The sequence below is a fragment of the Saccopteryx bilineata genome, chromosome 2, assembly GCF_036850765.1.
Source record: "Saccopteryx bilineata isolate mSacBil1 chromosome 2, mSacBil1_pri_phased_curated, whole genome shotgun sequence".
In the NCBI taxonomy this organism is placed as follows: domain Eukaryota; kingdom Metazoa; phylum Chordata; class Mammalia; order Chiroptera; family Emballonuridae; genus Saccopteryx; species Saccopteryx bilineata.
Genome location: NC_089491.1, coordinates 44520073 through 45073732, shown reverse-complemented (window position 1 = coordinate 45073732; position 553660 = coordinate 44520073). Strand labels below are relative to the sequence as shown.

Genomic DNA, 553660 nt, shown 5'->3' with positions numbered 1-553660 from the left:
TAAAGTAGGAGATTTGACCCATTTCCTGAGGCTAGCGTTCTTAAACATACAGCTAAGTGCTAAACATCTGAGGAACTGTTTCTTCTTGAATACTACAGTCAACACAGTCAACAGTTGCTGCATCTAATTAAGGTGTCAATAGCACGGGTATTCTCCATCTGTAAATTTAACTGGTAAATTATGAGAAGCCCTGGTCATAGCAATCTAATTACTAAGTGAATGTAGTTCTATACAAGTGGCAGCTGGTACATTGAAATGAATTTTATCATTGGTGCAATATAAAGTGCTATTGATTTTGAGTTTACATGCTTTCCTGTTTGTTCTAAAAATTGATTTTTCCATGTAAAATAAAAAGTGACTATCCTGCAATGCCTTTAAAGCTTTACCAATATACTTATTCAACTGAATCTTTGAAATATTATTATTATATTGTTAGCAATTAATAAATATCTGTTTTTCAAAATAGATGAGTTAATATTTTTAACTTCTGAGGAAGAAGTGCTTTGCACTAGTTTCTAAATTCTTATATTCTTTAACCTACTTTGCCCTTTTCCTGAGTCCCTTCATTGAAGAATAATCAAGAAACATGGATTGGCACTGGCCGGTTGGCTCAGTGAGTAAAGTGTCAGCCTGGTATATGGATGTCCCATGTTTGATTCCCAGTCAGGGCACATAAGAAAAGCACTATTTGCTTCTCTGCTCCTCCCTCTTCTCCTCCCCCTTTACTCTCTCTTCCCCTTCTCACAGCTAGTGGCTCACTGTTTCCAGTGTCGCCTGTCGCCCAATAGCACGAAACACTGAGGACAGCTCAGTAGGTTGAGGACTTCAGCCTCAGGTGCTAAAAATAGCTCAATTCTTTGCCCAGCCAGGAGTTGCTGGGAGGATCCCAGTTGGGGAATATGTGGAAGTCTGTCTCTCTGTCTCCCCTCCACTCACCACTCATGTAACAAAAAAAAAGAAAGAAAGAAGGAAAGAAACAGATTATTCCAAATGTCTTGTGTACACATCTTCTCATTTCCACTGATATTAATCTCCAGACTTAATGTAACAATTATCTATTACTAATCTACTCTAGGTCTAATGTAATAGTAAACTGTCACTGCATAACAATACAACAAACAGTGATTAAAACAATCATTATATTTTTTTATAATTTCATTGTCATCACCTGGAGAAGGGCTCAGGTTGGTGGGTTTTCCACTGGCTCGCCTGGACTCATGTAGTCATCATGGCATAACTGTGGCTGCATGGTCTTAGAGATTCTCATTCATGTGTCTGGGAGCTGGTACTCACCGTTAGCTGGATCATGTTTCTTCAGGGGTCTAGGTAACATCATTGTAAACATCTTTGCTGAGAGAATTTTCACCATAAAATGAATTAGCTGTAAGGCAATTTGGCCATAAAATATAAAATAACAAAAAAAAAAAAGAAGAACATTAAAGAAGACAGTGAAACATAAAAATTAACATTTAAAAGACTATTGCAAAAATAAAAGTATATTGTCGTTGAAGCCTTTCGTTCAGAGTTGGACCCTCGTTTTCCTATCAAAGTTTCCACATTTTCATTGTGACTTGTCACAAGGACACTCCTTAGCATATTACGTCAGCTCAAGTAACAAGCCAAAGTATTTTTTTTCAAGTATTTTTCATGATTTTATTTTTCATGTTAAAACTCTGATCCATCTAGAATTTATTTTGGGTCAGGTGTGAATTGTATATTCAACTTTACTTCTTTTCTAGAGTTCTACCTAGTTGTCTCAACACCATTTCTTCAACACTCTCTTCCTCATGGATTTTAACACCACCTTTTGCAGATACTAAATTCCTGTATGTGTTTAAGTTTATTTCTGAACTTTTCAGTCCATTCTATCAAGGAATCTCTCATGGGGTTTTTTTGTTTGTTTGTTTTTATATTTGTCTAAAATTAGAAACGGGGAGGCAGTAAGATAGACTCCTGCATGTGCCCAACCGGGATCCACCCGGCATGCCCACCAGGAAGTGATGCTCTGCCCATCTGTGGCATTACTCCATTGTGGCTGGAGCCATTCTAGCACCTGTGGCGGAGGCCATGGAGCCATCCTCAGCACTGGGGCCAACTTTGTTCCAATGGAGCCTTGGCTGTGAGAGGGGAAGCAAGATAGAGAGGAAGGAGAGGGGGAGGGGTGGGAAACTAGATGGGCACTTCTCCTGTTTGCCTCGACTGAGAATCAAACCCAGGACTTCCACATGTTGGGCTGACACTCTACTGCTGAGCCAACCGGCCAGGGCCAAATCACTCACGTTTTGAAAGGGCTCTTCAGCTTATAAAAAGATTTTCAAAAGGGTCCTATAAATATTGAGTTGCCTTTTGAATTTTTAAGTGTTTGTTTATACATCGTTAAGTAATTGGCAGAAAAGATTGGGGAAAGTAGGGAGAATTAAGACATTTGTTAGGAACAAATACATACTGACTATCCATCTGAAATATTTATGTAAATCAGTGAGAAATAGGAGTTGATTTTTAGAAAGAGTAAGGAACTACCTGGATATCTAAACTGCAAGATGCCTCTAACAAAGCCACTCACAGGTACAGAGGAATGCTTTTGAATATCCCCAGCAATATACTCAGGGGAAAGCTGGGGTGATATAATCTGTCTCTAATTTTTTCAAGAAATAGAGGAAAGAGAGGAGAAGAAAGAAATAGCAGGCATTTCTTTTCTGTTTTAGCATCAAGGAACAGCTAGCAAGGAATCGGAGATAACAGAACAGCCTTTGAGCGACAGTTAATTGGTAAGTAAGGAGAGCTTGCCTACAGTTATCAGCATGACTTTTAGAAAGATCAGCATCTCTGTGGCTGCTCCAGGATTTTAAAACTCACAGATAATCTGGTTAAAATATGTTTCTCAAAATAGTGAAACAATATTGAAAAGAGTTTGGTGATCAAATACATTTCCAAACCACAAATACATTTAGAAAAGAAATATTGTATTCCTTCTTGAATGAAGCTGTTTTAATCTAGTATTTCCTAACTGGATTTAACATGGAAGTTCTTAGTCTTTGGTTTTGTTTCTAGTTCTGTGGTCTTTTCACAGAGTAAGTGCTCTTGAGATCATCCGTTAGGAAACCTCCTGTTAGACAATGACTAGAGTGATGAGTCATGAGAAATTATCCCTTCCTACTACATCATAAATTGGCCCAATTTCCTATAATGGGGAATAAGCACCACCCTTTAACTTCCTCTTCGCCCAGTCAATGGGAGAGGCTTTTAATGAAAGCTTGTTGTAATCTACCCTATAGAATTTCTTTCAGGTACAACAGCCATCCTCAGAGACTGACTTAACATTTTACTTACTTGGTCCCAGAAAGATCCGATAAGCCTGTTAAGATGAAACTAGATATCCAAGTAATGGCATTGCCACTGAGGGACCAATTAGTAGGTTTAGGAACTTTCTCAAACATATGTACCCTACAACAGCTTGAGCCTTAGTTTTCTCATATCTACTCATGGCTTTACTATTCCTAAGTAAGTTATAGGGGGGGAAAAATGAAGATTTTACAGAAAAGATTGTTCCAGAAAATTTACAACATAATGATTTACTTACTCTTTATGTAACTATAATAACAGAGAAAAGAACAATATAACACCCAAACACCCCTATCCAGAAGTAGCAAATGTGAACATTTTTATCATTTTGGGGGGATTTTTCTTAAAATACAGCATTATAGACCCACTTGAACTTCCTCTTTGGCTGCATGTTATTTTTATAATCCATGTATAGCATTGTTGTATGTGTGTATATGTTGGCATCTATCAGCTTTGGTAAACCTTCCATTGCAAAAACTTAGATATATCTCTACAATGCTCCAAACAGTACCAAACACCAATCTGCAAGCCAGAGCAGAGCAGACATTCAGCACTACAACTGAGTAAGAAGCATTGCATTTTAATCTTCTGATCCTATTATGTGGTGACCAAGCAAAGTTTATATATAATTTTCCCACATTAGCAAACTGTGTGTCTCATCTTGTTCCTCTCAGTTAAGACCAAAGTTTGCATTTTGTTATATTTGCAGGAAGTGAAGACAGAAATCGAATCCAGTGAAAATACATTGATTCCTGTTTAACTTCTGGACAATAAAAAAAAGGCCCATTCTGGTAAGCTGAATGACCTCACAATGGCCCTCAAATTCCCACCCCTTGGTGGACATGCTTGATATACACCTCCTCCCCTTTTCCAAGTGACCAGGACCTGTGGATATGCAGGGATATTCTCTTGTCATTACATTATGCTGTATAAGACTCTGTTCCAGTAGACTGGAGTGAGATTCTCCTGCTGACCTTGAAGTAGTTGCCACATTGAGAGTGAGCCCCAGGTCTAGGACCTGAGGGTATAGAATTCATGTGATTTTGTCTTCTAGAGTTTCATGTAGATAGAATCACATGGTATATACTCTACCATGCCTGGCTTCTTTTGCTTTTTTGGTTAATTCATATTGTTGCATATTTCAGTAACTCATTCCTTTCTAGTAATGTGTAGGATTATATTGTACATATTTACTACAGTGTGTTTATCCATAACTTTGTTGATTGACATTTGGAGTATTTCCCAGTTTGAGCTATTGTGAATAAAGCTACTATAATAGTCCTATTTAAATCTTTCTGAGAAGGAACATATATGTTCATTTCTCTTGGGTAAATTCCTTGTAGTGAGACTGTTGGATAGCGCAGTAGGTATCTGTTTAATTTCCCAAGCAACTAAGTGCTTTCCAAAGTGATTGAAATTTTACATTCCCACCAGCAGTGTAAAGAGTTTTATGTGATGCACATCCTTGCCAATCCTTGGTAGCACCAGTTTTTTTAATTTTAACAATTCTCATATAAGTATAGTGGTATCCCATTGTGGTTGTAATTTGCATTTCCCTGATGACTAATGATGTTTTTAGCTTCTCATATGCTTATTGGCCATTCTAGTGTCTTCTTTTACAAAATGTCTGTTCAAATCATGTGCCTATTTTTTTGTCATCTTATTGAGTGGTAAGAGTTCTTTAACCATTCTGGAAATAGTGTTCTTATTTCCAGATCTCCCATTCTGTGCTTTGCCTTTTCATTTTCTTAATGGTATTTTTTGGAGAGCAAATGGTTTTAGTATTGATGAAATCCAGTTTATCAATGTTTTATTGTATGGTAGCCCATCTAAGAAACTTCTACCTAGAGTTGCAAAAACTCTCCTTATGTTTTCTCCTAGAAATACAGATTTGTCATTTATTGCATCTACGGTCTATTTTGAGTTAGTTTTGTATATTGGCTGAGTAAAAAGTTAAATTTTTTCTATATAAATATCCAGTTTTTCCAGCACTACTTTTTGAAAGAAATGATCCTTTCTCCATTGAATCACCTTTGTCAGATATCAAACCATCATAAATGTGTGGGTCTATTTCTGGACTCTCTATTTTGTCCTATCAATTTATATATCCATCCTCTCACCAACACCATGTGGTCTGGTTTACATTGCTTGATAAAAGTCTCAAAGTCAAGTAGTATAATTCCTCCAACTTCGTTATTTTTTTTTTCAGAATTGATTTGGATTTGTCTGGTCTTAGGTATTTTCATATAAATATTAAAATCAATTTTCCAATTTATAAAAAAATATACCCTGGCATTGCGATTGTATTAAATCTTATAGATCAATTTTGGAAGAATTGGTATCTTAATATTAAGATTGCCTACCAATGAACATGATATATCTCTTGTTTATTTGTTGCCAAGATGTGAAAATTCAACTGATTTTTGTATTATGATGAACTTATACCCTGAGACCTCCTCAAACTCACTAATTAGATCTAGTGGCAGTTGGTAGAATTCTTAGGATTTCTTCCATATATATATATATACACTCAAGTCATTTGTGGGAAGAAAGAGATAGTTTTATTTCTACATTTCCAATCTGGAAGTATTTATATTTTATTTATTTTTCCCATTTTATTGCACTGCTCTGGACTTTTAGTACAATGTAGAATTACAAAATGAGAATAGATCTCCATGCTTTGGGGAGGCTTGGGGGGAGGGAATCATTCAATCTTTCACCATTAATTGTGATGTTAACAGAAATGCCCCCTCTTTTTGTAGATGCCCTTTACTTGGTTTGGGAAGTTCTCTATTTCTCCATTGCTGAGAATATTTATCATCAGTGGATTTTTACATTTTATTAGATGCTTCAAGAGTATATTTAGATGATCATTGTTTTTTCTTCCTTTATTCTGTTAATGTGGAGAATTATATTGACAGTTTTAAAATTTTTAACCCAACTCTCACTTTCCATGTGTTATCAGGGCTTCTTCACACAGTCTCTCCCTCAAGATAGTGTGACTTCTTACATGGTGCCTCAGGACTCCAAGAAAGAGTGTTCAAAGAGTCTTGTGTCAAAGCTTCAATGCCTCTTACAGCATAGCCTCACAAGTCCCAGAATGTTAGGTCAGCCTCTTCGATTGATCAAGCTGTTCTCCAAGACCATCCCAGACTGAAGGAGAGGGCAAATAGTCACCATCTCTCAACGAGAAGAGTGATAAAGAATTTGTGGTCATCTTTAACTGACCACACCTTCCTTGCTTTGAGTTTGGCTTCATATTATACCCTTTTGCTGTGTTTTTTTTTCTTCTCTATCTCTGTATGTTTGAAGTAGGATGAAATATTTCTCACTTCAGCTAAAGCCAACATTTTAAACAAATATCCTCCTCCCCTGCTTTAGATCTTAACTTAGATATCATTTCCATGACCTTCCAAAAAGAGATTAGGGCTCTCTCCTAAGTTTCCCCACAAGACTCCATTTCTCCTCGCCCTGCTATTCAGCCATACTGTTTACTAAACATTAAACACTTTTTTTAACTCTGTATTTCCTCCATGCTGTTTCCCCTACCCAAGATCCTTTTCTGTTTTGACCAATGCAAACATATAATCCTTTAGTGTCCTTCATGAGGTAGGTTTAACCCCAATTTTAGAGACAAGAAAATAAATCTCACATTGAGTGTCATGATAAAAATCACACAGCCAGTAGAAATGCTGTTCAATCCCAGACCACCTGATTCAAATTTGCTACGTTTCCCTTCTTAGTGCACTTGGCAAATGCTATCTTGTTCTGCCCCTTCCACTCAGTTTCCCTGTGCCTTTTCTCCCAGTAATCAGCTCTGTGTCACTTGTTGAAGGATTGCCTTCAGGCTGCTAGAGTTTGCTTTGCCTATGTGTCCAGAGAGCCATAGGTGCCTGGCAATTTGTATATCCTCTGGAAGTAGACCTTGAACAATGAATAGAGTTCAAGCTTCCTTGCCCTCTGTATAGAACAACTCTGAGTTGATCTGCATAACCTTCAGCAGTGGAACTGGGACAGAGTCAACCTACTGGATGATGTTGCTCAATGCCAACGTGACACTATTGCTTATTCTCCTTCCCTTTCCAGTTACACCTGCCCAACTCTCCTAACCTTTAACGTTCACAGGAATCCTCATCTCAGGGTCTGGGTAACCCAGCCAAAGGCAGTGTATAACTATGTCCTTGGCATAAAATAGGCTCTATAGAGGTACAAGTCTAAGGGCCAGCTTATGTGCAGTTTGTCAAAGGACCCTATGGAATATGTGGGCTATCTAGAAGCCACTGCAATACATGCCTGACACAAGTCTTGAAGAAATCAACACATTTGACATTTTAGTAGTATAAAACCATAGTGCAAGGATATAAATGAGAACATATTCTTTCCAGAGTTATCTGACATTTTTCTCTCATAATACATAGAGTGACTGAAAAAAAGTAGAGTGCAATGTACCAATTAGTAATCTCAGGTAAAAGTTTAAATACATTATAAACAAATAACACAAATAAGCAAGAAAATTACCAATATTTAAAATTTTGTGCTTTTTTACTTTATCATTATTGGGGGGGATAATTTGGCATACAAAAATGAATTATTTTGGTATCAGATGCCAAAATTTCACATACAATTATTCCTTGATTATCTCTATCTAAACTCAAAAATAATTTATATCTTATTTTAATTTGGAAAATTTCTGGGCATATTTAACTATATTTTTCAAAGTCCCTATTGCTAAAATGTCTATTTTCCTTAAAATATTAGCAGGTAAGGACAGAAATGTCATGAAATATTTCAACTCTTTTGTAAGTTTCTTTTATTTTGAACAGGTCAGAAGTGATGATACAGCCATAAAGATGGAGGATCTTCAATTTAAAAGAAAAGAAAGAACAAGACTAGATTATGTGGAAGGAATACAGTTGTGCTTAGCGTTATAAATGCATGAAGTCTTTAAAATTACCTCAGGTAATACTTAAGTTTCTCAAATGAGAAAAACAGCATCAAACTTGAGAACAAAAAGTATATATTTTAAGTCTATCTTGTTAGCGAGGCTATGATGAGAATTTCTGAAATTAAAGATGAGCTACATTCCAAAGGTTAAGGGTGTTGGGCCCTGCTGGGAGAGATATTGTCTATAAAGTTTTATGGGAACACAGTCATGCCTGTTCACTTTTATACTATAGCTGAGTAGCTGCAACATGACCCTCAAAGCCTAAAATACTTTCACACTGGCCTCTACAGAAAAGCTTTACCAACCTTGCTCTCTAGGAAGAAGTGAGGGAAGTACATATGTCACTAATCTTCTAGTACAAGTTAACTTGGTGGATTGGACAAGAATTCCATTTTCAAACCAGTCCTCTACCTTCTGTGCCTCTAAAAATTTTTCAAACCCAATAAAAAGATAGTCATTCAACTGACGGGAAAAAGTGAAGTCATCACAGGGAATGATGGTAGGATGAAGGAAAGGTGTGGAAATTCTATTAACAGTAACTTTTTCTAACATTTTGAAAAATAAGAAAATACCAACCGACCACCATCTCATGTAGTTTTTTCTGACTGTTAAATTTTTCAGTTTCTCAGTATTTTAGGAAAATCCTATGATAGACTCTCCTTAGAATGTATTGCTTTTGCCTTTAATGAAGAATTACTAGGTCTCCTTTTAGAAAGCAAAAAAGGACTCAGAGTTGCTCTCATTTTGCCTTCTCTCCCAGCAATTTTTATATTTAGCATGAAACTGCGGTACTTGGCGTGATCTCAATTTCTTTTCTACTCTTTCTCTAGCTGGTTTCTGATCAAACTTTTTTGGTATAATTTTGAATTGTGGTCATGTGTGTTTTTAAACTATAAGAGGTCCCAAAGCCTTTTTGAAAATAGGCAGGTTTTATAAATTATAAATAATTATAAACAACTTAGTTATGTTCATTTTAATGTTGGTAATATTGAAATGATAATTATATCAATATTTCCTTGTTATAAATTTACCTATTATTTTAGAGCTGCTTAAGATACACTCAACTTATACTCTCAAGTTTATATTCTAACAACGGCAGATCATGTTCTAAGACCAAAATAGATTTCTTCTTGAGGAAACCTATGAATTTGATCTCAAACACTCAGAAATTACTTTTAGCTCCAGGGAATGCAGTATGTGCATTGTGAAATCAGAGATACATTTATATTCATCCAAAATAATGGAGAGCTGTATATTTCTATGGGGCAAGATTACTATGTTAAAATAGTAATCTCTCTTTTTTTTTAACTAAAAAAATTAAAGCTCCTGTTCCCAGAAGTACAAAACAAGACAAGCTAGAGAAATCGGAAAGACATCTATAAAATTCTAAAAGCATTCCTATTCCTCTGGAAAGCATTATAGAATTCGCTATTCAAAAGATGAGATGTTCAAATAAGGCTTTTTTCACCAGTATCCTCAAGCCTCAGCTTAGCAATGAATTAGTACACTAATTTTTTTACTAATGCAGTAATTGGAAATATAGAATCAAGACTTCTAATGATGTTTCATGAATTCCTTAATTTGCAAGTCTTTAGTGTTATAGAAGATGGGTAAATAAAAATGAAAAGCTAGTTTTAAAAAAGTAAGAGGTCACATCTGCACCATACAATGAGATGGCGAAGACATAATTCTTTGGCCACCGACACATTTGAGAATGCCATAACTTTAGAGATGATTTTTTTAAAACAATGTAGATTTCATCATGTCTTTTACGCCCTCAATTTCTTTTTTCCAGTAATAAATTATTAGTTAATGTTTATAAGACATATACAATTGGCAAACTAAATTTTTTCAAACTGTTCCATTGTTTTGTTGGTTTTAAAATACAAAAAGTCTTGACCAGGCGGTGGCGAAGTGGAGAGAGTGTCAGACTGGGATGCTGAGGACCCAGTTTCGAGACCCCAAGGTTGCCAGCTTTAGCACGGGCTCATCTGATTTGAGCAAAGCTCACCAGCTTGGACCCAAGGTTGCTGGCTTGAGCAAGGGGTTACTCAGTCTGCTGAAGGCCCACTGTCAAGGCATATATGAGAAAGCAATCAATGAACAACTAAGGTGTCACAATAAAACGTAAAAAGTCTCAGGGATCCATATAGAAGTATTTGTTGTATGGATTTCCTCATTTCATGAAAGATTAATTCACTACAAAAATCTTATATTTCACTTATAAACCTCAGATTTCACAAAGTGGACAAGGACTAATAAAATTGTTTTTGAAATATGGAATACCTGAAATGGTCACTCAACTCTGATGACTCCTGAGATGTTTTTCTTTCCCTAGCTTGTATATCACTAGTAAATGGTATTCTAAGGACAGGGCCAACATAGCTCAAAGCTATTCCACTTAAGTTTTTCCAAATGTTTATTTTTCAGAACTTTTTAAATGAATTTCACAGTACAAAGGAACTAAAATATTTTCTACTATTTGAGGGCATGAAAATTTGGTTTAGTCTTAAAGAAAGTCAGTATTTTCTAGGAAATATTTAATGGTTCCTAGAACTCGGTGTTAAATAAGGGGGGAGGGGGCAGTCATGAGGACTTAGAAAGAAGCACAAACCAAAGCAGAACTACTATCAAAGTTTCACTTCACTTAATGATGACACGTAAGACTAAAAGGGACACAAATGGGTCAAATCGTCATTCTCTTACCGTCCACAGTTTTTGCAAAGTTAACCACATCTAGAGTGACATTCTTGCAGAAACTGAGTTTCACACATTCCAAACTAATATGATAATAATTAGCCAATGAAGAAACTCTAGAAAGGAGAAACAGGACAAAAAGTTATTAAAATAGTGAATTCACAAAGTCTTCAAAAACTCAACCTCAAATTTACCTTGACCCTGATCCCCAAGCCCACCCCATCCCTCCACGCCCACTGCTCCTGGCCTCCAAATACACTGAGAATGAATGCAAATGGAAATGGAACTACTTGAAAGAAATACACAAAATGAACGCCTAATTCAAATTTCCAGACAATAAAAATCAAGTCATAAAGCAAAAATGACAGGGAAAAGATGTAAAGATGTCAGTTTCTTTTTGAGATTCTTAAGAAATGGTAATATAGATAAATATCCAGAGAACTCTTAGTGTTATCATTTTGATGTGTATTTAATAACGAGATAAAAGTAATCATTATCTTAACATCTGACACCTGAATAACACCCAGAAGAAACTCCAGGGTATTGTTGAAAAGAACCTTATTGACTCTTGTAGGAGGAAAGAATCTGCAGAATAACATGATAGTTCTGCCACTTTCCTTCCTCCTGACTGCAAGAGGAGAGAGAGGAGAGAAAAAGCAAGGTGAAGTTGAAGGACTTACAAAAGTATATTCTTTGCTGTGATATAAGCCCTTCCTAGGGCTCCCTGAAACATTTTTATAGAAGCTTATTTTGCTCACAAGTGAACTAGAAGAAGAGGCCAAATTAACGTTAACTGTGTGAGAGGGAGCAGTTGCCCAAGAGGCATGAGAGCATAAGTCCCACCCTAAATTTTTCAAAATTGAGTGGGCATGGCAGTTTGATAATCTTAAACAAAAATGTCTGCCTAGCTCTCAAGTGTAAATAAGCCTCTTCTAGGACAAGGAATCTACGGATAACCTAGATCACTAGTTCTCAGAAGATGGCACTGGGACCAGCAGCAGCGGCATTACCCAGAAAATTGTTAGAAATCTAGGGGTCTTCACCCCTGACCACTGAATAAGAAACCCCAGCTGTGCGGCTCACCACTCTGTTTTAGCAAGTCTTCCATGTGATCCTGATGCACATAAAATTTAAAAATCACTGATCTTGAACAATACTTCACCTCAGCTACATATTAAATTCACCTGTGACATGATGATTAAAATATATTAATGCCAGAGAATCATTTTCAATGATTCTACCAATCTAAAAAAATTATACTTCTAAGGAAAAAATGTTAAATCTAAGTTTATGGCCAGAAAAGTAAAAAATATATATATATCTGCCAAACAACATTTTTAATTGGCCTTCTGGTTGAATTTACTAAAATTAATTTAACAATTTAGACTTAACAAAATCTACATTTAGTATTAAATTAACGCCCTCTAAAAGCATCAATTCTTCTGTTTATTTCAAACTCTTCTGTTAGACTAGTAACCAGGTTTGAATGAGAACATTTTGGGATTGTAGGAAGACAAGTGATAGTGAAGAATAACAAGAAAGAGAAATTAGGGTAAGTAGGTTTGTAGCAAACATATTTCCACCCCCCCAGAAGTGTCATCACTCTCAGAAGAGTATAACTACAAATGTAAGACAGTTCCATATAGATATGGCTATCCTAACATTAAAGGCAAAGTAACTTTCAAATTTAAATCCTAGTGCTTTCATCTTTGCTCCTCAGATGATAGACCCAGATACTATCCGTGGCTTGTACAGACTGTCAAAGATGATCTGGGTTAGAGATTTTGAACATTTCATGTAGCATACCATGGTAGGTAATTTTTAATATTAACAAGAGCAAGGGAAAGCTTCCACAGTCTTTCTCTAAAATAATTCTTCAGTTTTCAGGAATAATGAAAACATATGTATCTAGTAAGAAACCTATGACTTTCAGTGTTAAGAAATATTATGCATACATAAAACTCTCATTGTTCTCCTTACGTTTACAATGGGCAATTACTCTCATTTCAAATTAATAATGGAATAATTGAAGAACTTTAAATTTCATAGTAATATTCATGAATATTGAAATTCTAATACCTCATTGGCTTCCAGTGAGTGATTAGACCTGTGTCACCTAAGAAATGTCTTCCCTGTAATAATTATTAACACTCAAAATTCCTCATAATGGATTTATTCAAACTGAGTAATACTGATAATTGTTACTCTCTTTTTCAAAAAAAATATTGAATTTATTGGTATGACATTGGTTAATAAAATTATGTAGGATTCAGGTGTGTAATTCTATAATACCTCATCTGTATATTGTATTGCATATTTGGTTACCACCCAAAGTCAAGTCTCCATCCATCACCATTTTTCCCCCTTTACCCTCTTCTGCCTCTCCCCTACCCCCTTTCCTCTGGTAATCACCATAGTGTTGTCTGTGTCTTTGAGGTTTGTTTGTTTTTCTTAATCCCTTCATGTTTTTCACCCAGCCACCCACACCACTCCCCTCTAATAGCTGTCAGTTTGTTTTCTGTATCTATGAATCTTTTTCTATTTTGTTTAGATTCCACATGTAAGTGAAATCATATGATATTTGTCTTTGTTTCTGACTGGCTTATTTCACTTAGCATCATACTCTCCAGGTCCATCCATGCTGTTGCAAAAGGTAAAATTTTCCTTCTTTTTATGGCCAAGTAGTATTCCATTGTGTAAATTTATCACAGCTTTTTGATCCACTCATCTATTGATAGGCACTTGGCTATTATAAATATTATTATAATATTATAATAGCCAAGTCTTGACTATTATAAACAATGCTGCAATGAACATAAAAGTGCATACACTCTTTCAAATTAGTGTTTCAGTTTTCTTCAGATATATTTTAAAAGCAGAATCACTGGGTCATTAAGCAGTTCCATTTTTAACTTTTTGAGGAAACTCCATACTGTTTTCTATAGTGCCAGCACTAATCTGCATTCCCACCAACAGCATGAAGGTTCTCATCTCTCCACATCCTCCTCAACACTTGTTTGTTGATTTATTGATGGTAGCCATTCTGACAGGTATGAGGTGGTATCTCATTGTGGTATTAATTTGTATTTCTCAGATGATTAGTGACATTGAGCATTTTTTCATATGTCTATTGTCCATCTGTATGTCCTCTTTGAAGAAGTGTCTGTTCAGGTCCTTTATTCATTTTTCTAACTGGATTGTTTCTTTTTTGTTGTAGTTGAGTTTTTAAGTTCTTTATTAATTTTGGATATTAACCCCTTATCAGATATATCATTGGCAAATATGTTCCCCCATTCAGTGGTTGTCTTTTCATTTTGTTGATGTCTTTCTTGGCTGTGCAAAAAGTTTTTAGTTTGATGCAGTCCCCTTTGTTTATTTTTTTCCTTTGTTTCCCTTGCCCAAGGAGACTTATCAGAAAAAAAATTTGCTATGAGAAATATCTAAAATTATACTGCCTTTGTTTTCTCTTAGGATTTTAATTGTTTTGAGTCTTACATTTAAATTGCTAATCCATTTTGAGTTTATTCATGTGTATGGTGTAAGAAGATGGTCTAATTTCATTTTTGGCATGTATCTGTTCAATATTCCCAACACCATTTATTGAATAGACTTATCTTTACCGCATTATATGTTCTTTTTTCTTTTATCAAATATTAATTGACCATAAAGGTTTGGGTTTATTTCTGGGCTTTCTATTCTGTTTCATTGATCTATATGTCTGTTTTTATGCCAGCACAATGCTGTTTAAATTACTATGGCCTTATAGTATAGTTTAATATCAGATAGCATGATTCCTCCAACTTTGTTCTTTTTCCTCAAGATTGCTGTGGTTGTTGAGGGTCTTTTGTGGTTCCATATAAATTTTTTGAATATTTGTTCTACTGTGAGATACATCATAGGTATCTTGATAAGAATTGCATTGAATCTATAGATTGCTTTGCTTTGTAATGCTGTCTTTTTAAAAATATGCTTATTAGAAATAACCACCTTTCCATAAATAAATGCATGAGTTTATATACAGTGAAAAATATTATTTGGGATAAAGAAAAATTATAGCATTATAAACTAATAATAATGCCTAAAACTTAATAGAGTGCTTTCTTTGTGCCTATTCCCTAAACCTTTTCCTATGTTAACTCAATCCCCACAATTATCCTGAGGTGGGTGCTATTATTTTCACCCTCATGTTACTGATAAGGAAAATGAAACACAGAGAGGCTTAAGTGACTTACCCATGGTCACACAGCTAATAAAAGCTGGGGTTTGGACCAAGGAACTGGGTTCCAAAGTTCACACTAAGTCAACCTTGCTTCTCGAATAAAACAAATAATTCAGATTGCTTGCACAAGAATGGAATGAGTATTTTCTTTAGCCTTTTAGTTAGAAATCTCACTGCTTCACTCTGCCTCTCATTCCTGATAGTCTGTTAGTAAGTGAATGGATATGTCTCTATTATTGCATAATTGTTTCTGTTCATTTCTACCCAAAACTAAATGATAACATAACAACCTCATGATTGTACCACAGGATGCAGATACAGCTTTCTATCAAGTGTTTTCCTGCACATGAAAATGCTGTTTCATGTTTTCTTCTAAGAAAACAAATTCATTCAAATGAGGAAGACAATGAAGGGATAGGTTTTTTTATTTATTTTTTTATTTTTTTATTTTTTTTCTGCTGAAGCTGGAAACGAGGAGAGACAGTCAGACAGACTCCCGCATGCGCCAGACCGGGATCCACCCGGCACGCCCACCAGGGGGCGACGCTCTGCCCACCAGGGGGTGATGCTCTGCCCCTCCGGGGCATCGCTGTGTTGCGACCAGAGCCACTCTAGCGCCTGGGGAAGAGGCCAAGGAGCCATCCCCAGTGCCCAGGCCATCTTTGCTCCAATGGAGCCTCACTGCAGGAGGGGAAGAGAGAGAGAGGAAGGAGAGGGGGAGGGGTGGAGAAGCAAATGGGCACTTCTCCCGTATGCCCTGGCTGAGAATCTAACCCGGGACCTCTGCACGCCAGGCTGACAATCTAACACTGAGCCAATCGGCCAGGGCAGTAGGGATAGGTTTTATACTGTTGTAACATATTTCTGTCAAATTTTTCAACCACCATTGGAAGTTTCCATCACTATTACTTTAGAAGAGAACATTTTTCTCTGATAATTGAGTAAATCCTGCTCTGATAATTGAGTAAGTCCAGGCTCTGCTCAAGAGGTACTATTGCTTTAAGAGTTGCAGTAAAACAATGAAACACCAAGTGTCCAAGTACCTGTTATATATTTACTAACTTGATCATGTTTCTATATATTAAACTACCGAAGTACTTGACTGGACACAATAAAAAATAAAATGTAACTGCTTTTGAATTCAGATTTGAATCAAATAAATATTTTATTTAAGACATAGAAGTAAAATGTAATGGAAAATACTGAGGAGGCATGAAGCAGATAATCCTTCAAGAGAGTACCAGGACAGCCAGAAAAATGGGGGTGTTGCCATAGTTACCAGGACACACACACACACACACACACACACACACACACAGCCTAGACTCAATGTCAGTAAGAACTTGAAAATGTGGCAAAATAAGTCCTTAAGACTGGGGTCATTTTCTCCTCTCTACTTTAATTAGTGTGATCTTGGCCTTTGAAAACAAGCCAGAATGAAAAAAAAAAGATGTCTTCAGTTCTAGTTCTGCCTGTTGGCAACATTTTATACTTACTGAGCACTCTCTCTGGAGCCTCTATTGCATATCAGTTTAATTAGAGACTTGCCTCCTTCTAAAATGAAGATAGTCTCCTAATTAGGGAATTGACCTGACCTGACTTGTCAGTCATTCATGGAAACCCACCAGCATCAGTAACTCAGAAAACACTCTGGTTCTAGTTGAATCAAACTTCCCTTAGTTCTGCCTCACCCAGGGGAGCAACTTTTGTCTCAGTAGACAACATCAGTGGTAAAAATCTAGCAGTGGCTTATCATTAGCCCCTGTATACCCTATATTTAATTTTCCTCCATTATTTTTCAATCAGTCATTTATAAGTGAAACTCAAATATGTATAAAAAGCCAATCAAAAGGATCATAACCACAATCTGTATCCAGATAGCCATAGCTGAAAGACAAAAAGAAAGGGAGAGATAGAATGAGAGAGAGAGAGAGAAAGGCAACTTCTATATGTTATATGGCTTAAGCATAAATAACAAATTGGGCCTAAAGTAAAATTAAGCTGCAAGGCTATAATGAACTAAATTATCTTCCTTTCTGTTTGCTTTAACTGTTTAATTTTTCTCATGTAAAAGTTTGTAGGGAGAAGACTAAATGGTGATGGAGTAGGCAGACGTACCAACTTCTACCTCCCAGAACCAAAGTGGATTACAAACTAATTTTAAGAACCATCATCTGGAAAAACAACCTTTGGACTAAACTAGGAGGACTCTTCAACCAAGGAACACTGAAGAAGGCACACTGATAGGTAAGAAAAGCGGAAACGCGGAGAGGGCTTCCCAGCTCCCCAGAGTGAATGGCAGCCAGGAGAGACTCGCATGGCAGGAAGGGAGTTTAGCAGAGAGGGGAGAATCCTGAGTCCCAGGAACAAAGCCCCAGCCTGCAGCCCCAGAGCCTAGAAGAGGCGTATGAACAGTATTTAGCTGGAAACAAGACAGGATACTGTTTCTGAGAAAGAGACTGACTTCTCAGACCCAGGATTCTTCTAAAAGGGACTGTGCAGAAAACCTCTCTCACAGCCACTCACCTGGGGCTCTGGGGGATGGCCGAGAGTAGACGGGAGTAGCAGGAAGAGAGTGTAATCTAGGAGGCACAGGGAGAAACATTTTGAGAGACAGCCACCCTAACCCCTGGGACAAGTCACTCCCCAAATTTAAAGTGAATATTTCCCCTAGAAACAGCAATACCAGCAAAGGAAAGCAGGACACCAGCCAAACAAGCTCTCCTGAGGCACTCAGAGCAGAGTCGCTTAGGAGGAGGGAGCTTTCGGGAAGACAAGAATAAGTGTTAGGGTCTGAGCTGCAGCACCCCCACCCACACGGCTGAGGGCTCTGGCGGGAACAGCGGCGGGAGGCAGAAGCGTGGTTCTGTCAGCAAGGGCGGAAGTAGGCTGGCCATCACTGAGGCCCAGGTGAGAGCTCAGTCTTGCCCGGCTGGGGAAGAGGGGACATGCAAAAGTGGTCAAGCCCAGCTGTGGGCAGCCTGCAATCCAGCCTTCGGGGGGAAGGCAGGAGCCCCAGAAGGGGTGGAGACCCACCTTTGAGCAAGGGTGCAGGATCACAGCCTTGCCCCGCCTGCAGAAACAAGGCTTGTGGCATGACTTGGGAGCTGGATCTTGCCACGGGGGTGGAGCCAAAAGCCCAGAACAGGCAGAGTCCCACTACTGAGTGTGGGCACACAGACTCACCCAGCCTGTGGAGCCAAGGCTTGCAGCTGTCCCACAAAAACCCGGAATCAGCCTCACTGGTGGTGTTGCAGTGGATCAAGCATAGACCTGGAACACTGAGGTTGCTGGTTCAAAACCCTGGGCTTGCCTGGTCAAAGCACATATGTGAGTTGATGCTTCCTACGCCTCCCCCTCTTCTCTCTCTCTCTTTCTCTCTCTCTCATCTCTAAAATAAATAAATAAAATAAAAAAACAAAAAAAGCCAGAATCAGGCATAGACCCGCAGCTGAGCAAAGGTGCTTACCACTGCCCTCAGGGCCAAGCATAATGCCACCCGTGGGGGTGGTGCGAAGGCCAAGGCCACATAGGCTTGTACCCCCAAGCACATGATCACAGCCACTCCCGTGAAGGAGAGGCAGAAACCAGAGCAACAGCCCCAGTGGGCAGACATCCGGCAATGCCCATACCCGAACGTCCTAGGTGGTAACAGCAGAGGGAGCGGTGGGCCTGCAGACAGACCACACCTACAAAACACAGAGGTCAAACCCAGTGGACTCCAGTGGCCAAAACCTTCTTTTACAAAGACAAAATGAGAAGGCAGAGAAATGCAACACATATGAATCAAGAGAAATCCCTAGAAAAGGACCTAAATGAGTCAGATATAACCAAATTACCAGATGCAGAGTTTAAAATAACAATTGTTAAGATGCTCAAAGATATTAGAACAACAATAGATGGTCATTAAGAACATCTAAATAAAGAGATAACAAATATAAAAAAGGACATTGAAATAATAAAAAAGAATCAGGCAGAAATGAAAAATACAATATCAGAAATGAAGAACACAATGGAAGGAATTAAAAGCAGGATGGATGAAGCTGAGAATCAAATCAGCGAGTTAGAGGACAAGATAAATAAAGGCACAGAAGCAGAGCAGCAAAAAGAAAAGAGACTCAAAAAGTCTAAGAACACTCTATGAGAGATCTGGGACAACATGAAGAGAACTAACATCTGCATCATAGGGGTTTCTGAAGAAGAAGAGAAAGAACAAGGGATAGAGACTTTGTTTAAACATATCATAGCTGAAAACTTCCCTCAGTTAAGGCAAAAATACATATCACAAGTTCAAGAAGCCCAGAGAACTCCATTAAAGAGAAACCCAAAGAAATCTACACCAAGATACATCATAATTAAAACACCAAAGCTAAGTGATAAAGAGAAAATATTAAAAGCTGCTAGAGATAAAAAGACTATCACCAGGCCCTGGCCAGTTGGCTCAGTGGTAGAGTGTCGGCCTGGCGTGTAGAAGTCCCAGGTTCGATTCCCGGCCAGGGCACACAGGAGAAGCGCCCATTTGCTTCTCCACCCCTCCCCCTCTCCTTCCTCTCTGTCTCTCTCTTCCCCTCTCGTAGCTGAGGCTCCATTGGAGCAAAGATGGCCCGGGCGCTGGGGATGGCTCCTTGGCCTCTGCCCCAGGTACTAGAGTGTCTCTGGTCATGGCAGAGCGACGCCCCGGAGGGGCAGAGCATCGCCCCCTGGTGGACAGAGCATGCTGGGTGGATCCTGGTCGGGCGCATGCAGGAGTCTGTCTGACTGTCTCTCCCGGTTTCTAGCTTCAGAAAAAAAAAAAAAAAAAAGACTATCACCTACAAAGGAGCCCCCATAAGGATGACTTTTCCGACTTCTCAACAGAAACACTTGAGGCCAGAAGAGAATGGCAAGAAATATTCAAAGTAATGCAGAACAAGAGCCTACAACCAAGACTACTTTATCCAGCAAGGCTATCGTTTAAAATTGAAGGAGAAATAAAAAGCTTTCCAGACAAAAAAACCTCAAGGAATTCACTACAATCAAACCAAGGTTGCAAGAAATGCTAAGCGGCCTGTTGAAAACAGATCAAAGGAGAAAAAGAATATAGCAAAAGAGGAATACACTTTTAAAGAATAAAATGGCAATAAACAACTACATATCAATAATAACCTTAAATGTAAATGGATTAAATGATCCTATCAAAAGACATAGGGTAGCTGCGTGGATAAGAAAACAGGACCCATACATATGCTGTCCACAAGAGACACACCTTAAATCAAAAGATGCACACAGACTGAAGATAAAAGGATGGAAAAAAATATTTCACACAAATGGAAATGAAAAAAAAAACTGGGGTAGCAATACTTATATCAGACAAAATGGACTTTGAAACAAAGGCTATAGTAAGAGATAAAGAAGATCACTACACAATGATAAAGGGAGCAATCCAACAGCAAGATATAACCGTTATAAATATCTACGCACCTAATATAGGAGCACCTAAATATATAAAGCAGCTTTGATGGATTTAAAGGGTGATATCAACAGCAATACTATAATAGTAGGGTATTTCAATACCCCACTAACATCACTAGATAGATCCTCAAGCAAGAATATTAACAAATACAGCAACTTAAAGGACATACTAGATCAGCTCGATTTCATAGATATCTTCAGAACCTTTCACCCTAAAGTAGCAGAATATACATTCTTTTCAAGTGCTCATGGTACATTTTCTAGGATAGACTACATGTTAGGGCACAAAAGCGGTCTCAACAAATTTAAGAAGGTTGGAATCATATCAAGCACTTTCTCTGATCACAATGGCATGAAACTAGAAATCAACCACAACAGAAAAAATAAAAAATACTGAAACACTTGGAAACTAAAATTATGTTATTAAATAATGAATGAGTAAACAATGAGATCAAAGAAGAAATTTTAAAACTCCTAGAAATGAATGATAACGAGCATCTATCAACTCAAAATTTATGGGACATAGCTAAAGCAGTCCTGAGAGGGAAGTTCATAGCATTACAGGTATACCTTAAGAAGTTAGAAAAAGTTCAAATAAACAACTTGACCCTGCATCTAAAAGAACAAGAAAAAGAACAGCAAGTAAAACCTATAGGTAGTAGAAGAAAGGAAATAATAAAGATCAGAGGAGAAATAAATGACATAAAGACTAAAGAAACAATACAGAGGATCAATGACACCAGGAGCTGGTTCTTTGAAAAGGTAAACAAGATTGATGAACCTTAACCAGAAACACCAAGAAAAAAAGAGAGAGGACTCAAATAAATAAAATTAGAAATGAGAGTGGAGAAATAACAACAGAGAGAACAGAAATAAAAAATATTGTAAGAAAATACTATGAAGAACTCTATGTCAAAAAACTACACAACCTAGATAAAATAGACAAATTCCTTGAAACATATAATCTTCCAAAAATTAATCTGGAAGAATCAGAAAACCTAAACAGACCAATTACAACAAACGAGATTGAAACAGTTATCAAAAAACTCCCCAAAAAGAAAAGTCCTGGGTTTGATGGCTTCACAAGTGAATTCTACCAAATATTCAAAGAAGAACTAACTCCTATCCTTCTCAAGCTTTTTCAAAAAATTCAAGAGGAAGGAAGACTTCCAAGCTCCTTTTATGAGGCAAGTATAATTCTGATTCCAAAACCAGGCAAAGACAACACAAAAAAAGAAAATTATAGGCCAATATCCCTGATGAATTTAGATGCTAAAATCTTCAACAAAATATTAGCAAACTGGATCCAGCAATATATGAAAAAAATCATACACCATGATCAAGTGGGCTTTATTCTTGAGTGGCAAGGCTGGTACAATATTTGCAAATCAATCAATGTGATACATCATATAAACAAGAGGAAGGAGAAAAACCACATGATAATTTCAATAGATGCAGAAAAAGCATTTGATAAAATCCAGTACCCATTCATTATCAAAACTCTCAGCAAAGTGGAAATACAGGGTACATACCACAACATGATAAAGGCCATCTATGACAAACCCACAGCTAACATCATACTCAATGGGCAAAAATTAAAAGCAATCCCCTTAAGATCAGGAACAAGGCAGGCGTGCTCCCTTTCACCACTTATTCAACATAGTTCTGGAAGTCCTAGCCTCAGCAATCAGACAAGAAGAAATAAAAGGCATCCAAATTGAAAAAGAAGAAGTAAAGCTATCATTATTTGCAGATGGTATGATATTGTATATAGAAAACCCTAAAGTCCTGTCAAAAAACTACTGGACCTGATAAATGAATTTAGCAAGGTGGCAGATATAAAATTAATAGTCAGAAATCAGAGGCATTTTAATACACTAACAATGAATTGTCATAAAGAGAAATTAAGGAAGCAATCCCCTTCACCATTGCAACCAAAAAAATAAAGTACCTAGGAATAAATTTAAACAGGGAGATTAAAGACTTGTACTTGGAAAATTATAAAACATTGATAAAAGAACCAGGGAAGAAACAAACAAGTGGAAGCATATACCGTGCTCATGGTTAGGAAAAATAAACATCATTAAAATGTCTATATTACCCAAAGCAATTTATAAATTCAATGCAATACGAATTAAAATACTAATGACTTACTTCAAAGATATAGAACACATATTCCAAAAATTTATATGGAACCAAAAGAGAACACGAATAGCCTCAGAAATCTTGAAAGGGAAGAATAAAGTGGGAGGTATCACACTTCCGGATATCAAATTATACTACAAGGCCATTGTACTCAAAACAGCCTGGTACTGGCAAAAGAACAGGCATATAGATCAATCGAACAGAACTGAGAACCCAGAAATAAACCCACACTTTTATGGACAACTGATATTTGACAAAGGACGTAAGAGCAGACATTGGAGTAAAGACAGCCTCTTCAACAAATGATGTTGTGAAAATTGGACAGCTACCTGCAAAAAAAAATGAAACTAGACCACCAACTTACACCATTCACAAAAAGAAACTCAAAATGGATAAAAGACTTAAATGTAAGCCATAAAACCATAAGCATCTTAGAAGAAAACATAGGCAGTAAGCTCTCTGACATCTCTCGCAGCGATATATTTGCTGATTTATCTCCACGGGCAAGTGAAATAATAGACAGGATAAACAAATGGGACTATATCAAACTAAAAAGCTTCTGCACAGCTAAAGACAATAAGAACAGAATAAAAAGACAAACTACACAATGGGAGAATATATTTGACAATACGTCTGATAAGGGGTTAATAACCAAAATTTATAAAGAACTTGTAAAACTCAATACCAGGAAGACAAACAAGCCAATCAAAAAATGGGCGAAAGAAATGAATAGACCCTTCTCCAAAGAGGACATACAGATGGCCAATAGGCATATGAAAAAATGCTCAACATCACTAATCATTAGATATGCAAATTAAAACCACAATGAGATATCATCTCACACTGGTCAGAATGGCGCTCATCAACAAAACAACACAGAATAAGTGCTGGTGAGGATGTGGAGAAAAGGGAACCCTCCTGCACTGCTGGTGGAAATGCAGACTGGTGCAGCCCCATGTGGAGAACAGTATGGAGATTCCTCAAGAAATTAAAAATCGAATTGCCTTTTAACCCAGCTATCCCACTTTTAGGAATATACCCCAAGAACACCATAGCACTGTTTGAAAAGAAGAAATGCACCCCATGTTTATGGCAGCATTGTTCACAATAGCAAAGATCTGGAAACAGCCCAAGTGTCCGTCAGAGGACGAGTGGATTAAAAAGCTTTGGTACATATATACTATGGAATACTACTCAGCCATAAGAAATGATGACATTGGATCATTTACAACAACATGAATGGACCTTGATAACATTATACTGAGCGAAATAAGTAAATTAGAAAAAACTAAGAACTATATGATTCCATACATAGATGGGACATAAAAATGAGACTCAGAGACATGGACAGGAGTGTGGGGGTTACCAGGTGGGGGAGAGGAAAAAGAGGGGGTTGGAGGAGGGGAGGGACCCAAAGAAAACCAGTTAGAAGGTGATGGAAGACAATTGGACTTTGGGTGATGGGAATGCAGCATAATCAAATGTCAAAATAACCTGGAGATGTTTTCTCTGAACATATGTACCCTGATTTATCAATGTCACCTCATTAAAATTAATTTTAAAAAATAAATAAATAAAAGTTTGTAGGGTTCTGACAAATTTACCAACTGCCACATAAATCATGAAGGGGAAAAAGAAAAGAAGTATAACTAGAAAGAGAAATGACTTTGGTAAAGTAGCAGACAGGGTTGGAAGCATGTCAACTTTGTAAATCTATCAAGTTCGTGGGTCAAGTGATCTGTCAGTAATAAGTACATCTGTAGTAAATGAGTGAAAATATCTGGGTCATTTGACTTCATATCTATTCAGTGTAGCCCTTTTTTTTTTTTCATTCAGATCCATGTCTGGATACTGTATTTAATAAATACACAGTTTCACTGGAAAAAAACTGAGTATAATCATTATATTTCTCTAGAATATCAATGGGGCAGGTAACACCTAAACTCTACCTTAGTGTAGATGCATTCCATAAAGTGCTTCAGGTGTGACTCTTCTAAATTGATAAATGATTGCATCTACATCTTTAATCAGAGATTAAAATGCAAAATCATTTTACCATGAACATTTCTAAAGTTGCACTATTATCTCAATGAACGATACCTTGACCTCTTCTTTTATGCTGTGGTCTAGCAGAGTATTATCCTCTGAAATCCACAATAGCACAATGAAAGAATAAATGCATTGTATGGATAGTACAATGTCAGGGAGTCTACAAGCATTTACTCTAAGAGAAGGAAGAGGGGTAACCTTATCACATCCATTCACAATTAAAAACTTTGCAAGAAACAGTAGCTAGAGGAAGAATTCAAAGTTGGCCAGTTTGCTAATTTGCTGTATGAAGTTGTCAAAATTAAATTATTCATCAGCCTCGCTTCATGTTGACAAGCAATACTTTCTCAGGGCCAAAGGAATATCATGATGCAAACCCAGAGGAAACTCGAAAGCATGAAATTTGAAGATATTCAATTTATCTACCAATAAATGACTCCAAACTAATTCTTTATTGGGAAAATGGGGTGAAAAAAAGAATGGAGCTCTCAGGATTTATTTTTTTAAAAAAGCCTTTATTTAGATAAAAACCTGTTTCCTGTTTTCCACTTTATCTTTGGCCAAATATATTGAACTGATTTGCAATTAAAAAATAAAAAAGAGGTTTTCAAGTTTAAAAACTAAGAATGTTTATCATTGCAACACATTTTAAAGCATGTATATTTAGTACATACTCATATATTCTATCTTAAAATATATTCAATATAACAAGGAAACCAGATAATCAACTAAAAAATTTCTCATAAAATGATATACTTGGACATATATTTATAAATCGATGACACAAAATGTACATTTCAATAGAAAAATGGGAAAAAATACCTCACCTATACATCCACATGAAATATATAAGCAATTAACTAATGCAAAATGCTGCTAAGAATATTTAAAATTTATAATGTCAAGAATCAGCAGCAAAACAAATCAAAATAAGACACCATACATGATGCTGGCTATATGTTTAAGAGAGCACTGAGGTTTCTAATAAAGTGGCAAATGGGCATGTCTATATACCACTATTAGAAGAATAAACTATAAAACTCTTCTGAGAACAATTTATCAATGTTTATTTGGAATCTTTCAAAATGTTTATTTCATAAATTTTGAACTGGTAATTCTATTTCTAGGGTGTTATACCAATGAAATACTCAAAGATTAAAATATTGGCATATAAGAATATTTTAATGTGTTATTTCTTATGGTAAAATTAGAAGCAACCTATATATTGACCAATAGGATAATATTTAAATAAATTATATCACATTTATATAATAGAGTATCAAGCAAGCATCAAAATAATGTTTTTGAAAAATTGATGGCTATAAGGAGAACATGGTATAAGTTTAAAAAATATAGATGCAAAAAAGACAGATACAAAACTATATTTACAGAATGATCCATATTTATGTGTATTATAATAGCACTATATCTTAATTTCATTATAATAAACTAAAGTTTTATTTGCTTATGAAGATATTAAATCAGTGGTCGACACAGTTTCTCTTTTTTTTTTTTGCATTTTTTTCTGAAGCTGGATATGGGGAGGCAGTCAGACAGACTCCCTCATGTGCCCGACCGGGATCCACCCGGCATGCCCACCAGGGGGCAATGCTGTGCCCATCTGGGGCGTCGCTCTGTTGTAACCAGAGCCATTCTAGCACCTGAGGCAGAGGCCACAGAGCCATCCCCAGCTCCTGGGCCAACTTTGCTCCAATGGAGCCTTGGCTGCGGGAGGGGAAGAGAGAGACAGAGAGGAAGAAGAGGGGGAGGGGTGGAGAAGCAGATGGGCGCTTCTCCTGTGTGCCCTGGCTGGGAATCAAACCTGGGACTCCTGTACGCCAGGCTGACCCTCTACCACTGAGCCAACTGGCCAGATACTAAATATGTTAAGCTTTGCAGGATTTTTTTTTAATAAATTTTTATTAATGGTAATGGGATGACATTAATAAATCAGGGTACATATATTCAAAGAAAACATGTCTAGGTTATTTTGTCATCAAATTATGTTGCATACCCCTCGCCCAAAGTCAGATTGTCCTCCGCCACCCTCTATCTAGTTCTCTGTGCCCCTCCCCCTCCCCCTAACACTCTCCCTCCCTCCCTCCATGTCCTCCCTCCCCCCACCCCTGGTAACCACCACACTCTTGTCCATGTCTCTTAGTCTCGTTTTTATGTTCCACCAATGTATGGAATCAGGTAGGTCTTGTTTTTTTCTGATTTACTTATTTCACTCCTTATAATGTTATCAAGATCCCACCATTTTGCTGTAAATGATCTGATGTCATCATTTCTTATGGCTGAGTAGTATTCCATAGTGTATATGTGCCACATCTTCTTTATCCAGTCTTCTATTGAAGGGTTTTTTGGTTGTTTCCATGTCTTGGCCACTGTGAACAGTGCTGCAATGAACATGGGGCTACATGTGTCTTCATGTATCAATGTTTCTGAAGTTTTGGGGTATATACACAGTAGAGGGATTGCTGGGTCATAAGGTAGTTCTATTTGCAGTTTTTTGAGGAAACACCATACTTTCCTCCATAATGGTTGTACTACTTTACAATCCCACCAACAGTGAATGAGGGTTCCTTTTTCTCCACAGCCTCTCCAACATTTGCTATTACCCGTCTTGTTGATAATAGCTAATCTAACAGGGGTGAGGTGGTATCTCATTGTAGTTTTGATTTGCATTTCTCTGATAACTAATGAAGCTGAGCATCTTTTCATATATCTGTTGGCCATTTGTATCTCTTCCTGGGAGAAGTGTCTGTTCATGTCCTCTTCCCATTTTTTTATTGGATTGTTTGTTTGTTTGTTGTTGAGTTTTATGAGTTCTTTGTAAATTTTGGATATTAGGCCCTTATCTGAGCTGTCGTTTGAAAATATCATTTCCCATTTAGTTGGCTGTCTGTTTATTTTGATATCAGTTTCTCTTGCTGAGCAAAAACTTTTTATTCTGATGTAGTCCCATTCATTTATCTTTGCCTTCACTTCTCTTGCCATTGGAGTCAAGTTCATAAAATGTTCTTTAAAACCCAGGTCCATGATTTTAGTACCTATGTCTTCTTCTATGTACTTTATTGTTTCAGGTCTTATATTTAGGTCTTTGATCCATTTTGAATTAATTTTAGTACACGGGGACAGGCTGTAGTCGAGTTTCATTCTTTTGCATGTGGCTTTCCAGTTTTTCCAACACCATTTGTTGAAGAGGCTTTCTTTTCTCCATTGTGTGTTGTTGGCCCCTTTATCAAAGATTATTTGACCATATATATGTGGTTTTATTTCTGGGCTTTCTATTCTGTTCCATTGGTCTGAGTGTCTATTTTTCTGCCAATACCATGCTGTTTTGATTATCGTGGCCCTATAATATAGTTTAAAGTCAGGTATTGTAATGCCCCCAGCTTCATTCTTTTTCCTTAGGATTGTTTTGGCTATTCGGGGTTTTTTATAGTTCCATATAAATCTGATGATTTTTTGTTCCATTTCTTTAAAAAATCTCATAGGAATTTTGATGGGAATTGCATTAAATTTGTATATTGCTTTGGGTAATATGGTCATTTTGATTATATTTATTCTTCCTATCCAAGAACAAGGAATATTTTTCCATCTCATTGTATCTTTTTTGATTTCCCTTAACAATGCTTTGTAATATTCATTATATAGGTCCTTTACATTCTTTGTTATGTTTATTCCTAGGTATTTTATTTTTTTTGTTGCAATCGTGAAGGGGATTATTTTTTTGAGTTCGTTTTCTAATATTTCATTGTTGGCATATAGAAAGGCTATGGACTTTTGTATGTTAATTTTGTATCCTGCGACCTTACTGTATTGGTTTATTGTTTCTAATAATCTTTTTGTGGAGTCCTTCGGGTTTTCGATGTATAGGATCATATCATCAGCAAAAAGTGATAGCTTTACTTCTTCTTTTCCGATATGGATGCCTTTTATTTCTTTGTCTTGTCTGATTGCTCTGGCCAGAACTTCTAGCACCACGTTAAATAAAAGTGGAGAGAGTGGACAACCCTGTCTTGTTCCTGATTTAAGGTAGAAAGTCCTCAGTTTTATGCCGTTTAATAGGATGTTGGCTGATGGTTTACCATATATGGCCTTTATCATGTTGAGATATTTTCCTTCTATACCCATTTTGTTGAGAGTCTTAAACATAAAATTGTGTTGTATTTTATCAAAAGCCTTTTCTGCATCTATTGATAAGATCATGTGGTTTTTGTTCTTTGTTTTGTTGATATGGTGTATTACGTTAACCGTTTTGCGTATGTTGAACCATCCTTGAGATTCTGGGATGAATCCCACTTGATCATGATGTATTATTTTTTTTAATATGTTGTTGTATTCGATTTGCCAGTATTTTGTTTAGTATTTTAGCATCTGTATTCATTAGAGATACTGGTCTGTAGTTTTCTTTCTTTGTGCCATCCTTGCCAGGTTTTGGTATGAGGGTTATGTTGGCCTCATAAAATGTGTTTGGAAGTATTGCTTCTGCTTCAATTTTTTGGAAGACTTTGAGTAGAATAGGAACCAAGTCTTCTTTGAATGTTTGATAGAATTCATTAGTATAACCGTCTGGGCCTGGACTTTTATTTTTGGGGAGGTTTTTAATAGTTTTTTCTATTTCCTCCCTGCTGATTGGTCTGTTTAGGCTTTCTGCTTCTTCATGACTCAGTCTAGGAAGGTTGTATTGTTCTAGGAATTTATCCATTTCTTCTAGATTGTTGTATTTGGTGGAATATAATTTTTCATAGTATTCTACAATAATTCTTTGTATATGTATGATGTCTGTGGTGATCTCTCCTCTTTCATTTTGGATTTTATTTATTTGAGTCCTGTGCCTTTTTTCCTTGGTGAGTCTTGCCAAGGGTTTGTCAATTTTGTTGATCTTTTCAAAGAACCAGCTCCTTGTTTTATTGATTTTTTCTATAGTTTTTCTGTTCTCTATTTCATTTATTTCTGCTCTGATTTTTATTATCTCCTTTTTTCGGCTGGTTTTGGGTTGTCTTTGTTCTTCTTTTTCTAGTTCCTTAAGGTGTGAAGTTAAGTGGTTTACTTCGGCTCTCTCTTGTTTGTTCATATAGGCCTGAAGGGATATGAACTTTCCTCTTATTACTGCTTTTGCTGCATCCCAGAGATTCTGATATGTCGTATTTTCACTTTTATTTGTCTGTATATATCTTTTGATCTCTGCGCTTATTTCTTCTTTGACCCATTCATTTTTTAGAAGTATGTTGTTTAGTTTCCACATTTTTGTGGGATTTGTTTCCTCTTTTTTGCAGTTGAATTCTAGTTTCAAGGCTTTATGATCAGAAAATATGCTTGGTACAATTTCAATTTTTCTAAATTTGCTGATATTGTCTTTGTGGCCCAACATATGGTCAATTCTTGAGAATGTTCCATGTACACTAGAGAAAAATGTATACTCTGTCACTTTGGGATGAAGTGTCTTGTAGATGTCTATCATATCCAGGTGTTCTAGTATTTCGTTTAGGGCCACTATATCTTTATTGATTCTCTGTTTGGATGACAGATCTAGAGCCGTCAGCGGTGTATTGAGGTCTCCAAGTATGATTGTATTTTTGTTAGTTTTTGTTTTAAGGTCAATAAGTAGCTGTCTTATATATTTTGGTGCTCCTTGGTTTGGTGCATATATATTAAGGATTGTTATGTCTTCTTGATTCAACTTCCCCTTAATCATTATGAAATGACCATTTTTGTCTCTGAGTACTTTTTCTTTCTTGTAGTCAGCATTATTAGATATGAGTATTGCTACACCTGCTTTTTTTTGCGGTGTTGTTTGCTTGGAGTATTGTTTTCCAGCCTTTCACTTTGAATTTGTTTTTATCCTTGTTGCTTAGATGTGTTTCTTGTAGGCAGCATATAGCTGGATTTTCTTTTTTAATCCATTCTGCTACTCTGTGTCTTTTTATTGGTAAGTTTAATCCATTTACATTTAGTGTAATTATTGACACTTGTGGGTTCCCTACTGCCATTTTATAATTGCTTTCTGTTAGTTTTGTATCTAGTTTGATTCTTCTCTTTTGTTTTTCTATCATTTGTTTTTTTGTGTGTGTGTGTTCCATACTTCTTTCCTCTGTTGCTACCTTTTTTATGTCAAGTGTTTTTGTGGTGGTTTTTTTAAGGGTGGTTACCATTAAGTAATGAAAAGGGTACCTACCATATTCATTGTAGTACCCTATCTTATGAGTATTTCTGCACTTCATCGTCCTTTGCTACTGTTAATCTCCATCCTCTCCCCCCTTTTTTTCCTTTGTTGTCACAGTTTAAGTTTGGTTTTATTGTGTTCTTGGTGGAGCTGTTACTTGTGGTGTTGTTTTCTTTTGTTCTTTGAATCTGGTTGGAAAACCCCCCTTAGTATTTCCTGGAGTGGGGGCTTTCTGTTGATAAATTCTCTCATCTTTTCTGTATTTGTGAATGTTTTTATATCTCCTTCATACTTGAAGGATAGCTTTGATGGGTATAGTATTCTTGGCTGAAAGTTCCTCTCTTTCAGGGCTTTAAATATTGGGGTCCACTCTCTTCTAGCTTGTAGAGTTTCTGCTGAGAAATCTGATGATAATCTAATAGGCCTTCCTTTATATGTTGTACTCTTCTTTTCCCTGGCTGCCTTGAGAATTTTTTCTTTGTCATTGGTTTGTGTCATCTTTATTATGATTTGCCTTGGAGTGGGTTTGTTGGGGTTAAGAAAACTCGGTGTTCTGTTTGCTTCTTGAATTTGACGCTTTAGTTCTTTCCACAGGCTTGGGAAGTTCTCGTCTATTATTTGTTTGAGTATATTCTCCATTCCATTTTCTTTCTCTTCTCCCTCTGATATACCTATTATTCTTATGTTATTCTTTCTGATGGAGTCAGACAATTCCTGTGGGGCTTTCTCGTTTTTTATTATTTTTGAGTCTCTTTCTTCTTCTCTCTTTTGTGCCTCAAGTTGTTTGTCTTCTATTTCACTAATCCTATCTTCAATCTGGGCTGTTCTGTTAGCTAAGCTTGTTACCTCGCTTTTCAGCTCGTGAATTGAGTTTTTCATTTCTGTTTGATTTGTTTTTATAGTTTCAATTTCCTTGGTAATATATTCTTTGTGTTCATTGAGTTGTTTTCTGAGCTCCCTATATTGCCTTTCTGTGTTTTCTTGTATATCTCTGAGTATTTTTAAGATTTCTATTTTAAATTCTCTGTCATTTAGCTCCAAGGCTTCCAATATGTTAAGTCTTTTCTCCATAGATTTTTCCACATCTATTTGTGTTACCTCTCTTTCTTTTGTATCCATAATATTCGATTTCCTCTTTCTTATTGGCATCTGAGGGTGGTCTTGTTGATAGCACTAATTAGAATTAATAAAGAGTAAAAAGAAAAAAAAAAGGTAAAACACCCCACAAAAAAAAAACAGTAATAATTTATTATTTCCCCCTTTTTTCTTTCTTCTCTTTCCCTCCTCTCCCCTCCTCAGGGAAATATCGTGATGACCTGTGAATTATATTATGCTAAATGGAACAAAAACTGCCTATAATGGAGGGCCTGATTTGGGGTGAAGAGTTCAAGGGGCAAAAAAAGGGAGTAGAGTCCTACTAAATGCAAAAAAAAAAAAGAAAGAAAATCTTAGACAAGCATAAGATGATTGGCTTGTAAGTGATGGTCGACTAAGAGATATAATGAGAGGGATAAGAGGGAACCAGAAAAAAGGAGGAAAAAAAAGAATAATAAAGAAGAAAAAAATAAAAATAATAAGTAAAAATCTGTTGTATTAAGTGGACCGAAGACTAAATACAATGGAGACCTTGGGTTGGGAGGAATGCTAGTGAGTTAAAAAGCAACGTAAAAAGTACCCAAAATGCCACAAAAATAAACGAACAAGAAAAAAACAAAAACAAAAGTGAAAAAGAAAAATAAAGCCAAAAAAAAACCTTGAGTCCCAAATTAACTAATTTGTTCGTGATTGAGGATTAAATGGGAGGAAAGTAAAACGAGAAAAGAAAAAACAAATAGAAAGGAAAAAATAAGAAAAAGAGAGAAATGAAGTAAGAAAAAAAAAGGAAGAGAAAAAAACAAAATAAAGCCAAACAAAAAAAAACAAAAGAGGAGAGAGTGAGAGTTAAGTGTTTTGGAGTATAACCTTAAAGGAGAGTGAGGATGAAGAAGCGAAATAAAATGTAACACTCATGGGTAGTGTAGTTCAAGAAAAGGGAAGCATAAGATGGGCAGAGAATAGAAGGACCGAGGTGGAGGAAATAGAAATAATAATAATAAAGGCAATAGGATAGAAGAAACAAACAACAACAACAAAAAAATTAGTGGAACAAGTTGTAAAGTCTGGATTTTTCTTGATTTTGAGAGGTTAACTTCTTCCTTTTTCTTTTCTCTCCCTCTTCCTGGTTGGTGACTCTGTACCCCAGGCTCTGCCCCTGTGTCACACTTAGGTAGGGATTTGCAGTTGATGGGATTCTATGGCAATGTCATATAATTGGCTTTAGTCTTGCTGGTAGTCAAGGCTTGTTGGCGTTTGCAGGGTCCAACGATGAGAGAGTTTGCTTTCCTGGAGTCTCTCTCCTAGTCCCCCCTTCCTGAATTAGCAGCCTGGTGATCCAGCTATAAGGCTGCAACTGCTTCTGCCCGGGGAGTAAGAGGCTCAAAGAGCTGGGAAATCCCCACTCTATCCCCACTCAGCACAAGGCTTTGGGAAAGGCTCTGGCAGTCAGAGCCTCCAGTGTAGTCAGGCGGGAGTGGGAGTCCATTGTTGTCAAGGTGACTGTTCATCGCCTAGCATTCAGTTGGACCACTCAACCCAGGCTTTCCACACTTTGTAGCCTGTTTTGGCTGGGAAGAAGAGGCACTAGTCTCTGCTTGCGATTAGTGTAGTATAGATCTTATTATCTGCCAAGTCCCTCTTGTTAGCGTTTATCCCTGAATATGGAGGCTCTATCAATCAGAAGTTGCCCCCGCCCCTTTAGCGAGAGGCACTAAAAAATATCACGCCTCTTGTCTTGGATCGCTGAACTGAGAGAGATCTTATCAATTAGAACCCGTGGGTGCGCAGATTTCATGGGTTAAGCTAATTTCAGTGATTGGGTCCGCAGCTGTGCTCCCGAAGGTATTTCAGGCTGTCTGCGTGCCCCTCCCCCAATGCTTGATTGCTAGCTTGAATGGCTGGGTGAGGTGTCCCGCCCACGGAGAGAATCTCCCAAGTAGGGAAGACCGCCCTGGCACCTCTCCCGCTCGCCCCGCTGCTGGCGGCTGGGGCGCACCGGGCGCAGGATAATGGGGCACCCTGGGTGTGCGGGCCAGTAGGGCGCTCTGGGCGCGTGAATGGGGTGCTCCGGGCACCGGTGGCCGGAGACTCTCACTCGCAGTGCGCGGGCCGCTGGGAACGTTAGCGGTGCTCGCTCTGCAACCGGACCGTGCGTGCGCCGGCGGCTGCTCGCAGCTCCCGAGTGTGGGCGGTGCTCGCTCTGCAACCAGACCGGGTGCGCGCCAGCGGCTGCTCGCGGCTCCCGAGTGTGGGCGGGCGGTGCTCGCTCTGCAACCGGACCGGCTGCTCGCCGCTCCCGAGTGTGGGCTGACTCACCACAGGCGCACTCCCTCCGCAGCTTGAATGAAGGTCCCTGCGGTAGCTTCCTCCACACCCTCGTCTCTCAGATTCAAGTGATAACAGTCCTTTCGCTTTCAGTTTGTGTGGAACTCCGGAATGCTCCGAGGATAAATTTTTCTGTTTCTAGTTGATAAATTTGTTGTGATTTTGGGGAGATCTGTCGGACGCGCTGCTCACGGCGCCATTTCCGTGACGTCACTAAGCTTTGCAGGATTTAACTTGTATTTAATAACAAACTAATGGAAAAAGCAAAGATATCATATAGGTTCTTTTATGACCTAATATAGGTTTTCTTTTTTTTTTTTACAGAGACAGAGAGAGAGTCAGAGAGAGGGACAGACAGGGATAAACAGACAGGAATGGAGAGAGATGAGAAGCATCAATCATCAGTTTTTCATTGTGACACCTTAGTTGTTCATTGATTGCTTTCTCATATGTGCCTTGACCGCGGGCCTTCAGCAGATCGAATAACCCCTTGCTCAAGCCAGCAACCTTGGGTCCAAGCTGGTGAGCTCTGCTCAAACCAGATGAGCCTGTGCTCAAGCTGGCAACCTTGGGGTCTTGAACCTGGGTCCTCCGCATCCCAGTCCAACGTTCCATCCACTGCACCACCACCTGGTCAGGCTAAAATATTATTTAAAATATTGTAACAAACATTTTCATATTGCAGGCCATTAAAAATACAGGCAGCTGGCTACAAATTTCCTGTCTATAGGTGGGAATATTAATACATGCTCTAATCACCTCACAGGATTGTGGGGAGGACCTGATGTATAAGGAAACTTTCAGCAAATGTAAAATGTTAAAAGTAAATCACAGTGTGGAAAAATTTACTCTTGCCTGAAGTTTTTTTTCCTTTTTTCTGTGCTCTCCTACATCCTACCAGTCCTTCAAGGACTATCTGAGGCCAAACCCTTTTCCAAAGCCACCTCCACTCTTAAAGCTATAACAACCTCTTCTTCAAAGGATGTGTATGTCTTTTAGATATTTGCATGTGTATGTGATAGATTTTTCTCAAATTAGACAAGTGCCTTGAGGAAAGAACTTATCTTGGATATTGTTTTCTATCCCTCACTACATACAGCTCATCATAATAATTTTGAATTTATTATATAGTATTTAAAATATGCCAAATATATTAAATGATGAAACTATACTGCTGCATCTATTCCAGAAACATTCAGCTTTGTGATTTAGAGAAATAAAGACTTAACCACAAAGCAGTTTTTTATTAGAAAATTGAAAAAGATATATATTAATAACAATAAATAGGTACAAGAACATCATTTAATGTGACCAAGAAAGCAAAATTGTTTCCAGTTAACCACAACCATCACCGCACCCTCCCACTTCTTTTTAAATTTTAAAAAGTAATAGTGATAATACTTAGAAGCTGGGATGGCGGTAGACTATTGACTTCCCTCAGAGATTGATTCTCTAGAAATTTACTTATTCTAAACTATTATTTAATAAATATAAAATCTCAATTTTCATATGATAATTTAAGCATCATAAAAAATGTTGCAACATTATAGTGACATGTGTGTGATCCTTCACACTGCACGTGTTCCAAACCAACTCCCCCTCTATGTTCTTTATTTCATTATTTCTATCTTTGTGAAAAAGACTTCCAGGTGTTTGGCAAAGAGGATGCTTTAAGCAACTAACTAAGAACTGTTTAGAACTTACCCACAAAGACCTAGGGGTATACTAAATGTGCCAAGCGTTATGGGGACTGTGACGTAGAATAAATCTCTTCAACTTATGGGCTATGGCTACAGCAACTTCAACTACTTGGGAAAGTCCCAAGAATTAAATAATAGCAGAAACATAAATAAGAATCATAAATTAATATTTTTACAAGATGGTTATTTAGAACTCAAGAATATATTTGTTAAAATATACATTCTTAAAGGAGACCAGCGCTCTTTGTCTCTTTATGTTGACTCACAAAACTCTGCGTTGCTCTTTCATTTTACCCGAATAACCCTTTTAGTATTTCTTGTAGGGAACATGTACTAGCAACAAACTTTTTTGTTCAGATTGGTTTATCCAAGGATGTTCTGATAGCTCCATTTTTTGAAGGATTGTTTTGTCAGATATAGAATTTTTATTGAGTTGTGTCCTGGCCTTTGTAGTTTCTGATGAGCCATTCATGTTATTGAGGATCATTTGTTGATAATGCATGTTTTTTTTTCTCTCTCTCTCATTGGTTTCAATATTTTCTTTTTTGTATTTCATAATTTGGATTAGAATTTGTCTAAATGTCTAAATGTGGATCTAGAGTTTGAGTTTACCCAACCTAGAATTCATTGAGTTTTTTGTATATGTACATTACTGTTTATCATCAAATATGAGAAGGTTTTGGCCATTATTTCTTCAAATATTCTTTCTGCCCCTTCCTTCTCTCCTTTTGGAACTACCATTATATGTATGTTGCTCTGCTTAAAGATGCCCTTCAGGTCTCTTAGGACCTGTTTACTTTTCTTCATTTTTTTTCACAAACTGAATAATCTTAATAATTTATCTTTAAGTTTATTGAGTTTTTCTTCTTCTTGTTCAAAGATGCTGTTCATCCCCTGTCTTGAATTTTGCATTTCAATTATTATACTTTTTCTTTTTTTTGTTTTTGCAAGAGAGACAGACAGACAGACAAGGACAGACAGACAGGAAGGGAGAGAGATGGGAAGGATCAACTCATAGTTGTGGCATCTTAGTTGTTCATTGATTGCTTTCTCATATGTGCCTTGACCAGAGGACACTAGCCAAGCCAGTGATCCCTTGCTCAAGCCAGAAACCTTGGGCTCAAGCCAGTGACCTTGGCGACCTTTGGGCTCAAGCCAGCGACCATGAGGTCATGTCTATGACCCCACGCTCAAGCCAGCGATCCCGTGCTCAAGCTGGTGGGCCTGTGCTTAAGCTTCTGAGCCCACATTAAAGCCAGATAAGCCTGTGCTCATACTGGCAACCTCAGGGTTTCAAACCTGGGTCCTCAGCATCACAGGCTGATACTCTATCCACTTCACTATTGCCTGGTCAATCTATATTTTTCAACTCCATAGTTTCTCTCTGGTTTCTTTTTATAATTATCTTTATTTTATTTTTCATTTGGTGAGACAGTATTAGATTTTCCCTCAGTTCTTTAGCATTTTTTTTAGGTCTTTGAATATATTTAAAATAGTTCACTTAAAGTCTTTGTCTAGTAAGTCCAATGTCTGAGATCCTCCAGGATAGTTTTTATTCATTGCATATTTTCCTTGTGGATAGACCTTACTTTCTTGTTTCTTTATATGTCTTGTAATTTTGGTTAAAATCAGAAATTTTAAATAATACAATTCTGGAAATCAGATTCTCCTCCCCAGAGTGTGTTGTTGTTGCTGTTTTTAGTTTTCATTGGTATTTCTTGATCAGTGACTTTTCCAAAGTAATTCTTTAAAGTCTATATTCTTTGTCATGTGTGGCCTGAAGTCTTTGCTTAGTTAGTGTTTAACCAATGATTGGCAGAAAGTTCCCTAAATGTCTGGAACTATTATATTCCCCAATTTTATTGAGGAACTCTGTGTGTATATGAAGGCATGGCTTCAACATTCAGACAGGCAGTTCTCAACTTTGCCTTAGCTTTCACTTTCTACTAGCCTAGAGCCTCAAAGTCAACCAGCAGTGTGTATTTGAGCCTTCTTAGGATTTTTTGAGCATGCACACAACCTTACAGATATAAAACATGGCACATCATATATGCATATGACCTTCTATATTCCCAGAAATATGCTGGAGCTTTTAAAAGCACCTATGTATACCTCACCCTTTCCAATAAGCTTTTTGTTACTGTATTATGTGTATATTTTCTTAATACTGAGTTTTCTTTTATAAAAATCCTGATAATCAGTGAATGTGATCAAACATAATGAAGATATTCAGAAAAAAGTGGCTGGCTAGTGTATGCTTCCTGCTCTGGGGCTGGCATATCTAAATATTAAATGAGTCAATTATACCTGATTACATATTGCTGTTTTTATTTTTTGTTTTTAGGTGAAAGGAGGGGAGATAGCAAGGCAGACTTCCACATGCGCCCTGACAGGGATGTACCTGGCAACCCCATCAAGGGCCAATGCTCCAGTACTGAGCTTTATTTAGTGCCTGAGGTTTGTGCACTCCAATGGTGCTATCCTCAGTGCCCAGGGCCACATTCAAACCAATCAAGCCACTGGATACAGCAGGGGAAGAGGTAGAGAAAGAGGAGAAGAAGGAGCAGAGAAGCAGGTGGTCACTTCTCCCATGTGCCCTGACTGGGAATCAATTCCAGGATGTCCGACACTCTATCCATCATATTGACCTATGTTGATGTTTTTGCGAGGGCTCTGGCTAATTAACATTACTTACAGGAATGACATTACTTACAGGAATGACAATGATACTTAAAATTGCTTGTTTCTTACATTGTACATTTGACTTTATTCAACAGTAGTTATAGTACCCTGTGACCAAGCATAAGTGAAATTCTCTTCCTCACTTAAATGATAGGTAAATGTAGGGCTCTTTGGAATGACTAGAGTAGCCTCCACAGGAAGAGTGGTCTATTAGTTTTGTATCCTGGGAAAGAGCAGTTATGATTTGAAAGTTTAAAAGGAAATGCTGAGTAGGGAGTAAAGAAAAATGGTAATTCAAAAACCATACGCTGAAAGGTGTCAAAACCAGTGTAATCAGTCAACTAATACCTTGGGCAGTAGGTGTATAAGGGAATTAAAGGAACTAAATACCACTAAGAACAATTGTGAGATCCCAGTCTTGGGCACACTGTTTAGAACTGAGATATTGAGACCATTGTCCCTCAAAGAAGCAAGTTAGCTACAGTGGAGATCTGGATCTATAAGCAGCAGAAGACCCTGGAATCTACTGAAATGTCTTCAGCATCACCCCTGTGGCAGCAGGAAGCAATGGCAATAGTGGACTTGTGAGCTTCCAGTCTCTTCACTTGGGGGAAGCTGGATAGACACTTCTTCCTCTTTCAACTCTAAAAGCCTACAAGGAGGCAGACCAAAGAGGAAGAAAACAGATTTCCTATAAACGAGATAGGAATTGGTTAAATGAGGAATTAGAAAAGTAAATAATTACAATCATATGTTAGTTTTGTTTGTGGAGCAGTTCATACCAAACTATACACAGTATATCATTTGTTTATATCCCTCTTGGCAAACAACTCTTCCCTCAGTTGATTGGGTAAATCTCTATTCTTATTTTCATTTATCACATATTTCTCTTTCAAGAATCTATAGAGACTGCTTTTGGACTATCCTATCATAGTCTACATTACACACTCACAAGGTGCCCTTAAAATAATAAACTAAAATAATTAACTCAATTCATTTCCTCAAAGCAACTATATAAAAAAATATGCAAAGTTCCTACCCTCTTTTACTTATCCCGGTAGAACTTAGGGTCAGATATTTGAGCTGGTAGCAGCTTCTTGCCAACATGTGGATTCCTGCATTGGTGACCTGTTGGCATCTCCTCACATCAAGATACCTGTAAGGTTTAAGTAAAAATGATTAAATAAGAATTTCTCACAATTTGGCACATTCAGTTTCCCCTCTCCTAGTTAATAGGTCAAGAGTTGGTGTTTCCATATGGAGAAACATTAGCCCATATTTAAGTAACTAGCTGAAAGGAAAGGACACTTCAATGCAATTTGCTGTTATAAAGAAGACACATACCAATGTAACCCAAATCACAATCTGCATTGCTCACATCCCTCAAGATACAGCTGTCTTCTGTGTCTCCACATCTTCTTTGATAAGAACCATAAGCTTAAATTATCTCAACAAGTTTAGCCTTACCTAGATTTTCATAAAATGTTCTGACCATGACAATCTTTTAAAAAAGTTATTAAAATAACATAAATAAGATTTTCATGATCAGAGTTCAAATAAAGCTCAAATATTTGTAAATGAACATATATAAGTATTTTTAAATATCAAAATAAAGACCTAGAATAAGTACTGTCCTACCATGTGTTCCCTAACACTCATGACTTTCCCTCTTAGAATGTAAACTTTCGGCCCTGGCTGGTTGGCTCAGTGGTAGAGCGTCGACCTGGCATGCGGAAGTCCTGGGTTCGATTCCCGGCCAGGGCACACAGGAGAGGTGCCCATCTGCTTCTCCACCCCTCCCCCTCTCCTTCCTCTCTGTCTCTCTCTTTCTCCCCCCCCCCCCCCACAGCTGAAGCTCCATTGGAGCAAAAGATGGCCCGGGCACTGGGGATGGCTCCTTGGCCTCTGCCCCAGGCACTAGAGTGGCTCTGGTCGTGACAGAGCGACGCCCCAGATGGGCAGAGCATCGCCCCCTGGTGGGCGTGCCGGATGGATCCCGGTCGGGCGCATGCGGGAGTCTGTCTGACTGCCTCCCCATTTCCAGCTTCAGAAAAGTACAAAAAAAAAAAAAAAGAATGTAAATTTTCATAGAACCAAAGGACCCTCTCTTTATATGTTGCATGTAAAAGATTAAAAGTTTTCCCATTTAGAAAAATATAGCATAAGATATACAGTGAGACTTGATGTGGAGTCCTACACTGCCACAACAAGTAGGCATATTTGGATGGGTTACTTAATTCCTTGGAGCCCCAGTTTTCCTTAAAAAAGTGGGAATAACTGCTTAACATTTAGAGTTACTATGATGATTAAATATATATGTGTCTGTGAGCAAGCTAATCATATAGAAGGTAATACAGTGTGCCCGTAAAGTCATGGTGCACTTTTGACCGGTCACAGGAAAGCAACAAAAGATGACAGAAATGTGAAATCTTCACCAAATAAAAGGAAAACCCTCCCAGTTTCTGTCAGATGATGTGGCAGCATGATGTGCGCAGATGATGACATAACACCATGTATACAGGGGAGCAGCCCACGGCCATGCCAGTTGAGATGTGGACAGTACAGAGGAAAGTTCAGTGTGTTCTGTGGTTTGCTAAATTTGAATCTGTGACCAAAGTGCAACGTGAATATCGGCACATTTATAATGAAGTGCCACCACATAGGAATAACATTACTAGTGGGATAAGCAGTTGAAGGAAACCGGCAGTTTGGTGGAGAAACCCCGTTCTGGTAGGCCATCAGTCAGTGACGAGTCTGTACAGGCTATACGGGACAGCTACCTAAGGAGCCTTAAAAAAATCTGTGCGTGAGCCCACATCGAACTGCACTGAATAGGTATGAAACTGGGAGAGTTTTCCCTTTATTTGGTGCAGATTTCACATTTCTATCATCTTTTGTTGCTTTCTTGTGACCGGTCGAAAGTACACCATGACTTTACAGACACACTGAATTATTAGAGAAGTGGCATATTGACAGACTTCCCTGCTGCTACTCTATCCCTCATGTTTTCAGTTGTGGTGGAGGTGACTACTTTGTGCAGTGTCCAATGCTACTGCTGGTCTCATTTACCATTTCAAAGTTCTCTTCTATGAGAGGGAGGTCGTTTGGAATGGGTGTTGCTCAAATGCTAACACTCAGTATAGTGGAGAGAGCTCTTGTGAGTCAGATGACTGGGGACCTAATTCTAACCCCGCTGTTGCTTAGCTATATATGAGCTGGGTGAGTCACAGTATCTCGCTCAGCCTAGATAATATCCTCATTATTTAAACAAGTGTTTGGATTAGAGGATCTTTAAGGTTTTCTTCAGCTCAAAAATTCTAAGTCTATAATTAATTTAGAAGGTATATAGTTATTGATTCTTTCTGACTCGTAGGTGCCTCAAATCTGGAACAGGTAGTGGCCACTTTTTTAAATGTGGCTACAGGATTTTTGACATTGCTCCAATTGATATGTGATATCTATATGCCCTCTCTCATAAAACGGGGCACACTTGGCATTCCTTCAATCAATAGGGTACAGAGGAAATGACACTACATGACATTCAAGGGTAGTTCATACAAGATGCTTTCTCCTTGTTTCCTGGGAAACTGATACTTGAGCCCTGAGCCGCATGTCAGAAGTTTCACTAGAGCGAGGTTGACATGCTATGAGGAACCTAAACGATGAGGAAAGTCCACGCATAGGTCCTTTAGTTGATGGTATCAGCTGAGTCCAGAGTTCAAGTTGTTGGATATGTGAATGAGGGAACTTCAAGATGATCCAAACCTTCAAGTCTTCCCAGCTGAGGTCCAAGACAGAGATAAAATATCTATCCTTCCTATGCCCTTCCAAATTCCCAAACCACAGAATTTGTGAGTCTGATAAAATGGTTATTTTATGCCACTCAATTCCAGGGTGGTTTGTTACACAGCAACAGTAACTGAAACAGAGGCTGATTTTGCCATATCACCTAAAGACAGGTAGTTACTACACATTGTCCTTTGCAGCTCTGTAATTGTGGGTTAAAAGAAAGTGGAGGAAAGAGTGGTAAGAGGAGAATAAATTAAAGAAATGGTGTAGTGGCTGAGACCCTTTAGAACACCACTTACAATGCCACACCTTTCTGTGTTGAATTCACATGGGGGAGTAGGCTGCAGCTACAGGGGCATTTCCTCTCTGGCTACTCTGCCTTCCCTTACCTCTTCACACCATCCCAGTTCTTGCTTATATTAGATGATGAAAGGGAGAAGTGGTAAAACCATTTATTGGCATTGCAAGGCAGGCCCTTTAGGAATACAGAACGGACCAAGTGCTGTTGATGACATTATGTCCTAAATTTTTCCTTCAAAAAGAAAAATCTTCGGTCACACAAAATCTCTCCCATCCCCAAGCCATTCCTTTCCACTTTACTGTATTCAGTCAGTATTGATGGTAGGTCACTGCACAGAACGAGGCCAGCTGCTCTTCTGAGACACGAAAACGTATCAGGCAGAGTCCCAGCTTCTAATTCATCCATCAGCGAGAGTGTGTTGGTTAGTACAGTGATTTAAATAAAGAAAAATGAAGAGACTAAAGCCACTGTCCTAAAGAGGCATGCAAGCACTTTGCTGGGTGGCATCTGGTGAGGGTGCTCACAGAGGGGGAAGTACCTGAGGGTTCGCAGACAGGTGCTGACTTCCTCCAGGCTCGCATCTGTCACCTCAGAGCAGGAGCTGAGGACCAGACTGGCCAGTCTCAGGCACTGAGTCACAATGAGACGAATGATATGATCCCTCACCTACAGAATGAGACAAATAAGAATTAATTTTCAATCATAGGGCTCTTCACCCAGAGAAGACAGGGCAATGAATCAAGTGTGTTACATATTAGAATGATTAGAATGTGCCCTTTTTATAGACGCTTTATAATCATCATTATCAACATCATATTAATAGTTCTCATGGGGGACTGCCTAAAATGTGTCATTCTGAGCAAGGTACTTCCTATGCACTGCCTCTAATCCTTGCTATGGTCCTGTAAAATAGATATTAATATCCCCACTTTATAAGTAAGGAAACTGTGGGAGTTAAGTATTTTTTTTGAGGCTGCCCCTAGTAAGTGACAAGGCTGAAGCTCAAATCTAGGGCTGATGGTTCCAAAGCCCATTTTTTTCCAAAGCACGTTCAGTTCAGTTGAGAACTACCTGGAAAAGAGTCAGTCATCTGATGCAAATACCCAGGTTCTCTATCAATAAAATCAACAAGTAAAAAACACCTTGATAAACTAATGATATAAAATGGAATTAGTTATAAGATTCTAAAATAATGTTAAGTTTAGGCCTAGTGGGGTTAGTTTTAAATTATTGTTAAACTAAAATGAATTATGAAACACTAAGAAATGGAGGATCAAAATGTACCAAACTGGAACCTAATAAACATAAGAAAATAAAATCTAACCTATAATTAACCTCAGGATTTTAAGTGGTTTTTCTGCTTATTTTAACCACCACTCGTTATGTTTTTTAACCATCATGTTAATGACTACTTAGTAACCTTATTAATATGAAGATTTTATTCAACTCCCTAATATAATCATTATCATTTTTAAAAATCACTAATAATCACCTAATTGCAACTAGGATGGTACTAGGCACTGAACACAGACCCAGATTTTTCCTCTCATAATTTATAATAGACACAATTTTGAAAATCTTACCCTTTCATATACATATGGATAAACACACCAACAAGGAACCTTCAACCTTCACCCATCCTTATATCTGTCCAACACTATGCCTTTACATACATCTACGTGTAATACTGATCATCTATCCATTTATGATGTATTACAATTATGCTGTAATATGCATTCCCTTTACTCGTTATAGTCTTATTTAAATGTATATACATTTATGCTCTATGTAAGTGATTACAAAAGCCCACCTTTCAGACCTTGAACTCCAACCGGACCTCAAAGAACATACATAGTCTCAAGAGCAAAGAAAGCATAACCCTCTTCCACTATGACTCTCTTAAATACTAACTGAAAAGTTTGACATTCAGAGGACATCATAAAGGGTCTTTGACTTTCCAGGATATAAAGGGAAAAAATCACAGGAAAATCCTGTCAAGGATACCATGCTAAGCTGTTATTTTCTCATACACTCCAGTAACCCGCACTTACAGGAAAGCTTATGCAAGAGAAACCAAACTTAGAAGGTAGGCAAATTAGGAAGTAGTGACTTATTTTACAAATAATTCCAGGCAGAGTTCCTAAATAAACAAGTCCTCACTATGCATTCAAAATGAGAGTGAGATTTGATTCACAAAATTTGAATTGACACATAATTTGCTGTAATATATGCAGCCCAGTTTAAGTTAACACAAATTTACAAAGTAATGATTGCATACCAGGAACTGTGGTATGCTTCCTGATCAACATGTACAGCCCAAAAACCTTTTGAGACCGGGCTCCAAATCTTTGCTCTTATATGTCTGTTTTAGTGTCAGAATCTATAACATCCTCACCTGAATACAGAAATCATAGAGTCATGGAAGTGCTTACCCCATTTTATATTTAGATTAACAAGAAAGCTCAAATATTACAGGATTTATTAAAGTAAACTAAAATAATTTAAGTAATAGGCTCTGCCCTTGTACGGCATCCATTATCTTATTTAGGATATCAAGAAGTCTAACATAGCACATACATGTTGATTTGGGAGCTCTTCGCGGATTAGAAGTGAATGACTAGAAATTGAGTTAGATTAAGTTTAAGCTATTGTTGTGCTGTGAATTTGTTGTTTAGAGTTAAAAGAGACTAAGAATGACAGTTATTCCTTCCCAGAACTTTGAGTTTGTAAAAGACTTCCTCAAACATATCTATTATAAATTTATCATCAAGCAAGCTGAAAGCAGACTGTCAACTTTTAATGGAGAATTTCTTTCAAGGACATGACATTTTGAATAAAGAGAAAAGGAGGACGTCACGAAAATGGCGCCCTGAGCAGCGCGTCCGACAGCTCTCCCCTAAATCACAACAAATATATCAACTAGAAACAGAAAAATTTATCCTCGGAGCATTCCGGAGTTCCACACAAACTGATAGCGAAAGGACTGTTATCACTTGAATCTGAGAGACGAGGGTGTGGAGGAATCTACCACAGGGACGTTCTTTCAAACCGCGAGGAAGTGCGCCTGTGGTGAGTCAGCCCATATTTGGGAACCGCGAGCCGCCACCGCGAGCCGCCGCGAGCAGCCGCGCGCGCCCGGTCCGGTTGAGCACCGCTGACATTCCCAGGGGCCCGCACACTGCGAGTGGGGGTCGCCAGCCACCGGTGCCCAGAGCGCACCATTCACGCGCTTGCCTTGGGCATTCCATGCGCCCAGGGCGCCCTGCTGGCCCGCACACCCAGAGTGCTCCATTATTCTGCGTCTGGTGCGGTCCAGCCGCCAGCGGCGGGGCGAGCGGGAGAGGCTTGGGAGATTCTCTCCGTGGGCGGGGCACCTCACCCAGCCATTCAAGCTAACAATCAAGCGTTGGGGGAGGAGCACACGCAGGCAGCCTAAAATACCTTCGGAAGCACAGCTGCGACCCAATCACTGAAATTAGCTTAACCCATGAAATCTGCGCACCCTCGGTTCTAATTGATAAGATCTCTCTCAGTTCAGCGATCCAAGACAAGAGGCGTGATATTTTTTAGTGCCTCTCACTAAAGGGGCGGGGGGCAACTTCTGATTGATAGAGCCTCCATATTCAGGGATAAACGCTAACAAGAAGGACTTGGCAGATAATAAGGTCTATACTACACTAGTCGCAAGCAGAGACTAGTGCCTCTTCTTCCCTGCAAAAACAGGCTACAAAGTGTGGAAAGCCTGGGTTGAGAGGTCCAACTAAATGATAGGCGCTGAACAGTCACCTTGACAACAATGGACTCCCACCCCCGCCTGACTACACTGGAGGCCCTGACTCTCAGAGCCTTTCCCAAAGCCTTGCACTGAGTGGGGATAGAGTGGGGATTTCCCAGTTCTTTGAGCTTCTTACTCCCCAGGCAGAAGCAGTTGCAGCCTTATAGCTGGATCACCAGGCTGCTAATTCAGAAAGGGGGGACTAGGAGAGGGAATCCAGGAAAGCAAACTCTCTCATCATTGGACCCTGCAAACGCCAACAAGCCTTGACCTCCAGCAAGACTAAAGCGAATTATATGACATTGCCATAGAATCCCATCAACTGCAAATCCCTACCTAAGTGTGACACAGGGGCAGAGCATGGGGTACAGAATCACCGACCAGGAAGAGGGAGAGAAAAGAAAAAGGAAGAAGTTAACCTCTCAAAATCAAGAAAAATCCAGAGACTTTACAACTTGATCCACTAATTTTTTTGTTGTTGTTGTTTGTTTCTTCTATCTTATTGCCTTTATTTCCTCCACCTCGGTCCCTCTATTCTCTACCCATCTTATGCTTCCCCTTTCTTGAACTACACTACCCATGAGTGTTGCATTTTATTTCTCTTCTTCATCCTCACCCTCCTTTAAGGTTATACTCCAAAACACTTAACTCTCACTCTCTCCTCTTTTGTTTTTGTTTTTTTTTTGTCTTGCTTTATTTTGTTTTTTTCTCTTCCTATTTTATTTCTTCCTTCATTTTTCTCTTTTTCTTATTTTTTCCTTTCTATTCGTTTTTTCTTTTCTCATTTTACTTTCCTCCCATATAACCCTCAATCATGAACAAATTAGTTAATTTGGGACTCAAGGCTTTTTTTTGGCTTTATTTCTCTTTTTTGCTTTTGTTTTTATTTTTTTTTCTTGTTTGTTTATTTTTGTGGCATTTTGGGTCCTCCCAACCCAAGGTCTCCATTGTATTTAGTCTTCGCTCCACTTAATAAACAGATTTTTACTTATTATTTTTATTTTTTCTTCTTTATTATTCTTTTTTGGTCCTTTTTTCTGGTTCCTTCTTATCCCTCTCATTATATCTCTTAGTTGACCATCACTTACAAGCAAATCATCTTATGCTTGTCTAAGATTCTCTTTTTCTTTTTCTTTTTTTTTTTGCATTTAGTAGGTCCCTACTCCCTTTTTTTTGCCCCTTGAACTTTTCACCCCAAATCAGGCCCTCCATTATAGGCACGATATTTCCCTGAGGAGGGGAGAGGAGGGAAAGAGAAGAGAGAAAAAAGGGGGAAATAATAAATTATTACTGTTTTTTTTTTTGTGGGGTGTTTTACCTTTTTTTTTTTTTTTTTTTTTTACTTTTTACTCTTTAGTAATTCTAATTAGTGCTATCAACAAGACCACCCTCAGATGCCAATAAGAAAAAGGAAATCGAATATTATGGATACAAAAGAAAGAGAGGTAACACAAATAGATGTGGAAAAATCTATGGAGAAAAGACTTAACATACTGGAAGCCTTGGAGCTAAATGACAGAGAATTTAAAATAGAAATCTTAAAAATACTCAGAGATATACAAGAAAACACAGAAAGGCAATATAGGGAGATCAGAAAACAACTCAATGAACACAAAGAATATATTACCAAGGAAATTGAAACTATAAAAACAAATCAAACAGAAATGAAAAACTCAATTCACGAGCTGAAAAACGAGGTAACAAGCTTAGCTAACAGAACAGCCCAGATTGAAGATAGGATTAGTGAAATAGAAGACAAACAACTTGAGGCACAACAGAGAGAAGAAGAAAGAGACTCAAAAATAATAAAAAACGAGAAAGCCCTACAGGAATTGTCTGACTCCATCAGAAAGAATAACATAAGAATAATAGGTATATCAGAGGGAGTAGAGAAAGAAAATGGAATGGAGAATATACTCAAACAAATAATAGACGAGAACTTCCCAAGCCTTTGGAAAGAACTAAAGCCTCAAATTCAAGAAGCAAACAGAACACCGAGTTTTCTTAACCCCAACAAACCTGCTCCAAGGCACATCATAATAAAGATGACACAAACCAATGACAAAGAAAAAATTCTCAAGGCAGCCAGGGAAAAGAAGAGTACAACATATAAAGGAAGGCCTATTAGATTATCATCAGATTTCTCAGCAGAAACTCTACAAGCTAGAAGAGAGTGGACCCCAATATTTAAAGCCCTGAAAGAGAGGAACTTTCAGCCAAGAATACTATACCCATCAAAGCTATCCTTCAAGTATGAAGGAGATATGAAAACATTCACAAATACAGAAAAGATGAGAGAATTTATCAACAGAAAGCCCCCACTCCAGGAAATACTAAAGGGGGTTTTCCAACCAGATTCAAAGAACAAAAGAAAACAACACCACAAGTAACAGCTCCACCAAGAACACAATAAAACCAAACTTAAACTGTGACAACAAAGGAAAAAAAGGGGGGAGAGGATGGAGATTAACAGTAGCAAAGGATGATGAAGTGCAGAAATACTTATAAGATAGGGTACTACAATGAATATGGTAGGTACCCTTTTCATTACTTAATGGTAACCACCCTTGAAATAACCACCACAAAAACACTTGACATAAAAAAGGTAGCAACAGAGGAAAGAAGTATGAAACACAAACAAACAAAAACAAATGATAGAAAAACAAAAGAGAAGAATCAAACTAGATACAAAACTAACAGAAAGCAATTTATAAAATGGCAGTAGGGAACCCACAAGTGTCAATAATTACACTAAATGTAAATGGATTAAACTTACCAATAAAAAGACACAGAGTAGCAGAATGGATTAAAAAAGAAAATCCAACTATATGCTGCCTACAAGAAACACATCTAAGCAACAAGGATAAAAACAAATTCAAAGTGAAAGGCTGGAAAACAATACTCCAAGCAAACAACACCCAAAAAAAAGCAGGCGTAGCAATACTCATATCTAATAATGCTGACTACAAGACAGAAAAAGTACTCAGAGACAAAAATGGTCATTTCATAATGATTAAGGGGAAGTTGAATCAAGAAGACATAACAATCCTTAATATATATGCACCAAACCAAGGAGCACCAAAATATATAAGACAGCTACTTATTGACCTTAAAACAAAAACTAACAAAAATACAATCATACTTGGAGACCTCAATACACCGCTGACGGCTCTAGATCGGTCATCCAAACAGAGAATCAATAAAGATATAGTGGCCTTAAACGAAATACTAGAACACCTGGATATGATAGACATCTACAGGACACTTCATCCCAAAGCGACAGAGTATACATTTTTCTCTAGTGTACATGGAACATTCTCAAGAATTGACCATATGTTGGGCCACAAAGACAATATCAGCAAATTTAGAAAAATTGAAATTGTACCAAGCATATTTTCTGATCATAAAGCCTTGAAACTAGAATTCAACTGCAAAAAAGAGGGGGAAAAACCCACAAAAATGTGGAAACTAAACAACATACTTCTAAAAAATGAATGGGTCAAAGAAGAAATAAGCGCAGAAATCAAAAGATATATACAGACAAATGAAAATGAAAATACGACATATCAGAATCTCTGGGATGCAGCAAAAGCAATAATAAGAGGAAAGTTCATATCACTTCAGGCCTATATGAACAAACAAGAGAGAGCCGAAGTAAACCACTTAACTTCACACCTTAAGGAACTAGAAAAAGAAGAACAAAGACAACCTAAAACCAGCCGAAGAAAGGAGATAATAAAAATCAGAGCAGAAATAAATGAAATAGAGAACAGAAAAACTATAGAAAAAATCAATAAAACAAGGAGCTGGTTCTTTGAAAAGATCAACAAAATTGACAAACCCTTGGCAAGACTCACCAAGGAAAAAGACACAGGACTCAAATAAATAAAATCCAAACTGAAAGAGGAGAGATTACCACAGACATTATAGATATACAAAGAATTATTGTAGAATACTATGAAAAATTATATTCCACCAAATACAACAATCTAGAAGAAATGGATAAATTCCTAGAACAATACAACCTTCCTAGACTGAGTCATGAAGAAGCAGAAAGCCTAAACAGACCAATCAGCAGGGAGGAAATAGAAAAAACTATTAAAAATCTCCCCAAAAATAAAAGTCCAGGCCCAGATGGTTATACTAGTGAATTCTATCAAACATTCAAAGAAGACTTGGTTCCTATTCTACTCAAAGTCTTCCAAAAAATTGAAGAAGAAGCAATACTTCCAAACACATTTTATGAGGCCAACATAACCCTCATACCAAAACCTGGCAAGGATGGCACAAAGAAAGAAAACTACAGACCAATATCTCTAATGAATACAGATGCTAAAATACTAAACAAAATACTGGCAAACCGAATACAACAACATATTAAAAAAATAATACATCATGATCAAGTAGGATTCATCCCAAAATCTCAAGGATGGTTCAACATACGCAAAACGGTTAACGTAATACACCATATCAACAAAACAAAGAACAAAAACCACATGATCTTATCAATAGATGCAGAAAAGGCTTTTGATAAAATACAACACAATTTTATGTTTAAGACTCTCAACAAAATGGGTATAGAAGGAAAATATCTCAACATGATAAAGGCCATATATGGTAAACCATCAGCCAACATCCTATTAAACGGCATAAAACTGAGGACTTTCTACCTTAAATCAGGAACAAGACAGGGTTGTCCACTCTCTCCACTTTTATTTAATGTGGTGCTAGAAGTTCTGGCCAGAGCAATCAGACAAGACAAAGAAATAAAAGGCATTCATATCGGAAAAGAAGAAGTAAAGCTATCACTTTTTGCTGATGATATGATCCTATACATCGAAAACCCGAAGGACTCCAAAAAAAGATTATTAAAAACAATAAACCAATACAGTAAGGTCGCAGGATACAAAATTAACATACAAAAGTCCATAGCCTTTCTATATGCCAACAATGAAATATTAGAAAATGAACTCAAAAAAATAATCCCCTTCACGATTGCAACAAAAAAAATAAAATACCTAGGAATAAACATAACAAAGAACGTAAAGGACTTATATAATGAAAATTACAAAGCATTGTTAAGGGAAATCGAAAAAGATACAATGAGATGGAAAAATATTCCTTGTTCTTGGATAGGAAGAATAAATATTATCAAAATGGCCATATTACCCAAAGCAATATACAAATTTAATGCAATTCCCATCAAAATCCCTATGAGATTTTTTAAAGAAATGGAACAAAAAATCATCAGATTTATATGGAACTATAAATAACCCCGAATAGCCAAAACAATCCTAAGGAAAAAGAATGAAGCTGGGGGCATTACAATACCTGACTTTAAACTATATTATAGGGCCACGATAATCAAAACAGCATGGTATTGGCAGAAAAATAGACACTCAGACCAATGGAACAGAATAGAAAGCCCAGAAATAAAACCACATATATATGGTCAAATAATCTTTGATAAAGGGGCCAACAACACACAATGGAGAAAAGAAAGCCTCTTCAACAAATGGTGTTGGGAAAACTGGAAAGCCACATGCAAAAGAATGAAACTCGACTACAGCCTGTCCCCGTGTACTAAAATTAATTCAAAATGGATCAAAGACCTAAATATAAGACCTGAAACAATAAAGTACATAGAAGAAGACATAGGTACTAAAATCATGGACCTGGGTTTTAAAGAACATTTTATGAACTTGACTCCAATGGCAAGAGAAGTGAAGGCAAAGATAAATGAATGGGACTACATCAGAATTAAAAGTTTTTGCTTAGCAAGAGAAACTGATATCAAAATAAACAGACAGCCAACTATATGGGAAATGATATTTTCAAACGACAGCTCAGATAAGGGCCTAATATCCAAAATTTACAAAGAACTCATAAAACTCAACAACAAACAAACAAACAATCCAATTAAAAAATGGGAAGAGGACATGAACAGACACTTCTCCCAGGAAGAGATACAAATGGCCAATAGATATATGAAAAGATGCTCAGCTTCATTAGTTATTAGAGAAATGCAAATCAAAACTACAATAAGATACCACCTCACTCCTGTTAGATTAGCTATTATCAACAAGACGGGTAATAGCAAATGTTGGAGAGGCTGTGGAGAAAAAGGAACCCTCAATCACTGTTGGTGGGAATGTAAAGTAGTACAACCATTATGGAGGAAAGTATGGTGGTTCCTCAAAAAACTGAAAATAGAACTACCTTATGACCCAGCAATCCCTCTACTGGGTATATACCCCAAAAACCTCAGAAACATTGATACGTGAAGACACATGTAGCCCCATGTTCATTGCAGCACTGTTCACAGTGGCCAAGACATGGAAACAACCAAAAAGCCCTTCAATAGAAGACTGGATAAAGAAGATGTGGTACATATACACTATGGAATACTACTCAGCCATAAGAAATGATGACATCAGATCATTTACAGCAAAATGGTGGGATCTTGATAACATTATAAGGAGTGAAATAAGTAAATCAGAAAAAAACAGGAACTACATGATTCCATATATTGGTGGAACATAAAAATGAGACTAAGAGACATGGACAAGAGTGTGGTGGTTACCAAGGGTGGGGGGGAGGGAGGACATGGGAGGGAGGGAGGGAGAGAGTTAGGGGGAGGGGGAGGGGCACAGAGAACTAGATAGAGGGTGACGGAGGGCAATCTGACTTTGGGCGAGGGGTTTGCAACATAATTTAATAACAAAATAACCTAGACATGTTTTCTTTGAATATATGTACCCTGATTTATTAATGTCATCCCATTACCATTAATAAAAATTTATTAAAAAAAAAAAAAAAAGAGAAAAGGAACTGCAGTATTGTTTTTCCCTCATTACTTTATTCAGAGCAGTATTCAAGGCATGACCACTTCAGAGCCCAAGATGAAGCCATAAAAAAGGAAACCGAGCACATAAAATTTATAATTAATCAGCTTACATCAGAATATTTTTTCACTGGCTTTTAATCAACCAATATCAAAAAGCATGATAACAATCTGGTTCTCAGTCAGAAGTACTGTCCACTACAACTTCACAGAATTGCAATCAACATTCAATTTGTGAAAATCAGCCTCTCCCATGATCATGTCACCTCATATGTGGAGGAAAAAGTCAGACCCCCTTCTTCTTTGACATAAAAGGAAGCCAGTGGGATATGAGGTGATGGAGAGATCAGCAAGTCATGGTTACAAGCTTACCAGCTTTGTGACCTGTACTGTATCTCTTCTAACTCCTAGAATCTCAATGACTTTACCCTTAAATTGGGGATATTGCTACTTCTCACACAGGGAAGATGGCAAGTTAACAATTTAATGTGTGTGACAAGTATCTTGTACATTTCCTGGAACATGAAAGTGGTTCAATAAATGATGGACATTATCATGATCATTATGTGTTATTTGATCATTTTATTTAATTACCTTAAATATTAGTTCAGTTATAAAAATAACAAAAAATTCAGTTAATGGGTCGACTTTTAGATCTATTATCTACTCCATAACTACATAGCACTGTTTTCTTAGGGAGATCATAATTGTTCCTCCAGTTTCAAATGTTTCTTCTTTTGAGTAACAGAAATAATCCAATGTCCGAACCTTTTCTCTCACACAGGTACTATGGCGTTATTTCCCCCTTTACATGCCCATTTTAGAGCATTGCTTCACAAGGAGGCGGAAAAGCCACGAAAGCAGTATTAGTAGTATGCTCTGAACACAGGACACGAGACCCATTAAAAAGTCCATCTGAGACTAAGGAGTCTCACCATTCTCAGGCCAGCAGCATTAAGCACAGTTACTTCCTCTAAGTTCTTCAGGTTCCTGAGCAGGCAGGCCTCAGAAACTTTGGGGACTCTCCCAATGTTCAAGGTCTGCAGGTGTGGACACTGTAGAGCCAGGGAACTTATACTTCAGGGGGTCAGAGCAAGGCAGCCAAATACTTGTATTTTGTGGAGACTAAGGAAGGAAAAAGAAATCAGTGAAACTCATGCCTAAACAAAGCTAATTTGACACACAGATTTTCTCATGAGGCACTGCACAGCTTTCAAGCCCTAAGAAATGCTAGACAGCACTTCAGTATGATGTTTGGGGGACATTTTAAACAGTGAAATCACACACACACACAAATTTTAAAAATATGTACTAAATAGACTAGACTATGAAAAGGACACTTTTTACAGTATGAGAACTGTAAAAAGATTGGATCTCAGCTGAGAACATGCACCGTGGGCAACTCAAATTTGTCACCACTCTGCACATGTCCACAAATGAACAGGAAAGCACCATGAGTATCGGTCTGGGGTTTTCAATAAATTTTAGCAAGTAGGCAAACTCATAAATATGGAATCTGTGAATCATGAGGAACCACAATACTGATATACTCAAATCAGACAGTAGCATATATGGCTAAAAGTAGACTACAGTAGAAGCAACAGTACCTTAGTTTGTGCTAGGGACACCTAATTACAGGATGGCCATGCTCAACTGCAGATGGGCTTTGTAAAAATACTTTTTAAATTCTTACAAATTCATAGTACACAACCATGTGGAACCATCCCTTACCCTCAAATTACGTACAGGGCAGATGAAACCTCTCTGATTGCTTTAAAGAATGAAGGCTTGGATGACGTCAGAGTAATGGCGGGGTAGGAAGCAATACCAATAAATCTCCCCCAAAACTCAACAAGATCTTCAACCAGAAACAGAAAAACCTATACTTGGAGCCTCCAGATGCTTCGCAATACACCCAAAGGTATGATTGAGTGAAAAATTGGCTAAATATATAACCAAACCCTGAAGGAAATAGGGAGTAAGAAATGCTCCACCTTCCTCACTAACCTAAACAGGGCGGCTTTCTCTGGTAACTGTGAATATAGAAACTGAGGCAGGCAAAGGGGGTGAATAGATCCAGGCCGCCGTGGCACAAATGGCCGAACCAGGCTGTGGCACGGAGATCCAAGCCGAGGAAAATCTGATCCTGTGGCAACCCGGGCAATACAAGCTAACACTCGCGCCAAACCCAAACAAAGAAAGACAAGCGGAGCGGCCATTTTACCCGGTCTCCTGGTCGGTGCGCAGTTAGTGGAAGAGAGATTTCTTCCTAAGCCGCGGAAGTGGGTGCCCGTGTTGCCCCACGGAGAGGCAGGGTCAGAGGCCTTTCTGTGGGCTGAGGGCAGAGTCTCTGGGCAGCTCCAGCGCCCTGGGAAAGCCACGCACGGGAGGGAGTGAGAACTAATCCCAACAGTGGAGATTTTCCGTGCTGGAGGCTGTTTCACTCAGAGGGAACCACGGCCGGCCTCATATCCTGGTTTGCGCGCGCAGATAAGGAGTGAGCGATTCCTCCGAGTGCCTCGGCAGTGCGCGCCCGTGTTATCGCACAGAGGGGCAGAGTCAGGGGCCTTTGTGTGGGCCAAAGCGGAATCTCGAGCCGCCCCAGCGCCTTGCAAAAGCAGCACACGGAGACAGAGCGAGACTCAATCCCAACGCTGCAACTTTTCCCTGTGGTTGGGGGTTTCACTCAGAGCGTGAGACTGCTGGCCAGATATCCTGGTCACAGACAGTGAGTGAGAGTTTCCTCCAAGCGCCCCGGAAGTGGGCGCCCGCTTGTGTTACCGGACAGACTGGCAGAGCCAGAGGTCTTTGAGTGGGCGGAAAGCCCGCCTGATTATGCTAGCAGCTCTGACTGACTGAGCCTTACCCAGAGCCCTGTGCTGAGTGGAAATAGAGTGGGGAGTTGCCAGCTCTTTGAGCCTCTTACTATCCAGGCAGAGGCAGCAGCAACCCCATAGCTGGATTATCAGGATACTAATTGAGGAAGGAAAGACTAGGAGAAAGGCTCCAGGAACACGAACTCTCTCACTGGCGGAGCCTATAAATGCTAATGAGCTTCGACTGCCAACGAGACTAAAGCACAATACATGACATTGCCATAGAGACTTATCAACTGCAAACCTCTACCTGAGCGTGCCAAAGGGGCAGAACCCGGGGTACAGAGTCACCGACCAGGAAGAGGGAGAGAAAAGAAAAAGCAAGAAGATAACCTCTCAAAATCAAGAATAATCTGCAGACTTTATAACCTATCCCATTTTATTATAGTTGTTCGTTTGTTTCTCTTATCTTCATTCTTGAGACTTTTTTTTCCTCCTCCAATTTGGCCGATTAACTCTCTACCGGTCTTACTCTCTCCTCTCCTTGAACTACACTACCCATAAGTGTTACATCTCCCATTATCTTTTCTCTTCTCTTCCTTTCTCTCTATGAGGGTTGCACTCCAAAACCCTTAACTCTCTCTCTCTCTCTCTCCTTTCTTTTTTCTTCTTTTAGTGGTTCCCTCTTTTTTTTCTCTCTCTCTTTCTTTTCTCCCTCTATATTAGTTTCTTCCTTTCTCCTTTACATCTCCTCTCATTCAAACCTCAATAACAAACAAATTATCTTATCTGGGACTCAAACCTATGTTTGTGGCATTTTGGGGGGTTTTTACTTCACCTTTTTAACTCACTAGCAGTGCTCCCATCCCTGGCTCTCCATATTATCTAGTTCTTGTTCCACTAAATACAATAGTAATTTTTTAATTTGTCCCCCCATTTTTCCGTTTTCCTCTTATTCCTCTCATCATAACTCTTAGACAACCAACACCTAAAAGCAAATCATTTTATCCTTGACCCAAATTTTTTCCTTATTTGCTTTTTGTGGGTCCATACGCTCTTTTTTTTTTCTTTTTTCTTTTTTTTTTTCCTTTTTTTTTTTTTTTGCCCCTTTATTACTTTTCCCCAATTCAGGCCCTCCATCACAGGCATTGTTTGTTATAATTCACAGTCCACCACAAGATTTTCTCAAAAAAAGGGAGAGGAGAGGAGAGGAAAAAAGGAGGGGGGGAATAATTTCCTTCTTTTTTAAATTTTAATTTTATTTTATTTTTCTTTATTTCATTATTAATTTTTTTAAAAAACAACTCTTTTCGATTTGTTATTTATTTTAACTATTTATTCTTTATTAAATCCCATTAATACTATCAACAAAACCACCCTCAGATGCCATTAAGGAAGAGAAAATCGAATATCATGGATACAAAAGAAAGAGAGGTAACACAGCTAGATGAGGAAAAATCTATGGAGAAAAAATTTAATATATTGGAAACCTTGGAGCTAAATGACAGAGAATTCAAGATAGAAATCCTAAAAATCCTCCGAGATATACAAGAAAACACAGAAAGGCAATATAGGGAAATCAGAAAACAACTCCATGAACAGAAAGAATATATGTCCAAGGAAATTGAAACTATAAAAACAAATCAAACAGAGATGAAAAACTCAATTCACGAGCTGAAAAACGAAGTAACAAGCTTAGCTAATAGAACAGGTCAGATAGAAGAGAGGATTAGTGAAATAGAAGACAAGCAACTTGAGGCACAACAGAGAGAAGAAGAAAGAGACTCAAAAATTAAAAAAAATGAGATAGCCCTACAAGAATTATCTGACTCCATCAAAAAGAATAACATAAGAATAATAAGTATATCAGAGGGAGAAGAGAGAGAAAATGGAATGGAGAACATACTTAAACAAATAATTGATGAGAACTTCCCAAGCCTGTGGAAAGAACTAAAGCCTCAAGTTCAAGAAGCAAACAGAACTCCAAGTTTTCTTAACCCCAACAAACCTACTCCAAGGCATATCATAATGAAATTGACACAAACCAACAGCAAAGAAAAAATTCTCAAGGCAGCCAGGGAAAAGAAGAATACAACATATAAAGGAAGGCCCATTAGATTATCATCAGATTTCTCAGCAGAAACTCTACAAGCTAGAAGAGAGTGGACCCCAATATTTAAAGTCCTGAAAGAGAGGAACTTTCAGCCACGAATACTATACCCATCAAAGCTATCCTTCAAATACGAAGGAGAAATAAAAACATTCACAGATACAGAAAAGATGAGGGAATTTATCATCAGAAAACCCCCACTCCAGGAATTACTAAAGGGGGTTCTCCAATCCGATACAAAGAACAAAAAAAAAACAGAGCCACAAGTAAAAGCTCCAAGAAGAACACAATAAAACCAAATTTAAACTGTGACAACAACAAAAAGAAAGAGGAGGAGAAGACGGAGATTAACAGTAGCAAAGGATGATGGAGTGCAAAAGTACTCACAAAATAGTTCGCTACAATGAACAGGGTAGGGACCCTTTTCATTACTCAAAGGTAACCACCATTGAAAAAACCACCACAGAAGCACATGAGATAAAAAAGATAGCAACAGAGGAAAGATGTATGGAATACAACCAAATAAAAACAAAAGATAGAAAAACGAAAGAGAAGGATCAAACAAGACACAAAACTAACAGAAAGCAAGATATAAAATGGCAATAGGGAACTCACAAGTATCAATAATTACACTAAATGTAAACGGATTAAACTCACCAATAAAAAGGCACAGAGTAGCAGAATGGATTAAAAAAGAAAATCCAACTGTATGCTGCCTACAGGAAACCCATCTAAGTAACAAGGATAAAAACAAATTCAAAGTGAAAGGCTGGAAAACAATACTCCAAGCAAATAACATCCAAAAAAAAGCAGGTGTAGCAATACTCATATCGGATAATGCTGACTACAAGACAGGAAAAGTACTTAGAGACAAAAATGGCCATTTCATAATGGCTAAGGGGACACTGAATCAAGAAGACATAACAATTCTTAATATATATGCACCAAACCAAGGAGCACCAAAATATATAAGACAGCTACTTATTGATCTTAAAACAAAAACTGACAAAAATACAATCATACTTGGAGACCTCAATACACCGCTGACGGCTCTAGATCGGTCATCCAAACAGAGAATCAACAAAGACATAGTGGCCTTAAACAAAACACTAGAGCACCTGGATATGATAGACATCTACAGGACATTTCATCCCAAAGTGACTGAGTATACATTTTTCTCCAGTGTACATGGATCATTCTCAAGAATTGACCATATGTTGGGCCACAAAAACAACATCAGCAAATTCAGAAAAATTGAAGTTGTACCAAGCATATTTTCTGATCATAAAGCCTTGAAACTAGAATTCAACTGCAAAAAAGAGGAAAAAAATCCCACAAAAATGTGGAAACTAAACAACATACTTTTAAAAAATGAATGGGTCAAAGAAGAAATAAGTGCAGAGATCAAAAGATATATACAGACTAATGAAAATGACAATACGACATATCAGAATCTATGGGATGCAGCAAAAGCAGTGATAAGAGGGAAGTTCATATCGCTTCAGGCATACATGAACAAACAAGAGAGAGCCCAAGTGAACCACTTAACTTCCCACCTTAAGGAACTAGAAAAAGAAGAACAAAGACAACCCAAAACCAGCCGAAGAAAGGAGATAATAAAAATCAGAGCAGAAATAAATGAATTAGAGAACAGAAAAACTATAGAAAAAATTAATAGAACAAGGAGCTGGTTCTTTGAAAAGATCAACAAAATTGACAAACCCTTGGCAAGACTTACCAAGGAAAAAAGAGAAAGAACTCATATAAACAAAATACAAAATGAAAGAGGAGAAATCACCACGGACACCGTAGATATACAAAGAATTATTGTAGAATACTATGAAAAACTTTATGCCACTAAATTCAACAACCTAGAAGAAATGGATAAATTCCTAGAACAATACAACCTTCCTAGACTGAGTCAAGAAGAAGCAGAAAGCCTAAACAGACCTATCAGTAGAGAAGAAATAGAAAAAACCATTAAAAACCTCCCCAAAAATAAAAGTCCAGGCCCTGACGGCTATACCAGCGAATTTTATCAAACATTCAAAGAAGACTTGGTTCCTATTCTACTCAAAGTCTTCCAAAAAATTGAAGAAGAAGCAATACTTCCAAACACATTTTATGAGGCCACCATAACCCTCATACCAAAACCAGGCAAGGATGGCAAAAAAAAAGAAAACTACAGACCAATATCTCTAATGAATACAGATGCTAAAATACTAAACAAAATACTAGCAAATCGAATACAACAACATATTAAAAAAATAATACATCATGATCAAGTGGGATTCATCCCAGAATCTCAAGGATGGTTCAACATACGTAAAACGGTTAATGTAATACACCATATCAACAAAACAAAGAACAAAAACCACATGATCTTATCAATAGACGCAGAAAAGGCTTTCGATAAAATACAACACAATTTTATGTTTAAGACTCTCAACAAAATGGGTATAGAAGGAAAATATCTCAACATGATAAAGGCCATATATGATAAACCATCAGCTAACATCATATTAAATGGCACTAAACTGAAGGCTTTCCCCCTTAAATCAGGAACAAGACAGGGTTGTCCACTCTCTCCACTCTTATTTAATGTGGTACTAGAGGTTCTAGCCAGAGCAATCAGACAAGACAAAGAAATAAAAGGCATCCATATCGGAAAAGAAGAAGTAAAGGTATCACTTTTTGCAGATGATATGATCCTATACATCGAAAACCCCAAAGAATCCACAAAAAGACTACTAGAAACAATAAGCCAATACAGTAAGGTCGCAGGATACAAAATTAACATACAGAAGTCAATAGCCTTTCTATATGCCAACAATGAAACAACTGAGAAGGAACTCAAAAGAATAATCCCCTTCACGATTGCAACAAAAAAAATAAAATACTTAGGAATAAACATAACAAAGAATGTAAAGGACTTATATAATGAAAACTATAAACCATTGTTAAGGGAAATCGAAAAAGATATAATGAGATGGGAGAATATACCTTGTTCTTGGCTAGGAAGAATAAATATAATCAAGATGGCTATATTACCCAAAGCAATATACAAATTTAATGCAATTCCCATCAAAATTCCAATGACATTTTTTAAAGAAATAGAGCAAAAAATCATCAGATTTATATGGAACTATAAAAAACCCCGAATAGCCAAAGCAATCCTAAAGAAAAAGAATGAAGCTGGGGGCATAACAATACCTGACTTCAAACTCTATTATAGGGCCACGACAATCAAAACAGCATGGTATTGGCAGAAAAATAGACACTCAGACCAATGGAACAGAATAGAAAGTCCAGAAATAAAACCACATATATATAGTCAAATAATTTTTGATAAAGGGGCCAACAACACACAATGGAGAAAAGAAAGCCTCTTCAATAAATGGTGCTGGGAAAACTGGAAAGCCACATGCAAAAGAATGAAACTGGACTACAGTCTCTCCCCCTGTACAAAAATTAACTCAAAATGGATCAAAGATCTAAACATAAGACCTGAAACAATTAAGTACATAGAAGAAGACATAGGTACTCAACTCATGGACCTGGGTTTTAAAGAGCATTTTATGAATTTGACTCCAATGGCAAGAGAAGTGAAGGCAAAAATTAATGAATGGGACTACATCAGACTAAGAAGTTTTTGCTCAGCAAGGGAAACTGATAACAAAATAAACAGAAAGCCAACTAAATGGGAAATGATATTTTCAAACAACAGCTCAGATAAGGGCCTAATATCCAAAATATACAAAGAACTCATAAAACTCAACAACAAACAAACAAACAATCCAATAAAAAAATGGGAAGAGGATATGAATAGACACTTCTCCCAGGAAGAAATACAAATGGCCAACAGATATATGAAAAGATGCTCATCTTCTTTAGCTATTAGAGAAATGCAAATCAAAACGGCAATGAGATACCACCTCACACCTGTTCGATTAGCTGTTATTAGCAAGTCAGGTAATAGCAAATGTTGGAGAGGCTGTGGAGAAAAAGGAACCCTCATACACTGTTGGTGGGAATGTAAAGTAGTACAACCATTATGGAAGAAAGTATGGTGGTTCCTCAAAAAACTGAAAATAGAACTACCTTATGACCCAGCAATCCCTCTACTGGGTATATATCCCCAAAACTCAGAAACATTGATACGTAAAGACACATGCAGCCCCATGTTTATTGCAGCATTGTTCACAGTGGCCAGGACATGGAAACAACCAAAAAGCCCATCAATAGATGACTGGATAAAGAAGATGTGGCACATATACACTATGGAATACTACTCAGCCATAAGAAATGATGACATCGGAACATTTACAGCAAAATGGTGGGATCTTGATAACATGATACGAAGCGAAATAAGTAAATCAGAAAAAAACAGGAACTGTATTATTCCATACGTAGGTGGGACATAATAGTGAAACTAAGAGACATTGATAAGAGTGTGGTGGTTACGGGGGGGAGGGGGGAATGGGAGAGGGATAGGGGGTGGGAAGGGCACAAAGAAAACAAGATAGAAGGTGACAGAGGACAATCTGACTTTGGGTGGTGGGTATGCAACATAATTGAACGACAAGATAACCTGGACTTGTTATCTTTGAATATATGTATCCTGATTTATTGATGTCACCCCATTAAAAAAATAAAATTATAAAAAAAAAAAAAAAAAAATTAATAGAACAAGGAGCTGGTTCTTTGAAAAGATCAACAACATTGACAAACCCTTGGCAAGACTTACCAAGGAAAAAAGAGAAATAACTCATATAAACAAAATCCAAAATGAAAGAGAAGAAATCACCACGGACACCGTAGATATACAAAGAATTATTGTAGAATACTATGAAAAACTTTATGCCACTAAATTCAACAACCTAGAAGAAATGGATAAATTCCTAGAAAAATACAAGCTTCCTAGACTGAATCAAGAAGAAGCAGAAAGCCAAACAGACCTATCAGTAGAGAAGATATAGAAAGAAACATTAAAAACCTCCCCCAAAATAAAAGTCCAGGCCCTGACGGCTATACCAGCGAATTTTATCAAACATTCAAAGAAGACTTGGTTCCTATTCTACTCAAAGTCTTCCAAAAAATTGAAGAAGAAGCAATACTTCCAAACACATTTTATGAGGCCAACATAACCCTCATACCAAAACCAGGCAAGGATGGCACAAAAAAAGAAAACTACAGACCAATATCTCTAATGAATACAGATGCTAAAATACTAAACAAAATACTAGCAAATCGAATACAACAACATATTAAAAAAATAATACATCATGATCAAGTGGGATTCATCCCAGAATCTCAAGGATGGTTCAACATACGTAAAACGGTTAATGTAATACACCATATCAACAAAACAAAGAATAAAAACCACATGATCTTATCAATAGACGCAGAAAAGGCTTTCGATAAAATACAACACAATTTTATGTTTAAGACTCTCAACAAAATGGGTATAGAAGGAAAATATCTCAACATGATAAAGGCCATATATGATAAACCATCAGCTAACATCATATTAAATGGCACTAAACTGAAGGCTTTCCCCCTTAAATCAGGAACAAGACAGGGTTGTCCACTCTCTCCACTCTTATTTAATGTGGTACTAGAAGTTCTAGCCAGAGCAATCAGACAAAACAAAGAAATAAAAGGCATCCATATCGGAAAAGAAGAAGTAAAGGTATCACTTTTTGCAGATGATATGATCCTATACATCAAAAACCCCAAAGAATCCACAAAAAGACTACTAGAAACAATAAGCCAACACAGTAAGGTCGCAGGATACAAAATTAACATACAGAAGTCAATAGCCTTTCTATATGCCAACAATGAAACAACTGAGAAGGAACTCAAAAGAATAATCCCCTTCACGATTGCAACAAAAAAAATAAAATACTTAGGAATAAACATAACAAAGAATGTAAAGGACTTATATAATGAAAACTATAAACCATTGTTAAGGGAAATCGAAAAAGATATAATAAGATGGAAGAATATACCTTGTTCTTGGCTAGGAAGAATAAATATAATCAAGATGGCTATATTACCCAAAGCAATATACAAATTTAATGCAATTCCCATCAAACTTCCAATGACATTTTTTAAAGAAATAGAGCAAAAAATCATCAGATTTATATGGAACTATAAAAAACCCCGAATAGCCAAAGCAATCCTAAAGAAAAAGAATGAAGCTGGGGGCATAACAATACCTGACTTCAAACTCTATTATAGGGCCACGACAATCAAAACAGCATGGTATTGGCAGAAAAATAGACACTCAGACCAATGGAACAGAATAGAAAGTCCAGAAATAAAACCACATATATATAGTCAAATAATTTTTGATAAAGGGGCCAACAACACACAATGGAGAAAAGAAAGCCTCTTCAATAAATGGTGCTGGGAAAACTGGAAAGCCACATGCAAAAGAATGAAACTGGACTACAGTTTGTCCCCCTGTACTAAAATTAACTCAAAATGGATCAAAGATCTAAACATAAGACCTGAAACAATTAAGTACATAGAAGAAGACATAGGTACTCAACTCATGGACCTGGGTTTTAAAGAGCATTTTATGAATTTGACTCCACAGGCAAGAGAAGTGAAGGCAAAAATTAATGAATGGGACTACATTAGACTAAGAAGTTTTTGCTCAGCAAGAGAAACTGATAACAAAATAAACAGAAAGCCAACTAAATGGGAAATGATATTTTCAAACAACAGCTCAGATAAGGGCCTAATATCCAAAATATACAAAGAACTCATAAAACTCAACAACAAACAAACAAACAATCCAATAAAAAAATGGGAAGAGGATATGAATAGACACTTCTCCCAGGAAGAAATACAAATGGCCAACAGATATATGAAAAGATGCTCATCTTCTTTAGCTATTAGAGAAATGCAAATCAAAACGGCAATGAGATACCACCTCACACCTGTTCGATTAGCTGTTATTAGCAAGTCAGGTAATAGCAAATGTTGGAGAGGCTGTGGAGAAAAAGGAACCCTCATACACTGTTGGTGGGAATGTAAAGTAGTACAACCATTATGGAAGAAAGTATGGTGGTTCCTCAAAAAACTGAAAATAGAACTACCTTATGACCCAGCAATCCCTCTACTGGGTATATATCCCAAAAACTCAGAAACATTGATATGTAAAGACACATGCAGCCCCATGTTTATTGCAGCATTGTTCACAGTGGCCAGGACATGGAAACAACCAAAAAGCCCATCAATAGATGACTGGATAAAGAAGATGTGGCACATATACACTATGGAATACTACTCAGCCATAAGAAATGATGACATCGGAACATTTACAGCAAAATGGTGGGATTTTGAAAACATGATACGAAGCGAAATAAGTAAATCAGAAAAAAACAGGAACTGTATTATTCCATACGTAGGTGGGACATAATAGTGAAACTAAGAGACATTGATAAGAGTGTGGTGGTTACGGGGGGGAGGGGGGAATGGGAGACGGATAGGGGGTGGGGAGGGGCACAAAGAAAACAAGATAGAAGGTGACAGAGGACAATCTGACTTTGGGTGGTGGGTATGCAACATAATTGAACGACAAGATAACCTGGACTTGTTATCTTTGAATATATGTATCCTGATTTATTGATGTCACCCCATTAAAAAAATAAAATTATATATAAAAAAAAAAAGAATGAAGGCTTGCAGGTATTAACATTATTCTAGTAGCTGTTGATGCTGGTGTATTTTTCACATGTATTGGTCTGACTTGCATGTGGGTTAGGAGCCTCTTGTTAAAACACTTCAGGTCCTAGTGAGAACGAACACAGGAAAGACAGTAAGTTACAACACTGTTTATATGGTATGGGGCCATAAGCTCAGGAGTTGGCTCTGGAGGAACGGGGAAACTCTCACCAGCTCCTTTTTTGTACAACTTCCTGGTCAGTGATTACCTAAGGCAGCAGCTCTCCCACTGTGGTTTCTGAACTGGCAGAAACTTGTTAAGCAATACAATTGCCTGGGGCCCACCCAGACCTATTATATCACCACAGCTGAAGGTGGGACCTGGTATCTGAGCTTTAACAAGCCCTCCAGGTGACTCTACTGCCTCTCTAGTTTGAGAATCACTGAATACAGGAAACTTTCTAATCATACCCAGGTCACTTTAGAAGTAAGCATAGGCACGTGGATCCTGGGTCCATGATTACGTCTTGGATAAGTGACTTCATTACTGAATGGTGAACCTTTAATCATATATTCCCCCAAACCAGTACAAAGTAATAAGCTACCCCTTTAAACTGATAGCATGCTTTTAGGACATATTTTGAAATCAATTCATATTAAAATTAATAAGTTATGGTGAAGTGTCTTAACACGTGGCCTATTAATTTATTGCCCCATACATTGAGATAGGTTAATTTGAGTAAAGGAGGGAGTATTCAGGTGCAGGGTGTGTTTATGCTATTACATATTTGTGCGTGTTTGTAGTGTGTGTATTTGTGTATATGTAAGCAAAAGTCAGAAAGAAAAATGTAGCAGACTACAATGTGTAAGAATTATAATGAAATATGACATAGACCATGATCAGAACATTTTTATAAGGAAATAATTTCCCAGTTATCTAAATAAATATCATTAATGCTACTGCCAAGTAATTCATAGTCCACAAGAACACAATGTGAGATATGATCTATATTAAATAGAAGTCAGATTTTACTGAAACTTATCACATAGCAAGGGAATATGTACTTCAGTGTGAAAAGCCATTCACCTTTTCTGCAGCCTCTGTTCTTAGGACCAGTTCCTTTATCTCTCTGAAGCTCTGATTTCTCATCTGTAAAATGAGGATATTGGATTTAAAGAGGATTATGGTGTCTGATAGAAAATTCTATCAGAGGTGGAAACCGAGCTGGAAATTCAAGAGTTAGCTTGAGAACTAGTCTCAGGGAAGAGGAAACATTTGCAGTAAAGTCAGATACTAAAGTCTCAGATACAGTCCTTCACTGTTGACTACAGCAGAATTGGATGGGATAGGCAGGACCAGCAGAAATGGTAGAGAGGAAGGATATTGGGGAGGCATCCATATCAGGATCAAGGGAATGCTGCCTTCCTATTGTCCTAGGGGAAATGAGATGATGTTTGTACTCAAGAAAAAATGTAATTCTCCCTGGAATTCAGCCCACCTCAGGAAGCCAGCAGGATGACTGAATGATTGCCTATTGAAATTTAATTATGACGTCTTTCAAGTGCTGTGACCTCATTGCCTATTCTTTTCCGTTATTTTCTCACAGAATCTGAACTCCAGTCAGATTACCTGACTGTGAATCCTTACCTGTTTCCAACTAATATTTTCAGATCCAGCAGCAAACCTTTAATATTAGTCCCAAAGATTTCACTCAACGTTTACTATCTTATTTTAAAATGTAAGCTGTATTATTATGCAGGCAGGGGGAAGCCATTGAAAAAGGAGTATGTGATACAGTTCCCAAGAAAAGGGGGCTTGCCATCCACTCTATCCCTTCCCCCAGAAGCTCTAGGGTCAGTCAAGAGGCAGAGGGAATGAGAGACAAATGTGGATAAGAGCCTTTACTGTGGTCTCCACAGGAAGAAGAGGGTGAAGCAGCATAAGCAGGCTTAGGATTGGCTCATTTAAAAAATTTCTGTGGCCTGACCATGCAGTGGCATAGTGAATAGAGCATTGGATTGGGATGCAGAAGACCCAGATTTGAAACCCAGAGGTCGCCAGCTTAAACACAGGGTCACCCATCTTGAACTTGAGCACGGGGTCGCTAGCTCGAGCATGGGATCATAAATATGACCCTAAGGTCACTGGCTTGAGCCCAAAGGTTACTGGCTTGAATACCAAGGTCACTGGCTTGAGCCTAAGGTCACTGGCTTGAGCAAGAGGTCACTCACTCTGCTGTAAACCCCCTCCCCCAGTCAAGGCACATATAAGAAAGCAATCAGTGAACAACTAAGGTGCAGCAATGAAGAATTGATGCTTCTCATCTCTCTCCCTTTTTGTCTGTCTGTCCCTCTCTCTGACTCTCTCTCTGTCTCTGTCAAAAAAAATTTTTTCTGTGGGCTCTAGGGCATCAGGGCTGTTCCTAGTTGTCTGGTACCTGGCCCTATGGTAATTAAGATACGCAGTTAGTGGCATGGAGTTTAAAAGCTAGGTAAAGGGAGATGGTTGAGAGGTATGGGCTAAGGATTGGTTGGTTATCACATGAAAAGCACACCTGCAGGCAAATCCTGTACTATCCCTAGGATATAGAGTCCTATGTAAGTTTAAGCATATATTAACAGAGGTGAATACTGAAGTATTTATGGGTGAAATAATAATATCTGAAATTTGATTTCAAATCATCACAGCAAACAAAAAAAAAGGTGGAGCCAAATGATGACATAAGATTGACAAAATATTGGTAATTATAAAACTGGATGAGGGTTGCACAGGGATTTAATATACAATTCTTCTTTTGTGTATTCATGAATAATTTCATGAAAAATTTAAATGCAAGTTGAAAGACAGAGAAAAATAGGTATTAGACACTAGCAATCTTTAGAGGGTTGCTATTATATAAAAACCCAAACTTTATTATACAATATTTATTTGTGCTATCAAGAATCAAAAGCCTGTCCTCTTTCCTTAGACTCTTATATTGTTCAGGTGACTTGATCTTTTTAATGTTTCCAAATATCTTCAGGCTAGAACTGACTTAGGTTAATCAAATTATTTTTATAATCCATTTGTGTTAAGCAATGGGATTCCTAATGGTACAACTATAATCAACATGCTATGACTGTCTTATGATGAGAGGTCCTACCCAATTAGGGGATTTTCCTAATCAAAAGCCCTCCACTCTCCAGAGAGCTCCACTGAATAGCTGTGGAGGTTGCTTAATTAATAAGGTTAAAACATCTTCAGAAACAAGGTCAAGAAGACATGTCTATTGTGCCAAGTTGATGAAAGAATCCTTGAAATGCAACCCTCAGAAACCTTGGTGTAAACATTCCTGTAAGTCTTATCAAGAGAACGAGATAGAAAATATATTGATCTTAATAGTATCAATGGATTTTTCTTTAGGTACATGCTAGGTATTGAATTTACATAAGTATTTCCTTAAACTTGCCATTAAGTGACCAGCTTTTCTTGTAAGAAACCTCTTTCCCCATATTTATTATTCTTGTTTGAAGAAATAAGAATCTCTTAAAAATCCTTGCACCATAACTATAAGCCAATCAACAGAGGAAGTAAGAAAGAAGCAGTACTCTGAGGGTCTTTTCATGGTATTTGCATAGCCACTGAGTTCTTGGTGGATAGAATCAACTTTCAAGCCCCTCATTTAACTTTGTATACTTTAACACAGCCTACAATAATATTCAGATGTTATCATCTCTCTAAAAACATTTAACAGATCAAACTAGTATCAAGATAACCAGAAAGCATAAAACAAAACAGATCAGATTATTTGAAATTGTCTAAATACCAAGGCTAGTTTGCCTGGGATGAATGACCTCTTTATACCCTTTCTATACGTCCAGACTTCACTTCACCACCAAGTCTAAATAACAGTTCAGCTAAGAGGAAGAAATAAAAGCTTCGTATTTATTGAATATCTATCCTGTTTGAGGCATGTGGGTATCATAATTGTCATTGTTAACAGAGGAGTAGGGGCTTCGGGAGTTGTTATGTAGCTTACTTCAGCTTAAGCATTTGTAAGTGGCTGAGTTTCAACACTTCATGATCTTTCTGCCTTCTTTTGCTGCTTCCAATGCCAAACTGAGCTTTACATTACTGGCCAAATATTCACAATATCTGCCACTTTTCCCCAATCTCGAAGAGTCATAAACATTAAAAGAGAGATTATAGACTCCTGCCCTGAGGAACACTTGTTAAAAGCAAAAATACAAAGAATTGGAAGGAGGCCATCATCAAGCCTAGAGAACAGCATAAAGATTCACCCGCTAAAATTAATTTCACCTTCATTCATTCAGGGCCACTGGAAACTGACAAGAGGTATCCTTGTCTCTTCTCGAAGCTTATTTTTCAAATCTCAGCCCCCTCAATGTGCTTTTTGTTTTCACTTGATAAACCTATTAATCGAACAGAAATTATTTGCCCAAAATAAAATTCTCTTTTCTCAATGTGTTTTCCAGAATTGCAAATAAGCCATAAGAGAAAAACTTTGTGTTTATAAAAGGAAAATACATAGCATTGTATGGGATCATGTGCATGAAAGTACCTTGTAAAGTGTCCTAAAGCCCATAATCACTTTGAAAGTGTCTGACGCATTACGGTAGATCCCAGCCAACTTATGGAAAGCAAGTCTGATGCTAAGACATAAAAGCTGAAAATGATCATAGCCAGGAATTTTGGTTAAAAGGCTGAATGACAATAAGGGTTTATACTTCCTATTCCAAAAACACACACAAAAATTCACACTGCTCTATAATCTCATTTAAATGAAGTTCATAAAAAGTAATCTATGGCAATAGAAAAGAGAAAAGTGGTTACTTGCAGGGGAAAAAAGATTATCACTAAAGAAGATCATGAGAGAAACTTCTGGAGTGATGGACAAATTCTACACCCTAATGCAAGCAGCAGCTACATGGGTGCGTGCATATACAGGTGCAGAAATTCATTGAGTTGTACACTTAAGATTTTCTCAGTTTATTTCATGTAATTTATTCTTCAATAAGAAAGAAAGCACAAAGTTTAATAAATAAAATTCATATATTAATATAATTTTTATAAAAAGGGAAACTTAGATGTACAAATAAATGGAAATTTTAATGTTTCTATTTTACCAAATCATAACATAAGCCAGAGGTTGGAAAACCATGGCCCTTGGGCTATCTCAGTTTTGTAAGTAAAGCTGCATTGGAACACAGTCACTCCCATTTGTTTAGAGAGACTGTATGTTCTTCAAATCCTAAAATATTCATAAATATCTGGTTTCAGGGAAAAAAATCTACCAACCCCTGTCCAAAGTCAATAGTTCACAACTTTTTTTAGGATTCATAATTGTCTTGGAGAATCCAGTGAAAACTATAGATTATCTCCTCAAGAAAATACACGGCTTCTTAAATATAAAATGTCGGCCTGACCTGTGGTGGCGCAGTGGGTAAAAGCATTGACCTGGAACGCTGAGGTTGCCGGTTCAAAACCCCAGGCTTGCCTGGTCAAGGCACATATGGGAGTTGATGCTTCCTGCTCCTCCCTCTGTTCTTTCTATCTCTTTCCTCTCTCTGTCTTTTTCTTTCTCTGTGTCTCCTCTCTCTAAAAAGATGAATAAATGAAATGTTATAATTTAATGAAGTTTATAAGCTCTCTGAAGCCTAGTCATCAATCAACCCCAACTTAAGACCTCCTATTCGACATTTTCATCACAAATTACTAAACCACTCTACTGAGAAAAACCCATGGGTTGGCTCTCTTTTCTTTAAACCACAAATGATTGAACTTCCATTTCACATTCTTGTTTTCTCTGTGGCTATAGACAACAACAAATTTGCCCAGTTCATAATATCTGATCCTATATCCATTAATTAATTTTGTTCTTTCTCTAGGTGATAGACTATATACTACTAAACCTTGACAAACTTTTCTGAAATGTGTAGTTCTGTACCGAGTTGGGATAAATTAGCAGTCCTAACCTCAATTCTAGAAAAAAGCACAAAGCAATAGCTTATAGAGAGAGGAGTGAGCAATGTCACATTCATATATGAAAACTATTGGCATGTTTATTTAATAGACGGAGAATATAGAGGAAGTAAAAACATGTGGACCAAACAATGGAGTGTGTGTGTATGGATATTGTGAGCTGTTTCGTAGTAGGGCCACACCTGTGCATCTATGTAGTTCCTGCAGCACCTTGTGCATTGCAAGAACCTAAGAAGCAATAAAGAGATGGATTAATTAAACCAATTCACAATAACAAAAGTCATTTTATAAATGGTTTATGCTTCCCTTCCTAGAACCAACATAATTGTTTGACTTATTTTGCAGTTCACAAAAAGACAATTATGAGCGGGGAGTACTCCTTGGATTTTTATAATTCTGATTTCATATTAATGTGCTCATACAATATATATCAAAGATCTACTTGGTAGGAGGCCTGCCAACTTATTAGCACCATTTATTGTCCTGAAAGAAAGTACTCCCAGAAGATGAGGACATGTTATGTTTTGGCTAATTCCTGAATAATAACCAAGCAGTCCTCACACAAAATAAAGCCACTCCAGTCAGCATGATCTCTGATCTAATGTTAGTTCTACAATTTTTCATTACTGCCTTTCTCTCTGCTATAAGAACAGTGGGTAGCATTCTACACAACTGATTAATGCTGGGATTTCAATTGCTGAAAATTGAAGGACTATACCCCATGCTGACAATTTGTTAATCAGAAATTGTTATTTCTACCACCATGTAAGCTTTAGTTCATCTTATTTTCTTTCCAGGTGCAATGTTATATATTCTCCCTTCAATGATATTGAATGTTTATTTTCCTAAAAGTAAAAAGATTTATAGGTTCATCAAGAGGCTAAATTCCTCTGATTCCAATGAATCAATTTCCAAAGTGGAAGGAACATATTTCTGTTCATATTTGCTATTTTTCATATCAACTGATAAGAATCCACAGATCTAAACATTGAATTTATCAAAGAAAGTATTTTATTGTTTACACAATTGCTAAGAATTCTCAGGATATTGTCAATGGCCTGTGGTTAAATCCAAAAATCCTACTTTGGGGATTCCAGCCTAAATAATCAGAAAAGGTGAAATGGGAATCTCCATGCAAATGAATGTATCTTTCAGGCAGCATTTACTTTAAAATATTAGATATATTTCAACTGTTAAAAGTTTGAAAGATGGCTAATAATTTTTGCAAAGGTTGAAATGATGCTAATGGCAAGTTTTCAATAAGGAAGGAAAATATTTGCTAAGTACAAATAAGTATAACTATTAAAAAAACAAGCCTATGTATTTAAAACAATCAGAAGCAAATATTATTAAATAGTAATAGTTTTAACAAAGAAACAAGAAAAATATACTGGAAATTTTCTGAACTAGACCTTTGGCGTTCATATTCCAAAGTGAGTGTAGGTGAGATTGGAAATTGTGGCAATGGGGCCATTTTGGAATTCCCTGGCAAGACTTTATTTCTAGTTTTATCATTCCATCCAACATTGACTTAAGTCAAAATTATTCAAGGACTATGATTCAAAAGACTTGAGATAATTCAGAGAAACCACAGCTTGCTGCCAACCTATTTAAGAAATATTGGCCTTAATTTACTTGTATACTTTGTTAAACAGAATTCAATTTGATGAGGTTTTTTTATTGACCAGATAAGCTTTTTTTTTTCTTTTTTCTACACAGGGGCCATGCTCCTTGATGTGTTTTTCTGCCAAACAAGCTATTACACAATTCACATTTTCTTGACTTTGGGAAGATTCATGGTGTTTCCCCAAATTATTTCTTGCAATGTACCAAATCCTGAAGGTGCAAATGCTATTCTTGCTTTAGAAGGTAGTCAAGAAGAAAAGATTACTTTTATAGAAATACTAGGGAACAAAAGTGTGTGCTACAGGCATTCAAAGAGGAAGATAATCAATGTAGGCTGGAATAAAATAAAGTAGCATTTACTGAGCACATATTAAGTACTAGTTATGAATGTTTTTATGTACATTATCTCTTAATTTTCAACAACAGCACTCCCTATCATCATTAGGATCCACACATTGTACACAAGGTAACTAGAGCTTAGAAAGTATATAACTTCCCCAAGTTCCTATAAGTAATGAACAGGTCAATGTGATTCCCATTTTTCCCCCCTACTTCTCAAAGAAAGCTTCAAAGAGAAGTATGAATTTGAGAAAATACAATAGTAAATATAATATGTCAATGGGTAAAAGGATGAGTAATCTGTATACAAAAACTATAATTCATCCAATACTTCTTTATAACGAGTTGACCAATTACTTGGATCAGTTTACTAGAATGTTTTTCTGCTTATAAAGTAAAAAGTCTAAAGCACCAGAAATAACCACAGTCTTAAGCAAACATCTAGACTCTCTCAGTTACTCTTTCCAAAAACACAATATGAACTAATTTCTATGCTTCATGATTTATAAAATAATAAAGAAGAGAGTTGACTAAAGTGAAGATGTTTTAAACAAAGTCTTGAGAATACATGACACTCCCAATTCATGTTGGCATGTTGAGGTCATCCCTGACCGTGTGTTTAACACCTCATCACATCTAATGTACTTTTCAATTTACTTTCCCAGGCTGACAGCATTGCGAAATTTTATATAAAAACAAGCAAATGAAAAGTTGAAGAGAAGGCAGCTGCCTCTCTCTACAGGTAATGACCAAGACAAAAGTTCTGTGTATCCAGGGTTTGTGTATGCACAACCTACACCTCAGTCCTCATGCTAGACAAAGGACGCCAGACTCCTTTGTAATGTCCACAAATCAGAAGCAGACTCACATTGGAGGAATAAAAATCTGTCACCCTCTGAATCACTTCACCTCAGAAATATGGAGAGAAGCCCACACTTCTGTCCATAAAGCTACCTTCTAAATGTTTTCTGCAGAATATGAAGAAGCAGCTGCCGCCCTCAGACACCAGACAGGCACATCAGTCAAGTCACCTTATCTGAGGACTCCTCACACCTCCACACTTAGCAAGCCTTCAGTTTACAGAATTCAACCCCATCAATCCCTTTGGAATCCTGTAGGTCTGGAGCACTTTGTGCAGGTGCCACCGGCTACTGGTCATCTTGCTGTAGTGGCTTGATATTCCTTCCCCAAATTGTGGGAGAATCAGAGCTACTGGAAATATAGTCATTTGATGAACTTTCTAGATAGGTGGGATAAATAAGTGGTGTTAACTCTTTCATCCCAAGACAGTAGAAATCAAATCATGATGGGCAAAGCATGTAGTTATTTGTGACTAGTTTTGAGGTTCTAAATAAGAGACAGGGAAACATTTTCATAATGTTTCCTTGAGTTGTGCTAAAACACAGAAAACAGTATGCTTGAGATTGCAAGATCTAGTTCTGTAAGTTATTGAGTACCAGTCAGCAGAGACACTATCTCTGGACCTCAGTTTACTCAAGTGACAAATTCCTACCCCAATGAGTGCTTGATGAAAACACCAAATAATACAATACAAATAAGACAGCAAAATGCACTGTCAGCTGATGGACGATACATAAATTTAAGGTACATATAAATGAGAAATTTATCATTATTACCTGTTTCCATGCTTTTTAACTAAAGCTTTAATGGCTTTGTTTGTTATCTGGCATCCATTCATGGAGAGTCCTTGAAGGCTGAAAGTTGACCAAAAAAGTAGAGAGAGGCTGCTGCCTTCTCTTCAACTTTTCATTTGCTTGTTATTTATTCATTTAAATAACATACATTTCAGTGATGTCTTTATTTAAAAAGAAGGATTTCAACCCAAAAGCTTTAAGTGTGTTAGTTATTCATATAGCCTCAAAAATTAAAAAAAAAATTGTTTTGGTAAAGAATGTATTTTATATTGGGTATATCAACTTTGGGGGAGACTCAATAAATCAGCCACAAATATATATACATGATCGATGAAAACAAGGCTCAATTTTAAAAGGCTGTAATTTCACTAAAACTTGAAGTTGATTTAAGAGAAAATCCTTATCTTGAAATCTCTCTATAAGGAAACTTTTCACATTGAGAAGCATGATGACGGTTTTCCTGATATAGTCAGTTGTCACAGTATTGGTTATCTTACATTACAGCTCGGAGCAAAGGAAGAACAATGAAGCAACAGCCCTGGCAATGAAGACTTCCCTCCCCATCAGGCATGCCACCTGCAGCTTGGAAGCGGGCCACAAAGCAGCTGGTGGTTTGCCACTTTCCTTACACAGACAACTGAGGTTAGAGAAGATCAACTATGACATGACAATAGATGTTCAAAAATGTCTGGTTTTCTCTTTCCTTCCAGAAGTGTGGTAGAATTGTGATTCCTCATTTCAAGGAACTCGTTGCTTTGACCAGGAGATGTAATCAGCTGCCTACAATCCAGTGTACACTTCAAGACATCCTCACCCCTTCCTTCCCCAGACTGTGTCTGTGGAGTAAATACCTCCAACCCAACCAAGATGGACTTAAGCAAAATAAAGAAACCTTTGTTGTTTTGAGCTACTGAGATTTGGACGTTGTTTGTTAGCACAACAAAATCTAGCTCTTCCTGACTGATACAAGGGCTGCCCCAACTTTCTATCACTAGAGTGCTTCTGCAGGTAATCAGAAACATTGCAGAACTCTTTTATGAGGTTCTTCAACTCAGGTGATCCTTAAAATCAGATCTGTAATCCTTTTGTTGTTGCCATAAACCAGGGGTCCCCAAACGTTTTACACAGGGGGCCAGTTCACTGTCCCTCAGACCATTGGAGGGCTAGACTATAAAAAAAACTATGAACAAATCCCTATGCACACTGCACATATCTTATTTTAAAGTAAAAAACAAAATGGGAACAAATACAGTATTTAAAATAAAGAACAAGTAAATTTAAATCAACAAACTGATCAGTATTTCAAAGGGAACTATGGGCCTACTTTTGGCTAATGAGATGGTCAATGTCCGGTTCCATATTTGTCACTGCAAGCTGTAACAAGTGATATGACGCGCTTCTGGAGCCGTGATGTATGTGTTCCGCGTCACTGGAACTAGTACTGTACGTGAGCGACGCTGTGCTTTGCAGTGCTGCCACATACAGTACTCCAGGAGCACAGGATGCGGATACATCTGACCACCAATGAAAGAGGTGCCTCTTCAGGAAGTGCAGTGGGGGCCGGATAAATGGCCTCAGGGGGCCGCTTACAGCCCATGGGCCATAGTTTGGGGACCCCTGCCATAAACAGTACCAGTGATGAAAACATTGTCAGGGTGATCTCATTGCTTTAAGATCAAAGGAAGTTTTACAGTATCAATTCAATTTAAGAGCCTCTGAGAAATCCAGGATGTCAACCATTACCTGACACAGAGACCTACTAGAGTTCTCCTTACATTTACACACCTCTATAGTCAGGGCTATCTGCTCTCAGCTTCTGCTACCCTCAAAATAAAAAGTCACAACCATTGGGATGTTAAAGATGATATTTACATTCAGGCACAGCCTTTATATGAGAGTTTCATTAGACAAGACTTAATTTTTGCTTTCTACTTTAATTATGCAATTTGAAATTGTTTCAGTTTGTCGGGGTTGGAATTGATTTTTGCATGAAAAATTTAAGTTATTTGAAAAGTATTTTATGTTCTGATTTTTATGAAGAGAATAAATCTTCAAGGCAATATATCAATATATTTAAATAGATCAGAACAATTAATATACACATCTATATATCATTTGCTATATAACAGGGTTCGGAAACCTATGGCTCGTGAGCCAGATTTGTCTCTTTTGATGGCTGCATCTGGCTCGCAGACAAATCTTTAATAAAAAAAATAATAACATTAAAAATATAAAACATTCTCATGTATTACAATCCATTCATTTCCTACTGCTCATGTTCATGGTTGCAGGTGTCTGGAGCCAATCACAGCTGTCCTCCAGGACAACACCAATTTTTATTGGATAATGCGTAATTGTACATGAGTCATTGTGAGGTCAGAAAGTAAACTTCCCTCCTTTTAATCAAGTAGTCAGCTAGCTAATTGTAGAAACCCTTTTGATGAAGAAGATGGCTAAAAGAAAAAAAGATGAGGAGTATTGTACTTTTCAGCAGGAATGGACAGAGCTATTTGCTTTTGTGGACAGAGCAGGTTCTGCAGTGTGTCTAATATGCAATGATAAAATTGCATCAATGAAATGGTCAAATATAAAGTGGCACTTCAATACATGCCATACTACAATTGCATCAAAATATCCAGCGGGGGACAGCAGGAAGAAAGTGTGTCAAGAGCTATTGTGCAAGCTAGTCAGCAGCAACTCTGTGTTTGGACCCAACAAGGTGACTGGAATTTGGCTAGCTTTGCTGGTGCTTTAGCAATTGTGAGAAACAGAAAGCCATTCACAGATGGGGAGTATGCCAAAACATTCATGCTTGATGTTGCCAATGAACTTTTTGATGACTTTTCAGATAAAGACAAGATAATCAAACGAATAAAAGACATGCCTCTATTGGCAAGAACTGTTCACAATCGTACCATCATGATGGCAAATCAAATTGAGGCAACACAAGTGAAGGACATAAATGCAGCACCATTCTTTTCTCTCACTTTAGATGAGTCAACAAACGTAAGCCATTTATTCCAGTTCAGCGTGATTGCAAGGTATACTGTCGGTGACAAACTAGGTGAGGAAAGTCTTGCTGTTTTGCCTACAAAAGAGACCACAAGAGGGGAGGATTTATCCAAGTCTTTCACTGAGTTCGCTAAAGAAAAAAATCTACCGATGGATAAACTTATTTCGGTGTGTACTGATGGCTCGGTGCATGGTGGGGAAAAACAGAGAATTCATAGCGCTTCTTCGTGAACATGAAAAGAGACCCATTCTAAGTTTTTCACTCCATCCTACATCAGGAGGCGCTTTGTGCTCAGATGTGTGGCAAGCAGCTTGGTGAGGTGATGTTGCTGGTCATTCGGGTGGTCAACTTTATTGTTGCCCAAGCTTTAAATGATCACCAGTTTAAAACACTGCCGGACGAAGTTGGGAATAATTATCCTGGTCTACTTCTGCACAGCAGTGTTTGTTGGTTGTCAAGAGGGAAGGTGCTCAGCCGTTTCGCAGCTTGTCTGAGTGAAATCTGGACTTTTCTTGAAATGGAAAATGTGAAGCATCCTGAGTTAGCTAACACTGAATGGTTCCTGAAGTTTTGCATCCCATTTGCATAATCAAACAACTTTCTTTGACTTGTCATTTGCTTTCCTGATATTCTTGTTTAACTTTAAAAGAATCAAATGCTTCTTTTTTTATCGCTTCATATTCATTTTAAAATATCCCCTAATTTCTGTGAGCAATAAACAACACCAGCAGATATTCTCCCTTCACTATCAGCACTAAAAGTATCGTGTTCAATATCATTCTAATCAAGGATTATCAAAATTAATTTTGTTTTGATATGTCATACTTTCTTATTTAATGACAACTGGGTATATTGTGGGACACCAAAGAAACAGGCATGGATTTTGAGCTCCATCTATTTGTTTACTTTGGTCCTTTTTGCATCCTGGATTCCTTTGGCACAAATGGAAACCTAGGTCAAAATAATGTTTGTAAAAGACTTAAATACAGCCTGACCAGGCAGTGGCACAGTGCATAAGCTTGGGATCCAGGTTCAAAGCCCTGAGGTTGCTGGCTTGACCACGGGCTTACCAGCTGAGCACAGAGTTGCTAGCTTGAGCATGGGATCATGGACATGACCCCATGGTTGCTGGTTCAAGCCCAAGGTTGATGGCTTGAGCAAAGGGTCACCACTGGCTCAGCTGGAGCCCCTCAGTCAAGGCACATATGAGAAAGCAATCAATGAACAACTAAGGTGCCACAGTGAAGAATTGGTGCTTCTCATCTCTCTTCTTTCCTGTCTGTATGTACCTATCTGTCTCTCTCTCACTTGCTAAAAAAGGGACTAAAATACTATGTTACAGTAATGTAATGTTATAATAATTAAATATAAAGAAATATAGAAATATGTGGAAGATATATAGAAATGTTAGGATATAATATTAAAAGCCATTAAGGTAAGTAAATAAGGCTATGCTGTCTGGATAGGAACTAATCTAGTGTGTACAGATATGATAGGCAGACTCTGCCTTTCACACGGGGCCTAGTTAGTGTGTGTGTGTGTGAAGTTGTATAGAGATAAAAAGTGGCTTGATGTGACATTTCTGTAGATTAACACAAAAAGGGCTCTCTGCTAGGACCCCCCAAAAAGGTAATAATCCTGTAGATTGACCCCTGTTAGAAGGCGAAGGCCAGAAAAAGGTACTAAAGCTAAGGGAGCCCCCCTGCTGCAGAAGTCGCCCAGACTCCAATGTTGAACGTGGACTATCTCCACACCACTGCTTTGACCAAGGACAACTGAGAGGAGCACGCTGACAGGAGCCCCCTTAAGATATACCCAGGCACCCCAAAAGCATTTGTGAGTGATAAACTGCCTGTGTGAGTCTTGCAACTAACTTGTGTGTTGGTTGTGTCTTTCCTCCAGTGGCAACTGGTCTCGGTACTGATAAGTATAATACTTATAGCCACCTCAAGAGTAGTTTCGAAGAGGCTGCCAGCCCTGCTGTTAAGCAAGAGTTGTCCCACTGTGTGGGGAAGTCGATCGGAGACACCTGATGGACGTAGAGCTCGGGCTCTATTGGGATATACAGGATTGCAAAGGAAACCAATTACAGGTATATTAAAATACAGTTACCAAAATTTTAAATATTTTGTGATAGAGTACCATATTTGCTTATTTATTAATATAGTATATAATATGATCTAGTTGCTGGTCCAGTAACTATCATAGTTTTGAAGTAGTGATAAACTATAGTGTGAGATTCCACACAATTCTAATGTGAAATAAAAAATAAGCATGCTTTCTATTGGTGACTAAGTATTGCTAAGACTAGATGACTGGCTGCCTATAGTCATTGCTGAAGGAGATGCTGAATGTCTGCAGGGTAAAAGTGAAAACAAATATAAATTCTTTTCCCTTCCAAGTTCAAAAAACCCTAGCAGGAACAAAATGATATGAAAGACTGAAATAAAAAAGAAAGCTTCGGAGCCCCTCGCTGAGAGTTTATCTAGCCTTCTGTTAGGACAAGTTGGGAAAGGGAAAGTACATAGGGAAGGAGAAAGGAGAGACAGAGAGAAACCCAGGGAGAACAGTACTAGCAATATGAACGAAAGAGTAGCATATGTATACACCAGTGGTAAGAAGAGAGAAAGAAAAGGCAGGAACAAAAATGAGATTAGAAATGAGAGACTGGAATGAGAGAGAGAGAGAGCTTCATTTCCAAGGCACCGCAGGTGGGGGTGAGTTACAGTGGCGTCCAGATCTGGGGGTGTGCCTACTTTCACAGGCAATTCTTTGTCCTCACTCCTTTGTCTACCTGCAGCCTTGAAACAGGATACTAACAGCAAGGATGTAGGAAACCTGGCAAGTCTACCAAGACGCATACCTCAAAGCCCAGAGTAGCCACTGATTCATAAAAGCAAAGTTAGAGATGATTTCCCTAATTTTTCATTCATTTTACCAAGAACCAATCCTGTTTGTGATGGCCAGTACTTCCCGAATTTCTTAGATGGGCTGATCTTTGCTCCTATTCTTTAAACTGAAACTCAAAGAATAATAGGGCCAAGAAGTGGAGTGCCAAAGGGTATTTTTTGCAAAAACTAATAAAATTGTATCCAATGCTTCCACCTTTCTTACTCTATACTTTACATGGAGACATAATGTTTTCCTTATGAAGCATCTCAGCAATTCTAAAATGTTTTTTAAAATAATGATGATGGCTTCAACATAATAATTTTAACTTTATATTATTTTGTTCTAAATCCATACCCATGAAATTTGTTATATGCATGTGTATGTGTGTATGGATATTATATTCAGAGAAAAAGGTTCAAATCAATGGATTTTATTCCTACAAAAGTCAATTACATTTAAACAAAAAAAAGAGAAAAAAAATCCAGTTATGTTCTATGTCGCAGACTATACAGTGTATATATCCTCTTAACTTTTGTTGGATGACTTTCAAATAGTACCTCTGGGGCCAAGATGTCTCTGTGATAAAATCAATAAAAATTCATCATTAGTGTGGAAATGAATTTTAAGTGCCTTGATTTACAGTCAATTAAAATTTAACAGCTATCTCTTGAAATTCAAATGTTCTGTTACTGTCCTGGACTATTTCTAAGTGGTGCCCTCTTTTTATTCAGCCTACAATCTATACAAAAATGAGACATTAAATGGAAGCTTGTTTATTATTTTTAGAATGTGTGGCTCTTGCTTAAGCCAGGCTTAACCTGAAAAGTAAGCATGTATGGAGAACATATGGGCTGGGGAAAAGGAACTATGAAGCAATGTCGCCAAGTTTCGAGACACATATCAACAAGCTTTCCATTTTTGAGATAATCATTTCAGTGTCATGAGCTAGCTTTCATCTAATCCCCAGCTTCCAAATGTTGAAAATCTAGTACACAGTGTTTTGGGAGTCTCCTCTTGCTGGATGATACTGTCCTCAACCTAGGTCTTTTGAGTAAATTATTGCCTATAAATCCAACAAAGCCCTTCCTTTTCTCTAACAACCCACCTCATAATCTTTTCCTCTCTGTAAGCAAAAATCAACTGATTTTTCTCCATGCTATTTAATTTACATAAGTACTTTTTATTTCTAACAATGGTATGTATTAACTTGGGGTACCCCAAAAATAGTCCCTGGGATGAAAATTTGAGAGTTGAGAGGTTCAGACAAAAGGTTCAGCTTATTGAAATGTCTCTCAAAACGTGACTACACTGCCAGGAAGCCACTCAATTTAATAAGAATCCATCTTATTTGGAGAAGATACTCTAGGCCAGTGGTAGTCAACCTGGTCCTTACCGCCCACTAGTGGGCATTCCAGCTTTCATGGTGGGCGGTGGTGGAGCAACCAAAGTATAAATAAAAAGATAGATTTAACTATAGTAAGTTGTTTTATAAAGATTTATTCTGCCAAACTTAGCGAAAATCCAACATAAAGTACTTGGTAAGTAATTATTATTATATGCTTTAACTTGTTGTAACTCTGCTTTATAAATTTTATGAAGTAAAGTTACTTCCCTACTTTATAAATCACCATTACTGTGGAACCAGTGAGTGGTTAGAAAATTTTACTAGTAACAGAAATACAAAAGTGGGTGGTAGGTATAAAAAGGTTGACTACCCCTGCTTTAGGCCATTCTGGATTATAGTGGATCACCTCTGAGCCTTCTCTAGTGTAGTCTAGATATATAAATGCCAAGAGATTTCACATAGCTTGGTTTGGTTATTGACACTGATGTAGAATGTTAGAATGTTAACCCTCTCTGAGTCATAAAAATTAAACATCTAAAGGTATATACCCAGGGATATAGGATTTAAAATAATGGTACTTTTAAGTATAGTCATGCCAAATAACCTTTTTGTGAATTGCATTTCTGGATGTCTCCAAATTTTGTGAAGACAGATATTTTTTTTATCAGTCTTTCTTTCTCCTTAGAATCAGCTCTGGTGAAAATTGCCTAAAGCAACATCCACTAAGTACATTTCATGGGGAAAGCATTGAATACATTCCATAAACAGAAGAAAGTTTTGTGGTACAATGTATTTTCCAAAGATGGTAGCAACACTATCTCTAGTCTACATGTTCTTATGGACCTTTGCCACTTCTTCATCAAGTGACTCTTGTGACTCACTTGTAGGTAACAAAATGCAGTGGAAGCAATGCTGTAGGCCTTCCAGTGTTAAGTCATAAAAGTCACTGCAGTTTTCACCTTGTGAGTTGAAATGCTTATATTGGAACTCTGAGCTTCCATATGACAGTCCTACTGCCCTGAGGCAGCCATGTTGTGAGGAAGCCCAGTCTAGCCTACATGGAGAGATAAAGAAGAAGCCTGAAGATGACATGAAGAGAGATACCCAGCCAGTCCCAGCTGCTTTCACCACCTGCTCTTCTAGCACCAGCCACCACGTGACTATACTATATAAAAGAATCCCCAAGCCAGAATCACCCAGGTGAGTCCTTTACAAATTCCTGACCCACATAAACTATGAGAAATAAAGAAGTGATTGTTGTTTAAATCCTTTAAGTTTTAGGGCAATTTGTTTCACAGCAATATTACCAGGAAGTCCCATAACAAAAAGTGGGCAAAACCGGGCTAAACCAAACTCTATAGGTTTTGTTTTCTCCTGCAGGATTTCTAAGATTTTTTTATATGCTAATAAGCATGTGCATCTCCAAGATTGGCATTTAGCATGCCAATTTATTCCCCAATTTATTTCACCAAGAAAACACCTTACGAGCTACTCTCAAGGGATTACTTGCAGCAATGCTGAGCTAAAACAGTGCTCTCTTCTCCTTTGTAGCTCTCCCTTTTCCCCAGTGATGTGAACTGCAGATAATGAAGATTTTACTTCACCATGATAATAAATTGAAGAACAAACAAACAGTATTGGCCAGCCCAGAAAACGTCACCTCTTGGTAACATGTGTGTGACCTAAACTCATTCCAGCAGTATCAGAAAACAAACAGCATACACACTGACTGTCACTATTTGCTGTGCCAATAATAGCTCCAGGATGTGCTATTCTTCCAATGGGGTGACAAACATTTCAATGCGTTGACATTTTCATAACCCTCTGGCTCTTCTCTGTCACTTTCAAATTGAAAAGCTCTAAAAAGTTGGTGAGAAACAGAGATAGGGAGAGAAAGAGGGGGTGAGGTTAAGAAAGAAAGAGAGAGTACCTACTCTCTTTGAGGGGAATGAAGGAATTATGCAGAAAATTCCACTCCAGTGTAATATCAGTTCTCTATCTGGCTTTAAAATAGAGTGCTTCTCCTGTCCAGAAGATTCTGAAAGGCCAGGAATGAGGATTAAACTGCTAGTGACTGGGAAATTTGCCCACTTTGTAAGGGTTGAAAAATTAGAGAGACAGTATTGAAAACATTAAAAATAGTTCATGTTTCTAAGCAAATATGTGAAATGGAAAACAAGGTAAAAGGATAAAACCTTAGTAAATATATAACAAGGGAGTATCACTTACTGATTTGATGAAAGAATAGGAGGGAGAGGTTACTCTTCTGATTCCCAGTTACTCACTGTATACTTACCAGTGTATGATATCAAATGATCTAATCCATGACTCAGTTTCTCTATGAATAAACTGCCACTCAGTTTTCTATCCTTTTACCTAAAACCCTCTGAATATAGTCAAAGTCAGAGCTGGGACTAAGGTGAGGCGCCCTTGGTTATAAAATTTAAGAGGATATCCAAAATCTCAGTTATCAAGATATATAATATTTAGTGCAATACTTTTTAAAAATCAAAATTAATGATGAACAAAATGTCAAAACTTTCAATGACAACAGGATTGGTATTACTGATTTTTTTCTTTTTCCACAGGCTCTAATATAGCTCAGCAAGGCATTGTTACAGAGCCCTAAATGTCACACATAACAATTGTGACAGACAAGAAATCATTCCTTATATTGCTTTAGTTACCCCCCATGCAGCTCTGAAACATTCTTTTACATATAAACCATATCAATTATTTAAGCAAATTATTTCAGGACTTTGCACTAGTCAAAATTCTGATAGCCAACTTCAACAGACATAGTTATAGATGAGGTATGGGTATACACATACCTATATATCCTAAAGATACTGAAATAAATTTTTTCTGTACCACACAAGCTTCCCTTCCTCCTCTGCTCAGTCACCTGGTCAGCAGAGGTAGTTTTACTGTACTTCTACAGGTAAATTTAAGAACACACAGAATAAGAATTTAGCAACTTACACAGAACATACAGTCCACATCTTTTCCCAACGGGTTAAACTGTTGGAAGCAGATTCTTTCCTCCAACAAAGAATTTGTTCCTCTTTGATCACGATTGCTTCTATACATAGCGTATGAGACAGAGTCTTTGTTCAGTTTAAAAACAAAGGTGGATTAAAAGCTCATTGCAATAGCCTTGTGGCCCACAGATTGGGACTCAGGTTTGTTTGTTTTTAAATAACTCTTTTATTCTAATTATTAAAATAATATATGTCCATTATAGATAGTAAATAAAAGGAGAAAGTAAAAGACACTTACAATGGGATTACAAAATGGTGTAGCTTTTCGGAAAAGTCTGGCAGTTTCTCAAAATGTCAAATATAGAATTACCATATGACCCAGTAGAAGGAAGGAAATAATAAAGATCAGAGCAGAAATAAATGACATAGAGGCTAAAGAAATAATACAGAGGATCAATGAAACCAGGAGCTGATTCTTTGAAAAGGTAAACAAGATCGATGAACCTTTAACCAGACTCACCAAGAAAAAAAAAGAGAGGACTCGAATAAATAAAATTAGAAATGAGAGTGGAGAAATAACAACTGACACAACAGAAATACAAAATATTGTAAGAAAATTCTATGAAGAACTGTACACCAAAAAACTAGACAACCTAGATGAAATAGACAAATTCCTTGAAACATATAATCTTCCAAAAATTAATCTGGAAGAATCAGAAAACCTAAACAGACCAATTACAACAAATGAGATTGAAACAGTTATCAAAAAACTCCCAACAAAGAAAAGTCCTGGGCCTGATGGCTTCACAAGTGAATTCTACCAAATATTCAAAGAACTAACTCCTATCCTTCTCAAGCTATTTCAAAAAATTCAAGAGGAAGGAAGACATTCAAGCTTTTTTTATGAGGCAAGCATAATTCTGATTCTAAAACCAGACAAAGACAACACAAAGAAAAAAAATTATAGGCCAATATCCCTGATGAATTTAGATGCTAAAATCCTCAACAAAATATTAGCAAGCCGGATCCAAGCGATAGTACAAGGCCATTGTACTCAAACAGCCTGGAACTGGCATAAGAACAGGCATATAGATCAATCAAACAGAACTGAGAACCCAGAAATAAACCCACACTTTTATGGACAACTGATATTTGACAAAGGACGTAAGAGCATACTTTGGAGTAAAGACAGACTCTTCAACAAATGGTGTTGGGAAAATTGGACAGCTACCTGCAAAAAAATTAAACTAGACCACCAACTTATACCATTCACAAAAATAAACTCAAAATGGATAAAAGACTTAAATGTAAGCTGTAAAACCACAAGCATCTTAGAAGAAAACATAGGCAGTAAACTCTCTGACATCTCTCGCAGCAATATATTTGCCGATTTGTCTCCACAAGTGAAATAAAAGACAGGATAAACAAAATGGGACTTTATCAAACTAAAAAGCTTCTGCACAGCTAAAGACAATAAGAACAGAATAAAAAGACAAACTACACAATGGGAGAATATATTTGACAATGCATCTGATAAGGGGTTAATAACCAAAATTTATAAAGAACTTGTAAAACTTAATACCAAGAAGACAAACAATCCAATCCAAAAATGGGAAAAAAAATTGAATAGACCCTTCTCTAAAGAGGACACACAGATGGCCAATAGGCATATGAAAAAATGCTCAACATCACTAATCATTAGAGTAATGCAAATTAAAACTACAATGAGATATCACCTCACACCAGTCAGAATGGCGCTCATCAACAAAACAACACAGAATAAGTGCTGGCGAGGATGTGGAGAAAAGGGAACCCTCCTGAACTGCTGGTGGGAATGCAGACTGGTGCAGCCACTGTGGAAAACAGTATGGAGATTCCTCAAGAAATTAAAAATCGAACTGCCTTTTGACCCAGCTATACCACTGTTAGGAATATACCCCAAGAACACCATAGCACTGTTTGAAAAGAAAAAAATGCATCCCCATGTTTATGGCAGCATTGTTCACAATAGCGAAGATCTGGAAACAACCCAAGTATCCGTCAGTGGATGAATGGATTAAAAAGCTTTGGTACATGTATACTATGGAATACTACTCAGCCATAAGAAATGATGACATCGGATCATTTACAACAACATGGATGGACCTTAATAACATTATACTGAGCGAAATAAGTAAATCAGAAAAAACTAAGAGCTATTTGATTCCATACATAAGTGGGACATAAAAATGAGACTCAGAGACATGGACAAGAGTGTGGGGGTTACAGGGTGTGGGGGAGGAGAGGGAGGGGGTTGGGGGAGGGGAGGGGCACAAAGAAAATCAGTTATAAGGTGATGAAAGACAATTGGACTTCGGGCGATGGGAATGCAGCATAATCAAATGTCAAAATAACCTAGAGATGTTTTCTCTGTACATATTTACCCTGATTTACCAATGTCACCCCATTAAAATAAATAAATAAATAGTAGATAAAATTAGATTGAACACCTTTAAGGTATAAATATATACTAAATATGGAAATATTAAAATCTGTTTAATATGCATATATGAAACACAATCTTGATTACTTTACTAAAATAAATTTCTGCATGAGGAATGATGGACCTCTTACTATATATTATCATATTACCATCCAAAAGGTAATCATTTATAGAGCCACTAGAAGCAATGTGCAACAATTCTACTATAATATTGCTGACACTTGTAATATTCTTACAACCATGTTAGTTGTTTATTTTATGTATTCCTGAAGCAATAAGCTTTTAGAAGTTCACTTTCTATTTGCTCCCCCTTAATTCAGTCAATATTTATTACATACTTATTATGAGTAAAATACAAGATGTTTCTGTCTTCACAGAGCTTACAGACTAAATGAAATGCATTAATATCCTCTTTTTCATTTATCCTTTAAAGTTTGGCTGTCTTCTTTAGAAATATGACTTTTTAAAAATGTACATATCAGTCCCTTTGGTGTTATTTAATGGTATGAAAATTTTAAATATGCATTCTTTTTTATAAATTTTATTTATTGATTTTAGAGAGGAAATGGGAGAGACAGACAGAAACATCTCCCTGTTTCTCTATATGCCCTGACTGAGAATTAAACCCACAACCTTTGCATATTGGGATGATGCTCTAACCAACTAAGCTCTCCAGCCAAGGCTAAATATTTATATTCTTGAAGTTACCAATCATCCTCTTACAAGTTAATTTGTTTCTTTTAAAGTGAAGTTATCCCTCTTATATTTATTGAGTAAATGTTCTAATCTTTATCAATTTTTATTATAATTTGATTAGGTGGTTATATCTTTATTCTATATGGATTTATTTTGAAACACAATAAATCAGGTATTCCCCTTAACTGAAACATTATCTTGTTTCTACTGTATAATACCATATGTAAAACTATCTTTTCTTAACCTCTTTAAACACACACACATACACATATACATATATCAAGTTTTGCATGCATATAATTGTCTTATGTTGCTACTCTCTAGTCTGTTGTATTAATTGGTATTCTTATCTTTACTATAGCAACACTCTGTTTGGGGAATTGTTGGTTTATGGACTAAATGTGATAGCAAACATTAAAAAGAATATAATCACTGGATGCAATAAGATAATAAGTATGTAATAAAGAAGATAGTCATAAAACTGAGTAAGAAAGAAAAACTGAGTGGGTTGGAGTAGGGAGTTAAGGGTTGTGGTATATTTATATTGAAAGTTAATCTGGAAAAGGTTATTACTGGGTCTGTCTAAAAATGAGATTTCCTCTAATAGTGAGATGCAATTTAGCAGAGAGAAAACAGGGCAATGATGAATGTTGATAGGGAAGGATAAGGGGCTACAGGCTGCAAGACAGTAACAGATGGGTTCATGCCAGGAGTGAGAGCAATAGAGCATACAGATACATACTGCAGAGCTCCTGCCTGAAGTCAGAAGATGGATCAGCTGGAGCTGGGGGGCCACTGGTCATTGCTTTATCAGAATGACATGGAAAAGCATGAAAGGTTATTTAGGCACAGGTTGGCTCCATGCAGAGTCTGGAGGCTAAGAATTCAGAATATAGTAGTGGAGCAGTCACAAGGGATTTTCATATATGAAGTGACTGAAAGAAAGCACTGGATGGAGAGCAGTGACTGCTAAGGGGCAGGGAGAGAAGGATACAGGACCTGCTGGCAACAAACTATTGAAAGAAAGAAAAAAAGAAAGAGAGAAAGAGAGAAAGAAAGAAAGAAAGAGAGAGAGAGAGAGAGAGAGAAGGAAGGAAGGAAGGAAGGAAGGAAGGAAGGAAGGAAGGAAGGAAGGAGAGAAGGAAGGAAGGAAGGAAGGAAGGAAGGAAGGAAGGAAGGAAGGAAGGAAGGAAGGAAGGAAGGAAGGAAAGAAGGAGAGAGAAAGCAAGCAAGCAAGCAAGAAAGAAAGAAAGAAAGAAAGAGAAAGAGAAAGAAAGAAAGAAAGAAAGAAAGAGAAAGAAAGAAAGAAGAAAGAAAGAAAAAGAAAGAAAGAGAGAAAGAAAAAAGAAAGAAAGAAGGAAGGAAGGGAGGAGAGAAAGAAAGAAGAAAAGAGAGAGAGAAAGAAAGAGAGAAAGAGAAAGAAAGAAAGAGAGAGAGAATGAAGGAAGGAAGGAAGGAAGGAAGGAAGGAAGGAAGGAAGGAAGGAAGGAAGGAAGGGAGGGAGAAGGAAGGAAGGAAGGAAGAAAAGGAGAGAGAAAGAAAGAAAGAAAGAAAGAAAGAGAGAGAGAAAGAAAGAAAGAGAGAAAGAAAAAAGAAAGAAGAAAGGAAGAAAGGAAGGAAAGAAGGAAGGGAGGAGAGAAAGAAAGAAGGAGAGAGAGAGAGAGAGAGAGAGAGAGAGAAAGAAAGAAAGAAAGAAAGAAAGAAAGAAAGAAAGAAAGAAAGAAAGAAAGAAAAAGAACAGCAGCCTAGCCTGTGTTGGTGCAGTAGATAAAGCATCTACCTGGAATGCTGAGGTCGCCAGTTCAAAATACTGGGCTTGCCCGGTCAAAGCACATATGGGAGTTGATGGTTTCTGCTTCTCCCCCCTTTTCTCTCTCTCTCTCTCTTCTCTAAGATAAATAAATGATGTCTTTTTTAAAAAAGTAAAAGATAAAAGACTGAGGTCTTTAATAGAGGATAATACAAAACTTGAACATTATCCTCAGAAGCAGCCGACCTATTTTAAGACATAAATGCAGTTTAATTATTAGTTACTTTACAAAGGTTGCAAAGTATGAGAAATTGAATACCAACTGCAGTGATGTGTCCAAGGCCACAGAATTGGTGTCAAAGATACTTCTGTTTGTCTGTTTTTTCCAAACATCTAAGGCCATTAAAGCTTGCTGCATTGCTTTCCTACCTATATCCACCGGCCAAATAATCCTAGCTGGCTAGTTTCAGATGGCATGATCATTGAAACTGCCACCATGGTCCTTTAGACCTTTCCAGCTCAATGCTTGCAATTCTTAGCCACAACATAACCCATACATTGAAATTGCCAATCATGAAGACCGTTCTCTAAAGAAAATATTAGAATAAGAATGTACAATAATTATGCAGGGGGAAGTGTTAAGAAAATGGTGGATGCAAAACAGGCAGGGGATAAAAGGTGTCTTATCCTGAAAATTAGTTCCAATTTAAGTTTGACACTATAAAGTGCCCAAAGTGGCAAACAAAGGACTACATGAAATCTATTTTGAGGGGTCTTCTACAACCTATCTTCCACAGCAACAGGGGTGTTCATTTTTATTGGATGTTAAAATATTCGCATCTCGGCTCTTTGGGAACAAGGCTAACCTTCTTAACTGTAGCTTCTTTTCCCACAGGTCCAAACACATCCTTGGCTATTCTCCTAGGAAGACAGCATTCCTTTTGGAAATCCCCTTGTGGAATTATATAACATCTTGCTCTATCCATGACCTAAAAAAACTGTCAGAATTTTTACGATATCACCGGCTATAAAACAAACCTCACTTCAAACACTTAGAAGCTTTTTTTTAAAAAAAAAAAGAAAAATGTATTATTGGTGTCATAAAAATGATAAGACATATCTGTGGTTGCCACCTCCTTATTCTAACAGTCTCGCCCAGATAAAAAGTTCCTGAGTATTTGAACACGAAATGGCACACAATTATTGACAGAAAAATCACCTGGTATCATTCTCTGCTTTGGGGGACAGGGGTCACAGATCACCAGGCCCTCAGTGAGGATGGAAATGGTGACACTGCAGAATTTTCCCAGTTGGTCTTCCTGAATGCTAACTCAAGCATGAATAATTGGGGCTCTGTATCGGGGACACAGCACACCAACTCCTCAGGCATCTTACTGAGCATAACAGCAGCACCTACATCACCTGGGAGCTTGTTAGAACTGAAGCATCTTCATTTTACCAGGATCTCCCCGGGATTCAATGCATGATAAAGTTTTAGAAGCACTGTATATTAACATTGAGATTCACTGGTCTAGCACACACTCCTCCGAAATATACTTTTGTATACAAACTAGAGAAGAAATCTTATTTTTCAGAGATTCAGTCTAAAAATATTAAGGGGCATAGAAAAAAATTCTCTATGAACATGAAACCATGTCATTAGTTTAGCCAATATTTATATATATTATATATTTAGTATACGGCAGCAGGTTGCTAATTTTCCCTTCCTGCTGTAAAATACCATCGTGGTGGGAAACTTACAACAGCAATAGAAACTAAGAATATAAATCAATGATGTCAATGCCTTTTTTAAATCATTCAGTGGAATCAGCCCTAATGGCAATGTAAGTGAGTCATCCTGAGAAATGATGGCCTGAACGAGCATAACAGCCATAAAAATTCAACATTATATGAGACACCCAATTCCTGAGGGGATCTTCCTCCCTAAAGCAATTCATCCCTGAGAATTCTTCAGTGCTTCATTGCTGTATTGACTTTGGAGCCTATAACACACAGTAATTGACCTTGGCTATGAGCTCATGGGTTCAGCAATGGTGCATTGCAACCTGGGATGTCAAGTCATGAATGGATACAGGCAGAAAGAGGAAGCAATCCACTTTGGAGACTGCTCTTAGCCTTGCTTTACATCCAACAAAGCAAGAGCTTCATGCTCATTAAAAGCTGTCAGTAATAAATACACTTGCTCATAGTCAGAAAAGCAGGTAGTGGGAACAGAAGTCATCCTGTCTCATAAAGTAATGTTGAACTGAATAAATGTCTTCACATTAAAAACTTAAATGCTAGGGACTAGTATATCTGTTTGACTTCCAGCTTATATACTGAAAAAGAATTCTGATGGTACCTTAGTGGACAGTGAAAGAATCAAGCTAGAACATCTGGGTCCTATCCGCTGGCAAAAAGACTAGAATCAATCTTCTTGTTCAAGTTGAGTAACCCGAAAAATTATAGAACATGCAGCAGTTGAAAACTAAAGGATATTATTGCTCCAAAGATGTGAGAAAAATTATTCTTATTAATACTAAGAAATTACATAAAATTTTAGAAAGCATTTTTATTTCCAAACCCTCAGAAAAAAAGAACTTACAAAATTTTTAACAGTGATGAAAACATAACTGAGATGCAAGACTAGTGTAAAAAGGTGGATAGGGATACATTTTAAAAAAATGTAAAGAAACTAATATTTCAATAGCTAACTAAAATCCATCGCAAGAGCAGTTCGAAGCTGAAGATGCATTGCAGAAAACAGAGCCAGTGGGATCAGGAGCTAACTAGAAAACAGAATCTGTGATATGGGGGTCCAGCTAGAAAAGCTCCATAAGAAAACAGAGGAGACAATAAGACAAAAAGAAATAGCAATAGATTATAGCAGTGGTCCCCAACCTTTTTTGGGCCACGGACTGGTTTAATGTCAGAAAATATTTTCACGAACCGGCCTTTAGGGTGGGACGGATAAATGTATCATGTGACTGAGACAAGCGTCAAGAGTGAGTCTTAGATAGATGTAACAGAGGGAATCTGGTCATTTTTTAAAAATAAAACACCGTTCAGACTTAAATATATATAAAACGGAAATAATGTAAGTTATTTATTCTTTCTCTGCAGACCAGTACCAAATGGCCCACAGACCACCGGTCTGTGGCCCAGGGGTTGGGGACCACTGGATTACAGAGCACAAAGACCCAGTCAGCAGGCCATTGACATCATTGAAAAAGAAACCAGAAAAAAAATAATTTTTGGAAAAAGCAGTCAAACATATATGAAAAAGTTAGGTTTCTAGGGATGGCAGATTGAAGAGGCCAGCAAATCTTCCCCAAAATAACTATAGACTATAATCTGTGACATGTTTATGGTTAAAAATAAAACAGCTGACCTTCAAGTAGGAACAGTGGAAGGAAGTCTGAGACATTCCTGCCTAGGGCTGCTCCAACCACTCCCCTACCCCTTCCAGCTCAGTATGCTAGGTTTTCTGCCTGGGCAGGGCAGGCTGTACTTCTGAGGAAGGGGGTTCGTCCCATTTGGAGAAAGGGTGACACATGCCCAATAGTCTGGGTGGAAGTGATATGTCCATGATGATGAATATAAAGGGCTAATACTTGCCCCACATTGAGGTCCTGCCTGGGGCAAGTATATTTCTGAATCAGGCGTGGCTAGGGCTTGGAGGTCAGAGAAGGGATTAACTGCAAATGAGTACAAAGAAATTTTTGGAAATGATGAAAATGTTCTAAAACCAAAAAAAAAATCATTGAACTGTACACTTAGCATGGGTAAATTTTACATGACATTTATATGTTAATAAAGCTGTTTTTAAAAACTATACATAAAAAGAAAAACTATGAGGGTGAGAAAGTCTGAGACTAATGAGTTTACCATGTCAGTGACAAAAATTAATATTGCTTACTCTTTAACTTGTCATGGCAACCCCTTTATTTTCATGATAAATATTATATAAGCAATATGATCTTATTCATGCAGGGAAAGAAAGCCAGATTACTTGTAATGGAAGAGCAATCACACTGAACCCAAACTTCCCCTGTGCAAAAGTAAATACCACAATAATAAAAAGAAAAAAAGTTATAGAATTCTAAAAGGACAAGTTGACTTCTTAGAATTAGAGACCAAGTTAAGATACAGCTCTTGTCAAGGCCACAGAAGTATAATCAAGGTGCTAATTTGATATATTTTATATAAAGAAATTAGTTTACCATTATAGTTGACTCCTTTAACTAGCAAACTACATGCATTTCAAGAGTTTGATTTGTAACCATATTTCCCACAATACTTCAGAGAAACTACATATATTGCAAAGCTGGAGCCTCAAGTTCAGTTGTCTTCGGTGACAGGCATGTCACATAAACAAAGGGGGAAAGCTGAGCGTATTAGCACAGTATGACAAGGTCATCTTTTTTAGGGCTCTTGATCCTTAGCTCCTGCATCACACAAACTGCAGGATGTGGTGAGGACTGTGGCAAAGTGAGGAGGGGTCCAGCAGATTGACACTTTCCAAGACTGGGAAACTGTGTCTCTTAATCTTTTAATTTTTCAAGAGAAATCAAATATCTAGTTTTTATTTTAAAAAATCGTTATTTTACACAAAATATTAATATCATAGGTTTCATTCTCAGCAACATTCTAGTCTTAATTTCTAAGATTAAAATTTATAAATTCATTTAAAAAAACCAATTCAAGTCATCCCAAATATATTTCAGTCCATTTTGCCAAGCAATTTTGGGGGCTGACTCCTTAGTTTGCTAAAAGTCCCTAACAACCACAATGATTGTCTGCAATGCAGACTGAATTCTTGTGCAAAATACAAGTGAGTCAGAACCCTATTTCTATCTTTAACATAGACTATGAAACTTATAGAAGGAGGTAATCAACCCATTTCACATCTCTAGGGTTCAGTCATACCATGGCATAATTTTCAAATCAGATTGGAACCTATAATCTCCCTCCAGGATTACTACACTAAAGAGAATTCTGGATTAATTTCACTTGTAACATATTTTTAAGATATATTGTATTTTTTAAATTTTATATTCAATACTATTATTTATTTTCCCACTTAGCTCAAGAGACCTTAGATCTTGAGAGAACTTTGCATTCTTCTCATATTCTTTCTACCTGGTCAGACCCCAAAGTTCTCTCCAATATTAAAAAGACAACTAATTGAATTCTCTTCCAAACCCGTCTCACCACAACTTCTCAGACGTGTCTATTGACAGTGCCTCACATACTGTGATGTGCAATAGATAATAGATTTGAAGAAGGTTGTTAAGTATAATATTGAAAAGTATCTCATAAACTTCAAAATACCCACAGTTCAATAAAATAAAAATAAGGAAAGAAGAAAAGAAGAATAGGCAGTAAAAGGGAGCAGAAAAATTATATAAAATGAGGCCAAAGGTTAGGCTAGTTTACAATATACAAATTACCCTACATCCCATTTAGATGTTTAATTTCGCAAATCTGAGTCTGGATTTTATAGCAGCCAAGGCAAAGGAGAAGGCATAACCGTGCCTTCCATAAAGAAACAGAAACAAGTTACTCAGAAGAATGGCAAAATCCTTAAGTCCAAGTTGTCTGAGACATTTATTTCATAAGTTCCCATAAAAAGGGTAATTTATAAAATAGCTATAAAGAATGCTCTGCCTTAAAGTTTAATAATCCATGATACTTGAAATGGACAAATAAAGTGCTAAAAAAGAAAAGAGTTCTTGAAGGTGGCACTCCTCGGGGAGCCATATGGTAGCTCACAGTTAAGTTCTCAAAACATCTATATAAAAATGCTAGACAATTGTTTTTTATAAGGTCCTTCAAATAAGGACAAGTGTTTGAGCAATCACCAGCAATTCAGTTAATCTCTGTGAGCCTCAGTGTGGTCAGTTTGAAAAACTGGGGTGGGGGGGTGACAGGCAGGTGGCCCTAGACTAAATAATCCCTAAGGTTCTTTTAGCCCTGAAATAATGTTTGTGATTCTTGATTACATTTTTACTGAGCTCCTACTATGTGCTGTTTACCTGGATAAAAAGAATTATAAACACACACAAACAAACACACACACACACACACACACACACACATGACATCTGAGTATTTCATAATTTTGCTATTCTGGAGAGTAGGTTTGCTGCTATTTGCCTGTTATTATAGCTGGAGAGAATCCAATATTTGCACACCAATTGATCCACGAATGTCAACAGAGAGCAGACACACTCCATCCTCCTAAATTATTCATCTCTGCACTCAGAAGAAGGTTAGAAACTTTCATTAAATATTCAAAATGCTTTTTGACAACTTCTGTCAGTCTAGGGCCATACCACCCTGAATGTGCCTGATTTCATCTGATCTCGGAATCTAAACAGGGTCGGGCCTGGTTAGTACTTGGATGGGAGACAACTTCTGTCAGACTGACATTTTCAAACTAGTATGTGCATGGGTGCATATGCTCAACAAGGTACTCAACACCCAGTGTTTTAAAGTGTCACTGTGTTTGAAGTCTCCAAAATATTTTCCACCATTAAATTCCCTTAACTGAACACACAACTAAAATGTTTGGCTTTTGAAAACTTGGTGTCAAAATTATGCAGAAAAGACAGAGCCCCCAGCAACTGGACAAGAATGAAGAAAGTAAGACAAGCAAAAATGAACAATTTTGAAAGGTAATAGAATCTTCAAGTTATTTTATAGAACCATTATTCTCTGAACCTCCCAGATGCCACAAATATATAATTATATCACATATGTGTCATATATATGTATGTGGGTGAAGTTCCCATAATAATTTGGGAGGAAATGTCTGTAAACCTGGCTTAGAATATTTTGCTATCCCTTCTTCCCATCTCCAAAAAAATAAAGCCATGCCACACAATAAAAGCACATTTCACATCATTTTTACAGTGGCAGGAGCCTGACATTTCTACAAATGAGCGTGCTATGGGTGTACTGCTTCATGACCCAAATACTACGCACGACATTGCTGTTAATAATATAATTTTCCAGAAATGTGAACAGCTGTGGTAAATTTCAAAATAAAACAAAGCATACTCTTTTTTTCAATAAACCTGGTAGTTGCATTTCTGCAACATTCAATGCATATTAAAACAGTGAGAAAATTACTTTGAGCATATATATAAAATACTATTAAGTTCTCTGCTCAGATAATTATAAAGTATTTTTTCACCTGCATGAAAGTCCAATCAGATATTAAAATAATACGTGGGATATATATTATGGGTTGAATTGTGATTCCCAAAACTTTATATTTTGAAGTCCCATCCCAGAATGTAACCTTATTTGGGAATAATTATAGATGTAATTAGTTAAGATGAGACCAAACTGGTGTAGGGTGGACCCCAAATCCAGTGTGACTGGTGTCCTTATAAGAAAAGAAATGTGGACAAAGAGATGTGCAATGCCTATGATGATGAAGGCAGAGATCAGGGTGACACTTTGTGGTCCTTCGTTACAACAACCCCAGCAAACCAACACAACATGGGTGAGAATAAGACTTCTCAGAGGATATCTTTTTAAATCATTTTTACTTCTTTTTTGTTTTTGGGGTTTTTTTTGTATTTTTCTAAAGTTGGAAACGAGGAGGCAGTCAGACAGACTCCCACATACACCCAACCGGGATCCACCCAGCATGCCCACCAGGGGGCGATGCTCTGCCCATCTGGGGTGTTGCTCTGTTGCAACCAGAGCCATTCTAGTGCCTGAGGCAGAGGCCACAGAGACATCCTCAGTACCCGGGCCAACTTTTTTGCTCCAATGGAGCCTTGGCTGCGGGAGGGGAAGAAAGAGACAGAGAGGAAGGAGAGGGGAAGGGTGGAGAAGCAGATGGGCGCTTCTCCTGTGTGCCCTGGCCAGAAATCGAACCCAAGACTCCTGCACGCCAGGCTGATGCTCTACCACTGAGCCAACCAGCCAGGGCCCATTTTCACTTCTTAAGCCAGGTCCATGTAGCGTCCATCATTTGATTACATTTTCAAACATCCCATGCAAAAGAGATGTTGTTTTATAAAGAGTGAGAGAAATGGTAAGTAGACCTCCATTAGAACCCAGTTCATATAATTTCTCTCCGTGAGGAAAGCGTTCTGTAATGCAGTCTGTCCTCATACCTGAAGAACACCTCTGCAGTGATGGAAGAGTCGCTTCAACCCATGGTCTGTCACAGCCTGGCTGGTGTGGCAGCAGCGGAGCAGAGTCAGGGAATATGGCTGGCGATGAGATAGAGCCACCAGCCAGTCGTCCTCCAGGACACAGCCATCTGAGATCTGGACTTGCTTTCCTAGGATTAAAAATATAATAATAAATAAAGCCATCTGGATGACCAAGTGTATATTCTTATAAACCACTACAGTGCAGGGTGACATCAGGGAGTTAGAGAAGTCTTCCCCAGGAAGACATGTACCCTGAGATATGAAGGAGGATGGGAAGTCACATGGCCAAGGGGTGGGTGGCCCATGGGAGATGTCCTGAGGCAGGAAGGATCTTGGCACAGAGGAAATAAATAAAGGCTGGAGTGGCCAGCATTTAGACAGTGAGGGGTACAGACTCAAGGTGAAATGGCAAGGCAGGCAGAGGCCAAACTGTGCATGGCCTCAGCAGGTCACAATGATGGTTTGAACCAAATGGTTTTAAAAAAGAATCAGATTTGAATTTCTTTTTTAAAAAATCACTCTGGCAACCTCGTGGAGGTAAGGTAACCATTTTTAAACTCCCATCCTCAGGAGGGCATATTCCCGGGCAGGTAGGGCCAGCCCAGGCACGTTCATTGTCGTGGAATGTCAGCTCCCGCAGGTGGAGGTGTTGCCGCAGCAGCTGCTGAGTGCCCAGCAGTGGTCAGATAACCTTCCCACTGCCCCTTAGGGAAGCTGTGTGGCACAGTGGAGAGAAAATACACGGGATGTAGAGGCTGGATGCCTGGATTAAAGTCCTGGCTCTGCTCTTCACTGCTATGTGACCTTTTAAAAGTTGCTTAGCCACTTTGGGCTCCAGCAGAGATGGCCCCCGGATGGCTTGGTGGATAAAGAGCACACTAAGCCAGCAGACCACATTGTAGTCTACGCTCTGCCACTTACCAACTCTCAGCCACCTTAGTTATAAAAGAAGAACGAAGGAACGGAGAGGTACAATGTGGAGAGCTCTGTGAACTACACCATCTTCTGCAAATTGATTGAGTGACATCCTCCCGGGCCTCCTTGCCTATCCACTTACCTGTCATATCCCATTTAAATGTTCAAACATTTCCTTTCTAGGACACCTTCTTCCAAGTGCTGAGATATTATCCACAGTTATATTTTCTGTCATGTAACTTCAGATGGGCCGGAAACCCCAGAACACTGGGTCTCTCTCTGCTTTCGAATCACAGTGAGGAAACTCACAGCTGGGCAGAAAGCCGACCTCCCCCTCCCTACCCTCACTGTGTTCTCATCCCCTGGGCACATATGATTGCCTTTGAAACACTACCTATTTGGGAACTTTTAAAGCACAAAAAGTTGGAGCGTGATTTCTACAAGTTCTCCATCTAAGCTGGCCGTTCCTCTGTCCACTCCATGACAACTCCTTTGCTCACAATCTGACTTTTTCTAAAGCCTGCCTTTTCCTCACCAGCCTGCCCCTGCTTACTTTTTTTTTTTTTTTTTTTTTTTTTTTTTTTGAGAGAGAGAGACAGAGAAAGAAGCAGATAGGAACAGCCAGACAGGAAGGGAGGGAGATGAGAAGCATCAAATCTTTGTTGGGGCTCCTTAGTTGTTCATTGACTGCTTTTTAATATGTGCCTTGACCAGGGGACTACAGCAGAGCAAGTGATTCCTTGGTCAAGACAGTAACCTGGGGTTAAGCTAGTGATCTTGGTCTTCAAGCCAGCGACCTTTGGCCTCAAGCCAGCAACTTTTGGCCTCAAGCACCAGCTTGAGCCCGCACTCAAGCAGGCGACCTTGGGGTTTCGAACCTGGATCCTCCGTGTTCCAGTTCAATGCTCTATCCACCACGTCACAACCTGGCCAGGCTTCCCCCTGCTTACTTTTAAAATAAGAGTCCTTACATTTACAGAATTAATATATTCTCACACAGATTAAATCTCAAATACTCTATTGTGCATTCTTAATCATCTAAGGAATTAATGGGAAAGACGTTTTTATCCTTATTTTGAATTTAAAAGATAAAATTTAAAAAACAAAACAACAACAACAAAAAGCATGGCCTAGAAGGTCTAGGTGACTTGTTTCAAGGCCACATAGATAGTATGTGGCTAAATCTTGTCCCAGGCACCAGACTACTGACTCAATCAGTGTACTCATCACTGCCCCTTGTGGTTTCCATAGGAAAAACTAGAGGCAGAGCCAAAAAGGGATACTCACACCACCTATGATAGACAGTCTGAATAGAGGTAAACCATAAAGTATAAAGAGGAAAACGTCATTGACTCCACGAACTATTGGAGGTCACTCAATCTCCACAGTTCTGTTTAGGGGACACTTATACTTTAAATGCCTTAAGATTTCTGAGTGCGTCTGTGATCCTCTACTTCTGGGACCCTGGGTTCCATACATTTCCTTCAGATAGTTCCATTCATTTCCATACAGTTCCTTCAAAGGTGTGTAACTTCTTCCAGTGGGGGTTGGAGGGTGGAGATGGGGGATAGAAGTGTCTCCATTTCCCTTTAGAACTAGGACGTGTAGGAGTGGAAATACTCAAATGTACCAATGAAAATATTCTGGAACAAACAAAGCATAACTTTCTCCACTTGATGCGTTCACTTCGACAGACACACAGACAGAGCCAGCTTGATTCTTAGACTTATCAGGCAACTTCCAGAAAGATTTGGTTTCAAAAAGTCCAGGACAGCAGTTTGGTGCAGTGAGAAGAACAGCTACCTCTGCAATCCAACGACTTAAGTTTCCATCTCAGGATCTGCCACCGAATAATTACGTGGCCCTGGGATGCATTCATCCTGCCTGGAATCATAAGAATATCTTTGGAAAAGTTAAATATATAGCAGGCATGACAAGCTTACAACCTATGGGCCATCCCTAGTCCCTGGGAAGAATTCCCTTGGCTCACAAAATTGTGAAAAGTTTTAAAGTTCTTTTATGGGCAGCCTATCTTCTGTTTGGCAATTCTTCACTCCTCTCTCTGGTCCTGCACTGACCTGATCAGTGGGCTGTGTTCTATGCCCAGGCCTGTGGGTATGTTTGACTTGACCTTTTCTTCAGGTGTTCTGTGAGGGTGTGAACAGCAAGCACTCAGAGAATGTCAGCACCCCTCACCTTTCAAAAGTTTACTTTACACCACCCTGCTTTTATAAAAGACCTACTTCAGTACCTGTTTTTGCTAATGGAAAGAAATCTGAAGAGGATTTACACTTTTACTAAAAGAAAAAGTGAAGAACAAAAATAGCATTCAGCGTGTTTTACAGTCAGACATCTTAGAGCAGGGGTCGGTCGGGAACCTATGGCTTGTGAGCTGGATGTGGCTCTTTTGATGGCTGCATCTGGCTCGCAGACAAATCTTTAATAAAAAAAATATTTAATGTTAAAAATATAAAACATTCTCATGTATTACAATCCATTCATTTCCTATTGCTCATGTTCATGGTTGCAGGTGGCTGGAGCCAATCACAGCTGTCCTCTGGGACAACACTAAATTTTTATTGGATAATACGTAACGTACACAGGTCGTTGTATGGCTCTCATGGAATTACATTTTAAAATATGTGGTGTTCATGGCTCTCTCAGCCAAAAAGGTTCCCGACCCCTGTCTTAGAGGCAGCATGAAATGCAAGCAGCATGAGCGGCCCCGCCCAACTCTTTCCCCCAAACTACGCTCAGCATCTCAGCATCAAGCCTTCATAGTTCTGAACTGTGTGTGTGTGTATCTGGGAGTTATCTTGATCTATTTTGTGCATTTGTTAGTCACATGTGTTGCCAGGTAATTGTTTCTTTGTTTTATGCCATTACAGCTTAAGAAAGGGTTCATAGGGAAGCTCTGCTTTCTGATAGTAGGGGAAAACTGTTTTCTGGTTCTCTGGAATTTGAGCAGTCTTTGCAACTTCATAAGTGACATTCTATGATTTGAGTTTCAACTTTCAGTCTCTGTTATTGGTTCCCTATCCTCTCCCCCTTCCCCATTATAGGGAACTCACTAGAGAATGCAATATGGCTCCCGCAGCCAAGGTGTCTGGGAAGTGTTGCATGCTCTGGGACTCTGCAACCTCACCCTGGGCTGACAGCTCAGAAGGCTGGAATGTTGCCACCCAAAGACAAACAGCACGCCTCAGGAGGAAGGTAAATGAATGCATAGTGTGTAATAACTGGCTGATGTTATCTTTTAACTTAGAGAGGCATTGTTCTTTCTGTTATTAACCCCCTTTATGCTATTAACCCCCTATAAAAAGGAACCTCGCTCTGAGAGGGGTGTGAATTTTGCCTGGCCTGCCACCACTGGAAGCAGCTGTGCCCATGTATGTAAGTTTCTCCTATTAAAGCTCTTATGGATTTAAATAAGGCTACATCTCAGTTCTTATCCTGAATTTTGATTGGGGCTTTCCCTCAACACTATGTTGGAGTGCCCAGGGCATAGTCTCTGGGCCTCTCCATATCACTAATTACAGTGACTCCTATCACGAGCCCATCCAATCTCCAGGGCTTTAGATAGGACCTACACACTGATGATTCCCAAATTTTTAGACTCCCAAATGTGTTCTAGGAAAGACATTTCCCAGGAATTCAAGGCTTATTTATTGCCTATATGACTATCTCCCCTTGACTTTCTAATAGTGGGGTAATCACATATCTGTTCCCCCATAATCTTCCTGCTTTGTACAGGACAACCATGGCTTAGGCCTATGGGCCCCACAGCGTTCTATCTGACCCAGCGTGTGTTCTGGATCTTTCATTTGTTATGAAGTAGTATTGTAACATCTTAATTACAGTAAGACAGGATGGTTTGTGAACTCTCCGCTTTGTAATTCCAGCTCCTGTCATGCTCTTATTTGGAACATGGAAGATGCATGGATAATAAACAGAGCTTTCACTTTAACATGCAGTTACATTTGAAATAACCCATCACTATTCTCTCAAACCTGCCCAGATGAAATATAACTAAGATAACTGCCTCTTAAATATACTAGCCAGGACATTTACTGTTTGAAAAATAAAGAGAAAAGAAAAAGAAAACCCAACTCCTGGTGTCAGGTAGTGTTAGGAAAAGTATTAGAAGCTATTGCTGCAGCCAGCCACTTGGCATATCAAACAATTTTGCCGTGGACACCACCCTGACCTATTCGATGCACAATGATACATGAAGCCAGGCAGTGAGGTCAATGGGAAACATGGGAATTATACATCAGGAGGACATGAAAAATATGCAGGAAATATAGACTGAGTGCAAGTCTATGAGTAGATCAGCCTTAGTATATTAGTGGACTTTGTCACAGGAGGGCTTCTCATTTACTACATGGTATAAATATAAATCAACAACTATTTATTTGTTTTACTGTTGACGACATAGTTTTTATTTTTGCAATCAAGTCTTTCAGCAGCAATGAGCTAAAAAAAATGCAAGTGTATGCTTAATGAAAAATTAAACACTGAATTTACCTGCCTTAAAAAACTGATAGTCAACATATAGCTTATACTAAATGTTGACACTTAGCATCCACCACAGAGCTGTAGTAATATTAGTGGTCATGTGAAAACCAGACACAAATCTACTGAAGCAACTTCAATACTTAATTCAGAGTCAACTTAATAGTGATTGCAAGAAAGCCATGTTTCTTATTTGGATCCTGTTTTAAAAAAAAAAAAAAAAAAACTAAAAATAGGACATTCATAGTATAATTAGAAGTATGACTACTGATAGGTATATGATAACATTAATGAATTATTATTTTTATGGGGGATGATAATAGTATTGCAATTAGGTTTTTTAAATGTCTGTTCAACAGTCTCCAATGTCCTCTTTTCTCCTTCAGAATTGAAAGCTGCAGGTCTTACATGGCATAATAAGACCTATCCAAACTGGCTCCATTACCTGCCACTTTATCTCTTCTACTCTTCCTCTTAGCTAACATCTACTTAAAAGAGCAAGAGAAGGTGCAGGGGGTGGTAGAGGCTGCAATCACTAAAAAGTATAAATACAAACCAGAACATGCTGTAAGTAGTATAAACGGAATAGTTCCTTTACCCTACTAATATTTCTGTACAGAGGCACTCACCAATCTTTTCTTCTAAAATAAAATCACAATTCAAATTTAAGTTGTATTCAAAATAAAAGTCCATAGGACATAAAGAAGAAGATATGCCCAGGTATAGTAAAGGAAGGCTACATTGCAGTATCTCCAGACTATAAGGAAACTCAGGCTTGTTTCAAAAAGGATGCTGTTAAAGGTATGTTTAAGTGCAGTCTTTGATTTTACCATCATGTGAGCAGTAAGCATGACTGCTCTCCATACAGGTTAGTGCCATCCTGTTCTGCAGGTCAGCACCAGGAAGGATAGTGGCATACTCCTCTACTCCAACCCCAGAGCTATATGTTTAACTCTGTGAGTGCCCCAACATATCATGAAACCCAAAAACCTAGTCCTTGTCCACACAGTAAATACAATAGTATCTGCCCCCACCCCCCTGCTCAAGATAGCCAATAATAGACACCACTGGGGAAGACAGCCTGTGTAACCTGGCAAGAATTCTTAATTACACCTGACGTGAAGAGTTGATAATAAAGACTGAAAGTCACAAGGAAAGGACTACTACACCCATAAGCCTTCTCTAAACAACCGACCCGAAAGACAAGTCCAGGAACTAGCTGTGGCTGCCCATTGACGCAGAATCCGAGGGGCCAAGAGTGTAAAATAACACACAACTCTGTGGCCATGTCAGCAGTAAGACACTATGAGGATTGTGGTATTGTCATCAGCATAATGTGTGTGTGTGTGCAGTGACAGAGACTTCTTGAGTCTCACAGCTCTTGTTCCGGCTCTTTCTTCAGTGGTGTTGTTTTTCTAGGCAGGGTTTTCATAAAGCTGAATACACACATACAAACTCTGTGGCCACTGCTCCACCCCTGCCTACCCCGCCCCGGATCACCTGACAGATGAAGATTTAGTTACTGCAAAGCAAACACTTCTCCTGGCTGAGCTTTGGGCCTGGAAGTCTTCACTTCCCAATGTCACTCACCTTTGGCTCTAATGTTTGGGAGCCCAGAGCTGCCCGCACACTCATATAAGGCTTCAGTTTCAGATCTCAACCCGACTTAACAGATAAAAAAGGCTCCCTTCATTTCTTTTTATAATTGGTGTTAGTATCCAATATACAGGCATTCAAGGAAGAGAAGCTCTCTGCAGAATGTAGAAGTTTAAGAGCAACAGGGTCTGGAGCCAGACTTCCGGGGTTCAAATCCTAGCTTTGCCACTTACTGGCTGTGCGATCTGGGAAAATTAATCTCTATGCTTTTGTTTCCCAATTTTCAAATCGGCTCAAAGTAGCATATTTTTCAAAATTGTTACAAGGATTTAATTAGTAAAGTCACACTGATCATGATTCCCTAAATAAGGCACTTAAGGCAAGTGAGTAAGAAGTGAGCAGATAACCCTGGGGAGAAAACTAGTATAGTGGAAATAAGACTGGACTTGGCTTCATGGGCAGGGGCTGGGTTCTCCCTGCTCTACCACAAACCAGCCAGTATCTCAGTTAAATCACTTTAAAGTCTTTCAGCCTTATAGTCTGCAGCTTGGTCTGGCAAAACCAATCTATTTTCAAGATTGCTATAAAAGTCCATAAGATGTTGCTGACAGCTACACCTTGTAAATAAGTGTTCTACAAATATTGGGGATGCGTTTCTGTACTATTTCTTTCTTTTGTAGCAGCATTACTGGTATATCAGACAACTCAACCATTTAAAGTATACAATCCAGAGGCTTTTAGTATTTTGCCAGACTTGTCCAAACTCATCACCATAATCAATTTTAAAACATCATTAACATCCCCAAATAGAAGTCCCATTATCCTTTAGCACATTTCTTATAGAGCTAAGGATCTACTTTAGGTCTCTATAAATTTGCCTATTCTGGACATTTCATATAAATGAAATCATAGAATGCATAGTCTTTTGTGAAGGAGTTCTTTGACTTAGCACAATGTTTTCAAGGTTCATCCATGTTGTATCAGGACCTTATTCCTTTATATTGCTGAATAATATTCCCATTGCATAGATATACCACATTTTATTAGTCACTCATTGTTTGATGGGCATTTGGGTTGTTTCTACTTTTTGGCTATTATGAATAATGCTGCTTGGAGAATTTATGGACAAGTTTTCTTGTGGATATATATTTTCAGTTCTCTTGGGTATAAAGGTAAAAGTGAAATTATTGGATCATACACTTAATTCTGTGTTGAACTTTTTGAGGAAACTGACAAAACTTTTCAGTCAGTATAGCATTCCCACTAGCAGTGAATGCACTTTCCAATTTCAGCCTATCTCTGTCAATACAGAGATGTTATTATGTCTTTTTTATTATACATGCCCTAGTGGTTGTGAAATGTTATCTCAACTGTGGTTTTGATTTGTGTTACCTTGATGGCTTATGATGTTGGACATATTTTCATGTTTCTGTTGGCTACTTGCATGTCTTCTTTGGAAATCTCTGTTTATATCCTTGGCCTATTTTTAATTGGGTTATTTTTTGGTATATTAGTGAATGGTTGAAGTTCTTTCTATATTCTAAAAATAAATCTGGTATTATATACATAACTTGAAAGTATTTATTTGGTAGGTTGTCTTTGCACTTTCTTGATTGTATCCTCTGAAGCACAAAAATATTTAATTTTTATAAATCAAATTAATCTATTTTTCTTTGTTGCTTGTGCTTTTGGTGACATATCTATGAAATCATTGTCTAGACCAAGGTCATGAAGATTTGCCTTATATTTTCATCTGAGATTTTTATTCCTTACATCTTTGATCCACTTTGAGTTCATTTTTATATGTAGTTTAAAAGAGTCCAACTACATTTTGGACTATTTTGCAGGTGGATATCTAGTTATCAGAGTATTATTTTCTGAAAAGACTACTTTCTCCATTGAATTGTTGTAATATTCATATGAAACATCAATTGATATAAATGTGGCAGTTTATTTCTAGACTCTCAAATCTATTCCATTTCTTTATGTCAGAACCATACCATCTTATTTAATATAGTTTTGTAATAAGTTTTTAAATCAGGAAGTATGAATCCTGCAAATCTGTTCTTCTTTTTGAAGATAGTTTTGGCCATACTGAGTCCCTTGATCTTCTTGTGAATTTTAGAACCAGTTTGTTAATTTCTGCAAAGATTCTCCTGGGATTCCGATAGAGATTACATTAAATGTGTAGATCAATTTGGGAAGAACTGCTATCTTAACAATGTTAAGTCTTCTGATCCATGAATATAGGATGCCTTTCCACTCATTTAGATCTTCTTTAATTTTTTCAACAATGTTTTATAGTTGTAATATTCAAAGTTTTACATTTTTATTAAGCTTATTCTCAAATATTTGATTATTGTGATCTTTTTATAAATAGACTTGTTTTTTTCATTTTCACATTATCCAATGAAGGTTTATATAAATACAACTAAATTTTATATATTGATCTTGTATCCTATCACCTTGGTAAGCTCATTTATTAGTTTTACTAATAGGGCTAATTAGATTTTTTAGTGAATTTCTTAGGATTTTATATATGCAAAAACATGCTATCTATGAATAGAAAGTTTTAAATATTCCTTTCCAATACAAATATCTATTATTTCTTTTTCTTTCCTTATTGTCCCAGCTATTAGAGTAGAAGTGATGAGAACAGATATTTCTGGCTTGTTCTTTATCTTAGGAAAAACCAGTCACTCTTTGATCATTAAGTATTATATTAACTCTGAGTTTTTCATAGATACCTTTTATCAGGTTGAGGAGGTTCTCTTCTATTCCTAGTTTGTTATCCTGAAGGGGTGTTAAGATTTTGTCAATTGTTTTTCTGCACCTATAAAGGTGATCATGTAGCGGCCCTGGCCAGTTGGCTCAGTGGATAGAGCATCAGCCTGGTGTGCGGACAAGCCAGGTTTGATCCCATCAGGGCACACATGAAAAGTGACCATTGCTTCTCTTCCCCTCTCCCCCTTCTCTCTCTCTTCCCTTCTTGCAGCTAGTGGCTCAACTGGTTCAAGTGCCAGCCCCATGTGCTGAGGATAGCTCAGTTGATTTGAGCATTGGCCCCAGATGGGGGTTGCTGGGTGGCTCCTGGTCAGGGCTCATGCAGTAGTCTGTCTCTCTAACTCCCCTCCTCTAACTTAAAAAAAAAAAATCATGTAGCTATCATCTTTAGTCTGTTGATAAAAGAGAGTACATGGGTTACAACAGTCTCGATATATGACGTTTCAAGTTTATGACACTCACTCCCAGAAAAATTTTTAAAAATTGAGATGTGTTTCAACTTATCCCATTAGCATTGTACTTACAGACTATGTGGGCAAACTAGTTTGGTTGCGCATGGCAGAAGAATATGCAGTGGTAAAAAATATTTTTACACTCATTTTCTGTCATTTTTCTGTTACTACAGTACAGTGTACAGTACAATATATTTATGTCCTTTTCGTTTTTCTGTGGCTTAGTTGTGTTTTTATGTTCTAGATTATGATTTTACAACTGTATTGGGATAGGTAAGTGACTTGGGCTAGAGTGTTTTGACTTACACCAAATTTCAAGTTACGTTGCTGTCAAAGGAGTTGTGTCATAACCTGAGAACCCCCTGTAGTGTATTATATTAACTGATGTTTTCCTGATGTAAACAAATGTTGCATTCTTAGTAAATCCTACTTGGTCATGGTGTATAATCCTTTCTATATGTTACTGGATTTTGGTTTCCTATTTCCTAGTATTTTGTTGTAGGTTTTATGTCTGTATTTATTTCATTTTATTATTGTTAACACACTTTGTATTATTTTAGTCTTTTTAAATGTATCAAGAATTGGGTTTTAGCCTAACCTATGGTCTACCCTAGAGAATTTTACATGTATACGTACTTGAGAAAAATGTGTATTTTGCTTTCATTGGGTAGACTGATCTACAGAAATCTATGAGGTCTAGTTTGTGTAGGTGTTGTTCAAGTCTTCTTGTTGATATTCTTCCTAATAATTCTGTCCATTTTTAAAAGTGGAGTTTTTAAGTCTCCAACTATTGTTGTTAAATTGACTCTCATTTAAATTTTGGCAAGTCTTGCCTAATGTATTTAGGTCTATGTTGTGTATATATGTTTATAATTGTTATATCTTCCTGATGGGTTGATCCTTTTATCATTATAAAATGTTCCGTTTCCTCTGTAGTAATTTTTTTCTTTCAGTGTCTGTTTTGTCTGATATTAGTAAAGTCACTCCAGCTTTCTTGTGGTGTGGGTTCCATGATGTATCTTTTGCATCCCTTCATGTCATATCTTTAAATGTACAGTGTGCCTCTTATAGATAACATATATACTTGGATCTCTATTTAGTCTGACCATCTCTGATTTTTGATTAGGTTGTTTCATCCATTCATCTTTGATTTCTCTATATATTGTGTCTATATCTCATATGTAGAAACATACTGTTTTCTATATCTCTTGTATTGCAATTACCCCTACTGAGCCCCAGCATCATGAATCCAACTGCCTCCTGGACATTTCTGTTGTCACCTACAGGCACACCTCAACTTTCAACAACACAACACACTTAAGGTTGAACTTTTCTTTTTCTCCAAAACTTGTTTCTCTTCTTATATTCCATATTCTGGATAGTTATATCCAAGTGTCTAGTCACCTAAACCACAAATATGGGAGCTTTCCCAGGTCCTTCTCCCATCTCAATTCACATTATATTGTCCTAAGAGGTGGGCTTTGTCTACAATGTTGCTGCCTTCATGCAAGCCTTTATTGTTTGTCAGTCATCCATCTTTCTTCATTGCCAATCCATTCTCCACAGGGCAGCCAAAGTGATTATTCTAAACTACAAATCTGATTATGCCATCCCTTGATAGACATTTTCATTAACATCACTATCATCTACAACCACATTCCCCACTCTAGTCACTTGAGTATTATCTTTGTGATTTTCACTATATCATCATATGTTTATTTGCATAGTACCTATATCATAATTTTCTTAGCTAAATTTATTTCTAAAAGAAATGTGATAACTGGTGTTCTTTATCTTTGTATCTCTTAGCACCAATCAATACTGAACACAGAGAGGTGCTTATTAAATATTTGATTAACATATATGTGTTAGAGACGACATCTGTGAAATTGGCTGATGGATGTATTAATTATATATAAAATACAATTTATTTATAAAACAAAACCTAAACAGCATCAAGGAAAGTAATACAGACAGTACCATCTGTGCCCTAAAAATCAAACAAACAAATAACTACAGAAGAAATTTCTGCAGAGGTGTCACTCATACAGAGAATATACTCTTATGAAAGACTTCTCTTTAAGAAACTGGCTTGTTTTTCCTTTCCGACCAAAGAGAATTTTTTGTTTTATCATGCTCACCTCTTTTTCTAGGACCAAGAAAATTCAGAGTGACTTTACAATTACAAAATGATAAAAAGAACACACATTTCTGTGCACAGTATTTATCCTCCCCTTTGCTTTTACCTTTCCATCTGGCCCTTATTTTTCTTTTGCCCTGCTATCATTTTCTTATAGAATTAAACTTATTATATTTCATACATTTTTATAAACACTCATATTAGATCAGGAAAAAGTAGGGAATAAATAAATAATAAAAAGGTTTTTAAGTTTTTACAAAATTACTTTCTTATATAATTTGATTTAAAAAAAAAGGAAAATTCTATGGTAATTTGTGTGAAGTTCTTTCTCTATATTTATTCACTCTTGAAAACAGAGAAGTACAAGCAGTTCAAATCATTCCCCAGGGTTAAGTGTCCACTCTTATTCCCGGCTAGTTGAATTTCATTTCAGATGAAGGAGATTCTGTTGTGACTTAAGATGACCACATGGTCCCCTTGACTGCCCTGTAACCATGAAACTGCTCAAACATTTAGCCTCATTTGCAAGATCCCAGCCCAGCAGTTTCCTGCTCACCAGACAACAATGTGCCTGATGTCTAAAACACTGGTGCATTGTGTCTGAGACAAGAGTCTGCTGCGTCCAGCCATCCAGGATTGTTCCACAGCCAGTTAATTATTAGCTTCAGTTTCACCATGAAAATATCACAGAAGCTGGGATCTTTGACTACTAGCCAGTGAAATGGACTGATGTTTGCACTACCTCAAATATGTTCTGCTTACAGCCTTAAAACTCCCTTTGACTAGATCATGAAAATGAGGAGTTTCCCACATATGTGCCATCAGTGACTATCATTGGACAACCAAAAATTACACTGTAAATCAAAGGGAATCTGTGATTCAATTTTTAAATTCCAATTTAAGTATAATTTCATGGAAACATCTTTAATGAGTTTATTTAATTCAAAAGCAATTGTTTAACAAATTACATCATCAGAATTAGTGTAAATACTTAGGCAAATGCATCCATCCCTACCTATTTAGGTTTCAACTAATCAATTACATTGTTACTAGCAGAATGCTCTGACAAATCAATGGCACAGAATGTAAGAATCTAGAAAAAAACACATATAAGTATTTGGGTTACTTATCACCTAAAAAAATAGATTTCTTAACTTGCCAAATACCAGGTGCATTAAATATTTAAATGTAGAAAAGAAATGCAGAAAAATAGCAGAAAAATATAAGTAAATATTTAAACAATCTTAGAATTATAAAATGTGTTTTTATAAAAAAAGAACAGTCAGAAACCATAAAAAAGATTTCATTAATTAAAATTTAACATTGATACTTCAAAACACCAACATAGAAAAATCAAAGGCAAATGGCAAACTGGGAAAACATTTGTGAAATATATAATAGACTGTTGAAATATTTCAACTTCAGTATCCAAGGAGATCTCTGACAATTACCCAGCTTCTAAATGTTTATAAAGGGAGTTTCTGATCACCTGTTTTTTCAACCTTTAGCCACTCATCTACTTTGAAAAGGGTTGAAGTTGAAGAGGCTAGAAGCTGTAGGTGAGAGATCTTTTTTAGAAAGAGTTGTTGATGTACTATGGATAACAACCGTAAGAGGGGCAGTACTTAGTCCTCCTCTCAAGCCTATAGAGAGAAGACTTCTCAAGGACTTTGGTACGTGCCATACTTCTTGAAGTGTGAAGGACAAGATATACTGATATATGACTCAACTCTGAATAAAAATATACTTACATAAGTAATAGATAGGCTGCAGCAACCATGCAAGCAAACCAGAAAACTATGTTTGAGATATAACTCCTCTTTCCCTAACATTAAGTCAAAGTACAAGGTCTGGGTAATAGCTCTGGAATCCATAGTGTAATTATCATGTAGGGGTTCATTGGAAAGGGGTCAAAAAGACCATATCAGGACATCTCTTTGGGATAATTCAAACCAAATCTCCCACTGAAGACAACTGAAAAAGCAAAGTAAAAAAGAACATTTTATAAAAGTCAGCTTGAAAGTGCTAAAAAGCTAACTACAAGGTGAGGAACTGACGCCACTGAAATCCTGGAAAAGCTGTAGCCCAGTGTGGTGAATCAAGCATTTCACACCCCTTTCTCCCTAGGAAGTATGATTGACTAACATAGTCAGCTGAGAGGCAAGGCTCCTGGGACAGAGGGAATCAAGAGAAATAATCCAGGCCCTGGCAAGGACAAGAACAGGACAAGGAACCAGGGACCCAAAGCAACCACCCATGGGTTTAACCTGAAAGCTAGGAGTAAGGGTGAACTGAAAGTAAACCTATCCTGGGACTTGAACTCTCCTACTGGTCCAAAAAACATCTCAAGCACTAAACTTGGATAAACCTGGTTCCATGTTAGGAGTGTCTCCAGGGGCTTAACAGAATCAAATAAAGCACCTGCTGGAGGAATGTAAAACTATTTTAGGCCTCAATTTTCCCACAAATAACTTTTCAGGAACAATGTTTCACGTATAATAAAAAAAAATAAGGCTTATAAAAAGAAAAGATAACATGAACAAGACCTAGTAAAAATAAAAGACAACCAATACAGGCTCTGAAACAAGTATAGTCACTGTGTTCCAGGAAATAAAGTCTTGGACTGAATCTGGAAACTTAAAAACGTGACACCGCAGAATTGATGAAAGAACAAAGAAAGATTTTAGAACTGAGTGATAAGAAAACAGAATTAAGAACTGAATGCACAGGACAATGCACCATGATGCACTTGAGTTTAATATTCTTTTTCTTTATTTTTAAATTTTACTTAGAAAATTAACATTAATAAGGTGACATTGATCAATCAGAGCACATAGGTTTCAGGTAAACATTTCTTCAGCATTTGAATTGTTGATTATGTTGTTACCTATCACTCAAAGTTAAATCATTTTCCATCATCTTATAGACGTCCTTCTTTATACCCTTTTCCCCCAACTCCCTCTTCCATCCCCCTTCCCAACGTCCCCTCCCCCCCAGTAACCACTTCACTTTTATCTATGTCCATGAGTCTCAATTTTATATCCCACCTATGTGTGAAATCACACAGTTCTTTGTTTTTTCTGATTTACTTATTTCACTCAGTAAAATGTTCTCAAGGTCCATTCATGTTGTCGTAAATGTCACTATGTCATCATTTCTTATGGTTGAGAAGTATTCCATTGTATATATGTACCATATCTTCTTTATCTAATCCTCTGTCAAGGGATATGGTTGTTCCCATGTCTTGGCCACTGTGAATAATGCTGTGATGAACATGGGGGTGCATGTGTCTTTACATACCAATGTTTTTGAGTTTGGGGGTAGATACCCAGTAGAAGGATTGCTGGGTCATATGGTAATTTTATTCATATTTTTTGAGAGACCACCATATATTCTTCTATAATGGTTGTACTAATTTTTGTTGTTGTTCCAATTGTAAAAGGAATTTTTTTACTTCATTTTCCAATGTTTCATTGTCAGCATATGACCCAGCCATTTCTCACTAAGCATTTACCCAAGATAAATAAAAATATATGTCCACACAGACTAGTACGTGAATGTTCATTGCAGCATTATTTGCAATAGCCAAAAAACTCAAAATATCCATCAACAAGTGAATAGATAAACAAAATCCAAACTATGGAATACCACTCAGCAATGAAAAGGAATAAACGACTGCTATATGCAAGAACATGAATGAATCTCAAAGTCAACAGAATGAGTTCAAGAAGTCAGATACAAGAGAGTATGCACAGTATGGTTCTATTTATATAGAATGCTAATTAATTCATAGAAAAAAATTTCCAGAGACCAGGGATGGAAATGGAATAGACTGCAAGAATACCCCAGGAAATTTTGGAAAGTGATAAAAATGTTCTATATCTTGATTTTGATACAGATTTCATTAATATAACAATCAAAACTCATGAAAGCACAAATCTGTGTCAAACAGAAAAAGCATTCTTATATAGTCTATGTACATAGCCAGTTACAATTTCATTGAAGGCAATATATTGCAAACCCTTGAAAACTACAGTGTTTGTAAATAGGACTTTTCTTTAATCTTTAAATTCTTCCTATGAGAAAGTATATATACTAGTAAGGAAGAACAGAGTTTGATACCCCAAATATCAAACTTATTTTAAGCTGGTTATTTTTAAGACACGAAAGACACAAGAAGAGCCTGTGATCTCCCCATTACCTGTCTGAAAGAATTCAGATAAGAAAAACCTGCTCCAGGAGGGGAGATTACCATAGCATAATATGAACTAAGTGTGGCCAACAGGGAGGAGCCTAGCAACTTCTGTTTGTTAGACTCCCCTCTACATCCCACTGTTTCTCCACTTTGCTCCTTAGCTCAAGATGGCATATAAGCCTGAACTGTCCAATTTATCCTTGGGTCCATATTCTTATAGAACCTCTGTATGTACATATGTAAGAAATTTGGTCATTTTCTCTTGTTAATCTGTGAGGATTTATAAGAACTTTAACCCTTTGAGTAGTATGAACGTTCACGTACGTCCTCGTGCCTCCTGACCATCCAGAGTACAATAAATTTATTTTAAAAATGTGTAAGGCAACATTAAAAAAATCAAATGTATGTTTTTCTTGTTTCCATAAATTGATTATCAAAAAAAAACATGATTTTTAAGTTAATAAAACAAACTAATTTCATTTTTGGGGAAAAAAAATCACTCCTGGGGGTCAGCAAGCATGAAAATAACTCACTACTCAAAGGGTTAATATAATTTGTGGTCCAACATTTGAATTTGCAGCTTGAGCTCTGAAGCTTCTCACACACATGAATTTGCCCTTTTGGGGCTCCAAAAGCACAGGCAGAGCCAGCAGCACCCCTGTGCTGAGTGGACTGCTTGATAAAGTGTACTCTTCACATCACTGGTACATAATACTGCAGGTACTATCATGTGTGATCAAAACAAAACAAAAACATGCTTTTTGTTCTATAGGTCTGGGCAGAAACTAGGATGCCGATAAATGCTTAATCACGTTACCCACTGTTCTCATCTGACAATCCCACTTGTTTGACCATTGAGTTAGCCACTGTTGAAAGTCCAGTGGCACCCACCAATCAGAAAATAAATAATATAACTTTATGGTCTTGTTTCCCCTAGGAACCCATCTCATTGATCATCAGCTCCTTGCAACTTATGCCTTTAAAAACTTTGCCCTGTTCCTTCCGCTTTGGAGCATGCCTTTGATTCATACCCAGGGTTACATTCTCTGATTTGCAAACTCTATATGAATAAAAAAATTTTAAATTTCTTCTGGAATTATGTTAACATCTGGTGCATGTCAATTTGACTATTAGGCCAGACAGAAGAACTTGGAAGGGTAGAATAAAAATTATTTTTCTCCTCCTACACTAGACAGCTTAAGTAAGGCATTAGAAGATTTTAGGTATGAAGATGGTTTACTTTAAATTGACATGATTTTTAGAAAAATCAACTTAATCAGCAGGGTTTTTTATTCCTGCTGTTAGATAGTTTGACTTCTATTAAATGATTGTTATTATCCAATTTGCTACAGCACTCCAAAGCATTCACTATCTGTGGTTGAATTCTAATCCTTTTAGAAAGCAGTCAGGGCATTTGTACTACATAACAAAGTCAGTGCAATGTTAAACTTAGGGGGAAAACATTCTCCTTTTATTTTTAAAGCAAACTGCTGAGGAAATTAAAACTGTTCATCTTATAAGAAACACAAAATCTCAGTGCTTAAATGGACTGTTAGTAATTAAGAGAGCAGGGGCTTTATGTGGGAGGAGGCAGACCTCTGGGAGGGATTCGGGCCACTTGCCGACAACAGCTCTCCTCACAGAACATCGCTCATCAGGATCGCTGGAGGGCTTGTGGAAACTCAGATTGCAGGGCCCACCCCAGAGCTCCATTCAGGTCTGAGGTGGGGTCTGATATCTGCATTTCCAGCAAGTCCCCAGGTAAAGCTGATACTACTGGTCTGTGGACCACACTTTGAGATTGGGGTTGTCACAGAGGAAGAGCAGGTAAACAGAAACTGAAAGATGAAGAGTAAAACTCGAACACAATCAAATGGGGGAAGGAATGATATTCTCACCAAGGCAAGCCATTCACTAACCACGGAGGTTGGGTGCAGGGGTCGCGAACCTATGGCTCGAGAGCCGGATGCGGCTCTTTTGATGGCTGTATCTGGGTCGCAGACAAATCTTCAATAAAAAAGATAATAACGTTAAAAATATAAAACATTCTCATGTATTACAATCCATTCATTTCCTACCGGTCATGTTCATGGTTGCAGATAGCTGGAGCCAATCATAGCTGTCCTCCGGAACAACACCAAATTTTTGTTGGATAATACATAATGTACACAGGTCGTTGTATGGCTCTCACAGAATTACATTTTAAAATATGTGGCGTTCATGGCTCTCTCAGCCAAAAAGGTTCCCGGTCCCTGGTCTAGAGAGGAACCTGTAGCATTTGCATTGTCGTTGGAAGCATTTGAACTGTGTTGTGTTGGACTGGTAGAATAGGAGCAGAGCAGATTCTGGTGAAGGAGATACCAGGGGCAAAGCAGCAGTCTCAGAAATTACAGAATATTGTCAGGGAACAATGTGGAATTTGATCAAATGGAAAGCGAAGGGGAGATGAGACAGGAGGGTGGTGCCAGCTTGGGGGGAACAGCCTCCTCCATGGCCAAGGAGGGCACCCTGCCCTGAGGTGCTGTGGGGAGAAGGCCGTGTAATGTAGAGGGCGACGTTCTCAACAACAGGCTTCCAGAAGCACAGCGAGTCTCCCAGGGCTGTTTCTCAATAGGCGCTGATGATAGATGGCCACCGGCCAGCTGAAAATCCACCGGGGGGTGCTGCAAAGCAGGGAGACTAGCAGCTCTTGAACATCTGAACTTAAACCAGGGAGAGACTGCAGGGTGCCTAGAAGAACAGATGCACAGGAAGCCTCAGCCTCTCCTCTGTAAATACCTTTTCCCTCACTGGACTTCCAACAGCAACCTGGAGACTCACGCCTGCCTTGTGCTGGGGTTCAGCCACCAGGGGTTGCCAAGCACAGCCATGGGCATCCAAGGACTCAAGTGGTATCTTATTCATTCCTGAATATTTTTCCTCACAATTAAGTGAATATGAATCTGCAGTGGTAATTAGAGGGGCGGCCTTAGCTACCGTTTACAGAATAAAGGTCTCCCCAAAAGAAATATTCTTTCACCCGACATAAGGTTATTCCATTTCTGCCCTCCATCTGAATATTTATCTGTGTTGAAATGCATGACACCTAAAATCATAATCTTAAAATGACCTTTAATTAAGGTTAGCCACAAATAATGAAGGGGTTTCCTTTTATTGTTTGCTCCACTGGAGAAAAACTTAAATTTGGGGACTCTGTATTTACACATGAGATTACAATAAAATATACATTAAATGTGAAACAAGTCTGTCCGGGGGCTCATTATTAATTTTTAATGTGTTTCTGTAGTAATTTACATAATCTCCTGGGAAAGTAGGCAAATAGAACATTTTGTTTTATTTTTGCCTAATTTGTTGTTTATTTAAATTTTTTTTCAAAAAATTTAAACATTATAAAAAGTACTAATTAAGCCCCTAAATCACCGGTCTAGGAGCAACAGGCTCCACAACATTCCCCTTCCTAGAAATTACCTAGAAAAACAGGAATCAGGTAGTCCAATGTTTTAGGCAGGAGCCAGACAACTTTTTTATTTAATTTTTTATTAAATTTAATTTACTGTGTTAACATGGATTCAAGTGTCCCACTCAATATAACTCCCTCAACCCCAACCTTTATCCTCTACTACCTCCCCTTTTGCCCCCTCCCCCTAACTCCCTCCCTCTTTCCCTCTGGAATTTGCTGTCCTGTTATCTGTATCTATGTGTTATGTATAATCCCTTTACCTTCTCTGATTCCTTCCCCTCATCCCTTTTCCCTCTGACAGCTGTCCCTCTGCTCCCTGTGACCCCACCTCTGTCTCTATTTCATCCTTCAGTTCACTGTGTTCATTAGATCCACATATAAGTGAGATCATATGATATTTGTCTCTCTCTGCCTGGCTTATTTCCCTTAGTATAATAATCTCCAGGTCTATCCATGCCATCACCAAAGGTAAGATTTCCTTCTTTTTCACAGGCATGTAGTATTCCATTGTGTATATGTACCAGTAACTTTTTCTTTTAAACTTTAAATAGTAAATGTGTTAGGCTTCGTAGGCCATACTGTCTTTGTCACAACTCTGCAACTGTAGCAAATAAGCAGTCATGGGTAATATATAAACAAACGGGCATGACTGGATTCTAAAAAAAAAAAATTATTAACAGAAACAAGTAACTTCCAAATTTGACAGATGGGCCAAAGTTTACAAACCCCTGGTTTGGGGAATCCTCTGAGTTTCCTGCTGCCTAGGGGAAAAGCTTACCCAAAAGGAAGTTAACCAACAAAGCAAAGTGACCTACATTACCTCACCTATACCCTGGTCCTTGTTAAAAGTTCACCCCTGCCTTTGAAATAACACAGCTAGACTGCTGGGATTCATTCTCAATGTATTACTCAGCACTGTTTCTCTAACAATGGAATGAAGCCACAATCAGACAATTAGGGAAGCCCCTGCATTCTTCCCATCCCTCAGACCTGAAACATCAGTCAGTGTGTACATCTGACTCCCCACCTCCAAACAGCTACCCTGTGGATTCTAGCTGCAGAAGGTCTCAGAGGTGTGTCCCTTCCTCTCTTCGCCCACTGTTGGCACTCTGCCATCTTCTTCTTCTGTCTGACGTATACTCCAGACTCCAATTTATTGATTTTTCTTTCTATACTGCTCACAAAAATTAGGGAATATTTCAAAAATGGCAATAAAGTGATAAAATATCCCCTAATTTTTGTGAGCAGTGTATTTACAGAGTTTTCTGTCTAATGCATGTTTCACGTTGCTTCCGATTTATCTTTCTGAAACTGTCACACTCTGCTTAAAAGTCTTCAAATGTTCCCTGCTGTCTCAAGGATAAAATCTAAGTTTACTATGGCATTTAAGTGACTCCCTCCATGACTTGACCCCAGCCTCCTTCTCCACACATATTCTCAATTCCACTTCTCGTGTGTTATCTGCTCACACTTCTGTCTATAGCAAGTAGTGCTAATTACCTCTCCAATATCCATGCTTCACTTCATCCTAAGAGAATCCCCATCATGTTGGCGAAAACAATGTACACATATAAAATCCCTGTATTTTCTGCTCTACCTTATAAACAGAGGCAGCCAATGAGATGTAAAATGTTATTGTATAGGTTTTAATAAAAAAAAAAAAAACACACACATTGGCCCTGGCCGGTTGGCTCAGCGGTAGAGCGTCGGCCTAGCGTGCGGAGGACCCGGGTTCGATTCCCGGCCAGGGCACATAGGAGAAGCGCCCATTTGCTTCTCCACCCCTCCGCCGCGCTTTCCTCTCTGTCTCTCTCTTGCCCTCCCGCAACCAAGGCTACATTGGAGAAAAAAAAAAAAAAAGGATGGCCCGGGCGCTGGGGATGGCTCTGTGGCCTCTGCCTCAGGCGCTAGAGTGGCTCTGGTCACAACACGGCGATGCCCAGAATGGGCAGAGCATCGCTCCCTGGTGGGCAGAGCGTCGCTCCTGGTGGGCGTGCCGGGTGGATCCTGGTCGGGCGCATGCGGGAGTCTGTCTGACTGTCTCTCCCTGTTTCCAGCTTCAGAAAAATGAAAAAAAAAAAAAAAAAAACCACATTTAAGTGGGGTTTATTCAAAGAGTACCTGCCCTTTTGCTCTTCCCTACATTTATTTTTCTGGAACTATGATATGAGGGTCGGAATTCCAGCAGTTATCTTGTAGTCATGAAATTATCTTCAAAATAGCAGCCATGACCTAAGATGGCAGAACAACACTAGAGAAGGAACCTGGCTCCTTAATGATGTCAGTGAGAAAATAAATCAGTTCTGGGCAACTTACCTGTGGATTTCATGACATTTTAAAATAAAAATAAAACCCTTTCTGGTTTAAGCCACTTTTATTTCAGATCTCTGTAACCAGTAGTCAAATGTAATCCTTAACTGATACAGTGCCTCTTTGCTTTCTTCATGCTATTCGCCTCTTCAGATGACCCTTCTCCCACTTCTCCACCTTTCAAATAGTTCAGAACTTGGCACAAACGCTATGTGCTCCTGGATTACTCCCCCCCTTCCACAACTACCCAGTACTTTGTCTTTCACCTGTAATAGCAGGCCTGGAGTTCAACAATAAGCTCTGCCATCCTCTAGCCATGACATTGTAAGCATATGATTTAATTTGTCCAAGATTGACTTCCTTCACCTCCAAGATGGGGATGGGAAAAGTTCTGATTTATATCACGTATTGTTGGGAGAAATAAATGTGATAAAGTACACGAATCAGTATAATGCCTGGCACATTGAAAGTCCTCAATAAGTGTTGGTGATGGTGATGCTTGCCATTATTAGTTGAATCTTAGTTAGTTAGCTATAAACTGTCTCCCTGATAGAATAGAAATACCTTGATGGTAGGGCCAATGTCTAATTCTCTAATTATCCCCATGGTACCTGGTCTATAGGTTGAATGGGTAGATAACCAAATGCATAAATTGAAATATTATATTAACTAACATGATAATGGCCAGGAAAATATAACACTTTCCAGAGGGCTTCCCTTGGAACAATTATAAAACAAACTTGATGAAATCATATAGGCATTTTCTCCCCAATTCTGGCTGATTCATTTCAAATATCGACTTGTCTGCTTACATAGGCTTTCATCACTTGCAAGCCAGTAGAAGTGGTGACACACTTGAGCAACCCGAGCAAGCTCCTTGTGCGACAGAAGGGAAAATATACCCATCCATATTTCATCAGGCAGGAGTAGCCACTGTGAGCTATCACTGTCTCTTTTGTGCTTCTGGAATGGAACAAGAGACAGTGGCAACTATAAAGCTGGTGCAGAGAGGTTACTCATCTTAAAAACAAGAGAAATTAAATGCACTGCATTTGCACAAAGTGCATGCACTGCACAGAGACCAGCTATCTCTTCTCTTTCCTTCTACTGGCCTCAATCCAGCTTATCCACAACAGGGACCACATTCCAAAGTTTGGAAACCAAAATAAAATCAATCAACAGAGAAACCCAACAGAAGATTTTCACACCCCTCTGGGTTCACTACTGAACCACGTCTCATTGACATTGGCTAATCTCCATTCGGGGGCTTCTGTCCACAAATCTCACTAGTGGCTGCCAGGGAGGAGCCCTGTTCCCTGTTTGATTGCAATCCTGGCCGAAGCCCAGGACACATTAGAGGGCATGGCTTAGCTGCTGGTGCTGGAAAGAAGCCTTGAACTGGACAAAGTGTTTTGTCACCAGTCTTCTTGTCACTTCCATGGAATAATCTGGTTTCTTGAGAAAACAGGTATTGTTGAGGTTAGATGAAAATCTCAAATCTCCTTCCCAGATGACACTTTTATCAGGAAGTTTTCTAGAACTCCTTACTTTGGAGTATCCCGTAGCTCTGGGACTCTACCTGGGACTTCTAGTCCTAAACCATGTGTCTCTGAAAACTCGTAATCTCAAGGTGCCCTTTGGCTTTCAGCATAACTCTAAAAATGATCCTATTTCAAGTCTTATTGTTGCTCAGTCTACAATCTCACACATTCCATAGACAAGGCAGAAGGGTACTCTTGTCTTAATTCTTGAATAAATCTGAAATGTCCACTTCCAATCTAGAATCATATATGTTAATGTACCAAAAGTGTAATTATGTCTCTCCTAGAGCCTAACCCTGTGCACCTCATTCAAATAAACATCAATTTAACTATCAAAAATAATTTATGCTACAGTTCAAATATTTACTGGAGTTTTTCTCAAAGTATCAAAGAAGGTACAATTCTGATAAAATGTCTTAAACTCCGGAGTCCCTGTTTATTTCTCTTTCAAACTTTCTCACACTGTATACTGCACTTGCTCTCTCCGAGCTCCCCAATGTCCTCCCCACCCAGCCACTCCCACCTCTCTGGGTTAATTATGTCCTCCTTTTGCTAGTTTCATTTCTTTCTGAATAAATCCCAGTAGCCTATTTGGTTTCTTCCAATTCCATAGCTCTTTTCCTGCAATATCTCAACCACCAACACAAATTTCTAGGATTCAGGAAGTCAGAGAGGCTATAAATTGTCCCATATTTATAATTTGTTGGCCCTGTTACTGTAATATTTGCATCTGAATTATATGCACAATATAAGCTCCACGGAAAATATGCTTTTAAAACAGTGTGATGGAGATGTTTTCTCTGAACCTATGTACCCTGATCGATCTATGTCACCCTATTAAAATGAATAATAAAAAAAGAAAAGTACATTGTATTATTGACTAAACTATAGTAAAATATATTTGTAAATCATAAAAATTAATTATGTGTTATCTGTTAAACTCTAGTGGACCAATGGGCATCTACCTACATGCAAAGGAAAAACACCTGTTCTGATGAGCTTGCCCGTCACTTACGGGATGCCTCGGGGCCTGGAGGATTCCGTGTTACACTCTCAGGTTTCATTATACTTAGGATTGTGGATCTCATGGCACTCATTTGTATTCTGTGAGTGCTGCACTGTCATCTTGGTGCTCCCTGACAACTTTGCATGTTTCAAAAAAAAAAAAAGATGCCTAAATAAGAAAACAGGAGCACCTGGAAAAGGCTTGGCTGTTGGCCAACGTTTCTACCTGCATTAGATCATTTGTTTATAAATGTAATTACCAATAATCCACTTTCAAGGTATTTTCCCTCCAATTTTTTTTATTTAAATAAATTTTTATTAATGTTAATGGGGTGACATTAATAAATCAGGGTACATATATTCAAAGAAAACATGTCTAGGTTATCTTGTCATTCAATTATGTTGCATACCCATCACCCAAAGTCAGATTGTCCTCCGTCACCTTCTATCTAGTTTTCTTTGTTTTCACTCCAATTTTAACAATTCTGCTAAAGCAATGACTATTGGGGAAAGAACTCTGAAATCTCCCCTGGCTTTAGGAAAAAAATGTTTGAGGACATAACCTCTCCGCTCCACCCCGATTCATGCCAATCTAATCACCCAATGCTCTCCCTACTCAGGCAAAGTTTTTCCCATTTAGATACACTGGGATTATTCAAAATTAAGAATAATGAGACTAGCATGTTGATTATTCACATAGTGCATGGCCTGAATACCTCATTTTCTTTCTCCCCATCTTGAGACACATTCTTGAAAAAAAAATTGTCAACAGATCCTAGAACAGTGGTTCTCAACCTTTCTAATGCCATGACCTCGCAATACAGTTCCTCATGTTGCGGTGACCCCAAACCAAAAAATACTTTTGGTGGCTACTTCATAACTGTAATTTTGCTACAGTTATGATTCGGAATGTAAATACCTGATATGCATTATGTATTTTCCGATGGCTTTAGGCGACCCCTGTGTTTTGGTCATTCGACCCCCGCCGGAGTCGTGACCCACAGGTTGAGAACCACTGTCCTAGAAGAAGAGGAAAAGAAATTTAGCACATGAGACCCATTGGAGGACACAAATCTCAAGAAGGCTGTAAACAACCATACTCCATTCAGAGAAAGGGGAGCCAGGCCTGGGAAGTTGTGGCAAGTCTGTGGGTTTTGAATTTCCCGTCGACAGGAAAACCAATTTGCTATCAAAGGCTCCCGAAAACATGTGGGCCTTTCTGCGGACAGAGGGCATCTTAGTTTAATTACATTTTCCTACTATAGAGTGACCAACAGGCAGGCACCAACTATGCTTCACAGCTACCCCTTTGTTATGTCTTGACAGACTAAGAATAAAAGAATATCAGGTAATGACAGCAGGAAAGCCACCTGGTGAATTCACTCATTTTATCTAAACAACTGTTAAGGTACAGCTTGTTCACAATTTTCAGCCATTATTTTTAAATACTTGGACTCTGTGGAAGAGAACCATGTGGTCTGGGATTATATCAGGCCCTTACACACTGTCCCTTGGAGAAAATGGAAGAGCACAATGTTTAAAAAGACTTAAGCTGGACCATTCTTGTCCTTCCAGGAATTGGTGACTTCAGGTATCAAACTCCTGTCCCCTTCTGCCCACCTCTCTCACCCTTACCCCTGTCATAAAAAAATTATATTTTATAATGACTTGGATTAAAACATTATTTGGAGATATTAACATTAGAGAAAATTAGATGAATGGTACATGGGAATTCTATACTATCTTTGCAACTTTTCTATAAATACAAAATTATTCCAAAATAATAAACTTTAAAAAAAAAACTAGTTAGATAACACCAGCAGTGACAAAGAGTGCTGATCGCATCAGAGTGAGTACAGCTCATCGCTCCAAGTTAACTGAAGCCATGACAAGTACAATGTTAAAATAGAAAAAAAAAAATAGTGACATCATGCTAAGTGTTATTTTATTACTATTTCTTATAAAGTTGCCTTTACTGTTGAAAAACCATACAAATGTGCTTTGACCAATGTGCTCAGGATTCTAGTGAGAAACGGGTTATAAGCTCCAGGAATTAAATGAACACATTCACCCCTATACTAGGCTTTATTGAGGTCAAGTACAGACGAAGGAATGTGTTTCCTATCCAGTGGGGCTGGTATTCCTTGTTTCTGTGGTATAAGTGCAGCAGGGGTTGTGGGCAACACCGAAAAGTGGGCTAGAAAACTGCCTGAACCCACAAGCTTGCCCTTGGATCGCACTCCCATGCTCCTGTTGGGCAGCTCTAGTGCCAGGACCCTGCCCTTCCTGGCCCAACATGCTTGAGCCAGAATCTACTCCACAGACAGACCTGCAGGAGGGCAACTCAGAAACACTACCACGTGGTGAAGGATGGGAGAGAATGAAGCGCGGGATTATTACCCTGTCTGAAGTATAACTACCTACAATTATGTAAGATCAAAGAAAATTCAAGTACTGTGGACACTTACCCTGTAGAATATTTCTCCAGCCTCACTGTGATGCATGGAATCACTGTGATACACCAAATCAGGATGTCAGTGATTCTAAGCATTGCAATGAATTCTAGAAAATCCATTCCTGTGATAGGCAGAATGCGAACCGTCTGCGTAATTTTGATTGAGTGAAGCAGCACCTAACCCAAAGCTTAGTAGGTAGGAGATGGCCAGTAAATGGTAGTTTTCCACTTCTAAATGGTCTCATACATATGGAGTTTGATATTAAAATTTAAATAGATGTTTTCTTATGGTAGTGAATGTGATAACTGAGACAAAAAAGGCATCATATATATCTAAAAAAAGAAAGAGAATGTAAATTAGATAATAAATGGCTGAAAACAAACCTGCAGAGTCTAAGGATAGAGTACTTGCATAAACAAGTGAAATAATTCTACTAAAACCTGGTGACATAAGCAACATTTTATATTAGGCCTGTTCAGTCATGTCCAATGAAGTCCCTTGAAGAGCCAAGTAGGACCAGCCATTGAAGTTCTAGGCTACATGGACTTAGGTGGGTTGCAAGTGGAAGTGCTTACTAATTCTACAGCACACTTTTTAAAAATAAACTTTTATTTTAGAATAGTTTTAGACATACAGAAAAGCTGCAAAGGTAATATAGAGAGTTCCTGTATACTTCCTACTCCATTTTGCCTTTCTCTTGCCTTTCTCTTGCCTTTCTTCACACCAAGAAACCCACATTGGCAAATTACTACTTAAAAACTCCACACTTCATTCAGATTTTAATCATTTCTCCACTCATCCTCTTCCTGTTCCAGTATCCTATCCAAGATACCACGTTACATTTAGTCAACATGTCTCCTTAGGCTCTTCTCACCTGAGACAGTTTCTCAGACTTTCCCTGTTTTCCAGGACCTTGACAGTGTTGAGGAGTACAGGTCAAGTATTTTGTAGAACATTCCTTATTTGGGGTTTGTCTGATGTTTTGTTGTGGATTTATTAGTTCAAGGAAAGACTACAGAGCTGTAGTGCCCTCGTTATACACAATGGCCTGCGTGTTATCACCTGACCTATCACTGATGATGTTGGCCATGCTCACCCAAGTAGCGTGAGCCAGGTTTCTCTACTGTAAGGTTATTTTCTTTCCCATTTCTGTACTCTAAGAACTCACTAAGCATAGCCCATACTCAAAGTGGGGGGGGGTCTGGAATTTTCTGGTCAAGTACCAGGAAGGTAATGTTACATAGACCCTCTCCATCCCCCATAGGAAGAAGAGTCAATCTGCATAAAACCCTTGTCTGTCCCTTTCCCTCCAAAAAAATGTCCTGCCCTACAAATAATCCTTTTGATTCTTTTGCTAATGTTTCCCTTGGCCCATTCTTCTTCCTATAAAAACCTTCCATATTGTACAACCCATTGGAAAGCCCTTCTAGTTGCTAGATAGAATGCTGCTCAATTCATGAATTGCCCAGTAAAGCCAATTCAATCTTCAAATTGACTCTGCTGAATTTTGATCTTTAACAAGATCTATCTCTCTATTATATAAATTAATAATTACTATATAACTTACTTGGAATTCTGCTGTTGACAATTCTCTCTTCTCCCTTATTCATTCACTCATTCATATCAGCATGAACTAACAGATATTTATTTTATACTTTCAGTTACAATCCAATACTACTATATTGATTTTGTTGCTCAAGTTACTCCAGCTTTGGTCAGCTCTTCCAGGGTGGCTCCTGTGCCACTTTGATCTGCCCCATTTTTTGGTTTGAGCAATTCTTTACTTTCTGTTACTACAGGGTATTCCTTGTAGTATAGTCCTATTATATTCCCTATATAATCCCTGTCCCTCTTCTAGAATCAGCCATTTCCCCAGGAGACCAGTTTCTTTTGTCAGAGAATGGTATTAGAACCACGATCCATGGAGTGGGTGTTTCATCACTGGTGTTCACACACGGAGATCACACGGCAACTATCAGTAACAGGTGTGGCCCTCTGCTGGAGACCTGCTCTGGGGCGTGCACTTGGTCTACCACACCTTCCTGAATCATGGCTGTGGTATGTAAGGGGCTTTATGCTTCAATGTGGTGGAACTTCAGTTTGAGTAATTTTCCTGCCCTCTCTCTCACCCGTCACTTTCCCCAGAAGAAGGAGAGTACTTCCTGCTTTTTGTCTTTCCATAAAGCCCCCTAAATAGAATATGAGATTAAAATCTATTTGTGTCCCGTGAGTCTGAGGCCAAGTTGATCCTATAATCACAGCCATGCTGCTTGCATTATAAAGTCAATATTGTAATCTCTGTGTCTGACTCCTGTTGTCCCATAATAGGGAAAGGAAGAAAGAGGTTAATTGCTACCTCCCTGAATTGCCAGCATCCCCACGGGAGTTTCCCTCAGGCAGTAACTCAGAGGGCAAAATACTAACTGCAGACATGGAAAGTCACACCTGTCAGACCAATCCACTCTTTACCCAGCTCTTGGAATGATGAACATTCTCTAGTGCTGCTCCTTTAACAAAGAACAAATAGTTCCCTGAACAGGAAGGTAGACTGCTCTTCTGTGGTGGCTGTCACCGACGACTCTGAACAAACGGAAGGCTGTGGAAGGCTGTGCTCTCCCGAGGGGCAGAGCCCTCCGTACTCACAAGAGTTGCTCTACCTCTTCATAAAGCCCATCCCCTTTACCGCGTAAACACAGCCAGCCCGTGAGAACCACAGAATGACCAGCCTGGAGACAGGTCTTTGCTGAGGTTCTGATGGGCCTAATGGTCTGCATCACACACAGCTACTGGGATTGAGCCTATATTGACAGTACAAAAAGTGATGTTGGTAGCATTCAATGATGGTTCTGTAATAAGGAACTTTAGGAGGAAAGTTTTAAAAATTATTCTTGAGACCACAGAGTTTCTGAGTGCTTCTCCAAAAATGATGCTAATATATATATATGCTAGCAGTTTGAGAGTCAAGGATTGAGGTTCCCTTTCTTCACCCTGACTTATCAGCTTCTCCTGTTTTTAAATTTTAATTGGGTCTGGCGCATGCAACTGTTCTTGCTTCATTTCCATCTGACAGATTTGACCATTTGGTATATTAACAACTTGGCCACCTACCAACAGCATAGGCAGCAGGGTAAGTCCCAGTGGAGGCTCCTTCCTCTGCTGCAGCCCAGCTTGGTCTGAAATGCTTTGAAATCTATAGCAATGAAAGCCGGGGCGGGGGCAGGGGGGATTTAATTGCTTGATGGCAGCACTGCTTAGCACTTGCCTAGCAGAGAGAATTGTCTTTTGGAAGTTCATGTGTACATCCCCTCAATGTCATTGCAGTCACACTCAGCTCACATAATCTCCCTCTGGCCTAACAGATGCCCCCAGAACAAAATGACTTCTTGAACCATTTTATTTACTATACTTAAGTGATCACAGTTCACCATTCCTTTAATATTTAACACCAGGACTCCCCAGATAATGTGTGGGTTTTTTTTTAATTTCCCAAAGACATATAATTTGAAAATAAGGAGCCAACTGAAATATATGACTTCATGATACTTATGTTCAAAGAAACAAACAACCTAACATACAATTTAGGTAAAGACAACTCAGCAGGCTTCACCCCTCTCTCTACTGCCTAAAAAATGCAACATCAAAGGTCCTGCCCCCTTTTATTATGTGTAAGGAAACCTCTTTTCTTATATATAATACACTGCCTTTCACTTCCACTCTTTATATGTTCTTACATGTGGATGGACCCCCAGGCCAGGTGACCAGACCCCAGAGAGCAGCCGACTTTGTTAACCTCCTGGACTAATGCAGCGTCACTTAGAGATAAGGATGACAATTCCTGAGCCCCAGGTTCCCGGCATTACCACTCACCACTCACCTCAGCCCAAGATCTCAGGCAGAATGAGCCCATTTAAAGGACCTGGAAAACAAAGCAACGTTCCCTCCCAGCAGCCAGCCACAGGCATATTCCAGTTACACGTGCCCAGGGAACTGCCGCCTCCTGAGGGAGCAGGGATGGAGAAGAACAAAGCCAAAAAAGGATGAGAAAGGGCAGAAGGAGAAGCTCTCCGTCCTCATACAATTTTTTTTTTTTTTTTGTATTTTTCTGAAGCTGGAAACGGGAGAGACAGTCAGACAGACTCCCGCATGCGCCCGACCGGGATCCACCCGGCACGCCCACCAGGGGCGACGTTCTGCCCACCAGGGGGCGATGCTCTGCCCCTCCAGGGAGTCGCTCTGCCGCGACCAGAGCCACTCTAGCGCCTGGGGCAGAGGCCAAGGAGCCATCCCCAGCGCCCAGGCCATCTTTGCTCCAATGGAGCCTTGGCTGCGGGAGGGGAAGAGAGAGACAGAGAGGAAGAAGGGGGGGTGGGGTGGAGAAGCAAATGGGCGCTTCTCCTATGTGCCCTGGCCGGGAATCGAACCCAGGTCCCCCGCACGCCAGGCCGACACTCTACCACTGAGCCAACCGGCCAGGGCCCCTCATACAATTTAACAAGTTATAAATAGATAGGAGAAGGGATAAACAGAGAGAAAATATTTTACCATAGAAATAAATTAAAACCTTAAGTACTTAGACAATGAAAGAAGCAAAGAAGATGGCTACTAAAGCCACCTCTGTATACAAAGAACTGTAAAAAAAAATGTTAAAGATGTCAAAAGACTATTCTAAGCACTGGAATGCATTTATCTGGTTACTTTGGTTATTAATTGCATAACTATTTCCAAGAACCTCCACAAGAGAAAAAAAAGATACAAGGCAGACTTTTAGGTCAGGAAACAAACTGGGTTACACGTTTGGAAGGTGGAAGGAGAGCAGTTGACCTTAGAACAGAGGTTTGTCACAGTCTGCAGCAGGTATTGATCAGCCAGTGTAGCCTGCCTGTGGAAACAGCATCATCCACTAGAGGCCAGAATGAGACTGTCATGTTCAGTGCAGCTGCCGCCCATTCAGTCCCCAGAGGCATCATCCAGAAATTGGTTCCAGGACCTGCTATAGGTACCAGCATTCTCAGATGCTCAAGTTCTTTCTCTACAATGGTATAGTATTGGCAAACAACCCACATATCCTCCCATATACTTTAAATCATCTCTAGATGGCTTATGCTACCTAGTACAATGTAAATACTATGTACACAGCTGTTATACTGTATTGTTTAGGGAATAATGACAAGAAACAGTCTATACCTGTTTAGTACAGACACAACCATTGTAGACCTAACTACCAGTACACGTCAGCAACAATGTAACAATGTTTTTTTCAAATATTTTTACCCACAGATGCAGAACCCAGGGCTATGGAAGGCTGACTGCATGGACTTCAGGGGAAATGAAAAGAATGTCAGGGAGTGATCCTGCAAATGCCGGTGACATGCCAGCACATTGCAGTTATGAATCCCCTTACACAGCGTGTCCTTCCGCTGCTAAATCAGCAAGCGAATGATGCACTGATGACATCTGTCAGCAAGAGCTGACACTCCGAGAACAGACACTGGAACGAGAGTGGAAAGCTCTTCCCTGAACTTGGGGGTGGGGGTGGGGAGAAGGGAGAGACGAACAGAGCGCGGGTGTTGCCGAGAGAGACGCCTAAAGCACCCCGGTGGCTGACACAGACGGCAGGCAGAGAAATGCCTCTCCAGTTCTCAGACCTGGAGCGGGACTGTGAACTGGCCGCAGCCGAGTACATCCGCGGGGGTTGGTTAACGAGGTGTAGCACATGCACAGGTGGAACACGAGGCAGCCTCCAGCGAATGAGGCTGACCCGCTTGTTGGTATGCAAAGACCTTTAAGACTTGCTTAGATAAGAAAGTAGTACACAGTGTGCTTGTCAGTGATGGCATCTGTGTACATTTCTTAAGAATGTGTACGTGCATACATACCCACACATATGTATAAAATTCTTCCAGAAAGATACGGACACACACACACACACAAGAAAGCCTGCGATTAGGACCATGCATTTGCTGCTGCCCTCATTCAGTTCCTTCCCCTGAGCCTCCCCTCAATTTTTTTTTTAAGTGAGAGGAGGGGAGATAGAGAGACAGACTCAGGCATGCGCTCTGACCAACCTGGATCCACCCAGGAAACCCTGTCTGTGGCCGATGCTCAAATCAGCCGAGCTATCCTCAGCACCCAGGGGTGACGCTTGGACTGATCAAGCCGCTGGCTGTGAGAGGGGAAGAGGGAAAAGGGCATAACAGATGGTTGCTCCTCCTGTGTGCCCTGACTGGGAATCGAACCCTGGACATTCACATGCAGGTCAGACGCTGTAGCCCTGAGTGAACCAGCAAGAACCCTCCCCTTAATTCTTTTTTCAATTTTCATCCAGTAAGGCACCTCTGGCCATGGTATTTAAAATTGCATTCCCTCCAATTCTCTTTGCTGCTTTATTTCCTCCAAACACCTATCACCATCTGCCTTATTTTCTAGCTCACTCTACTGGAATGTAAGCTCCACACACGGAGGAACGTTTTTGTCTGTTGTGTTCACTGCTGTGTTCCTCCTGCCTAAGGCACTGTCTGCTCATAATAAGGTCTCAAAAAGTTTGTTACATGAATGAGTTGAGTCAAGTCCTCCGTTGTTGCTCCCTGAAATGTGAAAAGGCAAGCACTTTCTTATGGTCACTAACAACAAGGCTGAGGCGAAGCTGCTCTTCTGGACATGACCTCTAGTTGACTTCACTCCAGAAGTGGGTCCGAGGAATTAAGGGCATCTTCCTTCTGCTGGGCCTTAGATTTTCCACTCAAAAGCTTTCACTATCTGGGCCCTGGCTGGTTGGCTCAGTGGTAGAGCATTGGCCCAGCATGTGGAACTCCCAGGTTCGATTCCTGGTCAGGGCACACAGGAGAAGCGCCTATCTGCTTCTCCACCCTACCCCTTCTCCTGTCTCTCTATCTCTCTCTTCCCCTCCCTCCTGCAGCCAAGGCTCCACTGGAGCAAAGTTGGCCTGGGCACTGAGAACGGCTCCACAGCCTCCGCCTCAGGCACTAGAATGGCTCTGGCCACAACGGAGCATCGCCTCCTGGTGGGCATGCCAGGTGGATCCTGGTTGGGCGCATGCAGGAGTCTGTCTGACTGCCTCCCCGCTTCTAACTTCAGAAAAATACAAAAAAAAAAAAAAAAAGCTTTCACTATCTGTAATGAGTTTGCTCAAAGTTCTAACAGGGGAATGCAGCTACTCATAGACTTTGTATAGGAAAATGGCCCTTCCTTTCCTAGAAATATCATTTATATCAGCCAGTGACAGTTTTGGGAGAATCCTGAAGGAGCTGGGGGAGGACACCTCGCTGGCAAGTCTAGTCAGCCTGGCTGCTCATAGGAGGACAGCTGCCCACAAGTCCCTGTCTGGCAGTCCGACATCATTCAGCCTCAGACTGTGCGCTGTGAAGATGTGGCAGAATGCCAAGGAACGGCCAGCCAGGGTTCCTAGCAGCGAGGCGAGTGTCTTTCTATCATCATATTTTGCTGAAATAATTTTGAAAAGTGCCTCAAAGAAGAAAATATCAGAGCTTGTGTATTCTCTTTGCAGAGGACTTGCTAATGGGGACACCCCAAATGCTAATTGGCTTCTGGGTGCAACTCCTTTTAAGCAATCTAGCCCTGTTTTACAATTTAAAAAAAAAAATAGAATTGTGAGAAACATTTGTAGAATAAAACATTTATAGCCCATGTGGACCAATACAGCAGTTGGGCTAACTGTAAATATTAATGGGATTTTTCTACTTCTCCATTTCTAACTACATATTAGCTACCTCCTTAAGATCTAGTTCTACTTAGTATGCAAATAAGGAAAATTATTTTGTGCAATTTCATGCTTGATTTGTGTTCTCTTCAATTCTATTTATCAAGTGGTTTGCATTCTATTTTAAATGCTTTTACTCTTAAATGAAAGAGTATATACAGTAATATCTCTTCTTCAAGGTTATCAGAACTGTGACTATTTTAAGCATCCAGAAGACACTCCAGGACACAGGTGAAAAGAACTAAAATAACACCACATCATAGAATCACACACTTTGCTCCTTCGGCTTTCATTCAAAGCTTTATTAACACTTATTTAACAGACAGGCTTAACAAATATGTTTAATTTCTACCTCTAAAGCAGATTAGAAGGAAAATAAGGCTAATTTAAAGACAGAACAGTCAGGCAGCTGCAATGACTCAGAGGTGTGATAGATAATAACAATAAAAGAGCAAAGAGAACCATAGATATGCAAATTCATAATGAAGATCAAGTGTCAATTGTTCTAATATAAATTTCTGATAAGCCAATACATTTTAGAAAATTTTAACCAGAAATGCCTTTAAAAGACAGCAGTGTTTAAAAGAGAAAGATTCTTATCTGGATCATTCCTTAAAAGAACCCAATTCTTAGAGCTAGCAAAATGGAAATTATTGTATATGGACTATATAATATATATAGATGTGTATTTCACATATAATAAAGAGACATATTATAGAAGGAAGGAAAGAAGGAGGAAAGGGAGGAAGGAAAGAAGGGAAGAAGGGAGGGAGGGAGGGAGGGAAGGAGGGAGGGGAGGGGAGGGAGGGAGGGAGGGAAGGAGGGAGGGGAGGGGAGGGAGGGAGGGAGAGAGGGAGGGAGGGAGGGAAGGAGGGGGAGGGGAGGGAGGGAGGGAAGGAAACAGACATGGCAATTCACTAAAAATGAGGATAGCTTCCCACATACTTTATATTTATTTGCACATTTATTTATTTACTCAATTAATAAATATTGAGCTCTTATTAAGTGCTAAGCACAGTGCTAGTTCCTCATGAACTGGACAGACCTGATTCTGACCTTGCAGATCCTCTATTACATTTTAGATAAGTTTCCTGAAAGAGGAAAAGGGGCACCTTAGAATCACATAGACAAGTAGACCAGATCCAGATCTAGTCTGAGGGGGGTGGGGTGGGGCGCTCCCTTGGGGCTTTAAGCTCAGATCTGAAGCGTGATTATCACTTCAGTCAGAGGCTGGTGGTGGAGAGGGCACTCAGGCTGCACTGCACCAGACGAACTGAAGACTGCCAGGAAGAACCATCCTGAGCCCCATAGGACTTATTAATACAGTTAATCACTTTTCTAAGGATAATGGCAATTCATTGCAGAGTGACCTAAGGTGTTTGAATAAATCACTTGATGACAGTGTGGAGAACAGATCAGAGTGTGAGTCAGAGCAGTTAAGGGGGACAAGGTAGAAGGCTACTACAGTCCTCTAGGGAGGGCTGAAGGTAAGGGGTAAGTGAGCGTGGAAGGAGTAGCTAACTCAAAAAATATTCAAGAGGTAAAAACTGAAAGTATTTGGATGGACCAAATAAGAAAGGTGAGGAAGAAGATGGAGTCACAGATGACCTTCACATTCTGGCCTGGGCAGCTGAGTGCATAGTGATGCAGCCACTACATGGAGGACTCCACAGAGGAGCAGGGGTATTAGGGGATGAGGAGCAGAGACCTGGGAATTTAATTTCAGATCTGCCAAGTGTGGCACTCCAGTGTCAATCAAAAAGTTGTATGTATGTGTCTGGGGTCCAGAGGCCAGGTCTGGATGCAAGATACAAGGTTCAAGGCCTGCACTTCCACTGGTTATGTGAGTCCTGTGAACATAGTGGGGACAACAGTTTTTAATGCCAAACTCATTACTGGGAAAGAACAAAAACAGTTCTCATAGAAATGTGCTTTTGATAAGTTTGGTTTCAGAGAATGAAACCAATTACACTTCCCAAAGTCTTTGGATGAAACAAGAAGAATGGATTCTGGGGCATAAAGCCCCAAAACCATACAAACATGTCATGTAACAGTGCCCGGGACTGTGATTTAATACAGTGATACATCAACATCACAGAACACACAGGTGTCTTCACAGGGAAATATACTCAAAACCAAAAGTTCACAATCCCATTCTAAGGGAGGTATTCAGAACAACTGGAAATCTCAGTAGAATTCTGCAATATGTGAAAAAGTTTTGAAGCTGTGCATAGGCCTAGGTGTGAACTCTCTAAGAAACGTGGTGTTAGTGACCTACAGGACTGAACAAAGAAGTATGAAGAGAAAGTAGAGTGGAGGAATTCAAAGCAAAAGTTTTCATATGGCAAGTGGGTTTGGACACTGGCTTTGTCACTTACTAATTTGGTGACCTTGAACAAGATCCTCAACTCACTGAGCTCAGCGAGCTCCTCTGTAAAATATACTGCAGGGAAGAATAAGGGAGACATTGCAGGCAGCTTGCTGAGCACACACACAGTAAGTATTCAATAAACATTCATTGTTTGGTAATGATGACAATGACATGGGACTATTTTATGAAAGGGGTATTAAACTAGAAAGGTCAGATAGTTCTAGGATAAACTGGGATGTACCAAATAGACATACTATAAATATTAGTTCTATTAACCATATTTTACATATATACAACACTTTATAATTTTCAACATACTTTCATATAATTACTTATTTAGCCTTAACAAAAATCCTTCAAAGTAGGTAAAGTAAATATAGTATCCACTTTACAGATGCTGAAACTAACTCTTGGAGAGTTTCAGTAACTCAACCAAAGTCACTCAGCTCACAAGTGGCAGGGTCATGATTCCTACCCAAATCTTTTGATTTGAACTTCACCCTTCCAGCACTGGTATGGATCCCAGAACAAACAGAAAACAAAGTTGAGGAACCCTTGGCAGAAATCTGCTCTAATCTATAGAAGGTACCCAATAGATAAATATAATGACAGTTGTTGCCATCTGGCAAGTAAAGCCAAGGAATGGAGACAACTTGAACGCTGATGTCTTTGTGTTGAGTTGCTAAATGAAACCTGAATAATTTTTCAAATAAATAAACCAGTACATTTTTTGCTGTTGCCTCACTAGTTTGAGTAGTTCTTCTAGCACTTGCAACCAAAATAATCCTGACTAACCTATCCATAAACATTAGACAAATCATTCCTCCTTCAATAAAACCCAAGTATCTTACCTCCATGACAATGCTCCTGCTATTTCCACCAACTGGTATTCCTTTCCTTACCTGTTGAACACCTATCCATCCTTCAAAGTCTACTCTCTTATCATCTACTAAATAAGGCGTCTCTTGATTCTACAGGTACTAACTTCACCTTTTCCTCCCCAAGCACTTGATTTGCATTTCCTGTAGAGAGTATCATACTCTGGAATACTGTGTTTCCCTTTTGTGTCCATTAACACCTTGTACAGTACCTTATACGTGGTAGACCTTCAGTACATAATTTATTTTTACCACATTGTATAAACTAGAATGTTAAGTACTCTCAGAAGATTACCAATGTTGATACTTAGCTATTTAAATGTTAACAGTATGTGACAAAAGAGTAGTCAAGCCTTAGTTTCACATCTCCATATTTAAGAGATGAACATGCAGTGCTAGACATTTCCCAGCATCCCCTACAGCTGGTCTTTCTGCATGTCATGCTCAGGGTAGCAGAATATAATTTCCCTAAAAATAGAAAACTAGAAGTTACAAACCCTTCACGTTTCAGAGAGATTTTTATAGATTTTATTTCGCATATAGATTTTATTGTGTAAATAGGTTTTATTTTGCAAATGTGCTGCTATCTGTGCTCATGGAAGTCATGTCATTGAGCTTCCCAAATCTTATAAGAATATTATTAGCATACTTTAATAATATATATATATATACCATTCTACCATTTACACTGCTTCTCAAAATAGCTTTGCAATATTATATTTTACTATTGTTTATAACAAATCATGTAACCTAGTAAAAATAAATGAATTCAAATAAAATTTTTTGCATAAAGATCTGGCAAGATGTTTTAAATTCCTAATCTGAGCTTATTCTATAAAATGAAAATGCATTAATAATTTTCTCTCTACACAGCACTCAAATTGGCGAGAAAGATTTTGTTTTCTAATGCTTGGTTATTAAAATATATTTTATTTTTTAACTTTTAAATTACAGTTGACATATATTATTATATTAGTTTCAGGTATACACCCCAGTGATTAGGCATTTCATAAGTTATTAAGTGATCATTTAAAAAATCTCGCACCCATCTGACATCATGCATGGTTATTAGAATATTCACTGTATTCCCTATGCTGTACTTTACGTTCCCATGACTATTCTGTTACAACCAATTTGTACTTACCAATCCCTTCCCCTTTTCCACTCACCCCACAACTGGAAGGTGAAAAACACTGCCTGACATTATCCCCATCTGGGGGGATTTTTTTTTCTCTTTTCTGTTCTGATTGTTTTATGCTTCCTTATTCTAGGCATCATCTACTCTACTGTTGATTTCCTGTGCATTATTCATTTCATTAGTGCATTCTTCATTTCTGACTGGTCCTTTTTTATGCTGTTGAAGTTCTAAGCTCATTGAACATCTTTAAAACCAGTGTTTTGAATGCTGCATCTGGTAGTTTGTCTCCGTTTTCTTTATATTTTTCTGGTGTTTGTCTCTTCAGTTTGGCAGCCTCTCTGCGGTTGTTTCTGTGTATTAGATAGAGCTGCTGTGTCTCTCAGGCTTGCTAGTGTGTTCTATAGGGTCCGTAAGACAGCCTTCTCAATTACCCAAGCTGGGGATTCCAGGTGTGACTCCCCTGTGGGCTGTGTACATCTTTTGCTTGATAGCTGTTGACACATCAATGGGAGGGATTTCCTCCCAGGTTGATCAGCTGCAAGGACTGGCTGTGACCAACCACTGACCTCTGACCTCCCACCACCATGGAGGATCTTCTGTGCAGGGGCCCTCCCACAGAGAAGAATTTACTTCAGAGGGGCTCTGGTGCCCACTTGAGTTTGCCCCTTGAGTATGTTGCTTGTAGAGGTGGTTTGGTGGTGGTTCTCTGACATGGTCTGAAGCTGGCCACTGGTGCCAGCACTGGCTCTGGAGCCTCCTGGGAGGTTCAGGCCTAGGTCAGCTGCTGCCTATGTTCTGCCCAGAGCCTCCTGGCATGGGCTATAAAGTGATTTACAGATGGCTGCTACTTGTGCTGGGCTTGGAGGTGCCCAGGTGAAGCCAAGCTGCAAACCAAGGCCAGCTGCCATTCGTGCTGGACATAGGGCTTCTATGGAGAGGAGTAGGGTACACTGAAGCCAGGTGCAGACTTTTTGAGAGATTTTAGGAAAATCTGAAGCATGAGCCAAGACAGGCCATTTGTATGGAAAAAAATCACAGAAATCACTTAGGTAGGCCTGAAAGTTGGGTGGGGTGGGGCCTTAGGACCCTGGTGAAGACAGGGTAAACTCTGTGAGCCAGGTTGATGAAGTCTCAGATATGGCACTGCCTGCCAGCTCTGTGAGTGGAGGGCTCATCCAAAGAACAGTGGCCTGTACCAGCACGTCTGTCTGAGAAACCTGCCTCCTGGCCCTCATCTTGATGCTAGACAATTCAGTTCCTCCCTGTATGTCCTTGGTGCCTTTTGAGCTGCTTCCCCAGCACTGGAACTCAGAGGGAGTGAATCTGAGTAAGTCCATGTGTGGGCCTTTTAAGAGGAACTACCTAGGACTTCAATCAGCCACAACCAGAATTTACTGGGACTTCTTTTCCTGGCTCTGGACTCTGGGCTGGGGAGCCTGTGGGACTGGGACCCTTCACTCATCATGGGAGGTACTTCCACAGCCAAGATACCTCTCCCAATTTTTATCCACCACATGTGGGTGTGGAACCTACCCATTCCATGTCTCTTCCCCTCCTACCAGTCTTGAAATTGCTTCTTTAATTTCCAAGTTGTAAAACTTCCATTCAGCCAGATTTTAGGCAATTCTGAATAACACTTTTTCTGTTGGTTAGTTATAGTTTTCATGTAGCTTTGGGAGGAGGTGAGTGCTCTGTTTACCTACATTACCATCTTGACTGGAAGCCCTTAATACATATTTTTTTCTTTTTATTGAATTTATTGGGATGACACTGGTTAACAAAATTATACAGGTTTCAGGTGCACAATTCTACAGCACATCATCTGTCCGCTGTATTGTGTGTTCACCACCCCAAGTCAAATTTCCATCTATCACCATCTACCCTCCCATGCCTCTTCCACCTCCCCCCCACCCCGTCAATCACCACACACTGCTGTTTGTATCCATGAATTTTTTTCTATTTTTCCTTTTTTTGCTCAGTGATAAAAAAAATAAAAACAAAAGATGTGATACTTAACACAATGAAATACTACTCAGAAACTTAAAAAAAGAAGGAAATCTTACCCTTTGAGACAAGCATGTATGGACCTGGAAAGCATTATGCTTAAAATATATTTTAAATGAAAGGCACAAAATGCTTATTTCCTTACAAACTACTAGAAAGCAAAATGAATAGAATCATAATGCTCATGGAAAATGCAAACACCTGAGATATATATACAACCAGAATTCTGTAGCATCTTTTAGAAGAACTATTTTCTAAGATTATTTTTAATTAGCTAATGAATTTTACTCTACCAAAATAAAACTAATATATGCATAGTATCTTAGAGTTTGAACTTTACTCTGATAATTATTCCTATCATGGTTTGAATGTTTGTGTCCCTGCAAAATGTCTATATTGAAATTCTACCACCCAACATGATGGCATTAGACAGTGGAGTCTTTGGGAGCTGATCAGACTTAGATGAGGTTATGAGGGCAGAGTCCTCATGATGAGATTAGTGCTCTGATAAGAGCCAGGAGAAAGCTTGCTTCCCTTCTTTGGGTCTATGATGTGAGAACACAGCGAGAAGACAGCCCTATATGAATTAGGAAGTGGGGCCTTAGTAGACACTGGATCTGTCGTAGCCTTGATCTTGGACTTCCAGCCTCCAGAACTATGAGAAATAAATGTTTATTGTTTAAGCCACACAGCCTATGGTATTTTTCTCATACCATCCAAAAAACAAACAAACTATGACAGTCCCCATTTTATGTTTACGGAAAATGAGGCTAAGTGGCAACACATGAAGAAGGAGCTGTGTCTCATCCCCAATGGCCACATGACATGTACAAGTTCCCATAAATTTACTGCTCATGAAATTCTTTCCTCAGCTTTGTTTTCATACTGTAGTGGCCTTGAGGTTTCCAAAAGCTGGTCTCTTCTGGAGTTGCCTCTTCCACACAGCTTTGTCCTTGGGGATAGGTGTCCCCCTCACCTTCCACAGCCACATCACTCTCACACCCATCTCTCCACTCCTTGGTTTCCTTGTCCACGCTGGCCCCTTTAGACCTGCCTTTCCCCACTGGAGATGTGATGACAGACTCTGATTTCGCCCCAGGGGTCCCCAAACTTTTTACACAGGGGGCCAGTTCACTGTCCCTCGGACCGTTGGAGGGCCGCCACATACTGTGCTCCTCTCACTGACCACCAATGAAAGAGGTGGCCCTTCTGGAAGTGCGGTGGGGGGCCGGATAAACGGCCTCAGGGGGCTGCATGCGGCCCGCGGGCCGTAGTTTGGGGACCCCTGCTAGATCCACACTAACATGGTAGTCACTCAGTACATGCGGCTACATATATTTTAATAAATTAAATAAAATTTAAAATTCAGTTCTTCAATCACACTAGCCACTTTTCAAGTACTCAATAGCCACATGTGGCTAGTGGATACCATACTGGACAGCACAGATTATAGGACATCTCCTTTACTTCAGAAAGTTCTATTTCACAGTGCTATTCTAAAGAATATGCAGCCTGACCAGGCGGTGGCGCAGTGGATAGAGCGTTGGACTGGGATGTCGGAGGACCCAGGTTCGAGACCCCGAGGTCGCCAGCTTGAGCGCGGGCTCATCTGGCTTGAGCAAATAAAAAATGCTCACCAACTTAGACCCAAGGTTGCTGGCTCAAGCAAGGGGTTACTCGGTCTGCTGAAGGCCCGCGGTCAAGGCACATATGAGAAAGCAATCAATGAACAAATTAAGGTGTTGCAATGAAAAACTGATGATTGATCCTTCTCATCTCTCTCCATTCCTGTCTGTCTGTCCCTATCTATCCCTCTCTCTGACTCTCTCTCTCTGTCCCTGTAAATAAAAAAAAAAAAAATAAAAAAAATTTTAAAGAATATGCAGAAAAGTCTCAAGTTAAGTAAAACATGTATGTCATCAGTCCTTAAATCAGGGGTCCCCAAACTTTTTACACAGGGGGCCAGTTCACTGTCCCTCAGACCATTGGAGGGCCGGACTATAAAAAAAACTATGAACAAATCCCTATGCACACTGCACATATTTTAAAGTAAAAAAAAAAACAACAAAAAAAAAACACCCCGGGAACAAATACAGTATTTAAAATAAAGAACAAGTAAATTTAAATCAACAAACTGACCGGTATTTCAATGGGAACTATGGGCCTGCTTTTGGATAATGAGATGGTCAATGTGCTCTCACTGACCACCAATGAAAGAGGTGCCCCTTCTGGAAGTGCAGCGGGGGACGGATAAATGGCCTCCGGGGGCCGCATGTGGCCCGCGGGCCGTAGTTTGGGGACCCCTGGTAGGGCCCCGGGAAAGCAAAGAGGCATTCTTCTTTTTTGAAGAGAGACCTCTGCTCTTGTTCAGCAAATGCAAATAATAAAAGTATATTTCCAAGACACTGGCCTCTTGTTCTGGTTTATGTGGTGGCTCATCACTCCAGGAAAGGCTATCGCCAACATTCTGGAGTGGGAAGGATCCCTTCAAACCGGTTTTGGAAATATTTATGGAAGTAGGGTAATTTGGAGAAAGTGTCTTTTCCTTTTTCTCATGAGTTGTTTGCCCGGTGACTGCTCGGGGTGTCTGTACTGATCCATCATCCATCTTTTGTGGTGGCAACTGGTCAAACCAAGTGCTGCTGTGTGCACCACGTGCCTCTACAGTGGGTCCACAGAAGACACTGGCTTCCGAACGTCCATGAAACACAGCATTCTCCATGGGGCCCTCTGACACACTCAGGGTGGGGCTGGCAGTTAGCGGGGTCTCGTAATTTTCAGGATATGGTAGGTCAAACTGCCTCTGAGTTATTGCGGCAGGACTGCTTTTAGCAGAACTCCACACCCTTCTGTCTGGACCATCTCCTGGCGCTCTCCCCAAGACAGTCTTCCCTGTGCTGTCCGTGATGGCAGGTTCCCACTTAATTTTATGCCTAATATCAGTTTGGGGGGACCACAGAGGGAACCCCACATTGTCTGATTCCTTTCTCTTTCTACCAGAGCTATCAGAAGGGGGAATTAGTTGACCCACAGGCAGTCTCTGGGAGGGGTCTTCCCCTCTGGAGATGTCATCCTTGAATTCCACTGTGACTTCCTGGGAGGTCACCACTGAGGACCCAACTGCTCCTGGGAATTTCTTTCTGATTTCAGCCTCCAGGAGTGTCTCCCCAGGAGAAGAAACATGACTTGGCACCATGGTTTTTGACACTAGTGTACATTCACTTGTGGGAGACAGGGTAATTCCTGACAACCTTCTCCACTCCTTGCCTAGAACTCCGCTGCGAAGTATCCCTTTACTTTCTCCAGGTTCATCTGAACATTCCTCCTCTGAGCCATCTGTCAGTAGAGTCCAGAAGTAACCATTTCTGGGTGGGCTCTGACTGGCTTCTTCTAAAATATTACTTTCTTCAGAAGCGAGTCTGAGTTGTGGTTGAGCCCCCAACCTCTCAGGAAACATCTCATTTTCATTCAGGGTCTGAATACAACTATATTCTACTCTGTTATACTTTTGTTGGGCCAACTCTTCCTGCTGAAGCCCATCAGGAGGGCACCGGGCAGCTCTTCCCTCTCCTTCATTCCTAACTGTAGTTCCTTGCCACCCACAACACTGACTATCTAGAAAACCCTCCTCCTGGAAGGAACATGAAAATTCTGAAGACAAGGCCATTTCTGACAAGTTATTTTGGGGACTCAAAGAGCAGCTGTGACTATCTGTTTGTGTACTGGACTGGTCTTCTCTGAGCAGGGCTGGAGATTCAGATGGCCTGTCATGGGCATTTCTCTTACTTCCTAGAGCTTGCGAGCTCTGACAAAGATCAGACGGAGGGAGTACTAGAGAACTCATGGGACTCTTCAATCTACGCTCCTGTAGAGGGTTGGACAAGAACTTCTGGGCCCAATCAATAACATGTCGCAGCTTCTGTATCTCAGGCACCAAAGTATCAGCCAACAGATGGAGGTCAAGTTCCATTGGGCAGCTCTCTGTCCAATGTTCCTGCTGGTTCCTCTGGTCCTGATACCGCTCTGCTTCTCCAGGAGCCACCGTAGGCACTTCCTGGAGCCACGGTTCCTTTCCAATTGCTAAAGAACGTGGTGATATATGCGGTCCTCCCAGCCCAAAGGTTTGATTTTCTGAAGGATTCAGTTTGGTGTCTTGTGAAGTTGTCAACACCTGTTGACTGTCATTTCTGGAAGCACCACCCTTGATGATCCCAATGCTTTCAAAGTAAGCCACACGCTTGGCTCGTAAGTATTTCAGGTTACAGGTTCGAGGAGTGTCTGCTTCATTCCATGGAGAACATCCAGTCAGTGTGGGGGGTAAGGGATCCATCTGTACCAAAAGAGGCAGGCATTAAAAATAAAAACATCAATCACTCTTCTATCAACAAGGTGATGATCCTACTATATCCACTAACATCCTACAACCCAACTAACATTTTGATAAGAACTTGAAGTAGCTTTGTAATTACAAGAGCAAGGCAACTTAATGTATTAAGAGAAACTAAGAAGAAATTCACCAGTAAGGTTTTATCACCTTCAGTCATACACTGGGCCATAGTCACTGACTGAGAAAGATTAATTTTGTATTTTGCAGGGGACATATGCCAATTCAGTGAATATAAAATAGAAAATGACTTTTAAATAAAGTTAATCTGATTTATTTCAAGATTTTTCCATGGTTTCATTTCCTTTTTATTTTACTAAGTATATCAATTATAATGAATTTTATAAATGGCATAGTAATTTTAAAAGAACAAAAAGAAGCAAGTCTAAAAGAGAAAGGAAGAGAAAGAGGACAAGATAGGAAAAGAAAATTTATTTAGAACCACGTAGTACAACCATCTCATACCAGTTTATCTTTCCTACTTACCCTGCCAACCAGGTCAGGACAGCAGAAAGAACCAGGATGATGGAAACAGGCAGGGCAGAAAGGCTCCAGAGTGGGCAGAAAAAGCCTGGAAGTGACCTCAAGGTCACCTGTCAATAAATATACTACTAGCCAAAACTGGACCCCTGACAAATCCACACTTAAAATAATTAATTGCAGCCTTTTTTTAAAATCATTTTTTTATTTTTTAATTATAGTTGACATGCACAATAATATTAGTTTCAGGTCTACGACCCAGCAATTAGACATTATATAACTTACTAAGTCAGGGGTTCCCAAACTTTTTACACAGGGGGCCAGTTCACTGTCCCTCAGACCATTGGAGGGCCAGACTATAAAAAAAACTATGAACAAATCCCTATGCACACTGCACATATCTTATTTTAAAGTAAAAAAACAAAACGGGAACAAATACAATATTTAAAATAAAGAACAAGTAAATTTAAATCAACAAACTGACCAGTATTTCAATGGGAACTATGCTCCTCTCACTGACCACCAATGAAAGAGGTGCCCCTTCCGGAAGTGTGGTGGGGCTGGATAAATGGCCTCAGGGGGCTACATGTGGCCCGTGGGCCATAGTTTGGGGACCCCTGTACTAAGTGTTCATCCTATTTTGTACCCATCTGACACCAGACAGTTACTGGAATATTATTGACTACATTCCCTGTGCTGTACCTTACATCCCCGTGACAACTCTGTAACAATTTATACTTCGTAGCCCCTTCACCTTTTTCACCCCAGTCCTTTATCCTTAATGTAAGGCAAGCTTTGCAAAAGAGAACCCCTCTTTCTTCCTCCCTCTGCCTAATTCACCCAAGTCTCCCCTGGGACACCTCCTGTAATTTGAAAATTACTGATATAAAATATACCCTTCAGAAATTATTATTTTATACACAGAGTTCTTCAGCATTTTTGCCATACATGGTCAGCTTCAGAAAAAATTTTTATGAATGAATAAGGAATGCAAGCACACCTGATACAAGCACACCTGATACAAATAACTTAGAGATCTACAGCCTGTTTGTTTGAACATGTTCCACATGTTCTTTCCTTTGATATTTACAATGATCTTGAGAAAATTTCAGATGTGGCAAATGAGGTTCAAAGGCATCAGCAATTAGTCCAGAATTACACTTGCCAAACCAAGGACAGAAGTCAACTCTTTCGCTCCCAAGCGCAGGGCTCTTTCATCTACTTCACTGTGAGTCACAAGTACTAAAATGTGACTCTCCATTCTGGGGCAAGACCACCCCTCCTGCAAGGTCTTCAGGAGAACCAGCCCGTTTTGAAGGGATTCTTGGTGTTTAAAAACATCACTTTTTTAAAAATTACCAATACTGTGTGAAATAGATATCTCTGAATTTCTCACCATTACTATCACCAGGTGGACATGACCCTGACTTAAGTAAAGAGTGTATGTCCCAGACATCACTTGATTTTTTTCAAATGATGGACACTTTTTAAAAAGGACAAGGTCCATTTGACCTTGTCAAAATGGTTCCAATTTCAAAAGGGTTATTTAGAACATTTGGTACCTACTCCACGCTCTAATCTCAAGCCAAGATTCTTAATTCAGCTGCCTTTTACTGAGGAGCTGTGTGGTATACACAGGAGGAATGATGGAAGCGTGGAGCTTAGGTGCTTCGAGTCTAGAGGAGACAGAGGAGCAAACAGATCCCCGATGTACGGCTGTGTTCTTCAATGTGCTGGGTGATTCTAGTTCGGCCTCATGCCAAGCAATACACTGAACTTGGCCCCTTATTTTTTTCTAAAAAAAATAAAATAAAAATCTAAGCACATCAAGTACTCATGTTTGTATTAGCCTTTCTGATTTCCAAGAAGTGGTAGACTGTGAAACCCAGAGTATACAACTTCATTAACCCTTATTCAACTTGAAGTAGATCTGATTCCAATCAACAGGGGTTTCTTCTTCCATCCACCATTCCCTGTGCAGGACACCAGCTCCTCAAACCTCTTTTATGCTGGGTAATCAGGCTCTCCTCAAACCTCTGTTTATGCTTCGAGCTTACATACCAAGAGGCCCCTCCAGTTACTGAATCCAGTTTATTTACCGGTACCGCTAGGACATGGTAGTATTAATGAACATTCTTCCTCTTAGACAAGCCAACAGTGCAGTGTGCTATGCATGACTGCAGGTGCTCAGGAGGCAGGAGTCCGCTGAAAGGGCATACCAACAGACTCCTGGAGAGGTGATGCCTCAACCGAGACCTGAAGGCTAGCCCTAATGTTCCAGGTAGAAGGACCAACATGGGTGGAAGTTTCCAGATGAGAGAAGTTATCCAGAAGAATGTTGACCCAGGCAGAGCCACAGACTCACAGGGTGGGGTGAGTCACAGTTACCATAGGGAGTTAGAGTCTCTATCTGAGCTTATTTGAGAATGGCCTGAGTCATGAACAAATGACACTGCAATTCACATAAAAACAACTTCTGAATTCAGGAGTATTTTGACATTGTGTATTTTCCTAATTTGTATATTTCAAGAACAATGACTGGCATGTTATTTTTGGAGAAAATTTTTCAAGTTGAAAGCAAGACTTTATATTTATGTTTCATTGACCTAGGTATAACCTCTACCCTCCCCCATCTTTGTTTAGTGACCCATGCTGCTTAGTGTCCTCAGGTGTCATTTAACTCTATGCCAAACAGGAAATCAATCACATCAGTAAATGCATTCCTAGGTGTTACTAAATGACAATAAATTATAATCATATAATAATAATGCTGATACTACATATTACTAAATGGATACCTTTTATTAAACATGTATTTATGCACTTTGACAAATAATTTCTGATGACACTGTCTGTCCTGGAAGTAACTGATACTTGCATCATAGAATTTTCTAGGTGAAAGAGACCCATTCATCCTAGAAGGCAAGGGAACCTCCAGACTGTTTCCATGGTGGCTGCACCAATTTCCATTCCACCAACACTGTACAAGGATTCCATTTCACCTACATCCCCCCCCAAACGCTCATTATTTGTTTCTTAATAATAGCCATTCTTACAGGGGTGAGGTGATGTCTCATTGTGCTTTTGATTTGCATTTCTCTGATGATTACTTATGCTGAGCACCTTTTCATATACCTGTTGGTCATGTATGTCTTCTTTGGAAAAATATATTCAGATCTCCCACCTACCCATTTTTAATCAGGTTATTTTTGTTTTTGCTGTTAACTTTTATGAGTTCCTTATATATTTTGAATAATAAACTTTTATCAAATATCTGGTCTGCAAACATTTTTCCCCATTCTATAGGTTGCCTTTCATTTTGTTTTCATCTTTAAAAATAAAAAATAAAACTACCATAGGTTCCAGCAATCCCACTTCTGGGTACATATCCAAAGGAAACAAAATCACTATCTCAGAGAGATAGCTGCATTGCCATGTTCATTGAAGTTCATGATAGTCAATATATGGAAACATATATTGGTATTGATGAATAAATGGATAAGAAAATGTGAAATAGATACATCTATGTATATCTATCTATATAGATATCTATATCTATAGGTCTATGTCTATCTACATCCATATATTATTATTATTCAGCCACAAAAAGAAGAAAACACTCCCATTTGCAATAATATAAATGAATCTGCAGGACATGATGTTAAATAAAATAATCCAGACACAGAAATGTCAAAAACTGCATGATCTCACTTATATATGAAATCTAAGAAATTCAAATTCATAGAAACAGAAAGTAGAACGGTGATTAGGCACTGGAGGAGAGAAATGGGGAGATGTTGGTCAAAGGGTAGAAATTCCCAGATATAAGATAAATAGTCCTGGGGAGCTATGATATGGTGACTATATTTAATAATACTGTATTGTATACTTGAAATTTGCTAGGAAAATAGATCATAAGTATTCTTACCACACACATACACAAATGGTAACTATGTGAGGTTAAAAAAAAGGCAATTATAAATAACAAAGAACTATTTTCCAACCCAATGCCTTTCACTCTGCATTCTACAGGGCTTCAGGGTTGCAAAGAGGATCAGGGTTGCAAGGCAGGGGCTTTGAAAGGCCAAGGAGATGAGCAGGTCATGCACTTCAACTTGAGCAATTCCATTACATCTTAAATTTGAGATTGTCCTTAAGGAAAGGCTTCTCCTGCTAATAAAAACGTGGCAAATTCATTGTTCAACATAATTGTTTTACAGATGAGGAGACTGAGGCATGGAATGATTACATAACTTGTCCAAGGTCAGCCAGATGGAGCACACCAGGGCCAGGCCCACAGGCTGGGCTCCACGGTGCCACATGGTAGGCGTAGGGCACTGGAGCAGTTCTCAGACCACAGCACTCTGGCATCCCTCATGCAGTATGATCACCCACCTCACACCATGCCAGCTCACCGTGGTCACTACACCACTTACTGTCTGTACCAAGGCTTGGAAACTCATTGCACATTGCTTCTTTAGCCATGCTTGAATTATTATTATGTTATTATTTGAATTATCTGATTTTTTACCAAAACATTTATTTTAAAACTATTCAAATTTACTAGAATAGTTGCAGCTACAGTAAAAATAAGGTGACCAATCATCCCCATTTGCCAGGGACTGAGGTGTTTCCCAAATAGAGGACTATCACTGTTAAAACTGGGATTGTTCCAGGCAGAGAGTGGGTGGTTACCCTAAATTTAAAGAACTATTTTCCTTTGAGAGTAAGCTGCCAACATGATGCTCCATCCATCACCTGAGTACATTAGTATAAGTTTTATACAAACAAGGTCATTTTCCTTCATAACTTATAACTAGCAAGGTAGGAAAGTAATATTGACCCATTATGACTATTTTATCCTTAGACCCCATTCAGTGTTCACCAATTACCCTAATAATGTATTTTCTAACAAAAGGATTCAGTTCTAATTCAAGTATGGCATTTAGTTGCCATGTATCTTAGGTCTCCTTCCATCAGAAACAGTTCCTCCATCTTTCCTTCACTTCAACAATGCTTTAAGGAAGCCACAGCTAGTTTCTCTGACGATGATCCAAGTTTCTTTAGGGCACATATCGTATGCTATGCTAGTATGCTCCAGAGCACCAAGCAGTTTTTATTCTTGTAGAAGATGATCCAAAAATAACTGATCAACCAACACCAAGTCAACCAGCAGAGAAGGCAGCTGTGATTCCACAGGTATACTGAACTGCCTGTGCTCAGCAACAACTAAAACTCTGAAGAGCCAAAGAGCCTGGTGCTCACACTCTAGCGAAATAAAATAAAAAAAAAAAAAAAGGAAAGACTCTCTCCCTCAGTTTCCGATGTCTCTCCATTCTTTTGTGAAGTCAAGAACATTTCATGCCAGGCTGGCTCCAATAGCCTTGGCAGCACTGGACTAACTCAGGAAGTGATACTGAGACTGTGAAAATTAGTCAATATGGCCTTTTTGGTCTCAATTTTCTACCCATTTCTAATTACATTACACATTGCCTTAAGTTGACCTTATTTTTGTCATGATGCAGATTAGGATGTCATTAGGGCCACAGTCGGGTAAAGATGACTTGGTTCTTGTCTAGGCCACCTGAGCCTGTCACTTGTTAGAGACAGACACACATATTCAGAGAGAGTAGGACCACAGTCATGCCCACAGTTGCTGAGTCTCAAGGAATCAGTGATTTTTGGAAACCCAGTGCTTTTTACCCAGCTTCCTTATTGTAAACAAAGACAGCATAGAGACCCATTTGTTAGGAAGTTGCACTTCAATGACTTCAGAAATCCAGAAACCAGTAACTTATATAGAAAAAAATAAACCCTTGGTGTGTTTGTGTGTGTGTATTATTGTCTAGGATATCTATGAACAACTGTGTAATCATACAACAATAAAAATAGTAATTGCGGCCTGACCTGTGGTGGCACAATGGATCAAGTGTCGACCTGGAACACTGAGGTCACCGGTTCAAAACCCTGGGCTTGCCTGGTCAAGGTACATATGGGAGTTGATGCTTCCTGTTCTCTTCCCAGCCTTCTCTCTATCTCTCTCTCTCTCTGTGTCTCTCTTCTCTAAAATGAATACATAAATAAAAATAATTAAAAAATAATAATTGCTAACACATAGCACTTAATGTTTTGAAAACAGAGAGCTAAGTAACTTGCCCAGGGTTACACAGCTCATAAGTAGAGGAGCCAGAATTCTAGCTCATACCTACTGGTTCCAGAGTTCTTGCTCTTAACTCACTTTTAATTATTTAGTTGGCTCATGTATTGACATAACCAATACATAGCACAAGTTGTGTTTTTAGGTCCTAAATGACAGGTGATTAATTCAAACACAAATAGACTGGCCTGCCCATGGAAAATAAAGCATCTGAATTAAAACAAACAAACAACAAAAAACCCAGTTTTAAAAGCATCATTTACAATTACTTAAGAGTATAGTGTAGAACTGGCAGTGTCAATATACATAGATAAACAGATGTTGGCTTAATAAGTCTGTCTCTTTTCTTGTTGAATACCAAGATATTTTTCAGACCTCAGTGCTTTATTATTTCAATTCCATTTCTTGCAACCCACTAAAATCTTGCAAGAATGAAGCTTGACCTCCCAGCCCCTCCTCAGACAGCAGTCTGCACATGCCACCTACAGGCATTAACAGGATGCAGGTTTTCTCCCGGACAGCCAACAAGATCGCTTAGCTGACTGTCATCCCTAAAATCCCTAGGAAGTGGAGTGGAAGTCAAGGCAAAGGCAAGGGAGATAGCACAAAACCCAGCTACACTAATTTAAGGGCTGGGGAAACTAGGAGAGAGTGCATCAATTGCAGACTAGACACAGAGGTTATCTTTCACCTAAACCCAAACCACCACGCGCTCAGGTAAATGTAATACAAAGGAGATTCTTCCTCTAGGAAGATAAACCAGGAAACACAACACAGGCTTTAAAAAATACTACATATTTCACAGTAAACATTCTCCCATCAAACCCAACAGACCCCATTGTTCCGTCTCTGGTTCTTAACACAATACCTGCTTAGTGTAAAAACAGAACAAAACAGCCTGCAGCTCCATCTGGACAAGCCTAGGATAGAAAGAGCTGATAGAGAAAATGCTTCTAGTTTTGCCAGCCCCTATTTTAAAGTAGAAGCTTCAGGATTCCCTAAGCCAGGCCTCAAGTTTAAAAAAAAAACAAAAACTATTCTCTTAATGAGGAGCTCTCTTCCAGTCTCATCACTTTGCTATAATTCATAGTTTTTTCTCTCTCTTTGTATTCATGGCTTGTTGAATGGCTAAAGAATAGCACACTTAGGCCCTGGCCCAGTGGCTCAGTGGAGAGAGCATCTGCCCAGCTTATGGACACCCTGGGTTTGATTCCAGTCAGGACACACAGGAGAGGTGACCATCTGCTTCTTCCCGCATCCCTTCCCCCTTCTCTCCCTTTTCCCCTCCCACGACTAGTGGTTCAGTTGGTTCTAGCTTGACCCTGGGCACTGAAAATAGCTAGGCTGGTCCCAGCATGTCAGTCTCAGCTCCTAAAAATAGCTGGGTACTTGAGCATTGGCCCCAGATAGGGTTACCAGATGGATCTTGGTCCAGGAGCATGCAGGACTCTGCCTCATTATCTCCCCTCTCTAATCTGAAAGAAAGAAAAAAGAAAATAAAACAAAAGAAAAGGGAAAGGAAAAGCACACCTACAGACAAAATTTTACCTAGAGAAAAAAAGTCTACCTCCCCCTTGATCACTACTACATTTTAGATGCTCCACTAAGCAGTATAGTATTTGGCAAAAAGTACAGATTTTGGAGACAGGCAAGCAATCCTGGGTTTAAATCCCAGCTCCACCACAAGTGATCAGTGTGTCTTAATTTCCTCCTTCATAAAAAGAGAGGTGTGGGGAGTGGGGCTTACACTCCCTCCCTACCTCATGCTGCACGAATAAACGGGAATGAGATGTTCTAAGTGCCAAGCTCAGCCCAGATTCTTCTGAAAACAGTCTGTGCATTCCCACCTGCGCCTCCTGAGAACCTGACCTACTCCATCAGGTTCAGCTGCGACAGCAGCCCTCGAAAAAGAAAAGCAGAACTGGAGAGTAAAGTAAGGCCCAGGAAGTCCGAGGTCTGGGAATGAGCCCGGTGTGGCCAGTGCCTGGCACAAACGCATAAGCCACATACACGCCTAAGTGTCTCCCTGCACCACAGGAAGACCCTGCAAGCACAAATCATGGATTCTTTCAGCCAGAGGTCATCCAGTACTAGAAAGACATGTTACTTGAATTCCCTTCCACCCTCCAAAACAGAAACAAACAAAAAAACTCGTTGTTTCTTTTTAAAAGAAATAGACACAAGAAATACTCAAATTAATAATAATAATAATAATAATAATAATAATAAAAGTTACTTCTTAGCTTGTCTGTCCTGAACGAAAACCCCCTTTCTCAGTCAAGCCGCGGGCGCTGGACTCTTACAGCCCTGAAACCAAACGTCTCGCTGGCGGCCTCGGTCGCCATGGAAACCGCGACGGCGGCGGGGCGGATCCCTGGCATGTGGGAGGGGCCGCCCAGGGGCTACCAGGGAGACGCCTGAGTGGCTGCTGGAGGCTTAGAGTGCGGAGTGAATGCAGTGACGTCTGGGTTCCCGTGATCTGCGAGCTTGGTCCCTGCCCAGGACACGGAAAGGGGGAAAGAAAGTTGCTTCCAGTTCAGAATCTCCAAATCTGACCGATGATCAGAATCACCTGTATGGACCCCAAATTCTCACTGTAAAAACTCAGACCGCGTTCCCACTCCCGGCCTGATCAATCAAAGTCTCCGCGGCGGGGACCCGGAATCTGGATTTAACCAGGTGCTTTATAGGGTCGGGAGGTTGGGAGACACCGCCTTCGAACGCCCTCACCCCCACCCCATAATGATAAAAGAATCTGCAACTCAGTATCCTCCCCAGCAGCTCCCAAAGGAGGGGGGTTGGAGGGGGGGGGGAGATAAGGAGCCGGGGAGGTCCTTAGAGTTAGAAACGCAGAGCCCATGCAGTTCCTGAACTGAGGTGTGAGCGGCTCTTCGCGGGTTTTCCACGTGGGGGCAGTGTCGCTCTTCGCTCCTGTTCATTGCGCAAAACAGTGGTCCACGGTGTTTATTCCAGTTAATTCTGGTTGCAGTCTCGTTAATATAAACTCGTTTAGAAAGCGGAGCTTGGATGCTGAGAGATGTCTCCTTAGGAAGAATGGGGCAGTAGCAGAGCCAAGGGCTGTAAATGTGTGAAACTCTTAGCTCCAGCTCTTGGTTTACACTTAGGGTTGAGAACAAAGAATGCAGGCTTGTAAAGCAGTAATGTTCTTGTGGAGAATGACGGTGTGCAGAGACAACAGATTTCTCAGCCCTCTGAGCCTTACCTTTTATTGTGAAACCTCAGGACTGATTCAGACATCTGGACTTGAAGGCTACGCCTGACCCATGGAAAACCGGGAGTCCCATCTGCTCACTTTCAGGAGGCAATGAAATGGGGGAGGGACTCACTTCTGCACTAATGGGAATCCCCATAGTACAGACCTTCCTGAGAGCAAAACCGGGACCTCTAATACATATTTGCACAGCCTGTCTGAGAGATTGAGGGGAGGCTCAGCTCAATACAAGGGTATAGTCTATGGGTCTCTAGTATATCCTGTGTATTTAGTTAGCATGCCTTTTTCTGATAACCTGTCTATAGGTCTGACTTGTGTTATTACTGCGTGTTATATCATTAAGTAAGGACAGCTTGTTCTATATTAGCCTAGAAGGTACTTCTTCCAATTCACTCTTCTGAATCGTGAGTTATTGTTAAAACAGAGTGAAGGGACTGCCATCATTATGGCCAAGTGAGCAGGCTACAACATATCCCTTGTGATAATAGTTGTTTTACACAAGAAAGAGCCCCACAGTCACATAAGCGTGTGAAACATTTGATTAAATGTATTCCTTTAGATCAGGGCTTTTTTTTTTTTTCAGCAGCTTTCCTAAATTAAAAGGGATATACTGTGACTCCTCAAGATAAAGCAACTGCATGTAGCATTGCTCACACTTCCTTCCCATGGCATATTTTTCCTAAGACTGGCGTGCAGAGCAACTATTCTGCAGAACATATCTTGGGAAACACTAAACTGGAGTAACAGTGACCTCCCCACCAAGTCTGTGTAAGGTAGGATGGCACAGAGCTGTTGGGCACTTCCAGTTTGCCAGCGTGAAGGTGGAAAAAGAGATTTGGGCTGCCTTCTTCAAGACAGGATGGGAGCCTTCATTCGAAACACAGAAGATAAAGAATTAGATTGCCAGGAGGACACATCAACAGTTAATTTCAGGTGCTTGACATTGTTTAGTTTACAGGCAGACCATGTTTTATTGCACTTCTCTTGAGTATGGTCCACAGATGTTGCATTTTTTACAAATTGAAAACAAGCAAAAGATTGACTTGCTTGGTTACAGTGATCCTGAACGCAACCTGTGATATCTTGAGGTATGCCTGTATTTAATCCTTGTAACCACTCTCTGAGATAGCGATCGTTTTATCCACATTTTAGAGAAAAAGAAGCTGACATGAATTACTCAAATACCACACCCAAGCTTGTGTAGGCAGGAAGTGATGGGGCTGGTATTTGGAGCCAGACCTTAGTCTATGACGGATCCCAGGCCGAGCACCAGGGCAGCCAGCAGCAGATGGGAGCACTGTGACTTTCATTTTCATGAGTAATTACTGGTGAAAAGTAGGAAAGAGGGGGCAGTCAGCTCTCAAATAGCAGGAAGAAAGCCTCCTGTGTCAGCTTTTGATGGTGGGCAGGAGGTACCTCCTTCAAAAGCTAGACAATTAGGAAAAATTAGGAAATTTATTGAAACAGCGCCAAAGCAAAAACTTTGTGACTGAGAGAATTTACATAGAGGCAGCAGAGAATCAGTGTGACTTTAAGTTTACAGGTTTTGCTGAATGAGAGAAGGTAATGCCATTAGTCAGGTTTGGCCATAGAAGCAGAACTAGGGTTTTTTATTTATTATTTAAAAAAAAACTTTTACATTTTTTTTCCATTTTGTTTCAGTGGAAAGATAATGAGTTAGCCTTAAATAGAACAAACCTAAAGATCCACTTGTATATTTAGATGAACCAAAAACAGGTGTGGAATTGGGGCTAGGTTCTGGATTATACTAGTTTAGATTACAGATGCTACTTACAATCATTAGCATAGATAGAATCAGCTGGGAGAAAAATGTTTTGTGAATAGAGGACAGACATTTCAGGATACCAGAGGAGAAAGCAATTTTGAAGGTGACGCAGATGGTCCTTTAAACTGTTTCTGAGTTTTCCATCTTTTGCTATGCTGTACACAGACACAGAGCAATAGCTATGTTGTCTGCAGAATAGAAACTCAACATGGCAAAGTAGAGAGGGATTTTTTTCACGCTAAGACTCAATTTCCAGAAAGCATTGACTAGGAAAACTTCTCTCTCCTGTTTTTGGTTCACAGTCAAAGAAAGGCTAAATCCACAGAATGAATGAATCAAAATAAACCTTCACATAATAAACCATAAAAAAAAGTCTGTGCATTGAGCTTGCTCTTAAATGCTTGCTATCATGTGTATTCTGCAGGGCTCACAGTAAGGCCCATTTAAGCACCACAAAGATGCTTTCTGGAGTTCAGGAGACTGTGAGGTCAGCTGGTGGAGTTCCTCCTGGAGGGCTCCTCCTATCAAAAGACACATCCAGAATGCCTTTTAGTCTGCAGATCTGGCCCAGAGTTAGCCAGATTCAAAGCACAGGTCTGAAAAAGAGAGTTACCAGGCAGCATCCCTGTGTGAAACTGAATAAGAAGTCCCAGTGAAAGTGAGGATCAAAAACTAGAAGCTGGAAAAGGCTCACACACTCAGCTGCTGAAAGAAAAGGGCCTGGGGCCCGCTGCTTTCATGTGTGGTTACAGTGATTAACTAGCAGGTGCAACTGGTGAGTGTCAGAAAATACCTGGCAGCTCTCAGACTTGAATAACTCTTTGATAACAGGCAGTATCCAACCTTCAAAAAATAGTTTATTCCCAAAGTCGTTTATGTCAGTTGTTTGAACCTGGAAATGCTTTCATTCTCAGAGCGAGTCCTCTAAATTTATTTGCCCTTGTAGGCATTCATTCATCCTGTAGTAACCAAAAGATACTTAATAAACACCTGTGTGCTCAGTATGACTACAAAACATTTAACAATGAACAAGCAGACAAAAATAGTCTCGCTATTGTTGAGCTTTAATTCTAGTGGGAGGAAACAGACAATAAGTAAGAAATAAGAAAAGCATGTTGTATCTTAGATAATAAGAAATGCAAATAAGAAAAAACAGGTAGGCTGGAGGAAAGAGGTAGGTGGGCTGAGGCATGTGGTTGAATAAGGACACTCAAGCAAGGACCTCAGAGTTGCAGAAGTTAACTGTGAAGGTACATGGGGGGTTGGCATCCAGAGCTGAAGGGAAAGCAAGTGCAAAGGCCCTGAGGTGAGAGAATGAAGGCATGTTTGAAGACTAGAAAGGAGGCGGTGTGGCTGGAGTAGATTAACAGGAGAGAGAGAGGAGATGAGGTCAGAGAAGCAGTGGGGAGCCTGGGACTATAGAGTCTTGTCTTCCTTTGACTTTTTCTCTCAGATAGGAACCTGTTGGAAAGTTTAGAGAAGAAAAATGGTGTGGTCTGACCTTTTTAAATATTGAGATAAAATTCACCTACCATTAAATTTACCCATTTAAAGTATACAATTCAGTGTATTTTTATTTATTCAGAGTTGTGCAACCATCAGTACTATATAATTCCAGAACATTTTCATTGTACCTAAAGAAGCCCTGTACACGTTAGCAGTCACTCCCATCCCCCAAGTCCTTGGGAATGAATCGTCTACTTTCAGTCTCTGAATTTGCCAAGTCTGGACATTTTATAAAAATGAAACATGAGAAAAGAACCACCCAAAGAGATTAGAAGTACTGGCTGGCACTCACACAGGGCAGGGACGAGTGCCTGTTCCCTTCATCATTCATGGCACTTTTGGTAGAATACACACAGGATTCTTGTCTCAGAAGTAGGGAAGTCTTAGCTCTTCAACAAATTCTGTTCCACACTCTTCTAACAGACCTTAAAGCAAGACCCACCCAAACTGTTTCTAAGAAACCTAGATTCATCTCAGAACAAAGCAAGAGTATTCATAGGAATACAGAACTATCCAGCATCTAACAAAGTGAAATTCACAATGTCTGGCATCCAGTTAAAAATTACCACTTAGAAAATTACCATGTATACAAAGAAGAAGGAAAATGTGACACATAATGAGATTGAGATAAAATACATACAAATAGTCACTGACTTACAATGGTTCAACTAAAAATTTTTCAACTTTTCAACTATTAACTAGAACTTCTTGTATGATGTTGAAAGGGAGAGGTGTGGTGGGTTATTCTTCCTGTACCTGCTCTTAGTGGGAAAGCTTCAAGTTTCTCACCTTAAGTATGAGGTTAGCAACTGTAGTTTTGTGTGTGTGTGTGTGGGGGGGGGTAGATAATCTTGATGAAGTTGAGGATGTTCCCCTCTATTCCTAGTTTACTGAGAGTGTTTATCATTGGATTTTGTCAAATATATTTTCTGAATCTATTAATATGATTATATGATTTTTCTTATTCAGTTTGTTGATATGATGGTTCAAGTCCAACAGTTTCTTGTTGATTTTCCTGTCTGGATGATCAGGTCATTGTCAAAAATGGAATATTGAAGTCCCCTACTATTATTGTATTGTTTTCTATTTCTCCCTTCACATCTCATAGTTTTGGTTAATATTTTTAAGTGCTGTGATGTTGGGTACATATATATTTACAATTGTTATATCTTCTTGATGAATTGACCCCTTTATCATTATATAAGGACCTTATTTGTCTCTGCTTACCATTTTTCTGTTTAAATATTATTTTTTCTTACATAAATATAGTGAACCCTGTTCTCTTTTAGTTTCCACTTGCATGAAATATTTTTTTAGCCGTTCACTCTGTACCTATGTGTTTCCTTTACACGGAAGTATTTTGTAGGCAGCATAAAGTTGGGTCTTCTTTAAAAATCTTATCCAGCTTCTCTTCTTCTGGAATTCCAAAAAGTTTTAATTGATCTCTTTGGTGATATCCTATAAATCAGGTAGGCTTTCCTCACTCTTTTCATTCATATTTCTTTTTTTTTTTCTCTAACTGGATAATTTTGAAATTCCTGTCTTAAATCTCAGATATCTTTTCTTCTGCTTGATCAAGTCTGCTAATGATCCTCCCTACTGCATTACCCATGTAATTCATTGTATTCTTCACCTCCAGATTTTTTTATTTGCTTTCTGTGATTTCTGTCTCTTTGCTAAACCTCTCATATTGTTGATGAATTGTTTTTATGATTTTGTTGAATTGTCTTTCTGTGTTTTCCTTTTTTCTTTTTAATCTTATTTTTATTCATTTTAATGCAGTGACATTGATAAATCAGGGTACATATGTTCTGAGAAAACATCTCCAGATTATTTTGACCTTTGATTATGCTGCATACCCCTCACTCAAAGTCAAATTATCCTCCGTCACCTTCTATCTGGTTTTCATTGTGCCCCTCCCCTCCCCAAACCCCCTCCCTCTCCTTCCTCACCCCCTCCCCACCCTTCCACTCCACTCCCTGATACCATCACATCCTTGTCATGTCTCTGAGTCTCATTTTTATGTCCCATCTATGCATAGGTTCATATAGTTCTTAGTTTTTTCTGATTCACTTATTTCACTCCATATAATGTTATCAAGGTCCATCCATGTTATTGTAAATGATCCAATGTCATCATTTCTTATGGCTGAGTAGTATTGCATAGTATATATGAACCAAAGCTTTTTAATCCACTCGTCCTCTGACGGACACTTGGGCTGTTTCCAGATCTTTGCTATTGTGAACAATGCTGCTATAAACATGGGAGTGCATTTCTCCTTCTAGAACCGTTCTATGGTGTCCTTGGGGTATATTCCTAAAAGTGGGATGGCTTGGTCAAAAGGCAGTTTGATTTTCAATTTTTTGAGGAATCTCCATACTGTTTTCCACAGAGGCTGCACCAGTCTGCATTCCCACCAGCAGTGCAGGAGGGTTCCCTTTTCTCCACATCCTCGCCAGCACTTATTCTGTGTTGTTTTGTTGATGAGCACCATTCTGACCAGTGTGAGGTGATATCTCACTGTGATTTTAATTTGCATTTCTCTAATGATTAGTGATGTTGAGCATTTTTTCATATGCCTATTGGCCATCTGTATGTCCTCTTTGGAGAAGTGTCTATTCATTTCTTTTGCCCATTTTTTGATTGGATTGTTTGTCTTTCTGGTGTTGAAATTTACAAGTTCTTTATAATTTTTGGTTATTAACCCCTTATCAGACGCAATGTCAAATATGTTCTCCCATTGTGTAGTTTGCCTTTTTATTCTGTTCTTATTGTCTTTGGCTGTGCAAAAGCTTTTTAGTTTGATATAGTCCCATTTGTTTATCCTGTCTTTTATTTCCCTTGCCCGTGGAGATAAATCAGCAAATATATCGCTGTGAGAGATGTCAGAGAGCTTACTGCCTATGTTTTCTTCTAAGATGCTTATGGTTTCTCACCTTACACTTAAGTCTTTTATCCATTTTAAATTTATTTTTGTGAATGGTGTAAGTTGGTGGTCTAGTTTCATTTTTTTGCAGGTTGCTCTCCAATTTTTCCAACACCATTTGTTGAAGAGGCTGTCTTTACTCCATTGTATGCCCTTCCTTACCTCCTTTGTCAAATATCAGTTGTCCATAGAGCTGTGGGTTTATTTCTGGGTTCTCCGTTCTGTTCCATTGATCTATGTGCCTGTTCTTATGCCAGTACCAGGCTGTTTTGAGTACATTGGCCTTGTAGTATAGCTTGATATCAGGAAGTGTGATATACCTCCCACTTTATTCTTCTTTTTTAAGATTGCTGAGGCTATTCGTGTTCTCTTTTGGTTCCATATAAATTTTTGGAATATGTGATCTATATCTTTAAAGTATGTCATTGGTATTTTAATTCGTATTGCATTGAATTTATAAATTACTTTGGGCAATATAGACATTTTGATGATGTTTATTCTCCCTAACCATGAGCATGGTATATGCTTCCACATGTTTGTATCTTCCTTGATTTCTTTTATCAATGTTTTATAATTTTTCAAGTACAAGTCTTTAGTCTCCTTGGTTAAGTTTACTCCTAGGTACTTTATTTATTTGGTTGTAATAGTGAAGGGGATTGTTTCCTTAATTTCTCTTTCTGACTGTTCATTGTTTGTGTATAAAAATACCTCTGATTTGAGTATTAATTTTATATCCTGCCACCTTGTTGAATTCATTTATCAGGTCCAGTAGTTTTTTGCCTGAGACTTTAGGATTTTCTATATACAATATCATATCATCTGCAAATAATGATAGCTTTACTTCTTCTTTTCCAACTTGAATGCCTTTTATTTCTTCTTCTTGTCTGATTGCTGTGGCTAGGACTTCCAGGACTATGTTGAATAAGAGTGGTGAAAGGGGGCACCCCTGCCTTGTTCCTGATCTTAAGGGGATTGTTTTAATTTTTTCCCATTGAGTATGATGTTGGCTGTGGGTTTGTCATAGATGGCTTTTATCATGTTGACGTATGTTCTCCCTGTATTCCCACTTTGCTGAGAGTTTTGATCATGAATGGGTGCTGGATTTTATCAAATGCTTTTTCTGCATCTATTGAAATTATCATGTGGTTTTTCTCCTTTCTTTTGTTTATGTGATGAATCACATTGATAGATTTGCGAATATTGTACCAGCCTTGCCTCCCAAGAATAAATCCCACTTGATCATGGTGTTTGATTTTTTCCATATATTGCTGGATCTGGTTTGCTAGTATTTTGTTGAGGATTTTAGCATCTATATTCATCAGGGATATTGGCCTATAATTTTCTTTCTTTGTGTTGTCTTTGCCTGGTTTTGGTATCAGAATTATGCTCGCCTCATAAAAGGAGCTTGGAAGTCTTCCTTCCTCTTGAATTTTTTGAAATAGCTTGAGAAGGATAGGAGTTAGTTCTTCTTTGAATATTTGGTAGAATTCATTTGTGAAGCCATCTGGCCCAGGACTTTTCTTTGTTGGGAGTTTTTTGATAACTGTTTTGATCTCATTTGATGTAATTGGTCTGTTTAGGTTTTCTGATTCTTCCAGGTTGATATTTGGAAGATTGTATGTTTCAAGGAATTTGTCCATTTCATCTAGGTTGTCTAGTTTTTTGGCAGACAGTTCTTCATACTATTTTCTTACAATCCTTTGTATTTCTGTTGTGTCAGTTATTTCTCCTCTCTCATTTCTAATTTTATTTATTTGAGTCCTCTCTCTCTTTTTCTTGGTAAGTCTAGTTAAAGGTTCATCAATCTTGTTGACCTTTTTAAAAAACCAGCTACTAGTTTCATTGATCCTCTGTATTGTTTCTTTAGTCTCTATGTCATTTATTTCTGCTCTGATCTTTATTATTTCCATCCTTCTACTACATTTAGGCTTTACTTGCTGTTCTTTTTCTAGTTATTTTAGATGCAGGGTTAAGTTGTTTAGTTGAGCTTTTTCTAGCTTCTTAAAGTATGCCTGTAGTGCTATGAACTTCCCTCTCAGTACTGCTTTTGCTGTGTCCCATAAATTTTGAGTTGTTGTATGCTCATTATAATTTGTTTCTAGGAATTTTTTAATTTCTTCTTTGATCTCATTGTTAATCCATTCGTTATTTAACAACCTGCTATTTAGTTTCCATGTGTTTGAGACTTTTTGAGCTTTTCTGTTGTGGTTGATTTCTAGTTTCATGCCATTGTGATCAGAGAAAGTGCTTAATATGATTTCAATCTTCTTAAATTTGTTGAGACCACTTTTGTGCCCTAACATGTGGTCTATCCTAGAGAGAGTACCATGAACACTTGAAAAGAATGTATATTCTGCTGCTTTAGGGTGAAAGGTTCTGTAGATATCTATTAAATGGAGTTGATCTAGTGTGTCCTTTAAGTCTGCTGTTTCTTTGTTAATTTTCTTTCTTGAGGATCTATCTAGTGATGTTAGTGGGGTATTAAAATCCCCTACTATTATAGTGTTGCCATTGATCTCGCTCTTTATATCCATCAAAGTCTGCTTTACATATTTAGGTGCTCCTATATTAGGTGTGTAGATATTTATAATAGTTATATCTTCCTGTTGGATTGCTCCCTTTATCATTATGTAGTGGCCTTCTTTATCTCTTACTGTATCCTTTGTTTTAAAGTCCATTTTGTCTGATATAAGTATTGCTACCACAGCTTTTTTTTTCATTTCCATTTGCATGAAATGTTTTTTTCCATCCTTTTACCTTCAACCTATGTGCATCTTTTGTTTTAAGATGTGTCTCTTATAGATAGCATATGTAGGGGTTCTGTTTTCTTATTCATGCAGCTACCCTATGTCTTTTGATCGGATCATTTACTTTATTTACATTCAAGGTTATTATTGATCTGTAGTTGTTTATTGCCATTTTATTCTTTAAAGCTGTATTCCTCTTTTGCTATATTCTTTTCCCACTTTGATCTGTTTACACCATACCCCTTAGCATTTCCTGCAGCATTGGTTTGGTTGTAATGAATTCCTTGAGGTTTTTTTTGTCTGGGAAACTTTTTATTTCTCCTTCAATTTTAAATGATAGCCTTGCTGGATAAAGTAATCTTGGTTGTAGGTTCTTGTTCTGCATTACTTTGAATATTTCTTGCCTTTCCCTTCTGGCTTCAAGTATTTCTGTTGAGAAGTCTGATGTTATCCTTATGGGGGCTCATTTGTAGGTGATAGCCTTTTTTCTCTCACAGCTTTTAATATTTTCTTTTTATTACTTATCTTTGGTATTTTAATTAGTATGTGTCTTGGTGTAGGTTTCTTTGGGTTTCTTTTTAATGGAGTTCTCTGTGCTTCTTGAATTTGTGAGAGTTTCTCCTGCATTAATTTAGGGAAGTTTTCAGCTATGATATGATTGAACAAAGCCTCTATCCCTTGTTCTTTCTCTTCTTCTTCAGGAACCCCTATTATGTGGATGTTATTTCTCTTTATGTTGTCACAGAGCTCTCTAAGAGTTTCCTCAGACTTTTTGAGTCTCTTTTCTTTTTTCTTCTCTGCTTTCATGCCTTCATTCCAGTTGTCCTCCAACTCGCTGATTCGATCCTCAGCTCTATTCATCCTGTTTTTAATTCCTTCCATTGTGGTCTTCATTTCTGATATTGTATTTGTCATCTCCAACTGATTCTTTTTTAATATTTCAATATCCTTTTTTTATACTTGCTATTTCTTTATTTAGGTGTTCGTGATGACCATCCATTGTTGTTCTAAGATCCCTAAGCATCCTTACAATCATTATTTTAAACTCCGCATCCGGAAGTTTGATTATTTCCATATCACTCAGTTCATCTCCTGAAGGTTTCTCTCGGGGTTTCATTTGGATTGCACTTCTTTGTCTTCTCACTGTGTCTGGGTTTTTGGGAGTTTTTTTTTGTAGAGCTGGTTGAGTCTAGGCTTGGTGTTGTCTGCCTCCAGTTTTTACTTGTGTTGTTTCTAGGTCTTCTTGGGTTGGCATCAGCTATTATTTGTAATCCACTTTATGATTTGGGCCCTTTGTCATCTTGATTTGTTTGTTTTCTTAACAGGTGGTTGTCTTGTTTACTGTTCTCAGCAGGGGGCTTAATTGAAACTGTATCCAGGAATGCGGTAGGTGTGACCTGAGGCTCTGAAGTCCTCTTCTGCCAGTTAATCTCTCTGGGGGCGGGTTGCTTTCTCAGCTTCAGTAGGGGGAGGTGTACCTCAGATCTCCATGGAGACTTGAGTTACTGCTCCTCCTCACCACTTCTTGTTTTCAGCTGTGTCTTGTTGTGCTGATTGGAACTGGAGAGATAGCTGTATCTCTGTGACCTGGAAGTACTTTTATATTTTGCTTTGTGGAAGGATCAGCCCTTCCCCCAGTTATGGCTGTCTCCAGCACTGAATGAGTCAGCTTTTCATGTCATCACCTATATTCCTCTCCCCCTCACCATCCGTCTCTCTCTCTCCTTCCTTTTTGGAAGACAAGTGGGCCCTTTCAACACACCTCGTTCCCTGGTTGCCAGGCAAGTGGCTGTGCGTAGTATTTACTGCTCTTTTTTTTGGAGTGAGAGCCAGCCTCACTCCCCACCCCTGTTCCTGTAAGTAGGGGAGATTCAGGCGCTCCCTACCAGGTTTGTTGTGGCTTCTTCTTTGCTTCTTGGTTTTTGAAAGCTGTTCTTGTAGTCCAGATTTGGTTTTTCACACTGATTGTTTATAAATTAGTTTATAATCCAGTTCGGTGGTGTGAGCTGGGAGTCTGTGCGTCTGCCTACTCCGCTGCCATCTTCAGGTGTCTCTTTCTGTGTTTTCTTATAGCTTGTTGAGTTTTTCTAAAACAGTTTTGAACTCTTTATCTGGTATATGTCCACATCTTTGGGTTTAGTTACCAGAAGATTATTGTGTGATCCTTTAGTGGTGGTTTGTACTTTGAGGTTTTGTATCACTGTCTTCATATTTGAATCAGGAGTTACAGCCTCCAGAGTTAGTAACTGTTTTCAGAAAATACCTTCTGCTAACCTGTTTAAAGATTCTGAGACTGAGATTTTCTATAGGTGTGCGTGCTCCAGGCTTCTTCCTCCCTTTTGTGACATAATTCTGAAGCTTGTATGCCTTCTCTGGATCCTGCAGTATACCTGCCAAGTACTGCTAGCCTCTCTTTTTCTTCCCCTAAACAGGGGCTAAAGCTCAAGCTTGTGGTTTCTCCTTGGCCCCACAGTATATCCAAATCTCTGAGCTTTCTCACTAGCCTTCTGCCAAAGCCCACTCACACTGCCATTCAGAGCACATACAAGGAGCTGGCCACATGGTTGGGGGTGGGATTGACCCCCCCATGGACCAGTTAGGAGGACCCACAGATGAGGTGTTCCCAGAAGCTCATACACAGACTTCCTGATGGACTCTGCAGTACAGTTAGGATCTACATCCCTTTAATGTCCTTGGAAAGTTCTTTCTGCTGCTCTACCTACCTGTTTCTGCCCCCACAATCATATAGCTCATGATTCAGTACTCTGGAGCGGGTGAGACAGAGATGAGTCCCACTGACAATGTCCCACACAGGTGGGGAAGTGGGTGCTCAGTTATACTATTTTCTTTCCCTTTCAGGATAAATCACAGGCCAAGAAATATCTTTCCTGGCCCTAGGCTATGCCACTTTGGGGAAGGGGTGATGTTGATAAAGTCAAATTGTTCCTCTTACCCACTCCAGTGCATTAAAATCATATGTTTTTTACTCTAGTGGAGCTCCAACCCCATTCTGTCCCCTCCAGTGACTATGGAGCTTCTGTTTTTCACAGCTGTCATAGTTGTGAGGTTGTTGGTTTTCAAGGGTGTTACAGGAATGGTGAGATGGAGGTGGACATAGGGCAAGTTAAAATGCCACAAACTGCCCTGGCCAGTTGGCTCAGTGGTAGAGCATCGGCCTGGCATGCAGAAGTCCCGGGTTCAATTCCCAGCTAGGACACACAGGAGAAGCGCCCATCTGCTTCTCCACCCTTCCTCCTCTCCTTCCTCTCTGTCTCTCTCTTCCCCTCCTGCAGCCGAGGCTCCATTGGAGCAAAGATGGCCCAGATACTGGGGATGGCTCCTTGGCCTCTGCCCCAGGCGCTAGAGTGGCTCTGGTCTCGGCAGAGCGACACCCGGAGGGGCAGAGCATCGCCCCCTGGTGGGCATGCCGGGTGGATCCCGGTCCAGCGCATTCGGGAGTCTGTCTGACTGTCTCTCCCCATTTCTAGCTTCAGAAAAATACAATACAATAAAATAAAATAAAATGCCACTGATCTTACCAAGATTCATCAGGTCATCCTTGAATAAATGTTTTAGTTACTTGCAAGCCTTTGGTTAATTTTCATAGTTCTAGAAAAGTTGGTTGTTACCATTTTTGTCAGTGTTCTCATTGCCTTTATGGAGGAAAGGATTCTCAGAGGTCTTCAGCATTCTAGAAATGATTCTCCATCAAATATAATTTTACCAATCTATCACCTAATGATTCAACTAGATATTCTTTCAATTTTATCAAAACAAAGAATTGGTAGTGCCCTGCCCTGCAAAAGGATTTTATCACACGATCCTTAGGATATTTCACTTTCTTCATTACACAGAATTATACCAAAAAGGCTTTCCCAAATCCAAGATGCAGAAATTTAATTTGTATTCATTCTCTTTTACTTATAAATATCTTGTTTAACTCAATCTAATCACCAAAGTTTGATAAAAATCAAAATATTAGCAAAAAAGATAGCTCCCTCACTTCTTTATAAAGAAAGAATGAATCTTCTCTAAAAGATAGACTCTTCATTATTAGATGTTTTTAAAATCATTGAAGAATTAGCCATATACATTTGGTTTTCACACTTAAATCTTCAGTTCTGAACATCAAAGGATTCACTTCCAATACTCCCACCCTCCATTCTTTCAACTCATTGAACCAATCCCCCATGGATACCAAGGGATGACAGTACTAGATCTTCAATCACCAGGAAAAATAATTTTACAATTGTCTATTTGTTACTAATTAGTCAACGCAAGTTTTTATATGAAAATAGTAAAAATTTTTTTCCATGAAATACAAGGATTTTTATATTTAATTTCTATTTTCAAGCCAGCAGATATTTGTTTTGCAATGTTGCAGTGGTTTTTAAAACCAGAGATTCTAAATTCTTTGAAGAATTTTAATAGATCTTGATCATTTATTGTAATATCCATGTTTACACTTTTATGTTACCAGCAACATTTACTGCCTAAGTGGCGGCAGATTCTTGTACTCGTCCTCAGGCCAGAGAGTTAATATCTGTGCAGGTGCTTCAGGGATGAGCTCCAGGGGCTGATGAGCAAGCTGGCCTCCCACCACAGGTTCCAGTGCTGCCCCTATGTGGACACTGTTTTCCCACGGCCAGATTCTGCTACAGCTGCCTCCATTAATCTGGGCTCAGGATCTGGTGAAGACAGTCCCTTCAGGGACCCCTGAGGCCCTAGATAGCCCCAGTTGTATGTGCCTGGCATCCAAGCCAACTGTTCAGCATGCATGGTGCCCACTGCTGCCTGACTGATCTCCTGCACATTTCATTGTTCCATTGGACTTCACTTACAAAACACAAGTTAAAAGATAGAATTATTAAGAATTCCAAGGTGGCGAGAGCAGAGCATTAAACCAAATTTTAGGGGAACAGGCTCTATAAAATTCACAGGTCACACACCCATGAAATCACTCCTGAATCCAGTCATTCTTTCTCAACCCCTGGTGATTGTGCCCATCAGAGTGGACTACCTTTGAGTTTAACTACATGAGATTCTGGTTGAGCTCATGAAAACAAAAATGACAAGTTATATTAGCACCAGAGTAGGTCCTTACCAAGGTCTGGCATTCTCAAGCACAGAAGGTCATATCCTCCCCTCGGCACTCCAGTGCTGGGGAACTCCAGTGCTGAGCTGTTTCTATATCTGCTTTCAGCTGTACTCTCCTTCCTGGGAGACCTAGCAACTGGAGTAGTGGGAGAAGGAGTGATGACAACAAAGAACTTGTAAATTGCTCAGTTAAAGCCGTGTTGCTCAAATAACAGTCCCACATGGGTCTGGTTTAGGGTGAGGTAGGGTGTGCTCTGTTCTACATAGTTATTCAAAGATCCAAGTTGCTGGTAGCTCCAACATCCTTAACTGGCGGCTTCAAGGTCATTGCAGGCGTTGACATCTAATGGCAAATAGAGGTGCACACCTATTCCAGCGCTTGGAGGTGATACAGATCACTTTCCATTCAATTTCAATAGCCAGAACTCAGGAATACCGTCATACCTAAGTATACCAGGGCTGGGAAATGTAGCCTAATTCTGTGCACACTATGAAGAATAAATGGTGTTAAAGTCCCCTTCTAGCCTCTGCCACAAGAAATTAGCAAATATGGGAGATTTGGAGTAAAATGTGTATAATGTATCCCCAGCCCTTCTAAGACAGGTCTGCTGCAGCAGACTTCCCTGAGAAGCTGCTTTCTAGCTGTGACCCCTTGTACTCCTTGGTTGTTGGGTTCACATTATAGCATACATTCTGGGAAGACCATGGGTGGGGCATCCAAAATCAAACAAGGGCCAAGCTGACTGACATTTCTCATGATAAATGATCAATGTGGCTTTTGCACAACTCTGTCTTGAGTGTACTAGTGTAAATCGGTTGCTCACAGTTAAGTTGATTATCAGTGTTCTACACGTGTAGCTCAGAAATACCAAATTGAGGTCATTGAGATCATTCTAACCTTCTGCTTCTCTCTAATTAAACAAGAAATTCAACATTATAAATAGTAAACAAATTGAGTATGTAGCATTAAATATACAATGCCAGAAGGCTTGTTTGAAACACATGATTTGATTAATTTCGGTGAACTTTAATCTGGTTCTTCATGATACATAGGAGAGCTATGACTAGGGCAATAATCCTTCCCCATTTCACATTGTCAGTATTTTAGAGCAGTGGTCCCCAACCCCCAGGCCGCGAACCGGTACCAGTCCATGGGCCATTTGGTACCGATACGCAAAGGAAGAAAAAATAACTTACATTATTTCCATTTTATTTATATTTGAGTCTGAACGATGTTTTATTTTTTAAAAAATGATCAGATTCCCTCTGTTACATCTGTCTAAGATTCACTCTTGACGCTTGTCTCAGTCACGTGATACGTTGCTGCTAAAATTAAACCCATAAACTAGCAAAATGAGTGAAAAACAAAATTCCATCGAAAGTTTTTTTGTGAAATGAAAAAGGGCCAGTGAGGAGACAGAAGAAGAACCTACGACCTCAAAGAAAAAGAAGGCTTCATTTAACAGACAATACCAGGAGTCCTACTTGAAGTGTGGATTTATTGCAACTGGTGATTCTCGCGCAACAAGGCTGCTCTGCATAATATGTGGTGACTGGCTAAGTAATGAGGCATTGAAGCCTTCAAAACTGCTTCACCACTTGGAGACCAAGCACCCTACTTTAAAAGACAAGCCTTCTGAGTATTTCGAAAGAAAAAAGCATGAACAAGAAGGACAGAAACAATTACTGGTGGCCACTACATCAATAAATGCGAGTGCACTGAGAGCATCATACTTGGTGGCTAATTGTATTGCTAAGGCTAAGAAGCCATTCACCATTGGTGAAGAATTGATCGTTCCAGCCACTAAAGACATTTGTCGTGAACTTCTAGGAGAGGCTGTGGTTAAAAAGATAGCACAGATGCCTCTTTCGGTTACCACCATCACACGGCGCATTGATGAAATAGCAGAGGACACTGAATCACAATTGTTGGAAAGGATCAATAAATCACCATGGTACTCTCTCCAGGTTGATGAATCTACAGATATTGACAACAAGGCAATGCTACTTGTTTACATGCGTTATCTTTATCAAGAGGATGTGCATGAGGATATGTTATGTGCACTATCATTGCCAACCAAAACCACAGATGCAGAACTATTTAAATCGCTGGATGACTATATATCAGGAAAACTGAAATGGTCTTTTTGTGTCGGCATATGCACAGATGGAGCTGCTCCCATGACCGGAAGGATGTCTGGTTTAACTACTCAGATTAAGGAGGTTGCACCTGAATGCGAGTCTACGCATTGTGTCATTTACAGGGAAATGCTGGCTAGCCGAAATATACCACTGGAACTTAACAGCATATTGAATAATGTCATTAAAGTTATTAACCACATCAAAGCACATGCCCTTCACTCGCGCCTGTTCGAGCAATTTTGTTAGGAAATGAAGTTGGAGCACACACACCTTCTCTTATACACAGAAATAAGATAGTTATCCCAAAGGCGGTCCCTGGCCAGAGTGTTTGAATTATGAGAGCCGCTGCAGAGATTTCTCTCAGAAACAATGTCACTGCTAGCAGCACATTTCAGTGATGAGGAATGGGTCGCAAAACTCGCTTACTTGTGCGACATATTTAACCTCCTCAATGAACTCAATCGGTCACTTCAGGGGGAAATGACAACTGTCTTCAAGTTGGCAGATAAAGTAGCTGCATTTAAAGCCAAACTGGATTTGTGGGGACGACGTGTGAACAGGGGTATATTTGACATGTTCCAAACATTTGTGGGAATTTTGGGAGAGACTGAGCCCAAGCCTTCATTGTCCCAGCTGGTGCACGATCACCTGTATTTGCTTTTAAAAGAGTTTGAACACTACTTCCCGACCACAAAAGACCCACGATTGCCAAGTAATGGATCCGCGATCCATTTGTCAACAAACCAGGTGAATCCAGCGTGTCTATGCAAGAAGAGGATCAAATGATGGCGGCCTTAAAAATATGTTCGAGACTACAGCTCTGCCAGTGTTCTGGATTAAAGTCATGGCAGAATACTCCGAGATCCCCACAAATGCACTAAAGACCCTGTTGCCATTTCCGACATCCTATTTGTGTGAAGTGGAATTTTCTGCAGTGACAGCAACCAAAACAAAATTACGGAATAGATTGGACATAAGCAACACACTTCAGGTGTCATTGTCTCCCATTAACCCTAGATGGGGCCGTCTCGTTGCAGAGAAACAAGCTCAGGGCTCCCACTGATTTAGCATTATGGTTGTTGAGAGGCTACTATCTCTCATTCTATATAAACATTATAATAAATAACCCTTAACTTACAATATTCATAACAATGGTGAGTTGTATTTTTCATGCACTTTATATTTGTTTTTGTGTTTATCTTATTTTTAAGGCATGTTTAAACGTTACCATAGCAACTGGAAAGTGTTTGGAGGCAGAGAGGATGTTATTCATGTTGTGTTGTTGGTGCGATAAGAGGACGCTTCTAATAAAGTTGCATATGAGTACATAATGGATTCATGTTTATTTTTATTGTCGTAGGTTCATGATTGGTAGCGTGCCTGAACCTATCATATTACATATTGATGTCAGACATGAAACGTTGTCAGAATAACAAATGTAGGCCCTAGCCGGTTGGCTCAGCGGTAGAGCGTTGGCCCGGCGTGCAGGAGTCCCTGGTTCGATTTCTGGCCAGTGCACACAGGAGAGGTGCCCATTTGCTTCTCCACCCCTCCCCCTCTCCTTCTTCTCTGTCTCTCTCTTCCCCTCCCGCAGCGAGGCTCCATTGGAGCAAAGATGGCCCAGGCTCTGGGGATGGCTCTGTGGCCTCTGCCTCAGGCACTAGAATGGCTCTGGATGCAACAGAGCGACGCCCCAGAGGGGAAAAGCATCGCCCCCTGGTGGGCATGCTGGGTGGATCCTGGTCGGGCGCATGCGGGAGTCTGTCTGACTGCCTCCCCGTTTCCAGCTTCGGAAAAATGAAAAAAAAAAAAAGAATAACAAATTTAAATACAGTTGAATAATGAGGACATGCTCATTCCTCCTTTAACTTAGCCCAATAAATATTATAAATTCGACAATTATATTTAAAAATACCAGTTTTTACGCCAGTCGCATAATTTTATTTTGTGCATTTATCCATCCCACCCTAAAAGCCGGTCCGTGAAAATATTTTCTGACATTAAACCAGTCCATGGCCCCAAAAAGGTTGGGGACCACTGTTTTAGAGGACCAAGCTGGAAGAATTATTGAAAAAGGGCATCTAGCTGATCAGGCAGAGCTTTATGGCAGAGTATCTGGAACAAACCTAGTTGGCTTCTGTTATTGTGACATATTCATTAAGAATACCCCTTTAACTCTCAAAGAGTTTGATTTGTACAATAAATTATACAGTAATCCTATGACCATGGGGAAGTACCTTTATGTGCCCACCATTGTTTGCAACTTTGCTTAACCAGCCCCTCAGGGTGTCAGGACACTGAGACTGGTTCAGGATGGAGAAAGCTGTTTCACCCCCAGGAAATTACAGGAGACTGATGTTTAAACCAGGACACTGAGTTTTTAACTTATGAAGAATGTGACTGCCAAGCAGAGTGGAAACTAATTTTGGCTTGTTAGTGTGTTTTCTTCCTTGAAGGGTACTTTTCTTGGAAAACTCGAAGTCCTTGTAATTATCAAAATCATAGTTCTTATAGCTGAGGAGACTCAAAGTGATCAATGTTAGTTGGAGGAGCTGCTGTAATTTGCAAGACTTGTTTCAATACTTGGTACCCACACCAAGCATATCCTTTGTCCTACTAAGAGTTTACCTTTACAACCAGAAAAGTGGCCCTGGTTCTCTTACCCCAAAGTGATTTTGGGGTAAGCGTCAGCTATAGGGAAGGAATAGGAATGTGTGGTTCCAATCAATCGTCTCTCCTAATATTAAGTCCCAAGTTCCCCCACCCTCCCATTTGCAAGGCCGTCAGGGTAGATATTAGTGGCAGACATCCCCTGGTGTCTGAGGGTCAGCCAGGAGCAGCCTTCTCCACTTGTTTCTTGCAACATTGGAGGTTGCAGAGATCCTAACCATCCTTGAGCATTCTTGGTATATGAACCATGCCCTCCCACACACACCCCAGTTCCCAATAAACAGCAGACACAATGGCCAGAGGAGGATTAAAATCAGTTTTATTAATGGATTGGAGAACACAGCTGGGATCTGAGGCCCAAGTGAGGCTTCTTTCGTCCTCTCTGAAGTGACGACAGCTGAGCCCACTGGGCAGGGTTCGGCAGACTTACCCACCCCATCACAGACGAGGCTGGACCGTGGGAGCAGAGTCCTGGCTGGGCCCACCACGGGCAGGTCTGTTTACTGCTTGGTCTGTTACTGCATGGAGACTGGAAGCCCAAACGCAGGTCCAAGAAAGAGAGAGAGAGAGAGAAGCAGGAGGACAAGTAAGCAGGGACTTTTAGCACATTATCTCCACCCAGAAGAGAAAGATGGCCCAAAGAGTCAAATTCATCAGCCACCATCACCCCAAGGTTATCCCAGAGGTAGAAGCTGCTCCCCAGTACTTTCCTTCCAAGCTGCAATGTGGTTAAGAGAGTTTTCCCATTTGGCTGAGCAAGAAAGGAATAAGGAAGAGGTTTCTGCCAAGAGGTAAGGTTGGGTCAGGAGCCTGGACCACTCAACAAATAAATGGCCACAGCCATTATGTGAGCCTTCCAGGCTGCAGATACCTAAAAAAAAAGTACTGGGTACAGCTGCCAGAATTGGGACTGTAGGACCATGTCACCTCATGCCTGAACACTAAGCACTGACTTCCTTTTCTGGCCTGTACTCTAGAGCCTGGACCTCTGAGGACTGCTTGAGAGACTTCCTGCAACTTCCCGGGCCCCCAATGGGTGAAATGGATGAAGGGGATCAAAGGTACAAATGTCCAATTATAAGATAAATAAGTCCTGGAGATGTAATGTCCAGTATGGTGACTACAGTTGATAATACTGTAGTGCATATTTGAAAGTTGCTAAGAGAGATATTAAAAGTTCTCATCACAAGAAAATTGTAACTATAAGGTGATGAACTTTGCTATGAATACAAATATCAAATCATTATGTTGTATACCTAAAACTAATACAATGTCATACATCAGTTATATCTCAATAAAACTGAAAAAAAATCTTGACAGACTTAAGAAGTCACTACAGCTGGGGTGCCATTTGACTGGATATACATGGCTCCTATATAGTAAAGAGAGTCCCTTTGCTTCATTCAACATAACACCCTCTGATCTGACTGTCAGCTGTGGAGCTGTTAGCTCTGTGACAAACCGAAGCACAGAGGACCCGCTGTATGCGAGAGAGGAAGACAGTAAAATAGGAAGAGTGTTCCAGGCCCCGGAACAGGAAGGAGAAGGTCAATGGCAAGTGTTGCAGAGTCAAGTCTAACATAGCTCTTTCTAGCACAGGAAGATACCCTTTTCTGGCCAGAAGTGGTGACGTACTGATTTCTGCCACTCGAAAATCCTTCCTCCTACCTGTCATGCAGAACACTCCTGTTTTTTCTAATTCTCTACTTCTTAGTGCCATAGCTCTCTCTTACATTTGGATGCATTTCCAGAATGCTCAATAGCCCGAGTGGCTTCTTCAGAAGATGACTCCCATCCATTGCCTATGATTATTTCTCTCATATTATCACTATTCAAGGGGGACCCTATTTCATTTTCCTAGATGGCACCTTTCTGTAGTTTCCAACAGCTACTTATACAACTTTGCTTTGAATAAAACTAAATGATTGCAGAACCAACTTTCCCCAGAGTACTTTTATTAGGGATTTCTGCCACCATAGTAACATATAAAACAATCTGAATGTTGACATAGAAATGCAAATTTCACTATACAAAGATAAGGCTCCAATCATAGGTAACATGGCCCCCATATCTCTAATATTTCAGTGAAATCAATTTATTTTAAATACTTCCCAGAGTTGATTTTATAAATATTAGACAAGCCACAAAATATATTCCAAATACATAACATTTTACAATATGTTCCAAGCACAGACAGAAGCACGATACTTTACCTACATATTTTTCATGATCCAACTTGCATTAACACTAAAGACAAGACTGTGTGTGTATATATAGTGCCATATATATGTGTATATATAACTAAAAATGTATACACAGTGATCTTCATAGAAAGTTGAAACCTTTTAGACTGTTTTATCCACCATCATATCTAAGAGAAAAAAGGAATAGTTATGCCACAAATTCCTCAATTATGGAAAAGTAAGCACAACTGTGTATGAAAGGCATATCAGTGGTGTGTACACAAACACATGTAAATTCATATATAAACACATATATACCAATCGTATGGAACATACATATACTCACACACTTGCTTTGCACTCTGTATCTCACTATAATATGTATTTTCCATCTTGGAAGCAGTCTTCATTCAGGCAACTGGTGACTGTCTTCTACCAAACTTAAGTGGTATCTCTAAACAGGATCTTATTCTAGCCCAACAAAATGACATTTCAGGATCTCAGTTTTACTTTTTGAGGCTATTGTGTAAAGTCAGCAGACCCTATCTTTTCAACTCCTCCACTTAAAAACATTTCTATTCAATGATGGAGTTTTTGCCTAAGAGAAAAGAGATATTAGCTAGAATGTTAAAAAATACATTTATTACTTTTTAACATAAATCTTCATGGTTGGAATATGTGTGGTATTTATCCTACCCATATTTTTCAAATGTTTTATGATAGGCAATATATTACTTCCATAATTAAAAAATATTACCTAATAATATTTTAAGAGGATGAAGGTTAGATGATTTTTCATGGTTAGAAATCGAAGCATAATTAGAAGGGGGACTAATTTATTGAAGAGTACACTGGAGGGTCCTTTAATCAGAAGGGACCTCAAAGTCACATGAGAAAAAGGGAAAAAGAACTTCAATTTCAAAGCTGGCCATTTGCAAATCTCCAAAATAAATGATAGAAAATATATTTGTGTATTGTTATCAAATTTCAAGTATTAAACATCAAAACACAAAATAAATTACCAAAAGCACATGAGAAAGGATGCCCTATAAACTTAATAGCAAATGTGTATTATAATTTGCTTGCTGAAGGCTTCATGAGCTGACTTCTAAAACTTACTTTCAAAATTAAATAGATAATACAGCACTCAAAGTTCTATGAATAAGTAGGACTGGAATGGCCATTTGGGAAATTGTGCTGATGTAAAGCAGCAGTGTCTGTTGAAGTTCAGGAGAGATTACAGGAAGCCCAATCTCCTTGTAAATGAAGGCAATGGAACATTTTCAATTTGTGGAGAAATCCCAAAGCTCCATACTCTTACCTGCCTCACTTCTATCACAGAACTGGTCAGTATGCTGCATGGGACGGTAGAGAGCCTTTCTGTCATGGATTTAATGGTATGAAGGAAGGTATTAGAATATTTGTCCCCTCTACTGAGCCTCACTACTTCACCCAAGCTGCAGTGGCATATTATAGAATGAGTCCTCTCTACTTTCTAAATGAGAGTCCCAATTATGAACGAGTTAAGGTCTTAAATTTAATTTTCTAAAAACAAAAAACTTAAGAAAACCAGGGGCGGAAAGGAGTATAATGATGACCACAAAAGATCATCGACATTTATCAAAAGACCGAAATCCATGCTCTCCACCCCCCGCCCCACCCCTCTCTCATACACACACTTCTTTTGAAGTTTCTTCCACAGAATCACAATGACTGGCATGAGGGACCAAAAACATGCGCCTTCAAGTTTCTTCACTTCTCCTTAGGTCCACTTAAACACGTGTATGTCAACGTGGACAGCACGTACGCTGTCCTTGACATTCTCCAGACTTTGCATCACCATCACTGCCATGAAATAGAACCTTCTCCTACCACCACTTGCCTACCAGCCTCACCAAAACCTTTTTTGCTACTTGCCATTTGTCCAGTTCCCATCGGCTTCCACTCTTGGGTTAATGTACAATAACATGCAACTAACTAGCATATCTTTTCACTCTTTTCCTTTAAAATCTCACTTTCCTTTGAAAATGTTCCACTTCCCTAGCCAAAAATATATGGACAGAATGAAAATGAAAGTAACAAATCACCTTGTCCAAATACTTTGAAAAATGGACCACCCTATGTCCGTTTGGTGCTCAGTTCCTACATCCTCCAGTTCCATCACTTGTTACAGGAGCTTACTTACTAAAGCCTTTCTACCTGTTTTCTATCTCATAGGCAGCTAACAACAAGTTATGGGATTTTTCAGCCAAAAATATTTTTAAAAACAAACCAGTGCCAAAACGTTAAAAAATTACCAACATACCCTTTGTGCATTAGTTTTACAGTCTGTACAATTACATAACTCCAGGAGGCTTTTTTTTTTTGTTTTGCTAAAAATTTACCAAAATATTCTGAACACATAAAAATATTAAAAACAAAAACCCAGCATAAATTTAGTTGTATAGGCATTGGTTAAAGGACATTATTTTCACTAAGGATTATATTCAAAGACTTTCTCTTGGATTTTTACTAAACTTCTGATTCTGAACCTTATAGCTTGTAATGATGCTAACTATTAAGAAGGAGGAGGACTAATTAGCTCGATGTAGTATGTATTATGATATAATAGATAAAGAGTATGCCTGTGATAAAACAAACAAACAAAATCAACATTTTTGGTTAAAGGCCATCTTCCTGGCCAATAACTAAAATTACTGTATTTGATTTAAACTTATATAAGTGCCATGAATTATGGGAAGCTAACTTAAAGGTTTAAATAATCAGTTTTGCATAAGGAACACGTGCTGATGGCTCATGACCATTCAGAACCAGGCATTTGCTGAAAAAACAAATCGCTAGTATTGAATATAGCCCTTAGTTGTGTTAGATAGGGACTTTATGAGCATCCCAGCATGTAGAGAAGGAGGTTGACTTTTCCAGCCACCCACTCCTTGAGAGGACAATAATACTCATAGTGAAACTGCTCAAACTCGGGCGTCTGGCGGATTTCACATAAGAAGGAGAGATCAATACCTGACTCCAAAAGGAGGAGGAGCAGGGGGAATACAAAGAGCAGCAGCCCCAGGCCCACCACAAGGAGCCTGGAAAAACTCTTGACCAGTGGGTTCACCCGAATGTGGCTGCTCAGAATGTCATAGCTCCACGACAAAGCTCGGTGAGCCTCCTTCAGCTCCTCTTCTTCAGCCATCAAAAAGGCATTTTCATCTGCTTCTAGTTCCTCGAATGAATCTGTGTCTTCTCTTTCCAACTCATGCCTAGATGGACAGTCAAAGAGCATGTCAATCTCGTCATCATCAACCGGGGTGGGCAGCAGGCTGGCACTTGGGTTGTATGCCAGTTCAGAGATAGTCAAAGGCTCTTCTTTTATTTTATCTTCCTCTTCACTTGGGGGTTCTTCATACTCCCGGACATCCTTTACTGGAGAGCTGGAGATCAGGGGGACAGAAATGTCATCTTCTTTTGGCAAAGGGATACCTGTGAAGAGACATTTTTTTTAAATTCAGGTTTTCTTTTTTCACAAAGATCTGCAGATGAGAACAAATCAGAAAAAAAACCCACACCTCAAGTGGTTGACAATATTTACATTTACCTGTGCAATATGACCTTCCAGCTTTCAACTTTGGTCATTTGCAAGAATAAAATGACAATAAATCACTATTATGTTATAATTTTGAGTCGTGTCTTTTAGTAGTCAACACTGTCAAAGTATTATAGAATCTCCAATTAAAATTATAGAATTATCCAATTATCACTTTATTATATATTGTTTTCTAGTCTTAATTCTAGGCAACATTTTGTGGTTTCTAATTTAAGTAACTACAAATATGTGCACAAACTTGCATCTTGATTTTACTTAACTTTAACTTAAATATTTTGTGTTGGAATAAACTCCCATTTGGTATTTTTTTTTAAATAAAATCTTTTAAAAAAATTTCCTTTTTTTAAAAAAAAATATTTTATTTATTGATTTTTAGAGAGAAGGGAGAGAGAGAGAGAGAGAGAGAGAGAGAGAGAGAGAGAAAGGGGAGGAGCAGGAAGCATCAACTCCCATATGTACTTTGACCAGGCAAGCCCAGGGTTTCGAACCGGCAACCTCAGTGTTCCAGGTCGACGCTTTATCCCACTGCGCCACCACAGGTCAGGCCCATTTGGTATTTTTAATGGTTGCCAAACCCTGATTAGTTCACACAACATCAGTTGCCTATCGGCAAACATTTAGATTGCTTCACAATTGTAAAACAATAAAATGCTATAAGAGACACTTTACATATAAATCATTTCCCCACTCTTGTTTTCCAGTTCTTGTTCTCCAAAGGAAACCTGCTTTGTCAGAAGGTATGAATACTATTTCCTAAAGTTTTTTGGAAGAGAGGTGTCTCAACTCCTCATTTTACAGTGGGAAATCTGGTTATTGACTATCAGCCTAATGCCAGCTCTCCTAATTTTGAGCCTTGGGCACTAATTGGGAAATAAAAGCAGGGTCAAAGGTGTGTTCTCCAGGATGGTTCTACAATATAGTAACAAATTTGTAACCATATGTATTAGGTAATTATAAACCAGCTTTTAATGAATACATTGAAGAGGGACTTTTCCTGCCCCTTCACCAGGCTTGGGAAGCAACTTCATACCTCCACTTACTGCTGAGTAAACAACCCAGTCCTAACTGTCTAGTAAGCCTGGCCAGAGAATACAGGCAACCACAGAGCCCTTCCTCTAGCTGCAGTTGGACAGAACCAAGGCCAGCAGTCCTATGCAACTGTTCTCATCCAGTGACTCACATCCCCAATCCATGACCTCAGAGCTTGAAATGTTGCCTCACCCCAAAATAAGAGACTCTAATAGCAGATGCTATCTACCCAAGGACTTTACCAGCAGACACCTCTGGAAACCCAAACTGAGCTGACTGGTGAAGAACTCCATGCCAAAGTGAATCTGCAAAGTCTGGAAAAGAAGATCATGAACTCAAATATGCAGATAGCAACATAAGGAATGAAAGATCATGAAGAATTAGGTAAATATGATACCACCAAAAGAAATCAATAAAGCACTAGTACCTGACCCTAAAGAAATGGAGATCTATGACCTTTCAGACAAATAATTCAGAATAATTCTTATAAGGAAGTTTAGGAAACTACAAGAACACAAAGACAGGCAGCTAAACAAAATTAGGAAAACAATGAGAAGAATTCAGTAGAGATCACCAAAAGCATACTTAACCATCCAGAAGAAGCAGCAACCTGAAAGATAGGATGTTTGAAATTATCCAGTCTGAGGAGCAAAAAGTAACAGGACACTATCATGAAAACATAAAGTAGTGTAAAACTCACTGGTAATGATAAAAATATTGTCAAAGTAGATTCTGTAATATAGTAATGGTGGTGTGTTATTTACTTACAAATATAGTTTAAAAGTTAAAAAGCAAATGTGACAATAACCATAACTACAATAATTGGTTATTAGATACACAGTGTAATAAATGGCAACTCAATAACCTAAACAACATAGGGGTGAAGTAAAAATGTAAAGTATAGAAAATGTATTGAAGTTGCTATTAATGTAAAATATTATAATTTCAAGATATTTATGTAGGCCTCTTGGTAACCACAAGAGAAAAACCTGTGACAGGCATGCAAAGGAACATGATAAAGAAGTCAAAGCATACTGATACAACAAGACATCAACACACTGAAGAAAAAGAAAAAAAGACAGCAAGATAAGAAATAAGGAACAATGGAACCACAAAACAGCCTCAAAACAGTTAACCAATTACAATAGTAAGCTCTTATTTATCAATAATTACTTAAATGTAAACAGATTAAATTCTCTAATCAAAAGACACAGAATAAATAAAATGGCTGAATGAATTAAAAAATAAGATCCAATAATATGTTGTCTACAAGAGACTCACTTTATTCTAAAAGACCCAGAGAGAGAAGGGATGGAAAAAAATATTTCAAGCAAATGGTAACCAAAACACAGGGGTAGGTAGAACTGTATCAGACAAAGTAAACATTAAGCTAAAATCAGTAAAAAAAAAAAAGATAAAGAAGGTCATTATATAATTATAAAGGGGTTTATACATCAAGAAGATATAATAATTAGAGATATTTATGTGCAACTGTGTCAAAACTGTTAGGACTCATTAACATAGTACAGGCTTGTCAGATGATGCTGAAATTTTCCTTTAGCCAGGTACACACACACAGGGGAGTTCACCTTAATGAGTCCTCCAGCTTATTAATAGTAATGAAAGAAATTACTGCATATGAATGTATAAAATCTATTTTTTCTTTATCAGGGGAAAAATAAATTTATATGCCCAACATCAGAGCACCTAAATACATAAAGCAAAAACTAACAGTTACAAGGAGAAATAAACAATAATAATTATTATTAAGAGATTTCAGTACTCCATTCTCAACATTGGACAGATCATCTCCAGAAAATTAGGAAGCAGTGAATTTGAACAATACTGTAGACCAAATGGCCCTAAAAGACATTTACAGAACATTTTATCTGACAACAGCAGAATACACATTCTTCTTAAGTGCACATGGAGCATCTAGGACAGTTTATATGTTCGGCCACAAAAATATACTTAGAAAATTCAAGAAGATTGAAATCAATAGCAAGAGGAAAACTGGAACATTCACAAATACACAGATATTAAAAACCACTCTCCTGTAGAACCAGTGAATCAAAGAAGAAATTAAAGGATAAGTAAAAAGTATATTGAGACAAATGAAATTGGAAACACACCATACCAAAACTTACAGGATGCAGCAAAAGCAGTTCCAAGAGGGAAGTAGGTAGTAATAAACACCTACTGTAAGAAGCAAGATCCCAAATATATAACCTAACTGTGCCTCGTGGAAGTAGAAAAAGATGCCCAAAGGGAGCAAAAGGAAGGAAATACTAAAAACGAGAGAAGAAATAAATAGTTGACAGGAAAACAGAAAATATTAACCAAACTGGCATTGGTTCTCTGAAAAATAAACACATCTTTTTTTAGACTAACCAAGGAAAAAGGAAAATCAAGTAAACAAAATTATAAATAAAAAAGGAAACACTACAAGTCAAATACAAAGAATCATAAGAGCCAACTATGAATAACTATGTACCAACAAACAGGACAACCTAGAAAATATGGAAACTTCTTATTCAATCTACCAAGATTGAATCAGGAAGAAATAGAAAGTCTGAATAGACCAATTACTAGTAAGGCAATTGAGTCAATAAATTCTCCAATGAAGAGAAGTCCTAATATCAGGTTGCTTCACTGATGAATTTTACCAAAAATTTCAAGAAGAATTAATTTTAAACCTTCCCAAACTCTCCCAAAAGAACAAGGAAGGGGGAACACTCCCAAGTTTATTTTATGAGGCCAACATTACCTTGATAACAGAGCCAAAAAAAAAACTAGCAGAAAAGAAAACTACAGACCAATATCTCTAATAAAATAAATACAAACATTATCAATTTATAAAACCAAAGTCAACAGCACATTAAAATAATCATTCGCCATGATCAAGTGTGATTTATACCTGCAATGAAAGGATGGTTCAGTGTACACAAATCAGTGTCATACATCACATTAATAAAATGAAAGAAAAAATATGTGATCAAATTAGGTGTAGAAATAATGTACCTTAGCATAATGAAGGCCATCTGTGACAAACTCACACCTACCATCATACTCAATGGTGAAAGGTTGAAAACTTTTCCTCTAAGGTTGAGAACAAGACAGTGTGCCTGCTGTCACCACTACTACTCAACATAATACTAAAAGTACTTGCCAGAATAATCAGGCAAGAAAAAGAGAAAAAAGGCATGAAATAGGAAAGGAAAGTAAAAATTTCTCTATTTGCAGATGACATAATTTTACATACAGGCATACCTAATTTTATTGTGCTTTGCTTTTTTGTGTTTCGTAGATAGTGCATTTTCATCAACATTGAGGCAAGAGCCTCCACCAGCAAAAAGATTACAACTTGCTAAAGGTTCAGATGACAGTAAGCATTTTTAGCAATAAAATATTTTTTAATTAAGGTATGTACATTTTTAAGATATAATTCTGTTGATTACTATAGGTAGAGTGCAGAATGCATTCCTAGCAGCTGTGGCTGATGCAATGCTGTGAGAACATTCCAGCACCTGAAACCCTCCTAGGCACACCCAGGAGGGAGCTCGCCCACTGTAAGGAAGTGACTCAGCACCAACCAGGCAGCTCCCTGACCTTTTCAGCCATTGGCTGTGAAGGACACGCTGTAACGCCCTATAGGCTGAACCTGTGTATGTAAGCTAGCTTACTTCCTGAATAAATCGGATCTGCATCACTGAACCTGGTCTCTGGAGTCGGGTCTCTGTGTCTCGGTTGTCCTCACCCCGGTGGGCCTTGTCCACAGTATACTTAATAGACTGTAGTATAGTGTAAATGTAATCTTTATATGCACTAGGAAACCAAAAAGTTCATTTGACCCTCTTTATTGTGATACTTGCTTTATTGTGGTGGTCTAGAACAAAACCTGCAGTCTCTCCGAGGTATGCCTGTATAGAAAATTCTATAGATTCCACCAAAAGACTTTAGATCTAATCAACAAATTGAGTACAGTTGTAGGATACAAAATTAACATACAAAAATTGGTAGTATTTCTATACTCTTAACAGTAAATTATCTGAAAAGAAAAAGAAAACAATCCTACTTGCAATAATATCAAAAACAGTAAAATACTTAGAAATTAAACTTAACCAAGGAGGTGAAAGATCTCTACTCTGAAAACTACAAGACATTAATAAAAGAAACTGAAGACACATAAATGTAAAGGTATCCTGTGTTCACGGGTCAGAAGAATTAACATTGTTAAAATGTCAGTACTACCAAAAGCCATCTATAGAGTCAATGTAATCCCTATCAAAATTTCAATGGCATTTTTATAGAAATAGAAAAAATGATCCTAAAATTTATATGGATCCACAAAAGACAGTGAGCAGCCAAAGAAATCTCGAGAAAGGTAAACTCAGTGGAAGTCATCACACATCCTGATTTCAAACTATATTATCAAGCTATAGTAATCAATAATATGATACTGGCATAAAAAAACAGACAAATAGATCAATGGAACAGAACAGAGAGCCCAGAAATAAACAGAAACATTTACAATGAACTGATATTTGACAAGGGAGCCAGGAATACTAAATGGAGAAAAGACATTCTCTTCAATAAATAGTACTGAGAAATTTGAATGTTCACATTTAACAGAATAAAACTAGACCCCAATCTTACACCACTTAAAAAGACTATCTTGAAATGGATTAAAAAGGTAAATATAAGAGCCTAAACCATGAAACTCCTAGAAGAAAACATAAGGAAAAAGCTTCTTGACATGGGTCTTGCAGTAATTTGCTGGATATGACACACAAAGCACAAGCAACAAAATACAAAATAAACAAGTGGTATTATATCAAACTAAAAAGTGTCTTCAAAGCAAAAGAAACAAAGTGAAAAGACAAACTACAGAATGGGAAAAATTATTTGCAAACCATATATCTGATAAGGGGTTAATATCCAAAATATATAGAGAACTATAATATTAATCCAATTTTTTTAAAAAATGCAAAAGACCTGAGCCACATAGATGTCCTGCTGTTCCTCAAACATTCTAGTCATGCCCCTACTAGAGGGCCTTTGCACTTGCTGTTCCTCCTGCTCAGAGCACTCTAGCTACAGAGAGGTTCATACTTTTCTCCCCTTTTGCAGGTCTTTAAACAAACATCACCTCCTCAGTGAGGCCTTCCTAGCCACACCATGTAAAATTTCAGTCCCTATCCCCAGCACTCTTTCTTCCCCAATCTCATTTTTTTTTTTTGAAAAGTCCAAGATATAAGGGCAAAAAATAGAGCACTAGCAAAAGGTAAAGCCAATAGCTTCTGGAGAAGACAATTACAGTAACTAATCCAGGGTCACCAAGACCAGTGCCTCCATCTGCTAGCCAGTTGCCTAATGTGTATAAATGTGGACCAGGTATGGGACTATAGGGAATGGTGGTGAGTGGGGGAAAATTGACCATGTTGAGCTCCACCTGGAAGTTTTAAAGTTCAGATTTTAAAAGATATCCAGTCCATACAAAATGTCCCTGTGGGTCTTTTTAGGCATACAGGCTGCTAGTCTATAGGTGCTGCTATAATAAAATCAGCTATGGATTCCTGATGTTTCAAGTTTCAGTACTTTGATCTCAATAACAGAAGTTATCACTTTTCTGAAAAGGAGGAGATAGGTGAGGAAATAAATGCTTTTTTTTCCTCTCAGATTTTCCAACCATTAGTGTTAGATGTGCTAGAGCAGGCGTCCCCAAACTATGGCCCAGAGGCTGCATGCAGCCCCCTGAGGCCATTTTTCTGGCCCCCTGCCGCACTTCCGAAGGGGCTCCTCTTTCATTGGTGGTCAGTGAGAGGAGCACTGTATGTGGCGGCCCTCCAACGGTCTGAGGGACAGTGAACTGGCCCCCTGTGTAAAAAGTTTGGGGACCCCTGTGCTAGAGTATCATATCACCACCCCCTCATCTCTGTGCTCAAACTAGAAGGCAGCTGGGAGAGGAGACCAGACAAAGGTTAGATAACCCTGGGTTTAAATCCAAGCTCTGCCACTTATTTTGAGACTTTAGTAATTAAGTAACTTTTCATTAAAATCACTTAATATTCTTGGAGCTCAGTTTATTTAACTACTACACAAGAGCAACACCTACTTCATAAGGTTTCAAGGAGGGTTAAATGAAATTATGGAAGCCTAAGTGATATTTACAGGGGAAAAAATGCTATAGAAATGAGGTGTTGCTAGCTTACCAAATACATCAGGCTCTCTTTGTTCTATTATCAAGCAATATCATTTTATCAACAAGTAGCTTAGTTTTCTAATAAGTCCACTCTTATGGAGTATAAGGAAAATTATACTTGGTTATTCATATTTTCTTAATTTTATTTACATGATAGATGCCCAAAGTTTCCTACACACCTTTTCTGGTGAATTCTAACAAAAACATCCAAGGATATCAGAAACACAAAATTAATAAGATTATCTACACCGCTCCATTAAATTTATTATACTTTAATCGCGTTGAGAAGCCTCTTGAATATATTCACAAAACTCAATAGCTGAAAGGTTTTTTTAAGGACTGAAATGACAGTGATTTAGGAAGAGGAAATTGCTTTCAATTATACAGCCCAATTAAAATTAGATAATAGCTATAAAGTTTCTGACACAAAGGAAATGTTCAATAAATGTTAACTATTATAATTAAAGTTTAGTATAGTGATAAAACTGTTTTTATACCATTATTTTCATTCTTCAGTTTGAAGAAATGCTTTATAAAGTGAAATAGAATCAAAAGCTGGAAAAGACGGCCCATTGAAGACGGGTGGACAGTGTGCCTGCCATGTCCAGTCAAGCGGGTGCGCTTCCCACCAGCACCATTCACGCGCCCCCGGGGTGGTGGCCCTCCCTCAACACTCTGCACACCACAACACAAGCCACCCAGCGGGCCGCAGACAGATGCTGTTTCTGAAAAAGTTCTTCTTCTTCTTCTCATTGCTGAATGCATAATATCGGGACTATTTTAGTATACAGTAGAAGTAGTGGCAGGTAAAAATGGAATAAGCATTGCTCATACTTACATTCAGAATTCCGCCCCTCCATTAACTCTGAGCATGTTTGTGACAAAAATCAAAATACTACAGCTGAGATTACCAGCAGCTTGTGTGTATACGAAACAGCCAAAGAGACCAGCTAATAGCCCTTACCTGGTTTGCGTGTGTGCCAAATCTTCATGAATGAAGCAATACAATATTGGGTGTCACCAGAACAAACACGTCAAAATGAAGATAATAGTAACTCTTAAAGCACTTTAGGAACAATATGGCAACACCAAAAGAGATCAGCTGTCATTTGCATGTATCCACACTAACTTCCTTAGCAAAGACTTTGGGAGTTTGGGTTACTTTGGGTAAGTTTTCCTGGTGATGCCTTTCCTATTTGGAATAAGCCATTGCTGTTGCTTCATTTGTCTGGAACCAAACTGTCTCATTTTTTAGGAGACACTCCCTCAGCTTTGCACCTTGCTGCCCCTGCCACAGCCATGTGGCATTCGCCCTGTGAGCGTCAGGCCTTTCTCCATGCTGGAGGCTTTGCCAAATGGCACCACTGGACACCACCATTCTGGTTTCCTCTGAGGTACTCCAAGTCACCCTGTGCTGATACCCAACTATGGAATGTCCATCAAATCCGCAGAGCAGGGGTACAAAGAAAGGGGTCACCACCCAGCAGGAAGATGGGTGCTTTAGAAAATGATACAGTCTTTTTTGAGAACACAATGATTGGAGGGGCTAGTGTCATTTAGGGGTCAGAGTCAGGGATACCAGACATCCTAAAATGGTAAGATGGTCGTACAAAATGAAGGCTTATTTTGCATCCCACATAACTTGCAGATGTCCCATCAGATATCCTCCATGTCAATTAAAAACCGATTATAAATTATCTGAATCTAAAATCTGCCTCTGTTTTACATTTCAACCTAAAGTATTTTGGGTATCATTTTAACTTACTTTGAATTTTTCAGGAGCTCAACGACTGGGTAAAATAAAGGAGGATTTTTGCCAAAGGTGGTTTACCTGTTCAGAATATCACATCACTGCTGTCCAGAATGCCTAAGGTGTGTAGGTTGCACACACTCCTACATCTGTTGGCTGTGCCGGGATGCCCACTTCCCTCCCCCCACCCTTGCATTCATGGGGTACAAGCAGTGCTTTCCTTCATTCTGACTCCTGGTGAGTCATGTCTGAGAAAAAAACCTTTGGAAAGACTTAATATTTTATTACAATTTTTTTCTTCCAATTTTTCCTGACATTACAGTTACAGTTAGCAGTATTTTGACTTTTAAAGTTATGTGGACATAAATTTTGTTTTCTACAAGTTCATCTCAGGAGGGTAGAGAGAACATTATAAGATCTTTGTTATTAAAATCGAACACTAGATCTGAAAGGGTTGACAACTGACCAGGTGGTGGCACAATGGAAAGGGTTGACAACCGCTGCCCAAGCACACACCACATTGTCACAAGCTCTCTTCAGAAGTCACATATTTGTCACTTATTAACGAGAACTGTCCCTCTTGAGGTGGGCTAAACTGATCGATCTACTTATATTGATCAGCTTAGCCACACTGGCTCCGGGAAGTGTGTTGTCCCCCTGTATCGCGAGTAAAGGAGAGAGGAGGGCAGAGTGGGAGGGAGAAGGGAACTTCTGAGAGATACGAGGCAGGGAGAGAGCAGTAGCCTGGAATTCCGGAGACCTGGATTCAGTTCCCCGCTGGGCCAGAACTTCCTGTGTGCCCTGACATGTCACCACAGTTCTGGGAGTCCTGGACTTCTTACCAGTGGTCTGGACCCCTCCAGTTCCAGTGTTCTGTGGCTGCATCTTAGTCTTTATCTGTCAATACACCATCCCACTTAAAACTCTACATGCACTTTCTCTAAAAGTACCAGTCACCTGAATGTAACAAGCAGAGCTATTTCTCCTTTATCTGATGAGAAGAGTTATGGGAGAGGAGGAAAAAACAAGGGCACTAAGATTACCAGTGCATATTTACAGGGCAGGACATTCTAAACACATGATCATAACAGGCCCTGGCCGGTTGGCTCAGTGGTAGTGCATCGGCCTGGCATGCAGGAGTCCCGGGTTTGATTCCCGGCCAGGGCACACAGGAGAAGCACCCATCTGCTTCTCCACCCCTCCCCTCAGTCCTTCCTCTCTGTCTCTCTCTTTCCCTCCCACAGCCAGGCTCCATTGAAGCAAAGATGGCCCAGGCGCTGAGGATGGCTCTGTGGCCTCTGCCTCAGGTGCTAGAATGGCTCTGGATGCGACAGAGCGATGCCCCACAGGGGCAGAGCATCGCCCCCTGGTGGGCATGCCGGGTGGATCCCAGTCGGGCACATGCAGGAGTCTGTCTGACTGCCTCCCCATTTCCAGCTTCGTAAAAAATAAAATAAAATAAAATAAATAAATAAATAAATAAATAAATAAATAAATAAATAAATATAAAAAATAAAAAAAATACTAGATCATAAGAGATGAGGAAATGGAGGCTCAGAGAGATTAAGTAACTTGCACAGGGTCATGACGCCAGGAAGTAACAGAGCAGGGGTTTGTACACAAGACTGACTCCAAAGCTTGTTCCAGACCCCCATGTTGCCTGAAGAGAAGGGGATCTGAGAGGCCCAGAAGAGCCTCACTTCTTAACTAGGGAAGAAGAGTCTTCTCTGTTACTAACCAGTTTCACTTGCTGAGACTACAGTGTAACATGTAGGGTGGGCATCTATCCCCATTTGCCTGGGGCAGTCCCCATTGTACGCCTCTTTTCCTAGCAGCATTACTAAAGTGCCCTTTTGCTCTCAGAGGGTTTATTTGACAAATTTTATGGCCACCTAATTATTGGTCAGCTCTGCTATGATTGCATCATAACCAGGATAGAAGCCAAAGGAAAAAAAAAATCACTTGCTCTTGTGGGAATTAACAGTTTGGGTTAGAAATAAAATAAACTTTAAAATATACTATTCTGCATGTGCTATCAGTCCCTAAAATATTTTCTATCCACATTAAGCAGCATGTAAATTTCCAAAATACAATAAGATACTATGCCATTTATCTCTCACGTGACTGATTCTTTCATCTTGCTTTTGTTCAGGATAAAAGGTAATCCATCAAAGTGAAGCTCATGACCCATGGTGTAAAGAAAAGATTCTAAGAATGACATTCACTTTCCCAGAGGAGGGTTTTCACTTTGAAGCATGGCCATTGCAAAATATCTCTCACTGAAAATGTACCCAATGCCTCTCTGAATATTTTTGGGGAGCTGCCCGCTCATTCTATTTAAAACCCATGAAGAGTCATCCCAGTGACTCAGGAAAGTATAAACAAATGGAAGCACACACATATACAGTAAATCTGAATGTTCTTCTCTTCCATGCACCCCAGTCTCTTTTCTCCTGTGGTCATCCTGTACCAACTTGCTGGTCATGTCTCCAAGGGGAACTGAACATTTGACACCCTTAGTCTTACTATCAGTTTGGACTTCACTATCTAGGATTCAAGAGGATGATTCGATCTTTGTCTTTACATTGCAGGGGCCAGATGCCCCTCCAGCCTGCTGAAAAGGCTCTCAACAAGATCTCCGATGTCCACTATGTTGCTAAAGATAACGTGTGTTCTTTTCTGTCCTGCTGACCACTCTGTGCCTGAGACTCCACACTCCCTCTTGGTTTTTATCCAGTGATTCTCAGTCATCTTCACAGTCTTCTCTATTGTGGTGGCCTTAACTCTCTGCTCTTGTCACTCTGTGCCCTCTCTCCCTTAGAGTCAACCATGTACGTGGCTCCAATATGTTCCTACAGCACTGCTCAACATGGCTCTGCAGGTAACCAGTGTCCGCTAAGGTGCTGCCAGTTGTTCCTTGAAAAGTATGCTGTGCTCAGATTAGTTTGGAAAACTGCACATTATCCTCCTTTGGGGCATAACCATCAAGGTTAAGAGTACAAGCTCTCATCAAAGGTATGGGTATCATCAAAAAGACAAGAGATAATAAACCTTGGTGAGGATGTAGAAAAAAGAGAACCCTTGTGCACTGTTGATATGAATGTAAACTGGGGCAGCCACTATGAAAAACAGTATGGAGGTTCCTCAAAACATTAAACAATAACTACTGCATGATCCAGCAGCTCCACTTCTGGGTATACATCCAGAGGAAATCAAAACAGGGTTTCAAAGAGGTATCTGGGCTCCCATGTTCATTGCAGACTTATTTATAGCCAAGATGCAGAAACCATCCAAGTGTCTGTTTATTGGTAGATGAATGGATAAAGATGTGATATATATAATGGAATATTATTCAGCAATGAGAAAGAAGGCCTTTTGTAACAAAGTGGATAGACCTTGGCATTATGCTAAGTGAAATAAGCCAGACAGAAAAAACAAGTACTGCATAGTATCACTTAAATGTAGAATCTTTTTATAAAAAAATGTCAAGTTCATAGAAATGGAGAGTAGAAAAGTGATTGCTAGGGACTGGGGTGGGGGGATAGGAAGAGGTTGATAAAAGGGTACAAACTTTCAGCTATAAGATGAATAAGGTCTGAGGATCTAATGAAAAACATGGTGACTATAGTTGGTAACACTGCATTACATCTTTATATGCGGCTTAAGTGTCTGTCGCCAATAACTTATTGGTTGCTTGCGTAACTGTACTAGCCAATGGGGTGAAGTTGCCACGGCTGAACGCAAATTGAGCGGGTCAGGGGGAAGGTGAACATTTGTTTGCATTGGCAATCATCTGTTTTACATAAAAACTATGTCTTAACGTAATTTCTTTTAAGAATGCCTTCTAGAAAATACAGCACTGAAGAGGAGAGAAAAGGAGCTAAAGCTGCACAGAAACGGCTTTCTCGACAAAAAGAAACCACTGAGCAGAGAAAGATAAGGCTTGCTTCAGTCGCAGGGCAAATTTGTCTTTCTCGGCAAAATGAGACTGATGAGCATAGAGAAACAAGGCTTGCCTCAGATGCAAGACAAAAAAGCCTCCTCTAAAGGTGAAATACATGTCATTCCAAGAATTGATTTGTCTCCATCTCAAACAGGGTTGCCGTTTCAATTGAGACGTAGACAATTTCCTGTAAAACTTGCCTTTGCTATGACCATCAATAAGTCTCAGGGCCAAACGCTTAAGCGTGTTGGCATTTTTTTTTACCTGAGCCTGCATTTGGACACGGTCAACTTTATGTTGCCTGTTCAAGAGTTCGTGAAAGAACGGACGTAAAATTAAAAATAATTGATGGTCCTCTGCAAGGCGAGCTTAAAAATGATGGGAAGATTTACACAAGAAATGTTGTGTACAAAGAGATCTTTGACATGTGAATTAACATTTTATTATTTAAATCACCTTTATTTATTGAGCTAGCAGTGGCTCTTAAGAAATGTACCGCCAGTGGTTTCCTTCATTGCACTCTACTTTAAGCAATTAAGCAAGTAGAAGGGGGAAACCCCGTGGGGCACTAAGCAAAGGGGCGTCCTCGCCGCCTGCCCTGGGTAATTCAGTTTGAATTAGCAGACACCTTTGCACAAATCATTTTAATTACAATTTATAATATCTAAAACAGCGGTCATTTTGTATGACTGCTGGGCTTTCTAGTAATTAAATATTCTCACCAAAAAAGAAAAAAAAAGATAAATAGGAGGTATGTAGAGTGATGGATATGTTAATTAACCAGTTGGGGGAAATCCTTTTACAATGTAAATGTGTATCAAATCATTAGGACATACACTTTATATATATTACGATTTTATTTGTCAGTTATACCTCAATAAAGCTGAATTTCTTTTTTGAAAAGTACGAACTCTAAAGTTAACTTTCTGTATTTGAATCCCAACCTTGTACTAATTGTCATATGATGTTGCACAACTTAATCACTCTGTTCCAGTTTCCTCATATATAAAATGGGAAAAGCTTCTGAACATATTGCATGGGGATATTATATGAAGCGGAATACACGAGTTAAGGCATATTGGTAGCCTTATTCCCAGTAGCATATTAAAATGTCTGAGAGGTAACCACTATTGCCTTATTTGCCTTAATATTTCCCAAATTTATTAGACCAGAGAACTTTGAATATGACTTAGTTTTGGAAACACATATTACTGAATTTGACCCACCTCAACTCAGAACCTTCCAATCAACTCTAGGCTCGCCATGCAGACAACTGTAGGCACATCAAACTCAGTATGTCAAAAATCAAACACAGTATCTCTCATCCAAACCTTCTTCTCTTCTACCACTTACCACAACCAGTCTCCTACACTGGCGATCTGAGGAGTGTCCAAGACTTCTCACTCACCGCTAACATCTAATCTGTCACCAACTTCTACACACTCTGCCACCATATTCATTTTTAAAGCTGTCCCTCCCTGCCTCTTCATTCCTCCATTCTTATCACTGGTTTCCCTGATCTCAGTCTGGCTCCCTCTTAATTGTTGCCAGAACAATCATTCTGAAATGGCTAATTAGTTGTGTGAATCCCCTTCTTAAAAGGTTGGTTGTTCATACCTTTCAGGGGAAAGATTAAACTCTGTAGCACAAAATGCACTTCTCTATCCCACACATTTCCACCTACCCAGCTATTTACAGGTGCCCAAATGTGTCATGCTGTCGCATGCCTCTCTGCCTTTGCACACTGTTGCCTCTTCCCGGAATGCCCTTCAGCACCCAGCTGGCTCCTACTCATTCTTTAAGAGCCTATGTGCCACCTCCTCTGGGATACCTCTCCCGTCCCTACTACTAGTCTGATACAGATGCTTCTTAAATGGTGTTTCCCATGGTGCACTCTTTATCCATTTCCCTGCCAAATGGTTCGTCTAAGCCAGTCATGGTGATTCCAGCATTTTGGTGGTGCCTGGTTTAGAAATGGGCATGTGAGCCAACTCTGAAAATGAACAGAAGCGAAGAGTTGTTGATGGGAATGGTTGCCTGCTTCTAAAAAGAACATCCTGGAAAGGTACAACAATGTCAAGAGAAAGAGTCTGCATCTGAAAGAGACACCAAGAATTCTGGCAGCCGCCCTACGATGCTGACAGCAAATGGTCTGAGGGGAGTTCTGGCCAACTGAGAAGGGCAGTGCGGAGAGATGAAATGAACCTTGGGTTCTCAGCTCTGGCATTCTTCCTGACACGGGACTTGTTGTCTTGGATAATAAATCACCTTATTTAAACCAGTGTTTGTTAGAGTTCTCTATTACTTGTTGCTAATGTCACTCTAACTGATGCAGCTGTCATACCATCTTGTGAATCTCTCTGTCATCACAATCAATCATCACACCAAAGTCAAGAAAATGAAAAAAACCCTTACTATATTTCAGTGTTATCCTGGTGGCACTCATAATGCAATATGATAAAGATAAAAAGTAAGGAGTGTAAATATTGGAAATGAAGGCACAAAACTATTTCCAGGTGATGCTATTATCTAACAAGAAAGACAAAAATTCAAATAAGGAGCTAGAAGAATTAATTAGAATTCAGTAACATATTCAAATGCAACATCGATGTAGCAAAGCAGTGGTTTACTACATATCAGCAAAGACAATATAAAAATGATAATAGAAAATCCCATTCAAAATAGCTAAATGCACAAATTGCAATGGCCACATAATATCCAGAAATATCTGTAACAGTAAATATGCAAAACTTGCCTAAGACAGTATTAAAACATAGCTGAGCAACATAAAGGAAAATCTGAAGAAAAAAAAATCTTCCTGAACAAGAGGACTGTTTTGAAGATGCAGCTCTCCTCTAACAGAACTAAAATCCACTGCAATTCTAGTACAAACTCAATGTGTTTTCAAAAATGACAAATACAAAAGTCCACATGAAAAATTAATAAATTGGGGGTTAAAAAGAAAAGATTGGTGAGGGGGGAACTTGACCTACCTGCTATTAAAACTATACTATAAAGTTAGTAATGGAGCATGATTACTAACATACACAATCCATAGCATACCTTTGAATAGAATGATAACTTTGAGAAAAAGTGGTAACCAATTGGAGGGGAATAAAAACATATCCTTAGTTCATGTCATACATACTTAATTCCAAAGAAGTTAATTAAAGAGAAACAAATATTAGATCAAACTGCTATATGAAATTGCCATTTTTGTAGGTTAAAAGCCATTGAGTATCAGCAATTTCAGAAAGTTCAAGCTCATGCATCAATTATAAAGAAGACATAGGACACATTTTTATAATTTTGGCATACGGAAAACTGACAAAAAGAAATAAAACTTATTTTATTTCTTTGACTGTTTTTATAAAAAGATTCCACATTTAAGTGATACCATAAAGTACTTGTTTTTCTGTCTGGCTTATTTCACTTAACATAATGCCAGTGTCCATCCATGTTGTTACAAAAACTGACAAAAAAGAAATAAAAGTCCTGGCCGATTGGCTCAGTGGTAGAGCGTTGGCCCAGAGCATGCATGTCCCAGGTTCGATTTCCGGCCAGGGCACACAGGAGAAGCACCCATCTGCTTCTCCACCCTTCCCCCTCTCCTTTCTCTCTATCTCTTTCATCCCCACCCACGGCCAAGGCTCCATTGGAGCAGAGTTGGCCCGGGCACTGAGGATGGCTCCATGGCCTCCACCTCAAGCACTAGAATGGCTCAGGTTGCAATGGAGCAATGCCCCAGATGGGCAGATCATCACCTCCTGGTGGGCATGCCGGCTGGATCCCAGTAGGGCGCATGCGAGAGTCTGTCTCTCTGCCTCCCCACTTCTCACTTCAGAAAAAAAATAAAAAATAAAAATTACGCAGTCTGCGCATGCAGAAGTTGAGTATATGAAAAGTGTCTGTGTCAAAGGGTTAGTATTTAAAAATAGTTGAAAACTGAGGACCAATTAGGAGGAAAAAAAGTATTTATAAAAGGAAAAACAGACCCTGGCCAGTTGCTCAGTGGTAGAGCATCAGCTTGGTGTGTGGGATCTCCCAGGTTTGATTCCCAGTCAAGGCACACAGGAGAAGTGACCATCTGCTTCTTTACCCCTACCCCACCTTCTTCCCCTCCTACAGCTATGGCTCTATTGGTTCCAGCGAGTTGGCCTTGGTGCTGAAGATGGCTCCATGGCCTCTGCCTCAGGCACTAAAAAAAATGGCTTGGCTGCTGAGCAATGGAGCAACAGCCAGATTGGCAGAGCATCGCCCCCTAGTGGGCTTGCAGGACGGATCCCTGTCAGGGTGTATGCGGGAGTCTGTCAGTCTGCCTCCCCTCCCTCCACTCACTAAAATAAAATAAAAAATAAAAATAAAAGGCAATGCATTAACATGATTATGAAAGAACCCCCACAATCTATAAGTAAAAGACAAAAACACAACAGAAATGTGCAAAGTAAACAAGTAAGCAATACCCAGGAGAAATGCTAATGAACTATTATCTTTTGCAAAGATGCTCACCTTCGTGTAAGTTAAAACAATAAAATCACATTAGAGTTAGTAATTATAAGGGGGGGTAGATATTTTCATACTTTGTTAGTGTTAGTCTTTTAGAGGATGATTTGCCCATTTCATCAAAAAATGTATATCCTTCAACCCAACAATTACACTTTGAAGAATCTATCATAGAGAAATGCCTGCATATGCACATTCATTGCAGCACTGATGGTTACAGCCAATAAATAGGAAATACCAATTTCCAACAATAATTTGGCGATTAAATTGTGTCTCCACATTACACAATATTATTCAACCAGTTTTTAAAAAGAATACAAATATATTGATATGGAAAGTCCTTCAAGTCATATGATATGAAGTAAAAAAAAAGAATTATAAAATAATATAGACCAAACCCATTCATGTAAAAAAAAAATCCTATATCCTACATGTTAATATACATAGATTGGCTATTGGGAATATTAAGGTCAAGGAAAACATTCTATATATTATATTTGTACTTTAAAAAATATTTTACAGGAATACCTCTTCTATTACCTATGTCATTATACAATTAATTTTATTTCAATTCACTTTGAAGTTGGTTCCATACATATACATGAGGTATGGCCAATTCCAGATACTTCCCAGGATTTATTTTAATTAGTTGAAAATCGTATAGATGTGTGTGTGTGTGTGTGTGTGTATCTGCCATAAGCTCTGGTTTTTAGAATTTCTATTTTAATTCCTATTTCCACCATAGACCACAAAATAATACACAAAATATATTTTCAATAAAAAAGAAACTGGAAGAACAGTTCAATTCCAGTTCTTTAACTGATAATTGCATTTCAGTAAAGCTCTGCTTTGAACATCAAGGAGGGGTACTGCCTTATCCAGGCAAGCACACTTGAAGATTTTACACCACTACTGCCTCCTTCTTAACCCAGCTGCTGTCTACAGTGTAGTTTATTAGCCTGTATGACTTCACACCATTTTCACTTAATAAGAGAGTCAGGACCCCCATTTCAGGCCCTCCAATTTTCCCTTCGCGCTGGTTTACTCTCCTTCCTGCCTGTCTCTATTTTTCTCCCTCCCACTTGCCCATCCTTATCAGAAACCTCTGACACTAGGTTCACCCTGGGCTTCTCGCCCAGCTGCCAGCAGCCAGCAGGAAGCTGGAAGCCCACACCCTTCTCCAGTCGCGGAACGGCAGCCCAGGGCAGGCACCTACCCGTGTTTCTAGCTGTGATCTTGGAGCCGTGTCTCAGCAGACGGACAAACACATCACTGCTGCAGTGGTTCACCATTTGCAAGCGGAGGCCCCTCCGAGTCTGGATCTTGACCAAGCATTTGGCCATGCTGGTTCCTACTCTCTCAGTCTCCTCTGCCTGTCACAGCCCAGGGCAGCTACCACCAGCCATAGTGGCTTTGACCTTTCACTAACTGTCCATTCTGTTTTAAATGACCTAGGCATGGCCCACTGAATGAGTCAAATGTCAGCTCGTAATGCGGCCAACAGAAATAACTCAGGAGGGATCAGCATGAAATGGAAGGAGGGAGGGGGAGACTATTTTTAACTCTCCACTCACTCCTCTAACAAACAATAAAATATTATGCATCATCCTTACCCCAGCCTTTTCTAAACTATCTAAATCCAAGAATCCCACCCAAATGACTTACAGCACCCTCAGAATGGAACACCCCAGAAGATAAAATGACACTAGGCAACTCCACAAAGTGGAAACAACCACCTTGCTTTCATTAAAAAATATTTATGGAGGCTTTATTATGTTATAGAGCAATGCTGTCCAATAAACATAAAATGCAAGCACTGTTCAGAGGGGTTGGGGGTAGGTGGGGGCTGGCAAAGGGGAGCAATGGGGACAGAGGAGATAGCTCGGGGCGATGAGTGCATGATGCAGTGTGCAGGTGATGTTCCATTGAGGTGCACACTTGAAATCTGTACCCCAATAACTTCAATTAAAAATGCAAGCTGCATTTTAAAAAGTATTTTAAAAGTAAAAGAAATATATTCATTTTAGTTATGTTTTACTAGAAGCCAAGATATCCAAAATAGTCTTATTTCTCTATGTAGAAATATAATAATTAATAATAAGGTAGTTTAGATTTGGGGAGGTTCTAAGTGCATTTGCATGCTTATGGCATATACCAGTTCAGACTGGCCACATTTCACGTGCTCAGTAGCCACACGGGGCAGCCATATTGGACAGCACAGCTCCAGACAAAGTGCTGAGCTCATAGCAAAGTCCCTGTCCTCACATTGATGCTCCTACCCTCTTCATTTTATAGAAAAGGAAACAACAATGCCTGAGAGTAACTGACCTGGCCAAATTCACAGAGTTAACATGCAGCGAAGCCATGATTTGAACCTAGGCACCCAAATAACATTGGCTGACTGAAAAAAATGTCCAGAATGAGAGCTGGTAGGCTCTCATCTCTAACCAAAGTGTTTTTAATGCAGAACCGAAACGTTACATCTAACTCTCAGCACTTTGGAAGTCCTTCACCTGTATATCTGAGGCATAAAGTGTGCTTGCATCCCATTGTAAGTGCTCAGGGAGCAAACTGGTTTCAACTTTTCAGGATATGCTTTATTTGAAACAGTTTCAACTGGTTAATATCTGTGCCCCACATACGATCTTTGTTCTAGTTCTTTACTGGTACAATTTTTTTCACTCTCATTTTTAGAAGAAAAAAAATTTCTCACACAATTTCATCATGAATGCATGTACTTTTCTACCTTAAATAGCTACTGCAGCCAAAGATAATTTTCTAATAAAAATATTCTTTTTCTTTGCTGACAAAATAAAGCATCACGTTCAGGGCAGTCAGCTGAAACTCTTTGTTGCTATATTTCACTATGGGAATATAAATTAATTTAGCGTGTCTGGAAGGATGTTTGGAAAAATATATTGAGTTTTATAAGTGTGATATATTTGGACCAAGAAATTTCACTTTTAGGAATTTATCCTAAGGAAATAATTAGAAACACTGACAAAAATTTTTGGACAAATGTGTTCATCAGAGTATCATCTATTATAGCCAAAAAATGTCTATCTAAATTTCCAGTGGAAAAATAATTAAATACATGTGATAGAATATTGTATATTTATTAAAATTTATGTTTAAGAGTATAATGAATGGGGAAAAAGTTTGCAATATCTTGATAAGTAAAAAAAAAACAGTTTAGATAAGCAATAAGACCTCAACTATGTATATAAAATTGTACATTACAGACGAGACTATAAACCTGGAAAGATATGCACTGTGAGCTGTGGTTCCTACGGGGACCTCACAAACGGGCTCCCACTCTCCTCACAGATTGTCAGTTCCAGAAACAGTATGGCCATTCCTACCTTCATGGGGTTCAGTCGATTTCCAAACCTGAAACTTGAAAGAAAAATACCCCCCAAAAGTCACAAAATCTTCAACCCTTTGCAATTCCCCTTGTGATCTAATTTTGAACAGAATCCTTATATAAAATATATACTACACAGAGGTCGTGCCCTGGGCTCATACCTAGTAGGCCTTCCCTTACGAATTCCCACAGTGGCTCTTGAAGAAAATCTTTAGGATGCTAAAGAACAAATCAGAAAATCCTTATTCTAGATCAGGGGTAGTCAACCTTTTTATACCTGCTGCCCACTTTGTATCTCTGTTAGTAGTAAAATTTTCTAACCGCCCACCAGTTCCACAGTAATAGTGATTGATAAAGTAGGGAAGTAACTTTACTTTATAAAATTTCTAAAGCAGACTTACAGCAAGTTAAAGTATATAATAATAATTACTTACCAAGTACTTTATGTCGGGTTTTCGCTAAGTTTGGCAGAATAAATCTTTATAAAATAACTTACTATAGTTAAATCTATCTTTTTATTTATATTTTGGTTGCTCCGCTACCACCCACCATGAAAGCTGGAACGCCCACTAGTGGGCGGTGGGGACCAGGTTGACTACCGCTATTCTAGATGAATCAATGATTGGCAATAACACAGATAAAGAATTTCAAAGATTAACACGGGTTTATCCGCACCTCGGTAGGTCTGGGCTCAGACAATGAGAAAATCTCCCTTTGCCTGTTGGGAGGGACTCTAGATAAGTCCCTGTGTTTAGCATTATGTTGAAACAACATGTTATCCGATAGACCATTCTAAACAAACAACAGACCTTCCAAAAAAAAAAGAACACAACCAGAAAACAAGTAAAAAAACCTGAAACAAAACAACCACCATACTTTATTTTCATTCTTTTCCACCAAAAGATTTACTCCTCATTAGGTCTCCAGCTTGAAATCTCACCACAGATTTAACATGTCTCCTTATTTCCTGTTATTAACCACAATTAGCCATAATATTTTGCGTTTTGTACATTTTTAATTTTTCCCTCACTTGAACGGGTTCTCATGCTTTATGGTACTTTTCAGAAATCCTAAGTAGGTTCTCCCACCCTCTTTCTCCTGGGGACCTTCTGATTTTGTTTCGAGAAAGAGAAAACCTAGCAGGATGTGCCGTTTCCCTCTGCCTTGCCTCACCCTGCCCAAAGGTGTGGCTACATTTCAAGAAGAGAAAGAAAGGGAGGCACGGATGTGGATCGAAAGCAAAGATCCTGTGAGATACTGCACAGGAAAGATCGTTCTGCTCTGAGGCACTGCACTCAAAGGAACAGTGTCAACAGCACAACATTCAGACGCCCTTGAATACCCTCCCTGGGAGACTCATCTGTTTGGAGAATCAGGAATGCATGTCTGGGCAGTGACAAGAAGCTAAAGAAAGCGGAGAATGTGTGAAGAGGGGAATCAATTTTCCACAATGAGATGCCAGAAACACTGATAAATCAAGCAGAAGGCAAAGAGGAGAAGAAAGTTCAATGAGAAACACTGTACGCAGGCCTGAATTTCATGTCTACTTCTGCGACAAACTTCCTGACACAGACTTGGGGAAAGCAACAAGCTGGCCTCTGCTTTGAGGGTGACTTGGAGCTACTGGACCACTTGGAGACCTGGAGCAATTATAAAATGGACATAATACTGCTCTCAGGCTGTTCTATGGAACGGAGATCATGCATGTGGACTGCCTAGTGCAGTGTCGGTTCCCACTGGATGAACTGGAGCTTACTAAGCCGTTGTACAAAGCAATGTGTAAATCATGGGCTCTCGGTTCTCGTCCTGGCTGCAGTGTTTACTGTCTCTGGGCCTCAGTTTCCGAGCCTCTAACATGAGCAAAGCGAAGGCAGGGCTCATTCTTTTTTTTCAAATGCATGCTCATTCCTTCTTCCCCTTTAACTACTCAAGGGAAAGGTAGGGTGGCTTTTTAAACAGTCTGGATTCTCTTGGTTCTTTCAACCATCTGTCTCTAACATTTCTAGCTACTTTTCCCCAAATAGTAGGGAAGCAATATTGCTGATTAAGTTTGCCCGATGAGCCCTGTAACCTGGGAGAGTTACACAAGCTTGCTGAAACGCAGTTTTCCGTCTGTATGACAGTAATGATACTGTCTGTGATGTAATTGGATGGCCGATCTGTATGTAGAAAGCACTTAATAAATGCTAGCTATTTTAGTCTATCATGAATATCATGTACCTTGTTAGCTGTTTGGATAACTAACATTTCTCAGTTGTAGTGGATTTGGCCATTAGTTAAAATAGTCAAAGAGATTCGATGAAATTTTAGCTAACCACTACCTCCAATTAGAAAGATATAAGATTATTAGATACATGAAATATTCTTTGCAATAAATTTAGACTCTAAATATCCATTAAGAGTCCTACCTTAGAGAACTTTTAAATATTTTAAATATAATAAGAAAATATAGTGATACAAATATTTTTAAAATATACTTGTGATTATGAGTATGTTCTTCGCTATATAGTAAGGAGAAACAGAGGCAGTTACAAACTCTACTAAGCGACAGGACCAGAGGGCCAGGTAGTCAATCATCCATAGGGTTCAATTTCCTCATTTGTGAAGTGAGGCAACAGTATCTGTCCTATCCATTTCAAAGAAATGATCATGAGTCTCAAATTTTGATAAACTCCATGAAAAAAAACCCTCTGGAAACATTTAGGATGCTTTGGCGTATCGGACACTCTTCCTGTTATTATCCTGCTTATCAGATGAAGCATTCACTGAGTGCTTCCTGCTGTGACATGAGAACCCTGCTAGGTGGGGCCAGGCATCACCATGTAGTGGTGGGAGGAAGGCCAACAAAAACCCTCTGGAGAATTACAGTAGCAGACAGAATAGAACTCAGACAGCGCAGCTGGGCTCTCCTCACCACCACTGTGGGAAAGAGAGCACACTTCACAGAAACTCTGGCCGCACAGCATGTTAGCATAAGGGCACATCCATCTGTATTCCTGATAGTCCCATACACTGATAAGTGTGGCATCTCTACACAGGCAGCTGGTGTGAGCCATGCCAGCAGGAGAGGGGGCAGAGTCTGGCAGAGGCCTCTCTGTCTGCTCGGGCTGCCTGCAATTATCTCTAAACAGGCAGAAAACCGAGACATAGAATGACAGGGAGGAAGACCATCAGCCATTGCTCTCCTCTTGTGTCCTGTCTCCCTGGCGCCTGACCCTGGCTCTTTTTGTGCTAACCTTTCGATGTCAATATCTGTGAAAATAAATCTTAGGTGATCGTGGTTGTTATTATTTTAAAGCACCACCCGCACAGTATAGGAAAGTTGAGAACAACCAATAAAGTGGGTGAAGGAGATCCCAACAGTTCCTCAAAGTATAATCTCCCAGAGAAAATTGCTGTTGGCATTTTGTTCTATTTCTACCAAACCTGCACAAGCTTTAAGTGGGTTGCAAATATACTTAGAATATTTACAAGTTGGTGAGGCCTAGAGAAGCCAATAATTGAGTATGAAATTTTTAACACTGCAGTCTAAAATACCCATGTGTTGCTCTATATATCCTAAGTGTGATGCTTTGAATGAAACACTTAAAAACTGAAATACCGTTTTTTTTAGATCTGACATTCTGAGTGCCCTTTACGAAGACTGAGGAAGCCTGTTTGCCCATATTCTCTGTCTCCCCATCTCCAACAGAGCGCCCACCATGGGCCACTGTAGCAGCTGCTCCACGAGGAGTCCAGGTAAGCCAATGGACACACTGGACACCAGTCCTTCATTCACCCCATAAACATCCCTGAGCACTGTCAGTGTGCTGAGTGCCAGCCCAGACCCCGGATCACAGCTGAGGGCAAGCCTTATAAGGTCTCAGTCCCATCCCGGAGGGGGATACACATCAGCTACAAGTAAACTAACAAGTAAACAAGACAATGATGTGAGTGCAAGGAAGAAAATCAAAGGGTATTATGATCATCAGTAATGTGGCCGGACTGGGGTTTAGGGGTGTAGCTTCAGATGGAGCTGTTGGGGAAAGTCCCTAAAAGGGTGATATTTTACCCTATATCTAAAAAGGATCCAGTTACTCAGAGACCTTATCATATACAGAATGCTGACATGTGGTATGGAGGTTTATTTGGAGTCTTCCTTTCTGATTTGGCACCCGAATCAGAGCCCTGTTACTTCAGCTTTACGGTAATAACAGATCACACACTTCTGGAGCATTTATCTACACCCGGCACGGTTCTCCGGCACTTTATATGCACTCTCATGAATGCTGATCTTAATTGTGAGAGTGCCCGTGTCTTTTTCATAGCAAAAAGTAATTTATCTCTTATTGTTATGTGTCAATTAATACTCACGACACCCCTATTAACTAGGGTTATTATGTCTACATTTTACAGATGAAGAAACAGAGGCTTAAAGATTAAGAGCTACTTCCTATGAAAAGAAAGGAGTGCCCTTAACGAGAACATCAGGCCCCAAACACACAGTGTCACCCCCTCCCACCTTAGCCTTTTTCTCTTCAGTTACTGACCCTGTCAATTCCACCTCCTAATTCTCCTTTCCCATCCACTTCCTTAGTCCCAGCCACCTCGCCTACCAATGCACCCTGGTCTGCCTCTTATCCACAGTCATCTCAGTGCAGCTGGACACCAGAGCAAAGTTTTAAACACACAAATCTACTCACTTCTTAAAAGTGTCAGATAGCTTCTTTCAAATACACCCAGTGGGGCTCTTCTTGGACAGGTTAGCTCATAAATTTAGAACTAAAGCCTAGGGAAAGCTTCTCATGGCTACAGAATGTTAACAGGTTCCATACACTCCCTGGTCTAGGAAATCTAAAGGCGAAGAAGAATACACCACTGCTTAAACAGACGTCTCTCTCAGGTCCTGCAGTGTAATGCTTGAAACTTTGCTAGAGCTTTAGGAGAACAGCAGTGAGGAAATCTCAGAAGTAAAGTTGGTTGAATGCTTTGTCTTCTATAGGTTTTGTTTTTCTTTCAGTTTTCTGGGAATCCCGATTCTATTAATCAAATCAAAGAGAGTGGAAACTGAGTGGGGTGAGGGGCAAGATACACCTAACCCTATGAAAGCCTTAGAAAGAGCAAGAGATGCTCTTATTTATAAGGAAATGTGTCTATTTCCAAATCGAGGTTCTCTATCTCCAAATCTCTTCTGCCAACCAGGGCAGTCAAAAAGGATCCTCAGAATCTGAGAGTCATAAGGCCTGCTCGTAGTGCTCAGAACCTGCTCATGGTTCCTTGTATTTTCCCGACTCTCCACCTCTATTACAAATAGGAAAAAAGCACATCATCCCAAGCAGCCATCTTTCAGTAAGAAATAAAAGTTTAAAACATGTTTGTGCCCTGGCTGGTTGGCTCAGTGGTAGAGCGTCGGCCTGGCGTGCAGGAGTCTCGGGTTCAAATCCCGGCCAGAGCACACAGGAGAAGCACCCATCTGCTTCTCCATCCCTCCCCCTCTCCTTCTTCTCTCTCTCTCTCTTCCCCTTCCATAGCCAAGGCTCCATTGGAGCAAAGTTGGCCCGGGGCTGAGGATGGCTCCATGGCCTCTGCCTCAGGCGCTAGAGTGGCTCTGGTTGCAACAGAGCAATGCCCCAGATGGGCAGAGCATCGCCCCCTGGTGGGCATGCCAGGTGGATCCCGGTCAGGCACATGCGGGAGTCTGTCTGACTGCCTCCCCATTTCCAACTTCAGAAAAATAGAAAAAAATATATGTTTGTGACTCCAGATAAATGTTTCTGTTGAGTCACTGCCATTTTCATTTTTCAGAATGAATGTAGCCCCTTACCCCACCCTCAAATAATTTACTACAGGATTTCTGCGCAAAATGTTTAAAATGATCATAATCTGCCCCAATGCAGTAATGTTTAAATATTTAAACAAATAATATTAAAACCCCACTAGTTATTTTTACACTATATAATAAGCCTAATGCATTACAAATAGGCATTATACCTATTTTGAGTTCTTAATGGAAGCAAATTAGAATTCTGAATTTTGTGTTTTACCATAACCAAGACTGCCAAAAAGCCCCATTTAACTTTAGGGCTTAAAGTCAGAACCAGAAATGTTGGCTAGAATGGCTCCCCTTCCCTTCAATCTTCCATCCTTTATTAAACAGGTACCAGGTGCTATTCTGAGAGGGGGTACCCAGTTAGACCAGACATGTAAACTAATGGTTAGAAAAAGTTGTAAAAATTGAACACAAACAGCAGCATGTCCCAGGAAACAGACAGCAGATTGGTGGTTACCAGGGGCTGGAGGGTGAGGAAAATGGGGTGATGTTGATGAAAGGGTACAAATTTCCAGTTATAAGAGTTAACAAGTTCTGGGGAATCTCACCAACAGCATGATGATTACAGCTAATAATAACATTATATGTTTGAATGTCGCTAAGACAGTAGATATTACATGTTCTCACAGAAATAGTAATAATGGGATATGATGGAAGTGTTAGTTAATGCTATGGTGGTAATCATTTTTGCAATGTATCATATCAACTTGTCTTCTACCTCAAACTTACTCAGTGTTATATATGTCAATTATATCTCAACAAAGCAGAAAAAAAAGAACCAAATGCAAAAGTGAAAGAGAACTATAAGAACTGTCTCCTTGAGCCAGGAAATGTGTCATAGGGGTGGAGCCACTTGACAAATCAAAACAGACATACCTGGTGGAGCCAAGGGAAATTGAAAGAGCAGCCCATGCACAGGACCCAACCAGCCTGTGAAGAGGATCAGCATGGCTGTGCCATGCCAGAGGGGGGCTGCATTCAGAGATGGATGAGAAGGCTGGCAGGATGGAGGGAGGGAAATAAGGAGAGGTGAGCAGGGACCAAATTGTCAGGAGCCATGAACCCCTTGCAGGGTTAGACTCTCCCCCACAGTCATTGGGGAGGTTCTGTAAACTACTTCAAACAGGGCGAGAGCTGTCGCGGGAGTTTAGAGAATAGCCCACAGAGAATGGGACCATACTGTGTGGAGGCTAGCAGAAGAGAAACAGAGAGGAGGTCCAGGCCACCCATGCCCGTGAAAACCCTGCACCTAGAATCTTGATCTCCTCATTCTAAGTTCAGTGGTCTCTCCACTTTGCCGCCTTGTCTCTCTCCAAACACCAGTGAAGAACAAGCTTTACTGTTTCTCTAATCATGAGAAATTTGAAATATTAGTAATGGGCTTCTCCCTCCATCCATGCTCACAAAATTCCTGGTGGCTTTTTCTTGATCCTCAGCCCAGAGACCAAACCTAACCCACCCAACAATAAAGCAATGACCATATATACTTGCTCATTAATTTCATAAACCTATTATTCCAAGACAGAAAAACCTTCCCACCTGGACAAAAGAATCCATACTCTGAGTAAAAGAACTGGAAGGGCCAGAGGAGAGAAGCGGGTGAGATAAGGGCCCTCAGCCTCTAAGAAGTAACAACCATGCCCTGACAGCACCGAGGAGCCTCACGGGAGTCATTACCCAACAGACCACCCATAGACTGTACAGCAACAGAACCCTCCAACCCTCTCTGATTGTCCACCCTTACTCACTGACCCAAGGAACTCTTAAAACCCTATGAATAAAGACAGGACCTGAATACCTGGTTTCCTCACTGTAGGTGTGTTAGTACCTTGAAGAGCCTCTGATAGCTGCCCATAGATGAACCAGCTGAAAATCTCCCAGAGACGTTGCATAGGGGAAAGGAATGTCACATTTTTATTGCCTTTTTCAGAAACATCCATGAGAGGAATTCTCTTGGAGTAAAATTTTAACCATCTCACTGACCAAGGTGACCTATAATTCATATCCTTCCTCCTAAAAAAACAAAGTATTTTTTTCTCTATCTTGGCTGACCCTAGGGGTTAAAAGTTCCTGAGCATTACGTGACTGACACACCAAGGCAATCTACTGAGAGTGCAGTTCTTCCCAGATGGCAGTGTAGCCATCCAGAAGCTTCCCCACGAGGAGTAATGGGTGACAGCATGGTCCTTGCCGGTCCCAGTTAGCACAGCCTCTTCCAGTCTGTGTTCAGTATTCTCAGCCAGGAATCTACTTCCTCTGTCTCTGTGCAGGATGAATTTGTTTCTCCATCACTACCGCTTTATTATTCACTCCCTCCAGGCACGAGTCACCATTACAGATAAACCATTTTTCTCTGTCTAAAGGAAATTAAATCGGGCTGCATTAATAAATGGAGCTCTAACTTTCCCCCCATATTTCCCAAGAGTTTTGCAGACGGCTTTAAGAAGCAGGGCATCTGTGTCTCCCTGTGGGGAAAGCCAGGCTCTTCTGGAAACTGTGTGGGTTCCTTGGGTTGCTGCTACGTAATCACAGAGCTAGAGGTAGCAGGACCCAAACCTTCTGCCCAACACACTAGCCAAGGGCCTGTCTCACTTGCATTCTGGTCACATGATTAAAAAGAGAAACATAAATGGCCAATAAATGCAAGAAAAATATCCCCAACGACTCTAAATTTTACCTTTCAAATTATGAAAGTTTCTTTAGAACCATTATACCCAGTTTTCTTAAGGCTACCATAAGAGACATGAATATATGTAATTTGGTGGGAGGTAGGGAGCGTGAGAGATATATCTGTATAGTTATGTGATGGAAAAAATGTATCTCCATTAAAATTAAAATTGTGGAAGAACATTTAATGTCATAGGGAAATGCTCATGCTATATTATTAGCACACAAAAAAAAGTAGATTACAGAATAGTATCTGTAGAGTAATTTAGTATTTGTTAGAAATATATAAATGGAGTATACACATTCATACCACAATTTGAACATAGAGACTTACAGGTACTTTTTACATTTTATTTGTGGTTCCTATATTTTCCAAATCTATAGTGACTATGGTATAACTTTTTATTTCAGATTAAAAAAAAGAAAAGACCAATACATGCTTGGCTTCTGGTAAACCCCAATCCCAAATATAAGGAGAATATTGTCCTTATATGCATTCTTTTATATAAATAAAGGCTGTCCTGGTTGTACTTAGAATTTATACACTCATTCATTCACACACCTACTCACTAATCTGGCAAGTATCAATTTAGTTCCTACTGTGTGTCAGAACAATCTCTAAGTGTTGGGGGTAGTGAGGGTGATGATGCAGTCACAATCTTTGCTCTTATTTTCACTAAGGGAGATAGCCAACAAACAGGAGCACACAGAAATAAATTAAAAAGTGTTCAATAGTGCTAAGTGCTCTGACAAAAAATTAAACAGGGTGACAGCATGAGAGAGAACAAATGGGTAAGTTGGGAGAACTACTCAGAATCGGATACTTAGACAAGACTTTCTAAGGTGCAGAAATTTGAACTAAGACTTAAAGAAAACAGCCAGCCTTGTAAAGACAGAGGAAAGGCCCTCTCAAATGGATGAAACAGCTTGTGCAAATGCCCTGAGGTGACAATTAGCTTGATATAGGCAAGCAAGAATGGAAAGATCAGTGTGGTAGGAACACAGAGATTCAGGAGGAAAATAGTAGGAAGTAGTCAAAGGGTGGATGGGGGTAAAGCATGCAGAGCCTCATGGGCCAGCATGAGGAGCTTAGACTTTATTATAACTTGATCTGAGTTATAGAAGCAGAGATGCTGTTGTCTCCTTAGGGAGACTGCGAAAGTACCCAGGACACAGAGAAAAGCTACTGCAGCTGAGATGCTGCAATGGTAATGATTCTGGGGTATATTCCAAAGGTTGCAGTGAATAGGATTTTGCTGATGGATTTGACAATTTAGTATCTCGTGACCGCTGAGAAGTTTAACCAAACAATATAGGCATTTAAAATCTGACTCCCTACTCAGGCTGGGGCAAGCTCTGGGAAAGAGTCTGCCCTGGGAAGGAACAGAGCATAGCCCCAGGAGACCCAAGGCAGGAGGGGAGATCCATGCAGGCTGTCAATCAGCAGAGCAGGACAAGGACCTGGCCCCTGGTAGGGGTCAGGAGCCTGGCCTTGCCCTAGGGAGAAAGAAGGACCAGGGGGTGTGGAGTACCAGGGGCACCGCCAAGGCAGAAACTCAGGGCAGGAAGCAAGGCTGGCATGAAGGCCAGAAGAAGACAGGACAGAAAGAGAGCAGGCCTAGGAGCCTGAGCCAAAGGGCTGGGTTTCAGTTTAGTTCCCTCCCAGGTAAGGGAAGTATTGTTCCTAGATCAGGAATGGGCAAAGCCTGTACTTAGGGGCCAAATTGTGTAGCTGTGACAGAAGGGCTCAGGCAGGACTAACAAGCCCATAGATCACAAGGGATGCTTGATATTTTTACATGTGCATATTCATTTTCTTTTTCACTTTAGAGAGAGAGGCAGGAAGAGAAGGAAGATAGATCTGTTCCTGTATGTGCCCTGACCCAGGATCGAACCAGCAACCTCTGTGTTTTGGTACAATGCTCTAACCAACTGAGCTATCCAGCAGGGCCATACTCTGTTCTTTAAAAGCAACATCTAGTCTATGCTCAGATTATCCGGTGTGTCATTCTGAAAACCCTATTTACTTTTCTTTCAGCTAAATCATCTACCCATTTTTACATTTCCTCTGCTTTAGTGAGGATTTGGGGTTTTAAAAAGTTCCAAATTGGAATTTACTTCTAAGAGAAGGTGTTAGAGGACATGAGGGCTCTTACAAGTAAGCAGGGAAACGTTCATTTAATATTCTCTTTTTTGCTTGCCGCAGTTAATTTTCAGTTTGAAGCTGGATATTTGTAACTCACAAAAAGGAAGAAAAAAGCCTGACCAGGCGGTGGTGCAGTGGATCAAGCATCAGACTGGGATGCGGAGGACCCAGGTTCAAGACCCCGAGGTTGACAGCTTGAGCGTGGGCTCATCTGGTTTGAGCAAAGCTCACCAGCTTGGACCCAAGGTCGCTGATTTAAGCAAGGGGTTACTTGGTCTGCTGAAGGCCCACGGTCAAGGCACATATGAGAAGGCAATCAATGAACAACTAAGGAGCCACAACAAAAAACTGATGATTGATGCTTCTCATCTCTCTCCGTTCCTGTCTGTCTGTTCCTATCAATTCTTCTCTCTGACTCTCTCTCTGTCTCTATAAAAGAAAAAGAAAGAAAGAAAAAAATGTAACCCTACTTTTATAGATCATTGTGCTGTGCCCAAGATAATTGTTTCATTAACCACACTGCATAAGAAGATGTCAATACGATTTTTTCCCAAAATACTGATGAAAAGCACATATTTAAGAATAGCAGTAGTTTGGGAGAAGAATTAGTGGAAAACAGTCAGAGTGGGGAGGAAACTTAGAAATTATCTTGTTTCATGAAAAAGGAAGACTCAGGCAACATCAGTGTTCAGCATGTGCCAGATAAGAAGTAAATGTCTATCAAGTAAATGAATGAATGAATGAATGAATGAATGAATGAATGAATCTCTCTTACTCTATCCACAACCCCTCCTCCCACCACAGACTCCCCGCTGAGGAGGTGTTTTGTGCTCACTCAGGAAGTAGAGTCCAGCCCCCATGTAAACTGGCCACCATGTAACTCAGGGCCCCGCAGAATCCTTCAGTGGGAGTGACACAGCACATACCGAACAGCCTGGCAAATCCCAGACTCTGCTCGTGTGACTCACCCTGGTTTACCAGCGTGAAACACCAAAAGTATGTAAAATGGCATGTCACCACTGTAACCAGAGCAGGTAGCTCTCACATCTATTTTAGGAATCTAGAGTTTTGGCAAGAACAGGGATTTTAGAGTTTCAAAAACATGCCCCACCTTTTCTCCTGTGTCAACTCATCTATACAGTCCAGAGCAGCCTGTTCAGACAGTTTTTTTTTTTAGGGGGGGGGGGAGTGAGTTTTTTATAATTATGAATAAATGCATACTTCTTTATGAATTAGATGCTTGTGCAGCTGTTTTCATATACAGGGGTCAGCAAAAGTAGCTTTAGAGTAGTGAGAATGCAAAACAGTTTATTTATTCTTGTATTATGTTATTGTATTATTTACTTGTATCACAACTATAAACGTACTTTTGCCCACTCTTGTATTATGACCATTATAAAATCTATGCAATAGAAATTTTTTGAGGGGATACAAGTAAAATACTAATAGAAGTCTGAACAGTTTCTTTCTCCACCCCATCGGCACATTATATAAACCCACCACGCACACACCCCACCCTGGAAGCCATAGCTCAGAGGCCTCTAATTCATCATCAGCCAAACCAAAGGGGAGGCTGCATCCCTCTGTAGATGGCATCAGACATGCACCCCAACGGACACCCCCAACATCCAACCTGTACCAACTGACCGAGTCTCTTTCCTGAACCCTCCGTTCTGCCACAGACCTACCAGGATGACTGTACCCAATGGAACTAACACAAACTGCCCAACCCTTTCTTCCACACCACTGGCACTCCATCTTAACAGAAGAACAGGGAGGGAGGGAGACGCTGTGAGAGCTGTAAGATCCTGCCTCTCTTTAAGCCTGAGTATCACAAAGAACATTTACTTAACACTAACCACCAACCCACGAGCAAAAACACTAGAAAACAGAACCCCATGCTGACTGTGGAACGCATTGGAAACTCAGAAAATTATAGCCTCTGCTTTCTAATGTCAATGGTTTGGTAATCGTTTCCTTTTCCTCTCCCGGGGTTTCTCCGGGATGTGGTGGGAGTGCTGACGTGTCCACGTGCCAAGCACACGCCTCCCCCGCCGCAGACCACACGCTGGCTGTCACAGCCGCCCGGGCTCATGCTCTCCCTGGCTCACATCCCAGCCCTCAAGGACTCTGACAGGATTACTTCATGGGACACTTGACCAACATATTTTTTTTTCCGCCCCAGCCATATCCTTTAAAGCAATTAATTATTAACTTTGACGTGCAGCAACGAACGAAGCTCCAACCTGAGCGGGGGTGGTGATTTGCGACGTGCCACGGTGAATTGCTTTCACTTACAAGACATAGATCCTTAACACAGATGAGGAGTAATTAGAACTAGGCCCAGAGTGAGCCATGCATGCCTTATTTAACAAATTCAGCTTTACAATCAGGACGTGATTCCCGCAGGGAGCGAGGCTTCCTGTGTGAGGTTGGTTCCCCCGCAGCCGGCTCTACAAGGGATTGTTGGGTGGGGACCCACCCGCCTCCAGCCTTCTCACCACGGGCTGCAGGCGGGCTCCCAGGTGAGGTGACGCTTGCCAGAGTGTTGCAAGTCTCTGAGGAGTCACTGGGTCCCAGCCTGCTGTGACAGAAGACCAAAGGCTCAAACACTCCCCAGAATATGCGTGAGCTCTTCTCACAGAGACCTCCTACATGTATGTGTCATCTCTTTTGAAAATTCATTTGACATGGTTGAAAAATAAATGCAGTTCCTTCAGTAATGGATTCTGTTCTAACGAGAAGGCAGCAAGCCATTTTAGATGTGTTTAATGTCATCTCAGATACCTGGGTCAGGAGTTTGAGACCCAGGGTCTGATCACAACCCCAGTCCTTACCAGCTATGTGACTTTGGTCAAATTGGCTCCCCCCTGAGCTTTCTCATTGTGTAATCCCGAGGGGTGTGCTCAATCAGAAATCAGCAGACATTTCCTGTAGAGGCCCATGTAGTGAATCTGAGGCTCTGCAGGCCAAGAGGTAAAATCGAGGATATTATGGCAGTACTTATATGTAATTATTTAAAACGTAACCATTAGCTCTTGGGCCAGAAAAAAAAAAAAAAAAAAAAAGAAGGTTTGGGGGCCAGCTATAGTTTGCAGATTTCTGAGCTAGAACATCTACAACATTCCCTCTAACCCTCAAAAGCTGTGAAAGGTATTTCTGTCCCTAAGTTCCTACTCTCGGGGTGGAAGACTAGAAGCTGTATTCCAGCAAAGAATCGATGAGTTCAGTGTTAGAAAGCTTTTCACTAGAGGTCAAATCCAATTTTCTCATTTTATAGATGAGGAATATATGGGTCCAAAAGGTGGAGTGTCCTCTCTGTGGTCACCCAGCTGCCTGGTGGTGAAGCTGAGATCAGAGTTCCCATGCCCCCACTTGTCCAAGGCTTGAGTACAGAAACAGAGCAGTGGCCTGCAGCACAGCCGTTCACTCTGAGGAGTACTCTGTTTCATAAAATGAACAACTGATGGCAATTAGCCAACTACAGAACTGAAATGACACACTGTTGGGATCTGATGATGTAAAATACAAATCCTTACAAGATATAATGCACTTATACCTGACCAAGCGGTGGCACAGTGGATAGAGCATTGAGCTGGAACACTGAGGTCCCAAGTTTGAAACCCCAAGGTTGCAGCTTGAGCATGGGGTTGCTGACTTCAGCGTGCAATCATAGACATGACCCCATGGTCCCTGGCTTGAGCCCAAAGTCGCTGGCTTGAGCAAGGGGTCACTGGCTCAGCTGGAGCCCCCCACCCCCCGTCAAGTCACATATGAGAAAGCACTCAATGAACAACTAAAGTGCTGCAACTGCAAGTGAATGCTTCTCATCTCTCTCCCTTCCTGTTGTCTCTCTCTCAAAAAAAAGATAAAATAGCACTTAAATCACATCAAGAACAAGCATCAAGAACAAGGCATTTAGCTTCCTTACAGCAGTCTACATACTTAACATTTCAAACATCTCTTTCAAGTGATGAGACTTCTTATGAGTACTTCAGTTGTCAGTAAATACCAGAAACCAAATTCCAAAGATGAAACCTACTCCAAAGAAAAGCACAAGAATCGTAAGGAGCTTTGAAGAGCTCACAAACATTACAACAGGGGAATATGCAGAGCTCCCTGGGGCCTTTAACTCACAATCGCCCTTCCCTTCCAGTTGCTCTTGGCATCTCCTCCCCTAGAGGAGCTGCCCACACAAACTGTTATCAATAGATGTGATGAATTCTGAATTTTGACTCTATTCATCTGATACCACAGTTAGATGAAAAACCAGAATCTGTGCTCTGCTCCGTGGAGACTCCAGCTACTGCCGGAGAGGTCTGCTGCCAGATGCCTGTCCGCAGTGGGAGACTGCCGCGCAGCCTTGAACGGAAAAGTTCAGGAGAGCCGGATGTGTGCAGTGCCACCAAGACGCTTAAAACAGAGCTTCGTGTGAGTCCCTTCTAATTCAGAATATTAGCCCCTCTGTCTGCATTTGCATTAAATATGTTCCCAATTCATCACTGAACTACAGTTCACTTTATGATACATTTTCAATGTTAAGCAAACAAGGCAGGAATGTTACAAGTTGTACACACAGGCTAAAGACAATCACAGCGGCAAAGCAAAGCAAATCGCTAACGTTAGCATTGCCTCTAGGAGGTGGGACAATCTAGAAGGTGATTTTTTTCTGCTTATTTATGTTTATTTCGTATTTTCTAAAATTTCTAGATGATGATAAATTTGTTTTATAATAAGAAAATACAAACAAATAGCCGTCACCTACCCTGTAGCAGGGACAAGTGCAATTAGAGCTGGAGCTAATTGGTCTGCCATCCAGGTAGCAGTAACCACATGAGGAATGTGGCTCCACAGCGTTCATTAATAGCTCCGACTGTTTAACTGAACAGAACACAGGAGAAATTTCAAAAAGACCAGTGAATCACTCCTAATGCACATCCTTACGTACCCTGGGCCAAAGAAATGACTGAGCACATGGGGGAAATGGCAGGGAAGAAAGACACAGAAATAATAGCAAGAGGCCAAAACCAGTCATGGCATGGAAATTCCACAAAGAGGGCAAAGGGGAGGAGAATTTTCATATCAGATAAGCCTGCAAGAGACCAAAGGAGAGCAGGGTGGGCAAAGGAATTCGCAATCAGTGTTGCCATAGCAGCCTTGGGCTGTTGGAGACTTTACCAGTGATGGGACTGGAACAACTGTGTAGTAGGTGAAAGGCTTGGTGTGATGCAGAAAGACCCTCGCATGGGAAAATGCAGTTGGCCCCACAAGTCACCTGTTATGTGTTGGGGTGGAGGGTGGGTGAGGTCAAGAGTATGGCATGCTTGATGGATGAAGACAGTACTCTTTTTATATACTCAAAATGCCTTCATAGGTTTACATATAGACTTTCTAGAATTTCAATAGTGCCACCAATAGCTGTTAGGGCCAAACACTGTAAACAAGCCTTTAAACATCCCCTCTGCCCCTACCCCCCCCCCTACAGGGAGCCATATCTATCTCACACACACATTTACAGGGACAGTGCTCAAGAGTGGCTTCAGGGAGTTAGTTTTCCCACCCTCCTTAATTTCCACCTATTCTTTGATGTAGACATTTTGTCAATCATACCCCAGTGCAGCTTCAAGCCACCCTCCACCCAACCACAATACCATCCCAAGACATTCCTTTGTAGAAATGTTTGTCTCCAGTATTCCACAAGAAGGTGTCAAACATTTTCAACTCTTAGTTTTGTCTATCAAGTGAAGACAGCAGGACACCAGAGGTGTCCTGCCTCTTTAATTCTGCCAGCCTGAGTCATTGCTCTGGTGATCAAGATGGTCATCAATAGGCATTAGTAATTGCCAACTATCACATTTCACATGGTTAATTTTATTCTCCTCTATACCATGATGCAGCATTTCTCCATAATGAAAAATATATGCCAATAAAACATATACCAACAAAACACACAAGCATTTCGTTTTCTACACTATAAAGACCCTTCATTTTGCATGTGATCTTATTCAGATAAGTCACTCCTTAAAATGTAATTTTCACCCTGAAAAATTCAACTCTCAATATTTTCCTTCTCCTGAATCTTTTAAAAGCTCTAAGTGGCAGTTTTCAAAAAGTTTCCATTTTCATCCACAGCACTAATCTGTTCAGATCCCATAACTGAGCAACTTTGAGTAACAATGGAAACTTTTGTGATGGTGCCTAGGAACTGATTTTGTTTTTCCTCTTCTGAGACACAGCCAACTTCAGAGCTAATCCTCCAGCTGTTGTATGGGTGAATGAGGTTACACATGCCCCCAGAGTGTCACTGGGCTACTCTGGGCAATCATGCTCTGCGCAGCTGTCTTTGAGAAACTTGAAATTCTGGAAAGAACAGAAAAATCTTTTCAGACAAATGGGTGGTGGTAACCTTGGAGATTCATGGTAGCAGCAGATATGCCACCACCATGGCACTCATGTGGCACTAGGCATCAGAACTCTCCCAGGACTTCACAGAGGTAGGGCCTCCAAGGGTCAGAGTAAGATATTCTTTCTTCTCCAAGCCTGATTTTTAAAAATTCCTAATCAGACAACTCCTTTAATAGGACTCACACTGCCAACCCTAACCTATTTACAGATCCAGTAATTACAAAGTAAGCTTTGAAATTCCCTCAAACAAGAATATGAGGCACTATTTAACCAAGAATATAAAAGACTTCTACTCAGGAAACTATAAGACACTGAAAAAAGAAACTGAAGATGATACAAACAACTGGAAGCATATACTGTGTTCATGGACAGGAAGAATTAACATCATTAAAATTTCCATACTATCCAAACCAATCTATAGATTCAACACAATTTCTATCAAGATATCAATGACACATTTCGCAGAACTAGAACAAATATTCCAAAAATTGATATGGAACCACAAAAGACCCCAAATAGCAACAGCAATCTTGAGAAAGAAGAAGAAAGTTAGAGGAATCATACTACTTGATATCAAACTATTCTACAAGGTCATAGTAATCAAAACAGCATGGTATTGGCATAAAAACGGACATAGATCAGTGGAACAGAATAGAAAGCACAGAAATAAATCCACACCTTTATAGTTAATTAACATTTGACAAAGATGGCATAAACATACAATGGGGTAAAGATAGTGTGTTCAATAAATGGTGTTGGGAAAATTGAATAGATATGTGCAAAAAAAATGAAACTAGACCACCTTCTTACATCATACACAACAATAAATTCAAAATGGACTAACAACTTTTTTTTTTTCTTAACATTTTATTATGAAAATTTTCAAACATCAGAACAGTTCAAATTGTGCAATGAAGACCCATGTACCTATCACCTAGATTATAAAATTAAGATTTTGCTATATTTACTTTATTGATAGCTCACTTTAGCTTTATAACAGTTTGCTATATTTGCTACATCTTTCCATCTCTGCCTCTATCCAATAATTCATCTTAATGGATGAGAACTTTTTTTTTTAATAAATTTTTATTAATGGTAATGGGATGACATTAATAAATCAGGGTACATATATTCAAAGAAAACATGTCTAGGTTATTTTGTCATCAAATTATTTTGCAAACCCCTCGCCCAAAGTCAGATTGTCCTCCGTCACCCTCTATCTAGTTCTCTGTGCCCCTCCCCCTCCCCCTAACTCTCTCCCTCCCTCCCTCCCATGTCCTCCCTCCCCCCCCCACCCTTGGTAACCACCACACTCTTGTCCATGTCTCTTAGTCTCATTTTTATGTTCCACCAATGTATGGAATCATGTAGTTCTTGTTTTTTTCTGATTTACTTATTTCACTCCTTATAATGTTATCAAGATCCCACCATTTTGCTGTAAATGATCTGAGGACTAACAACTTTAATGTTAGACTTGAACCATAAAAATTTTAGAAGAAAACAGGAAGTAAAATTCCAGAAATTTCTCTTAGTAATATTTTTTTTGATACATCACCTCAGGCAAAGGTAACAAAAGAAAAAATAAACAAATGGGACTACATCAAACTAAAAAGTTTTTGTACAGCAAAGGAAACCATAAACAAAATGAAAAGACTCATAGATACTAAGAACAGAATGACAGCTATCAGAGGGGCAGGGGTGGGGGCTGGGTGTAAAAGGTAAAGGGGTTAAATAAAGAAAAAACTTACAGACATAGACAACAGAGTGAGAATTGTAGGAGGAAAGGGAGGGTGGGGGAGGTAGAGGAGGGTAGAGGAAAGATAGATGGTGATGGAGGGAGACTTGACTTGGGGGTGAACACACAATGCAATATAGAGATGATATAATTGTAGAATTGTGGACTTGAAACCTTTACAATTTTCTAGTGCACAATAACCAACGCCACACCAATAAATTCAATAAAAATTTTAAAAAGAATCTAAGCCACTATGTAGAGATGGGGAACAGAGATATCAAAAGTGAGCTGTGCTGTCCATGTCTGTCCACTCCATGTTTGATGCTCAGTGGAGCAATGTGCAGTATCTAACTAAACAAAAGATATTTCCAATATCTACATAAAATCAATTTTCCCTCTGTGATACTAACTTGCACCTTCCGGTGCCTTAAGTGTCTCATCTTTGAAGAGGTTAAAGTTTTCACTCTCAGTCAAAGTCTGGGAGGCAAGAGCAAAACCCAGACTGAGTCCACGGCTGCATACCTGCCATGTAGTCAGTGACCCCATCTTGGCAAGTCTTAGCTTGAACTCCACCCCTCCTTCCTAGCCTCCAGTCTCATGGCCTCAATTCAGCTCTTGATTGTCCATTCTCTGGCCTAATGCAATGGTTCCTGTGTGGTCTCCATGCCTCCAACCCAGTGATTCTCAGCCAGGGACCAATTTTGTTACTCAGGGTCTCCTACTGAGTAGAAACCAGGGGTACTGATAAAAACTGAATAATGCACAAGCCAGAACCAACAAAGTATTATCCAGCCCTAAAGGTCAATACTTTTGAGGTTGAAAAATTGCTTCAGTCAGACCCGCCTCTCATATGCCCTCTGCAACCACAAGTGATACAAAACACAATTCCAATCAGGTCATTTCCACGCTAGAATCCTCCAGTGCCTCCCAATTGCCCTCAGATTACAGCCTAAACTCTCCAGGAAGTCGTGTGGGCTCATCATGATCTGGTCCTTTCCTACCTTTCTGCCTCACTTCTCACTGTTCCCCTAACCCCTCTTCCCCAAAGCCACATAAGCAACCAATGCAGGTAGACCCACAATTCCCTTTGCCTGTCCTTCTCATCCATTTATCCTTTGCCCATCAATTTCATGTCAGGCATTCTAATGAGACAAAGAGGGAACAAGGTGCTCTCCAAGCAGCTTGAGGCACTGAGGCATGCAGAAAAGTGAGCACACAATTCAATCAGCAGGCAGAGTCTCTGAGACCCCACTGCCATCTCCCAAACAGTCAGTGAGCTGCCAGGGAAAAGAATATCTTCATTTTTATAGGTCACAACAACTAGCACATACCAAGTATAGTATATTAATTGTATACCTTGTCTTCATCATAGTTGTATTAAGGAATGAATGAATACCTTTAGACATTTATAAAGCTAATTAGGACTTGTTAATAAAAAGATCTATCAGTTTCAGTTTACAGCTGGTAAAAGAATTTAAGATTCTTCCTTAAAGTTACTGAAAATATTTAAAAGGTAGCTTATGGGTTCTAACATATATAATTTTTTTTATTTTTACAGCAATTAATTATATTTTTGTTGTTGTTGTTGTTCACACCTATGTCATGTTAAAGACATGTTAGCATTTAGCAGTGGAACTGCATTATAAAAAAAATGAAGCAAAGTTGAAGTATCTAATTGAATGGGATAGGGATCCGGAGAAAGCTTGCCCAGTTCCCCTTCAAATGCTGGGGCTCCTGAGCACCTGTAGCCTGGCTTCCACATTCCCATGCTAACTGTTCAATCCGTCTGGTCTTCCAACTTCCCTTCCCATCTAAGTTTCCATATTTGCAGAGAAGGCACAGTCACAGTCCCAAGCTTGGGCTGTTCTTCCCCCCTTCCTCTTATCCATCCAGATTTGGGATTATCATGAGCTCCAGAGAAATTGATTTCCACTCAGACCAATATTCTAGGCATTTGGGAGGAAGCTCAGAAAATCACTGATGATCAGCAATGAAAGCTGCTTTATTTCACTTGAAAAGCATACAAAAACAGAGAAGGTGCTGCCCTGGCCAGTTGGCACACAGGAGAAGTGCCCATTTGCTTCTCCACCCCCACCCCCTCCTTCCTCTCTGTCTCTCTCTTCCCCTCCCGCAGCCAAGGCTCCATTGGAGCAAAGATGGCCCGGGCGCTGGGGATGGCTCCTTGGCCTCTGCCCCAGGCGCTAGAGTGGCTCTGGTCGCGGCAGAGCGGCCCCCCCGGAGGGGCAGAGCATCGCCCCCTGGTGGGCAGAGCGTAGCCCCTGGTGGGCGTGCCGGGTGGATCCCGGTCGGGCGCATGCGGGAGTCTGTCTGACTGTCTCTCCCCATTTCCAGCTTCAGAAAAAATACAAAAAAAAAAAAACAAAAAAAACAGAGAAGGTGCTAAAAAAATGCAGACAAGAAACATGGACCCAGAGACCCTAAAATTAATTTAGCGCAAAGCTTACAAAGTTAGTTGTTGAAACAGAGTGTAAATTAGGCTATTACATATATCAAGGCTGTCCTCATTGTCATTATTTTGTGGCCCCGCTGGGGGAAGGTATCTTCTGCGACCCTATTCTTCATCTTGGACATGCTTTCCTTTCACCCATGGGATTTGGGGCCTCCAGTTGCCCAGTACTAACCACTAACAAGTTTTTTGTTTTTGTCTTTTTTTTTTTTTTTTCAGGAGAAGATAGACAAATTCTTTACACTTCAGTGTGAATTAGCTGCTGCTATCTCTCCCACAAGAGTATTAGCATACCAAGCCATATTCCTATCGTGAACTGTTTCCCCTATGGAAAGAACTCTCGACTTGAATGAAGCTGCAGGTAAAAGTGATCTTTGGGGGACAGAGTGGCCTGCTGTCTTGAAAGTGCCCAGTATCCAGATTTTAAATGATGAAACCAAAATCACATAAAGTGAAGGAAAACATGTTATGTTTGAGTTCAGGGTTCCAATAACTTTATTGCGAGTGAGTTGCTTTTTAACACACTGTTGACCGCTCACAAGTTAGCTCGTGTTTGCACTTGCATTGGCTATTTCAATTTTTGAAACTCAGGGTAATACAGGATTATTGTATTTGTGACTCTTCGCCCTGAAGGGTGAAATTCAAAAAACAGCAGACGTTCTATATTTTCATGCGGACTCCTTTTCTTCCTACTCCTCCAAGCGTGAGATCACAAAATCAAAGGTACGGTAAACAAAAACAAATCAGTGTTGAGCCATCTAAACTTGGACTATCTTCTAAATGCTCGCAGTGTGAACATACATATCAAGGATACTGTAAAATCTTTCTTCGTTGTGTTCAATCCAACTAGAACGTGTAAAGTGTGTGTTTCAAAAGGAAAGCGCAGCGAAACCAGATATATTTGTAAAACATGTTGCGTACCATTACCCGTAGGTGATTGCTATACAGTATACCACACCAAAAAAATACTAAAATATATAATATGTATAAAATATAATATGTAGCAGATATGTACAGAGTTTTATTTAAACTTATTATGTATAAATAAAGTATACTGAAGTTTATTTAGATTGTTTTACTTTCATACTCAATTATAAAAAAATAGCCAGTGACATGAAATAACTTCTATGTATAATTGCCGGTCGACAATGTGTTAATTTCCTCTGAAATTAATAGGAGTGTGGTATTTGTTTTACCAGGTATCTGCAGCAAGCAGATATGATGAGATCCTTCCCTGAAGTGAGTCCTTAAAAGCACAAAAATAAGCCTGGAAGTACACATATTATAGTCTTAAAAATATAATAACTTTTGGATTGAAGTAGACTCTACATATTTTAGCTTATATCAAAACTGTCAGACAGGGACTTATGGAAAAGGGAATAGAGGCTGAAGAAATACTGAATCAGAAAGGGGATGACCAGTGTGGAGATACTTGTGGATGATTCTTTATAACCAGTAATTTGATTGTGATTATCAAAAACTTCGCCATCCAATAGCGCTTTCTGCAGTGACGAGCATGTTCTCAGTCTGAGCTAAGATGGTAGCCATTCGGCACATGTGACTATCAAGCATTGGAAATCTAGCTAATGTGGATGAGGAACAGAATTTTTTAACTAATTTAAACTTGGTTTTAAATAGCCACACCCAGCTAGTGGCTACTATATAAAGCAGTGCAGGTCTAACACTAACTATTACTGCTTTAATGTGTCATTTTAGGGATGCTTTGTACCAGTGAATTCTCTCCAGGAGAAACTGATAGAACTCTCAAGACAATGCAGTCTTCCAGCTGCAAACAATTACTAAAAACACAGTTTATGACTCACGCCCACTCCCACCCCAACCATTACCCAAGAACCCAGGATTGGTGCCTCCTCGCTCATTCTTCCAGGGTAAGCCTGCCATGGTGGCCTCTGGGAGGACAGGTACTTACCCTCACCCGGTGGGAAGTCCTCTTCCTGCTCACTGGGGGAAGGCAGCAGGGGCTGCAGGGGCTCCATGTTAATGATGAGCTGTTTGTTCAAGGAGTGGGAACTGCGGCTCTGAGTAATGTTGGCTCTGCAAACAGACAACCAGAGGGAGTTGGTTTCCATTGCAGACACCGGCCCCTCCATCTCATACTGTAGACTGTAGACTCTCAAAGTAGGTTATGCCAGTGAAACACAATTCAAGACACACGGCCCTTTTTATCCTTAAGGTCCTGACAAAATGTCTGTGTGTTCTAATGCAAAACAGTGAAAGAAAATATATTTCCCCATATGTTGTCAGACTTAGGCATGCTAGGTTAATAACACAGGCATTTCAAAAAGGCATGGGAGGCAGGTATCACTGAACTAGACATGCAGAAAAGTGAATAAGGGGCAAGACTCAAACTAATTTAATAACCACCAAAAAACAAAAACAAAACCTCTACCAGGCAGGTGGCACAGATGTTCCATAGCTATGAGCTACTGTAGTGTTGCTGGATGTCCAACGTTGAATATCAGTATTTAACATTTTTGTTCAAATTCACACCCCAGTCACCTGCCAGTTACAGAACCCAGTGCTGCTTTCTTTTGCAAGGAGTACACACGTGGCCCTAGCTGGGTGGGTCAGTAGATAGAGCACCGTACCCCAGTGCACCGAGGTCACAGGTTCGATCCCCAGCCAGGGTGCATATGAGAAGCAATCAATAAGTGCACAACTAAGTGGAACAAGTTGATGATTCACTCTCTCTCACACCCTTCCCCTCTCTTTTTCTCTCTCCCACCTCCTCTTTCCTTCCTTTCAAATCAATGGAAATTTAAAAAAAAAAAAAAAGGAGCACACATGTGTGTCAGTGGCTGTGATAGGCAGCAGACGTCAAGGAAACCATGTGTGTCCCATCAAGACTACAGGCTGCCTGGGAATCCCATATACACTGCTTGCTGCAGGGGGTCGGCTCTGGCCTCACAGAGAGGGAGGTGGGGGCCTCTGGTGGGGGAGTGAGCACCTTTTCTGCCAAAACCAAAACTAACTCATCCTCCAAAGATGGTGTCAAACGTCTCCTTCCCCTAACTACTCCTCTGGATTGGCCTCACAATACACAGTCTCCTGTTCTCTGCTCACTCTCCATTCTTCTACAACTCACTGCGTTCACCACCTCTGTCTCTCTGTAAATACGGTTGCACTAATCATAATGAGCCCCACCTTGATAAGCTCTCCTAGGGCAGAGACTGGCTCATCCATTCTTATTTGCCTTACAGCACTTCGAGTGGCACCCTGAAAGGGTGTTCAGGTTTGAAACTAATTGCAATCCTGGCTTGACATAATTGCCATTTCAGACTGGCCAGAGTGTTCCCCAGACCAGTTGACAGAACGGCCTTTCACCCCAGGTGGGCATTACTGTTGGGAATGGGGGACAGGGCATTGGGGAATATCAGGATGCCTGTTAGCATCATGAACTGAAAACCCCCTACAGCTGGCACTGGCTGGAAAGAAAATTTATGAGGACTTGCTTGACCATGGAGTCCTTTTCTTCATTATTTCATTCTATAATTACTTATTTTGCAATATGTACATACTGCCCTGTTCTAGGGAACTGTGGTCCTTGCCTCAGTAACTGTGTAGAACAGCAGTTTTCAAACTTGTTTCACTGAGACACTTTAAGAAATATTACCTCTCTGTACATATAAAATACATGCACACATACAGAAGACACACAACTAAAGTGAATGTTCCATGCAGCAATAGTTGCTATTGTTATGTGTAATTCATTGGGGATCTTTTAAATTCTATTTCATTTTGTTTTAAGTGCTGGTCTTGACCTCTATTTGCACTTCACAATGCATTAACATGCAACAGCCACAACTGGAAAAACATGCATCTCATGGAGGAGACTGATAGCTCAAGGTTCCATGGGAACACTCAGGAAGTTCGCGTGAGCCTGGCGTGAGTGCGGAGAGTCAGAAAGGGGAAGGAAGGAAGGAAGGAAGGAAGGAAGGAAGGAAGGAAGGAAGGAAGGGAGGGAGGGAGGGAGGGAGGGAGGGAGGGAGGGAGGGAGGGAGGGAGGGAGGGAGGGATAAGAAGAGGAGACTAAAAGTTACATCTTTTTCTGGGAAGGGTTCTCAGTTTTTGAGCTTTTGTGGAATTTCCTCAGGACCTGTGGCCATAATGATTCTAGCTCTGCAGAGGACAGCATGTCACCATGTTTGTGTGAAACATGTAGCTTTCTGACCTCTGAAAAGCTCACCAACCAATTGTTGCACAAATCACCTCTGAGTCACTGTGTTCCATCCCTGACCTCCAGGCCAGCTTTGCTGGCAGCGGTCCTGCCTTTCAGACATTACTGCATATGCTACAACAAGGAGGGGCCTGGAGTGAACTTTTATTGAGGGTCTTTTGCTTCCCATCAACCCTCCTCCCAACACTCTTCAGTAGGAGATGTCAAGCATCCTGCTGTTTGCCTCTCCACATTGCAATGTTTAGGCAGTTGTCTAGTGCTGGGACAGGCACTCGCTTGGCACTGGATGGTCAGGAGAATGCTGACTCAGCCCCTGCACTCACAGGTTCCTCTGCTTTGATGCAGAGATCCATGGCCAGGATCAGGGTTTCTAGGGGCTGCCTAGGGTTAGGCCAGATGGTCCCTTTGGTGGGTTACAACCCTAAGACTCTCCAATTCTATGCTTCCGAGATTCAAATTACTTCCCTGCTAAGTGCAAGACTCAGATAAACCCAAAGATGGATACAACTAGGGGTTTTCCTGGAGCACCAAGAATCCGGGGCACCAGACCTTGATACTGGGCACTAGGACAGCTGGATGGAAAGACTTAAGCAAAACTAGAATCAAAATGCAAGACTTCCACCTGTCCCTACCAACTCCTTTAGACTCAAGGTTACTTTTTTTTAACCTCTCTTTTTATAACCTTTTTAATGGTGCCAACTGATCCAGACTTCAAGCACAGTTGTTCTAATAAATTTAATACCAAAATTTAAATGGCCCTTAAGTTTATGCAGTGATTTATATACACTGTTATCTCATTTATTTTTTCCAATGCGCCTATAAGCTTGGCAAGAAAAAAATACCATATTTACAGATGAGGAAAATGAGACTCATCGATCTTATGATTTGACTAAAAACACTCAGAAAGGCAGACTCAGGACTCAAACCGAGATCCTCTGGTTCCTAGCCCTGCACTTTGGCAGTGCCCCACACTGCCTTTCTGCATGTTTGATCCTGACCACGTCCTGTGAGCCCTAGTGGCCTGCCATCCGCGGTCGTCCAGGGTCTCACTGTGTCAGGCAGTTTTCTCTAGGATGTGCTGACGTCTGATCAGCTCCTGCTCCACCCTTTCACCAGAGTCCCCGAGGTAATAACTTCTATGCTGGGGTCCCCTCAGGCAAGGCGAGGTCCACACCATGTTTCTGTACTCTCGCAATCCACCCATCAGCTGACTATGCAAATATGCCTGACCCACTTTGCAGCCCACACGTGTGTGCCATCCAGGCAGAGAGCAGCTTCCAGATGAAACTGTACTTAAGAACTCTATCAGAGTAGAAAGTTTTTTTGAGGGAACTACAAGAATATTCTAAGATTGGTTTTAAATAATGATAACATAAAATACAGCAACCAAAACAAGGCTCACAGAGTTTCTGCACCCATCCTCGGAGCAAAGGAAGTGCTGCTAGCCTGTTATCAAAAACACCATCTAAACAGACTCGAATGGAAACACATCTGTCAGCTTCTACCTCCCCATTTTTGGGTGAGAGACGATAATAATAATATCACCATCTCAAATGTATATGGCCCTTTAGAATTTTTAAATCACTTTATTTTAATCATCATAATGAAACCTCAAAGTTGGGCTAAGTAATATTATAAATCTCATTTTATAGATAAGTAAACTTAAACTGATCTGAAAAGGGTAGTGACTTACCCAAAACCACACAGCTGGCAAGCAACACAGCCAAGGTTAGAACCCACTGTGAGTCCGAGACAGGTGCTCATGTTAGATACAAATGCTACCTCTGGGTGTCCCCTGGTGGTGGCTACTGTGCACAGGTAGGTGGCTCACACAGCCATCCCTGGGCTCACCAGGCCTCTGAGATGGACAGGTGATCTTCACCAAGTAGCCAGTCTGGTGGGCTTGCTTGGGGATCCTGTCATCAGCAAGGATCAGCAAACTAAAATGAGAAGTAGCATCTTCTCTTTCTGAAAAAATAAAAATAAAAATCCCAAGACAGTGCTCTCAGTCTGTCTGTCTGTGTCTCTCTCTAGACACACACATCTCAGCAGGAGTAGCAGTCCATGAATTTGTCGTTCTTTGAAGAGTAGAATCTCAAGTGTGAGGAAATAGCTAACTGAAGACTTATGGTCACCATTCTAACTAGCAGTCATCTCTGAACACCGCCAGAGAAAGAGGGCTCATTATTATACTCACTTTTGACAGCCACATCAAAGAAGTCAGAAAAATTAAGAAATAAAATAATTGATCATGGGAAACAATTTCCTACCTTGTAACTGGCTACCAGGAAGGGCCAAGAATAGTGACCCACATCACCATGGCTCTGACCACACACACTGCTGCGCCGTGGGAGGTCAAGGGCCCCAGGGCAGCACCTTGGACAGATCTCAGGTCTCAGAAAATCACAGAAGTGGGGCTGTCATCCCATGCTCCTTTTTTATGCAATTATTCGACAAATATGTACTGACCACCTACTATGTGCCCAGTCTTGTGTTAGGTGGTGTTGGGGAATATGGAATGTCCAACACAGACACAAGCCTGTCTGTCCTCCCAGAGTTGGCTCTATTATCAATTCAAATAAAATCTTCCTTGTATTGTCAAAGATTTGAGGGATACTGCCAAGGAACGGAGGACCAGAGAGGCATCATGAGGATGTGAACTCAATCGGCTTTCACAAACATGTAATCGGGAAAGAAGGGGGTGCCAGACAGTCTCCCCAGGGCCTGCAGGTCCTCATATACAATCCTGGGGGATTTTAGAAGATTCCAGAAAGGGAAACTGCAAATTGGGTGATACCTCGTTTCCCATCCCCTCTGGTGGTTTGGTCCACTCCAGAAAAAGCTTTTCATTAAGGCCAACCTGCTTCCTTCACCCCCTAGACCCTCAGTCATCTAGGGCTGGCTATTTGAGGTGTTGGGCCATGGTCCACATGCCATCACCTGGGAGCTTGTTAGAAATGCTCATTCATATCAGAATTCATGTTAACATGATCTGCAGGGGATCCCGGTGCGAGGTAAGTCTGGAAAAGCCCTAATCTAGGAAGCCTAAATGCCCATCAATTATGAAAACTTCAATTTAAAAGAGAAGTATTTTAAAATTTCTGATCTCATTAACCATCCACAGACTATACCTACAGGACTCTTGGAAAGCTTTATGCATTTGGAATTTGTCTCTCTGAAAGGACAGGGTTAAAAACAGTTGCCCGCTCTGTGTTTGTGCCATCGAGACGCTCCCCAGCATTATTTCATTCTGTTTCCTTAAGATCAAACACTCAAGCTTCAAGTTAAAGAAAGCCCAAGCTAGGCCCCTCAGGTAGCCTGCCTCCCAGCTTCTAAGAGAATGGCAGATGCTACAGACAGAAGATGCACAGACTCACGTGTGCCCCTCCTCAAATGCATGTCCTTAGATAAATCATTTAATTTCCCCAACACACCAGTTCCCTTGTCTATAAAATAGAAGCATCATACCAGGTAATCCCTAAGGTCACTTCCAGCCCAAAGACTCTGGAAAAGTTCAAATGATATGGTTTTATTATTATTATTATTAACTTTAATGGGGCAACATTAATCAATCAGGGTACATAGGTTCAGAGAAAACATCTCCAGGTTATTTTGACATTTGATTGTTTTGACATTTGATTATGTTGCATACCCATCACCCAAAGTCATATAGTCTTTCATCACCATCTATCTGGTTTTCTTTGTGCCTCTTCTCTCCCCCACCCTCTTCCTTCCCCTCCCCACTCCCAGTAACCACCACACTCTTGTCCATGTCCCTGAGTCTCATCTTTATGTCCCACCTATGTATGGAATCATATAGTTCTTAATTTTTTCTGATTTACTTATTTCATTCAGTATAATGTTATCAAGGTCCATCCATGTTGTTGTAAATGATCTGATGTCACAAATGATATGTTTTATCATTTCCTTTTATTTGTTTTTCCTGCACTGAGTAACCAAAATTTGCAGTGGAAGAAGAGCTATTTAAAAAAAAAAAAAAAAAGACTTGTCATTGATGTGTGAGCTATAAGACTTTCACAGGGAGTGAACCAGGGTGCCCCATCCAAGTGCTCCAGCTTCCCACACCCCAAAGTTTCCTCCTGCTTCTCGAAGCAAGAAAGACAGGTTTGGCAGACTTGCATGTGACAGCTTCCCACTGGGTCATCTAAAACCGGGAATGAATTATCATCTGCGCTTATCGGCATGGCTCTCTTGCCAATGGCGGCTCTGCTCCTGTGTGGTAGAGGAGTGACATCGGGGCACCCATACTGGGGGGCATGCCACACATCTGAGAGACCATGATCTCCTCCTGTCCAGCAAAGCTAGGTGACAAGGCAAGAGGAACCCAGCTCAGCCAGTCACCCAGGAAAGAGAGAAGGGGCAAACCTGAGCCTCAGGGAGGCTCCACCTAGTTCAAAGACAGGAAAGAGAGACAGCTGCCAACCAGTGTGTGGGAACTTCCTAAAGAACATACCATATTTCCCCATGTGTAAGACGCTCCCTTTTTCAAAAAATTTGGGGTCTAAAAACTGGGTGCGTCTTATACAGTGGTTGTAGTTTATTTTACTTGCATTTCCTGCTTTTTCACGCTTGTCTTTTTTTCAAATTCCGGGCCCCAAAATTAAGGTGCATCTTATACATGGGAGCATCTTATAAATGGGGAAATAATGGAAACAACCAAAAAGCCCTTCAATAGAAGACTGGATAAAGAAGATGTGGCACATAAACACTATGGAATACTACTCAGCCATAAGAAATGATGACATCAGATCATTTACAGCAAAATGGTGGGATCTTGATAACATTATACGGAGTGAAATAAGTAAATCAGAAAAAAAACAAGAACTACATGATTCCATACATTGGTGGAACATAAAAACGAGACTAAGAGACATGGACAAGAGAGTGGTGGTTACCAGGGGTGGGGGGAGGGAGGACACAGGAGGGAGGGAGGGAGAGAGTTAGGGGGAGGGGGAGGGGCACAGAGAACTAGATAGAGGGTGACGGAGGACAATCTGACTCTGGGTGAGGGATATGCAACATAATTTAATGACAAGATAACCTAGACATGTTTTCTTTGAATATATGTACCCTGATTTATTAATGTCATCCCATCAACATTAATAAAAATTTATAATAAAAAATAATAATAATAAATAAATGGGGAAATACAGTAGCTTGTGATGATCTTACCCTCAAAAGGGGGAGCATCGTGATGACAATGTTCATCTTCAGATATTTAGCATGTTTGAGGTTCAGGATGTACCATGACTTGTGTACACTGTGGTGGTATGAAGTCCAACATGGCCAAGAGAATATTTAATAGCTAAGAATTACATATACTACCACCTGAATGAAGACATGTACCTTTGAACCAATGATTATCAAGTCCTCATTCTGGCAAGTGACCCTTGGAAATAAAGAGTTCAACGAGCTATGAGCACCCCACCCTGTCAGTGAAAAAGCCTAGGAGTGGGGCTGATGGGACTGCCACATCTCCTGAGCAGAGGCAGGAGCAGAGGGCAGTTCTAAGAGGACAGAATGATGGACTCAGCCAGAAAACGACACAGCCTTGCCTCACACACATCCTGCTTATACATGTGACCCTCAAAGTCAAATCAAGCCAGTAACTCTCCACAGAGCAAATAACCCAAAATGGAGCCACGCCGTGGCTCAGCCAAATCTGCCTGAAAGAGCTTCCCAGGACAGGAGAGTGCCATGCCTGGAACCAGGGCCGAAAGGCAACACGGAGCCTGGCATCTGGTGCCCTGCCACGCTTTCCCATCACAGAGGATTTGGCAGAGCCAGCATTTAAATCCCTCTGTCCATCCCAGAAGCATCCCAGAGCCCCGGGAGCACCCCACTCACCTGTGCACCTCCGGAGGCTCCCTCTGGATTTTGGAGCTTGCCTCCACCACCTCTTTGGCAACCTTACCACTGCAAAAGACAAGAACACATGTCTGTGCACAGACAGAGCGGAAGGGAGGGGTGTGGACATGCATTATTTTTAAACTTCACAAGGGTCTGACCCAGCTCTAGGAAGCCACATCTACTCTCCCTCCATGTGGGGGGGGGGGTTTACTGTAGAATTTGAGGGTGCCCATGAGCATAAGGATGAAGTGGAAAGGGAGGACCAAAATAGAGGCATAAGCCAGAGTGTAGTGATTTAGAAGCAAAACATTCCAGTGTAAATGCCTGTCCCCCACCCCAACCCCATCATCAAAATGGAACCATGGTACCCACCTATATCGGAATCTACTTCCTTTAAAGAATATCTTGCTGCTTGACACAGTCTTGATCTGACTGGACTTTGCATACCTTTAAGAAAAGTAAAGCAGACATGGTAGTGACGGTGGAAAGTCCAAGCAGGACATGCTATAAAGCGTAGCAATCAGGTATTTCTAACTGCTCCAACTGCCTGCCAGGAAGAAATACTTTTTATCGTGAGTTAGCACACACACACACTTGAAAGAAAAATTCAGAAAAGAGTAATTTTTCACTGTATTTACAGCCTGATCTTTTCTATGTTCTTTTTACTCTTTTTAAATGTTGTTGACCCGTACGTCTATCTCATAATCCGTCACAGCGTCAAGACTTCCATAAAGGACAGACAATCCTGATGCTCGGGGGATTCCTTCCCACCTTCTATTTGAAACGGCTGGGAGGACAGACAGTGACACGCAGCATCACTGAGTTTCTTGCTGTGGTACCAACACTGCCGCGTGAGACAGCTTCTTGATGGGTGACACAGGTCACTCACCGTGTCACAAAGAAGGTACCTACTGTATACCACCTGAGAGAAGGCACGAGGGCTCATGTCCCCATGGAAATGGTCTCTGGCTTTTTAGTATTTCCCTAATTAAGTCACTGTGACCCAGTGCCCTTTGAGAGAACCCGCATCAGCGGATGACTAAGACACATGAGGGACAGGAAGCCCTGCCAAGCCCTGAGTCAGCACTCTGAGGCCTCTGGTAAACACGAGCAAACACCACTCTGAGAAACACTCCAGAACACAGGCTGCCCAGAGGTCACGCACGGGGCACAGACTTACTGTGATAGCTGAGGATGCCTCTACATCAGGCACTCTACGCCTTACGCAGTTACATCCAACAAATTAGAAAGATGGTCTCCTGGAGTTCAGGATCATTTTTAAATACTGATAATCACAATATCTTAATTTTAAAAATCCACACTACAAACAGTATGTTCTATAATTCTGAGCAAAAGGTGCACACAGCCAGAGCTCCAGCTCATCGCTTCTGTGTGGCCAGTGATCCCCAGCCTGAGCCTCTCAAAGGCTTCGTTCACTCACTGGGGAATTCCTCACGGAATGCCTAGCCTGCTCTGGGCACCACACCAAGCTCAGGAAGGGCGCTCTCCATATTCATGGAGTGTAAGGCTGAGGAGGGAAAATGGATTTAGTCTAGAAGCCACGCAAATAAGTGATGAATGTAAATTCCAAGCTGTGGAGTGTGCTATGAGGGAAAAGATGTAATGAGAGTACGGGTTAGGGTGACAGGGCCAGTCTGGAGGCTGGTCTGAGGAGGGACATCTGAGCTGAGATCAGGGATGAGAAGGTGTTAACCAGGGCAGGTAGTGGGCAGTGCTCTGGGCAGAAGGCCTTACGTGCACAAGAGCCGTGAGCCTGAGAACTAGCAGAAATAAAACGAAAACCTGATGTTCATTTCCCCATGTTATTACTGTTATTACCTTTCTCTCTCACATTCTCTTTCTCTCTCTCTCTCTCTCTCTCTCTCTCTCTCTCTCTCACACACATACACACACACACACATACACACACACACACATACACACACACACACTCATACACACACACTCCTACACGACTTCCCCCCTAACTTAACAGAACCTGACCTTGGCCTGTCTTTAAGGATTTTGGTCTTTGCCTTCAGAAAAGTGGAAACTATAGTAACAGTCTCTGCCAAGAAGCCCCGTCTCCCTGTCCACCTCTGCAAACAGCCTGAGCCAACAAAGGAGGGCTGTGATAAAAAGAGTGAGCAGAGAGAGAATAAGATGGAAGCAGAGGGGGGCACAGGCTTGAGGAGGGGGCTCCTGTCAAGGCAGAGCCCAGAGAACATGGAGTGGAAGCCCTAAGGACAGGTAGGAGCACATGAGACCCACACCCAGACTGGCCGACACCTGGGACAGTTCTGCTGGCAGAGCTGGGTGGCAGACCACACCTAGCAAAGAGGAGAAAAATCCCCAGTAAGCTGGCTAAGTGGACAACATCCTGCTGAGCCCTCTTCCCCTGTGAGGACTCATCTGCCCTAGGCCCACCTGCCCCCCACCTCTGGCCTTAGAGAGCTGAGGGTGAGCCTGACACGCTTTCCACTGGAGCCCGAGCAGAGGGGCAGCCCCACCTCCCTCTTCCTGTCTTCTCTGCAGGATTGCTGCTCCCATTTCCCCAGAGGTACAGGGATGAGAAACCTGTAAAGGAGTTTCTGAGGTTTGTTGTTGATTTCGTTGCTGCTGTTAGTGTTGACCTAAGGATCTGGGGGCAAGGCAGTCTGCTAAAAAAATTAAGAACTTTAATTGGAGCATTTCGAATTCAAACTAAACTCTGTGCCCAGATTATAGAAGACACCAAAAGCTCGACGGGTGTGGCTAGCACAGCAGCATCATGACCTCTCCTGGAGAGGGGTGGCAGCACTAGGCTTCCCTGGGTCAGCCTCAGCTCCCACCTCCCAGCCCCTCAAGGAGGCCGCTGCCTTCTCCATACACAGAGCACAGTGGGAGGCCTCCAAACCGCAAGCAACATAAACACTCCAAGTGCCTCGAGAAAAACAGGTCAAAAGACACATTTCTCAGAGAAAGCGAGTAGCTGTCTGCTCAGAATGAGAGAAGTGAAAAAAGCATTGGCCTTTTTCTGACAGCTGATTGCCCCTGGTGATTATTTGTGTTGGTTGATTTGCTCAGAAACACTCTCCTAAGAGCAGCACCCCCACTTCCCTGACCTCCCAAATGCCCAGGTGGACTCCTGACAATGTTTGGGTTGAGTTCTTTCATGAAATATTTTTTTATTAATTTTAATGAGGTGACATTGATAAATCAGGGTACATATGTTCAGAGAAAACATCTCCAGATTATTTTGACATTTGATTATGTTGCATACCCCTCACCCAAAGTCTAATTGTCTTCTGTCACCTTGTATCTGGTTTTCTTTGTGCCCCTAACCCTCCCCCCTCCTTCCTCCCCCCCCCCCTCCCCAGTTACCATCACATTCTTGTCCATGTTTCTGAGTCTCATTTTTATGTCCCATCTATGTATGGAATTATATAGTTCTTAGTTTTTTCTAATTTACTTATTTCATTCCGTATAATATTATCAAGGTCCATCCATGTTATTGTAAATGATCCAATGTCATCATTTCTTATGGCTGAGTAGTAGTCCATAGTATATATGTACCAAAGTGTTTTAATCCACTCGTCCTCTGACGGACACTTGGGCTGTTTCCAGATCTTCGCTATTGTGAACAATGCTGCCATAAACATGGGGGTGCATTTCTCCTTTTGGAGCAGTTCTATGGTGTTCTTAGGGTATATTCCTAAAAGTGGGGTAGCTGGGTCAAAAGGCAGTTTGATTTCTAATTTTTTGAGGAATCTCCATACTGTTTTCCACAGAGGCTGCACCAGTCTGCATTCCCACCAGCAGTGCAGGAGGGTTCCATTTCCTCCACATCCTCATCAGCACTTATTCTGTGTTGTTTTGTTGATGAGCGCCATTCTGACTGGTGTGAGGTGATATCTCATTGTGGTTTTAGTTTGCATTTCTCAAATGATTAGTGATGTTGAGCATTTTTTCACATACCTATTGACCATTTGTATGTCCTTTTTGGAGAAGTGTCTATTCATTTCTTTGGCCCAATTTTGATTAGATTATTTGTCTTCCTGGTGTTGAGTTTTACAAGTTCGTTATAAATTTTGGTTATTAACTCCTTATCAGACATATTGTCGAATATGTTCTCCCATTGTGTAGTTTGTCCTTTTATTCTGTTCTTATTGTCTTTAGCTGTGCAAAAGCTTTTAGTTTGATATAGTCCCATTTGTTTATCCTGTCTTTTATTTCCCTGCCCGTGGAGATAAATCGGCAAATATATTGCTGCAAGAGATGTCAGGAGAGCTTACTGCCTATGTTTTCTTCTAAGATGCTTATGGTTTCAAAGCTTACAGTTAAGTCTTTTATCCATTTTGAGTTTATTTTTGTGAATGGTGTAAGTTGGTGGTCTAGTTTCATTTTTTTTGCAGGTATATGTCCAATTTTCTCAACACCATTTGTTAAAGAGGCTGTCTTTACTCCATTGTATGCCCTTACCTCCTTTGTCAAATATCAGTTGTCCATAAAGGTGTGGGTTTATTTCTGAGTTCTCTGTTCTGTTCCATTGATCTATATGCCTGTTCTTAGGCCAGTACCAGGCTGTTTTGTAGTATAACTTGATATCAGGAAGTGTGATACCTCCCGCTTTACTCTTCCTTTTCAAGATTGCTGAGGCTATTCGTGTTCTTTTGGGGTTCCATATAAATATTTGAAATATGTGTTCTATATCTTTGAAGTATGTCATTGGTATTTTAATCGGTATTGCATTGAATTTATAAATTCCTTTGGGTAATATAGACATTTTAATGATGTTTATTCTTCCTAACCATGATCACGGTGTATGCTTCCACTTGTATCTTCCTTGACTTCTTTTATCAATGTTTTATAATTTTCCGAGTATAAATTTTAATCTCCTTAGTTAAATTTACTCCTAGGTACTTTTTTTTTGGTTGCAATAATAAAGGGGATTGTTTCCTTAATTTTTCTTTCTGACAGTTCATTGTTTGTGTATAAAAATGCCTCTGATTTCTGAGTATTAATTTTATATTCTTCCACCTTGCTGAATTCATTTATCAGGTCCAGTAGTTTTTTGACTGAGACTTTAGGGTTTTCTATATACAATATCATATCATCTGCAAATAATGATAGTTTTACTTTTTTTCCAAATTGGATGCCTTTTATTTCTTCTTCTTGTCTGATTGCTGTGGCTAGGACTTCCAGGACTATCTTGAATAAGAGTGGTGAAAGGGTATACCCCTGCCTTATTCCTGATCTTAAGGAAATTGCTTTGAATTTTTGCCCATTGAGTATGATATTGACTGTGGGTCTGTCATAGATGGCCTTTATCATGTTGAGGTGTGTTCCCTGTATTCCCACTTTGCTGAGAGTTTTGATCATGAATGGGTGCTGGATTTTATCAAATGCTTTTTCCACATCTATTGAAATTATCATGTAGTTTTTCTCCTTCCTTTTATGTGATGAATCAAATTGATTGATTTGTGAATATTGTACCAGCCTTGCCTCCCCAGAATAAATCCCACTTGATCATGGTGTATGATTTTTTCATATATTGTTGGATCCGGTTTGCTAATATTTTGTTGAGGATTTTAGCATCTAAATTCATCAGGGATATTGGCCTATAATTTTCTTTCTTTGTGTTGTCTTTGCCTGGTTTTAGAATCAGAATTATGCTCGCCTCATAAAAGGAGCTTGGAAGTCTTCCTTCCTATTGAATTTTTTGAAATAGCTTGAGAAGGATATGAGTTAGTTCTTCTTTGAATATTTGGTAGAATTCACTTGTGAAGCCTTCAGGCCCAGGACTTTTTTTGTTGGGAGTTTTTTGATAACTTTTTCAATCACATTTTTTGTAATCAGTCTGTTTAGGTTTTCTGATTCTTCCAGATTGATTTTTGGAAGATTGTATGTTTCAAGAAATTTGTCCATTTCATCTAGGTTGTCTAGTTTTTTGGCAGACAGTTCTTCATAGTATTTTCTTACAATATTTTGTATTTCTGTTGTGTCAGTTGTTATTTCTCCACTCTCATTTCTAATTTTATTTATTTGAGTTCTCTCTCTTTTTTTCTTGGTGAGTCCAGTTAAAGGTTCATCAATCTTGTTTACCTTTTCAAAGAACCAGCTCTTGGTTTCATTGATTCTCTGTATTGTTTCTTTAGCCTCCATGTCATTTATTTCCTCTCTAATCTTTATTATTTCCTTCCTTCTACTACATATGGGCTTTACTTGCTGGTCTTTTTCTACTTATTTTAGATGCAGGGTTAAGTTGTTTATTTGAGCTTTTTCTAGCTTCTTAAAGTATGCCTGTAGTGCTATGAACTTCCCTCTCAGTACTGCTTTTGCTGTGTGCCATAAATTTTGAGTTGCTGTATGCTCATTATCATTCATTTCTAGGAATTTTTTATTTCTTCTTTGATCTCATTGTTAATCCATTTGTTATTTAACAACCTGCTATTTAGTTTCCATGTGTTTGAGAATGTTTGAGTTTTTCTGTTATGATTGATTTCTAGTTTTATGCCATTGTGATCACAGAAAATGCTTGATTTGATTTCAATCTTCTTAAACTTGTTGAGACCACTTTTGTGCCCTAACATGTGGTCTATCCTAGAGAATGTACCATGAGCGCTTGAAAAGAATGTATATTCTACTGCTTTAGGGTGGAAGGTTCTGAAGATACCTATTAAATCGAGTTGATCTAGTGTGTCCTTTAAGTCTGCTGTTTCTTTGTTAATTTGCTTTCTTGAGGATCTATCTAGTGATGTTAGTGGGGTATTGAAATCCCCTACCTTATAGTATTGCTGTTGATCTTGCCCTTTATATCCATCAAAGTCTGCTTTATATATTTAGGTGCTCCTATATTAGGTGCATAGATATTTATAATGGTTATATCTTCCTGTTGGATTGCTCCCTTTATCATTATGTAGTGGCCTTCTTTATCTCTTACTATAGCCTTTGTTTTAAAGTCCATTTGTCTGATATAAGTATTGCTACCCCAGCTTTTTTTTTCATTTCCATTTGCATAAAATATTTTTTTCCATTCTTTTACCTTCAGTCTATGTGCATCTTTTGTTTTAAGATGTGTCTCTTGTAGACAGCATATGTACGGGTCCTGTTTTCTTAACCATGCAGCTACCCTATGTCTTTTGATTGGATCATTTAATCCATTTACATTTAAGGTTATTATTGATATGTAGTTGTGTATTGCCATTTTATTCTTTAAAACTGTATTCCTCTTTTGCTATATTCTTTTCCCACTTTGATCTGTTTACAACAGGCCCCTTAACATTTCCTGCAGCATTGCTTTGGTTGTAATGAATTCCTTGAGGGGTTTTTTTTGTCTGGGAAGTTTTTTATTTCTCCTTCAATTTTAAATGATAGCCTTGCTGGATAATGTAGTCTTGGTTTTAGGTTCTTGTTCTGCAGTACTTTGAATAGTTCTTGCCATTTCCTTCTGGCCTCAAGTGTTTCTGTTGAGAAGTTGGATGTCATCCTTAGAGGGCTCCTTTGTAGCTGATAGCCTTTTTTTCTCTAGTAGCTTTTAATATTTTCTCTTTATCACTTAGCTTTGGTATTTTAATTATGATGTGTCATGGTGTAGATTTCTTTGGGTTTCTCTTTAATGGAGTTCTCTGTGCTTCTTGAACTTGCAAGAGTTTTTTCTGCATTAATTTAGTTAAGTTTTCAGCTCTGATATGATTGAACAAAGTCTTTATCCCTTGTTCTTTCTCTTCTTCTTCAGGAATTCCTATGATGTGGATGTTATTTCTCTTCATGTTGTCACAGAGCTCTAGAGTTTCCTCAGACTTTTTGAGTCTCCTTTCTTTTTTATGCTCTGCTTTTGTGCCTTCATTCAACTTGTCCTCCAACTCACTGATTCAATTCTCAGCTTCATTCATCATGTTTTTAATTCGTTCCATTGTGGTCTTCATTTCTGATATTGTATTTGTCATCTGTCTGATTCTTTTTTAATATTTCAATGTCCTTTTTATACTTGCTATTTCTTTATTTAGGTGTTTGTAATGACCATTCCATTGTTGTTCTAAGATCCATAAGCATCCTAACAATCATCATTTTAAACTCTGCATCTGGCAGTTTACTTATTTCCATATCATTTAGTACATTTCCTGAAGGTTTCTCTTGTGGTTTCATTTGGATTGCACTTCTCTGTCTTCTCATTATGTCTGTGTGTTTGGGTGTATTGTTTGCAGAGCTGGTTGAGTCTAGGCTTGGTGTTATCTGCCTCCAATTATTAGTTGTATTATTTCTAGGTCTTCTTGGGTTGGCATCAACTGTTATTTGTAATCCACTGTAGGATTTGGCTTTTCTAGTAGAGCCCCATTGAAGTCTTGATTTGTTTGTTTTCTTCTCAGTTTTCTTAACATGTGGTAGCCTTGTTTACTGATCTCAGCAGGGGGCTTATTTGAAACTGTATCCAGGAATGGGTGTAACCTGAGACTCTGAAGGCCTGATCTGCCAGTTACTCTCTCCAGGGGTGGGGTGTTTTCTCAGCTTCAGTAGAGGGAGGTGTATCTCAGATCTCTATGGAGACCTGAGTTACTGCCCCTCCTCCCCACTTCTTGTTTTCAGATGTGTCTTTTTGTGCTATTGGAGCTGGAGAGATGTCTGGAGATGGGTCACCTGGAACTACTTTCAACTTGTATTGTGTGGAAGGATCAACCCCTCCCCCAGCTATGGCCGCCTCCAGCACTGGATGAGTCAGCTTCTCAGGTCATCCCATGCATTCTTCTGCCCCTCACCTTCTGTCTCTCTCTCTCCTCTTTCCTTTTGGAAGACTAGCCAGCCCTTTGAACACACCTCATTCCCAGGTACCCAGGCAAGTGGCTGTGAGTGATATTTTCTGCTCTTTTCCTTGGAGTGAGAGTCCTTCTGGGCTCTCAGCTTCAGCCTCCCTCCATTTCTGTAAGCAGGGGAGACCCACCACTCCTCAGCGCTCCCTACCAGGCTCGGTGTGGCTTCTTTGCTCCTTAGTTTTTGAGAACTGTTCTTGTAGTCCAGAGTTGATTTTTCATGCTGATTGTTCCTAAATTAATTTGTAATCCACTTTGGTAGTGTGAGCTGGGAGTCTGTGCATCTGCCTACTCCACTGTCATCTTCCCCTCCCCTTAATCTAATCCTTTCTTTCATGAAATTTTAACAGGGGAGTTTATTCTGAGAACTTGAACAGCATGAACCCACTGGGAAACACAGACAGTCAGATGGCAGGACAAGGACAGGGGACAGAAAGGCAGACTTGATCTCAAACCTAGCCGAGTGTCAATGGTACCTAGAGTAAGGGATAAAGCACTGTCCTCAGGCTCCATCACTAGTCTCACCAAGGAGGTCCAGAGGGGGACCAGGAGTTTTGATATTTTATCAAACACCCCAAGGCTGCCCACTTGCATTTGAGAACCTCTGAGTTCCCATATACTCCTTAGATGACTTGAGGAGTGACGTTTTACCTGAAAGAGCAGAGGCCCAGGTTCCTACCTGCTTGTGGTCCTGTGACTTTGGTTTAGTCATGTAGTTTTGTTTGTTTGTAGCGAGAGAGACAGAGAGAGGGACTGACAGAGACAGACAAGCAGGAAGGGAGAGAGATGAGAAGCATCAATTCTTTGTCGTAGCACCTTAGTTGTTCATTGAGTGCTTTCTCATATGTGTCTTGACCTGGGGGGCTACAGCAGAGCAAGTGACCCCTTGCTCAAACCAGCGACCTTGGGCTCAAGCCAGTGACCTTGGGCTCAAGCCAGCAACTTTGGGCTTCAAGCCAGTGACCATGGGGTCATGTCTGTGATCCCATGCTCAAGCCAGCAACCTCATACTCAAGCTGGTGAGCCCACACTCAAGCCTGAGACCTCGTAGTTTTGAACCTGGGTTCTCTGAGTCTCAGTCCAATGCTCTATCCATTGCACCACCACCTGGTCAAGCAAGTCATGTAGTTTTTAAGAGGCCAAATTTTTCCACACATTTTTCAAAGGGAGGGTCTCAGAATACAGAATACATAGAGCTTTGAGGAAAATGAAGTGATTTGAAAGTGCATGGCATACCACCTGTTCATAATAGAATGGTTTCTGTCCCTCTTACCCTCCCCATTCACTTCCCTGAACCCCTAATATCGCTCTCAACCCTCTCCATAGCATTCCCACTGTAAAGCCACTAAAGCCAGTTCTCTAAATCACGGAAATTCCAGGGAGCCATGTCAAACACCCTGAAAGCTATAAAGAAGCCTTCCTGCTCTAGCTCTAGCTGACCTGGGCCAGCGCTGTTTCCCAGGCTCTCACATCAGCAAGCCCAGAGCCAACATCTCCTTCCTGCTGAAGGCAATGAAGGCACAACCAAGTTAAAACAGCAACTCCCTCTCCTCCAGCCTTCTCCCTGACCTGCCTTCACCCACTCCCACCTCCAATTCCCGCTCAAGCTCCCAGCAAGAAGTGTTGACTCTTCTCAAAGCATCTGACCTCACAGAAAATTCCAGACAGTCCCTAATTTACCAACACCTGACTTGACAACACTGTGAGTGAAAATGGTGGCCTGGCCCCTACTTACCTTTCCGCTGTCACAGCTCTTCACCACCCCTAGCCCAGATCTGCCAGGGCATGTACGCAGAGACCCATGCACTAGGGGATTTTCCTGCCCCACCCTGCCATCAAAGCTGTGTTTTAAATGGGGTAACATGTGTGATGTGGCACGCAGGCGGACGGTGCCTGGGGAATGTGCAGTGTTCACTCGGTGTCGGTATCACATGATGCCCACAGCACTGCACTGCAGGGGCTCACCTCCCCTCGCCCCACTTGCAACTCCTCTTCTCTGGTACTGGCTACAACAGAGGCTGGGCATGGAGGTCAGGCTAGGTGCTAGGACACCATGGGTGGTTCCCAAAAGGCCACCTCTAAAATTAGCAAAACAATTTCCCATTTTATCACAGTTTACAAGTTCCGGAGTAATCATAACAATAACAACATATGTCATTATTGAGCACCTACTATGGACCATGCACCATCCAAAACACCTTAAACATACTAATTCATTTATGCTTATAGCTCTCTCCTAGGAGGAAGCAATCTACATTTCATATAAGGAGACTGAGGCACAGAGAGGTTAAGTCATTCAACTATGGCCACACGATACATGCTGGAGAAATCAGGCTGCAAACCCAGGTCTATCGGTATTTTTAAAATAAGGCTTTCACCATGCAGACTCTCAGACTTCAGAGGGCCTCAGGATTACCCGGTAGGCTTTAGAAAAACAACTTGCTGATTCAGTAAGTCTGGAGCAGATCCCAGGAATGTGTTTCTAACAGGTTCCCAAAGACCCTACTCGAGGATCACTCCCTTTGAGCACTTCACCCTAGAGGGCATGCTCGCACCACCTAGGAAATTTTGATTACCATCAACTTCTAGACCCCCTCTTCCCAAATTCCAAATTCCAATAACAACTTTATTGAGATATAGTTCACATACCGTAAGATTTAACCCTTTTAGATTGTACACTTCTGTAGTGTTCAGTATACTTCACATAATTAAAAAAAAAAATCATCAGAAAACATTTTATTACCCCAGAAAGAACTGTCCTGTAGCCATTGGCAATCACTTCCTATTTCCCTTCCACTCTGATCTTACACAGCCACTAATCTACTTTCTGACTCCGTAGATTTGCCTACTCTGGACACTTCATATAAATGGAATCATCTGTAACATTTCGTGACTGGCTTCTTTTTACTTAGTGTGACATTTCCTAGGTTCATCCCGGTTGTAGCTGAATCAGTACTTCATTCCTTTCACGGCTGGACAGTGGTCCACTGCATTCACATTTCTTTTATCCTCTCATCAGTTGATGGGCATTTGGGGGTTTTCCACTTTTTAGCTATTCTGAATAATGCCAGTGTGAACATTCGTAAACAGGTTTTTGTGAGGATCCCGGTTCTGATTAATTGGGTCCAGCATAGGGTCCACAACAGAGGTGTTTACAAAAGCTCCTGCAGGTGATTACAATGGGCATTCAGGGCTGAGAACCTCAGAACCTTATTACTCAGTGTGGCCCACAGACCTGCAGTCCAGCATCACCAGGGAGCATATTATTATAGAAATCTGGATTAGTGTGCTCCACTCAGACCTACCAAATCAGAAGTCAGATGCTAACAAGACCGCCAGGTGATCTGTGTGCTCACTAGAGTGTGAGGCATTGGTTCCGGGAGCTACTCTGGGTCCTTGTCTACCAAGTGTCACATTGGTCCTCTGACAAAGTACCCACCAGACTCAGAACAAAAAATGTATGAGGGACACCTTCATCCCCTGCACACATGCCAAACAAGATCAGGACAGACAGTCTTAGTTGGGCCTGCAGTGCACGGCAGAAGCGGTGTGGGATAGAGATCTGCTGAGCCCCCAGACGCGGTGAGCTCCGGTGTTCTGGGGGTAGAGCCCCTAGAAAACACAGGGCATCAAGGAAGCTCTGAAATGGTGACTGAGTCTGTGCTGGGGATCTCGTGGGGTTTAAAGCAGGAGGGAAAAGCCGAGTTTCTGCTTCTGGGCTCTGTGCCCAGGCAGCCGAGCTCAGCACCCAGCGCTTTCTAACCGAATCAACGGCCCTGGGCCAGGTGACAACTAGTAGCACATTCACAGATTGAAAGCACACTTGGGAATTTTTGACCACTGGGCCTCCTGTTCCCATGGCAAGTGAAGTGAAAAGGAGGGGCAACCCACCCCCACCCAGGAAAAATGACCAGGTTCCCTGCTTTGCCAGTCGAAACCATTCCAGCATAGTGCTAGTCAGACAGGTCGGGAAGCGGGGCCTGGACCTCTGCCCGGGGAAAGAGACGGCGCTATGGAGGAGGCCGGCACCCACCCTGAGGTTAACGAATCAGAGCCCTCACAGTCAACCAGACTGCGCTCTGTGACCAACTGGCATGCCAAAATCATTCATTGTGAGTGAAGGGGTAGTCGTGGCAGCCACAGCCGCAGCTGCCGTCTAGCAATGCCCCACGGGCCTGGCAGAACTGCAGGACAGGTATTACCAATCACATTTACAGATGAAAAGTAAAGAGGAGGCTCAGAGTTCAGGTGCTTTGCTCCAGGCCGCACTGCTAGGAAGCGACACGGTCAGGATTCAGACCGAAGCCTGTTCACTTCCAGAGCCCACACCAGGCCACAGTGAGACAAACAAGCGTGCCCGAGTCCCAGCCCCTCCATTCTACAGATGAGAAGGCGGGGGCCACAGACTTGTCCAGGTCACAGCTGGCCCAGAAAAGGCAGTATGCTTCTTTCTTCCTAAGGAACAGGGATGGTTACGGGATAATGGAGGAACAAAAGGTTCTGGAAAATCTCAGGTCAGTACAAATACTAGAAACTAGAAGTCTGACGAGAGAGAGGGGCAGCCTGGCTCCCAACAGCAGGGGTACTGACAGAAAGGTGGCAGCTTTGCAGAGTGCCACTGGGCTGCCAGCGAGACTCCCACCGTCGGAGCACTCATTCACAGACAGCGGCAGGCAATTTCTCTGATACGCCTTGGTGGCCCATTCAGTGACAGAATCAGCAGACTGGCCTCGCTGCCAGCACCAGCTAATGACTCTGCCCCAAAATGTGCAGGACAGACTCCCCAGATTGCAGATTCTTTTCTCCATTATCTCTCCTCTGTGCAGTTCTGTTTTCACCTTCATTTGACTCATCTACCAACTGAATCTCTCACACATGATAGGACAGCATGTGTACAAAAGAGCTAATGAGTGGAGAAAAAGGAATCCTCACCCACTGTTGGTGGGACTGTAAAGTAGTACAACCACTATGGGAGAAAATATGGTGGTTCCTCAAAAACTTAAAAATAGAACTATCATATGACCCAGCAATCCCTCTACTGGGAATATACCCTTATAACTCAAAAACACTGGTACGTAAAGACACATGCAGCCCCATGTTCATTGCAGCATTGTTCACAGTGGCCAAGACATGGAAACAACCAAAAAGCCCTTCAATAGATGATTGGATAAAGAAGATGTCATACATATATACTATGGATTACTACTCAGCCATAAGAAATGATGACATTGGATCATTTACAATAACATGGATGGACCTTGATAACATTATACTGAATGAAATAAGTAAATCAGAAAAAATTAAAAACTATATGATCCCATACATAGGTGGGACATAAAAATGAGACTCAGGGACATGGGCAAGAGCGTGGTGGTTACTGGGGGTGGGGAGGGGGAGGGAGGGGGAGGGGAAGGGGAGGCACAAAGAAAACCAGCTAGAAGGTGACAGAAGACTATATGACTTTGGGTGATGGGTATGCAACATAATCAAATGTCAGAATAACCTGGAGATGTTTTCTCTGAACCTATATACCCTGATTGATTAATGTCATCACATTAAAATTAATAAAAAAGAGAGAGCTAATGAACATCCTGTGTTATTCCTGGACAGAGAGCCCATGACTGCACGGAAGGGTCTTCAGGGCCATGCTGCTTCCAGGCAGGGCTCACGGAGCTGGCGCTAACGCCCGTCTGCCGGCTGTTCTCTGCTCCCCACTCCCCCGCCCTCACACTTGTCTGCAGTCAACCACCTAGCACTCCTCTGCCACCTCTTTCCTGGTGGCTGAGCCCTCTGGATCCGGCCCCAAGATCTCCAGACCCATCATCACCTCCCTATCTATTGCATTCTTCTATCCCTGTTCCAGCCTTGGGTCATTGCTCATCCTCCCAAGGTAAGTCTGCCACTTCTCACCATGGTCCTCTACTCTACATGTCCTTCCTCCACCTGAAAAGGCCACCACCTCCTAGCTCCCCTAACTGCCTCCCCCACTCCCACCCCCAACCCACAGCAACACTCGCCCTCCTCTGGGCTCCCCTCTAGCATTTCATTTGCACATCCCTTTAGTCTCTATCATGAACTACAAATCTCCTGACACAGGAACCATGCCTTATCTATTTGATCCAGTAAATCTTTTTTGCATGCCTGGGGTCTTTAGGAAACACAAAGATAAATGGAGCCTAGTTCCTACCCTCAAAAAGATCAGATCTAATACAGACATAAAAATCTACAATAAAATGATGTCATGATATATTTTGTTTTGGCTTTGTTTCAAGACTCTACTAACTCCCTCATTTGCAAGAAAGTATTCATTCAAAATAACTAACTAAATGTCTCTCAATTATTATTTGACAGGAACCAAATGATTTCATTAACAGGGGAACAGAAGAGTTCTAAAAGCTTAGGCTCCAAAGAGTTTGTCAGTTTCTCAAAAGTTAAATACGGAGAAACCCTACGACCTAGAAATTACACTCCCAGGGATAAACCTAAGAGAATTGTCGACAGAAAAAAATGTATACGAATAGTCACAGCAGCATTATTCATGACACCTAAACAAGGGGAGCAACCCAAATGTCCACCAACTGATGAATGAATATACAAAATGAGGTCTATCTCCACCCTCAGATGCCAATAAGAAAGAGGAAATCGAATATTATGGATACAAAAGAAAGAGAGGTAACACAAATAGATGTGGAAAAATCTATGGAGAAAAGACTTAACATACTGGAAGCCTTGGAGCTAAATGACAGAGAATTTAAAATAGAAATCTTAAAAATACTCAGAGATATACAAGAAAACACAGAAAGGCAATATAGGGAGATCAGAAAACAACTCAATGAACACAAAGAATATATTACCAAGGAAATTGAAACTATAAAAACAAATCAAACAGAAATGAAAAACTCAATTCACGAGCTGAAAAACGAGGTAACAAGCTTAGCTAACAGAACAGCCCAGATTGAGGATAGGATTAGTGAAATAGAAGACAAACAACTTGAGGCACAACAGAGAGAAGAAGAAAGAGACTCAAAAATAATAAAAAACGAGAAAGCCCTACAGGAATTGTCTGACTCCATCAGAAAGAATAACATAAGAATAATAGGTATATCAGAGGGAGAAGAGAAAGAAAATGGAATGGAGAATATACTCAAACAAATAATAGACGAGAACTTCCCAAGCCTGTGGAAGGAACTAAAGCCTCAAATTCAAGAAGCAAACAGAACACCAAGTTTTCTTAACCCCAACAAACCCACTCCAAGGCACATCATAATAAAGATGACACAAACCAATGACAAAGAAAAAATTCTCAAGGCAGCCAGGGAAAAGAAGAGTACAACATATAAAGGAAGGCCTATTAGATTATCATCAGATTTCTCAGCAGAAACTCTACAAGCTAGAAGAGAGTGGACCCCAATATTTAAAGCCCTGAAAGAGAGGAACTTTCAGCCAAGAATACTATACCCATCAAAGCTATCCTTCAAGTATGAAGGAGATATAAAAACATTCACAAATACAGAAAGGATGAGAGAATTTATCAACAGAAAGCCCCCACTCCAGGAAATACTAAGGGGGGTTTTCCAACCAGATTCAAAGAACAAAAGAAAACAACACCACAAGTAACAGCTCCACCAAGAACACAATAAAACCAAACTTAAACTGTGACAACAAAGGAAAAAAAGGGGGGAGAGGATGGAGATTAACAGTAGCAAAGGATGATGAAGTGCAGAAATACTTATAAGATAGGGTACTACAATGAATATGGTAGGTACCCTTTTCATTACTTAATGGTAACCACCCTTAAAAAAACCACCACAAAAACACTTGACTTAAAAAAGGTAGCAACAGAGGAAAGAAGTATGGAACACAAACAAACAAAAACAAATGATAGAAAAACAAAAGAGAAGAATCAAACTAGATACAAAACTAACAGAAAGCAATTTATAAAATGGCAGTAGGGAACCCACAAGTGTCAATAATTACACTAAATGTAAATGGATTAAACTTACCAATAAAAAGACACAGAGTAGCAGAATGGATTAAAAAAGAAAATCCAACTATATGCTGCCTACAAGAAACACATCTAAGCAACAAGGATAAAAACAAATTCAAAGTGAAAGGCTGGAAAACAATACTCCAAGCAAACAACACCCAAAAAAAAGCAGGCGTAGCAATACTCATATCTAATAATGCTGACTACAAGACAGAAAAAGTACTCAGAGACAAAAATGGTCATTTCATAGTGATTAAGGGGAAGTTGAATCAAGAAGACATAACAATCCTTAATATATATGCACCAAACCAAGGAGCACCAAAATATATAAGACAGCTACTTATTGACCTTAAAACAAAAACTAACAAAAATACAATCATACTTGGAGACCTCAATACACCGCTGACGGCTCTAGATCGGTCATCCAAACAGAGAATCAATAAAGATATAGTGGCCTTAAACGAAATACTAGAACACCTGGATATGATAGACATCTACAGGACACTTCATCCCAAAGCGACAGAGTATACATTTTTCTCTAGTGTACATGGAACATTCTCAAGAATTGACCATATGTTGGGCCACAAAGACAATATCAGAAAATTTAGAAAAATTGAAATTGTACCAAGCATATTTTCTGATCATAAAGCCTTGAAACTAGAATTCAACTGCAAAAAAGAGGGGGAAAAACCCACAAAAATGTGGAAACTAAACAACATACTTCTAAAAAATGAATGGGTCAAAGAAGAAATAAGCGCAGAAATCAAAAGATATATACAGACAAATGAAAATGAAAATACGACATATCAGAATCTCTGGGATGCAGCAAAAGCAGTAATAAGAGGAAAGTTCATATCACTTCAGGCCTATATGAACAAACAAGAGAGAGCCGAAGTAAACCACTTAACTTCACACCTTAAGGAACTAGAAAAAGAAGAACAAAGACAACCCAAAACCAGCCGAAAAAAGGAGATAATAAAAATCAGAGCAGAAATAAATGAAATAGAGAACAGAAAAACTATAGAAAAAATCAATAAAACAAGGAGCTGGTTCTTTGAAAAGATCAACAAAATTGACAAACCCTTGGCAAGACTCACCAAGGAAAAAAGACACAGGACTCAAATAAATAAAATCCAAAATGAAAGAGGAGAGATCACCACAGACATCATAGAAATACAAAGAATTATTGTAGAATACTATGAAAAATTATATGCCACCAAATACAACAATCTAGAAGAAATGGATAAATTCCTAGAACAATACAACCTTCCTAGACTGAGTCATGAAGAAGCAGAAAGCCTTAACAGACCAATCAGCAGGGAGGAAATAGAAAAAACTATTAAAAATCTCCCCAAAAATAAAAGTCCAGGCCCAGACGGTTATACTAGTGAATTCTATCAAACATTCAAAGAAGACTTGGTTCCTATTCTACTCAAAGTCTTCCAAAAAATTGAAGAAGAAGCAATACTTCCAAACACATTTTATGAGGCCAACATAACCCTCATACCAAAACCTGGCAAGGATGGCACAAAGAAAGAAAACTACAGACCAATATCTCTAATGAATACAGATGCTAAAATACTAAACAAAATACTGGCAAACCGAATACAACAACATATTAAAAAAATAATACATCATGATCAAGTGGGATTCATCCCAGAATCTCAAGGATGGTTCAACATACGCAAAACGGTTAACGTAATACACCATATCAACAAAACAAAGAACAAAAACCACATGATCTTATCAATAGATGCAGAAAAGGCTTTTGATAAAATACAACACAATTTTATGTTTAAGACTCTCAACAAAATGGGTATAGAAGGAAAATATCTCAACATGATAAAGGCCATATATGATAAACCATCAGCCAACATCCTATTAAACGGCATAAAACTGAGGACTTTCTACCTTAAATCAGGAACAAGACAGGGTTGTCCACTCTCTCCACTCTTATTCAACGTGGTGCTAGAAGTTCTGGCCAGAGCAATCAGACAAGACAAAGAAATAAAAGGCATCCATATCGGAAAAGAAGAAGTAGAGCTATCACTTTTTGCTGATGATATGATCCTATACATCGAAAACCCGAAGGACTCCACAAAAAGATTATTAGAAACAATAAACCAATACAGTAAGGTCGCAGGATACAAAATTAACATACAAAAGTCCATAGCCTTTCTATATGCCAACAATGAAATATTAGAAAACGAACTCAAAAAAATAATCCCCTTCACGATTGCAACAAAAAAAATAAAATACCTAGGAATAAACATAACAAAGAACGTAAAGGACCTATATAATGAAAATTACAAAGCATTGTTAAGGGAAATCGAAAAAGATACAATGAGATGGAAAAATATTCCTTGTTCTTGGATAGGAAGAATAAATATAATCAAAATGGCCATATTACCCAAAGCAATATACAAATTTAATGCAATTCCCATCAAAATCCCTATGAGATTTTTTAAAGAAATGGAACAAAAAATCATCAGATTTATATGGAACTATAAAAAACCCCGAATAGCCAAAACAATCCTAAGGAAAAAGAATGAAGCTGGGCGCATTACAATACCTGACTTTAAACTATATTATAGGGCCACGATAATCAAAACAGCATGGTATTGGCAAAAAAATAGACACTCAGACCAATGGAACAGAATAGAAAGCCCAGAAATAAAACCACATATATATGGTCAAATAATCTTTGATAAAGGGGCCAACAACACACAATGGAGAAAAGAAAGCCTCTTCAACAAATGGTGTTGGGAAAACTGGAAAGCCACATGCAAAAGAATGAAACTCGACTACAGCCTGTCCCCGTGTACTAAAATTAATTCAAAATGGATCAAAGACCTAAATATAAGACCTGAAACAATAAAGTACATAGAAGAAGACATAGGTACTAAAATCATGGACCTGGGTTTTAAAGAACATTTTATGAACTTGACTCCAATGGCAAGAGAAGTGAAGGCAAAGATAAATGAATGGGACTACATCAGAATTAAAAGTTTTTGCTCAGCAAGAGAAACTGATATCAAAATAAACAGACAGCCAACTATATGGGAACTGATATTTTCAAACGACAGCTCAGATAAGGGCCTAATATCCAAAATTTACAAAGAACTCATAAAACTCAACAACAAACAAACAAACAATCCAATTAAAAAATGGGAAGAGGACATGAACAGACACTTCTCCCAGGAAGAGATACAAATGGCCAACAGATATATGAAAAGATGCTCAGCTTCATTAGTTATTAGAGAAATGCAAATCAAAACTACAATGAGATACCACCTCACTCCTGTTAGATTAGCTATTATCAACAAGACGGGTAATAGCAAATGTTGGAGAGGCTGTGGAGAAAAAGGAACCCTCATTCACTGTTGGTGGGACTGTAAAGTAGTACAACCATTATGGAGGAAAGTATGGTGGTTCCTCAAAAAACTGCAAATAGAACTACCTTATGACCCAGCAATCCCTCTACTGGGTATATACCCCAAAACCTCAGAAACATTGATACGTGAAGACACATGTAGCCCCATGTTCATTGCAGCACTGTTCACAGTGGCCAAGACATGGAAACAACCAAAAAGCCCTTCAATAGAAGACTGGATAAAGAAGATGTGGCACATATACACTATGGAATACTACTCAGCCATAAGAAATGATGACATCAGATCATTTACAGCAAAATGGTGGGATCTTGATAACATTATAAGGAGTGAAATAAGTAAATCAGAAAAAAAACAAGAACTACATGATTCCATACATTGGTGGAACATAAAAATGAGACTAAGAGACATGGACAAGAGTGTGGTGGTTACCAAGGGTGGGGGGGGAGGGAGGACATGGGAGGGAGGGAGGGAGAGAGTTAGGGGGAGGGGGAGGGGCACAGAGAACTAGATGGAGGGTGACGGAGGACAATCTGACTTTGGGCGAGGGGTTTGCAACATAATTTGATGACAAAATAACCTAGACATGTTTTCTTTGAATATATGTACCCTGATTTATTAATGTCATCCCATTACCATTAATAAAAATTTATTAAAAACAAAACAACAACAACAAAAAAAAACAAAATGAGGTCTATCTAAATAATGGACTGTTATTCAGCCCTAAGAAGAACTGAAGTTCTGATACATGTTACCACATGGATAAACCTTGAAAACATTACCTTAAGTGAAAGAAGTCAGGCACAAAAAGCCACATAAGTGTATGATTCTGTTTATAGAAAATGTGTAGAACAGATAAAGTCATACATATAGAAATTAGATTAGTGGTTGCCAAGGTCTGGGGAGAGAAGGGGCAGGGGCGAGACTACAAATGCATACAGAGTGTCTTTTGGGGTTAATTATAATGTTCTGGAATTATATAGTAGTGACGGTTCCATAACTTCATGAATTAAATAGAAAACCACTGAATTATACTTTGAAAAGGTAAATTTTGTGAGTATTATCTCAATTTTTTAAATAATTTTTGAAAACAAAAATGTGTAGACTCCAGTCCCTTTGCATTGCCCTTACTCAGCTCGCCCGTGGATAGAGAGGTCTAGACATGCTGATTTTTCAAATTAGCCATTGGGTACCCTTTTTACCAGTCCCCAAACAACACAGGGGGCACACACAGACATCTCAAAGTGGTGGTGATTGTGGGGGAAAAATCTACCGATAAGCATCACTATTTCCTTTCATTGCTAGAAGCACCACATTCTCATCCAAGGATTTTCAAGTTATGCCCCTGATAAAATTTGCCCAGAACTGATGGGTTTCCTGGGGCACGGACTCTCAGTGCTACACCTGGGACAGTTCAAGGCAAACTGGTCACCCAAGCTCCTGAGAAGCAGCAAGAAATAAATGAATGGTCTCTCGTCCCCAATCCCAACTCTGGTCCCCACCAACAACCACAGCTTCTTTATTTTTGTCTCTTTTACATACTGCACTTTGCCTGCCCTTCCTTTTAAGGAAAAAAGTTCTGTGGCTGAAAATGGTTTGTAAATCATTATCCAAGCCATCATTGTCCTAATGGGCCTCATCAGCCAAAACCCAGGAGGTTTAGAGACAGAACATTTTCAGGGCAGTGAGTCTAATGAGTAAGGCAGACTCTCAGTGCAGTGTAGGGGGAGACTACAGAAAATACATCTGGATGAGTTCCAGGGACTGGGTGTGCCAACACCTGGCAGGTGGGACTAGGTCCTGACTGTGTCCAACACCACTGCTTTTTCAATCACCAAGTGTATCTCAAAGAGGAGAAGCTGGAACTCAGCGGAAAGGTCCTAAGTATGACCCTCTTCATTAACCTGACAGCTTTATGCATGGTTTCTGAAGTCCTACCCAGGCAACTCTAACTTTCTATGATCCTAAATGCTGATGACATCCCAACCACAAACCTTTGGCTCTCATCTCTATATGCCGAAGGCTTCTCAATATAAACACGTGTGACTCTCTGCCAAAGGTTTCTTTTTCTGGTTGTGAGAGTACATTCAACCCAAGTGCAAGGTAAGCCATTAGTGCCAGAGAGTATAAACTCTGCTCTCCAAAGTGGCCCTCAACCACAGCGAAGGAGGAATTGGGAGATAAACAGCCCAGCCTCTTTGCCAGTAGGTTGGGTGAACTTCGGTGGGTGAACTTCCAGGCATGTTCTGCAGTCTGCCCAGCTCCCCTGCAGAGCTGAGCCCTGTGACCCAGCAGCAACCTGCTCGGTAGCAGCCCCCTACATTTGCTTCCCCATCCCTCTTTCCCACTCCCTTACTGGTCATTCAGTGACCACATCCCACAGAAACTACAGGCACTAAACTCTTTTCAAGGTCTGCTTCTGAGGGAAGCACCACCAGAAATAGATCCTCTGACATGTTGAGTGGAAATAGCAATGACAAAAAAAATAAAAAGCCCATAGCATTTCCACAGCAAGCACTCACTATGCAGCTCAGGACTTGCTCGGGCCAACAGTGGTAGGGAACCACACTGAACAATGCACCAAACGCATTATTCACTTAAATATAATGAAAAATAACTATATTAAAAGAATTGAACACAGAGCTGTTTGCTAAACATTAAGGGTTTCATGGATGCTTTTAAAACCTATGATTGACTAAATATAAAAGCTACTTACTTATAAAAGGCCTGGTTCTCCACCCCACACTTCCAAAGATGTTTGCAGGCTGCTGGTGTTGAAGTATGGAATGCCAACATAGCCTTTTTCTAATAAAAAATAATAATAACAAAACAAAAAAGGGCATGTTAAACACAGTTTATATTTTTCATCTTTTTCTTTCAGGTATTTACCTATTTGTATCCCGACACCTACCAAACAGATTTGAAGTAACTTGCAAAATGTTCTTTAAAGTGTTGTTAAAATGGTACCCCGCCACCACCACCACCACCCTGTGCAGGCATCACTAATCTATCTAGGCCCTGTTTCTAATTAAAAAAAAAAAAAGTCTCGCACTCTTCAACTCTTCAGGCATTGCCTACCTCTCAATTAGACTTGTGTTAGTTTAAAATTTTATCTGCCAACCTTGAATAACTAGTGCTTGAACTGAAAACGAGGGTCAGGAGATTACGCAAACTTTCAAACCTAGCTCTGAGACTCAAAGTTTCAGCGATGTGTTCCCTGATGAACCCAACCTATATCTGCTAACTCCTTTATTTTAAGATTCTTGGATCTTATAGATTCTGTTTATAAAACTCTCACCATCTCTGGTTGAGATCTAGCTTTGTAAGTATTCTCCACCCATTTCACACATTTGTATTTGGGTAAATTACAGAGGTAGGGAAGCCCCATTTACTAAATCTAAGTCTATCCCAGTATATTTTTACAGGGGTGTTCACTTGACATTGTTCATCGACTTTATTCTTATACAGGCAAACCCAGTGTTTATTTGTTTACCTATCAGATATTCTCAGCATATAGCTACCATTTTCACCACAAACTTTAAAGTCATGGTCTTGGGGGCTTCGATGCTAAAGGCACATTTTATGCTTGAATCGCTCTCATGGGTGCGCATGTGTGCGCGCGCACATACACACACACAAAATAATAACAGAGTTAGAAAAGCAGTATCTGACCTCCTTCTGGGTGCCAATCACATAAAATGTCTTCCCTTCAAACTTCAATTTGCAGACATCTGGCCTAAGAAAAGAAAATCTCTTTGAGTGAGAAGGAAAAAAAAATTGGCAACTAACCAAGGTCCCTGGCTTTCCCATAGGAATGCAGCTGACTCACAAACGCCAAAGAGATTGCACTGAAACAAGAGATTCTCTTATCTGCTGAGGAGACTAATGAGCAGCGGAAAGCCACAAAGTGAATTATACAGCAATTTTCTTTCCAAGAGAGGACCCACAAGCAGCTCAGAGCTATTTATTCCAGGCTTTACAGTTAAGCTACTCCTTTTTTCCACAGAGCGGTAGAGGTCTCGTGAACAATAGGACCCAAACAACATGAATTGGCCAGCCCGCTTTGTGAGGAAGGAGAATGTGGTTATTTCACTCAGTTAATAATATGATGTGGATTCCCAATGTCTGTTCCCTCATCCTGTTATGTCTGTCCCCAAGAAGCACACACACCACACCGTGGAGTTCTCACTCTTGTTCGCCCTGATATGGAAATGTGTTTCATTATAGATTGAGATGCTCAGAATTGTGAGAACAGCTTGATGACTGGACATCTTAAGGAACTACTTGAGTAAAATCTGCCTGAGCCTGACCAGTGGTGGCACAGTGGATAAGGCATTAACCTGGAATTCTGAGGTCACCGGTTCAAAACCCTGGGCTTGCCTGGTCAAGGCACAGATGGGAGCTGATGCTTCCTGCTCCCCACCTCTTTCTCCCTCTCTCTCCTTTTCCCTCTCCTCTCTTCTCCCTGAAATCAATAAATAAAATCTAAAAAAAGAGGTCAGTGACGTCACGGAAATGGCGCCGTGAGAAGCGCGTCCGACAGCTCTCCCCTAAATCACAACAAATTTATCAACTAGAAACAGAAAAATTTATCCTCGGAGCATTCCGGAGTTCCACACAAACTGAAAGCAAAAGGACTGTTATCACTTGAATCTGAGAGACGAGGGTGTGGAGGAAGCTACCACAGCGACGCTCATTCAAGCCGCCAGGGAGTGCGCCTGCGTGCTATCAATAAGACCACCCTCAGATGCCGATAAGAAAGAGGAAATCGAATATTATGGATACAAAAGAAAGAGAGGTAACACAAATAGATGTGGAAAAATCTATGGAGAAAAGACTTAACATATTGGAAGCCTTGGAGCTAAATGACAGAGAATTTAAACTAGAAATCTTAAAAATACTCAGAGATATACAAGAAAACACAGAAAGGCAATATAGGGAGATCAGAAAACAACTCAATGAACACAAAGAATATATTCCCAAGGAAATTGAAACTATAAAAACAAATCAAACAGAAATGAAAAACTCAATTCACGAGCTGAAAAACGAGGTAACAAGCTTAGCTAACAGAACAGCCCAGATTGAAGATAGGATTAGTGAAATAGAAGACAAACAACTTGAGGCACAACAGAGAGAAGAAGAAAGAGACTCAAAAATAATAAAAAATGAGAAAGCCCTACAGGAATTGTCTGACTCCATCAGAAAGAATAACATAAGAATAATAGGTATATCAGAGGGAGAAGAGAAAGAAAATGGAATGGAGAATATACTCAAACAAATAATAGACGAGAACTTCCCAAGCCTGTGGAAGGAACTAAAGCCTCAAATTCAAGAAGCAAACAGAACACCAAGTTTTCTTAACCCCAACAAACCCACTCCAAGGCACATCATAATAAAGATGACACAAACCAATGACAAAGAAAAAATTCTCAAGGCAGCCAGGGAAAAGAAGAATACAACATATAAAGGAAGGCCTATTAGATTATCATCAGATTTCTCAGCAGAAACTCTACAAGCTAGAAGAGAGTGGACCCCAATATTTAAAGCCCTGAAAGAGAGGAACTTTCAGCCAAGAATACTATACCCATCAAAGCTATCCTTCAAGTATGAAGGAGATATAAAAACATTCACAAATACAGAAAAGATGAGAGAATTTATCAACAGAAAGCCCCCACTCCAGGAAATACTAAGGGGGGTTTTCCAACCAGATTCCAAGAACAAAAGAAAACAACACCACAAGTAACAGCTCCACCAAGAACACAATAAAACCAAACTTAAACTGTGACAACAAAGGAAAAAAAGGGGGGAGAGGATGGAGATTAACAGTAGCAAAGGATGATGAAGTGCAGAAATACTTATAAGATAGGGTACTACAATGAATATGGTAGGTACCCTTTTCATTACTTAATGGTAACCACCCTTAAAAAAACCACCACAAAAACACTTGACTTAAAAAAGGTAGCAACAGAGGAAAGAAGTATGGAACACAAACAAACAAAAACAAATGATAGAAAAACAAAAGAGAAGAATCAAACTAGATACAAAACTAACAGAAAGCAATTTATAAAATGGCAGTAGGGAACCCACAAGTGTCAATAATTACACTAAATGTAAATGGATTAAACTTACCAATAAAAAGACACAGAGTAGCAGAATGGATTAAAAAAGAAAATCCAACTATATGCTGCCTACAAGAAACACATCTAAGCAACAAGGATAAAAACAAATTCAAAGTGAAAGGCTGGAAAACAATACTCCAAGCAAACAACACCCAAAAAAAAGCAGGTGTAGCAATACTCATATCTAATAATGCTGACTACAAGACAGAAAAAGTACTCAGAGACAAAAATGGTCATTTCATAATGATTAAGGGGAAGTTGAATCAAGAAGACATAACAATCCTTAATATATATGCACCAAACCAAGGAGCACCAAAATATATAAGACAGCTACTTATTGACCTTAAAACAAAAACTAACAAAAATACAATCATACTTGGAGACCTCAATACACCGCTGACGGCTCTAGATCGGTCATCCAAACAGAGAATCAATAAAGATATAGTGGCCTTAAACGAAATACTAGAACACCTGGATATGATAGACATCTACAGGACACTTCATCCCAAAGCAACAGAGTATACATTTTTCTCTAGTGTACATGGAACATTCTCAAGAATTGACCATATGTTGGGCCACAAAGACAATATCAGAAAATTTAGAAAAATTGAAATTGTACCAAGCATATTTTCTGATCAAAAAGCCTTGAAACTAGAATTCAACTGCAAAAAAGAGGGGGAAAAACCCACAAAAATGTGGAAACTAAACAACATACTTCTAAAAAATGAATGGGTCAAAGAAGAAATAAGCGCAGAAATCAAAAGATATATACAGACAAATGAAAATGAAAATACGACATATCAGAATCTCTGGGATGCAGCAAAAGCAGTAATAAGAGGAAAGTTCATATCACTTCAGGCCTATATGAACAAACAAGAGAGAGCCGAAGTAAACCACTTAACTTCACACCTTAAGGAACTAGAAAAAGAAGAACAAAGACAACCCAAAACCAGCCGAAGAAAGGAGATAATAAAAATCAGAGCAGAAATAAATGAAATAGAGAACAGAAAAACTATAGAAAAAGTCAATAAAACAAAGAGCTGGTTCTTTGAAAAGATCAACAAAATTGACAAACCCTTGGCAAGACTCACCAAGGAAAAAAGACACAGGACTCAAATAAATAAAATCCAAAATGAAAGAGGAGAGATCACCACAGACATCATAGAAATACAAAGAATTATTGTAGAATACTATGAAAAATTATATGCCACCAAATACAACAATCTAGAAGAAATGGATAAATTCCTAGAACAATACAACCTTCCTAGATTGAGTCATGAAGAAGCAGAAAACCTAAACAGACCAATCAGCAGGGAGGAAATAGGAAAAACTATTAAAAATCTCCCCAAAAATAAAAGTCCAGGCCCAGACGGTTATACTAGTGAATTCTATCAAACATTCAAAGAAGACTTGGTTCCTATTCTACTCAAAGTCTTCCAAAAAATTGAAGAAGAAGCAATACTTCCAAACACATTTTATGAGGCCAACATAACCCTCATACCAAAACCTGGCAAGGATGGCACAAAGAAAGAAAACTACAGACCAATATCTCTAATGAATACAGATGCTAAAATACTAAACAAAATACTGGCAAACCGAATACAACAACATATTAAAAAAATAATACATCATGATCAAGTGGGATTCATCCCAGAATCTCAAGGATGGTTCAACATACGCAAAACGGTTAACGTAATACACCATATCAACAAAACAAAGAACAAAAACCACATGATCTTATCAATAGATGCAGAAAAGGCTTTTGATAAAATACAACACAATTTTATGTTTAAGACTCTCAACAAAATGGGTATAGAAGGAAAATATCTCAACATGATAAAGGCCATATATGATAAACCATCAGCCAACATCCTATTAAACGGCATAAAACTGAGGACTTTCTACCTTAAATCAGGAACAAGACAGGGTTGTCCACTCTCTCCACTCTTATTCAACGTGGTGCTAGAAGTTCTGGCCAGAGCAATCAGACAAGACAAAGAAATAAAAGGCATCCATATCGGAAAAGAAGAAGTAGAGCTATCACTTTTTGCTGATGATATGATCCTATACATCGAAAACCCGAAGGACTCCACAAAAAGATTATTAGAAACAATAAACCAATACAGTAAGGTCGCAGGATACAAAATTAACATACAAAAGTCCATAGCCTTTCTATATGCCAACAATGAAATATTAGAAAACGAACTCAAAAAAATAATCCCCTTCACGATTGCAACAAAAAAAATAAAATACCTAGGAATAAACATAACAAAGAACGTAAAGGACCTATATAATGAAAATTACAAAGCATTGTTAAGGGAAATCGAAAAAGATACAATGAGATGGAAAAATATTCCTTGTTCTTGGATAGGAAGAATAAATATAATCAAAATGGCCATATTACCCAAAGCAATATACAAATTTAATGCAATTCCCATCAAAATCCCTATGAGATTTTTTAAAGAAATGGAACAAAAAATTATCAGATTTATATGGAACTATAAAAAACCCCGAATAGCCAAAACAATCCTAAGGAAAAAAAATGAAGCTGGGGGCATTACAATACCTGACTTTAAACTATATTATAGGGCCACGATAATCAAAACAGCATGGTATTGGCAAAAAAATAGACACTCAGACCAATGGAACAGAATAGAAAGCCCAGAAATAAAACCACATATATATGGTCAAATAATCTTTGATAAAGGGGCCAACAACACACAATGGAGAAAAGAAAGCCTCTTCAACAAATGGTGTTGGGAAAACTGGAAAGCCACATGCAAAAGAATGAAACTCGACTTCAGCCTGTCCCCGTGTTCTAAAATTAATTCAAAATGGATCAAAGACCTAAATATAAGACCTGAAACAATAAAGTACATAGAAGAAGACATAGGTACTAAAATCATGGACCTGGGTTTTAAAGAACATTTTATGAACTTGACTCCAATGGCAAGAGAAGTGAAGGCAAAGATAAATGAATGGGACTACATCAGAATTAAAAGTTTTTGCTCAGCAAGAGAAACTGATATCAAAATAAACAGACAGCCAACTATATGGGAACTGATATTTTCAAACGACAGCTCAGATAAGGGCCTAATATCCAAAATTTACAAAGAACTCATAAAACTCAACAACAAACAAACAAACAATCCAATTAAAAAATGGGAAGAGGACATGAACAGACACTTCTCCCAGGAAGAGATACAAATGGCCAACAGATATATGAAAAGATGCTCAGCTTCATTAGTTATTAGAGAAATGCAAATCAAAACTACAATGAGATACCACCTCACTCCTGTTAGATTAGCTATTATCAACAAGACGGGTAATAGCTAATGTTGGAGAGGCTGTGGAGAAAAAGGAACCCTCATTCACTGTTGGTGGGACTGTAAAGTAGTACAACCATTATGGAGGAAAGTATGGTGGTTCCTCAAAAAACTGCAAATAGAACTACCTTATGACCCAGCAATCCCTCTACTGGGTATATACCCCAAAACCTCAGAAACATTGATACGTGAAGACACATGTAGCCCCATGTTCATTGCAGCACTGTTCACAGTGGCCAAGACATGGAAACAACCAAAAAGCCCTTCAATAGAAGACTGGATAAAGAAGATGTGGCACATATACACTATGGAATACTACTCAGCCATAAGAAATGATGACATCAGATCATTTACAGCAAAATGGTGGGATCTTGATAACATTATAAGGAGTGAAATAAGCAAATCAGAAAAAAACAAGAACTACATGATTCCATACATTGGTGGAACATAAAAATGAGACTAAGAGACATGGACAAGAGTGTGGTGGTTACCAAGGGTGGGGGGGGAGGGAGGACATGGGAGGGAGGGAGGGAGAGAGTTAGGGGGAGGGGGAGGGGCACAGAGAACTAGATGGAGGGTGACGGAGGACAATCTGACTTTGGGCGAGGGGTTTGCAACATAATTTGATGACAAAATAACCTAGACATGTTTTCTTTGAATATATGTACCCTGATTTATTAATGTCATCCCATTACCATTAATAAAAATTTATTTAAAAAAAAATAAAAATAAAAATAAAAATAAAAAAAAAAAGGAAAAAAAAAATCTAAAAAAAGAGAGAAAAGGAAAAAAAAAATCTGCCTGAAATGTAGACCTTAGAATACCTTCTTGGTGAGAAAATACATGCAAAGAGAAGAGACAACACGTCTATTGTTATTCCTTTTATCTAATTCCTTGGAGGGTGATGCGTGCCCAATCCTGTGCTTTTCCAGGGGAAAAGGAACAGTGAGGTCACATTAAGTCGTTTTAATTTAGGTAGAGGATTTGCAAAGCTCAATGGATGTTTAAAAAACAAACAACAACAACAAAAAAAAAACCCTCCAAGAATTAATGTGAGAAGAAAATTTGTTTTTTCAACAATACATGGCTGTTAGAAATATTAGTGCTTAATTGGAGGCTGGGAAGGATGGGGTTGGCATCAGTACCCCACCAAGAACACCAAGATGTAGAACCCAGAACCAAAGGGTCAGATTGTCCACCAACATACCCAGGAAGAAACTGAGATCCAAAGAGGGGAGAGATTTGCAGTTAATATCTGCACTTGAGACATATCCAGTTCTAACCTAACTATTCCAGAGCTCAAGCAATTCAAAACCTGAAGATCTAATGCTCTTCAAGACCCCAGAGCCTTTTATAGCTCTAGGGTGGGATTGAGAAAGTCCCCAAACTACCCATGCTTCGCAAAGTCAGTAGGGGGAGATTATTATGGAATGGAGTTGAAAATATGAATTAAGTAAAAGGCAATTATAGACAGGACAGGGAAGATATTTAGAGAAACTGGGCATCTTAGAAAGGGCTGATCATGAAATAGCAGAGGGAGGAGGAAGAGGAAAGACTGATGCTAATCTGGGAAAAGTTTGAAAGGAAGGGGGCACAAAGAGGAGAATGCTAAGAAGGTGGGGCGGGCTACTTGATAATGAGGTGCTGAAAGAAATCCTGAAGCCATAGAACCATGAGAGCATTTCCAACTCACGGATGAGGATGGATGCCCACTGGCCCATCAAGAAGAACTTCAGATTCAAGCACTCAACCCAAAGGAGTGAGCCCACCGCCCACTGAGACAGAACAGGGTAACAAACCTGTCAGGGACCACCAGAGAGGGAACTAAATCAAACTGAAGGTATGAACAAGCTAAGCCATTCCAATATTCCATCACACATATAATGTTCAGCCTTCTTCACTCTTCACCAAAACCATTTTGCTTCTTGATTGGACAGCGTGGGTGCTACAGGTCACCTACCCTGCTCCATCCTCCCCTTCTTTGACACAACCTAGGTTTTAGTCTCCCTCAAGTTCACATGTTCACACAGATCATGCTCTTCCCAGTCCCAAGAGGACAAATCTTGATTTGACCACAGTCAGGAGTACCCATTCTTCTAAAAGAATTGGTTTAAGTAGGCACATGTGACCCAATCCTGCCCAACTGGATACATAGGAAGTCCCCTACCGGGTTTCGGAGAAGGTTAACTTTGCTTTAATAGCAGACACATGGAAAGGCTGCTCTTCCCCAGGCTCTGGGTGTTGCTGTGAGAACACAACTACAGAGGTCAGAGTTGCACGCATGACCACACCATTTTATGAGCTTGGGACAAAAGCTACCACCCTGTAAAGGCAGAGAAGAAAATAAAGTCCTACACAGTATTTTTGGGCAGTTAAGTTAAAGGATCACGGAACTGTCCAATCTCTGTTACTTTTGCTGTGTGAAGTAATCAGTCCCTTTATTTGTAAGCTATTGTGAGAAGACATTGCTATTACTCTGACCGAAAGCATCTTCACTGACACACCAGGTAACAAACGGGAAGTTTGCAGCAAGGATACAGTGGGAAGGGACTGGGTCCTGAGCTGCGCGAGGGAACTTGCACCTTTACCCACACCGCCCCACTCGTGGTCACCCCTCTGGTCAGAACAGGGGTACTGGTGAGGAAACAACTCACACCTTCTCTTTGGAGGCACAGCCTCTGAGCTCGGGACACACCCCAGGTCTCCTGAGCTGAGTCCTCAGTTTGACAAGTCCGAATCCCTCCTAAAACAGTGCAGCCTAGATTGGGTTCATTTACAGGTAATAAGTCTCTCTGTAATGAAGTTCCCAGGAGAGAAATGGATACTAGGCACTCTACCTGACATTTACAAATAAGTGCAAAGTTGGGGAATGAAAAGCAAGACTAAAGAAAATGGTCAGCCGGTTTTCCAAAGAAGTGCTCACCATTTTATCAAATGGATTCTCTTATTGCCCTGGAACACCACAAAGCCTGCAGCAGTGAATCCCAAAAATGTGGTTGTGCCTGTTGAATCCTGAAAAATAAAAAAGAAAGAAAACCATATTTGGTTTGAGGAACATAAAATAAATGATATGTAGTATGCTTATTCATCCTCACTCTGAGGTAATTTCAGGTTAATTCTCATGACTGTAGCAATAAACTAAGTTTCTGAGATGGGATTTTTAAGGCTAGTACTTCTAAAACCTAGGTGCGGTCCAAGAATATGTAGTTTTTCCCTTTGAGAAATAGACCTTCTGCCTCTCCAAGGACCTCCTGGGAAAGTACAGATTAGTCCCCAACTCCGATGTCTACTTCCAAATGTCTTCTGGGGCCACCAGAGTTCTCATATCTGCCCTGCAGTGAACAAAGTGTCTTGATTGTCATTAGCCCTGAAACCAAAGATGCCATGAAACCAGAGCCCTGAGCATCTATCTAGCTTGACTCAGTCCCACGCAGGATCTCCGGGAATTTTAATATAAAGCTATTTCCAGAAATGCCTACTTTGCTTTCAGCCTCAGCTAGGGAAACTAAGCATTGATAAGTAAAGGCAAAGGAACATCAAAACTGTAGTCAGATTTGTGGATAAAATCTTATTCACTCACTGGACTAATCTGATTTACACCATGACTAGGAAGAGGCATCTGGCAAATATTCTAAAATAAATGTGTGGGTAGACCACAAGATACATATGCCAGTGTGGGCAACCGCTGGCTCTCAGCCTTGTCTACACGTTGCAATGATCTGGAGAGCCTGTTCTGTATCCCAGGGGATCCCGATGGAACTGGGCAGCAAGGGTTCAGGAAGCTCCCCACATGCCCATAATGAGGAGCCTGAGCCTAGAGCTATAGGACCGGCACGTGACCAAATACAACCAACTGTTCCCATCTGGGTAAAGAAATGTCCTGGTCTGACTTAAAGATACTGACTGATATTAGTGATTATTAGTTTAGGAGATGGGTGAGTACCTGGTTGATGCATAGTTAAAGATATAGAGAGGAGAAAACTTTTTATAAAATATTTCTAGAAAATGTGTGCATAAGCATCACCTCAGGAACTTGTTTAAAGGACTGGTTCACCAGCTGCACTCCCAGTGATTCTGAACCAGTCACTCTGGCATGGGGCCCAGGTGGTTTGGACACACATGGTCTGGATTTTGTGCTTGAGAGAAATAATGTCAAATAATACAAGTAAAGGAAAAAGAAAAATACTCCTCGTGTCAAAACCTAATTTTAAATCCTTCTTTTCTCCCATGTCCTCATTTTTCCAGACTGTATTCTTGCTGGCAATGTTCTTGAAAATAAATGTTAGGATGCTATAACTTCTCAGGGATAAAACCATCCACCTGATGGATGAATGGAACCATGTACATTAACTTAGGAACCTGTGGCTACTACATAGCAATTAGCAAGCAACTGGTAGACTCTGCTGCAGAAAACCAACTTCCAAAACAAGTGACTGCAGCCCCCTGCTGATCCTTCCAGTTGGGGGTGGTGGCTCAGGCTGTGGAAATGTCTTAGGAGGGGTCTGCCAGGCATATACAACAATTAACTCTTTTTGAGCAAAACAAATCTTTGAATATTGACTTGCTGTGAGGGGCAGTTACCTTGCATGGATGGGGATCGACCCCATAGGTTTCCAAAGTGTGAGCTTTTAGGAGTAAGTTAAATTCAGCAACCGGTGGGCTCTGACCTCTAGAAACACACAAGAAAAGTTAGAGAGTTAATATGGAAAATTACAGAAACATGGAGTCCCTTCATTCAATAAAATGTGATATCCTAAACTAAATAGAGAGAGAAATCCCTGCACAAATAGGAATCAGTAAGACAGATCATTATTCCTCACCACAAGCAGCTCTTTGCTAAGGAATCTGAGCCCCTGTTCCCTGACTAATTGTTCCCTAACAAATCCCACAAGCTCCCTGAAGGCTCTGGTGACCCGTACACTAAATCAAGGTTATCAAGTTACCAATAAGTAGGTCCTTGGAAATGTAATCTTAATATGAAATAGAATTCAGCATCTGTTCTTTCCAACTTATTTTAAAAGATTATCCAGGGTAAATGAAATACCTTCCTGCTCAGAGTAGAAAGTGGGCAATCCTGTCGCCCCACCACCAAGCCTAAACAGAGCCATCCAGGTAAGAAAGAACCCTCAAACATTCCACCGGAAAGCCCTGGGGTTTGAAAGGAAATCTCATCCACTAATCCTACACTGTCCTCTAGGGTGGTAAACAAGGTCTCAGCCCTAAGGGGAGAAGAGGGCTACAAATATAGATGCTGTGAAAAGCCCTTTGGGGGCTAACTTCCAAACAGGACTGTGCAGCATTTCAAAGGCTCCACTTTGACATTCATATCGCACGTGTATCTTAGAGGATCTGAACTATTCCCCAAGGATAAATATATTACCCTAACAACCAAGAAGAAGAATTTCCCAAGGAAAACAACAGGAATTCACTTTTATTTTCAAAAAATAAAACTATGTTGCAATACTAAATCTATTTTCCCCTATGCTTCTCCTCAAAGCTAGATTTCCTCCACTAACCCTCCAGACAGCTTAGAGTCACCATCATGTCCCTAACTCAGAACAGAATCCCATCACCTCTCCCTACGGGCTTCCCAGATCTCCTCTTTACCCCGAGTGTACTGAAATTGCACTGTGATACATCTAAGGAACACCTTTACTTACTCATCGTGATCAGCTCTGTGGGGATACTTTTAACCCAACAACTCATATCTTTCTTTGGCCATTTCTTTGATTGTTTCCTTCCCTCCCCAACCTCCTTTCTGACTCCCATTCACTCTTCTCTTTTTTGAGAGTCCCCAATAAATGGATTTTGAAATCTCTAGGCCTATCTTCCATGTCCTTTAACCTGCATTTCATTCTTTAAATCTCTCTTTTTGTACTATATTCTGAATGATTTAATTCATACTTTCCAGCTTGCTAATTTATTCTTTGGCTTTGTGCTTTTCATCCCATTTGTGAGTTTTTGAATAATAACTACATATTTCATTTTCAATGTAGTATCTACAGGCACACCTCGATTTATTGTGCTTTGCTTTATTCGCTACATAGATGTTGCATTTCTTACAGATTGAAGGTTTCTGGCAACCTGCGCTGAGCAAGTCTATGGGCACCATTTTTCCAACAGCATTTGCTCACTTCACATCTCTGTGTCACATTTTGGTAATTCTCACAATATTATTATTATTATTATTATACTTGTTAGGGTGATCTGTGATTTTGATGTTACTGTTGTTATTTTGGGTTTTAGGGCACCACGAACTACACCCATATAAGAATGCAAACTTAATAAATATGCATGTCTGGCCATTCCTGCCTTTCTCCCTCTCTTCAGGCCTCCCTATTCCCTGACACACAACCATATTGAAACCAAGCAAATTAATGACCCTACAATGGCCTTGAGTATCCAAGTGACAGAGTCAATCAATGCATCAAACTTCATTGTTATTTTAAGAAATTGCCACGGCCACCCTAACCTTCAGCAACCCTGATTGATAGTCAGTGGTCATTAACTCTCCACCTGCAAAGATTCTGACTCTCTGAAGGCTGAGATAGATGATAGTAAGCATTTTTTAGCAATAAATATTTTTAATTAAGGTATGTACATTTTTTAGACATAATGCTATTCACACTTAATAGACTCTCATATAATAAGAACATAACTTTAAAATCACTGGGAAACCAAAACATTTGTGCGACTTAATATTTGCTTGATTGCAGTAGTCTGGAACCAAACCCACAATACCTCCCAGATATGGCTCTTGAAATAGTTGCCTGTTCTTGTTTTATTTTGTTTTATTAAAAATAAAGTTTCCTATTTCCTTGAGAACATGTATTCACTTTGTTTCTTTTAAAGTTCAATCTTCCCTGGCCGGTTTGCTCAGTGGTAGAGCGTCGGCCTGGCGTGCAGGAGTCCTGGGTCCAATTCCTGGCCAGGACACACAGGAGAAGCACCCATCTGCTTCTCCACCCCTCCCCCTCTCCTTCCTCTCTGTCTCTCTCTTCCCCTCCCGCATTCAAGGCTCCACTGGAGCAAAGTTTGCCCGGGGCCCTGAGGATGGCTCTGTGGCCTCTGCCTCAGGCGCTAGAATGGCTCTGATTGCGGCAGAGTGACACCCCAAGATGGGCAGAGCATCGCCCCCTAGTGGGCATGCCGGGTGGATCCCGGTCGAGCACATGCGGGAGTCTGACTACTGCCTCCCCATTTCCAGCTTTGGAAAAAAATAAAAATAAATAAAAATAAAATTCAATCTTGTTTGCCCCATTAACACTGCTTTCTTGGTGATGCTCCTTTGGCTTGCTGAGTCAGAGCTCCTCATTCAATGAATTGATGTTCCCTGAATCCTGCTTTAACATTCATCTTCATATTTGATGCAGTGGACTCCGAAAGTTGTGGGGAAGAATGGGAAGAGTGTGTGTAAGTAATTTGATATCAGGCTACAGGTTCTAATTCCTTCTAGGTCTTTCCCACACACAGGGTACCTCCAACTCTAGCCTGGAACCAGAAGAAGGAGTCAAAACTTCCCAACTGTTCCAAATGCAGATGCCCACTCACCAGAGTGGCCAACCTGTGTATCCATTGCCTGAAGCCTCAAGAACCACTTCTATCCTTCATGTGTATTTGCCTTGGATTTTCTGTTTCCCGTATTCCAGAAATATTTCAGGACTTCTGATCCAGAGATGGAATTTTTTCTTGTATCCACTTTCTAATAATTTTTCTATTATTCATAGGGAAAAGGAAGGAAAGGTAGCCATGTATGCTACCTAAACTTTTAATAGAAGAGATAGTTTTTATTTTTTTTATTTTGTGTGCATGTTTACCATTATTTATTTCGGCATCCCCTAATTATTGGGCTTTTACTGTACATAATACGATAATGAACATTTTTTTTTTAAGAAGAGAAACTACTGGGTCAAAGGAATATTTAAGGTTCATGGTAAATATTGCAAATCATTAAAAGGACTGTATCATTTGATGTTCCCACCAGCAGTGTATGAGCATGTGCAGATCAGCACACTTGCCAACATCAAGAAATCCTATTTAAAACAATCTTTGCTATTTTAATGGGTGAGAAATTATGTATCTGGCCCCACCCAATCTTGATCTCCTGTCTCAGCAAACACAGGGTATTATTTTCTTTTCTTTAAAAGCAGGACATCCTTGTCTATACTTTTGTGTGTGTGTGTGAAGGCATGGGAGAGGTGATTTGTGAGGTTATAACAGCGAGGAATTATAAGATGATCACCGGCACCTCAGATCTAACAAAAATTTGAATTATAATTCTTTGGATTTGCTGTACCAGCATTTCCAAAGTCACACTTCATTTCCCGTTATTGCCTTCTCATTGAACTCTGTGAAGTTAGTGCCTTTCTTCTTGCTAGCCAGCAGGAGGGAAAGAGATCCCCAGCAAGGAAAGCAAGCACGTCCTCAGAAGCAGTACACATGTCTATAAGATGTGATGTCAATGTTCTGGGGTTTAAAAAAGCTGCTGCGGTTTATGTTGGTCCTGGGGTTTTCAGTTCACTTCATTACTCATCCTTCCTTCTCCATTTTAATTCAAGGCCTGTCCAAGTCAATAAAAGTAGGAGTTATGATATATTTTTGAGGATCTCAAATTACTATTAGGATGATAAGGAGAACTCAAACTTCCTTTTAAACCCAAATTTTAGTGGAACAGGTCCAAATACACCAGGGATTAGGTAACTTTAAAATTTGTCCCCAGCAATTAAAATTTTAGTATTTTTAAATTATGGCTTTTTATAATAAATTTATGTAAACTGGCGGGGGGGGGATCAATCAAATTGTAACATAGATCTCTCTTACTTTTATACAAAAGTATTAGTGCCCTGGCCAGTTTGTTCAGGCCCAGTGTGTGGATGTCCCGGGTTCAATCCCTGGTCACAGCACACATGAGAAGCAACCATCTGCTTCTCTCCCTCTCCCTCTTCCCCTTCTTTCACTCTTCCTCTCCTGCAGCCAGTGGCTCAGTTGGTTCGAGCATCAGCCCCAGGCACTGAAGACAGCTTGGTTGGTCTGAGCATCAGCTTCAGGTGCTGAGGTTAGCTCAGTTGATTCGAGCATCAGCCATATACATGGGTTGCTGGGTGGATCCTGACTGGGGTGCATGTGGGAGTCTATCTCCCTTCCTCTTACTTAAAAAAAATATTAGCTTTAATGCTGTTATATATACAAACATAGGACAAGCTAGCTTGAAATAATTTGAATCTTGGGACTATTTACTATACAATTTTTCCTTTTTTTTTTTTTTTTTTTTTGCCAGTTTTGAATCATTTTATTTTTCAATCACAGTTGACATACATTATTGTATCAGTTTCAGGTGTACACCCCAGTGATTAGACATTACATAACTAAGTGATCATCCCAATAAATCTTGCACCCATCTGACACCATACATAGTTATATTATTGACTATATCCCCTATGCTGTTCTTTACATCCCATAACAATTCAGTAACAATCAATCTGTACTTCTTAATCCTTTCACCTCTTTCACCCACCCCCAAACCCCTTTCCATCTGGCAACCATCCACATTTTCTCTGTACCTATGAGTCTGTTTTTGTTCTGCTTGTTCATTTTTTGTTTGTTTGTTTTGTTGGGGTTTTTTGTTTTTTTGGTTTGTTTTTTTTTTTTTATTTTTCTGAAGCTGGAAACGGGGAGGCAGTCAGACAGACTCTCGAATGTGCCCGATCGGGATCCACCCGGCATGCCCACCAGGGGGCGATGTTCTGCCCCTCTGGGGCGTCGCTCTGTTGCATCCAGAGCCATTCTAGCACCTGAGGCAGCGGCCACAGAGCCATCCCCAGCGCCCGGGCCATCTTTTGCTCCAATGGAGCCTCGGCTGCGGGAGGGGAAGAGAGAGACAGAGAGGAAGGAGAGGGGGAGGAGTGGAGAAGCAGATGGACGCTTCTCCTGTGTGCCCTGGCCGGGAATCGAACCCGGGACTCCTGCACACCAGGCCGATGCTCTACCGCTGAGCCAACCAGCCAGAGCCCGTTTGTTTTTTATAATCAGTTCTTGATAGATTGTATTTACCACCACCATTTTCTTCTCTCTATATATTTTTTTTCTTCTTCTTCTTCTTTTAATTAATTTTAATGGGGTGACATTGAAAAATCAGGGCACATATGTTCAAAGAAAACATCTCTAGGTTATTTTGACATTTGATTATGCTGCATTCTCATCGCCCAAAGTCCAATTGTCTGCCGTCACCTTCTAACTGGTTTTCTTTGTGCCCCATCCCTCCCCCAACCCCCTTCCTCTCCTCCCTTCTTCTTCTTTTTAAAGACCTTTTAACATTTCATATAATACTGTTTTGGTGGTGATGAATTCCTTTAGCTTTTTCTTATCTGGGAAGCTCTTTATCTGTCCTTCAGTTCTAAATAATAGCTTTGCTCGATATAGTAATCTTGCTGTAGATCCTTGCTTTTCATCTCTTGATATTTCCTTCTAGCCTGCAAAGCTTCTGTTTTTCTCTTTTTGTTCTTAAGATTCTCTTTTTGCCTTGGATCTTTTGCATTTTAATTACAATGTGTCTTGGTGTGGGCCTCTTTTGATTCATCTTGTTTGGGATTCCTTGCTCTACTTCCTTCAACAAGTTAGAGAACTTTTGTCATTGTTTTTTCAAATAAGTTTTAATTCCTTTCTCTCTCTTTCTTCTCTTCCTAGCACTCACTCCCATAATGTGAATTTTCCCAAAGCCTCCTTATACTATCCTCTTTTTTTAATTCTCTCTTCTTCCTGCTTATTCTGATTGGGTGTTTTTGCTTCCTTATATTCCAAATTGCTCATTTGATTCTCAGCATCATCTACTCTACTATTGAGTCCTGTAAATTATTCTTCATTTCAGTTAATACATCCTTTATTTTTTATACTGTTGAGATTCTCACTAAGTTCACTGAACCAGTGCTTTAATCTCTGCATCTAGCACATTGCTTCTCTGCATTTTGTTCTTTTTCTGAAGTTTTGTTCTGTTCTTTCATCTGGGACATGTTTCTTTGTCTCTTCATTTTGGCAGCCTCCCTGAGTTTGTTTTTATGTGTCAGGTAGAGCTGCTACTTCTCCAAGGCTTGGTAGGGTGTCCTAATGTAGCAGGTATTCTGTAGGGTCCAGTGGCACAGCCTCCCCTACCACCCAATCTGGGCACTTGAGGTGTGCCCCCCATGTGGGCTGTATATACCCTCGTCTTGTAGTTGAGCCTTGATTGCCGTTGGCACATCAATGGGAGGGATTTATTCCCAGGCCAATTATCTACAAGGACTGGCTGTAACCACCAACCACCCATGGAGGATCAGCTATGCAGGAGCCCATACCACAGAGCAGGACTACTTTAACAGGGCTCTGGTGCCTGTCAGGTCCACCTCTGAGTGTGTCACTTGTGGAGGTGGTTGGGTAGTGATACTTTAACTTGGTCTGAAGCTGTCCACTGGGTGTCCTGCTGCTGGGCCTTCCTGGGAGGTGCAGAGGCCAAGGTCAGCCACCACCTGTGTTCTCTCTGGGGCTACCTGGCATGAGCTACAAAGTAAACTGCAGATGGTTGCTACTTGTTCTGGGCTTAGAGGTGCCCAGGTGAAGCTAAGAGCTGCAACCAAGGCTGGATCCAGCTAATGCTGAGCCTGGGGCCATTTATCAAGAGGTATGTAGCTCAATAAGGCCAGATGCTGCTTGTTTGAGAGATTTTAAGAAAATCAGAAGCTTTAGCCAAGACAAGCCATTCGTATGGAAAAGTCATTGGAAACAGATTGGGTGGGCATGAAAGTTGGGTGGGCATGAAAGTTGGGTGGGGCAGGGCCTCAGGGAATGACCAGGATGGGGCAAACAGTGTGAACCAGGCAGAGAGAATCTCAAATATGGCACCTGCCTGACAGTTCACTGGGAGGAGGGCTCATCAAAGAAACAATGACCTCTGCCAGCACTTCCGTTTGGGAAAAAGCTTCCCTCCCAGCCCTCACTCTGATGCCTGACAACTCAGTTCCTCCACCTGTGTCTCTAGTGCTTTCCAAGCTGCTGTCCTATTGCTGGCACTTAGAGGGAGTTAGTCCAAGTAAGTCCGTGTCCAGGCCTTTAAGAGGAACTTCCTGAGGTTCCAGCAGCCCTCTGTCTCCCTTTGCCTCACTCCCCACTGGTTTTTACAGCCACGAGATTTGAGGACTTTGCTTCCTGGCTCTGGAAACCTGAGCTAAGGTACCTGGTATGTAACTTGGACCTCTTACTCATCAGGGGGAACTTCTGTAGCTAAGACATCCCTCTCAATTTTTACCCCCCACATGTGGGTGTAGAACCAGCCCTTTCTGTCTCTCTACCCCTACTACCAATCTTATGTAGCTTCTTCTTCAATTTCCTAGTGGTAGGACTTCCATTCAGCCAGATTTTATCCATTTCTGAATAACGGTTGATCTGTGGTATAGATGTAATTTTGGTGTGGTTGTGGAAGAAGGTGAGTACTGCATTTACTTACATTACCATCTTGCCTAGAATCCTGAAGAGAGTTTATAAAACCATGCTTTACAGAATATATTCCTGAGAATTAAGTCAAACCCCTGCTTTAGGAAACCAGTCTTCCTAAAGCCTTTCAGACTTGATTCTTTATTCTAGTGTTCTGAAAGTTCACTGATGTATAAAGAGAGTATCTTTATTTGTTTACCCTGATCACTGCTGTATGGGCCCTTTCAATCCAATAACTCCAATTGGGTTTTTTTGTACCACTTCTTTCTCTTTTTTCAAGTCATAGTTATAATAATTATTTTTTATCTTGATAAAGTAACAAAAGTTTTAAGAAAGCCACCATTTTGACAGAAATGGAGAAAAGAATTTTTAAAAGTTTTCTCAGTATATACAAGTAGTTCTCTCTCCCTACCATTCTTATAAATTCTTAAAAGTAATATCTCACCTTTCACTAGATAATAAAGATAATTATTAATCTAAATATTGGGTCTTTCTTGCTCCCTTCCCCAAACACATACAATATGTCTCTCTCAATCACTTGTACACTCATTGTACAAGAAACAAAGCACAAAGCTGAGCTATCCAGCATGTTATTAAGCAGTACTTCCACTCTAATGGCCCTCGATGCAATACTTCAGCCCAATGACCCATACTGAGGCCAAAGTGAACTGTGATCAGACCCTAGGCAGCCCAGTGACTCCCCCATAGGCCATTAGCTCTGCACCAGAATAATGCTCCCACTTGACCTGAGAGGCTTATACTATACCCACCCTAATGCGAACACCTCTTCCATTCTCCTCAGTGGTCAAACCATCAGCCCCTTTGTGTGAGCCACACATTGTTTATCCTTAAAATTCATGTTTGGATTTAAAGAAAACACTTTCTTTTCTAGTCAGACTGGGGAACAAGTTAATTATGAAAAGTTATAACTTGAGTGTTTACATTGGAAAGAAAGTTTTGCTTGCCTAGGTGATCTATCTCTAACACTTCTCTGTCCTTCATAAATCTGACAGGCATTTCATTTCTAACTGCAAACCCCCAGCCCCGGGTGTCAGCAGGTGTAGTGCTATGCAGCTCCTGTGGCTGTGCCAGTAACCTCGAAGACCTCTGTTTATCAGGAGGCATTATCCAAGTTGTGAAAATGCAAGCAAGCCCCAGTATGGCAAAAGATTTTGGCAACACATAAGATCAAAAAAAGACTCCTATATAGAATTTTAAAATTCTATAGAATATTTTAAACTCCTATAAACCAATAAACAATAACTTTAAAAATATATACACAGGGCCCTGGCCTGTTGGCTCAGTGGTAGAGTGTCGGCCTGGCGTGCAGAAGTCCCGGGTTTGATTCCCGGCCAGGGCACACAGGAGAAGCGCCCATTTGCTTCTCCACCCCTCCCCCTCTCCTTCCTCTCTGTCTCTCTCTTCCCCTCCCGCAGCCGAGGCTCCATTGGAGCAAAGATGGCCCGGGCGCTGGGGATGGCTCCTTGGCCTCTGCCCCAGGCGCTAGAGTGGCTCTGGTCACAACAGAGCGATGCCCCAGAGGGGCAGAGCATCGCCCCCTGGTGGGCGTGCCGGGTGGATCCTGGTCGGGCGCATGCGGGAGTCTGTCTGACTGTCTCTCCCCGTTTCCGGCTTCAGAAAAATACAGAAAAAAAAAGAAAAAAATATATATATACACAGAAGAAAAATTGGCAAAAATCTGAAAAAATCACAAAACAAAATATCCAAATAGCCAACAACCTCATGAAAGTGTGCTTATTCTCTTTAGAATTAGGAAAATGCAACTTAAAACTATAAAATATTTTACACATCCATCAGATAGCTAAAAGTTACAAAACAATATGAAGGTCCTGGCTGGACAGCTCAGTTAGTTAGAGTGTTGTCCCAAAGCACAGGGGTTGCCGGTTCATTCCCTGGTCAGGGTTCATGCAGGAACAGATCATAGTTTCTCTCTCCCTCCCTCCTTCTTTCTCTCTCCTGGCCTTCCTCTCACTAAAATCAATGAACAAAAATTTAAAAAATAATAATCAATTTCAAATACTCATGAGTATGTACTTCAAAAGCAACTTTCATTGTGTTTGGTATAAGAGCAATCTGGTAGAACTATCTGGAAAACTGGTATTATCTACTAAAGTTGAACATGTTTATAATACAGCGATTCCATTCATAGTTATATACACAACAGAAAACAGTTCATGTTGCACCAAAAATAATATATATATAGAATTTTCATAATGCAATTTGTAATAGCAACAAAATAGGAAACTTCAAATGCCTGTCAACAGTAGAATGGATCCACAGTGGAATATTACACAACCATGAAAATAAACAAATTAAAGCTATACACAAGATGTGTGACTATCACACAAAAATAAAGCTGAACAAAAGAGGCCAGATATAAGTGAATATACAATGAATAAATTCCATTTATGTGGCTTTCAAAAATGAGAAAAACTAAAGTGTTGAAAGTCAGAAATATAATTACCTTTGGGGAGGAGAGAGAAGGTACATATTGAGAAGGGGCATAATAGGTTCCTGAGGTGTTACCAATTTTCTCATTCACCTGGGTGGCAGTTACATACACACTTGCTTTGTAATAATTCATTGAGCTTTACACCTAAGTTTTGTGCACATTTCTGATTCTGTGTTATAATTCAACTTGTAAGAGTTTATATAAAAAGAAAAGGGGGGGACCCTCACATATTATTGGTATGAATACAACGTGGGGCAACCTCTGTCAAACAAGCTACCACCTCTAGAAAAGCTGAAGATGTGCACACTCTGTGCCCCAGCAAATTCCACAGCGAGGTTGACACCCACAAAAATCATTCAAGAAACCATAATAACTTTGTATGAGCAAAGACCTACAAACAACCTAAATGTCTGTTGCTAGGAGAATGGATATAGAAAATGTGACATGTTCACACAATGGAAAGTTAGTTATAAAGAAGCAAAAATGAAGACCTAAATTATGGCTATATGCATCAATGTGAAGGAATCACAAAAGCATAATGTGGGTGGGGAAAAAGTGAGCTACAAGAATAGAGTATGATTCCATTTCCATGAATTGCAAAAACACAAAGCAACACATTACTTAGTGATACATATAAAGTGCATTTATAAAAGCAGGAGAAGAGAATGAATAACCCAAAATGCAGAACAGTGTAGTAAATGTAGGGTGGTAATCTGTGAGGGACACAGAGGACACTTCAAAGCATCTGATGACATTCCAATTCATAAGCAGAGTTAGGGGTTATGAGTGTTTCTTCAACTATTCTTTAAATTATACATATACTACATACACTGTCTTATATAGTCTTTTTATGTATTATATATTTTGCAATGATTAAACAAAGCAATTCCTGATTTTTAAATAAAATAATTACTGAATGAAATATTATGCAATCTAAAAGCACCACTGAACTAAACAGAATTAGTCAGGAATATAAAAAAGCATCTTTTACTAAACCCTACTGTCCCAAGCAACATATAATTATTTCTATTACCAAGAAATAATTCACTTGCTCCTTATAAAGGAGCAATTCTTATTCTCATTTTACAGATGAAGATTATGACACTCAGAGAAAAAATTTGCTCATGGCTGCTCTGCCAGAGAGTGCAGAAGCCAGGTGTTAATCCAAGTCTTCCTGGTTCCGAAGCCCTTCTCAGAGCCTGCTCTCTGCTCACCACCAACTGGATTGGTCAGGAGCCCCCTGCCGGCTCTCCGGGATGCCATGGCAGAGCATCTCAATATGGGTCCTTACCAAAAGCCTTCCTTACATTCTCAACATTGCATCTCATCAGTGATGAGGCAATCCATCAGGTGACTGATAATTAGACCTGATGAGAGAGCCATGATGTCCCCATTGTAATCTAGGTCAGAGATCTCCAAACTAAAGCCTGCCAGCTAAATCCTGACTGCCACCTGGTTTTGGACAGCCCTTGAGCTAAGAATGATTTTTCATTTTTCAATGGTTTAAAACAAATGAAGAATAGTATCTCATGACCCACAAATATTATGACATTCCAATTTCAGTGGTAGTAAAGTTTTATTGGAACAGGGTGATGCCCATTCATGTGCATAATGTCTAGGGGTGCTGTCATGCAACAATGGCAAAACTGAGTAGTGGCTACAGATACGGTATGTCCTATAAACTCTAAAATCTTTACTACTTGGCCTAGTACAGAAAACATTAGTTGAACCCTAATCTAGGAACTAAACACAAGAATAGGGAATAAATGAAGCTATGTCCCTCTGATTGCAAAAAGTCAATATCAAAATAGTACATCCATCCAATATTTGATATAAAGACTAAGCAGTTAACAGCTAGAATAAAGCCTAGCACGGAGCATCTGTTCTCTTGTTATCCTGCACATGATTGATAGAAACAGGACATTGAGGGAAATGTCAGGATGCAGGTCAAGATTTTTACAGCAATGCAAAGGCCCCTCAGTGAAATAAAAGCCCTCAAATTGCTATTGTTTGCTTTGAGTTTGACTGCAGATCTCCAATGGCTAGGCATTTAAAAGATTTAATCTAAAAAGTCATACACAGAGAAAGGCTAACTACAAATGCTCAGAGAAAAGAGAGGAGAGATGGAGGCCCAATAGCACTAGAAACTCTAGTGTCCTTCCTTCCTGAGGAAGAAACCATTTAATGGTCAGGTTTTCAGGGAGATGCTAAGATCAATTCAATAGAGATGCTTCATTTTATTTCCTCAAATCCCTCAATGGACATTTGTTTCTGGCAAAAACTCTGTTGGGTAATGAAAAATAATGATTTTCTAGCCTTTAAATCTTGCATCAGAAACTGTTCTAAAGTTAATAGGGTCTCTAATGAGACATTTAGAAATAAAAAACAGTGATTAGTTGAAGTCTTTTTTAGATCTAACGATTCTCTAAAGATATGCTTCTGTGGCCCTGGCCGATTGGCTGATTGGCTCAGCGGTAGAGCGTCGGCCTGGCGTGCAGGGGACCTGGGTTCGTTTCCCGGCCAGGGCACATAGGAGAAGCGCCCATTTGCTTCTCCACCGCCCCCCCCCTCCTTCCTCTCTGTCTCTCTCTTCCCCTCCCGCAGCCAAGGCTCCATTGGAGCAAAGATGGCCCGGGCACTGGGGATGGCTCTTTGGCCTCTGCCTCAGGCGCTAGAGTGGCTCTGGTCGCGGCAGAGCGACGCCCCGGAGGGGCAGAGCATCGCCCCCTGGTGGGCAGAGCATTGCCCCTGGTGGGCGTGCCGGGTGGATCCCGGTCGGGTGCATGCGGGAGTCTGTCTGACTGTCTCTCCCTGTTTCCAGCTTCAGAAAAATACAAAAAAAAAAAAAAAGATATGCTTCTGTGATAAATTAGGTAAAGTCAAGAAATTATGTATTTAGCTATACAGCTCCCTTCTGCCCATCTTGAGTATTTTTTGCCAAAAGGTAGCACTCTCTCTTATTGATCTGCCATTAGCATACCATTACAAAAAGCAAAAACATATAGTGTTCCAAAATGAATGCAAATTATTAGTGGACATTAATTGTGGAATGAGATGGGGATCTTGCTAGCAATGACCCAGACTGCTTGGGGCAGTTGGCAGGGAAGAGAGTGGATTTCGCTGGACATAATCCACCTGGGTCTATGAGCTCCAGAATTAAACTCTTGGGTAGGAAACCAATATAATAATGGTCTTCTACTGCAAAGTAGCATTCTCAACTTGAGTTAGGTCATTTTGTTGCAACTTGGTTGCAATTTCAATTAGACTTTTCCCACCACTGGCTTTAAATGTGTGCATGATCTCAGGACTTGCCCTGTGGCAGAGTTTGGGATCCTAGTACGTGTCAGCCTCTGGAAAACTCTCTGTTTTACAGCCTTGCTGCCAGCTTTCTGAGCTGTGGGGCATCTCTTTTGATCTTTAGTATTACCCCTGGCTCTCTGCACTCCAGAAGACCTTTTGTCCTCCCTGTGGTCCTACCCCACCATTGGTAAAAGCTACCCAGCCCTGCCTGACCAGGCAGTGGTACAGTGAATAGAGCATCAGACTGGGACACAGAGAACTCAGGTTCAAGACCCTGAGGTCACCAGCTTGACAGTGGACTTATGTGGTTTGAGCAAGGCTCACCAGCTTGAGCCCAAGGTCGCTGGTTTGAGCAAGGGGTCACTCACTCTGCTGTAGCCCCCACCCCCGGACAAGGCACATATGAGAAAGTAATCAATGAACTAGGTGCCGCAACGAAGAATTGATGCTTCTCATCTCTTTCCCTTCCTGTCTGTCTGTCCCTATCTGTCTGTCCCTCTCTCTGTCTCTCTCTGTCTCTGTCACACACAAAAAAAGAAAAGAAAAGAAAAGAGAAAAGCTGCCCGGCCCTGACTGAAAGTCTGGAGTGCCTCAGCAAGATTTCACTCAGCTCTCCTGTCCTGTCCAACCTCAGCACGCTGCCCCTCTCCACTCAGTGAAGCCAGGGTCCAAATGGTGGTGAAAAAGTGCAATTCTCTGTAACTAGAGTCTTTGGGGTCCCAAGCAGTCAAGTCAACCTACTCATGGCTTATTCCTATTTCTCCTCCTCCTCCCATCTACCAAAGTGAAAGAACCTGCAGGTCTCCACTCTCCTAGGAAGGACAACCTGAACTTTGTACCCTTGGCAATCAGATGGGTTTTACAAATACGATTTTTGTAGTTTAAGCAGTTTGTAGATGTTGTCTTGGTGGTGGGTGGAGATCAACGTCTCAGGCTTTTCTACATCCTAACTGGAGTGAGCCCCCAGTCTCTCACCTCTGATTCTTTATTTATAGAACAATATTACCTCTTGCAAACTCCTTGAGGACCATTAGGGATCATCTCTATGTAGAACACTCAATAGGACACTAACAGATGGGGGGAAATGCCACGCTATGAGGAAGACAGGCAAGGACAAGACCTACTGGAGAACAGCAACTTGAAAAGACCTCAGAGCTCTGTACAGGAAAACTCAGGCTTCATGTCAAGTTTTATGGCTTTAAACTTGTGTAGCCTTGGATATATTAAGCTCTCAGACCTCTCTTTCTTTACTGGTAAAAGAAGGTGGTTGCAAATTCAATCCCAATGAAGAAAGAAAGTGAATTGGCCAAGTAAAGATGCTGGTGATTCAAAGAGCCAATGATCTTTTTAAAGGGCCCTGCTGCGGCCCTGGATGGGTGGGTCATGGAATAAAGCATTGTCCTGGTGTGCTGAGCTCGTGTATTTGATCCCGTTCAGTACATGTATGGAAGCAATCAATGACTGCACAGCTAAATGGAACAACTAAGTGGAATAGCAAGTTGAGACTTCTCTCTCTCTCTCTCTCTCTCTCTCTCTCTCTCTTTACAAACCCCTCCTCCCCCCCCACAACAAAAATCAATTGAAAATTTAAAAAAAAAAAGAGCCCTATTGCTTAGCTCTAGTTGAGTGCTGTCGTGTAGGAGTCAGGACCTAGTGTTACCAAATCACCCAGTTGCAAGAAAAGCTGGAATTTGTGTAAAATAATTCCATTTTTTAAAACTATTATTTGGCCCAAAGAATATACATCCTGGTCAGACTGTAGTCCTATTGGATGGAGGACTATCATTTTATAACCCCTGCTTTGAACTCCAAGAGTCTCTCAAGTGTAATAGTTGGGGATCATGCTTCTTCGCTTTTGGCTTAGTGACCTCTTGATATTCAAAGGCTCTGGATGGTAGTTGTAGCTATGTGTGACTAATGAAAATTAGAAAGCAAATTCACTGTTGTTTTATGAATATTGTTTTTTCAGGTAAAATCTTTTAAAATATGAGGTTATGGAGGAGGTGTGTAGATAATGAAGGGGATCCCAGGTTGGTGGGAAAAGAGGTGAAGACCACTGAACCAGGCCACCCAACACTTCTACAGCTCCTGACACAGCTTCCCTTCAGTAAATAATGTTGCAGGAATGAATGGATGAATAGATGTATGGATGCATGGATGAATCATGGATGGATACACAGATGGATGGACAGACAGTAGATAGATAGATGTATGGATGAATCATGGATGGGTGTGTGAATGGATAGGTAGACGAGTAGATAAATACATTGTTACAATCTCATCAAAATTCAAATCTCTTTGACTACACCCATGATTTTGAATCACATTTCAGGGATGACCCAAAGATGTATTTAGAAATGGCTGATTCCAACTTTCATCCTATCCCTTCTCTTTCTGCATCCTGAGCTTCAGTGACATTGCTCTTTCTCCCTTCAGGTCACTTTATCCAAGTTTCATCTGTATAAAAACCACTGATGGCTTAGGTGAGCACATCATCTGGCCTGGCCCAACCCACCCTACAAATGTCCCTAGCTCCAGGCCACATAATGCAGGGTTTAGCTTTTACAGGGAAGCATTTGATGCCAAATTGTGCTGTCTTCCCATTCCTAACAAGAGTGTTATACCAAGTAACAACAGAGAATGGAAATGGATTTGATAACCTACCAGGGAGAAAGGTTCTAAGGTTTTGGAATGAGACACTTGAGAAGGGAAAGGACACAGAGTGGGGGGTGGCGGTGACAGAGGGAAAGCACATTTTAAGAAAGATTAGAGCTACAAAATAACCTGACATTTTCCCTCTTTCTTTTATACAATAAACACTCTTCTCAAAACTGCACAAAAACATTTCCTAAGGAGGCCCTTGTGATCCATTAATCAGAAGCATAGGTGGAAGATATTTATCATAGCAGGGCACTTATTTCTAGAAACTATAAATACTTGCCAGGAAGCCTCAGCATATGATTTACAGAAAATGTTTGTTTTGAGAAATAAAAAGAGAAAATGACTGTATAAAACACACTCGGTGCCATTATTCCTCCCAGCACAAACCTTCCTGCATTAGATCATTGTGGTGGTGGATAATTGGATGATGTTTTCTGCTCTTTGTGGGCAAAGAATATAGAGCAATCCCTCCTTATTTCCAGGGTATTTGTTTCAAAAACTCCAGTGGATGCCTGAAAATGTAAACAGTATCAAGCCCTGTATATACTATTCTTTTTCCTATACATACATACCTATAATAAAGGTTAATTTATAATTAGGAATAGTAACTAATAATAAAACAACAAATATAACAATATATTGTAATAAAAGTTGCATGTATTTGGTCTCATCTCTCTCTCTCTCTCTCTCTCACACACACACACACACACACACACACACAATAGCTTATTGTACTCCACTCCTCCTTCCTCTTATGATGATGTAAGGTGATACCCTAGATAAAAGGATGATTCACATCCCTGGGGATAGAGCAGGATGGCATGAGATTTCATCACACTATTCAGAACAGCGTGCAATTTAAAACTTATGAATTGTTTATTTCTGGAATTTTCCATTTAATATTTTTGGACGGTAATTGACCATGGTAGCTGAAACTATGGAAAGCAAAACCACAGGTAAGGGAGGACTACTGTACTTCATCAAAACCACTTCACCACCCATTGAGTTTTTTGAATATTTAAAAGCTGATGACCTATGACTGCAATTAATCCAAATATTGTTACCTCTAATAAGAAACTTGCTGAACTGGTGGTGAGAGAACTAGCTGAGTAGAAACTCTAGGAAAACCTTCAAAAAAGCACAGCAGGGTTTCTGATAATGAAATCAATCTAATTCTTGATCTTCAACCCCCTCTAAGCACCCTCAGGACTAATGGAATGGGTATTCCTCTTAACCCCGATGGCCATAATTAAAGCTATAGAAAGCAGAACCGAAGAAGAGTCAAAAGTATCAGAACTGCCATGTCCCCAGGAATCGTGGTAATGGCTCACTTCAGCTTCCAGAGGGCTCTAGGAGGAATGACTTATTTCTAAAGCAGTCCTAGTGGTAGGACCTCATTTCTGCATACCAAACTCAAATAAAATCTGTAAATTACATGAGATTATTTTTTAATTGTAGTTTTAAAAACAACCATGGCCCTGTCTTATAATTCTCTATAGAGGCAGAAGAAGGAAGCAGAAATCGATTCTAGACTTTCTCTGCCACGTGTTTAAAACAGAAGTCAGCAAACTAGAATTCATGGGTCAAATCTGGCCCATCTGTTTTGTCCATAAAGTTTTATTGAATCATAGCCCACTTATTAATGTATTATCTATGTCTCTTTTTTGATCTACAAAAGCAGAGCTGAGTAGCTTCAATAGAGACGATACAGCCCAGAAAGGCCTCCCACAAGAAAACCTTATTAACCACCCCTGAACAAGAAGAATTACTCAGCCTAAGTGGGTTTTAGCACTGACATCTATTCAGTAATGTGAATCATATGTCTCCACATCCTCTAGCTCACAGGATATAAAGAGGCCCAAAGATGCTTCTAAATATTTATCTTTCCCAATAAGACTGTATTAGCTACACACCTATTAAAACAGCTAAAATCCAGAACACTGGACCACCAAATGCTGGCAAAGACGTGGAGTAACAGGAACTCTCATTCACTGCTGGTGAGGATGCAAAATGGTACAGCCACTTTAGAAGACAGTTTGCTTGTTTCTTACAAAACTAAACATACTCTAGCCATGTAATCCAGTAATTGCTCTCCTTGGTATTTACCCAAAGGAGTCGAAAATAATGTCCACACAAAAGCCTGCACATGAATGTTTATAGCAGCTTCATTCATAATTGCCAAAACTTGGAAGCAACCAAGATCCATTCTTCAGTATGGCAAATGAATAAACTGAGATACATCCATACAATGGAATATTAATCAGCAATAAAATGAGCTATCAATAAAAAGACATGTAGGGCTCTTAAATGCATATTACTAAGTGAAAGAGGCCAATCTGAAAAGTTTACATACTTTTATGGACCCAACTATACGACATTCTGGAAAAGGCAAAAAAAGTATAGAGTCAGTGAAAAGATTAGTGTCTGCCAGGAGTTGGGGGAGGGAAAATGAATAGGCAGAACGCAGAGGCATACTAGGACTGTATGATACCACACTGGCGGATGCATGTCATTATGCATTTGTCCAAACCCACAGACTATATAACATCAAGAGTGAACCCTAAGATAAACTAGGGACTCTGGGTGATCATGGTGGGTAGGTTCACTAGGTGTAACAAATGTGCCACTCTGGTGGGGAGGCTATGCAGAGAGTATAGGGGAAATCTCTCTACCTTCCATTGGATTTTGCTATGAATCTAAAACTGCTCTAAAAAACAAAGTCTCTTTTTCAGAACTATTAGTTAATGATATTGTGAAGGCATTAAGAGCTATTTCCCAGCCGTTTCCAGTCCGCACCTTCTGGACACCTTATAGAATTGCAATTCCTTGCTCTTGGGTAAGAAAAAGACCACATGACTAGTTATGGCCATAGTGGTTAAACTGAAGTGACATGTATCACTTCCAAGCTGAAGCAATAGCCTCCAGAACTTTTTTTCCCTTTAGCTCAACAAGGCAAATTCAAGCTTGGAACTTCCACTAGTTACAAAGACAAAATGATGAGCAGAACTCCTCCAGGACTGCTGACCTCTGGTGGACACACAGCAGCGTAAGAAATAAGCCTTTCTCATTTTAAACCATTGAGCTTTGGGGATTGTTTCCTCACAAAACCTAGCTCTTCTTGACTGACACAGCGATGATTATTAAACTATGTTATTATATTTGTAAAACTGTGACTTCTCCCTACCCAGCCCTCCTGTTTAGTCAAAAATGTAGCATGTGTAAGGAAGCAAAGTTGACCCTGCCATAAATTTCAATCTTCACTCGTAAATAAAATAAGTCTCAGCACTTAGTTCATGGAAACTCTTACTAAAATGTTGATCCTCCGATTTCAAGCACCTCAAACTTACAAGGAGTCTCTATTTCACACTTTCTCCCCCTAACAGAGTCTCTTACTCATACCTGCCGATCAAGTCATCTTAGTTCTTCACACAGCGGGTTGCTCTCTGGGGAGGTGAGAGGGTTCTCCTTCCTCCCTGATTAATTTTCTCCCAAGATTCACAGCTTTCTTCCTTCCTCAGCACACAGAGGAGACAGATTCCAATCAAGCAAAAGGCTAGAAAAGACTGTGAAACCCACAGGTGGAAGTGTTTATCTCACTGTAAATCCTCAGCATCATTTCTGCTAATGTCTGAGCGTCTCTATTACCTTCTCTTTTGTTTTCTTTCTCAGCTGGTTCAGAAACCAGGCAGAAAGCAGGAGGTTATTTCGGGAGGCCACTCAAACCCAAAAAAGCCAAATGAAAACTTCTCAGGAAATTTCCCTAACAACAGGTCAATGATCACACATGACCCATGTAGTGTGTGGAAAGGTCACTGGTGCCATATCAACCTTGGAGAATAAGATAACATCTTGGTGCAGCCTCATAATGGCCTTTTCCATGTACTACTCCTTTCTGACACCGTCAGGTATGCAGAGCAATCCAATTCCTATACAAGATTGACATTTTGTGTGTATGTGACAGAGACAGAGAGAGGGGCAGATAGGGACAGACAGACAGGAAAAGAGAGAGATGAGAAGCATCAATTCTATGTTGTGGCACCTCAGTTGTTCATTGATTACTTTCTCATTATATGTCTTGACTGGGGGGCTACAGCAGACTGAGTGACCTCTTGCTCAAGCCAGCGACCTTGGGCTCAAGCTGGTGAGCCCTGCTCAAACCAGATGAGCTCGCGCTCAAGCTGGTGACCTCAGGCTTTCGAACCTGGGTCTCCCGTGTCCCGGTCTGACACTATCCACTGTGCCACCACCTGGTCAGGCACAAGATCAACATTCTTATGACCTGTGTGCAAAGAGCACACTGAACCCCCAGAGTAACCTGAGTGCCTAGAGCAGTGTTCCAGCTGAGTCTAGAAAGCACCCTCCTCTATACCATCAGCCAGTTCTTCTTATCTTCCTATCCAAACCTAATAAGTCCTCTCTCTGCTGCAGCAATGCAACAGGAAACACACCATTGCTTGAGGATTAGCAAAAATACATAGGAAAATACCCTCTGCAATTCTCCAGGCAATGCCGTGTGGTTTCTAGCTGTTCTGTCCTTCAGTGTACAACTCTGACTTCTTCACAGGGGTTCACATTTGGGTTATAAATGTGCAGTGACACTGAACAGCAGCTGTGATCAAGTCATAGCATTAACTTTTGAGATCTATTAAACAATGGTTGATTGGTGACCCCCTCTGTTCTCCAGGTGCAAGAGGACCACATTCAAGGTTATCAATAAATTTTAGGTGCTGGCACAAGGGCCAATCACAGCTTTCTGATTATAAAAAACAATTTAGACTCTTGAGTCACTATTTAGTCAAGAAATCCAGTGGGTCACTAAGTCTTTCTGCAGTGTCTCGAGACTTATTTCAAAGTTTTCTACTCCAATTTCTTTTCGGGTCCATAACATCTCTTGTCTGGACAGCAGAAATAACTAACTGGGCCTCCTGCCCACAGTCTCCACCCTCTGGCCATGGTGAGCACTGTAGAACACCAAGTCCTTTAGACCAGTGGTCCTCAACCCCCAGGCTGCGGACCAGTACTGGTCCGTGGGCCATTTGGTACCGGTCCGCAGAGAAAGAATAAATAACTTACATTATTTCCGTTTTGTTTATATTTAAGTCTGAACGATGTTTTATTTTTTTTAAATGACCAGATTCCCTCAGTTACATCTGTCTAAGACTCACTCTTGACGCCTGTCTCATAAGTTTGACAATTATATTTAAAAATACCACAGTTTTTACACCGGTCGCATAATTTTATTTTGTGCATTTATTCGTCCCACCCTAAAGGCCAGTCCATGAAAATATTTTCTGACATAAAATCGGTCCATGGCCCAAAAAAGGTTGGGGACCACTGCTTTAGACCCTCCAGGTGTGCTTTCTTCACCTTGGACTGTGAACAAAAACACTTACCTGGTAGAGTTTGGGAAGACTGAGTGCAGTAATAAGACTCTTAGCCCAGTGGGGGGTTTTTCGTCCAGTGAGTGCTCAATAAATCTTTATTACTATCCTATGTTCCTAGCATTGGAGGCCCTGAAAATTCTGATCACAACAGACCTTTCAGTTCCCAGCCTCTACCACTCCGCACACTGGACATGACCTCTGTCCTGATGGTCTCACCCTGTGCTCTGCACACACTGCTGGCCCACATGCCCCTCCACTGGACACTGGAACTTTATTTTTACCCTTGAGCATGCTTGTCCCTGAAATGTAAAAGGAGTAGTCAGAGTATCATATGTTTTTCAACAAAGTTTTCCATTAAGTGACAATACGCTAAAATTAGCCATAGAGAGTGAATGGTATGTTGCTTTCTACAATTAGTACACTTTTTTTTTTTATGTTTAATCTTCTAAGAACAAAGGTCACGTTTTCCAAGCTAAAAACATGCGGCCACCTTTAATGCCCACCTGTATGCTCTTCTCAGACTCACCAGAAGGGGGAGTGCCTGCATAAAGTAGGGCCCTCCAGCATTTCCTCACAAGAGGACAGTAATTTGTTCCAGTGTCACAATCCAGTGACACTCATTTTTTTTGTAATTACCAAAGGCCCAGATGATATAAGCCTCTCTGCTCTCACAGTTCTTCATCAATATTTGTCACAGCATAGCGCAAGCTTGCTATGATTATCATAACAATTTTTTTCTGTGATTTGCGTGGGTTCTAAATTCTAGTTACAGGCTAGAAGACCTTAGATACCTGAATTCCAAACTGCTGACAATTCCTATACATGCTCCATTTCATCCCTGGTAGCCCATGCAAAGCGGAAACGTCGCACAACGCTTAAAAGCACAGACTGGAGCCTGACCTGTGGTGGCGCAGTGGATAAAGCGTCAACCTGGAAATGCTGAGGTCGCCGGTTCGAAACCCTGGGCTTGCCTGGTCAAGGCACATATGGGAGTTGATGCTTCCAGCTCCTCCCCCCTTCTCTCTCTGTCTCTCCTCTCTCTCTCTCTCTCTCTCCCCCCCTCTGTCTCCCTCTCTCCTCTCTAAAATGAATAAATAAAATAAAATAAAAAAGCACAGACTGGAGCCAGGCTGCCCGAGGTCAAATTCTGCCTCTGCCGCTTGCTAGCTGTGTGATCTTGAGTAAGATGCTTAAGCTCGCTGTGCCTCAGCTCCCTCATCTATAAAATGGGAATAACCATGGCACCTATCTCCATGGTCGTTGTGAAGATAAGTGACTGAATACATGCAAGGAATTAGAATAGTGTCTGGGACACAGTGGATACTGTCTGTGATTGTGCTGCTCCTGTCATTACTACTCCAGTGAGCAGTTGTCCTGGAGCATTTCCACAGACAAGGAAAAGAGAAGGCATGGAATCCGTCACCCTGAAATCAGCTCAGCAGAGAAAACCTTGTCAAGGGGTTCCACGCTACTTGGAGTCAAAGCTTCCAGCAATGACCACAGGAGGGAAGAGGCGGTGCAAAGCTCAAAACAGAAAGGATTACTTATCTCCCCTACATTTCACATTCAGAAATTCAGGGTGGTTAAAATCCATAAGAAAATATATGGCTCTAATAACTGCTGATGATTCATAAACAGCCACCCAGGGGACCCCACACTACTGCCATTGTTATTAATGGAGGACCCTGACAGTGCCCAGAAGTATTGCTCTGACTCCTGATGCAGTCTGCCCACACATCACAAATAGTCTTTCTTCACAACACAATTTCCATATTCCCCATGGTTGGAATAGTTTCACACCTCTACCATTCTTACAAATGTCTACCCGTGTTACCTGAGTTCATTTTTATGGATTTCTGCTATTTTTCTTTCCAGCTTCTGTGACTGCTTAGGGAAAATCTCAAACTCACTGATGTAATTCTCAGGATGCTCATCAGGATCATAATCACCGAGCTCAGCTGTAAGCAGTAAAAAACAAAGGGAGACAGAAAGATTAACAACAACAACAAGGTGCACATGGAGTGGCTCCTGCCACCCAGAAGAAAGCTCGGAACAAGCTCACCAGTGAAATATACTTGTATTCATAGACCACAGCCTGAGTGTCTAGAAGCTTATATTTTAGTTCAGATTTAGTTGTTTGAGTTTGGGCACTTGCCAACCTCTCTGAATCTCATTTCTTTATCTATACAATAAAGGGATTTAAGTCATTGTTTCTCAATAGGGCACTTTTGGGGTTAAACAATTCTTTATTGTTTCAGACCTTCCAAGGCATAGTAGGATATTTAGCACTCCTACCCTTCAGGTACTAAGTGCTGGTGGCACACCCAGTCATTGTGATGAGCAAAAATACTTCTCCCAATATTTCCAAATGCTCCCCAGGGTAGGAGGTGGTACACCACCTTTAACTGGAAACCACTGAGCGTCCCTCAAAGTTCCTTTCACAACTCACTTTCTCTGAGTCTAGGAGTGCCCTGGCAGGAGCTGCCCACTCAGAGATTTATGTAGGTTTGGCTCACTCAATGAAAAATCACAACATGAAGGCACCTAAGAGGATTGCACTAGAAAATGAATGGACTGCTCTTTGAATTAAAGAGTGTATATCAAGTGGACAAGCATTCCAGAAAAAGGATGTTGCTGAATTCTAAGGATATTTCCAAGGGATCTGTATAAAAAGAAATGCCTGTACATCTCTGAGCACCCAGAGGGTCTAGGGCAGGATGGACCTAGATGTGCAAAGACCACAACCTGGAGCAGTGAAAGTGAGGCTCTGGCAGTGGGAATAGATTCTACTGATTCTATGAGCTTGATAAGGAGAATGAGCCAGGAAGGCGCAAGTGTTTCAGGTGGAAATGGTCCAGATACTTGCATGGAACCTTCTACAAAAGATGGTAGAAAACTTTTATTAGAAGAACTTGATCACCAATGTGATTTTGAAATAGATTGAAAAAGTCGAGACGCCCTGAGCACGTCTGCAAAATCACATACAACTCTGTAATTTGTATCCACTGTCCCTTCATTATTGAATCACCTAATGACTGGAAAAGGACAAAACTGCGAGGAAAGCCAAGCTCTGTAAAGGTTCTTAATTGAATTCGAATTACAGAATTCTTAAAACAACCGAAAATACCACGTGAGATAGAACTTTAAAAATAAGACCCAAAATGCCATCAACCATAGGTGGGAAATTGATTAATTTGATCTTATCAAATTTTAAATATTTCTATTCATCAAAAAACATCACAGTCAAAATAATAGATAACAACTTGAAAGAACATATTGGCAAAATCTAAAGCTAACAAGGGTGAATATCTAGCATAAAGAAGAAATCCCTGCAAATCAATAAGAAAATGGGCAAGAAGACCAACAGGAAGTTGGCCGAAAGGAGACAGCAAGTTCACAAAAGGGGAAATCCAAAGGGCTAGTGTAGGGAAATACTCACTCATTGTAACCAGAGCTATGCAAACCAAAGATACCATTTCACACCTGTAAGATCAACACAAAGGCTGGAAAGTTGGGTGATTGTATGTGTTGGCAGAGACATGAGGAAATGGAAATACTTGTACACTTCTGGGGGATCCCTGATACATGTAGCTCTTCTAGAGAACAGCTGGGGGTATTTAGTCAAATTTATGACCCACATATCCCATTTCTGGGCATATATTCTAGAAAAAAAAAGGAATAAGAAGGCAATTTTAGGGTTCACTGTCAGTCGGAGCAACGAATAAAATATGGGTGATATACCCTTCTGAATATTCTGTAGCAATTAAAAACAATAAAATGGATGTATATCCAGCAACATAAATAGATCCCTAAAACAGTGTTCTGAGCATAAAAATGAGTTCTACACCTCATTTAACTTACAAAATTTAAAAGTGTATACACACTAAACAATACCAATCATTTTATAAGAATGTATGAAATGTCAAAGATATGTATGAACCCAGTTGTTGCCTTTAGGAATGCAAATGGAGAATAAATGAAAAAAGGGAAATTAATCTATCAACCATAAATGGGCCTAAAGGGATCAATGCTAAGAATAGGTTAGGCCCTGGCTGGTTGGCTCAGTGGTAGAGCATCGGCCTGGCATTTGGATGTCCCGGGGTTCAATTCCCGGTCAGGGCACAGAGAAGCATCCATCTGCTTCTTCACCTCACCTCTCACTTCTCTCTCTCTCTCTCTCTCTCTCTCTCTCTCTCTTCTCCTCCTCTCCTGCAGCCATGGCTTGATTGGAGCGAGTTGGCCCCAGACACTGAGGATGGCTCCATGGCCTCCTCCTCAGGTAGGTGCTAAAAAATAATGGCTCCTGACACAATGGAGCAAGAGCCCAGAGAAACAGAGCATCTCCCCCTAGTGGGCTTCCCAGTTGGATCTTAGGGCACATGCTAGAGTCTGTCTCTGCTTCCTCTCCTCTCAAAAAAAAAAAAAAAAAAAAAAAGAATGGGTTATAAACTGATGGTTAACTCAACATAAGTTTTGAAAGAAACACACATAATATGCCCACATATACACATAAAAACACACACACACACATATATACCCCTGTGAGCTGACTATAAGCCTAAAATTTAGGAGTTGGTAAAACTCAATGATTCCATTTTCCATAGGGAATGAACCACTGATATGAAACTGGGTCACCTTCACTGCAACTGTCAGCTTGCACAGTGGTGGGGGGGGTACTGTTTGTGGGGGGGCCTTCTCTTTCCAGGAAAACTAGTGGGAATCAGTGGTCTTGCACTGTTCAGCACTGCACATAAGTAAGGCAGGAATGCCATGGAACCTGCACAGGTTGCCGGCCACGTTAATGCCAACACCTCCCCATCACAGGCCTGCTTTCCCATCCCTGAAGGCTTGGTTTTAACTCTGACTTTACCTGAAGCAAAAGGCAGTTTACAAATAGTGAAGGATTTCTAACTTTTCAAATTTTGCTTTTCATACCAAGAGGATTTGGGTAATCAGCTTGTGATTCTCTTTTCTACACATGACATTGAGGGTCCAGTTGTGACAAATAACACAGAACACATCGATAATTTGCAAGAGGAAACAGGCCCTGGCACATTTCTAAGAGAAGTAACCGTCAGAAACACCCAAAGAGTTGGAGCGAAAAGATGAGTGCGATCAGGTGGTGATGAACAGAAAGGGCCAGTCTGACGGTGGCCTGCCCCCTAGGGTGAAGGGGGCCCACTGCAACACTACGCCTGCCTATAGATCAATGGCACCCCATTACATTTAATTTCTAAGTAAAAAAATAAACTACAGAAAAAGAACTTGAGGTAGAAGATGTTATAGCTTCAGGGCAACGCCTGCAGAAGCCTTTCCCGACTGCCCTTCCTGGACCAAGGCCCCTCTGAGGTTGCAGCGGGAGGGCTGTGTCTCTACATTTAGCCATTAAAACATATCACAGATCTCTATGGACTTGTCTGCCTGCCCTCGCCCTAACCCGGCGACTTGGCATTGCAGTGCCTGCCACCCAGCAGCTGTTCCCTAAGTGCTCAGAGGACACGTGAGCAAACAAATGAATGAGGTATTGAACCAACCACTCCTTCCCAAGTATAGGAATAAAGCATACATTGGTGCCCTTGGGCAAGTGCCCTGGTTCACTTAACATTTTAATGGAGAACTTACTGTGTGCCCAACACAGGGGACTGCATAAAAAAGCCACCCCGAGACCCACTTCCATGGAATTTAGGCTCTCCACGGGGAGGGTGGGCAGGGGGAAGGTGCATAGTAAGCCCAAAATCAACTCAACAAGGCAATTTCGATGCTTAAGTGTTTAAAAGACAACAAATCAGTTGTGAAAAAGAATGATGTAATGATGTGCCGGAGGGAAGCTACTTTAGTAGTCCAGGAAGACTTCTCAGAGGAAGTGACTTCTAAATTGGGTCCTGAATGTCTAGAAGGAGCCACAGATCCACAGGGTTGAACACGCCAGGCAGAGGAGATAAGAACAAGCGTCCTGCCCTGTTGCTGTTCTGTAGGAGGAGCAGGAAAGATATTTTTACTGAGAAAGGATAGAAATAGATCCTAAGGTCCTGTGTGTTTGTTCCGTAGTTTGTACTTGTGAAAGGAACTGTGGGGCAGGTACTGAATATGCCTGTTGTGTTCAGTACGTGCAGGTGGCAAAACTCAGGGTGGCCGCCTGTTTTTAAACTCTCAGAATATACAGAAGCTGAGGACGTGCCCCTTCAAAGAAGCCAATGAAAAGTCACATAGCCTCCCTCTTTCTACTCCTTTATTCCACTTTCCCTGCCACTCTCTCTAAGCGTAAGCAGTTCCTACAAAGCAGATCTTTATCCACATTTGTAGTGAACTCTTATGTGCACTTGTAATGACTGCCCAGCATCAGAGAACTTTATGAATCTACTTTTACTGGACTTGCTACAAATGGCCCATGGATTCCCCTGCATGTTTTAGCTGAAAGGCCCTGTGGAGGTCCAATGTCCACTTGCAACCCTACTCTCTCCACAGCATGTGTGTGTGGTCAGTGAGAATAGCGACAAGCCATCAGATAGAGTGCCCCTCGTCTGGACAGAGGCTTTGTGGCTTTATTTCAATCATAGACAGGATGGAGAGTTTCCCATTACAGATCCATATTGGGCTTTCCCTTGGAGAACTGATCATTATTCACTAATAACTAAAAGGATTCTGAAATCCTTACAAGTGGTTTGCTGCTTGGATTAGTATCTATGCACTTTTCTCTTACGGAAGATGGTGCTACCTGACTAGGAAGTTTGGCCTCTTCAGAGGGAAGGGGGAGAACTATGGGGTTTCTACCTCCCTTAGTTCTGATGCAGGAGAGGCAGCTCTCAGAAGCACATCCCTGCCTTGGGAGAGAGGGAAGGACCTTTCCCATCATGGCATCACTGTCGTTCTGACTGTAACTGAATATCTCCAAGGGGTTTAACGCCTCGGCTGAATCCGCTTTGCAGCACTAGCTTGCTCCCAGGGGAAGGGGCCAATCAACACAGACACATTCTTTAGAATTCTCTGAGAGCACACACCTGGAAACAGGGTTCTCCACAGAATTATTTCACAGCACAGAGCATCCCGCAGGGACAGGATTGCCCATCACAAGGGTCCACAGGACAATGATGGCACTCTCACTCTCCTTCCCTGCCTCCCTTTATCTCTCTCTCTCTCCATCCCTCCTCCCTTCTCTCACCTCCCCTCTGTCCCCTCCCCTTCTCTCATAAACACATCATTAGCATTCATGCTACAAATGGCTGGATCACATGGGTCCTTCTAAACATCCCCTGCTGTCAAGCTGCCTCCCAACTAGTCCGGGGGTGGGGGGGGGGCATCTAAGTCTTACAAGACTCCTCACCACCTAGAGTGACCAGAAAAGCTGAAGAATTACATATGTGCTATATATATATATATATATATACACACACACACACACACACACACACACACATACATACACACACATACACATACATATATATATATCTGTATATGTATATATATACACATGTGTATGTTTATATATGTTTATAAATATATTGTGAACAAGGCCCACCAGGGGTGAGGACAACGGAGACACAGAGACCCAACTCCGGAGACCAGGTTCAGTGACGCAGATCCGCTTTATTCAGGAAGTAAGCTAGCTTATATACACAGGTTCAGCCTACAGGGTGTTACAGCATGTTCCTCAGAGCCAATGGCTGAAAAGGTCAGAGAGCTGCCTGGTTGGCACTGAGTCACTTCCTTACAGTGGGCGAGCTCCCTCCTGGGTGTGCCTAGGAGGGTTTCAGGTGCTGGAATGTTCTCACAGCATTGCATCAGCCACAGCTGCTAGGAATGCGCTCTGCGCTCTACCTACGATATATATAATGTTTTGACTTCTCATTCAAATGTTTGAATTTACATCTACCTTCCTGGACACAGTTTCCCCCTCGGTATACCCATTAGGCCCCACCGCTGGCAATGGGAACTCAGAGCATAGAACACCCCACACTCTTCAGACCTCCTCAAAAAGTCACACCTTCTGAGCTCAACCTCGGGATCTTGTGGACCCTTTGTTTTGCAGAAACCCTGAGATCACCGCAGCCCAGCCTCCCACCAGGACCCCACTGGCTTGGGAGGGAAAATAACCCAGGCTCCGCTGCTGAGTACCCAGCTCTGCCTGGCCTCAACCCACAGACAGGACAGAGGGGCACAGGTGGGGGCAGGGGGAGGCTCTAAACAGCTGAGGCTCTACAGTCCGGTTCAACTCACCTTGAACGATACAGGCACCCAGGTAGGCAGCATCTGAGAAGGAGCAGAGCAGTCGACCGTGGAAAATATCTCTTTTAATTTGCAGGTACAAAAGGTACCTGCAATACAAAAGGAGAAAGCCACCCTAAGTCTTGGTGAAGGCCTAAAGAGATGGAAGGATTGCTCATGCTTTACCCACCTGTATCACCAGAGCCCTACCCAGCTCCGAGGGGTGGCCAAGACATGCCAAGGCCCCCGGGGGCAAGCAGAGGGAAACCAAAGGCCTCCGAATTCAGAAGACCTGAAGTGTCCATGGCAGCTTCCAAAGCTGGGTGACTGACCCTTTTCAAAGAGACAGGAGAAAGACCAAGGAAAGCCATAGGGCCAGCAGCCACTATTCCTGGGCAGGAAGTCCCACATGATGACAATCACACCCCTGTCCCGACCACCTGTACCTCAGATACATGCTTCCCAAGTCCTCTGTGAAACGGAGTCAGGAAATGGATTCAATCAGTATACAAAGACTAGTATCCAGGGCACAGACTCACATTAATCTCAAAATGACTTTGTTATGAGGCCAGAAAGCCAATTCATTCATAACTAGAGCCATCATCTCCTCCTTAGTGTCCTCTCTCTCTCTACAGGGCAGCAAACTCAGATGCCTACAGAACTGGGCAAACCTGATGACGCATGAACCAGGCTGCCATAAGGGGGCCGGGGAAGCCGGATGCAGACCTCCGCCCCGGGTAGGGGTCAGCTGCTACACAGCTCCAGCCCGATGCCACTGCACAGAAGAGCAGGCGAGACGCATCCAGCCTTTCCAGAAAATCAAGGGGACCAAATTTAGAAGCTGTGCGCCAAAGGGGCTACTTAGGCAAGCATGACAACTCGGTAACTGAAAGTAACCACACCTGACGTTCTGATTGTAAGAAATTCCTAGTTGAATGAGTTATGTTAGGAAGCCACATTCTAATTCCTATATGGTAGATTAATCTCTACCTTGAACAAGTCCTGTCCATTGGTTTTGGACATCTAGGCTAAATACTTAAAATGTCAGAGTGATCTCTTTTCCAGACTTCCTAAGATAAACACCCAGTAAGGGGTGAGACAAGCCCTACATTTCTTATTATAATTTTTACCCGCCTACCTCTATAAACTATGTATGTTAAACGTTAACTGTTCCGCCCCACCAGTGTACAACAATCATGCCTCACTCCACCTGTGGATTTCATATAAACCTTTCTTCTGCCTTCTCCTCCGATTCCACTGTAGAAAATAAACCGCAAAACTGCCATTGCCCTGGAGCGTTAGCTCAGTCCCTTGAGATTTTGCTCCTGGGGCCAGGCCCCAAAAATCTTGGCTCATAATAAGTTACTTAAACCTTTCCCTAAGTTTGGAATTTCTTTCATTGAAAAAATAAAGTCCTTTAAATTTTAAATGTTGCAACAAAGTCTTTAAAAAATAAAAAACACTGTAGCATCAAACAAAAAAATACACGTGTGCCCAATTCGGCCAGGGGAGAGGCTCACACTGGTATGCAACCCCTGGCCAGACTCACTCTGTCATGGTCACTGTCCCTCCTGCTCCTCTGCACTGACCAAGCCCTCTGCAGATTTCCTCCTTCTCCTTAGGCAGGTTGGTTCCCTCATTCTAGACTCAGGCCTGGGTCTATTGCTTCTGACTAAAGCAACCTTGCAGACATGTACAAATTCTTCCTGTGGTTATGTCAGAATTTAACTCAGAGACCAATCTTTTTTCTTGGGATGGGGTAGGAACACCACTAATCGGTCTCAGTTACCAGTTCAAGTGCTCAAATAATCTGACCTCTACTCAGCCTGTGATCTGCCATATGCGCAACCCATTTTTAACAACTAATAAATGGAGGATTAGAGGGGTGATTGACATGCTGCAGTCCCACAGCTGCTGCCAGTGAGCTCACCATTTCTGGGTGTCGGTGCTCTGAAAGCACACTGGCCACACGGAAGGGTGCAGTGGCTCACTGGTGTTTATATTTGACAAATATTTATCCTACACCTGCTTTGTGCCATGCACTGTGCTAGGCCCTGGGGGATACGGTTGAGGCTTAAATGAGACTGTCCCAATTTTGTTTAGCCTATGTGCAGGGGATGAAGGTGTCCCTAATACATTTCTTGTTCCAAGTCTGGTGTGTACTTTGTCAGAGGACCAATGTGACACTTGTTAGACAAGGACCCAGAGTGGCTCCCGGAACCAGTGCTTCACACTTTAGTGAGCACACAGATCACCTGGCGGTCTTGTTAGCATCTGACTTCTAATTCAGTAGGTCTGAGTGGGAGACAAGAATTCACATTTCTAATATGCTCCCTGCTGAGGCCAGGCTGCAGGTCCGTGTACTGCACTGAGTAATAAGGTTCTGAGCCAGAGGTTCTCAGTCCCCACTGCCCATTAGAATCACCTGGGGGGTGGAGGGGGGGTTGTAAACACCTGCGCTATAGACCATACACTGAAGCCAATTAATCAGAACCAGGATCCTTACAAAAACATGTTTACGAATGTTCACACTGGCATTATTCAGAATAGCTAAAAAGTGGAAAACCCCCAAATGCCCATCAACTGATGAGAGGATAAAAGAAATGTGAATGCAGTGGACCACTGTCCAGCCGTGAAAGGAATGAAGTACTGATTCAGCTACAACCGGGATGAACCTAGGAAATGCCACACTAAGTAAAAAGAAGCCAGTCACGAAATGTCACAGATGATTCCATTTATATGAAGTGTCCAGAGTAGGCAAATCTACGGGGTTAGGAAATAGATTAGTGGCTGTCAGGAAACAACTGCTTAGGTATAGATGGGGTTTCCCACGGGAGTAACAAAAATGTTCTGGTACTAGATTGTGGGGATGGTGGCACAACTTTGTGAACATACTAAGCCAGTTGAAGTGTACACTGTAATATCTAACAAAAGAAATAAATACTTCTGAAAATCCAAATTGCCTTAGAATAGTGTTGTCAAATTTTGTCATACTTTAAAAGTACCAGGAGGGCTTATGAAAACACAGATTGCTGGGCCCTACTCCAGGTTGAAGGCAGGGGCTGAATTCCCAGGTGATGCCAAGGCTACTAGTCTGCAGACCTCACATTGCAAGGCCACACAATACTTGAAATGACTAAGTCTTTCCTTTTTTAAAGAAGAATGTAAACCAGCAGGGCCCATGCCATGAAGTTTCTTTCCTACTTGCTAAATATTTATATATACGTTGAACAGAAAGCATGCCTTTCCACTTTTTGATGAGTTTGGTAGTAACAGAGTTTCAAACAACCATTTACTGATGAATGAGAGCTTTGGATTCTGATCCTGGAAATCAGAAATCAAGTTTGACAAGAGCTGCCTGAGAAAGAAAAAATCAGCTTCCACAGCATCCGAGCCTGGATGCTTGATCTCCAGAGATAATCATGGATTATTGTGGATTCAACATAATCCACTGAGCCTTAAAAAAGGCTTCAGGTCCAGGTACTCTGTGTTTTTTTTAGTACAATAGCCACTAAAAAAAATAAATAATAATAATAATAATAATAATAATAATGCATCATCCTTTAGTATCACACTTGCGTGAAAGGATTTGGCAACCAGAGGCTCTGGGGCCTACATGACTGCACCACTATTAATGGTATTGCTTCTCTGCCTGGCCCAAACTGAAACATCATTCTGACTAAAAAAATCAAAACCAAAATACTTTGATTACATTTAATCATATACAGTATTTATAAAAAGGAAGGAAGAAAGAAAGGAAGGAAGGGAGGGAGGAAGGAAGGAAAAGGAAGGAAGGAGGAAAAGGCTGTAAGATGATGAAATAAATGGAGAGATACAGGAAGAATAAAAAACAATTTCAAATGTCCTTTTTGTGAGAGTATTTTTGTTGTATTTTCTCTTTTAAACTTGCCTTTTTTCTCAATGTTTCTTTATCCCTAAGCAAGGTTGTGAATGTGATCTTAACTTCTCATATATTAAATTTATCTTAATTTTTGGATTAATCTTACAATAAAATAATTTCTCAAACAAGAAAAGCCATACTCTTTCAAGACAGGATTTAAATCATGAGTTCCTAGGGCATTCTACATTTTTTACTTTTAGATTAGTTTTGAATGCTGAGGACTGTACTAAGAAAAGTCCATTGCCCTGGCAGGTTGGCTCAGTGGTAGAGCGTCAGCCTGGCGTGCAGGAGTCCTGGGTTCGATTCCTGGCCAGAGCACACAGGAGAAGCGCCCATCTGCTTCTCCACCTCCCCCCTCCTTCCTCTCTGTCTCTCTCTTCCCCTCTCGCAGCTGAGGCTCCATTGGAGCAAAAAGATGACCTGGGCGCTGGGGATGGCTCCTTAGCCTCTGCCCCAGGCGCTAGAGTGGCTCTGGTCGCAACAGAGCGACGCCCCGGAGGGGCAGAGCATCGCCCCCTGGTGGGTGTGCTGGGTGGATCCCAGTCGGGCGCATACGGGAGTCTGACTGACTGCTTCCCCATTTCCAACTTCAGAAAAAGAAAAAAGAAAAAAAAGAAAAGTCCATCTCTACAGTGCAAGGACTGAGCACTGTCTTAATTTCCTTAAGAGACACAAAAAGTCACAATTTTCCACTAATCATACCTTAACTATTCAGTCAAATTTATGCAAATGCTAGCAAATTTATCTGAGAGGGATTTAATTATGATTATTAGCTGAAACTTTGTTTTCTTTTACTTTCAAATGGAACTTTTCTCAACAACAGAAGATCTATTGTTAATTTATATTAAGACACATATTAGTTTTTATCCTCCACACAAGATTATAAAAAAAATTGACAAGAGGGAGCTATTTTGGCCCCTGAGAGATCTTCCTAATGATACTGTTAGCACCACCCCCAAAGTCCAGACAGCAGGACAAATCTTTCTCTCTGTCTTTGGTAGCTTAGACAGGCCCTGCACCCTGGGCTATGCAGAGATTAGGGATTGAAGAATTTATCAGATAAATGAATAAATGTTTGAGCCATCAGCAGACCAAATATTGAATGATTCCATTCATATGAAATGTCCAGAACAGGTAAATCTATAGAGACAGAAAGCAGATTAGTGGTTGCCAGGCAGGGGGAGAGGAGACTGAGCAGAGACTGCTAATAGGCACCATGCTTCCATTTAGGGTGATAAGAAAACATTCTGGAACTCGAGAGTGGTGATGGTTTCCTAACATTGTGAATGTACTTAATGCAATAAACTGTACACATTAAAATGGTGAAATTAATTTCTGTTATGTGAATTTCACCTCAATTTTTAAAAACACAGCAGGCCAGATTGCAAATACTACCCACCATATATAATGTCCATTATCTACAGTATGTCCGGAAAGTCATGGTGCACTTTTGACCGGTCACAGGAAAGCAACAAAAGACGATAGAAATGTGAAATCTGCACCAAATAAAAGGAAAAAACTTTCCCAGTTTCATACCTATTCAGTGCAGTTCGATGTGGGCTCACGCACAGAATTTTAAGGGCTCCTTAGGTAGCTATCCCGTATAGCCTCTACAGACTCGTCACTGACTGATGGCCTACCAGAACGGGGTTTCTCCACCAAACTGCTGGTTTCCTTCAACTGCTTATCCCACCGAGTAATGTTATTCCTATGTGGTGGCGCTTCGTTATAAACGTGCCGATATTCATGTTGCACTTTGGTCACGGATTCGAATTTAGCAAGCCACAGAACACACTGAACTTTCCTCTGAACTGTCCACATCTCGACTGGCATGGCCGTGGGCTGCTCCACTGTATACACGGTGTTACGTCATCATCTGTGCCTGCACACATGCTGCCACATTATCCTACAGAAACTGGGAGGGTTTTCCTTTTATTTGGTGCAGATTTCACATTTCTATTGTCTTTTTGTTGCTTTCCTGTGACCAGTCAAAAGTGCACCATGACTTTATGGACACACTGTATGTATTTCTCTGTTCCATACCTATACCCTGCCCCCGCCCCCAAACACAACCCTCACTAAATTGCTGTGTGCAAATTTCATAAAAGGAAACAGAACCACATGCTCCCTTCCAACGTCACTTCAGTGCCACTATGGTCAAGCTTTACCAGACATTCATGGATGATGAGAAAGCAAAACATCCAAGACTCCCAACACGTGCCCTGCAAATGATCGTCAGCAAACTTCACTTGTATCTCTGTTGCATTAGTACCTATGTAGGTTATTTTGAGAGATGATTATACAGAGTGATTTTTGCAGTCACCAAATAACAGCTTCATCAAGAGCTAAGCACAGAAGTTCTCCTCCCCATCTGCAGAACTGGCCCTTCTGGGAACCCACTCAGCTGCACTGGCCCAGGCTGTGCATGGAAGCCAACCCCCCAGAAGGTAGACTGAATGTGGACCCAGCAGAAGAAGATGAGAAGTGGGGAGGCCTGAGAATTGGCAAACTCAGACAGCTGGGCTGAGAAGAATCTACAAGGAGAGGGAAGCTGACCCCACCATCACTCATTTAGCAAGCAGAATGTGGGATGACCAAGAGTCCCTTCCAGCAAGTGACCTCTTCCCTCCCAGAAAAGCTTAGACCCAGAAGATACTGGTCCAAGGGGTTCACTCGCTATGAATTTGCTCATATCCTAAAGAGTCATCTTCTGTTTATTTTTAGCACCCCACTGTCAGATGTTTTCAGAGAGCACCTCCTCCTTATAACCGCTGCTGTTTTGTGCAGTTAATTACACTCCCAATGACAAGTGCTTGAAAAATCCTGAGACAATTAAGTGCAACAGAAACATTCCCAGCCTGAATACTGAGTTGAGCACTGCTTCGCTGAGAGGTCCTGCTCCAGCACATCTAGCCTGTGAGCCTCAGAGTCCCTGGCTGGTGAAGGGGGCACAGAAACATAAAACAAAGAAAAATACCTTGTGAGCTCTTCTTTAATCTTCAGGGGTTCATGTGGGTAGAATTTCACTCTAAAGCACATGGTGTATGGTGGATGAGCTGAAACATCATAAAAAAAAAAAAAAGCATGAGAAAAGCAGAAAAACACCGTGGACTCAAACACACACAGGAAAATCAGCCATGAAGCCTTACAGGCTAGCCTGGGGGGTGGGGGTGGGGACAGGGGCAGGGAGAGGGTGATTTTTCTGGATGAAGCAGGTATTATACCCAAGAAAACAAAGCCACAGTGACAATAAAACTCAAAAGTCTCTTGGCAGGATGCCCAAACCAAATGCAGGCATGATACAGGCAATCTAGTCGGGTGGTGCACCCTTCCACATCACAGCCTCCTTCACTCCTTCCTTCTCTCTGCGTCACAGCTTCAAAGGGCACTTTCTCTTCCTATTCTTCCTGTCCCCTTGGGACAAATTGCCCATAAGCACCATTCAGATCTTTGGCCTAGTTATTTAACCATTCTCTAGCCCGGGAGGTAGAAAAATGTCACTGTACATGACTAGTTTTCCCAAAGCAATGGTACCTTTGAATTAAACTTGAGATTTAAAAAAAACTCATTTATTGATTTTAGAGAGAGAGGGAAGGGAGGGAAGAGAAGGGAGAAGGAGGGAGGAAAAAAGTGAAGGAAGGAAGAGAAGAGAGAGGGAAGGAGGAGAAGGGAGGGAGGAGAAGGGAGAGGGAGGGCTGGAGGGAGAGAGAAACATCGATTTGTTGTTCCATTTATTTGTGCATTCATTGGTTGACTCTTGTATGTGCCCTGACCAGGGGTCAAACCCACAACCTTAGCTGGAAATAACACTCTGACCAACTGAGCTACCTTGGCCAGGGCCCTAAAATCAAGATGTTTAAATGGAGTCAGCCACACACAGATCCTACTTTGCATATTTTTCATATTATTTTAGTGTTATCTATCTATGAGGCCGTCACTAGTAAGAAAATAAATATACTGCTCACAAAAATTAGGGGATATTTCAAAATGAACACAAAGCAATAAAATATCCCCTAATTTCTGTGAGCATTGTACTTTCATAATATCCTGATTTGTCTGAATCAAGATAATACTATGTAGACTGAAATTCTGGTTAGGGTCCATGATTCTAGAATGTTCTAATTGTATTAAATATCCGAAACTCAATGATCAGCTAGGGGGATTCTACAAGATTTCTGATGTGGTCCTGGGTGGTGCCTCAGTGGATAGAGCACCAGCCAAGCATATGGACATCCTGGGTTCAATTTCCAGTCAGGGCACTCAGGAGAAGTGACCATCTGCTTCTCTCCCACCCCCTCTCCCCCTTCTCTCCCTTTTCCCCTCCCACAGCCAGTGGCTCAATTGGTTCAAGTGTGGCCCCAGGCACTAAGGATAGCTCAGTTGGCCTGAGTGTGTCATCCTTAGGTGCTAAAAATTTCTTGGTACTTGAGCATCATCCCCAGATGGGATCACCAGGTGGATCCTGGTCAGGGTGCATGCAGGAATCTGCCTCACTATCTCCTCGCCTCTCACCTAAAAAAAGAAAAGAAAAAAATTCTTTTTTAAAAATTCTTTAAATTATAAGACTGCTGTATTAACCTAATAAATGCACACAGATGCAGTAAGATGTGTTCTGATTTCAGGTAATATATAAAATGAGCATCTTACAATTACTATTCCTACAGCTCTGACATATCCACTCATTTCTTGCCTTTGTATCAGTATGGCTACTTGGGACCAATTCTGCATGTACATCTATGAAACAGGATCCTACTCTCCCCCAAACCTCCTTGCATTATAAGCAAGGGTTAAATCACAGGCCAACTATACAATGTCTGGGGCTACTCTGTATGCAGACAAATTCTTTATGTAGAAAGGACTCTCAGCATCAAATATGAATGTATAATGAGGGTAATTTAATAAGAAAAACAATTCTTAAAAATAATTTGAAAGAAAGCATCCAAATCACAGGAAAACAGCAGTATCTTGTTAGCTATCTCAGCAGAGACAAACTGATTAAAAATAAACGCACATGCACACAAGCACACACACATATGGCAGAACTTCCCATTCAACATCCTCCATCCCCACCAGGAACTAGCAAACTTTTTAACTGAGTTGGATGCTCCTAACACTACCCTGCATTCTCTAGATTTAAGAAAGTGAACATTTTTCTGGAACACTCGGAGAAAATGGACACCTCCTAGACAGCAATGAAACAACACAGAAAATACAAGTGATTCTCAAATCATTCACCTTTCGTGAGATTAGTTCAGTTTTGACTCTAAATAGTTTATCTTTACACATCCCTCAGATTTCTTAAAACTGTTTAAACTATCACCTTTAAATACTCAAACCAATGAGTATTTTATTATTAAACCCATGGAATGTCCTTAATAGAAAGACAGAGTTTTTGTAAGAGAAGAACAACAGAGCAAAAGTGGAAATAACATAAGAAAGTTTTCTCCTTTCTTCCTTTTATTAAAGTCCTCAAAATTAATACATCTTTAAACACAACTAATGAAGATAGATAGATAGATAGATAGATAGATAGATAGATGATAGAGATAGATAGATAGATAGATAGATAGATAGATAGATAGATAGATAGAACATCCCCCCTCACTTTCCTTCACTGCATCTCTTTTCCTGCCCCTTTTGCACTCCTGAGTCCCCACCCCACCTCAAACTCGCCACCACTGTTAACAACTGCATATATATTCTTCCATCCCTTTTTACATCCTCACCCAAATATAAATATATACCAACATGATTACATGTATGAGACAGATTTTTATAATTCAGCCTCACAAAACAAGATCACACAACAGATGTGTCTCCTGCTTTTCTCACTTAATTCTGTATTCTGCCCACCTCTCCAGGGTGGTAGATACAGATCTATAATAACTGCATAATAGCTTATGCTATGGATACACCAGAATTTACTCCATTACTTCCATTCTTCTCTTCTATCATCATTCAGGTCATGTCTATATTTTTGCAATTTAAATAATTTATATACATATATACATATTTACAAAAAAATATGTGTATATTTATAGATTTATAAATTTTTAAATGAACAGATATTTATAAAAGGACATATGCACAAGGATATATACATTTATAAGATAATTGTGCAGCCTGACCAGGTGGTGGCGCAGTGGATAGGGCGCCAGACTGGGATGCGGAAGGACCCAGGTTCGAGACCCCGAGGTCTCTGGATAGAGCAAGGGGTTACTCGGTCTGCTGAAGGCCCACGGTCAAGGCACATATGAGAAAGCAATCAATGAGCAACTAAGGTGTCACAAAGAAAAACTGATGATTGATGCTTCTCATCTCTCTCTGTTCCTGTCTATCCCTCCTCTCTCTGACTCTTTCTCTGTCTCTGTAAAATAAAAAATAAGAAGATAATTGTGCATATATCATTAAATACTTGTATTTTTGTTTCTATAACACAACCTCCCCAAATTTGAACTGGTGGGCCAATAACATGTGGGAAGACCATTTGAAGACAGTGCTCATGGTCCTTCTGAGTCTTCTCTAAAATAAACCTCCCAGTTCCTTTACTCCTCATGTGAAGCAGTGTTGAGTGCCCTCACCTGGGTATTTCCTGTCTACTCTGTGTTTCCTCCAGCATGGGGTCTCAGGGGTTGCCACACCTGCTCAGGTGAGGGGACCATCATCAGCATCACTTTGGACATAATTGTTGCTTCCCCTCAAACAGCCTCATCTCAATGCTGATTCACTCTGAGTTTACAGCAGACCAACAATCTTAACTCTTTTCAAGTGTGCTGTTGCTATATCATACATAAAAACCCACTAACCCAGTGGTGGGATTCAGCCAGTTTGCACCAGTTCAGTAGAACCGATACCTAATTTTGTGTTGAGTTCAGCGAACCGGTTAAAATGGCACTTGGAATCAGGGTTCTCTCTAAGGTGGGCACCTGGGCAGCTGCCCAATGTGGAAATCACAAATTTACATTCCTTACTCTTTTTTAACATTCATCTGTGCAACAGCGTATTCTAAGCACCCATAATAATGTTCATTCTGTTCATAGGTGAAAAAAATTGCAAGTGAAGAGGCCAATCAAGAAGCAATATGGAAATATCTTAAATAACAGTTTTAATTTTTTCAGGTATTATTTAATGTTTTAACTAATATTTTAAAACTCTTTCTTATAACATAATCTAGTTGTGTATACCTCTTTTGTTGTTCTTATTTAAGTATTAAATGCATGAAATAATAAACTACCTTTCAGCATATCGTTTTTTATACTTAAAATGGTCATTAGGGCAGAGAACCAGTTGTTAAATTATTTTAATCCCACCCCTGCACTAACCCCTTTCTCTATTCTCTAGGATGTGACAGTGGCAGATATTAATATAAGGTACTAGTGATACACTCACGGCTAGACCCATTCTCAAAAAAGAGTGAGAGTGGGCAGCAGAAAAAACGGGAGGGGGCACTTTTCAAATCTGATATTTTCTATCCATTTTCTTCTACTGTCATATATATACCCCGATTGTATCTTTCTCACATATTGATCCAGCATCATTGACCCCAATAATAGAAAAGGTTTCCATGTAAGTAAAGGGGCACATGATTCTGACATAGCCACACGTAGCAGCAGGGACCAGCTCTGAGGAGAAGCTGGACCTTGCCGCCCAGGCCTGAAGGGGCCCCTGGGCGGTAAGTTTCCTCTTGAAAACTCATCGCTGCTCTAGGCTGCAAAATTATATTATAAAGCAAGTAGTAAAGCTGAAGAATGATTCTTCACAGGGTTGAAACAAGTTAAAAAAGATAAATAATCTCCCCCTAAAATGTTGATCTAGTTATGGGTGACAAGATTTATGAGGATTTAGACCTTTGTATATCTTATTCAGCTTTTTATTCTCAGAGCTTATTATTGACAAAAGATTGACTCTGCCTGTCTGGCTGAATGAGCGGATGATTGATGGTCCCCGCTTTGAGGCAGATGTGAAGAACAGTCAGTGCTGCCACCACATTCATCCCATCACCACAACACTAGGCTGGAGGGTCCGCAAGCTGAATTACTATGGCAATTTCTAGGGTTTATGTTTTGAAAACCACTAGTTAGTCCTACACCTCAACTTCTGCCCTTCAACATCTGAAACAAATTCAGCGACTCCAGAGTTTGTCAGAATAGCTACTAGAGAAAGGATTAATTAAACCAATCAACAGGTACACCTTGGCCAGCCACTGGGTACCAGGCACGGGTTTCAATGTACAAATAACAGCAGCTGTAAACAGACAAAAGTATCTTCATAGAGAATACATTCTGGTGGGATGTGCAGCCACCAGAGTAAAAATCAAAATAAATCAAAATCAAAACAAATAAGTAAAATATGCAGGACATTCAAAGGTCGTAAGCACTGTGAAGAAGAATAGAGCAAAGAGAATTTAAGAGGTAAGAAAACACCACCTCATCTCTGTTCCCATTTCTTATTCCCAATTTACAATCAAATCCACAAAAGTAAGTACAATTCTCTTTTCTACCTTCTAGAAAACCAAACAAGGAGAAAAACTTGATTACTTGAAAATTTAAATCATTGAACAAGAGAATGGGGGAAAAGTCCCCCCCCCCAAATCCTGGCTCTCAAGCACCGACTTACACCCTGCCAGCAGTGTAACTGCTGCAGAAGGCAGATTTCCCAGGTTCCACAGTGAGCATTTACTCCCCGGATCACACCTAAGGTCAGAGTCCCCTGTGGAGATGAGCCTGTCCTCTTCTCCAAACAGCTAAGTGCCTCTTACATTCAGCATCCATGCCTTCTTATTCTTAAACTACAAAGAAGGCAGGATGGAATAAAGGGTGACTTTTATCTGTGCCAAACATTCGGCACAGCAGCAGTAGTTGGAAAGGTCTAGTGAAGGGCCTACCCACGGAGCAGGAGGCACCTGGCATGGAGGCAACACGGGCAGTAAAAGCACATTCTACCCGGGGGCCCTACCCCGGTGGTGTCATCATGAGCAGCCACTGTGCATCTTTACCAGACTAGACAGCACGGTTACTCCATGGGGGAGGACACTGTCTCCCTGTGGTGCTAAAGCTGCAGCAGCAGCAACAGAGACAAATGGGGAGGTGGCTTCCCCAAATTTCCCAGAGGATGAGTCCCTGAATTTTGGAAGGGACTTCTAATAGTGACCTTGAGCAAGCCACCTTACTTCTTTGTTCCTGCTCTGGAGGAGGAGACAGCACCAGGGGCCGTGTCTATTGCCCACAGGTGTTGGGACAGATTTAGTGGGCTCTTGGCACAGGCACAGGACACATTATCGAAACAGCAGCTTTGGTGTGTGGGGATAAGCACTCCTACCTGGAGAAGAGAAGGAAAGGAGGCACAGGAAATGGAAGGGAGGAGATGGAATAGACCAAATTAAATTCAACAGCTCAACAGCTGAAAAACATTTACTCGGCCACGTAAGTGCTTAAAATTAGAATACCACTGAGCAGCAGAGAAGGGGGGAAATCCTATTTTAAAATGCCAGGAGCATATAATTGCATGGAAAACAGCAGGGCTCCTCTCCCAGAACCCTCCGTTACCAGCCTGCCAGGGCCAAGGAGGCCAAGAGTCTCTGCGGGCAGCTCAGTGGCCCCTCTCTGTGTCAACAGGTCCCAGGTGTCATCATCTGGGTAGTTTGTTAACAGTGAGGGTACAGGGAGAACAGGCATTGATGAAGCAGAGACAGACTTTCTCATCTCCACTTTGAGAGCATGCCCAGAACTGGGAATGGGGATGCCAAAGGATTAAGTGAGTGTGCTCCCAGGTAAAAAAGAAAAAGAAACTTTCTATTTTTAACCAACAGCCATCCTCAAATCTTTATTGAGAAACAAATAGGACTTCTTTGTGAGTAAAACATCACTTAGCAGCTTTTCTTAAAATGCAGAGGTCTTCCTCCAATCACTGAAAATAACTACAGGAAAAAGAAAAGAAAACATAGCTTCAGGAATAGACATGTAAAAGCATAATCTCTCTTGTATACATTCTGGCTGACAGCTACAAAAAACTTCCCCCAACTTAAACAATAGTTGAAACATAGAGCCTGTGGCCCTGGCAAATGTTAGGGCAATTTTTATACCTGGGATCTCTCTCTCTTGTGCCTTTCTCCCCTGTAACTCTATTGGAAAAAAAAAAGTGTGTCCAATTTGTCAGACTTTAAGACTTACTGCAGAAATATTACAAAGGGTCTGCTGTTACAGAAAGAACCATGAACACCCAGACAGTAAGAGGCTTCCTTTCCAAAGGATCCCTAGTAGGCATCAGGGGCTCCTGGCCTTTTCAGAACAACGGGTACCTTTTGATTCCTAACCAAATGAGCAGTGTCCCTCCCATGTCTTTCCAGGGGACTTTAGAGTGAGAACTGAACAACACACCACTGTGTGTGACTCACACACAGTGACATCTTTGTTGATGAAATCACTCGGGCATATACACTCTTTCTGCACATGTGCTAAATGACACTTGGACACCGAAAGGACCAAGCATTCCTCACTCATGCAATGACTATAACTCTTGAAATGTGTTCAAACAAACCAGCCACAGAGAACTGCTCTCATAAAGACTGCTCTCCCAGTTGGAAATAATTATCATCACTCAGTGATGACTGTTACTATCATCAGCATCAACAGCAGTAATAATCCCCACATCACTTTTTTATTGAGTGACAACCAACAGCCTCCAATATGTTACTGGCACTGCACTGCCTCTACTTTCAAAGCAGAGATGGTTTTTTTAAAATTGTATTTAATTCATCCTCCTCCTATAACAGTTCTCTCTTATACTTTAATCGTACACACGGGAGCACCACACGCCCACACATGCATGTGCTGAGTGAAGTCACACTCCAAGAACTCTCTTAGGGGACACTGGAGTGCCAAGCACCTGCTCACAAATTCTTATTCTTGGCATTCTCTGTCTGCCTATGCTATTCAGGAAAAGCTCTCACAGCAATTTGGTGTGAAACATGTCTAATGTCAAGTTCACCATTTGGACAAGTTGCTGTGGCCACACTGAAACTCTTCGCTTCCATTTTCTCATCTGTAAAATGAAGGTAATAATAGAACCAATGACACTGCACAGGAATCAACAGGATTTCTCCATAAGGGACCAGGGAGTAAATATTTTCTACATTGTGGGCCCCAAGGTCTCTGTTCCAGCCACTCCACTCAGCTGTTGCAGTGTGAAAGCAACCACAGAGAAGATGTAAATAAACACGCACGGTTTGTTCCAATAGAACACTGAAATCTAAACAATATAATTGTCATATGTCACAAAATGTTGTACTTTTTTCCCCCCAACCATTTAAAAATATAAAACCTGCCCTGGCCGGTTGGCTCAGTGGTAGAACGTCAGCCTGGCGTGCAGAAGTCCTGGGTTCGATTCCCGGCCAGGGCACACAGGAGAAGCGCCCATCTGCTTCTCCATCCCTCCCCCTCTCCTTCCTCTCTGTCTCTCTCTTCCCCTCCCGCAGTGAGGCTCCATTGGAGCAAAGATGGCCCAGGCGCTAGGGATGGCTCCTTGGCCTCTGCCCCAGGTGCTAGAGTGGCTCTGGTCACAATGGAGTGATGCCCCAGAGGGGCAGAGCATCGCCCCCTGGTGGGCAGAGCGTTGCCCCCTGGTGGGTGTGCCAGGTGGATCCCGGTAGGGTGCATGCAGGAGTCTGTCTGTCTCTCCCCGTTTCCAGCTTCAGAAAAATACAAATAATAATAATAATAATAATAATAATAATAAATAAATAAAAATTAAAAGTAAAAATAAAAACATGAAACCTATTCCTAACCTGCAGGCCATACCAAACCAGATGGCAGGTGGGTTTGACCCAAAAGCCATATAAGTTACTGACCTCGGATATAGAGACAATTATGAGGATGATATGAGTTGATGATTTAAACACTCAGCAGACTGCATGAGACCTGAGTAGTCAATCCATAGGAGTTATTATACACCTGAGAATTTTAGCCAAACAAATGTAGCAAAGGTACAAGAAATTGGGGCAAAGGAAGAATGTAGCACAGTAGGTAGAAGTTACACTCACCTCCTCCCAGCACCAAACTAAAATTACAATTAAATTAAAAAACAATCAGCCTGAATAACCAACAGAAAACTATCTGAACAGAAGTCTTACAACCAAGGATTTACAGAGGAAACCATAAGGAGAATGATAGAAAGGGTAGAGATACAAAAAGGGTAGCCCCACACCCTCATGCTGTGGCTAAAATTCCAAATGGATATCTCAGCTGCAGAGGTTCCCCACTAAGGAACATGGGATTTCAACCCCATACTGGGCACCCCAGCCCACAGCAACGAAGTGAGAAGAAGCGTTCACATAACATCTGGCTGTAAAAATTGGCAGGGATTCTGTCCGCCAGAGAAAGACTAAAGTCTGCTAGAAGCCCAGTGCCCCATTAAAGGGTCAAGACACAAAATTTCCTTCCTTGCCACTCACCCTGGGCTCTGGCAGACAGAGGGCAGAGCTTACTAGAGTCTTGTGAGGACGGACTGGGCTGTGTGGTTCCAGGAAAACAGCTGAATTGTCAGCCATCAAGGTCCCTGTGCTGAGTTCCACTTCTGCACCACTCACAAATACCATCTTTCCTGGGACAAACACTTCTGCCCAATCTACATGGGCACTGGGTAACTGTATAACCTCACCTTCCCAGCCCCCCTATAGCCCTCACCCCACCTCAAGCCCTGCAGAGGAACCTGCTTCCTGAGTACTGTGACATAGACCCTCTAGAAGGGACCTTAAGGGCAAACTCAAGAAGAATCAAAGTCACAGTTATGTGGCTCTGGGGCAGAGATCATTTCCCCTCCTGGCCCACCACAGGCCAGAGGACCCCAGCCTGGTGCCGCCTAAAGTTCCACACGCTGGACAGCTATAGTAGCCTCCCTGAGCACCAGCCATGGGCCACAGTAGCCCCTCCATGCTGGCCTGAAGTGCCCCACCTCCAGCAGTTATAGTGGCTCCTCCCAGCACCCCACAGAAGCCACAGTAGTCTCTCCACATGCCAGCCTGTAACACCCCATTGGAGCAGCCATAGTAGCACCTCCAAGCACTGCCTGAGTGCCCTGCCCTGCCATAGTCATAGTAGGCCCTCAACATCCAAGAGCACCCAGCCTTCCCCCAGAACAATTACTACTAATAAAATTGAAGCTCTGGACCAGATGGCTTTGCAGATGAATTTTACCAAACATTCAAAGAACTAACACCTATCATTTTCAAACTAATCCAAAAAAATTTAATGGGAGGGAAGACTCCCAGGCTTATTTTTCCAAGACTAACATTATCCTAATTCCAAAACCAGATAAAGACATTACTAAGAAAAAAATTATAGATCAATTACTCTGAGAAACATAGATGCAAAACTCAACAAAATATTAACAAAGCTCATTCAGCAATACATTATAAAGATCATATACCATGATCAAGCAGGATTTATTCCTGGAATGCAAGGTTGGTACAATACCTAGAAATCAATTAATGTGATATATCACGTGAGCAAAATGAAGGATAAAAACCACATAAGCATATCCATAGATACAGCATTTAAAATTCAGCACCTATTTATATTAAAAACTCTCAACAAGGTGGGAATAGAGAGAACATTCCTCAACAAAATAAAGACCATATATGACAAACCCACAGCTAACATCATACTTAACAGGAAAAAACTGAAAGTGTTTTCTTTGAGAAATAAGACAGGAATATCTACTATCACTACTCTTATTGAACATACTACCAGAAGTTCTAGTCATAGCAATCAGACAAGGGGAAAAAATAAAAAACATCAAAATTAGAAAGGAAGGTCCTGGCCAGTTGGCTCAGCAGTAGAGTGTCGATCCAGCCTATGGAAGTCCTAGGCTCGATCCCCAGTCGGGGCACACAGGAGAAGCGACCATCTGCTTCTCCACCCCTCTGCCTTCCCTTCTTTCTCTCTTCATCTCTCTTTTTCTCTCTCTCTCTTCCCCTCATGTAGCTATGGTTCAAATGAGCAAGTTGGCCCCAAGCACTGAGGATGGCTCCAGGCCTCACCTCAGGTGCTAAAATAGCTTGGTTGCCAAGCAACAGAGCAGCGGCTCCAGATGGGCAGAACATCAGCCCCAGACAGGGGTTGCAGGGTGAATCCATGTAAGGGCACATGTGGGAGTCTGTCTCTCCACTTCCCTGCCTCTCACTTGATTTAAAAAATAATTGGAAAGGAAGAAGTAAAACAATCATTATTTACAGATGACATGATACTGCTAAAGAGAACCCTAAAGATTCAAAAAAGAAAAAAATTACTAGAGCTAATAAATGAATCTTGTAAAGTAGCAAGATATAAAATTAATATTCAGAAATAAGTTGCATTTTTATATACCAATAGTGAACTATCAAAAAGAGAAACTAAGAAAAAAATCCCATTTACAATTGCACCAAAAATATAACATAAAACAGCTAGGAATAAATTTAACCAAAGAGGTAAAGGACCTCTATTTGGGAAATTATAAAACACTAAAGAAAAAAATTGAAGAAGATACAAATAAATGGAAACATATTCCATGTTAATGAACAGAAAGAATTAACAACATTAACATCTCAATATTACCCAAAGCCTTCTATAGATTCAAAACAATCCCTGTCAAAATACTAATGGCATAGTTTGCAGAACTAGATTAGAACAAATAATCCAAAAATTGATATGGAACCACAAAAAAACCCAAATAGCTTTAGCAATATTGAGAAAGCAGAACAAAGTTGAGGGGCAGCACACTACATAATATTAAAACAGCATGGTACTAGCTAGCATTAAAAAAAAAAAGCATGTAGATCAATGATACAGAATAGAGACCCCAGAAATAAACCCTCATCTATGTAGTCAAATAATACTTGACAAGTTAGGCAAGAATATTCAATGGAATAAAGACAGTCTAGTCAATAAATGGTGCTCAGAAAATTGGACATATTCTTACAAAATAAATAAGTAAATAAAACTAGACCACCTTCTTACACCATAGACAAGAATAAACTTAAAATAAATTAAAGACTTAAATGACCTGAAACCACAAATCTCCTAGAAGAAAGCATAGGCAATAATATCTCAGACATTTCTCTTAACAATATTTTTCTGACATATCTTCTCAGGCAAGGGAAACAAAAGAAAAAATAAACAAATGGAACTACATCAAACTAAAAAGCTTTGCACAGCAAGGGAAACCATTAACAAAATGAAAAGACAACCTACTGAATGGGGTAAATATTTGCCAATGATACATCCAGTAAGGGGTTAATATTCAAATTTTATAAAGAACTCAGACAACTCAACACTTGAAAAACAAACAACCCAATTAAAACATGTGCAGAAAAAAAAAGGTGCAGAAGATCTGAATAGACACTTCTCCAAAGAAGACATACAGATGGCCAATAGGCATGAAAACTTGCTCATCACTAATCATCAGGAAATGCAAATCAAAACCACAATGAGATGCCACTTCACACCTGTCAGAACGGCTGTTATCAGTAAGTCAACAAACCAGGGCTGGAGAATAAAGAAAAGGGAACCTTCATGCATTGTTGGTGGGAGTGCAGATTAGAGTATGGAGTTTCCTCAAAAAATTAAAAATATAATTGTCTTAAGACCCAGCAATTTCACTTCTGGGAATATATCCTGCTCAGCTTGCTGTCTCTGAGTATGAAACAGTGATGGACCTGGGCAATGGGTATTGCCCAAAAGATGCTGAGAGTCAGAACTTCTGTCCTGACTTTGTGAAAGTACCTTGACTTCATGATGATAAGATTCCTCTTTGTGTAACCACTGACTTCTCTGCTTCACTTAGTGGTTTTGAGCATCAAATGAGATCATGTATGTGAAACCACTTTATAAATAAAAAGCAAAACACACACAGAAACCTTATTAATATTATCATTGACCATTTGACCTCATTACTGGCTCATGAGGCTTTCAGAATCTAATGTACCAATGGTCTCTCTTAAAGGGACTCATTCTTCATCACATATAACTGACTCTCCTGGTTAGAAGATATTATCAGAGGAAAGAAGAGAAAAAGATGCTGATTCTTATCCTTAAAAAGCAACTAGTTTTTTTCCTTCTTTCCTGATCCCTCTTTAGCATGTTCTATGCATTTACAGGGATTCAGTGCAGCCTTCCATATCATGGGAGGGGGTTGCCATGGGAACAGGGATGAGAGTGAAGGCTTTGGGTTAAGTGGTGTTGAGAGCATTGTGAAGCCATGGCTGTGGGGCAATGGGAAGGGGCAGCAGGCTTCAGGTGGCCCACCCCAGGCCTGTAGGTCCTCCTTTCCTTGTTCTGGTCCTGGCTGCAGCTCTGTACCTCCTGTCTCCTGCAGCCTCGTGGGTCAGCATCATGATACCACCTACTCTTGCTCACTCTTATGTCCAGACCCCTCCTGTGAGGTATATAATAAAGCAACCATGCAGATCAACAGGCTGCTGTTCGCAAAGGCCCTGGAAGTTGCCACAATCTCTGTGTCCCCTTTGGTGTCCACAGCTCTTATTACCGAGTCATCACTCACTCACTCAGTTCCCAGATACCACCTCCGCTGCCTGAGACTATCCCCCCCCACCCCTCCATTGTCTCCCCCACCCAATGACTCCCTTGTGTTATTATGTGTCGCATTCACCACCAGTTCAAACTCTGCCTCCAGAGCCGTTTCCTCTCTTGGAGTCTCCGTTCCAAGAGGACTGACTATTCCCAACCCCAGCCCTTTAAAAGTTTCCCCCTCTCCAACCACAATGCACTCAGAGCATACCCTACCCTCCAACCAGAGTCTGTTATGTCACTACCAGCTTCTCACTTGACCCACGTCTTTCCCAAGATATCAACTCCCTACCACACTGTGTCAGACAATGAATCCCACTGACTCATTTGCTTGTTATCATGTACCACCAGCCCTGTCTGATTCCCCTCCACCAGACTTCACTTTATTTGTGAGTCAATGTAAATCAATTTCCATCATAATGAGGCCTGTTCTACAGAATTCACCACCAGATTCATGTAATGGGTTTTGTTCAGGTGTGTGTTTTTGCTTTGTTCTTGAAGAACATGGCAGTTAAACTTCTTCTACCTTCTCCCTTAAAAGGAGCATTTTGATTCTAACACTTATTACAAACTGATTACATGCAGAGCCTTGTCTTAAGCCATGGACCAGGTTTAAAAAAAAGATCTTCCAAACTACAAGACAAGTATATAAATGAGGACAATGAGACAGACTTCCCCAATGAGTCAGGGATGGGATTACTTTCACTATGAGTGTCTGGAGAAGTAAAATGTGTAAAGCTTTATTGTCAGACACATGATCAAGTTCAGCAAAAAAAACAGACACAAAGGAGAAAAATGAGCCACAAAGCAAAAGCACAAGGCCACACACAAAGTAAACAGAAATGCTAAAGGTGTCAGAGAGCTATCTGAATGGGGGACTTTAGAGCAGCGGACTAAGTAGTGTCACCCCAAAATGTGTGTCTACTTGGAACCTTAGAGTGTAACCCTGTCTGGTAACAGAATTTTTGCAGATGACATTAATTAAAATGCAGTCATTCTGAGTCAGGGTGGTCCCTGAATCCAATGACTGATATCTTTGTAAGAGAAAGGAGAAGGAACTTGGACACATAAACGCAGGGAGACAGCAATGTGAAGATGGAAGCAGAGCGGGAGTGAAGCAGCTACAAGCAGCCAAGGAAGGCGGGCTGAGGACCGCCAGCAACACCCAGAGCTGGCAAAGTGAAGTAAGTGTTGACAGGATGTGGAGAGAAGGAAACTTCGTGCACAGTTGCTGGAAATGTAGAACTGGTGCAGCCACGATGAAAACAGTATGGAGCTTCTCAAAAAAATTAAAACAGAACTACCATATGACCCAGAAATTCCACTTCTGAATATTTGTCCAAAGAAAAAGAAAACACTAACTTGAAAAAATATATACCCTCATTTTCATTGCAGCATTATTTCCAATAGCCAAGACATGGGAACCACCTATGTGTCCACCAATGGATGAATAGATAAAGAAAATGTAATGTATACATACAATAAAATATTATTCAGCCATAAAAAGGATGGAATCTTGCCCTTTGCAACAACATGGATGGGCCTTGAGGACATTATGCTAAAGTGAAATAAGTGAGAGGAAGACAAATACTGTATGATCTCACTTATATCCTGCTTATATGTGGAATCTAGAAAAGAAAAACAAACTCAGAAATACAAAGAACAGACTGGTGGCTGCCAAAGGCAGGGTGTGAAGTAGGCGAAATGTGTGAAGGGGTCAAAAGGAACCAACTTCCACTTATAAAACAAGTCAGTCCTGGGGCTGCGATGCACAGTATGGTGACTGTAGTTAACAATACTGTGTAGCACATTTGAAAGTTGCTAAGAGAATGTTGGAGAGGCTGTGGAGAAAAGGGAACCCTCATACACTGTTGGTGGGAATGTAAAGTAGTACAGCCATTATGGAAGAAAGTATGGTGGTTCCTCAAAAAACTGAAAATAGAACTACCTTATGACCCAGCAATCCCTCTACTGGGTATATATCCCAAAAACTCAGAAACATTGATACGTAAAGACACATGCAGCCCCATGTTTATTGCAGCATTGTTCACAGTGGCCAAGACATGGAAACAACCAAAAAGCCCGTCAATAGATGACTGGATAAAGAAGATGTGGCACATATACACTATGGAATACTACTCAGCCATAAGAAATGATGACATCGGAACATTTACAGCAAAATGGTGGGATCTTGATAACATGATACGAAGCAAAATAAGTAAATCAGAAAAAACCAGGAACTGCATTATTCCATACGTAGGTGGGACATAAAAGTGAAACTAAGAGACATTAATAAGAGTGTGGTGGTTACGGGGGGGAGGAGGGAATGGGAGAGGGAAAGGGGGAGGGGAAGGGGCACAAAGAAAACAAGATAGAAGGTGACGGAGGACAATCTGACTTTGGGTGATGGGTATGCAACATAATTGAACGACAAGATAACCTGGACTTGTTATCTTTGAATATATGTATCCTGATTTATTGATGTCACCCCATTAAAAAAATAAAATTAATAAAAAAAAGAAAGTTGCTAAGAGAATAGATCTTAAAAGTTTTCATAACAAGAAAAAAATTGTGCATATATGTATGCTGATAGATGTTAACTAGACTTGTAATGACCATTTCCCAATATATACAAATAGCAATTCACCATGTTGTACATCTAAAACTAATGTGTGAATTATGTCTCAATTAGAAAACTTTTTAAGAAAATTAACAGGTGCAAGATGCTAGATTAAGATATTTACTTTAAAACGTGGAGGTAGAAATTGGGCTAGCGAACGTGATTTAATGCCATTGGATTTCCCCTCCACAAATACGTAAATAATTCATAACAGAATGATTTGACCAAGAAAAAAAACAGCTAGAAGAGACAAGGAAGGATACTCGCCGATCACCTTCAAAGAGAGCATGGCTCTGCTGACACCTTGATTCTAAATTTCAAGCCTCCAGAACTGTGAGAGAATAAATATATGTTATTTTAAGCACCTCTCCCACCCCAGCTTTTGTTATGACAACCTGAAGAAACTAATACACTCAGCAAGGGGAGTAATCAGAAGAACAGTGTCGGGAGTCAGTCATCCAAACTGGCCTCACGAATATGGGACCTGTGGCTTTTCTCCTGTTCCTTACGTCAGAGCAGTATCTACCCCCCCCCACCCCCGGTACTCTCCATGCTACAGAAGACATGTCCCCACTGACGAAATCATTCAACAGCAAGGGGACTGTTCATTAAATCAGCTCCGAGGGATGCGGAAAAGCTAAGGCGTGCCACATAAACTTGAAGCTTCACAAATAGTACCATCAGAGACAGAAATGACACACTTCCAGGTAGAGCCATTATAACTCCAGGGAGGGAACTACAGACATCAGCCAGCAACCTGACTCGATGTTGCTCTCAAGGCTGAGTAAAACCATGTATTATGCAGAGACTGGAGGTCCTTGCCACGCTAATTTGTATGCAGAAGCCATTTCCAAGCACCCCTGTGCATTTAGGGTGCTTGGTAAATAGAGCCAGGAGATCTTAACCACCGTGTTGGGCTGGTCAGCCACCAGCCAGGATTAGGCAGAGACCCTTTGGAAGAGGAACAGGCTTTCTCTCATCTAGGTCTCTATTTTTATAATACATGCTTGATGCATAATGCACTGGGCTTATTTCCTTCCTTTTTTTCTTTCCTTTTCTTTTCTTATTTTTTGCATAAAGCTTTCTCTCCTTTTATAACCAAGTGATATATGAAAATATTCCCACTGTAAGATATCTGAGTAAAATAAAACTATATATAATAAAACATAAGATTCTAACTTCTCTCTTCCCCAGGGCAACCACAGTTACTACACATCTTGGCAGCCTGTCTTTTAGGCACTTTTATTTTCATATAAATGGATCATTCTATATGTGGTATTTTTACTAGCTTTTTTTTTTAGCTTTACAACATAGCTGATAAATCTTTCCGTGTCAGAAATATATGTCTGCCTTGTTCCTTTTGATGACCGCATGTATTACACACCACATATTTAGCCTTGCCAAAATTACTGGGCTCTTTCCTGCTTCCAGCTCTCAATGTTATAAGCAATGTTGCAATGAATATCCTTGCAAAATAATACCTGTGCTGCAATCAATTCTGCTTTAGACAAATTCATAGATATTACCTTGTTGGATCAAGAGATAAAGGCATTTTTAATCTTAAAAAACACAGCCAAATTTCCCACTTAGACGGCTCTACCCATTTATACACTCCTACTAGAAGTGATACGCTCATCCTCGTCAGCTGGATATTATCAACATTTACAATTTTCTTAGTATAAGAAACAAAAATACCTTGTTTTAATTTGTACTTTACTTGTTACTAATAATATTGAACATCTGTTTATGAGTTTATTCACCATTTATTTTTATTCCTTCTACGTGTATTTTCACATTTCTCTGCGTTGTTCATCTTTGGGACCATAGGGTCACACTTTATGTATTCTGCATATTACTACCTGTTATATATTTGGCAAATGCTCTTCCCATTATTGTGCTTGTATTTTAACTTGTCTGTAATTCATTTTATAGTCATTAATTCAGCAAAAATCTACTGAGTGCAGTGAATAAACCAAATATTCTGGTACAAAAGTTTAATTTTTGCACTAATTTGTCAGCATTTTGCTTTGTTGCTTCTGGATCCTAGGTTTTACTTAGGAAGTCATGTGCTACTCCACAATTATAAAAAAAATACTCCTAAATTTTTACCTAAAATTTGTACAAGTTGTTAAATATATTGGGCTTCTGAGTTCAATTAATCCAATGTATGGTGTGTGGTCTGTCCTTAGCTTCCCCCCCCCTCCAAGTGAAAAGGATTTCCAAAATCATGACTTGAATAATCTACCTTCCTGACGCTGATATGAAATGCAATCTTTATCATAACCCACAATCTCATAAATAGTGAGTGAATTTGGGATATTTTCTTTGTTCCACTGATTCTTTTCCCATTTCTGGGTCTATCTTAATTACTATGTGTGTCTATCGCTTGGCCTCTTAATTACTGTAACTCATAGGCCTTGATTTGCTACTAATAGAATAAGAACCCTATCATTCTTTACATACAGGGTGAGCCAAAAAATAGGATTACAGTTGTTCATATGGAAAATACAATAATTAATAAATAACTCTGTGTTTTATGTACTCACATCTCTGAACCTATGTTTACCCACCTTGTATTTATTGACTAGTCCCGAGCATTTTCTTTTGCCAACGAGCCTTAAAATCAATTTGTTGGCCCTGGCCGGTTGGCTCAGCGGTAGAGCGTCAGCCTGGCATGCAGGGGACACGGGTTCGATTCCCGGCCAGGGCACATAGGAGAAGCGCCCATTTGCTTCTCCACCCCCCCCCTCCTTCCTCTCTGTCTCTCTCTTCCCCTCCCGCAGCCAAGGCTCCATTGGAGCAAAGATGGCCCGGGCGCTGGGGATGGCTCCTTGGCCGCTGCCCAGGGCGCTAGAGTGGCTCTGATCACGGCAGAGCATCGCCCCCTGGTGGGCAGAGCGTCACCCCTGGTGGGCGTGCTGGGTGGATCCCGGTTGGGCGCATGCGGGAGTCTGTCAGACTGTCTCTCCCCGTTTCCAGCTTCAGAAAAATACAAAAAAATAAAAATAAAATAAATTTGTTACATGCCATAAAGAATCTCATTGAACTTTTGCTTTGAAAATTACTGAATCTATCTATAAATTAATTTGTGAATAACTGACTTAGACAATATTAACCATAAACATGAGAAATCTCTACTCCTTGAGCTCATACTACACTATGGTAATTCCATAGTAAAATTGCAGTTTTATTTACCTAGATCTTGACCATTTCTTGTTACATTTGTTTACAAGAATTTTTTTTACTTATCCTGCTGTTATAAATAACACTTTCTCTCCATTATATTTGATGAATAGTTACTGCCTGTGTAAAAAAGCTACTATTTTAGGATATTAACCTAGTATCCAAGGACAAATGCCATTACTAGTTGTGGGCAGGGATGGGGAAGGAAAGCAGGTGGAGAGCTTCAAGAGACCCAGAGAGGACAGCACCAAGTTGGACGCTCCATGGGGCTCCAAGAGGGAACCCAGCCTCCCCCAGTACTCTAGACCTGGCTGAATGGAGCAGGCATAGGGGCAAGACAAAGACATCACAGAGTCATCTAGGGAAAGTGTTGTGTTTGGAACTTCGGAGGATATGGAAGAAAAGGCAGCAGGGTATGTTAAAGCAGACCAGGAACCTTAACTAGTGCACACAGACTTACCTGAGGCTGCCACAGTGCACGGAAGAGACCAGTTCCTGCCTGTCCCAGTGATGAACACAGAAGCATTAAAAGTCCACCAGTGAAAAGGCCTGGAGTGGGGACTACAGAAGGCAGGACCTATACACTTGCAGGACAAGACCATGGCAGGAGCCCCTGGGTCCAGCAGCACACGCCAGTGCACACTCAAAGGCCGGTGACACTACTTTCACCCGGAGAGATGAGTGGAGAAAGAGGCCAGCCACCAAAGGCCAAACCACATGAGCTGCAGTGGGAGGACACAAAGGACTGCACACAGGAGAAATGTCACCCTTGCTGCCAGGATGATATGCAAGCTGCCCGCCTCATGATGCCATCTGGGGAGGGATAAGGAGGGAAAGCTCACTATAAAAACAAGTTTGATCACATCTCTTTTCTACACTATTTTGGGGAAACAAGTACTCTCATATAACATTAATGGGAGTAAATTATCATAAGTTCTTCAGATGGACATTTATCACTGAGGAAAAACAAACTGTCTATACCTTCCACTCCAAAAATTCCACTTTTAGAAATTTCTAGCACAGATGTACAAGATGTAAGAATGTCAACTCAAACATACTTACTATAGCACACTTTATAACAGCAAATACTGAACACAACCTTGATATCTATTAATAAATAAATTACATACATGCACCCAATTAACTATCAGAAAACCACTTTTAAATGAAGCCAATCAGCTATCACTGATATGGAAAAATCTCTAAAACTATTAAGAAAACAAGATGAAGAATAATAAATAAAGATTTATCTCATTTTGGTTGATAAAAGACCTTACATATGTTGGGGGAGCTTATATGACATAAAAAAAAAACTCCTCAAGAGATAAATAAAACACTGTTAACATAGTTATTTCTTTGAGGTGGGTTTAGAGATAGGAGGAAAAGAAAGGAAATGTGGTTTTCATTTTAAACTTTTCTGAACTGTTGTAAAAACAAACAAAAACAAACATGACATTATTAAAAATAAATAATTTTTAATACTAGTAAGACTTAATAATAATGCCTTTGTAAAAAGTTTGTTCATCAGGAGAGTTGATCTCCAGCCAACCCTGGGAAACCCCATCCCTGGGCACACCCATGGTCAAGGGAATCTCACTACGGTCAGGGAAAATGATCTGAAAGTCGAGTGTCACCCTAGCAAGCGAAACAGGAATGGGAGAAACTGTTCTTCCTGTGAATTATGCCCTCACTGCCTAGTCAAAGGAGTCAGAGTATCAAAGTCATGCCCACGCCCAAGCTGGAAGCTGTCTGCACTCTACAAAAAGTTCTTTTGAAAAATTCATGAATGAGTCTCAGGGGTTGGACACAGTTTCTCTGAGTTAACATTTTATAAGCCTTAGTTTAATTTTTTTTTCTAACTTACATTAAGGGTAATGTTTCCAGTACATATGTGTTAAAGAGCTCAGAAATTCTTGATACTAACAAACATCATCAACAACAACAAGGAGTGATATCAGAGAAATGGCACTGTGAGGAGTGTTCCTGATACTTCTCCCCAAAATTTCAACAAGTTCTTCAACCACTGACAGAAAAATCTATCCTTGGAGTATCTGGAAGTCCCATACACTGAACACAAAGTGCTATTAACAAAACTACCCTCAGATGCCATTAAAGAAAAGGAAATCGAATATCATGGATACAAAAGAAAGAGATGTAGCACAGATAGATGAGGGAAAATCTATGGAGAAAAAATTTAATATATTGGAAAACTTGGAGCTAAATGACAGAGAATTTAAAATAGAAATCCTAAAAATACTCAGAGATATACAAGAAAACACAGAAAGGCAATTTAGGAAGCTCAAAAAACAACTCAACGAACACAAAGAATATATTACCAAGGAAATTGAAACTATGAAAACAAATCAAACAGAGATGAAAAACTCAATTCATGAATTGAAAAATGAGGTAACAAGCTTAGCTAATAGAACAGGCCAGATAGAAGATAAGATTAGTGATATAGAAGACAAGCAACTTGAGGCACAACAGAGCGAAGAAGAGACAGACTCAAAAATTTTAAAAATGAGAAAGACCTACAGGAATTGTCTGACTCCATCAAAAAGACTAACATAAGAGCAATAGGTATATCAGAAGGAGAAGAGAGAGAAAATGGAATGGAAAACATATTCAAACAAATAATAGACGAGAACTTCCCAAGCCTGTGGAAAGAACTAAAGCCTCAAATTCAAGAAGCAAACAGAACAGCAAGTTGTGTTAACCACAACAAACCTAACTCCAAGGTACATCATAATGAAATTGGCAAAAACCAACGACAAAGAAAAAATTCTCAAGGCAGCCAGGGAAAAGAAGAATACAACATATAAAGGAAGGCCTATTAGATTATCATTGGATTTCTCAGCAGAAACTCTACAAGCAAGAAGAGAGTGGACCCCAATATTTAAAGTTCTGAAAGAAGAACTTTCAGCCAAGAATACTATACCCATCAAAGCTATCCTTCAAATACGAAGGAGAAATAAAAACATTCACAGATACAGAAAAGATGAGGGAATTTATCATCAGAAAACCCCCACTCCAGAAAAAACTAAAGGGGGTTTTCCAACCAGATACAAAGAACAAAAGAAAACCACAAGTAAAAGCTCCACCAAGAACACAATAAAACCAAATTTAAACTGTGACAACAAAAACAAAAAAAAAGGGGGGGGGGGAGGAGAAGATTAACAGTAGCAAAGGACAATGGAGTGCAGAAGCACTCATAAGATAGTGTACTACAATGAACATGGTAGGTATCCTTTTCATTACTTGCTGGTAACCACCCCTGAAAAAACCACCACAGAAGCACATGACTTAAAAAAGGTAGCAACAGAGGAAAGAAGTATGGAACACAAACAAACAAAAACAAATGATAGAAAAAGAAAAGAGAAGAATCAAACACGATACAAAACTAACAGAAAGAAATTTATAAAATGGCTATAGGGAACCCACTAGTGTCAATAATTACACTAAATGTAAATGGATTAAACTCACCAATAAAAAGACACAGAGTAGCAGAATGGATTAAAAAAGAAAATCCAACTGTATGCTGCCTACAAGAAACACATCTAAGCAACAAGGATAAAAACAAATTCAAAGTGAAAGGCTGGAAAACAATACTCCAAGCAAATAACATCCCCCCAAAAAGCAATACTCATATCTGATAATGCTGACTACAAGACACCAAAAGTAATCAGAGACAAAAATGGCCATTTCATAATGATTAAGGGGACACTGAATCAAGAAGACATAACAATTCTTAATATAAATGCACCAAACCAAGGAGCACCAAAATATATAAGACAGCTACTTATTCACCTAAAAACAAAAACTGACAAAAATACAATCATACTTGGAGACCTCAATACACCACTGACCATTCTAGATCATTCATCCAAACAGAAAATCAATAAAAATATATTGGCCTTAAACGAAACACGAGAGCAATTGGATATGATAGACATCTACAGGACACTTCATCCCAAAGCGACAGAGTATACATTTTTCTCTAGTGTACATGGAACATTCTCAAGAACTCACCACACACTGGGCCACAAAAATAACATCAGCAAATTCAGAAAAACTGAAATTGTACCAAGCATATTTTCTGATCATAAAGTCTTGAAACTAGAATTCAACTGCAAAAAAGAGGGAAAAAACCCCACCAAAATGTGGAAACTAAACAACATACTTTTAAAAAATGAGTGGGTCAAAGAAGAAATAAGCTCAGAGATCAAAAGATATATATAGACAAATGAAGATGACAATACGACATATCACAATCTCTGGGATGCAGCAAAAGCAGTAATAAGAGGAAAGTTCATATCACTTCAGGCCTATATGAACAAACAAGAGAGAGCCCAAGTAAACCATTTAACTTCACACCTTAAGGAACTAGAAAAAGAAGAACAAAGACAACCCAAAACCAGCTGAAGAAAGGAAATAATAAAAATCAGAGCAGAAATAAATGAAATAAAGAACAGAAAAACTATAGAAAAAATCAATAAAACAAGGAGCTGGTTCTTTGAAAAGATCAACAAAATTGACAAACCCTTGGCAAGACTCACCAAGGAAAAAAGAGAAAAGAATCATATGAATTTAAAATGAAAGAGGAGAAATCACCACAGACATCATAGATATACAAAGAATTATTGTAGAATACTATGAAAAACTATATGCCACCAAATTCAACAATCTAGAAAAAATAGATAAATTCCTAGAACAATACGACTTTCCTAGACTGAGTCATGAAGAAGCAGAAAGCCTAAACAGACCAAATAGCAGGGAGGAAATAGAAAAAACTATTAAAAACCTCCTCCAAAATAAAAGTCTAGACCCAGACGGTTATACTAGTGAATTCTATCAAACATTCAAAGAAGACTTGGTTCCTATTCTACTCAAAGTCTTCAAAAAATTGAAGAAGAAGCAATACTTCCAAAAACATTTCATGAGGCCAACATAACCCTCATACCAAAACCTAGCAAGGACAGCACAAAAAAAGAAAACTACAGATCAATATCTCTAATGAATACAGATGCTAAAATACTAAACAAAATACTAGCAAATCGAATACAACAACATATTAAAAAAATAATACATCATGATCAAGTGGGATTCATCCCAGAATCTCAAGGATGGTTCAACATACGTAAAATAGTTAATGTAATACACCATATCAACAAAACAAAGAACAAAAACCACATGATCTTATCAATAGATGCAGAAAAGGCATTCAATAAAATACAACACAACTTTATGTTTAAGACACTCAACACAATGGGTATGGAAGGAAAATATCTCAACATGATAAAGGACATAAATGATAAACAATCAGCCAACATCATATTAAATGGCATAAAACTGAGGACTTTCCCCCTTAAATCAGGAACAAGACAAAGTTGTCCACTCTCTCCACTCTTATTTAATGTAGTGCTAGAAGTTCTAACCCAAGCAATCAAACAAGATAAAGAAATAAAAGGCATCATATCAGAAAAGAAAAAGTAAAGGTATCACTTTTTGCAGATGATATGATCCTATACATTGAAAACCCCAAAGACTCCACAAAAAGATTACTAGAAACAATAAACCAATACAGTAAGGTCGCAGGATACAAAATTAATTAATATACAAAAGCATAACCTTTCTATATGCCAACAACAAAACATTAGAAAACGAACTCAAAAAAATAATCCCCTTCACAATTGCAACAAAAAAAATAAAATGCCTAGGAATAAACATAACAAAGAATGTAAAGGACCTATATAATGAAAACTACAAAGCATTGTTAAGGGAAATCGAAAAAGATACAATGAGATGGAAAAATATTCCTTGTTCTTGGATAGGAAGAGTAAATATAATCAAAATGACCATATTACCCAAAGCAATATACAAATTTAATGCAATTCCCATCAAAATTCCCATTACATTTTTTAAAGAAATGGAATAAAAAATCATCAGATTTATATGGAACTATAAAAAAAACCCAAATAGCCAAAGCAATCCTAAGGAAAAAGAATGAAGCTGGGGGCATTACAATACCTGACTTCAAATTATATTACAGAGCCATGACAATCAAAACAGCATGGTATTGGCAGAAAAATAGCCACTCAGACCAATGGAACCAAATAGAAAGTCCAGAAATAAAACTACATATATATGGTCAAATAATTTTTGATAAAGGGGCCAACAACACACAATGGAGAAAAGAAAGTCTCTTCAACAAATGGTGCTGGGAAAACTAGAAAGCCACATGCAAAACAATGAAACTCGACCACAGTTTGTCCCCTTGTACAAAAATTAATTCAGAATGGATCAAAGACCTAAATATAAGACCTGAAACAATAAAGTACATAGAAGAAAACATAGGTACTAAACTCATGGACCTGGGTTTTAAAGAGCATTTTATAAATTTGACTCCAAAGGCAAGAGAAATGAAGGCAAAGATAAATGAATGGGACTACATCAGACTAAGAAGTTTTTGCTCAGCAACAGAAACTGACAACAAAATAAACTGACAGCCAACTAAATGAGAAATGATATTTTCAAACAACAGCTCAGATAAGGGCCTAATATCCAAAATATATTGTACAAAGAACTCATAAAACTCATCAACAAACAAACAAACAATCCAATAAAAAAATGGGGAGAGGACCTGAACAGACACTTCTCCCAGGAAGAAATACAAATGGCCAACAGATATATGAAAAGATGCTCATCTTTATTAGTTATTAGAGAAATGTAAATCAAAACTACAATGAGATACCACCTCACACCTGTTAGATTAGCTATTATCAACAAGACAGTAATCTCAAGTGTTGGAGAGGCTGTGGAGAAAAAGGAACCCTAATCCACTGTTCGTGGGAATGTCAAGTAATACAACCATTATGGAAGAAAGTATGGTTGTTCCTCAAACTGGAGACATTGATACATAAAGACACATGTAGCCCCATATTCATTGCAGCATTGTTCACAGTGGCCAAGACATGGAAACAACCAAAAGCCCTTCAATAGATGACTGGATAAAGAAGATGTGGTACATATATACTATGAAATACTACTCAGCCATAAGAAATGATGACATCAGATCATTTACAACAAAATGGATGGATCTTGATAACATTATACAAAATGAAATAAGTAAATCAGAAAAAACTAAGAACTGCATTATTCCATACATAGGTGGGACATAAAAACGAGACTAAGAGACATGGACAAGAGTGTGGTGGGGGGGGAGGGAGAGGGGAAGGAGGAGGGAGAGGGGCACAAAGAAAACCAGATAGAAGGTGACAGAGGACAATCTGACTTTGGGTGACGGGTATGCAACATAAGTGAATGACAAGATAACCTGGAGATGTTTTCTTTTAACATATGTACCCTGATTTATTGATGTCACCCCATTAAAATTAATAAAAATTAAAAAAAAATTAGGTTTGTGTTCTTGAGAAAATGACATAAATTTTCTTCACTGGTATCCTTAATATAACAGGGGACAGGGTGATGGGTGAGAAGAGCCTTGCCAGTTCCTAGAATCCACGAGTTACCATGTCTGGTTTAGACAGTGACTCTTACACAATTCTTTTTCCAGATCCAAATCCCATTCATTGTTAGATTGAAACTAGCCAGTAGTCATATGTCAATCTTTATACTGCTTTTATAAAACACCGTAAATTTTCAGTTGATTGTTCAGATTTACCAATGGTACAGACAAAGCTCTTTAAAAAAATAAATAAATAAAAGAGAATAAAACTTTATTCTCTCACATTCTGAATACCAGAAGTCCGGAGTTGCAGGAATGAGAGAGGTGTGGTAAATACAGATGAAACCCGGGGAGGTAGAGTGATCTGGCCAACAGGACGACAGGCTAGTGGTGGAAAAGTCTGTCTCAGAACTTGTCTGAGGCTTGCTTGCTTTTTTTTTCTTTTGCTACCTCAGCTCCCCATGTGTATAAGCACACAACCAGAGCTTTTTCACATAGCAAGAGACAAAGCTCTTAAATGGCAAATTCTTCACAAGTTTTAAATGTTTTCTTCTAGTAAGAGTTGAAATACATCTTACTTTAGAGACAGATTTACATTTCAAAATTGTGTGCAGCCTAAGGAAAATATTTCATGACCTTTAAGAACTAATCTCAAAGAACCATTTACTAAAAATATGTTTCCTGGAAAATTGTCTAAACATTTGAAACTATGTAAACAAAAATAACAAAATTTAGTAGTTCAGAGATAAAAGGTAGACATCAGCTATTTTTTCTCATATTAGTTTATTCTTCTTATCCTGCAAGTCATTCTATACAGAGCTTCCTGGTCCCTCTGCTCTGTCCTGCTATTTATTGTAAGATACTTGTCCCAACTCTGTTGCCGCCTCAGCCCTGTAGCTGAACCGCACTGGGCCTCCCATGCTTACTGCTGTCCCTGTTTTTGTCGCACACATCTTGACTGCCATCTCCCTATAGCACCCATCACTCACAACAACCATGGGCATTAGCTGTCTGCCTGTCTTTCCTGCACTGACCAGACAGTTTGCTCTTGAGAGAGAGGAGAGGGGAAAGGGAGAAATGGGAAGAGAGCGAGGAGGAAAAAAGAAGAAAAGTAGGAGTAAATATATATGTTAGTTGCTAGTGTGACATTCATGTTCAGTGTGTTCCTTTTCCCACCTAAAACCCTGCCCAGAATAATTTCTTCATATTTTGAAAAAGAAAAGAACCCCCTGAACGATGACAAGTGACATAATTCACACTAACCTGACCTCCAATGAGAAGCTGATTTATCACCTACATTTCAGAGCCCTGAGCAAGTCGGCAGGGAGGGGTAAATGGATTTCAGGGCAGGGTATGAATTGCTGACATGCATACCTAAAGCTCTTGCCCAAACCATAAATAAAATCAGGTTGACTGCAGCCTGGCACAGGTGACCAAGACAAAGCATCATGCTCACCCAGGACCACCAGTCACTACCCTTATCACCTCAAGTGGATGACCAGATAGTCTATCTGACTTCTCCAAGAGCTCATCAAGAGAAAAAAATTTTTTTTATTATTTTAAAAGGGCAAGTCAGAACACTAGAGTTTGAAAACAATTACTCAGAAAATTTTTTTTTAATTTAGGGAGGTTGAGGAGTGGAAATGAATAATACACTCTTCAGTAAACATACCAGCAATATTTTAGTTTCAAAATACACCATCCTAAGACCGCACCTCCCACCCTGACAACCTGGCAACCCCCACAATCAGAAGGAACCAGGCAACTGGTAATTACGTTGAACATATCTAACCATCTAATCCAGTTCCCCCATTCGAATACAGAACAGGAGGATAAGATGGTGGAGAGGGAGAGACCCAGGAAGCCGTAGGAACAGTGATGCAAGGAGCCACACAGCCAGTAAATAAAAGGTCACACTGCTCTTACTGGGAGAGAGAAGCCCCACCCACCCAGAGATCTACAGCTAAAGCCAATTCTCCCCTGGCAGGAAAAACTCTGTCAAGAGACAGGGTCTATCTTTAGATATTTCATAGCAAAAGTGAACCCACAGATTGACACTTACATTTCATTTGCTTGGAGATGGACTTGTTAGGTTCAAGCCAGTGCTGGGGAGAAAAAAAGAGATGGTGGGTCAAAAGGTTGGACCATATGATGCATACATACTTAATAACTAATGGACTTTAATAAAGATATTCTTTTTCCCAAGTAAAGCCCTGGTTCCTATAGATATTCCTCAGGGTTCCATATGATGCATACATACTTAATAACTAAATGGACTTTAATAAAGATATTCTTTTTCCCAAGTAAAGCCCTGGTTCCTATAGATATTCCTCAGGGTTCCACCTCTGAAAATCAACATGAACAATTCAGCAACAGTAACAACACAGGAAGGGTTTAAATTGCAGAGAATTAATACTTTCTGAGTAGTGTTTGAGTCATACAGTTGCTAAGAGAAAAAGACAAGAGAGAGAACATGCACTTAAATGGAATGTTATATGTGCTCTAGTTGACTCCTAGGTCAGCTAGATTCTTTGAGCTCCACTGCTCTGGGCAAGCCACGGATGGCTAAAGACTGACATCTATGACCTCAAAGAGTCACAGTTCAAGACTACATCAGCACCGTGCTCCCCTTCCCTGAGCAGTCTCTTCTCGAGTTAACAGTGGGCCAAGCCAGTGTTAACCCTGTCACACACAGAGCCAATTCTTCCTCTACAGTAAACACAATGGTTTTTACTCTCATTTCAGAGGCCTGAGGTCATCAAGAAGGAAAATTGGCTCCGTCACAATACAAAGGAGCTCAAAGACCTGGGTAGCCCACAATCGTGGTAGAAACAGGTGTCTGAAGCAGATACCACACTGGCCCCAGCAGCCAGCTCTCTCCACACCACATATGAGATCTCTCTAAAATTGACTTGAGAGAGAGAAAGGGAGAGAGAAACACTGATTTGTTGTTCCACTTAATTATGCATTCATTGGTTGATTCTTGCATGTGCCCTGACTGGGGATGGAATCAGCAACCTTGGCATATTGGGACAATGCTCTAACCAACTAAGCTACTAACCAGGGGGCCAGGGCCTTGGGAAGTAGTTTTAATCTCACAGAGCATTAGTTTCTTCATGAAAAAGAAAAATGACTGCTCACTGAGATGTTTTTAAAATGCTGTCACTCTACAGGGTTGTCCACTCTCTCCACTCTTATTTAATGTGGTACTAGAAGTTCTAGCCAGAGCAATCAGACAAGACAAAGAAATAAAAGGCATCCATATCGGAAAAGAAGAAGTAAAGGTATCACTTTTTGCAGATGATATGATCCTATACATCGAAAACCCCAAAGAATCCACAAAAAGACTACTAGAAACAATAAGCCAATACAGTAAGGTCGCAGGATACAAAATTAACATACAGAAGTCAATAGCCTTTCTATATGCCAACAATGAAACAATTGAGAACTAACTCAAAAGAATAATCCCCTTCATGATTGCAACAAAAAAAATAAAATACTTAGGAATAAACATAACAAAGAATGTAAAGGACTTATATAATGAAAACTATAAACCATTGTTAAGGGAAATTGAAAAAGATATAATGAGATGGAAGAATATACCTTGTTCTTGGCTAGGAAGAATAAATATAATCAAGATGGCTATATTACCCAAAGCAATATACAAATTTAATGCAATTCCCATCAAACTTCCAATGACATTTTTTAAAGAAATAGAGCAAAAAATCATCAGATTTATATGGAACTATAAAAAAACCCAAATAGCCAAAGCAATCCTAAGGAAAAAGAATGAAGCTGGGGGCATTACAATACCTGACTTCAAACTCTATTATAGGGCCACAACAATCAAAACAGCATGGTATTGGCAGAAAAATAGACACTCAGACCAATGGAACAGACTAGAAAGCCCAGAAATAAAACCACATATATATGGTCAAATAATTTTTGATAAAGGGGCCAACAACACACAATGGAGAAAAGAAAGCCTCTTCAATAAATGGTGCTGGGAAAACTGGAAAGCCACATGCAAAAGAATGAAACTGGACTACAGTCTCTCCCCCTGTACAAAAATTAACTCAAAATGGATCAAAGATCTAAACATAAGACCTGAAACAATTAAGTACATAGAAGAAGACATAGGTACTCAACTCATGGACCTGGGTTTTAAAGAGCATTTTATGAATTTGACTCCACAGGCAAGAGAAGTGAAGGCAAAAATTAATGAATGGGACTACATCAGACTAAGAAGTTTTTGCTCAGCAAGAGAAACTGATAACAAAATAAACAGACAGCCAACTAAATGGGAAATGATATTTTCAAACAACAGCTCAGATAAGGGCCTAATATCCAAAATATACAAAGAACTCATAAAACTCAACAACAAACAAACAAACAATCCAATAAAAAAATGGGAAGAGGATATGAACAGACACTTCTCCCAGGAAGAAATACAAATGGCCAACAGATATATGAAAAGATGCTCATCTTCTTTAGCTATTAGAGAAATGCAAATCAAAACTGCAATGAGATACCACCTCACACCTGTTCGATTAGCTATTATTAGCAAGACAGGTAATAGCAAATGTTGGAGAGGCTGTGGAGAAAAAGGAACCCTCATACACTGTTGGTGGGAATGTAAAGTAGTACAACCATTATGGAAGAAAGTATGGTGGTTCCTCAAAAAACTAAAAATAGAACTACCTTATGACCCAGCAATCCCTCTACTGGGTATATATCCCAAAAACTCAGAAACATTGATACATAAAGACACATGCAGCCCCATGTTTATTGCAGCATTGTTCACAGTGGCCAGAACATGGAAACAACCAAAAAGCCCGTCAATAGATGACTGGATAAAGAAGATGTGGCACATATACACTATGGAATACTACTCAGCCATAAGAAATGATGACATCGGAACATTTACAGCAAAATGGTGGGATCTTGATAACATGATACGAAGCGAAATAAGTAAATCAGAAAAAAACCAGGAACTGCATTATTCCATACGTAGGTGGGACACAAAAGTGAAACTAAGAGACATTGATAAGAGTGTGGTGATTACAGGGGGGAGGGGGGAATGGGAGAGAGATAGGGGGAGGGGGAGGGGCACAAAGAAAACAAGATAGAAGGTAACAGAGGACAATCTGACTTTGGGTGATGGGTATGCAACATAATTGAACGACAAGATAACCTGGACTTGTTATCTTTGAATATATGTATCCTGATTTATTGATGTCACCCCATTAAAAAAATAAAATTATTAAAAAAAAAATGCTGTCACTCTAGCATAAAATAGATCCTTGACAAGTTTTTGTTTTCTCTCTGTTTATCCAATTAAAAAAAATTTTTTTTTAATGTTTCATTTTGTGTGCTCACACCAGTTAGTGGGTAGAAATCTCCCAAGACTATGAGGAGGGTTCTAAGACTGAGTGAAGGCTCAGTAAGAAAGAGTACCACAGTAGACTGGCTATGTCTGCCTCAGAGGAGGAGTAATATTTCTATAAAGATACTAAGAAAAACATAAGGCAAAAAAGTTTGGGAACCTCTGAAATATGATATTATACAATTAATGTGTTCTCTTTTTTAAATAAAAAGTTCAAAACATTATTATATACTTTAAAAGAATACACAATAAGCATCTAAATGTATTTTTAAAGATCTGAAATGATACACACTAAACCAGGGGTCCCCAAACTATGGCCTGTGGGCTGCATGTGGCCCCCTGAGGCCATTTATCCGGCCCCCGCCGCACTTCCGGAAGGGGCACCTCTTTCATTGGTGGTCAGTGAGAGGAGCACATTGACCATCTCATTAGCCAAAAGCAGGCCCATAGTTCCCATTGAAATACTGTTCAGTTTGTTGATTTAAATTTACTTGTTCTTTATTTTAAATATTGTATTTGTTCCCGTTTTGTTTTTTTATTTTAAAATATGTGCAGCGTGCATAAGGATTTGTTAATAGTTTTTTTTATAGTCCGGCCCTCCAATGGTCTGAGGGACAGTGAACTGGTCCCCTGTGTAAAAAGTTTGGGGACCCCTGCACTAAACTGATACAGTGAGGGTGGGAAACAGGGAGAGAATGAGAATTTAGAAATATTGATCAAAGGAAACAGCAGCTTCCTTTTTTCTGTAATGTTTTAACTCAAATTTTTAACACGTATTGGTGCATTGCATAATTTAAAAATCAATTTTAAAAAATAAAAAAGTGAACTCTACCCAAAGTATAAAGGTGGATTTCATGTTATTTAGACTCAAGAGGAAAAATTTTATACACAACAAGCAGATGCCAAATCCAGCTAAGCATCCAGGACTCACAGTGTGGTCCAACTCAGAAGCTAGCAGGCCTGGATTTGAATTCCAGCTCTGCCACTTATTAGTGGGGTCACCTAGAGGTTCCTCTGTTTTATCACAGCATCACTGTGAAATGTAAAGGGTTTGTCAATAAGCCCTTAGAACCAAGCTTGGAGCATCTGGAAGTCTCAGTGCACACCAGCTATTCCCACCTCTTCACATTCACAGAGACACATCCCTAAGTCAGTACACTGGTCCCTCCTGACGAGCCCACCTTTGTCATTCTCTTCTCTCACCCCAGCCCACCTTCCCTCTGCTTTACAGGTACATATAATCTTCCTCCCTTCTTTCATTCTTCCTTTTAGAGTAATGAGTTGAGCAATAAAGTCAAGTCTGGGAGAAAAGAACCACCATGATGTACTTGGTAATTAAATATAAGGCTTAGAACATTTATTGCATTTCTGTTTTCCTTTCAATGGCTACTTGGAATATATGTTATTTTGTTTCCTTGCTGGAAACTGATACTCCCTAAAAGAGCAGAAAAGAAAGCCTGACAATCAAAAATCTAAATTTCTGCTTGGTTTACTGTGACTGAAACCTTCCTTTACTCAGCTCTCATTTAAAATAAAATTTCCAAAAAGGAAGGAAGGTAAGACCCAATTATTGATGATGATTGTAAGATGAACCAGATGTGCCTCACAGCACAATCTGAAGGTTTCAGGAAGATGTTCATGGAGATACTGTCACGGCTGTGCCTCGATTCTCTCAGATGGCTTTCCCCTAGGTTATACAATAGTCCGACTCCTTTTACTGCCCTCAGGTTACTGGACTCCATTGCTGGGTGGAGAACTGAGCCTCCCCATTCACACCCACCCCCCAGCAGGGCAGCTCTTTACTAACTGACAGGTGTTGAAGGCAAACGCCTCTGCTCCTTTGCCCTGTGGCCAGGGAAACTCTAAGGCACCACCTACACTGTCCCAGAGCTCCTCTGTGGGACTGAGCCCACGTTACCCTCCGCAGGACTTTGCCTGACATCACGCACTCATATGGCCACCTAGTGTTCCCTGTCCCATTCCCCTTTTCCTGAGAACATTATCTAGTAAACCTGGAATTATTAAATCTCAAGATCTGTTTTCTGAAAACTGAATCTAAGACAGCCTTCCTAACTCTCCAAAAAAAAAAAATAAATAGAAAATAAAGAACCGCCCTCCATGATATTTAAAATCCTTCCCTTCGAGGGGAAGGATTCAGCCACATTCCTTTTGCATTAGGTTTGAACCTTGGTAACTGTAAGCAAGTCCCCTGCAAGAGTTCCCAATGTTACAGGGTTTTCAGTATTGACAATCGAGTCTGACAACATTTCAAGCTATTTCTTAGAACCAATTTATTTTGATTGACAGCAGCTTAAAGAAAAAGAGGAGTGGAATAAAGCTACACAAAGGAGTGAAAAACAGAGATAATATAGCTTCTAGACCCTGATTTCCCTATCTGTGATCTTGGGGGCCAAAGGGAGCTTTCCAGGACCCTAAGAGTCCTTCAGCTCCCACGTTCCATGTTCTATGAACCTGAAGAATGAGAACATTTCCAACAAATGTTACTTTCTTTTAATTTGCTAGGCCCAGCTGTACTTAACCCAAAGAGATCATTTTTCTCTACTCTTTCATAGAAATAGTGTATTTCTTTTGTAGTTTCTAATTTTGGCTTGTTTGAGGAAAAAGCAGATGGGTGTGAAATAAGTGATTATTTGTGACTAAGTAGGTTGATTTTTAATTTGGTAGCTGTACACCAAATGCAGGTACACACACATGCTCCCAAAAGTAAACAATATAACAGTATCCTCAAATGTTGGGCTTCTGTTGAAACTGATTTAACCTATGATTACAAAATAAATTACACACCTCTCTGTTATAGTTCTCAAAACCCTTGGTGTCGTAGACAAGAATAATCTGTATCCCAGAGAAATGTATTAAATAACCCATGGGGGCTATCAACAAGAATGAATGTACCTCCCTATAAACAAAAGGTTGTTTTTTATCCCTCAGGAGTAACCAGATCCAAAATCTGACCAATTCTCATCACGGCCCTGAAAAGATGTCCTGATTCTCACATCCTACCTGGACAAAACCCCAAAGTAACTCAGTCATTCCATTATCTAGCCAGTTTTATGCCACTTCTGGGCCCTTTAACCTTTGCTGGGAAAAGAAGAATGCCACCTAAACTAATGCAGCCTTAATAGTGCACTGGACAGAAAACTTAGAGCGAGGGCCTTATGGTTTCCACTGCTTTCAATAAAATCTATTACACATGGCAACAACAACAAAAATATCTGTACATCAGGTACACTCAAAGGTTATTGTTCTTTTGGAAGTCAATCTATGTTTAAAAAACAAACAAACAAAAAAATCCTTCATTGTTTCTGCATAGTGTTTTCTGTTCCATTAGCCATAACTGCTTTAGTATGCTAGGTTCACAGTGATGAGCACAACAAAAGCAATAACCAGGATGGGATCACATGGAGCAGAGGGACAGCTGTCAGAAGGGAGGGGGATTAAAGGACTGGATCAGAGAAGGTGAAGGGATTAGTGAAATTATATATACATAACACATAGACACAGATAACAGGACAGCAAATTCCAGAGGGAAAGGGGGAGTCAGGGAGAGGGAGGCAAAGGAGGTGTAATGGGGGACACATTGTTGGGTGGTTGAGGGTATTATATTGAGTAGGACACTTGAATTCATGTTAATACAATAAATTTAAAAATTTAGCACATCAGAGTAATGGCAGCATGAGAGATACTCCTGTTATATCCCCTTGAAATTTCAACAAATTGAACAACTATAACTCAGTGAAGGAACATCTGCTGGGCTAAGGTGCACCTGAAAGATTCACGTAACAAATAGACTAAAGGTGGGATGGGTTGTAAAGGGGGTGGAAGAAAAAATACATTGATGGTGTGCTTTGGAAAGGAGACAAACCTGGAGTGACTGGGTGTTTTTGTTTTTGTTTGCTGGACTATGGGGAGGAGGGAAGCTCATGTTCTCTGGATTTTTTCTGGGATACAGAGAGGACAACTAGGAGTGACTGACCTCCTTCTGCCAGGAGGAATGGTGAGATAAGAGGGGCAGAGGGGGAGATAAACCAAAGCAGCCAGAGTGCAGAGTCATGGCCAGTGTTCCTGCAGTCTTCCTGCAGCCCACACTCAGCAGAGATAGAGAAAGCTAAAGTGTGACCCCCCCAGCCTCCCAGATCCTGGCTCCCTCAGCTTGCAGTACTGAGAGTGGCAGAGACAAACCCCACAGCTAGCTCTCCAGAGCCCCTTTTGCCCCTAAAGAACAGAGGTGCTCGATATCTGGTCCCCAAGTCAGTTAAAATGTAGGAAGGAGCACCCAGAAGCCTGAGATCACCATTGCTAGAGCCATAAAGCTGGAAAGCAGAAGCTATTAAGTGCTCACAACATGCCCCACCCACCAGCATGACTGCAGCCCCACATACATCATTGAGACAGCAACATCTTAGCAGAGGACAGCCCAGGAAATTCACAGAGCTAAAACATGAAATACAGCAACACCTACTGGCAGAAACCTCTCAAACCCAAAATTTATTTATTTCTTTTTTTCCTTTTCCTCTTTTTTCTTCTTTTCTTTTTTTCTTTTTCACTTTCAAATTTCATTTTCTTTAATTTTTATATTTTTTAATTCTTATTTTTGGGATGTTTTGTTTTTTATTCATTTGTTTGCTTTTGATCTTTTTTCTGTGGTTTTTCTTCTTTAGTTGTCATAATATTTTAAATTTTAATATCTTTTATTGTGTTTTTATTTTAATTTTTATTTTTTTAGTTGTTTTTTTGTTAGAGTTGTTAACAATGTCACTCTCAAATGCCATCAAGGGAGAATAAATTCAACGTCATGGCTACACAAGACAGAGACATAGTTCAGAAAGAAAATGAAAAATCTCCAAAAAGAAATTATCAATCACATGGAAACCTTGGAGTTAAATGATAAAGAATTCAAAATTGAAGTTCTGAAAATACTCAATGAGATGTGAGAAGACATCAATAGGCAATTTAATGAGCTCAGAAAACAAATTAATGAACAAAATGAATACCTCACCAATGAGATTGAAACTTTAAAAACAGACATGAAGAATCCATTACATGTACTAAAGACTGAGGTAGCAAGTTTAGCTAATAGAATAAGTCAGATAGAGAAAAGAATCAGTAACATTGAAGACAGTCAACTAGAGATACTACAGAAAAAAGAGGAGAGCAACTCACAAATTTAAAAAACTAAGATAGCTCTACAAGAATTGTCTGACTCCATCAGAAACAGCAATATAAGAATAATGGATATATCAGAAGAAGAAGAGAGGGAGAAGGGAATAGAGAGCCTATTGAAACAAATAATTGATATAAAAAAAAAAACAAACTTCCTAAGCCTATGGAAAGAGTTAGAGCTGGAGGTATCACACTACCTGACTTCAAATTATACTATAGAGCCACGATAATCAAAACAGCATAGTATTGGCAGAAAAACAGACATACAGACCAATGGAACAGAATCAAGAGCTCAGAAATAAAACCAAATATGTATGGACAAATCGTCTTCGACAAAAGAGCCAAAAACACATAATGGAGAAAAAAAAAGCCTCTTCAATAAATGTGCTGGAAAAATTGCAAAGCCACATGCAAAAGAATGAAACTTGACTACAGTTAGTCCCCTTGCACAAAAATTAATTCAAACTGGATCAAAGACCTAATAAGATCCTAAACAATACATTACATAGAAGAAAACATAGGTACTAAGCTCCAGGACCTTGGCTGTAGAGAACTATTTATGAATTTGACCCCAAAGGCAAGGGAAGCAAAGGCAAAAATAAATAAATGGGACTATATCAAACTAAGAAGCTTCTGCACAGCAAAAGGAACTGACAACAAAACAAATAGGCAGCCAACTTGCAAACAACAGCTCTGATAAGGGTTAATATGCAAAATACATAAAGAATCACAAAGCTCAGCAATAAGCAAGCAAACGATCCAATTACAAAATGGGAAGAGGACATGAACAGACAGTTCTCCCAAGATGACATACAAATGGCCAACAGATATATGAAAAGATGCTCATCTTTACCAGCTATTTGAGAAATGCAAATCAAAACTACAAGATACCACCTCATAGCTGTTAGATTGGCTAATATCAACAAGACAGGTAATAACAAGTGTTGGAGAGGCTGTGGAGAAAAAGGAACCCTCATTAACTTCTGGTGGGAATACAAATTAGTACAACCATTATGGAAGACAGTATGGTGGTTTCTCAAAAAATTATGAATAAAATTCACATATGACCCACCAATCCCTCTACTGGGTATCTAACCCAAAACTCAAAAACATTTGTACGCTAAGACACATGCACCCCTACATTTATTGCAGTATTATTCACAGTGGCCAAGACATGGAAACAACCAAAGTGTCCCTCAATAGAGGACTGAATAAAGAAGATGTGGAACATATATACCAGGGGTCCCCAAACTTCACCCCGCGGGCCGCATGCGGCCCCCTGAGGCCATTTATCCGGCCCCCAGCCACACTTCCAGAAGAGGCACCTCTTTCATTGGTGGTCAGTGAGAGGAGCACATTGACCATCTCATTAGCCAAAAGCAGGTCCATAGTTCCCATTGAAATACTGGTCAGTTTGTTGATTTAAATTTACTTGTTCTTTATTTAAATATTGTATTTGTTCCCGTTTTGTTTTTTTACTTTAAAATAAAATATGTGCAGTGTGCATAGAGATTTGTTCATAGTTTTTTTTTTTATAGTCCGGCCCTCCAACAGTCTGAGGGATGGTGAACTAGCCCCCTGTGTAAAAAGTTTGGGGACCCCCGATATATACTATGGAATACTACTCAGCCATAAGAAATGATGACATAGTAACATTTACAACATGGATGACCTTGAGAACATTATACTGAATAAAATAAGTAAATCAGAAAAAACTAAGAACTGTATGATTTCACACATAGGTGGGATATAAAACTGAGACTCATGGACACAGATAAAGTGAAGTGGTTACCAGAGGAAGGGGATGTGGGAGAGGGGGATGTGGAGGAGGGATGGGGGAAAGAGAGTAAAGAGAGACAAATAAAAGGTGACAGAAAATGATTTGACTTTGAGTGATGGGTATACAACATAATCAATAGTTCAAATACTATAGAAATGTTTACCTGAAACCTATGTATTCTTATTGATCAATGTCACTAGATTAAAGTTAATTTTCTAGATAAAATTTAAAAATTCAAAAAAAAATTAATAAAAAATATATAATAGCCAGTAGAAAAAACACTGTAAGAAACAGAGGCAGAGACAGGAAGCCGAGGAAAGCATAAGCCCAATTTTTTCCCCAAAGGACCAGACAATAAATATTCTGGGCTTTGTGGTTGACATGATTTTGTCAGAACTATTCAACTCTGCCATTGGTATATGTGAGTAGCCACAGATAATACAGAAATACAAGTAGCTGTGTTCCAATAAAACTTTACTTGCCAAACCAAATGGGGAGCCAGCCTGACGCTTTTGTTCCACCCTCTGCTCTACATCCAAGTAATCCTTAATGTACACATAAAGAAAAAACTGGTAGTCTGAAAATGCAACAGAGGTTATAAACCATTCATTGCTGTTTATGTTAAAGTACACTAGGATATCAAAATGCAATCATAAAGAAAATTATGCAATTCCTTCAAGCTTGTTACAATGGAATTTACTATTCTAACATTTGCTGTCAAGCCATATAAATTTAACATTGTCACCAAACTGTGACAAAGTCAAAGATCTCCTAGTTGCTAGACCCATGGACCTTCACAAACTCGTTAAAGCATGTAATAGTAAAACTAATGAGTTACATTTATTAACAATATGAACTAGTGCATTCAAAGAACAACCTTATGTCATAGGCACTATTGGTATCCCCGTTTTTCAGATAAAGAAATCGAGGCCTAGGTTAAAGAGCCTGATCAAAGTCATAACCAGCGAGTGGCAGGAACAGGATTTGTGCTAATCTTCTTGGTGTCAAAGTTCTCGGCAACAGTGTCCTCTGGTCCTCCTTCCTTCTTGCTGTTTGAAACTGGAGACATTCTCTTTTAATAAGTGTATAATTATCCTTGCTTCAGAATGCCTCTCTCTCCTCACTCTATTTTTCCTTCTCCGTATGGGCCTTCTCAGTCTCCTTTGCAGGTTTCTCCTTCTGGACCATCCTTTAAAACAGGCATCCCCAAACTACGGCCCATGGGCCGCATGTGGCCCCCTGAGGCCATTTATCCGGCCCCCGCCACACTTCCAGAAGGGGCACCTCTTTCATTGGTGGTCAGTGAGAGGAGCACTGTATGTGGCGGCCCTCCAACCGTCTGAGGGACAGTGAACTGGCCCCTTGTGTAAAAAGTTTGGGGACTCCTGCAAAGTTTAAAATATGGATGTTGTTTAGTTCTCAGATTCTCCCCTCATTCTACACTTTGTCCCTCATCTCTGCAATCCATTCTTGGGGCTCCAAAATCTCTCTCCGTGGCCTACACCTCTTCATTCAGCTTCAGATCCACTCACCATCTCCACATCGGCATCTCACAGGCATCCCAAACTCAACATGTCCAAAACTCACCACCCCTCCCCTAAAACCTACTCTCTTTGTACAATTCATTTGACAAGTGGTTCCATTTACACTTGGAGCCCAAAGTGACAATGTAAGAAGTTAAGACACCCCGCTAGAGGGGCCATGTGGAAAGGCCCTGAAACCAAAAGCACAAGGAGCCCCCCCACTTCCCAGCTATCCGCATCAAGGCACTAGGCATATGTGGATGTCTAGGACCCCCAAAGCAGATTAGTCACCAGCTGGCTATTACAGAGGGAGCCCCGTCAACACCATGTGGAGCAGAATAACCACCTAGCTGATCCCTGCTCAAATTGCTGACCCACAAAATCCCGAGATACAATTAAATCGTGTCGTTTTAAGCCACTGAGTCTTGGGGAGACTTCTTACACAGCAACAGACACCTAGAACTCTCACTCTTTCAAATAAACTTTCATATAAATTAGGTTTTTAAAAGGCTATCAGGGTGGGGACCCTGTGATGGATCAGTGGCCTTCTAAGAAGAGGAAGAGAGACCAGAGTGCAAGCGCTTGCTCCTCACACCACCTCCTCGCCGCCAGTGCCATGGGAGGCCACAGGGAGGAGGCAGCCGTCTGCAAGCCAGGAAGAGTCCTTACCAGGAAACAAATCTTTCTGCACCTTGATCGTGGACTTTCCAGTCTCTGAAAATGTGAAAAATAAATGTCCTAATTAAGCTACCCAGCCTATGGTGATTTTTCTCAGCAGCCCAGGCTGACTAAGATACTCATTGTTACCCTCCATGCACATAACATACAATTATGGTTGAACCTTTGAAAGATACTGGCTGAAGCATGTGTGAAAAGAAATAAAACCCTGCCTCAAACGGTCATTCCCTAACCTCTTCTGTTTTTATTCCTCCAAGTTACACATCAGTTATATTCTAGTCTTTTCCCAGCTTGACTTTAAAAATGGTCTTTAAAGCTATTTTGAAACTTCCATGCCTGCTCATCTCCGGTCAGCTCCGAAGTCCTCGCCTGCTGGAAGCCTCCAGAGAGTGCCTCTCTCATTAACAATGGCACCTAACCCTCATCTCCCTAATTAATTTCTGTCTTCATCCACACCAAGCCCAGGAGGTTCTCACCACCATGAAGGAAGACCACCCCACCTTGATATCCTGTTTTCTTCCTAACTCAAACAGGGACTAAACCTCATTTTCCTGGCCCCGCTTATTCTTGTGCCTGCCTTTTGGCCAAACAAGATCACCAGTTCGTGGGTTTGCTACACCTTCCGCTAAAATGATGGCATCCCAGCGGGCTAAGTGACTCCCAGATGGCAGCCTGTCTTTATCAGGCATCCCATTCCTTTCCAGGAGAGGGCAGCAAGTGTAGACAGAGTCAATTATGAGCAATCACTTCAGTTAAGCACCAGATTCTGCTTTCTGCTGAAGGGATATGACAGTTTCCCCAAATCTGGCAGTGTTCATACCCTGGGCCACAGTTGAACCACTAGGCACTATCTTCAATTTTCAACTATTGTGATAACATCATATTTCCTCATGTATAAGATGCACCATTTTTTGAAAAATTTGGGGTCTGAAAACTGGGTGCATCTTATACAGTGGTTATAGTTTTCTTTTACTTGCATTTCCCGCTTTTTTGCGCTCATTGTTGAAGACAGTGACTCATCATCGGACACAGATGAGGACAAGCTGATGAATGAGAGTTTTGACAGTGATGAGAAATTGTATAAATTTTATGATAAATAAAACTTGAGTTCAGTAATACATTTTTTTTTTCAAATTTTGGGTCCCAAAATTAAGGTGCACCTCATAGATGGGAGCATCTTTCACATGGAGAAATACGGTACTTTGATCCTTGCAATTTGAGAGCCCAAAGTCCTTCCCCACAAAGCCATGTTACTTGTCCATACCCCTCCCAAATCAGGTACTTAAGCAGTCTTGATTTCTGTAATACCTCCTAAAATTTGAAAACAAAAGAGCACTCATTAAGCAGACAAATTCATGACCAGTGACTCGAGGCAGCGGTACTGCCCTTCTCTTCAATACGGGGCTGCCCTAATCTGAAGTACCGCTCTCATTCCTAGCTACAGGCCTCTGGAAAGCAATTGTCCCCATGAGCAGGAAGCAGCCTTTCAATGGCAGGAGCAGCTGCTGGGACATCATGCTGCCTGGCTTCTTGGCACCATCCCCAGAGTGAAACCTCAAAGCATTGGGCCTGTTCTTACTCCATTCCATGTCTTTCCCAAAGGTACCTCTAGAAAAAGCAAATTGCCCTAACATAGGGAAAGTTTTTTCCATTATTAATAAAACTCCCTGATAGGCTTCCTAGTCCTTTCTAGCTACCAACATAGAAACCTCAGGGCTATAAATATATCTTGGGGAGGGAGTCATCAGGGTTCAGCATGTCCTTGAATCCATGACCTCCTAGGTCGTGACATGCAATGCCCTAACACAGGTGCTTGGGGAGACTGTCCCAGAGTTGTGGATTGCCGGAGGGAATTTGTTGTCTTTAGGGATGAGTCAGAATGACACCAATGTAAGTGGGTTAAATAGATGCTTAGAAAAGTTAAAGTCAAAAGCACTGGGTCCAACCTGCCTGCAGACTGTAACCAACCACCTACCATCCCGCCAGTCCTCCAGCGGGGCTCAGGGCAGGGTCCTCAGTTCTAAGGCACTGGGAGTGGCTTCTTAGTTGAGTTTGAGAAACCGAAAAGGATGAAAGAACAAGAAAGAAAATTTAGGGCTATGGATATCTTGTTTGATAACCATCGATAACCTTTGGAATTATGAAATCCAACTATTTCAAAACTTTTAACTTTCCAGAGAAGTTACTCAAACCCCCAAGCAGAGTTGATAAAAAGGATAGGCTACATTTAAGAAAAAATGCCTGGGTTTAAGCCAAGTACTACCTTTTTTGCCAGAATTATTTCTTCCAAGACTTCGGATCTTAGAGTCCCAGCTTTCTCTATCAGTAAAATGGAGAGAATACCACATACTTCTTCCCTAATCGTATGCAACTAAGATGATATGAGTTCTTTAGAGGACAAATGTATGGAAAATTGAAGGGATTTTTATTGACCAATATTCAGTCTGCCTCTCCCTACCTCATATTTTAAAAATAATAAAAATTCTGGGCCCTTGACATTAAAATAGCAAAAGACAGTCATCATTTACTGACTCAGTCCTCAGCACTCACAGAGCATATGGGGCATGAGACATCTTGTCAAACATATGGTGTTCCAAATGTAACTATTGCTAAATATTTAATATTCCACACTGGTTTACCATAAATCAAGTTGTGAAGAGTTGTAGGCAAACCACCAGCTCCTACGGCAGAGGTAAGTTACACTTCAGCCTTTCTAACTAACTTCATTCATTTTCCATCCAAATAGTTCTTTGGTTGTATTTTCCTCTAAGATGTGGTACAAAGGCTTATATAAAAGGGGGGGGGAAACGATACTGGTCAACTAATCTCTGCTTAAAACTCTCCTATCAGTGTCTATTCTTTTGAGCCCATTTTTCTAACTATCCAAGGCTTGCCTTCCCTCATGTCTCCCCAAAGATCATAATAATGGTCATCCTGTCTTTAAAAGAAGTTATTAGTATTTCTAGGTTTTAACTTGCTAGTCATGGCCTTATTTCCTCGTGTAGTTTTTTCACCTAGACCTAGCCAATACATGGTAATAATAGTAATTAATAATAAAAATAACATATACCATGTACAGAGTATATACCATTTGTTAAGCACTTGCATACCTTAGCTCTAATTGCCATATCAACCTTACATGCAGGTATTGTTATCTATTTTAACAATCAGGACAGAGAGTCAGAGAGGCTCAGTAACTAGATCAATATCACACAGCTTATGAACCAGCAGAGATGTGATTTAATTCACATCTTCCTAAGTGCACAGTCCAAGCATCTTTTAGAATACAAAGTCCATGCATTTCTGTGCAGTGACCACTCAGAAACCCATGTGGAAGCAACATTCACATTATAGCCTCAAAATTAAAAATCTATACAACAGCTGTCTGATGCAGGGTGAAAACCAAACTATTCAGACAGCGCTCTAATTGAATGGATATATCAGATTAGACCGTTTGTTTTGGGGGTAGAGAACCACATTTTTTTCCACTAATCTACTACCCAAGTCTGAACACTAAAAATTAAGGTAAACCAAGTCAGACTATTAAGAACATCAATCTAGAAACTTTTTTACTTAAAAAATAATTTTAGACATATGGAAAACTTGCAAAGATAGTATAGTATAACCTTGGCCCATCTTCCCCTGATGTTGGCATCTTACGTAACCATTGTACAATGATCAAAATTAAGAAACTAATATTAACACAATGCTTTAACTAAGGTGCAGACTTAAACTGAAGTTCACCAGTTTTCCAGAATCTAATTCCACATTGCCTTAGATGCATCTCTCTAAAATGTAAGTTTCCCAGTCTTTCCTTGCCTTTCATCACTATAATACTTTTGAAGAGTATCGAGAAATTACTTTGGAGAATGTCTCTCACTGTAGTTTGTCTGATGTTTTCTCAAGATTCGAATGAGGTCATGCATTCTTAGGAAGCACACCACAGAGACCGTGCCCTGCTGGGTGCATGCTATCAGGAGTGTGTGTTGTTGGTATAATTTTTCTGGCGATGTTAACCGTGATCACTTGGTTAATGTAATGTCTGCCAGGTTTCTGCACTATAAAGTTATTTTCTTTCCCTTTGTAATTAAAAAATATCAAGGGGTGGGGAGGAGGGATGCAAATATCTTAGCATTCATCCATGGATCTTGCCCACAACAATTAGATATTATTGTGGTGTTCTAATGTCAGTTTCCTTTTCCTCTCATTCCTTCTGCACACTTACTAACTGCAATTCTTCTCTAAGGAAGAGCTGTTCCTTCTCCCCCCTTATTTATTTATTTATTTATTTATTCAGTTATTTTATTTATATTAGTATGAACTCATGGATCTTTATTTTAGTCTAGGTATTATAACTCAATACTATTGTTATTTATTTCTACTACTCCTATTGATCTTGTTTGGGCCACTGGAAGTTCTTTCAAATTAGATCTGTGCCTTTCCTAGGGCCCTTTCTTTTAGCTTTATGAGCACTTCCTTACTTCCTGACACCACAAGATGCTTTAGATTCATTTTGTGATTTCCCTATACTAGCCCCAGAGTTAGCCATTTCTGAAAGGAACCTTGTTCCTTTTATTGGAGAATGGTATTTAGAAATAAGGACCCAGGGGCTAGGTGTGCTTATTGCTACTGTGATATCATTGCTCCTAGACCATCTCAGTGGCCGGAACCTATAAATATATGTGTGTGCATTAGCCCACGTATACATACATCTATATTTATTTTATAGATCTCTCTATAAATGTTTTTTTAATCATGAGTTCATATTGATATATCTCTGATTTCAATTTTAAATACTTCTTTAATGTTTTATCCAATATCTCCCCAATGAGTCAAGAGAAATGAAAAAGGCTAATGCACTTATGTGGTTTCCATCTATTGTCTAGGTAATGAGTCAGCAAACTTGGCCAATTACCTATTTTGTAAAATACTTTTATTGGAAAAAAAGGGGTTTTTTTGAAACACAGCCACATCCATTATTTCAGATATTATATATGGCTACTTTCTATAACTGAAAGAATAATTGAGTAATTATAACAGAAGCTGTATGGGTCACAAAGTTGAAAATACTTTCTATTTACAGAAAAAGGTAACAGATACCTGACCTAGACTATGTTTCAAATTTTCTTGTGGGAGATGAAATGGAAAGAGCATGGATTTAAATCCCATCCTTCCTCGAACAATTACAAGCCATATGGCCTTAGACAAGCCACTCACCCTCTCTGCATCTCAGCTCCCCTTCCTTGCAGTGCTTTGAGGAAGATTAGCAGCCATATGAGTAAAATTCCTGATACATGATAGATGCTCAACTAATGGTAGTTAGATTTACTTCTGTAGGTTGGCTGTTTAGAATTTAAAATGAAATTTTGCACAAAAAAGAAAAATCTATTTTCAGTGGTGGTTAAATAACTAATATTGTCTATAGAATCTGTTTGGCATATAAGGGTTAGGGCTTAAACCATAAACCTCAATTCAAATACACACTTCAACACGTACTAGCTATGATGAGATCTTACGCAAATAATATCTTTGAGCCTATTTCTCTCTCCATACAAGGGTAACACCTTCAAAGACCATAAAAACATATGTCTATGGGTTTCTTTATGCCATGGTCCCCAGCACTGACAGAAGACCCACGCTGGTACAGCTGTATCAAAAGTAGAATCAGGATGTATTAAGAATGCATGTTCCTGGCCTTAGATCAAGGATTCTAATTTAGGAGGTCTAGAATAGGATCCACACTAAACATGTTCAGCAAACACCTAAGGGGATTTTGTTGCAGGGCCAGGTCTGGGACCACTGTTAATCAGTTGTAAAATGCCACACAAATCCCGTCTGTGACCTCATATCAGCCTTACATCCTCACTGGTGTCCTACTACCTTCCTCTCATGGGGAAATGCAGGCCCATTAAAGGGTTCCAGCAAGTGCTACAGGAAACCCAAATCTCCTTCTGAGCCACTCACTGTATCCTTTTATAGGAGAATTGGTCCCAATGGACTCCGATGGCTAAGTAAGATTCTCCATGTCTCAGAAGAAAATCTAACCTATTCCTCAAACAGCCTCCTCCTTTACAAAACAAAACAAAAAACCACTTCTCATTGTATTAGGTCAGTAAACACAAAATCAAGAACCAGGTGGGGTTCCATGGAGGGGGGAAAGGACAGGAAGATGACCAGGGACACTGGTAAGGAAATTAAAGAAGTCTGAGGAGACCTGTGCCCCATCCCTGTCTACCCCTAGCTGAGCCTTTCATACACTGCCCGACTTGGCAGCAGGGCAGGGCAAGAAGCAGATACAAGGCCTCCTAACCCATAGATGGAACCCACAGCAGGGTTGTGAGTTGGGAAATCCCAGGTGGTGGGAAATCCCAGGTGGTAGGAGCTGGAATAGAGATTCCTGGGGCCTTTTGAATTTGAGGAATATACATCACTGTGATTCTGACATGTGCCGTGCCTGAACGCAATTGGGCTGGCACATCAGCTCAAAGGGCAAGACCCCTCTGCACTTCCTTTTTTATTATCATTTTGTGTGTGTGTATATATATTTTTCTGAAGTGAGAAGCGGGAGGCAGAGAGACAGACTCCCACATGTACCCGACCAGGATCCACCTGGCATGTTCACCAGGGGGCGATGCTCTGCCCATCTGGGGCATTGCTCCATTGTAACTGGAGCCATTCTAGTGCCTGAGGCAGAGGCCATGGAGCCATCCTCAGAACCCAGGCCACCTTGCTACAATGGAGCCTTGGCTGCGGGAGGGGAAGAAAAAGATAAAGGAGAGAGGGAAGGGTGGAGAAGCAGATGGATGCTTCTCCTCTGTGCCCTGGCTGGGAATCGAATCCAGGATCTCCATACACTGGGCCAATGCTCTACCACTGAGCCAACCGGCCATCCACTCTTAAACACCAACAGAGACCAGAAAGGACAGGTGTGTCCAAGAGCAGGAATACAATGGGGGCTGTCAAATTTAATGGCACCCAATGAGCAGCTTTCAAAGTATCTCAACCCTTTGTCTGCCAAAGCTTTTTAAAAGTGAGGTGACATTCATATAACATAAAATTAACCATTTCAAAGTGTACATGTCAGTGGCATTTAGTATATTCACAATGTTAAATAACTACTACCTAAATCAAGTTCCAAACATTTCCATTACCCCAAAAGAAAACCTTGTACCCATTAAGCAGTTACTTCCCTGTTCTTCTGTGTTTTTAACAATGAGGATTGAATTTTCTCTATAATGAGATTTTATATAGCCACTATTTGAAGAGCTCTGGCCAACTTTGAGTTCAAAGGGCACAGAAGCATTTTGTCTTCAACATGGTGGGAGCAACCTCTGGAAAGGCCTAAGGTGAGTGTTACCTTCTCTTGTCCCATCCAATAGAGTGGGAACAATGCCAGACTCTTACACACACACACCAGGCTGGTCAGTTTCATGTGGTTGATAACCACCAAAAACTGTAAGAACTGCCTGACCGGGCGGTGGCACAGTGGATAGAGCATCGGACTGGGATGCGGAAAGCCCAGGTTCGAGACCCTGAGGTTGCCAGCTTGAGTGAGGGCTCATCTGGTTTGAGCAAAAGCTCACCAGCTTGAGCCCAAGGTCGCTGGTTCGAGCAAGGGGTTACTCGGTCTGCTGAAGGCCCATGGTCAAGGCACATATGAGAAGGCAATCAATGAACAACTAAAGTGTTGCAATGAGCAACGAAAAACTAATGATTGATACTTCTCATCTCTCCGTTCCTGTCTGTCTGTCCCTGTCTATCCCTCTCTCTGACTCTCTCTCTCTCTCTCTGTCTCTGTAAAAAAAACCAAAAAACTGTAAGAACAGATCTTGTTCCTGATTGTTCTGAAAGGAACATCTTTGGCATCCCGCAGCCTGAGTTACTCCCCGAAATGGGTTCAGACAAAGGTTGGCTCTTACCCGCTGCTTCTCTGGGTCCACATAACGAATGCCAAAGTAGTCCTTCTCCAGCAAGCTGTAGTAGTTGCAGATGTAGTCAATAAGAAACTGCCCTTTGGTCTCCCTCTGCAAAGGAAGCACATTTCAGTGTCAGCCAGAGCTGATAGGTCTGTGCTTAGAGAAATGGATTCACTCACTCCAATCTCTGGAGCAGGAGCGTCCAAACTCTTAACCTCTTAACTACAATACACAGTGAGAAATACATTTCATACTGTGAGCCATTACACATACACACACACACACACACACACACACACACACACAAAACCAAAGGAACACCAACAGAAAAGTGAAAGGGAGGGACATCAAACAATACTTTGCATAAATGCAATGCATTCTAAGATGATCTTTTATTCTAAAATATGCCATTTGATTTTCCTAATGCTATTTATGATTCAGAACACTGATTTCACAACTCAATACCTAGCAGAAGCCCATAGTTGGCAAATCCACATCCAATGAACCTGACTGCTTGCTTCAATTGCTTTGTAGGTATTCATTCTTTCAATCCCCACTATCCTATGAGGAAGGTCCCCATTTTACACCTGAAAAAAAAAACTGAGACACAGACTCAGTGGCTTGCCCAAAGTCACACGACATGTACAAATAAGGTAGGATTTGACCCAGAACACCAAGCTATGGATCCAACCATGCCATTTTGTCTCCCTGGAGCATTGGTGAGTCCACTGAAACTCTGCTAAAAGGCAGGGTGTGAATGGTAAAGAAGTGCAATGAATGGGATCAGACAGAACACTCCTCATAGCCATATCACATCCATAAATCAACACAGAAATGCACGTGGAGGATGGGGGAGCCTACCACCGGGATTCAAGGACGAGCCCAGGTGACCTTGGCAAACTCCCCAGCAGTAAAATAAGCTGGTTAGGCCAGATGATTTCTAAGTTGGTTAGATTATTTTTCCTTCTAAAATTCTGTGAGTGAGAGATGTGCCAGCCAAATCTGATTAAGATAAATACCATTACAACAAAACCCTTTTAACAGCAAAGACCCTTCCAAGCCCTCATCAGGGTATTTGATAAGATAAATTTCTGCTTCAATCAAAGTTGCTGACAGACCCATGGAATATTTTAGGGATAAAATGTGACCTATGAAAAAATAAAAAGAAATTAGAAACACTAAGCAAGTCACTCTTCCAAATCCACTAAAAGTAATTTTAGAAGATGAGTTTGGTCTATGTTACATGATTATCCTTTCATTAGAAACTAGCACCACAGCTTGGGAAACTGATGAAAAAGCCACTTGCTGGCCTGCGGTGTACTGCAGTGAATGAAAGGCGGGGCTTCTATACCCAGATTGTGCCACGAAGCCTCAACATTCCCGAAATCACTTTGTGTTTAACTTTGAATGCGCTTTCGGCCTTTACCTCCTTTCCGAGAGAGCCCATTTGATGTACCTCAAAAGTGACAAAACATCAAAATGAAATTGGTTTCTAGATTTCTGTAATTGCTTTTAACCCAGGAAGCCCAAATGGCCAACCATATCTGATGACAGCTAAAGCCAATGCCCAGAATATAATCAATGGATTTAGTTCCTTTTACAGATTTATTCCGTAAGCCATCCATTTTTAAGTAGGCTGCTGCAGGATCAAATCACTGGCCATAACAGGAGCTCATCATTTCATGACTGGGTTGCCGAGCTTCCTGCAGGATTCACTGTGCTAAACTACCCCCACCATACGTGCAGCTCACAAGATATGTGGGTCAAGGCAATGGCCTGCAATGATGTGGGATTGAGCAGACCTTAATTTTGCATGACAGCTATTACTAGCATTTTGCCCTGAAGAGGATGTATTGCAATGCACAACAAAGATTTTTTTTTTTAATGATTAAACACATCAACAAATACATACTCTCTGGTAATGTCCTTTCAAACTACCTAAGTCCCTGAGAGAAGGGAATGTCATGGCAGACAATGTGGTGACTGCAGTGTGCAAGGGTGGCTGAGGCAGGGATCAATGCCTTCTACAGAGCAGGTGAGGTGAGTTCCCATGTCCAGGCCTTTGGTCCCTGTTCCTCAAAGCACTTCCCTCGGACCAGCAATACCACAGAACAGTGACCTCAGTGTCACCCAGGAGGGGGCTTGTTGGAAACAATCTCAGGCGCTGCCCCATGACCTGCCAAACCTAACCTGCATTTTAGCAAGATCCTCCTGCTAGTCACATGCTCATTCAAGTTTGAGCAGCATTGGTCTATGGAAATTATCTCAACCTTGGAAAAGTACAAAATTTGTGCCTGTCTCCAGAAGTCACTAGGGAAAAAAAAATAGCCCATTTTTTTTCTTAGAATTATCTGTTCTTCAACTCATAAAAGTCAAAGTCCTTCCCAACCTTGAGAACACAACTGCCTGCACCTGGAGGCTGCCGCCAGCCCTGCCATCCCGAGGCGCTCGGGGTCACCGATCTGTGCCAAGGAAGTCATCCGATAGCCTCACATTCCACGCTTCCACTCCTGCCTGGGAACCTGGACAATGGTTTTAAGTCATTTAAGTTGCTATTATTACCATTTCTGTGTGATAAACCCAGCTCTTGCACTAAACAAAAGGCCACCCAGGCTCAGTCCCAAAGGTTAGATGTGCTCATTCAGGGTAACAAATCCAGCTCTCAACCCCACAAACCTCGCTATAGGGGAGCAGCTGGGAGGAGAACGCTGGTTCTGGTTACCACCTTCCACCCCTGAACTTCTAGTGAACTGACCCAAACCTTCTACATACTTTTCTGGGGGTGGAGGCCATTGTTCGCCACCCCATCCTGCTGTCGAAGCCAGTGCCTGGCACACTGGATGTTACTGAATGAATACATGTACCACTCACTGCTTTCTCTCATGAGCCTCGGCAAGACGGTCAAGTCCTTGTATTGGAGATTCCTCAAACACAGTAGAATTAGCCAACTCTCACCTAAAGCCTTCAAAGTCTACATGGAGAAGGTTTTAAGTATAAGGACTTCTTTTTCATGTCAAAATTCTACTAATTTCTCACAAGATACCAACTTTCAATACCAACTGAATAGGGAAAAGAAATCAAGTAGCCAATATAAATTCTTTAGAGCTGTTACCTAAGTTGTGTTTTATTAATCATATTTTATACATGTGAAAAACAGTAGGACATAAATATGTAAGCAGGGCCTCAGAAGGAGTTTGTGATCCATGCCTCAGAGAGGGCTTTAGGTATAAAACTTTTGATGCTGTCAACCTCTAAATGAGGTTTTATAGTCTCGGCAACATACTGACATGCTTGAAAGAACAATTTTTCCACCATACACATTTACATCTGTGTCCCTACACTGGTCCTTACCACCTATAGTACACTAGGAATTGCTATTTTTAATAAATACTGGACTAAGATATTGTGGAAATAATTTAATACTTCTTAATGTATTAAAAATCTAAACCAATGCTAGTCAAGGTATGGTCTAAGAACTGCACTCCATGAGCTTAGTGCAGAAATTAAACGACATATTTCCAAGCATTGGACCAGAGCAGACTGGGCTTTACAACATCTATCAATAGTACTAGTCTCCCACCACAGAGAATCTGATACACTCTCATCCTAACTGTTCTGTCGACACTTGAGGTTTCTGTTTGGGATTTCTTTACTTCAGGAACCTCAAAGACTGAAGTGGCTGGGTCCTCTTCTCCGTCTTCTCTTCTCTGCCCATATTTCAGACAATTATTGGTGCATGCATGCATGTGTGTGTGCATGCGTGCGTGTGTGTGTGTGTGTGTGTGTGCATACCCCTGAACTTCTTGTAATAACCCCAATTCTCTTAAGTTCCTGTCCCATAGGTTGGGAAGAAACCTAATTTTTCCCATCACGTACTAGCCTTCTTTTTAAAATATCCCCAAAGTATGTACTAGAAAAACAGAACTAGCACAATGTACCTGTCTAATTTATCCACTTACCAGTTGGATAGACTTAAGCAAGTTACAAAATCTGAGACAAGTTTCTTCTTGTGTAAAAGGGGAATGATGATGGTATCTTGCAAATCTACCCTAAGGAGTTGTTTTGAGGCTCATCCCTGTATTGTTAAACATCTACCATGAGCCCTGGCCGGTTGGCTCAGCGGTAGAGCGTCGGCCTAGCGTGCGGAGGACCCGGGTTCGATTCCCGGCCAGGGCACATAGGAGAAGCGCCCATTTGCTTCTCCACCCCTCCGCCGCGCTTTCCTCTCTGTCTCTCTCTTCCCCTCCCGCAGCCGAGGCTCCATTGGAGCAAAGATGGCCCGGGCGCTGGGCATGGCTCTGTGGCCTCTGCCTCAGGCGCTAGAGTGGCTCTGGTCGCAATATGGCGACGCCCAGGATGGGCAGAGCATCCCCCCCTGGGGGGCAGAGCACCGCCCCCGGTGGGCGTGCCGGGTGGATCCCGGTGGGGCGCATGCAGGAGTCTGTCTGACTGTCTCTCCCTGTTTCCAGCTTCAGAAAAATGAAAAAAAAAAAAAAAAAAAAAAAAAAAATCTACCATGCACCAAGCATTGGAATTGGAATTAAAGTGAGCAAAACACAATTTATAATCTCACAGACCTTAAAACCCAGTGGTTTGTAAAATGCTTTCACATGGCACTATACCAATGTACCAGTGTAAGCTATCTCTAATATTAAGAAAATCTTAAATCTTTGTCTTCAATTTCATAGTTCCTTTTAGGTAAAGGGAGTTGAGAGGAACAATATTCATCTCCCAGAATTAGCCTTTGTATGAGAAAAAGTGAACAGAGAGATCAAGAACTCGATTATTTTGCTTAATTCCTCTTGCAGTCAATTGTTGATGATGCATTGACTTCAACCCCCTAGTTCAGTGGTAAAGTTAAAACAACACATCTGTGCTTAAATAAAAAGAGCAAGAACCTGACCAAGCTGTGGCGCAGTGTATAGAGCGTCAGACTGTGACGCAGAGGAACCAGGTTAGAAACCCCGAGGTCGTTGGCTTGAGCGCAGGCTCATCAGCTTGAGTGTAGGATCACTGGCTTAACTGTGGGATTGTACACATGACCACATGGGTCACTGGCTTGAGCCCAAATGTCACTGGCTTAAAGCCCAAGGTTGCTGGCTTGAGCAAGGGGTCACTCACTCTGCTATAGCCCCCCAGTCAAGGCATATATGAGAAAGCAGTCAATGAACAATTAAGGTGCCGTAATAAAGAATTGATGCTTCTCATCTCTCTCCCTTCCTGTCTGTCTGTCCCTATCTGTCCCTCTTTCTGACTCTCTCTCTCTCTCTGTCTCTGTTAAAAAAAAAAAAAAGAAAAATAAAAATCAATTGGCTAAGTCAGCATGGCTTATGGCTTGTCATCATTGAAACTATATGGCAGGTTCCAATCCCCACTTCCTAAAACTCTAAGCCAAGACATTTGCTACCTTTTAGATATTGGTTAAGTGAGGAAAAGAGTACCAACCCCAAATACTTAATGGATTGCTATAAACCCAGGTCTAGTGTTTAAATAGCTGCCTTTAGGAATGAAGGTATAAATATAATCATAATAATTACCATTTATTAAACACTTACTGAACACCAAGAACTGTGTTACATACTTTGCATTTAGTCTCCAGACAACCCACTGAGATAATTCTATTTTCCTTCATCACAGATTTTTAAAATGGTATCAGAAATGTGTGTCAAACCCAGGTCCAACACCTATGCCCAAGATGTTGTAGGAACTCAATTTGCCTATCTGCTTCCAATCTCTATGTGGAGATGGAAGAAAACAATATCTAGATTTGGGGGCAGCATCAGATGCCCTCATTACAAGAATATGAACACTGGCAGGAAGAAGCCCTGGGTTATTATCTACTACAACACCAGGCCTGGAAAGAGGCAGTTTTATAAAATACAAGCCACATTATAGTAGATTTCCTAACATTCATACACTCTTTTGTCTTTCTTAATAGAACCCAGATTTTGTTTATGTATACACATATATATGTGTACACACATAACACATCCATACAGATATACATGAGTACATGCGAAGTCCATGAGCCTTAGGAAATTATAACCCAACACCACCTCCAGGGGTCAGCCTTGGCTGGTATATGGGTAATTCCATTCCTCACATCTGCTTGGTTCAGGAAAAGAACATATGACCCAGTTTAGGCCAATGAGACATGAGGAGGAACTGACTGGTTTCTTGAAAGGCTCTTGTTTATTTTTCTGTGAGCTTCAGGAAAATATTTTTCTCTTCCCTCTGGACATTGTTACATAAAGGCATAAGGTCTGGAACTGAGGCAGCCATCTTGAAACCTGCTTGAGGATAAACTCAACACAGGAGGAAACCTAAATATTCACAGGGAAATGGGATTTGTGTCCCCAGATTATCAATCATGAAGCTCACCTTCCCTGTGAACTTTCAGGGATGCCAACAAAATTCTTTGTCATTTAGGTTAGTACGAATTACTCGTGAGACACGAAGCAGAGATAGCAGAGGAGTTAATGGGGCTATTGTGAAGCACAGTCACAGAGGTGGTGGACTAATGAGCCCCCGAGCTGAGCCCATCTACCAACAAGATTCATTCTACCCAAACAGTGTTTCTGTAATTTTTTAAGTTGGGGGACTGCACACAAAATCTGGATGCCGGCTGCTCTTGAAAAGTTGGAAGGTCTGGAAGCTGGACCATCAAGTCTGCACAAGCTCAGTACCAGCTACTCCTTCCTGGAGCGTGAGCCCTGCTGTCTCCACATTCCCATCCACCCTGTCCTCCCCCATGTCTTCTCACACCTCCTGAACCCCTGGAGGAATCAGAGTTTTCAACCCTGATCTGAGGCAAACAGGTGGTTTTCACAATGGTTTCCGAAAAAAGTTTTCCTTTGAAGTGCTTGGGAGCATCCTCACAGCCAGGAAAAGTCCTCAGTGGACACAGTTTTGAGTTGCCCCATAAGGCTATGTGGCCTCTGAAGTCCTAGGACCTGCGGGAGGGCAAAGGGGACAATGCAGACCAAAGACTTTAGGGAGGATCACTGGACGAGGGGTCAGGCAATAGTCAGAATCAGAAGCACTGATCCTTGACAACGGAAACCGTTCATTCTGAGGTTGCCCCTGTGCCCCTAGGAACCCTCTGAAAAACAGAAGTGGGGCTGCCAGACCTCCTTTTCTGATAATAAAGACAGTAAGGTTCTTGTTTCAAGGCCTTATTGCCTGGCACCTTGTGCTCACAGGAGTTGCTCTTGAGAAGCAGCGGCCACCATGGACACACGTGTAATTCATACATTTTTTTTTTGCATGAATTAAGGGTCTCCATCCATTCACCTTCTTGGACAGAAGAACAAAAAAGCAGTAATAAGAACTTGGGGAGCTAAACAGTTCTGCTTTTATTGTGAAGGACAAGTGCTTGCTAATTTAAAGAAGATTGTGCCTTGGTTGAGCAGCATAAAAATGCTATTTCATCTACGCTAAAAAAATGCAAGCATTATCTGTGTAAATTCATACATTCTGTTATGGCAGGCACACCACAGCTTAAACCAAAACAGAGCATCTCCTCAGAAAAATAAATTAGCTTTTATAATTGAATTTTAAATAGCATGTGATATATTGCTTTGTTAATTGTTCCTTCCCATTGCGAACAGTAACAGGTATTTGAATCGGCTGTGAAAGGACTTCAGAAAATTGCATCCCTCTAAATCAGTGAGGATGGAAATGATATGAAAGCTATTTAAATGGGGAGAAATGTAAAGAAAAACTAGAATAAAGGGATCTCTCATGGCTCTCTACGGTTCTCACAGAGAAATTAAAAGTTGCTTTGATTTGTTCTCTTCGACAGTACTCAGAAGTATGAAAGAGAAAACCAAGCTTTGGAGAAGCTGAGGTCCTAACTCTGAATACACACCGCTATATGGTAATAATCAGCAAAATTATAGGCTAGATTGATGAAGGCATTTTTTATGCACAAGAAATATTAATAAGTTGGGGAAAGGGAGGGATATGGCTATGGATGTAGCAGTGAATTAAAAAACAGAAAATAATAAAATAATTACCAAAGGCAGACACTCACTGGGGGGGGGGGGGTCAACAGTTGCCTGAAAGTGAGGAGCCAGCTGCACAATAAACACAAGACACAAGTGGCTGCCTAGACCAGCCAGTCCTTTCGGTAGTGAGTCAAAGCCCAAATGCTTATCTCAAGTCCATGGTAACTCCTACACACTCCGAGAAGACAAATAAAATATACGATTGTCCTCATAGCACGAGCCTTTTGGTATCAAAGGGAAGGTTAAAGGGCCCCAAGGAAGAAAGAAAAGAAACTGTGCATCCCCAAGAAGATGTAGCAGCCGGAACACATTGGCCACGCCACTGTCCAGGTCCAGAACGGGGTCTTCTCAAGTGGTGTCACAGTTAGAAGAGTATGCAGAGAGGCTTGGAGTCAGCAATGGTTCTTTTTTGCTTTTCTCCTGGGTGTGTTCCACCTCTAGTACCTCTCCTTGTTCCATAGTTTTTGTTTTAAAATATGCTTCGTGTCTGTGCTCAGGCATAGGGTCATTTCTCATTTAAGTGGCTCACGGATTCACTCCAATGCTTGGGGAATCATATTGGATGTGTCAACTTGTCTTAGTAATTTCTGCCACTGCTCAAAAGTTTCTTCCTTCCCCATCTTTTTCTTCTTCACGTTTCAAGGTCTAGTTCTGTCGTATTCGGTGAAGCCTGCCCAAGAAGCATTTGGACGAAGTTGAGAAGACTGGGAATGGAAAGAGCTGGACAGGGAAGGAGGGGAACCACTGGCTAGCAGGTGAGCACAGAATGTCTTCCACTCCTTTGCACATACATTCCTAGACATGGCCACCTCACAGAAAGTTATAATTCAGTGTGACAAGTAATAGGACAAAAGTCACAATTACAACAGGAGTAGAAGCTACAAATTACTGACTGCTAACTATGAACGAGGGCTCATGCTAACAGCTAAACAGAGATTATGTCATTCACTCCTCCCAACAACCCTAGCACCAGCCTTAATTGGGTGGATGACCTTCTAGAAATATATGACTGCTACTCACTTCCATTCCTAACTCTTCCCAGCTACATTCTTTTTTCTCCCAAACTCTATTCTTTATTATGGAAAAAGACCAAATCAGAGTGGTCCATAATTTCCACTCTGTGAAGGCATGATACTTCACTTCAATAGTATCATTCTAGATTTAGATTCTTATATCAGTAGTCAGGCAATTGGTTGGCCAGCAGCCCACACAGCCCCTGAAACAACTCTCTGTGTGCTGGAGGAATTCCTGAGTGTGTGCACACATGCACACACACACACACACACACACACACACACAAATGATTTATAACAAATACTTAAAGACTGAAAGGCGTAGGTTGGGTTCCCCGACTATCACACTCCCCCTTTCCTTACAGTGATTAGTCACAAAAGAGGAAAAACTTCTTGGTTATATTTATACAGCAACCCAAGCTAAGGATGTTTTGAGTTTTTTATTTTTTTAATGAAACTAAAAATACAGAGAATGATTGGTGTGAATTTTAATGGCCATTATCTGCTATTACGGACTAGCTGTTATTTTTAACTCTCCATTGCCTTTTTTTTTATTCTTTGCAGCAGATAACAGCTTCCTGAAGGAAAGAAAATATCAGATGCAATCTGCCTGCTCTTTATACCCAAAGAGCATTTCAGTCCATTATTAAGCTATGCACACACAGAGTCTGATGGTACTGTATAAACCTATAAGAATGCACAGAGACACTCAAAAAGAAGTGTAACAGAACTGCTTCAGGATATCCCTCTTCAAAAGGCCTGCAGAGATATTCAAGACAACATAAAATGAAAAAAAAATCACAAGTTGGAATAAAAGATTTTGGTAAAAATCCAATTTTTACATAAGTGCATATGTATACACATGCATTTATCTATACATATAGGCAAAGAATAAAGGCTAAAATGATAAATGTTGATGGTGGTATCCATGGGAGATGAGATTCAGATTATTTTTAGTTTTTCTTTGTGCCTATTTGCATGTTCTAGCTTTTATATAAATTACAAGCATTGGGTTGGTTATCTGTATGCTATATGTCTTTCTAATCACTTTTTAATCACTCAGGTTTAATCACTGGTTTACTCTCTGAAGATTCTCCTCCTGTAGGCCAATGGCTTAAGACTCAAACCAGAATTCCAGTAAAACAGCCAGGATTAGGAACCAGAAATCAGATAAGGAACCACATGCATCTTTAAACTTTCTAGATCATGGAAAATAGTTCTTTCCGGCTTCTTCTGCCTCCAATCATAGAACTCCCCAACTTTCCCTGCATCCCTCTACCTCACCATCCCCGTCCACCCCACACCTGCTATCTCCTAGCTCTTTCTCTGAAGGGCCACCCAGTCTTTCCTCACCTTTTACATGGCCAAAAGTGGGAAGATGAGTAGGGCAAATGTTAGAAACTACCAGAGCCAAAGAATTCGCTGTGATGAACACAAATGTGTTGGAGGAACAGTCTGGAAGCCTTACTCGGAGTCCAGTGCTCCCTGGCAGAGTTGAGATATACATGCTGTGTGCAAACAAGAAGCAGCACCCCAATCATTCCATGGAGGCCTCTTGGGAGGGAGGAAAGCCCCTACATGTAATAATCACTGGTTAATTTTAAAGCTTTCAAAATGGGAAGATGAGGTAATTTTTTTTCTTCTGCAAGCAAAGGCCAAGTCCTGGTGATAACCCTGCCAGATCAGAACACATCTTTCAACCCATCAGTGTTGCTTCCCTGAGGTATATGCTGCATCTCAGAAAGTGACTTCCTTAGGCACTAGACAATGAACAGGCTGTCAAAGGGTCCTCTCTTTGTGGTCAGATGTTAGCCACTGTCAGTGAGGATACACTCCACTGAAGAAGGCAGGCAAATCTGGACATGCATTGGGCCATTGCAAAGTGCCCTTCAAACCATTCTGTCCGTAGTTCTAAGCACACATGAGTATTCAAGCCACCCCTCCACCTTGGTCTTCTCAGTGTCATCCTCCTCCTCTACCTTGGAAAGATTATTTCTTGCTCTAAATAGAGGCTACCAATATATTCATTACTATATTAATAGGAGATGAGGAAATAAAAGATAAAACCTATGGGTTTGCATTGGGGAGGAAATTTGAGGGTAAGAGTTTCACAGCACATATAGGGTATTAGGAAATTTGGAGAGGCTAAAAGGCTTTTGGGAAATGTTGTTGTGGGTTACATCTTAGGTTCTCTTTAATGTTCCTTGAAAACTAATAATGAAGAATTGAATTTTTTTCAAGTAGTTTTGATATTGACTTGCTCCTCTATGTATGTTTCCGAGGTATGCAATTACTGAGTCACAGTTTAACTCACACCCCTCCTCTGCATAAACTAAACAGAGTCCCACTCTGCCCACCAATACACTGTTATTGATGGGTTCACCTGCTCATGGTAGAGGTTTTGCTGCAAGGCCTGCACCTACCCGATAACCTTCACAGATTACGCATACCCTCAGTGACACCTCTGTCCTCTGCCCTCATCTGGAAGCTGAGGAAATAGTACCTTGGTGTTCTCTTATTATTGTGAGGTATAATTACATAACTCTAGTGTTATCACTTCTCCCAAGGGGCCTACAGACATGAAGGTTAACTTCCTCTCTGCCGGGCTTCCAGAGAGTGGCCACGACAGAGGTGGGCTGCCTAGCAGAAGAGGGCCATGAAGATGGTGACAGGGTGCTTCAGAAGCACACAATACCCAACACAGTACAAAAAGCCAGGCATATAGAATCGAATGCTCCTGATTTTGCAAGTTACCAGTCTGTTGGGCAGATAAAATATATTATGCTCACTTTGTTAAAGATGGCGCTGCCCATGTGGAAGCCGTTACCCAGGTGATGTTAATGTGTGTTGGAGGCGGGCTGTAGGCAGGCAGGATCCTTGTAGCCTGGGGCTTGGTTTTGGGATTAAGCCTTTCCCACCCTTTTTGATGTGGGGTGGTACAATCCCATCATGTCTCAGATAAGTGACTTTGTATTAGAGACTTCCCTATTTTGTATATTGGATTAAAGGTTTTGATTTCTACACTATAAAATGGGGGCAGAACAGGAGCTTGCTCACTCGGTTCCTGAGATTAATATTAGAGGAGAGAACAGAGAGGAGAGCAGAGAAAGGCCACATGGGGTAGGCCAGGAGAAACAGCCAAGATGGCAGAGCGTTGAATGAGAAGCCAGTTTGTGCAGAGTTTGTGCAGGGAGAAGGAAGGAGATAGGACACAGAGGTGAATAAGTCTGGTGAGCTAGAAACCTTTGATTCTAGGAAACTCGGATAAGTCAGTAGCTTTGTGAGCACTGAATGTGAGTGGGTTTTGGAGCCCAGTGCGTGTTTTTACTTGCCCGCCAAGTGCAAGCTAGGATTAAAGATGATAGCCCATCAGTTTTTGGCTCCATTGTTTCTTTACCAACTGTCCGAATCCAATGCGAACCTGCATGGGCCAGGCTGCTGTGATGGTAGCCCTGGCTACTGGCTTTACACAGTCTGAAAATGGGATTGGTTGCCTCTCTTTCACAAATGGGAGGACCAGGAAACTGTAAATTCTCTTTCTAAAAACAACAGTTATGCTCCTCTCCATGGCAGACAGAATAATAAGGTCAGGCCAGCCCAGAGGGGTGAGTTGCTTAGTAACTGAAATTATATATCCCGTGCCCCAGAGGCAAATGGCACCTTTGCTGACCCTCAGGGTGTTTCAGAACATGATTCTTAATGACACAGCTCCTTCCTGGAATGCCTCAGAAACATTTGGGGCAACAGTGAAAATCCTCATCCTTTCACCTTCCTCCAGGGCTATAACATCATCTGCCCATTAGATACCTAGCTAATTAAACAGTCAGTTCCCATCTGTGTCAAGGCTTCAGGCCATCCCCTCTCCCAAGCTTTTGACAAAGTCATCTTTGAGTAGGCAAGATGAAGCTAATCCTGATAGCTTCAGTTAATATATTAGCGGTTCAACTGTTTAATGTTAGCTTGTTCACCTGGTGAAAATGTATTAATTCTCCTCTGAACTTGTAATATTTGACAGTGTAAATCAGTGTCTGTTAATGCAGGGAGGAAATGGCAGGAGACGAAGTTTATACTCATTGAGGCCTGCTATGTGCAAGCTAGGTGCTTTACCTACAGTATCCTATCTAGCAATACTATGAGGTTACCTCGTTTGACCTTTGAGGATACTGAGGGCCGGAGAATACTAACTAACTCCCCCAAGATTCAGCAACTAAATTTTAAACTCTAGTTTGACTTCATTCCAAAGCCCATGTTTCTGCTTCCATCCCATCAGGCTACCCTGTGTATGTCCAGAAATTTCTCAGCAGTGCATTTGGTGGGGAGGGGGCAGGAGGGAGGCAAGTCATAGCTTTTGAAAGTATAGTCAGAGTAGGCTTCATTGGCTGTATAACATTTGAGCAAGAATTGAAGGTGTGAAGGTATTATCATAGAGAAAAACTTGGGAAATGCATCCAGGCAGAGATGCCAGGTAGGGCAAAGGTGCAAGGGTGGAGTGTCAGAATGGGTCAGGGGAAGCTGGAGCAGGTTGAGTGAAGGGGGCAAAAGTAGATGAGGTCAGAGAAGTGAAGGTGGCCAAAGCTATAGAACCAAGTAGAAGGGAGGCCACAATCCCCACCAAATGACTCAACTCCCAACTTACTATAACAATGGCTTGAAGTTTTAGCTACCAAATCCTCAGAGAAGGAGGAAGGAAAGTCCTCAAAAGTACAGACCGTTACTCTGCCAAATATACTTGTGTAAAACCAGGCTGCCTTTTTGTCTAGGTGAGCAGAGAGGTGGTGAGATTGGGGGACCACAAACCTAAATTTCTCAATTTAATATCTTATATAAGAAGTAAGCAGGTTTAGAGACAACTATTTCAGTAAAACTCACTATCATACATTATTTCATCTCATCAAAGAGGACTAAATATTAATATGCAAATTTTGACCTCATTCAACTATCCAGGTCAAATTTTGGGTCTATATGCAGAATTCCCCCATGAGCCACGCTTTCCATTCACATTTTATTTCAGGTTATTCATGATTCTTCAAAGTCTGCACTGTTTCTGGAATCAGTACAGAAATGAACTATTACCAGATAGTCCCCAACACATCAGGTATGACTGTTCTAGCTGTCTTGTTTTCAAGTAAATACTATTGACATGACTTATATACAGTCAGATACACAGCTCATAAGTACACAGCTCTATGAATTTTTACAAAGTGAACAAATCTATACACCACCATCCAGATCAAGCAATAAAACACTTTTAGCTCCTCACAAGCTCCACATATCTGTTGGTCATTACTTCCCCCAAAAAGTATCCCTACTGATTTCTGCCATCACTTTTGCCAGTTTCTGAACTTTAAGTGAATGGAATTCAGTACAGTACTGCTATTCTCCTTGTGTCTTGCTTATTTTGTTCATCATAATTTGATATTCATATATGTTGTTGTGTGAAGTCATTTCATTTTATTGCTATACAGTATTTCCATTGTAAAAATATACAATTCATTAATCCATTCTACTATGCACAGACATTTGGGTAGTTTCCAGTTATTATTAAAAACAAAGCTGCTATGAACATACTTGTACACATCTTTGGTGAACATATATAACTATTTCTACTGGGTATATACCTAGCGAAGACACACAGAATGTGCATGTTCACCTGTAACAGATACTGCCCGAGAGCTTTCTAGAATGGTTGTACCAATATGTTCTCCCACTGGTAGTGCATAAGAGTCCTTTCTTTAAACATGTTTAATTAACATACCTTCTAGATATATATCCTAGTACTATTTAGCCCCACAAAAAGACAAGCTTCTCCATACCAGTGACATGGCCTTTGCCATGACCAACCAGGGAGTAGCCTTTGTGAGCAGCTGATCATGTTTGCTAAGTGATGCCTTGAACATATTTCAACATCAAAATATGGTTCAAATAAGATCACTGCAATTAACAGATATTCTTCAATATGTAGTGGGGTACAACTACCTCTGCCCAACAAGTCAATTCATTCAGCTATGTATGGCTATATTTTGAAATCAACTGATCTTGCAGAAGGTACCAAAGTATAGTCTATCTTTGGAGGTGGCCAAGTGGTAAGAATTTTTAAAATTACATAGGCCCCAAAACCATTTTTCTCCTACTTGATGGTGCAGAAATCTAGAGAATCAGCCATCTTCTGATCAGCCATCTGCCAGAGCAGAATAGAAGATCATTTCAGTGGAGGATATTGGCCCTGCTCTCAGCCCCCTGACATCCATGCACAAAAAAAAAAAAAAAAAAGTGAGTCAGTCACTGAGGGGCAGAAATAGAAGGACACATCAGGCTCTTAAATGTTCACAATATGTCAGCTCTGCCACCTGTGTGTCTGGTGGCTAGACACAGCACTTTCATACTTAACAACACAGCTAAAATTTGACCTCATAGGAACACAAAGTAGAATTGACAGTTACCAGGGCTGAGGATGGGGGAAAGGGTAGATGTAGGTCAAAGGATGAAAACTTTCAGTTAAAGATGAACAAGTTCTGGAGACCTAATGTACAGCATGGTGACTACAGCTAATGCCATACTGTATGCTTGAACTTTTCTAAGAGAGTAGACTTTAAGTGTTCTCACCACACAAAACAATATACAATACACAAAATCAATACTATGTGAAGTGGTAGGTATGTTAATTAGCTTGATTGTGGTAATTGGTTCAAAGTATATGTATACCAAAATATCATTTTGTACACCTTAAATATGTGCAATTTTTATTTGTTAATCATATTTTAATAAAATTGGGAAATTTTTAAAATAAACAAATAATATAGCCTTTAGGTACTTCAGGCACTCACCCAACAAAGAATCCAAATGCAAAAATATTTGTGATCTGCCCTTGCCAAAAGCCTACCTCAGACTCCTGGTATTTAACAGAATCTTACTGCCTGCCCATTCCTTAGCTTCATCTCCAAGTGTATTCATTATTATCATTAGAAACTCATGGACATAAACTTTATTATTGTAGCCTCTTATGGAGGTGCCTTCACTCATCTCACCTGGGTGACAGACAATTCCTTAACACTCAGAGAAAGGCAACGAGAGAAATGACTATTCAAGATTGACTACATTCTGTCAAGAGGTAAAGACATTGTCCATTAGATTACCCAATGCCAGTGATAATACTTGATACAAATAATTCTTCCTAGTAACGATGGAATTGTAGTCCTACCAGGAACTCACCAGGAGGACCATGCAAAGCTTTAGAATTCCATCTTGCTGTCTTACGGAAAAATTAGGGTTAATGTTTGTACTCAAATGAAATAACTACACATTGTGCATGCACACGCACACGCACAAATTCAAAAGGCAAATCCATAGAGACAGAAAGTAGATTAGTGATTGCCTGGAGCTGGGCATGGTAAGGGGGAGTGACTGCAAATAGGTACAAGATTTATTTTCTGGGTGATGGAAACGTTCTAAAATTAAGATTGTGGAGATAGCTACATAACTGTATAAATTTTTAAAAATCATTGAATTGTACTACTCTTAAAAATGAGTAAATTTAATGGTATGTAAATTATACCTCAATAAAGCTGTTTTTTAAAAAATCAATCTGAGGTGATCATGGACTTAAATATGAAAAGTAAAACAATAAACTTCTAGAAGAAAATATCAGAATATCGTCACTATCTTGGAGTAAGCAGAGATTTTTCTTAAATAGAACACTAAAAGTGCTAAAAACAAACTTCATTTAAATTAAGACTGTCTGTTAGACAAAGAACATCATTAAGATAATGAAGAAGCAAGCCCCATCTGGGAAGAGATACCTTCTTATAGTATCTGGACAAAATACTTATATCTGACAAGACTCATTTCCAGAATATATTTTAAGACACCTCCCCTGCAAATAAACAGACAAACAATCCAGTTTTTAAATGGGCAACAGACTTAACAGGAAGTTCATAGGATTAAACATCCATTTGGCCAATACACATGAAAAGGTGCACAATGTCACGTTCATCTCAATCCCTAGTTCGGTGTCTCTATGCCTTACAATGTGTTTAGCAATGTTTCCCTTGGTTATATGTTTTGATATTTACATCATCAAAATCCCAACAGGAAGCAAATGGCACACTTGATTTAGAATATTTCAAGATGTCCCTGGCCGGGTGCCTTAGTAGATAGAGCGTCAGCCCAGCATATAGACATCCCAGGTTCAATTCCTAGTCAGGGAACACAAGAGAAAGAACCTTCTGCTTCTCTCCCTCTCCCTCTCCTCCTTCTCTCCCTCTTCTCCTTCTAGAGCCAGTAGTTCTATTGGTTCGAGTGTCAGCCCCAGACAGGGGTTGCCGGGTGGATCCCGGTCAGAGCACACACAGGAGTCTGTCTTACTATCTCCCCATCTCTCACTTAAAATACACACACACACACACACACACACACACATTTCAAGAAAGTTTCCTTTCCAAAGGGATTGTGTGCAAGAGTGTAAGTTGGGTGTATGGGCACCACCAGAGGCAGTGCAGGAACTGGATAAAGAGGAACAAAACTGTCACCTCCATACCCCACAACCAGGTATCAAGGATGAGGGAGAAAGCAGGTACTAGGGCCCACTGGAGAGAGTTACATAGAGTAGCAGCTTCCAGAAGAACAGTGATTACAGGTTCAGGAACACAACCAGCCCAAAGCCACCTCACAGGGAAGCAACCAGAGAAAAAATACCCAGACCTTATTCTCTCATTCATGTGGCCTTCTACCTGGGGACCCCGTTGATCAAACTCAATTGAAAGCCAAAGGACAAGATAGCTCTTGTACCAATGTCATCAATTAGGCCAGTTTTTTGGGACAGAGAAGGCAGAAACTGGCTCTGGAGGAGCAAACAGAAGAATATGGGACTCCATTAAAAGCTGCCTAGAATCCCTTTTAAATATGCAGGCAATGAATAATCAATATATACCACAATCAGTAAAACTATGCTCCTGGAACAGAAAAAGGTTCTCTAGAGCTGTTATATCAGCTTTCATATGCACTTTGTGAAGGCGGAAGAGGAGGTATTATACACCCAGTTAAGATAATGTCCTACCTAATTTCTTTTCTATCGATTGAACATGCAGCTGACTCCTGTCCAAAAGTAAATTAGCCATCCTCAATAGTAAAAGGATATAGCTTCTCAGAGAGGGCTGTTCCTCCTTAAGGTCACCATAGAGCCACATCTGGGCAGTTGGGAAAATGTATTATCTGTCAGAAATAAAAAAGTGAACCCCCTTTTCAACAGGTACTTCTTAGTTTAAACAGGCTGCAAGGGACCTTTCAGCCTCTCCTCTAGTCTCCCCTCCTTCACAATACACTGCCCCAACTGCCCCATCCCACTCCCACAAGCCCAGCCTCAACCACAGTTCCCATCAGTGCTGGATACAAGATGTAGTCTACATTGATTTTTTTAAAAAGGCTTTAAAAGTGTACATCGAGAAGCGTGCTGATGCAATCTCCCATTTCACAAGCCTCAGTCTGCAAGATGACCTGGGACACAGCTCAGTCATTCCCAATTCTGAATCTTGCTGTATCACAGAGCAAAGCATAACCAAACTGTTTGTGCAGGGGGCTCCTCTGAATCTGAAATAATCTATTTATCAACGTATGTCTGTTGTCTCCTTCACTAGAACTCAGATTCATGTGAGCAGGAATCTTGTCTGTCTTGCTCACCTTGTAGCCTCAGAGTCTCACACAGTGCCTGGAACCTAGGAAGTTAAATGTATGCTAAATAAATGAGTCACTGGATGTGATATCTTTTGTCTGACTTCTCTTTTGTCAGCTCTTGGCCTTAAGTCTACCACCAACTACTTCAGCTATCTTTGTAATAAAGAAGTCCACCTGTGATAAGCTAAAAAGACTAACTGTCCTTAAAATATCTGTCCATCATCTATCCATCATCCATCCTTCATCCATCCATCATCCATCCATCATTCATCCATCCCCCTTCCTCTTTCTGAAAAGATGGCTATACAGTGGCAGGAAAAGAGTCCGCCATCTTGCTTCACATCACAAATTCCATGCTGTCCCTTGCCAGGGACAGCAATACTGTGTTCAGCCAGCCAGCTCCACAGTCAGTCCACAAGCAGCCATCTGACGACACCATTTCATCTAACCCACAGAATCGTCGCAACGACATTTACCAAATACCACACCTTTTTTCTCCTGCTCAGACCTATTCACCACACACGCAAAAATACCAAAGGTTTTGCCTCACACCTTTGCCACTGGTAAAAATCAACTGGGCACTGAAAGACAAATAAAATCATACATTTATAATATTTAACTTGAAAAGGAAATTAGATGTCATCCAGTCCAATAATTTTCAAACTTTCTGGCACAACCTACAGTAGCATATACCGTTTATACCGCAACTGAGTACATATTTGTTAACAAATACGTTTTGAGTCAGTACATGTGCCATGCACTGTTCCTGATTCTAGAGGTAAAACAGTCAACAAAACCAAAAAAAAGTTTAATCTTGCTTCTCTCATGAAGTTTACATTACAACGTAAACTCACCTGTGCGTGTCTTCTTTGCTTGTATGTTGATTTTTTCTAATGCTAATCACAACCCTCTAAATTATTTCTCAGACTCAAGCATGATCCATAGCTTGAAAACTACTACCCTGATCCTACTTTTCCTCTTGTGGCTAGGAAAACAGGTGTAGAGAAAGCAAACACAGTAAGGTTTGTGTTAAACCCATTAGTGGGGAGTGCCTGCAGACATCCAGGGGGAGATATCTAGCAAACATACAGGTGTGAGGCTCAGAGAGCATACTTAGAATGGAGATACAGAGCTAGGAGTCAGCCAGCAAAGGCATAGAATGAAGTATTGCAAAGTGTATAAGCTTTAAAAAAAAAAAAAGGATATGTTGTAGGCTACCTTGAGGAACACCAGCACTTAACGGATGTGCAAGAAAGAACACCTCTAAGACAGTCAGAAAAACCAAGGGGGAGTGGTGTGAAGAAAGTTCCAAGAAGGATCATAGTGTCCACATTGCAAAGAGGTCAAGTAAGATAGAGCTGGTAAGCCTGCATTAGATTCGGCAATTAGGGACATCTGGTGACCATTCCTCCCCGAGGAAGTACGATGAGATGTGGGCAGAAGGTAGGCTGAAGATGACAATAGTGAACGGAGATATCAAGTAAAGACTGTGCTTTCAACAAGCTTGACAAGAAAAGGAGTGAACAACACCGCAATAGTTTGAGGAGGAGAGGTCAAAAGGTAAGAGAAGAATATTTAAAATAAGACAAGGTTTGGGCGATGGGTATGCAACATAATTGAACAACAAGATAACCTGGACTTGTTATCTTTGAATATATGTATCCTGATTTATTGATGTCGCCCCATTAAAAAAATAAATAAATAAAATAAGACAGGGATAGTGTCAGGATAAGTCTGAGGGATAAGAGCCAGCAAAGATAGAGAGTTAAACGTTAAGGAGACCAGAGACAAGAGTGTTACAAGAGCACAGGGAGAGAGATCAGGTGTGGACAGGACGAATTGGGTGGGAAAGAGGGGAGCTCAGAGGCAGACGCAGTGAATTGCATGCTTATTTCAATACATATACAAATAGCCAATAATTTTGATGTATGCCTGAAATTAATGTTATATCAACTATATCTCAATGAAAAATCTTTTTTATTATTGTACATGATGTTAGACTATCCAAAGACCCTATAATACAAGTTATGGAATACACGAAGAACAGCCTGAATATATACCCTTTCTCAACAAGGTCCCAAGGAGGAAGCCTCTTTTCTCCTATGAGGAGCTCCAGGCACCAGCCAGCCACTCCTCCATTCAAGTAGCTCCAGCAATGAAATCCCTCGAGGAAAACCAGGTGTCATAAGGCAGAGATTCTCAAACTTTAAGTGCATCCAAATCCCCAGAGGGCTTGTTAAAACACAGATCCCTAGGACCCACCTCCAGAACTTATGACATGGTAAGTCTGCAGTGAGGGGAGCACGGGGGGGGGGGGTCCCTAGAATTTTTATTCATAAGAAGTTCCTAGATACACTAGCTTCCTATTGCTGCTGTAAGAAATTATCACCAATTTAGTGGCTTAAAAAATACACATTTATTGGCCCTGGCTGGTTGGCTCAGTGGTAGAGCATTGGCCTGGTGTGCAGGAGCCCCAGGTTGGATTCCCGGCCAGGGCACACAGGAGAACAGCCCATCTGCTTCTCCACCCCTCCCCCTCTCCTTCCTCTCTGTCTCTCTCTTCCCCTCCCACAGCCAAGGCTCCATTGGAGCAAAGTTGGCTCAGGCGCTGAGGATGGCTCTATGGCAGCGGTTCTCAACCTGTGGGTCGCGACCCCGGCGGGGGTCGATCGACCAAAATACAGGGGTTGCCTAAAGCCATCGGAAAATACATATTTATTATACAATACATTTTTAAATAAAATATGTATTTCCGATGGCTTTAGGAGACCCCTGTGTTTTGGTCGTTCTACCCCCGCCGGGGTCGCGACCCACAGGTTGAGAACCGCTGCTCTATGGCTTCTGCCTCAGGCGCTAGAATGACCCTGGTTGCAACAGAGCAATGCCCCAGATGGGCAGAGCATCGCCCCCTGGTGGGCATGCCAGGTGGATCCCGGTCAGGCACATGTGGGAGTCTGACTGCCTCCCTGTTTCCAACTTCAGAAAAATACAAAAAAAAAAACCCACACATTTATTACCTTATATTTCTGGAACTCAGAACTTTAAGTCCAAACTGGACTCAATGGGCTAAAATCAAGGTACCCACTGTGCTGCAGTTCCTTCTGGAGCCTCAAGCACAGAATCCATTGTTTTGCTTCTTCCAGCTTCTAAAGGCCACCTGCACGCCTTGGTCATGGCCCCAATCTTTCATCCTCAACGACAGCGACGGCAATGGCCAGGTGAGTCCTTCTCCCATCACATTGTTCTGACACTGACTGTTCTGCTGCCCTGCTCCATATTTAAACACCTTTGTGATTACATTGGACCCACCTGTATAATTGAGGCTATTCTCCCTATCTTGAGGTCAGCTGCTAAGCAACCGAATAGCATTTGCTCCCTAACTCCCCACTGCCATGTAATTTAACAAACTCACAGGTTCCAGGGATCAGGACATGGACCTCTTTGAAAGGCCATCTGCCTCCCACACCAGGTTTTGTTGCTGAGGCTGCTGCTCTGAGATCCACTGGTGTAAGGTGATGCTGGACAGTAGTGCACGTTCAAGACCACAGTCTCCAGGAAAGGTACAGAAGAAAGAACGGGGGAGGCCAAACAATAAGGGGGTGGGATGAGGGAACAAGGCAAGAGTGGCAGGACCAGGGACTGGAGAAAAGCTACCAAATTCAAAGAGTCATCAAATGATTCTCCCAGAGCTCTCACGAAGAGCAAAGAAAGGGCTCGACCGTAGGGGTGGAAATGAAGACACCTCCCCAGGCGAGAATGAAATAGTGCCCGTGGAACTCGTTCCTTTCGCCCACGCTGCTCGTCGAGGGACTTCATTGACTATTAACTAAAAACAACCAAGTCTAAAAATATAAATACTTTCTATGGGACACATTAAATATATTTGGGGGTATGATACAATTTCTGATGGTGGTAAGACACAGAAGCCAGTGCTAATTTTTATTCTGAATTGGAAGTTTTCTATTACTAGAGAATTTGAATTTTGAAAGATGTTACTTTTAAATAAGTATACAGCAAAGCTCAGTTTAGCTTTAATGTTTTTAATTTGGGAAGGGAGAAAGCTTGCAGGAAAATATTTGTTAGGAATACTTCTAGCAGGCGCCATGATGGGCCCCTAGTCTTCATACGTGCAAGAGAAGTTGTCACAGGTTTTATGACCAGAAGGAACTGGTGTGTGTGTGTGTGTGTGTGTGTGTGTGTGTGTGTGTGTGTGTGTGGTGGAGAGCAGGACAGAAAAGACATGGGAGACATAGTTCATATTATTTTTACCTTGTTCTATAAAGTACATCCACCAACTTAAACTCTCTCATCTGAATTTATTTTATTATTATTATTATTTTAAAGCAAATGTTCATCTTTCATATCAGTGCTCAGAGGCACTTCCCTCTCAGAGGTGAGGGGAAGTGGGTTGAACTGAGTCGAAAACCCAAGGTAGACCATGGACTAGACACAGCATGTTCGCTCCACGTGAAGATTCATCTGTGGCCTCAAATAGACTGGTTATGGGAGAAATACAGTATCTTTGTCCTATTTCTCCCTAAAAACAGATCCACCTGTGCCAAAAACACAGTGTTTTAATGGCTCTATTTCCAAAATGTATGTCCAGCTGGCCCATTACACATCTGCAAGAGACCCAGCTTCCTGAGCGGCTTTTCCGCCAGTGTGCAGGGAAACTCTGTGGGAGACCTGCCCTCCGCCAGCGGCTGCCCGGGTCTCAGTGCTGTGCCTCCTAATCAGTCAGGCGGTCCTCAGGGCAAAATTTAATATGAGGAGGAGAGATGACCAGCTCCTCTCTACCTGATGAGAAAGCATTTCTGAGGTCTTATCAAATGTACGTTTGTCAATAAATATTTCAATTTTAAAATAAAAGTTCTTTGCTATCACAGTAAGCTTCCTTTTCACTCACCAAATGACTCTGGTTTTCCTCCTGTCAACAGAACTCTAGGGTCACAGGGAAGCAAGGGGAGACAGCTGGTTGCAGAACACCATTCAGTGAAATGTGGGGGTTACTCCAGCCAGAACAGATGTTTACCTCATTGCTTAGCCATGTATCACTAGTGAACAGCTGGAAAGTGCTCTGTGTTGTGAAATCTGATAAAAGGAATTTATGTTTGGAACACTGATTGGAGATGATCAGCATGGAAAGGGTAGAAAAACAAGAGACATCTTCAAGATACAGAACATACTTAAGTCAGCACAATAACAGGTGATGTTTTGCAGTAGACATCCCCAGCTGGCCTTTGCTTAGGCCAGAGGACAGAGAAGGAATGTTTGAGCAAAGACATGGAAGCAAAATGTCCCAGGCCTCTTCAGGGGACCATAACTACAATAATTTGAACTAGAGTTCCCTAGAGGATGAATACAATTAAAGGAGAAAGAAAGCAAATAGAAAGCATCAATTTCTTATTTTATAAGCCAGATACATTGCAGATGAAGCAAAGTAGAGAAATATGTCTTTTTTCATTTTTATTTTGTTGATTTTTAGAGCAAGGAAGGGGGAGAGAGAAACAGAAACATCAATCTGTTCCTGTATGTGCCCTAACCGGGGATCAAACCGGCAAACTTTGCATATTAGGACGATGCTCTAACCAACCGAGTTATACAGTCAGGGTGAGAAATATGTTTTCTGATCTTCAGGGATTTGTAAAATAATAAAAATCACACAATTAGAGTGGGTAGTTCTCAACATCTTCTGTTGATTTTAGTGCAGGTGTTCAGTTGTCAGGTTTTGTGTTTTGGGAGTTTTATCCTAATCAATTCCGAGGCTCCAGGGAAGAAAGTGTGTCAGGAATGCCGTGGTGAGAAAAGGGCTATTTGGAGTTGCGACCTTGGTGTTTTACTGTATGACAACCCTGCTCACACTCAAGAGTCCAGACATTTACATAAGGATCCCACCCCAAGTTCCCCCTTTGCTTTTCCTGGGGCATCTTTTTTTTTTTCTTTTTACAGAGACAGAGAGAGGGATAGATAGGGACAGACAGGAACGGAGAGAGATGAGAAGCATCAATCATTAGTTTTTCGTTGTGAGACCTTAGTTGTTCATTGATTGCTTTCTCATATGTGCCTTGACCATGGGGCTACAGCAGACTGAGTAACCCCTTGCTTGAGCCAGCGACCTTGGGTCCAAGCTGGTGAGCTCTGGGGTCTCGAACCTGGGTCTTTCGCATCCCAGTCTGACGCTTTATTCATTGCACCACCGCCTGGTCAGGCTCCTGGGGCATCTTTTAAAATAAGCACTCACTGACAGCATGAAAAATTAGTGACCTGTGCCCCAACCCCCTTCCAAGTAATAGGTGCTTGCTACCCTGCTCTCCATCTCCTGCTCGCTGGTGGCCTGGGCCGGAGGGCTGCCCGCCCCCTGGCTCACTGCCTTCCTCCCCACCACCATTTCTGGGATCTGTAATACACTTTGTTACTTGACTTTCTCTGTGTGAGTGTATGAAAACTGTGCATTCAATCAAAACAACCCCGGGTTTTCACTTCCCCAACGTGGCAGCTCAGATGCTGAGGAAGGTACTTGCTGACGCCCATGTGTGACTGTGACCTCTTATTCAGCAAGTCATAATCTGCGTAGTCTTCACTTAATACACCAGCTACGGGCCTCCCAACACAAATGCTTGAGGCTCTTGGATTCATTCCAGGGACTGTGCTCAGAGCCACAGTCCTGGGCAAGGACACCGGAAGGTGCAGTGGTATCCCCCGCCATGCAACAAAAACTGACTACTTCCTGGCAGTCTAGAGGAGTCAACAGCTACCATCATGAGGAATGAAACTGGACAGTCTCATGCTGAGCTGCCCAATTTAGTAGCCATAAACCACATGTGACTAATTGAAGTTAAATTTAGTTAATTGACAAACTATAATTTAAACTTTAGTTCCTTAGTGGCACTAGCCCTGTTTCAAGTTCTCAACCACACATGGCTGATGTCTCCCATCTCAGACAGTGCAGATTTAGAACATCCCCATCAGCACAGAAAGTCCTACTGGACAGCACTGGCCAAGAGCAAGGCTTCTCTAACTTGAGTGTGCATTTGAATCGCTTGAAGAGCTTACCAAATGCACCTTCTGATGGAGGTCTGGGGAGGGGGCTGTGACTGCATTGCTAACAAGCTCCCAGTGATGTTCCTGGTCCTGGCCCATGGACCACACCGAGAGGCTGAAGCAGTTTCACAGAGACCCTGTTAAATGCCACCCTCGGACTGAAGGGTAAATGTTTCTCCAGCTCTAACATAGAAAGCACCTTTTAGGTTCACGTTACGATCTACCAAACAATGGACACTAGACAACAGAACTTGTTAAATCTTTTTCCCTTTCTGGTTTTAAAACCTTCCAGGATTCACAGCAAAAATGTGCAGAGCACTGAATCCCTATCTTTGCCACATTTCTCTTGTCAACAAGGGAGATTTCTTAAGAGAGAGCTTGGCCTGATGTGAGTGAAACAGCTGTGTTTTCAGACGGTAAGAGAAGTCCGTTTACACCCAAACGTGGTGTAAGTCAAAGAGGAGCAGTCCGACATGAGCAGGAATTCCATGTGGCTGCATTAGGAAAAGATGTTTAGAATAATGAAGGGGAGAAAGCAGCTCTCCCAGCTTAGAAACAGAACACTGCATCACAATAGAAAAGCAAAGTGCCGCAAGCAAATACCAAATAATTTATTTGTAGCACTACCACCATTTCCAAGCAGAAATAATTCAGTTGGTTCAGTCTTTAAAAACAAGGCGCAAGTCTTACCTATGGTTATTCTCTCAATGAATCTGCACAACTCTCCAAATAATGTGGGTCTTATGATTTTCATTATTATAGGTGTGGATTTCAACTCTCAGAGGAATTAAGAAACTGCCTGGGGTTCACCCAGATCTCTCTGGCTTTGCAATTAATATTCGACATTGTCCTCGGCTGTTGCTCCAACAGCATTGAAAAACAAGTTTATAAATAGATGAGAGGAGGGAGATTACACCCTTTAAGCAAAATAACTACTGCAGACCGGCAAGCTCTTCTCCTACCACTTACTCCCCACGTTGTACTTCCCCACGTTGTACTTCCCCACGAGTAGGACGCCTCACCCGTCAGCCTGGTTATGGGTTAATGCAATCATTAAGAGATCTCTACTGAACCTGCTAAGGGAAAACATCAACCATTGTGTTCATGATTTGATCTCACCAGTTTTTACAGAATGCAATTACAGGTTAACGTAGACATACAATCTAGTTTACAGATTAACTATCCAGAGCAAATACAAGAGTAAGCTGTTGACAAGGTCCCCTTCATGAGAATTAGCCTGGGCTGGAAGCCTGGGACCCTACAAGAGATGTGAGCTGTTCTCACAGCCAACCGACCTGGCTGTAAAGGTAAAGCACGAAGCAGTGGGGAGAGGCCCAGGACCAGAACAGTTATATCATTCATCTTCCTGAGACACCTCTGGCAGTAAAGGCGGACACTCGGGGATGGGAAGGGTAAGCACGGACTGCCCCAGGCACCCTGTCCATAAGCCACGATGGAAGATTTGGACTTATTCCTGAAAGGACAGAGAGCCACAGAGAGTGTGGCATAACCCAAATTTGCATTTCAGAAAGCCCATTGCGCACCTGTGTAGTTAGGACTGTAAGAGGCTATTAAATCTCAGAGACTCATTCCATAAGCTGTGTGGTGTGTGATCACAGCATGAGCAAATGTCCGAAGAAAATACAGAAACCAGTGCACTTCTAAACTCACAAAAGAGCCACAAAGAAGTTTAATTCTTCCAATGCCAAAGCTACCCACCCACTCCTCTGCTCCTCCCCTGGAAAAGTCTGTTGCGTCATAGGAATTGGAGGCAACCATTCGGGCCGTAAGGCACCAAATGGAAGAGCAACAAGTCATTGCCCTCAATACAGAAACAGCCACAAACAGCAAATGCAGCCCTACAAATATGTGTCTGGATTGTTGGAATCATTTGTTTTTGGAATATTTGCTCAAATATTTGTTGAGCATCTCCTCGATTCTGGGCACTGCAAATGTAAATAAAGACAAAGCCCAGCTGCTGCCCCCAGGAAACTTACAAGGCAGTCATTACAACACAGGGTGAGAAGCAGGGCAGAGGACGGCCCAGGTGCTGAAAGCACAAAGGGCAGTTACAACTCGGGGAGGAGCAGGTGAGTGTTAAAGTCTTACAAGTGTGGTTCCCAGACTTGGGGACGTCCTGTGGCCCCTGGGAGCTGCCCAGGAATTCAGAATCTCAGGCCCCACCGCAGATCCACTAAATCAGATTCCGCATTTTAAACACATCCACAGGCTATCTGGACGCACATTAAAGTCTGGGAAACACTGAACGAATAAGGACGAGTTAGCCCAACGGAGATAAGTGGGAGGGGAGATCTAAGATACAGGAAAGAGCAGAAGAGAAATGGCGGCTGTGACAGAGAAGGTTCCACATTCCCTTGCAGAGATCAACACCGTGAAGCACAGAATACTTACCAGGCAAGAAGTGGTAGGAGAAAGTGCTTCAAAGGAGGGCGGACCAGGCACAGCCCGTGACTCCAGGGCCCAGCTAGGTCTTTCCTAAGAGCCCTGGGAAGCCCTTGACAGGTCTTCAGCAGGGGACCCTCAATATGCTTCCCTGAGAGCAGTAGAGAAGGGGTGGGTTTAGGGATCAAGGGAGGAAATTAGGACAGACGTCACTCACTGTACCTGGCAGTCAGGACACCAAGGAGTTCAGGTAGCCTGGGACCGGCTGCCGGTGGAGGGAGCCCAGAGTCCTCAGGCGCAGCCTGGGGATTTGGAGAGGGAGGCTTGCTGGTTCCGTGAAACCAAGAACACTTTGTCCGGAGCCCCTTGTTCTCCCTCAATTCAGTTGCTTCCCAGCTAGATTTGTGTCAAAGTAGTAAAAGGAAAAGCAGTCACAGGACCTTCCCCACTGGATCTCAGTCCCAGGAATACGGATTCAGCAGGATTTCCCAAAGTCACCTAAAAATAGGAATTACCTGGAGCATCCGTTCAAAATTCATATTCCCAGGCCCTGGCATTCCCTCTGGAATCTGAATCCCAGGGGCGTGGCCTGAGGGACACAGACTTGGGAGCAGCCAATGTGGGCCCACTCACCAGGAAACCTGGAGCCTCTGGGGCAGGGAGTAGACAGTGCTTGGCCCTTATCACTGCAGGGGGAGGCCCATACCCCAGAGGGTCAGAAGGTGCTGACTTCACTGAAGGAGCTATTAGAGGGGTTCTCCAGGCCACACAGTCCTTAGAGGGCAGAACATGACAGATAGGCTTGCTTGGTACTAGTTTAGAAAGGTATCACACCTGATGTGCTAACTGTGCATCTTTAATGATAAGCTCGCCCCCCCCCCATTTGATTCATTCAATACTCATCATGTACACACAGACACCTATTTGGTGCAGGCAATAAACTTGATTTTTCTGCTAGATAAAAGAATCAGTTAGTGTTAGTATGAATTGACTCTTGAACTTTGGTGAATATAGGTAGGTAGGTAGAAAGGTAGATAAATAAATAGATACGGTAGATGCATGGGTCAGTGCCTTGATATCTTTTAAAAAGATGAGTCTGGGGGGAAAAATGGATGATAGGCATGTTACAGAAGAGGAAATTCATAAGGCCAGCAAATGTGAAAAGATGCTCAACCGATGAATAATCAGGAAATACTAATTAAAAAGCAAGATACTAATTCATACTCATGAGATTGGCAACCATTTTCAAGTCTGACATTTCCAGGGGTTGGTGGGATTCAGAGAAGCCTGAAGCTCTCATTCACTGCTGGAAGGAGTGTAAATGAACACACCACTTTAGGAAATGCTTTGGCATTATTACCTAGCAGAGGGAAGATGGACATCATGAGTGCATCCTCTCTCAGGAAGGGAGCCTAGAGAAGGTCTAGCACGTGTGCACCAGGTGATATGTACAAGAATTTTATAGTAGTATGCTTGGTAATTGAATAAAGCTGGAAACCATTAAAATATCCATCGACAGGAGAATGGGAAAATTCACACACACACACACACACACACACACACACACACATACACACAAACCATACATAGATATTTATACATATAGTATACTCTTGTGTTTGTCAGATGTCTTTTGTAAATAAAAACACTTAGTCCTCAGTTCGTTTAGAGATTTATTATTATTTGTACCATTTATTAAGGCAAGTGCTAGGTGTTTTTCACATATTTCTAATTGTAATAAAGCACTATAAGGTATAATTATTACCTTACAGCAAGAGAATATAGAGCAATGCATTTAGCCTAAGATCACACCACTGGGAGAGGCTACAGGTCAGATTTGTACCCATTAATTCTAAAGCACAAGTTCTTTCTTACCATGTAAGAAGGAGCTTTTTCCAGAAAACTCTCAATCACAACAGCATGCATTAAACTCATCATCTTGATAAAGATGTAAACACAGTAACAAATTAACCCCTCCAATGTTGTCTTGATATGTAGCCCTATTCTTCACTGAGGCTAAAACAAGGAAACGAACAAAGCAGCTCACGTGACAGCAACTAATCAGGGCACGCTCTCCTTGGGAGGAAAGAAATGAAAGCTAGTTAAAGTCATCCCCAATTACTCTAGGTTGGATTAATTTGTATTAAAGTACCTATGATTCATGAGAATTAACAGGAATGCCCCATAAAATGAAAGAAAAACAGCTAATACGTCTCTTCAAGGTAATGCATGATTGGCCATCAGCTCCCAGAACTGGACACTGGTTCAAAGCTGTAGCTCTTGTCCTGTGATGTCTCACCACTGCTGGGGGCTGAGCTACTCTGTCCAGAGAGCTCCTGTCAGATTCCTATCACTCCCAAGTTGCCTCTTGATCCCATCTCACGGCCCTGCTTTCCAACTCAGCCCCTTCCCTCATTTACTCCATCTCCCCCTATCACCTTCTGTATCTCCCTCTCCCTTAGGGCCTTCCCCTCCAGTACCAAACATGCGCCCCACGACATCCTCAGAAACTCCCTTTTCTTTGCTCCCACTCTGTCCTCACCACCATGCTCTCACCATCCACCTCCAGAAAGAGCCCAGCCATTCCCTCAGTTGCTCGGGTTTCAGTGGGAATATGTGACTAATAACACGCACCAAGTCCTGCACTTAGTTGAAACTCATTATATACATTACATGCTCATTAGGCCTGCACTTAGTTGAAACTCATTATATACATTACATGCTCATTAGGCCTGCACTTGTTGAAACTCTGTTCTCTCTCAGAGTCTGCTTTTAGCTCTCTCTTCTTTTCCCTGGACCTGCGTCTTTGTCTATTATTTCTGTTTGTCACTTGCCTAGGGAATCTCACCAGCCTTCTAGATCCAACTATGGCTTCTATACAAAGAAGTCAATGGCCCTCAAGCTCTATATCCAGACTGGACATCTCGCCTGTAAATCAACAGGTCCAAAGCCAAACTCATCTTCCCTGATCACACTGCACCCCCCTACTTACCAGCCTTTGCCAGTTTCTGAGACTTGAGGCTTTGCAGCCGCTGTGACCTCCTTTGTTGCTCCATCACTAATCACTTACTTCACCCTGTCTTATTCTATACAACCCACAATGCTTTTATTGAGCCCCTCCTTACCATACTGAAGCTACCTTACCCCTACTGCTGGCCTCAGTGATAGTTGACATAACTTCAAGTGACCGCTGCCTATCCAATTTCTCTGCTCCTCTAGCTCATCCCTCCTCTTTATCTCACAAACTGGGACAGCGAGGACAGCCCTCTTCCTTGCCACTGCCCCTCCTGCAGCCCACCATGTCTGCCAAATAAAACTCAAGGATCGGTTAATTTGGTAGAAAAGTGAGTCATCAGTACCAAAAGCCACGCCGAGGAACTTTTGTCTATGTATATACGTATACTCATTTATAAATATATACGATATGTGTCCAGGTACACACAGATCTGACTAATGCTAGGAGCAGAAGGGTAATTAGGAATCTGACACACCACAAGTCTCTTTACATATCTATCCCTCAAGTTGTTAAAAGTATACAATTATGATCAAGATAAAAGAGAAACTCTTTTTAGTTTCACAAACTTGCTTGATTTTTTTGTTGCTGTTTAATTATTTCATTTCACACCAAGGCGCCACCATATCTCCTCTAAAGTTTAAAGGCAGAGTCAGTACACAGGTGGCCCCAAACCCGTATCTTTTGATGTCTAAAAAGCCAATGTTAAAAATCAGATTTCCCCTAAAATCTGAAAAGCTAGCCTCCCTTGAACACTCGCCCGGGCAGGTAACACCAGCTCCGCACGCCCCCAGCAGTGAGCTGGAGTGTAAGGATGGCTGCCCCTTTGGGCAGGGCACCGGCTCTGCTCTCATCAGTTCACTGAGATCACCTCTCTGACCCCACCAGGAATTCTACGCTTTGATTCCTAGTTTAAACAATGAGGTTTTACCGATTTGTATACAGTGGCATGGGAGCGCTCTGACACACAGTATGCCCTGCGACTCCACACTGAGCAGCACTTCTTTGCAGTTGGGATCCACTGGTCCCTTATGAGCCCGTCTAAGGAGCAGATGTGTTTCAGACTGGACATTTCTAGCTGGTGGGGCTGTCTGATAGCATGGCTGTTTCAGAAGATCAGTCACTTCAGATGTCCTACTTCCTTATCCAGCAAGACGCCCGGCCATAAATGAAGATGGCACTGGTGTAATATACAATAGTTCTTGCTTTGCAAAATGAAACGAGCACCACGTGTTTATTATTCCCTTGTGCATAATTTCTTCTAATACAGTTCCAGGCATATGAGTTAAGAGGACTTGCTCTGCCCTCCAAGGTCATCTTTGTCTCCTTAAAAAGTCTCAGACAAACAACTAAATGCAAAGTTTGAATTTATCCTAATTGTCTTTCAATGTTTTTCCTCCTCATTCTATCCTATTTTTTTTCTATTTTATTTTAACTTTTTACTTTGTATTTTACATGTTGTAATCTTAAACCACTTTGTTACTTAATTTTGTTTCTTTTTCTTTTTAACACTGAGATTAAATGTTTGACATCTCTGCCATTCTAGTTACTGGGAATATCAGCTTTTGTTGAACCTATAAAGTTGTCAAAAGTGTTGCTTGCTTTGGCTTTCTCTTTTCTCTGATTTGTTGACTCCAGTGCCCCTTTTCTTTTCTTTTTTTCTTGTTTTATTTTTCAATTACAGTTGACATATAATGTTATATTAATGCCAGGTGCATAAGTGATTAGACATTTATATAACTTACAGTGATCACCCCAATAAGTCTAGTAGCCTACACCATACATACTAATTACAGTATAATTGACTATATTCCCTATCCTGTACTATACATATCTATCTCCTGTACTATACTATCCTATCTCGTGACTATTTTTATGACTGTCAACTTGTACATCTTAAACTCATCCCCGCCAACACCCCTCCCATCTGGAAACCATCACTTTATTCCAGTGTATCTATGAGTCTGTTTCTGATTTGTTTGTTCACTTTGTTTCTTAGATTCCGCATATAAGTGAAATCATATGGTATTTGTTGCCCCTTTTTCAGTCTTGCAGCTCCCTAATAATTTTGGCTTTCTCAGTTTTGTGCCCGCATTTGGTGTTATTTTTTCCATAATCTCACCCCACGCCTGGGCTGAGTTCTCATCAGAAGTTTCTGTTTGCCTTTCAGGAATGAGCTCTTATCGAAAGATCACTGCGTTGTAAATGGTACACTTGCCAGCTGCTAGCATCTGTGGAGAGAGAACACTTAAATACCAGGCTTGGCCTTATTCTGAGAAACCTGGGTCTCTTCAGAAGAAACTTAGGGCAGCTGGCCCTAACCAGTTGGCTCAGTGGTAGAGCGTCGGCCTGGCGTGCAGGAGTCCCAGGTTCGATTCCAGGCCAGGGCACACATCTGCTTCTCCACCCCTCCCCCTCTCCTTCCTCTCTGTCTCTCTCTCTTCCCCTCCCGCAGCCAAGGCTCCACTGGAGCAAAGTTTGCCCGGGTGCTGAGGATTGCTCTGTGGCCTCTGCCTTAGGCGCTAGAATGGCTCTGATTGCGGCAGAGCGATGCCCCAGAGGGGCAGAGCATCCTCCCCCGGTGGGCATGCCGGGTGGATCCCGGTCGGGCGCATGAGGGAGTCTGTCTGACTGCCTCCCCATTTCCAACTTCAGAGAAATGCAAAAAGGAAAAAAAAAAGAAAAGAAACTTAGGGCAGCTCTAAGCACAGACAATCCCCACTAGGCACCAAACAGCCGTTTATTACCTGAGCTTTTCACCCAATTTCCTTCCCCTAACATACTCCCGAAGCTGGTGGCTGGAGGGGACTCTGCTACACACCTGGCAGGGCCAGAATCCAAACACCACAAGGCAAGGGTCCTCCCCGTGCTCCTACCTTGTGGAAGCCTAGCCTCTTCCCAGTAGGCTGACCTTTCTAGAAGTCCTGCAGCCTCCCCCATAAACTGCTTCTACAGCTCTGTCCTTACCAGACACGGTGTCTCCCTGGATCCCTGTGCTTCCAGAGTTCTAAGGAATCCAGGAATCCAGGCCCGGGAAAATACCAGAGAGCACTGCCAGATGGCAAGCCGCCACCACGCTCGCCCGTGGCCCCACAGGAATGTGAGCGTGCCCTTTCTGTGGCTGCCTCCCCACAGCCTGGCCGGCCCCTGCTCCCACCAGCCCACTCACATTCCAGGGCTTAATGTGTGAATCACAGTTCACCCCCTCACCACCACCACCACCGCCACAGCACAGAAAACGCCACCACCACGGCCTCAAGCCCTCTGGAACTTGCCAGGCTATCCAGCCCAGCAGGCTGAACATTGAAAACAAAGGTCATAGGTCACTCACCCCAAACCCGCAAAAATATCTGTTTGTAGGTACAATATAAAAGGGATATAAGTTCATGTACAATATAAGTTCAAGTACAATATAAGAGCACTTGAATAACTTTATTCTTAAAAGGTTTCTTTATGACAATTGGAGCTTGCTTCATGCATTGTATTAGCAAAGGACAAGGGTGGAAGTGACCTTTAGCTGCATCATATAATTCTGCACGTTCAGCAATAATGGGAGAAGCAAACAGTCAGGAGAGATCATAAAAGAGCAAAAGGGAATAGACCCTCTCCCAGAACCAGGCTTTGTCCCTCTCCTTTCTTACAAGCAACATTCTTCAAAGGGGCTGCCTCAAAAGCCCCATCCTGCTCAGCAAGGCAGACTCCCCCTTCCCCACCTCCTCTTTCGAGCACCACTGTCTGAGTCTCCTGCAGAATGCTTCTTTAGACACTTCTTTCCTCATAGCCACAGGGTTAGCAATTTGTTCTAACAAATAACTTTTCCCCAAACTAAGACACTGAGTACTAACCCTGGCTAGGTTGTCCTGTACCTTGAGTACTGGACTCTTGGCCATCTGGGTCTCAAGTGGAATTCAAGATCATTTTTAGGATGTTGCACCACAAGTCTTCACAGGTCAGAAAGAATCTGGCCTGTTATCCCAGGCAGTGGTATAAAACAGAAGGGACTTCAGTGCACATCCTGGCCTTGGTCTTTCCTGGCTATGTCACCTGGGACAAGCCACTTGGCTCTCTGAGCCTGATTTTCCTCAAATGCGAATTGGGTCAAATGTTCCTGATGAAATAAGATGGTACACGTTGAGCACTTGGCACCCTTCCTCACACATGGCATGAGCCCAGTAAACTTCCACTCATCATCCCTTCCTGCTGACCTGGCAGAAGATCCGTAGAGTTTCTGGATCACTAAGTCGTTTTAACAAGCTTCCAAAAGCAAACTAGCTCATAGCAAAGCAGACACAGGCCATGCTCTTAACAAGTCTCTCCCAGTGTCTTCAACTTCAGGTGTTCTTACGGTTTATAACATAGAGAAAGGGGGGAAAGTATTACATCATGATCAGTAAATCATGACCTTTCCTTGAAAAATAAACCTATAATTAATATGACACTAATACATATTTGAATGCCTTATCCAGTTCCCCTTATTCAGTGCTTGCCCAGTTCCACAGGTGGCTATGTGGAAACTGGAACATCACTCCAGTGATAATGTTTTTTATCTCAGTGTACATGTGTTTATAAACTATGACCATATTATCACACACACACACACACACGCATGTACCTATGGGCCCAGACACATAAGTGCACATGCACTCACGCATATCCACAAAATGACAGAAAAGACTAGAACATGAATACTGTCATCCCTCACCAGATCGCAGTTCACTTTTCACTGTCTCACTGTATCACAGATTTTTAAATTGTATATATCTAATTTTGTATCATGCATTTTTTGCTATATCACGAGATTTTGCGGTATTTTTATGTATTTATTATTTTAATTATTTTTGCAGTAAAATGAGCGTTTTCTAGCCTAAAAACTATATAAAAAATATTAATTAAAACATATTAGTATTCACTGGTGAGTACCCATACAGAATTTTATATGTTGTTTAAATTACATAGGTTTAAGAGTGTAGAAAGTGTTTAAGAACATAGGAAGTGTTTACAAGAGTGTGGGAAAACTTTATAAGAGTGTAGGGAGGGTTTATAAAGCCTTAAAACATATATAAAGAATGAAATAAATATAAGGTCGCTACTTTGTTGATTTTCGCCTGTCGCAGAGGTTCTGGAACTTAACCCCCGCGATAGATGAGGGATCACTGTACTAGGTATAAACATGGTCGACACTCAGGTTGTGGTGTGAACATCACACACAGACTTCATTTCATTTCCTCTTAGTCAACATGCAGTGTGCCCAGAGGCCGTCTGGACTCAACTATCCAGGCCTGCTCAGAAAATCCTCCTGTCCAGCCAAGTTTGGAAAAGAGAAGTATCCTACTTAAGAGAAAGTTGATGCCTCTCAAAACTGGGATCTAAAGCCACTGCAAACCCGGAAGCCAATGAAGTGTTCAGGGTTTGGGATAAAAAGCTCCTGCTGAACACAGCCTCACTACTGAGTCATTCATGATAAGAAAATTCTTCCCTAAACCACAAACACCCTCCAGAAGGTTGTCTTTTAGTCATTTACTCCTTGGTATGAATTATTTTAATCTGATAACTTTTATTTTATCAAAAAGCCATGATGATCGCAATGAAAGAATGTTTCATTTGTTTTGTTTTTATTTGGGACAAGGGTCAAAGGGTAAAAGGGGGACAGAGTTAACACAAATTTATTTAAGAGAGTATCCAGTTTTTGAGAATTACCTGGAAGGTTTGTTTAAAATGGAGATTTCCTGACCCACCCCCAGATTGTGATTCCAGGTGAATACCAGGACTCTACATATTTTTAACAAACCCCCGCCCCAATGACTCTGATGTAGTCCTCAGACCACAATATAGAGAAATTGGACAAGGCTGTACCACCCAAATCCCTAGAGCCTTAGAACTTGGCTAGAAACAAAAGTTAAATCCCCACAAACTAAATATTAAGAGAGCCCTGACCTGACTAGGTGGTGGCACAGTGGGTAGAGCATCAGCCTGGGGCGCTGAGAACCTAGGTTTAAAACCCCGAGGTCACCAGCTTGAGCCCAAAGGTCACTGGCTTGAAGCCCAAAGTTGCTGGCTTGAGCCCAAGATCGCTGGCTTGAGCAAGGGGTCACTCACTTAGCTGGAGCACCCAGGTCGAGGCACATATAAGACAGCAATCAATGAACAACTAAGGTGCCACAACTATGAGTTGATGCTTCTCATCTATCTCCCTTCCAGTCCGTCTGTCTCCCTCTCTGCCTCACTTTCTCTCTCTCACACAAAATAAATAAATAAATAAATAAATAAATAAATAAATAAATAAGAAAAGAAGAGAAAAGAGAGCCTTGAATATGCACATGTCCAAGAACTCCTAGAGCACTAGTACCTCCTGGCAGCCCCATATCACACCCACTCCTTTCCCTCAGGGTCCCTTGCTGAGAGGGCAGTGTTGAGATCTCCAAAGATAAAAGTGGATTCATCTACGTCTCCTTGCGATTCTGTCCGTTTTGCCCCATGTAGTTTTATGCTCTGTTGTTAGGCACATACATGTTAAAGTTTATCATATCTTCTTGGAGAACTTACCTCTTTATCACTATGTAATGTTCTTTATTCCTGCTAATTTTCCTTGCTTTGAGGTCTGCTCTATCTGAGATTAATATAGCTACTCCCACTTTCTTTTCATTAGTGTTAGCAAGGTGTATCTTTCTTTATCCATGTACTTTTAATCTGTATGTGTCTTTATATGTATTTAAAGAAGATTTCTTATAGGTGACATATAGCTGGGTCTTACTTTTTACTCATAGCTGCTACCTTCAGTCTGACTCCTGCTCACTCTGCCCCTATTCCCAGCAACCCTTTTCCAAAGGTTCTGATCTTAAACTTGAACTTTGCAGCATCTTCCTTAAGATTAAGCAGTTTAAAAGAACAAAACAAAAAACAATGACCGTGGAAATCTATTAAAATCCTTTGTAGTTCTGAAACATGGGAAGTCAAATCATAGCTCCTGAAATATAATTAAATAAGTAATTGACACATAAAGCAGTCTGCACAGCAGGGATTACAAAGGACTCATAGGACTTCACAATATTTAGCTTCTTCTAACTAAGAATTGAGTGTGTCTAAATTAATGACACATTTTTCTTTCATGAAATCTTAATTAGTAAGATTTATTGTACGTGTGGCTGTATCTTGTGCCTGCCAATGCACAAAATATCCACCCATTAGCAAAGCAAACCTTGCTTCAGGAGGCAATAAAGAGAAAATTGGAAAAGTTTCAATTCAAAAATCAAAAATGTTTTTGCTCATAAACAAAGATATAATGGTCATTTTCTATGTTGAAACCAGTAACTTCACAAGATTCATTTAAAGCTCTATTTGGAACTAGACAAAAATACAATTTTTTAAAAATATGTAATTTTTTAAAATTATGCCCTCCCCAAAATAAGCATGCCATTTAAAGATATACATTTTTACCCTATGACTGGTGTTTCCCAACCTGCACCAAGCGTGAAAAACAAGGGAGTTGGACAGGAAAAGGCTATCAGTCCAGATGGTTTTCCTAGCAGCCATAATTCCTGAAAAGAGTCACAACATACCACAGTGGAAGGAAAGGAGAGAACAAACAAACCAACAGCATTGGGCCCAGAAACAGCTAGCCATTCAGAATAAATATTAAACCAGAACCCAGAAGACCACTCAGGTGTTTACCAGAGGCCCCTCTTCTGCAATGAGTCCACTATGTCAAGAAAAATTATCTTAAGTTTGGAAATAAGTCAAAATATGACGAGGTTTTCTCAGTCACACAGAGCATTGTCTGACAAAGCCACATAAGGGCACCTGACACTTTATGGCAATAACTTGAACTAATATTTACTACTTTTTAGGGTTCAGACTGTAAAGTTAGATGTTAACTTATAGAAAATTGCAAAGCTGCAAATGATTTCGGTCCCATTTTTTCATCCTGTAAACCAAAGGTAATGGTTTTATCACCTTATATAACATTCTGTATCTCAGCCATGTCTCAGCAAACCTTATTCGGGCCATGCTTTCTTTCATTGAATCTTTCATTGACTCATATGCTCCTCTGCCATCTGCAAGTTCCCTCATTAATGAGTTAAATAAATTTTTGACACATGATCACTGTAAGAAAAGTCATCATTTTAACTTATTGAGAATTATACATCGAGACTTCATTTACTGTTGGTCCACTCGTCTTCCTGTCCTGGAAACAAATGCCTGCTCTGGTCTTTCTCACTGAAGACTGAGCTTGAAAATTATTTGCAAAATACCATGAAGCCTGGCAAGGTTCCATTTGACCCACACCATTGTCACTGATCCATCACCACTGACCAATTTCCCAGTGGCTCCTCCTATAAAGAGCAGCAAGCAGCTCTATCTATAGACCTACTATCCTCTGGCCAGGTTAAGACGTGGCATTTAACCCAGGTGCACAGATCTGGGTCTTCCATGGAAGCAGAACAGAATGCAAGAAACAGAGAAACAAGACACACTTGCATATTTTTTAAGTCCAGTATCCTGTTTCTTTATTGCTCCAAGCATAAAGTTTTTATCAGATTTACCATAATTTTCTTTTAAATGTGTATGTCATTGGAAGTGACAGAGCAAGGCTACATGCATAAAGCAGGGGGTATCCTCAAAAGCACAAAAGTGGGTGTGGAATGAAAGGAAGCCAGGGAGAAGGAGAGAGGAGGGCATGTAAGGGCCCGTGTGGGAAACACTTCACTCTGCAGAACGAGCTTCCACTCTCAGCCTCGCCTCCCACACACTGGCTGTTCTAGTGCTATAAGCAGATTCCCAGTAAGGCTAGAAGTGCCAAGATGAAGCTAAAAATTACTGCTAACTTACTATTAAGCATACCAAGAAAAGATCTGACTCAAGGAAACACCTTACTGAATTTTCCAAATTAAAAAAAAAAAAAAGTACTTTCCAAAGCAAGCCACAAAGTATGGAGTGGCTAAGTACAGAGAGTATTGCCCTATAGGGACAAAGCCTATAAATTCTATTTTTTTAATTGCTGAAATTAACACTTAGCAGCTACTTGGGGAAAGTCATGATTGTTATTTATAACTATCCTAAATGGATCTCAAATGTGAGGACCCAGGAGGGTGTCACAGGTAGCTTCCCTCTGTCCAGTCTACCTGTCTCAGAAGAGAGTGATTTCTCCACAGAAATGTGGACTTACACAATCAAGCGTGATCAAGGGCACAGTGCCTGAATTAGACCCCTATAATGACTGACTCTAGAGCCTCTTTTCTCAGTAACTGTAGGGACTATTTTTTCCTTATTGAGGGAAAAATATATAAAGAGCCCCCCCTTTTCTGTATGTCACACAGTTCAGAAGCCACCAGGAGTCGCTCCTGCCGCTGGGCTTTGCCTCAGCATGGCACACAAGGAATAGCTTTTAAAAGTCACTGTTCAGAGAAAGAAAACTCTTCTGGACAAAGAGAGGAGATGCTTCAAACTCTTACTCCTTTGTGTGAGCTGCACCTCCACACACATGTAAACTTTTAAAAAGATATCTGTGATATATGCATCCCTATGTTCACTGCAACATTATTCATGGTGGCCAAGACATGGAAACAACCAAGTGTCCTCTGATAGAGAATTGGATGAAGAAGATGTGGTACATATACACAATGGAATACTACTCAACCGTAAGAAATGATGACATGCTGCCATTTGCAACAACATGAATGAATCTTTTTTCTTTTTTTCTTTTTGGGGTGGGGGGACCCAGGGACCCTTCCAGATTTTTTTTTTTTATTCATTTTAGAAAGGGGGGAGGAGAGAGAGACAGGAGAGAGAGAAGGGGGGGAAGAGCAGGAAGCATCAACTCCCATATGTGCCTTGACCAGGCAAGCCCAGGGTTTCGAACCGGCGACCTCAGCATTTCCAGGTCGACACTTTATCCACTGCGCCACCACAGGTCAGGCAACATGAATGAATCTTAAAAACATCATGCTAAGCAAAATAAGTCAGACAAAAAAAAATATAAACCATATGATTTCACTCATATGTGGGCAATAAAACTGAATGGAACAAATGAATAAGCAAGAAAAACAAGCAAAAAAATCACAGGCACAGAACAATAGTATGGTGGTCACCAGAGGGCCGGGGATGGGGGGAAATGCAAAAGTAAAGGGGGTTAAATATATGGTGACAAAAACAGATTTGACTTTGGGTGGCAGACACAAATGCAATATACAGATGATGTATCATAGAATTGTACACTTGAAACCGATTATATAATCTTATTAACCAATGTCACCCCAATAAATTTAATTTTTAAGAAAAATGTATCTGAGAGTCAAAAAGGCATCTGCTCACCAGACCTGCCCATTCTGAGCCCCAGAGTTTTGATGCTCTTCACAAAATGGATGCCACACCCAATCTGGGAAACTAGATATAAAATAATGTATTTTTTATTTAGGATTTGTTGAATATGGTAAAATAACAATTTAGGCCATGAGAACCATAAAATATTAATGTTCATAAGGATAATGTCCATACAGACTACAGAGCAGGTTATGATACTAGGTTCCAATTCTTCCTTATGTACATGACCACACCATAACCAATGACCAATGACCTAGGGAGGACCCCTGTAATGACTGGGCCTTCTTTTCTCAGTAGCCACATGGAACATTTTTTCCTCAGGTCTGGTCTACTATGAGGAGCCTACTTCTGGCTTATTCTAGACAAGAGAGAGCCCTCATTCTTTGCTGGGCATAGCCAGTGAATGGTTACAAAACACTGAATCACCTATCCCTCTAAAGTGATTACTCTGATCACTCCATGTCCACCATCTTTCTTGTAGTTAGCTTCTCTCCACAGGAGCAACGTATTACTGAGTGGGGAAGAAGAATAAAACTCCTCTATAAGAAAATGGAAGACATGTATATACGTTGGTCTCTGCTTCCTATTCCTGGCACAGAGCTCCTCAAACCCTCACAATTTCCTAAGCGATGTGAGCACTAAGAGCATCTTTTGTTTTAAATTTAGCTTGTGATGCTGGTTGCTGACACACAATTCCCAAATCCTTTGGAACTTCCTGGGTGGTAGCTGGGCTTTTGTTCCAATGAGGTGACTCCTGGCCAGCTCCTACAGTGGGGGACAGTCACCAGAAAGCCAGGATTAGAAGCTTGGCATTTTCAGCCCCACCCTTCCTTCTCCAAAGAGGGGCGTGGAGCTGGAAATGGAGTTAATGATTAATCAGGCCAGTGATGCAGCCTTAATAACATCCCGAAACGATGAGGTTCAAAGAGCTTTTAGGTTGGAGAACATGTCCTGGGAGAGTGACGATCTCCAACTCCTCACGGACAGAAGCGCCTGCACCAGGACCCTCCAGGATCTTGCTCTGTGTATGTCTTTATGTAGGTGTTCATCGTATCCTTTATCACATCCTTGAGAAGTTCGTGTTTCCCTAGGCTCTGTGAGCTATTACAGTCAATGATCAAGTCCAAGGAGGAGGAGGTCATGGGAACACCCAACTTGCAGCCAAGTCAGGCAGAAGTTTCGGGTAACCTGGGGATCTACTACTTGTGATTGGCAGCTGAAGTGGGGAGCAGTCTCAAGAGACAGACTGAGCCCTTAACCTGTGGGATTGATGCTATCTCCAGGCAGAGAGTGTCAAAATTGAGTTAAATTATAGGAAAACAAGCTGATGTCTGAGAACTGCTTGTTGTGAGGGGTGAGGGAGAACCCCACACATTTGGAGACAGCAGCATTTTGGGTATGAGTAGTATGAGAGTAAAGGAGAAACACAGGAGGAAGACTGAGTTTTTCTCTACACCCTCTCAGCAGGAATTTTCTTCTTGTGTGGTGGGTAGTTAAAAATGGATCCTCTGTTATACAGATCCTTCCTGAACAGCACCATTGCATACACACTATGAATATTTTATTAGTAGGTAAAAACAGAATCACAAAGAGCTATGTGTGCCTCGCTAAGGTGTTTGACATTTACCCTGTAGGCAATGAGAAGCCATCAGAAGTTATCCAGTCAGCAAGTGACAATAAGCTGTCAGTATGTTAACATGGGTAACACTAGCAGTAGTGCGTATAAAGGAGAAGCTGGTAGGAAGACCAGGGAGGAGACACAAATCTACTCATTCAAATTCATCTTATTATAATTCTGAATGTTTTTTTTTGTTTTGTTTTGTTTTGTTTTTATTGTATTTATTTTTAATGGGGTGACATCAGTAAATCAAGATACATATATTCAAAGATAATATGTCCAGGTTATCTTAAAGTTCAATTATGTTGCATACCCATCACCCAAAGTCAGATTGTCCTGTCACCCTCTATCTAGTTCTCTTTGTGCCCCTCCCCCTCCCCCTTTCCTCTCCCTCTCCCCCCTCCCCCATAACCACCACACTCTTATCAATGTCTCTTGGTCTCACTTTTATGTCCCACCTACGTATGGAAAAATGCAGTTCCTGGTTTTTTCTGATTTACTTATTTCACTCCGTATAATGTTGTCAAGATCCCACCATTTTGCTATAAATGATCCGATGTCATCATTTCTTATGGCTGAGTAGTATTCCATAGTGTATATGTGCCACATCTTCTTTATCCAGTCATCTATTGATGGGCTTTTTGGTTGTTTCCATGTCCTGGCCACTGTGAACAATGCTGCAATGAACATGGGGCTGCATGTGTCTTTACAAGTCAATGTTTCTGAATGTTTTTTCAGGCAGCGAATTGCTTTTCAAGATGCACTTCAAGGTTCCAAAACTCACTCACTTCTACCTTACTGGCACTATTTCCCTGGTATCAGTCATTATGAGAACGAGAGAAGGCAGGTTTGGACATCAGTAGGCTGTAAGTCTGCTGGTGCAGACTGGCTGCCCTAGAGATCACTCTTGTCTCTATCATCAAAAGAGACCAGATCTACATTTCTTTCTAGCCACTGATCACAGGCTGGATCATTTTAAGGATGGCACTTCACCTGGACCCTAATTCTACAATGCAGGTTGTATTCAAATTGTCACTTAGGTAATTAAAACACCAAACCCCCCTTATAAATATAAGCTTAATCATTGTGTTAACATCAGCATAACAGTCACGTTGTGGTCCCTCCCCAGAGTCCAATGACCGAGGACAGTATTTGTCCAGTTTCTGACTGCCCCCAGAGCTTCCCCCCCCTTTCTTCTCTAATCACCTCTGGATTTTCAATAGCTCTACACACATGACTCAATGGATCAGCTCCTACCTGGACACTCTGATGGGGCCTTGAGCTATTGCCACTTTAAACCTCCAAGGGTAATTTACCCCAATCATAGAGCCTATAAAAATCTATCTCAGAAGTATTAACTGGCAATGTTATCCATAGGAAATGTCTAGTTAGCAGAAAAGCTGAAAGTCTAAGCTGTCAAAGGCAGTATAACATAGAAAGAAATATGTAAAAATCATTATCAGACAGACTAGATTGTGATCCCACCCCAGGGTGCCCATGGGCATCTCATCTTACTTCTCTGAGTCTGTTTTCACATCTATAAAATGGAAAGAGGAACCTGACCTTGCATAACTGTGGTGAAGGTGACAGATAGCATATGTGGGGCAACTTAACACAGTGTTACTCAGAAGGTATGGTCACCAGGGCGGCTCCTATGGATTCCAATTCTCCTCTCTTTCCAGGAACATTGCACTCTCTAGCTCCATTTGAAATAGTTCTTGGCAAAGTGCTTGTGTTGACCAAGGAAACTTAAAGAGCCAATGAGATAGTCATTCCCTTCCCACTACTGTGATGGTCATGGAAGCATGAAAATGATACCTCTATCATCCTGGGTCACTATGTGACCATGGTGAGCAGAAAGCCCTATAGACCCACAGAGGTCCTTATAGCATGAGCAGGAAAAGTAATGCTGTATTAAGGCACTGAGATTTGGGAGTACTTTAGTTGCTATGCCATGACCTGCTTTATCCTGACTGAGAGAATATGTAGTCAATGAATTCTAGCTAATGAATTCTGTCCTTATTATTTCAAAATGCTACCTTAGAAAGGAAAGTGGGAATGCCTGAGAAGCCAGAGATTCTGACTGAACTCAGTAAAGACTGATTCCATAGTGGCTGTACCAGTTTATATTTCACTAGCAGTGAGTGAAAGTAACCTATCTGCCCGGATATCTACCCGAAAAAAATTGAGAACATTTATCCTCAAAGATGTATGCACCCTATGTTCATTAAAGCATTATTAACAGTGGCCAAGATATAGAAACAACCAAAGTGCCCTTTGATAGATGATCGAATAAAGAAGATGTGGTAGCCTGACTAGTGGTGGCGCAGTGGATAAAGTGTCAACCTGGAAGGCTGAGGATGCCAGTTCAAAACCCTGGGTTTGCCTGGTCAAGGCGTATATGGAAGTTGATGCTTTCTGCTCCTCCCCCCTAAAAATGAATAAATAAAATCTAAAAAAGAAGAAGAAGATGGAGTACATATGTACTATGAAATATTACTCAGCCCTAAGAAATGATGAAATACCACCATTTGCAACAACATGGACGGACCTTGAGAATATCATGCTAAGTGAAATAAGTCAGTCAGAAAAAGCTAAGAACCATATGATTTCATTCATATGTGAGTTATAAAACTGTAATTCATAGACACAGACAGCCATTTAGTGGTTACCAGAGAGAAAGAGGTTGAAGGGTAGTAGTAAAGGGTAAAGGGGACCAAATATATGGTGACAGAAGATGATCTGACTTGGGTGGTGGGCACACAATGCAGTATACAGATCATGTATCGTAGAAATGTACACTGGAAACCTATATAATCTTATTAACCAATGTCATTCCAATAAATTTAATTAAAAATAAAAAAGGACTGATCTTAAGACAGTTCACCAGGCAAGAACCCTAATACATGAGTTATTAGAGTTAAAAGGAGCAAAATAAACAATCCCAGTTCCTGGATCTAAACTACGCTTCCACGAATTAAGAATTTAAAGGTCACATTGAGCAGAGGAGCATAAATACACAAAAGAGTTTCTGCAGATTAAAAGCTCTAAAGTGCTGGACCCTAGCCAAAATGATCATAATCCAAGAATGGAGGTCAACAGCCCTGGAAAATAACCCTTAAGTATTTCCAGCCTTTAAATCTCCTCAATGAACCAGAAAACATCTGTTTCCTAATCTAGTGGAAAAAAGCTTCATTGCTAAATAGTAGTCAGGACCCTAAGCATGAAATTCATTGCCATTTTCCAGGGCAAAACAAACACATGCATTAAACCTTGCTCCCTTGTTATCTGCAGATGCCACCAGCTGTAGATGCCACTACAGGAGGGAAGCTATACATCCAAACAGAGAACACCATGCTTCACTTCCTTTGAAGGTGCCAGAAAAGGCCATTATGAGCCCCCAAGCATCAATATCTACTCCTTACAGACATATGATGTAGAAAAAATAAAACATGTTGGATTCCTGAATAAACATAATCTTTTTTTTTTTTTTTGTATTTTTCTGAAGTTGGAAACTGGGAGGCAGTCGAACAAACTCCCGCATGCGCCTGACCGAGATCCACCCGGCACGCCCACCAGGGGGCGATGCTCTGCCCATCTGGGGCATCACTCTGTTGCACCAGAGCCATCCTGAGGCAGAGGCCACAGAGCCATCCTCAGTGCCCGGGCCAACTTTGCTCCAATGGAGCCTTGGCTGCGGGAGGGGAAGAGAGAGACAGAAGGAAGGAGAGGGGGAGGGGTGGAGAAGCAGATGAGCGCCTCTCCTGTGTGCCCTGGCTGGGAATCGAACCTGGGACTCCTGCACACCAGGCCAAGGCTCTACCACTGAGCCAACCGGCCAGGTCCTAAACATAATCTTTTTTTTAAGCCACTGACTTAGAGCAATATAAAGAACATGAGCTCCACTAGTACATTACCCTAAGACTCTGAGACTCAGTTTACTCATATTCAGAATAGCAACCTGAATAACAGCTACCAATTATGGGGGAAGGATTCATATGGATCTCACAGGGGAGAAAAGTGAGGCTCTAAATTAGCAGGAAGTAAAGCCCAGATGCATTTTATCCACCAGATCCTCTTTATCTTTCTACCTTCTCCCTGTGGTATATCTGGAATATTCTTTCTGAATCTGAACTCTTCAATAGTCTTTAAATACTGCTGGGGCATATCTTGATGTCCATACTAATCTCCCTATTAATCTATGAAGATATGAATATCAACATAAACATATACAGGCTTTAGATGTGTATATATAGATATAAATACAGGGAAAAAATAGAAGGAAATGTTCACAGCAATTACCTCTAGGTGGTAGATTCCTGGATGATTCTTAATGCCTTTAAGTTTTTCATATTGTGTCTACTGAGAGCGCATTTCTTTGACAAGCAGGAAAAAAATATTTTTCAAAGCCATGGAAGGAGATTACTGAGCTCTTTAATTTTTCAATGTTTGCATATTATTTCCCAAATAAACAAAGGTATTTCATTCCCTCAAATTAAAGTTCTTTGGTTTTGCTTTCTTAAAAAAATGTTCAAATGCTGCAATTAATGTGCAGAGTAAAAATCTAGTCTGCACTTACAACTGACTAGTGTGAGGTTCCTTCAGTGCTGTAAACAGGCTGCCGTAACCACGGTGGGTCTGGGACAATGCGCGTTTACTCCAGAGGACCGTGGGGAGAACCACAAGCATAGCCATAAGACCTGCTCACACAAGATGGTGGGCTGGACTTTGGTCAGAGAGCCAAGTTCTTCCAAGCTCCTCCTGACAAGCCAATGACCTTCTTCCGCCCTTCTCAAAGTGACCATTTTTATATATAAAACCAAAGCTTAGGTCTGGCTTAGCCTCCCCATCACTCATACAATGACTGATAATTCTCCTGGGGCATCAGAGCTTCCCAAATGTCCAAATTCAAGCCAGGAATAATATGTGTCTCATCTTCTTCAAATCTTCCCAGGCATAAAAGGAAACACCATGTGCTATCTTTAGAGTATTCTTCCAAAATCATGTGCCCTTTGACTTAGCAGAAGGGAATTTAGTTCTCACTGTTCCAAGTGAAAGTCAATACAACCATAGAAAGCTGTATATTTGAACCACACTGACCCAGAGTGGCACGCTAACACCAGATTCTGAAGGTCGTATGCCAAAAAACAAGAGGCTAGAAATGTGCCTCAATGTCACTGTAAGATGTTCTTGGGGCTACTGTCGCCTATGTCTCCTATTGTCTGTGTGGCCCCAGAGTGGAATTCAGCACTGAGAAATCTTTGCTCTCCATGGTAACCAACGACATTTTTCTCTCATGGTTAGATTACATTTCCTTTTTCTACTAGCCTCCCAGGAAGCTCACAAATGCATGGCCTGCCTGCAACGACTGAGTAAGTCATACAGCCTACAAGCTTGCATTCAGCTTCTCCCCAGCTCTTGACATTCCATTTATCCTGATTCTTACTTGTATTATTCTTAATATTTTTATTCTAGTACCACTTGTTTGCCAACTCAAATCCTACACAAAATATGTTTGATACAAATTAATAAGAGATTGCTGGCCACCACCAGCTATGTCAAAGAGATGCCATCCAGAGGATATGTCTCAAAGGGCACAAAAAGGGGCCTCTCCTTTCCCACCACAACCTTATGTCAGATGCATGATAGAGCACCATTTGAAATTCATTCATTTAGTAAAACTTCTTTCTTCTCTTCTTGGGAGATAAGATAAGTATCCTGGGAAAGATACTTCTCTATTTATCCTTGCAAAGAAGTTTATTATGATCCTGTCTAAGCATACATAGCCCAGCATACATGTGGGTTTAGGAAGAGAGAACACAGGATAATTGAGTTTGGTGAAAGATCTAAAGAATAACTGGGGGTCAGGAATATTTGCACAGTGGGGAATTGCTTTTCTGGGACAAGCAAGCTCGCAGACTACAGAACTATGTGTTTCGCAGGAGAGGGAGTGGGAAGGGGCTAAGATTCATTTACCTACTTCATAATTTTGACAAACATCAAACTCAAGCCTAAAAGTCTGTGAAGGAGCTGGTGCTTATAATAACTAGTACTTCATAGTATTTCAGAGTTCACGGGAGCTCTTTACAGATATTATCTCATTTAATCTTCAAAACAACCCTGTAAGCTTCCATTATTCCCCTTACTACTTAAATACGAGAACTATGGCTCAGAGAGGTAAGTAGCTTGTTTAAGGGCACACAACTTACCTAGTGGCAGAGGGGAGATAAGAACACGGGTCCCTTTCACTAGAAAATGGCCCATAGGACATAACCACATTGCCCCGACGGAGCCCACCAGCAGCACCAGAGCAGGATGTCCCATGTATGAGCCCTGACCTCACTGGGACATCCACAAGAGCCTGGTAGCTTCGTGCTGTGCACTCTGCCTTAGGTTAACCTAAACACAGCTCTCTGAGCGAAACTACAACCCACACTTGAAAATAAAAATGCCTGTCTACCACAGCCAACATCCACACACACCTCCAAAAAACACCTGCCATGCAGAAAAGTCCTTTTCTGGTACTTTGTTCATTTACTCATCTACAGGAAAGCATTTCTGGAGCTCTTGAGGAAGAGGTGTTAAATTTACTGCATTCCAAATGTTCTAATTTATTTATAATTAAGAATATGTGAAAGGAAAGAAAATATAGCTCTGAGCAGTGAATTACACCTTCCCCCCCCACACACACACACACGTCAACTTCCAAGCCCGTGTCACAGAGGGCAGATCATAGCTCTCATAAAATCAGGTCTGGGCAGCTGCCTTCCCTACCCCCCGCCCGGCCTTGTCCCTGTGGGGTGGATCTTGAGACCCTGAGCTTGTGGCTGCAGTTTATGGGCTGATGTCCATGCCCACACCTGGCAGACATCTACACAACGCGGAGAGGGATCCAAACCCGAGGAGGCCGGGCAGGCAACCAGACCTTAGGAACGAGTCAGGCTGGATGATGCCAGCCACAGGCCCAAGGCGTTGTGATGGCTGGGGTGAGATCCACCACAGGAGCGGAATCTGCTGTCACCTTTAGCAGGGACACAGGAAGCAGATGAAGACCTGGACCTCAGGAAGTCAGAGGGTCAGCCCAGAGCATGCCCAGTCCCTGGGGAGGGCAAAGGGCGCCCAATGGCGATGGAGGAGACCAGAGGCCTCCAGAGGCCACAGGACCCTCCAACAGTGTGGCAAAGACCAGGGAAAGTGAGGGTGCCAAACCCTAACACTGGCTGAGTAAAACACCAAACAAATGACTTGTTCTCACTGTGCCCATGTTCCTTAATCTACAAATTGGATATAAGAAACCTCCTTCACAGGATTGCTGATAGCATTAAGTGAGATAACATTTATTAAATGCCAATGCATTATGTGGTACATGGTAGGTGCTCAATAAATGCTTCTTTTTTTTTTTTTTTAAGACTCTACCAGAAGTAACAAATTCTCAGTGCCTAACCTAAATATGCAACCTGTATATGTGGGCTTGGGGTTTTTTGTATTTTGTGTTTTAGTTCAAATACCCAAAAGCTGGCCCTTAGGTGTATATAAGAGTCCAATTTCAATGTTACTTTCCCTGTAGCCTTCACACCTTTCTAATCTTTCTATAAGTATTCCTAAATATACTTCTCTGAGAGACTTTACAACACATTCCTAAATATAAACATCTTTACCTGATAAAGGGCATGCCCATCTCTGCCATAGTCTCCACTACTCCCTATTACCTTGCCCCTGGCCCAATTTGCACATTTATGTTACCTGCCTGGCCCCATAGGCATCTGAGTTTGTAATCCTTGCCCTTAAGCCAAGAATCAGAGCAAGTGGCAGACAGAGGCCGAGGCACATGAGTGGTGAAGAGCAACAGCTCAAACAGCGTACCCCTACACCCTATCACAGACAGCCAGATTCCATGACAGCCTCGCCACTGCTGCAAGTGGCTATGTTCCTCAGTAACAGAGCCACACCCAGCAGAGCAGTGCTAAGTCCTCAGGGGGCACCAGACAAATGATAACCTCGGTGAGACTGGAAGGGAAAGGAGGTGCTTCGGCAACCTTTGGGGTGGTCAGTGCAAGTAGCAACTCAATTTCAGCTCCATCTCCAAAGTTCCACTGAACCTTACAATAGAAACAATGACTGAGGTAAGCTAGGGCACGTGAGCCACCTCAGATCCCTCCCTAAGATCTAAGAGGGGAGAAGATGCTTGACATCTAGTTTTCCAAGCTTCCGCTTTGCTTTGGCCAAGATGACTTAAGCTATCCAAACCTCGAAAGCACCTCGTCTCCACAAATTCCCAATTATCTTGGCAGCAGTGGAGGGAGCTGTGACCAACGGTCTCTTGGGACGTCTTGCAGCTCAGTTCACATGGCTGGCAGAAGCGAAGGCATACACACCCTGAGAGCAGGTCCAGCCTTCGTTAGAGATTCCTGGGTCTCCTGCAGCCTGTGGTCTTGCTCAGCTCATAGCAGTGAAGGTCTTATCCACGTGAAACATGACTGTGTTCCTGAGTGGCGCCTTGCCGAGCCACTGCATGCAGCAGGGAAATCACAAAGGAAAAAGTATTTTTGAGGGGATGTGCTAGGGTTCTCATTAAATGTTCTCAAGGACTAGGGGACCACATTCAAAATACTTAACCGGGAGAGCAAGGTGGCAACTCTGAGCTCAGAACAAATGTCCCACCAGGCCCTTGGGGAAATTAATAATATTATCCACAATTTGTGGTTTTAAAAACCAAGCACACATATTTTAAGAAATAAAAATAGGCCCTGGCCGGTTGGCTCAGCGGTAGAGCGTCAGCCTGGCATGCGGGGGACCTGGGTTCAATTCCCGGCCAGGGCACATAGGAGAAGCGCCCATTTGCTTCTCCACCCCTCCCCCTTCCTCTCTGTCTCTCTCTTCCCCTCCCGCAGCCAGGGCTCCATTGGAGCAAAGACGGCCCCAGGTGCTGGGGATGGCTCCTTGGCCTCTGCCCCAGGCACTAGAGTGGTTCTGGTCACGGCAGAGCGACGCCCCGGAGGGGCAGAGCATCGCCCCCTGGTGGGCAGAGCGTTGCCCCTGGTGGGCGTGCCGGTGGATCCCGGTCGGGCGCATGCAGGAGTCTGTCTGACTGTCTCTCCCCGTTTCCAGCTTCAGAAAAAAGAAAGAAAGAAAGAAAGAAAAAGAAAAACTCTGGCCCAGAACTAGTGATGGGCTCCGCACACGTCGGTGCAGCCCATGCTGAGAGGCCTGGCCATGCCTCCGGGAAGACAGAAGGAGGCCAGGGAACAGCTGCAAAATGTCTTTTGGAAGAGGAACATCTGCTCTGCTCTCGGGTCATGGAAGTCTCCTGGTTAACTCTGGGGTATGGGGTTTACTGGTTTCGCATGACAGGCCATACTTCCCGTGGAATCACACTGCCATCACATTGCAGGACAGGACTTTAGAAATCAAGCCCAAACGCAGTGAGTTTCCCTGCTGGGCAGTGACAGAGCTGGTCCAGAACACAGGCCCCTGGCTCCCACTCAAGGAATCTTTAGACAACAAATCCCCCCTGCTTAGGCCCTGCTGACCACCGTGACCTCCACGACCTCTTGCACTGTCTGCCCACCGCAGCTTCGTTGAGGCAAAAACAGGTGCACATACATTTCAACCCTAAAACCACTTTTGTGGGTGGAAATTATAACCAAGTGACAGACTTCATCTCAGAAGCTTTATATGAAGATTCAGAGGTAAGGAAGGGCAGTTGTAGTACACTAAAATATTCTTAAAATGATCAAATTAAGGCCCTGTGCCCTCTCTAGAGTATAGACATACTCTCATTTTGATCTGGGCTGTTCTCTGAATACAGTGCACTGGAGGCATTTACTGTATGCATTTCATGCTGCAAATTTTTTTAAACACCATAATATGTTTATTCTTCACAGTGAGTACCCCTCTGAAAAGCCTAAGCTGAAATTTGAGATTCACAGAAGCACCCATTAAAAAAATAATAACCAAGGCTGATGCAACCCAAGTGACAATTTTTTTAAATCTGAAGCAAGTGAATTATATGGCCAAGACTGAAATGCCTGCCCCCCCTCTAGGCATGCCATCTGCATGTGCACGCTCAAACACACACACACACACACACACACACACACACACACTCGTGCACAGTCTCAGCTCATCAGACACAGTCTGCTGCTTGCCAAAGCCTCTTTCCTAGATATATTGTGACACCCACTAAGCTAATGAGATCCCAACTGTCTCCCCCACTTTTACATTTGTTTTTTCATGTTTTCTTCTCAAGACCATTGTGCAAAAGGCAGTTACGGCAACATGCATAGCATCCATGCTTTTCCTCCTCCTCTTCGGAATAGCAGGGTCCCCACATGGCAGCCTGGAACAAAGAGCTCCACTCCCCGGAAAAGGAGGGTTGGGACTCCAGGGACATGGCCAAGCTGGGGTCTGAGTGGCTACCAGGTCAGATATCGATGGGCCACAGCTGCTGCTGCAAAGACCACTTGCCCATTGTCATAAGCAGGAGAAACAAAATTATTAAGAAACTGCCTTTCTATAAAAACACCATGCTTGAACTCAAGTGCCAGAGCTAGCAACAGGGACATCTGGAAGCCTGCAATGGCAAGATAATTCAAAGTTGAAGCATGTAAAAGAGATACTATTTCAAATGGGATAGGGGTAGGCAGGTAATCTCTTCAAATGAATAAAATGTAGGAAATGAATCTTTAATGAATGCCCACTTAATAAGTACCAACACATGAAATGTGGTATGTATAGAAGCTCTGAGGCATAAGCAATAATACATTGCCAAATTATCCTCAAGCCAAGAGCACTGAGCCCAGTTCCTTTAAGTTAAGCTATAAGCAATGTGTTTGCTTGTTTTATGACAAAAAAAAAATTATATATATATATATATATATTTTATCCTTTTAAACAAAGCCAGTGGAGTTTTTCTTGTTGGGGCAGGGGGAGGCAGGTAGAAAAGACAGGAACATAGAGCTGCTCCTGTAGGTGCCCTGACCAGGGAATCGAACGGCAACCTCCGCACTCTGAGACAGTGCTCCAATTAACAGAGCTATCCAGCCAGGGCCTGGAGTTTTTCATAAAGGATTGTTTTTAAACACTGGAGGACAACAGGCTACTTCAGTGAATATCTTGGGGGAGTGGGAGGTAAGGGAGGCTACATTGTCCTTTGTGGGTTTTCCTATTTTCCATAATATGCATGTGCTTATCAGAAAAGGTAGCTTTTGAACTTCTTCTAAGATCCATACAAGAATATGTTAAACTGCCTCATTGCACACATATACACGCACATAAACATACAGAGTGTACACCTGTAAACAGTACTCCCATCACATTTCCATTTTAATGGGGAACAATGGTCGCCTACCTGGGTGGTTGTCTGAAATTCTGCAGAGTGACAGAACCACCTGGGAGGGTAGGCTGCTTCCAGTTAGCCCAGGCGAGTGCCTGACAGGGAGGCTGAGGCCGCCAACGTGAACTGCTCACAGAAACACCATGGCTAGCTGCTTATGGGATGTGCTGTGAAGTCAGGCTGAAGGTTTAACCAGGCAGGAGAGTGAAGCGTCGGCTGGCAGGGGTGAGGTGAGAACAGCTAGCTGCTGAATGAGTGCACAGGGTCAGTCCTATAAAATCACTCACATCAGAGTTGGCCCCTCCCCTGCCACGCACTGTGATAGATAAAACAGCCTGTCAGGATGTCTATGCATTATTAATAACTATTTCAGGGATCCTCAGTGAACTCTTGGTGGTTTGTGAGTTTAAGTCCATTTCTCAGGACTTGAGTCCTCCTAACACAGCGGTTCTCAACCTGCGGGTCGCGACCCCGGCGGGGGTCGAATGACCAAAACACAGGGGTCGCCTAAAACCATCGGAAAATACATATTTCCGATGACTATAGCCACTGAGAAGCCGCGCTACCGTCTGCAGCAGCACTATTCAGCTTGAACGCACATCATTATGGACGTGCGTTCCAAACTGAATGCCTGCGGTCATGCGCAGACGTGATTGCATCATCCGTCCGGGGCCTAAGGGGGGGGGGGGGAGGGGTGGAATGCTCCACAGTCCATAGCAGCGTGGCCGCTCGTCTATAGCAGCGCATTACGTGTGGCCCGCGCTTGCTGACGTCATCAGTGGGCGGGTGCAGCAAGCGCCAGAGGACAGAAGCCTAGGAGGCGGAGAGGCAAGAGGTGGAGAGCCAAGAGAGCCTGCGAGACAGCCTGCTGGTATAAAAAAGGTTAATAATGTAAAAACAGTACACACACCATACACACAATACTGTGTAAGTGTAAGGTGCTTTGTGTGTAATCATTACACAGTACACAAAGCAGCTTACACTTACACAAAGCACCATACATTTACACAGTGTGAACTACATCAGTCTTATACTATAAGAGACCACTATAAGATGTAGTTCACACTGTTCCCCAATGTATAATTATCTCCCATATCTCCCACTATTTTCCCATATTCTGAATGAGGAAACTTTCCGGCATTGAATCCACCTCCTATTGATTTCATTGGGAGTGCGGTGGATTTTGTGGAAGAGAGCTCCCGAGAATCTCGGGTTACCACACAATCCGCTGCAGCCTCCCTTTGATTTCAATAAGAGGTGGAGAAATGACAGTTTCTGACACATTTCTTCCTCTCCTATTCAAGTCAATGGGAGGCCACAGCAGATTCCGCTCAAATATAGAGCATGTTGCTTAATTTTTTCCACGCTAGAACTTTTCCTAGAGCAGAAAAATCCCAAAGGTGGAATCCGCCACCTCCAATAGACTTCTATAGGAGGCAGATCTTTTACACTGCAGAATCCGCACAGCAGATTCCTCAGTGTGAGGCCTCTTTCAGTCTATTGGGGGTAGCGGATTCCACCTTTGGTATTTTTCTGCTCTAGGAAAAGTTCTAGCGTGGAAAAAATTAAGCAACATGCTCTATATTTGAGCGGAATCTGCTGCGGCCTCCCATTGACTTGAATAGGAGAGGAAGAAATGTGTCGGAACTGCATTTCTGCCGTACAGGGGATCTCTCTTCTGCGGAATCCACGGGTCTCCCATTGAAGTAAATGAGATGTGGATTCCACTGTAGAAACCGCTGCTTTACAGTGTGAAAGAGCCCTGAAAGATACATGCTGTGCAGAAACTGCAGTGTATCCTATGACCTAGTTCACACTGTTCTATATAGAAAACTTGCCACTAATCTGGAAAAAACAGATCTATTAGTTAAGCAGCTATTTACAGAACGCTAGCCCCAATACACTAGGTAAGGAGGTCCATTAGTAATAAATATTTCTCAATATATAATTAAATATTGTTTTTGTGATTAATCACTATGTTTAAATTATGTTTGATTTGTAGCAATGAGAATACATAATGCATATCAGATATTTACGTTCTGAATCATAACTGTAGCAAAATTACAGTTATGAAGTAGCCACCAAAATTATTTTTTGGTTTGGGGTCACCGCAACATGAGGAACTGTATTGCGGGGTCACGGCATTAGAAAGGTTGAGAACCACTGTCTAACAAGATATCAACAGGGAGATAGGAACACTACAGATCTGTTCTCTGGGCTCTTTGAACTTCCCAGCAGCCAGGCTGATGGGGAACAGAGAGGAACATCCCTGGGACCTTCCTCCAACTGCTCTCTTCTACCTAACTGGACCTTAGACATGAAAGACTGCCCATCTCTTCAGCAGTACCCTCTTGCCTGACATGAGAGGTGTCTAAAATCTGGAATGAAATCCACACTCAAATTGGTTTGCCCAACTTCAAGTTCTACTAGTTCAGTTTCAGGAGCTAAATCACCCACACCCTTGTTAACAAATTTTTGAGATTCATTTAAACAAGGAAATGTTACTTCTATATTTTTTGAAGTTTCATTGATTAGTTGTGGATAAACTCTTTCGTCCAAATTTATTATTTTTTCTCTAAAAACTGGGAAGTTAGATAGTACTTCTTAAGGTAAGAGCTGCTTGAATATTTTTTTTTACCTGAGCTTATGTATATTTGGGGAAGAACTATCATCCAGAATTTATTAAATCTTAGATCTTACATCTGAGTTCTCAGATTAGGTTCATCAAAATAGCTGCAAGCCTCACTCAGAAAACTAATTTAGCCAAAGCAAAATATGCATCTCTTTAATTAGTTTTTAATCTACTCAAGAGTAAAAATGCATCTTATCTTTATTATATACTCTCAAAAACATATTGATAAACAGATTCTCAGAATCAAGAAAAAACCTAATGTAGAAATATATGAGCTAGTCCTAGCTTTGCACTGTATTGAGCACTTCAACTGTGGCTAGTGAGACTGACAAACTAAATATTTAATTTTATTTAATCTTAATGAATTTTAATTTTTAAAATGGATGCCTGATTCAGTTATTAGAAAATTTCTAAGTATGTATAGAACAATTTGGATACACAAATCTACTTTTTCAACTGTAAATTTTGTGAAATCTAAATACAGATCAAGTATTTCTACTGAAAATTTAGCATCTGACTGGATATGTAAAATACACATACAATTTTCAAAACTTAGTATGAAGAAAACATATATGTGAAATTTCATTAATAATTGTTATCATTGATAATATATCATATATAATATATCAATTGTTATCAATTGATAATAATGAAAATATTTTTATATCTGATTAAATAAAAATATGATTAAAATTAATTTTATCTTTTTAGGTTTTAATGTGGCTACTAGAATATTTTAAACTACATATGGGGCTCACATTTTATTTTTGCGGAACAGCACTGTTCTAGCTAGCAATATATATGGTGAGGTAACTGGCAATAATAGCATATTATTTATTTATTGTCTCCATATACTAACACATCTTTTGTAGCTATTATAGAATAGCCTTATTTATTATTTTCCCACACTGTTCTCATCCTATCTCTAAATATTAAATATATGAATCATGACTGACTGCTACCCTAAAGAAACAATGGTTATTCTACCACTGATAGTGGGCAGCAGTAAATGCCAGCCATTCCCGCCACTCCCATACAACCTGGCAGACATAAATACATGACAGACAGCAACAGCATTGCTAGGGGAACTCAAGAGTTACACCCACATTAGCCATCTTTCCCAAATATACAGTATTTACAAAGAGGGCTGTTGAGTATGACACATAAAGAAAACATCTGGTCTTCCTACAAACCATAAAGTCTCTTTTAAGCTATGTGCTCTGGAGCACAGGTGGGAACTGAATTTTATCATAGACCTAATCATCTATCTATATTTCATCTTTATTTCCAGGTTTTGAAAAAATGCTAAGGTTCTATTTTTCCTACCCATCTGAAAGGTGGTAGAAATCATCAGTTACATCCACTTCATTTCCGGGTGTCCCGTTACATGAGGTGATGCACCAGAAGATGAAACAACTCATCAGCCACCGTCCCAGCAGCTCAGAGGGCTTTCATGCCTGTTTATTTTTACAGACATTTTGTAGGGCCCACCCCTCTGCCAGGCTCTGTTCTAGGTACTAGAGCGACACAAAGGAGAACAAGGAAAATAAAGGTCATCAGTTCCCACAATTCCTACATCTTTTTATGATTCACAAAACTCTTGACTATAATTTCACAGCAGTAACTTAGAAACACATATGAACTCTTTAAATTATTATGCAATGTTTGAAATATGCAAGAAGATACAAAGAAAAACGCACTGACAATCATGTACTCATTCCTCCTGAATTCCATGTCTTCTGTCCCCTCACCACAGACCCAATGAATTAGCGTTTATTATGTCAGTGCATTTCTTTATACTCTTACTAACAGATTCATATATCCCTAAGCAATATGTGATTTCAAATGTTTTAAAACTGCATAGACATGTGTGTGTTCTAAATACTAGATTTTTTTTAAAACTTACGTAAAGCTAAATAACTATCTTTGATTACAGTAAAATTCTCAACAATTTACCAAGTTTGCAAAAAGAAAAATAATTTTCCTTTTGAATCACCAGCCAAGTCACATATGAATGAGTTAAATTTAAATATTACATATAATGATATATCTGTTCATATGTGCAGCATACAGAGTTCACAGCAAAAGTAACAGAAAAACCTCAGTGTATTCAATAATGATTAAAAACTTTGAATGGGCAGATTGGGAATCATTTTTATATGTGCTTTTTTTTCCCTTAAAATAAACCTTAAATTAAAATTTTTGAATGGTACAAAATAGTATACAAAAGGGTTTACAGTGAAAAACGCCCCCTCCTGTTCTTGCCCCAGACACCTGCCCTGTAAGTAACCAGTATCACTTCTTATGTGTATGTCCAGAGATAGTCCACATAAACAAGCAATCATGCATATGTTCATCCCCATGTTTAACCCAAATGGTAGCAACTTGCTGTTTTCATTTAAGGGTAACCTCTGAGATCCTTCATATTTGTGCATATGGATCTGCCTCATTTTTTTTTAATGGTAACATCCATTTTATAGAGGTGCCATGTTTGGTTTAGCCTCTCTCCCATTGATCAAGTGGTAGTTTCAAGTCCTTTGAAACAAGCTGTGCTTTTCTGAATATTCCTATATTCATGGAATTTCACAATGTTCAAGAATATCCACAACACAAATTTCTAGAAATGGAACTGTTGAGTCAAGAGCAGGTCTGGCCTGAACAGGTAGTGGTGCAGTGAATAGAGCATCAGACTGGGACACGGAGAACCCAGGTTCGAGATCCGAGGTCGCCAGCTTGAATGCGGACTCATCTGGTTTGAGCAAAGCTTACCAGCTTGGACCCAAGGTCACGAGCTAGAGCAAGGGGTCGCTCGGTCTGCTGTAGCCCCATGGTCAAGGCACATATGAGAAAGCAATCAATGAACAACTAAGATGCTGAAACAAAGAATTGATGCTTCTCATCTCTCTCCATTCCTGTCCGTCTGTCCCTATCTGTCCCTCTCTCTGACTCTCTCTGTCTCTGTCACACGCACATCCACACACAAAAAGAGTGGGTCTGTATACTTTATACATATATATATATGTACATATATATCTATGGGTATATATATATATAAATACAGACATATATTCTGCTCACAAAAATTAGGGGATGTTTTATAGCTTCATATTCACTTTGAAATATCCCCTAACTTTTGTGAGCAGTATATATATACACACATTCTGAAAGATATTACAAAAGTATCTACCACAGAGGTTATACAATTTAACTCACACCAGTCATGTATGAGGGCATCTTTTTCCCTGCCCCTTGCCAACTTTAATGTACTATGTATTCTGTTTAGTGAGCTAGGGGATAAATGATACCTCATTAAAATACTAATTTATGAATGTTTTAAATACTTCTGCCCAATTTTAAAAGGAATAAGCATAACTTAAAACAATACAAGCTAAGGGATAGAAGAAGCCTAATGAATGAACACTGAGTTTGTTAAGAGGAAGGTGCTATAAAATTCAAGGCACAGCACTAATCTATAATAGGATATATTAGATTCATATGAGCAATGAAGACAAATATGTAATTACAGTATTGCCCCACCTCTCATAATAAACTAATTCATAATGTTGACACATGTACACTCTTTATAAAACCTCATAAAGAGAGAACCACCCAGCAGCTGTCCTTAAGTTTAACTATTCAGAAATATCAATACTATACATGAGCATCTGCTTTATGTTAAATGACTTTCCAGAACTTAACTAGTGAAAAAGATAAATGAAAGACAAACTGAGGGTAAAAGAAAGTGGCTCTTCCCAATGCCACCCACATCTCATTGACCTCATGAATGCCCTGTCTTTCAGATCAACAATGGACTTAGAGTTAGGTCATGTGGGTTCTGAACAGGGGCTTGGCTACTGGTTTGTTGAGTGAACCCAATCAAAGCACTTGACCCCTGTGACCTCTAGCTCCTCGTCTATTTAAATGAAAAGATTGAAGTAGATTTTTCTTTGAGGTGCCTCCCAGCTGGAAGATACTCCTAATGGTACTAATTAATAGATGATGAGTGGCTTTTCTAAAAGTAAATAAGTGCAGAGGCCTTCACTTACCTCCATTTTAATATGCGTTTGACGGTCGTATGGCTATACCTTGGCAGTGGTCAGTAACCACTAAAACCAAAGAACAGAGATTTCTCTGTGTGTTAAGGAAGGGTACTATAACCCTAGGACCTGTCCAAGGAGTCAACTGACATGAATATCTGTTCTATCACATACCATGACTGAAAGGAATGAGCAAATATATTCAAAAATTTGGAATCCATAAACTCAATGAGGATTAAAAAATTCAATGGGACACTGCTCAGCTCAAGACCATTGTAATGTTGCTCGTTATTTTACCTCTGTGCACACCCCTGCCATAAAGCCAAAGAGACAGATTTCACTAACTGGGTTTCCAAACCATCAGCTGTGAAGCCCGTGATGGGGTGATGGGGCGATGGGATGATGGGTCCAGAGGATTTCCAGAGGGGCTGCTATCTATGGAAATGCAAAGCAAAGTGATTAAAAAAACATGACCATATCTAATATCCAAAATCAAGATGCAGTCATGCCCTTGAGGTCAAAATCTAAGTGAAATAAGTCAAAGAAAGACAACTATGTAATACTGTATGATCTCATTTATATGTATAATCTAAAAACAACTCAAAGAAACAGAAAATAGAATGTTAGTTCTCAGGGGCTGGGGAGGGGGGTGGAGAAATGTAGGTAAAAGGCTACAGACTTCCAGTTGTAAGAGGAATGAATTCTGGGGATGTAATGTACAGCCTTGTGACTGTAGTTAACAATACTGTATTGTATACTTGGAAGTTGCTATGAGAGTAGAGCTTTGATGTTACCACCACAACAGAACGGTACTTATGTGAGGTAAAGGGTGTGTTAACTAATCTCATTGTGGTGAACATTTCACAATATATACATGTATCAAATCATCACATTGTACACCTTAAACTTACACAATGTTCTATGTCAATTATATCTCAATAAAGCTGGGGGGAGGGGATGTTGTCATATGGCCATCTTTATCAAATGCAGAAATTCCATAGGCCAAAATAACAAATTCTAAATGAAACAAGGAACTTGAGGGGTTGGGGGAATCTAAACAAAATTAAAAACCTAAAACAGGAAGAAATATGGTCAGTTGGCCAAGCACTGGTTTCCATTTGTAAATTAATGATTCATTCATTTAATAAATGTTTATTACTCTAGATATTGTGTTATACTCAGTTACCTTACTGCTGCCTGCCATCAATTTATTTCACTGTTCATTAGCTGCCTCCACCCAACAGAGTGAATAGAGGGAAACGTTAAACTCCTGGTACTTGATCTTACTCAGGTATGTAACAGTAATAAAAGGTTTGTGACATAATCTAAAAGGTAGGAAAAGGAAAAAAATTTAAACTGAGGCTTGTGGAGAATCTACAGAGCCTATTTATTCATCATTTAAGAGCCTGTGTTGTCATTAACTCACACACTCCTCAAAGCTCTGACCCTGGTTTTGACATCCCATCAATGAGTTAAGCTGGTGCGCTTGTTCACTCTCTGTCTCCTAAATCCTGAACCTCCTGAACTGTGACCCCCAGCATGAAGCACTCTAGATGTCCACAAGCAGACATATCTGGTGCCCTGACTCACATGATCTCAGCCTCTTATTTCAGCTAAATTCATGTAGGCTTCAGCTCATTTCATGCTCATAGCATCTTACACATGCCCTGCTTCCTCTCTTCTATTCTGGGGCTTCCCCAAGACCACAGAGGCTACCAAGAGTTGTCTAGGCCTGTGCACCTAGCAGCACATGAGTGCAGGAGAGTTAACCCTCCTAGGATTCACACTTGACCAGGGGAAGAGAGAAGCTGAGGGTAAATGCCACCCCTGCCTCACATACTCCGGACCTACAATCTGAAGCCTCCTCAGAAGATCTCAGAAGAAGCGAGTGCCCATTGCCCACAACAGTGACCTCCACATGCATCTGCCTTGGTCTGCTAGGGATGCCATGACAAAATACCATTTACTGGTGGCTTAAACAATATGAATATATTTTCTGACAGTTCTGGAAACCAGAAGTCCAAGATCAAGGTGCCAGCAGGGTTGGTGTCTGGTACGAGCTCTCCTCTGGGATTGTAGATGGCCACCTCCTCTCTATGTCCTCACATGACCTTTCCTCGGGGCTCTTAAGGAGAGAAAGAGCAAAAAGAGCTCTGGCGTCTCTTCTTATAAGGACATTTATCCTACTGAATCACCCTGATGACCTCATTCAATTCTAATTACTTATTTAGAAGCCCCATCTCCAAATACAACCACACTGGGGGTTGCGTCTTCCACATATGATTTTGACATATAATGTATGAATTTGAGGACACAAAATTCAGTCCATAACAATGCCCTTCTCTTGGTTCTCCTCTTTCCCTGTCTTAGTCTCCCCATTCCCTCATTCCAGCTCTCTGAGATTGCCTCCCAAATAAATCACCCAGGCATAAATCCTTTTCTCAGGCTCTGTTGTTAAGACTCAGCTAAGATGACACGTCACCTGAGACCACACTTTGACCCCCACCTGGCCAGATGCTTTCTGCCAGTCCTAGTACTAATTCCCTTCACAGGCTGGTCTTCTGGTCTCACGCCTCCAATTTAACCCATCCCATCACCTAGGCTTTAAATTGGCCACGGAGTTATTAATTTATTCCAAAAAATAAATTGATGAGGTTCCTATTACAGGTCAGGATTACAGACAGTTAATGCATCTGAGCGATGGGGGCCAAGCAAGAGCCAAGATCCCCTAGTATCACAGGGTCAGTGTTATCAAGTTTTGTGTTTTTTATAAAAAAGGAGGACTGAAAGCTATTATGCAAAGTCTCCCAATTTTTTTAAATGTTGGTAATGAGTTTAAATCTATTTATAAGACTGCAGAGACTGCACCATTATCTTAAAGCTTCCAGTTTGAAATGTCCGTACAAATTTCTGGGAAGGCAGAAAACAAACACAGATTCTGGACTCCAGGAGTCTAAAGAAGGAGACAGCCAAAGTGAGAAGCAATTACCACACGGTATGACAAGAGCACTGACAGGGTATAGGAGGCAGAATAATGGCTCCTCGGAGATGTCCATGTCCTTATGCTCAGAACTCATGGCCACATTAGGTTACGTGACAAATGGAAATTGAGGCTGCAAATGGAAGCAAGATTGTTAATCAGCTGACCTTGAGATGGAAACTTCACCCTGGATTATCCAGGTGGGCCCAGTGTAATCACAGGGTCCACAGACATAGAAGGAGGCAGAGGTATTCAAAGTCAGAAAGATATCTGAAGATGCTGGCTTTGCAGATGGACAAAGGGCCCACAAGCCAAGGGATGCAGGAGACCACTAGAAGCTGAAAAAGTCAAGCGAACAGATTCTCCCCTTGAGCCCCCAGAAGAAACAGCTAAAGTTTTAACCCAGTGACACCCATGTCAGACTTCTGAGCTCCAAAACTATAAAATAGTAATTTGTTTCAAGCCACTAAGTGTGGTAACTTGTTACAGCAGCAATAAAAAACTAATACATAAGGTAAATCCAGTATGTCCGGAGACATACCTAACCCAGTCTTGGGGTACAAAGGTTATCAGGGAGAGCTTCCCAGAGAAGAAGGCATTTGGCTGAGTCCTAAAGGACGAATACAGTTTAGGGATGGGAGTTCCAAGAAGTAGAGGTAGCATATCCAAAGACCCTGTAGAACCTATTTAGGGAATTTCAAGGCTTTTAAACTGGCAAGATTATAGATTTTGTTAGCCAAATTCCCATTTTTTTTAGCAATTTATCAAACAATTCTATTAGGAATTCTATTAGCCTATTCCCCTCATTTTATAGATCATAAACAAGAGAACTGGAGACATTAAGGGACCTCAGAAATTTACATACTTCTGAGTTTCACTGTCCTCATTTGTGAAATAAGCAAGTTAGATTAGGTGAACTATACCTATTCATGACTACTTAGCAGAGAGTTCAGGTTTAAAAGAAATATAACATTTTTTTCTATTTTTATCATGTAAATTTGGATCTGGTTCCCTATGCCATTTAGCTGGAAGGAAACTCAATCTTGGTTGTTACTGGTGCATGTACATGTCCTCTACTCTAGCCAGAATTTTCTGAAGCCTTAATGTTTACTGAGCATGCTCCTGTGGTTTTATCAGTCAGATCGCTGGTCCCCAATAGTTACAGATCCCCTAGATGTCCATGGTCCTAACCATCAGCTCATGTCCAGTAGTTTCGATGTCTTTAGAGTCCCTGTGCTATTTGGCAATGCTGGGAGCCCACGTCCCTGGGTCTATTTTCAATTGGCTCACCATGACACCATCTCCTCCATGGTACTCCACCTCCCTACACTTCCCAAGATAACCACTGCCCAGGCTTCAGGAATCTCCCTCTTCCTACTCCCTATTGATCTCAAAAGCCCACTCCCTCGTGTCTAACCGTCAGGAACCATTGGAGATATCTCCTCCTAGAGTGTCACCTTATACAGAAAGAGGAAAAATCTGTAGTCTTCTGGTAGTTTCTGCTTCCTCCCTAATTAGATCCCAGAGGACAGTAAGTGATGGAGGGAGATCATATAGTTACTAATTAATATCTCAATGAACTGTCCTCACATGCCTATGTTTCAGAAAAGGGAATCATGATTTTTTGTGACTATATAACTCAGTAGGGGAATAAACTATTTGGGCACTCATGGCTAAAAAGTTGCCTCTATTTTCAAGTGTTATCTCCAAAGTAAAAATAGTCTCTCAGTATCATATAGTCCACATACATGGTTATGCTTGCTTCGTGGTTGGCAGGGTCACATAAATATTCTATGCTTGTTAGATTGTGTGAAGTGGCTATAAAAATGGCACCACACTGTTCTGGGGCTTCTCTGACAGCAAAGGAAATGAAGGTAAGTAAGGCCAGCATAGAGACTCAGAAGCTGTTCAGCAAACATCATGCGTACAGTATGCATTCTGCTCAAGAAGATGTTAACCTTAAATATAGTAATATTTGAGATTTCTTATTGATTATAATAAACAATAGGGTAGTTTCACCATGAATGAGTGAGTGAGTGAATGAATGAATGAATGGCCTGTTTGCCATTTTGTCAAGAAAACTCATTCCAGCCTAAAAAGGAAGTGCTCTGCTCCCCTATCCTCACCCCAGGGAAGACCCACTCAGATCAGTGTGACATTATTTACAAAAGAGCTCACATCTGATAGAACACCTACCTGCCACCTAACTCATAAATAAACTGTGCCTTTGAACCTGGATGGCCAAGATGTCCATCTAAATTTTTGCTTTCTGCCAGATAGGGCAAGAAAAGGACATGTCAACTGATGTGCAGACACCTCTAGCTGGCCACTATGTCCTGTGAGACTTATTCAGCCGCTTCTTCCTACTACCCCTGCCCCACTCCATTCCTCCTTCTGTGAGGTTTCTGAGCATCTCCTCTGATCCTCAGCACATCTGTCCAAGCGTCCAACTCTGACTGCAAACACCCAATGTGCAACTTATCATTATTTACTGGCAATCAAGGCCATCAAACTCTCTCCCATCTTGACACTTGCCAAGAGTAGCCAGCACCCGGTACTCAGATTGGATCATTCTATTGCTATTGCTGAAGGCAATCCTCATGAATTATTCAACAGCTTCTTTATCTGGGCTGGCAAGGAATGGCTATTCTGATTAGAGGCTGTAGTGTCATCCAGCCATCACTTTCTGGATTCTCAAAAGACCAGGCAGTTACTTCCGGATCTAAGTCCAAATTCTAGGTCCCATGTGCCAGTTCAGAAACCAGCAATCTCTCCCACGTGGGGCCAGCTGGATCTGGCTCTTGCTTTGCCATATTAGCTGGTAGAGAGAAGATCTCACAAGTCATTGTCAGTCCTCCCCATTAGAAGATCAAATCTTCTCACTGTTCCAAGAGATCTGGGATCTTAATGGTTAACATTTCCCAGAGAGAGAAGGTTCAAGCTACTCTAACATACCAGGGCCTGATCAAAATTCATAGGACTGACCTCTGTCAGAGAGGTAATTCAGTGATGGACTGCTCTTTCTGATGAACACGCTGCCCCTATGTTGTGGGCTTTCATTCCCTCTGAGAGGTTCTCTCCCACTTGGACATTAAAATGTATAAACATTAATGAGGTGCCTTAAAAATGGGATCATACTCCTGGGGAGTCTATTAAGCTTAATAGGAACATCACTCTTTATTGTTATATGCTTTCCCTTCGATCGCACCAACTTTGCGAGGATAAAAGGAAGATTTGGCCAATGAGGAAATTGTAATGAACATGCCCAGGACAACATAGCAAGGCCATAACAGCTGAGCATCCTGACTCTTGTTCCATGCTCTTCCCAAAACTCCTATTGCCCCTCCTGCCCTCCCTCCCTCCTTTTCATTCTTCCTTCCTTCCTTTCTTCCTTCCTTTCTCCCTTTCTATCTAGTGCAGACACTATACAAATCTTCCTCCAGAACATAGAAAACATCAGGACTTTTTGCTTGATTTCCTTTTGTTTTTCATTTTCCCAGTGTTCTTTCAATTTATTGCACTTGGCCTGACGAGGCAGTGGCACAGTGGATAGAGCATCGGACTGGGATGCAGAGGACCCAGGTTCGAGACCCCAAGGTCGCCAGCTTGAGCGCGGGCTCATCTGGTTTGAGCAAAGCTCACCAGCTTGGACCCAAGGTTGCTGGCTCGAGCAAGGGGTTATTCGGTCTGCTGTAGCCCCACGGTCAAGATACATATGAGAAAGCAATCAATGAACAACTAAGGTGTCGCAACGAAAAACTAATGATAGATGCTTCTCATCTCTCTCTGTTCCTGTCTGTCTGACCCTATCTATCCCTCTCTCTGACTCTCTCTCTGTCTCTGTATAAAAAAATTTTTTTAAATAAAAAAATAAAGAAATGTATGATACTTGGTGTGCCTAAACTCCTTGGAAATGGAAAATGTACACATAAGTCACAGAAATAGAGGTGACATTAACAAAACAAAGGACCTATCAAAGAGACCCACCTACAAGATGCACCCCGGCAGCCGGCTGCCTCAGCTAAACTGAAATTGTATCTCTCAGCTTTGAAGTCTGCAGATGGTAGGGGAGAAAGTACTAGAAACTCCTACCTATGTTCCATCTAATCAAGTAAAGCTGTGTCCAATTCATTTAAATACAACTTTTTCCATTCAAAAAAGTCTTAATCATGGGCTTTAAACTGACCAAACACATAAGTTTTAGTTAGGTTCTTGAGATAAATCATGAAATTCCTAAAGACTCATCTGTTTAGACCATTCTCTGACTTCCTGTAAGAAACAGTTACCACTTTGCAATTTCTCATCTCATCTCATTCACAGCCACCAACTGCTATGACCCAGGCAGCAACCAGGTTCCTCAATACCCTGTAACTTGAGGACGGTGAGCATCTGGTCTTAGGAACAGACAAAAGAGAGCAAAACAGGAGACAAGCAGCGCTAACAAGACCCTGTTAGGCAACATGACCATTAGTGGGCTTCCCTGTAATTACTGAGGGACCTCTGAGGGACACAGAGCCCCTGGCTATGAAATGATTATGACCAGTAGAGTTGGCCATGCTATTTCTACATTTTACTAATTTAAGAATTTGCATTTTTATTTGGGCCAAACACCTCAAAAACACATTGTGCTCTTCTTCTGGCAACAAAGACTGCCTATCAGGGTGTGCATCATTTGTTAGAGCTACTATAACAAAGTGCCACAGGCTGGGGCGGCTTAGACAACAGACAGTCATTATCTCACAGTCCTGGAGGCTGGAAGTCTGAGATCAAGGTGTCAGCAGGGTTTATTTCTTCTGAGGCTTCTCACTTTGGCTTGTGTGTGGCCATCTTTTCCCTGTGTCTTCACATGGTCTTTTCTCTGCACGTGTCTAATCTCCATTCCTTATAAATACATGAGTCAGGCTGGATTAGGGCCCACTATATGACCTCATTTGACCTTCATTTCCTCTTTAAAGGTCCTATCTCCAAATACAGTCACATTGTTAGGTACTGGGGGCTAGGACTTCAACATACAAATTTTAAGAGGACACAATTCAACCCCTAACAAGGTGGAAAATTCATATCAAATTTTTACTCTGCACAGAAAGGCTATGTGAATTCTGCATCCTGCTGGACCCAAAATACCAGGACTCTGGGGCACTTTGTTCACTCACTACATGTTCCTGAGAAAGGAATCTCAGTATGTTCATCAGGGAAAACAGCAGGTTTCTACACCATGTTCTGGGTATAATATTTACCTAGATAGGTTCTGCATCCCACTGAGCCACACTGAGAGCCAACCTTTCTAGGTATCCCTGTTCATAGTATTCCTGCAAAGGAAATGTGTAACAGCTGGTCTGGGCATATATAGAGCGTTAAACAGTGTCTAGTAGTGTGTCATTTCCAAGAAGATCTTTGTCATACTAAACTTCCACTGTGATACCCTGCAAGCCATTCTTACATCCCTCGCATACACAGGTATGCATGTGTGCCAAGCATAGACAAGAGAATAACTATAAAATGCCCACGGTTCAGTAAATAAGGCAGAGATGCTGAATGTTTGCAAGAATGTTTAAAATAGAAGAATCTGGGCCACCGAGAAAGATGCTGGTGCTATTGAACTACTGAAATAAACGTGTGGGGCTGGAAAAATCACTTCCCAACTGCTGCCCGGAAAGTTTCCATCTACCTGTTTCCTCCCAGCTAATCAGTGACTTGTACCCACATCCGATGTCTAACAGAGAAATTTAAGATTTGCATCTACCAGGAGGCTCTTAAACAAGCAAAGGGTTCTCCAATTTGCTAATCCTTTAAGAAGCCACCAAACGATTTGCCATGAAGATCTCAGAAAACAAAGCATTAGTGATGCAAAGATTTCTTTCACAAATTGTGTAGAAAACGGCAGGTGTCACCCAAACCAAAAATTGTTACCTAGCCAATTTTTTAAATGTATCTCAATCTTGACCTCAGCAACAAGCCCAGTGGTTGAGCCCGTTATCTGTGCTTGGTCAGGACACAAACCATCTTCAGAACTATTTTACCATGAGGATTTGGATAAATTCTGCTCTGAGAGGGAAAAGGTAATAAAAACAGAGTTTGGGCTGGTTTCTCAAAAGACCATTAAGCAGAATGTTAATGTTATTGTAAGAAACCTGTCAGAAGCTTTCTAAGAGAGTCTCCCCTGAATTTCATATCTCCTTCTAGTTTGTTTAAGTAAAAATAATACAGAACATTGCATGGTAACCTATGACAAACACCATGGCAAACAAAGGTGTACCTGAATTGCTTCTATTTTAACTGACTGACACTTACTTTGAAAGCTGTATAAGCTAACTTCCTTTTGCCTCGTCAAGACAGATTGGAGCTGTGGGAGCCTGATCAGCCAGCATGCTAGAGTATCACCGTTTTGTCTTCTGTCTCTGGGAGTTAGAAGACTCCAAGTTTTCTTCAGTTTGAATAGCGCATTGTTTACTCACAGAGATCTTGTGGCCACCAAAATCCTACTTCCTGATTTTAATCACAGAAAAGAGTTTGATGGTTTTCTAAAGGATTAGCAAATATGATATGTTTTTAATCATTCAAGAGCTGTAGTAAGATGCAAGTTTTACCATCAGATATCAGATAGGTATGGCATCATGCTTAAGTCTCAGTCCCAGCTACCATTAGAAGAAAGAACTCTCAAAATTTGGTAATAAAAGCCTGACCTGTGGTAGCGCAGTGGATAAACCATCGACCTAGAAATGCTGAGGTCGCCGGTTCGAAACCCTGGGCTTGCCTGGTCAAGACACATATGGGAGTTGATGCTTCCAGCTCCTCCCCCCATTCTCTCTCTCTGTCTCTTCTCTCTCTCTCTCTCTCTCTCTCTCTCTCTCTCTCTCTCTCCTCTCTAAAAAAAAATGAATAAATAAATAAAAAAGAATTTTAAAAAAAATTGGTAATAAAGACATCAGCACACACACACACACAAAAAGCCACAAAAATTCTACTTCTAAGCTACTGTCAGCACTACATCTTGTTAGAATGACAAATTAAAATAACATTGCAGTGAGCTAAGGTCTTTTGATTAAATGAAGTTTTGTGATCATTTCCAAAGAAAATGAAATACATATTTTCATTTGAAATCATTTCTAGAAGGAGTTGAGAGATAAACTCAAGCAGACCCTTTACAAACCTTATTTCCATAAGAAAATAGACTTTAAGTCATTCCTATTTGTGTCTTTTCCAGAACTATCATCCACCGAAACCTGTAATAACCACCTGAAGCTACATTCTCGATTACATTAAATGAAGCCTTGCTACATGGAGAATAGTAACTAAACCCAAACTTCCAGGTGGACAGAGTTTAGGAGGTACCTGGCAACACAAGGGCTGGGAGGTGAGCAGAGAGGGACAGGGAAGCTCCGCTTTGGGGCCAAGCCCATGACAGCAGCCGAACACCCGGGTAATGGCCATAGTTTTGACTTCCTAACCCACCCTGCAGCCCAGACAGCATAGTGACTGAATGAGTAGTACATCCAAACCCTCTGGCCTCATAAAAGTCATCAGCACCAGAAATGCCCAGAGCCAAAGGCAGCCACCACTAAAGCTGATTCAGACATACTGCACAGAAAGTATTCAATGCACAGAATGTTCAACTGCACAGAAAGTATTCAAAGGAAGTTAAACTAAAACATGTCAAGATATGGATGTCGGCGGGGATGAAGAGTTACACTGGCTGGAGACAGGCCATCACCAACAAAGAGACAGAGGCAGATAAACATCAAAACTCCAGTTTGCCCAAAGCAAGCTGGAGACAGAATCTCATCTCCACAGCAGGTAAATAGTAATTCACTGCCAAGGGTTAACTACTATTTGGGTCACTCTAATAGCACTCAACTGTGGCAAAATCAGTCCAGTAGAGACTCAATCCAAATGTCTCCCTTGTAAAGCCAGTTCTAAGAAAGTCAGCATGCTTCTTGGACAATCACAAGATGGTTTATCCACAGGTCAGGTGACTTAAACATTGCACCCCTGCCATGGAGAATTAGAATTTCCACAGGACAAAGTAGCAATGGCAAACTCCAGACTACCAGAGTGGCAAGGAAGGGCCTGGTGAGAGAAAGGAGTCATATCTTATTCATGAGGCTATCATTTGTGGAAGAGAAACTTGAAACCAAGTAATTGCACTGTCTCAAAGTCATTGCTAAAGATAAAAACGTATAAACCACCCCACAGAAAGCACAGAATTAAATTAGAGTAAGAACACACTTTTTACAGAAACATATATACATATTAAATTGTGAGAGAGAGCAGCGATGACTGGATTCAAAGCTGAGGTGGAAATTAGAAACCAACAGTTGTCAGGTAAAGACTCCGTGGTCATACATAATTAAAACCCCTGTGGCCAGTGCCTCCTCACCTGTGGGATGTTTCAGAAAACTAAGATGGGGGGGGGGGCGTAAGGGGAAGCCCGGGTGAACAGTAATGAGTTAGAAGGGCCAGAATGAGTCATTTCGGCTCCACCAGTTCTCAAACTCAGGTACACATTGGAATTCCCTGGAGCCTTATAAAAGCAGAGGACAGGGACCTCTGGGGCTAGGAGTGGGCATCTGTACTTTTAAAAGTGCAGCTGGCCCAGGGTGTTGCAACCATTAAATCTGGTCAAGTAAGAGAAGCTATGAGCTCATAGCCACTTCCAATTTTCAAGGAAAAATGGATGCAACAAATTTAAAAGATTTTGGGCATTTTTGTAATGAATAAAAGGATCTTACTACCCACACCCCACAATTCCAGCTTCCCTAAAGCTTCATTCATAGTTCTCTCTCCACCAGAGCACATCTAGAAAAGCCCAGGGAAGGTTCTGGATCCCACCTTACTGCACTCCTTATTAGAAAGGGGGAGGCCCTGGCCGGTTGGCTCAGTGGTAGAGCATCGGCCTGGCGTGCAGGGGACCCGGGTTCAATTCCCGGCCAGGGCACACAGGAAAAGCGCCCATTTGCTTCTCCACCACCCCCCTCCTTCCTCTCTGTCTCTCTCTTCCCCTCCCGCAGCCAAGGCTCCATTGGAGCAAAGATGGCCCGGGCGCTGGGGATGGCTCCTTGGCCTCTGCCCCAGGCGTTAGAGTGGCTCTGGTCGCGGCAGAGCGACGCCCCGGAGGGGCAGAACATCGCCCCGTGGTGAGCAGAGCATCACCCCTGGTGGGCGTGCTGGGTGGATCCTGGTCGGGCGCATGCGGGAGTCTGTCTGACTGTCTCTCCCCGTTTCCAGCTTCAGAAAAATACAAAAAAAAAAAAGAAAGAAAGGGGGAGATGGGGTCCCACACTGGACTCAGGGCTGACCTGAGCTCTCATTCCGGCCCTGCCATGTCCCGTATTATTTTGGACAAGTTCCCTAACTCTTCTGAGCCTCACACCCACTGTAGAGGGTTATTTTGAGATTTCAAGGCATATCACCTAGCATGGTGACTACACTGAGCAGGGGCCCAATAATCCTTCATTTGGGCATTCATTTTTAGGGGCTGTGCTATTACCAGAGGGTGGGATTTTAGACTCAAAAATCCCCTTGCCAGTGACAACCCAGATATCCAAGCCTGTGGCACACCAATACATACCCAGTCCAAAAGGCAATGCTAACTTCCAGCATCCTCGTAGGATCTGGAATCACGACTAGAACACATAGCTTGATCCGGTAGGATTTGATACGATGATTTTTGGTGTCCCAGGTGTTGTACATTGCAGATGAGGAATAAATGAATATTTGAGGGCTGAAAACTCAAGGAAGGCTTGGATCATCTGTGAATTTCATTTTAGGGTGATTCCCCTTCTCCTTTCAATTAAAGGGGCTGAAAGATAGAGTCCTAACAAGCTGGAACATTTTCCCCCATCTGTTAAGCCTCTAAATCTTTAAAACTAATTAATTGTTCCTAACAGAACATAGAACCAAACAACAGTAGAGAGCAATTTAATGGTCCTGCCTAAATGCCAGAGGAAAACACACATCTAACTCTATCTCTTAGAGCTCCAATTTTAGGAGACAAAGGAGCCATCCATCTGCCTCTGGACAGGTGAGAGGAACCTGAGAACATGAACTAACAAGCAGTCCTTCGATGAGGCACACTCAGAACAGAACCGACAGCACCAGGAGCCGCTTTGGTCTTCTGCTTTCCTGGCCAAACAGGGACAAGAACTAAAATAAAGAGCAGGAAAAAGAAACTAAAATAGTCTGAGCACCCCAGAAACTTCCGGACCCATCAGAGAACCTTGAAACCCAGCAAGCAACTGGAAAAACTGCCCCATCCTGTTCCGTTTTCTCATGTCAATATTCAGTCTTACACTATGATGCTCGGGAGGTGACTGCAGGTCCCTTTACCCGTCCGAACTATTGTTCTCAGGGGAAGGACCTTAGGACGGGTGGTGGATCAGCAAGGCTGGGCAGGGCACCACCGCTGGCAAATTGAAAGCAGGGAGCTAAAGGCTGAGTGAACGAATCCTCACTGCTCCTGCGGCAAAGGAAGAGAGGAGTCAGTGGGCCCACAGGAAAGGACTCCAAAGGAGCCAGTGCAGACTCACCTGGTTCAAAGCTTCTTTTCTGATGAAATAGACTGTCTCTGAATACTGGGATGGTGAAGCACGAAAGCTTTGTGATGAAGCAGCTGCTGTTTTATAGTCAGAACCCACAACTCTCCCAGGAGAGGTAGCAAAGGGTCTCACACTAGACTTGGGATTTATCTGGCCTATAGTTTAACCCTGCCATGTCCTACTCGTGGTATTATAAACAAGGTACTAACTCATCTGAGCCTGTTTCCTTAGCTCCACTTCAGGAGTGGGGGGCGTTGTTTTGAAGTCTGAATATGAGAATTCATGTGAACTTCCCAACCTAGTGACAGCACAGCTGATTCACTGAAGGGACTTGGCTGCTATCGGGGAGGCCACCAGGAAGAATTACATTTCCCAACCTGGATTAGTAGCTGCAAACATAGTGTCCCACAGTCAGATATGTATAGGAAACAAATAGGAAACGTTAACCTGGTTTTTTGCTTACTCAACCTCTCAGAGCAATTAATATGCTAATGAGCACTGTGATCTTCATAGAAGTCTCAGGGCACAGAATAAAATAGGCAACATTTCTTAAACTAAATTCTGCAAGAAATTTCTTTTCTGAATAAACATTAACACCCCCAAGAGAGTGTCCCAGGGCTCACAGTTCAGGAAGTGCTCATTTGGAAGAAAGGCCAGTAATACATATGAGAGAGTGGCTCACCCAGCTGTCCTGTGGGATATGACATTTTCTGACTGGCATTAAGCCAGGCACCATGATGATGAAGGAGACATTCTGGAGTCAGAGATGATGACAATGCTACCAAGAAAGGAGAGTGTCAGCCAGAGGAATTCCGCACCAGTCCGTGTGAGGCCACTCGTGTCAACCCCATGGGGGCCAGGCCCATCCCAGCTCCTCCTCATTGGAACCCAACACAATATCCAGTAGGGGCTTTCTGTTTCCATGAGAACATGTCTTTAAATTTATAATGCATGTCAACAGGAAAATAAGATTCTCCTTACTGAAAAATCACTTTTTGTATGAACGGATCTGTTTTGTAAAGTGTGCAAACCTGTACCATGAGTTAACTATTTGTCACAGGTGAGAAGAAAGGGTTGAGAGTTATTTCAAAAAATTTCCCATAAAGTAATTTTTGTTAGTATTGTTATGCTGTGCTACTTCAAATGCTCATAGTTTATATTTGCGTAAAATGCCAATAACCTCTTCTCATAGCAAATCAGTCACCATGGTCTTTGAAAACCATTCTCCAGTCTGCTTCTTCATTTCCCTTTTCATGTTGCCAACCCTTACCACACTCATTGGGATCATAGTGGGACCTCCTATTCTCCATGCCTACAATATTTCTCCTCCTACTAGTTTAACTATTCTCAAACCGTCATTACTATAATTCCTCATTCAGGGACCTTTGATGGTCCCCCTTTGCTTATGGGATGTCCAAACTCAACCTAGCAACTGATATTTGAAGCTTTCCACCATAGGACTTCAGCCTCTTCACCCACATCTTTCCCATATTCTTTTTTTTTTTTTTGTATTTTTCCAAAGTGAGAAGTGGGGGGGGGGGCAGTCAGACTCCCACATGCGCCCAATCGTGATCCACCTGAGATGCCCACCAGGGGGCAATGCTCTGCCCATCTGGGGCATTGCTCCACTGCAGCCGGAGCCATTCTAGTGCCTGAGACAGAGGCCACAAAGCCCTCCTCAGCGCCCAGACCAACTTTGCTATAGTGGAGCCTTGGCTGTGGGAGGAGAAGAGAGAGACAGGGAAAAAGGACAGGGGGAAGGGTGGAAAAGCAGATGTGCACTTCTCCTGTGTGTCCTATCTGGGAATTGAACCCGGGACTTCCACACATCAGGCTGATGCAATACCGCTGAGCCAACTGGCCAGGGCCTTCCCCACATTCTTATACTGACACTCCCCAGGCACCATGCCCACCTTGCTCTTTTCCAACTCCAAGCCTTCATCCACCTTAGCCTCCCTGACAAATAGTCTACTCTGCTCTTGCCAAGTCAACATTCTTAAGAACTCTCTCTCTTCAAGTCCACAGAATCTATTCATGTGACTCTAGCACAGTCTTCCCCCTCATCAAATTTCTATAGCAGGGTCTGTACTCTCCACTGAGTATTTTGTTTTTTATTAACTCCTTTTCCTATTTAATTGTTTCTATTGATATTTATGTTGTCATGTATATTTGACATTACATACAACTAAATTTCAAGTTTCTTGGGAACAGAAAGCATGTAATCTGCTTTGTTTGTAATCCCACTAACAATAATAACAATGAGAGGAAAGAGAGAGGGAAAATTCACTCCTCTAAAGGAAAGCATTCATGTCTCCAAAGAAGTGGGACTTCTCTCCAAAATTATCACAAGGAATGCAGCTTGGATCCCTTCAGGTTCCAGGTTCATTGCTGGCAGAGAAGGAAGCAGAAAAATATATACAGGGGTAGAGGTAGCTGTACCTGATAAGAATGCAATAAAATCTTACAGCCATAACTCCTATCAAAGTTAAAAACCTCTTGGTTTCAATTTTCATTTCTTTCTTAGAGGTTGAGATTGAGGATAACTTATGTCTTTCCATTCAATGCCCTTTTCAGAGCAGGGAATTGTGTACTGTGTGTGTTTTTATATGAACACATTATCTGTACACACACATACACAAATGGCATTGAAAACACTTCAAAACTCATTACCATACCCTTCAAAATTGTAAATGTTCCAAAGTACAGAAAAATATCATCATGGCAAGGCCACTAGAAATCACTATGATTTTCTCTTCCTCTGTTACCACCTGGGATACCAAACTCACAATCCTAATTGCCTGAGTGTCCCTTGTCTCCATCATTTATTTTAACCCATTTCCTACTGAACAAAGCTACCATTATACCTCTGATAAAGTACATAATATTCAATGCACTCATCTCAGGTTACCTCCTCAGAATGCAAAACAAAAGCTACAACATGAGAAAATCCAAGGTTCTTGTGAGATGAGCAGGTACCAAACTAGACTATGATTGAAGCAGAAATCTCCCATCAGCACATCTGAATGACACCTGTTTCTGGAGCAATCTGAAAAATAAAAAGCCAGGCTTATTTCCTTAAATTTCAAAGCTTAGAGAAAAAGAAAAGATGTCATCTTCCAGATATAATAGGTAAGCACATTCTTTTAAAAAACAAAACTGGATTAAATTTAAAAACAAAAATTCACCTCTTTGAAGGAATTCAAGAGTTACCAAAACAACCTGGATGACCTCAGAATAATGGCAGCATAGGAGATAGTCCTGATCTCTCCCCTTGAAATTTCAACAAGTTGAACAACTATAACTCAGTGAAGAAAACACAGCTGGGCTCACAGGTGTGCCTGAAATATCAATTCACTGAATGGACTAAAGTTGTATTTTTGTTAGAAATCTTAATAATACCACTCTCAAATACCATCAGGAAGAAGAAATCCAATACCATGGCTACACAAGACAGGGATGTAGTTCAGAAAGAAAATGAAAAAGCTCCAGAAAAAAATCTCAATCACATGCAAACCTTGGAGTTAAATATTAGAGAATTCAAAATTGAAGTTCTGAAAATACTCAATGAGGTGCAAGAAGACATTAATAGGTTACTTAATGAGCTCAGAAAACAAATTTAATACCTCACCAACAAGACTGAAACTTTAAAAACAGAGATGAAGAACTCAATACATGAATTAAAGACTGAGTTAGTAAGTTTAGCTAATAGAACAAGTCAGATAGAGGAAAGAATCAGTGACATCAAAAACAGACAACTAGAGATGCTACAGAGAGAAGAGGAGAGAGACTCACAGATTAAAAAAGTGAGATTGTCCTACAAGAATTGTCTGACTCCAGCAGAAAGAACAATATAAAAATAATGGGTATATCAGAAGAAGAAAAGAGGGAGAAGAAAATGGAAAGCCTGTTCAAATAAATAATTGATGCGAATTTCCCAAGCCTATGGAAAGAGAGCCTAGAACCCAAGAAGCAAACTGAAAGCAAGTTGCCACAACCCAAACAGACCCACTCCAAGGCACATCATAATAAAACTGTCATAAAGCAATTACAAAGAAAGAATCCTCAAGGCAGCTAGGGAAAAGAAGAACATAACATTTAAAGGAAAGCCCATTAGGTTATCATCAGACTTCTCAGAATAAACTCTACAAGCCAGAAGATAGTGGACCCAAACATTCAAAGTACTTGAAAGAGAAGAATTACCAGCCAAGAATACCATATTCATCAAAGTTATCATTCAAATAGGAAGGAGAAATAAACTTTTACAGACATACAGAAGCTGAGGGAATTTATCACCAGAAAACGCCCACTGCAGAAAATATTCAAGGGAATTATTCAACCAGATAGAAAGATCAAAACTACAAGCAAAAGCTCCAACAAGGTCACAATAAAAACAAGGATAATCTGTGACAACTATAACATAAAAGGAGAGAGGATAAAGATCTGTAGTAGCCAAGGAGGATGGAGCATGGAAGCACTCATAAGACAAAGACTCTTGCACATAGGAACATTTTTTTCTTAATAACCTAATGGTAACCACCCCAAAAAAGAAAGCCATTACTGAAACACACAGCTTAAGAAAAAGAAGAAACAGGAGAAAGAAGTATGGAATACCACCAAATATAAACAACTGATATAAACAAAAAAGAGAAGAACCAAACAAGACACAGAGCTATCGAAAAACAAAACATAAAGTGGCTATAGGAAATCCTCATGTGCCAATAATTACCCTAAATGTTAATGGACTGAACTCACCAATAAAGAGGCACAGAGTAGCACATTAGATCAAAAAGCAATACCCAACCATATGCTGTCTTCAAGAGATACATCAAAGCTGCAAGGGCAAAAAAATAGATTCAAAGTGAAAGGTTGGAAAATGATTCTCCAAGCAAATAATATCTAAACTAAAGCAGATGTAGCCATACTCATATCTGACAATGCTGACTTCAAGACAAGAAAAGTAACCAAAGACAAAGATGGACATTCTTAATGATACAGGGGACACTGTATCAAGAAGACATATACTTCTTAATATATATGCACTGAAACAGGGAGCACCAAAATATATAAGACATCTACTAGATGATCTAAAAATAGAAGCAGACAAAAACACAATAATATTTGGAGATTTCAACACATCATTGATGGCTTTAGATAGATCATTCATACAGAAAATCAATAAAGAAATATTGGCCTTAAATGACACTTTGGACCAAATGGACATAATAAACATTTATAGGACATTTCATCCCAAAAGACCAGATTATACATTCTTCTCCAGTGTGCATGGAACATTCTCAGGATAGACCATATGTTGAGCCAAAAATTAACATCGACAAATTCAGGAAGATTGAAATTATACCAAGCATATTTTCTGACCATAAGGCTTTGAAATTAGAATTCCACAGTAAAACGAAAGTAAAGAGACCCACAAAAAATGTGGACATTAAACAAAATACTTCTAAAAATGACTGGGCCAAAGAAGAAATAGAGGGAAAGGAAGATAGCAACTGAGTAGGTGGAAGTTCCAACTCCCACCTCCCAGAACTAAAGTGGATTACAACTTAATTTTAAGAACAATCATCTTGAAAAACCAACTTTGGACTAAACTAAGAGGATTCTATAACCAAGGACCACCGAAGAAACCACACTGAGACTGGTAGAAAAGGTGGAGACGTGGAAAGGGTTGCCTCACTCCCAGGAGCGAGTGGCAGTCCAGAGGGACTCTCGTGGTGGGGTGGGCTGCCCAGAGAGTTATGGGTCCTCAGCCCCAGGACCAGAGCCCAAGCCTAGAGTCCCAGAGACCAGAAGAGGCGTACAGATAGTACTTAGCTGAGGAAAGAGCTGGGATACTGTTTGTGAGAAAGAGACAGAACTCAGACCCAGGCTCCATCTTAAAGGGACCACAAAGAAAAACCTCGTTCACAGCCACTTACCTGGGGCTGCGGGAGCGGAGAGGACTGGAGCTGCCAGAAGAGACTGTAATCTCAGAGACACAGGGAGAGACACTTTGAGGGACAGCTACCCAAAGCCCTGGGCTGAGTCACTCCCCAAATCTAAAGTGACCATTTTTCCTGGGGGCAGCAATACCAGCAAAGGGAAGGAATTAATCTGCCCACCAGAGGCTCTCCTGCTCCAGTCAGAGCAAACAGGAGCTTAGAAGCAGGGAGCACATCAGAGACACAGGCAGTGAGTGCTGAGGTCTGAGTTACACCACCCTCCCACACTGCTGAGTACTCACAGAGGGCAGGTGGGCCAGTGGTACTCTGAGTGCTCACATGCACATGCAAACCTGCCTGCGGTGGGGGAGGCTGGGGTGACCACAGCTGCAACCGAAGCATGTGCGCATACCTGCCTGTGGCAGCAGAAACCAATGAGGCCGTGGCGGTGGTCCGAGCGCATGTGTGCAAGCCCGCCTGCAGCGGTGGAAGCAGGGGCGGCCACAGCAGCAGCCCAAGCGTGAACACGCAAGCCTGCCTACAATGGCACAAACCGGGACAGCCATGGAGGCACCTCAAGCAGGCACACACAAGCCCACCCACAGTGGCAGAAGCTAGGGCAGCCACAAAGGCAGCTCGAGCAGGCTTGCACAAGGCTGCCCACGGCGGCAGAAGCTGTGGGGGCAGTGGCAGCAACCAGAGTGCATGTGCGTGTGCAAGCCTTCCCAGCACACAAGCCCACCCGAGACAGCGGTGACAGCGGGCCAGCAGACAGACCACACATCAGAAACACAGAGGCCACACCCACTGGACTCCTATGGCCACACCCTTCTGAGGGCTGAAAGAGAAGAAAATAATAAAATGAAATAAAATAAAATAAAATAAAAATTTAAAAAGGTCTCAATAGAATGACACCTGAGGATAAAAGCCACATTCAATGCTGTACCTAATCTCTGCATTACAGTACTGAGCCCAACAAGTAGCCAGCAATAAGAGGTGTAAGAAAGTGGATCTCAGGGGAACTTGAACTTTTAAACAAACTTCCCCCAGGCCAAGAGTAGATAAAAGCTAGCCAAGGAGTGCAGCTGATATTTACAACAGCACCTGGGCCCAGAAGAGTCAGCCACAAGATCTGGATCACCTGTAGCTCCAAAAAGGTTGATAAGGGCCAGTCATAGGGAGTGACCCCCACTGATCTGCACCAGGCTCCAGCCAGGGAGGTCCAGGGTGGGCACATCCAGCAGCCAGATAGGAAAAGCATCCGTTCAGGACCTAACAACCCTTGTTAGAGTGGTATTGTAAGGAAGGGCTCCACACAGCTGACCCAGCTAAGACATAGAAAATGCCAACACAAATAGCAAAAAGAGCAGTGACAGCAGACATGTTGCCCACAGCAGATTACAAACAACAGCTGATGCCAACCGAAGAAGATCTAGAAACAACACCACTGGAAATTGGAGGCAGACAATACCAGCCTTAGACTCAGCTAGCTACACAAACAACACACTCAAAAAAGGAGTCTACACAGACAAAATGGGAAGACAGAGAAATACAATTCAAATGAATCAACAAGAGAAATCCCCAGAAAAAGGACTAAATGAGATGGGAATAACCAAATTACCAATGCAGAGTTTAAAATAATGATTGTTAGGAGCTCAAAGAGCTTAGACCAACAATGAATGGACATAATAAGCACCTAAATAAAGAGATATCAAGCAAAAAAAAGGACATTGAAATCATAAAAAAAATCCAGTCAGAAATGACAAATACAATATCAGAAATGAAGACTACACTAGAAGGAATTAAAAGTAGGCTGAATGAAGCAAAGGATTAAATTAGCAATTTAGAGGACAAGATAAACAAAAGCACAGAAGCAGAGCAGCAAAAAGAAAAGAGGCTCAAAAAGTCTGAGAAAACTCCAAGAGAGCTCTGTGACAACATGAAGAGAAACAACATCCACATCATAGGGGTTCCTGAAGAAAAAGAGAAAGAACAAGGGATAGAGAACCTGATTGAAAAAATCGTAGCTGAAAACTTCCCTAAATTGATGAAGGAAAATGTCACACAAGTTCAAGAAGCACAGAGAGTACCATTAAAGAGGAACCCAAGGAGGCCTACACCAAGGTATATATCATAACTAAAATGTCAAAATTAAAGAATAAAGAAAAAATACTAAAAGCTGCAAGAGAAGAGCAGTCAATCAGCTACAGAGGAGCCCTCATAAGGATGACATCTGACTTCTCAACAGAAACACTAGAGACCAGAAGGGAAAGGAAAAGAATATTCAAAGTAATGCAAAACAAGAGTAGCAATACTTATATTTGACAAAATAGACTTTAAAACAAAGGCTATATAAGGTCACTACATAGTGATAAAGGGAGCAATCCAACAGGAAGATATAACCATTATAAATATCTATCCACCTACTATAGGAACACCTAAATTTATAAAGCAGATCTTGATGCACATAAAGGGCAAGAGCCTACAATCAAGACTTCTTTATCTAGCAAGGCTATCATTTAAAATTGAAGGAGAAATAAAAAGCTTCAGATAAAAAAAATCAAGGAATTTATTACAACCAAACCAATGCTGCACAAAATGTTAAGGGGCCTGTTGTAAATCGGACAAAGGGGGGGAAATCTAGAAAAGGAATAATGTACATTTAAAGAATAAAATGGCAATAAACAACTATATATCAATAATAACTTTAAATGTAAATGGATTAAATTATCCAATCAAAAGACATAGGGTAGCTTCATGGATAAGAAAACAGGACCCATACATAGCTGTCTACAAGAGACCCACCTCAAAACAAAACAGACACATAGACTGAAAGAAAAGGGATAGAAAGAAATATTTCATGCAACTAGAAATGAAAAAAAAAAAGCTGGAGTAGCAATACTTATATTTGACAAAATAGACTTTAAAACAAAGGCTATATAAGGTCACTACATAGTGATAAAGGGAGCAATCCAACAGGAAGATATAACCATTATAAATATCTATCCACCTACTATAGGAACACCTAAATTTATAAAGCAGATCTTGATGCACATAAAGGGCAAGATCAACAGCAATACTATAATAATAGAGGATTTCAATACCCCATTAACATCAGTAGATAGATCCTCAAGAAAGAAAATTAACAAAGAAACAGCAGCCTTAAAGGACATACTAAATCAACTGGATTTAATAGATATCTTTAGAACCTTTCACTCTAAAGCAGCAGAATATACATTCTTTTCAAGTGCTCATGGTACATTCTCTAGGATAGACCACATGCTAGGATCCAAAATGAGTCTCAATAGATTTAAGAAGATTAAAACCATATCAATTATCTTCTGTTATCACAACGGCATGAAATTAGAAATCAACTACAATAGAAAAACTGAAAAACATTCAAACACTTGGAGACTAAATAGCATGTTATTAAATAATGAATGGATTAACAATGAGATCAAAGAAGAAATCAAAAAAATTTTTGAAACAAATGAAAATGAACATACAACAATGCAAAATTTATGAGATACAGCAAAAGCAGTCCTGAGAGGGAAGTTCATAGCAATACAGACATACTTTAAGAAGCTGGAAAAAGCTCAAATAAACAACCTAACCATACATCTAAAAGAACTACACAAAGAACAACAAACAAATCTCAGAGAAAGTAGAAGGAAGGAAATAATAAAGATCAGAGTGGAATTAAATGACATAGAGGTTAAAAAAAATACAGAAGATCAATGAAACCAAGAGCTGGTACTTTGAAAAGGTAAACAAGATTGATAAACCTTTAACCAAACTCATCTAGAAAAAAAGACAGAGGACTCAAATAAATAAAATTAGAAATAAGAGTGGAGAAGTAACAATGGACACAGCAGAAATAAAAAGGATTGTAAGAAAATACTATGAAATAACTGTATGCCAAAAATTAGACAACCTAGGCAAAATGAACAAATTCCTTGAAACTTATAATGTTTCAAAAATCAACCTGGAAAAATCAGAAAACCTAAATAGACCAATTACATCAAAAGAAATTGAAAAAGTTATCAAAAAACTCCCAACAAACAAAAGTCCAGGGCCAGATGGTTTCACAGGCAAATTTTACCAAATATTCAAAGAAGAACTAACTCTTATCCTTCTCAAGCTATTTCACAAAATTCAAGAAAAGGGAAGACTTCCAAGCTCCTTTTATGAGGCAAGCATAATCCTCATTCCAGACCTAGGCAAAGACAACACAAAGATAGAAAACTATAGGCCAATATCCTTGATGAACTTAGATGCTAAAATTCTCAACAAAGTATTAGCAAAACAGATCCAGCAATACATGAAAAAAATCATACATCATAATCAAGTGGGATTTATTCTCAGGAGGCAAGGCTGGTACAATATTTGCAAAATAATCAATGTGATTCATTACATAAACAAAAGGAAGAATAAAAATCACATGACAGTATCAATAGATGCAGAAAAAGCATTTAATAAAATACAGCACCCATTTATGATCAAAACTCTCAGCAACTAAGAGACATGGACAAGAGTGTGGTGGTCACCAAGGGTGGGGGGGGGAGGGAGGACATGGGAGGGAGGGAGGGAGAGAGTTAGGGGGAGGGGGAGGGGCACAGAGAACTAGATGGAGGGTGACGGAGGACAATCTGACTTTGGGCGAGGGGTTTGCAACATAATTTGATGACAAAATAACCTAGACATGTTTTCTTTGAATATATGTACCCTGATTTATTAATGTCATCCCATTACCATTAATAAAAATTTATTAAAAAAAAAAAAAACTCTCAGCAAAGTGGGAATACAGGGAACATACCTCAACACAATAAAGGCCATCTATGACAAATCCATGGCCAAATCATATTCAATGAGCAAAAATTAAAAGCAATCCCCTTAAGATCAGGAACAAGGCAGGGGTGCCCCCTTTCACCACTCTTATTCAACATAGTTCTGGAAGTCCTAGCCACAGCAATCAGACAAGAAGAAGGGATAAAAGCCATCCAAATTGGAAAAGAAGTAAAACTATCAATATTTGCAATGATATGATACTGTACATAGAAAGCCCTAAAGTCTCAGTCAAAAACTAACTGGACCTGATAAATGAATTCAGCAAGGTGGCAGGATATAAAATTAATATTCAGAAATCAGTGGCATTTTTATACACCAACAATGAAATGTCTGAAAGAGAAATTAAGAAAACAATCTCCTTCACTATTGCAACCAAAAATAATAAAGTACCTAGGAGTAAATTTAACCAAGAAGATTAAAAACTTGTACTCTAAAAATTATAAAACATCACTAAAATGTCTATATTACCCAAAACAATTTATAAATTCAATGCAATACTGATTAAAATATCAATGACTTACTTCAAAGATATAAAACACATATTCCAAAAATTTATATGGAACCAAAAGAGAACACAAAAAGCCTCAGCAATCTTGAAAAGGAAGAATAAAGTGGGAGGTATCACACTTCCGGATATCAAGTTATACTACAAGGCCATTGTACTCAAAACAGCCTGGTACTGGCATAAGAACAGGCATATAGATCAATGGAACAGAACTGAGAACACAGAAATAAACCCACACTTTTATGGACAACTGATATTTGACAAAGGAGATAAGAGCATACATTGGAGTAAAGACAGCCTCTTCAACAAATGGTGTTGGGAATATTGGACACCTACCTGCAAAAAAATTAAACTAGACCACCAACTTACACCATTCACAAAAATCAAATCAAAATAGATAAAAGACTTAAATGTAAGCCATAAAACCATAATCACCTTAGAAGAAAACATAGGCAGTAAGCTCTCCAACATCTCTCACAGCAATATATTTGCCAATTTATCTCCACGGGCAAGTGAAATAAAAGACAGGATAAACAAATGGGACTTTATCAAACTGAAAAGCTTTTGCACAGCTAAAGACAATAAGAACAGAATAAAAAGACAAACTACACAATGGGAGAATATATTTGACAATGTGTCTGATAAGGGGTTAATAACCAAAATTTATAAAGAACTTGTAAAACTCAATACCAGGAAGACAAACAAGCCAATCAAAAAATGGGCAAAAGAAATGAATAGACACTTCTCCAAAGAGGACATACAGATGGCCAATAGGCATATGAAAAAATGCTCAACATCACTAATCATTAGAGAAATGAAAATTAAAACCACAATGAGATATCATCTCACACCAGTCAGAATGGCGCTCATCAACAAAACAACACAGAATAAGTGTTGGCGAGGATGTGGAGAAAAGGGAACCCTCCTGCACTGTTGGTGGGAATGCAGACTGGTGCAGCCACTGTGGAAAACAGTATGGAGATTCCTCAAAAAATTAAAAATCAAATTGCCTTTTGACCCAGCTATCCCACTTTTAGGAATATACCCCAAGAACACCATAGCACTGTTCAAAAAGAAAAAATGCACCCCCACGTTTATGGCAGCATTGTTCACAATAGTGAAGATCTGGAAACAGCCCAAGTGTCCATCAGTGGACGAGTGCATTAAAAAGCTTTGATATATATATATATATATACTATGGAATACTACTTGGCCATTAGAAATGATGACATCAGATCATTTACAACAACATGGATGGACCTTGATAACATTATACTGAGCGAAATAAGTAAATCAGAAAAAACTAAGAACTATATGATTCCATACATAGGTGGGACATAAAAATGAGACTCAGAGACATGGATAAGAGTGTGGGGGTTATGGGGTGGGTGGGAGGAGAGGGGCGGGAGGGGAGGGGAGGGTTACAAAGAAAACCAGAAGACCAGTTAGAAGGTGACAGAAGACAATTGGACTTTGGGTGATGGGAATGCAGCATAATCAAATGTCAAAATAACCTAGAGATGTTTTCTCTGAACATATGTACCCTGATTTATCAATGTCACCCATTAAAATTAATTTTTAAAAAAAAGGAGAGAAGAAGGGGGGGAGGAGGAGGGAAAAAAGTGAAGCAGTTACCAGGAGGAGAGAGACAGGAGGGAGGGCAATGTAGAAGAAAAGGTAGTGGAAGGATGTAAAGGTTTGGAAAGGACAAATATAAGGTGACAGAAAATGATTTGACTTTGGGTGACAGGTACACAACATAATCAACAGCTCAAATGCTATAGAAATGCTTACTTGAAACCTATGTACTCTTATTGATCAATGTCACCCTGTTAAAGTTAATTTTCTAAATAAAATTTTAAATTAAAAAAAAACAAGACCACAAGAATCTGAAAGCTCAAATTCCCAGAGTAAAGAAGTATAGAAATTGCTGCAAACTCTTTCCCACCACCACCACTTAAGTATATGATGATTTGTAAATTTCACAGGAAGAAGGGAAAGAAGTATAACAGAAAACAGATGCTAAAGAAATGATAAACTTCCTGACCAGGTAGTGGCACAGTGGATAGAGCACCAACCTGGGACGCTGAAGACCCAGGATCAAAAGCTGAGTTTGCCGGCTTGAACACAGGGTTGCCAGCTGGAGCGTGGGATCACAAAAATGAACCCATGGTCTCTGGCTTAAGCCCAGAGGTCACTGGCTTGAAGCCCAAGGTTGCTGGCTTGAGCAAAGGGTCACTGGCTCAGCTGGAACCCCCAGTCAAGGAACATATGAGAAAGCAATGAACAACTAAAGTGCTGCAACAACAAGTTGATGTTTCTCATCTCTCTCCCTTCCTGTCTGTCAACTGTCTCTCTCTCTCTCTTTCTCTCTCAAAAAAAAAAGAAAGAAAAGAAATGAGTTGTCAACACTAATAATACAATATAATTGGAGTTCAGAGCTCACCAAAGTGGAGGAGCCCTGGATACACTCTAAGCTTTCAGTTAGGACCCCTGAAGGGCTACATCCTCAAGGTAAGAGAGATTGAATTAAGATTATCTGCTCCTACTCTAAAACTCTTCCTGCTAGTCAGAAGCTGAAGAAAAAATCTTCTGTGGAAAAACATTCCATCAAGAGCCTCCATAGTTCTTTATTTATAATGCTCAACATTTCATTAAAAATCACCAGCCACACTAAGAAACAAAACAAGAAGGAAAAGAAAAACAGACAATAGAAACAGTCTTACAGGTAATCCAGATAGTATGGTTATTAGAAACAGACTTTAAAATAACTGATAAACATGCTTAAGAAAATCGATGAGACTCTCACCAAAGAACTATAATGAATATGTATATATGGAAATTCTAGAACTAAAAAATACAAGGTAAAAAAATAAATTAAGTAGCTATAGATGGATTTACAACAGACTAGACCCAGCTGAAGAGAAAATTAGTGACTTGGAAGGTGATGATTCAGTAAAACATGTCCATAATGAAGCATAGAAAGAAAAAAGAATAATCCAAAGAAAACCAAAATAAGGACATCTAAATTTTTGGAAGGCAGCAATACCTACCTAGAAAGCTACTGGGAGAATTAGATGAGTTAAGGTACATAAAATATGTAGCGAAAACACATAAATTAAATGAATGTTAGTTCCCTTCTCTCTTTCCCTCCTCCCATATCTTATTTAAACTGTATTCACTGAGAGAGCATTTTATTCATCTCAGGTCACCTATCAAGCAAATGAATGTAATATACAACTATTTCAGATGACAAAATGTGTCTGGCATTCTTGGGCCAACAATACTGAACTCCATATCTGTTTGTTTGCTTGTTTGTTTGTTTTTTAATGCTCAGTTTTGCCTGAGTGGCAAAAAAAAAATAGTGATGATGCTGTCAGAGATATAGAATAGTTGATTTGGTGGAGAGGGTCCCAAATGTGTTGGGTTTTAGAGGCTAATGTGTCTCCTGGTTGACATGTTCAACAATCCAACAATTGTTAGAAACCTGAACCTAGAGCTCAGAAAAGAGACAGAAGTGGAAATTGAGTGGCTAAGGAAAGTGAAGGAATTGGCTGAGGCCACCATGGGAAAATGCACAACAGGAAAAAGGGTCAATATACTAAATATATCCAGGGCTTATGGAAACTGAAGGAAGAAGTCAACAGGTTCTCACAGTCAGAGTGAGCCTTCAGTACACAACATGGGTCCCTTGGGGCTTACTTTACCTCATGAGTCACCATCATATCCCACTGACTACATCTAGGCTCTCTTATAATGTGGTTTCATAGTAGCCTATATTTTTCCTTTCTGGTCCTAATCAAAATTGTATTTAAGTAAAGTTTGTGAAATGATGCATTTGTTGCCTCTGCTCCTAGATTTTATGATTCTTGAGGGCAGGGTTGTCTCTTTATTATTCACCATCACATCCCCAGTACCTAAATAGCAGAATGCTTTGCAAGTAGTAAGCACATTTTGATAAATGTGATAAGTAAAAGAATGAGTAAAAGCCGCTCAATGGTTATGAGCCTAGAACATTGGTGTTCAAACTGTGGTCCAGCAGCATCACCATCACCTAAGTGCTTGTTAGAATGCAAATAATCTACTATATCATAAACACTGGTGATTGGCATGCACATAAAGTTTGAAAAGCACTGGCACGTTGAATGCATTTTTGAGAGCTAGGCAAGAATCCTGCTCTTGAATGAGTGGAGGGAACTAAGGAGAATGATTTTGACTCAGCAATCTAGTTTCAACTCAAATTATTTTAGAACTAATTTTTTTTTTCACAGATGACTAGGATACGTAATGACTATCTGCCTGCTTGCCCCTAAATCAGAGGTTCTCATTTTGGCTGCACATTAATAATGTCACTGGGGAATTTTAGAAAATACTGATACCCGTATTCCACCTCCCCCCAGATATTCTGATTTACTAGGTCTGAAGCATGCTGGACCACAAGGATTTTTATAGCCACCCAACTGTCTCTACTGCACAGCCAAAGTTGAAAATCTCTGCCCTAGGTAATTCCAACTCCTACAGTCAGGCCTCTTCACTAGGTGTGCCCAGAGTGACCCAGCCTTTCTCTAGTCAAGGGCTATACTGAGCCCTAAGGCAGTGAATGCTAGCTGAACCTTGAGCTAGCCGGCTATTGGTCTCACTCAAAGCCTGATTGTATTCTGATCCCACTGCTAGAACATGAAGGCTTTATTGCCACATTCTTCAGTGACTGCTCTTCTCCCAGACAATTATCAAGACCTCTCCATGTCAAGGTTCTATTAGTGGTAAATAAAATGTTTTTGTCTCATACACCAGCACCATTGGATGGAACCTGTTAAGCAACAATCTTCCACTGGTGTGACACAAGAGGCACACTGGCACGCCACAAGAATTTTTAGAACAAGCAATACCTGACTATTTGGGCAGGAACACTGACCTCTTTTCCCTTAGATTGTCAAGTGAAAAAAATACCAACAGCCAACACACCAATAAGTGTCCGGTGTAAATAAATCAAAATTATGCCTATTTTGTTTCATCAGATCAGCAAAAGATATAGTTTTTGGTGTGCCGCAGAATTTTAGTAATTAGCTTCTTGTGCCATGAGGTGAAAAAGGACGAAAATGGCTGCTACAGAGCAAGTATTCTGCCCTGCCCTAGTATCTCCAGATGACGCCCATGGCTCAGGCACGAGCTCCTTGGCCCTGAGTCTTCGTTCCCAGCTCTGCTTCCAGGTTTCCCTGAAGCTACCCACACGGACTTTCAGTTGTCCATACTTCCCAAACTCAATTTAGACATTCCAAACCTTGGACTTGTTTTGGATCTTTCCTTAAAAGAATTTACGTATTGACCTGTGGTGGCGCAGTGGATAAAGCGTCGACCTGGAAATGCTGAGGTCGCTGGTTCGAAACCCTGGGCTTGCCTGGTCAAGGCACATATGGGAGTGGATGCTTCCAGCTCTTCCCCTCTTCTCTCTCTCTCTCCTCTCTAAAATGAATAAATAAAATAAAATAAAAAAGAATTTACGTATTGCTTGCCCTGTCTGACTGTGACTTGAATTCCCAGCATGATAAAAGGCATCAGACTCTTACATTCCCCATGAGTTCATCCCAAAATAGCAAATGTTCGCCCTGCTCTAATGTTTAGACCAATTCCCTTTGATGTACAGCCTTATCATGTTCCCAGGACTGTCTCCCCTTCTTTCTCCGCTCTACCCCTGATAACTGTATCCTGAAGAAAGACCTATATTTCCATTGAAAACTATTAATTTCTCACATTTCTTAACTATTAATAGTTAAAACTTTTCAGCCTATTGTCTTTACAGCAATGGCTTAGAGAAAGCTATCTGACCATAATATCAATTCCTTAGGAAGGGTTTTGAATCTGGCCTGTGCCTCCCCAAATGGGATTCAGGAGGCCTGTGATGTCCTCCGCTTGGTTATTAATGCAAATACATATGGTGGCCATATGTACACTTTTCTGTACAGAAAGTCCATAATTTTCATAAGATCTTCAAAAGTGTCCTCAAGCTGATGAAAAGCTGCTCAACATCATTGTTCATTTGGAAAATGTAAGTCAAAACCACAATAAGAAAATACTTCATGCCCATTAGAATGGCTAATTGTTTATTTTTAATTTTTTTTTAATGAAAAGAAAAGTTTGGTGAGGATGTAGAAAGAAATTGGAACCCTTGTGCATTCCTAGCAGGAATATAAAATGACACAGCTGCTGTAGAAAACACTATGGTGGTTTCTCATAAAATTAAACATAGAATTACTATACAATCCAGCAATGCCACTCAGAGGTACAGACCCTGAAGAACTATAGCGTGGACTCAAGCAGGTATATGAAGCCCCATGTCCACAGCAGCATTATTCAAAATAGCCAACAGAAGACACACCTAAATGTCCACAGATGGCTAAATAAACAACAGGTGGCATATCTATACAACAGAATATTATATGGCCTTAAAAAGGAAGAAAATTCTGACGCATACTACAACATAAAGGAACCCTGAAGACATTATGCTAAGTGAAATATGCTGGACGCAAAAGAACAAATATTATATGACTTCATTAACATGAGATACCTAGAATAGGCAAATTTATAGAGACAAAGTAGAATAGAAGTTAGCAGGCACCAGGGATGAGGGGTGGGAGGAATGGGCAGTTGTTCAATGGGTACAGTTCAGGATAAAAAAAAGTTCTGGAGATGGATGGCGGTGATGGTTACATAAAGTGAATGTACTTAATGTCAGGGAATTGTATGCTTAAAATGGTAAGTTTTATGTTTTATATATTTTATCACAATGAAAAAAGAGTCTTAACCCCCCCTAAAATTATAAACCTTCACAGAGAAGATATTCACAATACACAAAATCATCCAAAGATTAATATGAAAGTTATATAAAGAACTATAAATCAAAAGAAAAAAAATAACACAACAGACAAATGGACAACAGACATGAAGAGAACTTTGTAAAAGGAAACAAATAAGGTCAGTTAAAAAAAAATAGAAAAGCAATCAAAATCAGTAGTGATCAAGGGAATGCAAGACCACAGCAGATATCATTTTAAATGATTCAACTGGAAGAAATGTTAAAGACTGGCAATACTAAGGGTTGGAGTGATACAGATCACGTGTATATTTTACATGCTGCTGTTAGGCATGTCAGTTAATGCAGCTCTTAGGAAAATAGTTTGATATTATCTCCTAAAGAGAACATTCTTACTCCAGCTATTCCACCCTTAAATAGATATCACACAAGATTATCGTTGAGTATAAAAAGGTTCATAGCACCACTTTTCACAACACTGAAGACCTAGGGAATATTCACAACACCTATCAGTAGGGCAGTAGTTAAATAAACTGTGGTCTGTTCATACAACAGAATATTATTCAGTAAGCAGAATGAATTAAAACAACATGCAACAGTATTGAATCATGGTAATATAATATTAAGTAGGAAAAAAAAAGGTAAAAAGGTAAGTTCCAAAAGATTACACAAAGCAGGATATAACTATTTAATAAACTGAAAAACCATAAAATATTTCAGGAAAACATATAGATTCAAGAAAATGAAATAAAAACAAAAGCAAAGGAATGATGAACTCAGTATCTGGGATGATGGCACTCCAGGCAGAAGAAGCAGGCAGATGGGACTGGGAAGGGCACTAGATGTCACTTATTGTTAAGGCCCAGGACTGTGGATGCTTACTACCTTATCATAAACAAACTAACAAACAACTAAGTAAGAGGGAGCTCCTGCATGCTCCAAAGATGCGAGTATGTTATGAAGTAGGAATTATGACCAACATGATTCTGTGTATTGGAGGTAGTTTAAGGAAGAACAGAAACCAAAGGGGAAGAGTGGCTTTTCTAGCTGTACTAAAAAAAATTAAAAGGACACTTCTCTTCCTAAGAGAAATTCTGCTTCCAGCCTTTAAAAATACTTAGTGTTTAGAAGGCTATCCATACACAGACAAATCAAACACTACAATAATTAAAGGAAAACCAATATGTGATCATATAAATCTGCATTTAACTTGGATGGCAGGGGACTAATCACAATAGAAAGGAGTCCAATACTAACTTATTGCAAAATTAAGTATCATTGTTTATTTAAACCCAAATTCCATGTATAAAACTTTCATTTACCAAAAATCGAGGGTATTCAATTTAAGAATAATTCTACAGGATGTTCAAAAGTAATTTGGAAAAAAGGGAGCCCCTGTCCAATAAAGAAGGGAAACTTTGAAGGCTAAATAAAATTAAACCAGTTTCTTCTTCCTGTGAGCTCTTTACATGCTCATTAATAAGCTTCTTTCTGTGAGCTCTTTACATGCTCATTAATAAGCATTGTGACCACCAAGATGGGATTGCGTTTCCCAAAGATATTCAACCACAGACCTTTTTTGCAGAAAGCCACACTTTCTCCTGCCTACAGAATACACTTGAGAAATGTTGTTGTTGTTTTTAAGGATGTTCACAAGGACAATGAAGTAGGGAAGCCTCACCAATCAGACAAAACAAAGCAAATAAAAGTGAAGATGGCACATTACCTATATATGCCATCTTCTTGTATGGCCCTCCAGGATGGCTGTTGGGCATCAGCCATCGCTGACACAGCTTGTGCACAAGGCAGGTATTCATTTACAGGGAGTACCTACCAGGTACATTTTTAGTAATAGCACCCTATCAGTTTAAAACTTCAAAGAATATTTATTTGCTAGATTCCTTACCAGATGATTTCAACAAAAACTGTCAAGTTTTTACAACTATATATAATTCATAAAATAATAATGGACAAGGAGTTTTCTTTTTTAAAGGCATCAATTGGCCAGACCAGGTGGTGGCTCAGTGGACAGAGTATTGACCTGGGTTGCTGAGGACCCAAGTTTGAAAATTCAAGGTTGCCAAGTTGAGCATGGGCTTACCAGCTTGAACATGGGGTTGTCAGCTTGAGCATGGGATCATAGATGTGACCCCATGATCACTAGCTTGTGCCCAAAGGTCACTGGCTTGAAGCCCAAGGTCACTGGCTTGAGTCCAAGGTTGCTGGCTTGAGTAGTGAGTCACTGGCTTAGTTGAACCCCCCCCCCCAGTCAAGGCACATATGAGAAAGCAATCAATGTACAACTAAAGTACCACAAGTTGATGCTTGATGCTTCTCATCTCTCTCCCTTCCTGTCTGTCTGTCCCTGTTTATCTCTCACTCTCTTAAAAAAAAAAAAGGCATCAATTGGAACTATAATCTGACTATAGGGTAGTCAACAGCATCCATTAAGTGTTTACTATTTAGAATGCCTCAGAGAGCTAGTGGAATGTTCCAAGAAAAACCAGTGACTCTCACTTTCAATGATTGTGGTTCTTTTTTAGCAACAAATATGCCATATGTCATTTAGAGTAAGTTCTACTAGATTTAGGGGATGAAAATAGGTGTAAAATGTGGAGTTACAAGCTACTCAGAAAGATAGGACATGTAAACTTTTTTTTTTGTATTTTTCTGAAGTGAGAAGTGGGGAGACAGAGAGACTCCCGCATGCACCTAATCGGGATTCACCCGGCATGCCCACCAGGGGATGATGATCTGCCCATCTGGGCTCTTGCAACCAGAGCCATTCTAGCGCCTGAGGTGGAGGCCATGGAGCCATCCTCAGCACCTGGGCCAACTTTGCTCCAATAAAGCCTTGACTGTGGGAGGGGAAGAGAGAGACAGAGAGAAAGGAGAGGGAGAGGGGTGGAGAAGCAGATGAGCACTTCTCCTGTGTGCCCTGGCCGGGAATTGAACCTGGGACTTCCACATGCCGGGCTGACACTCTACCACTGAGCCAACCAGCCAGGGCTAGGACATGTAAACTTTTAATGTTGTAACAAGAGCATAATTGCTATATACAATAAGTACTCTATTAAAATGCCTATTATCAAAAAGACACCAAGTGTTAGCAATGATGTGGAAAAACAGAAACCGTGGTGCAATGCTACTTAGAATACAAATTGGTGTGGTCATTATGAAAAACAGTACGGAAATGCCTCAAAAAATTATAAATAGAACTACCGTATTATCTATAAATCTAACTTCTGGATATTTATCTAACAAAAATGAAATCACAATCTTAAAGAGATATCTTATCTCTCACGTTCATTGTAGCATTGTTTACAACAGCCAAGGTATGAAACAACCTGAGTATCCACTGAAGGATTAATAGATAAATTGTTTAGATAGATAGATAGATAGATAGATAGATAGATAGATAGATAGATAGATAGATAGATAGATAGATAGATAGATAGATAGATAGACAGCTGATAGATAGATATTATTCAGCCTTTAAAAAGGAGATCATATCATTTGCAACAATATAGATGAACCTGGAAGGCATTATGTTAAGTAAGTAATCAAGACACAGAAAAAATATATACTATGTGATTTCACTTATATATGAAATCTTAAGAAAAGGCAAATTCATAGAAATAGAAAGTAGAATGGTGGTTACAAGGGGCAGAGGGTTAGAAAAAATGGGGAAATGTTGGTCAGTGGGTATAAACTTTCAATTATGTAGAATGAATAAGTTCTAGAAATCTAATGTACATCATGATGTCTAAGCTAATATGGTAGTGTACACTGAAATTTGCTAAGAAAGTAGACCTTAAGGGTTCTCACAACACAAAAAATGGTTAACTATAGGAGATGATGAATATGTTAATTAACCTGACTATTATAATCATTTTCGAATGAATACATATATCAAAATACCACACTGTAACTTTAAACATACATAATTTTTATTCACAAAAAATAGGGGGTAAAAATGAGACGAGACTCAGAGACATGGACAAGAGTGTGGTGGTTACAGGGGGTGGGGGAGGAGAGGGAAGGGGTTGGGGTAGGGGAGGGTACAAAGAAAACCAGTTAGAAGGTGACGGAAGACAATTGGACTTTGGGTGATGGGAATGCAACATAATGAAATGTCAGAATAACCTAGAGATGTTTTCTCTGAACATACGTACTCTGATTTATCAATGTCACCCCATTAAAATTAATAAAAAAATAGGGGGGACTGGAGGATATTATGAAATAAGGATGTTTTGGAAGCCAGAAACTTAAGGATGGACTCTTGGAAGAAGTAAGACATCTCAGGCTACATGCCAAAGGAAGAAAGATGGAAATTCAATCAGAAGGGAAAATAAAAAGTACAGCAATTAGGCGAAAGGGCACATGCACACACACAAGAAGGCAAGAAGAAAGGAGCAGATGCCACCAGCAGACCTATTGGAGTCAAAGAACCCAAGCATGGTCTTGGAGTCGTTCCTGGGAGCTCAGCCCAGAATCTGTTTTCAATCCTGCCAATGAGTCTGTGAGCTATCTACATCACTTAATAAATCCTTTGTGTTTAAACTAGCTATTGGAGATTCTAATGTCTGCAACTAAAACCTCATCTGATACAAACATAAACTGTGCCACAATGTGAACTTAAAAATGTGTTGGCTTTTAAGAATTCAGGTGCATGTACTGAGCCTGCACACTCCCTATGGGCATGGAAAATTGTGTTTCAGAAAAGCTTCTAACTCTAAGGGTAGGTAGCAGGCTCTCAGACCCACTCGAGAGAATTTACCCTGTCCTCACTGCAAGAGAATATTTCTGATGAAGCCCTCAGAGCTTAAGGAGAAGTGCTTTTCCTTAAGAGAATATATATATTTTAAAACCTTTTTAGCAATCAGTGTAACTTTCCCCCACACACATAATCCATTATCCATCTCTTTTTTAGAGTTTACTTAGATCAGGTGTTCATTATCTGTTTCCACACTAGCTATGGGAAGGGACCTTATGGAAGTCTGGGACACCTATTTGGGCATGTTTCAAAATAACATTCCTCACCAATGTAAAATACAACATATGTACTGAAATTTTTCCAAGTCATAAAATCTCCTCATCAGTCATGACAAAATGTGACAAAGGACAGAAAGAGGAGTCATATATAGATATGGGTATTTTATAAATGTTATCAAATTTTTGAAGGGGTATGAAATGTCAATGAATAGATAAGCAAAACATCTTTAAACTATTGGAAGGGAAATGATTGAGGATTGGAAAATAGTATATATTTGCATGCTGGTAAAACCAAAGCAAGTTGTAAAAAGAAAGAATATAGAAGAAAGCTGTAAAGGTCCACTGCTATGGATATAAATAAATGCATGTCAATGACTTCGCTTCCATCTGAACTGGAGGGCTGCTATAATTCTGTCCCTAGAGCCTCAGCCAGAGAAACAAATATCAATGATTAGCTCTGTACAGGTACCCACTAATAAATCCTCATTGAGACAAAACCAGACAGATGAGCCTAAATCAGAATCTACACAGAAGGGCTGGGGAGAGTGTACAGAGACAACAAACCTGAGTTATACTGTTTGCTCCCGGTGTGTAGAATTACATGTACTTACAGTTTATATACATGATGTTAAAATGCCCTTCGGCAAAATGATGTGGAACATCAGCTGGTTTGTCTTCACACTAACATGCATCTCATTAGGCTACGGGGTAATTTGTAAATAATTTAACAAGCACATGACTATTTTCCAGTTCTTTTTTTTTATCTTTAGGAGATGGGAGACCTGTAAACAGCATGTCATCTTTTGCTGTTGCATAGCACTCAATTACATTAAGCAATGTTATTAAAACACCCAAAAATAATTTAGAAGTATTTAAGTTCTTCAGGTCATTAAATTCTGAACAAGAGATACGTTGTGTCTTGTGTCTAAGGCTGGTTTTTCTTCCAAAGCCCTTGGGGTGCAATGCAACCTGATCCCCCACTTCAGAGACAGATGGGAAATATTACCTTGCATCACTAAGCATGTGGGGATTCCCACTCCCCAGACGTAACTCAGGTCAACCAGAGTAGAGCAAACGAAGAACACTTTAGTGCGAAGTATTAAGAATGTCAGGCCAAGCACTAGAAGACCTGATTTTGCTCCCATTCAGGCTAACATACTAATATACCATGTAATTCACACACAAACATACACACAAAAAGATGGGTATAATTAAAACTTAAGTGAATTTAACCAAGATAGTACAAAATTGTATTATAGGCCAATGATTCTTAAATACTTTCAAAAATCTTTTAAGGAAAATAAAGCTCTTTTACCAGATTCTAATATATTAATGTATATATTATATAATGTGTCGTGTGTATTATATATATTACATATAATATAATGTATATGTTTATATATTCATGTACAATTCTACAGCAAAATTGACTACCTCCTTGCACAAGTACATATCAATGTTGATGAATAAATAATAATATCCTATGCATATATTCACTAAATTACACCCAGAGGCACAATTTTAAAAGTTGAGGCTGGTGGAGCTATAAAAACCTACTGTGCCCATTCACTATGCTGAGAATTGGCCAAGGTTGACCATCAAAACGCATCTCTTTCTGGCTGGACACCTCACAATAGCCTAAGGTCTTACTCATCAGGCCTGCAGAGCCCCTTGGAAGCTACCTTCAGCAGCCAGCAGGCAGCAGAGGAAAGAGAAGTACTTTCCCAGATGCAGCACTCCAGGTATCTGCCATTCAAGTGGCCAAACCCTTCCCTGACCCATCCTCTCAGCCCATGGAGTTGATCAGGTGAGCCTACCTGGTTCAACGGACCCATGAATGGATGTCTGCCATTAAACCTGTAATATGATGGGAGCTCTTTGTGTGCCCTTACTTAAAGGAACATCAGTTAATGTTTCAATTCACACATAAACACACACACACACACACACCCTACTAAGTCTTTTGATAGCAATGACTAAATATTCATCTCTATGCCTGAGGGTTTTATTCCCTCCTAGATTTTTTTATTAAACTTTTTAATTTACTGTCTAACATAGATTCAAGTGTCCCACTCAATATAACACCCTCACCTCCCAACAGCATGCCCCCCATTACACCTCCTTTGCCCCCTCCCTCTGACTCCCTGCCCCCCTTCCCTTTGGGATTTGCTGTCCTGTTATCTATATCTCTGTGTTATGTATATATAGTTTCACTAATCCCTTTGCCATCCCCTCCTCCCCCTTCCCTCTGACAGCTGTCCCTCTGGTCCCTGTTAGCCCACCTCTGCCTCTATTCCATTCCTCAGTTCAGTATGTTCATTAGATTCCACATATAAGTGAGATCATAAGATATTTGTCTTTCTTTACCTCGCTTATTTCACTTAGCATAATGATCTCCAAGTCCATCCATGCCACCACAAAAGGTAAAATTTCCTTCTTTTTCACAGCCATGTAGTATTCCATTGTGTATATATACCACAGCTTTTTTTTAAGAGATGATTTTTTTTTCCTTTTTTTAAGATGAAATATAGCCTGACCAGGTGGTGGCACAGTGGATAAAGTGTCAGACTGGGATGCAGAGGACCCAGGTTCAAGACCCCGAGGTTGCCAGCTTGAGCATGGACTCATCTGGTTTGAGCAAAAGCTCACCAGCTTGGACCCAAGGTCGCTGGCTGGAGCAAGGGGTTTCTCGGTCTGCTGAAGGTCCCCAGTCAAGGCACATATGAGACAGCAATCAATGAACAACTAAGGTGTCGCAATGAAAAACTGATGATTGATGCTTTTCACCTCTCTGTGTTCATGTCTGTCTGTCCCTATCTATCCCTCTCTCTGACTCTCTCTCTGTCTCTGTAAAGAAAAAAAAAAGATGAAATATAACTTTTTTTTAAGGACTTTATTAGTTTTTCAGAGAGAGGGGAGAGAGAGAGGGAAAGAGGAAGAGAGAGCAAGAGAGAGAAGGGGGAGGAGCAGGAAGCATTAACTTTCATATGTGCCTTGACCAGGCAAGCCCAGGGTTTTGAACCGGTGACCTCAGTGTTCCAAGTCGACGCTTTATCCGACTGCGCCACCACAGGTCAGGCCTGTACCATAGCTTTTTTATGCACTCATCTACCAATGGACACTTGGGCTGTTTCCAGATCTTGGCTATTGTAAACAATGCTGCAATACACATAGGGGTGCATATCTTCTATTGAATCAGTGTTTTGGGAATCTTAGGATATATTTGTGAAAGTGGGATAGCTGGGCCAAAAGACAGTTCCATTTTTAATTTTTTGAGGAAACACCATACTGTTTTCCACAGTGGCTGCACCAGTCTGCATTCCCACCAGCAGTGCAGGAGGGTTCCCTTTCCTCCACATCCTCACCAGCGCTTGTTGTGTGTTGATTTGTTAATGAGTGTCATTCTGACAGTGTAAGGTGGTGTCTCGTGGTTTTAATTTGTATCTCTCTGATAATTAGTAACTGCTGAACATTTTTACATATGCCCATTGGCCATCTGTATGTCCTCTTTGGAGAAGTGTCTATTCAGTTTTTTTACCCCTGTTTTAATTGGATTGTTTACCTTCCTGGTATTGAGTTTTAGAGGTTCTTTATAAATTTTGTTTTTTTACCCCTTATCAGACATATGGGCGAATATGTTCTCCCATTGTGTGGGTTGTCTTTTTATTTTTTAATGGTGTCTTTTGCTGTGCAAAAGCTTTTTAGTTTATATAGTACCATTTGGTGTTTTTTTGTTTGTTTGTTTTTCCTTTATTTCACTTGCCTGTAGAGATATTTTGGTCAAAAGATTACTACATGAAATATCAGAGAGTTTACTGCCTCTATGCCTAAGTTTTAAAACATGAAAAACTGAAGTGAACTCTTTCATTAACAATGACATCATGATACCATAGACTGATTATAAATAGTCTCCCAAGACTACTTGTAAGCATGTTCTCTCTACACAGTTGGTTAGCAGGGATCCTTGCAATACTGCTAGCATAGCAAATAGCATTATTTCCTCTCTAACCCCCTCACCCTAACTCCTCTCATTTGACATGCTGTTTGTTTTCAGTAGAGTAATGAAGAGAATATTAATGGTGCCACCCAAGTTATCATCAACAGGAAGTAAAATTTCTGCCAGTGGTCATAACCCTATGGGGGAAATAGTGTTAGCAATGGATCATAAAAGTTCACTGAAAAAGCCACCTACCAAAATCAAGCAGATTTTGTTGAAAAGCACTTCTGATTTTTCCCGTCCCTAAAAACCAACACTTGGCCGCCTACCTCCTCCCCTCACCCCCAAAAGCCTGTCTCAATGGAATAAGAGAGTTAAACTCTACCTGTAGTATATTTCTCTTTACATGTAGGAAATTGAATTTTAATACGAACCTCTGTTCCTCATCTTAGAAATATGCTAAAAGGCTTCTGAAGACATAGGTAGGATGTAATTGCAGACCTCCAGGACACCAGTGGAATTGGTAAACTTCAAACACCATAGTAGTGGTTAGGCTCTCAGCAAACACTTTTAATGCAACAAATATTTACTGAGCACTCCCTCTGCGGCAGCCACGCCTGCAGACTAGGAAAGGCAGATGTAGGAGAGCCTTGATCTGTCGAGTGGGGGAAAGAGATTTAACTAAATTTTACTCTGTGGAAGGCACAATAATGAAAATATGAACTAGCACAGAGGAGAGAACAGTTAAGCACTTCAGGGAAAATGTGAAGAGAATTCCCAGCGCTTACTACACATCAGAGGGACTTCAGGGCATAAGCTGGTTGGAGTTTGGGGGAGGAGACTCACTGATCCAGCACCTCAAAAATGATAAAAGATTTCACCAAACATCTTCACCAGAAGCTTAACATGAGTTAACTGCCCATCACAGCAATATAAGGTTAGATCAAAAGAAATTTTCATTCAAATTCCAATAAAGAACAATAGAGGTTGAATTTTCACCAATGATTTATTACAGCCAGAATATAAGGAGATCCCAAGCTACTAACTCTGGCAGTTTTACCTATTAGCAACACTAGTATCACACCTGGCTATATCAGATTATACTGCTTTTGCCCCTTGTGAAAGAAGCACAGTTAACTGCTGAGATTTTTCTATTCTATTGTACTACAGTTAAATAGTTTACACACAACTAAATAATTGGCATCAAGGATGCACAAACATCTCGGTGATACGCTCCCCTTCACTCAGCGTCAGAGGGAACACACCAATGCACAAAAGGAAGGAAAGATATGAAAGTATTTTGTTTGGATCCCTTTGAAAACACCTCAGTCTGCATTTAGTCCTGAGCTAACATTAATTTTCTACAGCTCACTGACTTAGCCATCTTTAATGCAAATTTAGTCATGGAATGCCAATTGTAACCCAAGTGAAAACTGATCAACAGTGAAAGAAATATTCAACTGCTTAAAACTATGGATTAGGACACATGGGATTACAAACGAAGGTGAGTGATCAATGAAACCATAAACAGCATGTCTATAATTTTGAAAGGGGACTCCTGTTTTTTAAAACTTCAGACTCAATACTTTTGCTTTTTTGATAGTTGAATCAGTCTCCTCCTTCATTTCACACTCAAAACTCATTTTCTCCACAAAGACCTCTCTGGCCATTCACAGCGGTCTATTCACACAATGGTGAGGTTGTATTAGGGAGGGCAATCACCTTGCCTCACTCAACCAATCTCCTTCTCACTCCGCAAACATGATATTGGGCCATCCACATCAACCCCACTAAATGTTTTACTGATTAATGAAAGAAAATGAACAGAAAATGACTTTAGACATTGGGTATATTGAATAATGAGAACACTACAAGGAAAGTGGGGAAGAGAAATTAAGTAGGCTACAAGAGACTGACTAGTCAAACCATCAGATGCCCCCACCCCTGCATTTTCCCCTCAGCTAGAGCTCATCCCCTTGGATATGTATGGGTATTTTTTAAATGACAGGAGGAAATTCTGCTTATGTATCTGGCCATCTCAACTGTCCTCTCAAGGAACCCTGCTTTGACCCGTATTGGCTAAGCAGGTGTGGAGGGGAAAAAGCATTCCAGTGCAGTGCTATAGGGTCTTGGCACCATATTTTAGGGCCATTTGAAAGATGAGTATTTAGAAAAATAAACTAATACAAGCTCATCTTGAACCTCAGCAAAAGCACCTCACCAATCTGGCTGCTCACAGGATCAAAGATGCCGTTTCCATTTCCCTTTGTCTCAGACATTATGTCACTGGTCTTATATCCAACCATACTGAAATCACCCCTTTTTAAATTATTCATCTCAATTCAGCTTTGAATAGCTGTAGAAAATAATGATTTCTAATAGCTGCTGTTTAAAATAATGCTATTAAAATTTTTTTAATGAATATTATTAAAAAGATAGCTCCTTGCAGCCCTGGCAAGTTGGCTCAGTGGTAGAGCATCAGCCCAATGTGTGGATGTCCCAGGTTTGATTCCCAGTCAGGACACACAGAAGAAGTGCCTATCTGCTTCTTCACCCCTGCCCTCTCACTTCTCTCTCTCTCTCTCTCTTCCCCTCCTGCAGCAATGGCTCAATTGGAGTGAGTTGGCGTTGGCCACAGGTGCTGAGGGTGGCTCCATGGCCTCTGCCTGTGGCGCTAAGAAGAGCTCGGTTGCTGAGCAATGGAACAACGCCCCAGATGGGCAAAGCATCGCCCCCTACTGGGCTTGTTGGATGGATCCTAGTCTGGGCACATGTGGGAGTCTGTCTCTGTACCTCTCCTCCTCTCACTGAATAAAAAAAGAGAGAGAAAGAGATAGCTCCTTGCAGCGATATTTTAGTTGATAATTTGCTAATCAAAATCTCAGTAAAAAAACAACAACAACTAAGTACAATAACCACAGAGAAATTAGGGGGTTCATGTCATACATTCAGCCTCACTAGGTCAGACACCCCCCATTGGCCAGGTTACTGGGATTTCAGAGAAAGGCAAGAGGGCAGCCAAACCCTGTTGCAATCGTAATAAATGTGATTTATGTTTCTTGCCCTGATTCTTCCATTCCCCAAGCTCTAAAATTCACTAAAGCCCACCCCTCCTTTTATTCTCTATCACCTTGCTTTATCTGCTAATGGCGCCTTCCCCCACAGTCAGTACAGGAAGCTCGCTGTGGTCTGCTCGCTGTGGTCTGCTTATCCCAGCAACAGAAACCACCGCAAATCTGTCAGAAGCACTCAGTCATTAGCAGGAGAGCTCACCCAGAGATGGACACTCCGGGAAAGGCTACAGTGGAAAAACAAGCAGGCCTTTTTCTACTTCCTTTTGCAGTTCTGCATTCCTTAATGGAATTAAATGGTCATCTATTTGGCACTTAAGAGATCTGGAGAATGTAAAAGACATGGATACTAGAAAAAAAAATTCTTGAAAAAATGCCTTTTAATGAGCTCTCTATAATTTGAAGACTGATAGATTAATTACCTAGTTCTTGAAAAATCTGGTTTGTTATTCTCTCTCTCTCTCTCTCTCTCTCTGTCACAGAGAGAGAGAGAGAGAGAGAGAGAGCTCCTTGTTGTTGCCATTAGCAGCCATTTAGAAAGCAAGCACAACAAAGTGAAAAATGCATGGGAAGTCAAATCTATTCCAGCAGATCCCAATGTGTGTCCTGAGCCCATCATCTCATGGGAATGCTTAATTTTTTAAAATTCCATGTTAAATGACTTTGATAATCACCACACATATACTTTACTCTTGGAGATGCACAATAAATAACATAATGAAATCTCTGTAAAGTCCTCCCATTTAGAATATAGGGAGGGAGATTTATTTAAGCCTGACTCTCCCATGAAATCCCTTTTTTAGTAGATGCCTAGACTATTTCAGGAAATCCAATCGCAACCAATTAGCATCCTCTCAGCTACCTGGATCACAGCATTGGAGTACAGGAACTTGAGATCAAAGAAAACCTGGTAATCGGTGCACTGTTCCAGCAGGGGGGAAGAGGAGAGGGCTGCATAACAAACTGAACCCTGATCAAGAAAAACCAGTAACTAATTGGAGACAAGCGAAAGATGATGCATGTGGTTTTCCTGACTCCGTGACTCTTAATGTCCTCGTCAGGAGCCTGGGGGAACATGAATGCCGAGGCGTCTGTCCAGCAGGTACTCAGCCCTGCCTAAGTGATGACACCTCAGGACACGCCAGCCAGCGACACCCTCTCCCTTATCTGTCCCGGTGAGGGACACCACTCATGGCAGATGGCACCACAAACAGCGCTCCCCGTCTGTGATAAGCATCGGGGGTCACCTGTCTGGAAGATTCTGCCATATCAGCAACTCCAAAAGCTTTAGTCGACCCTGTCCTTCGACGCAAATCCTTGTGGGGCAGCACAATGGAAAAAGGGAGGTCAGCCACGAAAACCACCTTGGAGGCCTCCTGACCCTGACCAGGGGAGGAAAGCGATTACATTACACACAGTCAGGAAGTGATATTTTGGGCTCTCCTCTACCTCACTAGAGAAAATTGCCTGGAAAAGTTCTCCCCGTCAGAGTGAAGCAACATGCATCTGTAACACCAAATTCAGGAGGGCAGGTGCTCCTGGGACTGTGAAGGGGAAGTGGGAAGTGGAAATGGGAAGTGGAAGTGGGAAGGAGCAGGTGTCCAGAGAAGGCTGGCGTATTTGTCATATATATTTTTTTGTGTGTGTGTATTTTTCTGAAGCTGGAAACGGGGAGAGACAGTCAGACAGACTCCCGCATGTGCCCGACCGGGATCCACCCGGCACGCCCACCAGGGGCGATGCTCTGCCCACCAGGGGGCGACGCTCTGCCCCTCCGGGGCGTCGCTCTGCCACGACCAGAGCCACTCTAGCGCCTGGGGCAGAGGCCAAGGAGCCATCCCCAGCGCCCGGGCCATCTTTGCTCCAATGGAGCCTTGGCTGTGGGAGGGGAAGAGAGAGACAGAGAGGAAGGAGGGGGAGGGGGTGGAGAAGCAAATGGGCGCTTCTCCTATGTGCCCTGGCCGGGAATCGAACCTGGGTCCCCTGCACACCAGGCCAACGCTCTACCGCTGAGCCAACTGGCCAGGGCCGTATTTGTCATATTTTTTCACTTATTTGTTAATGTACTTCTTCTCAAGCTGGATGGCACTTCATGGTGCTTGTTATTATCTATTTTGTATGTACTTGTGAACTATATAATTTAATTTTTAATACAAAAATGTATATGCATCGCACTCTGGGCTCTCAAGGAAAAACATTCCACATATACCAAGAGTATGTCATGCGTTCTGGAACTCTTCCAGGTCGCCCCAGGACAATCGGCTCTAAATTAACTAATGCCCTAAATGGAAAACTATTTGATTAAAGCCTCTTCCCTCTGGAACCTAAAACTGATACATGGAGAGAGCTAAACAGAAAGAGGACAACCACACCAGGAGTCCTGGTAAACAGGGAAACAGTTTGTAGAGAAGATGTTACTAAAGCGGATGCAAACCATCCATTAAAAATCTCATGTCACGGGGCTGCAAACAGAGCATGGGGTTTGGTTTGGTTTTTCTTTCCCAAATTGGTCCCAAATGTGTTGCATCAAACCCCGCTTTTCTATTGAGTCCCTTAAAAATACTTAGATTCCATAACCTTCTGGTCACTCAGAAGTATTAGAACAGGTTTCTGTGGGTATTTCAGACTCAGTCCTAATCAATTAAAAAGTTCAACCCTAAGCACAAGTCAAAGCCTATGCACTCCCGAAGCATAGTGTAGAAAGATTCCTTCCACACCTGGCTCTTGTTTCTGCCCCAGCTCCTCCAGAGTATGGGTAGGGAGAAGCCACAGGGTTATAGGATTGCAGCCTCTCTTTTCTTGCTTGCCACTATCTCCCTGACCTTGATTGGCGACCGATTCTTGTGGAGGACAGGTGCCTCAATGCTCAGCATTAATGCACTCATTGAACGGTTCTGCTAGAGTCTCCCCTCTGCTCCGTTCCAAGATGCAGGCGATCCAGCTGTGTCTACCTCCTCACACTCCAGCATCCACAGTTCTCCAGGGTCCCCTGGTCTCATGGGCCACTCAGCTCCAGTCACCCAGTTGATTAGTGGAAAGAAGAAAAAGAAAAAAGAAAACAAAGAAAAAAAACAAAAAAGAAAAAAGAGAAGAAAAAATCTGATGGCTGTGAATGACATCTAAGTGTTTGAATTTTAACAAGTAAGTTTGCCTGTCAAGCTTATATGGCATTATTCAGTCAACAAGCTTATAACCAAGTATTTTAAAAACAAAAGACTTTCTTACTGGCACAATGAATGGACCAATTATAATTAATGAAAATTGTGAAGCAGTAATCAAAAACTCGCAGCAAATGTAAGTCCTGGATCAGATGGCTTATCAGGTGAATTTTACCAAACATTCAAAGTACTAACACCTACTCTTCTTAAACTATTCCAGAAAATTCTAGAGGAGGGAAGACTTCCAAGCTGATTTTTTTTCTTTTTTCCTTAAGTTGGAAACAGGGAGGCAGTCAGGCAGACTCCCGCATGCACCTGACCGGGATCCACCTGGCATGCCCACCAGGAGGCGATGCTCTGCCCATCTTGGGGCGTCGCTCTGCCGCAATCAGAGCCATTCTAGCACCTGAGGCAGAGGCCATGGAGCCATCCTCAGTGCCCGGGCCAACTTTGCTCCAATGGAGCCTTGGCTGCAGGAGGGGAAGAGAGAGACAGAGAGGAAAAAGAGGGGGAGGGGTGGAGAAGCAGATGGGCGCTTCTCCTGTGTGCCCTGGCCGGGAATCGAACCCAGAACTCCTGTGCGCCAGGCCGATGCTCTACCACTGAGCAAACCGGCCAGGGCCTCCCAAACTGATTTATGAGGCCAGCATTATCTTAATTTCAAAACCAGATAAAGACACTACAAAGAAAGAAACTTACAGGCCAATATCCCTGATGAACACAAATGCTAAAATCATCAACAAAATATTAGGAAACTCAATATAACAATACATTAAACAGATAATACACCATGATCAAGGTTTAAAAAGTAAGTCTCCTCTGTCTTACAGAGCTTTTTCTTCTCTCCATCTCTCCTGCTGCGATCTAAACACAGAAGGCCCAATGCATAGTTGCTGAATGACTGAGTCAACTTCTTTCAAGTGCTTGAGTCAATTAATTAGTCAACGCAATTGGCTAAAAGTGTGGCAGAATTGATATATCTTTGGACTCTAACAAGATGCAAATATCTAGAGACAGCAAAATATGAATTTGGAGGAGAGGAGACGTGTGGAGAATATGGGTTAGCTTCTTGTCAACACTTTATAACTTTCAGTTCAATGCTTATAATCATCTATCAGTGAATTAGCAAGCACACCGTTGGGAGAGATAACAAAAAAGAAAGACTGAAACAACTGAAATTTCCTACCTAGATTGATTGGGTCTATTTTAAAAATTAACTTGCAAAGTATGTATGAAATATATTACGTCTGCCTCAAAAATTATCAAAAACAAACTAATCTAGTTTATTCTGATGTTTACCAAACAATATTAAAAGATAATAAACAATTGACTTTTTTCTATAATTGCTTTTTGGAGATCTTATGTCATACAACTAGAGCTTTTTCCTTTGGAAATTCTGCTTAAAAACAGCACTTCTTTACATATCACAGGAATCAGCATATCTGCTGAAGGAGGAAAGGAAGATGAAGGTGGTGAAGATGAAGCAATATCCCTTATTTTACAAATAAGGTACCACATTAATTTTTCAGAGAGCAGAACTACATCCTGAAATTTTTATAAATGTGGAATGCTCTTTCATGGGAGCATTCTAATGCACTCTGGTTATACAGTTGAGCTACCAAGCTAGTGGCAATTTCTTACAGATATAATTACCTTCATTTCTTCTATAGGAAAATGATACACACGTACCAATAATTACCTTATGCAAAACTATGCATTTTAAACCAAGCAGCCATGTTAGAACATGCTGTGCATACCCACCGTGAAAATCCATATTTGCTGCCTCCAGGTAATAAGGTGATTGCTATGTAACAAGCAAAGGCAACCACATCTCCAATTTGTTCTTGGGAGGAATCTCTTCTTATTGTTAGCAAGGCTTCATTTCCCTCCCTGCAGCAAGTGCCCACATTGAGTGATGCATCTGATTAAGTGACTCCCTGCACTTGAGTAGAGAGAAGGAAAACCAATTCCAAGTTTAACATGATTCTCTTTTTTCCATAATGAATTTACCACCCCTTTCCCACTCTAATTCTAAATGAGGTACAATGTCAATCGAGCACCAAAATTTGTTACTTATGGAAGCAACCTCTTTCAAGTGCTTGAGTCATTAACTTGTTTTATTTATTTATGTGCCTTGTTCTGGAAAGGATTAAGACAAAACATTAACTGTTTCTAGATAGAAACCGGGGAGATGGCTCACAAGACTGGGCAATGTCAATTGGGGAGAATATGTGTCAACCTTTTTAGAAGAAAAGGTGTTTCAGCCAGCAAAATCAAGGTTTTTCAGGAAGAGCAGAGGAGTTGCAATTCAGAACAAGCAAGCTATGGTGAACCGCAGACAAGTCCTAAGAACAAAGGAGAAGAACCGTTCTTCTACAGAGGGAAGGGGGAGGTTGGGAGGGGTTGTTTTAAGCAAAAGTTCAGTGGAGGAAAATGAGAGATCAAAGTGGTGGCAGCTTCTCCCTGGCTGCAGGTGAGTTTGCTATTGCTGGCCTCGAAGAAATCTTTCTTCCTCCTGCCAGACTATGCAGTCTACAAGGAATGGTATAGGGGTAAGGCCCTCTCTCTTCGTGGCTTCCTGATTCCATTTTGAATGAGATTTCCTTTATTCATTTTCACACATGCAGAGATCTAAGCAGAGCCACATAGACTTCAGGTCCACAGGAGATTGCATCCCAGTCAATAAATATTGACTGGTACCAGCTATGTATGAGGCAATGTGCTGGGATGAGGATATAGTAATGAGTACAACAGAGTAGGTTCCCACCCTTGACGGAGCCTACATAATAGAGGTGCGCCCAGCACCAGAAGTGAAGGAAATGAGCCAGGGAGGCTGGCACATCTGGAATCTAGTTAGTGAAGATGTTCTCAGACATGATTTCTGCCTCTAAACATCTGACTGACCATCTTTTAAGAGAAAAGAGGTATTTGGTGTGGCTGTGGACCATAAAGTTGTACACTGGGTGAAATCAGAAGGAAGATGACATGGGCCAATAGAAGAAAAGAATTTTTTAACAAACAGACCTGTCCAAGAATGAAATAGACTGCACTGTAAGGTAATCAGCACCCAATCACAGGAGGTTCTGGCAGAGGTAACAAGACTCATTGGTACATTACCAGGAACTTGGCTGTGACAGATAAAAACAGAAGTACAGGAACATTAGAGGTTACTTCCTGATTTATGATTCTGGCAACTCCATATCAAACCAAAAAAGTGCCTTGAATATCTCAGCCTTCATAATTTTAGCTTTAATGAGAAGCTTTAATGACCATATAATGATATAATAAGCCATAATTTCCTTGGTTCCTGGCCAATTGGAGTGAAACAGAAACACTAAATACTAATTTCTGATCGTTATGCTGGGTTCTGGGGCACCAACTGGCTTCAAAATGCCAACTGGCTCTCTAATCAAGGAGGAACTTGGATTCTGGAAATAAAAGCACACTGTAGAAATTGCCAAGGTACACCAGCCACAAGGGAAAAGGCAGGTCTGCAAATACTACTGGTATTGAAAGTGAAGGAATCTGTCAGGCAGGCATAGGGCTTCTAATGATATTCTTCCCTAGTCCCCAGAACTATCAGTATCAGAGAGTGCTCCCATGTTTATGCCATGCTATATGGCACAGTTGACCTTCATAGAGGGAGATCATCTTGTATTATCCAGGTGGACCAAGCATATTCACATGAGAGCTTAAAAGGAGGGTGCTTTCTCCAGCCAGGGACAGATGGGAACCAAGAGTAAAATGTTGAGAAGGATTCGATGCACCACTGCTGGCTTGAAGATGGAGGAGGCCACATGATGAGGAATGTGGGTGACCTCTAGAAGCAGAGAGCAGCTCCCAGCCAACAGCCACAAAAATGGGGACTTCATTTCTACAACCTCAAATAACTGGACTCTACTACCAACCTGAATGACCTTGCCAACAAATTTTTCCCTAAAACTCTAGACTGACCAACACCTTGATTGCAGCTTTGTGACTCCCTGACTGTGAACTCAACTGAGCCCATCACGCTCCTGGCCTATAAAGCTAATAAGTGGGTGTTGTCATGAGTCACTCAGTGTGTGGCCATTTGTTACTCAGCATTAGATAACTGATACAAAATCCAATTGGTGAAGATGAAGTACTATAAACCAGACATAGGTTCAGCATTAGATAACTGATACAGAATCCAAGTGGTGAAGATGAAGTACTGTGAACCAGACACAGGGTTGGAATGGCCAACACTCAAGGGCCACACTTCCATCAGCTAAGTGAACCAGGTAAGTCCAGATCCAAATTAGTCTGAAGAAAGCATTGCCCCTGTTGATTTAGTTGAAATTATGGCCAGAAAATGCCTACCTCCACCTCACACCTATTAAAATGGCCATCACCATCATCAAAAAGACAGGACATAAGGGTTACAGAGATATGGAGAAAAGAGGACCATTATGTGCTGTTTGTGGGAATATAAATGGGTACAGCTACTATGAATAACAGTATGCAGTTTCTTCAAAAAATTAAAAGTAGTACACCCATATGATCCAGCAATCCCAAAGAGGGGAAACATCCAAAGGAAATGAAAACAGGATAGAAAAGATATCTGATTTCCCATGTTTATTGCAACACTATTCACAATAGCCAAAACATGGAAACAACCTAAGTGTCCATCAACAGATCAATGAGTAAAGAAGATGTGGCGGGGGCACAATGTGGTCCATAGATAGTGCTATACTGAGTGGGACACTCGAAAGCATGTCAGCACAATAAATTTAAAAATAAATTAAAAGAAAATAAAAGGGCAGACTTCCAGTCCAAAGAAAAAAGATGTAATATATATATATATATATACACATTATATATTGATGAAATATATATATATAATGGAATATTATTCAGCCATGAAAAAGAAGAAAATCCTGCCATTTGTGACAAAATGGGTAGACTTTCAGGACATTATGCTAAGTGAATAAGTCAGACAAAGAAAGACAAATACTGCATTATCTCAGATGTGAAATCTAAAACAAAAAATATTTTAAATTTAAAAAGCTGAACTTACAGAAACAGAGAGTAGAATGGTGGTTACCAGGGACTGGGGGGTGAGGAAAATAAGGAGATGATGTTAAAGGATACAACTTGCAACCAGAAAATGAATAAGTTCTAGAGATCTAATGCATAGCATGATGATTATAGTCAACACTATTACACACTTCGAAATTGCTAGGAGAATAGATCTTAAATGCTGTCACCACCAAAAAGACATGATAATCATGTGATGTGATAGAAGAATTAACTAATGCTATGATGGTAATCATATTGCAGTATACTGATGTATCAAATAAACACACTGTACACCTTAAATATAACACAATGTTATATGTAAATTATATCTCAATTTTAAAAAAGAAAGAATGAAAACGCTCTATCCGTCCCAACAAGAAGGGGAAGAGGAACTCTGGAGGCTCTGTGTGATTACTGGGATGAGACTCTCCCGCTCCTCAGAGCAGAGGCTGCCCTGCAGCTGTGACCGGGGTTGGGGGTGAAGGAGGAGGACTCACTCAGGCCCGCTGTAATTTCAGGTGTGCTCCCAGTGTTGCTGACACGCAGATGCTACAGGGTTTTCCTGGGGTTTGTGCACTGTGGCACTATGGTGAGGGCTCTCAGAAAGAAAGAGGGGCAGGGGCTGGCCCCAGGGAAGTCCTTGCCTGATCCCTCTCCAACGCCAGCCTCTCCAGGCTGGTGTATATTTCCTGAGCCTGAAATTCACACACAAGTACAGCAGCACATTCTGAGCCGCCGGACATTCTGGCAGCCTTGGGCGTTCTGAAGATTCTCGCCACAAAGGGCACGTCCCTCACCTGGAGATGTGCACGACCTCCTAACAGTCCCCCTGCTTTTGCTCCTGTCCCCCTAGGGCAGAGGCTCAACACAACAACTAAGTGATCTTCTTAAAACAAATATCTGACCATCCTCTCCCACAGCCTTCCAGTGGCTTCCAAAGCAATTCCAGTGACCTGTAAGACCCTCAGGCTAGGCCCCCCACTACCTCTCTGGGTTTCTCTCCCAGCCCTCCCCCTCGCTCACTCCACCCAAACACACCACACTCCCTTCTACATCAAAACTTTTGAACCTCAATTAACTCAAAATGGATCAAAGATCTAAACATAAGACCTGAAACAATTAAGTACATAGAAGAAGACATAGGTACTCAACTCATGGACCTGGGTTTTAAAGAGCATTTTATGAATTTGACTCCAATGGCAAGAGAAGTGAAGGCAAAAATTAATGAATGGGACTACATCAGACTAAGAAGTTTTTGCTCAGCAAGAGAAACTGATAACAAAATAAACAGAAAGCCAACTAAATGGGAAATGATATTTTCAAACAACAGCTCAGATAAGGGCCTAATATCCAAAATATACAAAGAACTCATAAAACTCAACAACAAACAAACAAACAATCCAATAAAAAAATGGGAAGAGGATATGAATAGACACTTCTCCCAGGAAGAAATACAAATGGCCAACAGATATATGAAAAGATGCTCATCTTCTTTAGCTATCAATGCAAATCAAAACGGCAATGAGATACCACCTCACACCTGTTCGATTAGCTGTTATTAACAAGACAGGTAATAGCAAATGTTGGAGAGGCTGTGGAGAAAAAGGAACCCTCATACACTGTTGGTGGGAATGTAAAGTAGTACAACCATTATGGAAGAAAGTATGGTGGTTCCTCAAAAAACTGAAAATAGAACTACCTTATGACCCAGCAATCCCTCTACTGGGTATATATCCCCAAAACTCAGAAACATTGATACGTAAAGACACATGCAGCCCCATGTTTATTGCAGCATTGTTCACAGTGGCCAGGACATGGAAACAACCAAAAAGCCCATCAAAAGATGACTGGATAAAGAAGATGTGGCACATATACACTATGGAATACTACTCAGCCATAAGAAATGATGACATCGGAACATTTACAGCAAAATGGTGGGATCTTGATAGCATGATACGAAGCGAAATAAGTAAATCAGAAAAAAACAGGAACTGTATTATTCCATACGTAGGTGGGACATAATAGTGAAACTAAGAGACATTGATAAGAGTGTGGTGGTTACGGGGGGGGAGGGGGGAATGGGAGAGGGACAGGGGGTGGGGAGGGGCACAAAGAAAACAAGATAGAAGGTGACAGAGGACAATCTGACTTTGGGTGGTGGGTATGCAACATAATTGAACGACAAGATAACCTGGACTTGTCATCTTTGAATATATGTATCCTGATTTATTGATGTCACCCCATTAAAAAAATAAAATTATTAAAAAAAAAAAAACTTTTGAACCTCTTTTCTTTTCCTGAAACTCTCTTCTCAGATATGCACATGGCTCTCTCCCTCACTTCCTTCAGACCTCTGCTCTGAAGAGACCTTCCCAGACCCCCTAGAATGAACACTACCTCAACCCTATTTCACTCTCTAATCTTCCTTACCCTACTTTATTTTTTATATAGAATTCATCACCACCTGTCAAGAATTTTATTTGTATGAGTGTTTGATTATTGTCATCCTCTTCCCACTATAAGCTCCATGAGTTTATAATACTTTGTTCACTGCTGGTATTCCAAGATCCTCTCAAGGTACATTGTCCAGTAACTATTGATTGGATGGATGGATGGATGGATGGATGGATGGATGGATGGATGGAAGGAAGTCTTCTAGGAGATGTGGAGTGGTCAGATTGGGTCAACTAGAGTCAAAGAACAAGCAATGTTGGGTTCAGGAGTCCCCAATATAGTAGGATGTCAATTGCTGCAGAAAGATGAGACATATTTTCCTTATTCATTCTTTCGGCAAACAATTTCCACACATCTGCTCTGCACCAGGTTTCCATGCCTGTCATGAAAATTTCTTCTCCATGGGATAAGGAGAGCACCCTGCCTACAATAATATAGCACAAAAGGGTTATTTAAAAATGATTCTCATAGAAGCAATGGAACAGTCTAGAAATACCCATGCTATTGGGAAATTCTGTAAATACAGCATACATCTATGAACAGGTGAGAACATTCAGAATTGCTACATTGAAAGGCTGTCTTATCTCTTGCTTTTTCCAGCCTACTTATTTCCTAAGTTTACTTACTTGTTTATGTTCTTGGGCTCCTCAATTTAGAATGAGTCCACAAGGGGGAACTTGTGGAATTAGAAAGTGCTCAAGAAGGATACGGAGGCTGTGTAAGCTCCAGTTGGTAACCCGGGAGTGCTCTAAGATTAGCCAAGTGCTGAGGCAACCAGATGGGCAGCTGGTGCCATGTTGTTTACCAAGAGGCTACCTTGCAGATGGGAGAGGGGTGCATGCTGGCTCAGCAGAGGGGCAGTAGGACAGGTGGCCTGAGAGAGCCGGGAGAAACAGGAGAGCCACCAAGGTCCTCCTAAAAAACTGATCAGATTTCTCTCTCATGACTCTATAGCTGCAAATTGCACGTGGTCTGCATTTCCAGTACAAGAACTGTATTTTCAAAAAGGTCAGCTTCAAAAGCATCCAAAAGTAATCTGCTCATGGTGCTGTGGGAACACTTTTGAAGAATGTCTGCAGCTGTGGCCGGTTGGCTCAGCGGTAGAGCATTGCCCAGCATGTGGAAGTCCTGCATTTGAGTCCCAGTCAGGACACACAGAAGAAGTGTGTTTCTCCACCCCTACCCCTGTTCCTCTCCTCCCACAGCCATGGTTCATTTGGAGCAAGTTGGCCCCAGGTGCTGAGGATGGCTCCATGGCCTTGCCTCAGGCACTGATATAGCTCAGTTGTCAAGCAAAGCAACAGAGCAGTGGCCCCAGATGGGCAGAGCATTGCCCTGTACAGGGGTTGCCGGGTGGATCCCAGTAGGGGCTCGTGTGGGAGTTTGTCTCTCTGCCTTCCTACTTCTCACTTAATAAAAAAGAAGAAAGAAGAATGTTTGCAAACACAGTCATCCCTTCTCTAGACAGATTCCACCTTGAGCTGCCTAAATGTTTGTGTTCCTTCCGAGGATGTGGGGAGAAAATGTTATGGCCCAAGAACTGGAGTTTTCCTGCCTGGCAGGTTTACAGATTTAGAAAGTGCAGCTTCTCCATGATCCCACTGGTCATGGCTGCAGGAGAGCTTATGAGAAGCCCCAAGGCCCCATCACAAAGAGCCTCTTTCCAGAACAGAGAGACAAACATCTGCTAGAGGAATGTGAGCAGGGGAAAGTGCAGTGTCCCAACAATGAATTGGGCAAACAGTACCAACTCCTTCTGACTTTCCACCGCACAGCCAGGCCTGTGGGCAGTGGCCGCGTCGCCTGGCTCTGACCATGGCAGCACCAGGAAGACAGCCACCCCATCCCTGGACAAGTCTGTGAATGGTCCAGGCCGGTCTTGTTCCCAAAGATTTGCTACTGGTTTCCAAAAACTCCCTAAGCCCCTAAATATTTGGCCAGCTCTGCATCTATCACTTAAGAATTTTTGGTTTGTTGTTTATTGTTTTTTTAAGTTAAAACTAATAAAGCAACTTGAAATGGCCAAAACTGGAAATAACCTAAATGTGTATCAACAATAGGAAAATTAACTAAATAATCTCATATTCATATTCATAGAACTGACTCTCATACATCCATGAGAACTAAAGAATTATAACGACAAGCAGCAACAAAAATGAATCTCAAAAACATAATGTTCGGCACAAGGAGCCAGATGCAAGAAGACAGCCAAGCACACATCGCACAGGCCTTCTGTGAAAAATGATACCAAGCTCAACAGTGGGCACAACTAACCTGTGGTGTTAGAAACCAGCATGGTGGTCACTCTCCGGGACTGTGCCCAAGAAGAAGCATGAGGAAGGCTTCTGAGGCGTCAGTCATGTTGTGTTCCTAGGTCTGGGTGCTATCACCGAGGGTGTTCACTTTATAAAAGTGTGCCTTGCAGGACACTTTAATTTTGCATATTTTGCTATCTGCATGCAATATTTCAATTGTTAAGAAAAAAAAGCAGTTTATTGATTATTCTCTAGAATATTCTTCATAAGCCCGTGTTGAGTTTGCATTGGCCTACAAACCCCCAAGGATTGGCCCTACCATCTTTCCCACCTCACTTCCTACTAATCTCCCACTCGTTCATTCAACTCTTACTTCTCCTCTCTCAAGCCAACCACGAGCCCACCTCAGGGTCTTTGCACTGGCTGTACTTCTACTTGGAATGACCCCCCCCCCAAGAGATAACCACAGGGCCTGATTTCTCACCTCCTTCACATTTTTATTCTAATCCAAAAATTGACAAACCACAGTCAGTAGTGAAATACAGTCTACTGCCTATTTCTGTAAATGCAGTTTTATGGAACAGCCATGCTCATTTTTTTATGTAATGTCTAGGGTTGCTTTGGCACTAAACAGTTGTTGAGCAGTTGGCCAGCAAAATCTAACCTATGTACTATCTGGCTCTTTGCAAAAGAGGTTTACCAACCCTACTCTGCTACCACCTTCCCAGGGAGACCTTCCCTGACCTCATTTAAAACTGGAACCCACTGGACATGGAGAAAAGAGAACCCTTGTGCACAGTCGCTGGGATTGTAAACTGATGCAACCCCTATAGGAAAAAATATGGAGATTTAAAAAGAACTACCATCTGATCCAGCAATCCCACTTCTGGGTATTTATCGAAGGAAATTAAATTATTGCCTCGAAGAGATATCTGCACCCCCATATTCACTATAGCATTATTTACAATAGCCAAGATATGGAAACAACCTAAGTGTCCATCAATAAGGGAATAGATAAAGAAGGTGTAGTTTCATCCAGATGAGACCAGAGTACTGGGACTCATAAACATTAATAAATTGGTCAGTATTTCCCAGAGTGGGCCATACACAGTTCTACAGAGAGAATCAAATAAAAAAACTTTAAAAATCTTTAAAAGAATAAAATAAATAAAAATAAAAAAGAAAGTATAGTTTATATATGCAATGAAATATTACTAAGCCCTGAGAAAGAAAGAAATTCTGTCATTTGTGACAAATGGATGGATCTTGAGGGCATTATGCTAAGTGAAATAAATCTGACAGAGAAAGACAGATACTGTATGATCTGACTTAGACAGGGTGGGCCAAAGTAGTTTTACAGTTGTGAGTACATGAAACAGTTTATTCTTGTATTGTTATTTAACTTAAGTATTATATTATTTTCCATACAAACAACTATAAACCTACTTTACCCTACCCTGTATGTGGAACCTAAAAGAAAAATAAAATCACAGATAGATCCATGTTTACCAGAGGCCCCAAGGGGGGTGTGGCAAAATAAATAAAAAGGGTCAAAAAGTACAAACTTCCAGTTTTAAGCTAAGGATAACATGTACAGTGTGTCCATAAAGTCATGGTGCACTTTTGACAGTTCACAGGAAAGCAACAAAAGATGATAGAAATGTGAAATATGCACCAAATAAAAGGAAAACCCTTCCAGTTTCTGTAGGATGATGTGGCAGCGTGTGTGCATGCGCAGATGATGATGTAACACCGTGTATACAGCAGAGTAGCCCACGGCCATGCCAGTCGAGATGTGGACGATACAGAGGAAAGTTCAGTGTGTTCTGTGGCTCGCTAAATTCGAATCTGTGACCAAAGTGCAATGTGAATATCGGCACGTTTATAACAAAGCGCCACCACATAGGAATAACATTACTCAGTGGGATAAGCAGTTGAAGGAAACTGGCAGTTTGGTGGAGAAACCCCATTCTGGTAGGCCATCAGTCAGTGAGCAGTCTGTAGAGGCTATACAGGATAGCTACCTAAGGAGCCCTAAAAAATCTGTGCATGAGCCCACATAGAACTGCACTGAATAGGTATGAAACTGGGAGAGTTTTCCTTTTATTTGGTGCAGATTTCACATTTCTATCGTCTTTTGTTGCTTTCCTGTGACGGGGCAAAAGTGCACCATGACTTTACGGACACACTGAACAGCATATTAATTTTTTTATCGTAATCCTTCCTCACTCCCTTCCCCTCTTCACTTTAACCTCAAAACATACATACACACACACACACACATCTTTTTATTCAAAGCATTTACCAACAATTGACATACTCCATTTTTACTTTTTGTTTTTGTTCTTAATTTTTTGGTCTCTGCTCAGGAGAATGTAAGCCCCATGAGGGCAGGCTTCCTGCGTGGTTTGTGCTCTAATTATGTCCTAGCACCTCCAGCAGTGCCTAACACAGAATACTGTAAGTAAGTATATGTGGAATCCATGAGAGCACCAAACTCAAGTAGTACCAGGTACTACTCTAACCGATTTTATCACCTTTAGCTCATTTATATTCTTTGTCTCATTTAGATTATTTTTCCCCCAGTGTGGTTAGGTCTAAGTGAAAATGAGATATTTGGCAGGCTTAACATCTTTTAAAAGTTCAATGGATTAGGAATGTCAGCAGCCACCATGGCAGAAAAGATCCAATATTAGCAAGTGACCCTTATGATCAGGGATAAGAAGGAAGAAAGGGGTATTGTTATTAGGTTTGTCTACTTTATTTATTTATTTATTTATTTATTTTTATTTATTTATTTTAAAGCAGACTGCACATCCCCAGAGCTTCAGAAGATCTGGGGTGGGGGTCAAAAAACCCATATTTATTTTTAAGATTTTATTTATTGATTTTTAGAGAGAGGAGAGAAAGAGTGCAGAGGAGGAGTGGGAAGCATCAACTTGTAGTAGTTGCTTCTCATATATGCCTTGACCAGGCAAGCCCAGGGTTTCGAACTGGCAACCTGAACATTCCAGGCCAATGCTTTATCCACTGTGCCATCACAGGTCAGGTAGGTTTGTCTACTGTAAACCCAAATAAATCACAAAGCTTAGGAGCCGCTATCAATAAATAACCAGTTGCCCAGAGCAGTTCATTTGATGGTGGGGTCATGTGGCCCTCATCCTGGGAGAAGCAGGTAGCTGATGGCAGCAGAAATAGTTTGAATTCTTGGCATGTGTCCAGGGTTATTTTCCAGTCACTCAGTAAATCATTTTCTCCACAGCTCACCAGACTCAAGGATGGGATCTCTCCATATTACTTCTTAGCAACTGCATGTGAATCTACAAATATCTAAAAGTGAAGAATTTAATTAAAAACGTGTCTCCAAGGATTTGGCTCCGTGTATCTGTTCATTCCTGAGGACACAGGAAAGCTGAGAAACATGCACGTTCTTCTGGGCTGCGGGCCCGACATGCAGAGTCTTCATAACAACCCTTGTGACCTTAGAAACGCTCATAACTTAGATTGCAGATATGACAGGGCAGCATCTGTAACTGATGTGTTCGTTTTTTTTAAAGATTTTATTTATTGATTTTACAAAGAAGGGGGGAGGCAGCGAAAAGTATCAACTCATTGTAGCTTCATTTTAGTTGTTCAATGATTGCTATCCTATGAACCTTGACCAGGCAATCCCAGAGTTACAAACTGTTGACCTCAGCATTCCAGGTCCCTGCTTTATTTATTGCTCCACCACCAACCAGGCCATTTGTAACTGATTTTTAAAAACAAATTTCTATAAATCTTAAGTTTTCTTGTGGGTCATATGATAATTAAAAATAACCAGTAAAACCTGATCAGTGGTGGCTCAGTGGACAGAGAGTCAACCTGGGACACTGAGATCCCAGGTTTTAAACCCCATGGTCACTGGCTTGAGCGTGGGGTCACCAGCTTGAGTGTGAGATCATTAACATGATCCCATGGTCACTGGCTTGAACCCAAGGTCACTGGCATGAGCAAAGGGTCACTGGCTCAGCTTGAGCCCCCAGTCAAGGCACATGAGAAGCAATCAATGAACAACTAAAGTAATGCAACTATGAGTTAATGCTTCTCATCTGCCTCCCATTCTGTCTCTGTCTCTGTCTCTCTCAAAAAAAAAGAAAGAAAGAAAGAAAAGAAATGACCAGTCAAGCAGAAGATCAACTATAATGGTGCCTAATGAAGCAAAGGCCTGAGCAGTGGTTCAGTCATGGTCCCATGTCCCTCATCCCAGCCCAGATGGAAAAGGCTCACGAGTGAGGGATGCCCCGTGGCCATGAGGCCACCTGAGGAGAGTTGGGCTCAAGAAACAGCTTCTCTCTCTCCTCACTTATTCAAACGTCCAACCCCAGACAGAATGATCAGCTGCCTAAGGGAAACAGCATTGTCAAGATGCAGGCAGGGTGAAGCCCTCAGGAAAATGCAAAGCCAAGTCACGTTGAAACCCACTCCACCACTTCACCTGCACTAGGGTGGCTACAAGCAAAAGTCAGGAAACAACAGGTGTTATTGGTGAGTAAGGGGGGAAATCAGGAAGCTCACACAATGCCAGTGGGAATGTAGAATAATGCAGCTGCTGTGGAAAGCCGTCTGCTAGTTGCTCAAAATTCAAATGTAAAGTTAGCATATGAAACAAAAATCCTATCTATTCACAGGTAAATGAAAGCATACATCCACACAAAAACTTGTACCCAAATGTTCATGACACCATTATCCGTAATAGTCAAGAGTGGAAACAACCCAAAAGTCCATCAACCAGTGAATGAATAAACAAACTGTGCTGTATCCATACAGTGGAGTATTATTTGGCAATAAAAATAAATGCAGTACAGATACATGCTACAACATGAATGAACCTGAAAATTATGCTGCTAATTGAAAAAGGCCAGGCACGAAGACCACACAGCATATGATTCTATTTATGTGCAATGTTCCGAATAGGCCAGCGAAGGGTCAGAAAGTAGATCAGTGGTTGCCTAGGACTGGGAGAAACGCAGGGGTTGGGGGAAATGAAAACTAAGGCCTCATCCGGTGTTCTTTTGTGAGGGTGACAAAATGTTCTAAAGTTGACTGGTGATAGCTGCACAGCTCTGAATATACTAAAAAGCACTAAATTATATACTTTTGGGTGGTATATTGCACAGCATGTGCATTATTTTTTTTTTTTGAAGAGCCTGAACAGCACTGACCCTCATTACGAAGATGCACATGGTCCCTCTTAAAGGTTTTGCCCTTGCCAGGTTAACCAGTAGGATAAGCCTGGGTACTGTGCCTGAATTCTTCCAGATTCTCCTCCTTCCTGCTTAGTGACTGACTTAAGGAAATGACCAATACACTGAACATGAGGCTTTTTACAGAATATCATGTACTGTATAAATTCACAATAGTGGGCTCAGTGGATCCCCAAATAGCATAGCAGCCCAGGAGGCAGGACAGCAGTGAGGCTGAGAAAGCGTCCGGAGAAGGGGGAGCTTGCCATGGCCAGGGTGCTCATTCGGCCTCTAATCTCTCTCAGCTTAAGCTCTCTTGGTAGGAAAATGGATCACACTGAGTGCTCGCTGGGCATCCAGAATGGTGAAAACAACCCTTTGGTATTTTGCAAAATATGACATAATAAAAAGACTTGCAAACACATAGAGGTCCCTCTGAGAGCCAGGAAGGACCAACAAAAGGTGAAACATATGGCCAGTTGCTGAGGGGTCACTTACTTTTTCTCTCCCATTCATTAACAGAAAAAAAGAAATAATGGCAGGATCTCTTAGCTTTCATTTCATGCACAATTTTCAGTTAGGATTCAATGCCAGGAAGCATTTCTGCCTCAGCACCTAAATAATTCACAACTGCTGAAAATATCTACCAGGAACCCGCATCAGGGATAAACCCACTCAGCAGCGCCCTGTTACGGGGTGTGTGGGTGTCTCCATTTTGATTCCTGAAGAGCAGGTGCCTGTTCTGCTACCAAGCACCCAACACTCACCTGGAAGGCACAAATCTATCCCTTTGGCAGGGTCCCTGAAGTTACTGCCCGAGGTTGACATCTCTAGGGATTACACCTTAACTCATTGGACAGACCAAAGTTTACCAGAGTTCAAATCTCACCCCAGTGCTTACTGGCTGTGTGAGTTGGGACAGGATCCATCTCTGCAGCCCATTTCCCTTACCTATAAACTAAAGGTATTAATTCCCACTTCACAGGGCTCTTTTTGAGGATCAAATGAAAGAAAAGGTGCTTAGCACAGGGGTGGGCACATGGTAAGTGTTCAACAAATGGTAGCAATTACTGTAGCTATTGTTATTATTATTTGATAAAGTGCATTCATTTCTGTATTCTTTCAGCCAACCAATATTTGTATTGAGCACTGGGACGCAGCAGCCCTGCCCTCCTGGAGCTGCCAGTCTAGTGGGGAAGACAGACAGCCACTGGGCACCCAAAGGAATGAACAAGATAATCAATAGCCATAGTGTTATAGAAAAAAATAACAAGCAGCAATGTGATTGGGAGTGTCACTTTAGAGAGAAGGCTCAGACAGTGAGTGATAAGGCATTAAAATTCTGTTGGTTTAGTAAATGCTTATTGGCTGATTAATTGGTCAATTGGAAGACTCTTTCAAGCCCTCCTACAAAAACGAGCACAGTGACTACATGGTCGTATGTGCACCCAGTACCCTCCCTGCAAGCCATGCTCACTCACACCACTGGAGCGCATTTCTGGGCCTTCCCTTCTTCCTCCCCTCTTCCTAGGGCCAGGCCTCCCTTCCTCTTATCCCTCACTGTCTGGGCCCTCTGGGATCTAAATCACAGTTCCCTGGAAGGAATCTCACACGTCAGATGTCTTTCAGCATCTCTGACTGTTCTTCACACATCACTGAGGGAGCAGAATTTTACACAGGGCCTTGAGAGGAAAGGTCCTCTTTAAAATCATTCTAAGTCTGCAAGACATGACGGCGAGAGCAGGGAGGGTTCTTCCACTCACACTGCGAAGGACGAAAAGAAAACGAGGTGATAAACGAAGCAGTGAGGACATGTGCCAAAAACTGGGATGTGGCTATCAACCTCCTAGCCAGAAAACAAGTCCACTGAAGAGAATAAAGGCACTTAGAACGACATGCATTGGTTCCAACATTTCTAGAGGCATTCAGAGCCTAAGACAAAAATCGAATATGTCCTTCCCCTAGTTCTAGAAGTGTTAGCCAAGCTAGCCCTCTAAAACAACTCTCCAGGTCATTTGGCCCATACAAACTACACCCCAGGGGGTTGTTATTTCCCCCTGATAAAAGGTGGTCATACTGTTTTCTAAAGGAAATAGAAAATTCTGAAAGGATGCACCTAGAAAGTCTGTGGAGAGTAGAGACCTCTGAGAAGTATATCAGGTGTAGGAGAAAGATTTATTTTTCATTGAATAATTTTTTTGTATTATTTGAACTTTTACTATGTGCTTTATAATAATTATTAAAAATAAAAGACAGCATACCCAAAATAAATGATGGGGGAAATTACTGAAGTGTTTATTTATCAATAATCACAAGTCTTAGAAATGAATGTCTTTTGTTTAAATCATTAGATGATGAGGGTGGGGTGGGGAAAAAATAAATGAATCATTAGATGATCTAAGAATGTATCAAAATAATTATACACCACAAAAAAAAAATGAGATTTTGTCCAGTATGCAATGCAGGTTCAACATTCAAAAATCAATTAATGTGACTCATCACAACAGCAAATTAAAAAAGAAAAATCATATGATCATATTGATTAATACAGAAAAAGTATTTGACAAAATCTCAAACCCATTCACGATAAAAACTCTGAGTAAACTAGAAATAGAGAGGAACTTTCTCACTTGCTGAAAAGAAATCTACAAAATACCTACAGCTCATGTCATACTCAATGGTGAGAAACTGTAAGCTTTCCCACTAAGATCAGGTACAAGGCAACGATGTCCCCTCTCCCCATTCCTTTCAACATTATACTGGAATCCTTGCTAACACAAAAGGGCAACAAATGGATATAAAAGGTATACAGATTGGGAGGGAAGCTATCAAACTGTCTTTGTTCACAGATGACATGATCATCTATGCAAAAAATCAGAAAGAATCAACAAAAAAATTTCTGAAACTAATAAGTGATTACAGGTATAGGAAGGCTGTAGGATATAAGGTTAATATACAAAAATTAATCTCTTAGCCCTGGCCGGCTGGCTCAGTGGTGGAGCGTCGACCTGGAGTGTGGAGGTCCCAGGTTCGATTCCCGGCCAGGGCACACAGGAGAAGCGCCCATCTGCTTCTCCACCCCTCCCCCTCTCCTTCCTCTCTGTCTCTCTCTTCCCCTCCTGCAGCTGAGGCTCCATTGGAGCAAAGATGGCCCGGGCGCTGGGGATGGTTCCTTGGCCTCTGCCCCAGGCGCTGGAGTGGCTCTGGTCGCAACGGAGTGACGCCCCGGAGGGGCAGAGCATCGCCCCCTGGTGGGCGTGCCGGGTGGATCCCGGTCGGGCGCATGCGGGAGTCTGTCTGACTGTCCCTCCCCATTTCCAGCTTCAGAAAAATACAAAAAAAAAAAGAAAAACATAGCAACATTCACCAAGCTCACATAAATAATGCCTTACATGACATTGGAAGAACTATGACAATGGACGTCTAGATGCCAGGTCCCAATCTGCTCCGTCACTGACCAGCTTAAGTGAGACTCTTCTCTACTTGGGACTTCAAATGCTCCCTGAGAAAGAGGCAGGCATTCCTTCCCAACACATTTCCCCAGTTGAGTGGCCAGACAATGCCTATTTTCCTTTAAACCTCATCTGAAACATCAGCTCCTTCAGAAAAGCTTTCCTTTCCTTCTCAGGCTGGATCAGTCGCCCCAGTGGCTGCTCTAGAATTTCTATGTAAGGGACACTTAAAGAGAGTGAAAATCTGGTAGGAAGCAGGGAAGGGGGTGTGTGACTTTTCTTGAAATTACATTTTATAGTAAGGTACAATTTTGGCTAAAATATTTGCAAGAAGAAGAGCAAAGTTCTTAGAGATATTCTTATTCACACTTAAATGGGTCAGAAAAAAACCAGTGATACATTTCAAAGACTATCCTTTTCAGGCGTAGTGACTTTGGAAGAGATTACAGGTTAAAGGAGGGCTATACCTTCCCCCAAGCCATACTGTGGCTCTACTGTTGGCTTCTCTGTGTGCTCCGATAATATCCTGGTGAGTTTTTACCATAATAGTATCACCTTGCATCTGTTCAGGTGTCTGTCTTTTCTACTGGCAAAGACAATATTCTTATTTATCTTTATATCTCTGGTACCTGGACTAGTCCTTAACAGAAGTCCTCAGTAAATGTTGGATGGATGGATGGATGGATGGATGGATGGATGGATGGATGGATGGACGGACAGCTGGATGAATGGACAGGTGGATAGATAGATGAGTAGAGGAGTGGGTGGGTAGCTGATAGATGACTGTCTGGATGGGTGAGTGGATGAATGGATGAAAAGATGAGAGGGGATACTTCCTTAATCTTCAATTTTATCTTCAGACTAATATCTCCTAAAGGGTGAAGATCTTGAATCTCAAAAGCCCAACTAAGCGTGCTCTCTCTCTCTCTCTCTTTCCGGTAACATCAAGAAAATGTTTCATATTTAACACTTGCTCGATACAGTCAGAGAAAAAAGGATAGCATTTCCCACTCAGTGAGTGTACTAAAGAAAGACTGGGGGAAAGGAAGGAAGAAATCTTTAACAATAAATATTGGATAATAGCATTAAAAGCCTCCCTTTCTCTAATAGAGGTACAATTGAAGATAAACCTAAACCACCTTCCTCTCTGTGGCATATGATTAAAATCTGCTTTGTTCTCCTAATTTGCTATTCTCAAATTACCACATTGCTGCTGGCGCTGCAAACTCAGACTTCACGGTTGCCCTTGAATTACTGTACAACTTTTCCTCCTCTTTTTTCTTTTAATCAGCACTGAACTAAGAAACTGCCATCTACACCTGGTGGAAAAACAGTGTCTCCAAATCTAGAAAGAAAAGGTATTATTCAAGGTCCGCCACCCACCCCCACCCTACCCTGGGCCACAATGCCTCTCAGCAGAAATACATCTCCCCTGAGGTTTGGAAACACAAGAGGTGAAGTTCTCCTTGACAAAGCTCCAGGTGGTACAAAGTGTTTTTTCTACCTCTGACTCTAGAGATTTCATTACTCTTCTGCCTAAGCCTTCAAAACAAAGAGAGACTGACAAGGATATAGCTAGTACCTAACAAAAACAAAACAAAACACTTTGTTGTCACATTTTTCTAGAAGTCTTCTAACTACCGTGCTCTGGGATTGCAAAATTTTCAAATTTCATAGTCTATCTCAAAACTAAGATGTAAATTACCTTAGGGAATAGATAGAAAATTCTATTGACATCATCTTCTCTCTCTTTTTTTTTTTTACTTGCAATTTCTTGGGAGTTATTTTGAAGTTTCAAACTACAAGCAATGTCTATACCATGCCAAACATGTAAAGGGAAGATACCTTTCAACTATCTAGGTATGTTAAATGGCAAAATACTCATAAATACATGGTAAAGACTGCAATTTTAATTTAGATATACATTATGCCCCATGTTGACTAAAACAAAGTAGAGAACTAAAACTCTGTCCTTAGATGACAATTGTAAGATATCATTAGGCTTGCTTTATCCAGACATAAGATCAGTATATGGCTTTCCCCTTGAGTTATTTAGAAAGTTGTCAGTGGAAAAGAATTACATCATTTACACTGCCAATGAAGATTTAGAACCAAAATAATAATAATAGTAGTATTTAGTATAGTAGGAGCAAACATAAAACCCAAGACACAATACCCCATCCTAATTTCGCTAAATATGCAACCTTAGGCAAATCACATAACATCTCTAGATCTCAAATTAATCAACTAGCTAATACACACTATAACATAACTACTCAAAGCTATAGGAGGCACATGAGTGATGAGAAAGGATGATGCTAAACAAAGAACTACTAATAACAAACACACCATACATTGTAGACAACACCTACACATAGATACACATCACAAGGACTAGCATTATTTTCAGAACAATAGACAGTAATATGTGTATAGAGCAGCAAAAAAAAAAATAACATCAGCTAGGAAAATCAAGGAAGAATTATTAGCCAACTTATTAATTAGGTTTTATCCTCTCTTCTATTAGTAAGGCTAATTAATTATTTATCAATTATTGATTTATTAACATACTATCTCCTCTCCCCTGCCACAGAATAATCATATTTCTTTTTTTTTTTTTAATAGAGCTTTACCTACTATTTCTTTCCTACTTTTCCTGTTTCTCCAAACAGGGTACTCATTGGTTGGATTTCCACAGCCTTGGGAATTGTGTCTTTTCAAACCAAAGCTACCACCTACCCATGCTGGATCCCATATATGTTAACCAGGAGGTGTTGAAGGGCACATTTGCATCCCCAGTTGTGTTCTGGAACTATCGACAACATTGGCTACAAAGGTCTTACACATTTGAGTTGGAACAGGCAGAATAATCACCTTTCAAACTTAACATAATATATAGATTTATTCAGATAAAACTCTGTTGTACATCTCAGATCCAGATTATATGACTAATATTAGATTATTTTGTTTATCAGCTTTATAGAACTTGAATTTATTTTAATTAATATCCACAATAACCCCCAGAAATTAAGTAGAAAACTAAATTTGCCATAGAAGATATGTGAGATGTAAGTAAATATTAAATACGGGATAAATTATTGCAGCAGGCCCTGGACAGTTGGCTCAGTGGTAGAGCGTCAGCCTGGCTTGCAGAAGTCCCGGGTTCGATTCCCAGCCAGGGCACACAGGAGAGGCACCCATCTGCTTTTCCACCCCTCCCCCTCCTTCCTCTCTGTCTCTCTCTTCCCCTCCCGCAGCCAAGGCTCCATTGGAGCAAAGATGGCCTGGGCGCTGGGGATGGCTCCTTCGCCTCTGCCCCAGGCGCTAGAGTGGCTCTGGTCGCGACAGAGCGATGCCCCGGATGGGCAGAGCATTGCCCCCTGGTGGGCGTGCCGGGTGGATCCCGGTCGGGCACATGCGGGAGTCCATCTGACTGCTTCCCGTTTCCAGCTTCAGAAAAAAAATATATATATATTGCAGCAAAATTTGCATAGCTGCTCCTCACATACCATGCTTACTTCAATGTTGTACCATGTCAATAAAATTTTTAAATATATGATCTATTTAATGCTAATAACACAGTCTCAAAGGGTAACTTCCCTAGAGTGAAAATCCTATGCTTTGTAACTCAGAACCCTGAGGCTGAGAAAGGGCTTTTTTCATTTGCTAGTCTAAGCTAGGAATTGAGGATTAAGGACAGGAAAATGCTCTTCCACTGATAAGTCTGACTTGGCTGCCCTAGTTGCAGAAGAAAGTGGAGAAGCTCTTGCTAAGGTCAGAGCTGCCTAACAAATGAAAACTAATCAGATGACCTTGCAAAGAAATCCAAAACTCATAATCCATTGGTTTAATTTACAAAAATGACCCCAGCAGAAACATGGACAAAAAAGGGAGACTCATCATGATGGCTTCATTCATCCCGCATAGTCTCTGCCACCACTTGCATGAACACTAGAGACTCTCTAACCCAGGTCTCCATGACAGATCGCTCTGCTGACTTCCATTCCTTATATCCAGCTGAGTACTGGAAATTCTCCATGCATACCCTACAGTCACCTCCAAATCAACATGCCCAAAATGAAACCCATCATCTCCTCCTATCCAACTGCTTCTCCTCTATTCCATCTTCTCAGGGCCAGCTTCATGAGTCTGTGATCTATGCTTAGAAGGGCCCCATACAAGGATTGATAGTCCACTCTCACAATCCTGAAATTCTTAATAATTTTGAAGAAGAGGCCCACATCTTTATTATACACTGGGCCCCAACAAGTAAGTTGCCAGCCCTGTCTTTCCTGGAGTGGCATCACCATTACTCCTGTCATCAAATCCAACCACCTGGAACTCACCCAGATTCTTCCTTCCTCTACTTCTACATGCAATCATGCTGTTTCATACCAAGCAAGGGGTCACCTTGCCTGTAATCTTTTCCCCTTTCTTCAAAGAGTTGACTTCCACTTTTCCATTAATTATTAATCAAGATTACTCTATAGCAGAAATACGTATGGCTGCCCCTTCTGATACAAATGCCTCCCCTTGGTCCTCCACTGCGTGTCCCTGTCCCTACCTCTGACACGTTGCCCTTGCATCACTATCTTGTCTCGCTCCCTGCAGATGACTGGGAGCCTCTTGATGGCTGATTTTATTTTCACTCTGTGCTTGGCATATAGAAGATATTTTTTTAAATGTTTATCCAATAAACATTAATGTTAATGTTCTTTTAAAAAACTTTACTAATTTACTTTGAAAAAACATAATTTCCTGATCTATACAAATGATCAAGAAATTTATTAGAATGAGCATTATTTTTTTTTCTAAAGTGACCCCCACATTTGCCCGCTACACCTTCAGAGAAAATCACCAAAGCAAACAGCTCCTGAGCTTACATTCTACCTCAGATGCATTTTCACTGTCCTCCAGAGTCACTGTTCCTCAAGGTCACTTCTGCTAGTGAAACCAGCTGGGTCCGTTATCCCTCTGGGAGCTCCCAAGCTCTGGTAGCATATACACAATGCTTTGTTTGTGATGAGAAGTGACCAGAGTTCCTTTGCAAAGCCACCAAGAGTCTATACTACAGGAAAGCAAGAGTGGGAAGTAGGGCCCAGATGGACAAGAGGGTCTCACTAAGCCCAGACTCCCGTGTTTTCACAGACACTCATCACTTCATCAGATTGGCCACCCCAGGACATCCTGTTTGAAAAACAATCTCTTGATCTGGCTAGGGCGGGAGTCAAAAGGCATCACTCCATCCCCAGCATCCGTGTCTAATCAGCACTTTGGTCTATCACAATAGACCTACCAAGGTGGATTTTTTGTATTCACTCACCCCGTCATTCAAACACTCATTGAACATCTGCTGAGGGAACCATGCCAGGTGAGGCATTATCAAAGGAGATAACAGCCCAAATGTCCCAACACTCAAGGAAATTACAATAGGTATTATGAAAAAGATCAATTCCACGAACACTTTACTATTACAAGCGGCACCGGCATCACCTGGAAGCTTGTTGGAAATGCCAAATTTCAGGGTCCTCCTCAAGACCTCCTGAATTAGGATCTGCATTTGAATGAAGACACAGAAGATCCATTGGAACAGCAGGGACTGACAGGCATTTACACATCCCTTCCAGAGCTGAACATTGACTCTTTTTAACCTGAATCAAGTTCAACTATCAGTGACAAAATGTGCCCCAATGGCTCCTGATTACAATTCCATTGTTTCCCATCTCTGGAGTCTATCTCTGGCTCACTGCTACTTCATAGAAGGAGCAGCTTGAGTCCTTCATCACACAAAGTTGGAACTAAGAGAAGACCATGCTATCCACCCAATGTCTGCCACTTACACTTGTGAATCTCAGATTATCCATGGGACACATTCTAATATTTCCATTCTTGCAGTTTTTAACTTTTCCCAAAATGCCTACTTAGAAAGATTCAACAACTTAAGAATTCAAGTGACTAATGGACTTTATTCAAGTGGCTTACATTTTAAATACTTAATGCATCATGGTCCATAACCAAAAGAGGGGTCTCAGAGTAAGACATGGCTTTATCTAATTATTAAAGTTGAAAAATCACCATTCAATTAGAGAGCAGGTACAGCTGGGGACTACTTTACAGCAGCAGAGCCTGCCCTGGTCCCTCTACTTTTAATATTGCAACACATACTCACAAACACACAAGTATGTGATTACTACTAAAAATTCTAAATTTACATATACATATATGTTCCATGTACAACATTGGGTGTTTTTTATTTAATTGATATTATTTCAAATACTTATAACTTGCCACCTCGAAGCCCAAGATGCATGGGAGTTCTATTTGTTTCATTTGGGTTTTTTTTAATATTTCAGAAGTTCAATAAATTTGCCAGTCACCAAAATCAGCAATTTTTTTTTTCGACAGAGACAGAGAAAGGGACAGATAGGGAAAAACAAACAGGAAGGGAGAGAGATGAGAAGCATCAATTCTTCGTTGTAGTACCTTAGTTGTTCATTGACTGCTTTCTCATATGTGCCTTGACTGGGAGGCTACAGAAGAGTGAGTGACCCCTTGCTCAAGCCAGTGACCTTGGGTTTCAAGCCAGTGACCATGGGGTCATGTCTATGATCCCACACTCAAGCCAGCGACCCCTCACTCAAGCTGGTGAGCCCGCTCAAGTCAGATGAGCCCGTGCTCAAGCCAGCAACTTCAGGACTTTGAACCTGGGTCCTCTACATCCCAGTCCAACACTCTAGCCACTGTGCCACTGCCTGGTCAGGCCAAAACCAGTGATACTTAAGCTTTTTGACCTCAAAACTCCATTACACTATTGAGGATCTATAGGACTTTTATTTGGGTTATATATATCAATATTTGCTGAGAATTTTTATAGTCAATTTTTGTTCATTTAAAAATAATAAACCCACTGCACATTAACATATATTATATATTTTATGAAAAATAACTTGTTTACAAAATAATAGCTAATTTAGCAAGAAAGGAAGGCTTGTTTTATATTTTTTTAGTATCTTTAATGTCTGGCTCCCTAGAATACAGCTGGATTCTCACATCGGCTTCTGCAATCAATATATTGCAGTTCTACATATCATGCAATCTCTGGAAAACTCCACTGTACACTTATAAGATAATGAGAGTGGGACAGGCAAACAACACTTCAACAAAGGTAACAAGACAAGTCAATGGGGGAAAAATGGGGTTTTTTTTACAAATGGTTCTGGGACAACTGAATAAAAAGCAAGAGAATGAAGTTGCACCCCTATCTCAAACCATACACAAAAATGAACATAAAATGGATCAAAGTGGCTACTAATAGAGAATGTTCTTGAATTAGATAGTTATACAACATCTAAAATGTTCTACCACTAGATGATTGTACAACCTTGTGAATATATTAAAATCCACTAAATTGTACACTTTAAAATAGTGAATTTCATGGTATGTGAATTACATATCAATAAAATAATAAATTAAAGACTAAATATAAGAGCTAAAACTACAAAAGCATTAGAAGAAAACAGGCATTAATTTATGTCTGTGCATTAGGCAACAGTTTGTTAGCTATGACACCAAAAACATAAGCAACAAAAAAAAGCTAAGTAAATTGGATTTAATCAAAATTTTTGAAATTTTGACACCATCAAGAAAGTAGAAAGACAACATACAGAATGAAAAATATATTTGCAAGTCATTTATTGTATAAAGATTTTGTATCCAGAATATATAAAGGAGCCTCACAACTCAATAATAAAAAGGAAATCTAATTTTAAAATAGGAAAACGATCTAAGTAGACAGTTCTCCAAGTAAAATATACAAATAGCCAATAAGCACAAGACAAGATGTTCAACATCATCAGACATCAAGGAATGCAAATTAAAACCACAATAAGATACCACTTTATGTCTACTAAGATGGTTATAATCACACAGACAGATAATAACAAGTGCTGACAGGGATGGGCAAAAATTGAAACCCTATATATTGCTGGTGGGAATATAAAATGATACAAATGCTTGGGGAAATAGTTTGGTAGTTCTTCAAAAGATTAAACAAAGAGTTACCATATGACCCAGCAATGTCACTCCCAGGTATATACCCAAGAGAAATGAAATGTGTCCATACAGCAACAGAAATATTCACTGCAATGTTAGTCATAATAGACGAAAAATGGAATCAACCCAAATGTTCATCAACTGAAGAATTGATAAAAAGAAATGTGATCTATCCATTCAATGGGGATATTATTCAGTAATAAGAAGAAAATACTGTCATAGGCTACAACATGGATGAATTTTGAAAACATCATGCTAAGGAAAAGAAGCCAGTCACAAAAGCTTACATGTTATATGATTCCATTTATATCAAATGTCCACAATAGACAAATCTTTAGAGACAGAAAGTAGATTAGTAGTTGCTTAGGGATGGGAGGTTTAGGGAAAACTGGGAGTATGACTGTGAAAGGTTGAGGGGTTTTGGGGGGAGTGTTGAAAATGTTCTTTAAAAAACATGAAAATGTTCTAAAAATTGATGGTGGTGCTGGTTGCATAATTCTTTGTATATATTAAAAGTGTACACTTTGAGTAGATTTTACGGTATTGGATCTCAATAAACCTTACCCAAAAAAGGTAAACAACATCTTGGGATTTTTTTTTGAAAATAGTTTGAACCTCAGAGACCTCTTGAAATTATCTCAGGGATTTCCAGGGCTCCCTAGACCATGCTTTGAGGACCACTCACCCAGACAACACAAAGAAGAGTAGATATGGTAGGTTATCTTCCCAGGAGCCGTTTCCCCCTTCTCACATCCCCTTCTGAAAAGAGCCCTGATTTTTATATATTGGCCACTCCTCCATGCAGATCAGCACCAGGAAGGAAGCTGGTTGCCTTAAGCTAATTAGAAGTTCCCTTTACACTGACTACAGTCACTGGTTCAAGGGTGGACATGTGACCTAGGAGGTCCGATCAAAATGACTGCAGGACTTTTGCCAGATGCTGAGATGGAAGTGGTTTCTCTCTTCCTCTGGAGGGTGACCTATAAAATTGTGAGAACTGGCACTACTATAACCTTTTCAATACCAGTCCCAGTATAAAGCTATCACAAAATGCAGGACAGTCCTTGAATTTAGTCCTTAACTCAGGACTTCTGGATATATTCGCCAATAAATGTGCTTAATGTTAATGCCAATTTGAATTAGAATTTGCTAAATGAAGTTAAAAGCATCCAGCAGATATAGCATCCAAATGATATGCAGCTAAGACTATTTCATTCTCCCCTCAGTCAATACAATGCTTTGAGGACATGAAGGGATAAGATCTTAGCAGACCATTGAAATAAGATTAGTTTTCAGATATACTTAATATAAAGAGCTAGCTCATGTATTTAAGTCTAAAAAATCAGCACTAGGCCACGTTATTTAGCAAAGTGTCTCTTCTTTCTATTCCTTTTGTGTCTGGTTTTCAATGAACTCTAAATGGCATTCTAGATGAGTTAGAGGAAGTGTTGTGTTGTCGCTACTAACAGAAAATGTGTGGCAGCCATCTAAATCTAGCTTAGATTTCACCAGCGGGGTTATCATGGGGCCTGATATTTAGTACATATGTATGTTTGCATGTGACCATCCAATCCCTGTTTCAAGAGATAAGAAATTCAGGGAACAGTATACTACTCCTTTTTAAGATAAGTAAATAAATAAACAAACTAAATTGATTAGAGTAGTACCCTACAACAATTACACCATGCTTTCATATATATCATCTCAACAAAGCAGGGGAAGATGGCAATTGAGGAATTATTATGCATATATTATAGAGGAAAAACAGGAGGCCCAGTGACTTGCTTAATGTCTTAAATAATCAAAAAGTTACGGAGTTTAGGCTTAAAGATATTAGACTGTAAGTCAAAGCCTTTCCACTATTTAGGATTACCTCTAATATACTTTAATATAATATTAAGATAACTGTCAATATTTTTTCAGCTTTTTTATGGGCCAGATACTAAGCCAAGCATTTGACATTTTCTCTACATTGAGTCTTTACAAGCCCATGAAGTCAGTACCATTATTATCCCCACTTTACAGATAAAGAAACTGAGGCCTAAAGAGGTAAAGTGACTTGCTCAAAGTCATCTGGCTAATCAATGGCACAGCTAGGGTTCCAGCCCAAGCAAGTAGCACTCCAGAATATAAGCTCTCAACCACTTTGCCATACTGCCACTTTGACAAGAGTGGAGACACCTGCTCTACATAGCTGCCCAGACCCCACCAGTTCAGTAATGACTGAACTTATACTTAACAATACAAACTACGAAGGGTTATCCAATGATTTTCCTTGTTCTGAAATTTGAGACCATACAAATGTGTGTGTGTGTGTGTGTGTCTGTGTGTCTGTGTGTCTGTGGTGGGGTCAGGGAACAGCTGTTGGCTAAGCCAGCAATAGTGTCTTCCAAAATAGGTCAAATTGAGTTACAATTATTATTACAATAAAATTATCAGGAGCCTGATCAGGCAGTGGCGCAGTGGATAGAGCATCGGACTGGGATGCAGAGGACCCAGATTTGAGACCCTGAGGTCGCCAGCTTGAGCGTGGGCTCATCTGGCTTGAGCAAAAAGCTCACCAGCTTGGACCCAAGGTCACTGGCTCGAGCAAGGGGTTACTTGGTCTGCTGAAGGCCCGTGGTCAAGGCACATATGAGAAAGCAATCAATGAACAACTAAGGTGTCGCAACGGCAACGAAAAACTGATGATTGATGCTTCTCATCTCACTCCATTCCTGTCTGTCCCTATCTATCCCTATCTCTGACTCTCGCTCTGTCCTTGTAAAAAAATAATAAAAATTTTTTTAAAAATTATCAGGAGAGTTTAATAAGACACTGTCTAAGCCTTGACTTATTTTAGGGAACTTTGATCACTTTTACATACAATTTATAAAATTATTGGGAGAGTTTAATAAGACTATCTAAGCCCTGACTTATTTTAGGGAAATTTGATCACTTTTACATACAATTTTATTGTAATAATAATTGTAACTCAATTTGACCTATTTTTATTTTATTTTTTTTTATTTTATTCATTTTAGAGAGGAGAGAGAAAGGGGGAGAGAGAGGAGAGAGAGACAGAGAGAAAGGGTGGGGGGGAGCTGAAAGCATCAACTCCCATATGTGCCTTGACCAGGCAAGCCCAGGGTTTCGAACCGGCGACCTCAGCAATTCCAGGTTGACGCTTTATCCACTGTGCCACCACAGGTCAGGCCCCAATTTAACCTATTTTGAAAGACATTATTGCTTGCTTAGCCAACAGCTGTTCCCTGACCCCACCACAGACACACACACACACACACACACACACACACACACACACACCCCTTCCATAATGGCAAAGCCTACCTCCCATTATAGAGTGAAAAGTGAGGGTACCAGGTGCACGTGCTTTTTTGCAGCTAGATCATGGGGATGTGATGCAATCCTGGCCAGTGGGATCTGACGAGAGGACTTACAGGGCCTCTAGAAAAGGTGTTCCTCCATGATTTAAAAAAATTGCATGAGACCCTGGCCAGTTGGCTCAGCGGTAGAGCGTCGGCCTAGCGTGCGGAGGACCCGGGTTCGATTCCCGGCCAGGGCACACAGGAGAAGCGCCCATTTGCTTCTCCACCCCTCCGCCGCGCTTTCCTCTCTGTCTCTCTCTTCCCCTCCCGCAGCCAAGGCTCCATTGGAGGAAAGATGGCCCGGGCGCTGGGGATGGCTCTGTGGCCTCTGCCTCAGGCGCTAGAGTGGCTCTGGTCGCAACATGGCGACGCCCAGGATGGGCAGACCATCGCTCCCTGGTGGGAAGAGCTTCGCCCCATGGTGGGCGTGCCGGGTGGATCCCGGTCGGGCGCATGCGGGAGTCTGTCTGATTGTCTCTCCCTATTTTCAGCTTCAGAAAAATGAAAAAAAAAAAAAGAAAAAAAAATTGCATGAGGAAATTTTTTATCTGGTGGGTGTACCAGTGCCTTCCTGACATTCAGAATCACCGCAGCCATCTTATAATCATGATGACTATGGTGACGTAGCTGACAGGGACAACAGCAGAAGGGAAAGACAGAAAGCACCTGGATCCACGCAGAGCTGCTGCACAAACCTGAAGCTGCCCTACCTCTGGACTTCTCAATAGGTAAGATAAGTGTCCTTGTAATTTAAGCCACTTCAGCCTGGCTACTGTCTTACTTGCAGCTAAAGGTTTCCTAACTCTCAAGTTTCAAAAGGCAGTGCTACAGAGAAGAAGGAGTTCTGGATTTTGACTCAAATGGGTTCTAATCCACTTACTTGCCATGTAACCCAAGTTGCTTACTCTCTCTGAACTTATTTTCCATATCTATAAGGTTGAATAACACCATAAATAAAGATAATGCAGGATAGTTATGAAAATCGCCAGGTGACATCACAACCACTCAGTCAACAGCAATGTTTTACCTAGTATAATTGGCCTTAGGTAATAAATAAACTATAGACTTCTTAAACTGAAGCCATCCATCTAACCCAGCTCCCTTACTGTACAAAAGAAGAAACAACTCCAAATATCAGTGGCTCGCTCAATGTCACATAACTGGTTGGTAACATAACTAAACCAGGCAGCATCTGATTCCAAATCTAGTGTTGTCATGCTAGCCTCATGTTGATAGGTAATGAGCTAGATTAAATATCAGGCACTCATTCATTCAGCAAATGTTTAGTGAACACATACTATATGCCTCTACCTACTGGGGACTCCTTAATAAACAACAACAACAAAACGTTCTTACCCTCATGGATTTAACAGCCTCGAAAGGAAAGGACCCAATTTACACCTAAAAAATATCTACTGAGTGATTACTGTGTGCTAAGAACTATGCTAGGATTTCTATTCAAATCCAAATCCAAATTCCTAATAATATCGACCATGCTCACCAGGCTTTGTTAAAGAAAAAATAACGTGAAAAGCGTACATTTCATACTTAGTAAAAATCATGAGCATTAAAAACAGGAAGTTCATTGGAAGGAGTTGTGAATAACCATGTCAGCATCTGAAAAAGTGGACAGAATGGAGAAGATGGCTAGGACTCCACTCTACTTGAAGTAGCAAGGCTGAGTGGAAGAGATTAAAACTAAGCGGTGTCCTTCTACAGTCTCCAGATTTCAAGAGCTGGCTCAGTTGGAAAAGCCCAGGAGGGAGCATTCAGTAACCCCTTCCCTTCTTCAAGCCTCCTTCTAGTGCCTTAGATTCTCCTTTGACTCTCGGTCCATTTGGAATTCCTCTTCCACACTACCTACAATAAACATTCACACACAGTGACTTGATGGGACCCTGTAAAAAGAGACTCCGCATCTCCTACTGGAACTATCAGGCTGCTGAGATTGGGCCGTTGTGGTGTTTGTTTGAAAGTTTTCTTTGCCAAAATAGCACCAAAATTATATAATTTGGGAAAGAAATTTCTAAAAGCTGTTGTTTTTCTTAAAATAAATCCATAACCCACACTTTGTGTGAGTTATGAAAAGGAACATGTGTAACACTATTTAAAAATCCATTCACTTCTTTAATGTTGTGATTCCCTGGAACAGAGAGAAAAGGCAAGGAAGGAAGGAAGAAAAGGCAAATGGCTTCCCCAGGGCAGTTATTGGTGACAAGCATTTTGTTCTCACTCTAAACAAATGGCGTGTGTGTGTGTGTGTGTGTGTGTGTGTGTCCTTTAACCCAGAAGTACAATTTTAATTCCTGGGTTTGGAATGTTCTAGGAAGGTATACATTCCAAGATTATCAAAAGAAAATCTTTTCATTTGTTTTAACTGGTTAAATGATAATCACCATTTGGGGGCAAAAGGGACAGAAAAAGAAGTACCACAAAATGGGACATTTGATTTTTTTTTTAAACAATGCCAAAATCAACATTTTAGACCGTAGCATTTTAATCACTTTGACATCAGTTGGGCCATACAAAGTCAAACTTTCCACACTGTTATTAGATTGGCTACAATTTATTGTTTCCCCAGAACACCAGACAACAAATGCATGTCCTTTGAGGACTGCTTATCTATTCTAAGGAAGATGTAGTCCAGAACCAGAAAAAAACAGTGGTGTCAACTCCAGCGGGACAAAAAAGGGCGGACAGAGGGCTGACAGAGCAAACAAGAGTTCAACAGCCCCACTCACTGCCGCTGGCCCCTTCGTTATCTATATGTGCAATATGGATTAGAAGACTTGTACGTCCACTTGAGGACGCAAAACAAATGCACAAATGACTCTCTCTGGATCACAAGATAGTACACGCCAAACATTTCTGTCCGATCCTTTGGCAGCAGAAAAACTGCCTCTCCTGCTAACTCTTTTATAAGCAAGTTTAGCTACAGTACTTAGCTCAGAGTGAAATTCAAGATCCTTCAGAAAATTCAGGGGGAGCCAACTTTCCTGGGAGATCCTAGAGCACCACATTCCTGCCTTGAAACTTGACCAGCTGTCAACTTAAAAATTAGTTGCCGCTCCGGGTGTCATAAGCTCCCACCAGGAAAAAAAAATGGGAACGACCTTTCATTCATTCATTTGTTCATTCTTGGCTAACACAGCCCAGGAAGGGATTCCTGCCGCTGGGAGATGCTGCCCCCATTCACCTCTCAGCAGAACTGCGCAGGGTGTACTGTATCTTGAAGCTCAGTCCTGGAGCTTCATTCACGATGGGTAGGTGAAAAGACAAAATCCCTGACAGATTTAATTTTTAATTGATTGATTTCAGAGAGAGAGAGAGAGGAAGGGAGAGCAAGAAACATGAATTTGTAGTTCCATTTGCTTCATTCATTGCTTGCTTCCTGTATGTGCCCTAACCAGAGATTGAACCCACAACTTTGGTGTATCAGGACGATGCTCTACCAACTGAGCTACCTGGCCAGGGTCCCAGGGTAAATTATCTAAAATTCAGAAGCAAATAGTGCTGAGCCCTAACTTTCCAAATTGTGGGCTCCGAGTGGAGTGGGTAGTGGGAGAGGGCACATACCTGCCTATATTTACATGCAACTGACAGTACACACACACACACACACACACACACACACACTTGCAGCTCATAATAGCTCTCCTGAAAGCCCAAAGGCACTTACTACCCCAGGATGGGGCTGCCAGCAAAGCTGCCTTGGCCAAAACAAATACTGCCTTCTCCAATTTGGACAAGAGTAAATGTCCACCAATACTCCAAGAGGCTGTGCCCCTACCCCGGAATCCAGGTCCTGCTAGGGTTCCTGAGCTCTGAACTCAGTTCAGTACAACTCTGCCGGCCTTGTAGCCCTTTTCCTTTCTCTCAAACACTCAGATTTCACACGATTCCTTTCGGGTCATATTCCACCCAGCTCCCTATCCCTCAAGGCTGGAGCCCAGGACTGTCCGGCCTCTCTCCTGAGAGAAACTTCGCAGTCTCCCCTCCATCTCTTCCCATATGCCCGCCCCAATGCCATAGAGAGGTAAACGCCATGGGCAGGGGGCTGGCAGGAAGTCTGTCTGTTGAGTTTGATAGCGCCCTGGAGCCAGAAAGAAAAATGAGTGAACCCGGGCTGGTGTATGCTTCCCCACGTGGAGGAAAAGAGAAAGAGTGAGCAACCTGAAGGTGTCCCTCCCGGTTCTCGGAACTCCCAATTTCTGGTAGGATAGGGAACAGAGGGGTTAGAGTCCCCCAAGAGGCAGTTCCCCAGCCTGGGCGCAGCCAGACGTGCGTAAAGCGTGCATGCCAGAAGGGTTTGGGCGCAAATAACGTTCTCCTGGCGCCTGCCTGGGACCATGCCCCTATCTCTGGGTAAGGTTCCCAGCCTCATAAGGCGGAAGAGACGAAATCTGGCTTTCTAGCAAGGCCCTAGGGTGAGTTTCTCACCCCCTGATGGCGCACGCCCACCCGCAGAGCCCCCACCCTGTGCCAAGCATTCCGCTTCCCTCGCCCCACGCCTTCCGCACCTGGATGTGGCAGGAGATCTCTGAGTCGTCTAGCAGCCGGATGGTGCATTTCATCTCCTGGCTGAGCGATTTGATGCTGGAGCTCCGAAAGTGGATCATTTTCATGGTCCTCCTGCCTCTCGGCACACAGTGGCAGGAGGCGAACATGCACCACGGTCCAGGAGAGCAAGCGGAGGCAAGGCCAGCTGGGCGCTTGCCCTCACGGACACACACACTTGCACACGCACCGTCCTGGACACCTGGATGCGACTCAGCCCCGGGACAGCAGTGGTGACGGGCGCCTGCACCTACACTTGCCCGGCTGCCAGAGCGCAGCGGGCGGGCGGGTCCCTCCCTCCCTCCTCCCGCTCGGCTCTTCGCTCCTCCTCCCCACCCCTCGCGTACCTCCGCCTCACCCGCTCCTTTCCCCGCCTCCCCCTAATGCTTGCTCCAGTGTATCCCTATCCTTGAACTAGAGAGCCGAGGGTTCCCCCAGCCCATGACCCCCAGCAGGCGTGTGAGGCACTCACTCCGGAGCCCGAGCCGCTGGAGAAGGCAGAGAGACTGCTGGTACTGGGCGCCTGGGCGCCCGGCAGTGGCCTGCTCCCACTGCCGCTGCGTCAGACTGGGCCCCGCCACCTCCTCCTGCTCCCACCGCGATCTCTCGAGCACTTGCCGGGGTCCCCCCACGCCCGACAACGCCTGGCTCTACTCGGCCCCAGACACCTGGCTGTGGAGAAGGCATCGAGGGCGACCCTGACCTCGCCTGCAGGGAGGATTCCACCAGGGGAGAGGACTGTTGGACCAAGGGACGAGAGGATTGTGAATCCCTGAGAGTGACATGAAGCGACAGGGAATATGGCTAACAATTACAATCTCTAGTACTCGTGAGGATATTTTTAAGTCTTTGTTTTATTTAATATTAACTGCATTCAATCTCCTTCTGTAAGAAATTCAGAGCCTTCCTTAGGGAATATCTCATTGATATCCCCCAACATTTCAGTATGATCTTTGATAACAGTATCTTAGACCTAAGCAAGGTGGTCCCTATTCTGCCCCTCCCCCTTTAGGGACCACCCATCTGCTCCCCAGCTGCCTAGGAATGGAGACGTGCCCCACCCCTTTTTAGACCAATCTCTGGGTACTGGGGACGCTACCAGGGAATTCCCTACCAGCCTCCAGGTTGTTGGGGATTTCCTGCCCCTCTTCCTGGGCTGAACAGGTCGTTATTGAGGAGTTAGAGGAAGGACTTGTTGCTCAGCTGTCAGCTCCTGCTACAGCTCCAGGGAACCCCTCATCCAAAGGCTCGCCCTGTCCTGGGGCTGGAGAAGGCGTGGCCCAGCCCTTTCACCTAACCTGATGGCCAGATGTGCTCTAGGCCAGCCTGGAGGGTGGCAGAGGTTTGGTGGAGCTGCATTGCAGTTGGACTTCTCTCTGCCTACTCCTGCTTCCTCTGTGTTGGTCAATAATAAACACCCTTCAGGCCAAACTCAGTCTCAATATCTGCTTCTGGAGAATCCAAACTGTGATAATTTGTCAAGACCAAAGTATAGAGTATATTTTATTTAACAGTTGATAGATTGTTCCTTTCAAATAAATAAGAATATGTGGGCCTTGGCCGTTTGGCTCAGTGGTAGAGCGTCGGCCTGGCGTGCGGGGGACCCGGGTTCCTGGCCAGGGCACATAGGAGAAGCGCCCATTTGCTTTTCCACCACCCCCTCCTTCCTCTCTGTCTCTCTCTTCCCCTCCCGCAGCCAAGGCTCCATTGGAGCAAAGATGGCCTGGGTGCTGGGGATGGCTCCTTGGCCTCTGCCCCAGGTGCTAGAGTGGCTCTGGTCGCGGCAGAGCGACGCACCGGAGGGGCAGAGCATCGCCCCCTGGTGGGCAGAGCATCACCCCTGGTGGGCGTGCCGGGTGGATCCCGGTCGGGCGCATGTGAGAGTCTGTCTGACTGTCTCTCCCCGTTTCCAGCTTCAGAAAAATACAAAAAAAAAAGAATATGTGGACATCCATGTGTACTCTTACACTGGGTCCGTGAATATCCTAGTTCCTAACAGGGGGGTCAGTATGGAGGGTCTGGGAAGGTATGGACTTGATCCTTCTTTTTTATTTTATTTTTTTTAATTTAGTGAGATGAGAGGAGGCAGAGACAAACCAGGATCCACCTGATTGGGATCCACCTGGCAAGCCCACTAGGGGATGATGCTCTGCGCATCTGGGGTGTTGCTCCGTTGCTCAGTAACTGAGCTCTTTTTAGCCCCCCAGGTAGAGGCCATGGAGCCATCCTCAGCACCTGGGGTCAATTCGCTCCAATTGAGCCATGGCTGAGAGAGGAGAAGAGAGAAAGAGAAGCAAGAGGGGGAGGGATGGAGGATTAGATGGGCGCCTCTCCTGTGTGCCCTGACTGGGAATGGAACCTGTAACATCCACATGCCGGGCCGATGCTCTACCACTGAACCAACCAGCCAGGGCTGGACTTGATTCTTTTTTTTTTTCTTTTTTCCGAAGCTGGAAACGGGGAGGCAGTCAGACAGACTCCCGCATGCGCCTGACCGGGATCCACCCGGCATGCCCACCAGGGGGCGATGCTCTGCCCCTCTGGGGCGTCGCTCTGTTGCATCCAGAGCCATTCTAGCACCTGAGGCAGAGGCCACAGAGCCATCCCCAGCACCCGGGCCATCTTTGCTCCAGTGGAGCCTCGGCTGCGGGAGGGGAAGAGAGAGACAGAGAGGAAGGAGAGGGGAGGGGTGGAGAAGCAGATGGGCGCTTCTCCTGTGTGCCCTGGCTGGGAATCGAACCCGGGACTTCTGCACGCCAGGCCGACACTCTACCACTGAGCCAACCGGCCAGGGCTCGGACTTGATTCTTAACCCAGTACTGGCTAACCCTGGGGATCCTGGGAAAGTCTTTTCACTTCTTTTCTTAAACTTCAAAGACAAGCACATACATGTTTGTTTTGCCCATCTCACAGGTGACTGAGAAGCTAGGATTAGATAACATCAATGGAGGAGGCCAGATTACACTGCATAATCTGTAAATCCCCATCTGCACAGATGAGGGAGCAGTGGTGCAACTGTCCCACTCCAATCTGAAAACTGAAACTGTAGTTGAATCACCTCTCCCAAGCCAAAGAGCAGATCTCAGATAGCCTAGAGATCAAAGAAAAGTCAACACCCAGCACAGTCCAAGCTTTTCTTTTAGGGCTAAGCTACTTGTCTATCAGGATACAAAATAAATATCCAGAAATCAGTTGCATTTTTATACACTAATGAGCTATCAGAAAGAGAAATTAAGAAAACAATCCCATTTGCAATTACATCAAAAAGAATAAAACACCTATGAATAAATTTAACCAAGGATGTAAAAGACTTGTACTCAGAAAATTATAAGACACTGAAGAAAGACATTGAAGAAGATACAAATAATTGGGAGCATATACAGTGTTCATGGATAGGAAGAATTAACATCATTATAATATTTATACTAACTAAAGCAATCTATACACAATTCCTATCAAAATACTAATGGTGTATTTCACAGAACTAGAACAAATATTCCAAAAATTTATATGGAAACACAAAAACCCCGATAACATTCCTGAAAAAGAAGAACAAAACTAGAGGAATCACTCTACTTGATATCAAAGTACAGGGCCATAGAATTTTAAAAAGCATACTGGTGCCTGACAAGGTGATGACACAGTAAATAGAGCATTGGACTGGGACACAGAGAACCCAGGTTCAAAACCCTGAGGTTGCTGGCTTGATTGTGAGCTCACCAGCTTGAGCACGGGGTCGCTGGCTTGAGCATGGGATCATAGACATGACCACTTGGTTGCTGGTTTGAGCCCAAGGTCACTGGCTTGAGCAAGGGGTCACTGGCTGGGCTGGAGCCCCTGATCAGGGCACATATGAGAAAGCAATCAATGAACAACTAAGGAGACTAAGGAGCCACAGTGAAGAATTGATCCTTCTCATCTCTCTCCCTTCCTATCTGTCTATCCCATCTGACCCTCTCTTTGTAAAAAATAATATTAATAAAATAAAATAAATAAAAAGCATACTGGCATGAAACCAGATATACATATCAATGGAACAGATTACAGAGCCCAGAAATAAACCCATGCCTTTCTAGTCAATTAATATTTGACAAAGGAGGCAAAAATATACAGTGAGGTAGTCTAATAAATGGTGCTGGGGCCTGACCAGTGGTGTAACAGTGGATAAAGTATAAACCTAGAACACTGAGGTCCCAGATTCAAAACCTGAAAGTCACCGGCTTGAGAGCAGGCTCACCAGCTTGAGCGTGAGGTCACTACCTTGAATGCAGAATTATCAACTGGCTTGAACCCAAAGGTCACTGGCTTGATGACCAAGGCTGCTGGCTTGAGCTCAAGGTCACAGGTTTGAGCAAGGGATTCCTGGATCAGCTAAAGTACCCCAGGTCAAGGCCTATATGAGAAGCAATCAATGAACAACTAAAGTGCCACAACTACAAGTTGATCCTTCTCTCTCCTTTCCTGTCTCTGTATCTCTCTGTCTCTTTCTCACTTTCTCTCATTTAATTAATTAATTTAATAAATAGTATTAGGAAAATTGGACAGATATATGCAAAAAAAGAAATGAAACTAGACCACTTTATTACACAATATATAATAATAAACTCAAAATAGAATAAAGACTTAAATATTATACATGAAACGATAAAAATCCTAGAAGAAAACATAGGCAGTAAAATCTCAAGACATTTCTCTTAGCATTATTTTTTATGATTTATCTTCTCAGGCAAGGGAAACAAAAGAAAATAAACAAATAGGACTACATCAAACTTAAGTTTTTGCACCACAAAGGAAACTATCAACAAAATGAAAAGACAACCCAACGAATGAGAGGACATATTCGTCAGTGATACATCTGATAAGGGGTTAATATCCAAAATTTATAAAGAATTTATAAAACTCAACACCAAAAAAAAATCCAATTTAAAAAATGGGCAAAGCACTTAAATAAACACTTCTCCTCCAATAAAGACATACAGATGGCCAATAGATATATGAAAAGATGCTCAACATCACTAATCATCAGAGAAATACAAAATAAAATCACAATGAGATAGCACCTCCCACCTGTCAGAACAGCTTCATCAATAAATCAACAGACACCAAGTGTTAGTGAGGATGTGGAGGAAAGGGAACCGTCGTGCACTGTTGGTGGGAATGCAGACTGGTGCAGCCACTGTGGAAAACAGTATACAGTTACCTCAAAAAATCAAAGATGGAACTGCCCTTGACCCAGCAATTCCACTTCTAGGAATTTATCCGAAGAAACACAAAACACTAATGTGAAAGATCATCTGCACCTCTATGTTCATTGCAGTGTTATTTACAATAGCCAAGATCTGGAAACAGCCCAAGCGCCTATCAGTAGATGAGTAGATAAAAAAAATCTGTGGCATATTTACACAATGGAAAACTACTCAGCCATAAAACAAAAAGAAAGAAAACTTACCTTTTGTGACAGCATGGATAGACCCAGATAGCATCATGCTAAGTGAAATAAGCCAGTCAAAGAAAAACATGCATCATATGATTTCACTCATATGCAGAATCTAATGAACAAAATGAACTAACAAACAAAACAGAGGCAGGCTCATAGAGAGCAGGCTGACAGCGGTCAGGGGAGCGGGAGCAGAGAGCTGAGTGAGGGGGCTGGAGGGATTGAACAGGAAAGGACGAAAACTGAAAAACTCATGGACATGGACTACAGTATGGTGACTGCTGGGGTGGGGAGGAGGAGTTGGAGGAGGAAAGAGGGAATAAAAGGTGATGGAAGGAGACTTGACGTGGGGTGAGGGTGAACACACAATACAGTGTACAAAAGATGTGTTGCAGAACTATGTACCGGAAACCTGTATAATTTTGTTAATCAGTGTCACCCTAATAAATTCCATTTTAAAAAAGGCTAACTACTTGTCCATCTTTATTATAGTGACTTTTGACTCCAAAAAAGTCATGCTCAATCTCCCAAAATTGCTCTCAAATGTTAAGGAGGCAGAATAAAACCAACAAGGCCAGTAGGGGAAGAAAAAAAAAAAATCACCTCTAGTGAGGCAATGGGGAAAAACTAGGACTGGTTACAGGCCTGGTTTGGAATGAAGGCTGAGATCCAGCTAATATAACGACTCAGGCTTAGGAACCCTTGACATACATGAAAAAGAAAAAAACACAACGAGATAAATTACCACATACTGTCACCTGGATTAAAGTACCTATTGAAGACAAGGTTTTGGGAAACCAAGGAGCCAGGGTCAAAATATATACATGAAGAGCAAGAGGAGCTTAAAGAATGAACTCAAGAGAGGAGTTTAGAACTGGACCACTTAAAAGAAAGCAATAACACACTCCGAGTCCTAAATTCTCAGCTCAGTTCTCAGCTCAAGACTTAAAAATCTGTATTTCTGGGCCCTGGCTGGTTGGCTCAGTGGTAGAGAGTCGGCCTGGCGTGCGGAAGTCCTGGGTTCGATTCCCAGCCAGGGCACACAGGAGAGGCGCCCATTTGCTTCTCCACCCCTCCCCCTCTCCTTCCTCTCTGTCTCTCTCTTCCCCTCCCGCAGCCTAGGCTCCGTTGGAGCAAAAGATGGCCCGGATGCTGGAGATGGCTCCTTGGCCTCTGCCCCAGGCGCTAGAGTGGCTCTGGTCATGACAGAGCGAAGCCGGATGGGCAGAGCATCGCCCCCTGGTGGGCGTGCCGGGTGAATCCCGGTCGGGCGCATGCAGGAGTCTGTCTGACTGCCTCTCTGTTTCCAGCTTCAGAAAAATACAAAAAAATAAAAATTAAAAAAATAAATAAATAAATAAATCTGTATTTCTTACCATATGATTTCACTTACATGTGAAATCTAAAAGACAAAATAGATGAACATACAAAATAGAAACAAACTCATAAATACAAAGAACAAACTGATCGTTACCAGATGAGAAGGGTGATAAGGGACTGGGTGAAAAGGTAAAGAAATTAATTAAGAAGTACAAATTGGCAGTTACAAAATAGTCACAGGGATGTAAAGTACAGCTTAGGTAAAATAGCCAATAATACTGTAATTAGGTATGGTGTCAGATGGGCTTTAGAATTATCTGGAGGACTACCTTGTAAGTTATATAAATGTCTAACCACTACGGTGTACACTTGAAACTAACATAATATTGAATGTTAACTGTCATAGAAATTGTTTTAATTTTTATATTTAGAAAATCTGTATGCTTTCTACAACAGAGCTAAAATAATTTTTTATTAATTGAACCACAAGGGTAAAATAACTGAAAGCCAAACTCAAAATTTTGTCAACATGTTGCCAAATACAAAGTCAAGTGAGTTATTTGCTTCGCCAGATTTCATGTGTGAGAACTATCATCAGGAAAGAGTAGGAATTTGGGGATAAAAGTGGGACCATAGAATAGGATTTGGATAATTCCTAGTCACTCAAGCCTCCAGACAGAGGCGTATTAAGGTCGGTTGAGGTCCCAGGTACAGAAGAAAATATTGGGCCCCTTACATTAGAAAAAAGTGTAAAGTTGGGATTTTGCAGGGCCCTTCAGAAGTCAGGACCCAGGGGGCACGCCCGGTGCGCCTGCCATTAAATCCACCTCTGCCCCCAGACCTCTTTTGGAAGAAGCAAAGCCTGTTCATCATATCATGAGAATGATTCTGCCTTGATTGAAGACTTTATTCTGACCTCACCTGAAGCAGTTACCACAGAAAGGAAGCCAATCTCTTCCCCAACCTTCACTCACCACCTCAGACTATTCTTTTAACTTATAATACTTTAATCTGATCCAGGTACACCCTGGCCAATTACAGTCAACCCCAGAAGGAGAAAGAACTACTAGTTGTTCATTTAAATTAGAAAGTATATGTGAATAAACTTAACTTGTCAATGTGAGTGTACTTTCCAGTGACTCTGGTTTTAATGTACTATCTAAATTAATTGACCGGCTTCTAGATTCAGCTAAATAAAAATGAGGAGGAAATCCCCTGATATTTGTACAGGAATGAATCCAAAAAATCAAAGAGAAAGAGTACTGAAGTAGATCTTCACATGTAGCCAGCTCACCACTCTTATAAACATCTCTCCTGAAGGTCTCCATCAAGTCTTTCAGAGAACCACTGATGAGGGGACACCACCATCTTTGTAAAGTACCGGTGGCTGTTCCTGGTGACCAGGGGTGCCGTGATAGATATTGCAATTGAAAGGAGCTTCCTGACTTAAATGAGGATGATGGGAGCCTGGATTAGCAGAGGGCAATTAGTGGTACTTCACCTTCAGTGCCAAGGAGGGTGTGAGCAGTGGGCCTAAGTAAACTTCAGAGTGATGCAAACCACCGGGAATCTGCTAATCCTATTAGATCTGTAAGATGACAAAATTTCTAGGTCTGGTAAACAAAATCCTGACTAAAACTCTCCTACAAAAATTCCCAAGTCAAAAAAGAAAAAAAAATACCAAATCAGAACCTGTCCCTACAAAAAACCAGAAACATTTGAGTAAAGGAAAGATGGGTCCACCTGAAGAGTGAGAACATGGGCCATAACAGCAAAGAACTGACAAGGTCCAGTTCTTAATAAAAACGTGGCAGTTAAAGAGATTATAATGTCTTGTGTGTCTCATGGTCAGTGGCAGTAGCTGCTGCTCCTTATCAAAAAACTTCCCAATCCATGGGTCACAGCACTTTGGTGAGCCACAAATGGAAAACAGATAGCCTGACCACAAAAGATTGATGGTTGTAAACACTGTACTTTGACTTAAATTTTTGAACATTTTTAAAGCCATTAAAATTGATAACTAAAAAAAGAAATAGGTGGCCCTGGCCAGGTAGCTCCGTTGATTCGAGTGTTCTCCCAATATGCCAAGATTCAATCCCTGGTCAGGGCACATATGAGAGTCAACCAATGCATAAATAAGTGGAACAACAAATCAATGTTTCTCTTTCTTTATTTCTCTCTCTCTCAAATTAATTTTAAAAAATTATTTTAAAGAAAAATATACATAAGTCTAACAAAATATGTACATGATTTATATGAGAGAAACTACAAAACTCTAATTAAAGAAATCAAAGAACTAAATAAATGGAGAGATCCATTTTTGGATGGGAGGACTCAACACTGTTAGAATTCAGTTCTTCTCAACTTGATCAATGCAATTCAAATCATAATTCCAGCAACTTATTTCATGGATATCAACAAATTTTTTCTAAAGTTTGTATGGGAAGGCAAAAGGTCCAAAATAGCCAACATAATACTGAAGCAAAACAAGATAGAGAGGACTACTGTCACTTGAATTCAAAACTAAATATAAAGCTACAATGATTAAAGACAATAAGGTATTGGAAAAAGAAGAGACAAATAAATCAATGGAAAAGAATAGCCCCAAAATAGACCCATATGCATATAGTCAACTGATCTTTGACAAAGAAGCAAAGTCAATCCAGTGGAGAAATTCAACTACCCTTTTTTGTGCTGTAACAACTAGACATCCACATGCAAAAAAAATTGAATCTACACACAGACCTTATATGGTTTATAAAAAGAAACACTAAATGATTGCAGACAACAATGTAAAATGCAAACTATAAAACTTCTAAAAGATAATACAGGAGAAAATCTAGGTAGCCTTAAGTTTGCTAATGAGTTTTTAAATATAACACCAAAAGCACAATAAGTTGGATTCCATTCAATTTAAAATTTTCTACTCTGTGAAAGACACTTAAAAGAATAAGAAGAGAAGACACAGACTGGAAGAAAATATTTGCAGAATACATATCAGACAAAGGACTTGTAGTCAAAATTTAGGGGGAAAAAACTCAAGGTAACAAAACAAATAATTCAACCTAAAATTAGGCAAAAGATCTGAACAGACACTTCAGCAAAAGAAGATACACAGATGGCAAATAACCATATTAAAAGATTCTCAACTCATGTATCATTAGGGAATTTCAAAATTAACTGTGTTGAGATCCTGCTGCACACCTATTAGATAGCTAAAATGCAAAACACTGACAACACCAAGTGCTAGTAAGGAGGTGGAACAACAGGAAGTCTCATTCATTGCTAGTGGGAATGTAAAATGGTAGAGCCACTTTGGAAGACAGTTCGGTAATGTCTTACAAAGCTAAACATAGGCTTAGCATACACTCCAGCAACTGCACTTATAGATATTAACCCAAATGAGTTGATAACTATGTCTTCCCAAAAATCTGCACACAAATGTTTATACCAGCTTTAGTCATAATTGCCAAAAGTTGAAAACCTCCAAGATGTCCCTCAATAAGTGAATGGGTAAACTAACTGTGAACAATAGAATATTGTCCGGCAATAAAAACAAATGAGCTATCAAGCCATGAAAAGACATGAAGGGTCCTTAAATGCATAGTGCTAAATGAAAGGAGCCAGTGTATTCCAACTATACTACAACTATTCCAATTGCGCAATTCCAACTAGATGACATCTATCTGGAAAAGGCAAAGATAATCATAGGGGAAACTGGGGTCCAAAAGGGAAGGGAGAATATGTAGAAACTCTCCATACTTTTGGCCTGACTTTCTGTACATCTAAAAATGCTTTTAAAAAAATAGGAGTATGGCCCTGGCCGGTTTGCTCAGTGGTAGAGCGTCGGCCTGGCGTGTAGAAGTCTCTGGTTCGATTCCCGGCCAGGGCACACAGGAGAAGTGCCCATTTGCTTCTCCACCCCTCCCCCTCTCCTTCCTCTCTGTCTCTCTCTTCCCCTCCCACAGCCAAGGCTCCATTGGAGCAAAGACGGCCTGGGCGCTGGGGATGGCTCCTTGGCCTCTGCCCCAGGCGCTAGAGTGGCTCTGGTCGTGGCAGAGCGACGCCCCGGAGGGGCAGAGCGTCGCCCCCTGGTGGGCGTGCCGGGTGAAACCCGGTCGGGCGCATGCGGGAGTCTGACTGTCTCTCCCGGTTTCTAGCTTCAGAAAAATACAAAAAAAAATTAAATTAAATTAAATTTTTAAAAAAATAGGTGTATTTAAAAATTCATCAACCTCCATCATGAGAGGACACAGGGAAAAGGCACTGATCTTCAAACCACAAAGAGAGTGCTCACCCAAAACCAAATTAGCTAGCACCTGATCTTGGATTCTCAGACTCCAGAATCATGAGAAAATAAATTTCTTTTGTTTAAGCCAATAAAAAATGATAATTGAAAATATTTTGGACACTATTTATATGGTTCACTCTATGAAATTCCAGCATCCATTCAATATTATTTTGGGGCATATAACTCCATGTACGACTGACTTGTTGCCAGAGAGCACTCAACAATGCAAACAGCACACAGTGTCTGCCCATGCCTTTGATTGAACTGTAGCAATTCATGCGACAGTTCATTTAACTGTAATTCGGTTTTTGTCAGTGAGATGTTTTTTCTTACAAATGAATTTTAAATATTTAGTTTTCTTTTTAAAGTAATTTTTACAATTTTTCACAATTCACAATATTTTTCTACTAATGCAAAAATACATTTGGTTGTTCATTGTTGCTATTGTTTGCTATTCAATTACTAATTTTTATTCTTTTCAATTTGTTTTTTATTTTTTATTTGCCTTTGAAAGTTTTCAATTTGCCAAATTCAGGTTATTGCTGGAATTCTTTTATATTTCTAGGAAAAAAATAAATGTAGTAATTTAATTAAGTTTACTTTTTTTTTTTTTTTGTATTTTTCTGAAGTTGGAAACAGGGAGGCAGTCAGACAGACTCTCGCATGAGCCCGACAGGGATCCACCCATCATGCCCACCAGGGAGCGATGCTCCACCCATCTGGGGCATTGCTCTGCTGCAACCAGGGCCATTCTAGCACCTGAGGCAGAGGCCATGAAGCCATCCTCAGCGCCCTGGGCCAACTTTGCTCCAGTGGAGCCTTGGCTGCGGGAGGAAAAGAGAGAGACAGAGAGGAAGGAGAGGGGGAGGGGTGGAGAAGCAGATGGGTGCTTCTCCTGTGTGCCCTGGCCAGGAATCGAACCCAGGACTCCTGCACGCCAGGTCGACGCTCTACCACTGAGCCAACCAGCCAGGGCTAATTAAGTTTACTTATTAAATGTACCTTTACAATTTCAGAAAATTGATTTTCAATATATTTAATACTATATGAGGGTAGTACTATTTACCTTTTATATACTTATATCGGAATTTTTATTTTATTAAGTGAAAACTCCAAGTTTCAAATTTTCACTTTGTTTACTGCATACTTCATTTCTTTGAATTTTTTATTTGTTTAATTTCTCATTGCTGTAAAATACACATAGCATAAAATCTATCATCTTGGAATTTTTTTTTAGCAAGAGAGAGACAATAAGAAAGAGAGAGTTGGAGGGAGGGACAAATAGGGACAGGAAGGGAGAGAGATGAGAAGCATCAATTCTTTGTTGTGGCACCTTAGTTGTTCATTGATTGCTTTCTCATATGTGCCTTGACCAAGGGGCTACAGCCAAGCCAGTGACCTTGGGCTTCAAGCCAGTGACCTTTGGGCTCAAGCCAGCAACCATGAAGTTATATATATAATCCCACACTTAAGTCAGTGACTCCATGATCAAGCTGGTTAACCTGCACTCAAGCCGGTGACCTCAGGGTTTTAAACCTGGGTTCTCTGTGTCCTAGGCCCATATTCCATCCACTGCACCACTGCCTGGTAAGGCGAACATCTTAAACATTTTTAAGAATCATTTTTAAGAACAGTTCAGTGATATTAAACACATTCATAATGTTGTGCAAACATTACCACCATTGATCTCCAGAACTCTTTTTATCATATAAAACTGAAAGTGTGTACACATTGAACACAACTTCTCACTCCCTTCTCCCCACAGCCCCAGCAACCACCATTCTACTTTCTTTCTCTATGATTCTGACCAGTCAATGAACCCCATATAAGTGGCATAATACAGCATTTGTCTTTTTATGACTAGCTTATTTCACTTAGCATAATGTCTTCAAGGTACATTCATGTTCTAGCATATTGCAAAATTTCCTTCCTCTCTAAGGCCAAATAATATTCCATTGTTTGTATACTACATTTTGCTTATTCATTCAGTCATTGAAGCACATTTGAATTGCTTCCATGTTTTAGCTATTGTGTATAATACTGATATGGGCATGGATGTACAAATATTTCTTCGAGATGCTGCTCTCAGTTCTTTTGGGTGTGTATGCAGATGTGGTCATTCTATGTTTAATTTTTGAAGAATTACCACACTGTTCTCCATAGCAGCTGCACCATTTTACATTCCCACCACCACTTGTTATTTTCTGGAGGGTATTTTTTTAATAGCAATCATCCAAAAGGTGTGAGGTGATATCCTATTGTTGTTTTGATTTAATTTCCCTAATAAGTAGTGATGTTGAGCATCTTTTTATCTATATATTTATTGGCCATTTGGATATCTTCTTCAGAGAAACATCCATGCAAGCCCTTTGCCCATTTTGGAACTGGGTTTTTTGTTTTGTGTTGTTGAGTTTTGTGGTTCTCTATATAGTCTGGGTATTAATCCCTAACAGATATATGATTTGCAAATATATTCTATTATTCTGTGGGTTTCCTTTTTACTCTGTTGATAGTGTCTTTTGATGCACAAAATATTTAATTTGCATTAAGTCCAATTTGTCTATTTTTTCCTTTGTTAGCTGTGGTTTTCGTGTCCAGCCCACTGTCCTCTGGCCTCCAAAGTTTCTGATGAAATATCTGCTGATTATCTTATTGATGAGCTGCTTCTCTCTTGCTGCTTTCAAGACTCTCTTGTCTTGAGCAGGGGTCCCCAAACTTTTTACACAGGGGGCCAGTTCACTGTCCCTCAGACCGTTGGAGGGCCGGACTATAAAAAAACTATGAACAAATCCCTATGCACATTGCACATATCTTATTTTAAAGTAAAAAAACAAAATGGGAACAAATACAATATTTAAAATAAAGAACAAGTAAATTTAAATCAACAAAATGACCAGTATTTCAATGGGAACTATGGGCCTGCTTTTAGCTAATGAGATGGTCAATGTCCGGTTCCATATTTGTCACTACTAGCCGTAACAAGTGATATGACGTGCTTCCAGAGCAGTGACGCATGCATCCCGTGTCACCAGAAGTAGTACTGTACATGAGTGACGTCGCGCTTTGCGGCGCCACCACATACAGTGCTCTCACTGACCACCAATGGAAGAGGTGCCCCTTCAGGAAGTGTGGTGGGGGCCAAATAAATGGCCTAAGGAGGGGTCTGCATGCGGCCTGCGGGCTGTAGTTTGGGGACCCCTGGTCTTGAGCTTTCAAAAGCTTGATTATAGCATGTCTTGGTATAAGTTTTTTTTAGTTCATCTTACTTGAGCTTCCTGGATGTTTATATTCATGTCTTTCATCAAATTTGGGGAGTTTTTCAGTAATTGTTTCTTCAAATATTCTCTCTGCCTCTTTCTCCCTCTTCTTTCCTTCTGGGACACCCACACTGCATATTTTAGTCCACTAATAGTGTCCTACAAGTCCCTTAGGCTCTGTTCCTTTTTCTTTAATTCTTTTTACTTTCTCTTCCTCAGAGCCAATTATTTCCATTGTCCTACCTTCAAGTGTACTGATTTTTTTTCTTTTGCCTGCTCAAATCTGCCTTTAAATACCTCTAGTGATTTTTTAAATTTTTGTTATTGTACTTTTAAGCTCCATATTTTTTTAAGTTTTCTATATCTATTGATAATTCTATTTTGTTCAAAGAATCAGCCTGAGGTATATCTTTCAAGTCTCCTTGGGTCTTTTCTGAGCCTACACACACAGAGTCCCTGTGCATACACAATCACTTTCTAATTTTCCCTGTATGTAAAATGGTTTCTTTTTTATTGTATATTATTTGTGTGTGTGTATGAGAGAGAGAGAGAGAGAGAGAGAGAAGAAGAAGAAGAAGAAGAAGAAGAAGAAGAAGAAGAAGAAGAAGAAGAAGAAGAAGAAGAAGAAGAGAGGGAATGAGACAGAAGGAAAAGAGATGAGAAGCATCAACTTGTAGTTGCAGCACTTTAGTTACTCATTGATTGCTTCTCGTATGTGCCTTGACCAAGGGGCTCAAGTGGAGCCAGTAACCCCTTGCTCAAACCAGTGACCTTGGGTTCAAGCCAGCAACCTTGAGCTTCAAGCCACTTACCTTTGAGCTCAAGCCAGCATCCTTGGGATTGTACCAATGACCCTGTGCTCAAGCTGGCAACCCTGCACTCAACATGGTAAGCCTACACTCAAGCCAGATGAAGCTATACTCAAGCCAGCAACCTCAGAGTTTTAAACTTGAAACTTCAACATCCCTAGTCAATACTCTATCCACTGTGCCACCACTGGTCAGGCATGAAGTTGTTTTTTAATGTCCTAGTCTTAATAATATAAAGGAAGAATGTTGACCCTTTAAATCTCCTGGAAGTCACTTCATCTTGAGAGTGAGGGGTTACAAAAATGAAGCATGGTATAAAAACAAGGACTATCCTTCTCTTTGTCAGTACTTCCTTGATCAGAGGCATCAATCAGCAATCTGAGCTCAGATCCCTGACATTTGTGTGACAGAGTCCTTATTGCCTATCGTCATTCTTGCAAGCTGTGTGCAAGCTTCTACAGGAATCGGTGGAGGGCTTCTGCAACAGGGCTGGGGGTGGGGACTGGTTGCTGTCATCATGCTAAGAGCTGAAATTGACCAAAATTAACCACAATTTATAATTTACTGTCAAGGGTCCCCTGCTAGTTTTAAGCCTTCAATAGAATCAAAAATAATTATTTCAGTCAGATTCTGCCAATGCAATTATTGTCTAGGTGGCAAGATGGATTCCTAAATCACAATCTTCCCAGAATCCTCCCCTGTAATTTGTTTCTAAAACATTCTAAAGAATGAAGATGACCTAGAAATATACTAACCACAAGATTTTCTGAAGCCATAAAAAGGCCTCTAGTTCCATTGCATGTTTTCCATTTAAATATGTATTTTTACACATATTTATGAAAAATTTTTCAATTAAATTCTAAAGCTGTTAGAGTCCTAAAACATTCATAGCAGTAAAAAATAATTTTGAGTCTCAAATCAGAATTTATTATAGGAATGTCTTGAATTTGGATTTGTGGAAGAGAAGCCAGATAAGCCTTCTCTTCCTCAGCTTAGATGTCAAATTTGCAGTTAGTAAATGAAGCAATGGCCCCTACAAACTACGCCACCACCTGAGCCCAAGTCCCATATTAAACAGCATAAGATATAATGATTTCTATGCACTGGACCAGGGGTCGGGAACCTGTGGCTCTTTTGATGGCTGCATCTAGATAGCAGATAAATCTTTAATAAAAAAAACAATAACAAAAATATAAAATGGGGGGAGGGAAGGAGGGAGAGGGGAAGGGGGAGGGGGAAGGGCACAAAGAAAACTAGATAGAAGGTGACAGAGGACAATCTGACTTTGGGTGATGGGTATGCAACATAATTGAATGACAAGATAACCTTGACATGTTTTCTTTGAATATATGTACCCTGATTTATTGATGTCACCCCATTAAAATTAATAAAAATTTATTTATTAAAAATATATATATAAAATGTTTTCATGTATTACAATTCATTCATTTCCTACCACTCATGTTCACAGTTGTGGGTGGCTGGAGCCAATCACAGCTGTCCTCCGGGACAACACCAAATTTTTATTGGATAATGCGTAATGTACATGGGTCATTGTATGGCTCTTACGGAATTACATTTTAAAATATGTGGTGTTCATGGCTCTCTCAGCCAAAAAGTTTCCTGACCCCCGCACTGGATGCTCAAAATGAGAAATGGCATTCTTTTATGAGATTGGTAACAATATCAGACCACTGATTACAAAATCATGACATTAATAACTCAAGTTAAAATGTCTCACACAAATGAAGAATTCCTCTTTTTATCTACCTACATGAAAATTAATCACAACCTAATCAGGATCACCAAGATACAGGAAACAGAAAGAGCTCACCCTCAGATGACACTATCAGCAGACACGCAAATGATGTTTCACATAACAAAGAAACGCACCAATTCAGAGGTCCATCGTCTGACTGAGGTAACTGCAGATAGGAAGAACTCTGTCAGTTAAGGGCACTAAATGGAAGATCCAGAAAAAAATGCTTGAAGAAACGCAATTTGTTCCACAAGCGAAGTGCCAAATCAAACTACTGCAGATGAATTATTTGAGGTAATAAAGATTTTTTTTAAATGAAATATGATGGAAAGATTGAAGTGTTTGTGCACTCATGATTTTGCTGCAATGTCAGGAAGATGTGAGGCCCCACACAGCATGAATTTTATCTCAAATCTTGAGTTTCAAATAGCACATGTTGGTTTATTCAGAGAGAAGCTCTCATATGTAAATGTTTGTCTATGGTTCTAAATTGCACATTGATGAGACCAAAATGAGGAAATCTAACAAAATACAAGCAAGCTCCTAGAGTCCACCTGGTTCCAACTTTCAGGGAAACACGGGATCAGAGTACCACTGATTTTCATACCAAAGTGTGCTGGCATTCAAAGTAAGAGTTGTCAAGAATGTGTGAGTTGAAATGAGGATATTTTTTACAAATGAACTGCACCTTACAGATTTGTTGAAGAAAATTCTAGTTTAAACGAAATCGCTTACTTACTAACACTTTTGTTTACCTGAAGTTAACTTGAAAGGTACAAAATTTTTAACTTAAAAATGTGTAAAATATATGGGTATGTGTGTTTGTGTTAATAAGTATGTTGGGTACAATGCAAAATGTCATCTCTGAAGAAGTTAAATGATTCAAAATGGGATATTTAGCCAACGTTGTTAATGCATTTTAAGATTAGTACGTTGACATCAACACATGCTGAAATAAAAAGTTCCAACTTTATTTGAAACACTTAATTAGACAAAGTTTGATTGGATTAGGTTGAAACGTATGAAATTGCCATTTTTGCAAAAATGGCCTAGTAATTGCAATTCTATGTGGTTCAATCTATTATTTTAAATTTCTCTCTGTCATCACAAGAACATTTCCACAGGATTTGAAAGTAGCATTTTCAAGTATAAAATTTTATATCTAAAAGAAGTTATGTACTATATTATCAAAAGTCATCAAATTATAAAGACCTAAACTGTTCACCTCAAAACTGTTAGACAAAAGAAATGCTCTAGGCCCTGGCCGGTTGGCTCAGCGGTAGAGCGTCGGCCTAGCGTGCGGAGGACCGGGGTTCGATTCCCGGCCAGGGCACACAGGAGAAGCGCCCATTTGCTTCTCCACCCCTCCGCCGCGCTTTCCTCTCTGTCTCTCTCTTCCCCTCCCGCAGCCGAGGCTCCATTGGAGCAAAGATGGCCCAGGCGCTGGGCATGGCTCTGTGGCCTCTGCCTCAGGCGCTGGAGTGGCTCTGGTCGCAACATGGCGACGCCCAGGATGGGCAGAGCATCGCACCCTGGTGGGCAGAGCGTGGCCCCTGGTGGGCGTGCCGGGTGGATCCCGGTCGGGCGCATGCGGGAGTCTGTCTGACTGTCTCTCCCTGTTTCCAGCTTCAGAAAAATGGAAAAAAAAAAGAAAAAGAAAAAGAAATGCTCTACATTCTTTTCTTTTTCTTTTTTTTTTTTCTTTTTTTTTTTGTGTGTGTGTGTGACAGAGACAGAAAGAGACAGAGAGAGGGACAGACAGACAAGAAGGGAGAGAGATGAGAAGCATCAGGTTTTCATTACAGCACCTTAGTTGTTCATTGATTGCTTTCTTATATGTGCCTTGACCAGGGGGCTACAGCAGTCTGAGCAACCCCTTGCTCAAGCCAGCGACCTTGGGTCCAAGCTGGTGAGCTTTGTTCAAACCAAATTAGCCCGCGCTCAAGCTGGCAACCTCGGGGTTTCGAACCTGGGTCCTCCACGTCCCAGTCCAATGCTCTATCCACTGTGATGCCGCCTGGTCAGGCTTGTTCTACATCCTTTAAGTCACTGGATTTTGAGCATCCTTGTTACAGCCTTATGTTTTTATCCTCACCAATGGAGTCTGAAAGCACTGCTTTCTCTGAGAAGTTCTGTAATGTTATTACTAGACATTTAACCTCAAATCTGCTTCTCTAGCCCACATCCCCCATCTCGTAGTGATTCTGTGAGCTTCCCCATATCCATTTTGTCCCAAAATATTCTTTTAATATCCCACCTTTTCTGGCTAATCAGTAGAGTCCGCTCCCCAAGCTTGCTTGTGACATAGCAAGCAAACAGAATGCATAAAGGGAGACAAAAGCACTGTGGCCTGACCAGTTCATCTGGGAAAGTTTACAACACCCATCATGACCAAGCTGCTGCTGAACCTTTTCACATAAGGCCTTCCAAGCCCCACTGAACTCCCTTCCTCACTCATTCAGACCTATCTAATCTCTTTAGCTCCTCACTCATCCAACAACATTTATGGAGTAACTACTATGCACTACTAGACACAGGGGTACAAAGACAATAAAATATATCAGTCAGAATTCACTAGGTTATGCTGCAGTAACAAATGACACTTAAATTTCAATGGCTTCAAACAATTCCTTTCTTGCTTACTCATGACCATCATGTCAGCTCCATTCCAGGACCCAAGCTGACAGAACAACCTTGAAGAAATGCTGGCCATCATGGCAAAAGGCAAAAGGAAACACGATAGCAGACCATATGCTGGCTTTTAAAGCTTCTGTCTCAGAATGATACACCTCATTTTACTGACCCAAGCAAGTCCCATGGCCGAGTCTGAAATTAATAGAGTAGGGAAGTATAACCCTTGAGAAGAACAGTGTGTATCAGCAAACAAGAACACAGTCTATCACAAAGAGCCCAACCTGCCCTCTTCTCCGCTGTGCTTGTGCGCGCTCTCTCTCTCTAACATAACTCTCTATCTGCACTTACTGTGTTGTATCACAGTTAACAGTCTAGGTGTCCATCCCTTCTCCAGTGTTGTAAATTTCACAAGGCAGGGAGCCCATCTTACGCATCGTCCCTGCAGAGCTACATCACTTGTGCTGGTAACTACATATTATTTCTTTGGAGAATAAAAGAGCACATGCATGTATGGAATCAAGTACTACTTGTCCAGATAAAGTGTAAGATGTGCAAGGGCACCCTCACTGAATAACCTGACCAGATAAATAGGAAATACAAATGGAATGACAGCAGCTTCCTGCATTCAACAGGCGTCTTCACCCAGGAGATAGCAGAGTAGCTCGAAATGGAGATAAGAGTGGGTTTGGAATTAGCATTTTAATGAGTAGGTTCTTAGATGTGTCATCCTTTACTACTTGAATTTGTTGTCAATCTTTGAAGAAAGCGGGTGGAGAGGGAGGATGAAATAGCGGTGACCGTGGCAAAGGCAGGGACGTGAGAAGCTGATGACAAAGCAGACCACCGCGGGGACCTCGCCGGCTGCCCGCAAACAGCTGGGAGGCACTCCCTCTGGTGTCAGCGTCAGCAAACTGTGCTCTGGAGAGGATTTGAAAGCTTAACAGAAACTGCGTTCCTGAGCAGACCACCCCAGGGCACTCAAAAACTGTGCTCAAGGTGACTTCAACCAGGAATAAATACAGGAGCACAAGACTCTGCTGCCAAGCCACCTGGAACCTGGCTCTTTTCTCCACCTTAGCTGCCTTTCCCACCACACTTAGCTCCAAATGACCTTTGACCAGTTTCCAAATATTGAAACCAATCGCTCAGAGGGAGAAGGTGCTGTCATTGAGCCACAAGCTCCATGAAAGAAGGGTTTTACCTTTTGGAGGGGGGAACTATATAAAATTTGCAATCATAATAAAATTACAGAATGGCAGAATTAGCTGAAACTTGGAGATCAATCTCTTGACCCTCCCCAGTGTGGAGCTCTGGGCTGGGAGCTCCTGAGGACAGAGCCGCTGTGTTTGTACGTCCGGTGTACAGCAGAGGGTTTCACCTCTGAGCGGTGCTCATAAAATGGTTATTAAATAAGAGAAGAGGTGAAGATTAAGGAAATAATTATTAAATGAAAATAACTGAATGAGAGGGTGCAGGAATGAGCCCCTCACCGGGGGTTTCCAAGCTGCTTCCTCTCAGCCCCCCACCCCACATGGCCCAGTATAGGTGTGGAGACTTTCCCTGCACGCCAGGCTCAGCCGCTGGGTGTCTAAGACCCCACGCTACTTCTAGATTCACAGGCAAATGAGGGAGAGCACAGTGGAGGGACTGTTCTCACAACGTGACGATCCTTCTGCACAGCCTCTGTGGAAAGCTGGAGGCTGCGGAAAGGAAGCCTCACAGACCCCAACACGAAGCCAGGCCAGCCTTACCGGGGCTCAGGCGATGAATGATGCTCACTCAAGGTCAGCACTTGGCCGGGTTCCCCGCTGGCTCCTGGGAACCCACACCAAGCCCCAAGGCCCCTCCTGATGGCTCCAAGGGAAACCTTCTCCTACTGGCTTCATGGCAATCTTTTCTCCTCACACCCCACCCCATCCCACCAGCACCCCTGGAATCTGGGACCACTCCTCACTTCATATGTCAGCTATGCCCCAGCCAGGGTCACAGAGAATGCCTCTCCAGGTCACAGAAATTGCAGGAAGAAGCCTTCCTTTCTCCACTTTCCACTAAAGAGGAGAAAAATAACAACTAATGGGGCGTGGAGTTGGAGGACTAGTCAATATCTCAAACATTATCCTGCCAGAGCGCTTGAAGGTCTTCAACACACTTTCACCAACACTGTTTTATTGGACTAAGAATATTCAATAACAGGTTTGCTTGCACACATTCTGACATGCTTATTTAAAATTGCATCCTGATTGCATTCCTTCCTGGCAGTGCCACCTCTAATGGAACGTCACCGCCATGGGCCCTTCCTTAATCTTTCCCAGTGCAAAGTTCATTGTCGTAATATTTGAAGGCTGTTGCAGGTCTCAGTCCCATATGCCCCCCCCAGGGTGTTGGGGCTAAGTCTCTGCCCAAGTCGGTACTCAGGCATTTGGAAGTACAGTGGCCATGTAACTGGAATAAATATGCTATGTTAATGATTTACTGATCTTAGTCTGACTGCCCATAAAATAGAGTTAAATAAGAATGCACAAACAGGCCCTGGCCGGTTGGCTCACTGGTAGAGCATCAACCCAGTGTGTGGAAGTCTCAGGTTTGATTCCTGGTCAGGGCACACAGGAGAAGCAACCATCTGCTTCTCCACCCTTCCACCTCCCCTTTCTCTGTCTCTCTCTCTCTCTCTCTCTCTCTCTCTCTCTTTCCCTCCCGCAGCCATGTCTTGATTAGTTCAAGTTCATAATCCCCAGGCCCTGAGATGGTTCCATGGGGCCTCCACCTCAGGTGCCAAAGGTCGCTTGGTTGTAAGCATGGCCCCAGATGGGCAGAGCATTGGCCCCAGATGGGGGATGCTGGGTGGATCCCAGTCGGAGCACATGCAGGAGTCTATCTCGCTATCTGCCCCACCTCACTTGGAAAACAAAAAGAAGAAAAAAAGAATGAACTAACAAAGTCAGCTTATAAAAGGATTTCTGTAAAATGTTAAACCCAGTTTATTGTTCTTATAACCACGATTCAATATCACTAGTACAGTGATCACAGTTATGTATTCTGTAAAAAATCAAAACTATAATCAATCCTGAGTTTTCACCTCTGGTCAAGTTCTTGTTTCATTCAAAAGACCTGTTCCCCTCCACTCCAGCTGACTCACATCAAGGGGTAACAGCCAAGCAAGAAGAGCAAACATAGCAGGAGCTACATCACTCCGCTGACGCCACCTCCACCGAGCACCCCCCTTCTCCTCACCCGTCACACTGAGGCTTGCAATTCTGATTCTTACTCAAGGCCAAGAGGACAACCTGAATGGGAATGCATGGAAATCTGCTACATGGAACAAAAACCCTAGTTTTTAAGTTACTTGTTAGCTTCAATTCCTGTAACAACCAAAAAAGCAAACCCCTACCTTCAAACATACCAGCTCTGGGAGAGCTGCTGACCTTCAGTCAGTTATCTGGACACACTGGACCACCCTGCAGCCAGCTCCCCTAGCAAAGAACTCTCAGCCCCCTCCTTTGATGCCTTTGTTCTATTTTTTGTTCATTCTCCCTCCTTCTCCCTCCTTATAAAAACCCCTGCCTGTACCAGAGGAGCTAGGTGGGTTTCTGAGGACAGGAGTCCTCCATCTTCCCAGATGGCTGGCACTTTAATAAACCTCTTCCTTCTCATCAGCACCTGTGTCATGAGTGTGGCTTTCACTGGTGATGGACAGCCAGACCTGCTGGTCATTTTTCCAGTTACAGCCACATCAAAAATGGAGACATAATCAAAGGATTGTTAACTGACATACTGAGAACAAGTCTTCTAATTTTTTTTTCTTCTTTTTCAAGTGAGAGGGAAGGGAGATAGTGAGACAGACTCCCACATGTGCCCCGACCAGGATCCATCTGGCAACCCCCATCTGAGGCTCATGCTCTGCCCATCTGGGGCCATGCTCACAACTGAACTATTTTTAGCAGTTGAGGCAGAGACTCAACAAGAGCCACCCTCACTACCCGGACCAACATTATTGAATAAATTAAGCCATGGCTGTGAGAGGGGAAGAGAAATGTGGGAGGAGAGGTAGAGAAGCAGATGGGCACTTTACCTGTGTGCCCTGACTGGGAATCGAACCCAGGACTTCCACATGCCAAGTCAGTGCTCTACTGCCAGGGCCAAGTTTTCTAATTTTTAAAATATAGTCCCTACTGCTGTATGGACCTTCAATTGTCTCTACATAATGCCTAAACATTCCTTCCCAATTTTTCTCCACATAAGTAGAAAGAAAAGGGAAGAGAAAGAGAGGGAAGAATTCTCTAAATTCCTAGTAAATGCCACACTCTGAACTCGCCCAAGAAAGCCATCCAAGTCAGGGCCAGCCATATCACTCTCCCCTTAAGCCTGCACATTTGCCTGACTATGAAGTCTCTTATTAAAGCCAGACTGTTTTGAAAACTTGACAGTCTATGAGAACCCACCAGGAAGCAGCATGAGATTACAAAGGCTGTCTATCCTCCCTGAGGCAGAGGCGAAAACTGAGGTCTTTACCCAACATGCCCAGGGAAGCACACCTCTGCTATCACAACTTTGTTTTTATTTAGAAAATAAAATTTAACAGGGTGACATTGACCAGTAAGAGTTCATAGATTTCAGGTAAACATATCTATAGCATTTGAACTGTTGATTATGTTGTATAACCATCACCCAAAGTCAGATCATTTTCCGGCACCTTATATTTGTCCCTCTTTACACCCTCCCCCCCCCCATCCATTCCCCCACATCTGTCTTCCTCACTTCCCCCTCTCCCTGGTAACCACTTTTCTTTTATCTATGTCCATGAGTCTCAGTTTTATATCCTACCTATGTATGAAATCATACAGTTCTTAGCTTTTCTGATTTATGTATTTCACTTACTATAATGTTATCAAGGTCCATCTATGTTGTTGTAAATGATCTGATGTCATCATTTCTTATGGCTGAATAGTATTCCATAGTATATATGTACCACATCTCCTTTATCCAATCCTCTATCGAGGGACACTTTGGTGTTTCCATGTCTTGGCCACTGTGAACAATGCTGCAATGAACATGGGGTTGCATATGTTCTTACGTATCAACGTTTTTTAGTTTTGGGGGTAGATACCCATCTTGACTAGCTATTCACAAAATACAAATCAAAACTACAATGAGATACCACCTCACACCTGTTAGATTGGCTATTATCAATAAGACAGATAATAACAAGTGATGGAGAGGCTGTGGAGAAAAAGGAACCTTCATTCACTGCTGGTGGGAATGCAAATTAGTATAACCATTATGGAAGAAAGTATGGCGGTCCCTCAAAAAAACTAAGAATAGAATTATCATATGTTCTGTTGCAATTATCCAAACCATCCTGTGGCCTGGAATGCACTGAGCTGGCAGATGTTGGACCTTTTATAGAGAGAGAAATATACACATTCACTATGTTCAAGAGCCATCATCACTTCAGTCCTGGCCAGTTAGCTCAGTGGTAGAGCATTGTCCTAGCATATGGAAGTCCAAGGTTTGATTCCCAATCAGGGCACACAGAAGTGCCCATCTACTTCTCCACCTCTTCCCCTCTCACTTCTCTCTCTCTCTCTCTCTTCCCCTCCCATAGCCATGGCTTGAATGAGCAAGTTGACCCAGGGCGCTGAGAATGGCTCCATGACCTCGCCTCAGGTGCTAAAATAGCTTTGTTTGCGAACAACCGAGCAGCAGCCCCAGATGGGTAGAACACCAACCTCAGATAGGGGTTGCAGTGGATCCCAGTCAGGGTTCATGTGGGAGTCTGTCTCTCCACCTCCCTGCCTCACACTTGATTTTAAAAAGAGAGAGAGAGGATCACTTTGGTCACCAGATATCTCCGATTGCTGGCACAAAATCCACATATTTCTTTAAAAACCTCTGCTTAGCCTGACCAGGCGGTGGCGCAGTGAATAGAGCGTCGGACTGGGATGCAGAAGGACCCAGGTTCAAGACCCCGAGATCGCCAGCTTGAGCATGGGCTCATCTGGTGTGAGCAAAAAGCTCACTAGCTTGGACCCAAGGTCGCTGACTGGAGCAAGGGGTTACTCGGTCTACTGAAGGCCCACAGTCAAGGCATGTATGAGAAAGCAATCAATGAACAACTAAGGTGTTGCAATGAAAAACTGATAATTGATGCTTCTCATCTCTTTCCGTTCCTGTCTGTCCCTATATATCCCTCTCTCTGACTCTCGCTCTATCTCTGAAATAAATAAAATATATTTTTAAAAAAACAAACAAAAAAAAACCTCTGCTTAGCTCGGTTCCTGAGGTTAGCATTAAAAGAGAGAGCAGAAAAAGGAGAGCAGAGAAAGGCCACATGGAGGAGAGGAAAAGCAGCCAAGATGGTGGAGTGCTGAAGGAGAAGCCATTTGTGCAGAGTTTCTGCAGGGAGAAGGAGATGGGGAACAGAGATGAATAAGGCTGGTGAGGTAGAAACCTTTGATTCTAGGAAACTCGGATAAGTCAGTGGCTTTGGGAGCCCTGAATGGAAAGGGAAGTGTTTTCCCACTGTGTGTATTTCTTGCTTGCCGGGTGCAATCTAGGATAAAGATGATGGCCCACAAAAAAACAAACAAACAAAAAAACACCTCTGCTTAGTTTGTCAAAGAAGGAGGTGGGTGACCTGCATTAGGTGAAACCCAGGCAACATTCAGAGACAATTATTTGCTTTTTAACAGCAACAGGCCTGAAGGTGGAGCAGGCTGGCCAACTTGGTGGCACTGAGCGAGCCAAGGTTAGAAAATAATCACCTCAGAAAGCAGAGGCAGCAGATGCTGAAAATACATTATACTTAAGGCTTTTTGGCTGCCCAGTTGGGGCTGGCTGGTAGTCAGGTTGTTGACACCAGCAATATATAACTTCATTTTCCCCCATAAAAGCACTGTGTGAACCCTTTAGTCTAGAGAGCCCATTTCCCGGGTGTACGGCCAGTAGCCGCAGCCATCACTGCCATTCACTGGCAGGTTCCCGTTAGATTCGGGCAGATGGTAAGAAACAGTGGAACCAAAAAATGGTGGGCCGTTCCTTTATTCAAGTCTCGCTCCGGCTGACAAGCAAATACACAGGAAAACACTTCCCTCTTCACTCATTCAGAGCTCACAAAGCCCTGACACATTATTCGGTTCCACAACCAGGAGAATCTTCTCCAGTTTCTCCTAGAATCAAAGGCCCCACCAGTCTCAGTGGAGCTCACAAAAGCCCCTCACCTCTGTTCCCATCTCCTTCTTTAAACTTTCTGCACAAATTGGCTTCTTCTTCAGCACCCTGTATCCTCTCTGCTCTCCCTGAAAAACAGCTTTCCTCTTCTCTGCAAAACTGGCTTCTCTCTCTGCCAAACATGTCTTCTTTCTCCTCCAGCAAACATTCCCAAGCAGGAAGGTAATTTGCAGTTTCACAGATCACATACCTGGCGCTGCCCAGCACCATTTTTTAACACTAAAAGTGAGCAAACTCAAAAAATACAAATTTTACAAACTCATTTGCCCAACACCAGGAATAGTCATAATAATGAGATTGTATCACTTACCTGAATGTTTCAGTTGCCTTCCTTAACTCCATTATTCTACTGATGCTATCTTTGAAGTGCAAGCAAAGAGCAGAGACTGTTGCCCATCAGACAGGCAGCCCACTTCTGTCCCTTTAAGTATCCACTATGCTCCCCCAACCAGGTCATTGCAAATGAATACAGAAGTCCCTACAGGTAGAGATTTTCTATTGCCTTCAACATCACTGTGGATTACTGAAAATACACGCTGCAGTCCCAGAATAGGCCTGTGAGGAAGAGCAAAAGCTCAAGGGAGTCATCTCCCCCGAGGTGAAGGGTAAAGGGGCCAAGTTCAAGGGTGGGCCCATCCCCTCCCCCTAGGTCTTCCTCTTGGAGTCTCCCATTTGGCCATAGGGCTCTCTGACCTAAGACATGGTTTTGTTGTCATTGTTTTATGGGGGGGGGGGGTAATTACATTCATAAGGGAAATCTCCATTTGTAAAGGCATCTCCCTGGATATACTAGGAACAGAGGGATGATCTCAGTTCTAGAAATTCCTATTAATCCAGAAGGACACTTAAATCTGTCTAACAACATTACCCTGATTGACTGGGATTTCCCTGATCATCTTCCGTAACTGACTCCCTCACCCCTAACATCTTCTTTTGCCTTCCACTGAAGATGGTATTTAAGGTGGTCGCTTCAGACATTTTGGCAAGTTACTCAGCTTTCTTGGGTTTCTCCCATGAATACAGAAGAAATTTATTACACTTTTGTTTGTTTCTTCTACTATTTTATTACAGAGATGTCTCAGCCAAGAACGCCTAAAGGTAGAGGGGGAAATTATTTTTCCTCCCCTGCAGAGCAACAGGCTATATCATACACCCCAGGTGTATAGTGGGCCATCCCATCAAGGTTTGTGTAAGCCCTCTACAATGTTCACACAACAAAATCACCTAATGATGCATGTCTCAGAACCCATTTCTGTCTTGAAGCAACATATGAATATGCAGGCAGTCCCCGGGTTACGAACAGGATAGGTTCTGTGGGTTTGTGCTGAAGTTGAATTTGTATGTAAGTTGGAACACGTACATTTACCTATTAAATGTAACTTAGATGTTTGTCTTCATATAGTATTTATTTTTACCTTTCTGTGCATATACATACTTAAACATTTTCAAACCTACATTACCTATCTTGTTCATAACCTGGGGACTGCCTGTATATAAAATTCTGGACTCAGGACAGAGATCTAGCTAAGATCAGGATTTGGGACTCTTGCCTGACCAGGCAGTGGCGCAGTGGACAGAGCACTGGACTGGGACGCAGAGAACCCAGGTTCAAAACCCCAAGGTCGCCGGCTTGAGCGTGGGCTCATCTGGTTTGAGCAAGGCTCACCAGCTTGAACCCAAGGTCACTGGCTTGAGCAAGGGATCACTTGGTCTGCTATAGCCCCCCAGTCAAGGCACATATGAGAAAACAATCAATGAACAACTAAGGTACCACAAGGAATTGATGCTTCTCATCTCTCTGCCTTCCTGTCAGCCTGTCCCTATCTGTCTCTCTCTCTCTCTGTCTCTCTCCTTCTGTGTCTCTGTCACAAAAAATAATAATAATAATAATTTGGGACTTTGTAGCTAGCACTTAAAAGCCATAAAACTGGATGAGATCACCAGGGAGTGATTTGAAGATAAAAAAGAGTAGCCCAGCCTGACCAGGCAGTGGCGCAGTGGATAGAGTGTCGGACTGGGACACAGAGGACCCAGGTTCAAAACCCCGAGGTTGCAGGCATGAGCGTGGGCTCATTCGGCTTGAGCATAGGCTCACCAGCTTGAGCGCAGGGTTGCTGGTTTGAGCATGGGATCATAGACATGACCCCAAGGTCGCTGGTTTGAGCCCTAGGTCACCTGGTCTGCTCTAGCACCCCTGCCTCACGGCAAATACGAGAAAGCAATCAATGAACAACTAAGGTGCTTCTCATCTCTCCCCCTTCCTGTCTCTCTGTCCCTATCTGTCCCTTTCTCTGTCTCTCTCTCTGTCTCTGTCACACACACACACACACACACACACACAGGAAGAAAAGAATCCAAGGACTGAGCCTGGGACACTCCAATGTTTAGGGATCCCGATCAAAAAGAGGAGAAAGATCAGCAAAGGAGATTAGAAACATTAACCAGTGAGATAAAAATAAAAACAGGGCCTAGAGTGTCCTGAACTATAAAAATTTGTTTTTAGCAATGTGTTACTTTCTGGCACTACAAGATGTTCCGTTTATTTTGTAGTTTCTTATATGGGCCCTACCATCATCCACTTCCTTCAGGGGTACTGGTTCCTCTGACCAGAGGACTCCAGTGCCTGGGGCTGGAGTGTTGCTATCGGAATGTCCTTGCTCCTAGGCCCTCTCACCAGACAGAGCTGGGTAGTACTGTAACCTCACCTACATGTGTAGCCCAGCAGATAACCTAGCACAGATTAACTTTTGTTTAGAGTCTAACTTTGCCCCAATTAACCAGTAACCCTACTTAGATCACTCTAAAATTTATAAGGTTTATGTAATGCTATCTTGTAACTCGCTGCAAAGTTTCCCAGAAAGACTGTTATAGAACAGAAAGAGTTTGCCCAGCATGAGCAGCCAGACACTAAACACTGAGATCGAGGTGGAGAAAGATGGGCTATTTTATTGATAAACAGTGCCATTCAGGAGAGGAAATTAACACCCAAAAACCCCAACTTGTCTTTTGGCTAGTAACCCCTGAGCATGCAGACCCAATTCGGTCTAGCGACAATCTGTGCCTGGATGTGCTCATGCGTGTATACACATACATCAATAATTGTTTTTCTGTTTATCCATCTATCCATATGTATATGTACCTATATTAAACTAATGTAGGTTCATACTCCAGTACCGTAGGGTTCATTTGAGCCTTCTTGGCTTGCTTCTCCATAACTCTGACAATGAGAAGTGTGACTCCCACCAGTGGAGGTCATTTTGGGCCTTGACAGAGCAGGTTCTGTGGAATGCAGGAATCTAAAGCTTGGCTGCAATGTGTTTCAGAAAGAATGAGTAGAGAGAAATTGGAGTCAGAACCTTTATGCTAAAGAGGGGTTCTCTTTTGTAGAATTGTGCACCTGAAACCTATATAATTTTATTAACCAATGTCATCCCAATAAATTCAATTAAACAAAGCTACCTTTAGCCAGCTTCAGAATTACCTGGAAGGCTTGTAAAAGGACTGATTGCTGGGCCCCACTACCAGAATTTCTGATTCCATAAACCCTGGGTGGAACCCAAGAATTTGCATTTCTAACAGGCTCCTAGGGGATGGATGTTCATGTTCATCTCGTAGTGCACTTTGAGAGGCACTGGACTCAAGGAATTCTGCTCAAAAAGGAAGGTAACAAATAGAGCCAAAGTGGAAGGTAGAGTGGGGTCATGAGATTTTTGGGTATCTGCCTATAAGTATGTGCCTGTGTGTGTATTAAGTTGTGAACAAAAAGGGGAATATGCAATAAACCCAACAAGCTCAGGGGGGCCACGGCAGGCCTGACGTGATTCCTAACTGGGCAGGTCATAGTGGCGGTCACATCCCAGGCCTATAGTTTCCACAGCAAAGGTCAGTCTTTATCTGAAGTGAGCTCCGCCCACTGTTTTTATGCATCTAGGATAACATACCTTTGAAATGTCAGAGTGATTTTCTTTTCCAGACTGCTCCAAGACATGACGCCAGGCACCAGAGCACGAGACCACAGAACCCTCACTGTTATCTTGTTCACCACATACCATCTCTGTGTGCTGTAAATGTTAATGATTAACTGTCCTTGTACCCACCAGTACAGAAGAAATATGTGTGTCTCCATTTTGCCTTTTTTTTTTTTTTTTTAGATTTCCCCACTATGCTTCCTCCCACCCCCTCATCTCCACCAGTGGATTTCATGTAACCCTCCTTATGTTTCCTCCTTGGAATCAAAGGTATAAAATAAGCCTCAGAACGGCCATTCCCCAGAGCATTTTCTCAATTCATTGAGACTTTGCTTCCCAGTGTATATTGTCAGTTTAGCTCAAATAAACTCATAAAAATTTTCTATAGATTTGGATGTTTCTTACACGGACAAAGTAATAACACATCTGCAGTCTAATGAGAATTGTCCGGTAAAGAAGAAAATAATAGTGATGCAAAACATGGAGGTGGTGGGGGTGGCAGGAGAAATTTCTGGAGCAAAATCCTTGAACTTCTCTGGGAGGACAGACTCAGTGCCAAGAAAGACCTGGCTTTAAAGGGGTGCAGGTCCAGATCACTCAAAGTAACAGGAGGAAAGGCAGGGTCTACCAGAACAAATGGAGGTAAGGAAGGAGGGGTAGGCGTGGAGCTTTGTAAGTTTCCTTCTGATAGCCTTTCAGTTCTCAGTGAGAGAAAGTGCAAGGTCATCAGCTCCGCTGGACGCTGGGGGAGACAACGTAAGAGGTTGGAGGTGAAAGACTGAAACAAGCAGGTAGGAGACGGGGACGTGCACAGATTTGGGAAACAGGAAATGATTGCTGTGCGGCTCAGGGGCCTCCGGGGACTCAGTGATCCGGAATGGGAGGTAAGACGGTCAGCGTAGTGGTGGGTTTGCTCAGCCACATCCGCATGCGCAGGTGTAGATGTGGGACCCAGAGAGGAGCTGGATCCGGGCAGAATGTGGTTTTGCAAGGGAAGGTGGCGTGGCAGGAGCAGGACTCATCTGCCTTGTTCACTGTGATGAAAGCACTTTCAATTTCTGTTTGCCTTATAAAATGTTCAGTACAAATGCTTTCTAAATTTATCTTTCCCATTATTGAAGCAATAATAATAGCAATTTTGAAGGCTGTAAACCTCAGGGAAATGTGTTTATAATACATTGTTGTGGGGAAAAAAGTAGCATACAAAGCTGGGTCTGTCCTGGGATTACACTTAAATAAAAATGATGAAAGAATGTGGACAAATCTGGGGCCAGAAAGAAAGGCAAATGGTTTATATTCACTTAGCAATGAGATTCGAGGGGCATTTCTTACTTTCCTCTTCATTTATGTTCATGTCGGTCATTAAACATTGGTGTTGGACACTGTGCTAGGCTTCAAGAGAACCGAAAGGAGAATGCAAAAGAGAAGAAGGAAGAGGAGAAACTACAGTTCTTTCACTTAAGGAGCTGATGGGCTAAGAAAGATATTGTATAACAAGTCATTAGATTAAATGTACTATCATAAATGTAGCAAGTAGGATGGCAGTCTCTTTAACAGATGCCATTAGTTAACATTGTTTTGGTTGTAAGTAGCAGAACCTACTAAAATTAAACAAAGCAAAAAGAAAGACCTGATCTAAGGACTGGACTGCAGAACCCATGAGGCGCTGGGACCCAGAAGCAAGCTGGAAGCAGGAAGCAGGACACGGTCTGTCTCTCATGTCTCCTCTGCTCTCAGCATTGCCTCACTCCTCCCTCTTCCGTGCTCCTCTCAGTCCACATGGTGGAAAGTCATGGTCACCTCTCTCTCTTTCTAACACAACATTCCCAGCTTGAGCCAGATATTCTTTACAGAACTGATGAAAGAGCCTAAAAAGGGGGGAGATTTAGGCCACATTTGGGTCAGTTGGCCACCTCTAAACCAATCAAAAGTCACCAAAGGGTTGTGCTATAATTTCAAAACATGGTGCTGAGAGTCCTATCTCTGAAAGCATGGGAGGTAAGCGAGAAGCCATTCTCAAAATTAGTGGGGCTGTCATCTCAATAGGTATTAGTTATATACTTTTCCTTTTCTACCTTACACACCCATACCATCTTCCACATAAAAGATAGAATTCCAAAATGGCCTTATCTAACATAATAACAACCATCTCCCCCCAAATGGCAAAGTCACCCCCAATTACTGCATTCAGAGATTTCATGGAGCCACTATTCTATCCAGGATCTTCTAGTAGCATCTATTACTTCTATAGTACGATCTCAGTCTGGTCCAGATTATGGCACTTCCTGATTTTGCAACTGCTGGGAAATGATAAACTCCTACCCAGCATACAATGGTGGAAAAGAAACAAGATAATGGCCCTGGCTGGTTGGCTCAGTGGTAGAGCATCAGCCTGGCAGGTGGATGCCCTGGTTCGATTCCTGGTCAGTACACAAAGGAGAAGTGACCATTTACTTCTCCACTTCTCCCTCTCCTCCTTCTCTCTCTCACTAGCTTGCTCTCTCTTCCCTTCCTGCAGCCATGGCTCAATTGGTTTGGGCCCTGGGTGCTGAGGATGGCTCCATGGAGCCTCCATCTCAGGCGCTAAAAATAACTTGGTTGCAAGCATGGCCTGACATAGGCAGAGCATCAGTCCTAGATGGGGTTGCTGGGTGGATCCTAGTTGGGGCACATGTGTGAGTCTGTCTCTCTATCTCCCCTCCTCTCACTTGGAAAAGAAGAAAAACAAAAAATAAATGAAGTATTTTTTAAAAAGAAAAGAAACAAGATAATGACAAAAAAAAAAAAAACACAACCTTCCAATATGCCACTATCCCAAACTACATACCTTACCCTTTCTTTTTAGACACAGTAAGGCATATGAAATTACTGGTATAGTTCATGGATTCTTAATAAGTTCCACTTGAGAAGAACTCTATTTGACAATACTCCATGACACCAATATTTTCATGACCTTTAAAGCCCTTGGTCTGCTAAATGGTACTCAAGGAACAAGGCCATCTCCCAATAGCTTATTTCTAAGCAGAAACACTGAGGAATCCTCCCATCCCCTTTGTATTCATTTAAGGACCTTGATTTCGGGTAACACATGGAAAACTAGAAAGTGGGGTAAGGTAGCAAGGTGGTGTTCCTCTATAACTACATTGGGATACTGCTCCTATACCTCCACCTCTGTTCTGGTCCTGGAAACTCTATCCCAGGACCTAGAAGAAGGTGCTATAGGGAAACCTAGGTCCTCCAAGACCTAGGTTTCTTCATTTCCATATTCTCCATCTTCTTAATCAAAATCTCAATCTTTATTTTAGATAATGGGGGTAGCCATTATTGGAAATTATTGGAAATACTTTCCAATCCATTTTATGTGACCTGATTACAAAGCCAAGACATTATAAGAAAATTAAGGTCCAATATTTCTTACAAATATAGATAGAAAAATCCAGGAAACATAAGCAAACCAAATCTGGCAACATGACCATGTAGGATTTTTCCCAGAAATGAAAGGTTGGTTTAACAGCCAAAAATCAATTACTGCAATACACCATATCAATAAAATAAAGGACAATATCACATGAAAATCTCAGTTGACCTAGAAAAAGCATTTGACAAAACCTAGTATCTTTTCATGATAAAAAACCACTCAGTAAACTAGTAATAAAAGGGAACTTCATCTATGTGATGAAAGGTTATCTACTGCAAAACCCACAACTAACACTACACCTAATGGTAAAAGACTGTATGCTCTCCTTCCAAAATCAAGAACAAGACAGTGATGTTCATGCTCACCACTTCTATTCAAATTGTATAGGACAGGGATAGTCAATCTTTTTATACCTACCACCCACTTTTGTATCTCTGTTAGTAGTAAAATTTTCTAACCACCCACCGGTTCCACAGTAATGGTGATTTATAAAGTAGGGAAGTAACTTTACTTTATACAACTTATAAAGCAGAGTTACAGCAAGTTAAAGCATATAATAATAATTCCTTACCAAGTACTTTATGTTGGATTTTTGCTAAGTTTCGCAGAATAAATCTTTATAAAACAACTTACTATCATTAAATCTATCTTTTTATTTATACTTTGGTTGCTCTGCTACCGCTCACCATGAAAGCTGGAACGCCCACTAGTGGGAGGTAGGGACCAGGTTGACTACCACTGGTATAGGAGATTATATAGATTATATACAGCAAGTCAAGTAGGCAAGAAAAAGAAATAAAAGGCATCCAAATTGAAAAAGTAGAAATAAAACTATCTGTATTTTATATACATAATTTTATATACAGAAAATTCTGAGTCCACTAAAAACCTATTAGAACTAATAAACAAGTTCAGAAAGGTTGTAGCACCCAAGACCAATATATAAAAATCAATTGTATTTCTACATAGCAGCAATAAACAGTCTGAAATTTTAAAGAAATAATTATATTTATAATAGTATCCAAAAAATAAAATACTTAAGAATAATTTTTTTTAATTTTTTATTTATTCATTTTAGAAAGGAGAGGGAGAGACAGAGAGAGAGAGAGGAGAGACAGAGAGAGAAGGGGGGGAGGAGCTGGAAGCATCAACTCCCTTATGTGCCTTGACCAGGCAAGCCCAGGGTTTCGAACTGGCGACCTCAGCATTTCCAGGTTGACGCTTTATCCACTGCGCCACCACAGGTCAGGCTAAGAATAAATTTTTAAAGGTGTACAAACTTTAAAAAGTACAAAACATCATTGAAAGAAATTAAAGTTTTCAGTGAATAGAAAAACATCCCACCCCATGTCAATGAAAAGAAAGAAAGAATATTGTTAAGTTAGCAATTGCTCAAATTTTTTTGTGTGTGTGACAGAGATAGAAAGAGAGAGACAGAGAGGGGGACAGATAGGGACAGACAGGCAGGAAGGAACAGAGCTAAGAAGCATCAATTCTTCATTGCAGCTCCTTAGTCTCCTTAGTTGTTTGTTCCTTGATTGCTTTCTCATATGTACCTTGATTGGGTGGGGGGCTGCAGCAGAGCAAGTAACCCCTTGCTCAAGCCAGTGACCTTGGGCTCAAGCCAGTGATCTTGGGCTTCAAGCCAATGACCTCTGGGCTCAAACCAGTGACCATGGGGCATGACCTGTGGTGGCACAGTGGATAAAGCGTCGACCTGGAAATGCTGAGGTCGCCGGTTCGAAACCCTGAGCTTGCCTGGTCAAGGCACATATGGGAGTTGATGCTTCCTGCTCCTCCCCCCTGTCTCTCTCTTCTCTCTCTCTCTCTCTCTCTCTCTCTCTCTCTCTCTTCTCTAAAATGAATAAATAAAATAAAATAAATATTAAAAAAACAAACAGTGACCATGGAATCATGTCTCTATGATCCCACACTCAAGCCAGTGACCCCTCGCTCAAGCTGGTGACCATCCACTCAAGACAGATGAGCCCACGCTCAAGTGGGCAACCTCAGCGTTTCAAACCTGGGTCCTCCCTGTCCCAGTCCGACACTCTATCCACTATGCACCACCTGGTCAGGCAGCAATTGCTCAAATTAATCAACAGACTTAGTGCAATTCCCATCAAGATCCTACCTGGGTTTTTTTGTTTGTTTGCTTTTGGTTTTTTCTGTTTTTGTTTTTGTTTTTTGTTTTTTTGCAGAAATTGAAACACCTATCCTAAAATTTATATGAAAATATCAAAAACCTAGAAAATCCAAAACCATATTGAAAAAGAACAAAGGTGGAAGACTCACAAATTAAAATTTCAAAACTTACTACAAAACAATGAGACAGTGGTAGTGGCAAAAGGAAGACATAGGTCAGTGAACTAGAATCAGAGTCCACACATCAATCTTCACATTTAAGTTCCATTGATTTTCAACAAGGATGTCAAGACAATGCAATGAAGGAAGAAGTCTTTTCAACAAATCCTGCTGGAACAATTGAATGTCTACATACAAAAGGAAGAAACTGGACCCATACACCATACACAAAAACTCTAAATGGATCACACAACTAAATGCAAAAGCTAAAAGTATAAACCTCTTAGAAAAAAAACTTAACTGTAATTTTTTGTGACTTTGACTTAGACACTTAAGATAAGTATCTTATCTTAGATAAAACACCAAAAGCATAAGCAGTAATGAAAAAAATAGATAAATTAGACATGACCAAAATTTTAAATACTTATTCTTCAATGGACACTATCAAAAAAGTGAAAAAACAATACAAAGAATATAAGAAAATATTTGAAACTTATATGTCTGATAAGAGAATTATACAGAATATACAAAGAACTCTTACAATTCAATAATAAAAGACAAGTAACTCAATTTAAAAATTGGCAAAGGGGCCCTGGCTGGTTGGTGCAGTGGATAGTGTTGGCCTGGCGTATGGATGACCCCAGTTCAATTCCTGGTCCAGTCACATACAAAAGCGATCATCTGCTTCTCCCGCTCTCACTCTCCACCTTCTCTCCCTCCTTCCTTCCCACAACCAGTGGCTCATTTGGTTCAAGCATCAGCCCTGGGCACTGAGGATAGCTCAGTTGGTCTGAGGGCATCAGCCTCAGGTGCTAAAAATAGTTCAATTGACTCAAGCATTGGCCCCAGACAGGGGTTGCTGGATGGATCCCTGTTGGGACACATGTGGGAGTCTGTCTCACTATCCCTCCTCCCCTCACTTAAAAAAAATTAAATAAAATTTAAAAATTGATGAAGGATCTGAAAAACAGTTCTTCAAAGATATACAACTAGCCAATAAGCACATGAAAAAATGCTCTACATCACTAATCATTAGAGAAATGTAATTCAAAACTAGAAGGGATGTACTGCCTCATACCCACGAGGATGGCTATAATCAGACAACAATAACAAGTGTTGGTGAGGATGTAGAGTAATTGGAACCCTCCTACATTGCTAGCAGGAATGTAAAATGATGTGACCACTTTGGAAAATAGTCTGGCAGTTTCGCATAAGATTAAACATAGAGTTACCATGTGATTCTGCACTGCCACTCCTAGGTGTATACCTAACAAAAATGAAGACAAATAAAAACTTATACACAAACATTCATAAAAGCATTATGCAGCCTGACCTGTGGTGGCACAGTAGATAAAGCGTCGACCTGGAAATGCTGAGTTCGCCGGTTCGAAACCCTGGGCTTGCCTTGTCAAGGCACATATGAGAGTTGATGCTTCCAGCTCCTCCCCACCTTCTCTCTCTGTCTCTCTCTCCCTCTCTGTCTCTCTCTCTCCCTTTCTCTCTCCTCCCTAAAAAATGAATTTAAAAAAATTTTTTAAAAAAGCATTATGCAAAATATCAAAAAAGTAGAAATAATCCAAATGCATATTAACTGATGAACTGATAAAGAAAATATGGTATAATCACACAGTGAAATACTGTTTAGCAATAAAAAGTAATGAAGTGCTGATACATGCTATAACATGAATAAAGCTTGAAATGTGATACTCAGTGAAAACAACCAATCATAGAAGTCCACATATTGTATGAATCCATTTATATGACTCAGATTATATGATCCATTTATAAGGTCCAGAATGGATGGGGGTGGTTGGGGAGAAATGGGAGGACTGTTAATGGGTCGAAGATTGCATTTGGGGTGATGAAACTTCCAATTCTTACATTCAGTTAAAGTGATATCACAGTGTTCATATTCTCTTAAACTTGCTTTATTAGAAAATTCAGCATCTGTTTAAGCTTGGATATATTACTAAAAAGTTGTCTTTGTATTTTAAATTTTCAGGATAAGAAAAGATATTAACTCTCTAATACTGAAACACCCCCAAATCACCAACCTTTGCATATGAAAATGTGCTCTAATTACATACAATCTTGGAAGAGGTACAAAACTCTCCCAAGTGAAATCTGATAACCTAAACAAACAAAAACCCAATCAAACTTACATTGTACGTCCTTAATAATAAACTTCCTGTGGCTTAAACGGTAGAATGAAATACAGGTGAGACACTCCATTTTAATTTCAAGGCCCTGGACTTGGTAGCATGTGGAGAGGTTCCAAACATTATTTATAGTATCAGGTAGTCAGTTCTCAAACTTAAGCTTCTTTAGTGACCTAGAATTGAGATCAGATATGATTACTAAAGCAAATGAGAGAACAGATCCAGAAATCAATCTCAAAGTGTGAGAGAAATTACAATAGAAGTATATATGCCCGTAGCTTCTTTGCCCACAAATGTTTTGAATGTGGAACACATCTCACTCATAATGAAGCAATGTATTTTAAAAATTAAAATTATTTCAGTAAACACTAAGGCCTTTTCTGGTGACATTTAGAATCGTCACTGGCCATGACTTAGGACTCATTTTCTTTTTTTTTTTTTTTTTTTTTTTTTTTAATAATTTTATTTTTTTAATGGGGTGACATCAATAAATCAGGATACATATATTCAAAGATAACAAGTCCAGGTTATCTTGTCTTTCAATTATGTTGCATACCCACCACCCAAAGTCAGATTGTCCTCTGTCACCTTCTATCTTGTTTTCTTTGTGCCCCTCCCACCCCCTATCCCTCTCCCATTCCGCCCTCCCCCCCGTAACCACCACACTCTTATCAATGTCTCTTAGTTTCACTATTATGTCCCACCTACGTATGGAATAATACAGTTCCTGTTTTTTTCTGATTTACTTATTTCGCTTCGTATCATGTTATCAAGATCCCACCATTTTGCTGTAAATGTTCCGATGTCATCATTTCTTATGGCTGAGTAGTATTCCATAGTGTATATGTGCCACATCTTCTTTATCCAGTCATCTATTGATGGGCTTTTTGGTTGTTTCCATGTCCTGGCCACTGTGAACAATGCTGCAATAAACATGGGGCTGCATGTGTCTTTACGTATCAATGTTTCTGAGTTTTGGGGATATATACCCAGTAGAGGGATTGCTGGGTCATAAGGTAGTTCTATTTTCAGTTTTTTGAGGAACCACCATACTTTCTTCCATAATGGTTGTACTACTTTACATTCCCACCAACATTGGATGAGGGTTCCTTTTTCTCCACAACCTCTCCAACATTTGCTATTACCTGACTTGCTAATAACAGCTAATCGAACAGGTGTGAGGTGGTATCTCATTGCCGTTTTGATTTGCATTTCTCTAATAGCTAAAGAAGATGAGCATCTTTTCATATATCTGTTGGCCATTTGTATTTCTTCCTGGGAGAAGTGTCTATTCATATCCTCTTCCCATTTTTTTATTGGATTGTTTGTTTGTTTGTTGTTGAGTTTTATGAGTTCTTTGTATATTTTGGATATTAGGCCCTTATCTGAGCTGTTGTTTGAAAATATCATTTCCCATTTAGTTGGCTTTCTGTTTATTTTGTTATCAGTTTCTCTTGCTGAGCAAAAACTTCTTAGTCTGATGTAGTCCCATTCATTAATTTTTGCCTTCACTTCTCTTGCCTGTGGAGTCAAATTCATAAAATGCTCTTTAAAACCCAGGTCCATGAGTTGAGTACCTATGTCTTCTTCTATGTACTTAATTGTTTCAGGTCTTATGTTTAGATCTTTGATCCATTTTGAGTTAATTTTTGTACAGGGAGAGAGACTGTAGTCCAGTTTCATTCTTTTGCATGTGGCTTTCCAGTTTTCCCAGCACCATTTATTGAAGAGGCTTTCTTTTCTCCATTGTGTGTTGTTGGCCCCTTTATCAAAAATTATTTGACTATATATATGTGGTTTTATTTCTGGACTTTCTATTCTGTTCCATTGGTCTGAGTGTCTATTTTTCTGCCAATACCATGCTGTTTTGATTGTCGTGGCCCTATAATAGAGTTTGAAGTCAGGTATTGTTATGCCCCCAGCTTCATTCTTTTTCTTTAGGATTGCTTTGGCTATTCGGGGTTTTTTATAGTTCCATATAAATCTGATGATTTTTTGCTCTATTTCTTTAAAAAATGTCATTGGAATTTTGATGGGAATTGCATTAAATTTGTATATTGCTTTGGGTAATATAGCCATCTTGATTATATTTATTCTTCCTAGCCAAGAACAAGGTATATTCTTCCATCTCATTATATCTTTTTCGATTTCCCTTAACAATGGTTTATAGTTTTCATTATACAAGTCCTTTACATTCTTTATTATGTTTATTCCTAAGTATTTTATTTTTTTTGTTGCAATCGTGAAGGGGATTATTCTTTTGAGTTCCTTCTCAGTTGTTTCATTGTTGGCATATAGAAAGGCTATTGACTTCTGTATGTTAATTTTGTATCCTGCGACCTTACTGTATTGGCTTATTGTTTCTAGTAGTCTTTTTGTGGATTCTTTGGGGTTTTCGATGTATAGGATCATATCATCTGCAAAAAGTGATACCTTTACTTCTTCTTTTCCGATATGGATGCCTTTTATTTCTTTGTCTTGTCTGATTGCTCTGGCTAGAACCTCTAGTACCACATTAAATAAGAGTGGAGAGAGTGGACAACCCTGTCTTGTTCCTGATTTAAGGGGGAAAGCCTTCAGTTTAGTGCCATTTAATATGATGTTAGCTGATGGTTTATCATATATGGCCTTTATCATGTTGAGATATTTTCCTTCTATACCCATTTTGTTGAGAGTCTTAAACATAAAATTGTGTTGTATTTTATCGAAAGCCTTTTCTGCGTCTATTGATAAGATCATGTGGTTTTTGTTCTTTGTTTTGTTGATATGGTGTATTACATTAACCGTTTTACGTATGTTGAACCATCCTTGAGATTCTGGGATGAATCCCACTTGATCATGATGTATTATTTTTTTAATATGTTGTTGTATTCGATTTGCTAGTATTTTGTTTAGTATTTTAGCATCTGTATTCATTAGAGATATTGGTCTGTAGTTTTTTTTGTGCCATCCTTGCCTGGTTTTGGTATGAGGGTTATGTTGGCCTCATAAAATGTGTTTGGAAGTATTGCTTCTTCTTCAATTTTTTGGAAGACTTTGAGTAGAATAGGAACCAAGTCTTCTTTGAATGTTTGATAAAATTCGCTGGTATAGCCGTCAGGGCCTGGACTTTTATTTTTGGGGAGGTTTTTAATGGTTTTTTCTATTTCTTCTCTACTGATAGGTCTGTTTAGGCTTTCTGCTTCTTCTTGACTCAGTCTAGGAAGGTTGTATTGTTCTAGGAATTTATCCATTTCTTCTAGGTTGTTGAATTTAGTGGCATAAAGTTTTTCATAGTATTCTACAATAATTCTTTGTATATCTACGGTGTCCGTGGTGATTTCTCCTCTTTCATTTTGTATTTTGTTTATATGAGTTCTTTCTCTTTTTTCCTTGGTAAGTCTTGCCAAGGGTTTGTCAATTTTGTTGATCTTTTCAAAGAACCAGCTCCTTGTTCTATTAATTTTTTCTATAGTTTTTCTGTTCTCTAATTCATTTATTTCTGCTCTGATTTTTATTATCTCCTTTCTTCGGCTGGTTTTGGGTTGTCTTTGTTCTTCTTTTTCTAGTTCCTTAAGGTGGGAAGTTAAGTGGTTCACTTGGGCTCTCTCTTGTTTGTTCATATATGCCTGAAGCGATATGAACTTCCCTCTTATCACTGCTTTTGCTGCATCCCATAGATTCTGATATGTCGTATTGTCATTTTCATTAGTCTGTATATATCTTTTGATCTCTGCACTTATTTCTTCTTTGACCCATTCATTTTTTAAAAGTATGTTGTTTAGTTTCCACATTTTTGTGGGATTTTTTTCCTCTTTTTTGCAGTTGAATTCTAGTTTCAAGGCTTTATGATCAGAAAATATGCTTGGTACAACTTCAATTTTTCTGAATTTGCTGATATTGTTTTTGTGGCCCAACATATGGTCAATTCTTGAGAATGATCCATGTACACTGGAGAAAAATGTATACTCAGTCACTTTGGGATGAAATGTCCTGTAGATGTCTATCATATCCAGGTGCTCTAGTGTTTTGTTTAAGGCCACTATGTCTTTGTTGATTCTCTGTTTGGATGACCGATCTAGAGCCGTCAGCAGTGTATTGAGGTCTCCAAGTATGATTGTATTTTTGTCAGTTTTTGTTTTAAGATCAATAAGTAGCTGTCTTATATATTTTGGTGCTCCTTGGTTTGTTGCATATATATTAAGAATTGTTATGTCTTCTTGATTCAGTGTCCCCTTAGCCATTATGAAATGGCCATTTTTGTCTCTAAGTACTTTTCCTGTCTTGTAGTCAGCATTATCCGATATGAGTATTGCTACACCTGCTTTTTTTTGGATGTTATTTGCTTGGAGTATTGTTTTCCAGCCTTTCACTTTGAATTTGTTTTTATCCTTGTTACTTACATGAGTTTCCTGTAGGCAGCATACAGTTGGATTTTCTTTTTTAATCCATTCTGCTACTCTGTGCCTTTTTATTGGTGAGTTTAATCCATTTACATTTAGTGTAATTATTGATACTTGTGAGTTCCCTATTGCCATTTTATATCTTGCTTTCTGTTAGTTTTGTGTCTTGTTTGATCCTTCTCTTTCGTTTTTCTATCTTTTGTTTTTATTTGGTTGTATTCCATACATCTTTCCTCTGTTGCTATCTTTTTTATCTCATGTGCTTCTGTGGTGGTTTTTTCAATGGTGGTTACCTTTGAGTAATGAAAAGGGTCCCTACCCTGTTCATTGTAGCGAACTATTTTGTGAGTACTTTTGCACTCCATCGTCCTTTGCTGCTGTTAATCTCCGTCTTCTCCCCCTCTTTCTTTTTGTTGTTGTCACAGTTTAAATTTGGTTTTATTGTGTTCTTCTTGGAGCTTTTACTTGTGGCTCTGTTTTTTTTTTGTTCTTTGTATCTGATTGGAGAACCCCCTTTAGTAATTCCTGGAGTGGGGGTTTTCTGATGATAAATTCCCTCATCTTTTCTGTATCTGTGAATGTTTTTATTTCTCCTTCGTATTTGAAGGATAGCTTTGATGGGTATAGTATTCGTGGCTGAAAGTTCCTCTCTTTCAGGACTTTAAATATTGGGATCCACTCTCTTCTAGCTTGTAGAGTTTCTGCTGAGAAATCTGATGATAATCTAATGGGCCTTCCTTTATATGTTGTATTCTTCTTTTCCCTGGCTGCCTTGAGAATTTTTTCTTTGCTGTTGGTTTGTGTCAATTTCATTATGATATGCCTTGGAGTAGGTTTGTTGGGGTTAAGAAAACTTGGAGTTCTGTTTGCTTCTTGAACTTGAGGCTTTAGTTCTTTCCACAGGCTTGGGAAGTTCTCATCAATTATTTGTTTAAGTATGTTCTCCATTCCATTTTCTCTCTCTTCTCCCTCTGATATACCTATTATTCTTATGTTATTCTTTTTGATGGAGTCAGATAATTCTTGTAGGGCTATCTCATTTTTTATTATTTTTGAGTCTCTTTCTTCTTCTCTCTGTTGTGCCTCAAGTTGCTTGTCTTCTATTTCACTAATCCTCTCTTCTATCTAACCTGTTCTATTAGCTAAGCTTGTTACTTCGTTTTTCAGCTCGTGAATTGAGTTTTTCATCTCTGTTTGATTTGTTTTTATAGTTCCAATTTCCTTGGACATATATTCTTTGTGTTCATGGAGTTGTTTTCTGATCTCCCTATATTGCCTTTCTGTGTTTTCTTGTATATCTCGGAGGATTTTTAGGATTTCTATCTTGAATTCTCTGTCATTTAGCTCCAAGGTTTCCAATATATTAAATTTTTTCTCCATAGATTTTTCCTCCTCTAGCTGTGTTACCTCTCTTTCTTTTGTATCCATGATATTCGATTTTCTCTTTCTTAATGGCATCTGAGGGTGGTTTTGTTGATAGTATTAATGAGATTTAATAAAGAATAAAAAGTTTAAAAAAATAAAAAAATAACAAATTGAAAAGAGTTGTTTTTTTTAAAAAAAATTAATAATGAAATAAAGAAAAATAAAATAAAATAAAAATTTTTTAAAAAAGAAAATTATTCCCCCCCTCTTTTTTTCCTCTCCTCTCCTCTCCCCTCTTTCTTGAGAAAATCTTGTGGTGGACTGTGAGTTATAACAAACAATGCCTGTGATGGAGGGCCTGAATTGGGGAAAAGTAATAAAGGGGCAAAAAAGAGAGAAAGGAAAAAAAAAAAAAAAAAAGGGAAAAAAAAAAAAGAAAAAAGAAAAAAAAAAGAGCGTATGGACCCACAAAAAGCAAATAAGGAAAAAATTTGGGTCAAGAATAAAATGATTTGCTTTTAGGTGTTGGTTTTCTAAGAGTTATGATGAGAGGAATAAGAGGAAAATGGAAAAATGGGGGGACAAATTAAAAACTTACTATTGTATTTAGTGGAACAAGAACTAGATAATATGGAGAGCCAGGGATGGGAGCACTACTAGTGAGTTAAAAAGGTGAAGTAAAAACCCCCCAAAATGCCACAAACATAGGTTTGAGTCCCAGATAAGATAATTTGTTTGTTATTGAGGTTTGAATGAGAGGAGATGTAAAGGAGAAAGGAAGAAACTAATATAGAGGGAGAAAAGAAAGAGAGAGAGAGAAAAAAAGAGGGAACCACTAAAAGAAGAAAAAAGAAAGGAGAGAGAGAGAGAGTTAAGGGTTTTGGAGTGCAACCCTCATAGAGAGAAAGGAAGAGAAGAGAAATGATAATGGGAGATGTAACACTTATGGGTAGTGTAGTTCAAGGAGAGGAGAGAGTAAGACCGGTAGAGAGTTAATCGGCCAAATTGGAGGAGGAAAAAAAAGTCTCAAGAATGAAGATAAGAGAAACAAACGAACAAATATAATAAAATGGGATAGGTTATAAAGTCTGCAGATTATTCTTGATTTTGAGAGGTTATCTTCTTGCTTTTTCTTTTCTCTCCCTCTTCCTGGTCGGTGACTCTGTACCCCGGGTTCTGCCCCTTTGGCACGCTCAGGTAGAGGTTTGCAGTTGATAAGTCTCTATGGCAATGTCATGTATTGTGCTTTATTCTCGTTGGGAGTCGAGGCTCATTAGCATTTATAGGCTCCGACAGTGAGAGAGTCCGTGTTCCTGGAGCCTTTCTCCTAGTCTTTCCTTCCTCAATTAGTAGCCTGATAGTCCAGGTATGGGGTTGCTGCTGCCTCTGCCTGGATAGTAAGAGGCTCAAATTGCTGGCAACTCCCCACTCTATTTCCACTCAGCACAGGGCTCTGGGTAAGGCTCAGTCAGTCAGAGCTGCTAGCATAATCAGGCGGGCTTTCCACCCACTCGAAGACCTCTGGCTCTGCCACTCTATCCGGTAACACAAGCGGGCGCCCACTTCTGGGGGGCGCTTGGAGGAAACTCTCACTCACTGTCTGCAACCAGGATATCCGGCCAGCAGTCTCACGCTCTGAGTGAAACCCCCAACCGCAGGGAAAAGTTGCAGCGTTGGAATTGAGTCTCGCTCAGTCCCCGTGTGCGGCTTTTGCAAGGCGCTGGGGCGGCCCGAGATTCCGCTTTGGCCCACACAAAGGTCCCTGACTCTGCCCCTCTGTGCGATAACACGGGCGCGCACTGCCGAGGCACTCGGAGGAATCGCTCACTCCTTATCTGCGCGCGCAAACCAGGATATGAGGCCGGCCGCGGTTCCTTCCCTCTGAGTGAAACAGCCTCCAGCACGGAAAATCTCCACCGTTGGGATTAGTTCTCACTCCCTCCCGTGCGTGGCTTTCCCAGGGCGCTGGGGCTGCCCAGAGACTCTGCCCTCAGCCCACAGAAAGGCCTCTGACCCTGCCTCTCCGTGGGGCAACACGGGCACCCACTTCCGCGGCTTAGGAAGAAATCTCTCTTCCACTAACTGCGCACCGACCAGGAGACCGGGTAAAATGGCCGCTCCGCTTGTCTTTCTTTGTTTGGGTTTGGCGCGAGTGTTAGCTTGTATTGCCCGGGTTGCCACAGGATCAGATTTTCCTCGGCTTGGATCTCTGAGCCACAGCCTGGTTCGGCCGTTTTTGCTGCGGCGGCCTGGATCTATTCACCCCCTTTGCCCGCCTCAGTTTCTATATTCACAGTTACCAGAGAAAGCCGCCCTGTTTAGGTTAGTGAGGAAGGCGGAGCATTTCTTACTCCCTATTTCCTTCGGGGTTTGGTTATATATTTAGCCAATTTTTCACTCAATCATACCTTTGGGTGTATTGCGAAGAATCTGGAAGCTCCAAGTATAAGTTTTTCTGTTTCTGGTTGAAGATCTTGTTGAGTTTTGGGGGAGATTTATCGGTATCGCTTCCTACTCCGCCATTACTCTGACGTCATCTCCAGGACTCATTTTCAAAGCCACGAGTAATTATTTTTCATCTGAAATAATTCTGTGGCTTTCAAATATCCTCTATTTTCGAGAATTCATTTCAGTGAAAGTATATTTTCTTATTTTTACTGCCTTTTCTACACACAAACTTGTCCTTGTAAAGAATTTACTTTGCTCAGATTATTTCTCTCCAAAGAACATGCTGGCTAAATTTCACTTTAGAAAACTCCAATGTTAAGACCTTAACCCTGGATCACCCTAGTAACACCTGGTTCCCCTGAACACTGGCCTATCCATGTCCCATCCCTGCCACCAGAGGGAGGAATAGAGGTTCTTTCTAGCAGTACTATCAGCAATTATTAAATGCAAAGATTTTCTTTATCTCTTTCTTTTTTTCAACTTTCCCTTAGTACTGGGCACATTTCTATTATATAACTTCCAAAGAAAAAGTACAGTTTCATCATTTTGCTCAAAGAATTTAAATATGTTAGCAAGTCTACTAGACACACTTCAATACATTTGTTACTCTCCGGAGCATTAGAAGGTTAGTGGTTCCCTTTAAGCTTTCTTTTTTTCCTACCTCTCTGGTCCTGCCTCCTCAGTCTCCTTTGATAATGACTCTCCTTCTTCCTGCCTTTGGGGACTCCCCAGGCTCTTTTCAAAATAGAGCTCTTGACCTTCCCCATGATCCTCCGCCTCCTGCACCCTTCCATCACTGAGTAGATAGCATCTCCAACCACCTGGTTTCTTAAACCACAAACCTGGGAGCAGTGGTGAAATTCAAATAATTTAACAACCAGTTCTCTGCCCCGATGACCGTTTTAATTATTAAAAAATATATACTGGCCCTGGCTGGTTGGCTCAGCAGTAGAGCATCCGCCTGGCATGTGGAAGTCCTGGGTTCGATTCCCAGTCAGGGCACACAGGAGAAGTGCCTATCTCCTTCTCCACCCTTCCTCCTCTCCTTCCTCTCTGTCCCTCTCTTCCCCTCCCACAGCCAAGGCTCCATTGGAGCAAAGTTGGCCCAGTAGCTGAGGATGGCTCTGTGGCCTCCACCTCAGGAGCTAGAATTGCTCCGGCCTCAGCGGAGCAACGCCCCAGATGGGCAGAGCATCGCATCCTGGTGGGCACGCCAGGTGGATCCTGGTCGGGTGCATGTGGGAGTCTGTCTGCCTCCCTGCTTCTAACTTTGGAAAAATACAAAAACAAACAAACAAAAAAAACCCCGATATACCAAAAGGTAGTTTATTATTTTGTGCATTTAATACTTAAATAAGAACAATAAAAGAGGTACACAAAACTAGATTATGTTATGAGTTTTAAAATATTAATAAAAAATATTAAATAATACCTGACAAAATACATTAAAACTTTTATATAAGATATTTCTATATTGCTTCTTTTTTTTTTTTTTAACAGAGACAGAGTCAGAGAGAGGGATAGATAGGGACAGACAGACAGGAACAGAGAGAGATAAGAAACATCAATCATTAGTTTTTGTTGTGACATCTTAGTTGTTCATTGATTGCTTTCTCATATGTGCCTTGACCATGGGCCTTCAGCAGACTGAGTAACCCCTTACTCGAGCCAGTGACCTTGGATCCAAGCTGGTGAGCCTTGCTCAAGCCAGATGAGCCCACGCTCAAGCTGGCAACCTCAAGGTCTCGAACCTGGGTCCTCAGCATCCCAGTCTGACGCTCTATCCACTGCGCCACTGCCTGGTCAGGCTATATTGCTTCTTGATTGGCATCCTCACTTGCAGTTTTTCTCACCTATGGATGGAATGAACATTACTATGGGTGCTTAGAATACACTGTTGTGCAGTTGAATGTTAAAAAAGAGTTAGGAGGCCTGACCTGTGGTTGCGCAGTGGATAAAGCGTCGACCTGGAACGCTGAGGTCGCCGGTTTAAAACCCTGGGCTTGCCTGGTCAAGGCACATATGGGAGTTGATGCTTCCTGCTCCTCCCTCCCCCTTCTCTCTCTCTCTCTCTCTCTCTCACTCTCTCTCCTCTCTAAAAAATTAATAAAAAATTTTTAAAAAAAGAGTTAGGAATGTAAATTTGTCATTTCCACAGCCTGGGCAGCCGCCCACCTTAGCGAGAACCCTGATTACAGGAACCATTTTAACAACCGGTTCACCAAACACAACAAAAAATTAGGTATCATTTCAGCTGAACCGGTGCAAACCAGCTGAATTTCAACACCGCCTGGGAGTCTCCTTAATGCCTCTCTTTCCCTTACTGTCTCCACATCCAGCCAGTCACCACGGGTCTATCCACCTACCTAAGTGCATCCTAAATCCATTCACTTTCCAACACCCGCCCTGCCACCACCCTGATCAAAACCACCAACAGCCCAGAACACACGGCCCTAACCCGTCCATTCTTCATACTGTCTCCTATGCCCCCTTCAGGTTTCACATTCTCAAGGAGACCTTAAACTTGGAATCCCCAACGTTTTTAGTCTACCTCTTTTTTACCCCAATTTCTAATTATTAATATAGCTGCTTTTTTTTTTTAATAACAATTGCCTCTTCCTCTATGCCAGCATGATCTAATAGAAACAGAATGTGAGCCACAGGTATAAAGATCTCTAGTAGCCACAGGAGAAATTAATTTTAATACCTTTTTAATTCAGTATATTGAGAATACTATTTTAACAAGTAAACAATATAAGAGATATTAATGGAATACCTTGCATTCTTTTTTTGTGTGTGATATAAGTAAACAAGGACAGTACTCAGTCTTCAACAACTGTTGTACATTTCACACTTACACAACACATCTCAATTTGGATGAGACAAATTTAAGTATTCAAATAGCCACATGGCTAGTGGTCCCTGTACTAGACACTAGACTATAACCTCCCTGAGGGCAAAGACCATGTCAGCTTTGCTCACCACAGTAGCGCCAGCACTTAGAAAGTGTCTGAGTATAGTTAGCATGCAATAAATGTTTATGAAATGAATGGGTGACATCGCCATGTACTTCACCACAGGACTGCTTTTTACCGGAAATAACTGCATTTAACCTCTTCTCCACACATTAAACTGCTGTCTGAGAGTCTAAAATAGTTCATTATCACACCAGTGTTTCTTGTGTGGGAGGGAAAAGGTCTATTAAGTTTTCCTAGAACTTTCTTTTAATAATTGTTATAATTCACCCTTCTGATAGCAAAAACTCTATAACCTCCTTCCTTCTACCAGGAATGTCAAGAAAGGGAGGCCCAGCCACATCAAATACATTAACCATGCCCTGGCCGGTTGGCTCAGTGGTAGAGCGTCGGCCTGGCGTGCAGGAATCCTGGGTTCGATTCCCGGCCAGGGCACACAGAAGTGCCCATCTGCTTCTCCACCCCTCCCCCTCTCCTTCCTCTCTGTCTCTCTCTTCCCCTCCCACAGCCAAGGCTCCATTGAAGCAAAGTTGGCCCGGGTGCTGAGGATGGCTCCATGGCCTCTGCCTCAGGCGCTAGAATGGCCCTGGTTGCAACAGAGCAATTGCCTAGATGGGCAGAGCATCGCCCCTGTTGGGCATGCCAGGTGGATGCCGGTCAGGCACATGCAGGAGTCTGACTGCCTCCCCATTTCCAGCTTCAGAAAAATACAAAAATAAATAAATAAATAAATAAATAAATAAATAAATGCATTAACCCTTTTGCCAGTCTATTTTATTCTTTATTTTAATGATACTGGATTTTCTATTACACCCACCTTATTGTTTAAATATATTCCTTATTATAAACCATGTCAAATCTCTTTTTTAAAAGAAGTTAGGTATAATTTTTTAAATAAACAATTATGAAAATTAAGTCATATGCTAGGATTATTTGGCTGACTTGCTTAGCATCCATTTCACCTTATGGTAATAGCATCTCATCTCCTTTGGGGACCAGCCCCCCGCCTTATTGGCTCCAGTCTGAGGAATGGTTTATTAGGATACCTTGTCTAACCACAGCCAAAGGAAGAGCACCTAGCCCAAGCTGGGCCAATCAGACACTCTGTCTTCGGAATCAGAGAAATTCAACCTTGAGCCTAGGGAAAACAAGATTGACAAGAGTGGGATCGATCCATTTCCTCTGGGCCCTGCCAGAGTTGTCCAGTGGTTCCTGCCCCACAGCCTCCTGGTGCCTCTGTTTCCCAGTCTGTTCCCCAGTCGCCTGTAGATGCTGTGGGCTCCCAGCCACCCTGCCCGATTTGTTTTGACTTGAGTTCACAAAGAACTCCAATGTAACTGTGTGTCCTGCAGTATGAACCTGGAGGGCTGAGGTCTGAAAGGCTCGGGCTGAGCGTGTTTTCCAGTGCTTGCAGAAGCACGTCAGTGGTTTAGCCACTGGTAATGAGCCCTGAATATGTCCTCAAAGGTAGGTCCAAAAGAAAACACAGAAGACCTTTGCCTTCGAATGCCCTGGGGAGAGAAAACTCATTTTATGCTTTACACAAGCCCAGAGCACTTGCACTGTTTACAACCAAGAGATTCTACTTGGTGTAATTTTTTTTAGAGCGAGCAAAAATGGCAAAGATTTGCTATTCTCTCTGAGCTTCTGGAAAACCAGCCCGAGATCCCAGTACATTATTTCCCTGACATTGTTGTAGAAAATGTGAGGTGCAGCCCTTTCATTGTTCCAGACCGTGGTACTCATAATGGATAAACAAGAGGAAGAAACGTTTGAACTGGGGAAGGACTAGGCTCAGGGAGATGTGACAGTTTTATGTGCCAACTGGACTGGGCCACAGGATGTTCTGATTGCTGCATACACTTTATTTCCGGGTGCGTCTGTGAGGGGTGTTCCCAGGAGAGATCAGAATTTGAATCGGTTGATTCAGTAAAGCAGAGACCCTGCCGAATGCAGAGGACTTCATCCAAACTGCTGAGAGTCCAAATAGAACAAAAAGGCAGAAGAAGGTTGAATTCTATCAACATTCTGCAGCCACTGCCCACTATGGAAAAATGTTTAAGAAAGAGCCATGTGAAAACTATACTGAATTGTCTATAATGAAGGAAGAGGGGATGTCATCCTCAACAGCTCAGTGTCCCCTATGTAAGGACCCACTGGGAAAGTCTGTCCTGGCCACTGTGATGGAAAAGGCTGTGCTCTTCTGAGAGGCTGGTTGGGTTGACCATATGATAAGTCACTATTTTCCCCACTCTGTCCTGGCTGCCAAGGCACCTGCAGCTGCAGCAACAAGGCGGGGCTTCTGCACTGGCCCTTGGGCTCACCTACTCCTAACTTCACCTATTTTCCCTGCTGCACCTCCTTTACCCCCTCTCTCAACTTTCATTTTGTCTTCTTACGTAACCTTGGAGGCTGCCACCTCCCTCCTTTAGGATCTAGGTGGGAGATATAAGTAAACAAGGACAGTGGCTCTTGTTTGGATAACAAGTCCGAACAAGTTTGTCTCGCAGTCCACTGAGACAAAGAAAGGCTGCCAAGAAGGAAAGATTGAGTAGGCATTACCCCAAAGATGATGTACAGCAGCCAACAAGTGTGTTAAAAAGATGTTTAACATCACTAATCACTAGGGAAATGCAAATCAAAGCCACAGTGAGATGTGGCCCCATACACAATAGGATGGCTATTATAGAAAAAAGGAAGGAAGGGAGGGAGGGAAGGAGGGAGGGGGGAGGGAGGAAGGGAGGGAGGGAGGAAGGAAGAAAATACATATGTATTGGTGATGATGTGGAAAAAAGGGAGCACTCGTGCACTATTGGTGAGATTGTTGAATGGTGCAACTATTTTGGAAAACAGTATGAAGGTTCCTTATAAAATTTAAAATGGAACTGACTTATGACCCAGAGATTCTACGTCTGGGACCATATCCAAAGAAACCCAAAACACTAATTCAAAAAATATATGCAACCCTATGTTCGCTGCAGCATTATTTACAATAGCCAAGATATGAAAGCCAGCCAACTGCCCATCAGCAGATGACTGGATAAAAAATGGTGGTATGTATATACAATGGAATATTACTCAGCCATAAAAAAGAATGAAATCTTATTTGTAACAGCATGGATAGACCTAAAGGATATGATGAAAAGTGAAATAAGTCAGATAGAGACAAATACAATAGGATTTCACATATATGTAAAATATAAAGAACAAAGTACACAAACAAAATAGAAATAGTCTCAGATACAGAGAACAGAATGATGGTGGCCAGAGGGGAGGGGTTGGGGGCCTGGATGAAAAGATGAAAGGATTAAGAAATACAGATCAATAGTTACAAAACAGTCATGGGATGTAAAGTACAACATAGGGAATATAGTCAATAATATTGTAATAATTATGTATGGTGCCAGGTGGGTACTACACTTATTGATGGGATCACTTTGTAAAGAATGTGATTGTCTAGCCATTATGCTGTGTAGCTGAAAGTAATACAAAAGGATATTGAATTTAAATTGTAATTGAAAAATAAATTTTAAGTATTTTTAAAGAGATATTTGCACACTCATAGCCAAGAGGTGGAAGAAACCCAAATGTCCATAGACAGATAAATGGATAAACAAAATATGATCTAGCTCTCTTGGTTCCTGGGATTATCATTAGAGGAGAGAGCAGAGAGCAGAGAAAGGCCATGTGGAAGAGGCCAGGAGAAGCAGCCAAGATGGTGGAGTGTTGAGTGAGAAGCCAGTTAGTGCAGAGTTTGAGTAGGGAGAAGGAAGGAGATGGGGAACAGAAGTGAATAAGTCTGGTGAGCTGGAAACCTTTGATTCTAGGAAACTCGGATGAATCAGTAGCTTTGTGAGCACTGAATGTGAGTGGGTTTTGGAGCCCAGTGTGTGTTTTTTGCTTGCCCACCAGGTGCAAGCTAGGATTAAAGACTATGGCCCACAAAAAAAAATATATATATATATATATATATAATATTTATATAATCTATACCTGCAATGGAATATATTCAGCCTTAAAAGGGAAGGAAATCCTGCCGTATGATATTACATGAATAAACCTTGAGAACGTTATCCTATGTGAAATAAGCCAGTCATAAAAAGACAAGTGTTGTACAATTCCACTTTTATGAGATATCTAAAGTAGTTAAATTCTTAGGAACAGAAAGTAGAATGGTGGGTACCAAAAACTAAGGGTGGGTAGGAGTGGGAGTTGTTTCATGGGTACAGAGTTTCAGTTTTGCAGGATGAAAAGTTCTTAAGATTGGTTACACAACAATGGGGATGTACCCAGTACAACAGAACAGTGAGTGCACTTAGAACTGGTTAAGATGGTGAATTTTATGTTATATGCATTTTACTACTTTTTTTTTTTAAGTAAAGACAAGAAAGTGAGGCTGATGTTTTCATAAATTTGCTCAGTGTGCTTCCTGATCTCAAAGAGGTTGGTGATTTCATTTGGACTCTGTGGCATCCAAACCCTGCCAATCAGGAGAGGAGGTATTTTGCCTACAACCAGTGAGGGTAAGAAGAAATTTAGTCACCTGGCTTGAATGTCAATAAATATTCAGGACTTGAACAAAGAACCCCTCCATTTACATGATAATTGTTCTCCTATTTCCTTTTTCTTGAGTAGGATTGCCAAAACAAACAAACAAACAAACAAAAAACTGTCATTACTCTTCTTGAATACAGAAGCAGGGCCCTGGCCAGTTGGCTCAGTGGTAGAGCATTGGCCTGGCATATGGACGTCCTGGGTTTGATTCCTGGTCAGGGCACACAGGAGCGGGAACCATCTGCTCCTCCTCCCTTCCTCCTCCCCCTTCTTTCTCTTTCTCTCACTCTCTCTTCCTCTCCTGCAGCCATGACTCGATTGATTTGAGGGCATTGGCCCTGGGCACTGAAGACGGCTCTGTAGAACCTCCACCTCAGGTACTAAAAATAGCCTGGTTGCGAGCATAGCCTAAGAAGGAGGTTGCCAGGTGGATCCCCATCAGGGTGCCTGCGGGAGTCTGACTATCTTCCCTCCTCTCACATGTAAAAGAAGAAAAAAAAAGAATACAGAATCAGAACCACATGAGATGGCATTATTTTTCTTCCTATCTCTCTCTCAACATCTTCCCCCTTGTTCTTGGGTGCTTATAACAATGAACCTCCCCCACACAACTAAAAGCACAAACCCTTTAAATGAAGTCTTTTATATTAAGAATCCAGGTTATTTAACATCCAGTGTTAACTAAAGCAGGTTGATGATGTGAGCAGAGAAGAATATAGGTTAGTGAGTCAACCCTTTTCAAATTCATCTGAGTCCTAGCAGTGTTTTCAAATGATTCATGTTTCATTCACTTTTATTCAGTCGCGATTGCTATACTTCCACCTTTCACTCCCAATGCCAAGGGTACACTAATTGGTTTGTGAAGTTTAGTATGAAGTTAAACTATAAGTTTGGTGTGTTTTTTTTGTTTGGTTGGTTGGTTTTTTGTATTTTTCTGAAGCTGGAAACGGGGAGAGACAGTCAGACAGACTCCTGCATGCCCCCAACCGGGATCCACCCGGCACGCCCACCAGGGGGGAACGCTCTGCCCACCAGGGGGCAATGCTCTGCCCCTCCGGGGGGTCGCTTTGTTGCGACCAGAGCCACTCCAGCTCCTGGGGCAGAGGCCAAGGAGCCATCCCCAGCGCCCAGGTCATCCTTGCTCCAATGGAGCCTCGGCTGCGGGAGGGGAAGAGAGAGACAGAGAGGAAGGAGAGGGGGAGGGGTGGAGAAGCAGATGGGCGCTTCTCCTGTGTGCCCTGGCCGGGAATTGAACCTGGGACTTCTGCACGCCAGGCCGACGCTCTACCACTGAGCCAACCGGCCAGGGCCTATAAGTTTGGTTTTAACATCAGATGATAAGAGCTAGAGTTCAATCAAGAAACAAAACTAGTAAGAAGGTATAAAATAAAGTGAGTTTTCCAGCAATTTATGAAGTGAAAAACCATTCATTCCACCTGCCACACATCACCCCACATCCAAGTATAAGAACTGAGTTAAATTTAGATGGTAATTACCTTTGCTCTGTGACTTAGGAAAGATTTTGACTTTCACCAGTTTTTTCCACCTATGAAATGATCATTAATAATATATACTTCTGCATGATCAGGCGGTGGTGCAGTGGATAGAGCGTGGACTGGGATGTGGAAGGACCCAGGTTTCAGACCCTGAGGTCGCCAGCTTGAGTGTGGGCTCATCTGGTTTGAGCAAAAAGCTCACCAACTTGAGCCCAAGGTCGCTGGCTCAAGAAAGGGGTTACTCGGTTTGCTGAAGGCCCGCAGTCAAGGCACATACAAGAAAGCAATCAATGAACAACTAAGGTGTTGCAACGCGCAACAAAAAACTAATGATTGATGCTTCTCATCTCTCCATTCCTGTCTGTCTGTCCCTTTCTTTGACTCTCTCTCTGTCTCTGTAAAAAAAAATAATAATAATAATAGTAATAATATAGACTTCTGACTCAAAATATCTGACCCTGTTTAAAGGAGAGAGGGTAAATCACCATTACTAGAAGCATTGAAATTGCTGTGTGGTAGATCAACAGGTTGGAAAGAGCCTTATTTCCTAGGTCTACAAGCATGGCAGTCAAGAGGTCTTCCCAAGTTATGCACAAGGTACAGAGAGATTCCATTCCAGTGCTGGGGGGTCGTGTCCTCCAAATATTATCCACATACATAGGTGATCTGCAATGTCTGGCAAGTAGTCTTTTGAGCCTGACCAGCTAGTAGTGCAGTGGATAGAGCATTGGACTGGGACATAGAGGACCCAGGTTTGGAAAACCAAGGCTTGAGCAAAGGGTCGCTCACTCTGCTGTAGTCCCCCCCCCCCCAGTCAAGGCATATATGAGAAAGCAGTCAATGAACAACTAGGTGCCGCAACGAAGAACTGATGCCTCTCATTTCTCTCCCTTCTTGTCTGTCTGTCCCTATGTATCCCTCTCTCTGACTCTCTCTCTCTGTCTCTGTAAAAAAAAAAAAAAATCAAAGAAGTAAAAAAAGAAATAAAAGTGTAATGATTAAAAATAAATATTTTTTAAAAAAAAAAGAATAACGGACCATGTAAAAACAACTGATTATGGAGTCTGGTCCTTTCCTATTGGTTGATGGGTCTTCATTTGTTAAAGAATAAACTCAATGGCATATTGTTGGGCATATTTTTACACCATATGTAAATGCTTGTAACAGAACATGAAGAATGACTTTCCATGGCTGACTGAAGCCAGACTGGAATCCTTCTCTGTAGCAACATATGTGTGCCATACTGGTTGGGTTAGCATCTGAATGTAGTCATCAATGAGCGGCCCATCATTTCTGTACAGTCCAATGCCATCTGACAGAGCCCCCTGCACTTGCTGTCATCCTAATGATTTAACACTGTGAACCTGTGTTCTCTAAATTCATAGAGGTCAAGTGTCAGAAATTAAACCAGGAAGGTGTTAATCTGTAACCGAAGCTGTTGCAAGCTTTTCATCCAGAAGCGTTATGGAAGACATTACACAGTATCGTCTTTCCCAACCATATTAAACCATTATCATTTTTATGATCAATTTTTTTTAATCCAGCTTTTACTTTTATTATTTAAAAATTGGTGGAAAGCATATTTTTTAACTAACTGAAAACTTTTGGTCCACATGTTTCTTGAATAACCATTAGAGGACCTACAGAGAGAAAAACAAGTTGAAAAATATGACACAGGGCTTTCCAACCATATTCACAAGGAACACCATTTTTCCATGAGATGGACCAACTAGAGTCATGCACTGGCAATTCACATTTCACCAATCCACAGAACTAAAGTATGTTTATGAACAGAATTTTCTCAAAACTGTGTTTTTCTCCCATTCATTTTTTACACTTTTTGACACATGCCTATCTTATAAAGGAGCATCTCCAGTAAATGATGAAAACAATAAACTGATAATGAAAGCACTAAATCTTTTAATTATGTATTTTTATAATACACATAAAACATTTTTTCTACTGGTAAAATGATTCCTAGTTGGCAGGATGAAATAAATATGAAAATTAAAGAAAAGAAAGAAAGAAATATGAAAATATTTCAGCATATTATATAAAAAGTGCCATGACTACTCAATGCACTTGAAAAATTTTTCAAAAATTATCTGACATAAAAATTTTAAACTTCTCCAGGGCAATAAGAAGATATTATAAAGTAATAAAAGACATATATATATATATATATGGCCTGACCAGGTGATGGCGCAGTGGATAAAGCGTCAAACTGGGATGCAGAGGACCCAGGTTCGAGACCCGAGGTAACCAGCTTGAGCGCGAGCTCATCTGGTTTGAGCAAAGCTCACCAGCTTGGACCCAAGGTCACTGGCTTGAGCAACGGGTTACTCGGTCTGCTGAAGGCCCGCGGTCAAGGCACATATGAGAAAGCAGTCAATGAACAACTAAGGTGTCGCAACGAAAAACTGATGATTGATGTTTCTCATCTCTCCCCGTTCCTGTCTGTCTGTCCCTATCTATCCCTCTCTCTGTCTCTGTAAAAAAAAAAAAAAAGATTAAAAAAATATATATATATATATATAACCAAAATATACACAACGAGGCTTTTACAACACAGTAAGAGAAAGAGAAACAATCAATAGCAAATGGAGGGAGAATGAGAATGGGCATTACTCAGAGGAGCTACAAATACGCAGATCTCCCACAAGTCTCCAGGGATTCCTGGGACAGGAAATAGTGAACAATACAGAGCAATGATTATGGCTCATTAGACTCTTCCTGGCTTGTGGTAAATATCTGCCCAGCCCATAAAATACTTTCTCACTCTGAATCCATGCCCGCCAAGCAATCTTCCGATTAGTCATTTGTTGTCTCAGGCTTTTTTTTAAATTGGATTTATTGGGGTGACATTGGTCAACAAAACTACATAGGCTCCAGGTATACCATTCCACAACAGGTTTTTGTAACCTAAATGGGATGAACTAAATTGTAAATCACGAATGCTAGAGTTAGTGCTGGGCCTTATGCATCAGGCTCATAGTAAAAGAAATCAACATGTCAGGGAATAAGGAGATGTTAAAAAGTACAAAGCTGCAACTAGCAAATAAATAAGCCCTGGAGATTTAACACACAACATAATGATTATAGACAACAATGTGTATTATAAACTTCACAGTTGCTAAGAGACTAGACCTTAATTGTTCTCACCACAAATAAAGAAAATTACAATTATATGACGTGATAGAGGTGTTAGCTAACACTGTGGTAGTATACATAAACATATCAAATCAAAATGTTGTAAACCTCAAACCTACACATTATATGTCAATTATATCTGGAAAAAAAAAGTAATTAATACCTTGTAACAGAAATTTATAGATAACAAAATACCTTCACATTTGCAACCTACTGTGAGTTTGCTCCAGAATTATTTCTCCAGGCCTAATCAACCAGCCTAATCAACTGTGGGCAGACTGATAGAAATCAATTTCATGGATGTGCAAAGCCACGAATCACACCCTTTACTACACTGATTCTGAGAGGAATGAAAACATGAGTAGGTATGCTCAGAATTTCATACAAGGGCAGAGAAAAACAAGCTGACAGAATGGACTTGAGGGGGTTAAGGTGAGAAATAATAAAATTGCTTTCTGCTTGCAACTTGCTCAGTCCAGCTCATCCAACAACCAGTTCTACGAGGGGTCAGGCTCTCCTTGAAGTTCATGGCCAGTTCAGTGCCAGCGAGGTACCAGAGATGGGCTCCCTCCTCTCTCTCTCCCCT

General features: G+C 40.6%; 2 protein-coding genes and 1 long non-coding RNA gene across 12 annotated transcripts; 1 reads left to right on the top strand and 2 right to left on the bottom strand.

Annotated features, from left to right (window-relative positions):
* Positions 1 to 142359: 142359 nt before the first annotated feature.
* Positions 142360 to 154854, bottom strand: LOC136324316 (uncharacterized). 4 transcript variants are annotated; one of them, XM_066257009.1, is made up of 3 exons: positions 153832 to 153882; positions 153012 to 153070; positions 142360 to 144904 (listed from the first exon to the last, which is right to left on the bottom strand). In XM_066257009.1, the coding sequence occupies exons 2-3, from the start codon at positions 153051 to 153053 to the stop codon at positions 142772 to 142774; spliced, it is 2175 nt and encodes a 724-aa protein (XP_066113106.1). In that variant the 5' UTR covers positions 153054 to 153070; positions 153832 to 153882; the 3' UTR covers positions 142360 to 142771. The 4 variants fall into 4 exon arrangements, with proteins under 4 accessions (XP_066113106.1, XP_066113109.1, XP_066113108.1 ...); XM_066257012.1 differs by lacking the exons at positions 153012 to 153070; positions 153832 to 153882 and adding an exon at positions 154819 to 154854; XM_066257011.1 differs by lacking the exon at positions 153012 to 153070 and having other exon boundaries at positions 153832 to 153925.
* Positions 154047 to 222443, top strand: LOC136324319 (uncharacterized). 2 transcript variants are annotated; one of them, XR_010729069.1, is made up of 5 exons: positions 154047 to 154274; positions 174679 to 174762; positions 203890 to 204014; positions 215156 to 215329; positions 221725 to 222443. It is a non-coding gene; the product is annotated as an uncharacterized lncRNA (long non-coding RNA). The 2 variants fall into 2 exon arrangements; XR_010729068.1 differs by lacking the exons at positions 203890 to 204014; positions 215156 to 215329; positions 221725 to 222443 and adding exons at positions 180187 to 180222; positions 187233 to 188379.
* Positions 173997 to 524897, bottom strand: FRMD3 (FERM domain containing 3). 6 transcript variants are annotated; one of them, XM_066257015.1, is made up of 15 exons: positions 494085 to 494400; positions 351862 to 351966; positions 331457 to 331499; positions 302545 to 302623; positions 295679 to 295776; positions 289296 to 289419; positions 265766 to 265853; positions 264108 to 264196; positions 255412 to 255475; positions 254456 to 254544; positions 231947 to 232021; positions 231572 to 231640; positions 223436 to 223560; positions 178900 to 179361; positions 173997 to 174230 (listed from the first exon to the last, which is right to left on the bottom strand). In XM_066257015.1, exons 1-15 carry the CDS (start codon positions 494229 to 494231, stop codon positions 174217 to 174219), a joined length of 1671 nt encoding a protein of 556 aa, XP_066113112.1. In that variant the 5' UTR covers positions 494232 to 494400; the 3' UTR covers positions 173997 to 174216. The 6 variants fall into 6 exon arrangements, with proteins under 6 accessions (XP_066113112.1, XP_066113114.1, XP_066113113.1 ...); XM_066257017.1 differs by lacking the exons at positions 173997 to 174230; positions 494085 to 494400 and adding an exon at positions 524797 to 524897 and having other exon boundaries at positions 175636 to 179361; XM_066257016.1 differs by lacking the exons at positions 173997 to 174230; positions 494085 to 494400 and adding an exon at positions 511070 to 511160 and having other exon boundaries at positions 175636 to 179361.
* Between the last annotated feature and the right edge of the window lie 28763 nt (positions 524898 to 553660).

What these genes read in the sequence shown, in the direction of transcription:
- LOC136324316 (XM_066257009.1), bottom strand. Translation starts at nt 153,053, where the DNA reads ATGAGGCAGAGTCCTGCATGCTCCTGGACCAAGATCCATCTG. An exon ending in CCTGGACCAAGATCCATCTG is followed by an intron (nt 144,905 to 153,011) that starts GTAACCCTATCT and finishes CTTTTGGTACAG; the next exon opens with ATGGATCCCTTACCCCCCAC.
- FRMD3 (XM_066257013.1), bottom strand. Translation starts at nt 494,231, where the DNA reads ATGTTCGCCTCCTGCCACTGTGTGCCGAGAGGCAGGAGGACCATGAAA. An exon ending in ATTAAAGAAGAGCTCACAAG is followed by an intron (nt 295,777 to 302,544) that starts GTATTTTTCTTT and finishes TTTGTATTGCAG; the next exon opens with GTACCTTTTGTACCTGCAAA. An exon ending in GAGAACCAGGCCTTTTATAA is followed by an intron (nt 232,022 to 254,455) that starts GTAAGTAGCTTT and finishes CTTTTCTTAAAG; the next exon opens with GTATGCAAAGTCCAGTCAGA.